Here is a 479,138-nt window from a genome sequence, read left to right as displayed (position 1 = left end):
TTGTCAGCTATTCCTTCTTTTGTTTTGCACAAATGCACATTTAGATTAACAGTGGTAATTATGTAAATCTAATTGCTTAGTTAAGAATGGTATTCACACTTCTGATTCAAACTTAAAATAAAGTGCTTATTGCAGTCCCACTCACCTCACCTCATGGTCACCATCATCACCACCTACAGTCCCAAAATATGTCTTCATGGCAGTATTGACAGCTTAGCTAGCTAACTGGGTTTCTGCATAGCTAATGCTGGGAGTTGGTCTGTGTAGCTAATGTTAGCAGATGGTTTTGAGTTCTTGGATGATGAGAGTATTTTCACAGCTGAAGGCAGAGCTGTCACTGTACTATGACATTCTTCCTTTTTCCTGATTTAAAGACAAAATAATGTTGAAATTTCCACCCAGTGAAGCATTTTTTCCACTTGAGGCTATGATAAAGAATTAAGTGTAATGACTAGCTGGTTATATTGAGTCCAAAGTGGTGTTGGGAGACAAGTGAAGAGTTGTAACGTGTGCGCACTGTGCATGGTAGTATATTATGAAGTGCATTTTAAAATTGTAACCCTGATAATAATCCATATTTTCACTAAATGTATCAGTAATCTGATTATGTCTTTTTCCTGGAATACACTTAGCCTACATGATCCCTTTACATGTAACCTGTCCTCCCCCAAGCCTGGTTACACTTTACTTTCACTGCTGTAACTCTCCAGAAGTTCCTGCATGAGAAAAAGACTGAATACTTGATTCACAGGTCAACTGCCCCCACTGTTATCTCCCCACTCACTGTGACACATGTTACTCTATTGATTCTGTATAAGGAGATGTCTAACCACGTAGTCCTTCTCAGATGTGATTTCTTTTGATATGTTTTTTTTTTCTTTTTATACATAAAATATAGTCAGTGTTCTACCATTATCTGATTTAACCTTGTTATGTAAGAGCTCACACTCATTCGGTTTGATGTGATAGAGACAGAGCTGAAGCCTCATCGTCTTTCAGGTAATATTTTAAGTGAACAATTAAGATTTATTTTAAAAAATTAAAACAAATTTCATGGTGTATGCTTAGTGAATTCATAAACAAAGCCATAATTACATTGTGTGGGAGTCATATACATGCAATTGTACAACTTCAACAACTCATCTGTATTATGAGACTTGTGGATTCTTCACTGAAGTGCACCATCTTGAATTTAAATGTATCTCAATGGGCTTTTTATATTTTTTCATTAGTTTAACAGCACTAAAGACAACATGTCTGACTAATGTCAAAGCACTGATTCTCAGAAGGGACAAAATCATTATAAGACAGCAGTTTGCTGCCCCTGTGCACAGGCACAAATGGATTTTTCTAAAGATTATTTTTCTGGTACTTCCACTGACAGACAAGTTGCTGAAGGAGGGCTGCACTGGGCTGAAGGAGAGTCATAAATTGGCATGTCAGGGGCTCTTCAGGACGTTCACAGGTGAGAGGAAAAAAAAGAAAATAATCTGAGGAATACAAAGCTAAGAACAAGTTCAAAGCCTTTACTGGAAAATGATTTAGCCACTGTACAGCACATACGAGCCAGGGGATGTCACACAGCAACAGTTTGGAGCTGAGTTGGAACTCCTACTGTTGGAAATATGTGTTATATTATTACCTCTCAGCCCGTTGAACTACCAACATGCACCATGCTACGTAGTCAGGTTTCTCTCCTGGAGGTATTAATAGAAAACTGGCCAGAAGCCACTTTCGTTTTATTCTATGTTAAAACACAGTGCAGTGCAGGCCGGTGCTAGTATACTGTGCAAACAAACTGACAAATCAACTATTCACCTACTTATAGAACTGTTGGTGATTGACTCTTTCTAATTCCCACTCTTTTTTGCTCTGTGCTCCAGTAACAGTTGAGCAAGCTTGGTACCTGGCAGAATCTCAGTCAACTTTCTCCTTTCTTGATTCCACTTAGATGTTCTGCCCTCATTTATGTTAGAAAAAAAATCTGTTGTTGGAGGTAAAATTGGCATATAATCAGATCTTAAGTTAGCTGATGATAGCAATACACTACCCTACTAGCTAGCTGACGACTAATGTTGGTTATTCCGCTAGTTAGGAAGCATTATGCTAACCTTAGCTATCAGATGTAACTAGCTAGGTAATGGTTAATGCTAGCTAGCATTTTGCTACAGATCAAAACACCTAACCAGCACAAATGCTTGCTAGCTGACAGTTCATGTAGCTTGGCTAGCTAGTAAGCTAATGTTTTGCTAAAATTAGTTAACTTAAGATGCGATACGTTGCTTTTACATTTACTTTTTTTTTATTTTAACATATATTAGCCTAGCATATAGCATATACATACAGGAACCAGGAAAGGAGAAAGTTGACCAAGGTTCCAAAAGGTGTAGGACTTAGGAACGGTCAATTCGCTATCTTGTTTTATTAATCTAGTCAGTTATCAGACATATAAAAAAGGTTTACATGAGTAGAATGGTAGGTCTACAAGCCATATTATTTAATCAGAATCATCGCACACTGTCCTGTTCATACTGCCTGAATTTTCCACTCCATCATTTATGTTATATACTTTATCACATTATATCAAATGTAAGTAATGAACAGTATGATGCTTATCATATACAGTACCATAGTACATCAACATCACAGCGCAGGGGAACGTGCCGCACCAGGAGGAATCATTACACAGTAACGATAAAATGTTAAAGTACAACATACATTTAGATGAGCAGGTTCAGTACGTTGATTGCATACACACATACAGAAATATTCAAACATATTCACATCCATGAACACATGGAGAAAATGTTTTAAAACAGAAGCATTTTAGCCAAAACATATTTCATTTTAATGCAAAAAATACGTAAGAGATAACAAATTAATGCTCATACAAAATGGAACATTGAATTCATTAGCGGAAAAAACAAGGCCTTTCTCAGTTCAATACACTCAGCGGTTTTGCTGCTACAGCTAAGGCGGTGATGATAATCACATACTGTTGTCATGTGATGCCTTCTGCAGGGTTGAGCTAATTACTATAATCAGCGCAAATTTTATTTTGAAGGGTCAGTCTCAAGTTGAGATCAGTGCATGTCGCTGTTAAGACATCAATGAATCAGTGCAGTCACACACAAATCAGGAATCGAGCCTCTGATTGGATGACAAGTTAGGAACACAACCTCTAAATGGTCTGCAGACTCAACCTAGGGCATCTTGTAACAGCTAACAACAACAATAACTGTTGTTCAGATTTATCATGATGGGTTTATTTTACCACTTGCAGCACCTTTAAAGTTTCTAAAGTTTTATGCAGCCCTATATCATGGCCGTCTTTAAATAGACACTAAATTAAATCAATAGGATAAATTCATGGACACTCACCACATCTTTTAAACATGGGAACCGAACTCTGGTCTCCTGTGTGAGACAAGAAGTTAGTTTTACCCAAACCACAATGTTTTCCTAAACCTAACCAAGTACCGTAGTTTTGGTACCTACATAACCAAATGGCAACTGTCACTTGAAATTATTGAAGAATGTAACTGGACAATGTTTATTCATTATTACTTAATTGACAGTACAAAGACAAGACACTAAATGATCAAACTGATCAAACTTATTGTTTTTGTAAATATACACTCACACTGAATTTGATTCCTACAACGCTCAGTAGGATTTTGGGAACAGAGGGCACTTATTGCTTAAGTGTGTATTTCCTATTCTTGCCTGAGATACGACGTCAGGTGTTCAACAGTCCAGGGTCCCCATTGTTGTATTTTGCACATAATAATGCACCACACATTTTCAAAGGGAGCTAGGTGTGAACTTCAGGCAGGCAGCACCTGAACTTTTTTTACTATGAAGCCACACTGTTGTAACACGTGCAGAATGTGTCTTGGCATTGCCTTGCTCAAATAAACAGGGATGTCCCTGAAGAAAAAAGTTGTCTGGATTGCAGTATATGTTGTTCCAAAACCTGTGTGGGTCTTTCAGTATTACTGGGGCCTTCACAGATGTGACACTGAGTCATGTCATGGGCACTAACAAGCACTAATATATCATAGAAACTGGCTTCTGAACTTTTCACTAGTAACAATCTGGACGGTCCTTTTCCTCTTTAGCCTGGAAGACACAACGTTAATGATTTCTGGAATCAGTCTGAAATGTGGGACTTGCCAGCCCCAGGCACACTTTTCCACCAATATTTTGTCTTTGTACTGTTGGATTGGGGTTGTGTATAAAATGAATATATGTTTGTTTAATTTTTTGGTTCATCCTCACCAAAAGTGCTGATAATTCTGGATTAATCGCAGGCAGTCTTTGGTCTCTTGGTGAACACAGGGTAGGCTATACTGCCAGATGAAATTATTCTACTTCCATATCACATGCAATAATTGCACCGGTGCACAGTGCATGTTGCAATTTTTTCTCTCTCCTCTGAAAATGCCTTTGTCACTTTCTATTATGATAGCTAATACTGGGCTCTATTGAATGGGGCTCTACACGCCTTTGCCACTTAGCCTTCTGTCACACAGTACCTACTCTGTTATACTGCTCTCAAATCCAGTCAATTGACCTTCATGGGCTGCCTGACTCATTGCGCCAATAAACAGCTAGCATAATGTAGTTTGTGCTCCATGGCAGACACACACTCGATCAGGCTTTTTTTTTTCCCAAGATGAGGTTTTATTCATGCAAAGTCACAGTGCTCTCTGTAATCAGGGGAGACTGTAGGCAAACCTCACCTCACCTACTGTACAGAATGCATCACTATGAACCAAATGTGGACAGATTTGCAGCATCAGTTGATGCTTTGTATAGTCTGAGCAGTTGTTCATCACACCCCGGTCTCTTAGCAACAACAATAGTGACTACACATGATTAAGTGCTGATTGGCCCACTAAACACAAGCAGTGGTCCCTTGTTACAAATACTGCAGCCCTCACTGCTTGATCACTTCACTCATGAATAATATCATCTTAGAAAGTCAAATGGTCTAAAAGTATGTAAAGCAGGTGTCTCACTCCATTGTCGTCCTCCTCCAGCCTGCGACATGATGTCCAGCCTTTCTAGTTGTTTCAATTACATACATGTACAGTTCAACTGAAATAAAATCACAACTGTATTTAAGAATGTCTAAAATGTATCATATATATGTATTTCTGGGGGGATTGCATGTTGCAATTTGCTGATATTTATGATCAGTTACATAACAAAGCTGGAGTTTTTACTGCATACTCTGTGGCATTTGAAGAAAACAGAAAAAAATGACAATGAACTGTCCACCCTATAAAAGGACAATACCATCGGTGGCCCCAAGCCAACTTGAGTTAGACACAAAGGCTTTTAAGATGCTCTATACTTGGTTAATCAAAACCAGGTAACACAGACAGCTGTAAAACTGAATTATATTCTGCATAATAAACATTTATGTTTAAGTCATTGCCTTAAACTGTATTTCTAGAGGATCTAGCTTCCGTATCAGGACGTGTTTCCAAGTTAAACAGGATATGGCAGGTGGGACATAATGTGGGGAGGAATTTGATTTGAACACTGAGAAGTGAACATGCCATGACAAACATGGAAAATGTACCATGCTGTTGCACACCAGGTAACTGATGAATCTTAGCTCTGTGCTGCTGAAAGCTGAAGCTACTTGATGGGTGGATATCACGATTATTATTGGTTGAGATTGGTTGGTTGAAGCCTATGTAAGCACAAGTCATATTTTGTTTTACAGGACGAAAACATGATGATTATAATGTAAGAATACAAAGAAATAGTTTGAATTAATCTCGATTCTAAAATGCAACAAGAATCAGATCTCTGCCAGGCAACTTGAAAAGAATATTTGGATGTAACCCCTTTGTAATCACCAACATTTTGACTGATTTTGTCATGATGTGTGTAGAACTTCTCAACTTATGGTCAAAGATGTGTTTTGTCAAGGTACAGTGCCCTTGACCTTTGACCAAAATGCAAGTAGTTCATCCTTGAGTCCAAGTGGATGTTTGTACCAAATATCAAGAAATTCCCTGAAGGTGTTCCTGAGATATTGCATTCATGAGAGTGGGATGGATGTCTAGGTCAGTGACCTTGAACTCTGATCTCTAACCAACAAAATTTAATAAATTCATTCAATCTTGAGTTCAAGAGGTCATCTGTATCAAGTTTGAATAAATTCACTCGAGGCGTTCTTGAGATATCACGTTTACAAGGATAGGATGACCTAAAAAAGCATTAAAAAAGGTTTTTCAAGGTTTTTCAAAAAATGTGAATAACAGAGGCCCTCCAGCATTAAGGCATGAATGTGCACAAAAGAAATTATGCCGATAGGTACGCAAGATTAGCTGTGGACAAGCTTCAGGTCGGCTGGTCACACAGGCATGCACGCACAAATGCACACACAGACACACACATACATACATGATCACATGATCCTCTGACGGCTTATGCTTGGCAGAGATAATAATGAATAGTTTATCTGAAAACCTCTACACCTGCAAACACAGCATACAGTTACCTCTTAACTAAGGCATAACTGCATATATATTAAGACATTTTCAAATGTATGGCTGTGTGTGTGCTTTTTTGCAAAGTTTAATGTCCTCATATATTGTATCATTATCATGTGCTTTGCATCATTATTAGCAGATGACTGTAAGTGTCATTTTGGGGGGAGGTCAAGACAGACAGCAGACAGCATTTAAAGTGAATGTTGAGGATGACATTAAGTTATTTTAGTTTTAAGTGTGGTTGTATTGTCTGAAGACACTCAGATAAAACAAGATGCATCTCATAAACACACAGGAAACTGTTTTTGAGATTGGATACTGATCAAAAGTCCAGCTGTATTCAAAATAGACTTCAATTTTTAGACACCACATCATAATTACTTTCCTGCTTTCTCCCAAATAAAATGATCCAGATAAGTGTTGATAAATGCAGTGGTTAAAATACACAGGGGAAGGGAAAAAATGAAAGGAAATCCAAGATAAGAGCCTGCCACTGTGTAGCTTTGTAGTGCTTCTGTACTAGTGTGTGGGGACGTTCTAGCACTGAATAAATTCATTCAGGCTCGACCATGACTGTGAAAATTTCAGTCATTGTTAATAATAATTCTTTTTGTTCACTTGTATTCCATGTTGCATTTATATTCTCAATACAGCGATGTCTTGCATGATAAGCCTGACTTTATCAACAAAGCATCAGTGGTCCTGTTTGCCTGAATATTTCTTGTTTTCTTCTCAAAAGGAGGAGAAAATGGAGTCATACAGCTGGCATATTTTAATTTGTTCTAGCTCATGTTTGATTAATGCCAATTTTTCCTAGTCAGAGCTCATGTTTATGCAGCACCATTATTTACATAACACCTTGCCCTATTTGCAAATAGCTCCTATTTTCACAGTTATACAGCTTCTCGTTTTGCATTGATTGACAAATTATCTCCTTTACCGCAAAAACACAAAATCACATTTTTCTTGTTACAAGATTTGTTATGAAAGTGTATTGCATTTTCCAATGTGCTGCATAATGTAATGAGTACAATGTTATCACATTTTTATTTTTTGGTTGAAATACTGTTAAAATGAGTTAGGGACTGATATCACTGATACTGATCAGCTATATATTAAAAGTTGTAATGTACTATTTCAACATCTGTAGATCCAACTTTATTTTACAGTACACTAATAAGTTTTAACAAGCCATACTTTGTATAAAATTAGACAAAAACTAGAAATATTATGTTGTTTATTAGAACCTTATTAGACTTTACTAGAGGGTCATTAGGCACACATTACAACAGAACTGTACTGCAAACGTAAGATAAATCACTTATCTGCTACCTGAAACATACCTTTTTTGGTTAGTCCCATACAATTGGCAGAGTAGTCAAGACCGATGCCTACTACTTTGATCACATCACAGTATTACAATAAGTCTGTGTAGTCACCCATAAACAAAATATTCCTCTACCTCTATATACAAATCTGGCCAAGTACCAGAAGTAAACAAGCCACTTTTGCTGTCATAAGTGCACAATTTTCAACTTTTATATTTACTTTTTATGTAACATTACTTTTGACAACAATGTCGAGGAAGTCAGGAAGAACCTGCACAGTTCAGTAGTGTCCAACTGCAAAATACATAAACTTTTACTTCCTGAAGACTGCCCACTTACAAGACATTTGTATCACCTACGACGTGCCACCGCAGTAATGGCAGGTCCACTAGGTGGCAGAACACACAAAGCAGTTGCTGGATTCGTTTATAATTTTGGCTGGTTCTGGTTCGATTGTAATTACCCTCTAATGAAGTCTAATAAGGGACTAACACTGGGAAATAACACACTCCAGTTTACAGTACAGTTCTGTAGTAATGTGTCCCTAATTAGCAGCTAATGTAGTCTAATAAGGGTCTAATAAAGGGTATTATACTATTTAATAAACAACATATTAATTCTAGTTTAGTACAGCTTGCAACATGTTATTAATGTAGTGCAAAATAAAGTGTCACCCATCTGTTTTATACGAATCACTACTACAGTATAGTCTGCACATTGTGTGATACTGGTGTCTCATTAATCAGCAAAATACCTGCATTTGTTTTCATTACATTTCTGTGTTATACATGAGTAAAATCAATATCCTATTTATGTAGAAAATAAAAACATACTTCCACGGCACCTCCATCACTGGAGGAAGTCTTTGTAGTCTTTCATGCATGGCTTGTATAGTACAGTGAAGTAGAGTAGAAGGCCTGTGGGCGTAGATACAAATACCGTGCAGGAAAGGAATCTGTGTGGCATTTCCAGTAGTGAAAGGGGAAGAAACCAATGAAAAGGGTTTAAAAGTCCAACAAAGCCAAACAGACATCAGTATTTGGAGCCAGAAAAGCGTTGGTGTTACACCTCAGCTTTTATATAGCAACCCTGTGACCGCCGGAGCGCTCTTCCCATCATGCTCTTTCCATTGGATGGTTGTTCACAGCAAACGCAGCATTTCAACATTTTCAGAGACCACATCCATAAAGACACCTCCTCCTCCACCACCACCCCTCTCAATCTTGCTCTCTTTTTCTCTTTTTCCCCTCGCTGTGTCTCTGTGTCTCTCTTTCCCTTTTGCAATATGACATAGTCCATTATCTGCTCTTAGTACTAATTGGTGTATTAACGCCATGCTGTGGGTGACACAGTGAGAGAGAGAGCTAGAGAGAGAGCCAGAGAGAGAGAGAGACGCAGGATGAATATGGATGAGGCAGAAGCAGGGCGGGAGTGAGGCTCTGGGGGAGGCAAGTACAGAGTGATTCTGCGGGAATGAGAGAGAATGGGAGGCCAAGGTAAATCTTTTCAGCTACACAAGTGGTTAAGAGCAGCATGGCAAAATGACGAGTGAAGGGAAAAAAAAGAAACCCATCCTGTAATGGCTTGTTTTTTTTTTTCAGTTGGCCTTCTCTGTATCCCTTTCTATCCTGCTCTCACCGTCACCACTTTCAACCCAATTATCCACTCTCCCTGGCGCCACTGGCAGCATATGGAAATGTAAATTGCAGGCGAGATGTTTTTTTTTTTTTTTTTTTCAAAGCTGTGGAAGGTAAGCAGCTCTTGAGGATGGGGAGAGTAGGAGGAAGAAAAGGAAAAGATGACAAACAACTGAAACTGAGGGACCGCCTTTAGTCCCAATAGCTTGTCAGTATTGCTACTCTATCAGATACACAAATCCACCCACACAAAAGAAAATTTAGTAGACTGAGGCTGATTCATGCTGCTGCACACATACACACTGTGACGCCCCAAAAAAAGTTTATATAGAAAGCCTAACATTACGTTTTCAAATGTGCCTTCATATTGGACACACATTCAGATTCATCAAAGGGAAACTTCAGGGTCTCATTTTATTTCACAGTACAGTAATAAAACCTAACAAGCCGTACTTAGTGTCAAATTAGAAAAATATTAGAAATAATATCTTCATCATTAGATAGCATTACAACCTTTATTAGTCCCTTATTAGGACTTATTAAACTGTAATTAGGGACACATTACAACAGAATTATACTTAAAATTAAAATGTATTGTTTCCCAGTGTTAATCCCTTATTAGACTTACATCTGTTCTGTTATGTTTTCCTAATAGTCTAATGAGGGCTTCACTGTGGAAAATGACACACTTTAGTTTACAGTTCTGTTGTAATATGCCTCTAATTACCCTCTAATAAAGTTTAATAAGGGTCGGTCTCACAGTGGCAAATAATACACTTTAGTTTACAGTACAGTTCTGTTGTAATGTGTCCCTAATTACTCTCATCTAAAGGGTCTAAAGAACACACACTATATAATTTGAGACAAAGTACAGCTTGTTACATCTTATTAGTGTACCATGTGTGCTGTCTATTTGGGGTATGACTACTGTCTAATAAAGAATGTACTGCTTCATGTTTTAATGTTTTTCTTCTTCTGTTATATTCTGGTAGATTAGATGCTAGTTGTGGCTGACAGTAGTTCTGGGTTTCAAAATAACGTTCTAGATTTCAAAATAAAGGATCTGAAAGAAAAAAAAATCTTTCACCATCTAGGCAAAGGCCGGCCCCCTGAACACTCTTGAGGCGAGGAATGCGGATTGGAGGAATGGTGACATACAGACCGCTCTCCAATTGTATCAGCAGCATTCACCATCGACGCTGACCAGATGTCCACTTGAAAAGTGGTGAATTTTTCCTTTAAATAAAACTGACATGCGAAAGTGGTCCATATATGAACGCTCCCGCTCTCGTTCTCAGACTGACGTATGCCCTGTGCCGAATTCACACACTTAATGATATGCAGAGACTCCAACACAGTTGCACCACAGAGGTACACTTCCTGTGTGCTTGAGAGGCTTTTCAGACCGGAGCCAGGATGTAAGCCCTCAGGCTGGTGAATAGCTGCTGAAGCTGAGGATGCAGAGATCAAAGGTGCTCATCTTCTCCCATGCTTGTGACATTGAGACATGTACAGGCTGATTATTCAGATAAGCAGATCTATCCTCGGGGGTGGAGGCAAAATGGAGGCGAGTGTTTTGTTCATTATCATTAAGATCTGGTTTTTCCTCTGTTCACCTCTCCTCTCTCCACATGCTCATATTCCGCCCCCGCAGTGCTGATGAAGCCAACTTCTCAAATCCGCAATTTGCTCAATTATTTTCAATTATCCCGCCATCGCTGCTTCTATCATTCCCCTTAGTTCAATTGTGAGCAGAAATCACTTGTTGATTGACAGCAAAGGCCAATTAGAGGCGGGATGAAAACTCAAACCCCTATGGTAATTACTGCTGATTGGTGTCACACAGACATTTTACAGGCCCTACCCACAGAACTGAAACCCTTGTACTGATGAATGTCCTTTTCACCATGCAGCCACTCTCGCCTTATCACCAAAATACTGTACATTTAAACCACATTGCTGCTTGGCTAGTTTAAAGTTTGCAAAATTACATAATGATATGCTTTAAGATGTATTTATATGCCCAAGGAAAAGTGTGTTCTGTGAGAGCTTTCAAAGGGAGTGTTGAGATAGTGTGAATTTCTGTCTACCAAGAGCACCGTGTCTGTGTGCCTTTAGCACATTAACTTCAAGGTAGTGCTGTCTCAAGGCTTTAGAAAAACTCTTCAGCAGTGGGCACAGGAATCAATGATGAACTGCTTTTGAGCACGACACAGAGACCCACAAATTCAATATACCTTCAGCAGTTTTGCTGTCTGGGTTCGTTCAACATTTTTTTTTTTTAGTAGCTTAATGTAAGGTAGTTCAGGCAGAATAGAAAATCAGTTACTTCATATATTTTCATTTTGTTGTGCATCTGTGGTTATTTTATGTTTTATTAGGTTTTGTTTGCAGTAATCCATTTATTTGTTATTTCTGCAGTCAGTAATGAAAATTTAAAATTTGACCTTGGTACTGCTTTTGTTTATAGTGGTGTTACACAAGTGCCATGGTCTACCGTGTTATTGATTGTTTGCTCTTTGAGCGAATTTATACAGAAGACAAAGAAACATAACACAGTTACCATGCAGATATGTGGAGTCATTAAAGGGAAACCTCAGAGTCACTATTATTATTTTACAGTATGGAAATAAGATATAAAAAGCCACACTTTGTATCAAATTGGACACTAGTTAAAAATAATTGCTCTTTATGAGAAAGCATTAGACCCTTTATTACACTTAATTAAAGGATAATTAGGGACAACTGACAACAGAACTGTACTGTAAACTAAAGTGAATTATTTCTGTCAATTAGACATTTATTAAAGTGTAATTAAGGACACACCACAACAGGACTGACCTCTAAACTACAAGTAATATTTTCCACTTTTAGACCCATATTAGACTTCATTAAAAGTTAATTATGGACACATTACAACAGAACAGTACTGTAAAATAAAGTATATTATTTCCCACTGTGCCTCATTACACTGTGTAAGTTTGTGTAATCCATTAATTTCTTATTTCTGCAGTCAGTAATGAAAATTTAAAATCTGACCTCGCTACTGCTTTTTTTTTTTTTTTTACTGTGGCGTTAGTAGTTAGTTTGCTTTCTGACTAAATTTATACAGTAGACAAATAAACATAACACAGTCACGATGCATATATGTGGGTCAGGCCTCCAAACAACGCAGGTGACGGTCACTGCTGAACCACTGTTGTGCTCGATTTTGTTTTATTAACTACCAAGTTGTGACAGGTCCCAGAAATTGTCATAATGAGGGGGTTTGCATCATTGTACTCTAATTAAAAACAATGCAGTAAATGACTCTTGTGTCCCTTGTGTTATTTAAAACGAGTATTCCTTTAATATAGCTTCATTTAGTTTCACCTTTGGTTAATTAATTTTTGGCATATGCACCCCTGCCTGGCTGTATCTCCATATCACATGTCTGTACTGTATTATTAAAAACAGTGTATTTATAGACTTCAAGACTGAAGTGATGCTGAACAGAAACTCTAAAATGACTAACACCATATATTTACTGAACATTGAATCATCACTGTGGAAACACTGTGATAATCACTGGCATTTTGTTTCAGGTCACAATACAGAACATTTCAAATTACACCAGTTTATAAAAGTAGCTTGAAGACTTAAAGGATGTTTGTGACATTTTAGAAAGCTCCAGCTGACCCTTCATTAAGCCCCTCCTGCAAACAGGAACTGTCCAATCACAGATTACCAACTGTAACCAGGTGCCACAGGCCTGTCAAGCTTTGTATTTCTCTACCTGTTGAAGCAGTGTGCATGGGACTCTAAAAAGAGTGATACTCTATGTCTCATGAGTTTGGTGTCTTTTTTGTTGTTTTTCAAAAACCCAAGAGCAAACATGTGAGGACTGGATTGAACCTCGTCTTTATCAGCTCTCACGTACGCTGTGAACATTAGCATGTCAGGCTAACCGCTGCACTAATCACTGTACTTCCTTTTCCCAGGTTAATAATTCTATTTGATATTTAATATGAGTCATATTTAAGACACTTTCACTGGGTTTTTGTTTTAAAACGTGTCGGACACAAACCTTAAAAGGTAAGCTGGAAACGGACTCCTCAGCACCGTTTAAACATCAGCATTAGCGTACATAAGCTAGCTACACTTATTAAATCTGCTAGTGAGAGTCATCATTTTAGCTGAGAAAAAAATCCACAATCGTCAGCTAAAAATGAGAAGCTGTTTTTGTTTACTCCTCTGTGGAATCAAAGACCTCGTGTTTCAACAATTACCTCCAATTTGGATGTTAAATCTGCCACCATTATTACTGTAAACTGCAAATGTGCAGTGTGAGGGGGGGCTTAACGAAAAGTCCGTTCCAAAGATCTTTTTGCTCATACTTTATCTGTTCTGCAGAATTAGTCTTCAGCAAATAACAAGTATATTTGAAGGGTGTGTACAAAAGTGACGCCCTGGACTATGCTGTGATGTGATTTCCTGGTACGGATATATATATTTATATAAAGTCGTCCTGGGTGCTACTGCAGCCAACGTGCCCATCTTCAATTATTCACACAGATACAAGGTTGAACTCTGACTGGGCAGGATAAAAAATATTTCCAAAGCGTACAAAGACTGGCACTCACTGATACACAGTTTACTTGTAAATTGTGGGCCAAACATAAAAAAAACAGACCCAAGCTCTAAGTCACCATCAGTGTGACCCAGAAGAAATGAGGAGTAATGATCAATTCATCTATGCGTAAAAATATACAAAACAATAGACGACTCAAACTATGTAATAAATACACAAATCACAAATTGATTAGTCTATAATGGGGACATATAGCATATAAAATGAAATAAATTCAGAGTTATATGACCCTATAAGTCCAATTAATTTTTTAAAAAAAGCATCTTTACAAATTCAAAGGATAAATTGCATGTAAGAAGTTAAATCAATTAAGAGGTGTCTGACCCTGCTAAATAGTTGGAGCCCTTACAGGAGTATGAAAATATAGAAATAAACAGAAAAATCTGTGAAAAATAAGCCAAAATACATCTTAAGTAAAATGTAAAAGCCAACTCATTCAGGGCTATATGACCCTGTCCATTGGCTTAAATCAATATACGAGAGCCCAGTGAAATATCGTAGACCCAGTGTCAAGGACCTCCTCACTCTAACCGTGCACCAGATACATTAATCAGTTTTGGAGTTACGTGCAGTGCCACTTTTTATCTTTAAAATATTTAAAATCTGAACCTCCTCTCCTCTGTGCTACCCTGTAACAAACAGTTCATGTGGGCCACAGCTACTGACTCGCAATGTTGTTTGTGACAAGTGGGCTGCCCATGCAAGCAGTGGTTACTCAAGACTCCCCTAATGACATTATGGGCCTAATGAGTTTTAATTGGGAGGAGATCTTAACTTGCAGGCCTAATTGCATCTGATTAAAGACAATATTAGTTTTACTGCTGGCAAATTGGTTGGGGAGGGTGGGTGGGGTGTGGGGAGGTTTGGCGGGATCGATGGTGTCCTTGTGGAAATATCCTAAATGTCCTCCAAATGGTGATGAAGAGATGGAACAAAAGCATAAGAGGAGGCAGGGCCAGGTGGAGAAACACTCAACATGCAGTGACGGTGTGTTAAGGAGAAGCGAGGAGGGGAAGATGAGCAGGACTGAAGGTTAAGAACTCATCTAGAACAACTCTTGGCGTCACCTCCACAGATTTTAAAGACACACTCTGTGATTGTGTGAATAGTACACCTCTAGATTAACAACAATGAAAATGTATAGGTGATACCACTGCACATATCTCGCCTCATATGTGCTCCATCTGTTTCCCAGTTCTAACTTTCACTTCCCGATCAGTGAACTGTTGGTGCCTCATACTTCTGTATGTATTTTTGGATATTACTTGGCTCACAGTTTTCTCAGGAGTGATACACTCCGGAGCAGTGAAAAATCTACCCTTAAACAGAATTTGTGTAATTTGTGTGATCTTCGACAGGTAAATCAATATTTGAGAAAACGAACAGCTAGCTCTCAAAGCTGGGAAACCAGTTAAACCAGTGTTCTCATCTCTGTAGCCATCTTTCTTAATGGAATCAGACTGTCTAGTTGAGATTTAATGTCTAAATTTGCTTTATTTCCTAGGAATCTAATTGGCCTGAATTTAAAAATATGGTCCTATCTCAAGTGAATTGCATTAGGCAGTGTGTCTCTCTCTGCAAAGTTGGCCTCTTCCGTTCTTAAATCCTGCAGGACTCACTGGTCTTTGATGCCATTGTCTTACCTCCTGAGGCAAAATGCTTCTTCACAGAATCAAGCCTAAACTGTTCAAAATCAGAAGGCTAATGTGTAAAAATACTGTTGAGGGAAGATTTATTATGGCTTCACTGGGAGAGCAGATTTACTGTTTATGAACCTTTCAGTGACATCATTAAAGAATTCAATAATTTGCATTTAAGTAATTGATCAAAACTTGCAATGCAACCACATCAACCTGAATTATTATGCATAATTATCCCCACCAGGCGTTAGCAAGCAATCACTTCCATGAGTGTGTATGTGCGTGCGTGAGTGAGTTTGTGTGTGCATGAGTGAGTGTGTGTGTGATCACTGGACCTACAGCTTATCAGCAGATAATCTTGAATACTACTGGATCGATCAGCCTATTTTTTGTGCACATTCATGACTGTATGCAGAAGGACCTCTATGATTCAGAATTCTTGAAAAAAAATTTTTTTTTGAGACTTTTATGCATTTTTATTTTTATGGCTGGAGGCATTTTTTCAGCTCATCCCATTCTTGTGAATGTGATATTTCAAGAGTCCACTTGGACTCAGGGATGAACCGCTTAGATTTGGTGATCACCCTAACTCAAGAATTCATATGCTAATTATGACAAAGCTTCACACAGTTATCTACCAAGATAAAATGATGAGTTGATGGCATTTTATATCCAAAAGGTCAACTTCACTGTCGTATTATAATGTTCAGCTTCTCTGTACTCATCTGTAAAAATAGTATCTAAGTGAAGACAGCATGTTTCTCCCCGAAAATTATTCACTGAAGTCACATGTGTAAGTGAGAACTCACAGTTTGCCAAAAAATACACTATTAAATTCCTTCAAAGTTACAGGGCAATATAGTGGTAAGTTCCATATTTATTAAATTCCTTCAAAGTCTTCACTACATACATTGTATGAGTATGGACAGACATGGATGTATACTGCAACTTTACTGGTTAGTACAGGTGGTAATTCTATTTTTTGAGTGCTCTGTATTATATGACAATTGACAGCTGACTTCTCACTCTTCCTAACAAGCCACAAGGGATTGCAAGTAATCAACAACTGCTTCATTTGAAGTGTTGTTTCATCTCAGGACAATGTATGTGGGGGGCCATATTCATGTTGGCAGAACTTTGCAACTCTCTGCTGGTTGCATCTTGCAGTAGGTGCTTCACCATCTGTTTCCTGACAGGGATCTGCACTCTACTTAGTGCACTCCTCTGATTTTACATATTTGCATGCATGCACCATAGGGAAACACTCTCATGCACACACGTTTGCATGCACAGACACGCACACACATCAGTGGTGCAAATAAAAACACATACAATGCTCCTTCCCTCTGCATGCCATCATAAATACGTGCCCTGGATCGGTGGTGATTTAAAGCCAGACACAAGAGAGTATAGTAAATTATGCGTGTATGAGGCTTCATTTCCTCCTCTTCTTAAGCACTTGCTTAATTGCCATTCTCACCTGAGCAATTGTATAATTTCCTTTATTTTTCTCCTCCTCTGCCCAGAATATGAGTCTATAATGAGCTGTGGGTGTCCCCCAAAGCTAAGCCTGGCGCCTTGAAATAGGTTTCACTAATTTACCAATTAGTCATAAGATACAATTAGTGTGCAAGTTCCCTAAGTCCATGAGTACCCCCACCACCGGCCTCCCCACTTTGATTGTTCAATCTCTGCAGTGATCATCACTCCATTACTTGGCTCATGCTCTCGCCCCGCTTTGTTCAGCTTCGCAACGAAAGCGAGGTCCCACCTGCACTTTGGATATTACTCTAACCCTATGTGCCTCAGAGGGAATCGGTGAGGGAGTGGGAGTGTGTGAATGTGTCTACGTCCGCAGCTCTGGGTTTCTGTTTAAGTGCAGCTGGGACCGGTTTCACTGACCAGGAGGATGAGAGTCGGGGAGGGGAGGGGGGTGGCGTCTGGAGACTAGAAAACTTATGAGAACGGAGACAAGTTACCAAGTAGCAAAGTGAAAGTTTGCTGGAGGTGCAAATCTAATTTATGGTTGGAGAATACCGTGTTGTGTTTCTCTCCTTGGTTTGCTCAGCCATTAAAACTAAACCTGAGGACAAATAGGGAATATAAAAAAAACACAACAAATATCAACGCTACCGTGCTCGCTGTTGGTTGTTATTATGCTGTGCGTGAGGCCCTGGTTGAACAGCAATCAATATGTGAGAGGTCATTTGTCAATGCCTTTTTCTGTGCAAGGATATTTCATTTTTTTATGGCAACACAGTTCTCCTATATGGGATTTCTCATAATTGAAGTAAAGTCCCTCCTGTTTTCATCATATTAGTGCAGAGTCTTTGCATGCATGTCTGAGGGAAGGTGGTTGCAAAATAAAATAAAATTACTAACTGATTACTGAAGAGAAAGTAATTTAGCATCAACACTAGTGTAATAAATAAGAAATATTCATAATTAACAATTTCATTACCATCTTATTATTAAGTTCTTAAGGTTAAAAGTAAATCTCACTGTGGTGAACAGATGGAGAAAATCGAGGGCAATGCAAGACCACCTATGCAGGAAGATGCCGACTAATTTATCAGATTTAAGAAACATCTTCAGGCATCTTTAGCCATATTTATCTATTAAAATCTAAACTGATTTACACAAGGAAGTAAGAAACAACAAAATAAATGTGCCCAAGGGTTTAAATGTGATACATTTACAAATCACAGGTTTTCAAAGGGACAGATGTGTGCCATGAAATGTGTTTTGCTGAAGAACCTGATTATTTCTATGGAACAGCGTGACCAGATTTTAGTTTCCGCCTCCTCAGTTTGCAGAGACTGAGGCAGGAGTTTCTGTGTCTACTGCAGTCGCCATGAGGGGAAACTTGGAGTGCGATCACACCAAACACGTTTGGAGGAGTTTATTGAAACTGCGGAACAGTTTATGTTTCATTTAGGCGAGCTCGAACAATCCCATTCGATCCCCAAATAACAGCAAATAACTGCACTGAGACTGAGGGAGGGCTAACAATGAGGTAGAAGGAGACACTTTCTTTATGATCTTCCACAATTGTAGACTCTCACAGTTTACAAAAGGCGACTGGCTGGTCACTTGGACATGTGTTGAACTGGAGTACACACTCTTCAGTCTATTAATGATGATACCCGCAGCACCACACAGTGCAGCTCTCTTTTACAACCTTTTACAATTGGTTATAGGTCCTACATGATATCAGAAAATGTAAAACTACCACAAACACTCCGTAAGCAGGGGAGCAATTATTGTTTCCAGTACAGTACAACAAATTTATATTACACATTATACTAAAGAATTTAGTCAAATATAATTGACCCTTCCTTAGTCCCGCCCCTTTGTGCTCTGTGCTCCAATAACAACTGTATAAGCTTGGCACCACGGTACTGTGAGAGCGATATACTCTATTCACACCTTAAGTTAGCTAATATTAGCAAAATAATAGCTAGCTAATGACAGACATAGATTAGCTTGCTAGTATTAGCTAATGTTAGCAAAATGCTATTTAGCTAGTGTTTTGCTGACATTAGCTTGCTAACTTGAGCCTTGCACATAGCTCACCTAAGTCTAGGAAACACAAAAAGGAGAAGGTTCACTGAGGTTTGCTGTTTGCTCAACTGCTACTGGAGGATAAAAAGGGGTGGGACTTAGAAAGGGTCAACTGCAATGATGTAGTTTTTCCACAAGACATTAAGGCAAACTCAGGTGTTAGCTACCTTGCTGAGGAGTTGGAGGTGCAGCCTGTCAAAAGTTGTGATCAACTTTTAATTGTTCTTTTTGCTCAGATAAGTATAAATAAACCACAGTGGAGACAACCCATAAAAACAATAGAAGAGACAAAAAAATAAATAAAAAATAGTGGCAACCCCCCTACCCCACCCAACACCCACGGGTCTCCATATAATATTTGCAGACACAAGCATCCAAAATTAAACAATAAAAAGAAATGGTAATTACAGCAGTTCCACGATTTTATCTACCATCGCTTGCCAAGCTGACATAGTACCAGATCCAGCACCACGTACTCTTGCTGCTGATGGCTCCATATTAATTATATCAGTTTATGTGTTAATCCATTGAGTTTTTGAGTGTGTGGAGGTTTCCAATGTAAAGCCAGCATCTTTTTGGCAGCAGTGATGCCTGTTTGGAGAATACATCTATTCAGCTGAATGCCTATTGTCGCTCAGAGGAGTCTTAGTCAACCAAGATTTAATTTATTTGTTAGTAGCAGAAAATAATGACCTCGAACTCCATTTAGGAGCTGCACCTTGACAGTACGGCCAGTATCAGGTGGACGGTTGCAATATGAACCTTTTCTCTTAGAACACAGAAGTCACTAGTAATATGGAGCACTTTCACTTAGCTGCACTGACACACTGGGGTTTGTTTACACCACAAGCTCAGGAGCACTGGACTACTGGGAGGAGGAGGTTCCAGAGAATGCTGGCGGCGGGCGGACCAAGCACCAGAAACAGTGCCGGACCAGCGTGCAAACGAACCCCGCTAAGCAGCCTTCTAGTGAACACACCTCTGAGACTAACAGGCACCAGATGACAGGGAAACACAGTTCCGAGGTGATTTACAGCAGTTCTGACCAGGACTCTGACTCTGGTATGACAAAATCACAGCATCCTCAGGGACAACAAGTGATAATTCTGCTGCTCATTATCACGATTTTGTATTTCTCTGTAATGTAGCACAGTGTTAACAATGTTAAAGGAAGTCAAGACCAAGAACTTTAACTGTAACTATTCATTTATGGTTTTAAAAATCATTTGAGCTGAAGTGGACAGTGGAGTCTACACTACAACTATGCCATCCACTTGAGTCAGAATGATTTTTAAAACAATAAATATATAGTTATAGTTCTTGGTTCTTCATATGAACAGCCCTTTACTTAAAAAAATCTCTCTCAGCCTTAAAACTCAAACCATTCCGATGATCCCAAAAATATATAAAATATTTAAATAAGTAATTAATATCAGAGTCTTGCTAATCAACTAATAGCTTCAGCGAGCAACTCCTTGTCATCTAGGAAAATCTTCAGTCCTAGTTTGACCAAAGACTAACATGTGCTAAGTCATGCACTGGCAAACCCCACACTTATAGCCCATTTTTCATTTTTATGAGGAAGAATGTGTTATTTTATTTAAAGATCTGCTTGCTTAAGTTTGTCTCTGCATGGTACATTTAAACTGCTATAGGTTCTTTCTCTGTGGGTCTGTGAATTATTCTACTGCATTTTTTTTTTTTTTTTAGAAAAGGTGCTGCCTTCCTATCCGATATAATTGCTAAGACAATCCCGTTTTCCCCACGGATCCTCCTGTTATATGATGACTCCAATCCAACTCTTACAGCTGGAGAAATGATATGATGGTTAGCTGGCCTTACTGTACGGACTCACTACCTGTCAATTACACTCTGGATCAACACGTTTAATGAAATTCTATATATAAAGCTTTCAGGCACCAGGAGTCATGGAGCCTTCTTCATGAACTTAAATATCCAACTTTTTCTGACTGTCGTAGGTGGAGGAGAACAGGCGGGAGTTGCCATAGGCAGGTTAGAAAAGGTATGCAACATGTGATATTACTCATGATGTAAAATATTACTTTTAAAATCATTTGCTATTTTTACATTTATTATCTAATATAAAATAACTTACTATTTTTCAAAAATGTTATTGTCAATACTACCTTTTCTATTTTAGCTTACTTTTGTCCTTACCTTGTCTTACCTCTATTGTCATTCTTATCCTTTTTAATTTATTCAGATTTAACTAAACATGATAGAAATCAACAGACAACAAACAAGCACAACACCACAGTCACATTAATGGACACTGACAGACCAAAAGTATAAAATCAATCATCTGATAGGCAGATGCATAATAATGAGGGATATAAAAATATTTATTTTAAAAAAGAAAGTCTATACAAAATTATACCATAATAATGAAGCTGAAAGCCTCTCAGGGTAAAAAAAAACATTATTTTATTATTATTATAATTTTACAGTTATTGTTTTTTTGACAACTTTCCGCTACCATAAAACTTCCAAAACTTTCAGTTTTTCCACTCATATATTATCATATAGACAGTCAGTCTGGTAATTCCCAAGAGCCAGCAAATAAACTAGGAAGCAAACAGCACCACTAACAAAAACACAAAACAATAACAACTTAAGAGACAAAATACAGAAAAATATAAAATAAAATAAAACAATAAGCATGTGGTCTATCTCTGAATGCAATGATTTTCATTAACAAATACTTAATATAGTATATATGATGTAATGTGTGGAATGATGAACTTATTAGTTTACTACTTTAGTCAGAATGTACTTGTGATTGTTCCCCATCATCTATGGTACAATAGAAAATTTATAAAGTATTTTATTACATAAACTAATGTTACAGTAAATTAAATGAAAGTATTACTAATACTAAGTAAACATAATTTTCATTTCATTGACTGTTAACAGTGAAATAAGTATCAAATAAAGTTTAATTAATTATCAATTTTCCATTTATTATTGATGGCGATTATAGAGTGTTACTATCCTGGAGTAATGTCTTGTCTCTGCTCCAGCTGAGTCTATTTGCAGGTTTGAAAATGTTCCTTATCATTGAAAACCTTAAACCCACGGGTAATAAGGTATAATTAAAGCAAATAATTTAGTCAATTAAGCTGCAAAGCAGTTTGAATAAAAGGAAAATGTTCTATCCCATTGGTGCATATCAAATATGCATATGCACTTATTTACTTGTCATTCGCTTCACGGTGTCTTTGACGATTCTTTACCTCCGTTTCTCTGTACCTTCCTCTCTCTCTCTCTCTCTCTCTCTCACTTCCTCTCAGAGCTTCATTCCCTTCATGCTAATGGACAACCCCCCCTCCTCATGTCTATCTAATCAAAAATCAATTAAAAACACCTCGCCGCCGAGTCTCCAGAGCCGAGCCTAGGTTGAGGGTGGAACAGAAACGCTTCCCGCACTCACTCCCTCTTTCACTCCCTCTCACGATCTCTCCCTCCCTCCCCCTCTCTCTGTTACTCTCTGCCTCTCCCTCCCCTCTTCCTCCAATGGTCTCCCTCGCTCGCTCCCCTAAGCTCCGCCCTCCTGTCTACTGGAAGTTGGCAACATGATTTACGAGAACGGAGAACTTAATTTATATATTTTTTTCCTCTTGCATCCTCTCATTTATTTATTAGATTTTTCTCCCAGCCGCCTCTTCCTGTCTCTGGCGTGGAGGGGAGGCGGAGGATGGAGGGAGAGAGAGGATAGGATTAGATGGAGAGTGGTCTCGGGGCAGACCAGTAGACTGGCAGGCCTGCAGACATGGAACAGATCTGTCCCACACTTAATGGCATTAGTGCCGTCCCTGAAAGGGGGAGGGGAGGCCAGCAGGGAGACAGGCTAACATATTAAAACTGCTTCTATACCAGACGCTTGTCTACTCCACTCAAACTCCAACTTCAACTCCAACTCTCTTTCTTTCTGGGTGCATTTGTGTGTTGTTCAACTGGGTGTGTGTCAGTTGTCCTCTCGAAACTATGAATATTTTCATCACTGATTAATGCGTCAATCGTTTTCTGATTAATCGATTAATTGCTTGGTCCACAAAATGTCAGAAAAGTGTTTTAAAAACTACTGTTTCACAAAGCCCTTGATGATGTCCTCAAATGTCTTGGTTTTTTTTTTTCTTTACCACAACCCAAAGAGAACCCTGCCACCGAGGAATAAGAAATTCACATGTGAGATGCTGAAACCAGAGAATTTGAGAACTTAAAATGATTAATCCATTATTAAAATAGTTGGTGATTAATTTAATAGTAGATTAATAATAGATTAATTGACCCTTCATAAGTCCCGTCCTTTTTTGCTTTGTGCTCCAGCAACAGTTAAGCAAACTTGGTACTTTGGTCAGGTTTCCCCTTTTCTTGTAAAAGCAACATATAAGGTCACATCTTAAGTTAGCTAATGTTAGCAAAAGACCTAAATAACGAGATAGGTAATGTTAGCAAAACACAAGTTAACTAGATTATGGATGTACTCGGAAGAAGTGAACACAGAGTTGGAGGCGGGCCTCTGTTCATTCCTATGTGAGCTGCACAGTGCCGCATGAAGCTAACTTTCATATCGGAGCTTCTGCGTATGCATCCGCATTGTGTGGCCCATACAGCAAGCGCAGCAGAGACTTCCTTCAGCTGAGTGATTAACTTCTAATTTAGCCTCGGCTAACCTGAATGGGATAAAATGATTTAATCATGCAGCCCTTCTGAAGCTTCCAAATGTTACTGGACCAAAGGAATTTAATTTTGTCGGGGGGTGTGACAAAATTAATTCCACTGTTTTGCAGCCGCTTCATTCACAATGTATGTTTTGAGGAAATCATATTTTTTGCGGCAGTGCATCTTGTGACATTGCCATTACACGGTTTGATCACTATGTCAACTTGGCTTCAAAACCTGGCGCTTATCCTGGGGGCTTGAATTAGACAGATAAGCAAAACTAGATTGGTAATCTCAGCAAAATGCCAGCTAACTAGCTACCCAATAAATGATGTAGTACATTAGCTAGTCAGCTAGTGTATTTAGCTAGTTATTTTGCAATAGCTATTTTGAGGTGTGAACATATATATGACTTGTGCAGGTCCCTCAGAAACATCTTCAGAATTTAGCTTTCTTTCCAGCATAGTCAAGCTTACCACATAGCATATCTAAGTACTGGAAACAGGAAAGGAGAAAGTTGACTGAGGTACCAAGGATGGTCAGCTGTTAAAGCCACTAAACAAAGATTATCCTTGAGAGCATTGGTTATTTGTGTTAGCTATAGTTATTCTTAATCCTACCACCAGGTTGGATTCTCTGCATGAAACAAGCCCGGATTTACATTTTTGAAGCCACACTTACAGTGAGTAGTACATTATTCAGTTAAAAAAAAAAAGGCAAGAAGACATTTTTATTTTTTTTTTAAGTTATATTTTGTGGAAACAATGCAACTTTTGTCCACAGGGGCCTCTAAAATCAACAAAATATGAAAGTTCCTTGTAGTAGCTTTAACTGGAGCACAGAGGAAAAGGGGGCAGGGCTGAGGAAGGGTCAATTGTTGCACCTTTAGTCGAAACTCAGCTACTGCTTTAGACATGCAATTCTCTCTTTAAACATATTTACATATCAGAATTAATTTTTCTAAATAAGCTCACGCTGTATCCACCCACACACGCAGCTAAAAGAATACGACCTTTCTCCTGCACACATGTGGACTCAAGCAGATAACTTGCTCTTCCATCGTGTCAGGTGCAAATGGACTTCAGCTGAAAAGCTAACATGGCCCCCGGTGGAAAGTGACATCTCTGTCGACTCTGTCTGTGTGGATAAAACTACAATCACTTCTTTTTCCTCACTCCCTCCTTAACTCATTTACACTTACCCTCTTCCCACCAGGATTTTACACATCTTACCGATCTGTGTGACTTTGGTGTGATCAGTGCTGGATTGCTGACTATCAGCACACCTTCCAAAACTAGATCCAAGCCCCACGGCGCCCTCACAGGCTCAAATTACCCTCTCTAACCTGCTTGGACAGCACACTCATACTACACACTACTACAGGTCCAGAAGACTGGGGAAATTGCATACAGGAGTTGGACAAGAGTGGGGGAGATAAAAGGAGAGGAAAAGACAGTGGAAGGTGGAAGATTGGAGTCAGCAACAAAAGAGCAGGGACAGAAAAGAGACAAAGAGGAGAGCGCTAACCTTAAACATGCACATATCAAGTGTAGGAGAGCACGGCACGGCGGGGGGAGAGAAAGTGGTCAGGGAATGTGAGAGGACACTGACAGACAGGTGGAGCCAACATGCTGTGTCTTTTGATTAATGGAGCACAGAGTTAGTAAATATACATGGACCCCGCCCTCCAGCTCTTTCAGCTGTCTCAGCACTGCCCGGCATGGATGGATGGATGAGGGGACTTTTTCCTCGCCTTTAAGAAAAGGTTAAGTCACGACAATATTGTTGCGGATCATGAAAATATTAGCAATACTTTCCCTCTGTCATGTGAGTTTGATTTATCCATCTCCCTCCATGCAGGCAGCAGAGGAGGAGGAGGAGGAGGGAAAGCAGGGACACGAGGAGATCGGCAGACACTAACAGCCTGGGGAGTGTTTTCTCTTTATCTCTGTGTCACAAAGGCCACCCCGGGTACAGCAGGTGTGTCTGGGAACAGCTTTAGAGAGAGCTATTGATCCCACTGAGCACTCCTACTGTATATAGCCGAGCGCTGCCCACATCCCCGCACCCTGAGGAAAACTATACAGGAACAGGCCGTGCTAAAGGTCACCCTCTGATGGAGATAGGGAGCTGGAACTGGCTCTGCATACCTATTTAGTGTCTTAACTGCCTCAAAACCTTATTTGGAAGTCGATCCACATTCTCACACACTTTCATTTCAAAGCAGCCGTGTGTAGTGATTGTTAACACCGGCGTGGAAAATGAAGGAGGAAGAACAACAACAACAAAAAAAAGCATGACTAGACTATATTAAAATATTAATAGTTGTTTAGAGAATACTAAAAAGTGCAATTAGGAGCATGTTGATTAAGTAGTTACCTGCAGAGCCCACTAATTATCAAAATCAATTAGTGGCAGTTGCAGCTATGCATTTAAAGGAGAGATACGTAGCAATTACGCAACCAAAAATGAGTTCTGCAGTCCAAATAGCGAGTTGGAGCCATCAACCGTATAGTAAATGGGGTGAAATTCTATTTAATATATGATCTATGATTTCCCATCGCCCCCCTCCTCTTCAGACTAAAGGAAACTCTGTGGGAGGGAAAATAATACACCAATATCAGGATATAGACTCCACATCATAGTAGACTTTTGTTGTTGGACATAATTTAGTCCATTTTAGTTCATTTTAGTTCAGGTGCGCAGTGGGGAATAAATCCAAGTAAATACAGTTTAGTCATCTCTTTGAAATTAGGAGTTTACTCGCCTATTTTCAAAGCAACTGTATCAATCAATGAAGGGAAACAAAGTGGGTAGAAACTACAGTTTACCCACCTCTGTATTTACCGACCTGATTTATTTTCCTGTATAACATTATGAAGGTCAATTTGAGAATTCATCTACAGTCAAGTAAAAGTCATTTGAAAGTCTGCAGGGAAGAAAGCAAAAACCCACTGCTCTGAAAATACACACTCTGGCTGCCTACCTTCTACCTGCCAGACCCCATTAACATTTTCTGTGAACATTTGGCATTAATTTGAACTCGAATTAACATGAAACAGGCTAACAGGCAAAAAATAGTTATTGCAGCCTGGAATGGAAATTTCAAATGAGGACACATTGTTGTCAAGAGTAGCAAGTATTATTAGTCATTTCATGATAAATTACAGTAAATATATTACAGATTTCTCCTTTAATTTGGTGCATTATCAAAGTCTTTTCAGTAACATAACCAGCGTTCCACATTCTCATACTTTTTCCATTTTGCAAGATGCTCCTATAACATGTCCTTTTATAGAAAGTGATATTTTGGTGTGATAATGGCTAAAGGTAAGGCACCAGTTACTCTAAATCATAAGAAGAAACACTTTCTGCCACAAAATGGACAGTTTCATTATGAATTCTATGTATAAATTAGAATTTTCAGTGCCTAATGTCTCAACATTACAGTAAAATGTCCTCTTTAAAGGGCAAGTTAATATTAAAGCACATTTTTTCCACCTCAGTTCAAAACAAGGTCACAACATGGCAATAGCATCGTAATTTGTTTTGGAGATACAATTTTCCATGAAAAAAAACATTTTGTGACCAATTCACTGAGGTCCCACATACTCTCGTCTGCATTTTCTGCGCTCACACTTTATTTTACAGCACACTAATAAGATGTAACAAGCCATACTTTGTGTCAAATTAGAAAAAAAATAAAAATATGTTTTTATCAGACAACAAAGAAACAAAACCATACCCACAACCATATACTAGACACCATACAAGACAAAAACTACACATTATAGGTGTCTGTAAACTAAAGTGTATTGTTTCCCACTGTTTGACCCTTCTTAGACTCTATTATTTAATTAATAATAATTATTATTACTTTACTTCACTATTCACTATTAGTGTACCTTTAGGTATGTGCACTGTAAAAAGTGAATTTCATTAGAAGTTGATTTAATGAGTCTCACTGAGCTTTCTGCTTTAGTGATGGCGGTCTACTTTTCTGGATTTTAACAACTTGTAATTACATCCGGTGCCCTTAATCTGCTGTTCTTATTTCAGCAAATGAGCATCACTTAGGTTTCTCTTGTATTGTGTGTCTCACATCATAACATCCACATCTTTCACAGATTTTTCCCTCTCCACTTGAGACGCAATTTCCTCTCGCTGACTTGGAAAGAATTGAAGTCTAATGCAAGACAAAATTGTATTTTGCCATCAAACGATGCATCATGTTAGACATGAGATATTGTTTAAGTTTTTGTAAATACACTTGACCAAACTCTCTAAGTCTGGCTAACACTAAGTCATGCTAACATTGCAATCATGTTCATTATATTTAACAAACTGAAATAACATGATAAGGTTACTAAGGAGCAGAATTTTACTTTTGGTTCAGGAAAATAATTGAGTTGGAAAATTGGACACTCTTAAGTTGACCTGCCATAAATTAAAGTTGCATTAATGCAAACTGTTGATTTGAAAGCAATCAGATAATTAAGTACATCTGACTTAAAATAATTGTTACATCTAACTTGATTTGAAAAGTACTTAATTCATTTGGGTTTGGGTCCATTTCCACAAAGTTTCTTTTTTTCAGTGAGTTGTCTAATTCAAGAACATATTATTTCTAGTTTTTGTCTAATTTGGTAGAGCCTGTTACATCTTATCAGTCTACTGTAAAATAAAGTGTAACCTTTTCTGCACATCTTTGAAATATGAACTATTAAACTATTGAAAAATGCCAAATTGATAGATAAATACCATTTATTCCATTCAGCTGACAGCCCAGCAGATGTTTCTCATCACTCCATAAAAACAATATTCACTAAAGACTTGATTGTAAAACATTGTAGGTAATTTTATTTAGCGGTGTGTTTCTCAGCCATTTCTTTAAACACTGCACAGTGAATTGGTTTGTTGGACGCCATGTTGTGCACAGCTGTATGTGTTTAGCCTGCAGTTAATTCTGGATGGGAGTGAATGTCCATTAAATGTAATCTTGTTTTTCAGTCCAGCGCTCAAACCACAACTTCAGAGAATTGGCCACCGATGAAGACATCATCCATCATCCCACTGACGCTCTGCCAGAACACTTAGAGATAAATATGGAGGCTTTTCAAGTCGTACCTGTCTTTGAAAAACCACACAATCATAAACACACATAGAGGAAGAATACACAGACGCGTGCTTCCTATCTATTTCTGCAAAGCAAATGTGTGAAAAAACCTCTTTCTGGTGCCTATTCATCAGCTACCGCTCACTCTGTCAGCAGCAGCAGCTTCACCGCCTTTTATCCACCTTCATTATTTCACATCTTGATGGCTGCTGCATGTCTGTGTATTTGCATGTATGCAAGCTTTTCTAACCGATCTCACCTCCTCAAAATGTACGAAGAAACCCAAAATGATCCACTCAGAAATTTGAGTTCTTGGTTTAATGAAATAGTGCTTTTAGAGTTGATCTGAGGAGCCCACTAGAACACTTATCTCAGCATCAACAGAGCTGCAGGAAAAAAAGAGCTGCCTTAATCGGATTGCTGGAGCTCTAAAAGGTTTTCTGCACATGGGTTCCTCTGCAGGCCGCCGGGCTCCGGGGCCAGGCTGGGCACTGAGGCCTGACTGCCAGCCCGACTCCGTGGCTGGACTGGCTGATAAAGTCCAGAGACTCATTGGTGTCTTTGTTAGCCGCTACGAGCATACGAGTAAGATGATACTAATTAGAGGCTTTGAATATGTGATTCAATCAGTGGACACTACACACAGATGGATGCGGAAGCTCACAGATACATAACACCCACACCTTTTCCACACAAAGAGAAAACAGTATGCAGATATTAGGGTACATGTACACACACACACACACACACATGCAGACACACACTTTTAGACTCTGTGATTTGCTTTTGTTCTCTTTTTCTCACTGTACACCTACACATCAGTCCATGGACTCACACAGAGGAATTCATTTATCAGTGGTTCACTGTGCCCTGAAGCAAGTGAGAGCTGCAGCAGACATTGATCAAACTGACTTCTAACATGAAGAAGTTCAAAATCGCACTTTTCAAATCCCTTTACTGCCAGCAACCTTCCACTGGTGAAATAAAAGAAAGCACACACACACAGACGCGCGCACACACACACACACACACACACACACACACACATTATTACACCCTGCTGTGTGTATTCTAGCAAACATGAGCACATAGACGCGCAGATCCCCCGTTCACACACTCTTACAAAACGCAGCATAACCCTGACATTTTTAGCTCACGATCGTACAAAAATGGCATCAGTGCCGTTCACATTTCTCAACTGAATGACTGAGAAAATATTTCTGTGACAACAAAGGGATTGCAGAAGTGACAGTGAAAACAACTCAGTGACTGTTTTCTAATAATCTAGGTAGATTCTGTGTGTTTTATTTGCATGAATTGTTCCCTGAAATTAGCAAAATATGCGGTTAAAGGAGAACTCTGTAATATATTTACTGTAATAAATCTGGAAATGGCCATGGTATGTCATCAGAGATCAAAGAGACATGCTAACATGAAATACTAATTTCTATGACAACAACGCTTCAGTCGCGGGGTCCGTCTTTGACATTTCTATTCCAGGCTAAAAAGACTGTTTTTTGTTTGCCTGTTTCATGTTAATTAGAGTTCAAATTAATAGAAAATGTTCGCCAAACGAGTTAGTGTTTGTTAATGAATCATACAAAATCACTAACAATTTTGTAGAAGGCGCAGATGTTTTTAACAGTTAAATTGAGCGATATGTTAATGGAGTCTAGCTGGCAGTGAAACAGGCAGCCACTTAACTCAAAATCCAATGTGTATTTTCAGAGCGGTGGGCATTTGCTTTCAGGATAACTGACTTAGCTTTACATTAACGGACAATTGAGAGTTATAAATAGCTGATCAACTTACAGTGTAGGTGTTGTCAAATTACGATATTGTGCATGTCTTGCACTCCTGCAGTGCTCCTGCAGCCTGGGGAAAAAGACTCACTTCAACCATAGATTTTTCTGATTATTACTAGTTAATTTGACAATTTGATCTGAGTTTCAGGAGTCTCAGTTGGAAACAGTCATGTCTAGAAGGTAACCCTAGATTTGTTCAACTGTGGCGAGATTTGTGCACATTGTTTGTTTATTGTGAGCATTGTACAAACTTTGTTTCTAATCTGACAATGCTTTGTTTAACATTTGTAGGTCTGGGGTTTCCTTCTAGCCAAAATGGCCTGATTACAATCCTTGTTGTTTTTTGAAGGAATACTCCCTAAAATCTGTTTCTGAAAATATTTTAAGAGAGAAATAGGTGATGTAGTAACATAATCTTCATCCACATTTGATCCTACTTTGACAGTTTGATCTGAATTTTGTGAGCAGCATGTTCTGGCGACCTCTACCCCCAACTTTATCGATAGACTGACTTTAATGGAAGTGTGCATTTGATTTGGTCTGAGATGCTGGTGCTCTAGAGTGACCTCTGGGGTAAGAGCACCTCTAATATACAGGCAACAGCTCCAGCTTGCTATTTATTCTGCTGTACTCATTTTCTATGCAGTATTGCTACATATTGCTCCTTTAAAGTACAAATCATTTGCTCACATTACTACATTGTGCACTCAATATCCTTTTTCATTCCCTCAATTTAGTAATTTTGCCCTCGAATTACTTAATTTGCTCTCTTGAATTAATAATTCGCAGCCTCAAATTTCTAAATCACACACTCAAATTCCTCCCAACTATTAGTGTTATCACCTTCATTCCATTGTGCTTGTTTCTCGACATTCCTGCTATAGACACATGGATTTACAGCTGCTTTATCGGGTTTTTGGCTGTTAAATACACTGTTGTATTATCTCTGGCAGCACTTACACTTATTTTACAGGATAGCGGATGAATCCTGCTGAAAGACAGGGAAGGCAAAAAAAAATGTGAAGGCTAAGTAGTTTTCGAATTCACCCGTGTCAGTTTGCCATTGAGACTGAAAATCTCTCCCAATGGTTGAGATAAGCTCTCTAAACTACTCGGAGAATAAAGAAACCTGTGTTCCTCCTCCAAATGATACAAAAACCTGTTTGGCTTCCACAAAAGTCAAGGAAATGTACCATCTTTTTGCACAGCAGCTCCAGAGTTATTAGCCTTTGTTCCAACTGTTTTGCATATTCAGCCTCCCTTCCAGCCCACATAGATGTTAATGCACTCCCACACAAACAGATCGGTGTGAACAGGGCAAACATATTTTCCATCTCTCTCCCTCTCTCTCTCTCTCTCTCTCTCACACACACACACACACACACACAAACACACACACAAACACACACACACACACAGTCTCAACTGTCTTTCACTGCTGTCTTTTTCTAAAACCCACTCACATCACATCCAGCTCAACACACACGTGTCCACACACACATACACATGCAGAGGTGCACAAAGTAAGTTTTTTTTGTGAGTCTCTGGCAACCACCTCTCAGTGTTGCTGGATCAGCTGAAATCGGATCCATCCCTCAGATCCCGCTGTACCTCTCACACATACTGATGTAGCCTGATCTCCTGTCAGTGAGACGGCCTGCAGGGAGTGAGTCTGGGGCTTACAGCACTGCCTCCAGAGACTATCTCAGCCAGATGCTCAAAGAGCTGGAAAGCCAGGAAACAATAGCCACTACACACGGCCAGGGATATTATGGGGCCAGAGATGCTGCGCTGTGGGCCGCGCCGCTTTAGGCTGCGTTATATGACATCACCACACAGCTCACGTCTGGCAGGTCACCAGTGTTTTGACGCGAGACGAGTGCAGTATAGTGATACGCCTCAGGACACACGCAACTGCACGCTAATACGGTTGTGCACACTCGTACAAAAGGCACACACGCGCACTTGGTTCTCTGTGGCAACGGTGTCACAACAGTGGGCATGAAAACAGACTATGTCAAAGCGAATCTACAGTACAAAGGCTGTGTGTCACCGCATGATAGCGTTCAAATAAAACCAGACCCACAGCTCTGACTCTGCAGCGGCTGCTCGGAAGGTGTTTAAAGAAAAAAACGTGTGTTTTTACAACCTGAGACTTATTTTGGTTTACACTGACTGACAATTATACTAGTTAGAACAAATTATTCAGCAACTAATTTGTTGAGCTACAAATCTCAATTAAGCAATTAAGTTTGTCTTTTTCTGTTTGTGGATGCAGATTTTCAAAATCATACAAAACTATAATGTAAGGTTATAAACAAAGAAGAAATCTGTTCATGTTTAGGTGAAACACACTTCTCTGACAACAACACTACAGCCACGGTGTAGTGCAGCTAGAATTACTGTTACACGTTAATTAGAGTTCAAATTTATGCTGAATGTTCGACAAATGAGTAAATGTCTATTCACGAGTTGTAAGAAATCATTAATAATCTTGGAGAAGTAGTGGATGTTTATAGCAGTTAAATTGAGCGATATGTTTATTGAGTCTGACGGGCAGCCACTGAACTCCAAGTTCAGTGTATATACTTATTTTCAGATCAGTGGGCTTTTGTTTTCAGGGCAACAAGCTTAGCTTTACATCAACAAACAACTGACACTTATAAGTTATTATAGTTGTACAGTTATTATATCTTGTGCTCCTGCAGTGTTCCTGCACCTGCCCGAGTCTGGGGAGGAAGGGGTGGGTGGAAACAATTCACTTCAACCATAAACTGTTTATATAAAATGACTTAAACCTATTTCATATACAGTCTATTGTTCCATCTCTCTATTTGCACTGCAGTATTCATTTTTGGACACATGCTGCTTCATATTGCTCCTTTAACACTATTAACTCAGACTGAACAATTGATCAAAATTGTATTGAAATTGCAATATGGCCAAGTGCAATATCCACATTGCAGGAGCTGCATTTTGCTGATAAAGGTAACTATCATTCCCCATCATGGACTATATATTTATTTGTACAAACATATATTAGTGTATTAACTTTCATTGTAGACTCAGATCTTTTGCAGCTAGTAGCCAAATTATTTTTCAGTTTTTTAAATCAGTGATTCAGAGTGTCATGCTGTACTGCAGGTCAGCCTGGTTCAGCTGTCAAACTTAAACTTCACTAAAAAACATCAAATCCAAATTTGTGCAAAGATTATTGGTCAACACTCTTTTCAAGCAGCTCGTGCTTAGACTTGCTAACAGAATCTCTTCTGGTTCTTCACGTTTTAAATGTTGAATACCACTTTCTGCCCTCCAAAAGGCAATTCAGAGTCCCTCCATTTAAATGCAAAGGCTGAAGGATTCTTTTATACATCAGTCTGTCCTGTTGCTAAACAAAAATCAGTGTGCTGCTGTAACTGAGATCTCAATTCAAAGGATATCATGTGCAATGTCAGTCTTGACTGTTTGTTGTGTTTTTGTACATTTGTGTCATATGTACAGGGTTCAATGTTGTTGCCAATTTTTACTTGTCCTTGCACAATTTGTTTTATTTATCAGTGGTTATCAAATTATCATGAAGGCTTAAGTTAATTCTTTTGTTTAATTGAGGGCTACAATGACTATAAAGTGTCAAAAAATAGCCAAAATGCCCACACCAAGTCCAAGATGACATCTTCAGATGTCTTGTTCTGTCAGTTTAAATGAAACAAAGAAAAGCAGGAAATATTTAAGAGGCTGAAAATGGCATTTTCTGCCATTTTTGCATGAAAAACGACTAATGATTAATCAATAATCAAAATAGTTTAATTCTTTTTTTACCCCTTGCCCAGTAAGGCAAGTGAGTTGGCAGATTTACTAGCCCAACTTAGCATTTTACTGTGGAAGCTGCTAATATGGAAGGAGGCAATCCTTACTGTTGAGCCCTAATGTGTACTGTGTGTTTAATCTGTGTGTAATCTTGTTAACAGAGCTGCCCAGGGACACAAAATGAACTTCAGTGTATACTGACTGTAAAACTGTATTGGCTTGTATCATATGTGTTGCAGGATACCTTTACAATCAAGGCTTTATGACAGAGATGCCTCAGCCTAAAAATAATATTCTCCAGAAATAAGAGAACATGCTTGTTTGTTGGGTACAGACTCCAAATCAAATATACATATATATATGTATATATATATTTTTATTCCATGAAAATGAAATGCAAAATTGCCGTTCACACTAACACTCATAATGTCAATGTCAAAATAATCTCAATATGATTTTCATTTTGCATATTGTTCCTCCCTACTATGAATTATTCTGAAGTTATTACTGTGTTACCATGGATGATCAAGGAATATGAATTCATCAACTCTGCCCATGTTTCTTTACACAGACGAGCATGTCATTAAAATAGCACAGACTCGCCCTGTGACAATGTTGTTTTCCTTTTCTTCCTGCAATACTGATGTTTTTTTCTCCAAGGAGAGGGCGGTGCTCCACTCTCTGCAATACAAACTGGTCTATTCTCCTCCTTTTTCTTCCGTCTTTATTATTCTCTTTACATGAGAATGTGTAAATATGGAATTATTGAGAAATTGATTGTTGCTCTCTTATGTCCAGTGTGGCCTTCCTCCCATTAATCTCTTATGCCTGCAGAAGAAGCTGAAAATCCATCTGGGGCCCTCTCTGCAGACGATTGTCTGAAAGACCCGTTCCATCCAAATTGAATTAGAATCAATGTGAAACATACACAAGCAAGAGCATCATTAGATCAAGAGACGTAAGTAAAGAGAGGGACAGTGAAGGAGAGGCAGAAGAAAAACAGATGATCACTCCCCTCCTTTTCAGGCCACATTATCAAGCCTTTAAATGAGATCAGTATGAATGAAATTTGGTTTTCTGTTTTTCACTTCGTCAAGTCTTCATCTCCGCATCTGCCTGTCGGTTTGCACTTTTACACACACACACGGTATGAACGTACACACAAAAAACTCACAAGTCTTCCAAGTGACTGTTCAGCCCAGCCTTGAGCCTTCAAGTTTTGATGTAAGCACCACTTTCTCTCTGCAGACAAGAAGAACAAGGGTGGTGCAGAGTTAGAAGAGGAGGGGGGAAGGACGAGGTAGTGGAGGAGGAGGAGGAGGAGGAGGAGGAGGAGGAGGAGGAGGAGGAGGAGGAGGAGGAGGAGGAGGAGGAGGAGGAGAGGAGAGCACAGCAAAGAAGAGAGGAAGCGACGGTGAGTCATGTGCAAAGACACAGCTGGTGTAACTGGGCTGCCTCAGTGAGAGCAAGATGGGTGACAGAGCCCGAGAGGAAGATGAAAGGCTGTGGGAGGGTACGGTGGAAGAAGAAGAGGCGTATTATAGTGAAGCTGAAAGCAGGTCAGCGACAAATGGAAATACAAGGTGATTGATATGCCTGTCACAGTGGCAAAAGCTGCAGATATGAGTTAGGGAAATATGGAACCGAACCTAGAGAGGAGTCAGCAGGAGATTAGTGAGTGTTAGATAGCAAGATTTGGTCGACAGGAGATGAAGAGATACTTTGGAGAGAGCGAAGCTAAAAAGCAAAGGAGGATAGGGTAGGCGGACGATTTAAGTAATTTTGAAACTGATACAGTTTGTAGGCAGGAGAGAGTTGTGTGAGGGGGTTGAGACAGGCAGTGAGGAGATATGGTGTGAAAAAGAGAGATCCACGGAAAGTAAGATATGAGAAGGGGGAGATAGAGATAGATAGGCCAGCCTGGAGTGAGACAGAGTTATCGGCCATGATCGATCTGGCCGGCTGATGCCAAATGGGGGGTGTAATGATGGGTAATGATATGAGCCTGGAGAGGGAGCACAGTGTGTGTCTGTGTGTGTGCGTGCGTGCATGTGCGTCCTGGATCTGTGACCACACAGTGGTTCACACTTTCATTAATAGAGCCAATTCATCGCACCTCACAGAGAGGCTTTAATACACGCCCCCATAACGATCTATATATACTGTACATACATGTCCATATCTCAAGCCTCTCTCTCTGTCAATTTATTTGCTTTTGTCCCAGTCGTTCCTCTCACCCAGGCACTATAAAGGTTGTCAAAAGTATCTATATTTCAATACCTCCTTAATACCACATTAGGGCTGTGACAATAACTGCATTACTACCGTCATGTGAGCTCATTATCATCAGCAACGCAAACTTTATTTTCAAGGGTCAATCTCATGTTGAGATCGGCACAGTGATCTATTAATACACCTAAGCATCTGCGCTCTCATCTTGGGATTGCCAGTGGGCAGCTAACAACATGCTAACGACTGTCTTCACTTGGAAAAATGTATAAATAACTACAGAAGATATTCGGTGTTGGATTTATCATGATGGATTTATTTGACCACATCTCCAAGACGATGATGCCATTATGAAGCTGATACAATCCCACTGGGGCCAGAGCTGTAAAAGAACAATGCTAGCATTAGCCTAACTTTAGCCTTTCTGCTCGGCTTACTTCTGGACTAACCCTTTTTACTTGTTCAACAGTTGAGCAATAACAGATGAGACTTTTACTGTAACTTGAACTGTACATTTACTGTCACACTGACAACAACTAAGTTTAAGCTTCTGTTCCACTATGAGCAGCACGTCATCTGCCTGCCACTCGCTCTCCTTTACCTGCATGCTGCGCACACATTATGCACCACCCTGTTTCTTAAAGATGCTACACTAAGCTACAATAAGCTGACAAGATGCCTCAGTAAAGTCCAATAAAACTTGCTTTGATTAAGTTGCTTTGCCACCACGGTAAGAAAAAATCCATATTGTTACAGGTGTATCCCACACCATTTAGTATGTAGGTCTTTTTTCTTCTTACCATGGCATCGAAAGAGATCAATTTTTATGTACTAGTATTGTATCGAAGCTTAAAATTCTGGTATCATGAAAGATGCAACAATTTTTTTATAATTCTACATCAATTAAACTCTATCCAAATTTTCTGATTACGGCTTCTTAAAGGAGCAATATGTGACAACTGTCATAAAAATGCATGTCCAATAGCACCGTTCAATGAATGGACAAGTCCCTGGCCGTTACTATGGGAACTAAATCCAATCCAAAACAGATATGTAGGCCAAGATCACATCTTTCAGAACTGAATGTTGTCCAGCAACATTTGACCATACTGATAGTAGCTCACAAGACAGCAAATAGCTTCTCAGTCACTAACAAACCAGCAGCTTCACATCACTGTAATTGCTCCTCATAAAAGGAGCTGCAACAACTGCACAACCAAAAATACTACTACAGTCCAAACAGCAAGTTGGACCCATAGAATGGATATTAAATATATTGAAATTCCATTAAATATAGTTGAAGAGAGTTGAAGAGAGTTGTTTCCCCTCACCCCCTCCTCAGGATGGCTGCAGGAACGCTGCAAGAGCGCCAGACAAGCGCAACACTGTAATTTGACAATAACAAGCAACGTTGAGTCCCAGAATGTAAGATGATCAGCCGTTTATAACTGTCAATTTACTGTTATTGTAAAGCTAAGTCCATTATCCTAAAAACAAAAGCCCACTGCTCTGAAAATACACACTCCTATATTATTATATTACTCCATACTGGTCAATTTAACCATTATAAACATCTACTCCCTCTAATACATTATTAATGATTTCTTACAACTCAGGAACAGACAGTCATTCAGCAAACATTCAGCATTAATTTGAACTCTAATTATCATGAAACAAGCAAACACTAACAAAAGTATTTCAGCTTAGCAGGTTTCCTTAATCTCTGATAACATATCAAGGTCATTTTATAGTTTATTACAGTAAATATAGAATAGCTTTCTCCTGAATATTTTCTGTTTTCAGTAAACTGAATATCTCTGGGTTAAGGACAAGACAAGACAAGACATCATCCTAGGCTTTGGGAAACACTGATCTGCATTTTTCACCATTTTCTGACTTTTTATTAACTGACAATCAATTAATAGAAAATAATCGACAACTTAATCAGCTATGAAAAATAGTCATTAGTTGCAGCCCTAATCGTGACAACCCTGGACTCTACCCTCACTCGCTCCATCTCTCGTCACTCTTAATCCATCTTTCACTTCCATCACGTGTCTGTTTCTTTTTCCCTCCACCATCACTTTTTCATTTCTTTCTCACCCACCATGAATCTCTTTAAATCTGTTCATCACATTTTCAAATTATCCCATCAAACATGCACTGCTGCCAGGTAGCACAACGTTTCAATTGATAAAACACATAATATGCCATGCTACACACACACACACACACACACACACACACACACACACACACACAATGACATGTTTATCTGCACACCCTTGGCAGACCTACTGACTCTTAAACAGTTTCCACAGCAACATGAAGTGGCTAAGAATAATGTATTCTGTTATGGCTGGGAATGATTAGCATTATCCTGTTGTTTTCAACATCACTCTTGGACTCCATGTCACTCTGGTGATTTAAAGGCACATCACAAGTGATTGTAAGCTGCCACTGGGTTACATATATGATTAAACAGAGTAACGGTTCTGCTTGAATTGTGATGTTATGTGGCAGGAATGCAAAACTATACAGACTGGCTGAATAGTCATAAAAATGCATGTCCACTGGCACCATTCATTGGATGGACAAGTCCGTGGCCATTACTATGGAAACCAAATCCAATCCAAAACAGAAATTTAGGCCAAGATCACATCTTTCAGAACTGAATATTTTCCAGCAGCAACATTTGACCATACTGATAGTAGCTCACAAGCAGGCTGAATCGGTGAGGAGCAGAATAATAAATAGATTCTCAATCACCGGCAAACTAGCAGCTTCACATTATCTTAAAAACTGAATATATGCATAAATTCTTGATTCAACATAATATAACTGAATTATTTTTCTTATCTGTAACATTAATCCACTAAAGATGAATTCTTATACAATATTTATTATAAGATTTTAATTTACTTGATGGTGTAACTTCTTTTTTTTCTGACAATGGCACATAAATAGCAGCAGCTCTCCTGATTAAATTATAAAAACATGTTTCACATGAGGAGTTCAAGCCAAAACCAATTAAACCGAAACAATGCAACTTCGGCCGAGTGGAGAGCAGAAGGTGCTGTTAAACTCTGGCCACAGAAAACCAAAGGTCAGTGCAGAGGAAATCTGATGTTCAAGTTCTTAACAATCTACAACCACATCAGGAATTTAAGATGATTAAACAGAGGTGGTGACATGAAACTATCATAACGAACTGAATAATAAGACTGATAGCTTGTGGATATGGATTACTTCTTAGTCAGTCAAATGCAGGTCTCTCCACACCTCACTGTTTGACAGAAATATTTAATATTTGTTATTTTATTACAGCTATAGCAAAGCTGTTTTATTTCGCTCAGGTACAGTCTGCTTTGCCCTCAAATTGGCAGGATGGACCTCTTATATTCAGTAATTCAAGCTCTTATTTATGTTTTAAAGGTTACTGTGCAATGAGAGACATATGTACAGAAGCAGATTAATTCTTCTTATTGTTAATGGAATATTAATTATTAAGATTAAATACATATTATTTTTAAAAAATCAAATATAATACCAGGATCATTTCACTTTCTTTCTTTTGCCATTTAGGAATATGTTGCAGCCACATGATGCTACCATCACAAGACTGTGAATACAGGTCTATATTTGTAAGACATGGAATATGATTAAAATATGTTGACTGAAATTCAAAGGCTGCAGCTCCACTGAAACAGATGCACCAATTTACCACTGCATGTGGGACCTGCCACATCCGTGATGCTTTATTTAGCAAACTAATGTGAAATCGGGGTTTTCAGCATAAAGCCAGGCAAGAGACATGTTTCAGACGGAGACGGTGCTAAATAATGTTCTCTTGTGTAATGTGTCACTGACTGCTACAATTAGCTAACCATAGCTGAAATTAACATCAGTGTATAGCTCTGTCAAATATGAAATATACAAATTTATTGTTAATGACTTTTGTGATGCTTTGTCATCATTAAAAGTGTATTAAATTATGTATCTAAAGCCTGTAAAGTGTAGAGTGGTGGCTTAAGTAAAGGAAATGTTAATTTAATGATATTTTAAAGCATTTTACACATGAATGTTTCACTATTATACCACATGTAACTTTTAGATTATGGCTTATTGTTTGGATGAACTTGATTAATAAGTGGTAAAAGACTTGACAGTTAATTAAGGACAAAACATGAAAGATCCTGCAGCTGCGCTCCTCATTTTGCAATAACGAGTTAAGGTGCTTTCAATGTAACAACTTAACTGAAAAAGAAAAAAAATACCCATATTTGTATCTCAAATTGGATTATAGTCCAGTTTTTATATATGTGGTGAAACTTATTTCTCCTCAGTATTTCTAAAATCCTGCCTCAGCCCTTACTTTTATTATTATGTAGTATTGTTATGTTATTTTGTTGTTTGTATTTCAATCAAAAAATATAAGAACTCTCTTTAAAAGTTTAATAGTCAATAGTGTGAATGAACTTGGTGAAAAGTTCTTGCTTTTGTCAGAAAAATCCAACCTTGTTCATCAAACCACTTGAAACAACATTATTCAAAGAAAGCCAGGAACTGTCAGTTGTAACAACTAAACTGTCTGTTTCATTCACATTATGCAAGTAGATTTGACACAAGCAGCTTTTTACAGTTGATAATTCAAACAATGAGGAGTTTCTGATGAAAGCCTGCCGAGGAGCGAGTATACGAAGCAGTAAACGGACACCAAGCATCGGCCCATTATCTTTTCTCAGCAACTCCTCCTCACAACTTCACAAGCTGTGCCTAAAAAAACACTCATGTGGACAAACTGGCAAGTGAGCATGAGGAAAATAAATGAGAGGGAAAGGCTGGTTAATGAGAAATGCTATTTTTACTGCTTTGATGTCCCCCATCCACATAAGCACACAGCTTAGACAAAAACAAATTAGAGATGTCGACTGCATCCCAAAGACATTAAAAACATATTAGCACAACAACCATTTGAGACTCTGTCCACACACATGCACATGTGGTGTGTGTGTGTGTGTGTGTCTGCATTTCAAATTCAGAAAAAGTATTCTCACAGTGTATTTCTTCGCGCTTGTCCACACTGGCTGGAATTATGCATATCACTGTGAGCAGTTGTTCCTTATGGCTAATAGTAGACAAAATATCAACATAATGACACCCTGGTTTCTGCACGGCTAGATGACTCAGAGGCATAGTACCATGATTCATTTCCCCACTGTGGATAGTATAGAATACAGATGACAACAACATCAACGTGATGATCAACACACTCAGAAAGATCTAAAGGCACTTCATCTAACTTTTCAAATTGCTACTGATTGCCATTTTTCTATCTGTTCCTCAAGAAGTGTCCCTCTTCATATCAAGCAAGGAATCTATGGGATAGAGGAGGTCAGCCTGCAACAATGCACAACTAGAGACCCGAGGAGGGACTGAAACGCTGGCCAGACAAAACGAGCAACAAATGCTGGAAGCCAAAAGCTTTAAGAGTCGCCCAATTACAATATTCTTACATGATTTGCATTACCGTGAACACCCAATCGAGCGTCACCACCTTTGCCACCTCTCGCTTGTCACTGTGGGCGTGTCAACACTCTGAAGCTTTAGCAAACTTTGCTTGTTAGCAAGCATTGAGTAAATAAGCAGCCCACTACTCTCTTGAGGAATTTGCATGACTTTGTGCCAAGCAGCACTTCATTTCTGTTTTTGGTGGCAAAGGTCATACAAAACAGGAATCCCAGAAACTTAATGATCTTCTCATGCACAGATATTCTTCCGCATCTGGTACTGTAGTTAGTTTAAAAAAAATAAAAAAACTTTTAACCCTCATTTGTTCTCACATTGAGGACCAGTCCTGCTCTGCCTGCTACTCCACAGAGCATTTAGAGCCAATTAATTCAGATCCCATACAAAACAGTTAGAAGGAGACATCTTGCTGTGTCTTAACCCTGAAGACTGCTCTGATTCCATCGTTTGTCTCCTAAAGGCTCATTTATGCTTAACATTAGATACGCAGAAGGACACAGACGGAGCCTTCTGTCTGTACTGTGCACTAATTTTGTCCATGTTTCTACACATTTTCTGAAAGCTTACAGATACTGATGAAACAGAGCAGTATCATCAGTAGCTGTGAGGGCAGTGTAGCTGTGTAGCCAATAGTTTAAGTGAGACACGACCACAAGACACAACGAAGAACTTCACGTCGTTGTTGCACTATATTTAATGGGTGCATTATTGCAGCCACCTCCAGCATTGCCATGTTTGTTGTTATTAGAAATATTGTACTCTGAGTAGCGCCCACTAGTGGATGAATTCCTTTAACATCCAAACACGTTTTCATCCCAATTCGTCACATACTGACAAAGTGTCACTGTCCCTCGATGCCTGTTACTGAGGCAGAAGTCACTCTTTGGCTGTTGCATCTGACACAGACAAAAAGCCATTTCTGGTTAGGTTTAGGCACAAAAAATGCATGGTTAGCTTTAGGATAAGACCATGTTTGGGGTTACCATGACTACAAAAGTGATATGATGTACTTCACTTGCGACACGGACATCAAAAGTTACGTAATGGAGCGAAACATATTTGACGACTTTCAGTAACATTTTGGTTTCACCTGAGAGACAAACCGCGGTCCCCTCTACCCCACCGCCTCCATGTGTGGACTCTACAGCCCGGGGCGTCTTATACAGTCACGGATGAGTTTACACTGAAGTCACTTGAAGAGTGTGGTGTCTGTTACAGCTGTAAACAGGTACCATCCAACTGCAGAGGGGCAATGATAAATATCTTTCTGATGAGTAGGTGGTGAGACCTGCAAATGCAAAGGACCCATGCAAGTATATGGGCAGCGACAATTACATCATTTGAAAAGGTCACCTCTATTTTCATAAACAGGGAATAAATGAAACTTGGGAACCACACAGCAATACCTTGTCCTGACCTCACTGTGTAACCTTTCTTTCACAGTATGTGTCAGACAACATGAACATGAAAAAAATGTGTTAAATCAGACTTCAATTTTATTGTTCTGGAAGGATTTTTTAAAAAAAATTGCTTTGTAACAATTATAGAAGGAACGGTTCAGACACATCCAGTCAATACTCAATCTGTTCAACAAATCCCCCAAACTGAGGCAGAAATGATGCAGTTTGTAACTTCCCTCCAGAATGATCCATATGAGCCCTTTCTGATCCGGCGCCTGTATCAGCAGGACACTGTTTAGCATTTCTTTCCAAAACACATATGGCCATTTAAATGATTCATATGATAATCTAATCTGGTGTCTGTCAAAGGTTTGGTTAGGTTTTAGGGTTGGACCAATGAACGATGCCATCATCCACAGTCAATGGCCGACGGTCATCAGCCACTTAGCCCTTTACCATCGTAAACATCAGGACTGAAAAATCTTCTGTATTTGAAGTGGTGTGTCCCCTCAGAAAAACTTAGAGACACGATTAAAAGAAAACAACATTCACGGTAGTCAACCCAAGCATGCACCCCCAACGAGAGAGGTTTTGAGACAGTATGTCACAACAAGGGTCCATTTAGGCATTTGAACAAACAACCAATGCTGTTATTTTTCTGGAGAAGACAATTTGATTTGTTAAAAATATAAATATAAATCTAGATATCTGATACTGATCCAGTGTATTTTATTGGTGCATCACAACACTAATCTGCATTAAAATCTGTAGGATCCTCACATAACACACGTTGCACAAAACACAGCAAGAGAAGCACTCAGATGAGTGAAGAGGAGAGACACAGGAGACAACAGAGGTAGAAGGGTTGGGGGTATTCATGACATTAAGGGAAGGATAATGAGTGACACTGAGAATTGGCACTGTCTCTAAAGGAAAACGGAGGAGACAGGAGAGATGAGGGAAGATTGGTTAAAATGAGCAAAATAGAAATGGCTGCAATAACTGACCACTGACTCTAGACCACAGTCAATATATCTAAGTGGATTTTAGCTGTGCTGCGATAGAAGAAATGCTCCAGCACACCCACAATGCGCACACACACACACACAAACACACACACACACCCCAAAACAAACAAACTCAGAATTGGTTTAATTCCACCAGCTGGGTTTGAATGTGAGAATAGAAAGTGACATTATACACACACACTGCTACGGTTTCGCGCCTGCCTGCAGCTTCATTGGGTAGGTGGGGGCAGCAAGGTTGCAGGCTGCAATATTAAACCATCAATCACCCCCCAAATTAGGCATTTTACATCACACAAGCACTTACAGCTCTCTCTCCGTCTCCCACAGGTGGGGTCCAAGCCACGGGAAAAGAGATTACATCACAAAAGCAATGATGGTGCAGCAAGAGCCATGAATACATTACACCACCATATATAAACAGAGCATGAGCGCAACAAAGCAACAAAATAATAAATCATAATAAATACTATCAAATCAACTGGTTAGTTCTTTACTCTGAGGTACACAAAGTATACATATGTGAAGAGGTGGAAAAAGAAAAAAAAAGACTGATAAAAGAAGAAGGATTCAACTTCTTTACTCAAGTAAAAGCGGAAAAGTACAGCCTCTGAAATTTACTCCCTGGAAAAGTAAAAAGACAGAGTTTCTGTGAAAAGCTAACTGAACGTCATTTCTCCGTGGTTGACTCTTTTTCGCCTTTTTCATCTTTTATGTCGTTTTAATCTTTTTAATGTTGTCCAGTTTACGTTTTTAATGTCTTGTTACATCTTGTTACCTCATTTTTGTCTTGTCACATAATTTTTTTAGCATTTTCTAACTTTTTTGTCTTGTTATGTCTTTGCCTTTTATGACATTTGTTGTCTTTTATGTCAATTTTCATCTTGTTACATCATACGTTGCTTTTTATCTTCTTACATCTTGTTATGCTGTTTTCACCTTGTTATGTCTTTTTCGTCTTTCACGCCACTTTCCGCCTTCTTATGTCGTTTATGTAATTTTTCTTCTTGCTTCGTTGTTGTTCTTGTTAAGTCTTTTAGGTTGTTTTTGTCTTATTACATCTTGTTACTTCTTGTTATGTCGTTTTCGTCTAGTTACATCAGTTGTGCGAGCTATACACTGATGGATACACCAAGAAATCATCTTTTTCACACAATGATGCAACATAAAAATAATTAAGAATTCCACCCAAATGCATTAAAAACTAAAGTAAGTGTTTTGAAAATGTAAGGAGTAGAAAGTACAGATATTTGTGTTAAAATGTAGGAAGTAAAAGTAAAAAGTCAGAAAAATAAACACTCAACTAAAGTACAAATACTTCAAAAATATACTATAGTACAGTAACAAAGAACTATTAACTATTTTGTGTCTTCTCATCTTTGCGTATATGCAGGAACTTTCAGTATGGTGTGTCTTCGTTGCGAGGCAGCCTACACTAACCACAGAAAATTCGTGCAAGTGATTTGTATTAACAGTTGTTCTCACAGCATCTCATACCTGATTCATTACCCAATACAGTTTTTGTCTCGTGCCCGTGTTAAACACAGCAAACAGCTCATTTCAATCACCCGTGGTGGACGAGACAGCACCGTGTCCACTCTGCCGTTTCTCATGTTTTGATTATAAAAAACATCTGGGGTATCAATGAGCCGGCAAGCCATTAACAAGCACGAGCAAAGAGAGCAACAGAAGACAGAGAGGAGGGGAAACATGAGGTTAAAGTAGAAGCGGAGAAGGAGGAAGAAAACGTGAGGGGGAAAAGACAGAAAGGAATAGTTAGGGTGAGGGTAAATGAAGCATGGAGTTGCATTTATCCCAATTAGCTACTGCAGGGGTCTTGGGTGAGAAGGGAGAGAGTGTCCACCCCCATTAACAGTGTTTACTGACATGCCTGCTGATTATAAACCAGGGAGAGAAACTGATTGCACAGCTCTCCTCTTTTTGCAAACATGAAAAAGAAAACGGCGTAAACACTACCACAACCACAGCAAACCCAGAATTTTTATTTTTTTTTAACTTTCCATCTTCCTTTTCATCCTCTTTCCTCTCACCATCCTTCCTCCCTCTACGACTCCCTCATTCTCTCTCAATCTGCCAGTGTGCACGAGTTGAAGGCAGATTTCATATGTCCCATTTTGAGTCCCCTCAATTCTCGCCTTCCTCGTCTCTGTCGCCCTGTGTTGTGTGGCGGTGATAATGGAAGTAATTACACTGGCTCCATGTCTGTTCCACAGCACAGCAGCAGCAGCAGCACAGGCAGGCTGTGGCAACCATGAAGCCCACTGCCCACCCGGCCACATCCTCACACACTCACAGCGGAGAATCTCAGTTGAAGGGCCCTGCACGGAAACACAAACATCAGGGAATAAAATGGTGTTTGTCTAGGAGGTGATAGAAAGCGTATGGGTATTTTTGTGCTGTAGTTTTCACTCCCTATTCATTCTGCAAGCATTTCACCGAGCTTGAATATGTTATGCGGTTTCAGTGGGATTTGCTGGAATCTAGTCTTATGGCGTTGCTGAGATAAGCTGCCTGTGGGCGAACATACTGCTGCACTCCTGACCCTTCAATACAAAACGATATAACCTCTGTAGCACAGGATTGCAGTTGATACAAGGGAATAGAAGAGCAGACAATAAAGAGCATGGAAGAAATGTGTGAGTTCCTCTTGAAGAGGGGGAAGGACAAAGGAATGGAAATGCAGAGCAGCATATCTCAACAAAACCAGAAAGGAAGAGAAAGAGGAGTGCATTTGGCAGAACGAAAGGCCTGGGGAGGTGAAAAAGGAAGATAAATAATGAATACAAAGTACTTGTTGGGTAAATGAATACATGAAAAAGAGACATTTCATTCACCGGTTTCAGGATTTTAGGAACATTTTATCTGTGCAGAATTTATAGGCAATAGTTCTGCATTTTACATCGCAAATGAGTTGGTGCAAATAGGTGAGCAGAATGCACCTGAGGAATTATACAGAAAAACAACGAGCACAGCTCAACAGCCAGGCACTATAAGCTGTTATGGCTCTCCAGGAAGCAGAGAAAACAGTCACGTCTGTGTACAAACAAGGGCACAAAGAGAAGCAGAGGACCTCTTTCTTCTCCTCACCTCTCCACCCTCTCCTCTGGGTCTGACCTCTCTCAGCCCCTCAGTCCCTCCGTCAGCTCCAAACCAGGACTTTAGCCTATCAGAAGAGAGACACCTAGTGGTGCAGACCAAACCCCATCAACCCCTGGACACTGACAGCACTCGGCCTCCCAACTGACCTGCAACACTTTCCTTAAAAAAAAATCTGCAGACTCATACAAACATAATCCCTCTAAAATATAAACCATCCAGAAGAAGTGCATGGTGGTGTCTGTATCTGCAGACACTCTGCCCTCTGCCTGCATTTCATTGTTTTTTCATTATTTTGCTGTGCTCTGGATGCTTTACTGACCAAAAACGTTGGTATTTGACGTCCTGGGAATGAGACTCAACAATCAACTACCTTTCTGGTGGTTTTATGAACAGCTCGAACAAATCCTTCTGATTCTACTTTTAAAACTCTTGCAATACCACGGCAAAAGGAACAAAAGGTAAAAAACAGTTGCAGCTCCAGTCGTGATAGTAGAATTTTGAGCAATGATGCAATTAAAAGCATTACACAACATTTTCCTAAAAAAAAAAAAAACAAGAATGCAGATTTATACAAACATAATCCCTGTCAGTCATCTCTTATGACCCTCTAGAAGTGTGTGGTGGTGTCTGCATTGGCAGACCCTGCTCTCTGCTTGTCTCATTATTTTTGCTGTGCTCAGGACGCTTTACCAACCCAAAATGTCAGCATTTGACATCCCAGGAGTGACACTCAGTAATCAACTATCTTTTTTTAAAATTCCCACTGATTCTGCTGTTAACTGCACATCATCCTTATACATTCTCCTCTCTTAAAGGACCCTTAACGAAGTGACATTAATCAAGTTGAACCCCTAACTACTGCAATTATTGGTGTGATTTGCACATCGCTCACTATCAGCCTCAGATGCCTTTCCCAAAGAAGGAGAGTTGGGGGGGTCTGCGAGGTAGGACAAAATGGAGAACAGTTGGTTATGGATGGGGTGTCAGCTTTTGTGGCTGATCAGCTTGGTGTGTGTGTGTGTGTGTGTGTGTGTGTGTGTGTGTGTGTGTGTGTGTGTGTGTGTGTGTGTGTGTGTGTGTGTGTGTGTGTGTACGAGGAATGAGACTCATATTACTGACCAAGGATGATTAAAAGCCAGCCTTCAGGTAGGCGGTGTAATTAGAAATCAATTAAATTCTGAAAAAAAAAAAGATTGCTTTTGGAGAAGCCTGATAATGGCAGAGCTCAAAAGTTAGCTTTTATTCTATCATTTAATGTTGCCTTGTTTGTTTGAAAACAAAGAACAAATGATTTCTGGCATTGTCAGGAATCAGCTTTTTAAAAAAAACAGCCTCTATCATATTTGCCAACCCTCCCAGTTTTCCGTTTTTCATTGTCCTCTTCCGGTTTCTTCCCGAGGTCACAATTCTGCCATATTTCTCTCGATTTACGACGAATCTTCACACCTTCTTTGCCTTTTCATTATCACAACCTGTTTCTGACACTGTGTAGTGTGTATCAGACTTATGAAATTTACTGTTTCCACCAGGACAACAACACTGTTGTTTCCTGGCATGAATGTGATGCAGAAAAGAGCCGCTTGTGCCTGCTGTATCCAGATCTCCTTAATAAATCCATGATCGCGCCTCGTCCTCCTCAGTGAGTGACAGACAGAGAAATGCAGAGTACTAAGAGAAAGAAATACTTATATACAAATTTCAGACACCCTGGAAAGAGGACATTTCACGTTTCTTAAAGACAGTTTTAGGGAAAAGGGGAATGCATTTTGTAAACGTTTGTAAATTTTCTGTAATGGACAGGGGTAAAAAACATTAATAAATTAATGAAAATTGATGAATATTAGTTCATACAGCAAGGGTGTATATTTCATGCCTTCTGTTGCCTGTTGTTGCAAATTTTCAGAGTTAAAGTTAAGTGTCAGCGTCCTACATGCTGACACGCAGTGCGAGGGGAGACAAGGAGACGCTGGGCTGCTGCCAGAGGGGTGCTGACTAAGATTACAGCATGCATGAGAATAAGTGACAAAATAATAGATTTGTGTATATTTCTCTCTTCTTTCCCCATGGTCTCAATTCCTTATTATATTTGGTAGCGACATGTCTCTACTGTCCCTACCAAATTCTACACCCTTGTAGCAGAGATTAACTTAAATTTGTGCCAGGGGGATAAATTATTCTGTATTCTTTTCTGAGAATTAAAAGTATTTAACGAAAAATGACGTTGCATTGTACTTATTATTTTGTTATTTCTTTTACTCACAAGAATGCAGGAAACAAAGAAATAATCCTCCCTATTTTTGAAGTCTCAGGGTGGTGAAATAAAGCTTTGATGTGGGAAGTCTACACACACACCATGGATGTCCTAGTGGAATCAAAAATACCTCATATCACATGAGGTGCAGCGAACTGTGAGAATTAATCAATCACACCTCTGAAACTGGTAGAGGATCTCTTGAAGGGTAAATAACACTGTAAAAATTAATGTGACAGGTTGCATACAGGATGTCATTATTCTCCCCAAGAGAGGGTAGACATGACGATTATGATTGGACGGTACCTTTAAAATACCTGTCTCACCCTATAGGTCTGACACTAAATCAGCGTGACACTCCCTTCCAGTCAAAAATCAGTTGAATCATGAAGCTCTTGAAAAGCTGATCTGCCATGACTGCTCAATGGGCTCCTCTGATAAAGCCAGACAAGGTGGTATTACACTGGCGAGCCCCAATCAGAGAGGCTGCAGTCGATCTATCATGGTGTTATCTGCGGAAGAGGTATATTACCTGGGGCCCAGACAGCCCTGGGCATGCGTGGATGTATGGTGCCGATAGCAGAGCTGGCTGTCATCCCTCTGGGCTGATTAATGAGGAGCTTGGCCCAGTGTTTAATGTGTTTAATATGGGCCGCTGACGAGGCCGTCACACTGACGGAACCCACCCGTCTCTCTGACTGATGAAGTCACCTGCGGCTCTCCCTCTCTTTTTCACAGCTACAGTAAAATAGAAACACACACGCACGCACACACACACACAAACCACGCCTTCTCTACCATACGCTTCATTATCTGCCATGTTTACCAACCTGCAAGTAACATTTTAAGAGTTTGTCTATCAGAGGTGTGTCCTTTTATAATCTAATTCCACTTTCTTACCATTCAAATACTTTATTAATGGACTTAAGTACATATTTCACTCATCTTTACTTTACTACTTGAGTAGTTTTTACTTTTACTCTACATTTTAACACAATTATCTGTATTTTCTACTCCCAACATTATCAAAACAGGTTTGTTACTTTACTTTAATGCATTTAAGAGGGATTATTGATTTTTTTTTTTTTATGTTGCACCACCGTGTACCACCTTCCCAACATCAAGACCGACTTCAACCATCAGTGCATTTCACACACGACAGACAAAACAAGACAAAAACAACAATACACAGTAAGATGAAAATGACATAAAAGGAACAAAACGGAAATGACGTAAAAGATGTAACAAGACAAAAACGATGTAAATATATATATATATATATATATAACCTGCCAAAAACAAAAAGCATAACAAGACAAAAATGAAATAAAAAGCCAAAAAATTATATAAAAGATGTTACAAGTGACGTAAAAGCCGTAAAAAACATCATAGGATGTAACAAAAACAACATAACAACACTAAAGAAGACTACGCAAAAAGATGTATAAGACATAACATGACAAAAAATAATATAAAAGATGTAACCAGGAAAAAAGATGTAACAAGCCGAAAATGTCATAAAAGACGTAACAAGACAATAGAGACGTAAAAAGATTAACAAGATTAACTCAACTGTGGAGAAAAAATGAGATTCCGTTAGCTTTGCACAGAAACAGCTGGTAAAAATGTCCTCACTGGCTTTTATACTTGGGAGTATATTTCAGAGCCTATATTTTCTCACCTTTATTTGTGTGAAGAAGTCAAATCAATACTTCTACTTTTATTGGTCTTTTTCTAAAAAGATTATTGTATCTGTAATTCCACTTATGTAAAAAATGTGTGTACTTTTGTCTCCTTTGTCTAATTCACAAATCCTAGAACATTGCTTTCACACAAAAAAATCTTATCCCTTTCAAAAATTTACTGGTGTAAACATGACAGCTGAACACACACACTCTCACAGAGAGACAGAGAGGACTGCTCATCACTGTGACCCTTCATTTCATGGTGAATGGGAGGGAAAATTAGGGCCAAGCGGAGAGCTCTGTTCTGGGGGAATTTTGGGAGCCAGAGCTCTCTAATGGAAGATACTTACTGCACACCTTTCTGTGTAGAAAGATTCAGGCTCTCTTGCTCTGTGTAATGAAACAGCTAATATTCTTGTACGTTCTGTGCCCAGCTATCAGACTCTTCTCCTCCGTTCCTCCCTCCCTCCTGCTCCATGATATGTCTATTACTTTGAGCCTGCCTCACTCTCTTTTTCTTTATTTCAGCTCTTCTACTCCCACTTGCTAATTTTCACTTCTTCCTGCCTTTTTCTCTCCCTCACTACCACTATCTGCTACCTTCCCACTCCTTCCCAGCACATTTTTCTATCTCTCTCTTTTCATCTATCACCTCCTCTGCAATGTTCTCATTTAATCATCCCCTCAAGAAATATATTCACCTCCGAACAACTGGGCTCCTATTAGATCATATACTGTGTTGTTACAGCTGTTATCGTGGCCAATTCCTGTGCTCTCAGGGTGGCCGGGGGGGGGCTACCATGTAAACAGGCCACTTCAGGAAACGCACACACAAAGAGGAGGAGAGATGCGTATGGTAGGAAGTAATCTATTTAAAATGTGTGAGCATGATGCTAGCTTAGCTCACAGCAGCACATGTGAGAGACAGATGTGTTGACATCTCAATGTTAGCAACACGCTGTACGTCCCCTGTTGCTTTACTTACACACTATGTCAGTTCTCACACCTTTTTCACAGCTCACATCTCTGTCGTTCTCGTGATAATTCAGGGCTAAAGGTAATCAAATGTACCTGGTAGCAATTTGGTGTGCCGATATTTATAGCAGCTGGCCTGAATAACATTATTTTTTATCGATTCTTTTTTCTGGCAAGCAGTAACATTTAATATTACATGTTCAGAGGGGTAGCATCTACAGGACTCAAGGGCTAAGTGCTTGTTGAGTCACCCTTACATGTGTGGGTTGGATTGAAAATGTCATTTTCCAGTCCAGAGTCCGATGAGGAGCTCCGTATGGGCTGTGCTCCCACAGGGAGTCTCCAGCTCTCCACGAGGCAGGTACAGATCAAGCCAGGGAGCCGGGGAGGTGGGGCGCACTCACTCCCTCCAGACTGGAGTAATGAAATATCAGCTCTCTGAAAGGCTTGTTCTGCCTTCAGGGCGGTTAGCTACAGCCCAGTTTAAGTTTACATTATGGACAGAATCCTAATGATCCCTGGCCCGGTCCTCCTACCGTGGGCTTTGCTTTGCTGTTTTTAATATATAAGGATCTGCTTTTTTAATTATCTTCATGTCATGTTACACTTCCTTTGCACCGCCTGTGAGAGGAACGACAGGCAAAGCACGGCTGCTACTCCTACTGCAGACTTCCCTGCTCTAGCCACCCGAATCCCATCTGCGCATTTATTCACACATGCACAATTTTGCACGAAGCGTACACATAAACAGAGGACATCGAAACAAATGCACGCTCTCATGTGAGCATACAACCACGCACAATTGCATATGCAGGAGCAGAGGAACATATGTAAATCAAATAAATATCTTTTGTAGTTTATGCATGGTAGAAAACCTGATGAACATGAGACAGGCACACCCGGCATGTGCAGTGAATATGAACAAGGACATAATCTACCCAGAAGAAAAATAAAAAATCACAAATATAACTATACTTACAGCAAGCAAATTGTGGCAAATGCAGCTTTTGAAAGGTTTTCTAACACATCTATTATATATAATGCCAGTAAACAAGCACGCAGCATGTAGATGGTGGTATGGTGTAATGTAAAGAATGTTTTCTGCTCTCTTTTCCCAAGTGATGTATCATAACAATAATCACTGTCAGGCCCAGAATGAAGGTGTTTCTTTCAGAGAGGGGGATGAAGGCAGAACTGTGGTAATTATGCAGCCGTAATGGAGTCGGTGCCTAGTGAGAGCCTAATGAGCTTACTGAAGTCTACCATTGAGAATTGATTCCTGGGAAGAAAAAAAAAAAGAAAAAAGCAGTTGTGCTTGCAGGAGAAGGCCAATGGAGGTGAGCTTGTCTCCATTGTTGTGCACTTAATTGACAGGGAACCAACATGCACTGAAATTCCCCAAGAGCAATTAATAATAATGAAAGGCAGAGAAATCTTTATACATGGAATATCCTGATCTGAAGCCTTTCATTGTACCGTCACCTGTCGGGAGGAAGGTGTATGATCACGTTCTTAATAGTGTGTGTGGCTCTGTGTGTGTGTGTGTGTGTGTGTGTGTGTGTCAGTGCATCTCACTCTTTTTCCCTTTCTGCCTTAATGTATAAAATAAGATAAAACTGTCCATATCAGCAGGGGAAATGGAGAAGTCTTTCCTGGGCTGGCAGAGCTGTCATAGACCTTCTGCAGGAGAGAGATGAAAAGAGAGGCACTTAACCCTGAAAGCAATCAAAATGAATCTGACCTCTTTTTCTGCCCAAAGAACTGGCAGGTAGACACATGTATTCTTTGGCCGTGCATGGGTATGCGTGTGTGTGTTTGTGTTTGTGTGTGTGTGTGTGCTGCTATGAACATGTACAGTAGAGCCAGACAAATATATCAGTCAGACAATATTACTGAAATGATATTAGTCTAGCCCAGCTATATCAGTCTGTATTGGTATTGGCGTATATGTTGCCTGATATTTTTTTACACAACTTTATGCAAATTGTCTTTATTTTTTTCTTGTGTGTTCTGTTTTATCATAAGCATTTTATGTATATTTGATTGGCTGTTTATACTTAAAGGGATACATCACCAAAAAATGAAAATTCAGTCATTATCTACTCACCCTCATTCCAGCTGAAACACTGCCGGAGTTTCACTGGAAAACACTTTTAAAATGTTAAAAAATGACAGAATAAAAAAATTAAAAGCCTCCATACTGCTTGTCTGGTGTAATCCAAGTCCCAACATGCACTGTGTTTTTAGCCTAAATCTTCACTGTAGATCCTTAGCTAGGGGCCACATTCACGTGCACGTGCACACTGTCTGAGCTGGGTGTGTGTGGTGTGCAAATGGTATGTCAGGACCTTAGGAGACCTGGACAAACAGTATTGAGGCATTGTTTTCCTAGTTGTTTTTTATGTTTGAAAACTGGTCACCATTCACTTCGGTTTTGGGGGGATTCTGTAACACTGTTTTCCTGTGAAACCCCAGCAGTGTTTTGCAGACTAACAAAATAAACCCAACCTTCAATCAATCAGCATGAGGTGAGAAAATAATGACTGATTTTTCTTATTTTTGGGTGAACTATCCCTTTAGTGTCTACCTCCTTGAAATCAGATGAAATGAGCCTGTGTTTATATTATCACAGGCAAAGTTACAGTCAAATATGTTAGCCAGTTAAAAGGAAGATCATTTTAGATTTTACTTTACATTTTGTGGTTATTACAGTGAAAACAGTACCGCTTTTATCCACAAGGGCCTCCAAAATCAATAAAATATGAAAGTTTCTTGTAGCAGCTTGAACATCAGTATCTGTATCAGCATTAGCCACAAAAATCCAGTATGGGTCAGGCTCTAATATATGGGTTTATGTGGTTGTGTTTGCAGGGAGACTGTGTTCACAGAGGATCATATCATCCAGTGGTCACAGTGCAGTAGTACATACTGTGAGACCACGATGACCCTGCGACGAAAGCATAATGTCCTCATTTTTTACATGTTCAGGCTGTGACACGGTCCTGTTGTCTTTTTCACCTTTCCAAAAAACACACCAGTCTATTAGTATTGCGAACAAGCTCCCTTTCAACACATCTGCCAGCCACAGACAAAGCTTTCAGACTCAATTTTCACACATACTTCACTCAATAAGTGCTCTCTCAGCTTTTTGCACTTTTCCTTCATTACCAGCCTTTTCTTTTTGCCTTTCGCTTGTCCTGTCTCATCATCTTTTTCACCACTAATGTTTATCCAATTTACTGACAATTACTGTAAGAGAAACAGAAATATTTCTTTTAATTAAGAAAACTAAGTTATGAAGGGACTGACTCTGGGTGGCAGTGACCATATGGACACTGGCGATACAATTCTGGCAAGTAGGCTGCTAGCAGATGCCGCAGACCAGTTTATTTTCCCTGGAAGCAGGGATTCAAAGTAAACTTAGTCTATTCTTGTGAGGGATTTGGTTAATTTTGAGAGACAATGTTTTAGCTGAAGAATTATTTCACTATGGGAAGAAAAACAGGTGTTGAGTGCCCAAATGGGACACAGACCTTATGAGTCCCTTCACAGTTGTTTACTGAATCAACTAACTTTGTTTGTTTTCTTGAACCAATATGAGCATTTAGAACTGGGAGTTAAATTGAGCCTCGTAATAGTTATTCAGCTACCAAGGCTTATAAGATAATCCCAGATGACATGTTTTGGGGTAAAAGTGAAGCTTAGGAAGTATTTTAGTGGCTTTATCAGAAGCTTTGCTGCACAAAGTCACATCCACTCAACAAGCCCCCCCCCCCCACCACCACCACCACCACCACACTGCTCTGCGCTTGAAGCTCCGAAATTTCAAATATGCACAGCAGCAAAAATAACTCAATGATTGTGTGAGTGTGTGCATGCGTGCGAGCGAGTGTGTGTGTCTGGAGAGAGAGGAGACAGAGTTTGTGTGTACAATCTGTCCATCTGCCACGAACAGACAATGTGCTTCTTAAAATTTTGTCATATTCCACATTCGAGGCGTAGTAGTGACCATGTGGTGGTGGGACCCAACACGCAGCAGCTAAACATGCAAGCTGTCTAATGGGTGCATCTCAGGAAACGAAGTGACAGCTCCACTGAAAAAACATCCTCCACTCAGAGATTTTTAATGCACAGAGCAAGCTGATGTTTGGAAAGTCACAGTGCAGCGCTGCAGGAAAGGACTCTTAACTCCTTCCATGAGAGAAACTGAACGTGACACACAGAAGTTCAGTTTCCACAATATATAAACTATAAACATAAGATAACCCTTTTTGTTTCCCGGTAGAGCCTTTTCTAAAGGTTCCACATGGAACCCTCAGAATTCCACCTAATGCCCAGAACCTCGTTCCATGGTGTAATGGTTCCACGTAGAGCCCTCCCCAAAGGTTCTATCAACTTGCCACCTTCAAAGGGTGCCAACAAAAACCCACTCAGGGGATTCTACCGAGAACCTTTTTATATTCCCAGCATTCGAACCCACGTGGAGGGTTCTGTTGAGAACCCTTTTAAGTTTTGGTACAAAGAATCCTTGACAAACCCTTGATGAAAGAGTTCTTCAAGGATTTCAACAATCAAATTCAACTCTCTCTTTCAAATATAGTTTTTAATTGAACTCTTAAGTCTCACAAAGAAGCCTTGACAAAACTCGTAGAATCTTTTTAAAGGTTCCACTTAGAACCCTGTTTAGGTAAAGAGGTATACCTAGAACCATCTGTGAAAGGTTCCACCCCCCCCCCCCCCAACAGAGAACCTTTCCACTTTCTAAGGGTGCTGACAAAAAACAACCCAGGGGCGTTCTATCGAGACCCATTTTATATTATATATATAGGGTTTAATCTAGAACCCATCCACAGGGTTCTACCAGGAACCTTTTATTATTCCAAGAGTTTTACCTAGATCCCAGCCAGGGTGTTCTAGTGAGAACCTGTAAATATTCCAAGGGTTTTGTCTAGGACCCATCTTTTCATGTTTTCTTACAAAGAGACCTTGACAATATGCGTCTCTTTCAAAAAGGTTTCAGTGGATGAAAAGGGTTCTTAATGGAACTCCTGGTCTCCCTTAACAAACTCTGTCCTCTAAAAGGGTCCCTTATAATTAAATGGTTCTGGATAGAACCTCAGGCCATCAAAAAGAACCTGTTTTTGTAAGAGTGTGTTTTTTGATCAGTACAAATGACTCAGTGATCATTTCCCTGGGTGTTATGAACTCTGGCTTTAAAACCTCACCTTCTAGCCGGTACCCAGCTCATTTCCTGTCCTCTTTAACTCTCATCTGTACTCACATTTACAGTCGCTAAATGATGGAGGATGGTGCTCCAAACAAGTGAACAGTGTTTTAACATTTGTTTTAACATTTTAGCTACAAAGGCTTGAAAGCCTCGTGCTGAAGCCAAAAAAGCAAATGACACAGCAATATTATTATTGCAGTGTTTTGTATTTTGCATGGTGATGTATTACCTTTTTATAGGCCATTTCTGTTGGATCTCTGGTTTAATTAGTCGCCTTATTCATCTCACTTGTGAATATATGACTTTATTGTTTGTTTCAGTTACAGACCACCTTGGATCAACAGAGCGGGAGCGGTTGGGTTGGGGGCGTTGGCTGTGTGGGAGGAGATGAGCTCCATTGATGTTGTTGCAATTCCTGCTGGTTGCCAATAGAGGTCGATAGAGGTCATAGATTACTTAACAGACCTTTAAATCAGCCTACTGCTGCCTGAGGGGAAGCATTCATCATAATACTGCAGACTTTTTTTCTGGGGTTTTTTGGAAGGCTTTTTTTTTCCCCCGATTGGTTGCAACTGTAACTGCACAGGTGCACGTGAATTTGAGCCAAAAATTCATCTTACAAACGAGCTCTTGCCTGAGCACTTTCGATGTCAGAATGAAATGACAACAATGCGGCAACAGTAGCTCAAGCACATTTGAGCAGAGTGTTATTATTTCTGCTAAGTGAAGGAGTGTGGGAACACTTGAGGACGGTGGCCATCGGAAAGCATGCAGAGCGGAGTTTACACGTTACTGCATCGAGCCAGAGAGGCGTGTTGCTATAGAAGCAAGGGCAGGTTTTACAAAGGGACATTACACACCTACACACTAAAGAACTGTTCACTTAATGTGCTCCTGAGGGACTGGCTCACTGCAGCACCACACTCTATTCATCCTTTCCTCCTCTGCCTTTCAATCATCATCTCTCTCTCTTCTTTTTCACTCTCTTTTCAGGGTGCAGGTGTCTAATTCTGTGTATTAAAAACTGCCTGCGGTCCTTAACTGTTGAATATTTCATGCCTTTTAATTTTTCCCAGCACTTAAAGTAACTTTTACACTGTCTGCCCCTTCCTTTCTCCTTATCTCTACCTCTTTATTCCTCACCTCTCACTCAATAGATATCTGCTGTTACTGTGGTAACATTTTCACTGTCGATGTACTCTACATTATCATTATGAAATGAGCTGACCCTAACATTTTACATTGAATAATGTAGGCTAACAACAACACATTTCCTCCCACATGCTCTTTCCATCCTCCCAAACGAATCGCAAAAACCAGGGACTTGAAGCGCTGACAGAAACGACAGTGACATACTTTATCATGGTATTTCAAATCTCTATCACGGTTATTAAATAGTCCAATGGAAATCCCACAATGGCTTGACTGGACCGTTGAGGTTTGCTACGTGTGGGTGCGCCAAGGCCAAACATTCATAACGACTAGAATGATTAAAAGCAGAGGAGAAGCAGCGCTGAATATTAATCATACATAAGAAATGACACAGGACAGAACAGCATTTACAGTCTAGCCCCACGCTGCTTCAAGAAGACCAAAATATACCAATCAAATGAAAAGGCTTTTGAAAATGCAATTAAACGGTGGCCCTGACTTAATTAGCTTGCCTGTAGATACCAGTGGTTTTCATTAAGGATTTCATAGAATCTCTCCACCATTCTCTGTTTGACCCCGACCAATTGAAAGTGGACATTTTAACCTGCAGTCTTTGTCCGCGGGTTAAAATGCTATTCATGAGTCATTTCACTTCTCCATTTATAGAACCACTTTGCCCCCTCAGGTATACTACAGTCCAGCTTCTTGGCTTCAATTCCATCCTTCCACTTCCATCAGGCGCTGGAGGAGGGAGGAGGAGGGGAGGGACAGCGAGGAGGGGGAAAGAAGGATGAGGTCTGGGGAGTGCATACCCCTGTAGAGTCCAAAAAAAAAAAGGCCCAAACATTTCCAGGCATGCATCATGGGATCCTGCGGGACCAGTGTGATTAAGACCTGAATGAGACGAAGGGGTCACAGGCTGCAGTCAATCTTTTACAGGTCTCTGGGTCCCTCATTACTCATTGATTGGTCACCTGGAGCAGCAGCACCATTCTGCAAAGTGCACTATGTAATTACACTACAACAAAAAAAAAATTTCAACAAACACAAAATCATACTCATACACCCACGGGCGACACCTGGACCCTGGAGATTTCCTGAAGAAAGTATTGTAAAATGTTTGAATAAATTCTTTCTGAATAGAAACAATGTACTCATCTGTCATAGTGAGTACTATCTCTAAACAACTGTTTTGATGTTTCCCGTCAGGATTTCAACCACACCACGGCACTGAGACGGCACTTGTTAAGGTCTTCAGTGACATCCACTTAAACACAGACAATGGCGGAATTTCAGTCTTGCTATTATTGGATCTCAGTGCTGCATTTGACACAGTCAACCATAACATATTATTAGAACGACTAGAAAACTGTGTGGAACTTCCTGACACAGTCATAAACTGGTCTGAACCCAACTAAAAAGATGGAGACTATTTAGTCTCTACAGATAATTACCAGCCCATCCTCAACAGAAAAACTTGCATGTTGGTCGAAAGTGCAGGCAGCATATTTCGAACTGATATGCCCGTCTATTGTTAGGCAGCGCCTGTAACAAGTACAACAGCAAAAGTATAAGTGAGAAAGTCACCATTTGGAAGAGGTGGAGTGGATGGATGGCTCACACAAACCCAGGGCTTTCACTAAGGAGAGTGGGGTTTGAGTCCTGTGTGGAACAAAAAGTGAACACCAAGTTATATAAAGTTTTGAGTGACTTAAGATGTTGTTATAGACATGACATCCATAGCGTCACTTGCATCACATGAATGACATCACTTCCGTCATGTGACATACGTAATGTGGTTATTTTAACCCAAATAATAATCTTTTCCTAACCCTAACAAAGTCGTTTTATTTCTTAAACCTAACCAAGTAGTTTTTGTGCCTAAATCTACCAAATTGCATCCGTTTTATGATGTAAACCACGTGTGTAATGTTACATGAGTTCTGTCATGTGACCTACATAACGTAGTTAAGGTCCTATGAGCTTGTCACTGCCTTTACTCTCCACTGGTAATATATGCTGTTTGAGGCATAATTGACAATCGACCTGTTCTGGCATTAAGGTATGAGGATGTGTTGGTAATAACACATCTGACTGGACAAAAATGACCAGGCTGCATTCTGGGGCTTCCTCTGTTTTGTGTCTACATGCTCAGATTATGGAAAACAACAAAATATGTTACAGTAGATATGCAGATCACATACAAATTTATGTCACCATATCACCAGGGGACTATAATCCCATATAAGTGCTCAGAAGTGGCATCGAACAAATCAACATTTTCTGAAATGAAATAAAGATGAAACTGAAGTTTTGGACCTAAGGAAGAACAATTAAAATTCAGTGCTCAGCTTGAGCTACTAATGTTAAAATCCACAAACCAAGCCAGAAATCTTGGTGTGACCATGGACTAAATAAGTTTCACCATTAAGATAATGAAAAAGTCAGCCTACAATCACCTGAAGAGTATATCAGGAATTAAAGGACTATCTTCAGTCAATTTGTCTATTGTAACAGTGCCTTTATGCCTTTAAAAACTGATCAGACAGCTGCAACTGATTTAAAACTTCCTCTCCGCCGAAGAATTGATTGCCAAAATATACTTCTGCTACGTTATGAACCTTCCAGACTTCTCAGGTCGTCTGGGTCAGGTTCACTTTCTGTGCCTAAAGTCAGACATAACATGGGGAGGCAGCATCCAGTTTTTATGCACCACATGTCTGGAACAAACTCCCCAGAAAATGACAGGTTTGCTGCAGCTCTCAGTTCTTTTAAATCAAGGCTGAAGACTTTTCTGTTTGCCTCTGCCTTTCATTACACCAGATCTGTGGCTTTTAATTAATATCTCTAACTTCCTGTTTTATCTTATCTTTTTATTTTCTATTTAACTCTTTTAATTATATTGAAATATCTTTTTTATCTTGCATTATGTTCCTTTTACATTTTGTCTTGATGCTTATTTTCTATGTAAGGCACTTTGAATTGCCTTGTTGTTGAAATGGATTAGGGTTAGGGTTACAAATAAACTTGCTTTGCCCATCATAATTCTTCTTCCTTGGAGCCTTCTTTTTTTTTTTAAGTTATTTTGTATACTGTTGTGCACACAGTGTTGTTGTTTCTTTTTGGGTTGAATGGTGTAGATGCGTCATGCTTCATGAGGATGTTTCTTGAGGTTGTCACAACTAACTGGGAGATTATAATTGAGGGACCCTGTGCTCTCATGTTGTGTTTTTAAAAAACACTAATTATTTTCTCATTAGAAGATAATCAAGGATAAACCAGGTATTTAGTTTAAATCGAGCACTGATGGGGATACATCTAACACTTAAAACATATTATTACCATAATTAATACTGTTAACACCAGCCCTTTGAGTCAGGCAGCCCTTTTATTTAAAATGGAGCAAAGTCGCACCAGATTTTAATCATTACATAAGGGGGATTACAACAAGAAAGAATGATACTGACATCTATTTTTGTGAGATGAGTTGGATAATTTACATGTAATTTCATTTTAATGTGTCTAAATCTCTGGTGGATTTCCTCACTTTGCAGTTCATGAGATTTTTAGAAGAGGTGACGCATATCCATTATTAATGATTGGCCTGTACAGCTACAATACATCACCTGTGCCCTTAACATGGCTAATTACGCATTCATAGGCCATAAGTAAGCAGGACAAATGAACTGTCTGCACTTGCATTGCTTCATACTAATTACCTCAGTGAGCCAGATGCTAATTAGTTTTATTACCATCCATATGGTTCATTTTAATTCATCACAAAACCGGCAAATCTGTGTTTTGCCAACATGATCAGATCTGATATGGTTACAATGTATATGATTACAAGATACGTTTCAAGTTGCTTCCAGCAGCCTCAGTGGAAACAGACGCGCACATATTAGAGGCCAGAAAGAAGAATTCTGATTCATTACAATTCAATTAAGCTGGGGTCATGACAGAGTCTCTCCTGAGCAGCTCCTGGTGGCGCAATAAACGTCAGCCAGCGACAGACTCCCAGACAGAGATCTCAGAGAGCACACAACCTGCAGCGATAGAGGTCAGCCATGTTAACTGGATCCTTGGAGAGCAGAACAGATCTACTGCCCGCAGGCAAGCTGCAAGACCACCAGCTACAATAAGACCGGCGTATTACAGCCGATGCCACGGAAAAATACAACAGACAACACACTGTGTGCTACTACTGTATACGGGGAGCTGTGAAGCGTGTTACATATGTAGGTGGTGGATGTGGAGAAGATGGAGGCTTAAGCACGCTTAGTTTTAGACAAACTCTGGCCACCTTCATAAGATTGCAGGAACGTGTTCTGCAATGTTCTGCAAGGAGGGTAATTGAAATTATATTAAATGATATTACTAAAATATGACATCACTTTATAATATCAAGCCTAAAATCCTCATGTGCCTGGCCATAATTAAACATGCAGATATCCATAAGTAGAAAACACAGTATAAAGTTCAAATCAGCCATTGTGGTTTTTGGCTCATTTGGCTGGCCAGTGAAAAAACTGTAAAGCCATTTTTCTCATGTTTACCCTTTAGTGCTTTGTAGTTACTGCAGTTAGGCTTTGCAGGGCAGCACAGCATGGAGCCATAAGAGACATCAGACTGTGGATACACACAAAACTTTATATAATGTTACAGGTTTTCTGTAAATGACACAAGCCTTCAATAAGCCTGGTTTGTGGAAAAAAGGCTTTTCAGTCAGCCCTGTTCTGGAAACAGTACATCTGGGGATTCCCTACATTTCAGTTCAACTAATAAAGTGTTCCTCATAGAACAGAATCTTGACAATATGGGCATAGGGATCTGAGATGTCACCGTCTCATAATGTAACATAGCATTGCTTCCAATTTGCCATAGTGGATATCATTACGATTGCTTGTAACAAAATGATTCATTCTGTATTTATATTTGTATTTACAGTAGCTCCTCACTGAGCAAGAGCAGCTACTGTTTGTTAAACAAACATTTGAGGTCATTCAGGTTAGTGAGCTGGCATTCGTTCTGAGAGCAGAACACTAACATTTAGTACACTGAGACAGACTCTACCTGAGAAGAAAACATTTGTCAGGTTATTTATTCTACACTTCAGCATGTGCAGCAACATAAAGAGCAACTGTTGGACACAGCAGCAGAGACCTAGACGAAAACAAAGCAATACACTTTAATAATCATACGGAGATCCTTAATCTGGCATCATCATTTTCATCATATATAAGAGACTGTTCTTCTAAACAAATTCAACACATCTGTAGCATCCAGGCTGCACCATGTAAACCAGGCTTAATGACAGGCAAGGAAGAATGGAGCAGGATAAGTGTTAGGCCACCCTGGACTTAAGGGCAAAACCATAGCTCCAGGTGAATCAGGCCAAATTAGGCAGTAGATGATGGAATCAGGACAGCTCCGAGGGCCCCCGGTCCTCTGCTCTGCTCCATCTCCCTGGCGGAGCCTCCGCTTCCAACACCAGCACTCTAATTAAAGGTTATGCAGATTCCTCTACATCTCATCCAGTGAGCAGGGCAGGACAACAGGGATAGGTAAAAGAGCCCGGTAATTACTGGTTTTCAGTATGCAGTCATGAGGACAAGATAGTATGAAAAGCATTGGGCATGTGCACCAGCCTGTGTTAGAGGGAAAAAAAGGATGTGAGGGGATTTTTATCTTCCTTCCATTAACTTGTGTTCAGCGTTTTTGAATCTGTTTGCTCCAACTGCCATGTATGACAGTCACCCATCCCCAAACTACCTTGAAAATTAGTTAACCTGCGAATTTCAGTTCCCATGAATGATACCTAATGTATAGCATTCAGAGTCCTGCTGTGTCACTGTGGCTGTGTATTAATTTTTTTTCTTCTGGGGCCATAGAAGTGTAAAAGTAGCTGCTTTTCCAGGGTTTAGGGTGCCTGTTAATCCCCTGCCTGTGTGGTTATGGAGGTAAAACACATTTCCGTGCTCATGCTCTGTAGCACGCTGCACTGGTGTGTGGCTTAAGCTCCGAGCAACAGGGAAGGGAAGATTCAGCCATTTTTTTCCTTGGGAGAGAATTTTTTTCCAGTGTCGTGCTGTTGGACGCGTGTATTTTGGGGATTAGTGGCTTAATCGACCTTGTAATGGGGAGATCAGAGTGGCATGCAGGCATGGAGAGAAGTGCGCACACACATGCTGATACACACATATACTGTATTCTCTGAAACAGTCACATTTAGGCAAACACACTTAAGCACACAAATCTGTGCACCTTACTTTATTAAAAACACACACTCGTCGTCAGACGCCCGCCTTTATTTCATAGGCCACTGCGCTGACTGAAACCAAGTACAACCTCTTCTGGTTGCACTTTACTTTGCAGTGCACTAAGAAGATAAAACATGCTGTACTTTGTATCAAATTAGACAAAATCTAGACATAATTTATTCTTATATTATACCCTTTATTAGACTGTTAATAGGCTTTATTAAAGCACAGTTCTGTTGTAATATGTCCCTAATTACCCAATAATAGAGTCTAATAAGGGTCGAATAAAGGATCTAATACAACAATAAAAAGCATACTATTTATAGTTTTTGTCTAATTTGGTACAAAATACAGCTTGCTGCATTTTATTGGTGTACAGTAAAATAAAGTGGGAGTCCTTTTCGTTTAACAGAGAAATATGTACACACCACACACACACACATACACACACACACACAACACTAATAACCTCATACTTCTCCCCAACAGCCAGAAAATGTACACTTACACCACATAGTGTATGAGAGTACATTGGACACCTTATCGCTGCTTCCACCCACTGCTCCCTCTGTAATATGCTGCGGCTCTGCGGGTACATTGCACTACAGACCGAGGGCTCTCCGGGGGGTCAGTGTATTGTCTCAGTGAACAATGAGCACTCTGGCTAATGCTTCTGTGGACTCGAGAGGTCAGCCCTGTGAGTCACCCTCTCCGTCTATGAATTTCCTACAGTGCATGTCCATCTCCCTCCGTTTCACACTTTCCCTGAGGGTTTGTTTGCCCACTCTGCCCAGGTCACTCCTCTTTCTGACTGGTGTGGTGCAGCAGTGGTTGGAGTTGGGGGGGTGGGGAGGGGGTGTATACAGGAGTAATGCGTGTGTTATCTCATATCAGCGGCAGTCGTGGAATCCAGTGCAGCGCGGCTGATAAGATGAACAAACAGTTGAGATCATTAGAGCGAAGACATTGTGTAATCACCGCTCTAATCTCCCCCTAATCCCAACATCTCCAACCAGCCAGGGGCTCCAAACCACGCGGGCCCATACACCAGTCCAATAGCCCAGCCTCTGTACACACACACACTCAATTCACAAACCCACACACCTCACACACGTGATGCCACTCAGGCAACATAAACTCTCACGCAGAACAATAGCACACACTCTTAGATATAAAAGTGCCAGCTCAAACCATAAAGGGTCTGACAGAAATTTCTCTAAAGGTGCCACTTTAGAACCCTTTCATAGAGTTTTACCTGGAACGAGGCGGTGCAACGGATCACAAAATTAATGTATCGTATCACAGTTTTGAGTCACAGATCGGATCATCTTTTGGATCAGCAGAAAAGGAAAAAAAGGCAGGATTAGGGTTAAATTACGTTAAAAATGCACTTGGCTTTGATAATAATAGTATACAGTAGTATACTTCAAATACTATATTGCATTACACTATATTATAGTACATATAATAGATAATTATATACTGTGTAGTATAAGACACTACTACACTCTGTAGTCTGGCTCAATGTCCCGCCCACAGCACTATATGATTGGTTAGACATCACAAGCAACAGCCAATCAACACAGACACACAGTGTTGAAGACAGGCAGACACAGAGCTGCACTGGTGAGCAGAGGGGAGCAACAGAAGTTAAGACAACAGATATCGCCAGAGTTTCAATAAATGAATGTGATCTGTTTCTATGACAACGGCATAGTTACATCAGCGAAAATGCCTGAAGTCATGCTTGGGATTTCTGGGCTTTTTGGGCTCTTCACAGAGGTGCAGAGTAACACACAGCTATTGCCATTACTGATATAAAAGTAACAGTGACAGTAAAAGCGTGTTTCACATTACAATGGTTACATGTGGTCCACGTATCACAATGCGTGCCGAACCATGGGGGGCGATCCACGGAACACGGGACAATTACGATCTGTTGCATCCCTACCTAGAACCCAACATAAGGGTTCAAGGATTTCAACAATCCTTGAAGAACTCTTTTTCAAAATGGATTCTTCAGACGAAAACTTTTCATGGTGATTCTTTAGGGTTCTTCAAGAAGAACCCTTTTTGAAACCTTGTTTCTAAGAGTGCATGCAAACAGTGCAGCCAGGCAGCATACACACACACACACACACACACACACACACACACACACACACACACACACACACACACTCGCCAACTCTCTCCACATTCCACTTTTTTTGTTTCTAAACTAATAACAGGCTGTGCGCACATGGCCAACCCAGAGGAAAAAATCAATACTCTCTCAGACAAAATCAAGATTTCTTTTATCCTTCTATTTATTCTCTTTGGCTTTCCCCCATCGCTCCGTTTCCTCTCTCCCTCTGCCTCTCCCTTTCCTCAATCGACATCGGCAGCTTCTTGATCTCTCTGGAAGTCCTTGGAGCACCCGGCACTAGTCACTCCACTGGCAGATCTTTGGTAGTACTCACCCTCTGAGGTTGATCGATTCAAATAATAAGATATTTTCCCAGGATGCTCATCTTGTCTCTGTGACCCACACCTCTGCCCCAGCCCGGCCCGTTCCTAGTTCATCTGTGTGTAACAAAGCTGACCTCCTGCAACAGTGGTTCAGGCCTCCCTATTCCAGGCTATACATGTGTTTGAGAGGAACTCCTGGAACAGCTTCAGCTCTCTCATCGCCCCAGGACAAAGAATCTATCCACAAATGATGAGCTGGGACTGCAGATGGTAAAACACCCAGACCTGCTATTGTGTACACACACTAGACAAATCGAGAGAGAAACCGAGGGAGGCCAGCGGGGGGAACAAGGTGTGAAAGAGGGTGGAAAAGAAGATGTAGGCACCTCCAATCCATCCATACTGGCATCTTTTCATCTCTAATAGGAAAGACAAATAGAATATCTCATTTTACAGGTGGTGAATAGAGGAAAAATACCCAAACAGAGGAGGGGCTGAGGAAGACGGGTGAGGAGGAAGGAGATAGTTTGGGTTTTCTGCTGGCTGCAGTGATTGCATGCTGGCAGGGAGAGAGTGGGGATGCACTGAGGCTGCGAAGCGAGGAAGACATGGAGAGGCAGATATAATACAGCATGTTTTTTTTCCTCTTTTTTGTAAAGCTTTGGCACCATCAAAATGCCTCAGTCATGCCAATAAAGCCTGTTTGAAATTAATTGAATTGACAGAAGCAGCCAGCGAGACAAAGACGGGAAAGAGAGGGAAGAGAGGGGAGAAAGGTGTCAGAACAGGGAAAAGGAAAACTCATTACACCCAGTTTTTTTTATAATATATAGATCCCTCATTTTGTCTCTGCAGTATGTTTTATTTATTTGAAGTTAGTGGCTTAATGAGATCCCAGTGGTACGACAATAGCTAAGAATGAGGAAAAGAGAGGGAGAGACAAGAGAGATGGGAGACAAATAATCTCGTGAAAAAAGGAAGCGAGGGATGCAGGCAAGCAAAGAAACAGGAGAAGAGAGGAAGAGGGGCTGTGGATCAGAACAACAGAGGAAGTGTAATGTTGGCAAAAGAGCACAGGAGAAATGATACCATAATGCACCAGTATGCTCACTGTAAAGTGCATTACAGCTCTCCTGTAAAGCAGTTGCAAACAGTTGCTTTTGCTCTTTGTTCTGCAGCCGTTCTGATAGATATAGATCCAAACTCCTGGGAAAAGACAAAGGCATGTTCAGCCAGCCTGTTGTGAGCTCGAATGAGATGAAGCCCAATGCAGATTGCATACCTCAACCCTGGCTGAGAGAGATTGGCCACGGTGCCGCGGCAGCCGGCCAGCTCTTTGTGCAGAGCAAAGGAATGGAAAACAGATGCCACATAAAATGCCCTGGCATGGGGGCTGTATATTGATTCATTTGCTGTATTTTCTCTCTTTAAACAATGCTGCTTTATTACTTAGCTAAATATGCTGTATGGTTGCATGAGCATGCCCACACTGTGGAGTGTGTGGACTGGGTGTGTGTGTGTTTATGCTCTGATGTGTATCTAAGCTTCTTTGCGTACGTGACCGTTCCGAAATGTTCTCTCTAGTGCAGCAATTGAACAAGTTGAAAGACCAGCATGCTCTTTTGGAAACAAAAGTGCTAATTAGAACCATATCCCCACAGGAGAACCCTTTTTTGTTCCTCCTAGAATAAAAAAGAATAAAAGGTTCAACTACCAACATTAAGGGTTATACCTAGAATTATCTATGAAGAGTTCCACTCAGATCCCCCTATGAGAGGTTCTACAAAGAACCCTTCTACAGTGTAATGGTTCCACACAGAACCCTCTCTGGGGACTACATCCATTATCTTTCCACCTTCTAAGGGTGCTAATGAGAATCCACCCAAGGGTTCCTACGAGAACCCTTTAATATTCTATGGGTTTCACATAAAACCCAGACAATGGTTCCAAGGAGAACTCTTTAATATTTCAAGGGTTTCATGTAGACCCCATTCAATGATTCTACAGAGAACCCTTTTACATCCAAGGACTTCATGCAAAACCCACCCATATACCAAGAACACATTTATATTCCAAGGGTTTCATGTAAAACCCAACAAAGGGTTTCCTGTAGACTGAACCCAAGGGTTCCATGGAGAACCCTTATATATTCGAAGGATTTAGTGTAAAATCCGTCCAAGGATTACATGGAGAACCCATTTAGATTCGAAGAATTTCATATAGAACCCATCCACTGTTTCTACAGAGAATGCTTTCATATTCTAAGGGTTTTAATGCCAAACCCACTCAGGGGAAACTAAAAATATATTTAAGGGTTTCATGTTTAACCCTCTTGTCTTCCAAGGGTTATACAAAGAACCCTATTGTATTCTAAAGATTAGACAGGTTTTAACAATCTACGTTACAATTACCAAAGTTTAATTTTTATTGACAAAAATATCCCAGGCTTCCAACAATCTTTGCTCCAAAAAGAGTTCTTTGGATGATCTTAATGGAACCCCTAGTCTTACAGAGAACCCTTAACGAGCCATTTATTGAAAAAAGGAGTTCTTCAGAAGCAAATTATTCTGGGTAGAACCTCAGCCTTTCAGGGAGAACCCCTGTGGAACCATTGTTTCTAAGAAGGCAGTAGTAGGTTTTCAGAGTTAAAGTGCACACAGCTCCTTTTAAGATCGGCAGATAGATATATGTCCTGGTGTAATCTTCAATGTGATAATGCTTCTGTGCTACTTGCAACCTCTTGTTATCTGAAGTACAGGAAACAGGTGAGGTGCCCTCCAGAGAAATAAGATCAACATTCTTCAAAGCTCCAGGTCAGCCCTGGAGTGACTCATAAACACAATATGTCTGGATTTGTTACTTTCCTCACATAATACAGAACCTTTTTCTCCTCAAGTCACAGTTGATCATGAAGACCAGGACCTTTGTGACTTTTTCCCCTTTGTCAGGAGAATCTGAATCCCCTCTTAGCATGTTTTTTTCTCATTCTGAGTAATTGCCTTCCACTTGGCTCTTCGATGATGTCCCTCACTCTCTTATCACCTGCTTCCACTCTCACACTCTCCTCCATCCACACTTGTTCCCTCCACCATCACCAGGGTTCATAGCTGTCTCATAAATGTCAAGGTCTCACTTTTCCAGAGCAGGATATTGCTTGATGCCCGCTACCTTGTGTTGTTTGCAACTCTGTGTGAACGGAGGAGGTGGCAGAGGGCCTTTTTTCTGTTTTTTGGCAGGATTGGAAGGGGCGGCAGGGGTAATGAAAAGGTATGTGTGACGAATTGAGGCAAAGGGCGAGGAGGCAAGCTGTGTGGCAATGAAGAGAGGAGAGGAGATGAGGGCACAGCAGAGGGGGGAAAGTGTGTGAAAAAATGCAGAGTTGAAGGGTTTCGAAGAGCAGAATCAGCACTTATGCAAACACTCTGAGGAGCTAGCCACACACACACACACACACACACACACACACACACACACACACACACCTGTACACAGCCATCCAGTGAGTTTTGCTGTACTGTAGCACCGTTACGAATATCTTCCATATCAGGATGTCATACTGGGCAGAGTCGGCGCTTGGAACAGCGACTCCCTGTTGCGCTGTGAGGCTATTACATGGTCTAACAGAGCTCGACTAATAACATGGACCGGATCAGCCACTTCCCACTTCCTCCTCAGATCATCACGTATCACAGGAGTTTGGGCATTTTTACCACCCACTCATGCCAGAGACCTCTCTCAACTCTCTCTCTGTCTCTCAACCCTAATCCTACACATACTGTAGAAAAACACACACACACACACACACACACACACACACACACACACACACACGGTTCTTCTGTCTGTTTTTCTCTTGCAAATCACCTAACCTCCCATACATTGCATATACCCTGTAAAGCATAAATCAATTGTTGCCATCGGTCAGTTGGCGACCGTCCACCGTCAGTGTTTTATTGTGCTTTGTTTGGATGTTTGTTGCCGTTAATCTGTTTGAATAGCTGTGGGGGGCTTTCCAAAAGCACTTCCCGTTGAATTTACTGTCTTGGTGGCTGAGCACACATCTGTCTTTTCCTCAAACACCCAAATTCACAGTCCAAATCCTACGCACATAAACACCTCCAAACCCCCAATCCCCAAATCCCTGTTTAGTAATTGTGTGAGCATGCATGTGTGGGGTTGAGATGTTTGCTACTGTCACTGTGAATTGTGTTTGCCACTGAATGGGTGATTTCTTTTTTTTTTCAGTTTGTGCTTTGTGCTGTGCTGCTGATTGAATCAATTCTATTGACTGACCTGAGCGATAAAGAGAGATGACACGTGAAAATCATTGTATTAAACAGTACGGTCTTATCGACTCTCATAATGTTGCAATTGCACCAAGCTGAAATGTCTCCCTGATTAGGTTTTAGATCACATGTGCTGCTAGCATCGCTTTTAAAAGGGATGTTTAAGGTTCGCTTCAGTGCTTTCTGTGGCGCAAAATGAAGCTACAACAACAAAGCAGAGAATAAAGGCGTCATTGCTCTCTTTCTTTCTACAAAGAGCGCTGTGCTCTTCTTCCACAGCCAGATAGAGGCGGTGATTTGGCAGGAGTCTGCAAGGTAAACATGAGTAGCAGCATTACAAATGGTTTAATCAGTATGCTACGTTTTTTCCATGTGTAAATGTTAGTGCCAGACAACACACTTGGCTTCAGGTGGCACAAGATTGCATAAGACTGACTATAGTGTGTGTGTATGTATGTACAGAGAGACATCCTGTAGGAGACTGTAATCAGTGGTTGAAAGTAAGTAAGTAGAAATATTTTTGATACGTACTTAAGTTGATTTTTTGAGGTATCTTTACTTCACTTGAGTATTACTTTTCTGGCAACTTTTATCATCACTCCCTAGATTTTAACACAACTCTCTGTACTTTCTACTGCTTACATTTAAAAAACAGGCCTATTACTTCAGTTTTAATGCATTTGAGGAGAATTATTAATTATATTTATTTTGCATCATTGTGTACCGCCTTCCAAACATCAAGACTGATTTCAAACTAAATGGATGAGACAATAAGACATAGGAAAGACAATTCCTTGATGTATCCATTAGTGTATATCACACACAACAGATATTACAAGACAAAAATGTAAAAGACACAAAAAGACATAAAATATAACAAGATGAAAACAATGAACAAGACGTAACAAAACCAAAACGACAAAAAAGATGTAACAAGAAGAAAACAACTTAAAATGTTAACAAAGTAAGAATATATAACAGGATGAAACAATGAAACAGACATAACAAGACAAAAACAACTTAACAAGATGCAAACAACGTAACAATACAGGACGAAAACAATGTAAAGGGTGTAATAAGATGAAAACTAAGTAAAAACTAACTACTGGCATAATAGTCGCAACAAGACAAAAATGACATAAAAGATGTAACATGACAAAAACAATGTAACAAGCCAAGAAATGATGCAAGTGACATAAGACAAAAACAACGTAACAACGCAGAACAAGACAAAAACGATGAGAAAAATGTAATAAGACCGAAAAAGACATAAAACAAACAATGTTAGACGTAACGTGACAAAAACAAATGATGAAAAGACATAAGACAAAGACAGAAGAGACAAAGAGAGGGACTCAACCACAGAGAAAAGGTGATGTTCAGTTAGTTTTGCACAGAAGCAGCAGGTAGAAATGTCCTTCAGACAGTGACTTCTTACTTTTATACTTTGAGTACATTTCAAAGCCTGTGCTTTTTCCCGTTTACTTGAGTAAAGACGCTGAATCAATATTTCTACTTTTACCAGAGTCTTTTTGTAAACAAGTATCTGTACTTCTACTTGAGTAAAGAACGTGTGTACTTTTGCCACCTCTTCCTTTGGGAGACTGTAATGGACCACCATTAGAGGAGTCACAAGCACCAGGCTGGATGGCTTTATTGCAAGCAGTGACGCACTAACTGCCAAGTGTGTTTTCACCAGGATGAAGCATTTTACAAAAGACACACCCGCAAGGCATAATGTCTGTCGCTCTGCCTGTCTGTGTGTCTCTCATACTGACACGTTCACGTGCACACACACTCCTGTCAAGCCCCTCCCTTGCCTCAGTCCTCCATTTTTTCCCTCCATCAACTCAGTGACACCCAGCAGTGGGCCGTGACATTACAGAAAAACAGAGCAAGGGAAGGAGGGAGAAGGCGGGGGGAAGGAGGGTGGGGAAATAGAGGGAGGAACATTGCAGGAAAAAGAGGTATAGAAATTGTGAAGGCAAGAGGGAGATATTTAAAGAAGAGGTTAGGCGGGTGTGAGCTCAAGCAAGTGGTGGAGTGAGTGAGAAGTAAGTGAGGGACATGTGAGTGATTTCCTCAATGTCATGAGGCAACATGGGGGCGGCTGCAGCCACGGGTGAAGGAGCGGTGAAGCAAGCTTGATGGCCTACACGTCTGATGAGAAGAACTGGTTCCCCTGAAAGAAAGAGCTCAATAATTCAAAGGGAGGTGGGAAAAGAGAAGGCGGAGGAGAAGGAGGCAACAGAATGGGAGCTGCTGGCTGAGAGGTGTTTAGAATATACTGTATTTAGAGGGCTGGAGGGCGACAGGGTGAGTGTTGATCGCTCACAGGTCAGAAATTATCAATCACCACCAGCACCACTTCTGCTGCATGTGGACGTCAGGCGTGCCAGAAAATACCTTGCAGGTGTGCCAGTGTTTGTGGTCCAGAGGAAAAATTCCTGGCGTCGTTGCAGTGCATCAAAATCTGTCGCGCTTTGTTCCCAGGTAAGCTCTTTGTGCAGGACATCACTTTGGAACAATTCATTCACCCTGGCAGCCGCACAGTATGGCCACAATCAGAGCTGCCACCAGCCTGCAGTGCAGACACAAGCAGAGGAATTATACTCTTATGAAAACCACGGGGATCCATTCAGGGCCCCCAATGCTCAATGCACAACTCCATTCTGTGTAGCAAACGCTGTGTCATTTGTCTCAGCCAGCACAGTGTTGAGAATGAAAGCGAAGACAATTTGCTGCAGATATAGAATAGTGAACTTCCATTTGCCTTGTGAGAGGTAAGACACCCGGCACTTACATAGCATGTAATGAGGGTGACACGGTAAGAAAAAGGAATGAAGGGACATTAATTCAGAGATTTTGCTCTTAGCTAAATTAATGTTGAGCAGGATGAGAATTAAAAAGAGGTCACAGTGGGTGACGCTGTGACAAGAGGACACAGATTAGAATTCTTCATAATGCAGTAGCTTTAAATTTATTTCTAGGGGCCAAATTCTATTCTCACCGTGCTGAAAAGTTTTAGAAATCTGGAATTGTTGCTAAGTTGGATGATAATAGCCAAGCTAATTAGAAGCTGGCTTCAATTAAGCATTAAGCAACAAGATAATCTCCGCCATTTCTCCAACCTCTAATTTGAGCGCAGATATTCATTTATGTGAAAAATGGTATTCATTTTCCCACATACATAAATATTCATCTCAAAGTCGCTGAAATGGTGCTTTTCAGCTTGATAGTTTTCCTGACATTAAAGCTGGTGCGTGATGGGGCTGCAGTGCATCCTGCTGGTTGAGCACAAGCACAACAAGCCTCACACCCTGCCCTGCCGACTGCATGTGGCCACTTGACCAACTTGTGCTTTATCTACAGTTTGTCATTTACAGCAGCAGCCCTCTGCAAACTAAGCCCTGATTGAAGCTAAACCGGAACGCGCAGCCTGATTTGGAGCAAGGCTGATAAAACTCTTAAGCTTTATTACCTTTTCCCAGCTCAGACACTGAATTAGATCTTAGACTTTTAGAGTTTACAGCCTTTTTTTTATTTCAAACATGTTAGTTGTTATCATATGACTAACCTACCACTGCACCGAGCTCAGATGAAACACACTGACGAGACTTAGAACTGTGCTATTGTTTTTCTTGAGGCATCCCCTTCAGCATTTCCTCTGACAAGTGTTTATGTCCAAATGAATTATTCTCTATTAATCCTACACAGACGAATGCTTATGCATGCAGTGCTGGAACAATACAGACAAATGTATAAAACAAAAGAACATCAACAACTCTTCACGTCTCAGATGTGAGTTCAAAGGAATTTTAAAATACCCACGCAAACAGATTGCATACAGATACCAAACTGAGGTCTGGAATTTGGGAGAGCAACTAGTACATACAGTACTGTCTGCTCACACTGACTGTCAATCCTATACAGTACATTTTATAACAACAAGTCATGTTCAAAAAGACTGACTAAATAAAAAGACACACCCTCACACCTCCCTTTGTTGTTTTCCAATAATCAAAGGTAAAACTGGCAGGATTTATCTGATCTGTTCCTAAACGCACCAAAGAGAGTTGAGTGCAGAGTCTCATTCCCAGAGCGTCAAGCATTTACGTCTTGGGTTGGTAAAGTGTCCCATGCCAAGAAAATAATGAGATAATAAGGAAATACAGGACGTCTCTGTAGAAACACTAACTGTCACAGTACTCCGTCTCCCTATTGGCTGTCAGACTTGGGGGTGGGATTATCTGGTAACACAGCGAGTGTTAGTTAGAAAGAGGCCAAAGCAATTAAGTGAGTCAGTGGGGATCCCCGAAGTGAAGAAACGTGTTTGTTAAGTGCTGCAAGGAGAAAACTGTCAAGTTTCAAGTTTGCGTCCACGTGTTTTTAATGTCTACAAAACAAATTAGCAATGGAGCACCAAGGAAAAGCAGTGATGGACCGAGAAGAGTGAGCTGGCTGAGTGACGAGCTTTAGAAAAGTGCCAGAGCAGAGAGGAGACATATACGCACACACACTCAGTTTTCAAATTGTTGAATAAATGCATGGGTGACCAAGGCCTATAGGCCTTAGACCAGTGGTTTTCAAAGTCTTTGTGCTCAAGGCACGGCAAATGGCAAGCCAAAATTTCAAGGCACACCTGTATTCATATTTAGCATAGCCCCCACAACACATTATCACTCTGTAAATATTTATTTTTATATTTACTAAAAATATGATGATGAACACCCATATTATGTATGACAATATAATTCGAGAATTCATTTGAAACTTTACATCCAATCAGTAACACACTTATTTAAACCAACAAAATAAAAAATGAGGTAATGAAGTTCATTCAGTAACATTTTATATAGGTTTAGTTGTATATTGCAATGTCACACAATCAGAAGGCACGCCTGGACTTGCCTCACTGCACACCAGCGTGCCTCGGCTCTGCCCTCAACAAACATGTGCCAAGTTTCTCAGTGTTGTGTTGCCGTGACAAATAAATGGGGGGCTTGTCCTTGACTATGAACTAAACCACTGACTGTTTTTTTTTTTTTTGTTTGTTTTGCTTGTAGCTATTAACAATTAGCCTGTTAGTCTGGCTGCCAGCTCCCTAGTAGTTATCACAACCCACTAGTTTATTTGTCTTATCAAGTGTAGCTTCTAAGCCCTGTTTGTGTGAGGGAAAGGCACCAGAGTCAATAAACAGATAAATACAAGATAGACAGATAGATAGATAAATAAATAAGTAATATAGCTTCATGTTAGCAGGTGGTTTGGTTGCTTGCTTAGCTGTAATGAAGAATCTGAATCCCATATTTCATCTCATTCAGCTTCTCTAAATTCAAGAAGGCTGGGACACAGAGGGGACTTATCAACAAGAAAATAAACCATCTTTAGCTACCATACCACACATTTCTACAGGGTCATAAGTGATGACTGAAAGGTATTGTTTTTATGGGTCTATACATTTTGTTTTAGGAAAATGTGGCATATAATGCCTTTAAAATAAACAAACTGTTTCATAAAATGGGTCACCAGTCTTTGCCTTTGACTTCTGGATGATTTCGCCTTCTAGCAGTATTTTGACTCTGACTCTCCTACTCAACTGCATTTTCAAAGTACTTCAATTTTTATAGTGTAAGCAGAAATTTTAGCCCAAGCACTCCGGTGGATCTAAACACTTTCACACTCGTGACTCCTAAAAGACCTATGGGTGCAACTCTGTGATATTCCCTCTAACAAATGCATGCATGGACACAACTAATGGTATGAAGTTATGAACACTACTGAGGATAGTGCAATGCAATTATCCTAATGTTATTATGTATAAGGGTTTGATCATTTATCCCTTGAGCAGCCCCGCAGCTTTTTGTTTATTCATGCTCTTCAAAAGGCGAAAACACATTTACATTCACACTGTAAACGCTCGCAATCAAATGATGGCATAATCAAGTTCAAATGTGTTTCATACAATATGAAGTACATCAGTCTATGGTTATTAACTTAGTGATGTTGAATGGGTCTGGAGGGGCTCACTTTAAGACAAATGGGCTATCTCGGGCTTGTTGCTGACAGCAGTGAATGCTTAAATCCACATTAGCCACAGACATCAGCGCTCTGTAGTAGGCAACCGCTGAGCTGTTAGTGGTTCAGTCTGGCTTCAGATACAGCACTTATTCACAAGGATCCCCAGCAATATAACCATCATAATATAAGAATCATATTAATGTAATTAATTTGTGGTAATTTACGTCTAATTTTGCACAGATTCTTGCAACTCCTTACAGTAATTTCTTTAAAGGCTCTGTCCTCTACTGAGAAACAATAACGCATAGTGGTTACAGAATTGAGCTGGCTTAGCAGGAACATAAATATCCACATTATTAACAATTAAAAAGCCTTAAACCACCATCCCTCAACCACTGTGCATCAAATGGACTTTATAAAACATAGATTTCTCCAAGTTAATCTGGCTAATAGACTTCAGTAAACAGTATTTTCTGAAATATTTTCACAAATATAGTATAATACAATAAACTACATTGGTCATAACTTTGGCTGCAGCAGTATGATGTGACAGCTTTAATGGGGGTGTTATAATGTCTGAGAATGTGCCCATTAACATGATTACTGATCTATCCAAACATAATGCATTAGTCCAAACTGGTGTTCTCTAGAATAAAATCTGAAAAGTACACTGAGGCTTACTGATATTCATAGACTTTTTTTTTTTTTTTTTTTTTTTTATGAACAGCATTTATCAACACAGTCTGTGAGGAAAGGTAGAGAAAGTGTTTAGAAAAGTTATGGTGAAGAATGCTAATTTTAAATTGTTAGATTTCAGAAAAGATTTAATTTCTGCAGCAGCAAGGGGAATGATGGTAATGAGATGGAAATATCCACATGATTTATATTTCCACCATCATCTTTTTACAATGCTCTGTTTGCTCTTTTGCTCAATTTTTGGCTATTTGTCACATTAACACCGGAACATATCTTACGTCTCGTCATTGGTATGATCAGTCTTGTGTGTTGATATGAGTTGTGATCAAAGATCTGGGTGGGCCACAGAAGATTTTCAGATTTCATATGGGGCTGTGGCATTCTTAAGTTTGGAAATGGCTTTATGGTCACAAAAAAGACAAAAAATTATAATAATTTGACACATTTTCTTAAAGGTGCTTCTACTATAACATTAGGATGCATTGTTCAGTGTAAGGTATCATGCTAAATTTCTAAAATACAAAGTATAGCAAACACTCTCCCAGAGAATCATACTGTAGTAATGTTGGCTACATGTCTTCATTCCTGTCCAAGTCTAGGAGGTGTTTGGCCAGAGCCTGAGGCAAGGAGAAATACTCCATGTGGATAAAAGCTTCACCAGCGGCGATGAACTTTCCACAGTTTTCTCCTGGAGCAGTGTAACCTCAGAGGCCCATGTGGCCTGATGGGGAAGAGTCCATGGATGAAGTTCACAAAGCCAGGTAGATTTTGTAGCCCGGCGCTGTCACTCTGTATTCACATTTACAGACCTCAGGGGGTCTGTGGGTGTGAATACGGATCCAGATTCTCTCAGTACGGTACTCTATTTGTATACACTCCCTCGGCAAACGATGGAGCAGACCTGAATGTTCCTGTGAGTGACAAGAGACGGCGTCACCCCGGCTGCCTTGATAATGACAGGCGCAGGACAGGTGGGATAATATCTCTAATTCCTGCTCTGACTGAGCTGATTATTCAGACCTGACTGCTTTGGAAGGTGGTTCGAAATTCATCCACATCCATTTCTGAGAGGTTGGCAGCGAGCCTTGGAGCAAATTAGACGAGTCCAGTTCAATCTCTCTGTGGGGAATTAAAAAGGCATCTGCCACTCTGCACAGCTCTCTATTAACTGCAAAATGACAGTCTTTAATGTTGAATCTTGGTATGAAGGAGTTCATGTCAAAAAGGCCGCAGACCCACTTTTCAAATGGAGGTAGTTTGTTGAGGTCCAGTTAAAGGTCCAGTGTGCAGGATTCAGGGGCTAATTCCCTATTGACACAGTATGACAGAAATTAAATATAATATTCAGAGGTATTCATAAGAAGAGGGCTTTTTGCTTTTGTCATGAGGTTTTTGGCCACTGCAGTTTCTCTTACGTGGTTCGCAAACTCCAAATCCATACTGGCCCTTAACCAAGTAGTTAAAGGAGAAATCTGTAATGAATTTATTGTAATATATCATACATTGACAGACAGTTTACAGTTATAGGCAGCTGATCAACTTACAATGCAGGACTCATCGCCACTTTTTATTGTCAAATTATAAGGTTGCGTTCATGTTGTGCTCCTGTACTACCTCTGCAGCCTGCCTGAGCTTCCTTGAGTCTGGCGAGAAGAGGGGAAGGGAGGGGGGAACTTGTTTCAACTATAAGCTGTATAGAGGATTTCAACCTACCATTTATGGCTCCAACTCACTATTTAGACCGCAGTACTCATTTTTGGATATGCAATAGTTACATATTGCTCCTTTAAGTAAAAATAAACAAAATTACACATAAATAAAGATTTTAAAAAGTGTGTAAATTAAAATATACTCATGAGTTTTTCAAAGAGGTAAGGGGGTAAATAAAATGATGATAGTAGTCACGAATTAAAGCATTTTAACACCTTTAAGTGTAAAAAATAAAGTGCATTCACACGTCACACACCTGTGGAACAACAGCACGAAGTTCTGAGCACTTTGCAGCCTGTGCAAACAACTGATTGTCAATAATAATCAACAGGACAACACTCAGACAATTAAACAAAAGTGACCAACAACAAATACGAAGGGCTATGGACACCACGGCGGGTGCAACAATCATTACCAAGCCACAGCAATTCAATAAACGTCTTGCAGAATTAACAGCAGAATAAAGAAAGACAGCGGAGTTAAACAACGCAGCGACTCCACAGCAGCTCCAGCATACAAACACACATGACAACACAGGGAAGGCCTGCACAGCCGTGAGGCCTGCACATCATTTAGCAGCAGTGGATGTTTATACTCACCTGCGAGTCTTGTGCAGCTCCACAATCTGTTCCACATCCAGCTCGTTTGCTTGTTCATTTTCAGCGCACAATATGAACAGTGAAGTGTGGCCTGTCTGTGAGCGGCCGCGGTCCTACAATTAAAAGTTTGGAGCTGAAGTCACGTGGACTGTCCTGTCAGGAAGATCGCACAAAGTTCCTGCTTTGTGGGCCCAGAAACTCCAGCAGTGGCAGTGGTAGTGTAAGGCAGTAAATGGAAAGTTACACAGTGGGACATGTTGTTTGCAACACGATGATAATGAAGTAATCCGCTAACTACGTGTTGCACGCAGCGCATAGTGTTTCTTGCAAAATGTGGGTGTGTCACCTCTGCACATGGATCCCTCCTCCGGCCGCTGCAGACACAGCAGCAGCTCGAGTCTCACGCAGTTTGTCAAGGCTTGACATCGTCCTGTATTGAAATATAACATGCATATTTGGAATAACGTGAGAAATTATAAGACCAAGCCAGTTTCATCAGACATAGTGCAGGAGTATTAAATGAGAAGGACAGGCCAGTTATCTGTCACTCACCATCATTGTTGCCCTGGCTACAGAGACTCAGACACACATTTTTTTGTGCTGTTTCCTTGTTTTTTGTTTGTTTTTGTAACAACAAATACCTTCAGCTCAAGTCCACCTGTAAAAAGAGATAAGACAGACCAAACATTTTTCCCAGTGTCCTTGATCTGACGTTTGAATCTTTAATATAACTGATGCAGCTGTGCTTTACTCTTTTTGACTTTTTGTTTCCTTTACGCTAAAGTTAGGCGTGTCAGAGGACTTTGAAATTGATGCGTAATGAGCCCAGATTGGTGCATAAAAATTCACCAGAAAGCAGGAAATAAAATCTCTGACACTCCAAATCTCATGGGGGAGGACCCCAAGACCCCTTGCTTGATTTGTGTCCCCACGCTTGAGGTCGCTGGCAAGGTGTCTTTTATTTTTCCTCACTGAAGGTGGCAACCCTGAGTTTATCAAGGGACTTAACTTGTGATTTATGCAACATGCTTGTTAAGGAAAAATGGGCCACTTAAATTATCAGTGTGTAAAATTTAGGGGGGATCTGTTAGCAGAATATGGCATTTAAATGGAATACAATATTCGTAAGTATATTTCCATTAGTGTATAATCAAGAATCATGTTTTTGTTACCTTAGAACTGTCACTTTAGAACCTCAATCTGGAACCTCATTGCTAGATGCCACTAAATCCTACACACTGGTCCTTTCAACATTACAGATTTTTCATAAAGGCTGGGTCAGCTAGAATGCTCATATGAATTAGGGCTGCGCGTTATAGCTTATAAATAATATCTCAATATTTTAAGGCTATTCCCAATATAATAAATTCTCAAATGCATACATATAATGATTGAGTTTATAGAATATGATGCAATGGAGTAAATGAATCCACCCAACAGTATATAAAGTAGTTCAGGCTGGACGATACGGACGTTGGAGCTTTCATAAAACATTAACATCATGAACAGCTAGAACACTAGAACAGTCTCATAAATTCAGATTATTACATCACTTTACTGTAATGCAGCCTTTAAAACCGGGAAAAGACAACACTTATGCCAAATCATAATATAATTGTATCCGATATCTAGCCTTATATCAAAATATTGACATAATAAAGATATAATGCCCAGCCCTAATAAAAGTACCTGAAAAAAAACAATACAATAACAAAACTAAATGTAATTCATTAGTTCCATCCATGTTCATTTGCATGTTTAGTAACATTAGGCTAAGTCAAGGTCAGCAGCAATGCAAAATCCTCAGATTGCACTTGGATGTATCACATCTAACATCTGTCAAAAATTGGACCTGTGATGCAGACTTCACAATGATTAACGTGACTGATTAAATAAATGTGTTAGTAAGATGACAGAGGATCCTGCATGTTTTCAAGTGTCAGGAGAGACACTCAAACAGTGAAATCTCAACATGCAGGCCTGCTACAATACTACTTAACGGTGGCCTGATAAAAAAAAAAAAAAGTAAAATTATGATAGAAAATGTAGGCTACCATGTGTTGTGTGAGAATTTCAGTGCACACCATCTAATAATCCAGATTCAGTTTTGGACCTCGGAGTATTGCAATGCAAGTGTTTCTCAGTTAACATAAAACATGGTTTGATCATTTGCCCTGGAGCGGCCCTCTGGCTTTGGGACTGTACATGTAAACCAGCATCGTGCACTTCAAAATGCTTAAATCAGCATCTTCAAGAGTTTTTCCTTAAACTTGCTGAATTTGCTGAGTTAGTGGATCCGCCTTAATTTCCAACCCAATAACAGGAGGTAAATTGTTGTTCCACGTTGCACCTGATAAGGATAATTCTCAACACTGAAAATTATCTTACACCTATTACGGCCTCTACTGAGAAATTTCCTGCCCTAATCTTCACCGCCAAGAAGAATTTTACATTTTTAGGATAAATAAACATGAAAAATTGTGCAAGAGATGCACTCCTGCATCTACAGCTGTAGATTATAGGGATTTAAAGACAAGCTGGTGTTGAAGGGATATGTGCAGTAGAGATTAAGATGCACCAATGTTTTCAACATGTGCATGTTTCCCATGTTTCCAGCATGTGCAGTTCAATTTACATGAGGATCTCCATGCGTGCCAGTGTAATTCACACTTTTTCTCCACTAGATGATGCTATTTCACTGTGACAAAACCTTTACACTGAGCAGCCACACACCAATTTGTTTTGGCACAAACTTGAGCTGAATCTATGCAGCTTTGAAACACGTTTGCACCAAAACATGTTAAAGCAGAACATTGTTTTGTTATTTTTTGGGGGGAGGTGATCACAAACAACAGCCATAATATAGGGAAAAAGCACAGGAGTGGAGCTTGATATCACTCCCACACGGTAAAACTGAATAAGTTAGCAGTACTCAAAAAATGAGACAATCAGTTGCCACATTTTTTAAGTCCCTAAACCCAAAAGTTGGAGGTCACCAGAGTTTAAATATCTGGAGTATGTAGTACATGTACTCTTTGATTATAGTTAAATTAAAACTATTGATTAAGGCAACTCGGATATTTTCAATAAATAAAACTTTTCATTCATGCCTCTCATTCCAATAAGTCAACAAAAAATTGTAGGTATATTTTAAGACTATTTCATAATCAGGAAGGTTCATATTAATTGAAAAATATGAGTTTAATTAAAACAAAAGAAAGAAAATTCTACTTGGACTCAACAATTTTAAGTCAGTAGATCTTCTAAATAAACTTAAAAATTGCACTGCTTATTGCAATTAATGCATTTCAGCATTTGGTTTTACAGTGCAAATAGACTGAAAATATTATAATGCTATGCATCAGCTAACCCTGAGGGTTTAATGTTTTCTGTTAAATTTTAAGGCTTGTATTCTAACCAGCCAGTGGTTCATCTTTAAGTCAAAGTCTTCAATTATACAGATATCTGTAATTCATATGGTCATTAGATGTCTGATAGGGCCTGTATAATTTTGGACATTATTCAGTATTAGTGCACTTGTGGGTGTGTTTTTCCTGTGTTATGCTTAGACCAGAGGTTTGCGCAGTTTTGATGACTGAGTGTCAATTTCAGAAGCCTGCATACAATTGAGGCTGCACTTGAAAATCCATGAACTTGTCCCAGGATTAGTGATTGCTCTCATAACGGCTTTACGCATTAAAATCCTTGAGCACTGAATTCACCTGTTTGCAGATAAGGCAGATCACTTTATCTGTCCCCCGAGGTCGAACAAAGTCAGAGTTGATCCATTTTTCCTAAAACTTCCTTTTCTCCTCAGCCATAGCAATTTTTTTCAGTGGTGACATTTCCATCTCACTTCTAGATTAAACTGCCAAGTTGTCCATCGAAATTCCTAACATTTTAGCATTTTGCTAATGATGACAGAATTCCTGAGACAATTGAGGTGCCACTAGTTGCCATGCAACCAGCAGCTTTCTACAAGCTGTTAGATTCAGATTTTATTACTCCAGATTATACATTAGTAAAAACAAAGCAACAATACATTAGTAAACAACCAAAATAGATACAAACTAGGTCTTTTAAATAGAGGAAGGACATTGCAGAAAAAGGTACCTGTGATTTATCTGTTGCAGTAATAATATAAATCTAAACATGGATGACTAAATAAGTATTTTGGCAGGTACTTTCTTATATACTCAACAATGATTGCATTTTCATCGTTACATAAAGTACAAGACCTTTTATATCTTTATAAATCTTTATATCTTCCTTTTATCTTGGGTATTCCGCTATTGGTGACTTGAAAGTTACAAATAGCCTCGGAAAAACCCCTGTTTTTCACTTTGAATTCATAGCAAAGATCACATTATGACATACTCTGGAGTTCACAGTGCCACTTCTGCAGGAACTGGCCTTTTAACCTCTGCTCATCTGTGGTCTTCAGCCAAGGTATGATTAGCCACATTCATCTAATATTGGCTGGACAAATGTGATCCATATTCCAGTCACATACAAATTAAATAAACAATTACACACTGTCCAGCTGAGTTTTATTTCCTGTCCTTTCAGCAAACTCCACCAATAACCAATAACATTATTTTTAATGCTAATGTGTAGTGGATGTCTCTCTAGCTCTCCCTATATCATACTGGTACAAGTGGACATTTTAACTTTTAAAATGTACTTGAGGAAATTCAGATGTAACTTCTCTTGAAGAAAATCAGAAAAGACTCCCGCACACTGTCAGTATACCTGATGAAGGTCATCCAGACGGAAACGTTGGGTATTTAATAAATCAACAGAAAGCGAGACAGTGTGCTGGAGTTTTTTCTGATTTTCTTCAAGTTGAATCTTCCTCCGACGCACCTGTCATACATTCAGGCATGCAGAGATCCTTTCTAATATTTAAGATGTAACTTATGAAAAATGGTTAACTTATGGTAAAATGGCTGTTCTCTCAACCCCCCATACTTCGCACGTATAGAACATAATTGGTGTTACAGTTCTGTCAAACCTGAAAACCACTTGTTATGTGTTTGTGAAAGCTGTCATTGGCCCACAGGTCGCAGTTTGAGAAGCCTGACTTTGCCAAAAAAAAAACAAAAAAAAAAACAAGGGACTTTTTTCACAGCAGTTGTCAAATAGAAAGAGGAATGAGTGTACAATGGAAGTTACTAAATTTAGAAAATTAAGAAGTTGCCACCATCCTCCACCCTTTATAAAAATGGCATAATGGAAAGTCATGAAATTGTTTCAAGTTTTCAACGGAGCTCAAGCATCATCGCATGTTCTCAATATGTGTGAAAGGTTTGTCACCACTTCCTCCTGAATTTAAACTTGAAGGTGTGAGAGAGTGAGAATTGCACGGGCACAGTTCCTCTCTGCATGAGAACTATTTTTTCACTGCTATATAAAGGAAATATCGCTTAGCACATATTGTTGCAGTCAGTACAGTTGCAGGGTGCTGTACACTGCGTTCCAGACATGTGTTGGGTTATCGGTGTCATTCTCTCAATATGTATTCCATTACAATTACACATAAAAAATCAAATTACAGATAAATGTAGTACAATGGGGGTTATTAGCAGGATTACAATTTTATGAAAAAAATTCCCTGGTTGAAATTTTAAACCTTATTTTGTCTTTAGATTAGAAAAGAGAAACCACATCACAGTGGCACTGAAGTTCTGCCCTCAGCTATGAACATATTGTCATCATCCCAGGACTCAACGTCTAATTTAAAGAAATATTTACAGGTAAGACCAACTGTTAGCTACACAGAACAACCACTAATGTTAGCTTCCCAGAAATTACACTTCTGCTTACTCAAAAAATATTAGAAGATTAAAAGAAAGTAATATATTGGTGTTACATGGTCTGTCCTGCCTCTGTTCTTCTGTGAAAAGTTTGGCTGTAGCTTTCTAAACTAAATTGTAATTTGGGCAGGCCAGCACCTTCTTTCTGCTCTTGGCCCCATTTTAAAAGAAAGGAAGCAGAAGGGTGAAAAAAAAAGAGGAAATGGTAATTTGACAGTAAAACTTTATCAGAGGTTTCATTGACTTTTTAGATGTCAGTGGAGCAAAGGTCACACAAAGACAAGTAAGAGGGAAGAAAGAAGGTGAAAGAAGGACTTTTCTCTCTCTGCTTTAATGTCCAAACAAGAACCGCATGGTAAGCAGACAGCTCTGCCAGCTACACCCGTATGTAGTTCATTAACTAAAAGACCAGGATTTTGGTTAACCACCAGCCACCTACGGTACAGCAAATGTTTCAGACATGGTGTGCTGGGGGTTTTCCAGAAAATTATCACAAGTTTTTCAAAATATATTTCTCTAGGTGGTGCTATGACGACTGCTGGTGCAGAGAATATAAGTATAAAATATAATTGCCATTATTAAAGGAGAAATCTGTCATATATTTAGTGTCATTTATCATAAAATGATCATGATATGCCATCAGAGATTAAGAAAGCATGCCGTATTGAAATGCTTGCTCCTGTTTAAAGTGCTACAGGTTGGTTGTCTTCTTTTGAAATTTCTATTCCAGGCTGTGGTAGTTTCAGTTTGCTTGTTTCACAATAATTAGACTTTAGATTAACGCTGGATGTTCATCAGATGAGTAAGTGTCTGTTGGCAGGCTCCAGAGTGCGTATTTTCAGAGCAGCTGTCTTTTATTTTCAGGATAACGGACTTAGCTTTACATGGACAAACAATTAAAAAGTTACAGCATAGGTGTTGTGCTCGTCTTACACTCCTGCAGTGTTCCTGCAGCCTGCCTGAGTTTCCCCCTGTCTGGGGAGGAGGGGGCGAGGGGAAGGAGAAATTTGCTTCAACCATAAATTATATATTAAATAGGATTTCAACCTATTAAACATGTCATCTATGGCTCCAACTTGCTATTTGGACTGCAGTAATCCTTAAACAGACAATTGGTGCATATTACTCCTTTGAAGTCACTTGTATTAATAAAAGGACACACCTCACACCCATCAGGATTACATCATCAGTGTCGTAGCTTTGGAAATATTTATTGCTGCGTTTCAGGCAGCAACTTTCTTTTGAAATAGAACGGCTCTAAATGACTCAGTCACCAGTGTAAGACAGAGCGGTTGGAGCAGACTACCCCGTCTCCACTCTGACCTTTTTGTTCAGGGTTTGTCAGGAAGTTGTTGAGACAGCTGGGCCACATCGAGGTCCCTCCTCATTGTTTGAGAATTCAGAAAGAAACAAAAAGAAAACAAACGCAGCCAACACAAAACACCCAAAACTCTATATGTACACTATCTTGGTATGGGCAGGAAGAAGGTCGTGAGATAACAGGATAAGCCCTGGATGCTCGCCATCATCATATTGGCTGGAAATCACTCTTTGGAAAAGAGGCCAGAATTAAAATGTAGCAAGACTCTGTAGTTCAGTTAGCCAACTCAAGAGGAACAGACTGATTATTTGAATACAGAGTATGTACAGAGCTGATATTTGGCATCTGGGCTCTGACCTCAGTACTCCTCACAAAGATTGCTCAAGCTCAACACAGCTTTGACAGGAGAGCAATGATAATATCCTCGACCCATAATCCATCACACACACAGCCTGACTTTGACTGTAATGTGGACAGCTTTATTGTTTTTGTACCTTCATACTGACTCTGATTCCTGCAACATGTTTCAAAAAAGTTGTGACAGGGGCATGTTTATCACTGTGTTGCATCACCTTTTCTGTCAGCAACACTCAGTAAGTATTTGGGAACTGAGGACGCTAATTGTTTCTTGGCATTGTCCTGCTGAAATAAGCAGCAACATCCCTGAAAAGGATGTCGTCAGGATGGCAGCATATGTTGCTCCAACACATTTAACAGGGCCTTCACAGATGTCACAGTTACCCATGATGCCATGGGCTCTAACACATCCCCATACCATCACAGATGCTGGCTTTTGAAGTTAGTGCCGGTAACAATCTGGATGGTCCTTTTCCTCTTTGGCTTGGAGGTCACAATGTCCATGATTTCAAAAATCTTTTAAAAAATGGACTTTTCCACTTTGTGTCAGTCCATCTCAGATGAGTTCAGGCCCAGAGAAGTCGAAAGCTTTTCTGGATGTTGTTGATACACAGCTTTGGCTCTGCAATGGTAGAGGTGTAACTTGCACTTGTAGATGCAGCAATTATACAACCACACAGACCAAGCTGTAGGACTGAAAGAATTACTTCATTGAAAATGCCATATCCTGTATACACACATGGTAACCACATGTTGATTTGTGTTTATATGATGGTATCATTTTTGAAAGAACTTACAGAGATTATATATTTCAAAAAGATAGCTTCTTCTTATCAAATCTGAGTTGGATCATGACTGTTTAATGTCTTATTTATCTGGATGCGGTGCAGCTGAAACCTTTTAGTAACTATGTCACCGGTGGAACAAATTAGTAATTTCCTGTAAATATGTAACCACTTGAAACACATATAAGGTTATTTACAGATGGGGTTTTTTTAGAGGCCATGCTAATGTCAGTACATTTCAAGGTCGCTCTGTGAGCATGCTCTATAACACTGCCAGTCCCTGAAGACCTGCTGTCTGTCACCTCCATGTTCCCAGTCCCACAAAGCCCAGAGCTCACCTCATTGTTTAAAAGTGTGACGCCGTGTTCAGACCTGAAAATGACCTTGTCAGTGTGAGCTGGAAACAAAGAAAAGTTGCTGAAAATTTAACAGTTTGTTTTGTTCCATAGGTTGGTCTTATAAAATGCTGACAGCATGTGAGCATTTTATCAGATTATGAAACTCAACACAAGTCTGTGTGGGTAAGTCATGTACTGGGGTGGTATAGACACAGGCTTAGTGAACATAAAGACGTGTGATGAAAAAAAAACACCATGTCTCTTCATATAGCAGGGTTTCTCAGAATTGTATTTCCTCTTACTGACACTGCTTTCGAAATCTTGTGACGAACAAGTTGACTTTGTAGATCTACTCTCCATTGCGCCACAAAGTTGCATGTTGCATTTGTCATCTGCCCTTTTATCAAAAAGTATTACAGGATCTCCAGGGGTGGAAGTAACAAATTACAACTTCTCATGTTACTGTTATGAAGTCATTCCTTGGGCTATTATGATTCTTTTTCTTTTACTCTAAGTAATCTATACATTACACTATGTCCAGGCTTGATGATGGATTATATGTAATGGGATTGATAATTAGGATACAAATAAAGGAGTATAGTACTATATTTCATTGCAGTTACAGAGGCAAATATGTAATCAGGTTACAGACACATTTCACAAAAATGGGGGCCATCAGCAATATTATATTTTTAAAATGCTCATTAAAATTCACAAATTGCGCACATTAAAACACATGACAAGTGTCACAACACCACTCTGTTATCAGTGAAATCAGTTTGACTTACAGTCAATTCATTATCATGACCTCTAGTGAAAAAAAAAAAACTTTCACTAGGTGGAAATTTCACCCTTATTTTATCTTTAAGAAAAGTACAACATCACAGCTCAGTGACAGTTCTGCTTTTAACCATGAAAATACTATCATCAAGGATTTTACATTTAGTTAAAATCGAGAAGATATTTACAGTAAGCCCAACTGCAACTGGTGTTTGGAAGAAAACACAAGCCAGAGACCAGAATAACTTCATGTGTCAAGTCTCAATAGCTGGTTAACAAAACACACTTAAGTGCTCATAATTACAGCTACTAATTTAAATGTGCATTCAGACTTAATAATATGAGGTTGAGCATTTCTGGTTTAGGCTGCCTTATGCAACTTCGTACATTTTGGAGAGAAATATTGTACTTTCTTCTCTACTATATTTGACAGCTTTTGTTATAGTTACTTTTAAGAGTGTCAGAAATTTATGAGTTAACATAATAATTGGTGTGTGATGATGTTTGGCTACAAAGCGAGGGACATCTGGTAAAATCCTACCTATAGGGCACCAAGCTGGTCAAGGCCGGCTCTGACTGAGTGTTACATATATATATATTCTTCTGTTCTTTGTTCGTTTCTTTCCAAATGAAGCTCAGCATTGTGACCATTGTTACATTGTCTCAGACAGACGCACTCAGAGGCAAAAACTATATATATGTCATCGCCATAGTTTGCCAGCTCAGAAGGGTATAACCAGCAGCTGGACTTTGTAAAACAATGACCAGTCTCATAGTCCAAACTCCTCTTGACCCCCTGTCTGACCCCCAGCAACCAACAAGGTCCAACAGAGGGGACAGATAAAGAGAGACGAGCAAAGACGCAGAGAGAGGGGAGCGGATATCACCTGTACAAAAACACTGTTTAGCAACACATCGTTGTCATGGAAACAGAGTGGAGTGAGCTGGCAGAGCAGTTTCCTCTCCCCCCAAAAAAAGAGCAGAAGTTCCTGAAAAAATGTACTGACTCCCCTACAAACCTCAGAGTCAGAGGCATGACTCAGAGGGGGAGGGAGAGAGAAACCCCTCCCCTGAACATCGAGTCAGCATGTCACCTCAGCAGCGAGAGCAGATGAAGACTTAAAGTGGAGAAAGAGACAGGGACAGGGAGAGGCAGAGATACGAGAGGTCATTATATAAGATGGGCGACTTGTAGATTTTATTTGCTGGGATCAGCACATACTGTAGTTACTTTTTCCATACACTTAAACTTGACTGGTGGATACAGATTTTTCCCTTTACTTTTAACTTTAAAGTTACAGAGACAACTGTGAAAACTTTGAAAGAAGAACAGAGAAGAGAAGTGCATCATCTAAATTTAGACGGTCTGAAGGTTGTTGTTTTGGCTTTTTTTTTTTAAACTCTCCTTACACAGATCTGGACAGTGTTTCCCTTTTCACCATGGCGGGCAGGTGGAACCTCCTGATACTGGGTGAGTCACATCTGTCATCCATTTGCACAGTAGCCAGGATGGAAAATCATCTGTTGAGAAAGTTTGAAACTGATCTGTGCTTCCAGGAGGGAAACTAACTGGCTGCAGTAGCTTGCCAACTTTTAAGAATAGATACTTATATACCCAAACCAGCAGATGTTGTATAACACACATTTAGTATACATTTTAAAGTGAATAACTGTCTAATAATGTTGAACAAAATGTTGTGCCAGGAACTTTGAAATACAATACATAATTAAAACAAAAAGAAATTACTATCTAACCAAAAGAAAACAACAGGAAGCAAACAAACAACAATTAAAAACAAAAAATAAAAACTGGAGATAAAACAATCAGTGTAGAAAAAGGAAAGGTACGGGATTGGAAAGCTATAAACCTATAAAACAATAACAGATAAAATGAAAAAAATTTTATATAATAGCATTTATTTCTACATTCCATGTTTTATTACTTTGATTAACAACTTTCCACTGAGACAAAGTCTGACAGGAATCTTATCTTAAGTCTCGCCAGCAAAATTATGATCGTGAGAGACTCAAAGTGTCACATTTCTAAATGTGAGCCACTCTCTAACATTCAGAGCCTGAAGTCTGAAGTGTGGGACCGAGCCCAAATAAATGAGAAGGAAATGAAGGAGAGTGATGTTGAACACAGCGGCTTTTCTTCAAACAACCCACTATCTGGGCACCACTGTACAGAGGACCTCTGTTCTTCTGCTTTTAAAGTGATATTTATACACCATGAGCTCATCTCACAGCACCCACATTACTTGTCGCCTGATAGTGACCACAGCCGTACACACGTGTCCTCAGAGGAGGAAGCGTGTGTGTGTTGCCATGAGTAACAACACTGAAACACTTAATCATTGTTATGATTGCAAGCTTACACTTTCTCTGAAGTTATCCTGTGAGTGTAAGTTAGTTATAACCTGTTCCTTCCTGAAGTTAGTAATACAGTTCTGCCAAAAAGAACATGCTGAAACTACTTAATATTGATATTTACTATATCTAGCTGACAGTTTTCACTGGGAAGCGTTTTCCTCCAAAGGGACACCAACAGTGAAACTGTTGACAGAGAGTTTTTTTCAGGTAAAAAAGTTCATTCACCTCTAATTCATTAGCGTCGCGCCCAATTCAAGAGCAGCAAATGTCAACAGATGATATGAAAACTATCTGCATGACTAGATTCCAATTGTGATTTGGATGATCTGGCCCTTATATTAACTATTAATTATCTGCTTCTATCAAGGAACAGAATTAATTCATTGTATAAACTTACAATGGAAAAAATAATGCAACTAGACACTTTCTCCGTTTCAATCTAATGTACATTACACCCATCTGGTGTCGTTTAGGCGACCACAGAGGACTGACGCTGCACTCGCACAGCCTGAGGATGTAATGCTATTTTGTGCTTGTGCCATGCCAGCTGACATTTCCTCACACATAGGAAGCAGAGTTCTCCAGACGCCCATGTGTTCATTCAGAATTATGGTGCAGATGCTGTTGGAACAATCTAAGGAAATGGGAGTCGAGAATGAGGGCATTTACCTTTTGTCAGAACATTTCTGGTTTTATGTGTGCGGTCAAAGTGATCATTTAATGTTGCTGTAGCTACACTAAATATCTTGTAATGATTAAAAGAAGCAGCTTACATTACAGTAATGTTCAGAGGAAAACTGCAGACTGACAGTCGCTTGCTTGCTTTTCAGCTCTGCACCTCTCCGTCATTGTGGTCCTGTCAAAAACCGACTGCCCTCCAGGATTTAATACAAAAAAGAGACAATGCATTGGTATGAAAAGCAAACTTATCACATAACTCACCATGAAAAACAGGTGTATTGTGGCATGTGTGTCATAGATTGCTTATCTTTGCATTTGGAATTTAGAAGCTGAAGAAGTATAATATGGTTTGCTAAATGATTTATGTGAAATCAAATACAACATATATAGATAAACTGGATTAAAAATGTATTATCACCTAGCTTTGTTATTTTGCATGCAAAGAGTCTACTGTAAGATTAAGATTTAAAAGGATTTGGGTTCCAGACTTAAGGGTCATATTTAGTTTTAGATCCATCTTAAATTTTAAATTGTTTATTGAAGCACTTATTTATGTGATATCTGTCTTTTCTACATTCATGTGTTCTTAATTAAGATAACGATGAGTGCGCTGTTAGTACTGGCCTCTGTGGGAAAGATGCTCGCTGTTTCAACACAAATGGCAGCTACTACTGCCAATGTCTTGATGGTTTCAGATCATCATCGCAGACTGTGAATTTTACTGCTGCCACATCTGCAACATGTCAAGGTCAGTCATCTCGTGTATTGAATCGATGATGGCAAAGACTCTGATTGCTGTTTTATTGAAGTTTTACTCCTGCAGTCATCATCTAAATATAAAAGTATTGTTTTTATCTTTTGCTTCAAGAAATCAATGAGTGTCAGGAGAACCCAGGCCTCTGTGGACCTAATGCAAAATGCACGAACACAATTTCAAATTATTCCTGCACTTGTGAAGATGGATTCCTTTCCACTAGTGGAGAGGTCAAATTTCACCACGGTGACAATGTCACATGTAAAGGTAAGATGCTTATCAGTCACATCTCTGTAAGAAAATAAGTTGTAGGTAGTGCTAGTTTGCTAGGTGGTTGTCTTGTGTTTAAGGTGGTAAAACCTTGATGGCTGAATGATGTTTACATGCTTCTTCTACCCACTCATATAGATATCGATGAATGTGAGGAGGACAAGCTTTGTGGTCAAAATGCAGAATGCGTCAACACACCAGGCAGTTATCACTGTGTCTGTAATCCTGGCTTTGGACTGAAATCAGGCAAATCCAACTTCACTGGAAAGAAGGAGCAATGTAAAGGTGAGGCCTATGACATGACACCGCAAAAGTTTAAATTATTGTTATTTGTTCTGACTTCTAATTTAACTGGCTGATTGGGAACACTTTGACTCCATCAGAATATGGAGTTAAGATATTTTCCTGATATGACTGATGCCATATTTTGAATGCTACACAGATGCTTCAATGACAAAGAGTGATGATATATCACAGATTTTGGTCATATTCCAGCCAATTATGAGTCCACATATTTCAATGTATGGCATGAGGGTATATTCGGATGTTTTATTAATGCATCTGCAAATATTAGATGTATTTGGACACAGTGTACTATATGAGGCGAATGCTGTTGATCTGGTATAAAGCATATATAAAAAAATCTCCCAATATGCTCCAGATATGATTCAAATTCTATGGATTCTGGGGTATTTTGCACAGTCAAGCACCATTTTGGATATGAATGTTCTAGCAGACCAGCATATTTATTTATTCCATTAGCACTGATGGAAACACACTGCAACCATTTTCCTCCCCTAATTTCCATTTTAGACATATGTACGATTGATAAGACAATCTGTGGAAATGGAACCTGCCACCCCGGAGCCGGCGGCCATCACTGTGCATGCCATGCAGGGTTCACCAACTATGGCAACGACAGGTCTCGCTGCAGTGGTAAGAACACAGCAACAATCTTTTCCTTTTTACAACATCCACTACTGAATCAGTGTTTGCTCAGTAAATACATAAACAGAACTTTGTCATGACTTTACATATCCAGATAATATGAGTGATATGGTCATCAGTTTTAATGAAACAAAACTTCCTGTTTCCTCAGCATTAAACTGTGATGTTTTCAAGAGTCTGAACCAAGATATGAAAGAGGTACACCACAAAGTTTTATCACATTTCAACATATAATCTAAAATATCTGTTGACTCATGCATCTGTTTCAATGTCTTCAAATCTCTCTCTTAGAACTTTTCTGTTGCACATGATCTTGTGATGCAGTTGAAGGATAGATGTCTTGCTCTCACAGGAAGTGAGAATCCAACAGAGCTGGACGGCGAGGATTTCCTTGAGGTATTCATGCATATACATTAATTTAAATGCAATTTGATTATGTTGAAAAAAAACTTTCAGTTCCTTACAACCAGCACAGAAAAAGGAGAAAAGGGAAGTTCCACCCCCTTCAAACTCTGTCACATGGTGTTCAGATGTCTCTGCAGAACTCTGTTCAGTGTTTATGTTGAGCTGAGGCGGTATGCAGCCTGAAAGTCTGCCTCAGTCTGACTCTGTCTCCTGTTTCTCCCTCTCCCCCTCCTCTCCCGTGGCTGTAGAGACTGTTGACTGCAATTGACTACCTCTTGTCCGGTGGAGTCTTCTTGGACAACAGGAAAGTCTCCACCTTTCTGGACTTGGTGGAGTACACTCTGAAGCTCATAGCACCTTTCACCAAGGCCGCCAACACAACTCAGTCCACCACTTACACAGGTTCAATGTACAAACCACAATTTTAAAAAGTTATGTAAATAAAAACATAATTCAACTGTTTTGCAAAAACTTTTCAGCCTGTATTCAGTTAAATAGAAAGATAGAAAGATATTTAATGTTTTAATGATTACTCACAAAGATGAGTACAGTTAAGTCACAGTTGTTCAAGTTTTTTGTTTGCTGAAGTCATCTACAGAATCCATAGACAAGCAATGCATGTTCATAAAAAGCTGATGTTTGTGTCTCCTTTCAGAGCTGGAGCTGCGGCTACATAAGGGATCTTTACCCAAGGGAGCCGTGACTTTATTATCGAAGCATGCCCAGCTGGACATCCAGTTGGAGACAGCTGCAGGAGATCCCTCCAGTTACCCTGGTAATAATCATTCCTGTATTTAACACAATTGCAACCACTCTCGTTATAAGATACAGCACATGTCCCACTAATTTAATAAATGTCCACTTAATCCGGTGTTATCCTGCTATGATTGTTAAAGGCTTCACCACAGTGTCCTTGCTGAGCTATGAAAACCTGGAAGACTCTGCAAAATTCTTCAGCGGGATGAAACCACAAATGAATCAAAGCTTTGAGCTCAACTCTAAAGTCGTGACTGTCATCGTCAGTAACAGAAACACAAGCCACCTCGAAGAGCCAGTCAAATTAACCTTCAAGCACCTGAAACAGGTAGCAAAGAGTTTACTTTTGAAAATAGTAATCTATCTCTGCAGGAAAGTATGACCTTTATGAAGATCATTATCTCTGTTTCATTTCACAGTCAAACGAATCTCACCACTGTGTGTTCTGGAATTCCTCTGAGGACGGAGGGACGTGGTCTGCTCATGGCTGCACTGTGCTGAAGTCCAACTCTGAATACACCGTGTGTTCCTGCAACCATCTGAGCAGCTTCGCTGTGCTCATGTCGCGTTTTGATATGAAGGTTAAAACTCTACATGCAGATACATAGCAAATGCACTTTGTTGCACTTTATTTTACAGTGTATTAATATGATCTAACAAGCCATACTTTGCATCTAATTTAGAACATATTATTATAATTTTTCTCTAATTTAATACAAGGTACAGCATGTTATGTCTTATTAGTGTACTGCAAAATAAAATGCAAGCTTTATAGTTGAAACTTGAATCCATTTCAGTGTATTTTAATGTAACCCTTCTCTCTGTCTGCCAACAGGAGTTCCTGGAGGAGTCCCAGCAGTTTCAGTTGCAGCTGATCACCTGGTTGGGTCTGTCCTTTTCACTAATTTGCCTGTTCATCTGCATCCTGACGTTCTCGTTGATCCGCTCCATCCAAGGCCCAAGAACCACTATCCACCTGCACCTCTGCATCAGCCTCTTCGTCGCCAACCTTATCTTCCTCGCAGGCATCTCTCACACAGAGAACAAGGTAAATACTTCTATAACAGCTTGCACAGTCAAAATGCCTCCTGCAGTGTCCAGATGAGCACAGAAATATTTCTGACACATTTGAATACAGCAGAGGAAAAGACACTGAGTTACAGCACAGCTACTGAATGATTTATGTGGGTGCTGAGGTTTTATAAACAACAATTCAGCAAGTAGTTTCTCCCCATTTCTTTCTCTCCATTTCTCAGCATCCTTTGTCCTTTTTTCACTGCTGTCAGCCTGATCCTCATCTCTCTCCCTGCTGCTTTAGGTTGGCTGTGCAGTGGTAGCAGGGCTGCTGCATTTCTTCTACCTGGCAGCGTTTTCTTGGATGTGTCTTGAGGGCATACAACTCTTCAGGATGGTAGTTCTGGTCTTTCACACCAACTTCAAAACCCTTTACATGATGGCAGGAGGCTATGGAGTCCCAGCTGTAATTGTTGGTATCTCTGCCTTAGTTAATGCAAAGGGATACGGCACTCAGAGATAGTAAGTTCCCTCTACTGATGCTGATCTTGCTTTATTTTTTATTTATACCCCAATTCCAGGTTATGTTGACATACTCTTCTGCTCAATAAAAACTTTCAATATGCATTGCAGTTGTTGGTTAAACTTGGATTTCATCTGGAGTTTCTTTGGCCCTGTCTGTGTCATCATCATTGTGAGTAAGCTAATAATTACTAAGACAAAAAAAAACTGTTTTCAGTGCTTTTTTTTTAAACTTCATCTCTGCTGCTTTTCAGGTAAACATCTTCTTCTTTCTCATCACTGTGTGGAAGTTGGCACAGAAGTTCTCAAGTTTAAACCCTGACCTGAACAATCTGCAGAAAATCAAGTGAGTCAGCAACAATCAGGCACACAGCTGCCTCTTGACCAGGTCATCATTAGATATGTTTACATAGATGATATGTCTTCAGTCAGGCTTCACTGTCGCATGAAACGTGCGTTTACGTGCCCCAAAGCATTAATCAGAATAGCACTTTTTTGATGTGCGCAAAGTGAAGAAGAAGTGGTTCTGGTTTGCCAGTAATTTTCAAGATGGACCCTCATTGTATCCTGCGAACAAAATAGTGTCTTTAAAACTTTGACGGTTGCTAATACAAAAGTTGTACCTGCTCCTTACCAGTTGTGCTCTGCTACCCCGATGTCCCTCCTGGAAACTTTGACACATCACTTACCCCCGAGTGGGGCAGGCATGTCCAGCAAGAACATATTTATTCCAACCAGAGAGAAATGATCAGTTTAAGCATTAAAATGATAATTATTTCCCTTCTGATCAGACTATCAAGGGTTTATACCACCCCTCTCAATCAGATTGAAAATTCATTCTGATCAGGCCAAACTGGATCAGTCTCTTCTGATTCAGATGAGAACTGGTTATCAATTGACTTATCTGGTTAAATAAAAGTAAAATAATACAAATAAAACAAAAAGTATGTTGCATGTATGAGTGATGTGTGCATGTACATGTAAATATGTGAGCATATATTACTGTTTCTCCTACTAAAGGTAAAACAATAGAAATATCACTCCCTTTAAAAGTCAGCTCTTTCCTGTTCCAAGTGTCTCAGATTTGACCTACATGTGTCTTTGTCGCCTCCTGCAGGGCATTTACCATCACTGCAGTGGCTCAGCTCTGTGTGTTGGGCATCATGTGGATCTTTGGTTGTTTCCAGTTTGAGGAAGGCACAGTAGCCATGTCTTACCTGTTCACCATCTTTGGCAGCCTTCAGGGGGCGATGCTCTTCGTGATGCACTGCCTGTTTTCTAAACAGGTTGGTCATGACCCCCGTCAAAAATAAAGAGCAAACTTTGCTGCTTTCTCCGGTGTCCAAACTCAGCCTGTGCTGTGATTTTAGGTGAGGGATGAGTACGGAAACATCCTGTCCAAATGCTGGGCACCCAGGAAGAGGAGCTACTCAGAATTCTCGCACTCCAGCAAAGCTCATGTAAGTAGATATTTACAACTCTGGGATTGTATATGTCACCATATTGCCTCTGAATCCAGTCAAATTTCAGGTGGAATGTCAGTGAAGTTAAACTGCATTATCCAATAAGTTTACAGTCCACATTCACTAATTTGGTCAGAATGAAACACAACAATGTGCTGATTAAAAGTGATACAGAATAATATATATTTCTAGTTTATTTGGCTACCAGATTCACTTTCCTAAAACACCTGTTAATTGAAGGAGCATAGAAAATAATTTGATTAACTCCTTGTTAAATAAGATGCTTTAATTGTCCACAGTAAAATTAAATCAAACACTGATGCATGTGGACAGCATAATTTATCATTTGATCTATAATGAGGTTCCTTCAGAGACTTAACGGGGTTGGGTCATCAGTAGTTTATTTCTGAAAACCTTCCCAAAGCAAAAACTTTTTGTCCAGGGTTTGAGGATGGCGAGGCATTATAGGAGGTGTGAAGTGAAGCGTGTTGTGTCTTAGTGACAGAGCAGAGTCTGTCCTAATAATGGAAGAACACTAGAGGTGTGTGTCGTGACTGTCCTCTGAACTCCTCAGGCATCCAAGAGCAGTCAGGACACAGGAGAGTCTCACATCTGAGGAGCTCAACAGTGACATGGGAGCAAAGTCTGAGTTATTTCCTGCCATCTCAGACATACAGCCAACTACTGCCCTGCCATTTGTAGCCACGGCAACCATTTGTTTTACTGCAATATGCTGTAAATAGTATCCTTTTATTTTGTTTTCTTTTTTTGTTTCTGTAATTGAGTTGGAGTTTGTATTTTAAGCTATTGAAATGGAACTGTTGGTAAAACAAGAAGCGACATTTGACAGTGAGTATTATCACAACAGACTTCTCCGTCTTTAAAATCTTAATGTTTTGATACTTAAGCAAAGCTGTTGACACATGATTAAAGCCCAGAATGTGCTTTACTTTCATATCAGCACTTTTCATTGTATTGGAGTATTTATCATATGATAAATGACGTAATTTCTTTTGGGAAAATAAGCCTACAAATGTTTTTATTTTGTCTTAGAAAAAATGCTGACCTGTTTTATTAAATAGGTTCAATCCATTGCTTGTTGTGTCCAGGTACTTAATTCAGCTTCAACAAACTGAACAACATTTCTGGAGCAAACACTTAAATTGCTGTAATCTAAACATGACCAACAAAAAGGAAGGCGATCATGAGAATATAATATATTTCAGATGTATGTTTGTGTATATATTGATGGGAAATTCAGTATATGTAACAGTAGGTGACTGTATACCTGCTACATTCAGTGTGCTGTAACGTGTTAAATGTTTTAGATCTAAATATATGAAAAGAGTGTTTTTATTTACTAAGTTCAGATAATAAATGTTTCAAAACTTGAATGTTCAAAGAATGTCTCTCCTGTAAGCTTTAAATGAAATAAATATTCTGATGTACCTCATGATGACATCACTGGCCTTGAATTATTTTATTCAAAAGAGAATAAATTATTTTTGAACAGCTGAAGAACACGCATCTTTTTCTTTGAAGTTCTTTGTGTCAGAGCCCAGATTTAGCAAAAATAACAACAACAAGACTTATTACAAATTATTGGTGGCATTAAGAGCTTTGTGCAAAAAGTGCAAAAATAAAGTCACTGCTATTTTCTTTTGTCCTTTGCACGTTCATGTCTGACACTCTGTTACACAACTCTTAGCTTACTGCTGGAAGACTTATCTGGCTGTTTGACTTAAAAGATAGAAACATGCAGAGGAAATAGAACATAATCTCCTCTTCCGTCCTGTTTGTGTGAGATACAGACGAAATGATATAGCCTCACAAACAACTCTGAAGTCTCAGAGTCTCTTAACCAGCAAACAAACCTTGAAAACATGTTTTACTGTATAAAATATCTGTGCAGACAGATTTACCTCTTTAAACATTTACAAACCTTGGTTGAGTCACTGCTGATACATCTTGTGGTTTTATACTCACCTCCTGAGAATTATTTTTCAAACGCGTGTTTATTTTTTTTTATCTGAAATATCTGTCAGGGTGAGGTTCAGTGTGGGATCAGAGTATCTTATTCTTCCAAACAGAATCCACCAAGAATCAGAAACCCTTCAGGGACCTAATAATTATCACGCTCTTTAAAACACCTTTAATGTCTGTTCCAGTGTTTATGCTAAGCCTGTGTGACTGACAGTGGCTGATAATCATCATATCCAGTAAATAACAAACCCAAATCCCTTTCGTTTTGGACGGATTGACCCTTCTCCTTTTGTAACCTCAGCCAGCCTTCTCTATTCCTGTTGCCTGTTGGCTGCTTGCTATGAACTAGGCTCATCTATGTTGAAAAGAAAATCAAAATTTTGTAGATGGTTAATAGATGTGGCTGGGGGAACTGTAAAAGCATCATATACAGCAGCTATTCTCAACCGATAGGCCGTGGCCCACTGGGGGGGGGGCCTCAGAGCGCCATCTAGTGGGGCCCTGATGCATTGGAACAGCCACATGGATAGATTATTGTTTTATTTTTTTTAATTCTGAGGTCATTTACAAAATTTATATATATATATATATATATATATATATACATATATATATATATATATATCTAGAGACAAGCATGCCAGGTAGCTAACGTTCTCTCACATGTAAAAATGGATTGGTTTTTGGAGACTTGTCCTCAGCTAGCTAATTTAGATTTAACCAGCTTCAAAATTTGGTTTTCTTTTCAACATATACAAGCCTACCACTTAGCATTTCTAAGCACAGGAAATGAGAAGGTTGACCGAGGTTTCACCACGTAGCAGATTTGCTCAACTGCTACTGGAGCACAGAGCTGGACCAGGGGCAGGTCAGTTAGAATTGTCATTAGGAATCTGAAAAGGTAAATTAGATAATGTACATGACAAATTACTTCTTGCACAGTTCATCTATTCAGCTAGCACCAGATCAATACTACAAAGTGAAAGTGATGGCTGAGATCCCCTCTGGTCCAAAGGCTCAACAGAGGAGATGAACTGATGTAAGGAACACATCCAGCGGGGGGGGGGGGAGGAGGAGGATGGAAAATGCAGGTCCAGCACGTGCAGATAAAATAGCTGCCGAGCCTCTGGAGAGAGAGACAGCCGGACCAGGGAGAAAGAGAGACTGCCAGAGAGGCAGAGGGGAAGAACAGGAGCAGAACAAGAGCCAAGGATTGTGAATCATGTAGTGATAACAGAAGGTTTCAAATCAGGCAGATCTGCAGACGAGAGACACATTTGTCCTCTCACTTATTCTGAACAATCCTAAAAAATCCAGAGTTCATCTGGAGTCATCTGAAGGTAAGTCTCATTTATTATTCAAAACCATTAAATGAGCATCTTCTCTGGTAGCAAATTAATCAAAGTAAAGCTGAAATATATGCAAAATATAATAAATAAGACCAGTGCTTGAGTAAAGAGTTGGCTCTCTAAAAAGATAAAGTTTCTCATTGATTTTAATCTATAATCCTCATTCATTATGAATGAGACATATGAGAAGATCCATGCGTTCTGATTAAGACATGGAGAATGCAGGGGAGGCACTGCCTGCGAAATCAGCTGGGCATTGTTTAAAGAGTGCAGCATTCACGAAATGAAGAATTAAACAAGATTAAAACAAACGTAAGTATAATATTTTAGAAAAGATGCCGTATCCAGTGTATGTCTGAAGAGTTTTTAATGGTAAAGTTGATGAGAAAACTTTCTTTTTATGATAACATCTTGAATAGTTTTCCTTTTAATCATACAGTTCCTCTGTAATTTCCTCAGACTTTCAGGAAATTGCTTTTCTCTGTGTCCCTACATGGACTATTGATGAAGTACGACAGAGAGGGTACAAATAATTAATAATAAATAAAAAAATAATTTGTGAGAAAAAAAAAAAAAAACATCAGATCAAAGAAATGGACTGCTTGATCAGCCGTAAGTTACGGGTGTTGACACAAGGAGAAGCAGCAGAGTTTATTCATTTACTTTGAAGCTCCAAGTGCTCCTTTTTAATCTTTGGAGGGCTGTAACCTTAACAGTCTATGCGGAGGTTGCTAACAAAGCAGTCAGCTATTCAGATTCAAAGGATTCCATTGATCATGCTATCATACCAGAAGACTGAAAAGAACCAGATCAAATTTAGCTGCAGTTTTGACTTTCTTCTTGTCTTCTTTTATAATGGTATGTCAGCTCATGGAACCTTTTTTTTTTCATTGGAGTGCTCTTCAAAAATTTCCATCCATGCCTCAGTCTGAGCACATTATTGCTGAGATTAAAATCATTCTGAAGAATGGGAGTCCATTAACCTGTTACAAATGTCAAGCCTAGTGTTTGATGCATGATGTATCACAATGGGAAGAAAATTACTTATGCAAATTGACTCTTCCTGCAGGTTATTAAAGTTTAATGACATCAAATATCAAGTGGCAAAACAAACACGGGACTGTTGTTTCCAAAATTATCCTTAAATTTACTTTCTCTTTTGGTGTGGTCCATGTGATATGCTCAAAAAAGAGGAGACAGTATCCCACATTTTGAAAACCATCCGCTCTGTCTTTGCAGCATGGACACACACACAGTGAGGCACACTTACGGCATCATGACAGTTCAGCCAAAAGCAAAATACTAGCAGCTGAAATGGAGTAATGAGTTGGGGGAAACAGCCCATCGAAGAGTTGTGGAGCAGAAAAGGCGAGCTTCCACAGAGTGTAAAACATAAATGAGCAAGGGTAGGTTTATGGCAGGTAGGAGATTCAAAGAGTGGAGAGAAAATGTGTTGCAAAGAAGAACATTTTGTGAAACAGGCATACACAATGTCTGGCCTGAGAGCCTGTTATGCAAACCAACCACATAAAAGCAGCAGAAGTGACAAAAGTTCCCTACATTTCCACACCACATTGCCAGTGAAGTTGGTTGAAAGTTTGTTAACCCTCCTCTCAGGGCATCCACTTAGCTGGGGCAAACAAAAAAACAATATTTTCCTCCCCTGTTAGTGTTTATTGTAAGGAAAACAAAAACACCCCGCACAATCATTAAAATATCCTCCGAATAAGGCCCACTGCAACAAACACAATGCTGGACACTGATCTTTCATATGCATTTTCCATGAACACTTCAAAGTACAAATCAATTTTACAATTTGTAATAGAAATACCCTTTTGATGGAGAAAAAAAAGTTTGCGTTTGTTGGAATGCATCTATTCGTGTATTCCAAGCAAGCACTTGTGGCATGTGAAAAGGGCTCTGGCAGGATTTCATCCACTCCTCTTCATTATTGCCTGGGCAGGAGCTCTTCTAATTAAGGTCTAAATCCCAAGTGTCACTGGCAGGCCAATTGACCCAGTGAAGCACATATCATAGCATTCATTAGAACCATTCTGCATTTTAAGGTCCATTGTGTCAGATTTACAGGGATCCATTGGCAGAATATGGCAGGAATGGAATATAATAATCATAAGTATGTTTTCATTAGTATATAATCACCTGACAATAAGAATCATTGTGTTTTTCTTACCAGGGAATTAGCTATTTATATCTTCAGTCTCTTTCAGAGAGATGAACCTCCATGTTTCAACAGCAGATCCATGCTGTCCATGAATTACTTGAGATGCCTTTTAGACAGCAGAACAGGATGGCAATAAAACATAGGCTAATAAAAAATATCACCTTGAAGTGATGGAACTATTCTAACTTTGCCTGTAATTCTCTGTAGATGACAGTGAAGATGAGGACCCCCTCTGCACTCATGACTTCATTTTCTGCCTCTTCTGCACCGTCCATCCTGCCCCAGAACCTGACCATCAACTCCTCTGAGCAACCTAGTACCTGTCTGAACAGTAGCAGCGGAGCATCTGTCCAATCTCCAGATTTAAGCATGACCTGCTTCATTATGATTTTTGGTGCCATCTCCAACTTCACAGCTCTGGGCATCTTGGCCCGTGTCCGATATCGCCGCAAATCCAGAGCACCATTTCTGTTGCTAACAGTGGCTTTGCTTTCAGCTGACCTGGGGAGTCATCTGATCCCTGGTGCCTTTGCTCTGTATCGGCACATAGATCTGAGGTATAAAACACAGTGTGGAAAGTCCATTAAGGAATTTTGTCAGATCTTTGGGGCAAGTATGGTGTTTTTTGGCTTATGCCCTTTACTGTTGGGCTGTGCCATGGCAGTGGAGCGCTATGTGGCCATCGCCCAGCCCTTTTTCCACGCTGCTACGATCACGGTGGCTCATGCGCGGCGAATTGTGTTGTTTCTGTCCTCTTTTGCACTTGCTCTGGCAGTTCTACCTTTTTTTTCTGTGGGGACTTACACCATCCAGTATCCCGGGACATGGTGTTTCTTGCCTATCCACGGTTCAAATTCTACAGCTGACAGCAATTTGGTTTTGTCTTTCGCCTGCCTGGGCCTCACTGCGCTCGCACTTTCTGTTGTCTGCAACATCCTGAGTGGTCTGGCGTTGCTGCAGGCCAGAAGAAAGTCCGCCAATGTCAATACAAAATCAACAGCCTGCCGTACTCGTTCTGCTTCATCCGCATCGTTTACCTCCTTGTTTTGTTCATTGGATGTGGAGATGATGGTGCAACTGGCAGTGATCACTGCAGCTTCCTGTGTATGCTGGGGCCCTTTTCTTGTAAGTACTCTTTTACATTGCAGAATTTGTTTCCATTTTCAACTTTAATGGTCAGAAATTTTTGAGAATATTGTTGATAAAGTCATAGCTACACCTAATGAATGATTCTGTGTGTCTCATTATAGATTCACATTCTTGTGATACGCTTCAACCAAAGCGATGAACCTTCAGCCCATGAGAAAGAGTTCATTCTTCTGAGCTTACGAATGGCGTCCTGGAATCAGATCTTGGACCCATGGGTTTACATCTTACTGAGGAGGGCAGTGCTTTTCAAAGTTTGCCCTGCTTTCTACACGAGACCCACATCGACAAGAAATAGCTCCTGTGCAGACACACGTAACAGGCGGGCTCTCAGTCTGCAATGACCATGTTGCTCTTGGACTTTTTCTTTTATGGACTCAAATAAATTATTTATGTGTGTTGTGAACAGTGATGGAAAGAGCTCTTAAAATCTGTACTCAAGTAGAAGTACTGTTACATTGTTGAAATTTTAAACTACTGGTGTTAAAAAATATTTAAGTAAAAGTACAAAGTATTCTCCTCAAAAACAACTCAGAGTATTAGTTACGTTTTAACTGCTGATGTTTAATATATAATAAGTAGCAGCCATTCTTTCTCCAAATCTTCAGTCTAAGTTACTCCCAGTTCATGCACGGTCACTGTCACCTCTGCCTGCTACTACAATTCCTCATGTGTATGTCATGTTTTTTATTGGCCTGTTTGTGATTGGATAGCCTTATTGGCTGCAAATATTCAGATGAAAGGTTTGGATATTATTTCAAACTGGAGGCCCACTCAGCACTCAACTGTGATTTTGAAATGAACTACATAAATCATGCAGTGCAATGCATACTTAAAGGAGACACCTGTGATATATTTACTGTAACAAATCATAAAATGACCACAACAAGATCAGGGAAATAAATTAAGTTGACCACTGTACTCATTTTTCGCATGTGCAACTACTACATATTGCTCCTCTAAGTACAAGTAAAATTACATAAAAGTACCTAAATGTGGTTTAATTATAATTACCTGAGTAGTTATTAAGCTACTTCCCACCTGTGGTTGTGAAATATGTAGGAATGTAAACTTTACAGTGTTATTTTCAACAGGCGTTCGCAGTGGAGGCCACATTCGGCGAGCCAAAAGTCTTCAGGGCAGCGGTGTGAATGTGGGATGGAAACAGACTTTCACATCATTTCACAGTATTTAGTTAGTAGTCTGTGCCGGTGCTACTATCAATAGCAACCACCTGCAAATCTGGTGGTTGGGCTTTGGGGCCGGGGGAGTGTAGTCCAATCAAAATTGAGAAAACCTTGACAAGCGTCGAGTTTGACCAATGGCTGAGCCGCTGAAGAGGGATCACACCCGGAGTGGGCGGTGCTTCTTTGGCAACGACTCTATTCAATATGGAGTCCAGAAAATAGCCTGATTCACTCATAGATGGTGGATTCACTGCTCTCATTCTGATTTCGGTCACTTTTGAGCGTCGGGCACAAATTATGAGCTGTCCACCGTAGATACGAGGCTGCAGGACTCGCTCGCGTACGTTTGACAAATTTCCAAATATCGTTTAGATGTAGGCTAAACTATTTAGGCTAACAACAGCCGCGCTGACGAGTAGTGAACTGTAAAACTGTGATAACACTTACAAACTACTGGTTTCTCAATAAACGCTCCGTTGGTCATCTTCTCGACGCTCCCATCACCCGGAGGAAGATTTGATTCCTCAGGAGTTCCCGCGACAGTACAAGTAGTCTAACAAGTTTTGCCGACCGGCGGCGGGGTTATCGGGTGAAAGGTGACATCGCTTCAGTCGGTTGACTCACAGGTTGGTTAAGTGAAGTGCATGCAGGGTTATGTATGTAAACAGATTCTGTGCTGATTGTGATTCTTCATGTTATGTCTGTTCATGTGTGATGTTTCATTGTGAGCTGACAGATGTGTGATAACTTTATCCCTGCTCAGGGCTTTTATATACTTTATGCACCTAAAGAAAAGTTTATTGTAGGCCTGTGTATGCAGTATTTGTGTGTACCAGCCTGGATTGCAGTTACTCCACTTCCTGTGTGAAACAAATGTGGGCTATCATGTAAGCTGATCTTTGTCCATTTCCTTCATGGCAAGAATGCACAATGCGGCGAGTGTGTCAGCCTCTCTGGGGTCCATGGGACTGCTGCGTCTCTTTGGGGTGTCCTGGTCCTGGAGTCTGGCAGCAGGCCTTGGGGTGTATATGGGCACAAGAACCTGGAAATACTTCTACATTGCAGCGCGCACCGCCAAGAGAGACCTCAAGTAAGTTAAATACAGGACTGCACAGTTAATCAAAATAATACTGGAATCACAAAATGGCCAAGCGCGTGTTTGTTTGTTTTTTTGTTTGTTTGTTTTTTTAAGAAAATTCAAATATATGAATTGGTAATTTCCACTTACTTGCATGAAAACACTTTTGAATTATCACATAATTGCCATGAAATGTAAAAGTAATTTGTGGGTAAATTAAGAGAAATTTCAAATATATTGCTTGGTAATTACCATCTATTTACCATGAAATTTTAGGACCTGGAAATTGAAGTGATACCGTCATGTTGTTTTTTTGTTTTTTGTTGTTGTTGTTTTTGTTTTTGTTTATCATATGCTACAGCCATAATTAAATAATAATATATGTATGTATATGTAATTTACTTGTCACATATCAAGCTGATGTTATCAATCCATGAACTGATCCAGATTCCTTTTTTTTTTCATTAATTATAAATATGAAATATGAAATTCAGGACAGGGGAGTAGGGGGTGAATGTGTCATCAGATGGATTAAAATGCAGAGAGTAATTAACCACAGTCTAATGGTCTGATCATTTGTTACTAATATTATGAAGATCCGTTACAGATTCTGAGGATGATATGAAGCACAGTGTTTGTTTACAAGATGCCTGAACAATTACGCACAGGTGACTGGTATGTTCCAGTCATTTTATTAAGCAGATAAGATTGTCATTGAGCTGCAGGAGCTCACAAACACATTTTGTTAGGTATTATTTATCACAGTGTCTTCTTGCAGAGGAGGCTGCACTCGCTGTCATCTGGTTTAAAACGGGTCAATTGACCCCAACGATTCATTATTTATGATTGCTTTATCAGTGCAACAGACAAGTGAAAACATGTCACTAATACTCAGGGTAAAACTGATTCAGAGTAAAAATTGCTTTACTAATTAATGTGGACTAATTGATAATTGAATAAGATGGTTCTTTACAGCAGCCGCTTGTTGCGTGTCTTTCCATGATGTTATTAATTACTCACGACAGTTCAGCAGCGCTTCAAAATACACAGCAAGTTCAGTGCAGCATTTTTCAGTATTACTGTGTTGCCTTCAAGTCTCACAGCATGCAGACGGCTCTCGTTTTAGCTTGTTCATATTATCTGTCATTATAATGGTTCATTTTTGGGACAAACAGGACAGGATTTAGAATTCAAGACAGTTGCTTGAAATTTGGGACAGGCCTAAAAAAATTTTCTGGATGTCTGGTCACCCTCATATAATTAAAACACACAGCCAAAGTGTTTCAGAGCAAGCTAATTAACTAGTAGTCTAGTATTTTTAAATGTATATTTATTTATCATTAGGGTATCAATAATGGCAGATATTCAAATTCAAGTATCAGAAATGGATCTGAACTGAAAAAAGTGGATTGGTGCATCTTTAGGTCTGATAATGCTTCTGGGTCTACATATCAACTTACCCAATTTCTTCTTGTCTTCTTCCTCTGAACCTCACCAGTGGCCTTTATGTGCTGTTGAGAGTGAAGCTGGCTTTGTGGCGCTACATGCGGAACGGAAGTAACGTTCCTTCCATATTCGCCCAGACAGTAAAACTCCACCCAAATAAACCAGCACTGATCTATGAGGCCACGGGGGAAACATGGACCTTCACACAGCTGGACGAGCTGTCAAACGCAGTGGCCCACTGGGCGAGAGGTCAGGGATGGGTCTCTGGGGATGTGGTGGCCCTCTTCATTGAAAGCAGGCCGTTACAGGTGGCAATTTGGCTCGGCTTCGCCAAGGTCGGGGTGGAAGCCGCACTCATCAACTTCAACCTCCGCCATGATTCCCTTCTGCACTGTATTGGGGTGTCAGGGTCTCGGGCTATTGTTTTCGGAGCTGAGCTTGCAGATGGTAAGAATGTGTTTAGCTGTTAATTCTATATCAATGATAGGGTACAATCTAAATTCTCTATTAGTAATATCTTATTCTAACACCAACGCTGTGCAAAACGTAAATAAAAACAGAATGCAATGATTTGCAAAAAGTTTTTGCCGTATATTCAATTGAATACAATACAAAAAGCAAGATATTTAATGTTCAAACTGATTAACTTTATTATTTTTTGCCAATACATAGTCATTCTGAATTAGTTACCTGCAACACATTCTTAAAAAGGGGCATGTTTACTTCTGTGCTGCTTCACCTCTTTATTTAACAACACTCAGTAAGAGTTTGGGAACTGAGGATACTAATTGTTGAAGCTTTGAAAGTTTCTTTCTCTGTAAAACTCTTTCTCTCTTGTTGCTTGATATATGACTTGAAGTGCTCAACAGTCCAAGCTCTCCGTTGTTGGATTTTCTGCTTCATAATGCATTTGTTCGTTTTCAGTGGGAGACGGGTCTGGCTGCAGGCAGGTCAGTCTAGTACCTGAACACTTTTACTACAAAGCCACCCTGTTGTAACGCATGCAGAATGTGTCTTGGCATTGTCTTGCTGAAATGAGCAGGGACATCTCTGAAAAAGACGTTGTCTGGATGTCAACATATGTTGCTCCTAAACCTGTGTCTGCTCCTAAGTCTGTGCCTTCCAGCATTAGCGATGCCATGGGCACTAACACACCCCATACCATCACAGATGCTGGCTTTCAAAGTAAGTGCTGATAACAACCTGGATGGTGCTTTTCCTCACTAGCCTGAAGGACATGACCTCCGTGATTTCTAAAAGCATTTTGAAATGTGAACACAGCACATTTTTCCACTCTCTCTCCAGAGAAGTCAGTAGTGTTTCTGGATTTGGCTTTTGCTTTGAATGGTAAAGTCATTAGTTGCATTTGTAGATGCAGCAACAAACTGTGTTTACTGACAACAGTTTTCTGAAGTGTTCCTGAGTCCATGTTGTATCCTTTATATAATTATGTGGGTTTTTAATGTGGGGGGTCAACAGCAAAGGCATTTGATGGATTCTCTGAGTCTTTCAATAATAATATGAATCGTAGATGGCGCAATTCCCAAATTCCATGCAGTTTTGTGTTGAGACGTAAACTGTTGGACTATTTGCCCACACACAGAGTGATGAACCTCATCCCATTCATGCTTGTGATGCACTGAAGCTTTTAAGGATCCCCCTTAAATACCAAGTCATGATACTGTCACCTGTTACCAGTTAACCTCTTAACCTGCCAGTCAGACATTCCTAACAGGTCTTTTTTGAGCATCCACCACTTTTCTAGTCTTCTGTCAGTTTGAACATTGAATATCTTGTCTTTGCACTGTATTCAACTGAGTAGAAGTTGAAAAGTTTTTTGCAAATCAGTGCATTCTGGTTTTATTTATGTTTTTAACTGGGGTTTGTATTATTAATGTCTCTTATTTAAAAGGACAAATCATTGTGTTGTCATTTGAAGCAAAAATCCTAAAATACTGATCACCCTCTAACAATTCTTTGTATGTTTGATTAACATTTTGTGTGTAACATCATGTGAGCATTTTGTGCTGTGGTGTGACACTTTCATATTCATTTTGTGTGTGGATCATAAACTGTTCCATTGACTGTCTTCACGTGTCATGTGGTCAGGACATGCAGCCGGTGATCACATGGCCTGTAAAAGTCCTTCTATGCCATCACTTTTTGAAGTTAGTTGATTTTCTTCGTTACCTGTTTGAATACAAACATGTCACGTCTTTGTCTCTGTGGTTTCTGTGGTGTCCTGCTTGTGTGTGTTTGTGTGTGATTTAATTAGACTTGTCCACTTTTTTTCTCTACTTTTCCCTTAATGTCATCCCATAGGTCTGTGATGATCTTTTGTCAGTTTAATAGGCATTGTGACTTCAGAAATGTTATTATATGTAGTTTAGCATTATACAAAAAAGGTAATTGAATGAGCAACATATATTTAATTTTACTCACAATATTCTTTTTTTTTTTAATTTGTTTTTATTCAAACTAAAAAGCTTTACCTTACCTGACCTCTCTTCCCGTCTCCCTCTTGTTATTCTTACTGAATGTCAGCCATGTTGGAGATCAGTTCCTCCCTGAGCCAGTCCATGGTACGGTTCTGTACAGGAGACCTCAGTGCAGAACATCTGGCTAGTTTGGGTGCTCAACCCCTGGACCCAATTTTAGCTTCTGCATCCAGACATCTTCCTTCACCTTGTGTTCCCCCCAAAGGCATGAACGGTGAGTGCCTTGTCTTTTACTGAACTCAACTCTCCCTCTAGTTGAAACTTAATCTGTATGTTAATGAGTTTTCTATTCAGACTTAACCTTTGTTTTGTTTTGTTTTTACACTATTCTAAATTCACCAAGTGTTTGTTCCACATTAATTCATTTTTCTCAGTCTACTGTCTAGTTTCTGAACTGAAATTGCTTCCCAGTAATTATGTGACTCAAGCTTGATGAGGTGAATTCCTGGCTGTGCAGAATATTGAGAGTTATGAGTCATTTTGAATTCAAGACAGATATTATCATTTTTCTCTGGGCAGCTGTCTGGAGTAGGTATAATTTGTTGAGGTGTGTGATGCCTGAATCACTAAACAAACCATATCACTGAACAATGTTAAATCTGTCTTAGATGAATGAACAGAAGTCATTTTTTCTGTTAATTCCACTGCTGATGCTGTTAAAATTACAGACTACAGAAGCATAGTCTAACATGGCATTATTGGTGTGTTAATTATGCTAATTTGCAAGTCATGTGCACACAAGTATGCACAGAGGGATCATTTACACTGTTCTTTGTCAATTTTCTTCTGCAGATCGTTTATTTTATATTTACACCTCCGGCACCACAGGACTGCCAAAGGCTGCCATTGTTGTGCACAGTCGGTACGTTACTCACAGAAAACACCACTTTCCAGAGTTATTACAAGTGCTGCACAGCTAATGACACACTGTCTGACGATCCCTTCTGTGTTCTCACAACAGTTACTACAGAATTGCTGCTTTTGGATATTTTGCCTTTCGCATGCGCCCTGATGACATCATCTATGACTGCCTGCCTCTCTATCACTCTGCAGGTAAGTGATGGTAGCCTCCAGCTCTTGATGAATACAGATCTCCACTCTAGGTTCGCATAACCAAAGTGTTAGCCGTCTCTTCTCACCAGGTAATATCATGGGAGTTGGTCAGTGTCTGATCCACGGACTCACTGTGGTGGTGAAGAAGAAATTCTCTGCCAGCCGCTTCTGGGAAGACTGCATTAAGCACAACTGCACTGTAAGAGCTTCTGCTTGGAAAATACTGAGAAGTGCCAGATTTTATAAAATCAATAACCATAAAGCATTAATTTTGAACAAATACTGCCACAATAACAAGACTGCTTTCCCGTCGTAGGTGGTGCAGTATATCGGGGAAATCTGCCGGTACCTCTTGTCTCAACCTGTACGGCCATCAGAAAAAGGTCACAAAGTTCGGCTGGCTGTGGGAAACGGGCTGCGGCCCAGTGTGTGGGAAGCCTTCACAGAACGTTTTGGGGTGGCACAGATTGGCGAGTTCTATGGAGCAACTGAGTGTAACTGTAGCATCGCCAACATGGATGGAAAGGTCAGTAATCACAGTGTTACATGTGACATCAGTGAAAAAATCTGAATTGGATCGGAGTTCAGCTGATTGTGTCCTGCCAGGTGGGAGCCTGCGGATTCAACAGTCGCATTCTTCCCAATGTGTACCCAATCCGCCTGGTGAGGGTGGACGAGGACACCATGGAGCTGGTTCGCAACAGCCAGGGGCTCTGTGTGCCCTGCCGCCCTGGTAACTAATGCTAATACTACGATCATGATTCTTCTAGAAGCTGCATGTGATTGTTGAGTGTGTTCATCTTTCAAAAGCACTGAATTAGACTCTGCCATGTCTTGCAGGGGAGCCGGGGCTTCTGGTGGGACGTATCAACCAACAGGACCCATTACGGCGTTTCGATGGCTATGCTAATCAGGATGCTACAAGGAAGAAGATAGCTCACAATGTCTTTAAGCAAAATGATTCTGCATATATATCAGGTTACCAATCTTTTGTATTTCTAAAAATACATATTGCATCATAACACTGAACACAGATTGCAGTGCTTATTTTAAAAATGTGTAATGCGTCTTTACAACATCAAGATAAATATTTATAGCTGGTAAAATTGAAATAACTAGGGTCATCCATATGCATGTTCATGTTGGCGATGTAATTAGTTTAACACAGGCATGTCCAAACTGTTCCATAAAGGGCCGAGTGGCTGCAGGTTTTTGATCCAACCAGTCTACAGCACACCTGATTCGACTAATCAGCTGTTTGAAGACTGAAATCAGGTGATTAAATGAGTCGAGCCTGGTGTCCTCCGGCTTGGTAGGAATGAAAACCTGCAGCCACATGGCCCTTTATGGAACAGTTTGGACATGCCTGGTTTAACATAATGCCACAGTGGACAGACTACCTAAATGCCAAAATAGTGTCTTAAAGTCAGAAATAATGTATGTAACAATGACAATTGTTGATTGGAAGAGTAAACATGGCGTTTTTGACCCAGGATTTTAATTATTTTGCTTTCCAAATGTCTCCTGTAGGTGACGTGCTAGTGATGGATGAACTGGGCTACATGTACTTCCGTGACCGTGGCGGGGACACATTCCGTTGGAGAGGAGAAAATGTCTCTACCACTGAGGTGGAGGGCATACTCAGCAGTCTTTTGGGTCAGACTGATGTAGCTGTGTATGGCGTGGCAGTGCCAGGTGATGGTTGACTTTGTATACTTATTCCTTTCAGTGTCACATTGGGACAATAATTGTTACTAATCTGAAGAGGAACAGTTTTGGTGTCAGTTACAAAGTTCTGGAGATATCAGTCATAAAGATGTCTGTCTTCTCTTGATATATAATGGAAAACACAATAGAAATCACATCATGAGCGATCAAAATATTCAGCAGACCTTGTTGTGAGTAGTTTCAAGTAGGGACAATTTTCTTTCTACTAGAAGAAACGGCTGATGTCTCCACAACTTGCCAACTCACACCAAAACAATCTAGATGTATAAATAGCACTACAAGCCAAAATATGTATTTTTGATTTGGGGTGAACTGGCCATTTAATTCCTTTTCTTTTTTTTAAACTGTTTTTGCTACATGACAAGCATTTATCTCTGTGTCTCACAACAGGTGTGGAAGGTAAGGCAGGCATGGCAGCCATCGCAGACGCTGCAGGGAGTTTTGACTGCAACAGTTTCTTGCAGAAAGTCCAGCGAGGTCTGCCTCCATATGCTCGTCCCGTGTTTCTGCGTATCTCCCCACAAGTAGACACCACAGGTAAACTGTCCTAATATCCCTCCTGAGTTCATAAAAAAAATAACCATTAGTGATGATTTCATATCAATAAATCATAATTGCCTTTTGATAAATAATCTATTTTGTACATTTCCGCATTCCTGCATAGGTACATTTAAAATCCAGAAAACCAGGCTGCAGAGGGAGGGATACGACCCACGTCTCACCACAGACCAGATCTACTTTTTGAACACTAGAGCTGCACGTTACGACGCTGTAGACGAGGAACTCTACAACGCTATAGCGGAGGGAAGAATGTCTCTATGACATGGAGGCCGCGGCAGGGCAGTTTTGGTGCCTCAGTTAAACAGATGCTGTTGAGAGAGAATAACTTATGCACAGGCTGGTGTCAGGATCAGGACCTGCCTAGATTTTAACCTTTCAGGGAACAGAGTTGAGAGGACTACTTACATAGGCAGAGCATTGTTACAGATGATGACGTTTTAACACTGTATGAGTAACACACCAGGGCATAATAGGGCATTTATTCTCTTTTTAATAACTTCTTTTTAATTAGCAAATGAACACCTCAAAAAGCCTTTGAGCATTACCGCACATAGAGTGGGTATCTTCCACAACCCACCTGAAATAAAATACGTTACAATAATGTGGTTAGGAGAGCAAGGAGTAGTATTACATCAAAATCTGTTACAGGGTGTATGCCCATTTATATAATATGCTGCGAGAATAATTCAGTGTAGGTTTAAGCAATACTTGAGTGTGAAGCTAAGGCGTTACTGCTGAGTTTTTGACTTCAGCATGCAACACATGTGGCAACTAGATCCAACACTAACCATAGAGTCTTTTTAATGCAATGGAAAACTAATCTCACTCGTCATATTTGAACCTCTGAACAACAGTGGCACGGGTTTGCAAACACACAAAAGTTGTTACTGTAGTATGTGCCTTACATGAAACTTCAGATCTGTTTCAGTTTTTTATGCTTTTCTTGGAAAGGAGCTCAGATTGTGGAACTCACAGGAGTGATTCTGTGTCATGCAAAACTGAGTCACACATTGTGACTGTCATATGATGTAACAAATCTTATCCGTGTAGTAATATATAGGTGTCAAAGATTGTGAAGCTATTTACAATTTCAGATCTCCAGACTACATTGTTTTTGTTGTAACTCAGATTAAATATTTTAAAACACATCTGTTTGTTTCATGTCATTCATGTAAAAAAAAAAAAAACTTCAGATACATTTTGCATTTGCTTTCTTGGAAATGTAGTGCAGAAATTCCTCTGTCATCTCTTGCAAAAGACAAAGTTAACAAACCTTCACAAGCCTGAGCAGGGCTTCATTTCTTTCATTGGACTTTGAACCAAACAGTGTTTGGCAATATGCCTCCAATGTAAACTATTGGTCCGTTGACAAGGATATCCTTGTTTGAAGGATTTTCAGTGGATGCTCCTTGCAGGCGGTGCAGAAGTAGGGGAAAGCTCTGGGTGTGATGACATCTACAAAGGTGTAGAGAGGTGTTCTCTCTCGAGGGTCATAAAAGGTCACCTTGCCTCGGTCCATGTCTAAAACTATTCTGATCACCTCTGGATGCTTGGTCATGTTCAGCGGTTCCCATGGTGCTGTGCAGGCCTTATGCTCTCCGTTGCGGAACCTTATAGACCAGAATCCCTCTGCTGGTGTCAGCACGTGCTTGCCTTTCCTGTTGATGGACTCGCTGGCTACTCCCACCACCCAGTAGGTGTTGTCTTTCACCTCCACCTCCCAGCTGTGGCGTCCAGAGGTGTAGCCCTCAGCAGCCAGCATCTCAGCACTGATGTCGAAGCGTTCTGGGTTGTCCGGCAGCTTGAAAATCTGGGTACAGTTCTGCACAACTGTGAGGTCCTCTGAGATGATGAAGCAACTGGCTGCTGTGTTGGGATCCAGAATCACAGGATCTTCAGAGAAAAAATGAGATAGTTAAGAATGTGGCAGGAAAAGAGCAGATCAGTAAGACATGACTAGTTGTTTGAGAAACTCACTGTATTTAATAATACTCTTCATCTTCTCCCACACTTTATATTTCAAGGAGCCCAAGTGCTTGGCCACATCAATCAGAGCGCCAGAAATCATTTGTGGATCAACAGAAGTTCTCCAGGTTCTGAAAAGATATTTCAGCAGTAAGTTGTTGAGAATTGTGTCCGTAGAGCTTCATAATCCTAAAATTAAGCTTCAGTGGATCCTATTGTACCAATGAGACTTACTTCTTTATTGTTTCCTTGTAATTCTGAAAACAAAATTGAAGAGAAGCATATGAATATATGGCCATTTTTGATTAAAGGGACAGTTCACTCCAAAATCAAAAATACATATTTTTCTTTTTAATCTGTAGCGCTATTTATCTATCTACATTTTTTGGTGTGAGTTGCAGCCTTTTGGAGATATATGCCGTACAGATGTCTGCCTTCTCTCCAATATAATGGAACTAATAGCCCTTTTCCATACATGTGCTGGCTTGGCTTGGTTTGACTCGGCCTGTTAGCCCAGCATGGCAGGGATTTGCATTTCCATTACAGCAGGGCTACTCACTTGAAGGTGTGTCTCATGACTGAAAACAAGCAGCTTAGCTCGAGTCGAGCAGCTGTAAAACAGCAAATTAACACTGAACCTTCTGTAAGTTCTGTACAATAAAAGCTTTTATGTGAAGCAGTAAAACCAGGAAATTTTCGGTTTTCATCGGTAGTAACGAGTACAGCAGTTACTCCAACATATAAACCACAACACAGAAGAGAAACTAAACATTAAACCACAGAGATTAGCTTCTGAAGAAGTGAGAGCTGAACACACAGTCGCAGACAGTTTTAGAGACATTTTTCTCTGCTCTCCTGCACACACATGAGTTGAGTATCGCAACACTTGCTTGTGGAGGCGAGTCGGTACAGCTTGGCACAATAAAAGTGATAATGGAAATGCAACTTAGCACAGCACAGTTTGACACAGTGCGGACAAAAGTGCCAGTGGAAAAGCCCCATAAATGACATTCACTTCGTTGTGCTCCAAGCACAAAAAAATACAAAGATTTTGAAAACTATGACCCAGTTAATCAAGGTAATCTACAGATCCTGCTGTGAGTAGTTGCATGTAGGAACTACTTTCTGTCTTCAGTAGAATTCCTATCAGTACTTTCTTTCTACTAGAAAGAAAATAGTTTCTACATGAAACTGCTTACCACAGGGTGTGGGGTTTATCTTGAGTCACTGGGTCATGATTTTTTGAAAGAGACACTGATTTTGAATTTTTCAAATCTATTTTATTGGTGCTTTGAGCACCACATCTTACTACAGGCCAAGGGAAAAATGTGCATTTTTTTTTTATTTTGGGGTGAAATGTCCCTTTATGTTTTGTTGTGTAAACTGTCTGAAGTGACAGTGTCTTATCTACCTTAAGAAATGGGATATCATGAGATCTCATCTCCTGTTCCGCTATTCTGATGGTGTTGGAGATGGATATCATTTCACTGCTCATATCCTCAATCTGCTGGTTAATCATCAGATTTTTCTGATCCTGCTCAGCCTTTAAAGCAGACAGTCTGGCCGCCTCCTGCTCTTTCAGGAAATGGTGAAGGGCTTGAAATTCCTCTTTGATCTGTGCTTCGGTATGTTCAGCTTGGTTCTGGAAAGAGACGTGATTGATGGATAATCATTGCTTCCACACCTCAGCTTTCTAGTGTGTTAAAAGTAACATGGTGAACTGATGGAACTGACAGTACCTTGACATGTTCTGCCATTTCCTCGCAGGCCGTTTTCGCGTTCTTGTACAGCTGCAGCTTCTCTTTCAAAGGCAGCAGCGCATTCTTCAGTTCCTCCTACGAAGTCATTGACAGAGCATCAACACTTTAAAACAGGGTCGGTCTGGCAGGTGGTCAAGCTGTCAGCACAACGTGGGGCTTTCAGCTGTCACATACTTGTCAATAGCACTATTTAATGTAAAGGCAAAGACGCACAATACAGCAGCATCAAATTAGGACAAATCTATAGAAAAGGAACTAATGCCCCCTAATGAGTTCATGCAACTTTGAACCAAGAGCCAAGGATAGGGGTAAGACCCAGCAAACCAGTAGATTCATTTCACATTAATAGACCGAGAAGGGCACGAGTAGAATGAATGTGGCGTCACAGAAATCTTGTGGGAGTCGAGTTTCAGTCCTCTCGGGACCCCAATGGCAACAGCAAACCAAAAATATAAATCTATTATTAGAAAGTTAATGAACTCTGCAAACACCTTCACACATATCAGAATATCAGGCTTAGAAAAGCACAAAGGTAGTAAGGAAATAAAAGTCAAAACAGGTGAACAACAGGACAAACAATGTGTTTTCAAAATGTTGACAAGCTGTAAATTAAAATATTACAGGTACAGGGCAGCACTTCTGTTCATTAAATGATGGACAGCCTTTGAGATTTTGTTTGTAACCAGTCAGGCCAATCAATTATAATGAACAAATGAAGTGAATTATCTTCCCATTGTAATCAATTTTAATCAACTTTAGTTACTGGTCTATGAAGATATATATCAAATTCAGCATACAAACAATATGACGGATATTTGAATAAATGTTTCATCACTGTTTGTTTCACCTACAGTTAGAGGTAAAAAATTGCCCAAGCAGCTGATGCTGAAGATATGCAGCTCAAACAAAGAAAATGTGCTACCAGTGCGACCAGCCCTGTAACCTTAACTTGCCTACCTTACAATCATGAGCACCTTCCCCAATGGGATAAAGCCTGTGTCCAATGTGCACAGCTGCTTTTCCACACAAACCACAGATTGGTTCTAAGTCCTCCAAACAGAACAGTGTGAGCCTTTCTCCATGTTCCTTACAAGCCCAAGGGTCATTCTTGCTTCTGTCCTCCCTGAAGGACTCACAGGACCTCTCCAGCATACTGCTGACCACTATCTGATCCATGGAGGAGCGGCGCCAGCACAGAGGACAGTGGTGTGAATCCTCACCGCCTTGTGTCTCCCAGCTGTCTTTCAAACAGGCTTTACAGAATCTGTGTCTGCAAGTGAGCACCACTGGCTGACTGAGAATGTGTCCACAAATTGGACAGGAAAGGTCATCCTCAAGATGAGCACGTCTGGACGCCATTCTTCCTCACGGGGCTTTGATGACAAGGCAGGATCTGAGGCTCCTCCCTCGCCTCTGGAAGGCACCCTCATCTTAACCCCACCTGACCTCAGAAATAAGTGTTAATACCTCAGCTCCCCAAGGCATATCCCGTGTTACACTGTCTTGCATTCAGCACGCACATTGCGCGTTCTCAAATAAACACTAGATCTCAGAATAAAACGAATTGGCTTTGCATTTAAGACTGTATCTGTGCAGATCAGAGCGAATAATAGCCTCAGTAACTCGAGGATTACAGAAGAGGGGATGGTGATGAGGGGTTATTTGCACTCAAGATGATCCGTTGATTTGAGTTATGTCATAGTCATGCTATGATCACCTTAGTTATTTGTCATTTGAGAGGTCTATTGAATCAGCCTGTCACAGTGCAATGAAAGAGTTCACAGAGAAACAATGTCCAAAATAAGACTTAGAGCAAGGATATAAATAGACAGAAGTAACCTATTTGGACTGAAGTTATGTGGGTAAAGAAATATCCTCCTGTAGGCCACTGGAACAGCTTCCACTGCCAAGTTTAGCTTTGGATTTTTTTTAAGAACTGACACATGGTTGTTTTTTTAAAAATACTGTAGAGTCAGTTTCCTTTCTGGCATTAATCATGAACCAGTTTATTTAGTTTTACGGGAACATAGAGGGTATTTTATAGCAAGGTGTGCACACAGTGGCATGGTCGTCTTGAGGGTTAATTTGTTAATTCCAAAAGTATTTCACAGTAAGATGACCTTGTTGGTACTGTAATTCAGTATTTTGTTGTGGGAGTTAGTTTACTAGAATCAATGCAGCACCTAAAATAGAGCATGAGTGTGTAGATATAGATAGAAGCCAAACAGAAAACATTAGAGGCCTGCATATAGGCTTCAATTATTGCATACAACCCCAGTCCCAAAAAAGTTGGGATGCTGTGTAAAATGTAATCAGAAACAGAATGCAAGGATTTGCAAACCCCTGGCAACCTATATTCAGTTGAATACAGTACAAAGACAAGATATGTAATGCTCAAACTGATAAACTGTACAGTTTTTTGTAAATATAACACTCATTCTGAATATGAGGCCTGCAACACATTCCAAAAATACCTTGGACAGCAGCAACAAAAGACTGGGAAAGTTGTGAATGATCAAAAAACACCTGTTTGGAACATTCAGGACAGACAGCATAAAGCTACTCACTTTATCCTGCATTTTGGAAATCTTTACGATGGTGTTAGGCTATATTTTAGCCCAGTAAAGTCAGGTATTATTGTATTTCTATGTTTACAGTCTCCTAAAAGCCTTCATTTCACAGCAAGGCATAACCAAGGGAGGAAGTAACTAATTACAACTACTCGGATTATTGCAATTAAGTCTTTTTTGGAGTCCTTGTACTTGTTAATATTTTTTTCAAGGCTGTAATTCACTCATACTTACAAACCTTTCATGTATAGCTAATAAGTCTAGACAGGCCAGAGAGAACCATGACATACGGACAAAAACAAACCCCTGCTGCATCAGGTACAGGTTAGGAGAGGTGATCACTGACTAGAACAGTACCACAGTTTGGAGTAATATAGATTTAAGATTTGGAGAAACAGAAACCCCTTTTTGATTGAATGGCTGCCATTGATATTGCATTAAACATAGTAGTTTTTCAGAACATTACTTTGTCCTTTTGAGTATTTTTAACCAGCAGTAGTTGTAATCGGACTGATAAAGATTTTCAGTACCTTTTCCACCACTGGGCATGACAAAGTCAGCATTACATGTGCATAGTCCAACAAGAGTAACTAGGTCTTGAGTGTAGTATTTTATTTCCACTCACTCACCCAGAGTGATCCCTGACCAAATAAGTGACCATCTTGTTGAGATGCCAGAGTGAGAATTTGATTTGTGTCTGTGCCAGTGTCGGGGCAGCAGTTCAGAGCCATTGATAGTAACAGTAAACAGCCCTCCCACACACACATATACACACTAAAGCCTTGCCAGATTACCAGTTGCTCTGCATGTGGTTACTGGACATATAACAGATATTACTTTTGGTATGCATTTGTTTTATTTAGCGTCAGTTTTATGTGTTTCAGATATCTCGTATCAATTTTCCATAATATAATTTGAAGTTATGGTCGAAAAGCTGTTCTGTTTTTCAGTTTATTAAACTGAAAATAGTCTCTGAACGGTTGAGATGAAATTAATTGGGAAAAGACAGATGGATTGCTTTGCTGTGTGGGTTTACATGTTTACTACATCTGTGTGTGTGTGTGTGTGTGTGTGTGTGTGTGTGTGTGTGTGTGTGTGTGTGTGCGCGCATGCATGCAGGTGTCTCATTCAGAGGCACACAAATAATGAGGAGGGTGACAGTTGTTTTAACTACAGTGCATAACCTGCAAAGTCCATGGGGAGCAGCAGGGAGGCTTTCTACAGAAGTTTTCTACAACATATTTTTAATTGCAGGATTGCACAGGTTTTATATGTCTATTATTTAATGTCCAACATTTTTGGACCTCTTACATGACAGAAAATATACTGAGGACCCCTCATGTATGCCTCTTAGAATAATTTGAAATATGTTTTTACACTTCTTTTTACTTGTAGTTATGTGAAAGAACAACATAAGAAAGATATTAGACATGTATAAAAATACTTGCACCATGTCAACACAGAATACTACAGATACACACATCACAAAGTGTTTCTCACTGTTGGTACATACAGAAAATAAATGTGTATCCTGATTGTTTTAGATAATGTACAATATATAACATATACAAATATAAAATGGGTTTACACCAGATGAGCAGTATGGAGGCATTTTATTCATTTATTTACTCTTTGGTTGTTTTTTAACATCTGAAAACTGGCCGCCATTCACTTAAATTAGATTCTGCAATGCTGTTTTCCTGTGAAACTCCAGCAGTGTTTAGTGGACTGAAAAACTAAACCCAACCTCCAGTCAGTGTGAGGGTGAGTAGATAATGACTGAATGTTCATTTATGGGCGAGATATCACTTTAATTTCTCCTTTATCCATATCTGGGCTCACATTTTTTCTGATAGGCTCATTATCCTGTAAATATCAACATTTATGCTCAACACTTTTAAATAGAGGAAAAGACTGAGTTTTTATTCAGCTTACCTTATGGTCTGTGAAAGCCTCCTTTATGGGATACACTCTGTGATTCACATGTAGGCCTGATGTGTGGCACATACAGCAGACTGGCTCCAGATCAGCCACACAGAGGAGAAACAGTCTCTCTCCGTGTGCTGCACATGATTTATGTGGAAGTCCCAGGCTCTCTTTGAAGCAGAGAGGACACTCTTTAGTACCATGTTGTATCCAGAACTGCTCCAAACAGGAGTTGCAAAAACTGAGATCACAACCAATGCAGCAGAGGACCACTGGCGACAGGAAGATTTCCCCACACAAGGCGCAGAACTCGTCCACACCCAGAAATGAGATGTCATCCTCCATCTGTGAAATTCAACGCAGCACTGAAAGGTTCTCCACCAGGCAGTAAGACCTATGTTCCCTCTGTATGTACAGTATGTACCACGTGTGTTTAACTGCATATGGTCCAGCTCCTCTAGTTTCACCATAAATAACGTGTACATTAAAGGCTAGTTAACCTTGGCCAAGTCTGTTAGGAGATATATAGGCTCTATAATGAGCAAGTGATCTTGTATTATAGCAGCACTGATCATCATTTCATTCCTTCATATCTTTTCAGAAATGTCAAGACAGATAATATTGTAATATTAAAATGCCTCTGTGTCCTTAAATAGAGAAAATGCAGTTTTCAGCTACTGTAACTGTGAGAATCTGTATTAAGTAAAATTACCTAGTCTAAAATAAAGTTGCTCTTAATTTACATATACTTATGTAATTCACAGTATAGTTACATTTTTTAAAGCATTATATAAAAAGCATTTAAATAGATAAACATCTCCATTTTACTAGTCAACAAAAAGTCACAAACCTCTTTACAGAGGACAACTTAGGGGTCAGCGTTAATGTGTTTTTTTCACCTGTCTGGTTGGGCGAGTGGGTCAGAAATCTACTTGCACGTAGTCGGTTTTTACTTGTCCTTATACAATTGTTTTATTCATTAGTAGTTATCAAATAACAACAAAGAATAAAGTGAAAATTCAAAGATGTTACAGTTAAGACAACTTTTTCTGAAATTTTTGCATAAAACATTACTTTAATGAGTAATTCATTTTTCTGTAGTTTAATAGTTTTTTGTTGTTGTTGTTTTTAAGCTGCTAGATTTACTAGCCCACCATGGTATTTTACTTGCCCCACACAAGTGGGCAGTCTTTATTGTTGACCCCTGCATCCTCTTAAATGCAATTTATTATTACTATTCATTCACTTCAGTAGAGTTCCAACTGTATTACAAGCTCACAATCACAATAGAAAACAGTATTTCTAATGAGACAGGTCAATATATGGACTTTGGAGACAGTACGTTTTAATCACATGGTCCACTTTATTGATTTTCACACTGGACAAACAAAAGTGTGAACAGACAGACACTGTACAAAGAGAAAAACAAACGTTATTTGAAGAATATATAAGACAGAAATAGAATTAAAAGCTGGAGGTGTGTAAGATAAAGTGTCAGTGATCAGCTGCACTGTAACAAAGGAATGGAATTTATGTCAGAGGTCAGTCATCCATGGCTTCCAAAGTTTCAAATCTCAGCTGAGTCGGGTCAATACTCTACACATGAGATTTCTTTTCTGGCTGACAGGAGATTAAGGCAACCCTGAACGCATGCTCTATTCGTACTGCACAACAGGATACACCATGAAAATACTGTGGTTCACATTGACATTAAATGACAGAAGAGTGCTATTTAACATTGAAATGCAGATCAGATTCACTTCAGACACTGTGAACATTTCATTTGGCTGGAACAAATCTCAGCTGCTAACACGGCATGATGGGACTTCCAGATATGACCATGTTATTACCACCACAGTCTATAATGAGATGACACTTTATGTACATTCTTCATATCTTCACATAACATAGTGAGTAGTTTGATTTCTGTGTATAGTGTGATGTATATTAAATCTGTGTTCTTTTTAAAACATTTTGTTTTTTTATGTTACATTAACATTCTCCTCATTATTAGCAAAGCAATTTACAAACATATCAGTTGATTTTTGACAATGTATACCCAGTGCTTGTTTGATAAGACAGTTTTTAATCATACTTAATACTTTTTGGATTCAATAGCATCTTAATAGTCTTTTCCAGTACAACTATATATATTGTTCTTGCCCTTAAAAGGGACAGTTCACCAAAATCAAAAGCATTTTTCTCTTACCTGTTGAGCTGTTTTTCTATCTAGATTGTTTTGGTGTGAGCTATCAGCTGTAGAGATGTCTGCCCTTTCTCCAATATAATGGGACTAAATGGCCCTTTAGGAGCACAAAGCACCAAAAAAAAAAAAAAAAACATCTGAAAAACTCAACAGCAGTGTCTCTTTTCCCAAATCATGACTCAGTTACTTGACATAATCCACAGACCTTGTTGTAAACAGTTTCATGTAGGAAAGAAAGTAGTTCCTACGTGAAACTGCTCACAACAAGGTTGTGAATTATCTCAAGTAACCGGGTCATGATTTCTGGAAAGAGACATTGCTGTTGAGTTTTTCAAAAGTATTTTTTGGCACTGTGACCACCACAAGCCGAGTGCCATTTAGTCTCATATTCAAGAGAAGGCAGACATCTCTACGGCTGATATCTCCAAAATTTTGCAACTCACACCAAAACAATCTAGATGGATAAATAGCACTACAAGTTAGAGGAAAAATGTGTTTTTGACTTTGAGGTGAACTGTCACTTTTTCTTTCGCCCTCCTCTCACTGTCCTCAGTGTGGCACAATGACCTCACACCAGCTTCCTGTCGGGGTGATCAGAGGCACGTCCAGAGCGTTGGTGTCGCACCTCAAGGTGTTTGCTCTGAACGCGGTCAAAATGCTGCAGCAGCTCATTGTAATCCATCTGAGTGTGAGAGGCACGTTTGGAGGCCACTTGCTGTTTTGAATCCATATACTTGGATTCATCCACAGTCCTCATCAGCTCTGGGTTGGGGACGCAGCGCAGGCGGTGGGAGAGGAGCTGGAACGCTTGGCTCTGTGGCAGCAGCATCAGCAGGCCGTACAGAGCTTTAATCAGATACGGGTTGTTCTCCACATCTAGGAGCTGCAGGCGCAGGTAGGTGAAAATGGGGCTTTCGATGAGTTGCACCAGCTTGTCAACCTCCATCAGGAAGTCTACTGTCACCTCCAGATCTCCAAACTTCTGGATGAGATCATAGGCATGTTTGTAGTTCTGCGTGAGGAAACAGAGCGACACGGTGGCCACAGGGTTGTGGCACCAGGAACGATACAGGCAGCAAAACAAAGCACAGCTCTCCTGAGTGCGCAGGTCCTTCAGCTGGTTGCGTAACTGGAAGAGCTCAGCCGAGGTGAGCAGGATGGTGTTGAGTGTCTGAACCATTGTGGAGGCGAATTTGAGGTCCTCCTCCTTCAGAAGGATGTCAGCCATAGAGTGGAAGATGTTCTCTGCATGAAGCAACAGACAGAGCTGCCTGATGATGAAAGCGCCTCTGTTTTCCAGAAGCTTCCTCTCCAGACTGAAGCGTTTCAGCAGGTTGATCATGAACTTGTAAAAATAGGAATTCATACTGGGAGTGGAGGGGGATGAGTCTGCTGCTTTGGAGCCTGTGCTGGGCTGCTGTCCTGGCTTGGCGCTCTCTGGGACCTTGAGCGCCAGTTTGTTGTCAGTGCTGTCGCAGGAGCCGACTTGGTCTGTTTGACCGGCGGGCGATGATGCTATCTCGGCTAACACCTCCAGATCTTTCAGTATCACCTCATCAGACTCATCGGACAGTGTTTTCAGCAGCATGGGGAACAGGCTGTCTGTGTGGCGGAACATTTTGCGTGGCGTCTTGATGTAGAGGTGGTAGAGCCATTTGAGCACAGCTATGCGGGTCATCATGCCAGTGGAGGAGTCGTGGAGGTGCCGGTCCAACACCTGAACAATACCATCCAGGTCGAGGGTTACCTGAGGCCTGTCAGCGCTCGCCGGGGTGAAGAAGCTGATGTTACTGAAACCAACAGATTCTTGTGATGCATTCAGCATATCATTGCTCTCTGCGTCTGTCTTAGGCTGGCCGTCTTCCTTGGACGGCGACCCTGTACTTCCACTTCTCTCCTCATCCTCCTCATCATCATCCTCAGGAGTCACCAGCTTCATCAGACTGTGATTACAGGCGCTGGCTGCTTCTTTGGTATTCTTCTTTCTGTCGTCGTAGGAAAGGCAAGGCAGCACCGCAGTTAGGATGCCAGAGGAGTAGGGGAGCATCACTCTGCCTGCAAGCTGAATAAACTCTCTCATCCAGGTCATCGCCGTCAGCTGGATCAGGTCATTTGTCAGCTTTGTTTCATCTGCTACCTGGCAGTGGATGACGAGGATGTTGGCCATCTCAGCAAATTTCACGCTGGAGGGTGTTTTCTTAATCTCCTTCAGAAACTCTCCAAGCACCACCTCACACGTCCTGCGGATCTCCTTGCTGTTGTCTCCGAGGATCTGGAAGAGCCCGTCCAGGATCTCAGGGAGGTAGTCTAACAGGTTGATGTCTGGCACAGACTCCAGAACATGGATCCAGGAAATTATGAACTGCCGGGCATATTGATTATTAGAGTAGATTCTCTCTCTGAGGAGAGGGACAAATGCCACTAGGTCAAACTTATTACTTTCAGTCACAATGTCTTTCAGCAGTCTGTCCAGGAGCTCGGATCCGCTTTTCACATTTGGGTCTGGATCTGCTGCAAGCTTGCTGAGACCATCAAAGAGCAGGTTGAAGTGGGGCAGCACTGCTCCCCTGGCCACCTTGACTATATTATAGAGGGCTTCACAGGCATAGTAGCGCAAACGGCTGTCTGAGTCATTAAAACACGTGAGCACAGGCTCAATAAGCTCCTTCAGATACAGACCTGAGTCTTTCCCGAGGGCGATGGAGCAAGCCGCCAGTCCGATGAGACCCCCCTTCCGGCTGTGAGGGTGCTGGGAAAGCGCAAACTCCGAGGCCAGGATTTGGATAACATGTCTGATCTGAGTGGAGTTATTCTGAGCCACAAACTCCCGCACCAGTTTCTCAATTTCTAGAGCCGCGACTTTCCTCTTCTCGTACAGTTTGTCATTCAGAGCCCTGACGATGTTGGGCGTCAGAGGCGAAAAATCCTTCTCCGTGTTCATGTTTGCAGCTGCAGCTCTATCGGATATTTTCTATTGAAATCTACGTTGATACGCGAGACAGCTGACTGCATTTATGATCATTTATTACAGAAAGTACTTCGGTTATACTCGCAAATCAGGAAGTCCTGTAATACAACGCAGCTGACCGGTTACATCCGCCGGAAACACGTCACGATTGCTACATTTATTTGGGTCCCGCTTTTACGATGGTCGTGTCTGGAAGGGAACCCGTGATTTTCAAACTATCGCGAGACCTGCGTACTTTATTTATTATTTGAGCGCCTTGTCCAAACTTACTATGTTTTATAATGTCACAATGTTGTAACTAAAATCTCTGTAGCTTTACCGACAGAAACCACTTCGTCAGAGTTAGGGTAAATTCATGGTTTGGGCTTACATTGTGATTCTCGCGAGATCTCTCGCAGGACTGGGGTTCCCCTCTAGAGACGACCCTTTGGGAGGACCATAGCCCAAATTAGCTTCATTAGCTACGTATACAGCTACTACAGCTACACAGGATCGGTCTTTGAAGTTTATTCATACTATTTTTCTTCAGCTGGTGAAAGCAGTTGTTGAAGCCACACCAGTGATGGCGAGCCGCCTCCCTTTTCACTCGCAGCTCTCCTCCATCATGGAGACGATGGCCAGGTCTGTCCTGACTCAGGTCTGCAAGCTGGTGGATGAGGACTCCACTGAGCTGCGGTCGGAGCTGTCTCGGCTCCTGGTTGCTAATTCAACCCTGACAGAGAAAGTAAACAGTCTGGAGTGCGAGCTGACGATGGTGAGAAGCGACGCCCCCAAGTTGTGCAAAAGTTATCGCACCGTTGGTGTACAAACTGTCGGCTGCAAAGACGGGGATGCTCAGGGTAAGTTACTTTTGTTTTGCAGTAATATTAGCTCAGACCATTTGAACAGAAATCGCATTGCTCCTGTGTTCACTGGGCTGTTTCCTCTTTTTACTTTTATTGTTAGAGCATTCCTCAGTCTCTGGACCTCCGACCATAGAGGGGATCTTTGGAAAAGACTGGTGCATGAATCTGTGGAAAGACAGAGACCCATACAGCCTGGAGGGAGTCACTGACTCAACACAGTCTTCTGACAAAGTAAGAGGAAGATTTGCAGAGGAATTTAATGTTTATGGCAATAAAAAAGGGTAAAACAACAGGCAATATGCATGGATAAAATATCCATGATTTTTATATCCTAATGGAAATGTCTGCTTATGCACATTTAAAAAGCAACAGCAATTGTGGAGTGTAGATGCCCTGATACATGTCTTAACCATGTCTTTAGGTTATAGTTAGTTTACTTTTACTTCTGTGTCATGCCAAATGTCTGGCCCATCTCATATGGATTAAAAGACACCACCATTTTTCAAACAATTCATCTTCTGGGAAAACATATAGCAGCAAAATATAATTAAAACAAATTTCCACATTATATATAATGTTATAAAATAACAATATATTATAAAGTATTTGTGTGGTCTCTCTCAAAAAGAAGAAACCGTATTCGAAATAAATTTTATATGTCATATGTCATTCATTTTCAACAGTAAGATAGATATAAATGTACATATACATGGTTTTAAAAGAACATAATGGTAAAAAACAATACACCTGGAACGAAGGTTGTCGTAAGTATTGATACTTAAGCATTTTTTCCAAAATCGTGTTTAAAACCATACTATATCTCTTAATTATAGTATTGAAAATTTTGAAAAATTATGAAAGTGCTTATTCAAGTCCTCAGGACAGTTCACTCTTTATTGTCCTGCCTGAAACCCTGAAATCTGGCTTGCAGCAAAACCAGACAGTATTAAGTGTTTTTTTTTTTTTTTTTTTTTTTTTTGTGGTCTCGAAATAAGTCTCAGTTATCCCAGTTAACACATGAGAAGGTGTCTGATAGTTCTGAGTGCATATGTTAAAAATGGCCAACATGAGACCAACATGATGCTTTTTAGTCGTGGATTTTGTCCAACCACCAGGCGAAAACCCAAATATATTTAATTTACGGTATATAATGAAGATGGAAGCAGCACAGCACCACACTGTCAAAGTCAAAGCTTCACAGTTTATCCTTTATTGACTCAAACAATTGTCAAAAGTGCTGCAGCAGATTAATTACCAGAGTAATCACTTTAGCAGTGGTCTGGTAAAGTGCTGTCACAGAAAATGTAGCTGTAGTAAATTTACAGTTTAACATTTGGACTTCTTTCTATTTTGCAGTCTGTAGCGACGCTGATTGACCAAATTACTGTGACTGAGATCAAAGAGGATTTTGTGGAGGATGCTGCCAGCAGTTGCCAGTGGGAAACACTTCCAGAAGGTAAGAAAGTGAAGGAGTGTTGGCACACTGAAGATTTAGCAGCTTTTTGAGTGTTTGACTTTGTATTTTTCTGCAACAGAACATGAAAAAAGCATGGGTGAGGAGCCGGAGTTGTCACTTGGTTACTCGACCGATGGCAGCACTTGCAGCCTGTCATTTGATCAGGATGGAGAACAGATTGTGTCTGCAGGTGGTGTTGAAGAGTCGTCCCTGCATCTGGTATCCATGAGTGACACAGAGGAGGCCTTCAGCACGCATATCATTCCAATTGAAGAGGATGACGACGACGATGATGATGTACAGTTTGTTCAAGAAAGCCAGCCGGAGCCAACGATGAACACTGCAGGAGGCCCCAGTCACAACACGCAGGAAACATCTAACACCTCTGAAAACAGCAGTGCTCTGGATAAAGATGCAGGTGATGACTGTGACATGCTTAATGTAGAAACCCGCAGAGATCTAAACAAGGACAAATTCACTTGTCGAATATGTAGCAGGACTTTCTTTCACAAGGGCACTCTAACGCACCACATGAAGTCACACAAGTCAAACTTTTGCAATATTTGTAAGCAGCATTTCCCGAACAGGAACAACTCGCACACCTGCGTGCCTCCAGTTCCCTCTCAGAGGATCACTAAGTCTTGTGAGCTGTGCGGCAAGACCTTTGCAAATCTGTCGGCTCTGAGGATTCACTATGTTGTCCACACAGGAGAGAAACCCTACAGGTGCAGCTTATGCGGGAAAGGGTTCACTCAGAAAGGCAATCTGAAATGTCACCTGCGTATCCACACTGGAGAGAGACCGTTCTGCTGTGTTAGATGTGGGAAGACCTTCACGCAAAAGGTCAACCTCAACCATCATTTAATGGCCCACAGAAATCGAGAGGTTGTGGGAGAAAAGCTATGAAACACTAAAAAACTTTCACAGAAATCTGTCAGTGACTGATTGTGGTACAAGGTCAGTAGCAATATTATCTGAATGCATCACGTACTACTTCTCACAATAGTGTAAGGGCAGTTGTTGTCATGTTTGTAATGATGTGTAGTCTGTAAGTCTAGTATCGTGCAACAAAATGTCCTGTTTTTGTCAGTTGTTCTTATTTATTTAAGCAGTTAGCACTTCAGTGTTTTAATTGTTGTTTCTGTCTTTATAATAAAACACAGTCCTGAATCTTCACTTGTTGATTAATCTTTTATTTGGTAGAACTCTCCTTCTTATGGATGAATTACTTTGTCTAATCTAAACTCAAGTCTCGAACTTGAAGTATCAGTGGAGTCTTAACATATTCATCGTTGACAATCTGAACAACACACATCTGAAGAGACTTTGGAAGGGGCATGCAGGTGTGAGTGAGAAGGGAAAAAATCAACACCACAAGATTTCTTTCTTGAGCAGGGATAATTCACTTAGCTGGGTCAGTGTGGTCTGTTCAGGGTAATCATATTATTACAAGCAAAATAGGTATTTAGTAGATCACTCATTCTTGAGAACTGGGACATAACTGTATTATGTGGTTTGTGTTTTTTTTATTAAATGTGGACATCAGCTCTTATCAAATGGAAAATCTGGTGTAGTTGATGTCTTATGGAGTTGACAAAATGTTAAAAAAAAGGTTTAGTAGTGCTTAGCAGTAGTCACACCTTTTTTTTATAGCTACACATTTTTATGCCTGATAAAATCATGTTTTTGCAAAAAATCTGATGGAAGTCTGAGACAAAGGGCAAATATTTTCATTAAAACAATAAATAATTGCACATTTTCATACCCATGTTATCAGTAGGTACTGTTATTGCTTGAAATTGTGGGTTCTCGTCTGGGACAAGGGTGTTTTCTGGCAGAGTGCAAGTTTAGAAATTAAAATAATTAAAGCAAACCAAAACTTTCCTAAATTACATACATGCAAATCCTTAAAGAATACATTTGTACAAACGTTGGAGTTAGAGTGTTGGTATTAATCTTTTTTTTTTTTTTTTCGACAGGACATGATTTGTCCCAATTCTCGAGAATGAGCGACAGATAATTGCTCTGTTTATGTGCAATGACAGTTCAGAACAGAATAAGAAAATATAATTTCTTGAACAAAAATGGTTAACATTTAGAAAAAAAAAACAAGAGTTTGGCTTGACTGCACACTGACAATATCTGTCTTATATATCCAGCCATACGAAGACACTTTAAAACAGTAACAACATTTAGACCTGAACAATTTCTCATTCATTTAAATATCATGTGACCCAAACACATCGACATCTCTGAACAGTTTTTTAAAAAAAATAGACCCTCCCACATTATGTCCAGTTCAATACCAAGACACAAGGCATGACGTGGGAAATAGAAAGCAGCGGGCAATGAAGTAAACAGAGCAACTTGTTTTACTTCTACATTGTTGTGAAGAGGTAGTTTGGAAGGTTTATGCTACATGTGTGCAAACAATGGAGCATTTGTCAAAGTAAATATTTTGGCACAGGCCTTTTGAGGTTTGAAATATGAAACCGAGGTATGTATAACATGAAACAGTCATATGACAACATGCAATGAAAAATGGAAGTACTTTTTGTCAGTTTGGATGAATAACTTGCAGTAAATGTAGGCAGCATATGTCACCTGATCTGACACTTATCAACCATGATGTGAAACTGTCTTCAGAGGCTTGTTGAGGTCATGGATGAGAACAACTGATCCAGGTACTTTGCTCCTGCGTCATGCTCCCACCGCTTTTAGGGTGAAAACGACCACTCTAATTTGACTGGTAGTCAATTCACTTTGCCAGTTTAAGTGCATAAAATGAGAAAATTGTTAATTAGCTACTAGGAGCAATTATGCTACGATTTTGCTGATGGTGGTAAATAGTTGTTACATAAAAAAATTTAATACGGACTATGGATCCTTTCAGTTTGGCTCCATGAAAGTGGAAAAACCTGACATACAACTACCTTACTGAATCTTCAGGAAATATATTCCAGACATCTGTCACTTTTTATAGTGTTACAACCCTTTCTTTTACTATTTTGGTGCTGTTGAACTTAACTCCATCCTAAAAGCAGGTGTTTTATGGTAGGGCCATATTTTTCATAATAAAAACTTCAGTTCCACCATCACCAAGACTCTCTTCTAATTCACTTTGCTCTACAGACACAATAAGTACGTCAGTAACATCATTAACTAACCCTGTGGTGGCACAGAAGACCAAGGGAGAAATAAAGAGTGAAACAAAGTTGAATGAATATGATCTGATCTGCTGACCCTCATTTCACTAAAATTAAACTTTTGAATTCAGCTCCATCCCCAATTACTGTTAAAGGTTGATTGAAATTTTGGGGCGGGGAGGCTCCAACATTTGTCAGCTTCCGAAAAGGGAGGCATGACAGAAAAAAGTTGAGAACCTCTGTATTAACCTGTGATGAAGTGTTTGCCACTGACACACATGCTGACTGGCCACTTTTACAGCGCTGGTTTTCACCCAAAGGGGGTGGGACATGACATATGGCTGCGCTCATCAATCGTGTATTTGCCAATGAACCCCCTAACCAATCAAATTAAATCATTCCCACCCATTCATATGGTACACTAGACAGGACAGATTTTCTCTGTACCCTTGTTTGTGCTGCTGCAGCATTACGCTCAGCATTAAAGCTAAAAACACACCAAACAGATTTTACAGCAGCACCATTAACCATATGGGCTATAAAATTTGCTTTCCTTTGTTCAAATTTACATTTTTCATCCATGTCCGAGTCTCGTATAGACATTTTGGCACATGCTGTGCCACTTTGAGTAGTACAGAGAACACTTTAGTAGAAGTAGCAGCTTCTCTGATCACAGTCATTTTTCTTACCAATAACCGTCTGGTTTGATCAGTCAGTGGAAACACTGGTGGTGATTTAAACCGTACTTGTATGCATAACATTTCCCACAATCCACACAGCTATAAGGCTTTTCACCAGTGTGCGTTCTAAGATGTATGTTCAGAGAGCTTTTCTGGGAAAAACTTTTGCCACAGTCTGGACAGCTGTAAGGTTTTTCCCCAGAGTGCACACGCTGGTGCAGTTTCAGGTACGTTTTCTGTGCAAACCGCTTCCCGCAAACAGAGCAGTTGAAAGGTTTCTCGCCGGAGTGTCGCCTGATGTGCACTTTTAAACTGCTCAAATAGTTGAATATTTTCCCACAGAATAAGCACTCAAACCGTTTGGGAGGCTTCATGGGTTTTGGCTGAATGGTCACTTCTTTGGTTGCATCCATGGGGATATTGTTTGTATAGTCAGAGTATTCAGCGTGGGCTGGAGGAGGATTTGTGTTGTCAACCAGAGAGCCCATTGTTGCATCATCTATTAACTTGTCCATAATCGTTGGCTGTGTGCGTAGCTGTGTTTGACTGTCAGCCATCATTGGGAAGTTGTTTAATTCACTTGAGTGAAGCTGCAGCTCATCAACAGATCTGTGAAGCATGCTGTCCTCCTCAAACAGTCCAACACCTGTCAAATGAGAATAAATTTGGTTAAATCACAGAAATCTTCTGGGTAATAATGATATGGTTTTGTTTTGTTTTTTAATCAAAACTTACTTTTTCTGTTATCTGTGAGCCTCATCTGTTGACCAATCGGATGATCATCATACATCTCCTCCTTGACAAAGACGAGATCAGGTTCTCTCTCCAACAAGTCAATTCCCTACCAACAAGATGTGACAAACAGCTTTGAACACAACAATCAGTGAGTCATCTCAGCTCACCGAGGAAATGACTGCATTGGAAAAAATAAAACCAGCTGGTAAATGATTCACTGACCTGCGGCCCCATACTTATCATAGCAGCAGGCTCCACTGTCTCTTTTCTCTGAGGTGGGAGTTTCTCCTCTCTCCACAGATCCATGCACCAGTCCTTTCCAAAGACTCCATCGATGGCTGGAGCAGGCTGCTGCTGTTCTGGAAGAAGAAGCACATATGAAATTGTGATATCCTATAGATGATAATCATAATAAACACACACCATGCTGAAATAAAACAACAGCATTATTTATTTATTTATTTTTTTGTTAATTTTTAGAGCCATTTCTTCCTCAAACACAGGTTATAAACAGGTATGTCAACAGTCTGCAGGACTGGGAGCGTGCACAACAGAAAATCTCAAATTTGTGGTTGGAGGGAGAAACACACCTACTTTCAAACATTTGATCTCAACATGATTTTAGATCCACACAAATATCATATGATTAAATTAATGAAAGAGGGAGGCAGAGTGTCAAACAAGTCTGCCACCGGTGGAAAACTGAAAAAGTACTATTGTGACACAGAGAATCGTCCATAATCAAAGCATGCAGCTGCATGTAAACAGTAATATTAGCAGAACATGCCTTTACATCAGGAAAAGCAGCTTAGCAGGAATGTAGTCTTTGGCAGAATAAGGGCAAAAAACAGAATAGTGTGTGCATGTAAATGCAGCCAGTGTTGGTACAGAACAGTGACTGGGTTTATGAGAGCTGCAGAGACAACTGCACACAGAAACCTGGATAATATTAGAACCATGCATACAGTGATATAAATAACCAGCTTCTCATGTACTGAATAAGATCAAAACTAGTATAGTCGTGCTTAAGTGAACGCAGTCACTGACAAATGTTCACAGTCAAGTTAACATTACTGTGGGTGAACCAACCCCCCCCACCCCCTACCCCTCCTCCGGTGTGGCAGCCTTGTCACGACTGTTAACCCACATCCTGACCCTCCTGACCTGCGGGGTGTCGGCGGGTGACACTGTTGACCTGCGGCGGATAGCTCTGTGCCTCCCTGGCTGCTCTCAGCTGCACCTCCAGCGAGTAGCACCGCTTCTTCAGCGCCTCGTTCTCCGTCTTGTGCAGGGATATCTCGGTGTGAAGGACGGAGGAGCACTCGTCAGCCAGGTTGCCAATTTCAACCAGAGCCGCCTTCGTTAGCTTTTCCAGGATAGCCGCTAACTGCGTCCGAAAACTTCGGTTCGTGGTGTCGCACATCATCTCGACAGGCAGGCTGGATATTTCAAAATTTTGGCAAGATTCCCAGCGTGGCGACGTTGCTCTTTAATCAAATATGCTGTATCGCTGTGCTGCAAGGGATTGTGGGAAACGGTACGCTCGTTTTCTTCTTCTTCTTCTCGATTTCCGGCAGACTGGATGATTTGCGGCACGTTGCTGCCTCTCAGATTTATTTTGCAACTAAAAAAACAGTGTAAAATTAATACATTTAAACATGCCAGGGTGGCAAAGTGGGAAAAATAAATAAAATAAAGCATAAAGAGAAAAAGAACTTTATTTTATTTTATTTTATTTTATTTTATTTGGGCAAAACAATACAATATAGCCGAGCAGACTGTAACCGTTTGGATGCATGTAAGAAAGAAAGCATTGATTAGATGCACATCACACAGTCATGCAGAGGTTGTCACATTATTGTCAAGTGAGACAGAGAAGGTGTCTTACAGACTGCGCCACTAGGGAGACATGGTCCCCACACACCTTCACGGTCCCCATACACCTTCTTACAAGTTGAATCAATATCATCAGATGTGCAAAACTGAGACATTTCTGTCCATTCAAGCTTAAAATGCTTTCAAAAGTCAACATCTTGGTGATAAAATTCAGGAAAAAAACATAATCATCATTGTTCTGCTGGTTTCAGGTGTTTTGTCAGATATTTTGGTAGTCAAACATTGACCACAAAAGAAAATGTGCATACAGCTCAAACTACAGTTAAATATTAAATATCTCTGCAGACTCACTGTTTGACCGATTTGAACAGAGTTTGAAACACCTGATATCGACCATCTAGAGAATTTCTGTGGTGATTTTGGTCGCATTTAAAATGAAACTTGTGTAGATATAGAAGTTAATTGTTTTTTTTTTCAGATTTTGAAGAATATTGAGTGATGCACTTCTGAACTGACCACAGGTGGCATTGAAACAAACTTAAATCACAGTTCAGCAGATGTGCTGAAGAAATTTCAGCTCAGTAGGATGTACAGGTGATTTTTTAAAGTTTTGATGTTGCAGTAGGCCTGTATGACCCTGCCAGTGATGCATATTTTCCAGTGTTTGCGATGCCATCATTTCCAGGAACAGTTCAGTTCCCCCTTCTTTATAGCTCTGCATAATGGAAAATACAGACCAACAGCATCGGCGTTATCTTATATATTCAACTCAGTTTTAGACGTGTTGCTTTTTCATCTCATTCATTTTCCTTTCACCTTCCTCACTAATAATGTTTGTTCCACTGTGAACTGCCTTAAACTAAAACTCTGACGTGATGAACTGATGCCCATACTTCTCCAGTTGATATCACCATGCCTAGATTTCTATAATATCGTCTCCCACACTGTTTCTTCATCACTCCTAACCTGAGTTTTCCACCTTTTATATTCAATTGCTTTGTTCTCTTTTGGTTACTTTCTCAGTGTTGTGTGGGCACAATTCCTGTCTCTGCTGCATCACATGCCTTATTCCACCATGGTGATGCAATTTATTATTCTTTTAGGGAATTTAGTTGTCATTCCCTTCATTTGTTGTTCCTTCCCTATTAACAGTCTCACAAACATAAGTGGTAACACTAAAATATTTGCAACAGTGCAGCAGTGATTACTTGGGTGGTTCACAACCTTCATCCAGAGACTGATCACATCACCAATTACGGCACTTTCACACTGACATATTCTGAGACAGTTTATTTAATTTCCACTGGACGTCCACGCCCTGTTTAACAAAAGAACCTCCATGGACACAGCAGGACTCTCCCATTAATATAACAAACTGTAAATACTAAAATGACCAGAACAGCTGAGAAATATAACCATTAGCATGTGAACAGACATCTGTGCAAGTAGGGCCTGTGATTGCAAACATTTTGTAGACTACTTGTTAAGTATGGCTTGCAACAGCGATGTTCTTGAGTAGTATTCATAATTATACCATGTCTTACTAGAGACTAAAATCTAGAAATTTCACTGTCCATCCTTTGCCCATTATCACTAAAAGTGTACTTTAAAAATAGTATTTTAGTTTTTGAATGAACCAATCACATTCTTTAAAAAGGCTGTGTCATACCAAACAACAGGGTCAACCACACCTCTTCACTAAGTACTCAGAGTTGCTCTGAGAGTTTTCCTAAATCACTCCTGAGACTCCTTGCTAGAATTGCTAAGCTTAAGTAAGAGCTCTCTGAGAGTGTTCTTAGAACAACTGTGAACACGGGCCCTGATCATAAATGTTGCACAAACTCCTTTCTCATTTTTACTATAAATACTTTCAAACCCTTTCTGTTAATAATCGTCTTTATTTCCTTTCTCTCATTGCTTCATGTACTTGTGCAGCTCCATTGAGCCGAGCTGTACCTCCTTGAGAAATCTTTCAGCAGCGTCTACCACGACTTTATTGATGTCTGACCTTTTGCTTTGGCTTCTAGCTGCCTATAGACCGTCTGCCATAAATGCAGGAAATCTTTCTCCAGGGAGCGTCAGCTGTCACTGGTCTGGTAGTTTCCACAAATTCCCTCACTTTTCTCAAGGGATCCACATTGTCACTTTCCCTCTCACTTTTTCAATTTTTTACGACCTGATGTTCACAGGATGAAAGAAGCCTTATGGTTTCTTCCACAGTTACAGCACTTGATTTCTTCAGCATGACATTGGGTAAAGTCATGGTTACCTCCACATTTTCCATCTTCTCTCTCCTCTACAAGCTGCTGCCACATGCCCAGACACTGACACTTGTAACAAAGCAGTGGAGGATGTCTGTATTGTCTCACTTGAAAGCTTGTGTCCTAGATTCACTCTTGTTGGCATCCTTGTTTGAATGTCAGGGATACATCTGCGCCGCTCTTTAAACGTAAGAGGAGACTCTCAGCTCCCTTTATATTCTTTACCATGCCACTTTCAGTTATCTCAGGGCAAATAAATCGCTCCTTGAACATTTTGAGCTTGGCCAGGTAAGTCTATAAGGCATTCAACAAACCTGTCAAGCAGAAGACAAACTTTTGTAGTCTTCATTCTCTGGTCTTCAGATTTATTTATCTCCTGTATTTTTTATATTTTTATATAGTTTATATCTTTGTTATATCTCGATCTATATATGGTTTTATTATAATTATTATTTTTTATGTATCAACATGGATATTTATAGTCATGTCTGTACTATTCAGACAAGAATCTTTAATAATATACAGTATTAGCACAGCCCTGAAATGACATTTACTCATGTGAATGGGCAAACAGTGGGCAGAATATTAGAAACACAAATTTCTAAGTTTGACTCCTTTATTTTTTAACTGTCATCACAAATAGCTGCATCACTATATGATATGACAATATGTTAGAATCATGTGGCTTCACTGCCCTCCAGTGGTCATAGTGAGGAACTGCAGCACAACTTATTTCAGGTTAAAGTTCAAATCAAATCAAGTTTTATTATTACATATGTCATACATGCTATGACTTACAGCTTCTACAGAAGCCTGATAACAACCTGATCATTTGAGTCCGGCATGTTGGAGCAGGGAAATATCTCAAACATGCAGGGCGGTGAGCCCTGAGAACCAGGATTGGGAAACACTGATCTTTATCACGCAACTTGTTTGGCTGAGATTTACTTTCTTTATGATATTCCCCAACAACCAAAGATTAATTTGAGATTAAGATTTCTCTTCAGTGTCACGGTGCTCCCTAAATGCTCAATGGCATTTTTGTTGTATTGGTTATTGATTATCACCCAATTTTCTATATTCCTAGATTGGGCTGCTTTTTATTTATGTGGTAATGACAACTATCAATAAAAAATAGTGATTAATAGATTAATTCAACTGTCAGTCAGTTTGCAAAAAGTGATGTTTTGTCACCTTTGTGAGCATTTTTTAAGTTTGGTTGACACAGCGGCAAACATATATTGATGCACATTTTCATTACATTTACACACTTAGAAAAAAGCAGGTGATACACAAACTGGAGTAAAGGTAACTTTATTGTGCACAAAAGATTTCAAACAGCAGGAGAAATGGCATTTGTATGGCTGTTTTAAGTGGTTCCATTTATGAATGTAGCACTAAATGTCGGTGCATTTGATTCACTACCATACATGTTCAAACTGGGATCTAGATGTACTGCGAGGTGTTTCTTCAGATTACAGTTCTTTGTAAAACCCTTGCCACATTTGATACAAACGAAAGGTTTTTCTCCGGTGTGCGTGCGCTGATGCATATCGAGAGTGCATTTCTGAATAAAGCCCTTTGCACAAATAGGACAGCGGTATGGCTTCTCCCCAGTGTGTGTGCGCTGGTGTGTATACAGATGGCCTTTTTGTGCGTATCTCTTTCCACAAAGTGTGCACCTGAACGGTTTCTCTCCTGTGTGACTTCTCTGGTGAATTTCAAGCTGGCTAAAGCATCTGAAGCTCTTGCCACACTGCAAGCAGCCGAACCTCTTAGCAGCCGAGTTCCTCAAGTTGTGAAGCTTCATATTCCTGAGCACATTCAAGCCTTGGGAGGCAACGTTTTGAGCCATGCTTTTCCCAGCCTCCAGGTTTGTGTGTGCAGGTGTGAGCTGTGGATTCCACTGCGTTTCCCTCCTCCCTGGTGTAGCGAGAGACGACTGGGTGCTCAGGATCACAAAGCTGTCAGGAAACAGAGGCTGCTGCTGATGCTCTGCAACAGGTTTAGGACGCTGCATCACCTCTGGACTCTTCTGGCTATCTGTGACCACTTCCCTTCCTGTTGACAGCATATGAGCATGTGTGAAACATTTTTACATTGATGACCAAGAAGCCACAAGCTGACTGGTGTTACAAAACAGATCTTCTTTATTAAATAACTATTGCTGGAGTTTTGAGCCATAAGAACGAGTAGCAAGAAAAATGTGGCTTTGACCCACTGTGGTAATTAACAGATAGAAGCAATCCATGATGGCAGACTTAATTAAAAGTAATTCAAAAATGACTCAGTGAATCAGAAAACATTAACTTTGTCTTTGTTCTTCATGAGTCATACATTAACCCATGATGATCTGTGTATTAATTAAGCATTAATAAATTATTAACTATTAGTGGATCAGTATTGTAAAGTGTTACCAAGTTCTTAAGTTGTTTGCAGCCACAATTTAATGCATGAAGCCCATTGTTTCTATACGACATATTATAATGTGCACCAGTTAACTTAAGGTAACTCCCGGTCCATTTTATGATATTAAAAGGCTTTCTCCAGAGATACATTTTAAACATTGCTGTGCAACCAAACCCTCGTTTAATACTAACTGTTTTCACTTGTCCTGTCTTGTTCGGTGTCTCCATTGTCCAACTCTGACGGCTCCTCCTTCACAAGTATCAACTCAGGTTGCTCTTTCGGTGGATTCGGGAGCTGTTGAGAAAACAGTATGAATGACACTTGTTTAAAATGAAAAACCCAGTAAATACAGTGACGAGATGTGGCCAGTGCAGGACTCACCTCAGCTGCAGCTTGCTCTTCACCTTGATGCAAACTGCCCCTCTCAGTGGATGAAGTTATGCTTTCCCACGGGCTCTCACTAGGACGCAATAAACTAGATTAAATACACCAGACAGAGTTGCGTTTGTTAATGCACTAACTACCCACGGGCGACACACATGAATCAACAAGCCTACCTTTTAATGGCAGGTCTTGTCCTGTCAGGATCCAGCACTCCGTCCTCTGGAGCGTCCCTCGCCACCGAGCACGCTGCTGCTGCGGCTGCTGCCGCCGCTGCGTCCTGCTGTCTGCTCCCCTGCGCAAGATAAAGCAGTTTTTCCATCAGCTGCAGCTTCTCCGTGAGGGAGGCTATTTCGTTCCGCCCTCGAGTTATCTCTATTTTCAGCATCTTCGACTCGATCTCCACCAGTTTGCTTATTTCCATTACAGCTGTTTTGGATAACGCGTCCATGATGGAGACGAGCTGTGTCTGGAAGGAGAAGACTGTCGACATGGTGTTAAGGTTTCTGTCTGTGCGCCAGATGGACCCAGAGGAGTTGTTGCAGGTCGACGGGTCTAAATATTCACTGAAAATGAAGTTACAACATACACGAAAAGAGCTGTGTGTGCATGCCCACAAGATACGCGAGTGTCTCTTCCAAACTCAACTGGTTGAGTTGGATGCAGCGCTGCCACCTGGCGGCTGGGAGGAAGTATTACAGCCACACTTAAAACTACAAAACTGAGCTGTAAATCTGACACAGCTTCCCCTGTTTATTCTTTCAATATGAATGGCTATGAAAATTTGGTCTGATTTAAATTCTCGTTTTTTAAAATCCATTAATGCAACTCACTGTTTTATAAAGATTTGCTATAATGACAACATGACGAACATCCCCCTAAACATGTTGTTAATTTGTTTTTAATTTATTTGAATTTTTATATATAGGTTTTCCCCTCTCCCTTTTCCAGATGCTCCAAGGTTTTTTATTAATTTCCTATACGCCGACTTTTTATGTCGGCGTAACTACTTAGTCAGGGACTCCACTGACCACAATGCAGTGCGGTAGAAATGCAGCATGTGATTGGCTGGCGAGAACTCGTTTCAGGAAGTAGTGTGCCGAATTACATTTGCCGACTGAAAATCCTCCTCATGACAATCTGCTGCTCCTGAGATTCTCAGTGGGTAAAGAAACTTCTTTTTCTGGAAACTGTGCGGTTAGAGCTCAGATTTCAGTTTTTGTTAAAGATGCCAACAAATAAGCATCGGTTTGCTCATGAAATACTGTGCAGAAATAGCTAGGGTTTGTAGCTTTTGTCTACACGCATCTCTTTGCAAAGTCCTAGCCTAATTTCAGAGCATTATTAAGCTAACTGCAGTATATATTTAGTAATACAGTATAGTCATATTTTAAATGCAGGGCTTTGATATAACAATGCAAAAGATTAGTGTGGAGAATATTGACAGACATCATGATGACTTGCAAAACTCTGTTGTAATTAACTTCCTTATGCATTGCTCAAAATCTGTTTTCTTTGCTGTGTTTCCTGTCTCCTCTACCCAGTAACTCCTGTATTCACACAGCTCTGTCATGGCTAGTAGAAGAATCGTCGTGTTCCCCTCCTCAGCAGAGCTTGGACCGGTGCTGGCCCAGCTGGTGACATCTCGAGCTGAGAAGGCCATTGCCTCTCGTGGCAGGTTCACCCTGGGGCTCTCTGGAGGAAGCCTTGTGTCCATGCTCAGCAAAGAGCTGCTCGCCCTGCCAGACCTGGACTGCAGCAAGTGGGTGGCTGGTTTCTGTGATGAGCGACTGGTGTCCTTTGATGATCCTGAGAGCACCTATGGGCTGTACAAGGTACCCGTCCAGGAGTGTGTTTGTTTGCGTGTGTCATACTTACAGTTTTCTATTACATTGGGGCCAAATGTAACCCTCTGTTTCTTTTCCAGAATCAGTTGTTTTCTAAGGTCAACATCCCTGAGAGTGGGATCTTAACCATTGACTGCTCTCTGCCAGTGAACGAGTGCGCTGAGGACTATGCCCGCAAACTGAAGGAGGTGCAACGTCTGTTACTTTCCTGTGATCTGTTCTAGTTGTTAAGTCACATAGGCGTCTTCTTTTGGCTTGCAGTATTTTGCAGAATATTTACAGGATTGTTTTGCTAATGTCAAACACACAGGCCTTCCCAGATGATGATTTGCCTGTGTTTGACCTGTTACTGCTGGGTATGGGGCCTGATGGACACACGTGTTCCCTCTTCCCAGACCACCCTCTTCTGGAGGTAAGGGCCATCTGTTAGTGAATTTGCAGTGAGCAGAGTGAATTAATTGCATGAGTGTTGGCTACATTTGCACACTGATGGTAGAGGTAGCCATGCAGGGTGCCAGCAGCTCATCAGAAAAAAACTAATGGCCCGAGGATAGTAAACATGCGGACCTGAGGGAGTGAAGGGATCGACAGCCGCGCAGACCCCAAATGAGTGTGCAGAAAGATGCCTCCTCACCATGAGCAGGAGGTGGTTTGAGAGGGGATAAGGGGGGACGCCACCCCCCTTGTTAATAGGATGATCAAAATGCATCCCCTGTGCCCTGGTAGCAGAGAGAGTGCAGGGGCAGAGGGGTTGTTGAGTTGATTATGTTAGTCTGCTCGACTGCCTGACTTATTGATCCTTAATCTGAGTGAGGTTTGTGCAATTTACAATCTATTAGGGCTGCAATTGTTGATTCATCTATTGATTATTTCCACAATTAATTGATTAGATTAGTTAAAAATCAGAAAATGACACAAAAATTTGATCAGTGTTTCCCAAAGCCCAAGATGACATCCTCAAATGTCTCATTTTGCCCACAAGCTAAAGATGTTCAGTTTACTTTCATAATGGAGTAAAGAAACCACATAATATTCACATTTAAGATGCTGGAATCAGAGAATTTAGTTCTTTTTTTTCTCAAAATAAATTACTCAAAGTAATTAATAATTAATTTATTATGAAAATAGTTGGGGAACACTAATTTGTAATTTTCTATAACACAAACTGGGTTCAACTCCCCTGTTAAAAATAAATAACACACTGACCATAAGACTAAGATTGATTCAGCCTGTTAAGGATAATAGCTTTATTTGAAATGCATGTTTCATATTTCATTAGAAAGCACATGTTTCTTATTTTGCACCATTATGATCCTAAAAATATCATTTTATGTTTTGAACCATGTCGGACAATGTTACTCTATGTTAGGAATATCTATAAATTCGCAACTGGTGATTAAATTACAAGGCTCTTAGCATTCTGCACGCTTCTATAAATATTACCTCTCAGTTATAGAAATGTGTATTTTCCCTGCAGTAGTCATATGAAACACACTATTTGATTTAATTTTGGCAGGCCGTCTAGTTGAGGTCTGGTGGCTTGCTGGGATTGACCCTTTGATGTAGTTCCTGATTTACTCGTCTAAAAGAACAGTGTGTGTTTTGTCAGTATTTTTCAAGACACTCCCCTCACTATGTATGGATCATTGATAGGTTTACATTTAAGCACAGCTTGATCTTTGTGGTCTTCTCTGTTACGCTGTGCTACATGTCTGTGAGGCAGTCTGGCTCAGGTTACAAACTATATTTGACAGTTACTGTACAGACTTGGGTTGTGGTTGTCACATTGCCACTTTTGGGTGACTATGTGCATTACACATGGCAAATGACCATGTTTGGGTGTACTCCATATTCAGGAAACTAAGAAGATTGTGGCCCCCATCAGCGACTCTCCCAAACCACCACCACAGCGTGTAACTATGACTTTTCCAGTGGTGAACTCCGCACGCTGTGTGGCTTTTGTGTCAACAGGAGGGAGCAAGGCGCCCGTTTTGAAGGTAACATTTAGAGACTTTTCTTAAACATACACATTTCATATTCTTAATCCTAAAAGCCTGATATTTCCATGATGTAATAAATCAGCTTCGACCAGGTGAACAATGCCAAAAATAGTAATTAATGTAATACAATTAAGCAGACTCTGAAGGTTCATTACATGACTCTATGGTTAAAGTTGACAGATGGACCAGTAGAAACCATGATGGATATGAGGACAAATGTTTTCTCATATTCAATCACAGTTGGCTAAAAACAATACAGTAATTTATGGATTAACACCCACAAGCCCAATATTAATGTGGTTCATAGGAAGTTATGTAATATTGCTGTTGGATTGTAACACAGTGACCTTTTTCTTGCAGGAAGTGCTGGAGGGTAGAGAGGGCCCCGCTTTCCCAGCAGCCCGTGTTGTCCCGACTAACGGCGAGTTGTTTTGGCTTGTTGATGACCCCGCAGCCGCCTCTTTAACTATCCAGGTAGAGAGGCTGGGCTCAGGAGCCAAACTGTAGAGCTGTACACCTATCGAACAAAGACAGGAAGTCAACACTGGTGTAAAAGCATGAATGAAGACACTGGAAAACAGGGCAGTACATTCCCACTTTCACTTGAAAGTGCTGTTGGTTTATGTAGGTGAGATAATGAGATAAAGATTAAAAACACTGAAGACATAATTGTGATTTCCAGCATTACATTTAGCACTTCTTGGTTTGAGTGTGTGTAGGGCTGGGTATCATTCAGAACCTTTCAATACCAATACCTTGGATTCGATACCGTTTCCTGAACAATATGTTTTTCATTACCAATTTTATTAAATCCATTTTAAGAAAAAGAAAATTACATTACAGTACACTTACTCACTTAAAAGGAAGAAGCTGTTCAAAGTCCTGGAGCAGCTGGAGAACAACTGGACTAAAATAAAGCAACTAGTGGAATATCTGTACAGAATTGTACTTTAACTGTCAATATGGTTACGGTACCATAATCAGCAAAGTATCAAAGTTTGATAACCAGCCATGTGTGTTTGTGTGTGTAGAGCATTGAATTTAAAAAAAATCTTGCTGTTAAGTTAAGAAAATTTGATTCATATAACATAAAAGTAAAAGTATTTGTATTGGGTCCATTAACTTGACAAAGCTTACCTCATCAATATACTGTAAAATGTATGTTCTTTCTGCTGCTCAGCTCTGAGTTGCCTTCACACCATTTGTAAAATATCAAATCCAGTCACATTTTGACACTGAAAATCAGCATTCCTTTGGTACTTACACTTATTTCCCATTAGAAATTAAAACATAAAATGTTTATTAAACATTTGACTTTTGTGTTTACTGTGCATTCATGGTTACTAGTCCATCCCCTTTAAGATCACAGCACATCCCACCCCTGTTCTGCAGGTTTACATAGTTGAGATAATGAGAGGATATAAAGATAAACAGAAAAAACATTAAGGACAACTCTGTAATTTCCAGCATTACATTCAGCACATTTTGGGAGGTTGTTTAGTGTGTGTGTATCAGAGGCGTAGAGAAAAAAAAGAAGAAAAGAAAAGAGAAAACTGAAGAAAAGGTAGTGTGTAAAGTTTAGGAAATTAGATGAGATCACAATATCATCAGTGGCCCCAAGCCAATGGGTTTGAGACCCCCTGTTATAAATTGTTCTTTGTCTCCACACCTTTTGTAAACTATCAGATCCATTTACACTTTGACACTGAAAATCATCATTCCTTTTGGCGCTTATTTTGATAAGATATTGTAAAGTAATAATAATAATAATAATAATAATGATAATAAAAAAAATGTTAGTTAAACAGTTGACTTTTGTGTCCACTGTGCATTCATTCTCAATAGTCCATCCCCTTTAAGACCACAGCACATCCCACCCCTTTAAAGCGCAACTTGGCAGTGTTGTCACATCAGGAGCCGCCTGCTGCTGCTGCACAGATTTTGCTTCTATGTGATGACCGCGCAAAGCAAAGAGAAAACTGTCATTTAGCAGGCACTTCGCTTTGTTTTTTTCTTTGAACATATATATTCCTTAATTTAATTTATTGTGGCAATGCCTGGTCTGGCCTGGCTCCCCGCCGCCCTGCTCCTGTCCTGCTGCAGTCCTGCCTGGGGTTACTTCGCGGAGGAGCGCTGGAGCCCCGAGTCTCCGCTGCTGGCTCCCCGGGTCCTCCTCACCCTCGTCTGCAGGAACTCCGAGCACTCTTTGCCGTATGTCCTCGGTACCATTGAACGCCTCAACTACCCCAAGGACCGCATGGCTGTGTGGTAAGTTCTTACTTTGACATGGTAGTTCTCTCGCAAGCTACTAAGAGGCTAAGAAGTGAAATTAACATCACAGTTCTTGCGAAGGTCAAAAAGTTTACATTTTTTTAGTGTTTTATTTAAAGTAACTATTTACATAAAAAAAGGCTGCCTTGCGCATCTTTCTTAGTTTTACGGAAAATTAAAAATAGGGTGGACCCACAGAGAAATGTTGTAGCCTAATAATGCTAATGATGGCAACAATGTAGCAAAGTCGCGTTGCAGATAAAAAAAAAAATTGCAACAAATCTCATCAACCGGGAAAACAACGAACTAAAGCCGACTTTGACATCACGGATGAGCATTTATTAAACCGATCATGGGGAGCCACTCTTTGCTGAACTGAAGTGAACACATCTGGACACAGAGCTCATCTGATCGCGGTGGCCATGCATTGATCTGTATACGTGGAGGGGAGGGGACGGGACTGATTTGTCCACGAGGGGAGCTGTATGATTTAACATACAAATCCTAACAAAGGGACATATTGTTTCTGTATACCCATACCTCCTGTCTTCATGTCCCTCCAGCTCGTATGACATCCTGACCACCAGTCAGGCCTCTGTGTCATTAACTAACTTATACTTGATCATGTCAGGGACCAGACGCATTTTAGAGCCCGGATGTCTCCAAGCTTTGGCCCCAGGGAACCCCTTGACTTTACTATAGCAGGAAGTTGAAATTGGGAAGCATGTAGTCAGAAAAAATATAGCAATAACAAGCAAATAACTAAGCACCAACTCAGCTACATTCTGTTTTAGCCCTCTTAAAGACATTTTGTGCAACGTCCATTCTTAATAAAAGGTTCAGGATAATTTGGCTGTTAAGATTTTTCCAGGGATAGATTCTGTTATATTCTGTTCATTATCATATTAAACTGAATATCTTTGGGTTTTGGACTGACAAAACAAGACATCACCCTGAACTTTTAATAACTGGTGTGGAATTTTTTCACTATTTTCTGACATTTATAGATGTTGCAGCCCTAAATTAAACATGACCGTTAACTTTAATCTGTGTTGTTAACTGCTAATAAATGAAACAACTTGTATAGAGGCAAGTAGATTTCTGACTCTGTTGCCCAACAGGGCAAATGAAAGAAAAACAGTAATGTTAAACCCTGAATTCCCAGACCTGACACAATCGTATCCTATCTGTCATTTGTGACAAACTTAACTTTCCCAGGCAATTGCTGAGTGGGAAGTGCAAATAGATGTTATAGAGCATTTAAACATCTGTCTGCCACACTCAGGCACAAGTTGAGGGAAGTGAAAGGGAGGTGTTTTTCTTTACATAATAACTAAGCAACATGCTCCAACAGCCCCTTGTGCTTATACCCTCAGAGCGATTTGCCTGACTTCCTTGAGGGAGGTTTGCTCTTCACTCACCGACTTAATGAACAAGTTCCACTTTATTGAGGAGCATTATATAGGTGAAGTTGTTTGATTTCTCCCTTTTTTTTTGTTTGGTGCTCATAAAACTCTTGTGTAAATATGTTTTAGGTAAGGACAGCTTTGTTTTGACATGTTCTGCTAGCACATTAAGTTACATCTGGAAAATGCAAACAACTGCGAGATGTTGTAAACACTACAGGCCGTATGCTTTCCGCTGAAGCTTTTTGCTGCAGCTTGTGATCATGCCAAAGCCTCAGAATCAAAATCTGCCAAACTGTCAATTAAGTCTTTGGTGTCTGCAGTTAGCCCCACGGTTCTGCTCCACTGCAGCAACGACAGAGCAGATGTATGTGAAACACCGTTTGTAGATGTAGCAGGAGTTGCACATGGTTCAGAAAACTATTTATTTGAGCTGAACATGAGACGGAAGAGTCAGTGTTATTCAAAGTTTGAGAATTTGGAAGGATGGACAGCAGGAGCAAAGGGAGGAATGGTTTAGCAAGGAGCTGCGATGTTCTCACAGATTCCTGTGAAATCCGTCAAGAGAACCCAGCTTGGCTGTCCTCCATCTGAGCTGAATTCAAACTCAGCTGACTTTAGTGCAGCTGTTCTTTTTATGCAACAAAGACCGTTGACCTACAATGCAGTGCATGGCTAAATAAAGGAAGGTTGTGGATGTTCTGTTGAGATTCACGCAGATGTAGTGACTCTTAAAGTTAACATGTGGCTCGACTTCCTCCATCTGCAGATTTGGATCAAACATGCAAGCTGTCTGCCTTGTGCTCATTTGTTTCACACATGGCTTCAGCCAGTTTGAATCATTTCATTCTGTTCTAAACTAATGTTGACAGAAGTTTCACTTACTGACTATATGATTTTTTATTTTTTTTATCTGATTGGATCTCCTTAATATAACACTCCTTAAAGTGTGAAGTGATACCCTTGGTTATATCAACTAGATGCAGAGTGTTTTTTGTTGTGTGATGTTGGTATCAATAACACTTGTATCAGTTCTCACTGCTGCAGACAATGAGAGTACGAAAAGTGAACAGTGAGCTTTTGTTATTTGAGTCGTGGTATTGTCTTTCCACTCTTGTCTCAGCTTGAAACCAGTCTGGCACTCATGTCAGTTTCCCATTCATTGGCCTCAGTTGTAGATCATGTTCAGCGCCTCTGGTGTTGAATACAGTTCATTCTAATCATTTACATTTGTTGTTTATTGACAGGGTGGCCACGGATCATAACATGGACAACACCACCTCCATCCTGCGTGACTGGCTTGTCAAGATGCAGAACCTTTATCATTATGTGGAGTGGAGGCCAAAAGAAGAACCCAGGTTGGTTATTTACTAAAGCAGTGGATCTCAGTGTTTTTTGTGCTAGCACCCCTCTATCCATTGTTCAGTTCTCTTACAGCCCCAGATCAAATTAAATGTAGGCTTATTGACCTTGAATGTTAATTGTTTTCTGTGTTATATCATTAAAATAACCAAATAACTTCCAAATGATAGATTTTATGTAACTGGGCAGTTGAAATGTCATCAGTAGTTTCACAGGAGCAAATAAAGCCATGTGAATAGAAATTACATTTATGAGTGTTAAACAAATGCAACATTTAGAGATTTGACATTCAAGCTTTAATTAGGTCTCAATAATGATTACAAAGAGCAGCTAATCAGAAATGCCAAACAGGATTCATTTTTTGTCATTGTTAATGGAAAACAAGAACAGCCTGCCAAACGAAAAGTTTTAGAGCAGCCAAAAACTGTACTCAAGTAAATGCACTGTAAAATTTTGTCATCAAAACAACTATTTGAGTTAGAGCACAAAAGTATTTACTAAAAAAAGACTAGAGTGATGAGTACCTTAGGAAATAAAAAAAAATACTAAAAAACACAGACACAACTTTTTTTGCTGTGTTTTATTTCATGTGAAGTGGAATTATTTCAATCACAGTTTGTACATTCTTTGCTTTTTGTCTCCAATATTGTGATTTGGTGAATAAATCAGAAACTGGCAGGTTTTAATACGTTGCCGACACCATTATTTTGCAAGTGGGTACAGGTTAAAGTTTCAGCTCGTCTCGTTGTGAATCTTTTGAGTAAACTCCCTACAAATGGCTGCTAATATCACTCTGATTAATATTCATATGTCTCTTATAGTGGTTATGATGATGAAGATGGTCCGAAGCACTGGACAGACAAACGCTATGAGCATGTTATGAAACTTCGCCAAGTAGCACTGGAGTCAGCTCGTGAGATGTGGGCGGACTATTTTATGGTATGTCATCAAAACTACTCTTTATAGGCACAATAACACTGAATTTTTTTTCCGTTTTAAGCACTGAGCCAATGCTTCTATGCAGACTGTCTTTATTGTTCAATAATAGCAGCAGAAGAGTAAGTACAGAGTGAAGCTTAAAGCACCACCACAATTGTAATTTAAGCACCAGGAAGGGTGTTGAAAGTTGACCCAGTTATATTTTTCTGTCTCGTATGGTTAAAGTTTATCTGGTCTGGTTCATCTGGATCATTACACTGACACAAAGCTTGACTCAACATGAACCAAAATGCAGTTCACATTTATATTTGTATTCCTCGGCCCAGCCCACACCGACTCGCTTCAGTGGGGTATAATTTTCAGGCAAAGTACATCCAGCATTGCAATAATTTTGTGCTACAAATTTTTGGAAACTGTCTTAGCCTTCTCCTTGAAAACAGATTTGAAATGAATAGTTTGTGGAAGTTTTTTTTACTATCTTAGTTTTGGTGCCACATTTAACTTTCATGACCTGTGTTTTTTTCTGCAGATGCCAGAGTCAGTTTATGGTGTGCCACACATACACTTTCTTTGACTGTTCACAAACATATTTTACAGCTTATCTTCTCTTCCTTCTGTAGTTGATGGACTGTGATAACCTCCTCACCAATCCCGATGTTCTCTGGAAGCTCATGAAAGAGAATAAGACTGTCATTGCTCCAATGCTTGACTCCCGTGCAGCCTATTCAAACTTCTGGTGTGGAATGACCTCCCAGGTACTTTGTTGATGATTGGGTGTATGTCGAGAGTTTCCTAAGGGTTTGGCCGATTTAATGAATGCTCTTAAATCCTCTCTGAACTCAACTGTGAATCATCTCATCTTCTTTAGGGTTACTATAAGCGCACCCCTGCCTACATACCCATCAGGAAGCAGGTGCGGAAGGGCTGTTTTGCTGTTCCCATGGTCCACTCAACCTTCCTCATAGACCTCAGGAAAGAGGCATCCAGGCAGCTGGCCTTTCATCCACCACACCCAGAGTACAGCTGGGCATTTGATGACATCATTGTGTTTGCCTTCTCTGCTCGGATGGCAGGTGAGATATTGCACATTTGTCTGTAACCCTTTTAACCTATATGTTGTAACTTCACATTAAAAAAAAAAACATTGCACTCTCTCATCTCTACAGATGTCCAGATGTTTGTATGTAATAAAGAGACCTATGGTTACTTCCCTGTGCCACTACGATCCCACAACACTCTGCAGGACGAAGCTGACAGCTTTTTGCACTCTCTACTAGAGGTCAATGGTGAGTAGCTTGCATTCAGAGTAAGGGCTTTACTTGTGCATCCAACTCCTCGTTTTTCCTCTGCCTTCAAGTCTGTATTCTACAACTACAGTTTCAAAAGTTGGGATGTTACGTAAAATGTAAATTAAAACAGAATGCAATGATTTGCAAACACTTTTCAACTTCAGTTGAAAACAGTACGAAGACAAGTATCAAGATTGGGGAAGTGGCATCCTTGAAAGGTTTGGTCCTTTACAAGCATGAATGGGACAAGATTCACCACTTTGTAAAAAACTGTATGGGTAAATAGTCCAACAATTTGAGAACAACGTTTCTCAACACAAGACTACATTCCATAATAACCATCTATAATCCAGAATATGATAGAAATATGATAAGAAATATATATGATGATCAGCTTGAATGTTAAATATCTAAATATCTAAATCTAAATATCTTTGTGCTCTATTCAGTTGAATATAGGTTGTAGAGATTTTGCTAATCATTGCATTCTTGTTTTATTTACCTTTTACACATCGTAACTTTTTTGGAATTGGGGTTATCCCTTCTGCTTTATCTAATGAGAACTATCAGCATGGATTTCTATATATCATTTATTCCATTTCTGCATCCATCTTCCCTCTCGCTGTGTAGTGCGAAATCCTCCAGTGATGCCTTCCAAATACATACGTGTTCCTAGAAAACGTCCTGACAAACTGGGCTTCGATGAGGTGAGTAAAGAGTGATGTGAAGATGGAGTCTGCAAAAATGGCCCTCTGTCCACTTCTGTGCTGAATGCTTCCCCCTGCTGTTAGAAATCTGTAATTACAACAACTCCACTGTTACCATGTGTAGGTGTTTATGATAAACCTGCAGAGGAGGACGGACCGCCGAGAACGTATGCTGAGGGCATTGTACGAGCAGGAGATTACATGTAAGGTCATTGCGGCTGTAGATGGAAAGTAAGTTCATTCTCTGTAATGTGTTCTTTACACATTTTAATACTTGGTGTTCAAATTTGTCTTCCGTTTCTCATCACCAATGTCTTCTCTCTCTTTTAGAGCCATGAATATCAGTGAAGTTCATACTATGGGAATCCACATGCTCCCTGGCTACAGTGACCCTTATCATGGTCGGCCACTGACAAAGGGAGAGCTGGGATGCTTCCTGTCCCACTACAACATCTGGAAAGAGGTGAAGCGATGAGGCCAAGCATTTGAACATTTGTGCACCAGACAGAACGGATTGGCCGCTGGCATAAACACTCTGTGCGGCTGTTTAGGGCCATGCGATCAGTGTGACCTGCTGTGTTGTCTTTTGTTCCAATTCTGATTCAACAACATGAAGTGAAACTCCACACACATAACCAGTGATAGGTTAGGTTTTGAGCCTTGCACGAACCATGGAAAAACCTGTGGGCTATTTAAGTGTTACAAAGAGAGCGAGAGACAGAGAACATACTCATGCTGATGAAGAAGAGAAAGGGAGTGTGATATAAACTTTCTTTGATCATGAAGCTAATATGCTACATATCTGTGGTTTCCACTGCAGATACAAACAGCTAGATCCATGTTATATATGCATGTTTCCTCTGTATATTTGCATTGCGCTGCAGATCACGCGCTGTCTCCCTATGGAAGCCTGTAGTTCTGTAAGTGATTATAATGAGATACCTTCTCAAATTAATGACTTGGTATCTCAAAATAATGACTTAACTCATTATTTTGTCATTATTTTGAGAAAGTTTCTCATCATTTTATGATACTATCTCGTTATCTTGAGATACAAACTCTGTGTCGCCGTGGTAACTCTAGTTAGCTAGCAAGCAAATAGCAACAAATCATGCTTGTTGTAATGAAATATGTTTGAGCTAAAATAAATAAATTATACATTCATTACTTTCTAGCCAGCTGGCCAGGTTAAAGTTATTGTGGCTGTGTTCAGTTGAATTCATTCAAAATCAAAACACAACTTTAATGTTGCAAGAAAATATTAGAAGGTAACATGGCCAACAAGCAAAGTGTGTTCATTTATTCAGTTATGAACAGTGTGTGTGTGATTTGTTCAGTTGCACTGGGAGTGTTTTGGGGCCACACATAAAATCTTGTATAGGGCAACCAAAATCCTAAGGTCGTCCCTGCAGACAGAATCGGTTGTACTGATAAATCTGTGTCTGGTCTTAGATTGTGGAGCGAGGCCTGCACACCTCCCTGGTGATTGAAGACGATCTGCGCTTTGAAGTCTTCTTCAAACGTCGCTTGATGAACTTGATGAGTGAGGTGGAGGATGTAGGACTGGACTGGGATCTCATGTGAGTTTGTGCTTCCTTTAGAGTCTTTAATTTCTGCTTTTATTCTCCCAAGTTTTCTTCTCACTTCTCCTTTCTGTGCCTTTCTTCCAGTTATATTGGTCGGAAGCGAATGCAAGTGGATCACCCAGAGAAAGCAGTGCCTAATATACACAACTTAGTGGAAGCAGACTATTCATATTGGACATTAGGTTATATGATATCATTACAAGGTGCAGAGAAACTTTTGAAAGCAGAACCACTAAGCAAGATTCTACCAGTGGATGAGTTTCTTCCCATCATGTACAATAAACACCCTGTGTAAGTGTTAGTCTTTGCTGCCTTGTACAAGTACACACACGCAACATCTACATGTGCTCAGGAGTTTTGTTTTTTTTTGGTTTTTCTTGACATTTCATTCTCCTTCACAGGTCTGACTATATGGAACAGTTTGAGACCAGGGACCTGAAGGCATTTTCAGCCGAGCCACTTCTAGTTTATCCAACACACTACACGGGTGACGATGGGTACATCAGCGACACTGAGACGTCCACAGTGTGGGACAATGATAAGGTCCGCACAGACTGGGACAGAGCGCGCTCAGGAAAAACTCGTGAGCAGGCCGAGATCAGCAGTGAGGCCCAGAACTCAGATGTGCTCCAGTCGCCTTTGGACAGTACAGCGCGGGACGAGCTATGAAAGGAACTGAATGAGACCCTTGGATTTACAGCTGCATAAGACAAACTCCCTTAAATCTTTAATCACGTTTTATCTTTGATACTTTTGATTTTGCATCGCAGCAGGGATGTGACCTCAAGAGTTTGTAGAAAATTTTAATTTATCCAGATGTGACAAGTTAAAAAGGGATCAGGTGTGTCTTATGCTTCCTGTCATATTGTCAGTTTGTAGTTTTTACTTTATAAATGCACTAGACTTGCCATTTGGAATGGCATTTGCAGTACCCAAGTCCTGTCTGTCATACAGAAATGAACCTAGCAAAGAATGCATCTGGACTGTTACGTTTCAGTCATTGGGCAGTTAACGTTAGCCTAATTTGACATTACACTGTGAAAATGCTTCTTTTATAAATTTCTCAAAACTACAAATGAATTAGGCAATAACCACACCACATGTTACTGAGCAAAATCAAAAATTCATAGACAATCATGTCAAAAATCAGCAATCCTTCTAAATTCATTGGTCTCTGTTGTGAAAACTTCGAGAGGAAAAAATCTGCATGTTTTGTTTGTTTTTTTTTCTTTGTTCTTCAATATTTTCTCTTTTTAAATTTCATATTGTAGTGTTTTGAATAATCATTAAGCAACACTTTAGATGCTTGCAGCAGAGCTTTACCAAAGCCACAAATCACACAAGCAACAGCTGCAGTCAGCCCAGAATCATACATTTATGCCGCAGTCACACAAATTCACGTCTTTGCTTCTCGTGGAGTTAAACCCTGACCAGCGAAATCGCGGCCTCAACCAGGCGTATTTGTGGTCACCTTGGCAGTCGATGGCAACTCCCCTGCATTCACATATGTGTTACCGTGCCATTACAGTGCTACTGTGGAGTAGATACCAGTGTAATTTGTTGTTCCCGTGTCCCTTGTCACCACTTTTTCCCAGACTAATGTCTCCAACCAGCTGTTGACATGGTTATAGATGGGAGAAACCACTGTACACACCTCAAACTTAGTGGTTTTGGGAGGAACGTGGTTACAGATGCCCTTTAAGTTCCCTCAAAAATAACCCACCCAACCACATCCACACATTAGTCTTTCCACCTCTTAATCATTCTTAGTTAAATCTGAAGGGGAGCATTTTGGGTGTGCATGACTTGTTAACACGCCCCTGCAAAAGATGTTGAGTTTTTGTCATCTTACTTTTTTAGATTATTTATTCTGTCATGTTTTTGCCTCACATGGCATCACTAAGTCTCCCAGGAGGTTGATTTTTATAGGGTATTAATGGGAGCTGTTCATCCATGGATCTTGTAGAGTAATGGGGGTCGTTTGCATGGATCTTGCACAAAAATGTGAGGGCCACATTTTGCCAATAAGAAATAAAATGTTTATTTTTAAAAAAAAGTTTAATTTGTGATTACTGTGATGTGATGCATATTATCTTACCGGGGTAACCAATTTCCCTCTTATTATTGCTGGTTGTGCAAATTTAGCTTATGACGATGCAATTATGTAGCCAATAGCAAGATAACATGAATAGACAAAATATAAGAAGGACCACTGAACTTAACATAACTTGTTTTCTTAGGACTTTTTGACAAAAATTATTGATTTTCCAGACCCAATTCCAAAAAGTTGAGATTTTGTGTAAATGTAAATAAAAACAGAGTGCAATGATTTGCAAAAAACCTTTCAACCTATAATCAGTTGAATACAGCAGAAAGACAAGATTTTTCGTGTTCAAATTGATAAACTTAATTGATTTTTTTTGTAAATGTATGCTCATCTAATAATTTGATGCCTGCAAAAATGTTATGAAAAAGTTGGGACGGGCAGGTTTACCACTGTGATACATCACCTTTTCTTTCAACACTCAGTAAGTGTTTGGGAACCGAGGACACTAATTGAGGACACTAAAGGTTTTTTTTAAGTTGAGTTCTTTCTGATTCTTCCTTGACAGACTGGAGTCTCTGTTATCATATTTTGTGCTTTGCTGCACCACATTTTCAAGGTCAGTTTTGGGCTGCAGTCAAACCAGTCTAGCACTCGAACTCTTTTACTATGAAGCCACACTGTTGTAACGTCGCAGAATTTGCACTGTCTAGCTGAAATAAGCAGGAAAGTATCTGAACAAAATGTTGTCTGGATGGCAGCACATGTTGCTCCAAAACTTGTATGCACCTTTCAGCCTTAACAGGGCCTTCGCAGATGTGACAGTTACCCATGATGCCATGGGCACTAATGCACACCCATACCATCAGAGATGCTGGCTTTTGAAGTTGGTGCTGGTAACAATCTGGATGGTCCATTTCCTCTTTAGGATGAAAGGTCCATGATTTCCAAAGACATTTTGAAATGTAGACCGCAAACTTTTCCACTTTGCCTCATCTCAGATGAGCTCGGGCCCCAGAGAAGTTTGAGGAACATGGTTCTTAAACTGCTGGACTATTGCCCATGCTGTTTTATACAGTGAATGAACATGCCTGTGAATGACTGAGCCTCTCAAGGATGCCCCTTTAATGCCCAATACTGTCACATGTTACTAATTAACCTTTTGAATATTCCAAACAGGAGTTTTTTGAGCATTTCCTAACTCTCCCAAGTCTTTTGTTGCCCTTTTTCCAACTTTTTGGAAAAGTGAAAAGTTTTTGAATACAAGTCAAGAAGTATTTGCATATCATTTAATTCTGGTTTTTTTTTACATTTTACACAGTGTCTCAACTTTTTTTGGGACAAAATTGGGGTTTGTTTTATTTTATTATAAAATATTATTATTATTTCTTTTGTATTACTTTATTGAGTATAGTATTTTCGTCACTGTCACTGTAAATTGAGACCTCGTGCACTGTGAACAGGATGTCAGCCCTTTATTGCATTACTGTCACTAAGAAACACTTGGTGAGTAGGACAAGCATGCAGCTCTGTCCTTGCTTTCACTTGTTTTATCTTGGTGGCCCTCAAGGTGTCATCATTTTACTGACACTCTGCTTCAACTGTCAAGCAAGAGTCAAGCTGTGAAGTACAGCCAGATGGAGGACATTTTGCAGTATGTTAGGACAACCCTGCTGTAACAATTAAAACACAGCTGTAGCGTAGGTGGACCACATTGACTATTTAGACATTACTGAAAGGGTCTTTAAATGAGGCCTATTGGGGTATCTTAAAATTCACACCTTGGTAACCTCTTGTGAAGTCGCCCGTAACGAGTGATGATGTGTGTGGGACTTAGAGAACAACCACATTCTCTGGGGATGAACGTACTGAGTAAAGAACTTGACTTTACCAATATCAATGTCAAACATCTGTCATGAATGTCACATGTCTGTATTCTGTAAAAATAATGCTACCCAAACTGTTTGCGCTTCAGCATTGCCCAAAACAAGCCACTGAGGTTTTGACCGAGACAACGCAACCTAAACACGGTGGCACCTTCTCACTGTGTGGTGTGATAATGTAGGTGGGGCCTATGTGACAGCAAGATACACTTCCTCTTCCCATAGTGTCGAAAACATTGGCCAACCTCCACTCAAACAGAGAAAGATCCTTTTTAGAGAACAGCAAGCTCAGAGCTGCATGCTAACAATTTAGCACAAGTGTGTGAGTGTGTGTACACACACTGCAGTGCAGATTTCCTGCCCGGTCAACCACTTGACACCCATCTCTGTAGAGTGTTTTGTAGTGTGACCTTAGGGGCAGATGATGTGTGAGCGGTGTTAGTAGCTGGTGGTCCTGCTTCTGTGGTGATAGAAATGGAAGAAGAGCAAGTATCAAACCAGGATCCACCTCAAGCCACAGGTGAGCACAAAGAATGTGATGTGAGGTTATTTTGAGGAAGTGTTGCCTTTCACTTTACCTATACATGTTAAGTATTTATGTGTGTAAATCTTTTTTGGTTCTCTTGTTTTTAAGACCTTTGAAAACTAACAAGATATGCATTTCTTTACTTTCTCTTTTTAAATGGGTGAATAACTGTACTTGTCTGGAAATTTGCTGACATCGCTGTGGTGTCATTGTGACAGGGGTATTGCATGTGTGTGCCTGCAATGTATGCGCTGTGTGCCTGGGTCTGTGGTGCCGTGGCATCCTCGCATCCCCATGTCAAAGAAGGACTGGTGGACTTCCTGAACTCTTTCTCTGTCTTTTTATATAACAAGATAATCCCATCTTTAATCTTCGCAAAAGCAGAGATTAGAATATTACATTAAAATATATATTAAAATAAAAAATATATATTATCTCATTGAGATCGATGTGATGGTTGATACTGTTTGCAAAATGCTTGTAAGTTCCTATTGAAGAACCTCCTTAATGTAACTCGAATTCATGACTGTAAAATACTTTAACAGTCAAGAATATGTGTTAAAGCATCAAGCTTTCTTGTCAACCCTCATTCTTTTACTGAAACACTGGTGTGAAAAACAAGGACTCTATGTTCACTATGGGACGTGACACAAATTGCAAGCAGGATGTGGTTGACCAAAATGGAGACGTCTCTCAGAGAGAGAGAGATTGCTTTTTCTCATTTGCTACTTCTGTTGTAAATCATCAGTTTTCTAACCCTTTTCGTTTGCCCCATGACGAAACCAGAGTAAAACAGCAACAGGACATAAGGTTCAGGTTTTGTTATCAGAAAGGATCATGTTCTTCGTCATCGTATTTTAGTTCACATTCAGTCAAATATTTTTTCTCAGAAATGCTGCTGGATATGACACCAGGTGAAGAACAAAGTCAGCTATATTTACTTTATTAATTGTCTTTGTTGTTTTTTTTGCCCAATCAGATCTTTCTTTTTTTCTCCTGAAGTCTAATGTTGGGCATTTTGTTGATCAACTAAAAAGTAGCACAGAACTAAAATACTCTAAGCTTCAATAACCACATTACCAACACGTGTCAAGTGACCACTAGAAAATAGGTCAAAGCTGCATGGCTTATTCATCATTACAGCCTTTTTTTTTTCTGTTAGTCATTTGGTGTTGTATAAGAAAAAAAAAATCACGAGGATCTTATAAAATGATCTGTCTGAACTTAAAGCTCCTGTTGTTTCATCACAACAGCTTTTAAAGATTCTGGTTTGGCCGTAAACTTTACACACTTCAGTTTATAGAATGAGAAAATGTTGTGGTGAGATAGTGTCAGTATGTCTGTGTGGTTTAAATATTAAGACCATTTTATTATTTTATGTATCTTAGCTTTTCCACTTCTCTTTTCAGATGTGAAGAAGGCACATCGTAAATCTGAAACAAAGCGATACAGTGAGATCTTCAGAGACTTTGACAATCTTGAGTTATCTTTAACCTCTGAGTGAGTATTATACTTTTACAAACGGTGCTACCATGCGTTTCTCTTGGCTCCTGCAACACTCTGCTTCTACTGTTTGACCTGAATACTGTGACAGAAAAACACAGCGGTTAGAAGGTGTCGTGTAAACGATGCTGTAAGCTTGGCTGATTGTAGGAAACCATACAGGATGAAACTGTTCAGATATATTTGTCATGTCAAAGCCATAACTCATCAACCAGAACTCGGCCTGCTATGCATGATCTCTCAGTATGACAGTGAGTGGCACTGACATAAAGCAAACATGATGTATGAATTTTGTGCAGTAAAGGAGACTGATACCAGCTGGGCTTAAGAATTTAGTTTTTGTCAGTGTGGTGAGCAATGAACTTCCACAGCTGAGAAGATTACTTTAAAAATGTATGCAAATAAATGTAGTATAAATAAATGTAGTCAGTAACTTAATCCAAGTGTCACATTATTAAAGTAAGGTTAATATTGTATTACTTAATATTGGAAAAGTGTTCAGCCTGATATATCCCTTCCTTTCTTATGTGTGAATGCATGTTTAGATTAATTCCAGGAAATATAAGTATTTAAATATAGACTTTTCAGTAGCTATTTCCATTTCACACTCAAATTTAAGGAAAACTGTTATAAACCTATTTTGGTTTGGAGCTTCTGTTTTTACCCACACACCATACTGCTCACCAGCATCTCCACCTATAGTCCTAACATATTTTTCAGTATGAGCTGTTAAACTGGATTTCTATGTAACTAACGTTAGCGGTTGGTCTGTGTAGTTAAAGTTAGATTTTAAGACAAAATAATGTCAAAATCCCAACCCAGTGAAAGCATTTTTTCACTACAGGCCTTGATAATGAATTAACTGTAAGATTAGCGACAGTTATCGTACTGCCTGTGGTAGTATATTGTTCTTCATTATATTTCCAGTTACCTTTTTCTTGTATCCTAATTATGTAATTCCATTACATGTAATCAGTTACTCCCCAAGCCTGTGAACTGCTTGTAGTTTAACTACATTCTGCTGTAGCTTGCTGGTAGCTCAACCACATTAATTCAGTTAAATTACTTTTTTTATATTTTTATGCAGTTAACTACTGAAACTAAAAACAGTTTGGCGCCATTAAGGTAATGGAATGATTGCAATTGCTTGTAACTGAATGTAATTGAAGACAGGCGTGTGAAAAATGTTTTGAATCTGAATTTGTAAAACTAAAATTGAATATATTTGATGTCACTTACTCATAAGTAGGCTATTTATTATTGCAATTTATTAGCAAATGTTCAGAGAAATTATTGCTATTGCCCAGCTAATTGAGCAAACTTGCTTGGTACTGATGACCTTTGTATACAAAAAGCTGACATTTCCTTGACTTAGTGCGTTCGTTTTGTTTGTTTGTTTGTTTGTTTATGTATGACCTGTGAACAAGTGGGCACCTTTGTGATAAACTCAATTAAGTCTCTCTTTTTTGTTGACTTGTGTATTTTTTATATTATCTGTTAGACTGTTGTATCACATGTACATGACTGTAGCTTGAACTACCTTATCTGAGTAGCTTTAGTTAACCAAACCAGATTTCTCCTAAGGTAGCTTTGCTGTAGCTCAACTTCTTCCAGTGTGAACTGATTAAAAAAACACTCTGCTTTCAAAGTAGCTTCCCTGACTCTGTTTTTTTTGTGATACTGTTAAATCCAACAATACATGTGTGCATTTAGTAAGCTGCCTACATTTTAACTTGTCAGATGCATGTACGGAAACAAGGCTGAAGGTCACTGGCGTGTTTGTGTAGAGCATGTATCTCCACAAACCCTGAGACGTCTTAGATACTGCTGTTTGACTGTGTCTGTTTCGCTCTCAACACATTCTTTCTGTGTTCAGTGCAGGGGAGGATCTGCTGGCAGACATTGACTCAGAGTCCATCTCAGAATCCATCACTGCAGAAAGCACAGAGCAACATGATGTACCTGTAAGAAATCAATCTAGTTATTTAAATGAATTAAAGCAATACTTATGTTGTTATTGTTGAAGCTTGGATTACGTTGCTAAAATTACAGAATCTCACAGAAATTAAAAGCAGTTTTGTTTGTTTTTACTTAAGGAAACCATGTATAAGTGGAATAAGGTCTGCTTTTTTTTCTCCAATAGTGTGAAGACACGTTTAGTCCACAGAAACAAGCTGAGGTCGCTGAAGTGGATGGAAACCAACAAGGTATGATTTATGTGAGAGGGAGACGGGGTAGTATGTCCAGCTGATATAAAGGTGAAGCCCTGCTCACAGGGAATTAATACAAGGCTCCTCTATAGTGTACGTCACCAACAGTCTGTGAATTAAAGACTTGTTGGCTGGTTCAGGTCCCATAAACCACCCTGTGACTGACATCCAGCATCCCAACAGATCATTAGCTGTCAATCTTTGACACTTAATAGAGTATCTTCTTCAATCTTTATTTGTTTTCTTATAATCAGCCGTGAGTTGTAATTACCCTGTCGTAACAAGATTAGGATAAAGGGAGAGGATTAAAGCAGGAGACAGCTGCTCTCAGTTTTTTACCTTAGACATTAGCAGAAGACAGACGGGGCTACAAAAAAAGAGATATCTGTGTTATCCAGGGTATTGCAGTAAATACAAGGGAGGCAGACAAGAAGACAAGGCAGGGAGTTACTGTCAAGTAATTCAACCTCAGTTTGACCTGAACTACAGGTCAAAGCAAACAGTGAGAGATTAGGAATTGCAGAGATGGTGTCTAAAGAATATAGTGAAAATGGAGATGTACGAAAGGCAGTACAATAGTATTCAAACAGACCAGTTACTTTGTGTGTCGGTACATTTCATTTCATTACATGCTTAGGATTGAATACTCAAGAGGCCCTTAACCCCCACCCCTCCCGCTCGGTCACACACCAGGAGGTAAACCTCACCCAATGCTCCTTTAAAGCCTGTCACTCCGCAATCTGGACCTGACTAGGATAATCCCCAATTCAAGCAAGGAAGTCACAGGGCAGCACTGAATATGCTTGGAAGCTGATTTCTGAAAGTGCTCTGTGCTCTCGCTAAAAAAAGAAAAAAAGAGGAAAGGCTAAAACAGGTCATCCTACGCACACAATCTGGCCCCAGATCCATCATTCTTCTGGAATTGCCTGCTCTTTCTTGTGAATTTCGCTTGAAGATGGAGACGAAAACAGCACCCTCTGTGGCTTTTTATACCACTCTGACTGGATTTGGCGCAGAATAAAATCTGCACGTCTGTATGAGGAACTTGAGAGAGAAGCTGTTGCACTCTTTTTGGCTGTGCTTGCTTGCTCAGTTAAAATAGCTGAATACTTGGAAATGCACTGTGGACTGTTAGAAGAAGTGAAAGTTCCTGAGGTGCATCTAACCTTTTGCTACAAAGGAAATTAAGATGTGTTTTAATAGACTTTGACATTTAATTGCAAATGTTCTCCTGGAAGTACAGCCCATAGAGAAAGAGAACAGAGAAAGTTGTGTGGGGAGTGTTTGGTTTGAGAGACCACGTGATTGTCATGCATGCATACATCATACACCCTGTGTTGGTGTGAGTCACAGAGGAAGCACCAGGGTGGTTGTCATATCAACACCCTGCCTGACCACAGCAGAGCGGTGACATACACACTGGCACTGTGTGGTTTTGGTGACTCTGCTTGTCTCTTGGTCGCTGACTGGAAGTGAACAGGTGTAAAAGGGAGGGGCCAGGCAGAGAGAGGAAGAGGGGAGAGGGGGGGAAGTTATTTAGCTAAAGCTTTTTGTCTCTGGCCCATAGAAACCCTACTGTCTTAGGTCACGCCCAGACAACAGTATAGATTCATTGTGCTTACATGCTAGAGATCCGAACAGCGTGCTGGAACCCACAGGAGCTTTATTCCGAGGAGCAGCTATGACTTGTCATATGCAGTCATTGTTTCCTGTTTTGGGTTTGTGTATACTTTTTTTTTTAAAGTGACATTGGATTTTTGATCATCTCTATCTTGTCTGATAAAGTCTACGAGCCAGAGGGGTTGTTACTCTAGAGTAGAAAGATGTTTCTTTGAGGCTCCAGAGCTTGGGGGAGTTTAGCCTAATGGACACTGTGTGATTCCTGGGTACGGCTCCAAGTGTGTGGAGCCTGCAGTGATGCTGATGTACTCCCTCTCAGCCCAGGAAGCGGACTTGGCCCTCTGTCGTTGTGAGGATGGAGTGGAGACGGCGCTGCAGTATGCCAAGATGTGGTGTCGCTATGCCAAAGACCTCCTGGCCTGGATGGAGAAGAGAATCAGCTTGGGTAAGTGCACATGCAGCAGAGAAAAGCAAACAGTAGCATGGTGGCATGCAAATTATTGTCATAACATATCCGTGGTGCCTCTATGAAGTTATCTGTCTTCCATGTTAATGCACCTGAATGTAAACTGCACACAAAAGCAGATATAGATAGGGTGTTTACAATAATATGCAAATAGTATGACTCAAACAGAGAATTCACTGCATGAAAACCCTCTTCATTCCTCAATCCTCGATTCTGTATGCAGTTATACTTAGGAAACTGCCACCATTTATTTGTTTAAAGTGTTATAATTTTGTATAAGTGGGTGAAACATTTATCAAATTATTTCTGATAAAACTAGAGTTGTTGATTTTCTAATTTGGGATTTTACACAAGAAGCTATTTATCCATCTAAATTGTTGTGATGTGAGTTGCAGAGTTTGGAATCTCTCAAATATATTGGGACTAAATGGCACTTAGCTTGCAGTGCTCAAAGCACCAAAAACATACATTTGAAAAACTCAACAGCAATGTCTCTTTTCATAAATCATGACCTGGTTACTGAAAATAATCCACAGACCTTGTTGTGGCCAGTTTCATGTACCCTCATGCAGTTCTGTAGAAAGAAAGTAGTGGTAGATTCTACCTTACAAAAGAAGTATTTCTACCATGAAACTGATCAGGTCTACAGATTATCTTTAGTAACCGGGTCATAATTTCTGGATATCTCCAAAACTCATACCAAATCAATCTAGATGGATAAATAACACTACAGATAAAAGGACAAATATGTCTTTTTGATTTGGGGGTGAACTGTCCCTTTAAGTAGTCCGCAGGCCTCTGGAGTGCAGAGCCTCGCTTCATATCATCCATCAATAAGGAAGCATTACTTTAGGCATGTCAGAGGGTTGACTAACCTGCCATAACATGGCCTGTCTGTCTGTATTATTTTTCTCTGAGGGTGTCTACGAGTGGTGCGGTCACCCCAGTGAGCTGCACACTGTGAGCACACAGAGAGAAAGGATTAGAGGGTAGATTAGCGGGGCAGAGCAGGGTAATAAAGGAGACGGGGTGCCTTTGGAGTTCATAGACAGTGATTACCCTCGTATCAGCCTGCACAAGGGCTCAGTGTCCAGACTGGGATGTCAAGCATGCAAGCCTGTTGGAAGTAATCAAAATATAGAGCAACAAGAATCCCCTTGCTCAGCTGTGTGTGGAGCGTCTTAGGCAATAGTAGCTCATGAGTAATGCTGGGTGGAGCTCAGTACCAATCTACTGAAGATTACACACAGTAGAGCAACATTGTGAGATCCCTATTAGCAACAGTAAAGAATCCATTTTTTAAAAGAGCGGTCAGATCAACAACTGCTGCCAGAGCAGTGCTAAAAGTAGTATCAGTTTTTGACCAGTGATGCTGAAGTTCAGTTCTGCCACAGCTTCAAGGGGTTTGATGAGCATTTCAGTGAATCTCAGTGTTATCTGAAGGGACATAGAGGCTGGGTGGTATCACTGAGTTGGTCCTATATGGAGCTCCAAGCATCATATCAAGTCTACACACCAAGTAGTCCACAGTGCAGTTCTTTGTGTCTTGTCTTGTACTGATTGTGTCTTGTTGTAACATAAGTTGACAAAAAACTTGATGAGAATTTTTGTTGACAGAACAAGAATTTGCAAAAAATGTGATAAAGACAGCTGAAGGAGCAAAAGCCAACGTGGCACAGCAGGTACGGCATTGTTTATTGGTTGTGTACCATTATAGAGCTGCAATGATTAATTGATTAATAGTTTATAAATCAATTATTAACTTGGTCATCAACTATTTTGATAACTGATAGTTCGGTTTGACTCTTTACTTAAGAGGAAAACAGGAAAAAATCCCCTATTAAATGTGAATATTTAATACTTTCTTTAGTTCTCTCAGTTAACTGAATATATTTGGGTTGTGGGTGAAACAAGACATAAAAGGACATGATCTTGAGTTTTTGGGAACACTGACCAACATTTTTCACCATTTTCTGACATTCGAGACCAAACAACCAATCTATTAATCGGCAGTGGAAACAATCATTAGTCGCAGCCCTCCACAGAGTGAATATCACAATGTGTTGTACTATTATTAACATTGATTGATACAGAAGAGTTATCTAAAGTTGTTCTTGCCTTTGTAGGAAAGCATGCCCCTGCAGTACATCTACACAATGGCACTAGAACAAGACATCAAGAACAGTGTGACATCCAGAAAGACTTCAGAACTGCTACAAAACCGCTGTTACCAAGTATAGACGTCCACACACACACACACACACACACACACACACACACACACACACACACACACACACACACATATATATAAAAAGTTTGAGTTTTAGGAAATCTTTTTACTATGTAACTATGACTTTGTGTTTAATCCACTATTTGTATCCCAAAGGCGTTGGCTGCCAAGAAGAATGAGATCGACAAGTGGCGCAGAGAGTTTAAGGAGCAGTGGGCAAGAGAACAAAAGAGGATGGTGAGGAATTAGGAATCTTGTTTGTGACATAATGTGAGCTCAGTTTATTGCACTGTCAAACCTAATTTTCTCAAATTTAAGACACTCCAACTGACTGGATGCCTGAACAATCAATCATCCAAAGCAAAATATTTCCCTCTGTGAAGAAATGATCTGTCTGTTATGACCAAGTTCATATCTGCTTAAAACATATTAGACTGTAAATGGCTCATGCAGTAAATGCAAACTCATCTGTGTTTTTTTCCCCTCTGTGTCTACCTTGCCTGTTTTCAGAATGATGCAGTGACTGCTTTTAAAAAGGCTCGTCAGCAATACTACCAGCGCTGTGATGAGTTAGAAAAGGCTAAAGCTGTCTCTGCTAAAGCTGTGGACGACACAGCTGGAACCAAAACACTGGATAAGAGGCGGAAGTCCAAGGATGAAGCTCAGGCTAAGGTGAATGTGTCTTTAATGCATGACCTAATACAATCTGTAGAAATACAGTTCTAGTTCAGTTTATTACAGAATTTACAGAATTTAACTTAACTTCTCTCTGTCTCCTCCAGGTGATAGAGGCAGAGGCTCTGTACAGACAGTGTGTGTATGAGGCCAAGATCCACCAGGATGAGTTAGTGAGGGTCAAAGAGAGAATTATTTCCCACATTCGCAAGCTCATCTGTCAGGGAGACACTGTGCTCAAGGAGGTTGGTATGAAAATGAGGAAACTAAACATCTGTCTTCCTGTCAGTATGCTTCTAAATAGGCTGCCCAGTGCAACCGTCTTTAAACATACATGGTTAAACTTGAATACAGGACATGTTACGCATACATGTATAGCAGAATTAGCTAAAGATACATTTTGATGCAGTCAACAAGTATCTATTCAGGAAGAGAAATTACAATACTTAAAGCACCTCCCCTTGTGTGACTTGACACATACAGATATGTATTAGTAGATTATGCTTTATCTCCCCCATCATGTTTTTTCTCTGCAACAGGCCACAGTCAACATGTTCTACTTCCAGCGGCAGCAGACTGAGGCTGTTCCTCTCGGCTATCACAACCTGGAGGTGACATGCAGGTCCCTGGAGCCTGGTGTGTCCTACCTGCTCTACATCCTCGGCAAGCGTCGCCCCGAACACCCTCTCCAAGACTTTAGCTTCCAGGAGTATGTTCCTCAGGGCAAAGGGTACGGGAAACTGACTAATGTCTGCCTCTGCTGTTACTTTGGCTGTAGTGTTTGCTGTGGATATCAAACTGTATGTATCTTTTTTAAATTAAAAGCATGTTGTGTAAGCCCAGATATGAAAATTAATATTAAGTGAAAGCAAAAAAGCAATTATTTATAAAGATGTCTTGGGTGTATCGGTGTGCTCAACTCTTAATGAAATAGTTGGAAGCAGTAAACCTACTGTTCTTATTTGCTGAGATGATTTAATTTGATCAATTCAAAAGGGATAAGAGCAGAAAAAAATGTTTGATTTGCACTGGGTATACAATGATATACTTCCATTAATTCTTTATTTATTAAAACGATTGTCGCAATCTTTTTTATTTGAAAGGAACAAACGGAAAACCAGCAACACTCTTGGCTCTGTGCAAGACTCTTTAGCTGTGACGGACGAAAGCGCTTACAGGCGACCCAGCGATGGCAGTAAGGACTTCTCCATGATCACACCATGGTTATATTAACAGACATATTATGCACTCTCTTTTAATGTGTGTTTTCTCTCATGTTCTGGTGCACTGTAGGGAAAGCAGGGCACAGTGACAATGATAGTATCGGAGGCAGTTTGGAATCTCTGTCCAGCCCTGGTAAGCACAATCTTCATTTGTTTCTGTAACTTTTCATTTTCATTCATTTGCACTTACTGAATTTGTTGAGTAAATAACAACTGCATTAGAAAATAAAGCATATGCAATAGGGGTCCCCATGAATGACTAAATGAAAAAAAAAAAACATAAAAGTATAGAATTAGGGGGGTGGCACTTTGGAAAATGGGTACCGGTACGCCCAAATAAATGAATTCAAATCACAAATACTGACTTTTGAGGTTCCCTAGGGCTCAGTGCTGGGAATGTTGCTGTTCATATTATACATTAATAACATGTGTGAGGTTTCCAAAATACTAAAGATAATATTATTTGCAGATGACACCAATTTATTTTTAGTGGACAGAATTTGAAACAACTGTTGGATAGAGTGGAAAAGGAACTGAAAATGCTAAAGAGCAGGTTTTATTTTGATAAATTAACACTAAATTTAAGTTTATTCTTATTTGTGCTGTTTTTTTCATTTTGCTAATTTGCTGTTGCTATGATTGAGTAGTGTTTGGTAAAAATTGGGCAAAAAGCAAGAATATTCAAGTATTTCATAGCTGAATGATGAAGTATAAAAAAGGGGCCAGGACTTGAGAAGTATTCACTTTTTCCTACTCCTTTTCTCACATGAATTATTTATTTCAGCTGAACCTTTGCTGTTAAGTTAATTTGTTACTTTGTTCTGTTTGTTTTTTGTGCTTGTATGCTCTACTTCATTATTGTTAACATGTTCAAAATCTAATCTAATCTAATAAACATATTTGATATCCCCTCCGGTGTGCCTCTGCTCTACGGGAATGCATAACTGAAGCTCACACTAACAGGAGGCTTCCTAAAACTGCATCCACACTGACAGTGTCATCTGATGACCTGGACGAGCGGGACTTGGCATCAGAATCAGGTTTGTTTCTCCTCTTTTACGCCTTTGTAAACTTAAAAATATTTCTGTGCATTCATTCAGAATTAAAGACGATGATGATGATTCTTTCCTCTCCCTCTGCCAGAGTGCATCGACAGCCAGCCAGTCAAAGCACGCATGGTTTCACGAGCCGCACTGACTCACCGACTCAAGAAGATGAAGAGCAAGATGGTCAAATGCAAACAGTGTGAGAACTACATTGTTGTCAGCGGGGTCGAATGTGAGGAGGTATGATGCCAAAGAGGAGAGATATACAGTGCAGACCGTGAATGGAGCTGAGTAAGGTGTTAACATCCTCTGTCTTGTTCTGCCTTCAGTGCGGGCTCGCTTTGCACAGGAAGTGTATGGAGGTGTGTCAGCTAGAGTGTGAACACAGGAAGGGGACTGTGTTCGGAGTGGACCTCTCTGTGCTGTCACGTGACAGGCCAGATGGGGTGCCCTTTGTGGTGCTGCACTGTACGTCTGAGATTGAGAGTCGTGCTCTCTCTGTCCAGGTACTATTTACCAATGCCAATATTCTGTGCAGTATTACTTTACTGCAGTATTAATACTGTCTTACCTTTTTCAACATCATGTGCAATATTATTTTTATGTAGTGTTGCATTTAAATGATGTTGATTATCATGTGCAATATTACTTATCAATATGATTATCATGTACTTTGTTTAATATTACATCTAATATCATGGAATAGTACTTTTTATTATTATTATAAAGTAGCATGTACAATATTACATTTAATAGTGTTAATTATCAGGTGCAATATAACTTTTTGTTACTTTCAATCTATTGTTATACAGTTTTTTGCTGTTTTTTTTTCTCTTAGGGGGTGTATCGGGTGAGTGGGTCTAAGCCTCGCATCCAAAAGCTCTGTCAGGCCTTTGAGACACAAAAGGAGCAGGTGGACCTCTCTGACCTCTCGCCACATGACATCACTTCAGTCCTTAAACACTTCTTCAAGGAGGTACAGGCCAAAAGAGAAGAGAGACAAAGGTTTTCATAGTCATAACTGTTCTGACGTCAGTGAATAACCTCTCTGTTCCTCATTCTCTCCCAGCTTCCAGAGCCTCTACTAACCTTTGACATGTACAGCTGTTTCATCGCGGTGGGAAAGACCATTCAGCACCTGAATGAAAGGGAGCCGACACCAGACACTAATGAGATAATGGACATCATTCACAACCTACAAAAGCTACTAGAGAAGCTCCCTTCATATTGCTACAGCACCTTGCAGCACCTGATGACTCATCTGCAAAAGTGAGCATGCAGCTGGATAACAGGCCTCTATCGTCATAGTTTACCCAACTGCTCCAGCAGATTTTTCTTGAATTTCCTCGAAACATTCCTTGAATGTGTCCTCTCTCTCTCTCTTCACAGAGTTTCAGAGAACTACCAGAACAAGATGTCCCCCTCCAATTTGGGTATTGTGTTTGGACCGACACTATTGCGCCCTCTTGTGTCTACGGACACATCAATGATCGCCCTGCTGGAAACCAGTTACCAGGCTGTACTCGTTGAGTTCCTCATCGCACACCATGACGAGGTTTTTGGCCTTCAGCGAAGCTCCAGTACGCCCCCTCCCCCAGCCCCCACTGCACCTCTTCCAGACACCCCTCCCAGAGCTTCCTGTTCCCTAGATGGAGAAGTTTACACTGGCTCGGAACCTGAAACCTCCTCCAGAGAGCGTCCACATTCACTGGAAGTAAGTACTGCAGTGAGGAAACACTCAGAAGAGGAACTTTGTCCTCTGTATATATAAACCATTCATTTGAAGGTAACAAAAACACACCGATTCTTATTGAATGAATGAAAATATTCTTAGGAATATTATCTTCAATTTCTGCCATATTCTGCCAATAAATTCCCATAAATCTTAAACACTGAACCTGTAAAAGCAGCATTTGATCAGAAGCTGTAGGAGCTGTAGCAGCAGGATCAGTAGCTGTTGCTTGGCATACACACAGGGCCCAGTGAGTTGAACCTGAGCTACTTTTCCTGATGAATTTACCTGCTCTTTTAAGAGCCTTAGCACTTGGCACCTTAACCTCACGTTTACTCCATCAAGATTAACACGCTGGACAGCTGCTGCATTTCTCCTGCTCTGGATTCTCACCTGCCTGGCCTTCCATCAAGCTTTACTGTGTGGACATTTCACTGCTATTGCTTGTGAACAAAAAAAGAGTTTACCTCACTGAAGACATTTACAGTGGCTGTAAAAGATGGCTTAGAGGCATAAATGTAAACCTGACCTATCCTTCAGGGGTTTATACTGGCAGCAAGTTAGTGCCTTAGCAACACAACACATCATGCCAATAATTGAACTGAAATGTCATTCCAACAGAGTCGAACAATCAAGAGAGAGTCAAGCGAGGGTTATATATCTGACAAGTCTTCATCCAATGAGGCAGTGGACCAGCTCAGCTCTGAAGCCATTGAGAGAGCAGGTAGGCGGGACGTAGTGATAGAAAGTAGAGTAGGTGAACAGAAGAATTAAAGAATTAGTTCATGGTGTTGATGTTTTATGTAGTTGTAGGAGTAGTTGGTGGTAGATTGTTGTGTTGCTTGTACCTTTCTTGCTTGAGGACATGTTTTAATTAATCCTGCTGGAGGTCTTGTTGGTATTACACATACAGCTCCTAAGTTGTTTACTGTATTCCTCACAGGCAGGTGGTTTGTTCTAACTGACGGGTTACTCAGTTTCTTCCTAAGCACCAGATACAGAGTGCCTCAAGGGTCTGCTGTAGTTTTTTTTTTTTTTCTCACTTGACACGTTTCCTCCAGTTATTTTTAGAAAAAAGACTTCCTTCCATTTTTTCTGCTGACGCCATCTAGTTGTGTTCATTAGTAGTCTTAGCTGTTGTGAGTGATTGTGCTGATGCACATATGCGATTGATGTGTGATTTTAGCCAGCATGATGATAATTTTGTCAGACATCTTGGTGTTTCTTTTGACTTTTCGTTATGTTTTTCTTTTGAAAAAAACTTGCAAAAGAAAAGGAACTTTTTTACTGCCCTGTAGATCTGAGGTTTCATCGCTTCTGTACTTGCTTTACTCTGTGGCTACATCAGCACGCAGCTTATAGGCTTCTTTTCACAGCTAAATGCATGAATATATCAAACTCAAATGCAGAATAATAGAATAAGTTTGAAACTTATGTTAATCACTTTCATACCAGTGCAGGATATCAACCTCAAAGCTAAAATAGGTGGGATGTTGGGTAAAATGTAAACAGTTTGTTGGAAAACAGAATGCAATGCTTTGCAAAAACTTTTCAACCTATATGCAATTGAATACAGTACAAAGACAAGATATTTAATGTTCAGACTAAATTGTTGGAGACAGGTCTGAACTGCAGAGACACTGGTATCTGAACTGGTACCTGAACTCTTTAACTATGCAGTCACGCTGTTGTAACACATGCAGATTGAGTTTTGGCATTGTCTTGCTGATATAAGCAGGGACGGCTCTGAAAAGGGCTTTGTCTGGAAGGCAGCATATGTTGCTCCAAAACCTCTTGTCTTTATATCAAAATCAGAATCAGAAAAACTTTATTGATCTCCAGGAGGAAATTGGCTGGGTTATAGTTCAAGAATATAAGTATATATAAGCAAATAGAAATGATAAGAAAATAGAAATAAGTAATAAGTGTGTAAAAATAAGAATAAGTAAAAAAAAATATGTGCGTTATACAACAATATATAGAAAAATAGAAAATAAGATGTGTAAAAATATAAAAATATGTATACAATATATACAGCAATATATACAACAGTGTACACATGGACTTTGTAAACAAACAATATTACTGAAGAGTGTTAAATGCAAGAATATTATATATAAGAGTATAGTTTGGCTGAAATGCAGAGTATAAAGTAAATACGTGCTAATGATGCCAGTGCAACCAGTATATTGTACTATTGAATAATTATTGCACTGAGTAATGCAAAATTAAATTCATTCATTCATTCATTTTCTGTAACCGCTTATTCCCGAACGGTCGTGGGGGGCTAGAGCCTATCCCAGCTGTCATTGGGCGAGAGGTGGGGTAAACCCTGGACAAGTCGCCAGTTCATCACAGGGCTGCACAATTAAATTACTGCACAAAAATGCTGAAATGTTTTAGATCAATACTGCACAGCTGGAAATATAAATGATAATGAATAATGAGTGGCTTCTGACAATGGTGAAATAAGTGGAGGTAAAAATAAGTCCAGGGTCAGTCTATTGACTCAGTGTCAAACACTCAGAGGGACGTATCTTGTCTTTGTACTGTATTCAAGGTATTTGCAAATCATTGTATTATGTTTTTATTTATGTTTTACACAGCGTCCCAACTGTTTTGGAATTGAGGTTGTAGTTCCCGCCTGCACTGTAGACTCTGAACTAATGTTAAATCCTTACGTTTTCACTCAGGTTACTGCTGGCTATTGCCACGTTTAGGCTGTGAGAAATAAAACAATATACATGGAAAGTTTATTAAAGTTTATTGTCATCAGTGTTGTATGTTTGTACAAGTTTCCTGAATTGCCTGCTTGCTTTCCCTCGTTTCCCTCAGTCCTGGCTGTGAGAGGGGCATCGAGTGATCCTCAGGGTAAGCCGGTGGGGGGACCAGACTCCAATTTTGGGACCCAGCCACACCATCGCTTCACCAGACAGCCTGTGAAGTATTACCGGCATCATAACCCAGGAACCCGACTCCCCAACCCTGGTCGAGCAGCCAGACAGCCTGCAGCCCCAGTGAGGAGCAGTCCAGAGAGTGCAGACAGCAGCCGCAGCTCCTCTCCAGAGCCAGGGACACAGAGACTTTCCCAACACTTAGATGTCCACTGTGACAACACCTGCCAGCCCCACCAGAACACCAGTGCAGCAGAGAGTAAAGTGGACGTCCCACTGAGCCCCCGTGAGGTTGTGCAGTACATGCTGGGACTGGACTCAACATTTACATCAGCAGCATCATCCAGTGGGCCTGCAACACAGGAGTCTTCTCTTGAGGTGGCAGCTGGGTGGCAAAGTGATCGGGACATAAATTTGCCCAATGACAGACAGGTTACTGAACAGAGTCGGGCTCTTTGTCAATCACCAAAGACACTTCCTATTGAGCACAACTTGTCCTCACCAGCACAGAAGATCCTGTCTGGCCTGAAGCTGAGACGCAGTCACTCAGGGAAGGACGAGCAGCTCTTTGTCTGAGAAAAGATAGATATCACACAGAATACATTCTCACATGCACACTGAAAGATGTAAAATAATTAATATAACCTTTATTGTATCTAACAACAGCTACTACTATCAACATTCAAGCCGTTTTCATGAATAAAATATCACCTGTAACAGAAATGTAACTTGAATGACTCAGTCAAAGATTAAACTAACAAAAAGTTAAATGTTAATTTCAAACTCATATTTGAGACATTCCTCAAGGACGCACAGTTGAAAAGTTCAGGCCTGACGCTTACTTGGATGCTACAGCTTTATTAGCACTAATCCTCTTTAAGATTTTGATCTGTTGACCATCCAGCTGTCTAACACTCAGACCAGACCAGAGTGGTTCAGGCACTTTTTCTGTGTGTGTATTTGAAAGTAACAAGCAGGTGCTTTGAGATTGCAGGATAAGAGATGCATACTAGCACATAAGTATCTTCCAGGTTTTGTTCTGAACAAACTATGATAACTGAAAAATACAAATGCCATCAAGTGTGGCTTTTTTTTTTTTTTTTTTTTTTTTTTTAGGTAATTCTGTTATCAATGTGTTGTATTTTTTAAGGTTCTGTCAGCTCTGGGTGGGTTTTTTGTAGTGCATAAACAAAGGTATGCCTTCTTTGTTGCCATAGTAAATGATATATATACGTTTTTGTTTCATGCACCTTTGCTCTTTTGGCACAAGGGGGCGGTCTTCTCCCAGTGTGTGGGGGAAACATGCCAGACACAATAGTAGAAGGGCAATAAACCACTTATTTTATATAATGGCATGTTTTGCGATGTCACTTTTCCTACTTCCTCATCAGCCTCTTCATCCTAGGACCTGTTTTGGTTTAGAGTGCAATGGCATATAAGGTGAGGCAACATTTTCTGATGTCTTGATAGACTTGTGTTTGACTAACTGCTCTCATCTTCAGTTGCCTTTGTCTTTTTGATAATATTTCATCAGAATCTGGCAGTTTTCGCATATAATTAAGTATTAGGACCATAATAGATCTTTTCTCAAGTGGAGGGGGTTGAATGTTTCACCCAAGTCTTTTCACGTATCAGCTGCGCCCTTTAAAGTCTCCGTCTCTCACTGAACACAAATGCAAAACATCATCCTCATCCGAGTTATCAATAGGCTGCATCATCGCTCATCTTCCCCCATCATCTTCCGCACCTTCTCCCTCCCTCCCTGTCTGTCCATCTCCTCCCTCTGCGCCTTTTTACGCACAAAACAAGTCAGAGCGCACACACGGCTGGCGGAGAAAACAGGAGAGACAATAGACAATAGTTTGTGTCATCATGGTATTTGGATTTTTACCGTAGACAACATGCGCGCCGGACTGTGAGACACAGGTGAACCATCTGTAAACGCGTCTGTTCTTTTACTGGCCGAAAGTTTCCTCCAGGTTTTAATGTTGCCAACCGAGATTTCAGGAGGAGTGTGTTTCACCTCAAGGTAGGACTCCGCAACTCAAGAACAGGTTGTCAGTCAATGCAGTCTTGTGATTTCTAAATAATTGTGATGCTTGAATTTTCTCTGATTCCTGCAGCTTGCTCATATCTAATCTTAATTATCGTGGGTTTTTTTAAATGCTCAGGTTAAAAGAAAAAAAAAAAAAAAATCAAGTCACGGTGACCTTGCTATGTGATAAAGTATGATCACTGATTTGGTCTGTTAATCCAGACCAAGATAATAGAACACGTTGGGTTTCAGTTGCTGGTTCAGATACGTTGCTTTGGAGATTGCCTGATGTTTATCGTGGATAATATTTCATTATCACATAAGTTCACAGCTGGTTTGTGAGTGGAGGAATCACCAAAACAGACGCGCAGCAACTCAACTTTTATTTATTTTTTAAAAAGTTTTGATAGCATGAGTAAAATAGCTTTTTAAACTAAAATAACAATGAGATTTTCTGTGCTTGTTATAATTTTAATTCATAATAAGGGTGGAATTAAAGCGTCTAAATTTTGTTTTGAATGACAAAATTTAGAGCGCGCTCAGGCGTCAACTTAAAAGAAGTTGATCCTCATGATATCACAGTTATATATTTCTTTTAATTGTTGTTCCAGGTGTCCTGCAGCAAAGTCATGCAATCTTTTTGGACATATTTATTCCGGTAACCGTTATCTGAGTGTCAGACTGTTAATCTCATCATGTAATTATCAGTGCATTAGACAAATATGTCAGTAATATATTCACCCTGCAATTAGGCAAAATATCGAATCAGATTAGCTGTATTTACATAATTCATTTGTGTTATTTCATTACTTAATTTATGTGGCAATGCGGCAGTTACCGGATATTTAATATTTAGAGGATTTTACAGACTCATTGTCCAAGCATCCCAAGGGTAACCATATTATAAAAATTATTATTCTTTAGCCTTACCACAACATAAAAATAACCAGTAAAAATCGAAATATATTTTAATATCCGATTGGAATAAATATTGTGATGAGCCTAGCAAAGCATAACAAAAAACAACCTAAATACATTGACTCTGAGGCCACAGCAAACAATATATATTAAAGTGCTTTTAGAAAACTCAAATAATTTTTTGTCTATGATTCTTCAACCACCTCATTTTTCTCTGAATTTGTCGATTCAGAGAAATACCGTAAGCGTCTTTTTTTCTGTAGGTTAACACCTCATTTAGTCAGTTGTATAAATTAGAATAACAATCTAAAACTAAACTGCTGACCTTAATTTTTACAGAGAAAACACTGAAACATAGCTTATCGTTTTCAAAATAATTTAAACAAAATGTCTAAAATGATACTGAGAATCTGAACGGAAAGACATTATAATATAACGTATTTTGATGTTTTGACAAATGTTATCTCATTTAAAAAAAAAAATTATGTTTAATATTTATTTATAATGTTGAGAGATATTTAAAGGCTGATATGCCTTTTAAAATATCAGCTGAATAGATTTAGCGCCCTAAACTGTATCCTTATATTTAGCAGATATTAAGGAGGCATAATGGTCTTATTTTGATGCTAATATGTAATTCTTTTTATTTTAGATTTTTATCAATATTTTCAGAAATATATGTGGTCTTTGATGTTGATATTATTATCATTATTATTGCTATCTTTCATAACTTAAATGAAATCGAAGCTGTATCTGTGTGTTCGTGTGTATGATAATTATTTTAATTTTGGATTTTTATTGTGGCATCTTAAAATGTCTCTTGTAATTTTTCTAACTAATTTTCATAAACTGCGTGCGTCGGCCAACATTTTGTCTTATTATTTCTCTTATTTTCAAATGGATTTACTGCAATGGTTCAGCTCAGATCGAAATTGTGCATTTTTTTTTTTTTTTGTCTTTCTGTAGCGATCACACTGAGGGAAGGAGAGAAGGGATGAAAACAGAGGAAAGCCAGCAGTCCTGTCTGCAGCAGCCACCATCCTCAACGCCTTTCGGTGAGTGTCAGCTGACAATTTGTTGCATGAGGCCCAAACGAAATAAACTAGTAACGAAACATTAAATGACATTAGAAAATTATCGTCACCATGAAATATTTTACCACAAGGAAGAAATATCATAACACAAACGATCATTATTATCAAGTTCACTGTAACCTGACGCAATATAAATCCCGACAGGAACAGACTCATATGTGTAGGCCTATACTGGGAGAAAATATGCATGAAGTGTGACTAAATCACTACTGACTTAATTCACTATTAATACAAAAATATTCTGGGATATTAGAGAGACTCTACAGGATTTAAAAAAGCCAAAAACAAAAGTGCAAGTTACAATCAACATAAGACTGTAACTTATTTTCTTTTTAAGGCCTATGTATTTGCATTAAAAGAGGTTCAAAAACAACAGACTGTTGTAGACTGGTAGACTTGGAAACGTTTTTTGTTTTTAAGTCTAATTGGAATGAAAATGTTTTTGAGGGCATTAAAAACAATCAGTACCCATAAAGTCAATTTAGTCAACAAATTTAATTAATATTCTAGAGAAAATTTGTATCAAATGGTCAAATGGTGTCCATAAACGCACCCGGCACAGAGTGGATAACTGCTGGAAGGGTCGCCACTTGTTCTGTAGAATATTATTTACAATATAGCTCGAATTTTTGTTAGATTTAAAATATATATTTCCGCGAAGCAGGCATGCTTTTCCAGTGTTTTCCAGACGACAGTGAGGGAAAGCTGGAAGAGGTCCACATTTCTTTATGTGGTGAATTTTAGATGGTTGTATGTATGAATGTCTCATTCCCAGGACGTCAAATATTTGAGGTTGGTAAGGCGTCCTGAGAACAGCAAAATAATTAGAAAATGCAGAAATGCAGGCGGAGGCCAGAGTCTCCACAGGTACAGACATCATAACACACTTCTAGTGGGCCATAAGTACTGATTTAGATTAATCTATACCTTGTTTTATAGGAAAATGTTGTATCTTATGCCTTTAAACAACCCTGCGTCTGTCTCTCTGTCCACGCATTGATATGTCCCCTCCAGGTCCGGAGTACAGGGGAGGGGGAGAGTTGTGTGCGGGCTGCGAGTCTCCTATCGCCGACCGCTTCCTGCTGCGCGTCAACGAGCGCTCCTGGCACGAGACCTGCGTCAAGTGCGCCGTGTGTTTGAGCGCGCTCACCGGGACGTGTTACTGCAGGGACCGCCTGCTCTACTGCAAGCACGACTATGAAAAGTAAGAGCACGCACACACACACACACACACACACAGAGAGAGAGAGAGAGAGAGGGAGAGAGAGAGAAGTGGGGTCCATGTTGCTCCACTAACTACATGGCAAACTCGGCAGCGGTGGAAGAAGAACCTCAACTTAAAGCAGAATGACTCGTTCTCTCGGACAACTTGAAGAACCTGTAAGCTGAGAACATTTTCCTTATTTAAAAAAAAATAATAATAGATGTCTTCCTCGTATATACGTTTTTTCATTTTGGAGATGCATAATATTTTTTTCGCAACTGCACAGGGTTTATCTCATGTTGCAAAGAAAGGCGTAGCCTGAAATACAGTGACACAACAATGAATACACACAAATATTCATATAAACCATCTAAAAAGTTTAGCATGGTATATTTGCTCCCCAAATCTGACTAGCTAAAAGTGTTTATTTACAGTAGGGAGGAAAATGGTTTCCAGTCAAAGGCAAGTTGAAGTGATGTCACTCAGCCTCCTCATGGCCATGCTTGCAAAGAGGAAGCTAAATTCAGACATTATCTTGACTCTAAGGGCAAGATTCTGTTTTTGGACCTGGCAAAGTAATTTGATGATTTGAGGCTACATAATGTGGTTACACACAGAGAAACTGAATCCTAAAACTGAATTTTCTTTGTTAGTCAAGTAAAATGTAATAAATAAATAAACAAACAGTTGAAAATAGTGAACAGAAGGTGATGAGGAATAAGGCAGTTAGAAGAGTGTGAAAAGAGTTAATATGAGATTAACTGAAGAATATCCTTGTCAAATTTCTTTAGCCTACTTACCAAAAAAAAGCTTAAAACTACTTCTGCCTACACCTGATTCCTCCAAAACAAGTAACCATCATTTGTTGGGCAAACTAATGTAGGTGTCAAGAAAAGTTAAGTATTTGCAGTGTTTTTCCTAAAACATTAAGTGCACTAAAAACACCTTTTGTTAAATTACAACTACCTCACCAACCACACCAAGTTCTATTTCACAAAAAAGACTTTATAATGTAACTTCATGTGCAATCTCACAAGTCTGTCATTACAAACAAGAGGGACACGTGAAAAAGCTTTGCTCAAACCCACAGAGCTTCATTTTAGATTGTTGCCAAGATATTGAATATCTGTGGTTAAAGTATGAAAAGTGTGTCAATTAATGGGAATTTTATGATTTCCCATTTGAATTGTATCAACACAAAACATAAAAATGAAATGTGACACTTTGAATGTGAGTGTGATACAAAAACAGCTGAAATGAGTTCTGTAACATAGATAAAGACTATAAATTTGTAAAAATGTTTCATGCAACTTAAGGGGATTTAAGGGACTATGAAGGTTTCAAATGATTAAGTGGAAGTTCTTGGCACAGTTTACTTTGAGAGTTCTTATATGGAGAAACTGAGGAGTCCCTTTCTCCATGCTAAGAATTGTCATAATTCTTTAGAAAGTATTATATATATTTGACTGTTACAGATTTGTTTGTCAGCTCATAGAGTTATAATTATGGATTTATATTTACAGGACCATTTTCAGTATTTATGCTCACAATCTGCTTTGAATTAACAGCACTTAATGCTGCTGTTCCAAGCTCCATGATGCAGTGTACAAAGTCTGTATGCACCAGCGCAGTATACTGCAACGTAAAACAATAACACACAGTCACAATGTTCTGTTTTCTGTTTGATGATTCAGCTGTGGTACTTTCTGAGGCCAACGTGTTAGTGTTTTTTGCTTCGGCTGTTTGGTGTGTGCCGCGGTCAGTGGGTGTGCCTGCAGTGGGAGCTCCGGGGCTAGACAGCTGAAGGACGAGCCTGAAGCTTGTTATCATTGTTTTGAAAAGTGTCAGACGGCATCCAGCAGCACAGACTCTCCCACTGTACCTGACATCTGGAGGAGACAGTAAGACAGTGAGAGAGAGGCGGGGGCACACTGGCTGATGAAAGTCCCATTGTGTGACGTTTATCTGGAAAAATGAGTGGGAAACGTGGAGGCAATAGCTTATCATAAACGAAGCACTGGGTTCATTTTCAGTGATGGAATGAAAAAGCGTATTTGCTCTCCTCGTGTAATGACTGTAATTGTAGATGCAAATTAATAGTCAGCAGCTCATTCACTATGCTGTTGATTTAGTCCCCTATACATTGCATATGGATAGTTGCCTTGTTGTGTGAGTCAGTGCCAGACTTGGCACACAGTGCTGCCTGTGACCTTCAGCAGATCAGCAACAATGTCTCCTTGTTTTCCCTGCAGTCTGTCCATCAGCGCCTTACACTACATAGCCCCCCCATGCAGAGCAGGTGTGTGCATTGTAACAGATAACCATGTCCAAGAATTTGGACCATGCCTAAAAAATTTAGGGGAATTCATACAATTACTAGGGGATGCTTATTTTTCTTTTAACCCTTTGCTTGAAGCTTGGTTGCATTTTATTTCCAGATGGTCGAAAGAAAAGATGTCTATACACGCTGATTGCTAAAATAATTTACTGACTTTTGAAGAATGTTTATATAACCAATGTTTATTCAGAGAAAATTAACTGAGCATGAAGCTCTTCTACAGCAATGCCTTGATTTCACATTCATACGCACTATAAGAATTTACAATTATGAAAAAGTGAGATAAAGCAAATACCAAGCCAAAATGTCTGGCAAGAAAAATATACAGTAATAAAAGCAGTCAAAATGACAAAAAAGAGATATAACACATAAATAATAAGTCTGACAACAATAAAAACAAAAAAATGTAGGAAAAGTCCATTATAAACAATAAATTGCAACCATAAACAAAGCAGGAGCACTGTATAACAACCATATCAGCTAGTAGACATTTCAAATGATTTACTGGCATATACTCCACCAATTTCAATACCTCTTTTTTCTTTTTATTTGGTGCAAAAAAAGACTAAAAGCTACTTTACCAAGTTCAGTATTGATCTGAGGAGTTTCAAGGTGTATGAATTCCTGTAAAAGTGTTTGCTGACAGATGGATTTTGGTTTTAAAAGAGATGTGAGGAAGAGGTATAAACTTGACTAGCAATATAGACAAAAAGAGGCTGTGACTTTCCCCTCTGTCACTGAGACAAAACCAGTCCACATTCAGATATAATTTACAGTGAAACACTGTGGTAAACTGGTCCAAGTGATTTCAGATGAACTGTATACCTGAAAGACGGAAAGACGGCATCTTGCAGGCTTTTCTTGCTCATACTGGGCTATTTTCCATCTCGCCCTCATGCAGTATCTCCGGCTTGTCCAAATATTTATTTTTTAATTCATCCTTTGCTTTGATTATATCACACATCATACACAGACAGGCAGAGCTGTCCTCCCCGACTCTCCATCAGCACAAGATAAAGGCCACACTGTACAGTATTGTTTGTTACCTAGGGTTGTGTATTGGCAAGAATCTGGTGATACAATACGTATCACAATACAGGATTTTCAATTCAATATATGGGAATATTTCACAATACTGTAAGCAAGATATATTGCTATTGTCTAATTTTAGAAAAACTGTTATGGTATAAAGAAAACACTACCCTAACCATAAAATCTGAGTTAAAAAGTTTACTTTTTATGCAATAAGAACAGAGAAGAAACTGCTATCTAGCAGTGTTTTGAGCACAACATAAAATGAACCACTGCCATGAATCTTTGCATGAATCATAATAACACAATATGATATTTCTGAAAATTGATGCAATATCACCAAACATTAATATTGCGATACAAGTGCATCAATTTTTTCTTACACTCAATATGTCAATATGTGCTTGTTTTCTATATATTCCGAAATGAAAATGGTGAAACAGAAATAAACACAAAATGGGTTTTGGGGGTGATATCTCTGAATTTTTTAAATTATTAATCTATTCTGTTGAGGCAGGAAAAAAAGAGGCATGTTCAAATGAGAAAACAAATTTAATTTTGAAATGTGACCCATCCCCCCACCCTGATTCGTCTGGGCTAAACTGCCTTGGAGGCGAAACTTTATTCAACATTTGCATGTTTAATGTTTTTGAAGGATATTTAGCTTCAGAACAATTCTGAATTGATCCCTCCAATGCTCAAAAAGCCAACGTCAGGTTGGTTTCAACAGAACAGTAGACTTCTTAAAGTGAAGCACATCATCTGAATCCAAATATTCAAGCACTATATAGAATATAGGTTCAGTTTTGAGTCATAATTGAGTTCAGTACCTTAAACTTTGTGTAGAAAACTAAGCGATCACCCCACTGCCAATCATTATCTATGTAATAAAACAGGAGGTATGCAATCAGTTTCGAGATTCCCTGGTCTCAATCTGTTATGGAAATGAGGGGATTTAGACACAATAAACTCAAGTGCATATTGTGGATTTTTCATGTGGATTTATTTTTGTTTTGAAACCTCGAGAAATTCTTTGGAACTCCATCCTGTTATGGACCAGATGTTCAGCATGAGGCGTTAGAATAATTTTGTGGTAAGACCTCCCTCCATGCACACTCTATATTCCCGTCAGGATGTCTTTATGCACGGGAGCAATGCATCACTTGTACCAACAGGATGAGTGGAATACTTAAAATTTTGATGGAAAACAATTTATTATATCAGAAGCAGGAAGCCTCAGTAGTGATGACAATAAAAGTTACACATTTTTATTTCTGGTTGAAAATAAGTCAATGAAACCACCTGATTAGCATGAATGACTAAGGTCTCCCATCCTCAGTATCCTACATAAGTGCAAAGTAACTGAGTACAAATACTTTGATACTGCACATAAGAAGTTTTTTCAAGTACTTCTTCTGTACTTTACTTGAGTATTATTTTTCTTATAACCTTTTACTTTTACTCCCTACATTTTAACACAAATATCTGTACTTTCTACTCCTGACATTTTCAAAAGAGGCTCGCTTTAGTTTTAATGCATTTGAGGGGAATTATTTATTATTGTTATTTTGCATTTGTCGCCACATCTCCAACATTAAGACTGAGTTCAACTTAAAAAAATGAGACAATAACATGCAGAAAAGACCTTGGTGTATCCGTCAGGGTATATTACACACAACAGACATAAGATGAAAACAACATAAAAGACGTAACAAGACATAACATGATGTAACAAGATGAAAACACTGAAAAAGACGTGACAAGAAGAAAACAAGAAAAAAGATGTAACATGGTGAAAACAGCAAGACAACATGTGACATAACAACATGAAAATGATGTAACAATACACTGTAACGATGTAAAAGACGTAATAAGACGAAAATGACATAAGAGTTGTAACAAGATCAAAACAATATAAATGACGTAAAAGGATGAAAATTGCATAAAATGCATATCAAAACAAAAAAATAATGTAAAAGATGTAACAAGAAGAAAACAACAAAACAATATAAAAACAAAGTAACAAGACGAAAATGACACAAAAGATGTAGCAAGACAAAAAAATTACGTATAAGACGTAGCAACAACGAAAGAGGCATAAAAGACATGATAAGAAAAAAAGATGTACCAAGGTGAAACAGACAGAGAAGGAGAAAAGGTGAGGTCCGGTTTACTTTGCACAGAAACAGTAGATGGAAATGTTCTTCAGAGGGCGACTTATAACTTTTATATTTTGAGTACATTTCAGAGCCTGTAGGTTTTCATTTTTACTTGAGTAAAGAAGCTGAATCATACTTCTTCTTGAGTAAAGACTGTGTGTATTTTTGCCACCTCTGACTTTTTCCGCAGTCATTGTCTTTTTCACACCGCCTCGACATTATGGTTCCTTGCCAGACTGAGGAGTATAAGGCCAGTGTTCCCTGGTCAATAGTGCTGAGCCCAGACAGAATGGAGGGTAGTCTGGCTGTGCGGAGCCTGCATGCAAGCTCCCTTGTAAGCCCCATAAAGGCAGCTTCAGCCCTTTGAAAAACAGGTCACCAGGGTGGATATTCACTAAACCTTGGGTTTAATACCTCACTCTGTGGGGTGGAGGGCACTGAGACTACATCTAGGTTTACAAACCCTCTCTTTGCAGACAGAGAGAGGGAGACCCTGCCGCCACAGTTATGGAATCTCCCTCTGCTGACCAGGTAGCTGCTATATGTGAGTCTAACAGCCTGACAGAGTATCCTCTCCAGTTACGCTGCATTTATGTGAGTGAACTTGCTGCTCTAAAACACTGAGGATAGAAGCTGCATCTTCTACCCCAGTTCTCCCCTCCATACCCTCACCCCACCCACATTTCCTCTCCCTGTCTCTCTATCCGTTACCTCGTTCATCACTGTCTGCTTTGTAATAATATTTCTCTATTCCAAACCTCATTTCGCTCTCGTTGAGATTGATGGCAGCGATGACACCAAACAGTTTATCTCCCCGTTTATCCCTTGTTTTCTCTTAATCGCCTCCCCTCCCTCAGCGCCTCTTTGTGTCTCGGGATGGGAATGGGAGGAGGAGGTGGTGGGGAGGCTGATTGGGTACAGTGCTAATTACCCAGCATTCTGTGGCTGTCCTGTGATGACAGACCTGACACCGGGCTGCAGGGAAATGCTGTTAGAGGGAATTATGCAATGACACATCAGAAGGACAACAAGCTCTTATCCCCATCAGGCAGCACCTCAACTCTGGTTAATGAGACAAGGCCATATTTTTACTTATTTCTTTATTTTTTAGTTTTATTTTATTACCATACAACAAACGCTTTTTCATAAAAATGAGTTTTAAATATTGTATGCATATACATCATCCATTTATGTTTGTCTGAATTGCTATATTTTGAGATTTTGAACAAACACAAGCCAAAATAAAAACAGTGAAACTATGTGCAGTTAGGGAGTGATCTTTTCCTCACCTACAGTAAGTAAAACACACACAAAAATAATTCAAATTCATGGTTAACACATGCTATGCTATGTTATCAGCTCCATTTTGTAAATGTCCATCCCTGTATTTAAACAACATTTTACCGGCTTGATAGATATTTATCCCTGGTTAGCCATTCTTGAGGCATGAGTCCAAAAACATGCTCTTACTCTCCATGTGTATGTGACATCTGAAAATATGTTTTAAGACACCATGTATCTCTCCAAAAATCTTTAATAGCAGGGCAATCCCAGAAAACATGATTATGATTTACATTTAGATTTCCACAGTTTCTACAGTAAACTGGGCATTTACCACTATAATGGGATTTCTGGGGGGGTGTACCCTTACCTTTTCACATTATTAGCCTTTTCCAGGTGAGTTCCCTTCAATTAGGTGAACTGATACACTTCAATTGAAATATCCACATATTCATTCTTATGGTTATCCCTTCCTCTTTCTCCCACTTTGCATTGCTGCCAAATTAATTATTTTTTTTTTATTATATCAGGTCTGAAAACTGAAACTGACATAATTTAAAAATCTGCTCTGTTTTTTAGACTTTCACCTCTAAAATTTGAGAGGAGGTAAATGGAATGTAATCGCAGCAATAAAAAGTTACATAAAAAAAAAAATCAGCAAAATATTTTAAAAAATCAACTGCATGGTTGGGTAGTAATTGATTACATGTAATTAGCATTTTGTAATCAGATTACAAAAAGTGACTATAATCAGCCCAGATTACATTTGAAAAATGTGTAATTAGATAATAGTTACATTGTCAAAGATTACCTGATTAATTTTTTTGATTACATCCTTCAAATATAGCAACTTTAAAATTATGAAACATGTTTTTGTAAGTGTAATTTGATTTGATCAATTCTAAATGCTGAATATGTTCTGCAGTATATTAAAGTAACTTACTTCTCTCCTTGTCAGGTTGCCAGTTTTTTAATGGTGACTAACTTAATATTTGTTTTTTTTTTAATGATGATTTGGATAATGATGTTTTTATTCCTTTTTATTTACAGTGAAAATGGAAGATAAACATTTTCAGTAAGTGCTCCTCCTGCATTGCAACAAACTCCTCAACAGCAGCAACAGAAGCTTCATCAAAAGACATAGCATCCCACAAATTGGAGGATACAGACAGTAGCCTACAGCTGTAGTTTGTGTTCATTTTATTTGTGGCTGTGTTGATTTTTTAGTAAAAATCCAAAAGCATTCACATTAGAAATCATTTTTTGTGATCTTAAGGATTACAAAAATTGCCATGTCATTTGAATTCAGTGATTGATTACATTTAAAAATAATCCAACCCAATGTGTATTTTCAGAAAAATGTTGTATCAGAATCTCTCAGAAACTCTCAAAACCTGAGCAAATGAAACCTAAACAATCTTCATCAGAAATCATTCAAGGCAAGTGAGAAAATATGTTTTTAAATAATTGAAAATGGGTCTGCAAGTGGAAAGTTTTTGGTTCAGTGTGCGGCACTAACAGCTCAAGTCTGTACTGTACATCTAAATCCCAGTGAGAGGCTCCACATAATACATGCATGTGGTTCTGAAACGTTCAAACACTCCTCTCTTACCCAGGAGCCTTCCAGAGCTAAACCTGCAGCTCAACAGATGATGGTTGGAGGTGTGCCAGAGGAAAGCAATGGGGATGGGGGAGTTTTTGTGTTTTGATGGAGTGCTGTTGGAGAACAGTCAGATCACAGATTTTATGGCATAAATGAAATAACATTGGAGAGAAATCTCACTGATGGAGAAAGCATTCGAAATGGGATGAAAAAGGTAAAGACGAGGTGTCTGAGAGTTTTAGGAAGGGATGCAGCCGCAGGGAGGGGCAGATTTTTGTCTGGGTGCATGTGTATGTGTGAGAGGAGGGGGTGATATTGCCACTGTTTTTGCATAATGTGAGATGAGACCCCATCATCTTTCCTCCCCCACAACAATTTTATAACAGACAGCTAATAAATGTTTCATGGCAGAACAAGCTGCTCGCCTTGGCTTTATTAAATCTGAGATAATAAAAGCAGAGAGGGAGAGGAGAAAAGAGAGACAGAATAGGGGGTCGCACCAGAGAGGGAGAGATAGGGAGATCGGCGTAGACTTTTCTCAAATCGACCGGCTGTATCTCCTGTTTCTGGGGCAACGGGTCCCGCTGTCCCCCGCCACCCCCTCCCCGCTGCTTCCCACTCCGCCAGAGACAGACAGGAAATGAGAAACGGGCAGACAGGATATTGCGTTCTGGTGGCCTGGGGATTAACTGTTTTATCTAAACTAACACACACACACACACACACGCACACACACACACACACACACTCTCACACATGCACACAAACACACATCTATATCCTCACACATAGCATTCATTCTTGGTAGCATCAGGTGTAAATCGCACACTCCCAGAGACACAGCCCATGCAGGTTTTTTGTTGTTACTTTACACAGGTACATTACATTAGGTCTAGAATATCACAGGCATCTCTTGTAGAGCTGCTCTTATTACTAGTGTGAACGACTTACAGTGAGAGTCATGACATGTAACTGTATAACTGTGAGACTGGCTGAAGGTCTGTGCAGAAATGCCTCTATAATGATATATTCCACACACTGCAGGCCCTCATAGTCATTAGATAACAACTATTACAGGGCTTTTACAAATTTTGGAGAGCGTTCATTGCAAGAGAACTGTTTATGATGTTACTTTATTGATGCTTGGATGGATACGGTGCACAAATGACAGCATCTGTCAGTGTTTTATTGATGTTTGTACCCAGGCACCTTATCAGTGTTTACACAAACTGTGCATATTTGTGTTTATGTGTGCATGTGACTGTATATATGCCCACATGTGTGTGCGTCTGTGTGTGTGTGTGTGTGTGTGTGTGTGTGTGTGTGTGTGTGTGTGACCGTACTGTATATATATATTTATATACATGTGTGTATTTGTGTGAGTGTGAGTGAGTGGTGGCAGGGGTAGTGAGTATCGTGGGGAATGCTGGGAGATTTTAATAACACAGAAGCAGTGCAGGGAGATTTAATAAAAGGAGATGATGTGATTACTGAACCCTGGCTCTGAGCCATTTTGCTTCACAGAGCAATATCCGCCGAAAGTGCGCACACACACATCCACACACACACACACACCCTTACACACACACACACACACACACACATCTAAGAAATGGATACTAAACAGAACTTAAAAGTAAGATTGTTGCATATCATTTGTTCTTTTTGCATCTAAATCCCTGGCTGTACCTTCATTTTCAGGGAATATGTAAACACCTATTTGTGTAACACATGCGGTCATTCTGAACACATATTACATACAAGTACATGAATATCTCCCTGTATTATATGTTTGTGAGGCAGAAATGCGTCTTATACTATAGGCCAATCAAAATGAGTGACACTGGTATAGATCATTGATGAGCCACAGTTTCAGAGTGACGCTGTAATCTGTCCAAGTGATTTTCTCAACAAACCTTGTGCAATAGGAGTTAGTATAAGCAAAACCGTACCTGTATAAATATTCATCAATTATGAAAGCAAGCACAACAACTGTAATCGCTCTGAGACACATACATATTTATGGAATGATTGTGTGGCGGTCCACACAATGTCGTGCTTGTCAGAGCTCACAGGCAAAACAATGCCACATGACACAGCTTAGGGAGATGACGAAGATTCTGTTATTCTGTTTGTATGCCTAGGATCTACAATAAACAAGTAGGAGAGGGCTGATTATAACCACCCAATACTTACAGCACATCACCTTTTTCTGCCTCTCTACATTTGATCTCATAATCAGTCAGCTTGTAATTAGCTGTGCCCCCTAACCCCTCAGAAATCCACGGCACCAAACATAAAGGTGCCTGCAGCCAAAGTTCCTGAGGTTTTGTAGACAGTCTTCTGTCTGCTCTTAGACTTACCCTCTTTGTAATTCTGTACATATGAATATTACACACATCACTTCATTAAAGGAAAGCCCTTGGAATCCAGAGCAAACTCCTCTTCAAAATATCCTTTCTGATAGATTTGTTCACAGCTGGTCTTAACTCTACACCTCAGCTGTTGCTGAATTCTAATTTCATTTACATTTTTGTATAGCTGAAATTCAAATGCAAGAAAAGACCTTTCTCTATATCGTAGGTCTGTACCATGCAAAGATCCTTTTTTTTTCACTGATTCCTGATGCCAGGAAAAATATGTCTGCTATATTGGTGGAATTCAAACTTTGAAAATCATGTTTTGTTGTGATTTCATAACATAATCAATAGGGGATCATTTTAAACTCATTAAGACAGTAAGTCCACACAACTTTACATACAAAAACAAATAGAAACATATATATAATAATATAACCTGAGACATTGTATATGCTTTCAAATTCAAATTCAAATTAACCGACTGAATTTTTACAGTAACTACAGTATGACAGGAGACCATCTTTCAAAATGAATGTCCACCCCGAGTTGCAATCTTGAGGTTATATTTACAGTCTTAAGTCTTTGGGTCCATTGTTCCAAGCATCCAGCATATAATTAGTTTTTTCCCCTTTATAGACACATTGTCCAGAATCAATTGATGTGATCGAAATGATCTATTTAGGTTCTGCATTTCTCCTATTCCCTTTTTGTAACCTTCTGCCAATGCTAGTTAGAAATTACCATTGGTGTTTGTCTTAAAAAATAATAATAATAATAATAATAATAATAAATGAATAAATTCTCAAATTCCAACCAAATGCTTTCCACTCTTGAAGATTTTTTAGACAAAAATAATCAAACTCTATTTTGATTTAAGACTGTAAAAAATACACAGGGGCAATAATAATAACACCAACAATAATAATATTACTATGTATAATATTACATTTGATGTGGAATCTAAAATTACCTACTTCATGTGGCTGCACTATAACCATGATGTCCATGTGATTTATTGGAAGCTACACCCTGGACAGGGCCAGTGTGAATGATACTTCTATTAGAGGGATTAGACTGATCTACTTACAGACCCCCCTCTGTGGCAGTTGCCCCAAGTTGCCTTCATTTGCCATGTTGAGTAAATTCCTACCGTGCTGTGTACACCCCGATTAGGGAGTGTGGGACTTAACCACCAACATCATTGGTCTTATGTCAAGCAATCCTGTCACAATTATGTTCTGTTGTGTTTTGTTGTCAGTGAAAAGAAGCTTTTAAGGTGTTGAAGCGTGTGTTTGGATGGGGAGTTCAGCTGCACAGTGCTGGGTGGTGGTGATCACTCTTCTTTGTGGAATATGTGTTGGATGCCAGATATTATGACTGACATAAAGATTCTTGAAGATACTTCACAGTAGAAGCATATCTCTAAGATGCAGTACAATGTTTCTAGAATAAATTAGATTGAGCAACTTTTAGTTAAACACGGGGTCCTGTCACAAAAGATCTGCGCTGGGCTGTTTATGGGGATACTTGTGTTTGCGTTGTGATGTTAAGTTAGCGACACTGTCATTTGGGGAATTTGGGGAGCGTTTGGCAGATGGATTGAGAAAGATTAGCCGTAGCAGCTGCGTTTGGGACAGAATCGCAGATTAGGAGCTCTAATGTGCAGACCTGGCTCCTTCTTTACACTCCAGATTTGGGCAGCAACACCTTCCTATCACTCAGTCAGGGAGCGTCAACACTTCTGCCTTCATCCCTTCCTCCCCCCCTTCATCTCCTCTCATCCTCCCTTCCCTCTTGTCCAGGTTTGTTCTATTTCTGCATCTACTGACCTTTATCTTTCTTACACATATGCTCTGACCTCTTCTTCCTTTTAAAGAGAAATTCTGGTGATGAATCATGTCTGTACTATTTCCTGGTAGCAGGTTGCATTACCAGCATCATGATGGGTGATGTTATGATGAATGTGAATAACTAGCCAATATCAGACTAGGTATACTGATATCTGATGGGTGGGTGTGTGCAAATGTCTGTGTGCATGCCTGTGTATGCGCATGCATGTGTGTGTGAGTGTCTCTGTTTGTGTGTGTATGTGTGTTTTAGTGTGCATAAGTGAGAGGAGAGAGATTAACCCCATGCTATCCCCAATCCCTGGTTATGAGTTTACAGCGTCTGTCTGGCCATCGCACTGTTTAAACAACAATCTAATTAATCCTGTCTTTATTAGTTTCAGTGAACTGGGGAGGCAGGCTGGGAGGGCGTGAGGGAGAACTGGGAATGCTGGCAGAAAATACTGGGGAGGGAGGGGGAGGAAACCAAGTGCGAGAGCAGGGATTTGAGAGGAATTTAATGGCAGAGACTTAGGCCCTGTGAATGGAAATAGGGATGTGAAGAGATGGTGAGGCAGGAGAGAAACTGCAGGGTTATAACATCTCACAGGGGGAGACGTGGGTGGACAAAGGGAGGAAAGTGGTCATGGGGAAAGTAATGGACCTAAGAAGGAGTCTGTATTAAGCTTTATTCATAGCGTTAAATAAGTACTTTTAGATTGTGGGTGGGATGCGGACAGACTGGAGTTTACCCCATCAAACAGATTTCAACATATCAGGATTTAAAAGGGAAAGACTCACAGCAGGCAGCTCTTATCACAAGCTAACTACTGCCACCTACTGTATTGAAGGAGAAAAGAAAATACAATATAAAAATGCAGACTACTGTAATTCCTCTCAGCAGATGTTCACCTTGTTGCTCTGTGAATTGGGTAATGTTTATACGACCTTTAATTAAGAGACTATGCTAATCTCCACAATCATTTGAGCTGAGGGTAAATGTATCAGAGCTTCTTGTCTGTGCCTACATCTTTAATTACCTCACCCTTCTTGTTCTCCTCTCCCATACTGCCATTGTAATACAGGTTACATAGGTATCCTTCATATACAAGCCCATGTGTGTGTCTTTCTGTGCCCCTCCAGACTGTTTGTAAGGAAGTGCAGTGCCTGCCTGCAGGTGATTGGGCGTTCGGAGCTGATAATGCGTGTGCAAGGCCAGGTGTACCACCTGGGCTGCTTCACTTGCTGTGAGTGTGAACGCCGGCTGCAAAGAGGTGATGAATTTGTGCTGAAAGAAGGCCAGCTGCTCTGCCGCATGGACTATGAGAAGGAGAGGGAAATGCTGGCCGCTATTAGTCCCACACCAACTGAATCAGGTGAAGTAGGTTTGTTACAAGGCTGCTTTGTTTTAGCCACACAGTGATCAGTTCAAAGTTGCTTTTCTTCACATATCTTAGCAAAACTCTTACTTTCATACATTCAATGTGTTTTTCAGCATATTCAGTTTCAGTCACATTCCTCTACTGCAGACTGGTGACCAGGTCTCGAAGGGCAAAAGAGGGTTTAAAGGATAGTTCAGATTATTTGATGTAGGGTTGTATGAGGTGTTTATCCATTGTTGGTGTTACCTACAGTATACGGTGGCAGGTGTACTCACAGTTTGAAGAAGCAGAGAGGAGGACCATCTTGGAAGCTAGGGCAATGTACTGCCACTCATAAAGGATCACCTGAAAAACATCTATGTCAGTTCAGCTGTGCGCTATGTTTAGGATACATTCAACACTTTAATTTGCTATGCCATTAGATGGATTTTGCAGACTGGAAAACAACATTCTATAAGTAATTTTGTAATTACTGTAATTTTAACTCACAGACCATGGAAGCTGCCACGATCTGTTAGTGTCTTTGCGTTATTGTGTGACTTTGGTGTTTTAAAAGGATAATTTGGATTCACTAAATACACACTGACACTGATGGACAACCAGCAACTCCTGTGTTCTGTGAGGCAAAATTACTGATTTCACTTATGGAGTTTGGTTAGTTGTGGTAAGTGATATTTGGCTTACATGATGGCAGTTTCCCATTTAAAAAGGACTGTTTGACAGCAAAGTAAAGTAGTGAAAATATTCCAAATATAGCATATATTTAAAATGATACTTATTTTCTTAGGTGGATCTTTTTTTATGTAGCTAAAATACCATTTGTTGTTGCCCCCATCCACAACAGTTCATTACATGGCTTCCATGCTGGAGGCGTGTCGACTGTCATCTACTGTAGGTAATATGCTGACAATGGATAAGAACCTCAGACAACCCAACATCAAATAATCTGAACTATCTCTTTAAGTAAATCAGTCTCACAGGCATATTATACATAGATACAGCATTGACCGCTTTGACTTGTTGCTGCATTTTGCTAACCTCTAACTACTCCATGAATCAACAACGAGTAAGTTAGAAAAAAAACATTGAATACTCTAAAAACTGTTTTACTCTCCAAAAGTCGACCCCCTAACAAACTAGGGACCAGTTTAAGAAGTTTTAAACATTTCTTCAAACGTATGTGCAGGCTGCTCTGACTGTTTTGTTGTCTGCTTACCTTGCTCAGTCAAAAGTGAGGATGAGGATGGTGGAGGAGGATCTGGCGGGGGAAAGGGTGGTGATGAAGGCAAGGAGCACAAGCGTTCAAAACGACCTCGCACCATTTTGACCACACAGCAGCGTCGTGCTTTCAAGGCCTCCTTCGAAGTGTCCGCTAAGCCTTGCCGCAAGGTGGGTGGACCAGTTTGTCTTATCAGTGGTAATGTCTGCTGGATAACACTCCTGTACACTGCAAATTTTATTTTAAAAAACAATGAAAAACTCTAACCTGTAGGTGAGAGAGACACTGGCTGCTGAGACTGGACTGACGGTGCGCGTCGTGCAGGTGTGGTTTCAAAACCAGAGAGCCAAGGTTAGGCCTTGCACATTTCCAGAGCGCACGTTCTGTCTCACACATCAGCACACAGAGAAAATTCTTACAGATAGTGTGTTTTTGTGCCTCAGATGAAAAAGATAGCTCGCCGACAGCAGCAACAGCAGCAGCAGCAGCAGCAGGAACAAGAGCAGCTGGGAGGGAGCAGGAGAGGACCAAGTCGAGGTGGCCGCCAGAGCAATGACGACAGTGAGGGTAAAGTGCCAACGCAGAATCAAGAAGAATAAACAAGGATTGGAAGAATAGATGATGGAATGGTATGACTAAAGGGATTCTCATCTCTACACAGATGGCTCAAGCACTCATGGCATGGATGGGATACTGGGGTATCCCTCTCTACCACGTCAGCAGCTACTCGCTCTGGACCCCAACATCTACGGTGGAGAGCCATTTCGACATGGGCTTACACCGCCTCAGCTCAGCAGTGAGCAGCTCCACTCATATGGTAAGACAGGGGGTTGATGCTGCAAATTCAAAAGAAACTGTCCCCTCAGACTGAGCATTTTGTCATTATCGCTTCCACCCTTTTGACAATCAAAGCTACAATTCAAAGTCAAACACTATGACTACAGTGAAACAATTCAAGGGTAGATATTTCATGTCAGAGCTGGTGGGGACAATAAACATCACTACAAAGATGGCTGCAACTATCATTCTCGACACCCGACCTTGTTCTCCTTCTGTGTTGTCTGCCTGCTCTTCAGTTGCTTGTTCTTGTAACCGAGTCAAAGCTGTCAGTTGCCAGCCTGAGGGGTGCTGACCCCGATGATCTGAATAGTGCTAAAATATTTTAGCATTAAAAAGAGACGTGTGGACCAAACCACTGTGAAGCATTTGAGGGCACGGGGACGCTATCTTTCAAAGCTTAAAACTGCATTGTTATGCATCTATAATTAACACAGGTGCTTGGCCACAATACTAAATCTCACTAACAATGACAGTGGTTGTATTTTATTTTTATCAAAAATATCACTAGGAATAATTCAGTAGCCCATACTTATTGTTCCCTGGTACCTTTGAAACAGTTGCTTTGCTCAATATTTTCTTCATTATTTCCTTAGAAAATGTGCGGTGGGAGATAGCAAGGCAAAAATGTAATATTTGGATCCAAAAGAGTTGCATTATGTTGCATTAGCTGATACGAGTATGTAAGGAAAAGGCCAAGATTAGTACTTCTACTGACTCACTGTTTGGTAGTTTGGTTCCATTAGCTTTTGAAGTCTGAGTAGAATTGTGCTTTCTTTCATATTCTTTTTTTATTCTTTTGTGCTCTTAAATTAAATATCATTCCACTACAGCTGTGCACACTCACACTGTTTTTCACCGCAGACTCAGAGACAGTGTTCCATGACCTGGACAGCGATGGAAGCCTTGGTCACCTTGGAGATTGCCTCTTAACAACCGGGGACGGCAGTCTCCTGCCAGGGCGAGTGGGAAACCCCATTGACCGTCTCTACTCCATGCAGAACTCCTACTTCACCTCCTGACCCTTATAAACTGTCACCCTTTCCCCTCCTGTCCCACCTTTCACCTCAGAGATGCAGCTAATGGAGTCTGTCCATCAACAAGCCTGTGGGACCACTCTCCATGAAAATGCCTACACCCAAACACACTACAACACGAGCTTTTATCACAGGCCAATATCATTACAAGTCAGACATAGTCATAATATCAGTTTGCAGCAGATTCACATAATGTTCCCATTATCTTTCCTCGATAAGAATCACATGCTGGAAATACAGACACTGTAAATGTCCAAGATATGTAAAAAGACCTCAGTTTCTCCTGTTGTATTTATGTAATGTTAAATGAAACACCTTTCATGGCACTTTCCAACATAAAACAAAGACACTTATTCAAACATTAATATGTACTGTTTATCATGAATTACAGACGATAATTGGTTGTTGAAAGTGAATTCATCAATCAAGCTACATGTATTTAGGAGTCTTGGCAGGTCTTATGAGCAGCTGAGGGTCTAACTTAAATGAGTATATTGTTTTTTTTGACAGGACTAGTGAGTAGTTATTGTGTGTGAAAGACTGCAGCATATACAAGACTGTATATGGCTTGGAGTACAATTTTGCTCTCAGGTTAGTGTGTATGTTTATGTAACCTGAGCTGTACCTCAGGGTATTGTGCTGGACAGGATTCCAATTTAACTAGCCCAATGACTTCAAGAATATAGCTAGCAAAGAGCAAAAAACTCTTGGCGTAAAATAATAATTTCAAAGTACATTGTTAGCTTTCATCATGCATGGCAGGTATAATACGGACCAAAAAAAAAAAACACATTTCTTTAGCATTTAGACAACTCTACAGGGTAATTTAAAGAGCCTTATGCGGAAACAGGGTTGTAAAAGTGATTATTACTTTAGCTTTCCCTTCTCTTTTATAATATAATCACTATGAAGCAGTGCAGTAAATGACAACCAATAGATCTATAATGCCCAAAAGTTAGGACACTGGGTGTACGATGCTGTGCTCCAAATGTAAATGTGAGTATGACTGTGGTACAATTAATTGTTGTAGTCACTTTCTGTAATAATTTCTTTCTCAAACATCTCAAATTAGATGTTGTTAGGTAGATATTTTGTACCTTCTTCTGTGATAATCAGCAAATATTTAAACTGTAGCATGATATTTATGTGTCACAAAGTAGGTCTAAAGAAATAGCCTCCAAACTCAAGTTGGATAGCAAATGTTGCAGACAGCATCAGGATCAGACTCGCAATGTGGTGCAGAATCAAATAGGATTAAGGTGATACTTGTTTCATTTAGGTGCCAGTGAGCGGCTACAGCTTGTGACATTATTTCATGACATTATGTTTGATCACTGATTCATGGTATTTTTACAGTGATATTTTTGTGAATGTAACTTATTTGTGCGGTATTAGGCAAGTTCTTATCTTCCTTTTTTTGTTCAGTGACTGCCAGGTGATGTGCTTTGAATGTAATGTTGCCGTATCTTCAATACAATCTGCGGTTTCATCTTTGGAGTGCGCTTGTCTTATTGTCCTAAATATGACAAATGACGATTCACTGATCACTTTCTCAGGAGGTTTTAACGGAAGATATTACACTTGTAAAGAAATGAATCCCTTTCCTCTCCATTACCCCCTCCAAAGCTTTAATAATTGAACCAGAAAAGGTCCGTTCTGCTTAGTGGTCACAGGGCTCATAACTCAACATCCTCCCTCTGTCTCTCTCAGTAGTCCCACTGATTAGAAGTGGACAGCCTCCTTCTCTTGCCTTTCTTCCCAGACTCCCTACTTCTCAGTCATTGAGTGTTCAGGAGGGTTTGTGTGGGAGAGATGCATTCCAGTTTAATATTTGACTGTGACTCAGACCTGGAGAGGGCGAGGGTGGGAGTCACTGACATACGAATCAGAAAACAACAGGATGAGTAATACAAGTCTGATGTCAATTTTAATGAGGTGGTTCAATAAAAATCAGTATAAACCAGACTTCCTTGCATACAGGTAATTATAACTGTCATTTTCACATAAGCACAACATTTACATGATGAGTGAAAGAACAATGCAGTAATTAAATATTCCACAGAACCATTAGTGCTGTTGTTTTCATCTCTCATATCTTTGTTGAAAAAAGACAAATATACATATTAAGTCACACAGAGGAAAACAGATAATCAAAACAGTCACTGTACATACAGTAACTTGTATAACCAGCTCGTCTATGCTGCTGTGGAGACCAGAGTAGTCTGAAGATGATGGATGATGTCTGAATGCTACGATGGCTGAGGTATCGGGTTTGCACCTGGGAAGAGAAAAGTAATTTATTGGTATTAAAGTGATACATCTCAAACATGGTGCAGTGTAAGTCCCAATTTATAGACATGAAAAACCCTGGACCTTTTTAAGGGACTAGTGTGTAGTGGCATCTAGTGGTGAGTTTGTAGATCGCAAACACCCTGCCTCACTCTCCCCTTCCAAGCATGAAAGAAAACCTATGGTGGCTGCAGAACTCAAGAAAGAGGTAGAAGTCTCTATTAGTGATTGGTTTGTCCGTTCTGGGCCACTATAGAAACATGGTGGTGCAACATGGCAGCCTCCATGGAAAAGGACCTTGATCCTCTGTAGATATAAATGGCTCAGTCTAAGGCATGGGTCTGCAACCTTTAAAAACAAAAAAACATGTCTCTGTTTCTCTAAAAATTCTCCTTTTTCCATTGAGACTTTTATTTGTTTTTAATTTAGCATCCATCACTAGCCTAGGAAGACTCAAGACTAGCCACAAGTAGGGAAAAGCACCCAAGCCGTAGACAAAGGCAACAGCCCTTTTTACAAAGGAAGGGCGCAATATTGCTGCAAATAAAGGCTTGCCTCTACACCTCCTTTGTTTTTTTTACACTGAACCAAACAATATTGCTATAAAGCCATCACAGTGTGTGATTTTAAACATTATGCCGACATTGTGGAATCAAAAGAGGCATGATGTAACACAACAGTGCACCAGTCAACAAGTGACCCTGCGCCTTTGCTCTTCTGTAGAGAGCTCCTGTCTGTGTCTGCTGCTTTGAGCATACAGCATTCTGTACAGTTGTCTCTCTCTGCCTACACACAGCTGACAAATATATGGAATAAATATGTAATTTAAAACACAATCACAAACAGCAGTGAATGTGCTTTCAGTCCTGCCAGATCACCCTTTTACATAGACATCGATTCAGCTCTGTTACTACCTCTGCTGGTGGATCAGAGGCAGAACAAAAATGGCCACCCATTCCACCTCTAACTTTTTATACAGACAGAAAGACGGAATAATGGTGCAACAGTCCCGCTTTGAACAGGCTGTGTAAAAGGGGCTTAATACACACATTTTAGTTGATGAAATATCAAAACTTTTTTTGTATGTGGTGTATAAACACTAATGAAAACATGACAACATCCATTTCTGCCATAATCTGCCCATAAATACCTGTCAATCTTGCACACTGGACCTTTAATGCATTTTTCTATCAGACATTCTTAAGTCTTAGCTGGTGCAAGTCTGAATAACCAGCAAGAACAAACCATTCAGTGTGATTTAAAAAAAAAAACGCACCTCTGCTTCTTCACATTCCTGTCTCTTATGTTTTAATCGCTTCTAATCATAACTGTATTTTTGTGACCTTAACTTGTGTATGGGCAATATCAGCAAGGACTTACCCACTTCACTGATATCTACTGTCTCTGCACAGGCCAGAAAGCGAGCCACATGTGGTGAGCAGGAGGTAGGTTTGTCCTGGTTTTCTCTCAGACAGCGCTCGAACTCCGCAAACTCCTTGGAACAGCCCTGTCTGATCTTCTGGATCACTGGGCTGTAAACAAGAAATTTACAGGTTAGATACTAATGTGCTTTAAAATTTCTGTGTAGTGATGTTTAGGGCTGCAAGTAATGATTATTTTTATTATTGTTTATTTTCTCAATTCACTGATTAGTTGTTTGCTTTACAAAGTGTCAGAAAATGATGAAAATATTGATCACTGTTTCCCAAAGCCCAAGGTGACATCCTCAAATGCTTAGCTTTGTCCACAACCAAAAGATATACACTTAAATGTCACAGAGGAGTTATGAAACCAGACAATATTCACATTTGAGAAGCTAAAATCAGAAAATGTTTAATTTTTTTTCTAAAAACATTAACCAATCCATTAATTGATAAACAAAACAGTTGGCAATTAACTGAATTGTTGATTAATAATCGAGGAATTGATGTAGTTCTGAATGAGTATGCCTTACTGTGATGATGTGCACTGTGCAACCTTTAACTTCAGCTCATGACAGTTTTGCTGCCATGATGATGGGTGGGAGGCCACACATGACCCATATGCCTCCATTTCTTTATGGCAGTACTTTGCCGTGATGTCCATAGCAGCCTGCCTGAAAGGTAACAAATGTATGTAAGTCAATCAGTGATTCAAGACAAGTCCAGTGTGCCAGAGAACATCAACCTGATAAACTTCATATAAACAGCAGAGGCACTCGCCTACAGTATAAGGAATAAAGTGGCTGGCTGTAGCCTGATTCGTAAAATAAATTAGCAAATGCCTTCATTTACAGTATGTAGCCCGTCTACTTCTCTAACTAGATAGGAGAAAACAATGTAATGCTGACATGAGAGATGTTTAAATTTCTTACATGTTGCTCTTTTAGGGTTTCCTAACACGAACAGGCAGAACAATCAAGGTTACACCACTACTCCTGCATGTGGAGCCATGTCTGTGCAGCAACTACCCCGTACACTCCCATTAGAATCTGATAGGATGGAATGACAACATCGTGAACGAGTTCTTTCATGTCATTGGGTCAGATTTCCGTCAATCTTAAATTTTGGCCACGCCCCCACAATGATGCTCAAGTTATTAAAGGGGTAGCGAGTCAATCACACAATTGAAACGTTAAACGACTAATTAAGTCGTTATGTTATCAAAATATCATCTTTTTTCACGTGTTGTTTAAAGTTGAACCTAAACAACACAACTTGACTGTACGGAAGATAATAATACATGTTAGTTTTGTTCAGCTCAACGTGCTCTACCAAGAAAACGTTACGTGTCTTTGCGTGTTTACGTATGCGGAAGCCACAGTCAAGAGTACGAGCGATTCAGTAAACGGGCTCCGAAGGCTGGACTGAGCACCGCTCCGTGTGTTTAATCGTATTTTTACCGGCTACAGCACAACGGGGTGGTGGTGGATGATAGAGGGGGGCGGAGGAGTGAGCACAGTACAATGAACGACGCCAAGAAAGAGGGGAGTATGGCTGCGGACGGGATCCGGGAACCGGGTGAGCTGCAAATGGCCCCCTCTGTGAACCACAACCAGCATGACAGCGGCACCGGCGACGAGCTGGTGAGCTCGGTGACGCTGTACAGGCGAAGGCCCCGGCTGCTACACGGCACCGTCCTCCCGTTCCTGGCTGTTCTGTACCCGGGTTGGCTGTACGTGTGGTTAGGAGTGTACGGTGCCTCCGAGTATCCGGAGGCAGGCCTCCTGGCGTTAGCCGCTATCGGGATCGCGCACGTCCTCACAGCGCTCTCTGGTTATTGGTCCGTGCATGCGCACTGTTGGCTCACTTGTTCCAAGGTAAACATTTGTAACAACAAAAATAATAGTGCGATAATCTAGTGATATATGCAGGTGATACACCATCTTCACCTTGTACATAGAGTTCAAAGGTGAGGGTTGCTTAAAGGCACAATAGCAGGGCAGGTGCTCGGCTTGAACCCCTCTCAGTGATTTTACGGATGACCTCTGTAGTCACATGAATAATCAGACTTCCTCAACAAGTGTGAATCATGACATTTCTCTGATAAAAGGGCACTTAAAACCCAGAACGTAGATGGTACAGAGGTAGAAACTCTATGTAAATGATCATTTCAAACCTTGTTCTTAGTTTTTCACAGTGCATGACAGGTAATAGTGAGTGCAGGTATGAAATCAGTGTTTTGCCTAAAGGCACCATAGCAGGGTAGATGTTTGGCTTGAACCCTGATTATTATTTTTAGGGATGGCATCTGCAGCCACAGAAGCACATGAATGATCAAAGTCTGAATTAGCAAAGACATTTCTCTGATAAAAGGGTGCTTACGATCATCAGTGCAACATTTTTTATCTTCCTTTTAAGGTTTGAAAATTTCTACTGGACATGATGCCCGTGGTTATTTTATTTTGAACATAAATATTGGAAGATTACTATATTTTCCTTCTGACAAGCAAAGTGTAAACAACTGTGTGGCTTCCTTTTGCTGTACACATCCATCAAGCAAGTTTTACTAGAGGAAAAAAATGCAAACCTAAAGACTGGTTGCTGATTGGTATATAATACTGATTAGGTGTGGAAAATCACCTGTTTGTGTTTCATTGCACAATATTAAAAATATACTGCTGGTCTTCATCCTATAAAAACACAATAAAACATTTTTATCAACAATGTAGTTAGGTACAATATTTGCAGTCAAATGTAAAAGTTAAAGATATTTCAATAATGTGCATGAACTTAATATAAATCAAGCAACTCTATGTCTGAGCGTGTCTCATATGTGAGGGACACGCGTGTGTGAATTTGTCACCTGTTCATCTGTATACACAGGAACCAGACCCAAACAAGGCTACGCTGGCAAAAGTCATACCCACCCCCAACAACGGTTTTGCTGAGCTTGTGGCACTACAGAGGGACCAGGTCAGTTCAAATATGAACACTCAGGATGCTCCAGGTTGTCTTAATTAGAAACATGTCCCAGATCTCACATTCTCTGTCTGCAAAGCTGAGATTTCTCGACACACATCATTTGTTCTTGCCAGTTGTTTAAAATCCATGTCTGCGTAGTCATTCCTTTCTAGTGATAGGTTTGACATGGTTTCAGTGTTCAATCTGTTGCTTGCTCCTCAGCCTCTGTGTGGATATGTTAAGAAACTACAGAGCAGATACACCAGAACAGCTTCAAGTGTCACTTGTAAACCACTGTTTACAATTGCTCAAACAGCTTTTTCTGTGAAAGTCTTTGAACTTGCTGCTTGATCTCTTGAAATCTGCTGCAGACTTCACCACCTTTAAGAAATCCACCAGATCCTGGTTAATTTAGCAGGAATCATATATTCATGTCCAGTTTTTAAATATAATGTCTTTGTGTGTGTCTGGTGTTTTTTTGCTTGACTTTGTTTTTCCTTAATTTTATATTTTGTCATATTCAGTTTACCATCTTTTTTATCTCAGTCTTCCAGCCTCTTATTTTCATAAAAGCCCTCCTAGGGACGGATTTCGCAAATTAACATTCGCTACAAACTCTGTGATACTTGGATCAGATGTCTGTTTTCAACTTGTCTATGTAGACTGTATCCCTAGCAAATAAACCCATAAATAAATATATAAGGAAAACTGTTAGACTGTTATTATTTTGTAATCTCAGTTGTGATTTGACTTGTCTAAAAGACACAATCCCTGACAATCTCTTGTGTTTTGGGAAGAGTAAGAAAATACCAATTTGCCTTTCTTGAGTGGATGTTGTAATTAAAACCTTTTCTCTTTCTTTTGTTATGGTCATCAGGATGAAAACGGGGAGGGGATTCTATCTTTTGAGTTTCAAAAGATCCGCTACATATTTGACCACAAAGAGAAGAAATGCTTCCTTCCAATAGCATTTCCCATAAGCCACCCAATGGGCTACTTTCAGTCCTGGCGTGGCTACCAGGAGGAGGCTGAACTCAGGGCTGCAGAAAAGCGCTACGGCACCAATCGTGCTGAGATGGTGGTGCCAGATTTCCTGGAACTCTTCAAAGAGAGGGCCACAGCTCCCTTTTTTGTTTTCCAGGTGTGTGTGTCTGTGTGTTTGTCTAGAATTTAGCTGCCTTTATTGTAAAAATTGATTTTATAATTCTTAATTTTTGCTGAAGTGCTTTAGATATGATGTCTTAGACCTTGCAATAGCATCTGTAACCATGTAAATCTGTTGTCTGCCATCTATCAGGTGTTTTGTGTGGGGCTGTGGTGTCTGGATGAGTACTGGTACTACAGTGTTTTCACACTGTTCATGCTGGTGGCATTCGAGGCCTCCCTGGTCCAGCAGCAAATGAGGAATATGTCTGAGATCCGCCGTATGGGAAACAAGCCCTACATGATCCAGGTAGGCTTCATCACATTTAAAATCTAGTACATTCAATTTTAAAGTTATGGATGACCATTTTCTGATGAATGTCAAAATCCATTATCTGTGGCAAAAGACCCATTTAATAAAAGTATCCTTAATTTATTTTATATGCATTTTGTGCCAGGTGTATCGCAACAGGAAGTGGAGACCTATTTCCAGTGATGAGCTCGTCCCTGGTGACATTGTCTCAATAGGTAAATGTCCTTTTACATTTTTATTAGTTCTCATCACAAACATCATATTGAATATGTTAGTGTGTGTTGAAAAAAAATGTATTCTCTGCTTCACAGGACGTTCTCCCCAAGACAACTTGGTACCGTGTGATGTGCTGCTACTCAGGGGCCGTTGCATTGTGGATGAGGCCATGTTGACAGGAGAGTCTGTGCCGCAGATGAAGGTTAGAGTCAAACAAATCTACAACAGTATACAGAGCTGAGGGCTTAGACTTTGGAGTGTAAGCCTCAATTATTCTAAATGGCATGGGATTATTCTGGAGTATTGTGATTACTGTTGACAATATGGGGTGTGCACTGTGCAGGAGCCGGTGGAGGACTTGGATCCAGAGCGAATCCTGGACCTTCAGACAGACTCTCGGCTCCACATCATCTCTGGAGGGACAAAAGTGGTCCAACATAGTCCCCCTTTAAAGGCCAGTGCTGGACTCAAGCGTAAGTGCTAATTCCTGACTTCATTTATCAACATATGCTTCTTGTTAAATCAGTGAATTCATTAGTGCACCTATCATCAAAACAACATGCAAGCAAACTCATGAATTCTCTTCTTTATGTGCAGCTGTAGATAATGGATGTGTGGCCTATGTACTAAGAACAGGATTTTACACCTCTCAGGTAAAGATGTTGTTTTTTCTTGTCATGCATTTTAATTATTGGTTTGATAACATGTCAGGACATATTGACTTTGCTGTGAAAGCGTACTGATTGTGTGTACAAACTTTTCATCCAGGGTAAACTGTTACGGACCATCCTCTTTGGTGTGAAGAGAGTGACGGCAAACAACCTGGAAACTTTCATCTTCATCCTTTTCCTCCTTGTGTTCGCCATTGCTGCAGCTGTTTATGTGTGGGTAGAAGGTGAGGTGCACATAATCAGTTCATTAAGATTTAATTCTTATTAAAGACATGCAGACATCATCATACTCCGAGTGGATGCTAATAACAGGAGGAGAGGGCATAAGTAATATCTAAATACTTTGTTTGTCCTTTGTATTATTCCCTCAGGGACCAAGGATGCCAGCAGGAACCGCTACAAGCTGTTTCTGGAGTGCACTCTAATCCTCACCTCAGTGGTTCCACCAGAACTCCCTATAGAGCTTTCTCTGGCAGTTAACACATCTCTTATCGCCCTGGCTAAACTATGTACGTCTGTGTGTGATCCTGTCCTGTGTGTTGAACATACTTTAAGTGACCTGGACAAAGGAACTTCATAAAAGCTTGTACAGCAGTGGTTCATTTCTTCTTTTTCTACCTCTGTCTAGATGTATTCTGTACAGAGCCCTTCAGGATACCATTTGCAGGGAAAGTGGAGGTTTGCTGTTTTGACAAAACAGGAACACTAACCAGTGACAGTCTGGTAGTACGTGGAGTAGCAGGCCTCAGGTAAACCCTGCCAACAATTCCTAGTTATTCCTGTTAATTTTAAACTATAATTTGTGAAGCACTGACACAAAGTGTGCTGTGCTCTGGTTTGGGTTAGTGAACATTTGCATACATTTGCACTGAGTGGAGGGCATCGACTGATGTTGTGAATGTTTTATGACAGAGAAGGCAAGGAGGTGATGCCCGTATGTGAGATCCCAGTTGAGACACATCGAGTGGTGGCTACCTGTCACTCACTGGTCACTCTGGATGATGGACAGCTGGTCGGAGATCCACTGGAGAAGGCCATGCTGACCGCTGCTGACTGGACCCTCACTAAAGGTACAGAGAATTGGCCTCCACTGAATGCACAGGGCAGTTGCGGATGAGTGAGAACATGTGTATGCTTATTTTGTGCTGGGCTACATATAGCCATGTGTCCCTTTCAAATTTGCATTTGGTTTTTACTGTGCAACGCCAGTCTAAGGCGTTACACAGTAAGACTGTCATGCAACTTTAGTTGATTGAAACTCAGGTGAAACTAAATTGTATTTGCATGGTGCAAAGCCCTCTGCAACATGCTCGAAACAAGTTTGAAACTTGGCAGCAACAATTGCAAAACTCTCAACTTTGTGAAACTGGTTTTGTGCAACAGTCAGTCAAAGCTGATAAAATGCCAGATGATGACATCAAACATTTCAACCGATTTTAACTGATTAATTTTAACTGTACAACAAATTATCACCAAAATTAACAAAATAGTTTAGCAATAGTTTTAGCTATGCTTTAATATAAAGTTTGGATGAGAATAGGCGCTGATATATAAAATACAATCATATATAATTCATCATCATATACAATTTCATACTAATGTCATAAAGTGGCAGCAAAGAGCTAATCATTCATTTTTTCCCTTGAATCAAATTCCTTGAAAAGAGTGTGAAATAATCGATTGGTCTCCCTTTTGAGTTGCCAGTAAGTCGTGTTTTTCCCTCCAGCAGATCAATAAGCATTAATGCACCAATAGCTCTCTTCCTTTTCTTTGAGACAGCCATTATGAAACAAAGTAGGCAGCCAGTGCCAGAAGAAAAAGCAATACAACACATCCATATTGATATTATCTAGTGAGAAAGTGATGCGAAATAAGTTACAATGACGCAAATGTAGTTACAATGACACATCCCATTTAATTTAATCTAGGGAGAAAACAGTTATTAAAGATTACCAATCTAGCCAGCTAGTTTTAGTTAAATTAAATGTTAGTGTGTTGCATGAGACTTTGATTGTTTTTTAATTGCTTCTTGTAAATGTGAACTTGATGTTATGTTTCATGCAGTTTGTAACCTGCAACTAGTTGCATCAAAGTTTCACTGTGTAAAACCAGTCTTACAGTCTTTTAGATTGCACCAAACCTGTTGTGTTCACTAATTTGACCTGTGAATCCTAAAGATTCAGTATGATTTAGGGGGATCATGGCACAGTACTTATGTATGTGCTTCATTGATTCTTGCCTCTTTGACCAGATGAAAAGGTGTTCCCACGAGGCATCAAAACCCAGGGACTGAAGATCCACCAGCGTTTCCACTTTGCCAGTGCTCTGAAGAGGATGTCAGTCCTGGCTTCCTATGAGAAACTGGGCTCCACTGAACTCTGCTACATCTCAACTGTCAAGGGAGCTCCAGAGACACTCAGAGGAATGGTAATATGGACACCATCTGTAATACATTCATGCTCTAGCCTAATCATGCATACATACTGGTGTTCTAATGTGGCTGTGATTGCAGTTTGCAGAATGTCCAGCAAGTTATGATGAAGTCCACAAGGAAATGTCTCGAGAAGGGGCAAGAGTGCTGGCCCTGGGATACAAAGAGATGGGACACCTCAGTCACCAGCAGGTTGTTATTTCGTTTTCCTCTAAACTATCACAGATTGTCTGAGCTATCCAAGTCTCTGGCCAGAGACTTTTGTTAGAGACTGAGCTAGATCTTTGTGGGTCACAGGTCCGGGAGATGAGTCGCGATGCTCTGGAGTGTGACTTGCATTTTGCCGGGTTCATGGTTGTGTCCTGCCCCCTCAAGAGTGACAGCAAGGCGGTGATCAGAGAGATCCAGGAAGCATCCCATCATGTAAGTAAGCTAACAACAAACAACTGTGCACACATACTCAAAGATTATACTGTAGGACGGATAATTCCTCTCCCCCTGCTTTCAGGTGGTGATGATTACAGGTGACAACCCTCTAACAGCGTGCCATGTAGCAAGAGAGCTCCACTTCATCCAGAAAGAACACACACTTGTATTGCAGCCAAGTCCTGGTCAGGGTAAGACAAGTCATCATTTTACAGAATCACATGTATGACTCAAGTAAGCCAGTGGAGAACAATGTCAGTAAAAAGGTTGTAGCGAAAGAGCATGTGGATTGTTGTAGTAATCCATTTGCAGTAGGTGTGTTGACCAAGGACACAAAGTGCATAATCACTTATCTGATATTATTTTGTTTTACAGTTGAGTGGCAGTGGGAGTCCATTGATGGCAGCGTGCGTATACCACTGCCCCCTCCCTCCGTTTCCTCATTTGTGTGTCAGTACGACTTGTGTGTAACAGGGGAGGGGCTGGCCAGACTGAGCTGTGATCCACGGCTACTTCACACCCTCTTGCCTCATATACGAGTGTTTGCACGTGTCAGTCCAAAACAGAAGGTAAGTCCCAAATCAGCAGCTATATGTCTCCTGAGAGGAATGTGTTTTGTACTCTTCATAAAATATTTTATTACAAATCAGCAATTACAAACAGATATTAAATTTCTGGATTGGATTCAGTTTAACATATTATATCTTTTTCCCTGCAGCCATGGGTAACTGGCCAAATATTATGGTTTACAAACCACAGCTACCATAGAGTTAGATAACACAAAATGTTTTACCATATGTAACATCAGTTGTCATTGTCATATGTCATGAGGGAAAAGCTTCACCAATAATACAGTGAGATTTAGGACTGCCCCTGACTTAAGATTTTCCTAGTTGACCAGCAGTCAGGTCAAGCCATTAGTTGAGTAGTTGTTGCACTTTTATGATATTAATGTAATTATATAAATGTATATTTTTGGGACACGAAGATAACAGCAAAAGAGGTAATGACTCTGAATGTGTCTGAATAACCAGCAAGGAAACTGAAATGTTTAAAAAAAAAAAAAAAATTTTCACAGACAAAAATACCTGCCTAATAGGACCATTAACTGAGCTATCTGGCTGGTGGCAGCTACAGCACAGTTAGCAGCAGTGCAACGGTGACTTCAGTGTAATAACTTTGCAGCAATCCCCCCACGGCAAGGTGCAGCTCCTGAATGAAATTTGAAGGAGTTTTTTTCAGCGACTAATGAATAAATGAAAATGTGAGGCACCTATCATTTTGTCTGGCAGCTAATTGAAAACAATCAAAATTTGTCTGGGGTTTGTTGAAAGGCACTGTGGGAGATACACGGAATGGTATTTTGGGTAAGACACGTAGATGGTAAAGCAGAATGTTAAGTGTCTAAGGGGGAACTTCAAAAGTGTTTTGGAAGTTTTTAACTATAAATATGTTTGTTCTATTTCAGGAATTTGTCATCACAAGTCTAAAGGGGCTGGGTTATGTGACACTGATGTGTGGTGATGGCACAAATGATGTTGGTGCTCTCAAACATGCCCACATAGGTAAGATTTATCAGCCATCAAGACTGAAAGCGTGTGCTCTTTCTATGACTCCCAACAGTGTGTAGTGATGATAGTTTTTCCTCAGGTGTTGCTCTGTTAGCCAACGCCCCTGAGCGCATGCCTGAAAAAAAGAAACGGGGGAGGGAAAAGGAGCCAGCCACAGCAGAATCCAGACCTTTACCGCCTGTCAGTTCAGGAGGCAAACTAAGTTCCAGAGCAGCCAGGCAGAGGGTGATGGCCCAGAGAGAAGAGCAGCTTGCAGCACAAAAGGTATGTGTCTTCAGTAAGGGCCTCATGTAGGAGGCAACTGAAACTCACTGATGTTTACAAAACCACTGAAAGCAGCATTTTAACTTCCTCCCCTGCTACCAACATTAATAAAACCATCTATATATAGTTAAAAAAAAGTTCTGTACACTGGTCTAAACATCTGGGTTTAATCTGTAACAGGAGAGGATCAGTCAAGTCTTACGGGAACTTGAAGAAGATCAGGTACAAGTAGTGAAACTGGGTGATGCCTCCATCGCGGCCCCTTTCACCTCCAAACTCTCTTCCATACAGTGCAGTGAGTAACACTTGTTTATCATTGAACTCTTGACACAGTTGTCAAAGATTTGAACATAAAGCTGTTCTCACCTCTGAAACTTGTCGATTTATCTTTTATTTTCTCCAGTCTGCCATGTAATAAAGCAAGGCCGGTGCACTCTGGTGACAACACTCCAAATGTTCAAGATCCTCGCTCTTAACGCCCTGGTGCTGGCCTACAGCCAGTCTGTACTCTACCTCGAGGGGGTCAAATTCAGCGATTTCCAGGCGACCCTGCAGGGCCTACTCTTGGCTGGATGCTTCCTCTTCATCTCTAGATCAAAGGTAAAAAATACAGGCTCTATATATTTCTGATTGTTCTCTTAGCAAGGTAATATTTTCTCAATATTTTTCTTCAACACGCCTGTCACATGATTTTGTTTTCTCCTATTTACACAGCCACTGAAAACCTTGTCTCAAGAGCGGCCCCTACCAAACATCTTCAATCTTTATACGGTGTTGACTGTGCTGCTGCAGTTTGCTGTTCACTTCTGTAGTCTGGTGTTCCTTTACAGAGAGGCACAAAGCAGAAGTCCGCCCAGGTAAATCACAGGAAGACAAAAACAGACAGAACAAGAGCAGTTCTGCTACAAGTTAAATATTTACATAACATCACATGAATACATTATAATAACTATTCACTTGTCCTTTCTCTCCTGCAGAGAGGAGCAGTTTGTAGATCTATACAAAGAGTTTGAACCCAGTCTGATTAACAGCACTGTGTATATAATGTCCATGGCCATGCAGATGGCCACCTTCGCCATTAACTACAAGGTACATATATTTTAATGTCATTAATATGTGTTGTCTCTATACTCTTTGTGGTATAAAAGACTCACATCATTGCTTTTGTGTGCAATAGGGCCACCCCTTCATGGAGTCTCTCAGCGAAAATCGACCACTACTATGGAGCATCGCTCTGTCAGGATTAGCGATTGTAGGACTTCTTACTGGTTCATCACCAGAATTCAACGAACAGTTTGCTCTTGTAGATATTCCAACTGAGGTGAGCTTAAATCATTTTAACATTTATGTTGTAATACCCTTTTAATAATGATATATGTCGTCAAGTAACCTGCTTCCTGTTTACTTCCTTGCAGTTCAAATTAATCATTGCCCAGGTTCTGGTGGTGGACTTTGTTGTTGCTCTGCTGGTGGACCGTATCCTGCAGTTCCTGCTGGGCAAAGGAACTCTCAGGCTGCCTTCTTGAACTCAGTGCCAACAGTGACCGCTGCCCTTACCAACCAAACTGTAAAGGGAGAGTAGACTTTGGAGGAGGAAGAGAACTAAAGCTGTTGTGACATACACAAGACAGCTGAGACAGTCATGGCGTGCAGTACTGTACACTCTGTGTATCCCTTCCTTCGTCCTGCTCTGCCCCTCCTTAACCATCTGTGTTTCTGTATTTTCATCAGCTCTGTTACTATTCTGTTTTCTCTCTTTTCTTTATAACTCTTGATTTTTTTTTCTACGTCTCTCTTTTTCTTCATCTGTCCCTCCCCGCTGCTACACAAGGCCATGAAGACAGCAGTATTGAGTGGAGTGCGAGACTGTGTGCCAGCCAGAGTGAAACATACAGGCACACAAAGGGGGCATTCTCCAAGAGAATTGCAAAAGTGTTTTTGATTTTTTGATTCCTCTCCTTGATTTTGTAAAAAGTGAAAAACATCTCTAACAGACTTATAAAGACTTACAGATACAAATTATGTCTGTCAAGTGTTTTGTCAAGTTCAAGTACTGAAGTGTCTGCACATTGGAAAGGATGAGCATGTTCAGCTCATGAACTATCATGAACTATCCTATTCCAAGAAATAGGTAAGTGATGAATGATCAGGATATGATAATATAGTAAAAGACTTAAATCTAATGAAGCCTTTTATCTTGGGACACGGTACACAACAAACATACCACCTCCTTAAGCATCATTTTGAAGAAAAGACTGGACATTACCACATTTAAATTACCACACTTAAATACTACCAAACTGTTACTGGTTTGTGTTGTTCATGTGAACTTTCATAAATCTTTGTTTGATGAACAAACTAGTGCAGCTTAAACAAATTGCCTTTACCCAAAACATCTAGATGGAAATTCAGTTTATTGCATTGTGAATCAAGTACTATAGAGCCATTAAGGGGCCTTGAAATCCAAAATATAAACTAGAGGAGTGCAGCTCCCCACCAGGCAACCTGAAAAGAATATTTGGATGTAACCCCTTTTATAATCACCACCAACATTTTTATTAGTTTATGTAATTTAATTACATATTTTTCCTAGTAACTGTAACAGATTATAATTCCTCTTATTTTGTAATTTAATGACATGTAACTTGGATGGCTGCACCATGGATGACTTGTGGCCCCTACTGGCCAGTTAAGAGGAATGAGGAGTCAGCAGTCAGTACAAGTTATATATAGGTCTGATATAGGTTTTTCAAGGCCTGGCGTAGATAATGATTCAAAATTCCTTCCAGTGATATGACACCACAAACTGTATTTTTCTGGGAAATTGGCCCCAGCCTCTCATCAGTAACTGTTGGGATTGCTATTTTCTCCTTAACTAAACCATACATAATACTAATACATTTTAGATGAAAACGTGGTGCACGGTAATCATCTCATTGTCCAGTATAGTGATTAATATAGTAGGAACCCAATTACCTGTATTCTACCAAGAAATTGCTTACTGACCAGGGATATTTTGGCCACTTTTCTTGTTATGAATCATCCAATTACCAGTGCCTCCCATTCATAGTTAAAAATAGAAAAGTAGTTTGGAGGTTTGCCTTTAATCTTGGGTAAATGTATATTTTATAAGCAATGAGTCTATTTTTCAAAAGTTAATTTTTAAGAGAACAACATGAAGAACTTTCCTTACATTGGTTTGTTTGTGGGTATTGTACACAATTATCTTTTTCTACATAGGTGCACTTAGTTACCATAGGAATTTGCTTAATGGTGACTATGAACACATTTCAACCAGAATATAATAAACTCGAGTAAATGGTCAAGCAACAGTTAAAAAAGAGGATTTGTATGCTAAAACTAGAATATACATTTATATTTACTTTTTTGTCTTCGGAAAACTCTCCTATTCATGGGGTCATGTCAGGAAATACATAATTGATACACAGATTAGGATACCTTTCAGGGCAATGCAAGATCTATGATGTTGGAGATTTGGGGGTGTGCAAAGAGAAGGCACAGCAACTGAAATGAAAACTTGCACTCTTGGCAGATAACACTGCCATATTGCAAAAAAAACCCAAACCTAAAACTACATCAAATAGCCAGTGGTTGTGAAATGCCACAAATTAGGTCAAAGCTGTTTTAATACAAGGCCTTGAACTCTGCAGGCAAAAGCACCAGAAAACTCTTCCTCTAGACATCAGAAATCCAGTATGTACAAGGAGGATCAGGGTCAAGGTTGCCCTCTGAACTAGCAGGTCAATGGTTGCCCTGAACTTTGGTTTCAGAATCAGAGGATTAGATTATTCCACCACCACCAAAGGACACCTCTCCATAGAAACAGTGCATCTGATTTCCTGGAGTATTCAGTTAATAAGTTGTCTTTAAAATACATTCAAATATACTCCCATTCATGTTATTTTCCATTTAATTCTATCTATCTATCTATCTATCTATCTATCTATCTATCTATCTATCTATCTATCTATCTATCTATCTATCTATCTATCTATCTATCTATCTATCTATCCGCTTCTACAACCACACTACATTTCCCATGGTGCTTAGCTCAGAAAAGAGGTTTGGCTTGTTGGGCGCGCGCTGTGAAGAAACCCTTTTGAAATAAAAAATGGCGGAAAAACATTCCGAAGCTGGACAAGATGGGTATGTATCCCTTTTCTTAAACTTTGCGACAACATATTTTAAAGTTATCGTTACAGTAAAGCATTTTTCAGACATCGCTTAATTCCTATCTCCGCCTGAGTTTTGACAGACGCAAATTATTGTTGCTGTCTGCTGTGCTTAACAGTTAACTTGGCGTTAACTTAAACGTGTCAGCTCTGCATATTTTGGACATTTGGGATTTTTTTTTTTTTTAGAAATTTACTGATATTTTATACATGTAACGGTAACTCGTCAATTCACTTTTTTTCTTGCAGTTTCGGAAGTGTCACCGTTGCTGATATTCAGAATGAGGTAATGCATTTTAACTGACATTTAAGCCTGCTAACTAACACCCCGGCTAATGATGCTACAGTGTCACTGCTATTTTGCACTTTGTTCAAACTCTGTAGGATACCACGGTCAAATCGGAGACACAGACATTGAAAAGATGCTCCTCCACAAGTCCCAGCACGGCTCCCATACACAAATCTACCCGTACCGACATCTCATTAACTACCACACGGACGGCTAATGGAGAGGAAGAACAAACAGACACAGACAAACAAGAAATGCAGACAGAAAACATGGAGGGACCTTCAAGTCCTACTGTCAGCCCCATTGCTCGGAGGAAATCCTGGAGGAGAGCCACCATAACCCGGCGCTCTCTCCCTGCACTTCCCAACCCGTATCAGGGTGAGATGTCTGCCTTTGGTGCACTTTGTAATCCGTAAAGAATAGTTAAAGGTTGCTTTGTTTAATATAGATTAAATGCCTGTAGCCAGAAGCAGAAGAACAATTACTTGGCCACCACTGCCAGAACTGCAGAGTGTCATGGTAACATGGACACTTCAACCAACATCAAAAAGTATATATTGTCCTCTTTCTTGTAGTGTTACTTATCTATTAAGATCTGTGGTGTGAGCTGCTGAGTTTTGGAGACATCGGCCATCTGTCTTCTCTAGGTGTAATGGAAATAGATGACTTTCACCTTGAGGTTCTCAAAATGCCAGAAAATACTCAACAGCAATGTCTCTTTAGAAAAATTATGACCCAGTTACTCAAAATAATCCAGACCTTGTTGTAAGCTGTTTCATAGAAAGTATTTTCTTCCTACCAAACTACACCTGCCAGGTGAGTCACCCAGGAGAAGAAAGTGTGCCTCTACTCATGGACGAGAAATTACAGCTCAGCCGAGGATGACACAATTACTGTTTGTCATGAGCACAAGTCTGTTGCTTTGAGCACCACAAGCCAAGTCCCATCTTGTTCCATTTCTTTCAAGAGAGGGCATACATCTCTATAGCCAGTTCCTCCAAAACTTGGTAGCTCACACCAAAACAGTGTAGATAGATAAACAGCAAAACGGGGAATTAATTATGTGTTTTCCTTTAGTTCTGTGCAGGAGCATAAGCACATCCTTGACACAGCAAGAGAGGCTTGAAAAACTGATGGAGGCTTCAATGCGGGTGAGTGTGTAATAGTGTAGTAGTAAATAAATTGTGACAAACTCAACTGAAAATGTGGAAAAATAAATAAGCAGGCACAGCAGGTTACTTTTTTATCTCACTAGTGTTGGATATTTGAGATAAAGATCTTTTTTAAATTTAACTGAAAATATTTAGAAAGACGATATGTTAAAAAAAAAGCATTGCCAGCGCCGAAACACTCACTAAACTAACAAAGAACAAAGGATGAGATTGACTGAATTTTAAATCCAGAACTTCAGAGACATATCAGATGTTATGGTTTTATTCAGGAGTATCAACCTACTGTACACAAGATTTCCTAATGAAGTATGCATGAGGATAATATTTTAGACATTATGAGTAAACTGTAAGGGTCTTGGTTGCATTTGTTTAGAGGGGGGCATACAGTTAATTTTAATTAGTGATAACTAAAATTCCTAATGGATCTCTGCCTAATCACCTCTGCTTCGTCTCTAGCTGGCAATAGAAAGAACTCAAAATTTGCTCCAGTCGGTGCCAAAAACCTCACTGGAGTCTTTTCAAAAACAAGGTAAGTGCTTGCACTGATTCATTTGATACATATTTCATGGAGGTCTTTATTTTAACTGGCTTGCTATCATAGATATATTCAGTTTATTTCTTTGTGTTTTGTGTCTTCCTTGTTGCAGTTGAGCACATGCAGAAAGAGTGGGTTTGTCTGGCCAAAACCATAGGCAGTGAACCACAGGGTCATCAACTCCCTGCTAGTTCAGCAAAGTATTGTAGCTGTTTTTATTCATTCAGTCCTCCGCTTGCATTATCTTGATTTTGTTTGGCTAACAAATTGACATTTTATGCTTCATTTATTTCAGTTTTAGTGATCCTGCGGTGCAAAGAGCCATGGAAAAAGTCCAGAAAGCCATCAACAGGCATGTTAATATCACTATAACATACCCAAAATATTCATACAAACCACACATTCAACCTTACAAAAGACAGATGTATGAACTCTATTACATGACGTTCTTTTGACTGGCCTATGTTGTGATTTAGGCTCCAGGCTGAAAGTGAATCTTGGGAGGCACTGTTGAACAAACACCGCAGTAAAGCAGAGGAAATGGAAAGGTGAACATGTTTACTTTCACTGAGGAATACCATAGCAATACTGTGTTAGAGTAAGTCAATATTCTCAATTGTGTGCCAATAATGTGTTCTTTTATTCATTGCAGGAAAGTGGAGCAGAGCCAGGAGAGAGGCGTATCATTGGACACTACATCTGTGGCCCAGTCCTCACAGTACCATTTCATACAGAGTAAACCCGACTACCATGGCCTCCTCTGTAGACAACAGCCCATGCTTCACACTATGACAATGATTGTATGTTGAACATAAGATTTCTTTGTCATAACTTCATAACTAAAAAAATAATTCATTTATTTATACACACACACACACACACACACACACACACACACACACACACACACACACACACACACACACACACACTTATTAACTGTTTAAACTAATGCAGATCTGTAAGGGTTTTAATTACTATATCATTCTTATATACCATCTGTATGGTGGCATATGCTAAAATACTGAAGTTGGCGTGATAAAATAAATTGGAAGCACTACTTGGCTGTGAGAGTGATGTGAAGCAGATGCTACTGATTTATGGGTAGTTTAAATGCTATTCACAAGAAAGAGAAAGAAGTGTGTTACTTTTTTGGGAGGAAAATTGATTCCCCAGTTTTTTGGCTTTCACTGGTCCCTAAAGCAACATGTTTAATGCTTTCAATGTGCTGAAACACTTTTTTTCCATCGGTTTCTTACTATTAGGGATGGAGTCAATTCAACAGTGTACCATTTTCTGCCAAAGTTAGAACATTTCTTTATGTAATTTTGTTTTTGTCCTTGATGTGGCTCAGCTGAAAAAAGTTGATGTAACATAGTGAGGCAAAGTCCTTCCGGTGTGCCCCATGGGATCATACTTGGGGAAAAAATGAATGGTAGTCTGTGATGAGAGACAAATAATTTTGTCGATTTAAAACAGAATTTTACAAGTTAAGAAAGTCACTGGTAGGTTTGTCATAGTTCAGTTAAGGCTTGTGTCAAACCTCTCTACATGTCTAGTCTTGCCTTGCGCAACATACAATATCAACACGAACATTGCTGGTATCAGTCATAATTGGAAAAGCTTTTTTCTCAAACTTTAACTTTCATTGTTGCTTATTTTTGGTCCCATATATTCATTGCTTTAGAAAATGGTACCTTTTTAATGTCTTTTAGAATTCGGACTACATCTGAAATGTAGAAAAACGGTTAACATTTGTACTGAAATGATCTTATGTGCTGCTATATCATGTTATGTAATCAGTTATTCCTTTGTATGTCTAGATGGACACTCAGTGTAAGATGGTTAGAGAGCTTCTGTCCATCAAGGAGCAGGCACAGTTATTGGTGAAAGAGACCAGTCAGCGATTGGGTAATGGTTTTGTGTTTCACCTTTTATATGGAACAATTCTATGAAATGAATATTTATTTATGTAGCACATTGTAACATTTAATCTGACTATCTGACTGCTTTTCCTACCAGTGGCTGAGGCAGGATTCCAGGATCTTTCACCTGACCCCATCAGGAACCTTATGGCAGCACCTTTATCCTCTGCAACTACTTAGTCGCTTTGGCAGGAGGCAAGCAATGAATCATTTGATGGACCATGGCTCTTTATGACTTGTATATATGTATACTGTATATTTGTACTTTATGGTGATTTCACTGTCATTTGTGAACATATAGTTTCTTTGCTTCATCTTTCTTTATCTTGTTTTATAACATAAAGTAAGCTCTAATTTTATGCTTTCTCTGTCAAAACCTTTTCTGTCAGCTGTAGGAATGGTAATTGTGCTAGTTTAGGTAATCCATGTGTTTGACCAGCAGGTGGCAGTGGCTGGCTATACAAAATTGTGACAAGCGTGGTGAATGGCCAGAGTGGATTTTTTATTAAGCCTTAATTAATTGCATTCTCACCTGTAAATCCTGAAACTGTTAAGACTAGACTGCCAGCTGTTAGAAATTAAGGAACAGAAAAAAATGCCAGTGTTCTGCAAAACAATGTTATTGGTCATTCTTCGTTTAATAAATGCTGAGAAAGAAATTCCCCACTTCTTGGAGCTAATGACCTGTCTGAAGTGATCTGTTCTCTTGAAATATTCAAATATAATGACTATCAGCAACTAAAACTGGTGTATCTTTATAAAACAGACTGTAAATTTAAGTCATTTGATGAAGTGACATTTTTAAGTGGTTGATTACTAATATTTTAGAAAATCCACAAAAATGACTGCAAAGAGGTGCAGAATCCTGTTCATATACATGGTGTCATTTTAAAAACATATCATTAAACCAGTGAAGAAATTTGCCAGATATTTAATTGCAATTAACTTGTACAACAGTTAAGTATTAATTTTAAAGATTATGAAGCTCTGAGTGAAACCCTGGGTTCTGCTCTGTAGTTTTTCCTGCAGTCTAGTTTATGCACAGTCCTTTTTAAATGCTCATCCTCAGTCACATTTACTCGCTTTTTGGTGCCGCATCTATTTCACTTCATCAGTGTCCCCTGACCGTTCAAGAGGAGGCCCCTCCCCCACAGTGACTCACCCCCATCTCTTGCATTTGGCTGGGTCACTGATGCAGAACGAAGCTTTGACATTGTACCAGTCAGTCAAAGCTTTGTTAGCTATCACTCTTATCTCTTGGAGTCATTCACTCATTAATGTTATATTTAATTTATTTCACTGATGAGGACAGCAGGAAGAAAACCCTCTTACCCTGGTACCACTAATAAATAAGAATGAATGACTTTCTGTTCTCTGCTGCTATGATCTCCAACATGGACTATGGTGAATTTTCCTTGTGATTGTATTCAAGGGAGTGACTAGAGAGCAAAGGGACAAGCGAAGAAGACAAGCGGGGTTGTGACCGTGAGAGTTGTGAGTAAGGGAGGATGGTGCACAGCAGGAGAGATCGATTCTTATTTAGATGAAAATGAGGCTTGATGCTTGTGGGGTGAGAGGAGGGCAGCTTTAGCATCCAAATGAATAGAAGTTTCACAGAAATGATCCTCAACTGAATCACTAACAATAAAAACATAAAGAAGTTTACAAAGCCATTGACATGGTCTTTTCACTTTCGAGGAAGGTCTCTTTTGACAGTGATGACTTTGAGGCTGGATGGTAACCCCTGCAGTCACTCACTTAAAATTGTAAACTGTCACTTTAAGCAACCTCTGTGATCCCAGTAATGGCATGTTTGAGAAATTATTCTTTAAGTGTTTAATTTGGATGTAGTGCATATTTGGATAAAGGTGCTTTGGGTGTGACCGGCTCTCAGGGTTCTTTGTATACCATTATTAGACAGAAAGAAAAGGGTCTTTTTAAGGAGTTAGAATCTACTGCTTGGGATAACCACCAAGAAACCTGAATTGTGACTTGTACTATGTGCACATGCAAAGAGCAATTACTGTTAAGCTTTACTGTAATTCTTTATTCTTGTTGTCTCTAACTTTAGATTGATTAGCTACAGATTGTCGTAGATGGATGTGTGGAGAGTCAGCATAAACCATTGCCAGTTTGGTCCTACTCTCTCATGCACACCCATCATCTCTTTTCAGTACAGCAAGGCTGGCTGCAGCTCTCCTCCACATCCATTCAGCCAGCCATTCGTCTTGGAAAGCTGTCTCTCTGATCTGAGTGATAAACTACAGCAGAATTGCCCAGTTTGCAAAAAACAAGGACACTTGTTTTCAATCTGTGCTGTCAACATTTTCATACTGAAAACTGATGGGATGTTTCATTCATCGGGGGTTCAGGACAGAATCATATTCTAAGGCTGGACTGTTTTGCTTTGATATTGAATATTGTTTTTGAAATTGCCACAATTTGCCCACACAGATGTATATCTGTGAGTTGATGTTTATGCACAACCTGAAATAACAGTGACTCAACAAAGTAATTGTAAAAACTCCTTTTTATCTATTGATCGCATTTACTCATAAACAGGGGCAGATAATTGTGGCTTTTTAGATTCATACACATGCCCTTACTCAAACTAATTTTTAAAGGGACAGTTCACTCCAAAATGAAAAATGCACATTTTGTTATCTGACTTGTAGGGGTATTCATCCATCTAGATTGTTTTGGTGTGAACTGCACTTTTGGAGATATTGGCTGTAGAGATGTCTGCCTTCTCTCGAATATAATGGGACTAAATGGTGCTGAGCTTGTGGAGCTCAAAGTGGCGAAAAATACTTTGGAAAATCTCAATAGCAATCTCTCTTTCTAGAAATGATGCCCTAATTACTTAAGATAATCCACAGACCTTGTTATGGAACTACTTTTTCTGCAGTGTAATCTACCAGAAATAAAATAGTTCATATTTAGAAGTGCTCACAGCAAGGTCTGTGGATTATCTTGAGTGACCAGGTCATGATTTCTAGAAAGAGACATCACTGCTGAGGTTTTCATGTGCAATTTTTTGCCGCTTTGCCCTCCATAAACTGAGTGCCAACTAGTTCCATATATTAAAGAGAAGGCAGACATCTCTGAAACTCGGCAACTCATGCCAAAACTATCTAGATGGACAAATGGTGCTACAGACCAAAGGAAAAATATGTATTTTTGATTTAGGGATGAACTGTTCCTTTAAAATATATGTGCAATTACATCTCAGTGTTTTTCTAGTGTTTATAACTGTGTTGTTACAAGCTTAGTCCTTTCAATTCAAAACAAAAACATTCACTTCAAAGTTTAGTTTAGAAGTGCATTCAGTTTGGTAGGTGATCTCACCTGAAATTAGGGAGAAAAAAAATGCTTTAATCCATTATAATAGGACAAGCAATGCTGATTACGTAAGGGGCTATCCGTTTGTGAAGGCCGTGTCACCTGGAAGAATAATGCAGCTACAGGAGCTGGAACACTGTGTTATAAAATTTGAATTTAATGCATTTTTGCCGTCCTTGCACCAGCTAATATAGAAATGTATGCACATCAGAGGCTCTCTCTTCTGTAGTCTACTGTCTACAGTGTTACGTTACTGGTTAACCCACCCGTCAGCCCTCAGTCTGTGCTGCTGTGAGTTCAATGGTCAACGCGACGCACACCGCTCGCGCAGCCCAGAACATCCCACATACTCGCGCGACATCAATAACAATGGCAAACCGTGCTCTGTTTTGGTAGGAGATCTCTGATTGGAGCTAGACGGTCCGAAAGCCTAGTCGCTGTGTTCACTCTTATTTCTTTTTAGAATCGGCGACTTTTATTTTAAGGCAAGAGTGTTCGCCTATTATTATATTTTTCGTTTTTACATTTTTTTTTCGAAAATGTGCGAGGCGCTGTTGGCAAGCTCACACAGTCTGTGCATGTGTGTCCCTGCTGCTTTTCTGCTGGGCTACAGCTACTAACCTAGCTGCTTTTCACTCGGTGGTTAGCTAACGTTAGCCTGGCCGCGTTTATTGACTTGAGGGGAAAAAACACAAGCGAATGTAAAGCGTGCTTGTGCGATTTGTTTTATGACAACAGTCCTTAACTATTTTCTAATCGTTGTTGCATGGTACGATAAGAAGTGTTGTATGATTTGTCGTAGAAAATACTTTGCTGGCTAGCTAACAGGCTAGCTATTTGTGTGTATTCTTCGACTGAGGAAAACGGCGAGTTTTCTTTGAAAGTATGGATGACCAGACCAGGATGATGACGGGTCTCACCGGACTCGGTGGACTACAACAAGCCGATGTCGGTGATCCAGACTCGGTTAGGAAACAGCAGTCCCTCGGTCAGCCCCAGCAAGACATAGGGGATATCCTACAGCAAATAATGGCCATCACCGACGAAAGCCTGGACGAAGCACAGGCCAGGTAAGACAGGCGAAGAGCCATTTTCCACACGAGATAGCTAAGCTAAAGTACGTTGTATGTGTCTTATTTTTCCTTTAGGACTGAAGCGTTTCTGTGAAACGTGCACGTAAGGTAATGCGTAATTGCAACATAATGCAACTTCAAGTTACATTATAATTCGTTCCTGAACCAATACATTTAGTTAGAGAATAACTTGTACACCCATAGTACAGTGCTGTTGTAGTTTGGAAGGAGGTTCTTTGTTACTTCAAATCGTCATTTATTGTACACTATATTTTGTAAACATGTTCACTCGGTTCAAATACAACGATGAACTTAATTTTAATTGGTTCATCGAGGAAGTGTTCAATTAAAAAGTTTCAACTTCCCATAGAGTCTGTGATAATGGCAGCCGTGTAAAATGCTCATAACCGCTTGCCTAACACTATAGCTGTATTTGCGCTGAATGGATCTTTTTGTATTTAAATAGTTGCTTCATAAGAGCACATATGTCGTTAGAATTTAAGGATTCCATTAATCCTTTCATTAAATAAATCTTACATATTTGAAGAGTTTTTTTTTGTTATATTTCAATTGCGCATAAGATATAAGTTATAGTTTACATAAAGTTAGTGACAAAATTTCCTCCAATTTTCTGAACTATCAAGAAGTACGTCAACAACTTAATATGATAACAAAATGCTCTCTATGGTAGTGCACGTTTTAAGTTGTTTGAATCAGAGCTATTTCAGCTAAATTACATCTTCTGGTCATGTTGCCAAACCTTTCAAATATTACTAATCAGACTATGCCTAATTAGATTTTCATAATTACAACAACATACATCTGAAATGCTGCTCCACATCAAATGAGTGTCAATAATATTAGTAATTCAAATGCAAATGAGCAGATAAATTAAGGTAAGGATTACTCAATTGTCCCATGTATCAGCCCAGTGCTGTCTGTGATGACAGCAATCATTCATTCATATGACTTGTCACTTAATGTTTGTGTTCGAGGTCTTTTTGGGTATCATTATTGTAGAGAGTATGCACTGCAGCGAGCAACTGACCTGCACTCATTTGCCATGTGGCTCAAGGAGCATAAGGTCAGTTTCAGATGAAGCGTCAGTATTTCAACAATAGACAACCGTCCACTGCAAGACTGTGGCCACAGTGTGATGTGTCATTAGCTAGTGATTTTCCACCCAACATTTGACCACCTGGTTCTCTTAATTAATTCACTCCTCTTTCACTCCCTCCCTCCCTGGTGTTCATCCTTTTCATTGTGTGCTGGGTGCAATCAATTCTCCTATAATGTGTACGCGAGTGCAGCTGTCCGCAAATCGAGTTTCTATTAATGAGATGGTGGTGAGGGGGAGGGATGATGCTATACCAGCAGCCTATGAACACTGGGATATTACCTTTTCTTCAGTAGAAGTTTGAGGACTTAATCAGGCCTTATTTCATGAACAAATGTAAAATTTGTTGCTTTTGAATATCTCCTGTGGTCCATTATTTTCTTCTTTTTTTCTTCTCCCAGTGTTTTTTTTTTCCTTTATGATTTGCCTGTACCATTCAGAAAAGGTTGTACGATAGTAAATCAAATAATGAAAATTACAATTATTTTGATTTAAAGGTCCAATTACAGTGTAGGAAGTCATGTAGCAGCCCCAATATTAGATGTTAACAGGCTATTCTGAAGAACCAATTAAAGGTGTGGCTGCTTCGGAAGTGCCAGAGGTGTCCTTGCTGTATGCCTGTATTGATCTAAACTCCCACTCAGAGTATGTCCTCGTCATGCCATATATGTGCAGGATTAATAGTGAAAAGAATGCAGCCTATTTTCTCTTCAGTGGACTTGATACAAATTATGTGGTATGTACAGCTCAAATGCTTGATGCTGTGTGTATGTATAAAATCAATAAAGGCTATTCTGATGATGAAATATTCATCTTCTGAGCTGGATATGTTTAGTGTCAGGTGACAGACTAACATGCACAAAGTGTGGAATAGTTATGCTGTTTGCTAATTTGCATCTCAGGTTTACATCAGGTAACACTCCAAAACATATTCAGACTTTAGGACTATACACAGTCTGTTGTTACGAACAGGTTCACTAACATCTCGCAGTTGGTATGACCTAAATTGTACAGTCTTTGTCAGCATCATACTTAACTCTGATCAAGTTTGTCACCCACACATTAATCTTTCCCTCGGTCGTGATCTACAACATTAATGTGTGAGATAGCTCACATGTGAGCATGAGGGCCTTGTCATGCAGGGTGGCAGTGTGTTGGGATGGGGAGTGGTCAGGGCAGCGCAAGAACTCGGTGTTGCAGAGTACACTTCCTGCACACCATCCGCCCTCATCCTCTCACCCTGTCGCCATATGTTCAGATGCTGGCCAGAGGAATCGCCGGCGCATTGGGGTGGATCAGACGACCCCACAGAGGGAGGGAGAGCAGGGGGGGGCATGGCAGGGGGTGGCCTGCCACTCAACTTCCAGCACAGGTCAGTACAGGACCGCATGAGCACCTCCTTCTCCCCCTCCTGCTCATACCCTCCATGCTGAAGGCAGCCCTCCCCCCAACTCAAATCCAGCAGTGACAGAATTGGTGGACAAAATGACATATTTAATGTTCGACACATAACTCTTTACATCAAACTGCCTGAATATTCTCACAGAAAGGCAGTCTTTCGAAGCATACACAGTAGGCGCACTATTTTCTAGTCCCCATAGTCCCCTCATTAATACTGCAGTGGACATTCACAACTGGAATTGGTGTTGAGGTCAGGTGTAGCCAAATCATATTCATCCGTGGTTGTTTTTAATGTCTTGTTGGTAATGTTATTTGGAAAAGAAATGCTTTATTTCAGGGTGATCTTAAGGTTTTTCTTGTTTCATATTTTCCAATTCATGCTCATCAAAAACGGAGGCCTCATGCTGGTTTTGTTTTTGTTTATCATGTAAACTTTAACTGTATGTTGCACTTCTCCAAATGCATATTTATTTGTTGCCACTGAAGCCTGTTTTTGCAATAAATTATGTGTTAAATCTATATATAGGAGTAGCCATCAAAAATACAGAGGGTGCACAAATTTCTAAAATAACATTTTTCCAAAGGTCCCCACAACTGCCATAGAGTTAATAACACCTGTTTTACAATCTCAACAATAGTGGAACATTATGAGCTACATGGGTTTGGTATAATTTATTGCATGCTTAGTTACACGTTTTTGTTACACGTCCCTTTTTGAATGTGAACAAAAGACTTTTGAAATGCACCTCTCTATGTGCTCAGCTAATGCTGTCACTCTGATGTAATTGGTGTGCACCGTCAGTACTGTAGTTAACATGAGAGACTAGTGTGTCAAGTCATTTAGGGTCATATTAGCATTGGGGCTTTGCTACAGCATTCCAATCTCATAAGTTTTGATATATCTGTAGACTGTATTGGTATGTGGGAACATGGATGTGTATTAGAAGGAAATTTTGTTGCCAAGGTGTTCTGATTTCATTATGGTGAACTGTAGAAGTTTTGCCTTTTCTCCTTTAATTGCTATTAGCCTGTTTGGCAATATAGAGAACATCTCTGATTAAATTAAAATTGCAACTTAATCCTAATCCTCTCTATCAACTCACCATCTACTTCCATGGAATGAGTCTTTCTGTAAGAGGAAGAAATTAGATTACTGTGTATTAACTCTGGAATCTGGTGCTCAGTAATGATGACCTTGAGGTTTGGCATCATTACCTGTCCCACAGTGCAAAGCATCCAAATGACAACATTACTCTTGCTAGTTCAGATTGACGCATCAGGGATGTTTCTGCACTGACAAAGGCATTTGGCTATTGGAAATGCCCTTAAACAACATAGCTCTGTCCTGCTGTGTTGCACTACACTCTTGAAATGCTGTATGCATAATACATACAGTTCCTCTACCTGTTTTATGGGGGAGGACATGGAATGACTTGAGATGGAGGTCTGTTTATCGTAATCCTCCTCGCTCTCTCCCTCTCTTATTCCCTCTTCTCTCTTACAGGAAGCATGCCCTGAACTGTCACAGAATGAAGCCAGCCCTCTTCAGCGTTCTCTGTGAGATCAAAGAGAAGACGGGTGAGTTTCTACTTCACTCGTTCTCTTTGTGTTCTCCAGTCTGTACAGGTTGTAACCTAGTGCTGAGATGCAGTTTGCCTTTGCTCCAGTTTCCCTGGGACCAAGTTACTTTTTTATTGGCCTTGCAGAGAACTCTATTGATTGAATATTGATTGTATTAGTCATAGAATTGATTTAGTATTGCATATGCTTTGCTTTGGTTGAAGATCATTCTAAATAAGAGTTACTGTTTGTTGTTGTGGCCCAGTAATTATAGAAACTTAACCTATTTTTGGCCACTGTCCAGACTTCACACTGACCTGCTGAAACTTATCTTAGTGGATCGGTGGCTTTGAAACTTGAGTCAGACAGCAGAACATGCACTCCAAGTTCACAAACTCATTTATCAAATTGCAGTTTTGTTTTCGATTTAATTTCTGGGCAATCTGTATGCAGAAATAAACCATCCATCTTAAATTATGAACAGTAATAAGACAATGTCTGATTGGTAGAACCAACAGGCTCTTACAGTTGGTTGAATATCATAGTTACTGTTTTATGACAGGGGAATAAAGACCTGCTCTGACAACCACCACTACTACAAACTATCATATCCAAATTATTAGATTAAAAATCAAACCTGAACCCGACAGAAAGTTCACGCACAGCTAGTTGACAGCAGGAAGATATGGAAAACTCCACAGGGGTTATTGCTTTACAGTCAAACTGTTATGCTATTTCAGTACAAAGACATGTTCTTTTCTCCCGCATTGTTAAAAAAGCTACACCACACAGTGTAGGGTAAATGTGTATTGGGAATAAATTGCTCTGCACATCAATGCGGTACCTTCATGCAAATCAACAAGAAACTATTCTAATACTGTCTTAACAAATAATGCTGAATGTTAAATACACACAATCTGATGGGAATTATTGCTTATGTAAATATCTCAGATTTGCTCTTACTCATAAAATTATTCAAAGTAAACATGCTGCTTATTCTCATCTTGTTAGCTATTCGAGTCAGCTATCTGACAGATTCTAGTGTGGTTCAAAGGAGCAGGCCTGGGATGGATGGCAGATTGATGGTTATGGTAGTGTAAATGGGGTGTGTTTTTGAATCCTCTCCCTCTGCCAGTCTCTCTTCATTCTTGTCTTTCTATGTGCTTTTCTCTCTTTCACTTGCCTTGTGTATCTTCCAACAGCAAACCTCTCTTGTTCAAATACAATTTGAAAATGCTGCACTGCTGCCTGTTGTGGCCCTCTGTCAATAATGTATTATTGCTCTCCAGTGATTGGACAAAAGTAAAGGCTAGGCTTGAGTGAGTGGGGCAGGGTACACTGTTTCCCAGGCAACCAGTGGTCTTATTTACCCTAATGCCATTCACTTTGATTTTCACATTTAGTTTCCCAGCAAACTAGAGAGAGGGTCTGTGAGTGCTCATACAGTAAGCTGAGCAGAAAAACAGACAAGGCACGGACTGGGAGGTAGGTTAACAATAGAGTCATGCTTGAGGTGACTGTGCCAACCATGAGATATAGAGATCTTTGGCTTTGCCTGTACTGTGCTGGCCATCTGCCACGTAGTGCCCTCCTAACTGCACTGTGTACCTGCTTTGGCATTTCTCTGCTACTTCATCAGACCCCCTGCAGGCCCCATTATGTGCCTCTGGAATGTGAATTGACTTCTCTTCAGTGCGGCTTGTGGAAGACCCAATCAGTAGTCCTCTAGTATCTCCACAGATTTTCTGCAGTCTTTTTTCACTAACAAACATGCACTTGTGTTGGCACACCCGCATACACACTCTGTCTCTCCTGCACACATATACGCACACACCGAACAGGGATAAAAGCAAACTCGGTCTTGGGTCTACTCCTACTGCCTCGGTCTTGTCCTCTCCCCCTCCCTCTCTATGCCTCGCTCCCATTCTTGAAAGAGAAGACTTGCTCTGAACTCGGGGCTTTGATATGGTAATGTAATGGTGGTGGTAGAGGAGGGGAGGTGGGGTGTGGGGGATGGGAGGTGAATTCCTCTGAGTGCTGCAGTTGGTTAGATTGTTTTCATTGTAAAGGAAATGTTCTGCGCTAATGCCAGTACCCCCCCTCCCACTGCCACCACCCCAAAACACCCCCGATTTTACAACAGTGCCTGCGTTGTCCTGAGCTCTCATAAGAAACATGACCTCCATCTGCATGAAATTTGATTCTTGTTAATACTTTATTAAAGATACACTCCAAAAAAGAAATTAAAGCACTTGGAGAGAGACGGGAAATGATCAAAGTTGAGAGCCAGTGGCTTTGCTTCAACTCAGTTCTGTTCTCCCTCGCTCTCATGGGTATTTGCTGTAAAAATAGCTCTTGGTGCAATGGGACAGCTTATGCCAAAATCTCTCACAAGCCACTGCAGTTACTCTCAGAAGTTTTTCATTTAGTTTGGGCATGTTTGAGGCGTTTCTCCGTACTTTTATGCATTCCTTGTGCTTTACACATGACAACAGTGAATCTGTCACTCACTCTGTTCTGTCACCCTGCTCGAGTCCTTCTTTTGCAAGCCTGAACATTCCCAGTTGTTTATTTTTGGACAGGTTTAGATGAAAATAAAAATAGTTTTTTAAGTGGAATTAAAGCCATTCTGTATTTTTTTAGCTTGGAAATGGCAAAGTTTATTGCTCCCCCTCAATTGGACAAGTTCACACTCCAACACTTGCCACTCATCTTGATAAGCTGTCTGATAAACAACTCTGGGATAATTCCGCTAGTTGGCTGTGTAGAAATAGTGGCACACTGGCTAGCATCCTCCCTGTCTACCTATCGTGTATCCCTCAGCAACAACACTGAGGGTTTAACAACAAGGACGTCCTGATGGCTTGCAGCCAGTGTGATGTTAACTTGAGCCAGTTGATTGCTCTGTTAGGTGCCCAGTTATGCCAGTGTCCTAACAATGTGTCTGGGGCACTGGCTATTTGCTGTCTGCCTCTGCCAAAGTCCAACTTCCTTCTCTCTCTGCATTTTCTGACCAGCTTCTGAGTTAGTCAGAGAGTATTTTTTAGAGCAGAGACATTGCCTGATTCTGTTTGCTATTTGCTTGAAAATTAAGATCAGTCCTGTAATGTTTGTTTAATTTGATATTTATTGATGTTGGATGGAGGAGTCTTATTTTTCTAACCACCTACAAGCACCAAAATCTGATAGCTGATGCCTGCCAGCAGAGCCAGCAGCACTTTGCTAGTATGTTGGCAAAGCGGCTAGCTGACAGCCCATCATCACATCCTATTAATGTTTTGACAAGATGGATGAATGGTGAGATTTAGCAAACTCAATGAACTCACTCTCTGGTTTATGCTTTTTTTCATTGCTATTTCTGGTTACATTTAATAAAAAAGCTTCTCCTGTTTAGTTATGATAGCTTATCAATGAAAAGGACCAATTTAAACAGATTTTTACAGTGTTATTACAGTTCACTAAATTCTAACATATTCAGACTGAAGTTTTTCTTTACTTTTCAGAAGATTTGTTGCTGTATATTTTACACTTTCTAAGAATTAATTATCATGAATTAGACTATGTGCTGAAGAATAAATATCTGAATTGTTAAACAGTGTCAAATCAGCTTATTGGGGCCATGATGTTTTTTCAAACTGTGTAAGTTCCTTAATCTAATTATTACCTTACCTGGGTATTCACACCACTCAAGTTGTGTATATGCATTACAACACCATTTCAACAACCAAACAGCCCCAATTACATGTTAATTGAATAACAGCATGATTGCAGTTGTTAGAACAAAACACCATTAAGAGTCACACATTGGTGTCATGTGTTTATTCACAGCCAGAATAAACACATCACAAACTTTCTTTTTAGAGCCTTTAGGAAACTCATTTTACTTTGTGTATGTTTTTGTTTCAGATTCCATGCATTAAAGTCGACAACAGAACATCACACACCAGTGTTACCCAGTTGGTCACATGATTGATTTAAATGTTTGTATTCCACAGACTTTGACAGAGTACAGTACATGAAGTCTAGAGAATCACATGCCTCATTAAAGCAACTTAATTATTATTAGTTTTCAAAGAGCCCAATTTGGAACAGAGCCCTAAAATTTTATGAGTTGTTAGAAACCTCTGGGATGTCTTTTATTATACGTTTATGAGGGAAAGCATACAGTGCCTTTTAAGCCAAAAGCACTAACAAGATAAAAATAGTTTGTGGCTGAAATGCAACCTATGTGTAGCTATCAAACCCTGCATTTTCAGTTTTATTATCATTGGGGTCTAAAATGAGTATATGCCACCCACCTTTGTACAGTTGCACCAACTTTTTACTTGGTCTGTGCAGGTGCTGGATTATCTCATTGGCTTTTCGAGAGTCTCTGTTGTGTTTTGTGGCGTCCTGCCACTCAATCTGTTTTTTTTTTTTCTTTCCCCCGCTCCTTTGCAGAAGAGAATGAAAAAAGATAGAGTGTGTGGTGGTGGCGGTGGGGGGGTGCAGGAGTGATACAGGGAGATTGATGAGGCAGTAAGAGCAGGAGTAATTACTCGGTGTCCATTCCCCAAGCCAGATTGGCAGACGGCTAATATCACACAGACCCCTGGCCCTGACAGACACACCACCGCCTCCCACCCCCCAACTCAAACTGGGGAGGCAGAGCACCCCAACCTTCAGCCTAGGCCTAACAGTGTGTGGGCCAACTGATTTTCCCATGTGGTATCATTCCTGTAGGAACTGGGCTTCTGTATATTGACAAGGGAAACTGCTGTCTGGGGTCTGTTGCGGGGTGGGAAAGCTCAGTGGAATTGTTCACCTTTAAGACTGCTGCAACATGAGTTTGGCCATGATGCGCCAAGAGCAGTGATTTGGCTGAGCTGTCACTCAGCATTTCAGGGGTGATCAAGGAAGCTGGATGTGGATGACTGAGTATAAAAGTTCTCTTGACAAGCACTAACAGAGTGAATAGCCTTAATGTACTGCATGGTTATTATAGGGTAAATACACACAATATTTTTTTTCTGTCAATCTACATGTAACCACCGGCACAGGAGGTTTATTGGGAGTTAAGTGCATGTGTTGTTAATATATATCAAGAATTTGCCTATTTGTTTAATAGTTGACACGTGTGATGGGATTTTAAAAAAAATTAAGAACAAGATAAAATGAAAATAAAATCTATTGGCACCATATTTCAGGGGGCATACTTACTAAATTAAAAAGGTCAGCAAATAATAGCAACACTCAGGAAGTGGGCATGCAAATACTGGTGACAGACACGGCTGAAATTTAATTGGCCAGAGTGACACTACAGGCAAGGCACCATGTTCTGCACACTCTTGGCTTGTTTTGGATCCACAATTCCTATCAATTTATGCCCAACAACAAGAACCCAGGAAATATTGAGTGACCCATCAGTATTGGTCGAGGATCACCCACAGGGCGGACTCCTACCTCTTCATCTCATCTGCCCTCCCTCTCAGCATGTCTATGCCTCTCACACTGCTTTTAGGCTTTGCTCTTAAAGGAAGCCAGCGTCTCTTTAATTAAAGATATGTAAATGTGGTCTCAGCTGGATTGCATTAGTTTGGTGGCAGTGGGGTGGGAGAGTGTCGAAGCCTAGCTCCTAATCCTGACTAATTAAGGATTAATTACAATTGATGGGAGCCTTCCACCCCTCTGCAGTAGAGCACATTGCTGTCCCAGACTGTGTGTTTGTATATTTCACACCATGTCATAAATGCAGAGGAGAGATGGAAACATCAGAGCTGGGGAGGAGGGGGAGGGGGGGGGGGGGGGTTACTACTCACCCCAAGATTAGCAGTACACATTAGGTTATTACAGATGCTGGAAAGCTCATGGTCCTTTTAAGCTTGTGGTGCTCTTCTTCCATATAGATTGATGGTTTGAGGTAGTACAACTATGTACTAATCCAGAATAAATCCATATTCTGGGAGGATAATTGTTGTTGTTGCCATCAGTTTGTAATATGTGTTCTCATTTATGTGTAAACAGTTTGGCCTGTGATTATTTGGCCAAAGCCAATTTAGGATACCTTCCTGTAAAAACACTGGTAAACTGTTATCCTGACCGGCCAGACATGTTAATGGCACAGCGATTTTATTCCTCACTAAACTGGTACATCGGACCTGTGCAGACTAACCATGTAGCCTCAGCTCTCTCTGGCACCATCTGACTGTGTCATAATGCTTGTTCACTTGTTATAAATGGGCACTGCTCTTCTGATCTATCACTTAATTGCCACCTAATTTGCATAACAGTGCAAATTAACGACCTCTCAAATGAGCGTTCATTTTTCACAAAGTCTTTAGGAGCTCCTTAAGAGTCTGTGCTAATGAGCACAGGAGGCAGCTGGCCTGATGAGAGTTGACTGGGGGAAGATCCTAGCAGTGCCTTAACAAGCCTCCTGCTTAGGTGCTCTTCGTCATCCTCCTCTTCCTCCTGTGACATTTCAAATTCTTTCTTCCATGTCTCTCCGTCTTTCTGTGTGTGCTGAACTGTACTAGGCTGGGGATATCATGTTAAAGATTTAGTCACAGTTGCTCAAATTAGCTTAATATATCCTTTTAAAAGCAGTTTGTTACAGCACTATACTGACAAGGTATTTTCTTGAGAAATATTTTCTATATTATCTGTAAATACCAATGTACTCACTATAACTCAAGGTCTGTTTGTGTAGTGATATCCATGCTATCTGGATGACCTTGCTAAGAAAATGCTTTATAAATTACTTTGTTTCACATAGTCGATCATAAATTTTAGGGGATTAAATTTGGTTTTGACTTTGTTCATGCATGTTTTCTACTTTCACATATTATGGGCCATTAAATGTCTATATTTTTTAACGATTTTGAAAAGTTTGTGAACAGGGCCGGAACTAAGAATTGTTTTCATTGCCAATTAATCTACAGATTATTGTCTTGATTAATTGAGCAGTTGTTCAGTTTATGAAATGTCAAAAAAATGTGAAAAAAGCCCAAGATGACACCCTCAAATTTCTTGTTTTGTCCACAAACCAAAGATATTCAGTTCACTGTTACAGAGGACTTAGGATTCACACTCAAGAAGCTGAAATCAGAGAATTTGGCCTTTTTTAAATTGGTCAGACCAATTAATCAGTTATGAGAACAGTTGCTGATTAAGTTAATAATCGTTTTATGATCAGTTTATCATTGCAGCTCTGAATATAACAGTGAGGTTTGTTTTCATTTGTCCCTAATCAACTGAAAATTAGAATCATGTTTTTGGTCATTTAGCTGTGTGCTTTGTATCTAAAGAGGGTGCTGGTCCTCTTTCATGGAGGCTGCCATGTTGCTTTACCATGTTTCCACAGTAGCCCAGAACAGACAAACCAAACACTGGCTCTTGATACAGCCTTTCGTGTTTTACATGACTTTCTTGGCCAACATATGTTCTCATACACACTTGGAAGGGGAGAGTGAGACCAGGTGTTTACAATCTGCAAGCTCAAAGCAAGGTGGCATTACATTCTATACTCATGTCCTTAAAATATCAGTTATCATAATTGCATGTGCACCAGTTTTCTGCTTATGGAGTTTGTGGCCATTCATTGTTATCCTGTCTTCTGGGCTCATTTTAATTATTTTTCTTTTATGATTGCTATTTTTATTTAAGCATTGTTTTGACCTGTAGCAAAACAAATACAAACATTATCTGGGAAATAATAATTCATTTGGCAAAATTATACATATAAATGATAGGCATAGGAAAAATACATTGTGGGGCATTGTTGTTTATTGCTTCATATTCATGCAGATTAAGTGACAACACAAATTGATCATTAGCGTTTGCGTGTGTGTGTGTCTGAGACAGACAGTGTGTTTGCGTGTGACCATTCAACGGGGGTACACGTAGTCATCGCTCGGGTGTCCAAGCCTCTCTCTTTAGTTAATTAAGGGCTGATTAATGATGTGTTGGACTGAAGTGTTGTGTTTGCCCAAGGTGTGAGTTCTCCAATTCACACCTTAATCAGACCACACTGTGTTTACTCAGAATGCTTACCTCTGTGTGTGTGTCTGTGAGTGGGGGGCTGCGTGCAACAGGACTCTGGTGAACTACCCAAACAGATGCTGATTAGTGTGAGCTGCTTAAAGTAGAAATGGACATATGGATTAGGCTCATTAAGTTGACTGCACTCAACAAAAACACTCTTTTAGAAGAATGGGGTACACACTTTTTATCTTGAATTTGCAGTAGAAATGTATTGTTTTACAGTATCCATTTGGCAAAAAGCCATCAGGGAAATTATTCATTTTTAATGCCATATTCTACAACCTGCCTAAGGCAACATTTTATTCACCCAACCCTTTTTTTGAGCAACCCATATTCTACCAAAATGGCACGGTAAATCATAATGCTGTATGCACAGAGGGACTTGTTTGTGAAAGTTGACATTAATCAATGGTTACAACATATAATTTTGTAAAGACAGTGCTATTGGCATCACGGCTCCTACTCAGATTATTAAAGACTACTAGTCATGATATAAGCACATGTGATTTTGCAGATTTACTGTGTGACTAACTGGCTATAATGAAGGTGAAGTTTGTATTTCACTGCTTGGATTTAAAGGTCACAGGATTTGACGAAACCGCTTTCTCTCTGTTCTCTAACGCCACTCATCAATGTTTTTCTGCATAGTAGAACTCAACCTGATCCAACATAAGAATTGTGAAAAATAAAAGTCAGGTCTGGTCAGGTTTGTGTTTTGTCAAACTGCCACTTCATTTTTTCCCCCCAAATTTGCCGTAGGACCTGCAAACCAAATCCAACTTGGTCGATTTTTAAACAACCATCGTCATTGTCATGCACGGCTCAAGAAGTTTATTTTTCCCTTAGTTTTACTTGTTTTTAAGGGTGTTTAGAAAAGTGTAAGAGTAGTTTAATATAGGCAGATTGTCCCCAGTTCATATTTTTCCTAGTCACATTTGTATTGCCCAGGCACTTTTTTATATCCTTCAAACAGTTTTAATCCTAATACAGGGGGTTTACCTATCATATCTCCGGAGCTGCAGTTGAGATTTCTTTTGCAGGGTTTGTGAGGTAAATTTGCATATTCATGTAGCATATTTTCATTGTGAAAACCATCTTTCTATGGCCCATTCTCTTTATCTGAATTCTGTGTCTGTAATGAAAGGAAAAACTGATGTTTTCACAGTCCTATCTTTTCACCCTCTCTGGCTCGTTCGCTCTCTGGCACGTCTGTACTCTGGATTCTGTATATTTCTGTAGCCTCTCTCTCTCTCTGTCTCTTCCTCTCTCACACACATATCTTCTCCTGTGACTCCTTTTTTCAATTCTCCTTGGTTCTCCTTCTACCCTCTCTCTCTCCTTACCTTTTTTTCCCCTTTTTTTCCTTCTCTATCCTTCTCTCTCTCCCGCTCCCTTGCTCTCTCCCAGTGAAAGGCTGAGAATACCCAAGGGAGCTGATGCAATTAAAATGCTAATCCTGTCTGTCTACAGAGAGAGGGAGAGGGGGGGCTGACAGCATGAGGGATTGCGGCTCACATGGAGAACTCGACTGAAATGGAGAACAGAGGGAGATGCTGAAAGGGAGAGGGGGGAGGGGATGTGTGTTGGGGGGAGACAGAGTGAAAAAGGGGATGCTAGCGAGGGAAAAGACAGACAAGGATAAAGCTTGTGTTGTGAGCTGAGCAATGATATACTGACTGCGTTTAAGTCTTATCTGTCCCTATGTGTGGAAGGCATTACAGTTAATGTACAGCACTACACTATTGGTTAGGTTGTTCACCCTTACCTGCACCACTTCATATATTGTGTGTTGTGTCTGCACAGCACACCGTTTCCACATTGGCTGTGCAGAAATGAGAATGATTATGTATGCAGTGAAAGCCCAGCTGGATACCCTGAATATTTCATAGTATGTGTTGCTCGCTCCGTCTCTCAATGCCACACAGCCCAGCTAGGGTGGTAACGTGTGCATAATAGTGTGATTTCTAAGAGCTGTGGATGCAGGCTGTGGGCCTTAAGCTGTCTCCCTATTTTAAAAAAGGAGAATTTAAGTATCATTACTTAAAAGTACTCTGAGTCTTAGACTCTCAGTAATAGAACCAGCCCAGCGGCAATGTCAGGAGCCAGTTGATCAAAAGGAAACCCTGCTTAGACTTGGGAGCAGAACAGCCTGCCAGCTCTCAGACGTGGGTTTTTTATTATCATTATTTATATTTTTCAGGGGTCTCCTGGTTGGTTTGTCAGCAGAAGACCTTTAGACTCCATGTTATCTGTGTCCATGTCATATGGTCCTTTTCCGTGCAATATCTTAACTCATCTCAACAGCTGCTATAATACTACTAGGCCACTAGACTGTGCATGAGTGCAATTGTGGGTAATCACAGCTTAATTGGAGTAATTAGGGGAATGTAGGGGCATTAGGCTACAGCTGGGGGCCATAATGAGGAGTTGGGGTAAAAGGGAGGAGGGAGAGAGGTGAGAAGCTTCAAGAGCTACAGTTGCCCTCTTCACTGTAGGTCAGTTGTACGTGAATGGACAGTCAAGAAAAACCCCACACATGACTACATACAAACAGAGCTGATTGCGGCAGGATGGCCTAAATTTTGTCAGTACACACAAAACTTTGACTGCCATCAGAGCGCAGGCAAAGTATCTGAATAATCATGTAGGTTCAACAGGTACAAAACAAATACTTCTGGTCCTTGATCAATCAAGTAACTATAGGTTATTATTTGGCCAGAAAGTACAGAGATCGTTAGTGAATGACTGAAAAGAAAGAAAAAGAGGAGGGAAAGAGATGGGCGAATCAGGGTCATTAGTTCAGGCGGCTGGGTCTGCTGCATTCCTGAGCCCTGAGATGGGGGAGCAGCAGAGCAGGAATGTGCCTTGGAGAGAGAAGAGACCTAAGCAGAGGGAAAGAAAAAGGCAAGAAGGAACAAGAAAAAAAGAGTGGGGGGGGGTGAGGGAAAGTTGGACGCTTTGCTACGAGAGGCCTTAAATGGTGGAACAGACTCATTTATCAAATGAAGTTTGAAAAAGCAGAAACTCATCTGCTCCATAGCACTTGGAAACTTGAAGCAAAACTGTTTTGTCCTCATTTCTTTCACATCTGTTAGCCCTAAAGTACAGCTCCACTCATTTGTTAGCCCTGACTGCTCCGAGGCTGCAAACTTGTTGTACAGCATGACGCTCTACGTGGAAACTTTGACAACAACATAAAGACTCGTAAGATTGTTAAAGTTGTGCTAACAAGAGAAGCTCTGAATGAGTGAGTTCACGCACCCCCTAACCTTTGATGATGAGCTTTGACTAACTAGCATAATCCTTAAAGAGGACAAGCGCCTAACCCAGTTTCCGCTGGGATTAATCTTGTCATCCATATTGTTAGTGTCTGTCTCCTTCAGAATCTTGTCTGGTTTCAACACTGTTTAAATTGGCTCTTCTCCTCAGTTAAATCTCCTGTTACAAAGATCAACATAAATGAGGATATAGGAGTGTTTATTTGTGACTGAACCCAAAAATTTTACCATTTAGCACATTTTAACATTTTTGGACTGGTCTCCATATTAGCTAACAATTGACTGAGTGTTGTTCCTTTCATCAAGTAGATATACACTAAAATATATTTATCTTACTACACAAACTTAAACTTGGCAACACAATATAGTATTGGTGATATTATTTTTCTTCCTTGCAGTGAACCTGTGTTGTAGTAGTGGAATTGACCATTGTTTAATTATCAGTTATTGTCAATTAATTTGTAGATTATTTTTAGATTAATTGTTGAGTCTGTACAATTTCAGAAAAAAAGCCAATTCCTCAGAGCCCCAATGTGAGGTACAGACCAACAGTCTGTAACTCCACGATATTCAGTTTACAGTGACTTATAGCAGAGGAATCCTCATATTTGGAAAAATTAGAGCAAGTGAATGTTTAGTATTTTTGTTTGGAAAAATGTTAGGGAACAATTGATCAATTATCAAAATAGTTGCTGTTTGATTTTCTGTCAGCTGGATAATTGATTAATCAACCTAACTTTTGAGCTGTAATATTTTGTAGTTTGTCTATTTAGCATCAAAATCAGTTGGTAAATAAATGCAATAAAGGTAAAATGGGTACTGTAATAACCATGTGTTTCATATGTCATTATTTCCACTAACAAATAATAAACAAATTAGTAAATATTGTGCCCAAGACATGGAACTGTGCTACCAAGTTTCTTCTCTTACTTTCTGAAGTTGAAAGATTGAGAAACAAAAGGGGCAAGAAAAAATTTAGTTAAGTGTTAAAAGCTGTAGGCTCTGAAGAGAAGAGGGTTGTCTGTACTTAAAACTTTTCAGTAACAGAGTGGTATCTGTAAGGGAGTGTGTGTATGTGTGAAAGAGAGAGAGAGAGATGAGAGCATGGCTGCAGGCTGACAGAGGTCCTGGTATAATGCAGTGGTGGGGAGCAGCAACTGATAACTATACTTATGGCCACTGGGGCTCATAGTGACAGCACATGCACTCCCATTACTGGTCCCATGCCTCATGCCCTTATCTCTGGCAGCCTGCCACAGAGGGACCACACTGCCCTCTGCTGTTGATTTAGAGGAAGTTCAGGCTCATTGAGAATTCAGCCAGGCGCTCAGAGCAATGACTCAGGGGAGAAACTTGACTGGGTTTTGACAGGGCTGCACTTCTTTGAATTTTAGCAGTGATAAAGCTCCTTCCTATGCACCCCTAGAACCCACAGTATTACCCTTCTCCTTGAAAAACTGACAGACCACACATATGTGTCAGTTTTCAAAAACTTTTAACCAACAGGTTTTCTCAGCCATAGAAAGGTATTCTGTCTTGGGTAGACTCTAATAAAAACAGTTTTTTTCCAAACAAGTAAATTCTAACCTTGCTTGCCTCACTCCAGTACTCTCTCTCTCTCTTCTGTCCAGTGCTGAGTATACGAGGTGTGCAGGAGGAGGACCCCCCAGATCCCCAGATCATGCGGTTGGACAACATGCTGCTAGCAGAGGGTGTGTCGGGACCAGAGAAGGGTGGAGGATCGGCTGCAGCAGCTGCAGCTGCAGCAGCAGCAGGGGGCTCACCCACCGACAGCAGCATCGAACACTCCGACTACAGAGCCAAGCTTGCCCAGATCCGCCAGATCTATCACTCTGAGCTGGAGAAATATGAGCAGGTGTGTGCTGACCAGACCTAAATACTGTTATCCACAAATATAAACATGCTATAATACAGTACATTTAGGTCAACCAGTCTGTGAGAAACTTTATCAGTCTGGTAACAAACATCTTGTGCTAAAGAAAAGGAAATGAATAGGCAACTGTTGTGAAACTGACCCTAAGGGCTTTTTGTAACTATGCAACACCACAGGTCTGATTACTTCCGTTTTCTTGTTTTGTGGAATTTTAATAACTGCTGTTAGTCACTGTAGTGTTGTTTGTTAGCTTCCAGTCTGCAGGTATCATTCAAACAAAGGCCATACTAGTTGACTTCAGTTTTAGCTATCAGTCCATAATCTGTGAAATCATCTGCTGTAGTCCAGTTGGAATGAATATAGGGTCTCCCTCACTCTGCATTCTTGAGAAATCTAAAGAACTATATAATGTACTTTACTTGAAATTTGAATGACAGAGGTGGATCCAAATTGTAGTTTCATGAAGTATGAGAATTATTTCTGACTTTCATGAAAACTTTGTTACACATAATATGTTCATAATCAGTGTGAACAGACATAGAGGTGATGTTTTCTTCAAGACCACATGCCAAAACATTGTCACAAAACAAGTCTGCATTGTTTGCCTTTGGTATTCAGCTCTGCTCACTGGTGACTCTTTATGGCACTGGGCCACCCCTTTTGTGGTGTGTGACTGATTTATGTTTGAGAACTCCTGCTGCAGACTGTGTTTTATGGTTCAAATGATACTAGTGACTCACAAACCTGATATGACTGTATTTTGATGAAGGCATCCAATCAACAGAGGAGTCAGACAGCTAAGGCCTACCTGTCATCATCAAAACTATGTCATGGCACTGGACACAATCTGTGATTTTATTGGTGCTCTTTTTACAGTAGCATTCAACTCCTTTCTCTCTCTCCCCCTGGTCCAGGCCTGCAGTGAGTTCACCAACCATGTAATGAACCTGCTGAGAGAGCAGTCTCGTACACGGCCCATCTCTCCCAAGGAGATTGAGCGCATGGTGGCCATCATCCACCGCAAGTTCAGCTCCATTCAGATGCAGCTCAAACAGAGCACCTGCGAGGCCGTCATGATTCTGCGCTCACGCTTCCTTGACGCCAGGTCTGTCTGTGTGTGTCTAGCTGGTATTGTCACCACCTCTGTGTGTGTATGTTTATGTTAGATGGCTGGTTATTTTCTTGAGGGCTGAAGTCATTTGAGTATGTTGAGCAATGTACATTCCAAGCATATTGGTTATCTCTTCTCTCTGTGTGTCAGACGTAAGAGGCGCAACTTCAACAAGCAAGCTACAGAGGTGCTGAATGAGTATTTCTACTCTCACCTGTCAAACCCTTACCCAAGTGAGGAAGCCAAGGAGGAACTGGCCAAAAAGTGTGGGATCACTGTGTCTCAGGTGAATTGCTAACACAATAGTCTCCTTGACTCTTTTAGTACACTGTAGGTGCTTTTGTGGAAGCTGAGGTTGTTTTGGTTGTTAAACCCATGTTTCGAGATCAGTTTCACACACATACATACGGCATAGCATCACTTTAAAGGGGTTTTAAGGTAAATTAATCATATATCTATATTGCTCTGCTTTTCAGTTTAATTATTTGTACATTTTTTAGCTGAGGGCTACAACAGCTAAATCAATGTGAAGGAAACGGTGCATTTGAATATCTGACATCCATCTGCCCCTCAGGTCTCTAATTGGTTTGGCAACAAGAGAATACGCTACAAGAAGAACATTGGTAAGTTCCAGGAGGAAGCGAACCTCTACGCAGTTAAAACAGCGGTGGATGCGGCCAATGTGTCTGCGCAGGCTAGCCAGGCAAACTCTCCGGCAACGCCCAACTCAGGTACCACGTGCTCCATCTCATTCATCCACACGCCTTGCCACTTCTCATTAACAGGCTTCAATTCCTCTACATGCACATTCAATCTTATTCACACCTGAAACAAATAGAACCACGCAATGACTGTATGTGGGACTGACTTGATTGTTGAAAGGAAAACCTACACTGTTTACTGTCTATGTGTTCTCAGCCAGCCTCCACCTTGTGTGTTCAAAGTGATGTGAAATTACTCAATTTATTTTGGATGAATCCACTGGTAACAAGTTGTCTTTTCAGCCATCCAGTATACTGTATTATATACTGGTGTATAATCAGAGTCCTCAACACAATCTTGACTAATCTGGAGCTGCCGCAGCTGTCAAACATAATGGAATAAGGAAAAGAAAGATTCAGAAAATTTGGACAACAATATGCAGTATTGTCAACTTTGTTCTCTAAGGTGGGCTAGTTGATCTCACTTAGTTTAAGCATTTGATTATGTTGCATTTCTTCGCCATATTTTTTGTAAACTTTGTCTTGTAACTAAAAAGTGGCTAATGATTTTTGAATGTTTAACATCTAGGGTTGTTTCTCCTCAGGTTTATTTTCATGTCAAAGTGGGCACAGGACAGTTAGTTAGGACCAGAGAGCTGTGCATCCTTAGTTGTGGTCAGCCAAGATTTGCAATCATCTTGTGCTGTGTTTAGTATGTCAAATGATATTCTAACATGTTTTCAAACTCTTAATATAATTTATGATGGTAACTGATACCCATGAGTATCACATCTTGTGGGTATCAGTTAGAGGGACTCACCTGATGTCTGCTTCAAGTGCTTTCTGCCTGTCTCATTCTACAAATCATCCCCATTATTTATTCATTTGCTCGTTTAATAGCATCGGTTGTGCAAGTTAATTCATTCTTTGCATCTGTGTGTGCAGCACATTGCCTTATTTTTAAACAATTATTCAACATACAGCACATAGTTTTAGTATAACCCCAATTTGCTAAGGAAGCTGAATGGACCAGGTAGGTGATCATTCAGATTATTTTTTTAATTGATTTAGACAGTTCCCTTCTCATGCCTGCAGTGTACTTAAAATTAGTGGTGACAACTTTGGACAGCCATGTTGTTAGAACCTTTTAAGAGTGAGTAAACTCAAAGATAGGATATAGGTAGTGACCTAACAGTGGCATTTCTGCAACAAATTACATTGACCAGTTCTTATGTCTTTTTGGATTAGGGAAAATGTTGAGGTAGTAAGAGGGAGAGTAGTGCAAGTCACTGAATGAGCAGGTGTGTGCAGTGATCCATAGTTCATTCTTGTTTCATCTATATCATGACCTGTACTGACAACTTATTTTGTGCAACTTTCATCAAACTATCAGGCCAAATTTCACTATTCAAAGACATTATGGTAAGATACATACTAACAATATAATATGACTTCAACCTCCATAGGCTGACACCAAATTAATCAGGATATCTTACTAAAGTCAGGGTAAAATAATTGTACCATAAGACATACAATTATACACAAAACTGTAGTAAACGTAGTAAAGGTTTACTACAGCTTCCAACAAGAATTTCCTGATGTAGAGATGAATTCAGATGTGGTTAAAGCAGACCACAACACGAGTGATGAAGCCCTGCCTGTTGAAAAGTACCTTTCTGTCACATCGTCAGGTGTCCTGAGCAGCAGTTCAGTTTGATGTATACTGTGGCCTTTATACATCCACAAAGTGAAATGGCTCACATCCTGTACTAAAGTCAGACTGCCCCGCCCCACCTGCCCTCACTTGATTATAGCCCATGATGACTGTAATCCACACAGGAGGGTGGCTCAGCCAAAGAAACCAAATTTACTTTTAACGGTTTTTCGCAGCTTTGATAGCCCTCTGTTTTTTTTATGATTTTATTATCTCACCAACACACATTTCAGCCGTTGGTGTGTGCAGCTGATGCATGCGTGCCAAGAAGAAGCCAGACTTTTGTGCCTGTAAAATGATCCACTCAGAACAAGATGGCTGACAACACTGACTGTCATATTATTAGAATTGACTTCTTCCTGTCAGTGTCCATGACCAGTAGTGACCTTTTGACCCCATGGCACTGTGGTGGGGCTGATTAGATATCGGCTATATATATATATTGCCTGCAGGGTCACCGGGGTCATACAGTTTGTCTCACACAGGCGACGCCTACCTCGGCCTGCATTCTCTCAACGGGGAGGGTCTCAACATCGCCCCCTCTCTACAGTCGCAGGTATGCACTGAGGACAGCTGCAGAGTTGACCTCAATGCCTCTCGTAACCCAGCCACCCAGAATCCCTGGAAACTTACCCTTAGCCTAGCTCCTTTCAACCTCGACCCCTCCTCAGATCCTGTCCTGACTTTACCTTTGACCCCATCAACCCCCTGCCCATAACAAATACACACAGACTGACCATTCTTTGCCTTGTACAGTGAGCCCTGAGGACCTTATGGCTTCACTTGAGAGGAATAGTGTCAGTTTGTTTGAGTCTATTTAGATGTGTAATATTGCATATCCCTCAATACTTGCCTGTACCAGCAAACCACCTGATAAATGAACAGTTTATTTACCTCTAGGCTGTCCTACACTTCCAGCCCTTCAACAGCCCCCTGCCTTTTTAGTCCTGGTTTTTCCCTTCCCTTCCACATATTCCTCCATCCTATCTCTCCATATGTTCACCCCTTGTTTAGACCAACAAGCAGTCTCCTTTATCTGATCTGTCCTTGTGATTGTTGTCTGTTAGTAGACATGTAGACAGTTTTGTTGTTGGGATCCACAGATTTCTGCTGTTAAGCACTATGTAGTCCAGGAATTTACCCAAGAAAAATGCAAGATTGAATGTACAAGATAAGCTTTTGGTTTCATTTGCTGTCTTCCATTTCACGTAAATTAGAGCAGAAGTGATTAAATGGAAAGTTAGGAAGTTGATGTGTGAGCCACAATGTTTAGTGGTTGCATTGACTGAAAAACAACTGTTAGTTAAGCAGGACAGTTCACTCACGAGTAAAACACACTGACTCTGATGCATACAGTAGAGGTTTGTGGACACTATCACTCCTTTGTTCAGCCTGTGGTTGTTTAACAAACAGTAGCTGGTAGCATAAACATTTGTTTAGTTGTCCAAATGTGCTGAAGTTTGTGTTGAAATTTGTTGCTGTGTTTCGTCTCTGACAGGTGGATACCCTGCACCGTGCTACACACCTGACGGGCGGCTATGAGGAGCTGTCGGGTAGTGGCCTCTACACCCCTCATCGCCTGGATGTGAGTACCAACTAAAAGCTTCTTCTTGTGGTGTACTCGATGAATTTGCAGCTAAAAAGTTGCAGTCCAGACTCTGCCAGCTGTTTAAGATATTTTTGCAGCTATTGATCTTGGTGTGGATGGCGCTTTACTCAGGAAACCTACCTAGAACATGTCCTCTGATCTGCTGTTTACTTGAAATTAATTAAGTTGGCTGGATAGTGGCCAGTTTTACCTCAACATCTAGATGTGTTTAACTTGAAAATAACCAAATCATTGTTTTCTGGAATGTGACAATAACGCAATAGGTGCTTCTTACTGGGAAAGTACTTAAGAGTTGAATTTAATTGTTAGGAATTTCTTACTTGGGGCTGAAAAATCAGTGTGATTACAGGCGCAGTAACCATATTGTGGTCAGTTTTCCCCAGTAAGCAAATTTCTTAAACCTCAAGGAAACAAGGAACCTGGTTACTTCCCAGCTAGATTTCCCCTTGAGAAAGCTAATGTCTCTGCTACATATATGTGTAATCTCTTAAACGGATATCTGCATATGAATGACCAATCTGTAAGCAAGGGACAAGATTTGTGTCTTCTGGTTTCTGTTTGTAGTCTGAGTTCTGTTGACCAAACATGTTTCAGCATCATCGCACGCAGGTAAACAGTTTTTGTGGAGAGGAAAAGAAGTGGAACACATTGGCAAAACGCAACCTCAGAACCCATCAGCTATTATCTGACAACAAGCTTTTTCTTAATATATCTGGTTTTATATGCAGACACGATCCAGTCATAGACTCCAACTCCATTCTTGTGTCTCAACTTTCTAACTACTGTAAACATTAACTGGCACACAGAAAAGGGAGTCTTCGCCCATGCATCTGTCACCCAAATATCCGCTGGCTACATGGGAAGCCCCGAAACAACATGACCATCAGCCTCAGACCTTAATTGATAACCAATGGGTTTGGTGATTTTGTATACGTGTAACATAAAGTAAAGTATTCATGTGGAAGACCAAATGCCAAAAACACAGAAAGTGATAATCAACCTGTATCAAATGATGCTGCAACACCTCAGAACCAGCAGTATATTGACAAAAGGTCACTGTATATATGTATCTATTCACTTGTTTAGCAAAATTTCTAATTTATTTCTTTAGTTTAATATTGCTCTCTGGGGGAAAAATCCTTAAGCAACCTTTTTTCAGGTGATTAAATGGTGCGCAGTGTTCTTTTTCTGTATTAATTTGAACAGGAAAACTATTAGCAACTGTTAACAACAGTTTGTGGTGCTGCAGCCCTGTCAGCACCTACTTTTTGTGTCTGTGCCTTTTTTAACTTCCTGTTAGTGCTCTTCAAACAGGTATTGTGGTTGCAGGAAAAAAGGCTTTGATCCTCATTTCATGCTGCACAATCAAAACGAGGTTAGAACAGGAGGCATCGAGGCAGTACACTTTTGGTGTTCGTTCGGCCATTTAAAACAATAGGTGTATATGCACGTGTCAGACACTTTCAGTTCAGTATTTGGGCTTTAAGACTGAGAAAGTCATAGCAGAGAAGGTGGATGAGAGTAGAGATAATTTTACAAAGCAATGCATCATTGTATTTATGGAATTCTTTCCAAAGTTTGACTACAACTAAAAGTAGTAACTGTGCTTCCTAAGTAAATTTAGGGATAAAACAGATAACTGACAGGCTGCATGTAATCCTGGGTTTAAAGCATGTGAAACTCCTCTGTAATTACCTATGTAACCTGCTTTCTGTGAGTAGCATGGCTACTTGAGTGTATGAAAACACGCACAATGTAATCAGCTGCCATCATGTCTTAACAGATGGGTAGTTCTTAAAATGAAAAGCATTTTATCTGCAGTCAGGAAGCTATCTTGAGGCTGCATCATTTGGCTTGTAAGCACAAATATAGCTGATTTAGACTACTAATTATAAAACTCCTTCTTCATGCAGAATACTTTCTTCCCTGACTGTTTGCAGGCTAACAGCTGGCAGGACACCACCAACCCCCCCTCGGTCACCTCCCCTCCCGGTCCTCCTGGCAGCGTCCACTCCGACACCTCCAACTGATTCGGTGGCTCTCCCTGCCATCACTTTATTCCCACTGCAGTCTGCTTCGACTACCATCCTCTGTCCTCATTTTTCACTATCCCCTCGTCTCTCAACCAGGCAGCCACACAAGGCTGCGCTTGCATTTCATAAACACACACTGTGCTGGAACACAGGACAGCCGAACAGTAGTTAGGAGGGATTCTCCCTCCACCCCACAGCTCCACTTCAATGCTAGAAGCTCCTCAACTCAGAATAAAAGAGGGATGGCGCTTCCTGATGCTGAGACAGATAGAAAACATCTTTACTATCATGGACTTTTTGAAAACCACTGACCCAGCTGTGTAGATGATCATGATGTCTGTACATTATGTGTATATGCACGTTAACTTCACACAGTACTCACACAGCTTGTCCATGTGCTGTTGACCTCTGCACTCGACCCTTTGCTTTGGAAAACTGTGTGTGATTGCCTGTATCTCTTGAAGCCTTGGCATTTGACGGCCAAACTGTTGATACGGATCACCAGGGAGCTCTGCTCACCTTGCTCGTACCAAAGTGCTGCCCCAGTAAGTTGTCAACACATCTGTTCCTCCGAGATCACCCTCTGCCAACTCAACACAAGACACTGTTGCATCTTCCAGTCCTTTATAGCTCGATGTTTCATTCTGTTGGAGATTTCAAAGTGAGTACTTGAGATATGCACAAATGTGCATGCACCCCCCCTTCCATAACACACACCTCACAACTTTTCAGTCGTTTTCATAGTGAGCTGGCATAAAAACGTGTCAAGCACAAAAGTTAGCATCCTCGTTATGAGTGTCTCTACCTGTAAAAGGGTAGTTAAGGGGATCATTGTTCTAAACCAGACAGGACAGGTGATAACAGGGCTGGTGAGAAGAGGAGGAAAGGGCAGAGAGAGGAGAATATCTTTGGTTGAGTGGATGTAACTAATAGCCCTTTTTGTTGCTAACCAATAGAGGGTGTTGGTAGATGGCTTGTAGACTTTACTTCTTGCTTTCTGTCCACTAGTTTATTTGATTGTAGGCTATTCTAATGCTGTTTCACCAAGAATGCACCAGCCACCACCAAAAATGAGCTCAATAAAGCATCTAAATGACGTTGGGGGAGGGGTGGAAAGATTGTGGGGCATTGATGTGTTATTGGGACAAACGTGACATGAATTTAGAAACGTGACTGTCTTCCATGCATGTAGGACTTCTAGGCGTGATATTATTGTTTTCATTTAACCTTCTGAGTTTTTAGCTTCGTTTTTATTAACAAAAAAATAAAGGGTATAATTATTACAGTCAGACCAAAAAGGAAAAAGTGCATCATGTATTGCTATGATGTGTGTGTCTCTGTGTGGGCGTGTGTACAGTGTTCTTGGGATGTCTTAGTCAAACTGGCTGGTGCCCTCTGACCTTTGTAAGCATTATAGAGACTGGGTGCTTTCACCAGCCAATGACACACCAGGTGGGGTTCAACTGAGATCTCCCCCCCCATGTTCAAACATTTTAAGCTTGTGAGCCCGAGGCAACACACTACAACCTTCTGTTGTACCAAAACCAAAAATACCACGTTCAGCAATGTAATAATGCTACTCTGTGTCTCTCTAAACTTGGTGCACAGCCACCTTTTCAGTTCGAGGAGAGGAGGGAATTATATTTGTATCTGTGTCTCTCTGTGTGGTGTTGTCATGCCTCAAGTTGATTTGATTTTTTGGGGGGTTTTTGTTGTGGGGCGTCATGGGAGGGGGGGTGGAGTGAGGACTGTCATATCACACCTGTATTTTGATTGTGAGCATATGAAGTATGCTCTCCCCCTTACCCATCTTTTAATACCTTCTGCTAAAAACCATGGCCAATTGGGCAAGGGCTTCTCTCTCTCCTCTGTTACCAAAAAAAGAGGCAGCGCTGGGTGTAGTTAAACTCGTGTTTAAGACAAACCTGCAACGTTTTTTGGGGATTTTCATTTTTTGGAACTATTTTATACATTAACTGTTATGTGAATAACAAAGCATTTTGATAGTAAGGTAAAGCCTTATGAAGATTTAAGTGTCAGTCGAGACTTTGTTGAACCATATGTTACAGAACAAAACTTGAGCTTATAAGCTGGTCACATGTGATATCCCACATCTAATTATTTGTTTTGTTACTCATCGCAGTTCATACGACTGTATCTTATGAATAACGTTATCACCACACCAAATTATCATCCTCCCCCTTTTTCTACCTGTTGTAATGGATGTCACTGTACAGTTTGTGTAATGTTTCAGTATTTTTTTTTTTCTTTTATAAACTTTGATGTTTGGTTGAGATGCCAGTTTTATTTGGCCTTTGTGTCACAGGATTCACGATAACTCTGTATCAACTTTGAATATTATTTAGGTCTTTTTGTTACATAACCGGGAGGCAAAGTAGGGTTTACAGGTGTAACATTTGGTGTTGTGGAAAGAAAACTGCATCGACTGAGGGTCTCCAATGAATATTATATGGTGTATTTTGCCATATAGATTTATAGTTCCTCATTCCAATGTGATGTCCCTTAAGTTTCTACCTTTTATACACTAATGCTCTTTTTTTTTTTTTTTAAACTTGCTCCAATTTCATGAAGTCAGAAATGTGTGTTTTATGGAGTGACAAAAAGGGTTTTGAAATGTTTCAAATTGGCCCATGAAACTAAATGTAGAAGGTGCAGATGTTACCCGTTTTGTGGGAACCCTAAAATGTATTCAAGTGTTTTTAATGCAGAAATATAGTGAGAATACGCAAGTACTACACTTGCATACCACTGTGAGGAGGCTAATATTGCATTTTGTGTAAGTTATTTTTGGTTTGTTTTTACTGACACACTAAACAAAATTGCTATTTTCGTGTCACCCTGAAAGAGGAACACTTAGAAGAAGTGAGACAGACCTTCGCATTAAAGCAGATAGTCTACACTTTGTTTTTTTCCAGTCATGCACCACTCGTACTATCTCACCTCAAAAATGTGTCAAGTAAAATCATGCTTAAACATTTAGATGTCAGTCCTGCAGCTCTAAAACACAGAACTTAATTTTACGTTTCACCGGTGATCATGTTTAAATCTTGTTTGGATTCTGCAAGTGACTGACTGACTTCCACAGCACCAAATGGCCTCTCAAACCTGTTTGATTTCTTTGTTTTTATTAGTATATTTGTATCTCCCCTCTTTTCCCTTGTATTTACCCCTCTCTCTACCTCTGTCTTTCCATTTCTCTTGTATATAACCCCCACTGTTTTCAGACTTGTGAGTCTGTATGAACTCCTTTTATACCTCAACTTTAGAATTGTTCTAGAAAGAGTAAAACAAAAAGGAAGAATATGACAAATTGTAGTGTTCTTATTAGAAAATTAATAAAATGATTTAGTGTGATTTTTCAGTATTTGATTTCAGACTTTAGGAGTGTTTCATTTTATAATTTGTCACAAATGCTCTTGTGATAGTCAAATGTAATAAAAGGAGAGATTGCACCATCTGATGATTAATATGTGAATCTGTCTGCCTCACGGAGACTGAGGAAAAAATATCTATTGTTCAACATGGAGAAGACCCTTTTTAGCTTTCTTATTATCTTTTTTTAATTCAATTTACAAATGCAAACATGGAAGCGAGGTAGTTTGGCTGAAGTTGGTTGATGTCCAGCAGAAAAACCAAAGAATCAATGACTTTTAAACAGTTTGTTCTGGTTAGATGTCTGTCTAAGTCACATTTTTTTTTAAATTCCAGGCCTGCAGCCATCATACCCCCAGCATTGTCCAACTGTCTTCTTTATTGTTTGTTTCCGGACAGACTGCCTGATCTTCTGACTTCAGGACACAGCCAAGAGTTTCCTGGAGACAAAACAGAATTAATTGAGCGTGACAGGACATTAAGTATGTTTTAATTTCAAATTTTAACATTTAGTAATGTAATGCACTGGTTTCCCTCCAGCAGTTTTTACCGGACAAGCAGTCTTTGCTCCTAGGATTAACAAAAACAAAGAAATCAAGAGGAGGAATATCCTGATTCCTTCCTGTGCCAGATTAGTTAGTTATCCTGGAAATCAGTGTTTGCACTGGTGCAGTAAGTGAAAACCTGCATGACTCAGTGAGAGGGAATGTGAGAAACCAAAAACGCTGGAGTTATGGAAGAGTAATAATCTGAATGCTGGCCTTTTCTCGCTAATCTACAGTACCAGTCAGAAGTTGACACTTCTCATTTGTTTTTTTTTATCATTATTTTTTATAAGTAGTGGTTCAGAATATACAAACAGTGTGCAAAGCTGCAAAGCAAAAGGTGGCTACCATAATGATTTTAAAATATCAAAAGAACAAAAAAGTTTTGCATACTTGTGGGTCAACAGGTTCTTAGGAAAAGACCACGGGTCGACAACGTTATTCGTTTTTTATTGCAAGTCTAGAAGCCAGTGCATGAGTCTTTTTGCTTTTCAAGAATCTAAAATAAAAAAATAATTAATTATAGTTCCATATAATTTCATATTTCAGTTTTGTCTCCGATATTCATCTATAATGTAGAAAAATAATCAAAATAAAGAAAAAGGAGAGGATGTGTCCAAACTTTTGACTGTTACTGTGGTTCCTGGACACTAATATTAAAGGAATAATGCCTGTTTTACAGTGTTGTGAGGGTGTAAAGTTTACATTTCACATGCACCTGCTCCACCACCTTCTAATATCAACCTTAAGTATCTCTGTGTACCTCTGGTTGCGGTGAGGCAGTCTCCACAGGTGTCAGCTCCCTCTGCCGGCCAGCACGTCTTCGACACAGGCAGCACAGGATCGACTTGAACGTCATCCTCATCTCGACGTCTCTCAGGGAATAGATGATCGGATTGACCAGGGAGTTGCACTCTGCTATCACCAAACAGAACTTCTCATAGGTGTTGGCGTTGCTGGCTTTACCCAACAGCCCGTCCAGGAGGAGAATCACGAGGCCGGGCGTCCAGCAGATTACGAAGGCCCCTGCAGACGGGGGGTGGGGGTGGGGGGGGGGTGGTGACAAGAATCAACAACAAAAAACAGAAACTTTCCACAAAGCACCCTCATAATACGTCTGCGGGTGTGCTGCAGCGTTGAGTAACATTTACACCTTGATTGCTTAATATCAAAGTTAACCGCCAGAAAGAACAGACTATCAGGTGATGAGTCACCTGAACAAAGAGAGAAGTGGATTATAACGAGGAAATATGATTTCAATTTCACTGTTACACAAGAAATTCCAAAGAACCATGTCAGTTAAAGGCACAATATGCAACATTTCAAAAAACAACAAAACAGATTCATATGAACATAATCCTTTTAAATCCATTTTTTGTGGTAGTGGCACATCTGCAGAGACCCTGCCCTCTGCCCTCTTTTTCTGTCATCTGGAGGCTTTACCAACCCAAAATGTGTTTATCTGACGTCCTGGGAATGAGACTCAACAATAAACAATCTTCCTGTTGTGTTCATGAACAGCTTAGAGAAATGCTACTGATTCTACATCTAAAATACCATGATAATCATCAGCCAAGGTCTGACAAACAACACCAGAGCCGCAAAACTGGTTTCTGGGGGAAGTGGGAGGCCTCAGGTAGCAAGCAACGTCCCAAATATTTATTTTGTACATGATGTGTGTTTGAGACAGTGCTAGACTCTGTTAATTTTGTGGTTAATCAGAAACCAAACCATACAAACTTGACCTGTGACCCACAACTAACAGTGAAGGCTCGCACACAAACAACTTCTCACCTAGAACCATAGAGATGGTTTTCATCAGGTTGACGACAGTCTGGCTTGGTTGCATCTCTGAGGTGTGCTGAGATGTGTACCTGCTGTGGTATCTCACATAGATGAAGATCCGGGCGTACACGGCCACCATGATGAAAAAAGTGAGCAGGTTGAGAACTGCCCAGAAGATAAGGAAGCGGCGGCTGTAGAGTGGTGCCACTGTGGAGCAGTCGTCCAGATCACACTCACAGTTCCAAATAGTCGAGGGCACCAAGCCCATGATGATGCTCATGGCCCAGATGCAGACGATCAGCAGCACTACACGCCGCTTGGTCATCTTGCTGTGCAGCTGCATGGTGATGATGGTCTGGTGGCGCTCCACGGCGACAGCCAGCAGGTTTGCAACTGAGGCTGTCAGGCTGATGTCGATCAAAGCCCCGCGGATGTACCACTGCTCCTTAGTGAGCGTGCTGGTCCAGGGGCCCGTGTTCAACATCAGGTTGACGTAGGCGATGCCTGCAAACAGGTCCGCTGCAGCCATGTTGCCCAGGAGATAATAGATGGGGAAGTGAAAGCGTTGGTTAATGAAGATGGCCACCATCACCATCAGGTTGGCTAGGACTACAATGAGACATACTGTCATGCCCAGTCCAATCACCACAAAGTCCCGTGTCGTCCACACCACACTGATCTTCTTCCCCACCAAGTTGTAGAAAAAGGTGACATTGTGGCTGTAGTCACAGTTATTCCACACACTGCTCTCCATGGCCTTTACTGCAGACACAAAACACACACTTAGCTACATGTTGTCACAGGAAGTGCAGAAACCAATGCTAACCACATCCGTATTTTTTTTTAGGTGGTCTTTCAGTACACATTCAATATTCAGTCAGTGTAGGCGCCTCATGATCACTGCTTCATTCCCTTATCTCAAATATTCAGAGGTGGCAAAAGAACACACAATGTTTACTCTAGCAGAAGTACAGATAATTGTGTTTTTAAAAAAAAGGTAAACGTACTGTTCTGATTCAACTTCTTTCCTCAAGTGAAAGTGAAAAACTACAGGTTCTGAAATGTACTGAAAGTATAAAAGTCAACCCTCTGAAGGACATTTTGTCGCCTGATATGCACTGATGGATACACCAGTGAATCATCTTTTCTGTGTGTTTTTGTCTCATCCATTTAGGCTGAAATCAGTGTTGATGTTGGGAAGGCGGCATGCAATGATGCAAAATAAAAATGATCAATAATGCTCCTCAAATGCATTAAAACTAAATTTTTAAAGGAGTAGAAAGTACATATATTTGTGTTAAAATGTAGGGGAGAAAAGTAAAAAGTTTTAAATAAATACTCAAGTAAAGTACTGATACCTGGAAACTCTACTTAAGTACAATAACAAAGTATTTGTACTTTCTCACTTCCCATTCCTGCAAATATTATACTTCTCACAAACTGAATGTTAACAGCCACTTAAAAATAGTAACGTAAGGCCAAGTCTCAGGCTGTAATTTTTGCTGTATTGAAAATACATTCAACTGAGGATTTTGTAAATCAGGAAATTTGCTGTCTACATGCAACTAGACAAATTCAACACAGTGGTCGTCAGTGTTGTCAGGACACAGATTATCATCAGCAGTAAAACGTGCATATAAGCTTATTTCAAAGTTTAGCTGACAGATGTGTTATTATAAATAGTACCACCAAGCCAGGGATTGATTTCATAAAGGAAGTAGATACATTAACTATTTGTGAATTGTTTTTTAAAACTAAAATAAATAAATAAATAAATAAATAAATAAATAAATAATTCTCAGATTTGAAAAACTGAAAGCATTGGAAAAATGGTAATTAAACATTTCAACACAAGTTTTCTATTCATTGTTGGGTAACAACGTTTGAAGATGAGAGATATACCCGCCAAAATATAAAACAGATTAATTAATGTAAGGCGTTTCAATTTGACTGAAACCATGTGCTGCTGATACTGGATATATCGCATCTGTTAAACAGGAACGCCTGAGCTGTGGTACTTTCGTCTGCACTTTCTACAGGAGAAACATTATTAGTAATGTAAATAATCATTTGAAACCTACCGCTGTGTTCAGGATGTCCTCCATCCAGACAGGTCCGATATGAAACCAGCACTATTTAGCTGCCATTTGATGTTAAAAGAAAGTCTCAAACTTGCTCTCACTTCTGTTCGTGCGGTGTCAGTTTCAAGTCGACGCCTCTCTGAATCACTCTTACTCAGATCAGCTGGACCCGGCAGACAGGTAGTGGTGCTGCTTTCGAGCACAGCCTGAAATATCGGGAAAAAAAACACGCGCGAACGGTTCGATTCTTTTTTTGCTTCTAAAGACGAGATTTTGCTTTGAGGACTTCAAGTCTTGACCAGACCTGATATATTTCTCAAATATAATCAGCTCAAGCTGGAAGTGTTTTTAAAGTTAGCACTGAGTGTGCATTGGAGACATGAGTCTCAAAGACTCGCAGCTACAAGTGAAGTAAGCAATGAAATGTTAAACAGCCGCGATACCAAAACTGTAAAAAAATAGATATACAGAAACAAAATAAAACTTAAAATAAACGAATAAATAAAATAAAAAGAATTTTACTCGGATCTTGAACAGAGCAAAGCCTCTTTAACAGAGGAGCACTGAAGGCAATAGATCATAAAAAACAAAACGCGACTTCTGACTGAGAGAAACTTTATAACAGATTTAAATTAAATTTAGAGGTGTCATTATGTATATTCACAAACACGACAGTAATAATGTTATATTATTTGATAATACCGTCCATATTATGCACTGGATATTAGTGCCGGTTGCAGCTTTTATTTTGAAAGTGCATGACGGAACTGTAGTATATTTTTTGCCGCTAGCTTGATGTATTCAGAATCACGAGTGTTCATTGCCCTCTAGTGGTCACAGAGAAGAACTGCAATACTTAATTCATTGTTAATGCTAACACGGTATTTTAATTCTAATCTACACTCAAAACTCACAGTTAATGTGCTCATTATCAGCGATATATATACATATAAAAGTATTAATATGGTAAAGTTTTAATATGGCGTAGTCTCTGCCTCGACGCTAGATGGAGTGTGTTAGCTGAGTTCATTTAGAATCACGAGTGCATACTGCCCTCCTGTGGTCAACATTAGGAACTACATCACACTTTATTAAATAGATCAGTTGACTGGTGTATTTAGCAGAATGTCACGGCCCAATGTAATCTATATGAATACGTATAAATGATTAATCACTAGCATACATGTAAACAACATGTTACTCAAGTGCAGTAATGACATGATAACCCTTACTGATACCTCTAAAGCTGTGGTTCTCAAATAAGGGGACTCCCAGGGGTCCGTGAAACATTAAAAAAAAAAAAAAAAAAAAAAAAAAAAAAAAAAATATTTATTTATTTGCAAAATGATTCCTCGCTTGCATTTATTTTGTGATTAGACTTTTAGCAGTCATCGTTCATTTATTTTACACAAACCATTTTCTTTCCACAATTTTATAGGCCTCGTGATAATAGCCCTATTATTGTTCTTTTCATGTTTTTTTTATTGTCCTATTTTATATTTTCTACAATATTATTTATATGTCATCGTATAGAATTGTTTATTTTATGTGTGCACTAAAAGTGCATATGCACTCAAATTTGACTAACTTAATATAACGTAGTTTCTCACGGTGACCGCTAGAGGGCAGTAAACACCCACGAATCTAACACACAGATAAACTACACATTAGACGGATGGTGAATTGTTGGCTTGTCACTAAAACAACAAACGGCTATTAAAACAGCTTTGTCAAACAGAATATCTGTTAAAGATTTTTTTTTAAATTTGTACACATTTTATATATTAGATATTCAGCATCAACTGATACTTGCGCGAGTGCTGGTGTAATTATTACAAAATAAACGGACTAAAATAATTAGAAACAAATTAAAGAAATGCTATTTTATTACATTTAGAGGTGTCAATAAGTATATTCACAAACACGACAAGTAATAATGTTATATTATCTGAAAATACCGAACATATTCCACGCTGGTTATAATATGTGCTTGACGGAAGTGTAGTATATTTTTGCCGCTAGCTTGATGTATTTAGACCGATTATTCATTGCCCTCTAGTGGTCGCAGCGAGGAACTGCAACACTTAATTCATTGCAAATGCTAACACGGTATTTTAATTGTAATCTACACTCAAAACTCACAGTTAATGTGCTCATTATCAGCGATATATTCATATATAAAAGTGTTATTATGGTAAAGTATTAATATGTCATAGTTTCTGCCTCGACGCTAGATGGAGTGAGTTATCTAAATTCATTTAGAATCACGAGTGCATACTGCCCTCTTCTGGTCAACATCAAGAACTACGTAGACCAGTTGACACTGATGTATCACTTATTTATTTTACACAAACTATTTTCTTTCCTCAATTTTATAGGCTTCCTGATAGATTGTTCTTTTTATTTATTTATTTTTTAACTAGGCCTGTTTTATATTTTCTACAATATTATTTATATTTTATTTCATAGAATTTAATCAATAAATAACCTGAATCTCAGATTTTATTTTATATGTGCACTTGAAGTGCATATGCACTCAAATTTGATTAACTTAATGTAACGTAGTTCCTCGTTGTGACCATTAGAGGGCAGTAAATACCCACGAATCAAACACGCAGGAAAAGTCATATCACGGGTAGTAAATGGTAGGCTTGTCACCAAAACAAAACAAACGAAAAGACACACACACACACACACACACACACACACACACACACACACACACAAACGGCCATTAAAACAAAAGTATTTATTTTGTTTGTTTCTAATTGCTGCATTTTAGTCTGTTTATCTTCATTCACACAGGTATCAGTAACGTCTCTGATAGTGAATATCTGATATAAAAATGGCTTACCAATTTAAAGAAAAAAAAAAACTGCTTTCAGCCAAAAGCTGAGTTGTACCTACTTTCTACAGAGTCAGAGTGGCATAACATTATTCTATTATTATCAGTAGTGCTAGTGTAAAAAAAAAATAAATAAAAAATCTGGATATGTCTGCCAACTTACAACAAAAGCTACAGAAAAGGGTGCAGGAGAGGTTATTACCTGCAGATGGGACACGAATCAAAACTGCAGAAGTTATGTTCTTCTTGCCTGTGGGTGGCAAAATCGTTTCTAAACTGCAGTTGCTACCGTTTTCCTTCCTGGCACAAGCTGGCATGTGTAAAAACTGGTCTGACAATAAACAAAAAAGAAAAAGCTCCCTCAAGTGAGATACATACCAGTTCCAAGAAGCAGTTCTCTCTCTCTCTCCCTCTCCCTCTCTCTCTCTCTCTCACACACACACACACACACACACACACACAAAAAGACTGACAGAATTTCGTTTATTTTTTTATTTTCTATAAAAGAGATGAGTTTATTCAATGATCATAACAGACTGAATCAGAGACCTCGATAGACCACTCACATACCAAACGATAATCGAGGAAAATGTTTTCAACAAAACCCCCAAAACAGAACAAATGTAACACAAAATAAAATACCTGAATAAAGCAAACTCTGGGCTGAGCTGCGGGTCAGCACATTCTCTGTAGAACTCATGGCACATTATGTCCAACAGTTATTGTGAAAAGGAAAAAAAAAAAAGGCTAAAAAGGAATGAACTTTTTTTTTTTTTTTTTTACCCTTTCAAAACCAGTCTAATAAAAATTCTATACTCATATGTGGTGGACTTCATAGAAAATAAAAAGGTGACTTAAGCACAGAAACAAGTTCTCCTGAAGTACTGTTTATCTGTTTATTCTCCTCATCAATAGAATGCTTATCTACATCGGGGAACATGCCTCCCTGCACCACACACTTTAAAAAAAAAAACAAAAACAAAACATACACAGTCTCACAGCCGTCCAGATTTACACAGTCACACTCACAGACCAGACTCAAACGCTAGTGTGGCGACGCTGAAACATAGCTACCTAAAATATGCTGATTGAACAAAATGAGAAAGTAGTTGTCAGGTGTGTACACTCATAGAAGTCCAGCTAAAACTAAATTTAAAACCCGAATATTGACAACGGGTAAAATATAAAACGCTGTCTTTTCCTTTTTTTATTTTTTTTATTTTTTACACAAACTCTTTCAAAAATCTCCCTCCCCGTTCAAATATTACACCACCCAGTCCTGACTCGCCCCCCTTTCTAAACCCCCTCAAAGTGTAATATAAGCCAACGAGAATTGCAATACAATACAGGCACTGGAGAAAAACACCATAAGAGACAAGTGAAGAGGACGAGATGCATTCAGGTTTCGACCCATCCCCGGTCCAAACAATGTCTCCAAGAACAGAATTATAACTCACATCCACTATTATCGAACAAGAACAAAGATAGAAATCAAAACTGTTTTTTTCAGCCTTTCAGCGCTTCTTAACTTTTGTAATTGTTTGTCTTTTTATTTTGTACTGTCGACAGTGTGCCCTCAGTGAATTAGAAGACAATTTGATGCAAAAACTAACTTGGAGGTCCACCAGTCCCTTCAGCTATTTTCACTAACCTGATTCAAGTAACCGCTACAGAAAGGTGTTAAAAGTGTTTGTCTTGCGCCCCTGACCGTCCCGTTCCCACCTCGATCTCATAACCTCTAGGTCGGGGAACAGCAAGGGGCTCCGCATCTCCTCATATCTTAACTGATCCAGTAGTGTAACTGTTGTGAACAGGCCAATGATATGGACATTTCCAACATTTTGTCTCTTAAAGTGTAATACAAATAATGGTGCGACACTTGTAGTGAAATCATATTCCAAGTAAAGCTCAGAAACAGCTGGACCTTTCCCTTCTGCTTAACAAGTTCCTGTTGTAGCTCTGAATGAAAAATACAAGGCAGGATGAAAACTTCAACTGATTCTGTCTTTGATATATATATACTTGCTGGAACTATGATAATGCATATATTCAGGGTTTTCTTTTTGTCACTAGCTACCTACCATGTTTTAGGACAAATAATTTAGCATAAAAGAGAATGGGTTGTTTGGCATAGACATAGGTGGTGGAGTGTGTTGGTGTGAAGATTAAAAGACCTAAAGAGAAAACAAGAAAGATCCAAAATAAACAGTTATTGTAGTATAAGAAAATACTTCTTTACAGTAGATACCAGATGATGAAAAAAGGTCTGCACAGCTCCTACTCCTGGTTGTAAATGTTATTGGTTCATCCATGTGTGCAGGCCACAGAACATAATGGTCTATTTAGGAAAGAGGTGTAAGGCAAACTGTACCTTCTCTGCTGAGAAATATACAAGATTTACAGTATGGAAGTTGCCCCCCCCTAATCATTTCATGTGTTCACTTACAACAATCAAAACAAAACAGAACATAAAAGACCAGTCTTCTTCACCACCTCAGACATCTGGCAGTTTCACAACGCCTCTGCGCAGTCTGTCAGTACATTATCAGAGCATTTTCATAGATATCGGGGTGTCTTTTTTCTTGCAGTACATTGTTGCGCCACGCACACTGTGAGAAGCAAGTGTGACAAAGGCAACTGTGCCAACAGGGGTCCTCTTTCTCCTGTTCTGAGACATCAGGCAGGCACAGCCAAATTCCCAAGAAATGACATCCAAAACAATGAGACCATCCCCGGGTGTTGCGCGTGTTCAGTCCACAGGGGCAAAGCGAGCCGTGACTGCCCGTCCAGCGTTTGTACTCAGTCTCCGCGGGCCCGTCACATTTACATACAGTCTGTGTCCCTCTGTGGTGCGTAGTAGAGGAAGTTTACATCATCCAAGTTTTTTTTTCTGTTTTTTTTTTTTGTTTTGTTTTGTTTTTTTTTTTTGCAGTTATGTTTCAGTTGCTCCTTTCCTCAAAACAGGTTCTCCTCAAAGATAGCCATTAAGTCACTTTGGAAATTCATGTCAATAGTCGCTGCCATCTGGAGAGAGAAAAGAACAACTTAGCATTTCCTTCAAATTCATGACCCCCAAGAACATCGTCAGCCTCTGAAAATCACCCCTGCAGCTACACATGTACAAACAACTATAATTTGTTGTTGTTTCTGATTGCGTTCAAATTGAGATTTCTGAATTTATTCTGATTTGTACTACTCCTACTGTTTTTATATTGTTTACCACCTCGTCTACCGCAGTCATTATGTTCTTGTTTCTTCTTTTTTTAATTCTTGCCCTTTTTTAATTATAAAACTGTAGTTTCTTGTATAATTGTAAATACAATATTTTAAAGTACCAAGCAGAGAGACATAGTGACCTAAGAATTTCATTGCACTGATAACATGTTTATTTTTACATATGACAGTAAGCCTTTGAATTCTTGAAATAGTGAGTTGGAGCCATTGATAATATATTCAATAGGTTGAAATCCAATTTAATAAACTATCTATGGTTGAAGGGAGTTCTTTCTACCTGCCCTTCCCTTCCCAAACTTTGGGAAGTTCATGCAGGCTGCAGGAACACTACAGAAGTGCAAGATGAGCTCAACATTGTAAACTGACAATGAGTCCTACACTGTAAACTGATCAGCTGTTTATGACTGTCAGTTGCCTTTAAACTAAACAGTAATAAAGACAATTAACTCACCGCTTCTCGCCTCCTCCTCTCCTGCTCTCGGCGGCGTGCTAGCTCCCTCTGTTGGTCTAGTGGGTTCTGTGTGGTGGGCTGTGGCGGTGTGGGGGGTTGAGGAGGCTGCTGAATGGCAGCTGGCGGCGGCTCCTGCTGCTGCTGCTGCTGTTGCTGCTGCTGTTGTGAAGGAGCTTGGATGTGCTGCTGCTCCAGACGCCTGCGTGGCTCATCGTGCACCCTTCTACTTGGCTCCATGATGTCCTCTTCATCTCGACCTCTGGAAAACATTCAGGCCAATAATTCACACCAGGTGAAATCAAATACGTTTCACATTGCTGTAGGGGGTTTCACGGCTGCGTAAAAGATATTCTCACAGCTACATCTGGTGCCATTCTGAATGTCTGGCATGAAAATTGGCAGAGCTAAATATAAAACCCCAAGGCCAGAAAAACAAGATCACACAGGAAGATGTACAAAACATGGATAAGGATCTGTACAGAGATGTTTTAGCTAAAGGAAACAACTAGCTAATTTCTAAAATTGGGGAATGTTAGAGGCAAAATATCCAACATTTGTGGCTTTTGAATTTTGAACTTGAAACAATATAGATATCTTTTTAAAGGATTTGCAAAATGTAAAATACAAAAAAAAAAAAAAAAAAAAATTACAAAAATGTAAATGACATTTATCAAGACATAAAACCAAAGATCTGTTGATGTTCATAAACCAAGACTCGATAGTTTAACATCATACAACAAACAGATGGCTTTCATTTCAGCTTGTTTCAGCTTGCAAAACAGCGGCGGGACAGAGGAGATAAAAATATTGCTGTCTTCATATTGACATGTTCGTGCTCATTGATATTGTATTGATAAAGTACTTGTTTTTACTTGCTTTTATTGCACTTACTTACAGTTACAAGCACAGTTGTATGGTACCCATCCCTAAATTCGATGACACAGTGCACTGTATAGTTGTCTGGAGTTAAAGCCTTGAGGCAAATAATTTGCCCTGAGGCTTTATAGTAATCAAGTTGCTCTGGGAATCATTTCAGCCCCATTTATTAACATGAAAATTTTCATTTCTAAAATGAGGGGTTAAAGTTAAGTCTGAGCTTTTAAACCAGCCTGTACATGGGTTTTATCATTGAGGTAATCAATGATTACAATATCTCTACTCTAAATATCTCTAGCTGACGTTCATTAAAAGAGCTGTAACTAGCTTCATCTTGTCAGTTTCAGTTGAAGCAGGGCATTCAGGACATTAAAACTGCACTGTAAATATTTAATGGCTTGTATGGGTGAGTAGGCATCGTACATTACCTCTAATGCTAGCAGCTGAGGACTGACATCACACCCAAAAATCAATGCATATAAACTGAATATGTTTTCCTGCTTAAATGTTGACCTCTGAAACAACTCCTGCAGTCCTTAGCTAGATGAGACGGGTGTTGTGATCCTACAGTATAACCACTAGAGGGCACAATACATCACCTTATAAGATTTTCTGTCTCATTTATCATCAGGCAGCCCACCCAAACACATTTTTGTTTTTAGTTTATGACTTTATGATATATTAAACCCTGCAAATTGTTGATGTTTACATATACAATATCTGCTTTCTTTAGGCAATTGAGGCTCTTTGAAACTTTGTTGCCTCTACGTTGGATTAATGTAACTATAGATGGAATAACCTGTGTCCCTGCTAGTAGAAGTGACTGTTGTGTGAATGGTTCCTGTTCTAAAATTGACCAGATTGCTGTAAACCTATATAATCATATAGCCTCTTCAACATCCTTTAATTTGTTGTATATTTGCTCCATGAAACTAGATATAAGAAAATAATAAAGACGGGCGTACCTCCTCCAAACACTAGTCCCTCATGAGGTTAACATTACAGCCCTCTATATATTTCATCTCCAGTCTTCTTATAAACAACCTTACCGTAGTTTGTCCTGTTCTCTGCGTAGTCTGTCTTTTTCCGCCTGCTCGGCTTGGGCCTTCAGGGCTTTCTCCCGCTCCTCTTTCTCCCGGGCAGCACGGCGGAACTGCTCAAAACTGTCACTCGATGACTTCACTGCAGACAGGGGCGTAGATGTGGACTTCTGTGCCAGGCTGGCCCATGAGCCCATATTCTTCAGTTTCACATCCTAACCAAACACATACAAAGATGGGAAGAAAAGCCACACTAATTATCAGTTATGACTAAATCAAAAATCAAAATGCAAAAGCATTAAGTTCATACCCAAAGAACCGAAAGAGGTGTATGAGACAACTTTCAAAAATTATTCTTATACCCACCTGTACCTTTTTGGGGGCAATAGGCGCCTTGGACTCCTGCTTGAACTTATCCTTTTCTTGCAGAGAGGAAGGCGGCCCACTGGGCTCAGAGGAGCGGATGACAGGTCGCGAGCTGTCCATGGACTTCACATCTGCTCAAAACAAGTACAAAACACACAAACACAAGCGTTATCTCAGTATTTTGTGCCACTTCTTCTTCTTACAGATTTTAACAACAAAAAGGAAAAACAAGACATTGTGGTGCTCACTCTGTTGGCCGTGGCCTGGTTGAGAAGGCTTGATATCAGGATGTTTGTGATGGTCTGGTCTCATTGCAGGGTTAAATGGCTCTCCTCTCATAACTGGTGACGGAGGAAGTTTCTCCTCCTTTATCCCAACTTGACTCCCAGGGGCCCTCTGCTGCATCACAAGCAAACAGAGTCAAAGTTAGACACATGCATATGGAGACAGAATCTCTGCATTGCAACCTGTGCAGGCTTCTCACCTTTTTGGGCTGCATGTTGTGAGGTGGAGACTGGTGAGACACAGGTGGATACTGGGGAAGTTGTGGGGAATGCATCATGAGAGGGGAAGGGTTGTCCCTCATGTGACCTGTTGACAGAAGGGAGGTTGCAAACCGTCAGCCAGCATTATTTGTTTATACGGTTTTTGCTTCTACAACCAGTTATACAGTTTATTTATGCATTTTTGTTTCATCTTCTGACACGCACCTGTGTTGTAAGGGTCTGCCTTGGTTGGGCGTGGAGAGGGCTGTTCCTGCTGCTGCTGAATGATCTGCTGTGCTTTGTTGGTGGGCATGGATATCTTGTGTTGTGATCCCTGGGACTGACCAGCTAGTCCAGGAGCCTGCTGGTAGTTCAGTTGCTGTTGTTGTGGTTGCTGTTGCTGCTGCTGAGTGTGCTGCATGTGGCGAGCCTGATGTAGAGGCATCTGTTGGGGTGGGGCTTGATGTGATGGGGCTGGCTGAGGCTGGGACTGAACAGGGAGCTGGGGAGGAGGCAGCGTGGTCTGAGAGGAGAGTTGCGACTGTCCCTGGACAGACTGCAGGAGAGAAGCCTGCCCTGGTTGTGGTTGTTGCTGTTGTTGTTGTTGCTGCTGCTGACGAGCCTGCGCCTGGAGCGACTGCAAGGACTGCTGGGGCTGACGGGTTTGCTGGAACTGCTGCAGGTATAACTGTACTTGGTTCAAAGGTGTTGTAGATCCTGGCTCTTCATCATCCTCCAGTAGCATCTGGGGAGGCTGGGAAGACAGCAAGCCCTGGGGTGTGAGTGTTGGAGGGGACATGGGCCGCTGGTGCAGGGGTTGAGGAGGGTGAAGGATCTGAGAGGGAAGCTGGTGCTGTGGTGGTGCCACTGACTGGGGCTGGAGCTGCTGCTGCTGCTGCTGCTGCTGCTGTTGTTGTTGTTGTTGTTGTTGTTGTTGCTGCTGCTGCTGCTGCTGCTGCTGCTGCTGTTGGTGCTGCTGCTGTTGTTGCTGCTGCTGCTGCTGTTGCTGCTGCTGCAGGGTTGGCTGCTGCTGAGGAGGTGCTGGTTGCTGCTGAGGGGGTTTGGGATGAAGAGGCGCTGCCTTGTGGCTGGGTCGAGAAGGCTGCTGGGGCATGGAACTGTGCAAAGCTATGGATGCACAGATCCAGGAAAAGAAGAAGAAATTAAATTAATTAATATGAATTTGTCACAAAATCTTCTTCCCACATTAGATTAATACTGTGACTGATCCCTGATATGTTTACTTAAAAATAAATAAATAAATGAATGAATAAAATTACAGAACTTTACAGCTATTTTGTGGGAAATGGTAAAAACAGAATTTTATGAAAATGCTCCCAACTGTTAACATATAATTTGTCAATATATAAAGTGGTGGCATATTACCGATACTACTGCAGGAGACAAAACAGCATACCTATATATTTTCTGAACAGCAAAATAAAATAAAAACAAAATAAAATAAAGTGCAAAATATGAGGTCAGATTTATTGAAGGTTGTGTTGGAGTAATATCAACCTAGATAGATACACTTTGATTTAAATGGAAATAAGAAATTTGTGAAATGATCAATCAATATATATTGTAACATTTATTCTGCTATATATGTAGACGTGGAAATTTTGCCAGTAACCATGACCTGTCACAACTGCCACACCCTGCATACAGTCTGTACCTGGAGATGGGAGGATGGGATGCTGGTTGAGGAAGGGGTGGGTCTCGGGGGACACTGGCCCAGCAGAATGAGCGTTGAGGTGTGGAGGTGCAGGTGAGGAGGAGTTGCCGGTGTGGTGGGATAGATGCATGAGGGGCTGGCCGAAAGGCGGCAGGGACTCAAAGCTAGTCTCCAGTAACTGGGAAGACTCCAGAGCAGCTACAGGGGGAACAATGAAGCCTGCAGGAGATGGTTGATGATGCTGTTTCAACTGACTGTTGGACTGAAGGCCTGCAGATTGGGAATGAAGCCCAGCCTGAGGAGGGCCACCCTGAATGTGAGGATTTGTCTTCTTCCCCTCCTTCACAGACTGGCCTTTCTTCTTCTGCTGCTTTATAATTCCTGGAAAAAGAGCGAAATGAAGATTAGGCTCTTCATTTTAAGTTTTTGATGATGGGCATTTGAGTGGTCAGATTTGCAATATGTCACCTGGGCCATCAGCTTCACTGTCTGTGCTGGAGCCACTGCTATCTGAAGAGGATCCAGTCTTTTTGGAGGTAGCCATGGATTCCACGGGCTTCTCAACTGCAAAAAAAACAACAACTATGTGTTCATGCATTTCCAGAATAAAGCCTCAAATGTTACAATGAGCATTTTCAGAATTTCACATTCAGAAATAAACTACAGAATCACACACTCAAGTGTTTACACAGAGAGTAACCAGATCCCCCCGCTGCCTTTCTAGACTGGCTTACCTGGAACTTTTTTCTTCTTACGGAGGCAAGAAGACACATATCTCTCCAGCTCGCGCAGAGTGGAAGGTTTTAGCGTCTCAAAATCAATCTCGATCTCATCGGGGTTTGAGTTTTTGAGCGAGGGCTCTCTGGACTGGATGATATGCACAACACGGCCAAGCTTGTCCCCAGGAAGCTTGTTGATGTCCAAGCTTAGCTGCCGCTTCTCCTCGTACGTCATAGGCTTGCACTTTTCCCCTGTTGCTGATGACCCAGCTGCCCCCAGGTCGTCTTCCAGGCTAGGAACCGGCTGCAGGTTGGAGGGATGATTGCTTTTCATCACTTCCTTTTTACTGCAAAGGAAAAACACATTAAGGAGGTGGTTACAAAACTGAATAAATGACACTGAATTGTGCAATAGCAAAGTGATGGCTAAAGAAACCTCTAATATCAAGGAATCGTTCTAGCCTAACCGACTGCCTGATGTGGAGAAAGATTATATAAATTTAATATTCACCTGGGTTTTTTCTTGGGAACAACCTCTTTGTTGTTATTGTTACTGGTCTTGGTCTTCTTCGAGAGCTGTGAAACCGGTGTTGTATCCTGGATCTCATCTACGAGGCCAGGCATGCCTCCTTTCTTCTTATGCTTATCTTTTTTCTTCTCCTTCTTCTCTTTCTCTTTTCTCTTTGGTTTGCTGGCTTGTGGTTGGGAAAGGGCAGCCAGCTGTTCATGGACAGCCTTCAACTGTATCAAGAGAAAAGACCAGTTCTCAACAAAGGGTAACGAAGGCTCAACAACAGATTTGCAGCCACCTTGAACCTTCTCTGGTCACTGACCTGTTCCTGGAGCTCTGCCAGTCTCTGGGCTCTCTCCTCTTCAGAATCATCTGTGGAAGACTCAGACTCAGAGGAAGAGTCACTGGAGCTGTCTGAAGACGAGGCGACGTGGGCCAAAGGAGGCTGGGGCTTCACGGGGGCAGGATGGTGAAGTGTAGGAGCTGGGGCAGATACTAGAGGCTTTGTCTCAGGTTCATCTGGCATCTTGGCAAAGCGCATCTCAAAGACATCCTACAAATGAGAAGAAACAAAAAAATCTAAGCAAAACATATTTGTAGGGTTGGAGGGACAGACTGAAAACACCACAACAACAAACGTTAAGATTAAAAATTTTTAAGATAATGCAAATGTAAACTGAAACAACAGTGATGCCCTTTAATTGCTTCTCACTTTTTTCTCCAAGTGGGTGTTTGCAAGTTGGCTGACACATAAGGATAAATGGCATTCCAATCCCAATAATGTAGTGTAAATACAAAATATGGATCATAACAGTATGGCATTGACAATTGCACTTTACACATTTTCAAACTGTATCAATATAATCCTTAATACCAGGGAAATTAATGAAATATCACAATGGCTGATATGGTTGACTTTTAAAAACAAATTAAATCCATACTGATGAAATTCCTCTCTATTTTTTACCTCAGCAACATCGTTTGCGTGTTATGACTATATTTACCTGCAGCTTACGTGCCATAGCTACCACCTCGTGGTCTGGTGGATTATATTTGTAGCAGTTGGAAAACATTAATCGTACATCAGCAGCAAACTCCTGGGGGTCCCGGTATTGCCTGTTCTCCAGATTGGCCTATGAAACACAAGTGTGTTAATTACGTGTCATACCACAAATCCTTTCTTTTCAGTATCTTACGGTGCCATTGATAAACTATGCCGTATTCAACACACCTTGATGGTGCTGAGGTCCATTGGATGTTTGATGATATCATGATAATCGTGTAGTCCCAGTGCATCCACATCAACAGGTTTGTAGAATGGCCAGGCATAAGCAGCGTGCTTCTTGGACAGCATATCCCTAACCAGACCAGCGCAGTACGCCATCTGATCCTGTGGTTTGGGGCTATGACCTCCACTTGGCCCGCTCAGTCCCATCCCCATGCCTATGTGATGCTGAGAGTCCGGAGCATCCTTCTTCATCAGCTTCGTAGGCCGGGTACTCTCTCGCCGCGGTAGTGTCTTCCCAGATTTGGACTCTGCCGGTGAAGACTCACTCAGTTGGTCATTTGCTGTGGGCGTTGTAGTGTCTGCTTTCCTTTTCTGGCTCTTTCTTTGCTAAATAGAAGTGAATATAAAGAAAGCAGAAAAAGAGGGCAAAATGACACGGAAATAAGTAATTAGAATGAGATCACAAAACTTAACCACACCTGTCTAATGCTCCCAAGCATGGTAAAAAATGTGCCCAGCTGCCCAAGCATATTTCCCTGTGTCAATCACACTCACTTTGGTCATGGTTGGGGGGAGGGGGGCAGTGCTCTGGATGGATGCTGGGGGAAGGGAAGTTTGAGCAGGAGGAGGCACAGAAGTCATAATGGGAACTTGAGGAGCACAGTCTGATTGGCCCAGGGAGTAGGGAGCTCCGAGCTGTGGCGCATGGCTAGGTAACGTTGGGGGCACATGGGACGGCAGGCCCTGCATCAAAGGCTGAGGAGGTAGTGAAGGTGGGCCCTGCACTGGTCCTCTGGTCTGCTGTGCTGCTGAGAGGTTTGACAGACCACGTGTTTGAGGAGTCGTGGACGAAGAATCAATGATGGCCCCTGGTTTCAAGTTCAGACCTTGATGAGAGAGCAAGACACTTAAAATCAAAATAAATCTTGTCCCACAGAGACCAGCTCCAAGAACATATGTTGACAGCAAAGGATAGTGTTAAGAGACAAATCACATACCTCCGTCTCTCCGGCCCCGACCGCGTCCCTTCCCTGTCATGACAACAATCTCAGTTTCTTCCTGAGGCATTTCTGAGACCTTTTGGAGGAAAGCCTTCTCTAGAGCTTCAGCCATTAAGACTATGTCATCTCCAGGCTGCAGGGGGAGACAAACACTCTTAGCAAAAGTGGAGGCATATCAGAAATATTTGGTGTCTGGTGCTCCAGTGTAGAATTATGTTACCTTGTTGTATATGTAGCAGTTGGTAAACATCGTATTGAAGTCGTGGATACATTCTTGGGCATTCCAGTAGTAACTGTTCTCAAGCCTTTTCTTGATTGTTCCCATGTCCATAGGAGTTTTGATTATTGTGTAGTAGTCCTGAAAAGGTTGCATAAGAGTAAATGTAAAGGAAAAAAAAAAATCTCTCTCAATTAAGAAATATGTTTTTATATCATCAATTTTATAATTAACTGAAGTAAATAATAAATTTGAAATTTCATCCATCATCCTGAATGTATATCATGACATGGTTTGTAAGGTGTTTTTATTTTCCTCTTGTGTTTATGTTACAACCAAGACCAAACAGAGCACAAAACAATTGTATGTCAATGGTTTTCAAAACTCAATAGGTTATTAATTTTGCTCAGTTCAAATAAAATATTCTCTGGTTCAAAGGGAGACCTATCCATGTGCATGCTGATATAAAAACACTCAACTCAGCAACAATGAAATGAAAGATAGAGTCACTGTGTATAATGTGAGTGAATGTTGTTTTTACACTGAAAAAAAAAAATTACTATAAATTTCTTCTGAAAGGAGGAAAATGAGCCCTGATATCTAAAACTACACTGTATGTAGACAAATGGTAAAGGAGAGGACATATTGGAAATATGGATGCCATTAATTCAAAATTAAAGGCAGAATTGCAATTCTCCCAGTATCTTTTTTTCCCTCCACCCCTTCCAATTTGCAGCATCCAGTGCACGTCCAGAAAATAAAGCAACACTTAAAAGGCAACACAGTATATGTTTCCATCTGTTATATCACACTTGATTCCATATAGATCTTTTTTAAAGAATTTGAAAATGTAACATCAGTCGTCAAGGCACAAAACCAATGACCTGTTGATCTATACAAATGAAGACTTGAAAGAAAAAACATTTCTAATTGAAGTGTGACCATAAAATCACAAGTCAAATTGAATCGTAGTAATAAGAAACATATAGAGCTTAAACTGGAATATGTACCTGCAGATAACTGGTAGGAATTTGTATGTAATGCTTGATGTGCCCATGAAAGTTCTGAGGCATGTGAAATCATCAACACAGAGACAAAGCTAGTACTCACAGGCAGGTTAAGTTTGACTGCATCCACTGGTGCATGAAAGGGCCAGGCAAACTGGTGCTTCCACAGGCCCTTCAAAACCATCTTGAGCAGGTACTGCAGCTGATTGGTCTGGCGCTTTGGCCTGCTGGGATTGATGCACTCTGGGGGAGCGGGGTTGGTCAATGGGTGGGCCTGCCCCTGGCTGCTGCTGCTGCTGCCCGACATCTGCGCTGCATCCAAGCCGTCCCCCATTCTAACAGGGTTGGGCTTGGGCTCGGGCCCCGGAGCGGGAGCTGGAGCTGGAGCAGGGGCAGGGGTAGTGGTGTTGGCAGGACACCAGTTCAGTCTTGGCCCCGACACAGACTCCACTGACAGAGCACCGCTGATCCCATTGCACTCCTCACTGGACTCTCTGGAGACAGAAAATAACATATGGTCATTAGCATGTCTATAGACAGACTTAAATAAAATTTCATGTGATGAACTAAATTTTACTGGATTCATTAACCAATGCAAAGTTATGTAAACCTATGACACCTTACTTGACACCCTGATTCATTGATAGCTAGGGGATAAATACACAAATTCAAGCACAAAATGTGCTGAAACACTTGTGGTCCCTTCAGCCAACTTTGTTATGAAGCAGCTAAAAAAACCCAATCTCTATTCTGTAGCACTTGAGTTAAGAATGAAAATCTACATACAGAAAAAAATCATGGTAACCTGGTGATAACAAAATAATTAAACATGTCCTTAAACCTGCAATCATGGCCCCAGCTGTGTTTAATAATATAATTTCATTTTTTCCATTTTTATGCCACGATGGTCATGGAAAATGCAAAAAAATAATAAAATAAAATAAAATAAAATAAAATCTTCAAATATAGTTCTGTTGAACAGTTTAACCACTATTGTAAATCAGTGAACACGGTATATTAAATTGCAGATAATGATGGTGACAGTGATCCTGCTTCATGCTACGTTACTAGCTCTCACTGGTGTCGCAGAGTTAACCATGCATTAAACCAGTGGCTCCCAAACTGGGGGGCGGGGCCCCTCAGGGGGTGCAGAGCTACTGCAGGGGGGACGTGGATGACCAGGCGAAAAGTAGAGTGAAACAACGTTAAATGAAATGATTTATGTAGGGAAAATACAGTTTGCTGTTACTATCATACCACCCTTGTCTGGAATTCTATTTGAATTGTGTTTTATTTTTTAGTTAGGAAACTACTGTGTTTGAACATGACTTCTCCTCCGCCTGTGGTAAGTGGGCACGGTCATGCCCCTACCGAAGTGCTTCCCATGGACGACAACATCTGACACCTCCTCACCCCACACCTTTTCAATGTTGGAAATTGGGGGAGCAGCCTCTAACAATTGCCGGAACTTTCAGAAATGGACGATCTGGCATTCACACCCAGACTTCACAGAGCAAATGGCTAGGTGTGCAGAGGAGAGAAATTACATTTGAACTTCTGTCTCCTCTTTCATTCTTTACACAAGTACCTCTGGCTCATCTCATGTACCATGAAGTGCAATACTATGAAAGCTTTAAGGGAGGGATAGCCTGCACTGTTATACCCATATTTAAATGATTCACCGTGTCTCACCCCCTTCAACAACAGTTGGGGTTTTACCCATCCTTTAAGTGTGGCCGTTTGAAGTAACTATAAACATGTTTACCATTTGATGTGGTCAGGCAACACATCGCACAAACTTTGTTGTTCTGTGTTCCCTGTGCCATAAATTTGAAATCCTGATACAGAAAATGATGAATGTGCCACAATAAAAAAAATGTGAAAAATGTTCATCATACCTATCCAAAGTCAATCTGTAATCAGTAATCTGTTTACAATAATATAAAAGAGATACTACTGATATGAATGAATTCAAAAGTGCAGCCTATATGTGTAGCCTTTTCAAAGAGTTGTGTCATTCAAAGATGTATTCTGAATTCAGAGGAGCTCAGAGGTTGTTTAGGTTTGGCTCTAGTACATGTGAGTGTATGTGTGTGCTTCTAGTAGATCTTTGTCTTCCCACTCTGTCTCAGGACCTGGGAATGTTTAGGGATGTGGGTGGACAGGGGTGGGGGGGTGGCGTCATCTGGTAGCTGAGGGACTGTGTGTTCCACTACACAGCACTTAGTCCTACATAATGTTCTCACCCAGGCAGTCAGTGCCATTGCATTTGAGATACACACAAAGGTTTGTTAAGACAACATCAAGTCATAATTTAAAAATGCTCGAGTAAAAATAGACTGAGGAACAACAACGTTTGGGAAAAAAGGCATTTACCACAAGGCTGTGTTCAAGACTATAACAGAAACATGTTAGTCTCACAGTCTCACACACTGAAATCCACCCCCGCAACAGCGCCTTAAAGATAAAAACACACACCACTGTATAGATCTGTGACTAATCTCATTCTTGATGAGTCATTTTCTGAGAAGAGGGAAGCAGTTTGCACACCACATGATCACTGCCATGTCCCCCTCCTGAGGCACTCAAATGCAGTGGAGAATCTGACTAACTGACCAATACGTTGAATGACAACACATGAAAAGAAACAGAAAACTACTCCAACACAGATGTTACTTTTGTGGCCAGAAGCAAAAATATCTCACAAATGAGACCAAAATAAACAAGCACATTACTTTTAAAGGCCCGAGGCACGAATGGTGTATGTCGCGTCCATGGCTCACTTCCAGTTCAACACAACAAAACTGAAAAAAATACTTAAATATTTCAAAGCTTTGCTGAATCTGCCTTACAAAGAGATTGAACAAATGACAATGATTTAGAGAAACCCCCAGTACTCTAGCAATTCCTGTCATATGGAAAACCACTCACGCCTTCCCAACATCACAGGCTCTGTCAGCCACAAGGCAGGCAGGTACTCCATCTACATTTAACACATGAGAGGTGGCCTACATGAAAACACTAACGCTCACTGTCACTCGGTTTCAATATCGATCAAATCACCTGGTGTGTGAGGTTGTGGTAAAAGACGAAAAAAAAAAAAGAGGACATGAATGGCAGGTAACCACATGACCACTGAGGTGTGCCACCCTCGTAGTAAGAAAAAAAAAAAAAAATAAAATTGTGACAGGCCTAGTCACAGCAGGTGCTCTCAATCAGCTGTAAAGGAAACACATGCATCTCAGGATTGGGATGTGACCACTGGCACAACCGGCAGAAAAGCTTAAACTCATGAAGAGCAGTACAAACAGTTTAAGCAAGATTTACCTAACTGTTGGTAGCTCAAGCTAGGCTACTTACCTATGCCACTGTGATACATAATTGATTTCTGTATGCAGTATATTAGAATGTTACATTTATGCTACATTTATTTCAGCTTTATATATTTCCACTTCTATGACAACTAATCACAAGTTATCAAAGATATGAAAATTGTTATATAGAAGTCAATCTAAAACATCCTGCCAATTTGCCATGCATGTCATTTGCAGGAATTAACCTGTAAATGAACCACTGGATTTTTCTTAAACCCACATCAGCACTAGTTTTTTTCCCCCCAGTAAATCCAAAGGTTCTTTAAATAATTGGAAAGCTTCTAGGATCACTAAGAATCGTTTATATTATCTTGAGAGCCTCATTCTCCAGTAGCTGTTTTTGAAAGCGATCATTTCAGTGTGACACAAAGGGCATACAGAAACATTAGATAGGTAGAGGAAAATTTTGTTTAGTGTAAGGCAACATGAAAATGATCTGACCTAGCCAAACCAGAATGTCAACATTTGTTTTTGTTTTCAGGAAGTCTGACTGGCAAAAGATCACAGAAGGTGAACTTAAATAACTTGCTCTCATTCCCAACATGACAAGCCTGCCACCTGTAGCGTAAAAAAAAAGAGTTTTGTTTATTATTCCATCAATTTGCTTAAGCTATATTAATTTTTGAGAAACACTCGAAACACTTGAATTGTTATAACAAGATAAAAAACGTTAGTGAGGGAGTTTTGGTAGCGTCAGTGGTTAAAATCTGAAAATTCAATGAGAGAGCTAATGGTTTTAGTAAAGGTAACCCAGCATGAGGAAGTTCTCTCTAGGAAAAACTGTGGGTGTAAGGATGGCATTGCATAATTTGCTGATGATGATAATACATATGTCTTGATCCCTTCTCTACACACACATGAAAATCACTCTCATATTGCCTCACTTATAATTTCTACAATAGAATATGTTTGCTGCAAGTTATACTTTACTCCTCTCTTCATGAAGCAATTTAACTTCCTGCCGTTAGAAAAAAAACATTATTCTCTAAAATTTATATTAGCACAAATCTGTCAAATTTGTGATCGCCATTTTTATGCGCCATCTCCTTATGAGGATCATAATTTTTGTTCTATTGTGGGGTTACTACAGTGCTCAAATCATCTGTTGCACTATCCTAATTGCATATACCAATAAACTGAAAAAAAAAAATAAAAAAATACTTTTACTCATTTTGGAGCTAAACCTTAGTCAAAACAGCAAACACAAAATTAGGTAAACAGGTTAATTTGTAAGAAGTGATAGCATCACAACTGGGAACGAAAGGGGCATCCTTGAAACGTTCAGTCATGCAAAAGGAAGGATGGGGTAAGGCTCAAACCTTTGTGAAAAACTGCATGGGCAAATAACAGTTAAAGTTTCTCAGCACAATTACATGGATTTTAGGGATTTTGCTATCCACAATCCATAATATCAATAAAAGATTCAGAGAATCTCTGCACATAAGGGACAAGGCTGAAAATCAACACCGAATGCCCATGACCTCTGATTCCTCAGGTGGCATTGTAATAAAAACTGACATGACTGTATAAAGTAGTGATTCTCAACAAGGTTGGCAACACCCCAAGACACCCACAAGATGAGTCGAAATTACTTGCAGTGAGCTGTTCTGCAATGTTCGAAAACTGTCCTCTTTATAACAACATGACTAGATGAGACGGTATATAATCTCCATAGAAACTACTCTCTGTACTTCTGTACCACCTGCCAGCTGTTTCAACTTTATTTATAGCTGGATTTAATTTGTAGTGACTTTTCCCTTCAATGTTCTAAAACGGCTTAGTCTTCTGAATCTTAAATTTCTTCTCTAAGAGAAGACCAGACTGCTTCTTCTTGCTTTCCAAACAACATGTCTCGTTGAGAAATTCAGCCAGGTTCTGCACATGCAGTCCAAGTACAGCAATCACTCATGCTAGGTTGCCAACTTCACACCTAGCAAGGGACTACAGAAGAAAACTATCCTTTTAGCTAATTCTGGCCTATTTAAAGTAATGTTCATTAATATGCCCATTCCTCAGAAATAAATAGATAGCCAAAATAATCTCAACTAAAAACTTGATGGCCTCAGATGCACCATGACTTAAACTATTTTTTCCTCTCTTGAATTTTATATGCATTTTAAATGTTAAATCAGATCTGTTAGTTGCCATTCCGTAACTATTATTTAAATAATAAAACACAATAATAATCAACATTAATATTCAGGGAAGAGAATTAGTCTACATTTTATATATTGGGGTTGTTAAGGGACAACACCCAGAAACACTGTTGACTCCTCCAAGCCCAAGCTCATCTGAGATGAGATGGATGGACAGAAAGTGGAAAAATGTGTTGTGGTCTGACGAGTCCACATTTCATATTGTTTGGAAATCACAGGTGTCGTGTCCTAAAGAGGACAATGACCATCCAGATTGTCACCAGTGCAAAGTTAAAAAGGTGCCATCTCTGATGGAGTTGTGTTAGTGCCCATGGCATCTCTAAAGGCCTCATTTATGCTGAGAGGTACAGAGAGGTTTTGGAGCAACATATGTTGCTATCCAAGTCTTTTTCAGGGACTTTCCTGCTTATTTCAGCAAGACAATGCCAAGCCACATTCTGTACATGATACAGTGTGGCTTCATAGTAAAAGAGTGCAAACAAAAGCTGGTCCAATCAATCAAAATAAAAAAAAGAAACAAACTTAATTAACTTTTAAAATAAATTATTTGTACACAAAACAGTGTAGAAAATACGGTTCTAACAGCTCAAAAGTTCAAAGTTTATATCAATAACTACATAATGAAACAACAGTTTAATTGATCCTACTGTCCCTGTCTAAAGCTCCCTGATGGTTCGGACAAAAATGCTTTTTTCTCCCAAAACTAGCATGCCTTTCATCAGTAACTGCTGTGAGGAGCTTATGCTAAGTACAGGCACATTATGCACTGCACTCACAGTAATAAGCCCAGAACCCTTACTGTACAGAGCAGGCAACGGAAAACATCTTGCCAACTTTTCACACGTCATTTGTAGGAGCAAAGAACCTGTAAGTGAACCATGGGACTTAGTGGGAAACAAACTAGTGGCCTCTATAAATACCCAGGCTGATCTGGGCTCAAGAAATCCAAATGTCCTTTAAAGAACTGGAATGCTTCTTGATTCATTGAGCATCTTTAATATTTTCTTGAGAGGAGTTTGCACTCATTCTTGAGTACCTTTTTTTCATAGTAAAATGACACAAAGGACGTACAAAAAACCACTGCTCTGGATCAATGTCAGATAGATGGGCAATTTTGTTTAGTGTGAGGCAACACAACAATGACCTGACCTAACCAAACAGGAATGACAACATTTGGGCAAGTTATTAGGAAGTCCAACAGACAGAAGTTGAACTTAAATAACCAACCAACATTTATACTAGTTTATACTACTTCTAAAGTTCCCTGACAGTTCTGACCAAAACACTATTTTTCAAAACTAATATGCCTTTTGTCAAAAGAATAAGATCTCAGATGATTTCACATTTTTGCATTTATAGAACACCCTCAATCATATTTTTATTTCATATATGCTGTTTTGTCTTTTTCTCTCCCATGAAGTTGGTACGCACAAAGTGAAAAGCTAAAGGTGTGCGCCCAAACTGTGTGCACCCACCTCTTCCCTTTATCCATCCACCCAACAGACAGTACAGATGGCTAGGGGCACAAGACAGACTTCTACAGCATTAAAAACCCCAGAGCCAGCACTTCGCTATGGGAAGTCCTCCACAAGGACAAAGTCAAAAAAAGGTACCTCCAGTATGAGCCTGGTCCAGCTGGCCTACGGTTCTGCATAGAGCAAAGTCTCATCATACAGACACGCCAACACACACACACAAATACGGCCAGATGGTCCTCAACAGCTCATTAACATCAGCGACAAGCACACTCACAGCAAGAGTCATTGACATTACAGCACTGCAACAACGACAAATGTAAACAAACTTCTGGGAACGCAGAGACACATGCAATAAATGAGGGAACATGAATGACACGTCCCATAGGACTCAGGCATCTTTGGTCCAGGCATAGATATAAAGAGACAATACTTCTAAATAACTCTGGGTTTCCAGCTGTCAGACTTGCCAACATTGAACCCTTTATGCTCCTCAATATTGTCTCTGACATGCATGCACCGACACATGAAAGCTCTGATCCAACTCATTCATCCATCCATCCATCCATCTACATCTATCTTTTTTGAGCGGAAAAGCCATCTGTGAAAAAAACTGAGACACAAGACAACCCCATACAGCCTGTCAAGAAAGGGGAGATGGGTTTTAGCTATCAGGTTACACACTTCAATCACTTTGCAACATGCTAACTTCACCAAGAGCACGTTCTACTACAATGATAAATTAATAATGGTACTTGGCCTGCTATGTTCTCTAAACAAATACCAGGCTTGTGAGATACTCTTTAGAAATGCCATTCATATTATCTTTTATGCTTCAGAAATCATTAAAATAAAATATGGATGCATTGTGTTATATCTCACTGAAACATAAAATAAGTTACTTAGGAATTAGAGACAACAGGAAAACAACCTCTTACTACTGCTGTATTTCTCTATGACTACATGACTGTACATTGCATTATTATCACATTTATAAATGAGAATACAGTCAGTAAAGTCTGCTTTGTTTTCTGTTTGTCAAGTTGTAGCCTCGCAGACTGTAATTGCATGATGTAGTTTGCGATTTTAGTTCACACTGCATCTTAAAAACCATTAAGGATTATGCTTACAATGCATGGTTGAAATAATGATTTCTGCAAAAACTTAAAATAGCACAACTGATTTTGAAACAAAATATTTGGAAATGGAAACTGCTGAACACAGTAATTCCACTGGTAATACTTTGCTGTAGTGGCCTGCAATCAATAACCTGATCTGACCTGATAGTGCAAGTATTACAAGGAATAATGGACTAATTAGGGATAGACCAATTAATTGGTCGCTTGATAGGGCCGATCATCTGGCATTCTGAAAAAAATCAGCATTGACTGATGTCTGCACTTACAAGGCTTATAAACAAACAAAAAAAAATCTGCCAGCAGTCTTGTCCGTATGAAACGATGATAGAGCTCTTAATTACTGAAAACTGCATCCATCTAAAACAACATGTTACTGGCTAAGATTATCGTGTTCTGTGTAGTAGATTAATATTCATGGAATTACACAGTACTTTTTAAAATATATTAGGATTTCTCAAACACCACCTGTCCTGCACTAAATGATAAATTGAATTACACAATCCTTAGTTCTAATATTTACACAAATCATTAATTATTTTATGACTTAACTGATTAATTGCCTAACTGTTTGAGCAATAGACACAATGTGCATTATGGCACTACTTCCAGGCACTTTTGGGTGCAGTAACTTTGAAAGTGGAGCTAAGAACATTCTTCAAAGTCAACATTTCAGAATTACTTGTCACAATCAAGGTAAATAATAGTATAAAAACAATGCTCAATACCATGGCAAAGAGAGAGAAGTCCTAAAAATATATTTTTAAAACAACCTGGAGTTACTGAACACTGCCTCATTCAACTCAATGACTGCCAAACTGAGGTCTTGAATTGAGCACTTTTTAATACCTTCACTGCTTTCCATACTATAATGGATATTGTATTGTTTACAACATGGTACTGAAAAAGTACACAAGTATAAATACTTCTGACAAAGTTAGTCCAAAGTTAGAACCTCGATTACATTAAAAATCACTCCACACCGAAAATCGTATTGCAGGTTTATCGACTTCATTAATTTTTTAACCTGAAGTAATACTTTACTGACAACCAGTCAATATGATAAATTAGTGTAATCCACTCTCAAGAGAGAACAATGTTGGCATATGAGACTAATCAAATCTACAGAAGCCCCACAGGTCAATCAAGAGGTCCACTTCCTGTTGCTGCATGTCCTACATCACTGTTAGCTCTGGAATAACAGTTGACCTTTGACATGTACATATATCAGTGCAGACTGCTGAGGAATGTTTTCTGGTTAGGACGTGGCTCTGGTTACTGGGGTGGGGGATGCATATCTCACACCAGAAAACTGGTGTGCAGCATCACAGCGACTGTCCTACATGGAAGGAGGAGAAAAAACAGAATAGCAAGATGTCTGTAACCCCCTCTGAAAGTAAACTATTAATCATTCATGGGGTGGTGGATGATTTAAGGCAAAAGTGTAAGCCTGCAGATTACACTTGAGGCCCTCAATAAGTGTAAGAATGATGGCCTGTGTTTTCCTGAAAGCAAAGGAATAAATAATTAATGGAACCACAGTGACAAGGCCAAGAACACCACTCCTTGCTTATTCACTAGTCCTTTCACTCTTTGATAAAAAAGACTTTCAATCCTTCTCCTGGGAGCATCTTCATTCTTGTGTGTACCACTACAAAGCAGTGTATCAAATCCACTGATGCTCTTATTCACTGGTCTCTTTGCACTCATGTCTTTGACGTTACTATTTTAGTTCTTTGATTAGTAGATGAGAAATGTGAGGTTATGTCATTATTAACTTAAAAATGGGTCTTGGGTTTATTCAGTTCCAATAAGCAGAGTGATTTAAGAATTGGTATGAATATAGACATAACGAAGGTCACTTTCTCCTCCAGTACATCAATGAGGTGAATAAGGGTAAAGGACATTATTCCTTGCTGAAATATTACCTTATTTAATATAGACCAAAAATAGAAGGATTTTGAGGGATCTAGTAAATACAAACGTCTAAAGCTAAACGTCTGTGATCAGAACCTTTGATTAGGGAACACCAGAACACATTTTCCACATCACAGGAACAGAGAGAGAAAATGCAGCATTTTGCTTTGCATGGCATTGTCAGTCCATGATCTTCTAACTTATCTTATCTATCTAGGAAATTCAGAGACATTTAGTGGTGAAAAATAACAACGATTAGATCAGTGATTCCCTCAGGGACCACAGGCCCTAAACTATGACCCAATGGCATCAGAATGCTGGCCTTTGACTCAGTGTGTTAATGCATGTTATGCTCTCCAATAAAGACAGTGAGTGGCCATGAATGGTATTCTGTTTTGTAAATAATGACAGGCGGAACAGAAGCAGCAGTTTACTTAACTGTTAAACTAAACAACTAGGTTAATAAAGCTTTAATCAAGGCACTACTTCTGTGTATTATATAAACTTTGATGACTGACTGATTTATTATTCGTCACTAACGTGTGTGATGATCTGTTAAGAAAAGGTTCCATTTAAAATTTGCCGGCCTACTTAGGGATGCCCCCGTGCAGGTTTCTCCATTTAAAATCAATTAGCCAATGCGTCTACTAAAACCAAGTCCCAATCTAAACAATCTAAACATCCACAGTTGCACAACAAAGTGTCATTTTGGAAAACACCCTGCATGACTACAGAAAACCCTGAATTTTTCAGAAATGTAGTGTGGGGCTCAAAAGTGCCAATGGCACTGTTTTATGCCATAAATATTCCAAAACACATTAAGTATGTTGTGAATTAACTATTCTAATCTTATTCTATTCTTTGTCCACCTTGTGTCATATGCGATTTGTCTGTTGTTACCTTGTTTGAAAACCTCTGAAACTTGGCTTCAAGAAAAACAAATGTTCCCAAGGTTTCTATGGTAACACTCCACTTCTTGCCATTGCATTGTATTTTTATTGTTGATATATCCAAAGCCTAGTTTTGAATTCCTAATTATATTCAAAAGTAACCACTCATGACTTGTGCTACTTGACTGTGTTATGGACAAACAAGAGAAGTGGAACTGGCGTCTATCAGTGATAACAAAACAAAAAAAAACTGGACAGCTTTGCTGACATCAGTCTTCTGGACATGTTAACCAGAAATGATCAAACAAGATTCATTGTTTATCATTCATCACAGGGTCGCAAAGAAGTTCCCCTAGTATTGATTACAAGCACTTACTGTGTGAACTGCATGACTCACTGCATGAGCACAGAAACTGACTCAAATAGACTTACCATGAGTCAAGCACATTATAACAGGAAAAGGCAAGAGTCATACCAGCTCTTTCAGGGTAAACGTCCAGCTGGTTAGGTTAAGCAAGCCAAACCCTACCAGGAATCAGAAGACATTTCTACTACTGCCCCACACACACACACACACACACACACACACACACACACACACACACACACACACACACACACACACACACACACACAACCCCCTTCTTCCTCTGTACTGCCCCTTCCCCCACACTCCCCCCTCTCTCATCAGGAGGTAGGTTCATGGCTTCTAGCTGAAATCTGGATAACAATACTATTGTCGATACAACACAGAAGAAATCTAAACTGGATTGTTTCGCTGGGCCATGTTAAAGTAGAGACAGTGCTAACCACATGATAGTCCCAAGTACTATTACTCCAGTCTGTATTTAATCTAACCTACTAATCAGCTACCAACCATGTATTTCAACTGACAGGCTAATATTTTCATTGTAAAGACTTCAGTGACTGTTAATATCTGAAAACTTATAAAAAGTCCACCTAACTGGATGACATTACCTTTTCACAGACACTGAATGGGCAATTTTTTCCAGAAGGGCGTCCAGTTTTTGAAAATCCAGCAAATCGTTTGACTTGGCATGCATCTTGTAATCCATTTATGAACTCCACTAAACAGAAACAGAAACCAAAACCCAAAAAAGGGCACGAAAGAATTACACAGAAGTTTGTTTTTCCTCTTCTTTCATCCAAAACACAGGAGAGATTTATTCTTCAGGTTCCAGTATGTATCCTAAAATCCCACAGAACATGGTGAGTAATCCTTAGTGTAGTCCAAGCGGAGTTTGAGAGTGGCTGTTCTATGAAAAAAGGTCCCAGCCTGGAAATAGTGGGCCCAGGCAGGGAGGAAAGGCTGTGGAAGCCTACAGCCGGTAGGCTGTTAGCTGTGTGAACCGGTCCTCTCTCTACCCCATCCCCCTCTTAGCAGTACAACGGCCCAGTTGCCACAGGCTCTTCGCTCCATTGTGTGTCCTCTCCAGGGCCTCCCCAACTTAAATGGACAAGCCGCAAGCAAGAGGTGTACGAGAAGGAGAGGGGGATGGCGAGAGAGGGGAGAGAGGGCTCCGGTAAGATCCAAGAGGAGCACTTTATTCCTCTAGCTCACTCTCTCACCCTCTCTCTAGCACAGGCAGAGCAGCATGCAGTTACTCAACAGTAAAAATGGCTCGGCTGCTTCCTCATTCAGGGGAGCCTCAGCCCACACACCCCTCCCTCCTCTCTCCTACGCGCTTGCTCATTCCACCCCTCCCCTTTCCCCATCAATAGCTTGAGGTCCTTGCTCTCTTCTCTTTCTCTCTCTCTTTCTCTCTGTTACACCTTTAACACCCCACCCCCTTCCTGTCTTTTTCCTCCGTCCATTTCATCATGCCCCACCCCCACTCACTCTCTTCCTTCAGAGTGATCTTGTTTGCCTTCCCCCACCAATTTAAGGGCTCCCTTATCTGCACTCCATCCTCTTCATATACTGCTCACATCCATATTGTGACTGGACTTCTCCGATACACAAGAAGATTTTTTTCCCTGGCAAACTGTTGAGATGAAAACATCTGATATTGGGCCAAATCAATAGTCTAAATCCTGCCGTCCAAGAAAAAACGGTGACTCTAAATCATATTTAGATTCAAGCAGAGAACCTGATCAGGGTCATCAAAATGATCAAGGTGGTCCAATTTGAAAAAAAAAAAAGCTTTTTGTGAAACCCACACCAGATAAAATAAAAATGACAAGTGTGTTTCCTGTGGCCACTAAAGCAAGCAATTTTGTACCTCATGACCACAAAGTCATATAGAAAGATCCTAGTCTGTAAACTGAGCTAATTAGTATGTGCCCTGTGCACTTACAATTTGCATGTAGGCATAAGCTGCAGGACTGCAGGTTAACTCATGAATAATCTGGATGCAAGACAACATTAGGGTTAAGCTGGGGGCACAAAGAAAAACTGATGTGATCTCAGAGAGTAAAGGAGTGTGTGACAGAAAAAGTGCAAATGAGTGAGACCACCCACTGTGCCATTCTGTAGCAGAGCAGCCTCCAGTAACGACATTCATGACAGTAATGACCACAGTGGCCTGGCAGCAGTAAGTACAGAACTCTTAAATCAGATGAACTGCATTATTATTTACAGTATTAATCTGTAATGCTTCAGTATCTAGACATTTGTTTTTAGATATGCCTGTGGCCATATGTTTGTAGCTCAGTCAGATTTTATCAAGAGAAAGGACTGAACTGAATATGATATGAATAATTCACAGCACTAAAAAGCAAGTTCTTGGTAGGCCAGGTAAATACACAAGGGCTAGGACATGCTGCCTCATAATACACACAAAACACATAAAAGGAGGCAATAGGCAACTACAAGATACAATTTCAAGAGACAGATGTGACACACAGAGAGCCTGTTTATTCTCCGCCAAACATCCATCCTGTCTAAAAACACTGACTTAAACTCGGCTAAAATAGCACTCCACTTTTAACTTGTTTACTACTCAAAAAGAGAGAACATGAGTAAATATAAGTTAGATGCAACTGTTCTGTTGTGAGTGGAAGCATATATGTATGAGTACCCGTCCCAGTACACCAAATCAACTACATGTAATGCCTATGTACCTAATATACTGTACACTACCAGAGACAAACTGACTGCTGACCTCTTAATCAATCTAAATTCTCACATGCATGCTAACAAGTACACACCCACACAGTTTCAAAATTAGTCAGATGTCAAAACCCCAAGAAATCAGGTGAGTGAAAAGCTACCCCATGCAATGTAAAGTTGTCAGGTGACTGGTGAGTGCAATGCACAATGTCGGTTTTCCCAAATGAAACAAGCCACAGCTCATCTGTGCTACAGCCAGACACAGTGTCCTCACAGACCCACTTCCCTGTCCACGTGCCATATGCACCATTCCCAAAGACAATACAGCAGCTGCCAGAGTGACAAAGCTCCAACCTACAGCAATTCAGAGGAGGCCAAACCGATGGCCCTGTCACTGGAAGGGTGGGTGGAGATCGTATTCAGACACATGGAAGAAAGAAGAGTGAGGTGATAGCGAGAGGAAGGGGGAACGCGAAGGAGAGGGCTGCATTTAGACTGGGGGTTGGGTCAGACGAAAAGGAGCAGTGTACACAGAGATGAGACTCTGCAAGAAACTCTGAGGGTGCGTCCATTAATCATCAGAGCACAGGAGTAGCCGAAATCTTCAGGGACCCTGAGTGGAGAAAACATGGAACAGGCAATTTGCCAACTTGACATGGTGTACCATGCACTTGAGTCTATTCAGTCATGCACTAGTTAAAACAATAGAAGAAGGGTTGGTGCAAGAAGTACTTTATGGTAATAGTAACCAAAGCCTTTTTTGTAATTTGTGATTCATATTGACTGAATCTAACAAAGATTATGTAGTTATAAAGTCTTGTATTGTACACAGAAAATTTCTTATCATTTAACAACCTGGAAACCACACTCCAATAATTTCTCACATCTCTTCACTATTAAAGCACTTTGTACAGACTTATATACTGTCTAGCCTTTAGCAACTGTAAAACACTACTGTCAGTCTCCTTACTACATCCCGGGCGAGGGAATATGTCATGCCAATTTAAAGGCACACTCCACTGATTTTACAGATGAATTGCAGTTTCCTCATTTCAAAGAGTACTACTCAGCCAGTGAAATCAGTTGTATCAAATCTTCTGTCACCCTGAAGAGAGCTTTCTAAAGTTAAAATAATAACCCTGATGTTATCATCATACTCGACAGTACAAGTCAGATTTTGGCCTCCACTGCATTGATTTTGACCATTTACTTTTCAGTGGTCTCTTCTGAGTCCTCAAACTTTATGGAAGTGGAATATAGTATCATAATCTTACTACTTATGAATGTTGGACATGATGAAGCATTTTATTTGCAAAGCATATCTGAAAATTGTGTCTGCCTCATGACATCAAAATATTTTTTTTTCTGTCAACTATGACCTCTAGCAATCAACAGATATATTTCAAGTATTAAAAAAAAGTCCAATTTTGTGATGACACAATCATACAGAGTACAATTACACATTTAAATGTATCCTCTGCATTTAACCCATCCTAGCATTCAGGGACCAACTCCAGTTCTAAGTCACTACCTGGGTCAGGGGTCCTGAACAGTGAATTGACCTAGCATACATGTTTTTAATGGTAGGGTAAATCAGAGTACCCGGAGGAAACCCACACTAGTATGGTGAGAACATGCAAACTCCACACAGCATCCAAAGATATTCAGTTTAAAAGCGATTACTATTTTAGAGACTAAAAACACAATTTCCTGCCATTTTTTGCAAGAAAGATTACTTCGGCTTCGATATTCATCAACTATCAAAATATTAAAGTTTTGTTTTTTGTTTTTTTCTACAAGAGAGTTGCTAGATTTACTTGTCCAACAAGTAAACCTGGTCAGGTCAGATGAAAAAAGCCTGTGTTAACATTTTTCCAGCCAAAGTTACACTGAGAGGAATGTTAACAGTGACAAGTAAGTTAGCAGTAGTTAAAGTAAAGCGGGAGGAGAATTTCATTTCCATAATTTAAATTTTTAACATTATATTTTCTGGTTATGTCTAAACTAGAAATGACAATATATTATTACGTTTATGAATATTATTGTGGTATTGTTAAAATAAGCTGAAAATGTAAAAGTAGAAGTAAAGTACTGATACACACACTGAGATCACTTAACAAAGTTTATACTTAAAAATGAAAACTCAAAAATTTAGAATGGCATTAAGTCTTTTGCAATAGCAATGTTTTCACTGATGCAAAACAAACATACTTGCTGGTGCTGTGGGAATATGCTGTCATTGGTCAGCCATATAATGACAGATAATTGACCTTGCATGGCTTAAATTTCCATTTACCTTAAAATTACATAGATGACAGACAAGCAAACTGTTGCTTTAAAGTTACTCCACAGGAAGAGCTTTCTATAAAAGTAATGAAGAACAGAAGCCAGTGATTGGCAATAGATGAAGCGATTCTATAATGGCATTAAAGCCTTAATCAATATGGGCTTTGACGTGAGTTGGTAATTAGTAGTATAACATATGAAATAAAAAAAAAAGCTGGGGATATGATTGGTCATCAGAAAATTAAAAAAAAAGGTAAATATTGTCTATTGCCCACATGCCAGAATATGACAAAGATGCAAGATTCAAAAGTGATAAATGAAGCACATACACTCACACTATAATAGATTTTGTTTGCTCGCTCATTTGTTCCCTGACCACACACTCCTTTTCATTCAGAGGTCATTCACAACTAGGCCAAGGATGGTGTTACCATGGCAACTAAACCAGAGAGAACAGAACCAAAAAAAGGAATTTCAAAAATAAGGGAAAAAAGAAAACAGGGGGGAGAGAAGTGTGTAGCATAGGACACTGTAATGAACAAAATCACAGTCAGACCTAAGTCAGATCTAAGTCTCTAGATTATGCAGCACACATGAGCATTTTCCTGGCTAGCAATTTTCATACACCTTGAAATGTTCTATGTGATTTATCAGTTTCAAATGGAAAACCAAAATTCATTACATACTGGTATTATGAGGTGTGCAATTAATAGTTAAACTCTGTGAACCTTAATCTTTGACACAATGTGTACTTACAAATTCGTTGTGCAGCTGACCAGTTTCAACGAGGAAATTTTATCTGCAGGAACATGATTAATAGCTGTGCCATCTGAACTTACTTGATTTACTGCTTAGTTGGTAACAGTATGCCTTTTGACACAATTCCTCTATTTTATTTACACTTACAGTCTGTAGACAGTGATAACACTTTTTTACCTAACCAGTGACCAACAAGCTTTTTATCCAAAAACTGACCTAGGACATCCAGTCATTCCAAATACATAGCCAACAGGTCTAGGTTGCATACTGACAAAATATTTGTTTACTGAAGAAAAGTTATAGGTAGCCAGTAACTTTGGGCATAGAGCTTTAAACCGTTTCAGTTTCGTTGCACCTTTAAGCAAATGAGTCTATCCAAACAAGCATGTGACTTTAGGTAGGCTAGTGTCTGTCAATAGATGAACCAGTATTATTACAGACAGGGCTTTTAACTACTGAAGCGATTATCTGCCATTGAAATAAGACAACACGTTTCACGCCTATAGAATTGAGGACTCCTTTTTACAAGGAAAACAGCAGGGACAGTGTGCTAAGTAACGGGCCTCTGCATGAGTAATCTGTTTGAACACACCAGTCGGCTGAATGCCACTGCTGTGTCTGTAACACCCAAATATATAGACACTTAAGACCCAAACACATCTTCCTGGGATATGGACCATTACCAGATGTGGTGAATAAACGGATAAATTGCAAAGTAACGACTGCTGGCGAGCGACCATCGTCGAGGAGCCAAGATCCTGACGTTAGGCCACAGGGCATAGATTATTGCCTGGGTTTCGTAATGGACGTCAGTTCCATGCATAGCAGAGCTTAAAGCGTACGACGACAAAGATATCTATTCCAAAGATCATGGCAGCAAGCTTCGGAAAATGAACATTACAGATCTACGTTGTGTTATCTGCTCCAGTGACTGCATTCTCATCAAATAGCCTCAGTCTGAGTGTGCGCCATCATCACCGTGACGGCGTCACCGTCTCCCACAACACAAGACAGTCGACGAGCAAACTAGCAATAGATGCCCAACACGGTGGTCATAGCGATATTTGTTGGGCTATTTATAGCGTAATTGTGGCCAACAGTGGGTGAGACAGGCAAGGGATGTCAGATAGACACACAATGTAGGTGCGGTTATTGTGTCTTTTGATAGACAACTGCCAACTAGCCTTAGCTAGCAAGCTAGTTAGCCAGAACAGGCCGCCGTGCAAGTGAACGGTCTCAGTGGGCGCCGGGCATCAGCGCTACCTCTTAAGCCCTTACAATGCTGTTACCACGTCTCTTGCTGTCTACTCTTTCGGTTCACAGAGACAACATGACTGGCAGAATAATGTTTGAAACAACGGCGTTTACCTGGGTTTATCAGGTTGCCAGGGCGCGCGGGATCTTTCTCTCCGAGGATCCTGAACACCTCTCGTTGTCGGTGACGTCACGCGTAGGTCTTTCGTCGAGAACGTAAAGAGCGTGTCACGGGCTGCAACTTTAGCGGCAAGTGAGAAGAAATGTCTGTGCACCAGGAAAGCTGGCAAAAGGTACAACTTTGGGTAAATAAGGCTGGACACTTAGGAACAAGGTGCAGTGGAAAATCAAAAGTGAAAGTACTGCATACCAATGTGTGGTATCATACCAATACCACACAAAAACGTATTGAATAGAAAACTGCAGCAAAGCAACTCCCGCTACTCATAATAAAAGTTTCCATCCTTACTGTTTTCTTCTTTTATCTTCTACCCTTAAGTTCAACAAATATTATTTTAATATCTATTTTAGATTCAAGTAGATATGATTTAACATTTTAAGGTAGATGAGAGTGGAGAAAAACTAGTGGAAAATGTGTCCAAAAAGTTCGAGAGCGTCAAAGACGCAATGAAAATGTGGTTGGTAAAATCCCTGTATTTAAATACTTAATATTTGAAAATAATGTTACTACCAAGCCCAACATGGCTGTAAATTTGTCGATGTCTTAATTACAATAATGGTCAGTAGAACTGGATCAGATTACATCCACTCCAGGGTTCGTTACAGGTGACAAGTTGCAATGCATATCTTACTGTGAGTGCACAGAGAGGTGACATCAATCAATGGATTGCAGCGCCCCTCAGTGGACAACTACTGCGCATGCTGAAAATGTTATCAAGCAGCAAACTTTTGAACAAAATGCTACATATTGAAATGTGTATGAAATGTGTATGTTCAACTGTGTTAAAAAGGGAAAAGGGAATGGGAACATTACACCACTGGAGAATATTATATGCTCTGTTTGGTGCCAAACTTTGATACCAGCTCTACTGAAGTCTACAGGAGAAACGGAAACCCAACATATCTCTGTTGTATAAGTTTTGAGTTCCTATTAAGAAATTGTACACATGCTTTAGCTCAGAATGTAGGCCTATGTAATCTACAGCTAAGCCCCACTGTTCCACTATCAGCCATACCTCCTTGGTAATTCAAAATGCTGTCTATAGACACACAAGTCTGCTAAAAGAGAAACCTAAAATTGTGTCAAAATGTACCTTAGTGCAAAACTTGACCAACACCAAGATAAGATACTTATGTGTACATATGGGTCCAAAGAACAAGAGGCTGGTCATACAGGCGTTACATTCTTCATCCCTCATTGTGAGTTAGCAGTGAAAAAAGGAATCATTAGACCATGTTTCTGTGTACACAAATTAACTGAATTACTGGGAATATTATTGGCATTACAGTGGGTGGAAGAAAATAATTGTCAGTGCTTTCAGGCATTAAGTCAGGAAAATGATCATACAGGCAGAATATTGTACATAAAATCTTTTATGTGCTAGGGGATTGGACACCTCCTCTCTTTGGGTTACTGCTCATGCGGGGGTGGAAGGAAATGAGAAGGTAGACATATTACATACAAAATCATCATAATCAAAATAAGATGTTAAAACTATCATAAAGGATCAAATGTGCAAAATTTGGCATTGGAAGACACAGGAAGACGTCGTAACAGTATTGAAAAAACATGTAGGCTAGTTTTGGTGGAAAACAGAGCAGAAACTCACAAGAGGAGATGGTCAGCACCTGTTTGAGAAAAGGTCATACAGGATTAAATCAGCCACTCCATAGACTAGGAAAGCACTACAGGAGGATGGACACATTGTAAGAAGCAAGCTGTCAAAACTTAAACTGATAGATTGCGATATGCAAGTAGAAAAAAATTATTTTCTATCAGCACTAAATGATGAAAATCACAATATTACACTGGGGAATCTAGTAGTAAAGACGTCAAGCAAAGTACACACTTCTGTAATTACTTAAGAATAAAAGAAATAATGGATAATATTTAGTTATTTTTTCCCTGCCAATCCTCTGCTCCATAATCCAGTCCAGTAGGCGGCGGTAATGCACTTTTAAACTGGTTTGCCAACTGCCAATAAACCGTAACGAAGAAGACGACGAACCCGGAAGTACTGTGAAGGTCTCCTATGGTTGGAGTTTAGATAACAGTTGACTGTATTAGACCCGGAGTCCATGTGAAAATGGGTGTTAAAATAGAGGTGTTTAGGGTAAGTAGCAAATATTTAAAAACAATGTCTGTTGCTCTGTAAATTGTATTAGATCCGAGGTTTAACCCCGTTAAAATTGCCTTAGGTTTCGTGGTTCGATGTAGCTAGTCGCTATCATGCTAACTGTGGTCATGATGTAACATCACCATTATCACTCATTGCCTGCTCTATTTGTTTTTTTATTTTGAGCAGATGATGCTGTATCTGTCCTTTCCCGTGACCATGTTTTGGGTCTCAAATCAAGCAGAGTACTTTGAAGAGTATATTGTAAAGAGAAAGGTCAGTAGTGTTTTAAATATTTTTTATCAAACACATCAGTCCCTTAATAGGACTTGCTGTTCTTGTAATAACAAATGTCTCTTTCTCTGTACCATGATGTGTCTTGTATGATATCTAGAGGGAGATCTTCCCCCCTGACGAGGGAATGCATGTAAGTGTGATGCACAGAACACGTGTTTATAATGTCCATATTGTTCATGAAAAGTAAAACCTCAAAAAATAAAATTAAAAACAATGTTAACCCACAAGTTTAACTTGTAAAACCAATCTGATTGTTCTTTTTTAAGAATGGGACTAATAATCTAAATAAACTTACTTCAGAAGCTGACATTTTTAATCTGTTGAAGAGGGATGAAGTCTTAGTAGAATTACTATTGTACAGCTCAATGTTTGATGATAATGATGTTAATATTTATTGTGTTAATTTATTTTCAGAGGAAAGAATTGGAGGACTTTAAAGAGAGGATGCGTGTTCGTAAGGAGCAACGGATATTAAAACAGATTTCAGTGGAATCTGAGAATTGAGGATTTTGTGTTGAAGAAATGCACGAGTTCTCAGCATCGTCAATGGAGGACTATCTGGCAGTGTTTTTTGGGCAAAAGAAAACAGAGAGGACTTGAGAAGGAGAATGACACTTTGGAAATCTCTTGGAAATGAACACATCCCAAAGATGTGCAGGGCACTTTCCAAGGATGAATTGATGCTTAATATGTCTAATATTATGATTACTTTACATGTGTGATTTTTTCTCACAAGATCTATTATAATTATTATGACTTATGTTGTGAGGTGCAGTGCCTACAAAATGTAGTCACCCTATGGGGTGATTTCCATTTTAGTGTGTTACAGCAGTGTATTTAATTTAGCAATTTTGACATTGAAATATAAAACAAATCTCCATAAATTGATTATATTAAACACAATATATAAAACAGAGTATTTGATCCCTTCAAGTCAATATTTATTTTAAGTACTTGTTGCAGCATTTTTTTGCCTTCAGCCTATAATAGTCTATAAAGTCTGGGCAGCTTGAGCTTTATGTTATGGATTATCTTATTGGAAAATACATTTTCCCTCAAGTAATAGTTCAATTACAGACTGCAGAAGGTTCTCTTCTGTGATTTATCCGTGTTTTGCTGAATTCAGTGTAACCTCAACCTTCACAAGCCCTCTGGGTCCTGCCACAGTTGAGCATGCCTCCAGCATAATGCTTTCTTATAACAGCTTTCATTGAATGTTCCTTTGTCTTCATGATTTTTGCATGCTGCAGAAAAGTATATTTAATGTAAAATCACTTGACATACCACATTGATTACACACTGGGTATCAATCTGTGACACTCCACAACAGTTTGCTGCACCAGAGATGATTTAGCTGTGTGATACTATAGACAGTGCAATATAGACATTAAAAACAGTTTTTGTGTGGTTTACACTGTCATAAAAGCCCAATAACATCCACTTTGTTTATATTGAAACAAAAGTGGAGGGGGTTGGGGAAATTTACCCTTTAGGCACCGATTATGTCTATACGTCTTGTTGACATGTCATTTTCATGCTGTTTTTCATTAAAGTTGTTTGTTGATTTTGTTTTGCCTATTGTAACAGGTGCTCACTTGATGTGGTTGTGTTTCATGTGCTGCACAATCAATGGCTACATCTTTATTTATGAATCTGGCTGTCAATGTTACTACAATTACAATTGCAAGTTAATGCTTTTTTTAAGAGGTACCACTTGCTCTCTCATACTTAATAACCCCTCATGAATTGTTTATAGCAGCTTAGAAATTGTTGTGAATAAGACATCAAACAGAAAATTAGATCGTTACAATATTACATTACATGACTGTCTGTGATTTCCCAAGTATGAATATATCAGAGGGCACTGTGTGTGGCTTGTCCAAACACTTCTTAAGTCTTGGATGTGCCCTGCCACCAATCAAATAAACCAAACAAACTGCTTAACCCCATATCCATCATGATGAAGTGATGACATGTTTTTCCACAAGGCTCCTCAGATGATACCCTCAAATATATTTGGCAATGAACAGCGGCCAGTTGGAAGTTGCACAGTCTCCTGAGACACTAGCAAGATGGAGTGTATTTCTTTCTTGCACCTGTTGCTTATTTAGTGCTGCCATTCAAGTTGAAAGGCAGGTTTAAAATGTAGTATTATAGTAGCAGGCTGATAAAGAAATACACCCCCCACACAAACACACATACACAAAAAGGGGGGAAAAAAAGAAATAAAGAAGAAATAATAATAAATGTAATGTACCTAAGTGTACCTGATTACTAATTACAGTGAGTCTATAGAAAAGGTCAGGAATCTTACAGGCTTTGTTTAAGACTAAAATAAATCAGAATAAATTAGTTAGATATTAGTTTATAGTTATAGTTTGTAATAACGTATAGTTTTGACAAGCACGTGCAATACTAGCATTGGACTATAGGGGGCGATATTTCGCTGTTAAAAGGTGTGTACTTGAACCATACAGAGTTTAACAACAAGGAAGTGGCCGATCTGCCAGAAGACTGCTGTCAAGATGGCACCGAGTGGGCTGAAGGCGGTAGTCGGAGAAAGTAAGTGATACATTTGTTGTAACGTTGTTTGCTTTCGGAAGTTTGTCACATCCTTAAGACATGGGTGATTTATTTGACTTTACCGCCTAGGAGTTGATAAATTGACGCCCAACTCACGGCACAAAACACCGCTGAGGACGTTGGTCCACCAAAGGTTTCTTCCTGCTCCAGTCCCAATTAAAATGCTGACATTACCGACAGAAATAATGTCATCGCTAAACGTGTCGTGGTATTGCTGTGTTGCATGAGTTGTTTACAAAATCTGCCGATGTTGTTGTGATAATTACCGGACATATAAAGTCACGGCATTGGTGCCTGGAAATGTTGTGACAGTCCGAGTTATAGGCTAACGTTAGCTAGCTAACCTAAAAGGAAGTTTGCTAACTTCTCTTGTGATGGACTAACTAAAAATCAGTCGGGATATTTATGTTTTAAACGATTAAACGATTCAACAGAATCACCTCTCTTATCACTAAATACTTTTAATTTAACTGATATTTCAATATTAACTCAGATGTTATGTTTAAAGTTAGCAAATAACTGTTGTTTCAGACAGAATCAATGATGGTTAGCGTTTATTTAGTCTAAATAGAATTTGGTAGATGTCACTGACAGCAAACTGACATGTAACAAATTTCTACAAAGAGAAATGCGAAATGCAATGTTAATGATTATTTAACAACACGTGTCATGTTATATGACATTTTTAGCAGTAGAAATAAGTTCAGTTGTTATAAGTAACGTATAACGTCGCAGTAACTTTTCACTGTGTGAAGTCGATGTCTGTGACGGTAAATTTTGTTCTTGTACAGAGTATGAATGTAGTGTGAACACACCCGTCACTGTGAAATCTTCACGTCTGTAGGCTACTGGTAATACAAGTAACCCTGACCTTGCCCAGTATTCAGAGATCAGGCAAATAATAACTTGCTGTTTGCCTGTGCCAGGCCCAAATACCTATTTATTTCAGTGAGTTTTCCAATATGAACCTTCACTTCTTTGAAACTGCCATAAATGACATATTATTATTATTATATTGTATATAAAATACACATGTTTGAAGGGCTGGGCTTGAACTGACGTGAACAGGTCTTGAGCTGATGCTTTAAAATACTGTCCATTGTCACTGTTGATAGCGCTAATGAATTACCAAAAAACTATTAAACCCACATCAGTTACTGAATAAAGTCATACAAGGCCTAATGGTTTTACATACAGGTATTTTAGTACTTTTTAAAAATGCACAAGCACATAAGATAAGATTAAGATCACTAAAATTGCTTGATGGCTCTCAACATGGTGCGAATCCCAAACAGTCATCTTTTCCAGTTCCATGTATGGAAATAGTTTGGGCAGTACATGACAAGGCATTTTCTTAGTTACACATTTTCCATTTCCTCCGACATCTTTCTAGAAAAGGTCATTACAAGATACAACATTTTGTCAGCAATTAATTTTTCATTTGCTTTAAAACATTTTATGAAAATACATGAAAATGATTCCTTAACTTTTCAGGTTTTGTTTAGTTTTAAGTAGGTAATTCTGGCAAACAGTTTAATGATGTAGATTTTATGTTGGTACAGTCTTGATTGGTTAATAAATGTGCCCTCTTATCTCAATAGTCCTGACAAATAAATATGTATCCACAATTCACTGAAATATTCAGTCACCCCACTCACAATAAATCCCATTTTTGAAGCACTTCATAACATAGTGATAACAATGATTATTAAGAAAAGGGACAAAGACAACTCATGTCAGTTCCAGAACCAGGAAATTGTCACATCATTTTGCAAATGTTTTTGATGTATTAAGACTAATAAGACAAGGAATCACATGTCTTGGGGAGTTACTGCTATCTTTCTAATGTGGTTAAATGAGGAAGTTGAATGTGTGATATCACATCAAAGTTCTTCATTTTTATGTCCCAACGCTACCCTTCCGACTGTACACTATTGAAGGGAGAAAGCTGTTTAGCAGAGGTGGTAAAGCCACACTAAATATATTGACTTGAGAAATACTTTTGTGAAATAGTGCCTCTGAAGGCTAATGTTTGATTTCAGGGCATTTTGAGGAAAGTGGTCCACCTCTTCTGTAAAGGATTACAGGAAACCCTCAGTTGTGCAGTTTTTTTGATCAGTAGTAACACATATCGCCTGTTGTGCATATGAAGTCACTGGAACAGCTATGCTTTTGTCTAGTTTTCAGACACTGTTACCTCAACAGCTTAACACAAGGAAGTTGCACCCAGTCGACTGAGTTGGTAGCTACAGGCACTAAATATGGTTTTGTTCCAAGAAAGTTCCTGGTTCCTTTACAGAGTTTAAATACACAATCTTTTGCATTGTGTTTATGCACGAAATGTCACAACATTTCGTTTTGATATTTTACTTGCCCTTGTATCTCTCTAGAGTGATTAAACTGTGCCATTAAAAAAATAATTTCAATAAAAAAAAAAATCACAAATATTCTTTACTTGTTAGCCACTGGTGCACAATAGATTCGATGCTTTTTGTCATATTTGATGTAGAATAATTTCTCCATAAATTATGATTGGATGCTGTAACCAAAAGTGTGACTTTAGTAAAGCATAGCCATCAGATAAAATATTACATTAATATTATATGGTATTATGTTAATTCTGTTTTACCTGTTACTGTCATATTGGTGTCATTGCTAAAAAAAAATCTCATTATATATTTTCTTAGAAGTTATTAATAGTTATGTAATAAAATTAATCTTTGTCTCTTCTACAGAAATCCTCAACGGGGTCATAAAGAGTGTGAAGAAAGATGGAGAATGGAAGGTAACAGTATGATTTTTAAATTTTAATTAGGAATTCCCCTGTCATACTAAATTTATAACCTCAGTTTATCTTGTGCTTCCTCAGGTTCTTATCGTGGATCACATGAGCATGCGCATTCTGTCCTCTTGCTGCAAGATGTCTGACATTCTGGCAGAGGGGGTAACCAGTAAGTTGCAAATAATTAATTGTTATAAATGCTATGGCTCGTGTATACAAAAGGGCTCAAACTCAGACTAAACAAATATCAGCATGCTTTTTCAAGTGTTGTTAAACTTTCACCAGCTTCTTCAAACCATCATAATACAGCAATCTGGGGATGTTTACAGCACATCATAAGAGCAAGGGTTTGGTAGCTCAAATGAAATGTAGAGTGTTGTCCTAGTTGCATGCATACAGCAAGTACATCCTACATACAAAATACTCATCCTCATAATCTTAATTTAACAATGCAGCCTGTCCCCAGGGGCATAAATGGTCACTGACTGATATGCTGTCTATATAAAGCTACTTTACTCATGCAATTCAAATTTAAAAAAATGTCGAATTTGCAGTTTGGAAAGCATTTTTCACCTGCTTTATCCAAAGCAAGAACCAAATGGTGAGTTTCTTATGCACGATTGATGTGCCCACCTAGGAGACAGACATTTGTAATTCATGGTAGCCTTACTACATTACTACATTTATACATGATGATGATGATGATGATGATGTTTGCAGTTGCATGTGATATCGATCAAGTCAGATTGTTAATACTGACCTAAAAGTCCTCTGTTTTCTCCTTCTCAGTTGTGGAGGACATCAATAAACGAAGGGAGCCCATCTCTAGTTTGGAGGCCATTTATTTGATTTCACCTGTGGAGAAGGTTAGTTGTTTTTTTCCCTCCGAGTGCCTTTTATAATGTTGAGATCTTCTGTGTTCATTGTGATTTTTTAATCTTATATTCTTAAACTTTTAAATAAAAATCTGTGCTCAATTACAGTCGGTTCATGCTCTCATCAATGACTTCAAAGACTCTGCTTTTACTTACAAAGCAGCACACATCTTCTTCACTGATAGTAAGTATGTCTGTGTGTGTGCTGTATACTGCGCACATTTACATAATTAATTTCATGTTAATATTCTATGAAAAACATGCAGTGCTTAAGCCTATAGTTAACATTAATCAGTCAGCTTTTTTAAAATATACTGAGCAAAATGGTACAGTTTAAGCTTCATAATATATATGATAATTGCATTAAGCTATTGCCATTTCTAATTTATTATTTAATTTTTTGCTTCCATAGCTTGTCCAGATGGTCTCTTTGCAGAGATTGGGAGATCCAGAGTTGCCAAGGTTGCCAAGACTTTAAAAGAGATCAATGTTGCTTTCCTGCCTTATGAGTCTCAGGTAGGGAATTGTCCCCTCCTTACTTAAACTAACTTTATTTATTTTAGTCATGGAGATCTTATTCACTTTTCTTTCATTTGCGTTTTGGTTACCAACAACCACTCAGAAAATGATCTTTCTCTGACTGCTAAATGCTTCTTTAAACTCAAAAGCGAGTCGCTAATTTTGTCTGTGTGGTGTGGCACATAGTGTGTAGTGGGTCTATCAGAGGTTGATGAGAGTGTTAAGAGTGAAACAAAACCATAAAGTTATGGGCTGTAAAACCAAACAATATGCTAGATGTTGAAATGCTCCCTAGACCTGAGGGGAACTGCAGAGTGGGGTCATACTTTCCTGTGGGTTTATTATTGAGAATGACTCATTTGACATTACACACAGTGATTTTTTTTCCATTGTTAGTAGTGCGGCTTGTTGTTTTGACAAATATAATGTGGTCAAACTGAGGCAAACCTTAATCCTTCTCGCCCCTGCAGGTATTCTCCCTGGATGACCCGACCTCCTTGTACTCCTTCTATAGTTCTAAGCCAAATGAAGGAAAAGACAAGATGATGGAAATTCTGGCAGAGCAGATTGCAACTCTGTGTGATACACTTAAGGAGTACCCTGCAATCCGTTACCGCAAGTATGGAAGCCTTGCATGAAACTACTCAGACATTAGTTTGCCACTGAAGTAACTGATTCAGTTGTATATCTGTGTGTCTCCAAGGGGACCAGAGGAGAATGCTAGACTGGCTGAAGAGGTCTACCAGCGCCTTACTGCTCACAAAGCTGACAACCCAAGCATGGGAGAGGTTAGAAACTACTTAGGCCTTGATCAGACTGACAACCCAAATCCATTTTTTTGGCATATTGATGAGATTGTATTCAGATTGATTTTAGAAAGTCCAAACAGCAAAAAACACATAAAATGCAAATTTTGCAAATTTGATCCAAGCCTCATTTGGCGTCATTTGGTGATTTGAAATGCAGTTCCAGTGGGATTTCTACGGATGCGTCTCTGTTTGGCTGCTCAAATCTGATTTCAAAGTGTTCTTTGTGTTACTCACAACATGACACACAATGTCAATATTGAATCCAGACTAACAAGAAGCTGAGAATCCATAATGCTACTAGTAGAGCTGTATGGAGGACAATACAAAACAGCTGTTCATACACAGATACTGAGATAATTTGTCTGCAGGCACTTTGGGAAGTGGTTTACGTACAGGTCTCCATTTCTTATGCTTCCGCATTGGAAAGTCACTTCACTGGCGTATTTACTGACGCCTACGTTGTTTCCACAGCAACCTATGCAAATAACAGTGCAGACAGTCTGTCTTAAAGATGTTGTTTGAGAAACAAATCTGATTTGCCTGCAGTCTGAACAAAGCATAAGACCACCACCCACAACACTTCTTATGTGATCTGCTGTGTCAAGTACAGTTCTTTTACACAAATGGTGAACTGAATTCTTGTACTGCTTTTTTCTGCTAAGCTGTTTCCATATAAGAGAATACACTTCCTTTTGGATTCTGCAGCTCTTCACCTTCACAGGTTGTAGACATTTCTGTGGTTTCTGGGTTTTATTTCCTGTTGATTCTTTTTCTCATGTTTTGCTGGACCTTTCCCTTTTGCCCTTCTTCTTCTCTGTCTTTCTTAGCTGACATTTCCTTGCTCCTGAGATGGGTCTTAACAGGCATGTATTACTGTTCTCTTTTTGCCCCGACACAAATGAAGTGCATTATAATGTTGTGCCGTTTAAGTATTCTCTGCATTTTTTACTTTGACACATCAAGTTTGCTGAGGTGCTGCCTTATGCTACATCAGGCGTTTCTGTTGAACTAATTTAGATGAAAGCTGTTAAGACTTTCACTGCATGACAGATTCACAAAAGTATAATGAGGGGCCTTATCTATCATGCATACAGCATTATACAGACTGGAGCATTGGTTCCCAACCTGGGGTCCGGGTCCTCCTTAGGTGCATGCCATCTTCCCTTAGATACAAGTAGGGAGGCTCCAAGGAACAAAGGTTGGGAACCACTGCACTAGAGCCTAATTTATTATGCATGTGGTTAAATAAATCAATCTTTTATTAGTAGAACATCATTACCTTTATGTTCATCATTTTTAGGGTGCAGATAAGGCGCGATCCCAGCTACTGATTGTTGATCGTGGGTTTGATCCCATCTCTCCTATTCTACATGAGTTGACCTTGCAGGCAATGGCCTACGACTTGCTAGATATCAAACAGGACATCTATACGTGAGTAAACTGTATATCAGCTGATGTTCATTTGCTTTGCCAAGTCAGTGTGTCGTCTTAGGCATACCATGTTTTTCCATACTTATTTGTGTTGTGTGTGTGTACTTGTTTTGTTTCTTTTCAGTTATCAGACAACCGGCATTGGAAATTCCAAAGACAGAGAAGTGCTATTGGACGAAGATGATGAGCTCTGGATTCAGCTCAGACATATGCACATTGCAGATGTCACTAAGTAAGTCTGTGAAAACTAGACAAGTATACCTCTCGCATCTCCATGTGATCAGGTCTCACTGTCATCCTTTCAGCAAGTTCTATTTATTGGTTTCACCTGCTTTTATATTACAACTTCAGATTACATACTTTGCATTTTGTGTGTTCTCAATGTTAGAAATTATATTTTGCCTTGCCGATGAAGTAAAAAGTCACTTATATTTGTTGAAGAGTAATAAAAAGAAAAAATCTGATCTGACAGTCATTATAGCCAGCCTGTCCCAAATATGGTGTCAAATATATGTGTGTAAAAAAACTGGATTTGTTTAAACACAAAAGTTAGTGAACTGACTAAGTGTGGTTGCATAACAATTAAATTTTGGTAACACTGATCCTTTTAAGGTACTTAAAAAATAAACTAGATTACAATTTGTTTGCTCAGTTATATTAGTAAAACTAAATTAACGTCCTCCAGCGCAAGGCAACTAATCATTTCCAAATCCCATTGTTGCAGGAAGGTGACAGAGCTTCTTCGCTCATTTTGTGAGAGCAAGAGAATGTGCACTGACAATGTGAGTGTTCATGTGAAGTACTCATTTTGGCTCAGTTATTATTACAAAAGTCCATGATGTAACGTGAAGACTGTGTTATAATGCAAAATTGGTCTTTCAGGCGAACATAAAAGATCTCTCTCAGATGTTAAAGAAAATGCCGCAGTATCAGAAGGAGTTGAGCATGGTGAGTTTTTGACATCTCCATTTATTTACAGTGAAGTAGCTTCCAGAACGTTTCTCTCTCAAATCAGAGTTGTCGGGCTTGCTTGGAGCTTTGAACAAAGTTTTATAGGTTTTATATATCACATGATTGTTAATCTTCACACATTTTCATTCACAGTACTCTACTCACTTGCACCTGGCTGAAGCTTGTATGAAGAAATTCAAGGCCTCCCTTGATAAACTTTGTGAAGTGGAACAGGTCAGTACTCTTCATGTAATGAATATTTTAGAAGAAGAAGAATGTGCTTTATTAGTCCTCCTTGGGGGGAAATTCTAATACACACATGCTCATGAACTTTTTGGGAAAGGTGTAAGAGTGATGGATGTTGCCCAGAGTCAGACATCCTGAGCGGTTGGGGGTTCAGTGCCTTGCTCAAGGGCACTTCACCAGTGCCCAGTAGGTGAACTGGCACCTCTCCATACTACCAGTCCACACTGCACTTTTAGTTAATGTCATCATCATTTTGACTCAGCAATTGGGACCCAAACAGCATTGTCATCATTGCACCTGACAGCTTACATTACACACATACATAAGATACATTGCTGTAATACTTTTTGATTATACTGTGGAGGCCTGGTACATTTAATCTATAGTTCTAATGCATTAGAGTAAAGCTATAGTGTTTAGCTATTGTAGTATAGTATCTATAGTTGGAGATATAAATAGAAACATGATAATGTTCTCTTGATCCCTGAAGAGAAAGTTGCCCATAGATGACCACAGGGCCATTTAACTTAATATTCTTGGAATTTGTCTGCTCATACGTTGTTGGCTAAACAATCCGTTAGCCTGGAGTTTTTATATCACAAGGGATCAACTAAAATGTCATACTGTCACTGACAGTAAGTATCTTAGAGAGGATGTCAGACATGGATTTACTCTGTCCCACTCACTCCACACACTAAGTGACCTCAACACGATGGTGTCTTTATTTATAGCTCCTCTGGGGTATGTTCAAATGAAACTGGCACGAACTGGTTATATGTAATGGAGAATTGTAATCGTAATATTGCATAAGAAGCTTGGGGCTGGACATCAACATCCATATATCTACAGAACTGCAGAAGGAGCTGTTATGTCATTACTGAGTGTAGAGGCATTTAATAGCGCATACATGTACTTCTTGGTAATGTAGAAATCCTTCCATCAGCTCGAGCCGGGGATAAAGCCACAGTCCATACCAGTGCCAAACCCCAGCATGTTGTTTATATGTGCCAGACATGCTTTGTCTCCCCGAGGGGAAGTGTTAGTTTTGTATCAGATGAATCACAAGCACACAGGAAATGATAAGCCATGCATGGTTGTGGCATTATGTGATGCAAGTGTTAATGGGGCCTTTTTGTATGAGTGAATCACTCGGCTGCACTAATGGATTGTCAGCATGTCTGAAAGCTGCCTCTAATCCAATGGACATGTTTTGGCTCTTAAGATGGGCAGTATGATCCAAACAGCAACAGCTCTTGGTCAGCTGTCATTTGTTTAAGTGTTCTACATTGTTTGGACAGGCCAATACAAATATATCTGTGTAATGTTCTAAATAAAATGTTGGGTATTTTAATGTGCTCTTCTAGCTGCTCCAGTTTCAGTTGCTCACAAAAGGTTTGGTTGCTGATTGGCCCTAACAAGGCTTAGTCCAAATTCATCATAAAGCTTAGCAGGAGTTTTAAGGGAGGTCACACAGTTCCCAGGATTGCATTAAAGGGAAATCCCAAAGCTAAATGTAAGTATAAAAGCCCAGGTTAAGTGGCCAATATATGTCATTATTTTTGGCATAGTTCATGGATTACAGAGGCAACCCTGGATGCTCACTGTGCAATCCAGGGCTGCTTCTTTCATTGTAGAGTTTTTCTCCTGGTCAGTGAAAAAAAAATATTTTGAGATTATTTTAAAGAGCATGTCACAGCGTATACGACACTGGCATTAACTTTTGGATTTAATGAGAGCAATAGCACTAATGCAGTAGTCGTAGAACTTGTTAAAAGGTCTGTTCATGAAAGACAAGAAATGGTAGGAAAAGGAATGTTTGAAAGGCAAGTCATCCTCCTGTCAGCTGCCCATAGTGTCAGCTGTCTGCTGACTTAAGTTGTAACTGGTAATTCAGAATGCAGTGACAGTTAATAGTTAACTATGGGTGTCATCCGTAGGACCTGGCCATGGGAGAAAATGCAGAAGGGGAAGCTCTGAAGGATGCCATGAAGAGCATTGTTCCTGTGCTCCTCAACAATGAAATTCAGGCCTATGACAAGATCCGCATCATACTGCTGTTCATTTTCCACAAGAAAAAAGGTGTGTCCTTGTCATGACTCTTTCTGTAATATAACATTTTAAAACCAACATTTCTGTGCACAAAAGTATACTATTATGTGTGATTATTAATTAGATGGGTTAATGTGAACAAAAGCTTTGACATGAAGTGAATGGCAGATCAAAAGCCTTTTTAAATAAAGAGTCTGTTTATCTCTGTAGGCATTGCAGAGGAGAACCTTGCCAAGCTCATCCAACATGCCAACATTCAGGCCGACAGCAACATCATCACCAACCTGCAGAACCTTGGCTGTAACATTATAGCTGGGGTAAATTTCTGAATTGCAGTTTGGTTGCAGTCTCAGTATTGTTGTGCTATAAATTAACTTTTTCAGTATTTATGTCATATATTGTTTGTTAGGGCCCCAATGCTGGGAAAACACTGCCAGAGCGGAAGGAGCGCACAGAGAGCACGTATCAGCTCTCTAGATGGACACCCATCATCAAAGACGTCATGGAGGTATTGAAGCCAAATTGAGGTTTCTGGTGTTGCTGCCATACCTGTTCAGTTCTGCTTTTAGCTTTTTAACACCATCTGTGTTTCTATATCGCAGAGTGCTATAGAGGACAAACTGGACAGAAAACAGTGGCCGTTCATCTCTGATCCTGCTCCCATCAGCACAACTCAGACTGCAGTCAGGTAGGTGCTGGAAACATAATCAGGCAAATTTTTTATCATGCATGAACAGTAGATTGTTACTGTTTTATGGGTTAATAAGTGATAACAAACATTTTTGAAAAGGAAAAACATGCCAGCAAAAGAAAAAAGCCCTCATGCCTTTTTGGCCGCTATTTGTTTGGGATTTTTAAATTAACAGAAATGTCAGCTGAGGTAGCAGACAGATTAATATAGCCAAATTAAGGCTTTCATCCCTGTAACACAGTGGGAGCCAAGCTTTTGACAAAGAGTTGAAAAGGTTCAGTTTTGCTTTGAATACTCTTTAATCCCCCAGGGAATTCCTGCCATGATGATAGTGCTTATACAAACTGCTCTCATGGATCTGGGTTGACTGATAATCTGTATAATGCACAATGCCTGTCTCCTTCCCTTTTAGCAAAGTGCAGAATTAAAACTGAGTAGTCATTAATGTTGACACTAGATTATAGGCTAGCTATATAAAACTGGACATGGCAGCCGGAAAAGAGGTTAATTTGACCCCTTTTGTAACATTATGAAACTGATTAGCAGAGGTAGTAAGCAAAGCATTATAATAAAAAATATACATGCAATTCAGACTTGAACTTGTTTGACCAACAGGGCTGCTTGCACTTTTCCATACATGCATGCACTCATGTTTTTCCTTAAAAATCTCCAGTTGATTATGACCAAGCAACAATTTGCCTCCAGACAGGAAAAAGGTGGATGTTATGCCATAGTGCCAATCGAACTTACTAAGTTCTAGGATTTTCACCTTTATCTGTTGGGGTTGGTTTCATGTGAATGCTGTACCAAAGAGAAGCATTGCATTCTAATTTAGGTAGTTGCTATTTAAGTAAATGCATATGATCACTGATGGATCATTTCAGTGTAATGACACTGGGTCACAAACCAGCCATAGTTTTAGTAGCCAACTTCTACCTGTTGCTCAAGTATTGTTTTATATTTTTTTTTACAGCAGTGCACGGTTTGGACACTGGCACAAAAATAAAAATCCAACAGAATATCGCACGGGCCCTCGGCTTATCATATTTGTGATTGGTGGGGTGTCACACTCAGAGATGCGCTCTGCCTATGAAGTCAGTCGAGCCACTGATGGGAAATGGGAAGTGCTGATTGGTAAGTAATCACTGTTAGTGAGGCCATGATTTTTGTCCCAAAAAATGCAGCATTCAAGAAGTTTTGGCTTTTACTATAAATGTTATTTCCTCCTTGACAGGGTCATCTCATATCCTGACTCCAACCAGCTTCCTCAATGACCTGAAGAGTCTGGACCAAGTTCCTAATCCTGACTGTTAGATAGTTTGACTCCGGACAGGGTAGAGCACACTGGAATAAGGGTTAAGTCTTTCATTTAAGATGTTTGGTTGCTCACAGCACTGTGATGTCTAAAGTGAAACATGAAGATAAATTTTAGATGTAGCCATGGAAGGAAACATTTATGTCTCTTTATTTTATTTTAGAATGTTTGTTTTATTGTTTGCTGCGAATTGGGTTCTGTATACTGCTGTGATTGAAACTGTATTAAAATATTTAATTAGACATTATTAATAATATGATTATATTACAATTATCATACAAATTCTTATTTTTGTTACCACAATATATATAAATATGATTTCCCTAATTTTGTACAAAAAACTGTAATTCCCACAACTGAATCAAAAATATTATTCCAGTCTAATGTAGATGTATATAAGTCAATAGACGCATATATTGTGTGGGATATCTTTTTTTTTCTCTCCAGGTACCGTTTTTCCCTTATCTGGAAAATTTCATCTCAGACAAAATGTCTACACTGCTGTTGTATGAAATCTTGCACATTTACCTTGGACTTTAATATATTGTTGGGAGTAAGCGTGGTGGGTGTTTGTTTCTCTGCTGTTAAAATGAGTAATAAAAGAAACATAATATTCACTTCAAATTGTGTCTTGTGCTTGGTATTCCAGAGGACTTCAAATCAGCATAAAAATTTGTATTAAATATGTGACAAAATAAGTCACGATCTACTTGCAAGCTCTGTCACACATGAACCTTTTTTCAGCCACATCTAATATGCACATAACCTGTTAGAGCATATACTCAAATTTGTTGTACGTATGTTTGAATTTTCACAACTATGCTCTGTAGCCTGGAACTACTGTTTCATTTTTTAAAATTTGATCAATGCTGGTAATGTTCTATCATCTACAATCATTATTTAGATTTTTCATGGTTCAGTTAATTAATCTCTACGCTGTGAGCACAAGGTCATGTATCATATGACCTTTTTCACCAGTGGCTCTAATCTGGCTTTATTTTATAGCACCCACATATATAAAAACGTAAAAATGTTTTGTATCCTGATAACCAGGTTTATCACAGTAGGGGCAGTCTTAATCTCAAAACATCAACCTCGGCATACTTGAAACATTGACAAAGGGAGAGCTTCAAAATGCAAACATGAACTTTAAGTACAGTGTTGGGTCAGAAGGGAGAACATGTACACCTACCAGTGAAAAAGATCATCCCTTTCCATGTGGAGGATTATGTTTTCATCTGGGATTACAGATGGTAATATTAAGATCGGGACACTGGCTGGGGTTTTAATGGTAATGGTTAATACTCAGGACTTACTCTATTTAAAAGCCTTCCACCAAGCCATATCCAGTACACATTTGGAGTAGCATCAGTCAGGAGCATCATTCCCGTTGCACAAACAATAGTTCGAGCAAAGTATTGAATGAATCCTTCGTCAATGTTTGGAAGTTTTTTGTGTAACTTTCTGTACTGTTTTATCTAGTTTTCACTTGGAGACATTTTTTTTTTTTTTTGTACTATTTTTCATGATGGCAACTCCTGAGGGACACTCTAAATCAGAAGCTACCGAGACATCTCTGGTAAGACCTTTGTAGCATGACATTCATTATTATTTAAAGTTTGTGTGCATTTTTCTCTCAATGCATTTTTGTGACAGTGAGGTATTTATTGTAAAGTATGAAGCATTTAATATTTTTTATAGATATTTTTATTCATAAATGTATTTAATTTCTCAAAAGATTTAAATATTTTATGTTATTTACTCTTCCCCTGATTCAAAGTATTTTACCATGATTTGCACTGTAATGCTGACATCAAGTTTTACTTTGTTGCCAACAAGGGTTCCAGGGCTTTTACTATGATATGGAGAGTGTGAAAAGATTAGCTTTTAAGAATAATTATTTTCATGTTTAGATTTACCCTGGGCAATGAGTCAGAACCTGATTTAGTGTGAAGGAGAACACTGTAAATTGTTGTAGTTTACACTATTTCCATATTCTTTTTGTTGATGTGCAACAGGAAACTCCAGAACAGGAAGAGATCTTCAACATCTTGAGTTCGTCACAGCGTGGACGAATGGATGAACAACGCTGCTCCTTAAGTCCTATTAAAACTGGGCAAACCAAAAATATACCCGAAGGTTGGGGCAGCAGACACAAAGATAGGATTTGCTTTGCATGTGTCTTTTTGTAGATTGTTGTTGATTGTTTCACCGCTGCTCCCCACAGGTTCACGCTACCAGGAGTTCTCACATACCTTAGACAACAAACACAGCCAACATCTTGATGTCCTGCGGGTGTCATTGCCCGGGTTTAACTACCAGGTAATAGACTTCACGTTGCAGAGGGTTTAGTGCATGCACCTGTGCAGGTAGTGTGATGAATAAATGAGTGGATTCTGCTTCAAATGTGGCTTGTTTTCTCAGGAACCTGGGAGAAATAACCATCACGGCTCTGCACCTCAGATCGCTGTGACAGAGAGTACTCCAGATAGGAACAGGAAGCTTCTGTCAGTACCAGCCACCCAATTACAGGTTCCCACTCAGCGTGACCCCTCCAATCCTATAAAGGTCTGTCCTGTTCTACTGTGTCATTGTGGTTGGTTTACTGATTCCAAGTTTCTTTGTTACTATTGTTCATCATCATTTGGTCAACTCTTTGTCGCACTGTTTTTATCTAATAGACAGATTCGCCTGAAGAACAACAAACGTTCATGAATATGATCAGCCACGCCCAGCGTGGGCGCATGGATGACCAGCGCTGTTCCTTGGATCCTAGCAAGAGCGCTCCCTGCACGCCCAATGCAGACAGAAAGCCTGCTGGAAGCTCATTAAACTCAGGTGATAATTACAACTCACTGTATTCATAAATTTCTGTCTATGTTAGCATTTCTACAAGTGTGTTGCAGTTCTCACCTTTCACCAGGTTCAGACAAATTTAATTTTCATTTTTAAAGTTCCCAGGCTGTATAGTTGCTTGCCTATTTCACTTGTTTTCACGTTTCATCTTTCCAGGTCCGGATTCTGAAAAGTTCTTCAGCCTCTTGGCTAACACACAAAGCCAACGGCTCGATGACCAGCGAGTGTCTCTCCCAACATTACCAGGATTACAGAGTGAAAAAGCTGCACCTACAGCAGGAGGAGATTCAAGCTACTTGTGTTACATGGTCTCTAAAGTCCAGGTTAGTGTTTTTTCTTGTCCAAAGAACAGAATATTTTATATTTTCAACAGCAATTAATACAAGTACCAAAATACTGTTGTGATGTAGGTTCTGTCTCAGAATCTTACACAAAGTACTGCAATTAACTCAGTGTTCTGTGAATGTTTGTGTTAAAGAAGGCCTAATGCATTTTCAGGGTTCCAGAATGGATGACCAAAGGTGCTCGTTACCTCAATTAGGGAGTTCACCAAAACAGGATAAGTCTGTGTCTGATTCAGGCCCTCCACGCTCAGCCTCTTTCAGCCCCAGCTCTGACATAGAACGACCACAGAGTAAAGATAAAGGATCTCAAAAACAGGTATATAATCAAATCACTGCTGTAATTTTGATCCCCCAAAGGTAAATTCCATTAAATGACAACCTTTTAAAACTAAGATCTCAGTCTGATTTGTTCCCATTTGTTTGAATGTAATTCATATTTCATATTATTTCTTTACAAAGCTAAATGTATTCTGTCCACTTTTTCCCCATCTAGGGCTTAAATCCAGCTGAACAGGAAGATTTTTTTAACTTAATGTGTAAAACTCAGCGTGGACGAATGGATGAACAGCGATGTGTCTTAAATGTTACTCCCCAGTCCACACCCAAACACAAGCCCAGTCAGAGCACCGAGCCCAAAGGTTAGAATTCATACATTTGCCTTCCTGTTTATTTTTTCATTTAATGTTTTTCTAATCATAATTTTTGTAGAATGTAGTAATTGTATTTACATATTTGACCATATAAGCTAATATTTTGCTTTTTGTACCTTCATAGGTCCAGATTCTGACAAGTTCTTCAGCTTGTTGGCCAACTCTCAGGGCAGACGGCTCGATGACCAGCGGGTGTCTCTTCCTTCATTGCCAGGGATACAGAATGGAGGTACCACATCAACATCTACTGCTTCAGAGAGGGATGCAAGCTACTTGTGTTACATGGTCTCCAAAGTCCAGGTTGGCCTCATACCTAGCATGTTGTAAAGACCATTGTGAAAAGTTATTGACTGTCTTGGCCATTTTGTTCCACAAAGTCTTCACTCATTTTTTGCAGATGTGAAATATGTTCTAAAATGAATCTTATTTTCCACCCACAGGGCTCAAGGATGGATGAACAGAGATGTTCTGTACCCCTGGGTACTCCATCTGCTCAGCGCAAAGATCATCCCATTTCAGACTCTTCAAATAAATCTCCTCAAATGTCTGCCTCTGTAAACCGTGCCAAAACTGACCAGCAGCAGCAGGTGAGATGTCATACTGCATAATTCAAAGCTAACAGTCTCACCAGTACTTTTAATTTATCTTTATTATTTTGAGTTGACTTTAAAATTACATCAGTGATGGATAGGGAGGCTCATCTTCCACAGTCTTTTAAAGAAAAATGTGATTTCAATTTGTTCTCCTGAGTATTTTGAGTGGCAGCCTCTGTTGGCTGCTAAGTTATCCAACTTATAATTGCTATTCATTCTCTAAATCTTTTTTAGGAGGCATCTGCAGCTGAGCAAGAGCAGTTCCTTAAAATGATAAGTCATGCACAAAAAGGACGTATGGACGAGCAACGCTGCTCTTTACAACCCAGCAGAAGTACACCTGCCACGCCAACACACAATGGAAGTGCTGTAAATAATGTACCCACAGGTCAGACAAACACAGTGCGGTCAAGTATGTGTTTTCTGTCTCTGAGACATCACAGAAATAACTCTTGACTCTCTGTAACAGGTGCAGATGCTGACGCATTCTTCAAAATAATTTCCTCCAGTCAGGGACGACGGCTAGACGATCAGCGTGTCGCACTTCCTACCCTGCCAGGGATAAACGCTACGAATGAAAGAAAAGAGAGTAGTGGAAATGCAAAGGCTGGAAATCGCGTAAGTTACACAACATTTAAATTATTGGTGGTGTGAACATAAAAGTATTACCAAAGGTTGCTAAATTTAGTTCCTTGTTATTTTCATGTTACACACGCACAAAGTAAATGGTATGCAGGGCATGACGTGTCTGCCAGTGTGCAGGCACATTCTTGTGTCCACAGTACTGTAACTCAAGAACTGTTAATGGCAGAAATGTCATACTCGGGCCACATGTTCCCCTTAATGAGTAGCTCAGCTGAATGGATTTTGGAGCACCTTTATGGTTCCAAATTCAGACATAGCTGCCAATTCTAGATATGGTGCATATTCATGATATCTGTATTTTATGTAAAGAAGAAAAGTATGTTGACATGAAAGTATTTGCTTAATAAACAGCCTTATACCCATAATTGATTATGATTTAATAAATCACAGCTTTTGTGGTGGAATACTTGACAACTCAACATTTTTTCTTTTTTTTTTCTGCAAGGCTTCTACACCACACATCACTGTGGCTGAGAGTACACCAACAACATCAAGGAAAGACTCTTCTGGACCCACCTCTCAGACCCATGGAGAATCTAGCTCCCCCAGAGCCATACCCAAATCTGCCTCATTTACCCCTGAGACAGAATATCAAAAGAACCTAAATGCCACAGCACAAGTAAATTGTTCACCTTAAATATAACAATCTGTTGATTTCATTGTAAGGCTGACTGCTGGGAGAAAATACTCATATAAATCATGATCATATAAAGGAACGTCAGTGTTTCATGCATTTACCAATCTGCTTGTTTTGTAATGATTTACACTAAATCAATGACAGTGTCAATATCTAACTTGTGTGAATCCAGATTTTAATCTTTGAACTTTGTATGGAACTATGTGACATGCTATGTCTTTACAGATGACGGTGAGAGTGTCCATGAGCTTCACACCACAGCAGGTAAGCTGTGCCACAGCTTGTGTAGATTGTGAGCTTACTGGCTAAGGTTATTGTCTCAAAAGAGGTGTTCCTCCATGGATGCTTATTTGACTCTTATCTGTCAAAGGGACAGAGGAATATGGACCAACCATGCACATTCCCAGAAGTCTTCCTCACTCTAGGAGCCCCTGGAGATAACCTTGTGATCCCTCTGAGCCCAGTACGAGGCAGACCCGTGTCCTTCAACTTAAACCTTGTCCCAAAAGAAGATGTCAAATCCAGGCACTGCTCTCCAAGTCGCGCGGCAAGTCCAACGAGAGCCCACTCAAGGCCATCATCTCCCAACCCAGGAGCAACCAGTGAAGTGTCTATCAGTCCAGATGACGACTGTTTCTCTCTGATTGAGAAGGTTCACACAGCCCACCTGCAGAAGGGAATGGCTAAAGGAGGACAGAAATGTAAAGGAGAGCAAGGAAAGGGAAAGGGGGTTGGAAAGAAAGAAAAGAAGGATGGTGGCAATAAGCAATAGCCAGATATGCCACATTGTAAATGATCTATTTAGGAATAATAGAGATAAAATGTGAGGTGTGAGTATTTGGCTTGGAAAAATAATTAATTGAATGACGTTCATGAAATTGCATCTGTAGTTGTTTTCATGTAGCCGCACTGATTAGAAGCTCTTGCTTGAGTAGAACTCAAGTTTTCTGTTTTTATCTTCAGGACTGGGTAGGTTGCTTGTTGAGGGTTTGTTTCTTCTTTGCCATTTAAAGGTTCCATATATACTGTATATACATTGTCTATGTTGTTTTGATAGTGAGAACGCATCGTAAATGCAATGTATACAGTTTATGATAATACTGCTTTAGCTGCTTATCCAAAGAGAGAGATTGTTGGTAGCTGGGATTTAAAATTAGTGTGAACTGTGTGAAACTGGGACAGAAATGTATAAAAAATACAAACACAAATATCTAAATTAAACCAGATTGCCAATTAATTGTTGCTCTTGATTAATTTAGCCACATATTTGACAAATGAGCCGAAAGTGTATTTGTGACATTTTGCATAATTATTAATTCACTATCCTAACTAAAACATTGTTTTCTTAACTGTTTTCAATAAAAAACGCTTGCAATAAAGCATTGCTGCATTCCAACTACAGTACATGATAAAAAGTTCAATCAGTTTTGTCTTCATATTGACACCAAGTAGGACAGAAGTAAGAAAACAGAATGCTTGAGAAATGTTTATTGAAGATTTACAGAACAAAGTTTTCAAAGGCTCATATTGTATGAACTCTGTAAGATGCCATAGCTGGAACTTGTATTTCACTCAGCAGAGTCACTTCCCTAAAAGAAAGAGAGATAATAAGTAGTAGTAGTATTAGTGTAACTATAATCATATATTTGATACGTGATACCGTCAAAGAGAATGGAAAACTTACCTTTCCAGCATCACGGCTCTTGGCTCTCAGCTTGTTGACCTGGGACTCAGCGATGTCAGCGCGCTCCTGAGCCTCCTCCAGCTCATGCTGAACCTTCCTAAGCCTGGACATGTGGGTGTTAGCCTGCTCCTCCTGTGAAGGTTTGAGAGTTATATTGATTTTGTTGTTTAAAAGCTGGTATTATTAATTAAACTACATGAGTAGTCACATTCACGTAGCTGACTTACAGCCTCCTCAGCCTGTCTCTTGTAAGCCTTGACTTTGAGCTGCAGCTTGTCCACCAGATCCTGAAGTCTGGTCACGTTCTTCTTGTCTTCCTCCGTCTGCACAGATAAAGAATGGTCACTTATGGCTAAAGCAGAATCAAATGGTTTGCAGAAGAAGTATTTAGATGCTTTACTTAAGAAGAATAGCAAAGTAATCAACACAAGTTATAGTCCTGCATTCAAAATACAACTTAACTAACAGTACAAATGTATTATCAGAATAAGTAAAAGTACTCATTAAGCAGAGGGAACTTTTTCAGTATTACACTATCATATATTGGATTATTATACACAGATTTTTAATGACATGCGTTTAACTATAGGCAGTAGTGTATCGTAGCTTGTCAATATGGAGCAAAAGCTAATTACTTATTATACTGTTTAGTAGGTTTCTCAGTAATAAAGCATCATATTTTCTAAAATATCATAGATTTTGTATGTAATATCTTAAAAACCCTGAACATGAACATTCAACCTACAGATGTGTGTTCACTTATGTTGCCTACTTAGTCCTGGGGTGGGCAATTTACCCAGTAAACACTGATGTGTTACCAGTGATTCTAATTAAGATTCCATTAAGTTCAGGTCAAACAGAGTCAGGGTGCTGCTGTTGTGCATGTTGGCTCAGACTCTGTTATACTAAATGGAATGGGACCTTAATAGTATCATTGGTAAGACCTGTTCAAATAATGAAATAAACAAATAAACGGCTCACACACCCCAGGTCTTTTTACTGCACCAGACCAATTCCTGTGATTAACTATGACAGGCAAAAGTGTAGTGAGTAAGAAGTTTTTTTTGCCTGTGAAATGTAATGGGATAGAAGTATAAAGTGCATAAAATGGAAATATCGAAGTAAAAAAGTACCTCAAAATTGTATTTATGTACGGTGCTTGAGTAAATGTACTCAGTTACTTTCTACCACTGGAATCAGAGATTCAGATCTTAGAGTCAGATAACGATGATGGTGGTGATTATGGTTTTAGTGAAATTCAATTTACCTGATATGTCAGCTCCTTCACTCTCCTCTCATATTTGCGAACACCTTTAATAGCATCAGCTCCACGCCTCTGCTCACTTTCAACTTCAGCCTCCAGCTCACGCACCTGTGATGTGATGATAATCAAAGTTTTGTACAAGAATTTAAGTGCAGAGAAACAAAGGGCAATGCTAGTTTTATGTAATTTAAGTGTGATTTTTATTCTTCAATCTGTGAACATTTATATACGGTTCATACCCTGGACTCCAGTTTCTGGAGCTGCTTCTTGCCACCCTTCATGGCGAGGTTCTCAGCCTCATCCAGACGGTGCTGCAGGTCCTTGACTGTGACCTCCAGGTTCTTCTTCATCCTCTCCAGGTGAGCACTGGTGTCCTGCTCCTTCTTCAGCTCCTCAGCCATCATGGCAGCCTGAAATGATAAATGGTCCCTAGTTCATTCATAATCTGTAAAAAACTTCACAATATCAATGCATGGAGGTAGACTAAAAACATAATGCGAGTGAATTAAAGATGCAAACTCACATCAGTGATAGCCTTTTTGGCCTTTTCCTCAGCATTTCTTGCTTCTTGAACAGCATCATCCACTTCACCCTGAACCTGGACAAGATCACTCTCCAGCTTCTTCTTGGTGTTCAGAAGACTGGTGTTCTGAAGGTTTAAGAAAAGACATGTTTGATATGATATTTATGACGTATTTTCAATAGTATTAGTTTAGTGAATTCATTAAAACAAACCTGAGAGTGAAGCAGTCCAACACGCTCACTAGCATCAACCAGCTCCTGCTCAGCCACTTTGCGTGCTCTCTCTGTCTGCTCCAGAGCGGCTCTCAGCTCCTCAATCTCAGCCAACATCAGGCCATTTCTGCGCTCCACCATGGCAACCTGCTCCTTCATGTCCTCCTGTCCTCTGAGAGCATCATCAAGGTGCAGCTGGGCATCCTGACAACATTAAAGTAAAGGGTTTAGCTTAAGTTTGTTGCTTTGTTTACTCTCAAAATGTTTTTTTTTTCATAATTCAGCAATTGCACAAAGCTCACCTTGAGCTGTCCCTGGACATTCCTCAGCTGTTTCTGGGCCTCAGCAGCCTGCCTGTTGGCATGGCTCAGCTGAATCTCCAGCTCATTCAGGTCTCCCTCCATCTTCTTCTTGACTCTCAGGGCATCATTCCTGCTCCTGACCTCAGAATCAAGAGTGCTCTGCATGGAGTCAATCACCCTCTGGCTGTTCCTCTTGATCTGCTCCATCTCCTCATCCTTCTCTGCAAGCTTCCTGTCAACCTCACCTTTGATCTGGTTGAGCTCAAGCTGGACACGGAGAATCTTGGACTCTTCATGCTCAAGTGTACCCTGCAATAAAAGTCCGCTAAGTTTAGCTAAGAACAAAAATGATTGTCCTGTCATTAAAACAAAAGATATTTTTAAATTGTTAAAGAGCTATTATATTAATTGTTGCAATAACAAAAACAATGATGTATGAAAGACAATACCTCTGCCTCTTCCAGAGCAGTCTGAATTTCAGCCTTCTCACTTTCTACAGCCTTCTTGGCTTTTTCCAGCTCATGGATGCTCTTTCCAGTCTCACCAATCTGTTCAGTCAGATCTGAGATCTCCTCTGTAGAGTAAATGAAAGAAATATAAATATTCTTTCTTCACAATTGGTAATAAATTATTATTTTTTGACTTTAATGTATATAATAGCTGACATACGCTGCAGGTTCTTGTTCTCTCTCTTCATGGTCTCCAGCTGATCCAGAGCCTCCTCATAAGAGTTCTTCATCTTGAATAGTTCAGTGCTGAGAGAGCGAGCCTCCTTCTGAGCTCCTTCCAGCTCCGCCTGGCTTTCCTCATACTTCTGTTTCCATTCTGCCAGGACCTAGAAGACATGAATGAAAAATATTACTAAAATATAATTATGTTTGCAAGTTTTCTGAGTCTTGTTTTGTTTTCCTCTATAACCATTTACCTTATCAAAGTTCCTCTGCTTCTTGTCAAGGTTGGCAGCCAGAGCATTAGCTCTCTCCACATCAATCATGAGGTCCTCCACCTCACCCTGCAGCCTCTGCTTGGTCTTCTCCAAAGAGGCACACTTGGAGTTCACAGCCTCAATGGATTCTTCAGCCTCCTGCAGCCGTTGGGCAAGCTTTTTCCTGTAGTAAAGTGTTTTTTATTTTAATTACGTAAAAATTATGTGAAGTGGCATTGAATTAAAAAACAGTTCATTTAGGAAAAAGTGGAAGAATTTTATGTACTTTGCCTCCTCCAGCTCCTCAGTGCGCTGGATAGCATCAGTCTCATATTTGGTCCTCCACTGAGCCACCTCACTGTTGGCCTTAGACATCCCTCTCTGCAGCTCAGCCTTGGCCTCCTGCTCCTCCTCAAACTGCTCTCTGAGCAGATCACAGTCGTGACGGGCTGACTGAACAGCATGGGCAAGTGCATTCTTGGCCTATAAATTCATTATAAGAAGCATGAAAGTTAATTTCTTCTCTTATCATATTGTTATACAAACACAACTGTTGTCTCAAACCAACTACCCAATTTCCCAGTGGGGACTGTGAAAAAGTCATTTATTAATCATTTGTTATCCTACCCAAGAAACAGAAATTTATATCTTTAATTAAACTCATGTATATTCAAACCATCTGACTGCAATCGTGGATTACAATATCTGAGTGAGTTCATTTGTCTAATCAGTGAACTCTGTAACATTGGTTTACATTGTAGTAATCTATCTTTCATCCACGTTTTGTTAAACTCAATCCAGTCCTGAATGAGATATAGCTGAAAATATCATACTTGATAAATAGAAAGACAGCCAAAGCACACATTGCATTATAAACTTGACAATGCTAATATAAAATCTCATACCTTTACTTCCTCCTCAATGTGTCTCTTAAGCTCCTCAATCTGCTGAGTGTACGCCTGTTTGCCTCTGGTGAGCTGGGAAATGAGAGCTTCCTTCTCCTCAAGCTGGCGAGAGAACTCACCTGAATGAATAAGATTCAGAATAAGATTTGGATGACTTCTTTCAAAGCTGAAAAGTGCTTTGCATTAAAAAGAAAATAAATGATTTGAAATGATAACACAACACACAAGTAAGAGACAAATTGTACATATGGAATAGTTGGATTCTTTTAAATGAGAGGCCACTAATTAATGCTGTATTAGACATTTTACATCCTTGAATACTTACCATTCTCTGTTTGCAGCCTTGACCTCTGTGCACTCATATCATTTAGCTGGCGAACATTCTCATCATTTTTGGACTTAATTTCACTTAATTGGTCTTCAAGTGTTCTGCACATTTTCTCCAGATTCCCCTGTAATTAGCAAACAATGAACATGACTCAGATGCAGTGAACTTACTGATCAGATATTCTGTATTTATTCTCCACTTTAATTATTTGTATATTTGCTGAAGTCTAATCTAATTTAATTGTGTTTCCCTGAAAAACGGTGCATACCTTAGCTTTGGCAACAGCCTCCATGTTGCTGGAGAGGTCATCAATCTCCATCTTGTACTCGCTCTTCTCCTTCTCCAGCTTCTGCTTGACACGCTGGAGGTTGTCGATCTGCTCTCCCAGCTCTGCAACACTGTCAGCCTGCTTCTTGCGGAGAGCTGCAGCAGTGGCTTCATGCTGCAGGGTCGACTCCTCAAGATCGCGACGCAGCTTCTGGAACTCAGCTTCACGCTTCTTGTTCATCTCAATCTGAGCAGCTGTTGCTCCACCAGCCTCCTCAAGCCTCTCACTGATCTCCTCAAGCTCCCTGGACAGGTCAGCTCTCTGCTTCTCAACCTTGGCCCGAGCAGCTCTCTCAGCCTCAATCTCTTCCTCCAGCTCCTCAATACGAGCCTAGATTTGATGGTAGTAATATCAAGAAGGCTTATTAATTTAAGCATATTGCTTTTGATTGACTGATTTTCATGCTCATTTGAAATACATTACCTGGAGCTCCTTGATCTTCTTCTGAAGCTGAGCACCAAGAGACTGTTCATCCTCAATCTTGCTGAGGAGCTGGCTGGTCTCAAAGTCTTTCCTTAAGGTATAAAACAAAAACAGATGTTATATTTCTGTTTTTTATGACTTTGTATGCGAAAGCAGGAATTTAATCAATAATTTATTCTTTTACTTACTTCTTGAGTTTTTCCTCAGATTGCTGTTTGTCATTCTCCAGATCCATTATGGATTCCTGGGCCAGTTTCAGATCTCCTTCAAGCTTCCTCTTTGCTCTCTCAAGGTCCATGCGGAGCTTCTTCTCTTGTTCTAGGGATCCCTCAAGCTATAAGATGACAATTAATGATAGTTGATTTAATGAATTCAAAAGAAAGAGTGTCAATACCAGGAATTAAGGTTTTAAGATTATGATGAAATGTTGAAGGTATGTATTTTCTTACATCGTCCACTTGCTGCTCCAGCTTTGTCTTGGCCTTGGTCAGAGTGTTGACTTTGTCTTCCTCTGCCTGCAGATCATCAAGTGTTTGCTGGTGGGCCTCTTGGAGGGCTTTCTTCTCCTTGGTTAACTTGGCAATAGACTCATCTTGAGATGCCATCTCCTCAGTCAGATTTTTCACCTGAAAAAGGAATACAAAAATACAGTAAGTGTTTTGTTTTTAACATCAATATCTATACATATTTTAAACATTGATAGAATCATGTTGTTGTCATGTTTTGTATTAGTTTATATTTCAGGTTATGTGAACCTTGTTTTCTGTAGCATGTTTCTCCTTCTCCACTTTAGCCAAGGTGAGCTCCAGGTCATCAATGTCTTTCTTCAGCTCAGAGCATTCATCCTCCAGCTTCCTCTTCTTGGCAGTCAGCTCAGCATTGATTTCCTCTTCATCCTCCAGTCTCTCAGTTGTCTCTTTGAGTTTGGCCTCAAGCTGGATCTTGCTCTTAATGAGTCCCTCACACCTCTCCTCAGCATCAGAAAGGTTCTCAGCTTCCTAAAGTTTGAATGTACACATGGTATAGTTTGGATGAAACATATGTCAAGAAAAAACAAATCTGACTAACATAGTTTTTTTTCTTTTTCAGAAAATTGAACTTGACATCTGCTTTTGCATTCTACTCACAGATGCTACTTGAAGTTGCAGGTCATTCTTTTCCTGCAGCAGGGAAACCATCTTCTCCTCCAGTTCCTTCTTCTTGGCCAGGGCAGTAGACAGGTCTGTTTGCATCTTGCCATAGTTCTCTTTCATCTGTGCCAGCTCCTTCTCAGTCTCAGCACTCTTCAGAAGTGGCTTGATCTTAAAGTATAGATGCATCCATGGCCAATTCTTCACATTCATAAATGAGCGGATGTTGTACTGGATGGTGAAGATTGCATCTCTAATAAAAAAAAATCACATAATGTATAAATATTGTGTTTGTTTCACGTCACACAGAAATTTAAGAGACACTTGAGGATACTGTATGATAATCCTACCTCCTCTCCATCATCTTAACAAACTCTTTCCTCATGAGGTATCCTCTGCAAAGAGCCTGAGTCATGGTCACCAGCTCAGCCAGTTTCTCATCTCTCATCTCCTCCAGGGTACCCAGCAGACCAGCCTTGAAGAACACCTGTGTTGTCAAGTAAAAAAAAAAAAGTTATCAGTGCACATGGATATAACAGGAAAACATTGCAAGTAAAAATATACTAATATTGTCTTTGAAGAACCTTTGTATGTCCAAACTTGTACTGAGTGTGGTCCACATCAATGGAGCCCAGCAGCTTCTCTGAAGCTTTCTTGTTGTCAATGAACTGTCCCTCAGGGATGACACTGGCATTCAATACTTTGTATCTACAAGGAAAAGTATGTTCATTTATATTTAGCTCATATTTTCCTAGTGTTTTACACTATAAAGTCTTGCTGAAATCAACTTGAATTTCTGCTATGACTTCTAAGTCACCTCTGCTTGAAGTCACCATAGAGGATTCTGCTGGGGAAGCCCTTTCTGCAGATTCTGATGCCCTCCAGCACACCATTACACCTCAGCTGGTGGATGACCAAGTGATTCTCCATAAGACCTGTACATTGCACAAAATAAGTCAGTGTAATAATCAAAGTGTCTACTTTTGAGAAAAAAAGACAAAACAACAACAACACAGAAACACCAGACCTGGGGTCTTTGTTTCATTAGGGATCAGGCAGCGCACAAAATGAGGGTGAGTGCTCCTCAAGTTGGTCATCAGCTTGCCCAAGTTCTCCTGGGGGCCAAAATATAATCATTATCATTTAAAACAAAACTTGATTTACATTATGGCATTATGAACACAGTCTTGACTTTTTTGATGTTAAACATACCCTGAAAAGAGCAGACACAGTCTGGAAGGAACCACCCTTCTTCTTTCCACCACCCTTCTTACCGCCAGAGGCCTCTGTTTTTGAAAACAGCAAATAATTGTGCCATCAAATAATTTACTCTTTCTTCATTGTTCAGGATGACTTCCTAAAGAAAACCACATGCTTTAATTAAATGAAAAACTGAACTGTCACACAGGAATTACAGTGTTAGCTTTTTACCATCAGCTGAAGCGTGGGATGCATACAGCATGGCCAGCAGTTTGTTTGAAGATTTCTGGTAGAGCTGAACAACTGAGTCATTCAGGGGGTCCTTGTTCTTGTCCAGCCAGCCACTGATGTTGTAGTCCACTGTACCAGCATAGTGAACCAGGGAGAAGTGAGCCTCAGCCTTGCCCTTTGCAGGCTTTGGCTTCTCAAAGGCCTTGCTCTTGCCAAGATGCTGATCATGAAGCTTGTTCTTGAAAGAAGTGTCTGTAGCCTTGGGGAACATGCACTCCTCTTCAAGGATGGAGAAGATGCCCATTGGCTGAAGGGAAATTATATCACATTAAACAGAACTGATAATTTAGCATGTGCTCAGAAAACAGGAATTCAGTTCTACCAGACAGATTGTGTCTTACCTTCTCAATCAGCTCAATGCAGGCAGCCAAGTCCATACCAAAGTCAATGAACTCCCATTCAATGCCTTCTTTCTTGTACTCCTCTTGCTCCAGAACAAACATGTGGTGGTTGAAGAACTGTTGCAGTTTCTCATTGGTGAAGTTGATGCAGAGCTGCTCCAAGCTGTTAAACTGTTATTTTGGGTTATAAACAGTAATATACAGTGATCAGTTCCATTGAAAAACATTGTTGACATGTAATGCAACTGAAATGTTCTTCAAATGACTCACATCAAAGATTTCAAATCCAGCGATGTCCAACACTCCAATGAAGAAAGATCTTGGCTGCTTTGTGTCCAACATCTCATTGATACGGATGACCATCCACAAGAACATTTTCTCATAGACAGACTTGCACAGAGCACTGACAGCGTTGTTGACCTAGACATAATGGGGAATGTGGGAATTTCTCAGTATAATGTTTTCATATCAACATGCAAAAAAACCCAACAAATTTTCCTTTCATATACCTGTGGCACGGTTTGACCTTTGGTCACCATCTCGTTTCCGACCTTGACCCTTGGGTAGCACAGAGCTTTCAGCATATCAGCTGAGTTCAGGCCCATGAGGTAGGCGATTTTATCAGCCTCTGACAGAAGGAAAATGTTTTCATTAACGCAAAGCAATGCATAGGATCTAACAAAGCCATGTTAACACTAAGAATCAAGAATATAAGAAAAGTTTGCAGAATAAGTTAATGCAAAAAACTTGTGAAGTGAGGTGTCTGTAGTTTTAGTTTAACTGCTAAATGTATTAAGATGTAATATGATGGTGTAACCTCACAGTATTAATACAATTACCCTCAGTGCCATCAGGCTCAGCCTGCTCCTCGCGCTGCTTCTGCTTGAATTTCATGTTGCCATGATGCATCACAGCGCCAGTCAGCTTGTAGATGGCAACTTTCTCCTCAGCGGTGAAGCCCAAGATGTCAATAGCGGTCTACAATTCATGCACAGAAAATAAGTTTAGAAAATCAATTATTCTGACATTCATCTGCTGTTATTCTACAAATTACTGTCAGCTTACATCTGTTGCAATGAACTCCTCCACATCATTGATGCTCTTGACAGTGATCTCACCCTGACTGATCATTGGATAGTCATACGGGTTGGTGGTGATTAGAAGGGCCTCTGAAAGAAAGAGGATAAGATGCATAAGTGGGCATACTTTTTTTTTTCTCGTATCATTTGTCTATTTGTCATTATTTTATAATGTACCCAGGAGCTCAGGCTTGTGGCCAGTCATCAGCTGATAGAAGATATGGTAGCTCCTCTCAGCAGACAGCTGGAAGGTGACACGGGACTTCTCCAGCAGATCTGTGAGAGGTGATGATGAACGTGTATCAAGACTACATTTGTGCACTGCTAATGTTGCCAGTGCTGCCAAATACAAATGGAAAATAACTTGAACTTACATGTTTCAATATCAGCTGAGGCCAGCTTGCCAGAAGAGCCAAAGTGGATTCTGATGAATTTACCCTAAACATTGACCAAAAAATGTCAGTTTGACTGTAAGCAACACTATGCATGAGACAGTTATGTGAACGTTCATAACATGAATACTTACAAAACGAGAGGAGTTGTCGTTCCTCACAGTCTTGGCATTACCATAAGCCTCCAGCAGAGGGTTGGCTGCAATGATTTGATCTTCCAGCGAACCCTACATAGAGATATTATGAGGCTGTATGAAAGTATTCAGCAGCAATCAGCTGTCAACGTTGTTAGCAGACAACCAGTTTTACCTGTATTTTGCCACTGCCCTGCTCTGATTTCTTGCCAGCTCCAGCCACTGCAATTGTTGCAAAGTACTGGATGACACGCTTGGTGTTGACAGTCTTTCCCGCACCAGATTCTCCACTTGGGGGATAAAGGATACCTTCACTTACTTAGCAAGATCATCATTAAGATTCTAAAGAATTGTCTCGACAAGTTGTGTTATACTCACGTGATAAGGATAGACTGGTTCTCACGATCTGAAACACAAGCACACACTCAAGTTAAACCTATACTTGACATTCTTCTTTGTTTCATTCCAGTTTTTTGGGAACCTTAATCTTACCAGTGAGCATGAACTGATAGGCATTATCAGAGATGGAGAAGATGTGGGGTGGAGCCTCAATCCTCTTCTTGCCTCTGTATGCCCCAACAACCTGAGCATCGTACACAGGAAGCCACTTGTAGGGGTTCACGACGACGCAGAAGAGGCCAGAGTAGGTCTGGAACACCAAAGAGGGAAACGTGATCACATCTGATGGACAGGTTTTACAGATTCAGGCATATTATATTATACGATTGAAGCTTACGTAGATCATCCATGATGCAAAACGCTCTTTGAGGTTATACAGCACAGCAGGCTCATTGAGGTGGGTCATCATGGCCATGTCCTCAATTTTATCGAACTTGGGAGGGTTCATGGGAAAGATGTCATCCTCTTTTACAGTGACACTCTGAAAAGTAAGAAACAAAGAAAAAATGTATTAAGATAATCATGGTCTCATTGTAGTTTAATTAAATTATGTCATTCTCTTTTGCTGAGATACTTTGTGCGGTAAAAAAGCAAATATAATCATGTTTTCAAGAACTGTGATCAGTTTGTCTGTCCTTCCTAGGGTCAGTTTCATTTTAGACACTATTACACTTACCTTTCCACCTATAAGGGTCTCAACTGTGGCTTTGCCACCTTCTCTCTTGGTGAGTTTAGCCTTGACATACATTTCATCATGATCAGTCACAAAAAAGGCTGTTTTGGCATCAAATGGAGCAGTCTGAGCCTCAATCCTCTCCTTCTCAGGTTTTCGGAGGTATATGGCTGCAGGGCCATAGGCCTCCATCTCTGCGTCCGAACTCATGATGGCACCTCAAGAGACTGAAAATAAGGAAAGGTCATACACAGTAAACTTTCCTAGTATTGTTTTGATAAATGTTAGCATGCTATTTGTGTGCCTATCAGGTAAGGTGTGTTTTGAAAATGTAGATATCACCTGAAATAAACTATAATTTACCTCCTCTGGTCCCAACAGAAGATGCAATACAGTCAGTTCTGTTCTGTTGATCCTAGTGATAAATAGTTGTGCATGAATACATAAATCTATAGATAAATAAGGTCACTTGCATCACATTTGTGTATAGCACACTGGAAATAAATGAATGACAAAAATTAAATTATTAAGTGATGTACTCTTGCAAATACATAATTCATTAATTACTTACTGACACAATACTAATCAATTAAAATTGATATGCTTACCTGAGTTGGAGGCCTACCAGCTACCAACAGAGTCCTGAGTAGCCTCTTTTATAGTGGGAGGACTGTCTCCTCAGTAGGTGTGCCCTGCTCAGTTTGGTCATGCATTCTTGTCATGTTGTCCTTATTCCTGTGACATTGACATTCACATGATTGATATACACACATTTGTTGCAGTAGGTATTTTTTCCCCTGTGGCCAAACTGAATGGTCAAAAAGCATAGTGTTTGTAAAATGATTTAAACATGTTCTCTTTAATTTATGAGAAACAGTGGCTTTTAGCATCATCATTTTAGCGTTTAGCTTATATATTTGTTTACAAAATACATTTTCTAACATACGACTTGCATGCTATTGCATTATACATCTGTTAATATATACAGATACAGATGTTTCAAACTCAAAAGTAACAATGATTTTGAAATTATGATACTTACATTATTTAAATATATGTAAATATTACAGTTTGATAATGACATTTTCTAAATCTTTCATAATTATAATTATAATTATGATTATAGTTTGTTAATCTATGTAGAAATGGAAGTAAGCATTTATTATAATTGTTTTGTTTGTTTGTTTGTTTTTGTTCTTTTTTGTTTTCACTTTTGGAAAAGTGCCTAAATGTCACTGGTGTGCAGTTGAAGGACATTTACAAATGTCACACATTTGGTAGTCCAATGCAACAGGGTCAGCTATTTCATAAAATATGGTCAGACCCACTTGATGTCAGCAAAATATCATGAATATCATCACACTTTTGATATATTTTATCATTTCACAATACGAATGTATGTCATCAAACATCAGTAATTTGTGGGGCATTTGTTGAGGATCTTTTGAGCAACAGTTTGAGCATAAGTGTCTGCAGACAAGAAAATTGTGCTTCTTAATAACAGACTGATCTGTCAACTACCTGTTACAATGATTAAGTGTAATTTCCTTAATGATCTTCCGTGTTAGTAATGACACTCTTACTGGTGTATGTATGGCAGGCACAGGCCGTGGTTTTGGAGAAGCATGTGAATGTCACTGGTATACAGTTGCAGCTCAACCACACATCTCAGATGTCTGAAATAAAATTGAGGCTGAGCGCCATTCCATAAAAGCTGAGGAGGGATTACATATCGCCTTGGAATGGAGTGGACGAGCAGTTGCCATCTAGGCTGGGATAAGACCCAGAATAAATCCTGTGCCAATAAACAAGATGTTAGAGATTCCAGAACTGCAATAGCACCATGAATGAAAAGTGTATCCAGGATTAGTATAACTTAAAAGTTTAATGTCTAATAAGCAATGGAAAATAAACGTGTACTTTAATGTTTTTGCCTTGACCATGACTTTTATGTATTTTTAACCTGGCTTGTTGAGCAAACTATTTCGTTAACCAAGGAGATGACCTTGAGGAATGTCACCCATGTGACCTCAATAGGTAGGTGGCCTATTGTACAAACATGTGTTGCACAAGCTATTCAAAGAAGGTCAAGGGTCTTCATTTTTTTTCAGCCAACCTGAATAGCATGTGTCAAACATGCTATTCAAGTAAGGTCAGAGGTCTTCAGTCGTTTTTTCAGACAGCTTGTTTGATGGAAGCCTTGGTGTGCTTAAATACATTAGGTGCTATTTTTTTGCACAACAAAGGGACAGGATTCTGATATTTAGTTATGGCTCTGTATTACTTTTGAGTCTGCATGTGTCATACAAATATGTGTCTCTCTTTACATTCATATAGTAGCAAATTTCTAAGTCTGAAAGTTTGTGTGGCTATGTGCTGTGTCACCTTGAATACAGAACATTAGTGCACTGTCTCATCTCTGGTGACAAAATTCATCAGCTGATTTGAGTTGTATTTAAACCCTTTTGTAGTGGTCAACTTAAACAGAGACATCCCAAGTTTGCCATTTAATTAGTGCTGTTGTAACCCCAAAAATCAATGATAAAGGAATGTTGTAGTTATAAAGTTATTAAAGTATAAAATATAAAATTACATGTAATAATTTCACAACGTAGATGTTTCAGTCACAGCAGTGTGACTGCCACCAGTGGTGCATAAATGCAGCAAGAACTTGTTATATTACATTTTGCAATAGTTTAATAGTGTGTTTCACTTTTTGACTTACTAGATATGTATTTGCTGGCGTTACTTCAAGGTCAGAGTATTTACCTTTTTATGAATGTGTATTTTTCTGTTGCAATACAGCAGCATATTATTTTTGTAGTACCTCAGTGTGTTTTAACTTTAAAAAGCTAATATCTGGATGACTGAATTTGAAAAGGCTAGTTGAGGTAAATCAAGACAAACTTCTTTTGTCAAATGCATTAGATATTAATTTAGTTGTACTTGAGAAAACATGTTCCATAAGCTTGAGAAGTTGAGTTGACCAACAACTCTTCAGTCACACACAAATTTGGTTTCCTTTTACATTTTCTCTTTTCTTCTGAGTTTTAAGCTTCAGCTGCTTCCAGTGAATTTATTAAAAAGTGAAAGTGTGTAGAGATAATTCAAAATCCTTTGTCATGGTTTGCAGTGTTTTCATTATTGTGAGAAGATGCAACCATGAGTTACTTAAAGTGTATTAGAGAAATTTTAAAGTGCAAGATTAAAATCCAGCAGAGTTAAAATGCATTGTTCTTGTTTTACTGTAATGTGTAAAAGCTATGACTCATTTTGCATTATGGTATGGCTGCAAGTTATCAGCTCATCACTATAACTGAAAGGACCAAGCATTTTTTTAGAAGCTGTAGAGAAGACAGACAGATTGTTCCAGCTGACCTTCTCCTTTGTCCTTGAGTCTCGTAGATGTGTATAGATGAGCCTCTGCACTAAGCCCTTGAACTGAAATATAACATGCCAAATATGTCTGACGAGGAGGAGCCTGAGAAGCTTTAAAAGAGTGTTAAGACTTCTTCATGGCAGTAACGCTGAGGGAACCAAAAGTGGCGTGGGTTAAGCTCTTTCTATTTTTCTTTGTTTGATTTAGTTTTCCATATTTTGACCTCTCAGAATAAAGAGCCCAGACAGGACAGGATATCTTGTGTGCTTATTTAGGTTGTGTTTTCAGGATGTGTGCAATTAACAACCTAGCTCAACAGCCTAACATGAAATACAATAACTTGTGAAGAGATAACGGGGAAAAGAAAGCTGGTAGTAAAGTTTACCTTATATGCAGAAAAATATATTGTACAAGACTATTAATAATGGTAATGCTGTAACCAAAGCTTACTTTACATTCAAATAATCTTGACTGTTGTGTTTTGATTTGATTTGTTATCTTACATATGTAAGCATGGTGGGGGATGTTCTTGTGAGTCACAAACAATTGTGTTCACATCAGGACAATGTCTGGCACAAATTGAAGCAGCTCTACCAAAATCTCCTTAACATCTGTGTTGAGTAAGACAATATTAAGACCATATTAAGCAGCAGCCTAGTTATTCTCTCCACAGTGCACGCATGTATTCATAACAGGCATACAGACAGCTGTGCTGAATGGTGATATGATATTGTCCTTGTCATTCTAAACAAAGGAAATTGTCTTTACATCAAATACCTTGGTGGCCACTAAAAATATCTTGGAACTCACCAGTTAGTGTGCAGTGTCATCATAAATAGCATCTGCCCCAAGGTCCAACGACACCTGTGCTTCTTATGCAGACTGCAAGTGTCTGGTGCCACAAAGGCAAGAGCTTAACGGCAGTTAATTAATCCTTCCTGTTCAATAATCCTTCCTGGTTGTAACATCATGTAACCTATTGTTTGCAGTATGTAGTTACATCAATGTCCTTCAAATTGTAATCTTGTTTTATGAAATAAATGTATATATAAATAAATAAAAAGGTAAATAATCAGCCACTCTTCAAGGACTGGCACTTGTTCACATCTTGTTGTAAAAGCAAATTCAAGTATCAATAACTTGTTTTCTGTCTGAATGAGCAATCCTATAGTTTCCCCTCTCCTGTTTATCACAGAAATCTTTTTTGACTGTAAGGAAAAACCCCAGTGATACCCTCTGAACACTCTTTCTCATATTAAAAATGGTCCTATAGTTTATAGTTACACTGTGCTGCTTTGTTGCTTCCAGTTTGTCTTTGTAAGAAAAAAAAGAAAAAACAGTCACAATACAGTGAAGAAAATTAAAAACTTGAATTAATTAGGTTGTGGCATGTACAAATGAACTTTTCACTCTGTTAAAAGCTGTTCACCAGATGTTGTCTCTTACTCGTTCTCAGATTTAAAAGAAGACAATAAAAACATAATATCTGCAGTGTCAGTCAATGACAATTTTTTAATCATTTTGCAACACTTGAATTACTGCTGCTGGGTAATGTAACCTTTAACATAAGCATGGTTTCATTACAAATGAGCAAGTCAGCATTGTGTGTATGAATGCACCCTGTTGGCAACAACTGGAACTGGTCATAAATTTAGTGCGCTATTAGGATTCCTATTAATTTATACTGACTGTGACCTCTCTTAAGTGTCCAGAGAGCACTGGGCTCTCCAGCCAGCAAGTAGCTGCAGGAGAGTACTTAAATGCCTGCAATGGTTTTGAGCTTATAAGCCAATTGTCATTCCATAACAGTGAATGCCTCACTGTTACAAGTGTCACTGAATAACTGTTAAGTCCTACAATAATCTTAGACAGCAACTTGTCAGTGGTTTCAGTTTTACATTCTTTTAAGTGATTTGTGTTTGTGAATTTAATGACTGCTTCATGTCCATATAGGCCTGTTCTCACTTTGAACAACAGGCTAATGAATTATAATTAAATAATAATAATAATAATCCTTGTATACTGTGCATACTCTTAGAGATATATGTGTGGCAAAATCATATTTTTTGAGTGTTTTTTTTTTCATTTTTATGTTGTTGTTTTTTTAACTAACTAATGTCTCCTACGAAGAGACGCTCAATACCACTTTTTCATGTCCGATATTGGCGGTGGAAAGGGTACTGAAAATATGTAGAAGTACTGCTATTTACTGAAATATTACTCAGTTACCAGTAAAACTGCTGGTGTTAAAAAAGTATTCTTCTAAAAAGTACTCAGAGTATTAGTTACTTATTAACTGTTGATGTTTAATGCATTATCAATAGCGGCCATTCAATCTTAGGGTGTTTCTGTTTCTCCAAATCTTCAGGAAAAGAAAGCCAGCAGTTTGGTAAAGTTTTCTGGTAAAGCTGAACAACTGATCTGTTCAGGGGTTCCCTGTTCTGGTCCTGCTAGCCATTTATATTACAGTCCACTGTACCAGCACAGTGAACCAGGGAGAAGTTGGGGGGGGGGGGGGGGGCTTGGCTGTGCCATTTGGCTTCTTAAAAGGTCTTGGTCTTGCCAAGATGCCTGTCATGCAGCATGTTCTTGAAAGTTGTGTCAGAGGCCTTGGGGAACAGATCTAAGAATAACAAATAAAACTGGACTACAAGATTATGTATTACAAGGAAGCCTGGCACCAGTTTTACAACCACTCTGCTCATCCTGGTTAAGGTTATAGGGAGCAGGAATATATCCTAACACATACTGTATATATGATCTGTGATTAAATCAATTGGTAAACATGTTAGATAGGGGCTGGCACTGTGGCTCAGTTGGTAGAACGTCTGTCCCATGTGTGGAGGCTATTGGTCGTCTGCAGCGACCGCCAGCTCGGCTCCCCCCTGCAGCCCTTTGCTGCATGTCATCTCCTCTTTCTCTACCCCATTTTCCTATTTGCTCTTCAGCTGTCCTGTCCAATAAAGGCAAAAAGCCCAAAACATAATTAAAAAAAAAAAGTTACATAGAAATAAAAATACAGTCTAAAAGTTAATACATGATTTCATATGCAGTCTATAGGTACAAATATATTTTACAGATGCTTGAAAATTAATCTTATTTTATGTACAATATATTACATACCTTGGTCATTTAAAAATTTAGTAATTGCATATTTCATATTTCATAATATATTTTGACTGTGCAGTGTGCACCTATTGTTTTTATTTTGTAAGGCATCTGCACTGGTAACCTGGTCACTTGTGTACTTGTGTATTTCATATTGTATTTTGTACTGTGCATAGTGTACATTCCGCTTTTATTATGTTAGACACCTGCATGTACTGTAGTGTGTACTGCACTTTAAATTTGGTTTATTGTGTCTACTTGTTATGTGTAGGACTACAGATTGAAATTAGCAGCACACTAAATCTGGTGCAACCATGTTTTCATTTCTCTTTTATAAATCAAATATACTAAACAAAACTAAACATAGATAATGCATTTCCCAATATTATTTTTTTATCTTTAGATGACTCATACCTATAAATATTTACAATGTGAGTAATGTTAACAGTTTACTTACACAAAATAGCTCGAGTGCAGAGCATGGTTTGTGAAGTATGTGTTCCAGTAAAAACAAAGATTTATTTAAAGACCAGATTTCAGTTGCAACACTTTGTGATAGGCATTTGTGGTTGTTAAATTTTAATGTCACAGCCAGTGCAAAGTCTTAATGTTGGAGAAGCTTCAGAATGTCACTGGTATACAGTTACAGTACACCAGTATTTTACAGGGTTTAAACAGATAGTGCCACACACCAAATAGCTCCCATAAAAAAGGATTTTATTGTCAGTGACGTTTCATGTACAGTGAATCCTTTTCCTCAGATTTCTCGGTTTCACAGTTGCAGGGTATACACACAAGTATACACAAGTATTTACTACAGTACTGGCTCAGGAAGTAGACTCCAGACATCAATATACAGTGTAGTGTCAACTTGACAACAACTATTCCACCAGTCTAGATATATCCGTGCAACAAGGTCATAAAACAGGAGAGTGCAAAGGGCCGTCTACACCAAGAGCAGTAAATATAACTATAGCTATAAAAATATGGTTTTAAAAATCATTCTAACTGATGGCAAAGTCTGAACCGCAACTTTAAAATTGTGGTGTAGACTCCCCCATCCACTTGAGTTTTTTAGATTATAGCTGTGGACAGCCAAGAAGGCTCTTTTTAGCCATCTTTTCTTCTCTAAACACAAAAACCTCATCAGAACCACGCACACACAACTGTATCTGAAGAAACTGACACACCCCAAGGTCTGACTCCTTACCTCCTCTCATGTCAATTGTTGCAATGCCTCTTTTGAGTTTTTCAATAAATAATGTAACAGTAATTCAGCAAATTTACATATACACTTGAGGTCATTTCTACCACGACTTGTCTTTAATATTTAATGTGAAATATACACTGCTATTTTATAGAATTAGAATCGTTATAATTGTGTAAACGTTGCCAACTCAGATGAAACCGGAAACGTCAACCAAACAAATTGATATGGTTCAAGTGCTTTTTTTTGCATTGAACAATGTTAAAAATACCGACTTTGGGAGAGAGCAGAAGATATGCAGCAAATGGGCCACAGGGAGGAATTGAACCAGCAATCGCTGCAGAGGACTGATAGTAAATTAAATTAACCTGTGTACTGAACAAAGAAGTGAGGAGAGTGTGTGCACAGTTTTACCCTTTAACGGTCCCTTTGTGTGGCCTTGGCCAACACAGACTGCCTTTCCAATGGATTATATGATGGAGAAAATAGCTTTGGGTCTTTACTTCATCGGACATGGCCTTAATGGTTGCTTTTATACTGATTACAGGCTTACTATTATAAACTTGCAAATAGATTTAATGTGTGTGAACACCTTCTGTGAATTAGTTAGAGCTTTAGGGTTTTGGTTTTGGTTTTAGTCGTAGCTCAAGTTCAAAGGCCAGGTCAAACATTTACAAAGGAAAGTCAGTCTACATGGCAAACTTACCAGTCAGAGTAGACATGTACTCCTTCCATTTCTCTACTTGTGTATGTTTATAGATGTGTGGGTATAATATAGTAAATGTTCACAAGAAATATTTGTGGAGTTGACCCTTATCAATTAATTTTGAAAGCAAAGTAACTGTTCAGCTTCTCATCAGAGAAGATGTGTTAAGGGACCACAAAACTTAATGAATAATACGAACTCTGAGGAAATTAAAGCTAGAAACCTGTTCTGCATCATCTCTATTGATCTAGGTTTCTTTAAATCAAAGAATCAATTGTTCGCTTCAGTTGAGTGAAAGAAACGAATTTCCCTCAAGGAGGATTAACAGCAACAAGTGATAGTAATAGTATTTCTTCTTCTCTTCTTTAAAAGCAAATATTTTTTTCAGAAATACAATATCATCAAACACACTTTGCAGTGCAAGCATTAGTTTAACAGAAAAAACACAGATACAAGGTATTGAGAAATGTGCATGTTTATTGAAATGTTACAGTGTTAAATGAAGTTTTGTTCATATTTTATGAACTCTGTTGAAAAGCTTCATTTTGGTGTGGCCTCTTATTCAGCAGAATCACCCTGGAAAAAACAAGCAAAAACAAATTATTTCAATGGATAAGTTATTGGACATTTTACACAAACTATTAAGGGACATTTAGAAACTGTATCATCCTGTATGGTGGTATATGATTCTACAAGTGCTGAATTTTATATCACTGAAATATGTATTTGTGAGCACCATACATAAGAACCATGACATCACTCTTTTAATATTTAGCTAAGTATTACCACAGAAAAAATATTACCTTTCCAGCATCACGGCTCTTGGCTCTCAGCTTGTTGACCTGGGACTCAGCGATGTCAGCGCGCTCCTGAGCCTCCTCCAGCTCATGCTGAACCTTCCTCAGTCTGGACATGTGAGTGTTGGCCTGCTCCTCCTGTGAAAGGTTTGGAGTAAAAGTATGTTGTATTTTTTAATACTACAGTATATTAATATAGTTTCATTATGCCATTATTTATTTGTGCTACTTTCCCTAGTTTAAGATCACAAAATATTTGACTTACAGCCTCCTCAGACTGTCTCTTGTAAGCCTTGACTTTGAGCTGCAGCTTGTCCACCAGATCCTGAAGTCTGTTGACATTCTTCTTGTCCTCCTCAGTCTAGACAAATAAAGAATTGTTACCAATGAAGCATGGAGACAGAATGTTAAGAATAAACTGTAGTTTTGAGTTAAATCTTAAATCACCTGGTAGGTCAGCTCCTTCACTCTCCTCTCATATTTGCGGACTCCCTTAACAGCATCAGCTCCACGTCTCTGCTCAGCTTCAACTTCAGACTCCAGCTCGCGCACCTGTAAAATTATGATGATTAATCCACTGAAGAATTTTAGTGCTGTGAAAGGCTGAATTTATTCATTGAAAGTGTAAATTACATCTCAAAAATATTAGGAGAATTTAAAGTCTAAGCACTTCATACCCTGGACTCCAGTTTCTGGAGCTGCTTCTTGCCGCCCTTCATGGCGAGGTTCTCAGCCTCATCCAGACGGTGCTGCAGGTCCTTGACAGTGACCTCCAGGTTCTTCTTCATCCTCTCCAGGTGAGCACTGGTGTCCTGCTCCTTCTTCAGCTCCTCAGCCATCATGGCAGCCTGAAATAATACAAATTCAATATATAATATCAGTGCATTATAAGTGCAATTACAGCATATAGCAGTGAAATTATTTCTAAAGTAGCAGAGGCACAGATGCAAACTCACATCAGTGATAGCCTTTTTGGCTTTCTCCTCAGCATTTCTTGCTTCCTGAACAGAATCATCCACTTCACCCTGAACCTGGACAAGGTCAGACTCCAGCTTCTTCTTGGTGTTCATGAGACTGGTGTTCTGAATAACAGAAAGAGCCACATTTAGTTTGATACATTTTTTTGTATGTATAATGAGGTCCATATGCATATTTATTATGGGCAAAGACAGGTTTTCTGAAATATTGAAAACAAACCTGAGAGTGAAGCAGTCCAACACGCTCACTAGCATCAACCAGCTCCTGCTCAGCCACTTTGCGTCCTCTCTCTGTCTGCTCCAGAGCGGCTCTCAGCTCCTCAATCTCAGCCACCATCAGGCCATTTCTGCGCTCCACCATGGCAACCTGCTCCTTCATGTCCTCCTGTCCTCTGACAGCATCATCAAGGTGCAGTTGGGCATCCTGACAACATTAAAGTAAATAGTTTACCTTAGGTTTGTTGCTTTGTTCACTCTCAAAACATTTTTTTATAATTCAGCAATTGCACAAAGCTCACCTTGAGCTGTCCCTGGACATTCCTCAGCTGTTTCTGGGCCTCAGCAGCCTGCCTGTTGGCATGGCTCAGCTGAATCTCCATCTCATTCAGGTCTCCCTCCATCTTCTTCTTGACTCTCAGGGCATCATTCCTGCTCCTGACCTCAGAATCAAGAGTGCTCTGCATGGAGTCAATCACCCTCTGGCTGTTCCTCTTGATCTGCTCCATCTCCTCATCCTTCTCTGACAGCTTCCTGTCAACCTCACCTTTGATCTGGTTGAGCTCAAGCTGGACACGGAGAATCTTGGCCTCCTCGTGCTCCAGTGTACCCTTTAATTTATTTAATAAATAATGTTAATAAAGGTCTCTTGAATGGATTCTGGCATGGACTAATTTATTTTTAATTCAAAAAAACAAATTTCTGTAATTGTAAAATATATTACCTCAGCTTCCTCCAGTGCTGACTGAACTTCAGCCTTCTCAGTCTCCACGGTCTTCTTGGCCTTCTCCAGCTCGTGGATGCTCTTTCCAGTCTCACCAATCTGCTCAGTCAGATCGGAGATCTCCTCTATAGAGCAACCAAAGACAAACATAATTAGAGTAAGTAATATCCAGGAAATTGTATGTGTCAAGGCTTTGACCACCACAAACACTCATAAGCAACAGTACTAGACATCAAACAAGAATTGCTATAATAGTAACAATAAATATAGTAAGACTGGCGTACGCTGCAGGTTCTTGTTCTCTCTCTTCATGGTCTCCAGATGATCCAGAGCCTCCTCATAAGAGTTCTTCATCTTGAACAGTTCAGTGCTGAGAGAGCGAGCCTCCTTCTGAGCTCCTTCCAGCTCTGCCTGGCCCTCCTCGTACTTCTGTTTCCATTCTGCCAGGACCTGGAATTGAATAGGTTTGTTAAATGCTTATTTAAAATATATGGATGTCTGTTTCTTATGACAAAATTGGTTTTGATTACCAGTTTAACCATTTACCTTATCAAAGTTCCTCTGCTTCTTGTCAAGGTTGGCAGCCAGAGCATTAGCTCTCTCCACATCAATCATGAGGTCTTCCACCTCACCCTGCAGCCTCTGCTTGGTCTTCTCCAAAGAGGCACACTTGGAGTTCACAGCCTCAATGGATTCCTCAGCGTCCTGCAGGCGCTGGGCAAGCTTTTTCCTTTAATCAAGGAGAATTTATTTGTGCTTAACTGAACAAAAGATAGCAAAAAATAATTTCTCTATGAAAAAGTAAAAAGGGTAATGTACTTTGCCTCCTCCAGCTCCTCAGTGCGCTGGATAGCATCGGTCTCATATTTGGATCTCCACTGAGCCACCTCACTGTTGGCCTTGGACATGCCTCTCTGCAGCTCAGCCTTGGCCTCCTGCTCCTCCTCAAACTGCTCTCTGAGCAGATCGCAGTCATGGCGGGCTGACTGAACACTGTGGGCCAGGGCGTTCTTGGCCTGTTAAGCACACAGTCCAGGTCAGATGGATATTGTAATCAACCTATTACATCTAAATACTGTATGGATTCATGACCTGCACCATTCTGAAGATAAGAGATCAACTATTCATACCTTCACTTCCTCCTCAACGTGCCTCTTCAGCTCCTCAATCTGCTGAGTGAAGGCTTGCTTGCCCCTGGTCAGCTGGGAAACAAGAGCTTCCTTCTCCTCAAGCTGGCGAGAGAACTCACCTGAATGACAAAACATTCATGTGTTATTGGCGAAGATTATTCTAATGATTTTCATTAGTTTATTTCTACAATACAGGACACTATTAAACTTATCTGACGCCACTGAATATGTAGATGTGTCATTTATGACAAACTCACCGTTCTCTGTCTGAAGTCTTGCCTTCTGTCCATTAACGTCATTCAGCTGGCGAACATTCTCATCATTTTTGGCTTTGAGTTCACTCAACTGGTCCTCAAGAGTTCTGCACATTTTCTCCAAGTTGCCCTATCAGCAACAAAACATTATATATTTAAAAACATGAAATTAAACTGTTGAATACTTTTTGTTTCGAGCAGTACATTAAAGCGATTGTTATACTGAATAATCAGTGATGACTTCAACACAAGGGTGACAAGTGCTACACTTATGGTTATATTCTTTATTCTAAGTACTCTTGTATATCTGCTTTTTTATTCCTGACATGTTGAAAGAGGGAAATCCCTCACTTTTAAGCAAACCCCACACCTTTGACTTAGCAACAGCCTCCATGTTGCTGGAGAGGTCATCAATCTCCATCTTGTACTCGCTCTTCTCCTTCTCCAGCTTCTGCTTGACACGCTGGAGGTTGTCGATCTGCTCTCCCAGCTCTGCAACACTGTCGGCCTGCTTCTTGCGGAGAGCTGCAGCGGTGGCTTCATGCTGCAGGGTCGACTCCTCAAGATCGCGACGCAGCTTCTGGAACTCAGCTTCACGCTTCTTGTTCATCTCAATCTGAGCAGCTGTTGCTCCACCAGCCTCCTCAAGCCTCTCACTGATCTCCTCAAGCTCCCTGGACAGGTCAGCTCTCTGCTTCTCAACCTTGGCCCGAGCAGCTCTCTCAGCCTCAATCTCTTCCTCCAGCTCCTCAATACGAGCCTAGATTTGATGGAAGTAATATCAAGAAGGCTTATTACCTTGAGCATGTTGTTATTGATTCACTGATTTTCATACTAATTTGAAATACATTACCTGGAGCTCCTTGATCTTCTTCTGAAGCTGAGCACCAAGAGACTGTTCATCCTCAATCTTGCTGAGGAGCTGGCTGATCTCAAAGTCTTTCCTTAATGAAGTTTCCAAGAAAAGTTTTGCTGTCACAGTTTGAACTGTTGTTGGAGTGTAATGTGTGAGATACTGAAAGGATTAATAACCTAAAACAAACAAAAAACTTACTTCTTGATTTTCTCGTCAGATTGCTGCTTGTCATTCTCCAGATCCATTATGGATTCCTGGGCCAGTTTCAGATCTCCTTCAAGCTTCCTCTTGGCTCTCTCAAGGTCCATGCGGAGCTTCTTCTCTTGCTCCAGGGATCCCTCAAGCTATAAGATGACAGTTAATAATAGACAATTTGAGACAAGACAAAGCATTAATACCAAGAATGGCAAGTAATTAGACACACGGTAAAAACAAGTTTTCTTACATCGTCCACTTGCTGCTCCAGCTTTGTCTTGGCCTTGGTCAGAGTGTTGACTTTGTCTTCCTCTGCCTGCAGATCATCAAGTGTTTGCTGGTGGGCCTCTTGGAGGGCTTTCTTCTCCTTGGTTAACTTGGCAATAGACTCATCTTGAGATGCCATCTCCTCAGTCAGGTTTTTCACCTGAAAAAGGAATACAAAAATACAGTAAGTGTTTTGTTGTTAACATCAATATCTATGCATATTTTAAACTGATAGAATCATGTCAACATTTTGTATTAGTGTATATTTCAAGTTATGTGAACCTTGTTTTCTGTGGCATGTTTCTCCTTCTCCACTTTAGCCAAGGTGAGCTCCAGGTCATCAATGTCTTTCTTCAGCTCAGAGCATTCATCCTCCAGCTTCCTCTTCTTGGCAGTCAGCTCAGCATTGATTTCCTCTTCATCCTCCAGTCTCTCAGTTGTCTCTTTGAGTTTGGCCTCGAGCTGGATCTTACTCTTAATGAGTCCCTCACACCTCTCCTCAGCATCACCGAGATTCTCAACTTCCTATAGTACAGTTTGAACATACAATATGTTCATTATTTTGCTCAATGAAGATTTTCACATTGTTTGGTTTTAGAAGACACTTCTTCTATTAGTATGAAGTATGTGATAGAATCAAACTTTCTTTTGTTTCCTACTTACTGCAGCCACTTGGAGTTGCAGATCATTCTTTTCCTGCAGCAGGGAAACCATCTTCTCCTCCAGTTCCTTCTTCTTGGCCAGGGCAGCAGCCAGGTCTGTTTGCATCTTATCATAGTTCTCCTTCATCTGCAACAGCTCTTTCTCAGTCTCAGCACTCTTCAGCAGAGGCTTGATCTTGAAGTACAGTTTCAGCCATGGCCAGTTCTTCACATTCATGAATGAGCGGATGTTGTACTGGATTGAATAGATAGACTCTCTGGAAAAATCAAAAGAAAGCATAATTTTACATCAGCAGCATTTTCTAAAACATTTGACTGTTTTAATACAACCAAAATCTTTGATATGGATGTTATTAGTTTCTCTGTGTATCTGTTTAGTTTAGTATATGATAATCCTACCTCCTCTCCATCATCTTAACAAACTCCTTCCTCATGACATATCCTCTGCAAAGAGCCTGAGTCATGGTCACCAGCTCAGCCAGTTTCTCATCTCTCATCTCCTCCAGGGTACCCAGCAGACCAGCCTTGAAGAACACCTGTATTGTTTCATAGTAAAAAAAAAAACTTTAGCAAACGTGCATACAACAGTACAACTATAAACCTAATGTAGACTATGAGAACGAACCTTTGTGTGTCCAAACTTGTACTGAGTGTGGTCCACATCAATGGAGCCCAGCAGCTTCTCTGAAGCTTTCTTGTTGTCAATGAACTGTCCCTCAGGGATGACACTGGCATTCAATACTTTGTATCTACAAGGAAAAGTATGTTCATTTATATTTAGCTCCTATTTTTTCTAGTGTTTTACACTATAAAGTCTGCTGAAATCAACTTGAATTGTTTCTACGACTTCTAAGTCACCTCTGCTTGAAGTCACCATAGAGGATTCTGCTGGGGAAGCCCTTTCTGCAGATTCTGATGCCCTCCAGCACACCATTACACCTCAGCTGGTGGATGACCAAGAAGTTCTCCATAAGACCTGTACATTGTAAAGATATTGTATTAAAACATTTCTGTAATGTATATGGCAATGTACACAGCACTGGCTCATGCGTTTCTTACCTGGGGTCTTTGTTTCATTGGGGATCAGGCAGCGCACAAAGTGAGGGTGAGTGCTCCTCAAGTTGGTCATCAGCTTGCCCAAGTTCTCCTGTGGATGAGCACATAGTGGGTCAGTTTTTTTCCAGATGAGTTTTTCCAATTGTAATTCAAAAATATGAAAGAATACATACTCTGAAAAGAGCAGACACAGTCTGGAAGGAACCACCCTTCTTCTTGCCACCCTTCTTGCCACCACCAGCAGCCTCTGTTTTGCAAAACAATTCAAAAAGCACTTGTATTAATGATACTGACTAAGTAGAACAGGAGGTCTTTACTGTGCGGAATGCAGATTTTTTTTTTAAAATTAAGTCACATCAATGAATATATTACAATAGCGCAGTCATCATCTTTGCTCCAAACCAAATGTAACAGACACACACATTATTGCATGTCAAGTAAGGTTAAAACTGCACTTTCTGCATAGCTAATCAAGATACAGCAATGTCAGCCATCGTACCATTAATAAAAGAAAATTGTAGTGAAATTTAATGGATATATAATGAGAATGCATGATGTTTCTGAAATCATGGGTATTGATTGGGACAGCTGGTTTAAGATGGCGCATACCATCTGTATTGGGTGCACAGAGTGCTTATTTCTTACCCTCAGCTCCGGCATGTGCTGCATACAGCATAGCCAGCAGTTTGTTTGAAGCTTTCTGGTAGAGCTGAACAACTGAGTCATTCAGGGGGTCCTTGTTCTTGTCCAGCCAGCCACTGATGTTGTAGTCCACTGTACCAGCATAGTGAACCAGGGCAAAGTGAGCCTCAGCCTTGCCCTTTCCAGGCTTTGGCTTCTCAAAGGCCTTGGTCTTGCCAAGATGCTGATCATGCAGCTTGTTCTTGAAAGTGGTGTCAGAAGCCTTGGGGAACATGCACTCCTCTTCAAGGATGGAGAAGATGCCCATTGGCTGAAGGGAAATTGTGTCAAATTTAAAAGAAGGTAGTCAAAAAACAGGAATCCAGTTCTACCAGACAGATTGTGTCTTACCTTCTCAATCAGCTCAATGCAGGCAGCCAAGTCCATACCGAAGTCAATGAACTCCCAATCAATGCCTTCTTTCTTGTACTCCTCTTGCTCCAGAACAAACATGTGGTGGTTGAAGAACTGTTGCAGTTTCTCATTGGTGAAGTTGATGCAGAGCTGCTCCAAGCTGTTGAACTGTTTTTACAAAAAAGTATTTAGAATCTTGCGGCAAAATAAGTTTGAACTTGCTCAGATATTTTCTGTCAACTCACATCGAAGATCTCAAATCCAGCGATGTCCAACACTCCAATGAAGAAAGATCTTGCCTGTTTTGTGTCCAACATCTCATTGATACGGACGACCATCCACAAGAACATTTTCTCATAGACAGACTTGCACAGAGCACTGACAGCGTTGTTGACCTAGAAATAAGGATTTTAGTGTGAGGATTTCTCAGAATAATAGTTCCTTATCAAAATGCAAATATTTCCCTTTTTTCAAACATCAAATGTCCTTTTAATTACCTGTGGCACGGTTTGACCTTTGGTCACCATCTCGTTGCCAACCTTGACTCTTGGGTAGCACAGAGCTTTCAGCATATCAGCTGAGTTCAAGCCCATGAGGTAGGCGATTTTGTCAGCCACTGATATCGAGAAACACAACAAATACTAAATACACATGTACTTGGTAGTATTTTGCACAGCAGAAAACTTGATGATGAGACTGTATTCTTTTAGCAATTACCCTCAGTGCCATCAGGCTCAGCCTGCTCCTCGCGCTGCTTCTGCTTGAATTTCATGTTGCCATGATGCATCACAGCGCCAGTCAGCTTGTAGATGCCCATTTTCTCCTCAGCAGTGAAGCCCAAGATGTCAATAGCAGTCTGTGTTATACAGGAAATAAATTTTATATATCTTAAATCTACAACAATTAACCTTGATGCGTTATCTTAAACTGTGAGGTGTAATCTTACATCAGTTGCAATGAACTCCTCCACATCATTGATGCTCTTGACAGTGATCTCACCCTGGCTGATCATTGGGTAGTCATAGGGGTTGGTGGTGATCAGAAGAGCCTCTAGAAGAGGACAGCAGAAATACATAGTATTGTTTGGTGTTTTATTTCTGATATTGTTCAAAGTTCTATTTTAAGTTAAAGTAGTATCATACCCAGGAGCTCAGGCTTGTGGCCAGTCATCAGCTGATAGAAGATATGGTAGCTCCTCTCAGCAGACAGCTGGAAGGTGACACGGGACTTCTCCAGCAGATCTAAGATTGAGAAATGAAGGTCAGATTACAGCACATAATACAATAAAATTCAAAAAGGTGACTGAGCAAGATGTATAAATTTACTTACAAGTTTCAATATCAGCTGAGGACAGCTTGCCACTGGTTCCGAAGTGAATTCTGATGAATTTACCCTAAGCATATCAGATTTAAGTTAGCAGGATTCTTGATATGCAGCTAAAGTCTCCTATGTTTATTTTTTGCTCTTTCAACACTTACAAAACGAGAGGAGTTGTCATTCCTCACAGTCTTGGCATTACCATAAGCCTCCAGCAGAGGGTTGGCTGCAATGATTTGGTCCTCAAGGGAGCCCTGTATGAGAAGATTGCACTTACATAAACTTCTTTCCTAAACAACAATTTTCCTCTCACAAACTGAATTTATCCTGAATAACCAACTTTACCTGCATTTTGCCAGCTGTAGGCTCAGCCTTCTTAGCTCCAATAGCTGCAATTGTTGCAAAGTACTGGATGACACGCTTGGTGTTGACAGTCTTTCCGGCACCGGATTCTCCACTGGGTTATTAGAAACACATCATCAAGATTCTGCTTCACTATCACAAAGTTTATCAAGATTTACATGGCAGTTTGTTTTGTACTTACGTGATCAGGACAGACTGGTTCTCACGATCTGAAATACAAACATACATGCATCACACTAGTTCCATTTTTTTTGCGGCCTTCAAGACGCTTCTACTGTGCTGTATGTACAAATATTAACATTAGTTACATTGGTCTTACCAGTGAGCATGAACTGATAGGCATTGTCAGAGATGGAGAAGATGTGGGGTGGTGCCTCAATCCTCTTCTTGCCTCTGTATGCTGCCACACATGTAGCGTCATACACAGGAAGCCACTTGTAGGGATTCACGACAACGCAGAACAACCCAGAGTAGGTCTGTAATAGTTGAGAGAATACACAATATTTGAACATTTGTATACATAAAGATGTAAGTTATATTTACATTATAAAAGTAAGAACTTACGTAGATCATCCATGATGCATAACGCTCTTTGAGGTTATACAACACAGATGGCTCGTTGAGGTGGGTCATCATGGCCATGTCCTCCATCTTGTCGAACTTTGGAGGATTTCTGGGATGGATGTCATCCTCTTTTACAGTGAGAGACTGAATAGAAAATTGAGTTAAAAGGTGACGTGATACTGAAAGACATTTCATGTCAGGTTATATCAATTGAATGTAATAGACTATTACAGTCATGGTCTTTGAATGAAATAGACAAAAATATATATTTTTACTGTGGTATTTCAAGTTGTATAATTATTCACCAAATTCCCTCCCTCAGTCTCACCCATAATACAATGACAAATGAATACTTAACTAAATGTTTTACTCAGACATCATTTTAAATAAAAGTCAGTTATCATTCAATACAAAAAGGTCTTAGATGGAAACAGATTCAGAGAGTTTTGTTGAAAAAAGTAAAATGAATTATGTACCTTTCCGCCGTCTGTTTCCACGGTAGCTTTGCCACCCTCTTTCTTCACAAGTTTACCCTTGAGGTACATCTCATCTGTATCAGCCACAAAGTAGGCTGTCTTTGCATCAAATGGAGCAGTTTGGGCCTCAATCCTCTCCTTCTCGGGCTTCCGGAGGTATATGGCAGCAGCGCCATACTGCTCCATCTCCGCGTCGGTGCTCATGGTGGCACTTTAATGGAGACTGAAAACACCAGAGATTAAATATAGATTCATAAATCACAAGTGTGTTACAAAACTTACAGTTGACTTATTTCTGTTTTGTTTTGTTTAAATTTTTATTTTGTTTACCCCAACTGATGCAGAAACAGAAATTATGTCCAGAGGTATGTCCCGATGCTAGAAAACAAGTTTTAAAAAAACCAATGTAAGTTTGTATATTTGCATTTAAAATTATACCAAATTTAACACATAGAGATAAGCTAAGTAATTAAAGTGAAACATTGAAGCAACATCTTATTAATAAATGGTGATACAGTATAGTAGTGTCATAGAGACATGCCATAGGGACAGTTATGTGCACTTACCTCTGAATGATGCCAATCAGTTAGAGCAGATGTCCAGAGCTGCTGTTTTTATATACGCAATGAGTCTGCCTCCTCAGCATAAGTGCCCTCCTCAATTTGGTCAGGAATGCTTGACACCTTGTTGCTTGATAGTGATATGTTCTGTGCATTAAAAAGCGTAAGCATGAATAAATGAATAAGCACATTTCAGTTTCCACATATATAATTAACATTTTACAAACACCACCTAAATATTTAGAGATATTGGATTTAATTGAATATTCTGATGCTTAACAAAATACACATGTACAAGTATAATATTTAATTCATTAATTAATTTTAAATAATTAATTCAATTTTTATTTCTAATTTGCATTTTCCATATTGTTGATATATAACTCAAATTCCTGTATTTTGGCATATCTCCAACACAATATGAATATTAATATCATTGTTGAAAAAGCACAGTCAGTAACATGACAGTATTATTAGGTTGATATATTTTGGATTTGATTGTGCTTGTAAATGCTGAGTACGCTAGTAATGTCAACAGCATACCCAATTTTAAAATGCACTGCATCGTTTGTTGGGTATTTGACACAGTTTATGGTAGGCACTCATGTCCTGTTAATTTTGATATCACAGCCAGTAATGGGTTTTAAATTTGGAGAAGCATTGAAATGTCACTGGTGTATAGTTACAGGCCATATGAAATTCACGCTGATGGAGTCTCCATTAATGCTGGGTAAGTGTTATATGTCTCCTGGGAACAGACTTCAAGGCAGATAGCCAGGTCAGATAATTTAACACCAAAAATATTTTCCCTACAAATATCATTAATATTTTGCTGTGAGGAAAATGGTGCAGCTTTTTTTTTTTTTTTTTGATAGGTTTGATATACTGACTAACTGTATGACAAGTTATTTATTGAAAGGGGAGTCTGGGATCTTCTCCAGGTGCAACTTTCATTTCCAAGTTTTGCACAAACTTGGCTCATTATTTTCCATCTTAACAGCAGATCACGAGGTATTACCATGGTCAAAAATAAATCCAGCCAAAGGAGGGATCAGTGATTCGTGTCTGGCATAGAGAGAGGGATATATTTATAGGACATATTCAGATATGTTGTTAACACCATAGCCCAAGTTTAAAGAGATTTATTTCCCTAAACAATCTATTTATTTCTCAAATGTGTTTGCAATAAAAAATAATAAGGTCTTGTATGTAAGGTATGGCCATTGCCAGGTATTTACTAAGTACAATCAATTCTGCATGTTTATTGTAGTTGGCTTAGGGTCGGGTAGAATTGCCAGAAAACTGCTGAGTCGACACACAGGATTAAGCAGGAGTCATAACCAAAACAGGAAAATGACTGACGAGCTCTACTTTTTTTAGCCCTCATATTATAGTATAGTATGCTTCAGATAATAAAAAAGTCTTGTGTGCAGCATCAAGTGTTGCTGTAGTTTAAGTTACTAATGTCATAAAAAATAATAAGAATGTACACAGAATTAACAACAAGAAAAGAAAAACAAAACAAAAAACACTGAGTTGGGGAGGGAAGGAAATGAGAAAGAAAAAAGAAAGAAAAGAAAAGGCATAAAGAAATAAACAAATCTAAAATAAAGAGTTTCTTGATGTATCTTAAGTCCTTTGTTACATCAAAAATGCATTTTGAAAACTAAGAGTAATATTATATACATATATATATAAAGTTGACATTTTGAGAGCAGTGTTTTTCACTCAACAGCAAAGATGCGAATGTGGACGTGCATTTTAAATGTACAAGTATAGATCCACCTACCTTCACCCTGACTGAAAGTGTCCCATCCACATTCAAAAATTTAATTCTGTTCCCTATTTCTATTTACATCCTGTTCAAGAAGCCACTGATCCTTCAGAAATATTTTGAAATACTCAGTGTTCAGTTCCTGATGTATGTTTCTGCATGATGACATTGTTACACATAAACCCCCTTGACTGAAGGTGCAGTAAGTGATTCTGGAGAAAGATTGTTGATTGCTGAGTTACAATCCAGGGAGACGACCTGGGAATGAGACCCAACAATAGAAAATCAGCTGGTGGAGTTAAGGTGTTCTTTGTAACCATTAATCACATAAGCCCTTCTTTAGAATGCAGCTGACAAATTAAATAGACTGTGAAGTGAAGTCAGCGCTTGAAGTCACACCGTTGAGAATTTCCCTGAATTCCCAAATTAAATCTTTCACTGATATACATTCATCCCCAACCAGTAAATATATTACATACTTTCAATATACTTTGCTGAGTATAGTAACATCTTCAGAAATACAAACATTTCTTTTGAATATGACTGTAACAGTGACAGTCATAAATCCAAGGAATGTATGTAAAAGTACATACAATACGTCATTCCTCATTTGGTACATTTTGCTTCTTTGCACACCTCTATTTGATAAGTGAGGCCTAAACCAAGACTGCACTAATATCTTCTACTGACACTGTCAAGGCATCCATACTGCTCGTGTAGTGCATCCTGAGGGAACATGGAGGATCTAAGACATCCATCCCAAAAGTATCCCATCACATACCCAATGAGTAACATTATGCTATGTTCAGTAACTTGTTTACCTATGGTGCTTATTGGACTTTATGCCACACTTTGTCTATTGCACTTTAGCAACCTCACTTGAACATTTGTACAACAAGAACATAACCATGACTGACAAGAGTCATACAGTTTCTGAACATAATTTAGATGATTATCCACGATCCATGTGAAGGTGACTGGCCCAAGTTGACCTCTGACCTGAATTGGTACTGAACAAACTCAGAGCAGTTTGTGATCCTGCCCGGACTCGGCAAACCTGTACCTATCCAAGCACTCTGAAGCCATTTAGTTTAGTCTAATTCTCCATCTCTCTCATTAAACCAGTCTAGCTTGTCCATTATAATCATTTGCTGATTGAATGTTTTTTAAATATCTATATAAGATGAATATATTTGGTTTTTTTTTAATTTGTGATATTACATGTCAAGTGAAGGTATTAAAACAAAGGAAGGAGCCAGAAATGCAGACAAAGTCAGCAGATCAAGTTTTAATATTTAATAAAGAATGAAAATATAAATCAAGCTTACAGGAATACAGGAATAGAAGTAGGCAAAAATCCAAAAGCCAAATCAAGGTAAAAACTTTACAAAAATCATCATCATGGCTGGACAGCCTGGCAGAAATGCAGACAAGTGGCCCAAAGACAGGGCAAACTGAAAGGGGCTGCTTCGGACAACAGCCCAGAGCAGAAACAAGCAGGCAAGGCTGCTCAAGCAGATGACCCAGGGGCTACCCAGGGGCTGAGCTGGAGACCTCAGGCGGATGGCCTGGGGACAGGCCAGTCGAGCAGAGTTGGAGGGCAGGACCAGGAGGCAGGGCTGGAGGGTGGAACACCTCTGGATGCTGGCCTGGACACTGGAGGGGCAGTGACAAAAACAAAACCCCTCTGGTGGCTGGCAGTGAAGATGAAGGCAGGACGGGAGACGGGGATGAGTGCAGCTCAGGCACTGAAGACTGATACAACTTGGACTCTGAGGACTGCTGTAGCTCGAGAGCAGGAGATGGCAGCAGCCCAGCCAAAACAAGAGTTGGCAATGGCTGCAGCCCAGCCAGGGCTGGTGATAGCTGCCTGCAGCCCATCTTGGGCTGGTGATGGCTGTGGCCTAGCCAGGGCTAGAGATTGCTGCAGTCCAGCTGAGACAGTAGAGAGGAAGGCTGACTCAAGAGCAGACTTAACATTGGCCAGTCCGGCTCAGGAACTTTCTTGGTGTCAGCCAACCCAGGGACTGAAAAGACACTGGTAGGCGTACTGGGGAGTGGAACCTCTATGGTGCCCAGCAGCACTATCTCCATGGTGCTGGGTAGCTGTGGCTCTGGTATGCTGGACACTGGGCAGCTGAGAAACACAACATCAGTGAGGGCCATGCATTCTTTTGGAGGGCCTCCCAGAAGCTGACTCTGGGGCAGGATTGGGTAGAGTAATGGCTGGCTCTGTACTGGTCTACTGGTCATTTGGCTAGAGGCTAGCAGTCTAGATACTGTCCAGTTCTAAGGCATGGTCCAGTTTAGAAGAGACCACGGTACTCAATGAAATGGAGCAGGATGACATAGAACACTGATGTCGCCTGGAACCCCACTTTGGGTTCCCCAGAAAGGAGATTCTTGGGACTTGGAGGACAAACCAGCCAGGGAGCTAGCCAGCTCTGGGACAGGGATCGGCTGAAGCCTGGCTGGTTGATGACTAGCTGACTCTGGAGCTGGAGCCAGCAGGAGGCTAGCAGGTTGATGGCTACCCAACTCAGTAGCTGGAGCTGGCAAGAGACTAGCCAGCCGTGGCTAGCTGACTCTGGCTGACTCGGGGCTAGAAGGCCAGTGGCTAGCTGACTCAGGAAGTGGAGCTGGCTGAGGGCTAGCAGGCAGTGGGCTACCCAGCTCAGGACAGGAAGGCTGCAGGCTCACAAACCCATGCCTAACTGAGCAGAGTTAAGGCTGAGTCAGACAACAAGGGCCCATACTAAATCCAAAGTCAGTGTCAGTGTCAGAGTCACAAGAAGCCAGAAAAGGCTGCAAACCTTTTTTGAGGTTGGCAGTAACTACTATATTGTCAGCCAAAAATGGAAAGTCTAAAAGCATGGCCTTTGACAAAATAGTCCTTCCATCAAAGAATGTACAGAGAATCTATGTTTGATATCCTGACAGCCTTCGATGGTTAAGCTCAATCTCACAAGGGTTGAGTGCACTCCTCCAAGCAAGAAAAGTCTGCTGGGCCCATTGTGGCCAGTTTGTAAAGCAATATTGCATCAAGTGAAGTAGTAAAACAAAAGAGGGACCCAAAATTGCACAAAAATCCAGCAGAGCATGTTTAAGTATTTAATAACAAACTAAAATATAAGTCAGGCTTATGAGAATACATAAAGTATTCTGAAGTGCATAAAGTAGCAGAGTGTCAGTGCAGGGGTAGCTCAACAGCCCTTGGAGCTCAGATTTCGGTCATGAAATACATTTGTGGGTTAGAGACATTTGTTTAATTTAATAACTATAATTTATGAGACTTTTTGAGACCTATTAAATATTTTATGTCCAGTTAGTGGTGGTGGTAGAAATTTCTGGCTTAAGCTATATAGACAAGAACTTATAACTACCATGAGAGCTATGCAGACTGTTTATGACACCTTGAAAGTTGCATGTCTGAGGGCTTATTTTTATTTTCTCTGACTGTCGGCTGTAATTATAGACTGTAAACAAGTTATTCATTGACTGAACCTAGACTTTAGAATATTTTGGCTCAACTTAGGAACACATTTTCTAAGACTCAGTCTTTTGCATGGTTGCCTTTTTGTTGATATCATTCTAAACTATGTGTAGCAATTGTTTCATGACACCCAGAAATCATTAAATGCATCATTAATGTCAGAAATATTCTTTGGACAAATCACTGAACTTATCAGCTGCACTGTATATGATGAAATATATATATAATTGACTTAGGAGCAGCTGTCAAAGCATTTTAAATGAGATTCCAAGTTTTCTGAATCACTGTATTTTGAATGGGTTTCACATATGAATCTGAAAGGGTATATGTGTCAGAAAAATAAAAAAGCATGACAAATGTGACAAAGGAAGGTTTTGGGTTGTCTTTTACTTCTATTAGCTAGTTGTGCATGACTGAAAATTGTTTGACTTACCGGCATTACCGTATAAAAGTGAACATACCATTAGTTTACATTTATGAGACACATTTTTTGTGCCTGTTATCCAACATCTAGACTTTTACATGTAAATCCAGCTAAACTTTTATTAGAATATACAAACTGCCTAAATATAATAGTCTGTTCAATATTCTGTGCATTTCAATTAGTGGCTTTAATTTAACTCTTGGTTTTATTAAAATAGAACTTTGGCAGCTTTTTAAATTCTTCGTGTAACATACTTAATATGGGTATGATATGTGCTGTGAGGGAGATATCAGATATTGTAATGGCCCTGTATCATTTATTTGATGACGGTCTACATTTTCAATTAGGGTAAGGAGCTTGATCAAAAATAGAAAGGCATTTTAAAGCCTGGCCTCAAATGACTGCAAGCATAAACTGATGGCAGAGACTCCACATAAGATGTTATATAGCTGACTGATTTCAGTAATATGTGACTTCTGTTTTAACCACAAAGGTCTATGTCCTGCTTTACTACATGACAGATACAGTGATGTGTATAACCAATGGATTCAGTAACTATTACTTGTACAGTATGTGTTTGAAGAAGCCCTTTGCTGGATGTATAGATGGATGCTCTGGGTTTGTTTTCTTACTGCTGAAAACTCTGAAACTGCTTGGGTTCAAAGGAAATGTTGTATGGCATGCTAATTTTACTCTAAGAGACTGACTACTGTGAGTTTCAAAAAAGTATTTTGTTTCTAAATTAGCTGTGATAGACTGTGGGGCTGAAACTAATGATTATTTTCATATTATATTCTCAATTAATAGATCATTAGTTGTTTGTTTTAAAATGTAAGAAAACTGTGAACAATGTCAGTGTTTTCCAAAGTCTGAGTGTATGTCCTTAAATGTCTTGTTTTACTCACAACCTAAGAATATTCAGTTTACTGTCATAGAGGATTAAAGAAACCAAAAAAATATTAATATTTAAGATGCTGCAATCTGGACATGTTGACTTCTTTTTCTTTCTTTCTCATTAAATAATCTATTAGGGTTTTTGACAGTAATAACATATGCTGACTTGTTGCTTTGTCATACTCCTAGCACCTGCATTTATTACAATTCATCAAGCTACACTGTAAGAAGGATTTAGATTTGCCATAGTGCACAAGGACTGATTGTGTAAAAAGTTAGAAATTTAAAAAGGTGTAATAGTCTTACATCAGTAACAGTTTTTAGTTAGTTCCCCACTGGTACTACCTTGAATACTTTCAGTTGGATTATGTCAGTTTTTCTATTTCAGCACTAATTGAACACCAGCTCTGATTCCAAGTAAGACCACTGTTATGGGGAAGATTGTCCAGATAAAACCTGTGGAGTTATTGTGGCATTCATTGTTGGATTTACTCATTAAAGCCTTTCAATAAAATTCAGGCTGTCATATTGGGATGTTTTGCATTCAACATGTGTACTGCTTCATCTTATTATTTTTGTGTTACACTCATGGAAAGTAAATGGTCAAAGTCAGCCAACTGGACCATCTTCATGTTAATATGGAGTATAAAGTAGCATATACAATATATTGAGTTTTTTCTCATATAATGTAGAGATACTACAACTTAATTTCAAACAAAGATATTCTTGAAAATGTGCATATTCTGTTGAATATGATGCTATCCCAGCTCAGAGATTAATTAAAGGCATTCTCTATCCATAAATAGAATATTAATTTCATGTAATATAGAATGCTAACCATATTTTTGTTAATAGTTTAGTGAAGTGTACTGACAATTTGTATTATCCTTCTCTTTGTATTGTAACTCCAATATGAAAATGGAAATTACTTGTGTGTTTTGCAGGTTAGATCTTGCCTATGCTGTATTCTTGTGTAAAATGTGAATGTGATTTGAAGGCTGAATCTGCGGCTGTCACTCAAGCAAAAAGCACCTATGGGGAACACACAGCAGAAATTCTCTAAATACTTGACTAGACCTCGCCCTGTGCACATGAATCATTATTGTTCAAAGAGAAAGAAGATGTTAAGAGCTGCCTAAGCCTACCAGGCAAGCTTTCTACTGACAAACAACCACACACAATCCTGCCGGGGTAATATAGAGAAAATAGAGAGTAAACAATACAGAGTAAATACTGTTAAATCATGAGGATACAGTTTATTGACATTACAAGAAGACAATTTAACAGTTGGGTCATATTTTATGCACTGTTAAAAGGCTTTAGGGGGATGGTGTCTCTTATTCAGCACTCTCAGACTGCAAAAAAGCAAAAAGAGAAAAAGCAAATGATTCATCATGTATTACTAACATTTAAGCCATCTATCTCATACGGTTAGTTAGATGTTAGTTTTTTTTAAAGTGAATTCATCACATTAATACCATCTATGCGAAATTAGTAAATAATGGTATAAAGAATACATTTAGTTTATGAATTTCATGAATAATCTTAAAATGCCCTTATAATATTTTTCCAAAACATTCGATCACATAAAGGGTTACCTTTCCAGCCTCACGGCTCTTGGCTCTCAGCTTGTTGACCTGGGACTCAGCGATGTCAGCGCGCTCCTGAGCCTCCTCCAGCTCATGCTGAACCTTCCTCAGTCTGGACATGTGGGAGTTGGCCTGCTCCTCCTGTGAAAGGTTTGGAGTAAAAGTATGTTGTATTTTATATACTCTATTATATTAATATAGTTTATTTATGTCATTATTTATTTGTGCTACTTTCCCTTGTGTGACATCACAAAATATTTGACTTACAGCCTCCTCAGACTGTCTCTTGTATGACTTGACTTTGAGCTGCAGCTTGTCCACCAGATCCTGAAGTCTGTTGACATTCTTCTTGTCCTCCTCAGTCTAGACAAACAAAGAATTGTTACCAATGAAGCATGGAGACAGAATGTTAAGAATTCAATATAGTTTAATCTTAAATCACCTGGTAGGTCAGCTCCTTCACTCTCCTCTCATATTTGCGGACTCCCTTAACAGCATCAGCTCCACGTCTCTGTTCGGCTTCAACTTCAGACTCCAGCTCGCGCACCTGTAAAATTATGATGATTAATCCACTGAAGAATTTTAGTACTGTGAAAGGCTGAATTTATTCATTGAAAGTGTAAATTACATCTTAAAAATATTAGGAGAATTTAAAGTCTAAGCATTTCATACCCTGGACTCCAGTTTCTGGAGCTGCTTCTTGCCGCCCTTCATGGCGAGGTTCTCAGCCTCATCCAGACGGTGCTGCAGGTCCTTGACAGTGACCTCCAGGTTCTTCTTCATCCTCTCCAGGTGAGCACTGGTGTCCTGCTCCTTCTTCAGCTCCTCAGCCATCATGGCAGCCTGAAATAATACAAATTCAATATATAATATCAGTGCATTATAAGTGCAATTACAGCATATAGCAGTGAAATTATTTCTAAAGTAGCAGAGGCACAGATGCAAACTCACATCAGTGATAGCCTTTTTGGCTTTCTCCTCAGCATTTCTTGCTTCCTGAACAGAATCATCCACTTCACCCTGAACCTGGACAAGGTCAGACTCGAGCTTCTTCTTGGTGTTCATGAGACTGGTGTTCTGAAGGTTTAAGAAAAGACATGTTTAATATGATATTTATTATATATTGTCAAAATGATAGTGTTTTGTGAATTATTGAAAACAAACCTGAGAGTGAAGCAGTCCAACACGCTCACTAGCATCAACCAGCTCCTGCTCAGCCACTTTGCGTCCTCTCTCTGTCTGGTCCAGAGCGACTCTCAGCTCATCAATCTCAGCCACCATCAGGCCATTTCTGCGCTCCACCATGGCAACCTGCTCCTTCATGTCCTCCTGTCCTCTGACAGCATCATCAAGGTGCAGTTGGGCATCCTGACAACAAAAGAAAAAAAAACAATCAACTGTCTGTACTCTTTGTATCACTTTTTAAGTAAATTATAATATAAACCTCACCTTGAGCTGTCCCTGGACATTCCTCAGCTGTTTCTGGGCCTCAGCAGCCTGCCTGTTGGCATGGCTCAGCTGAATCTCCATCTCATTCAGGTCTCCCTCCATCTTCTTCTTGACTCTCAGGGCATCATTCCTGCTCCTGACCTCAGAATCAAGAGTGCTCTGCATGGAGTCAATCACCCTCTGGCTGTTCCTCTTGATCTGCTCCATCTCCTCATCCTTCTCTGCAAGCTTCCTGTCAATCTCTCCTTTGATCTGGTTGAGCTCAAGCTGGACACGGAGAATCTTGGCCTCCTCATGCTCCAGTGTACCCTTTAATTTATTTAATAAATAATGTTAACAAAAGTATGGATACTGGCATGTACTAGTTTATTTTTGTTTCAACAAAAAAAAAAATCTGTAATTGTAAAATATATTACCTCAGCTTCCTCCAGTGCTGACTGAATTTCAGATTTCTCAGTCTCCACAGTCTTCTTGCCTTTCTCCAGCTCATGGATAGTTTTTCCAGTCTCACCAATCTGCTCAATCAGATCGGAGATCTCCTCTATAAAGCAACCAAAGACAAACATAGTTAGAGTAAGTAATATCCAGGAAATTGTATGTGTCAAGGCTTTGACCACCACAAAAACTCCTAAGCAACAGTACTAGACATCAAACAAGAATTGCTATAATAGTAACAATAAATATAGTAAGACTGGCGTACGCTGCAGGTTCTTGTTCTCTCTCTTCATGGTCTCCAGATGATCCAGAGCCTCCTCATAAGAGTTCTTCATCTTGAACAGTTCAGTGCTGAGAGAGCGAGCCTCCTTCTGAGCTCCTTCCAGCTCTGCCTGGCCCTCCTCATACTTCTGTTTCCATTCTGCCAGGACCTAGAATTGGTTTGTTAAATGCTTAGTTAATTATATGGATGTCTGTTTCTTGTGACAAAATTGGTTTTGATTACCAGTTTAACCATTTACCTTATCAAAGTTCCTCTGCTTCTTGTCAAGGTTGGCAGCCAGAGCATTAGCTCTCTCCACATCAATCATGAGGTCCTCCACCTCACCCTGCAGCCTCTGCTTGGTCTTCTCCAAAGAGGCACACTTGGAGTTCACAGCCTCAATGGATTCCTCAGCATCCTGCAGGCGCTGGGCAAGCTTTTTCCTGTAATCAAGAAGAATTTACTTGTGCTTAACTGAACAAAAGATAGCAAAAAATAATTTCTCTATGAAAAAGTAAAAAGGGTAATGTACTTTGCCTCCTCCAGCTCCTCAGTGCGCTGGATAGCATCGGTCTCATATTTGGATCTCCACTGAGCCACCTCACTGTTGGCCTTGGACATGCCTCTCTGCAGCTCAGCCTTGGCCTCCTGCTCCTCCTCAAACTGCTCTCTGAGCAGATCGCAGTCATGGCGGGATGACTGAACACTGTGGGCCAGGGCGTTCTTGGCCTGTTAAGCACACAGTCCAGGTCAGACGGATATTTTAATAAACCTATTACATCTAAATACTGTATGGATAAGTCAGTTGATTTGATGATGATACCTTCACTTCCTCCTCAACGTGCCTCTTCAGCTCCTCAATCTGCTGAGTGAAGGCTTGCTTGCCCCTGGTCAGCTGGGAAACAAGAGCTTCCTTCTCCTCAAGCTGGCGAGAGAACTCACCTGAATGACAAAACATTCATGTATTATTGGCGAAGATTATTCTCGTGATTTTCAACAGTTTATTTCTACAGTACAGGACACCATTAAACTTATGTGATACCACTAAATATGTACGTGTGTCATTTATGACAAACTCACCGTTCTCTGTCTGAAGTCTTGCCTTCTGTCCATTAACGTCATTCAGCTGGCGAACATTCTCATCATTTTTGGCTTTGAGTTCACTCAACTGGTCCTCAAGAGTTCTGCACATTTTCTCCAAGTTGCCCTATCAACAACAAAACATTATACATTTAAAAACATGAAATTAAACTGTTGAATACTTTATCTTCCGAGCAGTACATTAAAGCGATTGTTATACTGAATAATCAGTGATGACTTAAACACAAGGGTGACAAGTGCTACACTTATGGTTATATTCTTTATTCTAAGTACTCTTGTATATCTGCTTTTTTATTCCTGACATGTTGAAAGAGGGAAATCCCCCACTTCTAAACAAACCCCACACCTTTGACTTAGCAACAGCCTCCATGTTGCTGGAGAGGTCATCAATCTCCATCTTGTACTCGCTCTTCTCCTTCTCCAGCTTCTGCTTGACACGCTGGAGGTTGTCGATCTGCTCTCCCAGCTCTGCAACACTGTCAGCCTGCTTCTTGCGGAGAGTTGCAGCGGTGGCTTCATGCTGCAGGGTCGACTCCTCAAGATCGCGACGCAGCTTCTGGAACTCAGCTTCACGCTTCTTGTTCATCTCAATCTGAGCAGCTGTTGCTCCACCAGCCTCCTCAAGCCTCTCACTGATCTCCTCAAGCTCCCTGGACAGGTCAGCTCTCTGCTTCTCAACCTTGGCCCGAGCAGCTCTCTCAGCCTCAATCTCTTCCTCCAGCTCCTCAATACGAGCCTAGATTTGATGGTAGTAATATCAAGAAGGCTTATTACCTTGAGCATGTTGTTATTGATTCACTGATTTTCATACTAATTTGAAATACATTACCTGGAGCTCCTTGATCTTCTTCTGAAGCTGAGCACCAAGAGACTGTTCATCCTCAATCTTGCTGAGGAACTGGCTGATCTCGAAGTCTTTCCTTAATGAAGTTTCCAAGAAAAGTTTTGCTGTCACAGTTTGAACTGTTGTTGGAGTGTAATGTGTGAGATACTGAAAGGATTAATAACCTAAAACAAACAAAAAACTTACTTCTTGATTTTCTCGTCAGATTGCTGCTTGTCATTCTCCAGATCCATTATGGATTCCTGGGCCAGTTTCAGATCTCCTTCAAGCTTCCTCTTGGCTCTCTCAAGGTCCATGCGGAGCTTCTTCTCTTGCTCCAGGGATCCCTCAAGCTATAAGGTAACAGTTAATGTTAGCTGATTTAATGAATTCTAAAGAAAGAGTGTCAATACCAAGTATGTATTTTCTTACATCGTCCACTTGCTGCTCCAGCTTTGTCTTGGCCTTGGTCAGAGTGTTGACTTTGTCTTCCTCTGCCTGCAGATCATCAAGTGTTTGCTGGTGGGCCTCTTGGAGGGCTTTCTTCTCCTTGGTTAACTTGGCAATAGACTCATCTTGAGATGCCATCTCCTCAGTCAGGTTTTTCACCTGAAAAAGGAATACAAAAATAGAATAAGTGTTTTTTTGTTAACATCAATATCTATGCATATTTTAAACTGATAGAATCATGTCAACATTTTGTATTAGTGTATATTTCAGGTTATGTGAACCTTGTTTTCTGTGGCATGTTTCTCCTTCTCCACTTTAGCCAAGGTGAGCTCCAGGTCATCAATGTCTTTCTTCAGCTCAGAGCATTCATCCTCCAGCTTCCTCTTCTTGGCAGTCAGCTCAGCATTGATTTCCTCTTCATCCTCCAGTCTCTCATTTGACTCTTTGAGTTTGGCCTCGAGCTGGATCTTACTCTTAATGAGTCCCTCACACCTCTCCTCAGCATCACCGAGATTCTCAACTTCCTATAGTACAGTTTGAACATACAATATGTTCATTATTTTGCTCAATGAAGATTTTCACATTGTTTGGTTTTAGAAGACACTTCTTCTATTAGTATGAAGTATGTGATAGAATCAAACTTTCTTTTGTTTCCTACTTACTGCAGCCACTTGGAGTTGCAGGTCATTCTTTTCCTGCAGCAGGGAAACCATCTTCTCCTCCAGTTCCTTCTTCTTGGCCAGGGCAGCAGCCAGGTCTGTTTGCATCTTATCATAGTTCTCCTTCATCTGCAACAGCTCCTTCTCAGTCTCAGCACTCTTCAGCATAGGCTTGATCTTGAAGTACAGTTTCAGCCATGGCCAGTTCTTCACATTCATGAATGAACGGACGTTGTACTGGATTGAAAAGATAGATTCTCTGCAAAAATCAAAAGAAAACATAATTTTACAACAGTGGCATTTTGTAATACATTTGATGGTTTTAATCCAACTAAAATCTTAGATAAATATTGTTATTAATATCGCTTTGTATCCGTTTAGTATAGTATGTGATAATCCTACCTCCTCTCCATCATCTTAACAAACTCTTTCCTCATGACATATCCTCTGCAAAGAGCCTGAGTCATGGTCACCAGCTCAGCCAGTTTCTCATCTCTCATCTCCTCCAGGGTACCCAGCAGACCAGCCTTGAAGAACACCTGTGTTGCCAAATGAAAGAGATGAGTACTCAACTGCACACATGGATAGAACAGGATGACTAAATCTATTAATATTGACGAACCTTTGTGTGTCCAAACTTGTACTGAGTGTGGTCCACATCAATGGAGCCCAGCAGCTTCTCTGAAGCTTTCTTGTTGTCAATGAACTGTCCCTCAGGGATGACACTGGCATTCAATACTTTGTATCTACAAGGAAAGTTACACTGTTGCTTAGATGCATTTAGATCTTGGCCACTTCTATCACAAAATCTTTTGAATTTGTCATGCATCAACTGAAAATTATTAATATTGTTATTATTACACCATGATAACTTGAAAAGTCACTTTAAAGTCACCTCTGCTTGAAGTCACCATAGAGGATTCTGCTGGGGAAGCCCTTTCTGCAGATTCTGATGCCCTCCAGCACACCATTACACCTCAGCTGGTGGATGACCAAGAAGTTCTCCATAAGACCTGTACATTGTAAAGATATTGTATTAAAACATTTCTGTAATGCAATGCAATGTACACAGAACTGGCTCATGCGTTTCTTACCTGGGGTCTTTGTTTCATTGGGGATCAGGCAGCGCACAAAGTGAGGGTGAGTGCTCCTCAAGTTGGTCATCAGCTTGCCCAAGTTCTCCTGTGGATGAGCACATAATGGGTCAGTTTTTTTCCAGATGAGTTTTTCAATTGTAATTCAAGAATTTGAAAGAATACATACTCTGAAAAGAGCAGACACAGTCTGGAAGGAGCCACCCTTCTTCTTGCCACCCTTCTTGCCACCAGCAGCCTCTGTTTTGCAAAACAATTCAATTGCATTAAAAGGACAGAGCATCCTCAGTGGAAAATTGATTTATAACTCATGGACATTCTGGAAGAAACCACTCTTCTCATTTCCTCCACCCCTTTAACTTACACCACCAGTGGCTTCTGTTTTCCCAAAGAAGTTGTAACAATATTGTTGAGCTATTTAATATGTTTCTGCTCAGGTTTATCTTCTCATTCAAACTGCATGTTTGAGCATAGTAACATAAACTAACAGGCTACTCGTTACTCAGCTCACTTTTATTTCTTACCATCAGCTCCAGCATGTGCTGCATACAGCATAGCCAGCAGTTTGTTTGAAGATTTCTGGTAGAGCTGAACAACTGAGTCATTCAGGGGGTCCTTGTTCTTGTCCAGCCAGCCACTGATGTTGTAGTCCACTGTACCAGCATAGTGAACCAGGGAGAAGTGAGCCTCAGCCTTGCCCTTTGCAGGCTTTGGCTTCTCAAAGGCCTTGGTCTTGCCAAGATGCTGATCATGCAGCTTGTTCTTGAAAGTGGTGTCAGAAGCCTTGGGGAACATGCACTCCTCTTCAAGGATGGAGAAGATGCCCATTGGCTGAAGGGAAATTATGTCAAATTTAAAAGAAGGTAGTCAAAAAACAGGAATCCAGTTCTACCAGACAGATTGTCTTACCTTCTCAATCAGCTCAATGCAGGCAGCCAAGTCCATACCGAAGTCAATGAACTCCCAATCAATGCCTTCTTTCTTGTACTCCTCTTGCTCCAGAACAAACATGTGGTGGTTGAAGAACTGTTGCAGTTTCTCATTGGTGAAGTTGATGCAGAGCTGCTCCAAGCTGTTGAACTGTTTTTACAGAAAGGTATTTACAATCTTGCGGCAAAATAAGGTTGAACTTTAAAACTGCTCAGATATTTTTTGACAACTCACGTCGAAGATCTCAAATCCAGCGATGTCCAACACTCCAATGAAGTAAGATCTTGCCTGTTTTGTGTCCAACATCTCATTGATACGGACGACCATCCACAAGAACATTTTCTCATAGATAGACTTGCACAGAGCACTGACAGCGTTGTTGACCTAGAAATAAGGATTTTAGTGTGAGGATTTCTCAGAATAATAGTTCCTTATCAAAATGCAAATATTTCCCTTTTTTTCAAACATCAAATGTCCTTTTCATTACCTGTGGCACGGTTTGACCTTTGGTCACCATCTCGTTGCCAACCTTGACTCTTGGGTAGCACAGAGCTTTCAGCATATCAGCTGAGTTCAGGCCCAAGAGGTAGGCGATTTTGTCAGCCACTGATATCGAGAAACACAACAAATACTAAATACACATGTACTTGTGTAATATTTTGCACAGCAGAAAACTTGATAATGAGATGATGAGACTGTATTCTTTTAGCAATTACCCTCAGTGCCATCAGGCTCAGCCTGCTCCTCGCGCTGCTTCTGCTTGAATTTCATGTTGCCATGATGCATCACAGCGCCAGTCAGCTTGTAGATGCCAATTTTCTCCTCAGCAGTGAAGCCCAAGATGTCAATTGCAGTCTGTGGAAGTAAATTTTGTATATAATAAATGTTGAAATATAAAACTTTGATGCGTTATCTTAAACTGCGAGGTGTAATCTTACATCAGTTGCAATGAACTCCTCCACATCATTGATGCTCTTGACAGTGATCTCACCCTGGCTGATCATTGGGTAGTCATAGGGGTTGGTGGTGATCAGAAGAGCCTCTAGAAGAGGACAGCAGAAATACATAATATTGTTTGGTGTTTTATTTCTGATATTGTTCAAAGTTCTATTTTAAGTTAAAGTAGTATCATACCCAGGAGCTCAGGCTTGTGGCCAGTCATCAGCTGATAGAAGATATGGTAGCTCCTCTCAGCAGACAGCTGGAAGGTGACACGGGACTTCTCCAGCAGATCTAAAAATAACAATTTAACCAAAAACTTTGAGATTACTGTATGACATTATAAGGCATTACTTTAAGAGAGATCATATTTTAGTCCAAATGAATCTCTTCCAACCATGGTTGAAACTCACATGTTTCAATATCAGCGGAAGCCAGCTTGCCAGTAGTGCCAAAGTGGATCCTGATAAATTTACCCTAGACAGCCAGATAATGTAAAACATCAGTGTTTGTAATTCAGCTACAAAAAAGCCGGAAGGTTTTTCCTCTATTACTTACAAAACGAGAGGAGTTGTCATTCCTCACAGTCTTCGCATTACCATAGGCCTCCAGCAGAGGGTTGGCTGCAACGATCTGATCCTCAAGAGAGCCCTGCATGAAAGGATTTAGGTTATATTAGCTATGCATTCAAATTAGCTTTACTTTGTGAAACATATTTTATCTTAAAGAACCAATTTTACCTGCATTTTGCCAGGTGTAGGCTCAGACTTCTTAGCTCCAAGAGCTGCAATTGTTGCAAAGTACTGGATGACACGCTTGGTGTTGACAGTCTTTCCAGCACCGGATTCTCCACTGGGGGTATTAAAGACAAATTATCAAGATTCTGCTTCACTATCATAAAGTTTATCAAGATTAAGCATGTTAGTTTGTTTTGTACTTACGTAATCAGGACAGACTGGTTCTCACGATCTGAAATACAAACATACATGTTTCATCTAAGTTTCATTTTTAGCTTTCCGTCAGTAAGTTTATGTTTAAGTTAACTTCTACTCCTCTATATGTACACACTTTAATATCAGTAGATTTGGTCTTACCAGTGAGCATGAACTGATAGGCATTGTCAGAGATGGAGAAAATGTGGGGTGGTGCCTCAATCCTCTTCTTGCCTCTGTATGCCCCAACAACCTGAGCATCGTACACAGGAAGCCACTTGTAGGGATTCACGACAACGCAGAACAACCCAGAGTAGGTCTGTAATCATTGAGGGCACAAACATATGAAGTGTTAATGTTTAGATACACATATATACAATAGTACACATACATTGAATTAGTATAGTATAGTGGAAACTCACGTAGATCATCCATGATGCATAACGCTCTTTGAGGTTATACAACACGCAAGGCTCATTGAGGTGGGTCATCATGGCCATGTCCTCAATTTTGTCATACTTTGGAGGATTCCTGGGGTGGATGTCATCCTCTTTTACAGTGAGAGACTGAATAGGAAATACAGTAAGATGTTTTTACTAAGACATCATTTCAAATAAAAAAGTTCATCAGATTGATTCCAATATTGTTCACAGTGACAATTTGAATTTGTATTACAATGACAAATGAAAAATTAACTGAATGTTTTGCTCAGACATCATTTTAAATAAAAGTCAGTTATCATTCAATACAAAAAGGTCTTAGATGGAAACAGATTCAGAGAGTTTTGTTGAAAAAAGTAAAATGAATTATGTACCTTTCCGCTGTCTGTTTCCACGGTAGCTTTGCCACCCTCTTTCTTCACAAGTTTACCCTTGAGGTACATCTCATCTGCATCAGCCACAAAGTAGGCTGTCTTTGCATCAAATGGAGCAGTTTGGGCCGCAATCCTCTCCTTGTCGGGCTTCCGGAGGTAGATGGCCGCCGGGCCATACTGCTCCATCTCCGCGTCGGTGCTCATGGTGGCACTTTAATGGAGACTGAAAAGATGAAGAGTCCGCAATACTGTTAACATATATACATGATATAGCTATGGTCTTCTATCCAGCTGATGGTGGAGATTTCGTGTTTTTACCTCAACTTGCTCCGAAAAAGAACGAGTGGTGGTCTCTGGTGGAGTTGGTGGGCACTATAAAAAGATGAGCAAACATGAGTACAATAGCTTGTTTCAGTTTGTTTTTCGACTTTCAAATGTTAGTTGTGGAAATACAGTTAAAGTGTAAAGGTGGCAAAATGTCTTTGCTTTTTTGTCTTGAGTTGAATCATTTAAGTTAACTATTATATCCCCTTAACTGCCCTCACAACCAGAACAGTATTGCTCTTGATAAAGATTTAGTATATATGTCATGAGACAGGGTGTGTATTAGATGTTTATACAAGCTAATGAATTTTGTGTTGTCTGGGAGAGACTTCTTCTTAAATTAAAAAAAAAATGTCTTGGAATAATGTCCACTCAAGACTACTACAAAGGTCTGCCAAAGAACTGTGGACAATATGCATAAGTAATTAGACAAACATTAACTTTACCGACTAAGAGCAGAAGCTGTGGTCACACTGAATACACTCACCTGTGTTGGAGCCTATCAGTTCATGCAGGAGTCCAGGGCTGCCTCTTTTATAGAGGGTGGCAGTGCCTGGTCAGCAGTAGCCTCTCACTTGGTTTGGTCATGACTTTTTTTTTATCCTGTTGCTTATTTTATTTTGTGGCAGTGATGTTTAAGGAGGTGGTATGCATAATTCTTTGTTATAAAAAAAAAGAAAAGAAAAGAAATAAAAAGAAATGCAGGACACATTATAATATTATACCAATTTGATTTTATTTCTACCTTGGATGTGACCAAAAAAACTTGGGTGTCTAAATTTTAAATATGAATTTATGCTTTCACAAAATTTTAAATATTCATTAATGCTTTCACAAAACATCTTACTTATTTTTTTTTTAAGTAAGAAGTATTTTTTATTACTTAATAATAAAAAACTGTCTCTCTAGTGTAGCAAAGGAGGAATTGCAGTACAGAGCAAAGTTGCAAGTTGCCATGTTCAAACATAAAAAACATTTCAGTAAAACCAAATGAGGCTTCAGGAAACATGAACATCAACTTATCCTCAAAATGTATTAAGCTCAACATTTTGGTCCGCTACTGCCTCCAAGTGCCGACATGGAAGTGATGGCTAAATTGTGTCATTCATTTAATAGTGCAGAATATGGTTTGTGTACAATTCCAATTATTAAGGTTCTTGATTTAGAGGACATTGAATGTGAAACATCTTGTGAATATTAACAACCCTTTTTTAAAATTAATTGGCAGCTTTGGGAATTTGTTTTGGAAAGTCTTCCAAATTCCACTGGTATTCAATTGCAGGACACTTGCACATTTGAGATCTCTGAAATAAAAGAAAGTTCACCCCTAAATGTCACTAATATAGGACAGTTGTCGACACATTTTAATTAAATAGTGATATTCATCTTTAATATGTTGAAATTGTTCAAATATCTATACCATGAAGTGTATATTTATGTGTGTGTTTTTGATCTTATAAATCAAAGCACCTTATTAACAGAGTTTATACCGACTTACTATTTTTGTGCCATGTCAGATGCAGGCATAGACCTTAGTTTTGGAATTGCCCCCAAATGTTTGTAGTCTACAATTACAGGACTCTGGCACATCTCATATTCCTATAATAAAATTAAAGATGTGGTACCATCCATATAAGTTCTATCCTCTGTTATATAACTCCCTAAATGGGCATGAAAACAGTTGGCAGCTCCTTTGAGATCAGGCCCAAAATAAGTTCCACCCAAGGCAAAATGAATTTCACCCAGCTGCTACATTTGATACTAAGGATGTGATATCTGTTTAATAAACATGATAAGTGCCCTGGCAAGCCTTGGGGGCTGAGGTTCATTATGGCTTTTTTGAGTCAAACTGGCCAACCACAGAAAACAAATAAACATGAAAACAGTCAGAAAGCAGATGAACAGTTAACTCAGTCTTTATTTTATCTTCTTTTGAGTTTTGAGTTTTGAGAACATGTGCTGATTTGAGCAGACGGTGTGAGGACTTAAGGTGTCCATGGAAGCAGCACAAGTATTTTAAGGTTAGGGTTAGGGCATGTCTCTTGGAAATGAATGTGAGTCTGTGTAATGTCCCCAGAAATTGTGTGTGTGTGTGTGTGTGTGTGTGTGTGTGTGTGTGTGTGTGTGACACATGACAGATATGGAAGAGTCAAGAGATTTACCTAATTACCTAATGGTGCCAACTGTAGAGAACTGTGAGTTCATCCTTGTTATGTTTGTAATAAGACTGATCCAAACCAGATACTCATCAAATTTTAATATTATTTGACTAAAAATGTGATCATTTCTCGGACCCATAAGTAATATATGTTCTTTTCACGATTCGGATTCTGCTAGGAGTCTATTGGGGACCTCATTCTGCTCCACAATGCCAAGTCAAGGTTTTATTTCTTCCAGGAGACACAAGTCATGCCAAGTCTTGCAAAGACTTGGCATGACTTGGCAACCTATGTCTATTTGTCGCCTGTGACATCCCAAATACAGCATTGCATGGATGATGGACAGGCCTTAGTCCTTTTCTTAGCCTTGTTCTTTATTTTTCAGATTAGAAATATATTTTTCTCACAATCTTTCATTGTGGTTTTAATAAATTTAGATTTTTAGAGTTAAAGGAGGCATACCTCAAAATAATAATTTAATAATGATAACAACATGTTTGGAACTCAAGATATTTTGAATAATCTAGCAGCTGTACTTAGAACAATGGAGGACATATTTAATACAAAATCATGATGTAATAATCTACCAACAATTGAATGAAACTTTTGACCATGTTATCTCTACTCTGGTATAATCTATCAATCTTCTCACAGATAAGCAATTTTAGCCTATACTGGTAGATGAGTGAGAAGGCTCAGGCAAGGTATTTTAAGCTTTTTTGGTAGCATTTATTGTACTGACTAATTCATGAGTAGAAGAGAAATGCACAATTTGGACAAAAAGATCAAAATTGTGTTTACACCAAGAAACAGAATTAAACTGGCTGACAATTGAACCGAACCATAGGTTTCCACTTCTATGTTCAGAACATGTCAAACAAATGTATTTCCATTTTGTGCAGCTTTATACTTTTGCTCCACAAATATTTCAGAGGGACATATTGTAGTAACAAACTCACAGTACTAAGACATTATAGCATGGATAATTACTTTACATAGTTTTGGACTAATTTCTGCGGGCAACCAAATAAATTAGTTGTCAGAAAGGAAATGACAAGATTCAGGATAATGATGACAATTATCATCTTTATTGAAAAGAGCCCCCCACCACTGGTTCATATTCTATGAACTCTGCTGAAAGGTCCCCACTGGATGATGACACTTACTCTGCAGTCTCAGACTAAAAAAAGAGAGGGGAAAATGAATTAGCATAGCAAAATCAATTAGTTTAGTTACCAAGTAAATTAGTTTCTCTTTTCATGTGGAAATTCAAATATGAAATGATTTGGATACTATATAAGATATGATGTTAATTTATATTGTCAACAGTGAAAATACACAGCATCAAATCATTTTGCTGAATTCTGAGACAGCACAATTGATCTCATGATCATGCACACAACAAAGATACCTTTCCAACGTCACGGCTCTTGGCTCTCAGCTTGTTGACCTGGGACTCAGCGATGTCAGCGCGCTCCTGAGCCTCCTCCAGCTCATGCTGAACCTTCCTCAGTCTGGACATGTGGGTGTTGGCCTGCTCCTCCTGTTAAGTGTTTGGCGTTACATTGGCATGGTTACAAGACAGTTAATAGTGATGTTATTATTTAACCAACTGTAAATGATATGTCACAATAGCATTTGACTTACAGCTTCCTCAGACTGTCTCTTGTATGACTTGACCTTGAGCTGCAGCTTGTCCACCAGATCCTGAAGTCTGTGTACATTCTTCTTGTCCTCCTCAGTCTACACAAATACAGGATTGTACAGTAAGTGATGAAGAATACAGAATGAGAGAAAAGGTAGGGTAGTTTTTTCAGTAGGAGTTACCTGATATGTCAGCTCCTTCACTCTTCTTTCATATTTGCGGACTCCTTTAATGGCATCAGCTCCACGTTTTTGCTCAGCATCAACCTCAGCTTCCAGCTCACGCACCTGAAATATGATGACAAATAATACATCTGTATTATATACAAAATTTTAGCAGAAAGAAACTAAAGTTGAATTTATTCCAGACAGTGTAAGAGTGATGTGCTTCCAAAATGACTTATTGTGAGTTATATTGTGAATTTTATATATAGTGGATACCCTGGCCTCCAGTTTCTGGAGCTGCTTCTTGCCACCCTTCATGGCGAGGTTCTCAGCCTCATCCAGACGGTGCTGAAGGTCCTTGACAGTGATCTCCAGGTTCTTCTTCATCCTCTCCAGGTGAGCACTGGTGTCCTGCTCCTTCTTCAGCTCCTCAGCCATCATGGCAGCCTGAAATGATAAATGGTAATTCCTATTTATTCTGACAAAAAAAAAAAAAAAAGAACTTGTTGAACATGTACATGTAGCCTTCATTAAGCAGTTCTTGAGCCATAAACTCACATCAGTGATAGCCTTTTTGGCTTTCTCCTCAGCATTTCTTGCTTCTTGAACAGCATCATCCACTTCACCCTGAACCTGTACAAAATCAGCCTCCAGCTTCTTCTTGGTGTTCATAAGACTGGTGTTCTGAAGGTTTAAGAAAAGACATGTTTAATATAATATTTATTATGTATATTCATAATGATAGTGTATTGTGAATTCATTAAAACAAACCTGAGAGTGAAGCAGTCCAACACGCTCACTAGCATCAACCAGCTCCTGCTCAGCCACTTTGCGTCCTCTCTCTGTCTGCTCCAGAGCCGCTCTCAGCTCCTCAATCTCAGCCACCATCAGGCCATTTCTGCGCTCCACCATGGCAACCTGCTCCTTCATGTCCTCCTGTCCTCTGAGAGCATCATCAAGGTGCAGTTGGGCATCCTGACAACAAAAGAAAAAAAAACAATCAACTGCCTGTACTCTTTGTATTGCTTTTTTAAATAAATAATAATATAAACCTCACCTTGAGCTGTCCCTGGACATTCCTCAGCTGTTTCTGGGCCTCAGCAGCCTGCCTGTTGGCATGGCTCAGCTGAATCTCCATCTCATTCAGGTCTCCCTCCATCTTCTTCTTGACTCTCAGGGCATCGTTCCTGCTCCTGACCTCAGCATCAAGAGTGTTCTGCATGGAGTCAATCACCCTCTGGCTGTTCCTCTTGATCTGCTCCATCTCCTCATCCTTCTCTGCAAGCTTCCTGTCAATCTCTCCTTTGATCTGGTTGAGCTCAAGCTGGACACGAAGAATCTTGGCCTCCTCGTGCTCCAGTGTACCCTTGGTTTAATTTCAATAATTACATCATAAATGTTAATGACGCCCCCCTTATCATTGGCTTATTTCATTAAATATTTTCTTAGATTCAAACATATTAGGAATGGTTTAGTGGCATACTAATGTGTCACACCAAACTAATTGTAAAGTGGGAGTGCATCAGTATGATGCAAAACTCTTACATCCACCACCTTTTATCAGTCATCATAATACAAGTTTCATTAGCCCAACTCAAGAACTGACTGACAGCTGAATTTTTTTTTTATGACTCCCTGTCAACTTGTGATGTTGCTGTACCTCAGCTTCCTCCAGTGCTGACTGAATTTCAGCTTTCTCAGTCTCCACAGTCTTCTTGCCTTTCTCCAGCTCATGGATAGTTTTTCCAGTCTCACCAATCTGCTCAGTCAGATCGGAGATCTCCTCTACAGGAAGCACAATGCAAAACAAAAAGAAATTACACTTTAAATTGAACATAATTAGTACTGTCATGTCTATATAAGTATAAAAGTTCACATACGCTGCAGGTTCTTGTTCTCTCTCTTTATGGTCTCCAGATGATCCAGAGCCTCCTCATAAGAGTTCTTCATCTTGAACAGTTCAGTGCTGAGAGAGCGAGCCTCCTTCTGAGCTCCTTCCAGCTCTGCCTGGCCCTCCTCGTACTTCTGTTTCCATTCTGCCAGGACCTAGAATTGGTTTGTTAAATGCTTAGTTAATTATATGGATGTCTGTTTCTTGTGACAAAATTGGTTTTGATTACCAGTTTAACCATTTACCTTATCAAAGTTCCTCTGCTTCTTGTCAAGGTTGGCAGCCAGAGCATTAGCTCTCTCCACATCAATCATGAGGTCCTCCACCTCACCCTGCAGCCTCTGCTTGGTCTTCTCCAAAGAGGCACACTTGGAGTTCACAGCCTCAATGGATTCCTCAGCGTCCTGCAGGCGCTGGGCAAGCTTTTTCCTGTAGTCAAGAAGAATTTACTTGTGCTTAACTGAACAAAAGATAGCAAAAAATAATTTCTCTATGAAAAAGTAAAAAGGGTAATGTACTTTGCCTCCTCCAGCTCCTCAGTGCGCTGGATAGCATCGGTCTCATATTTGGATCTCCACTGAGCCACCTCACTGTTGGCCTTGGACATGCCTCTCTGCAGCTCAGCCTTGGCCTCCTGCTCCTCCTCATACTGCTCTCTGAGCAGATCGCAGTCATGGCGGGATGACTGAACACTGTGGGCCAGGGCGTTCTTGGCCTGTTAAGCACACAGTCCAGGTCAGACGGATATTTTAATAAACCTATTACATCTAAATACTGTATGGATAAGTCATTTGATTTGATGATGATACCTTCACTTCCTCCTCAATGTGCCTCTTCAGCTCCTCAATCTGCTGAGTGAAGGCTTGCTTGCCCCTGGTCAGCTGGGAAACAAGAGCTTCCTTCTCCTCAAGCTGGCGAGAGAACTCACCTGAATGACAAAACATTCATGTATTATTGGCGAAGATAATTCTAATGATTTTCATTAGTTTATTTCTACAATACAGGACACTATTAAATTTCACACTGTGATGCCACTGAATATGTAGATGTGTCATTTATGACAAACTCACCGTTCTCTGTCTGAAGTCTTGCCTTCTGTCCATTAACGTCATTCAGCTGGCGAACATTCTCATCATTTTTGGCTTTGAGTTCACTCAACTGGTCCTCAAGAGTTCTGCACATTTTCTCCAAGTTGCCCTATCAACAACAAAACATTATACATTTAAAAACATGAAATTAAACAATGTAAATGTTGAATATTTTTTTGTCTAGTAGTACATTAAAGCCATTGTTATACTGAATAATCATTGTGAAGTGATGACTTCAATACAAGGGTGACAAGTGCTATACTTTTATTGTTATATTAGTTATTCTAACAACTCCTGTATGCTTGATTTTGTGTTCCTGAGATGTTGAAAGAGGGAAATCCCTCACTTCTAAACAAACCCCACACCTTTGACTTAGCAACAGCCTCCATGTTGCTGGAGAGGTCATCAATCTCCATCTTGTACTCGCTCTTCTCCTTCTCCAGCTTCTGCTTGACACGCTGGAGGTTGTCGATCTGCTCTCCCAGCTCTGCAACACTGTCGGCCTGCTTCTTGCGGAGAGTTGCAGCGGTGGCTTCATGCTGCAGGGTCGACTCCTCAAGATCGCGACGCAGCTTCTGGAACTCAGCTTCACGCTTCTTGTTCATCTCAATCTGAGCAGCTGTTGCTCCACCAGCCTCCTCAAGCCTCTCACTGATCTCCTCAAGCTCCCTGGACAGGTCAGCTCTCTGCTTCTCAACCTTGGCCCGAGCAGCTCTCTCAGCCTCAATCTCTTCCTCCAGCTCCTCAATACGAGCCTAGATTTGATGGTAGTAAGCTTTAGCATGTTGTTTTTATGATTTACTGAAATTAATATACAATTTAATTTAAAATTAAAAATTAAAATATAACATTTAAAATGTAAGAATTTAAAATACATTACCTGGAGCTCCTTGATCTTCTTCTGAAGCTGAGCACTAAGAGACTGTTCATCCTCAATCTTGCTGAGGAACTGGCTGATCTCGAAGTCTTTCCTGAAAGAGGAGAAAAAAAAATAATTTTGATGTTAGAGTTGTAGGTGAATCTGGATTGTTGTGGTGCATTATGAAAATAATAAAATATTAGCATTAAAATTAACAGAAAACTTACTTCTTGATTTTCTCGTCAGATTGCTGTTTGTCATTCTCCAGATCCATTATGGATTCCTGGGCCAGTTTCAGATCTCCTTCAAGCTTCCTCTTGGCTCTCTCAAGGTCCATGCGGAGCTTCTTCTCTTGCTCCAGGGATCCCTCAAGCTATAAGATGACAGTTAATAATAGACAATTTGAGACAAGACAAAGCATTAATACCAAGAATGGCAAGTAATTAGACACACGGTAAAAACAACAGTTTTCTTACATCGTCCACTTGCTGCTCCAGCTTTGTCTTGGCCTTGGTCAGAGTGTTGACTTTGTCTTCCTCTGCCTGCAGATCATCAAGTGTTTGCTGGTGGGCCTCTTGGAGGGCTTTCTTCTCCTTGGTTAACTTGGCAATGGTCTCATCTTGAGATGCCATCTCCTCAGTCAGGTTTTTCACCTAACAGTGGCATGAACATTAAAACATCACTGAGCAACTGTATATGTATCTCAAAAGGGAATGTACATACTATTGTTTGTGTGAGTTTAGATTGAAATAATTTTAACCTTGTTTTCTGTGGCATGTTTCTCCTTCTCCACTTTAGCCAAGGTGAGCTCCAGGTCATCAATGTCTTTCTTCAGCTCAGAGCATTCATCCTCCAGCTTCCTCTTCTTGGCAGTCAGCTCAGCATTGATTTCCTCTTCATCCTCCAGTCTCTCATTTGACTCTTTGAGTTTGGCCTCAAGCTGGATCTTACTCTTAATGAGTCCCTCACACCTCTCCTCAGCATCAGAAAGGTTCTCAGTTTCCTATATTAACACAGGTAATATACTGCATTTTAGATTAACCTTAACAATACTTCGTGTTGATTTATAGTTTAGTTTAGTGTTTATTTGCACTATATAGAATTACAGTTCACTTACTGCAGCCACTTGGAGTTGCAGGTCATTCTTTTCCTGCAGCAGGGAAACCATCTTCTCCTCCAGTTCCTTCTTCTTGGCCAGGGCAGCAGCCAGGTCTGCTTGCATCTTATCATAGTTCTCCTTCATCTGCAACAGCTCCTTCTCAGTCTCAGCACTCTTCAGCATAGGCTTGATCTTGAAGTACAGTTTCAGCCATGGCCAGTTCTTCACATTCATGAATGAGCGGATGTTATACTGGATTGAAAAGATAGATTCTCTGGAAAATAAATATGAACAAAATATTATTTTTAGTGCAAAGGGTTATTTAGAACTGGGGAGGGTTACAATATAATATCTGGACACTACTCAATTGGACAGAGCAGCTCAAAATAGTCAATGATAATCCTACCTCCTCTCCATCATCTTAACAAACTCCTTCCTCATGACATATCCTCTGGCAAGAGCCTGAGTCATGGTCACCAGCTCAGCCAGTTTCTCATCTCTCATCTCCTCCAGGGTACCCAGCAGACCAGCCTTGAAGAACACCTGTGTTGCCAAATGAAAGAGATGAGTACTCAACTGCACATGTGGATAGAACAGGATGACTAAATCTATTAATATTGATGAACCTTTGTGTGTCCAAACTTGTACTGAGTGTGGTCCACATCAATGGAGCCCAGCAGCTTCTCTGAAGCTTTCTTGTTGTCAATGAACTGTCCCTCAGGGATGACACTGGCATTCAATACTTTGTATCTACAAGGAAAGTTACACTGTTGCTTAGATGCATTTAGATCTTGGCCACTTCTATCACAAAATCTTTTGAATTTGTCATGCATCAACTGAAAATTATTAATATTGTTATTATTACACCATGATAACTCAAAAAGTCACTCTAAAGTCACCTCTGCTTGAAGTCACCATAGAGGATTCTGCTGGGGAAGCCCTTTCTGCAGATTCTGATGCCCTCCAGCACACCATTACACCTCAGCTGGTGGATGACCAAGAAGTTCTCCATAAGACCTGTACATTGTAAAGATATTGTATTAAAACATTTCTGTAATGCAATGCAATGTACACAGAACTGGCTCATGCGTTTCTTACCTGGGGTCTTTGTTTCATTAGGGATCAGGCAGCGCACAAAGTGAGGGTGAGTGCTCCTCAAGTTGGTCATCAGCTTGCCCAAGTTCTCCTGTGGATGAGCACATAGTGGGTCAGTTTTTTTCCAGATGAGTTTTTCAATTGTAATTCAAGAATATGAAAGAATACATACTCTGAAAAGAGCAGACACAGTCTGGAAGGAGCCACCCTTCTTCTTGCCACCCTTCTTGCCACCAGCAGCCTCTGTTTTGCAAAACAATTCAATTGCATTAAAAGGACAGAGCATCCTCAGTGGAAAATTGATTTATAACTCATTGACGTTCTGGAAGAAACCACTCTTCTCATTTCCTCCACCCTTTTAACCTACGCCACCAGTGACCTCTGTTTTCCCAAAGAAGTTGTAACAATATTGTTGAGCTATTTAATATGTTTCTGCTCAGATCAAACTGCATGTTTTAGCTTAGTAACAAACTAACAGGCTACTTGTTACTCTGCTCACTTTTATTTCTTACCCTCAGCTCCGGCATGTGCTACATACAGCATAGACAGCAGTTTGTTTGAAGCTTTCTGGTAGAGCTGAACAACTGAGTCATTCAGGGGGTCCTTGTTCTTGTCCAGCCAGCCAGCAATGTTGTAGTCCACTGTACCAGCATAGTGAACCAGGGCAAAGTGAGCCTCAGCCTTGCCCTTTGCAGGCTTTGGCTTCTCAAAGCCCTTGGTCTTGCCAAGATGCTGATCATGCAGCTTGTTCTTGAAAGTGGTGTCAGAAGCCTTGGGGAACATGCACTCCTCTTCAAGGATGGAGAAGATGCCCATTGGCTGAAGGGAAATTATGTCAAATTTAAAAGAAGGTAGTCAAAAAACAGGAATCCAGTTCTACCAGACAGATTGTGTCTTACCTTCTCAATCAGCTCAATGCAGGCAGCCAAGTCCATACCGAAGTCAATGAACTCCCATTCAATGCCTTCTTTCTTGTACTCCTCTTGCTCCAGAACAAACATGTGGTGGTTGAAGAACTGTTGCAGTTTCTCATTGGTGAAGTTGATGCAGAGCTGCTCCAAGCTGTTGAACTACAGTATAAAGGTACATAATCAGTTACTTGTGTGCAGTGTTATTATAGAATGTCAGCACTACTGATATGTTTCTATCTGACTTACATCAAAGATTTCAAATCCAGCGATGTCCAACACTCCAATGAAGAAAGATCTTGGCTGCTTTGTGTCCAACATCTCATTGATTCGGATGACCATCCACAAGAACATTTTCTCATAGATAGACTTGCTCAGAGCCATGACAGAGTTGTTGACCTAGAAGTAAGGATTTTAGTGTGAGGATTTCTCAGAATAATTTTTTCATATCAAAATGCAAATACACCCCAAATATTGCTTTTTTTCCCTTTTTTTTTTTTTTTTTTTTACAAATATCCCTTTTTTAATTACCTGTGGCACGGTTTGACCTTTGGTCACCATCTCGTTGCCAACCTTGACTCTTGGGTAGCACAGAGCTTTCAGCATATCAGCTGAGTTCAGGCCCAAGAGGTAGGCGATTTTGTCAGCCACTGATATCGAGAAACACAACAAATACTAAATACACATGTACTTGGTAGTATTTTGCACAGCAGAAAATTTGATGATGAGATGATGAGACTTTATTCTTTTAGCAATTACCCTCAGTGCCATCAGGCTCAGCCTGCTCCTCGCGCTGCTTCTGCTTGAATTTCATGTTGCCATGATGCATCACAGCGCCAGTCAGCTTGTAGATGCCCATTTTCTCCTCAGCAGTGAAGCCCAAGATGTCAATAGCGGTCTGCGTTATACAGGAAATAAATTTTATATATCTTAAATCTACGACTATTGACCTTTGATGCGTTATCTTAAACTGTGAGGTGTAATCTTACATCAGTTGCGATGAACTCCTCCACATCATTGATGCTCTTGACAGTGATCTCACCCTGGCTGACCATCGGGTAGTCATAGGGGTTGGTGGTGATCAGAAGACCCTCTAGAAGAGGACAGCAGAAATACATAATATTGTTTGGTGTTTTATTTCTGATATTGTTCAAAGTTCTATTTTAAGTTAAAGTAGTATCATACCCAGGAGCTCAGGCTTGTGGCCAGTCATCAGCTGATAGAAGATATGGTAGCTCCTCTCAGCAGACAGCTGGAAGGTGACACGGGACTTCTCCAGCAGATCTAAGATTGAGAAATGAAGGTCAGATTACAGCACATAATACAATAAAATTCAAAAAGGTGACTGAGCAAGATGTATAAATTTACTTACAAGTTTCAATATCAGCTGAGGCCAGTTTGCCACTGGTTCCGAAGTGAATTCTGATGAATTTACCCTAAACATATCATATTCAAGTTAGCAGGATTCTTGATATGCATATAAAATCTCCTATGTTTATTTTTTGCTCTTTCAACACTTACAAAACGAGAGGAGTTGTCATTCCTCACAGTCTTGGCATTACCATAAGCCTCCAGCAGAGGGTTGGCTGCAATGATTTGATCTTCCAGCGATCCCTAAAATATGATGTCAAAATATATGTTCTTATGAATCCATTTACAGACTTTTTCTTTCATTAAGGTAATTAATTTTACCTGCATTTTGCCAGGTGTAGGCTCAGTCTTCTTAGCTCCAATAGCTGCAATTGTTGCAAAGTACTGGATGACACGCTTGGTGTTGACGGTCTTCCCGGCACCGGATTCTCCACTGGGGGAGAGAGTGATATATTGAGTCGTGCTGTATATGTCAATGACCTGCAATCTTATTCTGTTATTTGTATATTACTCACGTGATCAGGATAGACTGGTTCTCACGATCTAAAATGAATAAATATTTTCATGTCTTATACAATAAAATAGATGATCGAAAGACAGTCATATTCATGGTGATATCTGCTGTGTCTTGTTTTGTCTGTCATGTAAAGATAAATTCACATATCATTTTCTCAAAATAAAATATCTTACCAGTGAGCATGAACTGATAGCCATTATCAGAGATGGAGAAGATGTGAGGCGGTGCCTCAACTCTCTTCTTCCCTCTGTATCCCACAACAACCTGAGCATCGTAGACAGGGAGCCACTTGTAGGGGTTCACAACAACACAGAACAGGCCAGAGTAGGTCTGGAAAGAGAGGTTCACTGTCAGTATCATTGCTTCTACATTTGACATGTATCATTTCAATCTTAACTTAATTTAGATGTGTAGCTGTAGAGAAAAAAAACCCCATTGCATATATTAGTTCATTTTTTCTCTGTATGTTCATGTTTCTCCTGATTCAAGTGTTAAGTTAAACACTCACGTAGATCATCCATGATGCAAAACGCTCTTTGAGGTTATACAGCACAGCAGGCTCATTGAGGTGGGTCATCATGGCCATGTCCTCAATTTTATCGAACTTGGGAGGGTTCATGGGAAAGATGTCATCCTCTTTTACAGTGATACTCTGAATAGAAAGAACGGTAAAAAAAATAAAATAAAATAAAAATCCAGTTTTGTTTGTACAGTATTTCAAATACTATTTTGATACCATCATAATATTCTAATTTTGTGGAATGATGAATGTCATTAATAACACTGTTCACATGAGTTTCAGATAAGACATTCATTCACTTACCTTTCCACCAACAAGTGTCTCAACTGTGGCTTTGCCACCCTCTTTCTTGACAAGTTTACCCTTGACGTACATTTCAGTAGGTTCAGTCACAAAGTATGCCGATTTAGCATCAAATGGAGCAGTCTGGGCCTCAATCCTCTCCCTTTCGGGCTTGCGGAGGTATATGGCCGCAGGCCCAAACTGCTGCATTTCTGCGTCCGTGCTCATGGTGGCACTTTACCAGGGACTGAAAATGCAAGGAGAGTGAACTACTTTGAATATATGTCATTGTCATATAGTTTAAATAATCATTTTGGTTGTGTTTGTATCTAAATATTATGGAAGTTTTGTTATGATAAACATGTCTTACCTCACTTTATCCCAACTGAGTGGCACCGATCTGTTGTTGTCTCAGGTTGCTATGGAGAAAACACTGAGATGATCATCAGGCGACACAAAATTTAAATATTTTCTGATACTGTCTAGTGGTTAAAACATTAAACAGCAATCACAGTACATGGATTTTAACCTGTTTTTAGCAAACAATTTTTGAAAATTTGCACAGCTCCATGATTTTTATGGCACTGTAACTGTCATTTGTATTTTATTTTCTATATTCGATTTTATTTAATTTTAGTCTATCTGTCTCAATTGATTTCATTCTTTTTTATTATTGTTTTTAAATGTCATTTTAATGCATTGCACTGCTCATGAAAAGCACTTTGAATTGCTTCTGTTTGAAAAGTGCATTACAAATAAATCTATCTTGCCTCGCCTTGCCTTACCTATTATATGATTTTCCAAAACCACTGGGAACACCAATTTTCATAGCCTTTTCTGTGATGCTTATGTATTTTGATGAAATAACAGAAACTGTAAAGCTTTTCTCAGTTAGGTATTGAGAGGAAGCTATAGTTGGAAAATGTATTGCCTTGATTTATAATAGAGAGCAGCACCATTTATTAATGTTATCTCTTTACAGTTACTTAAACATAAAAGCACAATGACATGCATAAATGCAAAAAAAAAGCACTTACCTGGGATGTTCTGTCAGTTCTCAGAGGAGTCTGAAGCTGCTGCTTTTATAGAGGGTGGACCTGCCCAGTCAGCAGCAGTCCACCCCTCGATTTGGTCAAGCATCCCTGTCATCGTTAAGACCTAAGCTATCTTGTGACCTATGTTGTAATGTTGTTTAGTAAGCTTTTTTTGTGTTCAAGATATAACATTGCTTAATTGTCAAAATAGCAATAAAACAGGAAAACTGCCAATGTGAACATGCTGATTTAATCAAGAAAATTAGGATAATAATTTTAGTGAATTTCAGTAAAACTATAAATCAAAAGGAATAAAACATGCTAATAGAGTACTTTCAAATTGCATTATTGCATGAAACACTGTACATTTTGTACATCATACCCTCTGTATTATATACAATGAGATGAAAACAAAATTAATTTGAAAAATACATCTTTAGAAAATCTATTAATGGAGTGTGCCTTGCCTTCCCTTTTTTGCCTTGAGATGAACTCAGATGTCAGTGGTATTGAGTGTCAGAGCTTGTCCACATATCAAATCTTTGAAATGCAGTAAAATAAAATATAATATCATTACCAATATAAGTAAAATAACATGTAACATTTTAACTTTAAGTCCCTCACACACAATATACTGTGTATGTGGGTATGCAATGTAATATTAGTAACATTGTGCTGAATTGTCACCATGCAACATGTTTTAAAGTGAAGCACTGGACTTTCCTTTAATTCTGCTCATAAAACCCAAGGGTGATGGTAATGTTCAAAGTATGTCCCAAAATAGATGCTGTGCAATTCATACGCAGGTTTTTGAACCACTAATTTGCTCCAACAAATAATTTACTCAAATTTAGATTCTGACATACTTGAGAAGGATTTTGTCATTTTATAATGAGAGGCTGTCTCTACTTACACTTGCAATTAAACATGCCCACTGCCAAGACTGGAACTTAATTTTGGAGAAGCACCCAAGTGGTGCTGGTATAGCGTTGCAGGACATTGGCACATCTCACATCTCCTCTAATAAAACTGAATGTAAGGCCTTTTCCTTAAAGTTCAAGTGGTATTACACCTTGCCGTAAAAGGACCTCAGCCAACCAGGCTGAGATAAGACCTATAATAAGTCCCACTCAGATATCAAAGATCTTTATCCTCATGCTACATTTGATTCTTAGGATGTTGTTGCTGTTATGGAAACTCAGTGTCCTTGAAAAACTATGTGACTCTTGTTTTGAGACTTTGCAGGCACTGGCTCCGCAATAAATTGACCTACATGATCCTAAAAACAATTGCCAACTGTCCAAATATCTTTCAGAAGTATTAACATTGAATTAAACGATAACAGCCTTCACATTTTGACAACAAAACAAAAACATTTCTAACCCAATAACTTAAAAAATGACTTGACCTTCATTTCTGGAAATTCACTACAGTATTTCTTTCTTTTTTTCAAATTCAGAACCTGTGTTTACGTTGTCATGGCAGCTGTGAAATAAAGTATTTATTTTACATCTCTGCATCTCATTAACTCACATTAGCTGTGTCTAGAAATCATAAGACATGTCAGGATTTTCACTGTTCACAGTGAGGTATATTCACGTAGATCAAAACAGAATAAAATGATATTCATGATTCATATATTCTCATGATGATGACAGATATTTCACCCTTGCAATAAAACATGGACGAGTGTGGTGCTATATTATGTAAAGGTGGCTTCATTATAATTTATAGTGAAATCCATTTGGACTTCACAATGACCTGATTAGATTTTGGTGGGCAAAGGTCAAGCTCACTGACCTCAAAACATGTTTATGGCCATAACTCAAGAATTCATACACTCATTATGACAAAACTTCACACAAATGTGATAAGACTAAATAATGAAGTGATAACTTTTTATATCCACAAGGTTAAAGGTCACCATCACTGTGAGATCACAATGTTCATCTCTCAATCAGTCCTCTGTACTCCTCTGCAAAAATAGTCTCTAAGTGAAGCATGTTTCTCATTCACTGAAATCATTCATGTTAAAAAAAATACACACTAATTTTCATTAAATTCCTTCTGATTCAGATTCTCTTTTATTTGTGGCATGTCGATCATATTCACATACAAAAAAGAGCAAAAATCACTTCTTATGTCTTACCCACCTGTCCTGCAGCAGCTTAAAAGAGCAATAATAATAGAACAAAGTACACCATCAACCTTTATGAAGTGCATCAATAAAGTGTATCATAGTGCAATAAATTTAACATCATTATAATATAATGCATCAATAGTGCATCATGAGACTAGCATCAATAATCATTAAAATCAATAATCATCATAAAGTGCATCACAGAATTCCCTTAACTTTTGAGCTGTCCTCATGACCGTTTGTATTGCTCTGCGGCTGTGAGCAGTGCAGCTCCCATACTATGTTGTGATGCAGCCAGCTGGGATGCTCTCAACACCTCCCCTGCCACCACCACCATCAACCCCTTTTTTTCTTCAATACATATAAGTCTGGAGAGATATGGATGTAAACAGCAACTTGACTGTTTGGTGAAAGTATACAGCCACAAAGCAGTAATTTTCCTATTGATTATATAAACCACTGCCGCTGGAACACCAGTAACACAAATAGTAGCCAGCAATTTTACCAAGTAACAAATCCGGACCTAACTTTGCAGGCCTAAATGTACAATTTAAAGTTAGTCAAGTTTACTAGGATTATTAAGTGCCAGTTTATTTCACTATACTTCAGCAGCTTTACCAGTACAATAATATTTAGGAGACTCTAATAAAGCTAATCACATCCACCTATAATATCATCCAATCTTCAGGTGCTACATGTAACATGACTTGGAAGAGTGTTCACACATTTCCGCAACATATCAAGAGCAGCTTATTTAAAATACTCTTGTCAATAAACTACCATTTGCAACTGAAAATGAAGGTGATGGAAAAAATTACCTTATTACAATTAATGCTAAAAAAGGACTCAGTATAAATTCTAAAAACAGTGAATTCCAAAGTCTAAAATTCAGGTCAACATAAACAAAACTAAAGAAACTAAGAAAACTGAGCAGAGGCCACTTGTTGAGAGGCAGACCACACTGGGGAGTGTCCAGGGGTGCTACCACTACTCTCCACCAGTGGGCACAGCAAACAATACAGCAATCCTCACAACAGAAATGGTGCAAGTTATGGTGTCGCAGTGCATCTACTCATATGCAAAAGTGAAGGGACCTCACCACAGGTGCCTAGCCTCCTAACAATATGGCTTTCTGCTCCTGAAAGAAAGAACTTACACTATGCCTGCAGCCCCTGGGCTTGGGTCCAGTAGGCCTGTTTGGTAATCCACCTATAAATCAGTCATTACGCTATGGCATACACTATCAAGAATCTATCTATTATAACATGTACTTAAATCATAGTAATCATTACATGGTTATTATTTAATTAAAGAATGTTCAGTGGTGTATTACTTTACAATAGCCTAACCATATAAAGATTCATTTTGCCAGCGGTATAGTGACAAGAGATACACAAATTAAGGAAATTAAATGTCACGTGACGTGTGTTACGTAGCCGGAAATATCACTGAGGACTACACGCTTTGAGTAGTCTGCAAGCTAGTATTAGCAACAGTTAGCATTACTGTTTTTGTCCATTCTTTCAAGGAAGAAATGCCTTCGCTAAACGGAAAACCTGATGTTATGTTTGTAAGCTACACCATACAGTATTTTGTTATCCATTAGCGTTTTCTGAGAACTAATACTAGCCAGCTAACTTTTACTGGTATGCTAACGTTAGCTTGGCTGTGTGTGTGTAGCAGTGTCGAAATTAGCATATCGTAAGCTAGGAATGACAGAGATTTGTTGCCAAACATGCTTGGCTGCTGAATTTTGGATGAAATGTTTAAATTCTGAACTCACCACATTTAGTTATTGTTTGATTATCGTCAATTTATTAATGTCGTATTTACAATCTACGGGTGAAAAATTGTTAACGTTATAGTAACGTTGACGTTACGCTGCTGTGCTAATGTTAGCTTTAGCAAACGCAGCCCTTTCAAAAGTTATTACAAGTGTACTTCAAATGTTATGTGCTGTGATTTCTGGGTCTGTTAGGAAGATGATGATCTGCCATATGAAGAGGAGATTATCAGGAACCCATACTCAGTCAAGTGCTGGATGCGTTACATCGAATTCAAACAAAACGGACCCAAAACTATCCTCAACATGATATATGAGCGGGCTCTGAAAGAGCTGCCTGGCAGGTAACTAACATTATAAGTGAACGTTGTAAAGAAAGCACTCTACATTGTACTTAAAATCCACTGATTATTGCAACCATATCTGTATAGTATATTTTGGCCATGTGATTAATATTAAACATTAATCAAACGTCATCACTGGTTAAACTGTGATTAGCACTGTTATTGTTTGAAGAATTGAACGATGACCTTGACTTTTATGTAGCAAGATGGTGGTGTTCAGGGTTACCAGGTCTGTGTGACAAAACCAGCCAAAAAGGCACTCAAAACCAGCCTAATGGCAAATAAAACCAGCACAAAAAACAGGCCAATACCAGAACTCAAAATTTTCCTACACAAAAGTCCAGCGGCATCACTATCATTGCAAAATGTATTATAAAATATACAAAATAAAACCCTCCATGTTATATGTGGCAGCATTATAAGCAGTGTTCCTAATACAGTTTGCAGTTAACCTTGGTCCTAAAACGACTTTGTGTAATTACATACAGTATATTATCATAAATAAAATATAGCTGTGAACACATACTAACCTGTTGTTTTGGCCTTTCACTTACTCACCTCTTCTTATCCCTCTTCTTTTCCTCCCCGCCAGCCTGGACAATATCTGTACTTTTTTAACTTTATATGCATTTACTGTATTTAATGCAATACCTTATTTCAACTCAGACACCATGTCATGTTACTTAACAAAATTTTAATCATATACTTACAGTAAATATGTGTATGCAGTGGAGTCAGTTTGATAGGATTTGGGTATAAGCATCAGTTTCATCCAAAATATTGATCTTTTTTCATAGATATTGCTTATGTAGTTTGAATACAAAATAGGTCTGCCCACCCTGCAGACAGAAAAAATTCCCTGTGACAACAATTCAAAAGTAGCTCACGTCCGAGGGAGAACCACAGACCTGGCAACTCTGGTAGTGTCAAGATGGCCAAAGTAGGTTTAAGATTTTGTACAACAACTATTTGCTTATGGTCTAATCCTCCCCCCTTCTTTGTTTTATAGCTATAAGCTGTGGTACAATTACCTGAGAGAGAGACGGAAACAAGTCAAAGGGAAATGTATCACTGAACCAGCCTATGAAGAGGTCAATAATTGCCATGAAAGGGCACTGGTGTTCATGCATAAGGTAATACTTAGTAGAGAGCTTTATATTGAACCACTGGACAGACAGTACAATTAACATTACATTGTGGTCAATGGAGCTTGTGCTTGAAACTAACCACCTGTCTTTCCTTAATTTAGATGCCTAGAATATGGCTTGATTACTGCCAGTTCCTTGTGTCTCAATGCAAGATCACAAGAAGTCGTCAAACATTTGACCGTGCACTCAGAGCTCTTCCAGTTACTCAGCACCCGCGTATCTGGCCTCTGTATCTCCGCTTTGTCCGTAACCTGCCTCTGCCTGAGACAGCCATCAGAGTGTACCGCAGGTACCTTAAGGTGAGAACATAGTACACAAACTAGTTCCATATAGCAGCTGAGAATGTTGAACCAGTCATTCAAAAAGACTATATTATATTGAGTTCTAATGTTGATTAGGAAGCTAAACATATATCTTTATAGGTGATATTACTATTGTAAAGTAATTGTATTGTAAACTGTCAAAAGAGTATGATGTTGAAATTTAAATGATTTTTTTACATGAATGAAAATGTTCTCTGTGTGCTGTCTGCTCTTTTACCATACAGCTTTCTCCAGAGAATGCAGAGGAATACATAGACTACTTACGGTCTGTTGGCCGCTTGGATGAGGCAGCTGTGCGACTAGCCGCTGTTGTCAATGACGAAAGCTTTGTGTCCAAAGAGGGCAAATCTAACTATCAAGTAAGATTTTATTCTTTTCATAAACACTGCAGAATATTCTTGGTTTTTTTTTTGGTTTTTTTTAATCAGAAAAGAAAAATGAATAAATTGTGTTTCTGTGTTTATTATTGGACAGCTGTGGCATGAGCTGTGTGACCTGATCTCCCAGAACCCTGATAAGGTAACCTCTCTGAATGTTGGAGCCATCATCCGAGGAGGCCTCACCCGCTTCACAGACCAACTTGGAAAACTCTGGTGCTCTTTAGCTGACTATTATATCAGGAGTGGTCACTTTGAGAAGGTGTGTTTCTTCTGAATAACTTCCATTTTTTGTACGTATCATAAAGCACTTGACATGCAAGAGGGACCTCATTATACCAAAATCTCATTAAACCACGTTGTGGTAAATGAGAAATAATTGCCATATATTATTGGATAATTAAAGTTGTTTATTCAAAATACTCCTGGGCATTGTATCAAGCTGTTAAATTTGTCTCAATTGCATTAATATTAATTTGCGTGGTTTGACTGACTATGATTACAAATGTCTTGACTTTCTCAGGCTCGTGATGTATATGAGGAGGCCATCCTTACAGTGGTAACTGTAAGGGATTTCACACAAGTTTTTGATAGTTATGCCCAGTTTGAAGAGAGCATGATCGCAGCGAAGATGGAGACCACTGCTGAGATGGGACAGGATGAAGATGGTGTGTGTGGATTCATTAATATTAGCAACAGTCCTTGATTTTACTTGTCTTGTCATGCACGCTTTACTCTTTGTCCCTCTCTTCCCAGATGACATAGACCTGGAGCTTAGACTGGCCCGCTTTGAGCAGCTGATAGCCCGGCGACCCCTCCTGCTGAACAGTGTATTACTGCGGCAGAACCCTCATAATGTCCATGAGTGGCACAAGCGAGTGAAACTATATGAGGGCAATCCACGGCAGGTGAGTTTTAGGCCTTTTTATGTGCTTTTTGTCAGGGACAGTGCACACACATCATCGTAGGATGAAATTTAACCAACTTCTGCATTTCATTGTTCTGCAGATCATCAACACATACACTGAGGCAGTACAGACTGTTGATCCAATGAAGGCCACAGGGAAGCCTCACTCTCTCTGGGTTTCCTTTGCTAAATTCTATGAGGAAAATGACCAGCTGGATGATGTAAGTCACTGAGGTCTTTCTACAGGGATTCTGAGAACTCTGTTCAGTTCAGATCAGGTCATGTTTCTGTTCTTCGTATGTCTGAAGTTTACATACTGTCCCTCAGGCCAGGACAATTTTTGAGAAGGCTACCAAGGTGAACTACAAGCAGGTGGATGACCTTGCTGCAGTGTGGTGTGAATATGGAGAGATGGAACTACGCCACGAGAACTATGAACAAGCACTGCGCATACTGAGGGTGAGGCACTTGCATCACATCTGTAGTCATGATTATAAGTGCAGTCAGTAGAACAGTAACGCTTTTACACTAGATGTTTAGTAACATCTAGTGGCAGGACTGAAAACGTACAACAACATTGGCAAAATGTGGCTTCCCCTAAATGTTTTTTGAGAGCGTATTCTCTATTGAAACTTAGCTGGTGATTTTCCAACTTAACATCTGGTAAATGATACAGTAGTCCATAGATAAGGCTTGAGGCTGCATATCATAATAGTGTTTAGTTGAGAAGTTAAACTTAAAACAGTAGAGTAATTACTGCCTAACAAAAAATGTACATACTGTTATCATACATACGAGCTTTCTCTGAAACTCTCTCTACCTTTCAGACATTGCGCAGATGTTTGCTTGTATTATGGGGAAACGAAACCAAGTGCTTAACCCACACTGGGTAGTTTAGGGCGCTAGAAAATTATTGAATATTGATAACAAAACAGATTTGGAGCTTAGAGATTGTGAAATCTTTGCTACAGAGAAATTACTGGCATTCTTGATTGCACCTTGTGAAAGGTCACTTATATATTTGGGTATAAATGCTTTTTGCATATAGTTGTTATAAGTTATCTTTTCAATAATTTGAATATAGAAAGCTACAGCCATACCATCCAAGAAGGCTGAGTACTTTGATTCATCTGAGCCAGTCCAAAACAGAGTCTACAAGTCCTTGAAGGTCTGGTCTATGCTGGCGGACTTGGAGGAGAGTCTTGGCACTTTCCAGGTATGTTCTCTACATTTCTGTGTGCATATGTTACTGACATTCATCTTATGTAAGTTTGGCCTAATTGTTGCTCATTTTTCCTGTTTATATTTAGTCTACGAAAGCAGTGTATGACCGGATTATTGACCTCCGCATTGCCACGCCACAGATCATCATCAATTATGCCATGTTCCTTGAAGAGCACAACTACTTTGAGGAAAGCTTCAAAGTAATGACCTGCTAACATATGGTGTCTATGTATTCCTGCCGTGGTCAGTGCACACCAAATTTAAACAGTTCTTCAATGTCTTTAACTTTTTAGGCATATGAGCGTGGTATCGCTCTCTTCAGGTGGCCAAATGTTTATGACATCTGGAACACTTACCTCACCAAGTTCATTGATCGGTATGGGGGTAAGAAGCTGGAGAGAGCTCGCGATTTGTTTGAACAAGCTCTGGATGGTTGCCCTGCCAAGTTTGCTAAGAGTAAGCGTCTTTGTTAGAATTTCATTGACAACTTTTGTACAGAATATTCCACATTGTTTGTACTTTTTTTTCCATGACATGCCTTGAAGCCAAATGTACCACTGTGCCTTCTCTCCAGCCATTTACCTGTTGTATGCCAAATTGGAGGAGGGATATGGATTGGCACGACATGCCATGGCTGTCTATGAAAGAGCAACCCAAGCAGTAGAAACTGAGGAGAGACACCACATGTTCAACATCTACATCAAGAGAGCAGCTGAAATTTATGGAGTCACGTATACCAGAGCAATTTACCAGAAAGCCATTGAGGTATGTGGCCAAAGCATTGCTGAAATTGACATCTTGTACTCAAGCATATGTTTTCTGTTGAATTGATTTTATTTTGAGGTGGTTCGTGGAGATATAATACTGTAGATACTAATCTAATTAAACCATTGCTTTGATTGATCAGAGCTCTCGATACTGTCTGCACTATGTAATAAAAGTGCAGTGACATGGCATGCTGTACACCTAGGAATAGGGGACAGTGGGTATAATATGTATGGCATTTTATGCTGTCACACATGTACCTGGCTCCAAATCAGGCTATTCCAATTTGATCTGTTCTTATGACTTAAAGCATGCATTAGTTTTACCTATAAGACTGTAAATAACATAATCATTATGTTCCTTTGTTCTATTCACTATTGTAATAACTAAATTGTCAATTGTACCTTTGTGTTTATAAAGGTCCTTCCTGATGAGCATGCAAGGGACATGTGTCTGCGATTTGCTGACATGGAGAGTAAACTGGGTGAGATCGATCGAGCCAGAGCAATCTACTCCTACTGCTCCCAGATCTGTGACCCCAGGGTAAGATAAACCATCTCCTGCCATTACCTTTTTCTGAATAGCATGTAAATTTTCTATCAATAATGTGCACATTATAATACTCTTGATATATATATGAACTTGATCTTTCAGGTGACTGCAAATTTCTGGCAGACCTGGAAAGAATTTGAGATTCGCCATGGAAATGAGGACACTATTAGAGAAATGCTGAGGATCAAACGCAGTGTCCAGGCCACGTACAACACCCAGGTCAACTTTATGTCCTCGCAGATGCTGAAGGCCACAACAAGCTCCACAGGCACTGGTGAGAGAGCTTGCAGTAACACATTAGCTTAGCTAGTACCAGGAAGTGTAAGGGCTGTACATGACATTCAGGGGATGTTATATTTAATAACAATAAAATAATATTGACATGGCAGCCCCACTACAAATTCGCTCAAATTCTTTAAGTTACATCCCAGGACTGCACGACTATGAATGTACTGTACTAGTATTTAATATGTCATGATTCTCCAAATTGTTTTGAGAATAAAAAACCTACTGGAAGAATCACAGATTCTGCCTTTCAGTTCGGTTATTGACATTGAAAGCTCATTTCAATCGATTTTCAATTTGAAATTCAGACACCCCTAACAATTAATAACAATAATTTTTCTAATGTTTATGCATATCCAGTGTCAGATCTTGCGCCAGGCCAAATGGGAATTGATGACATGAAGATGTTGGAGCAGAAAGCTCAGCAGCTTGCTGCAGAGGCCGAGCAGGACAAACCCAAGCCCAAAGAGAAGATTCTCTTTGTCAGGTGCGTCTGTTGTCTCTTTTTTTTTTTGTACTCCAGTGAAAAGTCTGTCAAAGTTATGTCCTTTCTAAAATTTGACTACATGTTCTAAAGGAAATTATTCTCTGCTTCTTTGCAGAAGTGACACGTCTCGCAGTGAATTGGCTGAGCTTTCCAAACAAGCCAATCCTGATGAGATCGACATTGATGATGATGACGAGGATGAAGATGATGAAGACCAGGGACCAGATGGTGAGTGACAGACACAACAAGCCCAGCCTTAGCAGTAAAACAGAAACATTTGGTGTTTATTTAATCATTCATGCGGACATTTTTTATTCATGAATGCATACTGTATGTGCTAATTGTCTTCTCATTTTGGCCTTTACAGAGGTGCAGCTTGAACAGAAGAGTGTCCCCACAGCTGTCTTTGGAGGGCTTAAAGATGACTGAAAGAGACCTCCCTCACTCACTTTTGCAAAATTTCCTCTGATTTCTCTTGTAGATAGTGAATAGGCTCAATTTTTCAATTTGTGTACATGCTCAGTTCTTTCCACTTTAGTGTGACAGGAGAAAAAAAACAAAACAGCAGCATTTGTGCCTTCTAATTATTTTTTTTGTGCTACAGTATACTGTATACAGATATAAACCTGTATTATTATTGGCCATATGGTGTCAGTCTTTCTCAAGTATGAAGCTCAGCATAATTGAACAATTGAGCAGCCTTCTGTTACCAGATACTAATAGTTGGTTTTATGGTAACTGTAATGGAAGTCTAATGTAGGTTGAGTTTTTTTCTCCGAACATTTTGTAGAAGAGTTAACAGTGAAAGCGTTTGTACACCTACTAAATGCAGAGACCTTTCTCAGAAGCTCTGCCCTAGAAAACACGGGGGAGGAGCATAGTTTCTTCAACAGGGGGCATTCATTTGGAAGTGGAGCTGAGCATTCAAGCCTCACATTGTTGGCTTGAGGATCTTTAGTAGGTGGGTGTCTTGTAAATCCCAGTGTTTCTAAACAATTTCATAACTTGTGTACATGTGTCGCTATAGAATTTGTACAATCATAATGTCCAAGATGGATTATTGTACACGAGCATTCGAGGAACAGTTTGTATAACTGAATAATAGGATAATTTAACTCAGTAGCACCAAATGCTAATTTGAAAGAGGTCCTAATGCCCGTTCTTGAGTATACTGTAGTTCCAGGTGTTTACTTGGTTCACTGGTCATTTTTGAGACTGATGCTGTGGAAATGTGTTTCAGTTATCATTGTGGAGGGTCTTCTTGTGACTCAATGACAGTGTGACGTATGCAACAAGATGTTGAAAAGTTTTCCTATTGCCACACTGCATCTGTTTGCAGTGTTTGTCAATTATGTACCAATAATTCTGGCTGTGACAAGCTGAATCTTTTTCTTTACGTTGTCTTGAAAATGCAGTTGTAATAAAAATGGATTTATACATGTTAAATGCAGTGACTTTTATGTGACAAACGGAAACTTTCCCTAAAAATCACTGGTTGGGAGTTTGGTTTCTTTTCACAGGAACTTTTCATCAAAACAGGAGCGGCTCGTTGTTGATTCAACATTTGCTGTATAGAGGATGTCTTGCAAAACTATTTATTCAGACAACACTAAACATTAAAGATAGAATGTGATTTAGGTCCCTTTAAATATTTTATGGAAAAAGCCTCATGTCTTTGTGTATTGCCACCCCATCTCATGAGTTAAATTGACAGAGGACTGGAAAAAGTACTGACTAGAGAGAAATTGTTTCTTTCATAATTAGATTAAAATAGCTGAGAGGTAATCGTCTTACAAAGTTACTGCAGTGAGGCGCTTGGAGTGCTCTTGTAGCTTTGAGCAGCATCATGTGATGAGGCACTCTTGAGATTTCTGTTTTCCAGTGTGTGGATGGTGCTACTGGAAACAAGACTTCAAAAACAATTGGAAAGAAACTGTCTTGAGTCACAATAATTAGGTGCAAACAACCAAACTATTTTCCAAATGTAATTTCCCATTTTCCTTTCTGCACGGATTTATGTAGAATACTAGTACGTTTACTCATTGCAGTCTTTCTGTATTTACCACAGGCTGCTGAGGTGCATGGAGGTATATAAGCAACTAAATATATCTGCAGGTTTTTGACAGTGCATCTGGTCTTTACTAGGCAGTAATCCAGTTGTTTATCAAAGCTGATAGTAGATGTGATCTAATTACATCTTCCTTTGATAATGTGACCATCATATGCTTTTCTTTGTCTTTTTTTTGCACATTGACGAGTAAACGACTAGTTAACATGCATTTAATGTACTTTGCATGCTGACATATGACTTGATTGTCCTTACATATTTGAATGTATTTACCTAGTACAAGCTGCCAAAGGGTTATAGTTGTCTCTAAGTGTCAGCAATAACAAAATGGTCTTAAGTTGTTTGTTTGTGTATTATTTTCTTATTCTAATATTTCTAGTATTAGGTCGCGTTTAGCTGTTTGACGCTCCTAGATAAAAAGGTGTCCCCTCTGGCGTTCACCTGCCGCAGACAAACCTGTAGCAAAAGTCACACCACACCTCTACCTCCTGTCTGTGGTCACAGAGAGAGGTCCCGCCCTCATTGCACAAACTCAATTTCTATTGGACAGCGGGAAGAGTGCGTGATGCCAGTGTGGAGCACCTGGTAGTCAGTCATCGGAGGGGTTCTCAGTGGAGCTGCGTACAGGGAACCGACTGCACAGCAATGCGGACGAAGAAGGGCAAAAACGAGGGGAATAGTCCGGTTTTCTGTAACAACCCGGTGGGTCGGGGCTTTGCGTGGTCGTAAGGCGTAATTAAACGGGGATATCGTCTCCAAAACGGCACAGAAAAGGACATTCACTGGCTTGGACGCAGCTCCGGGGCGGATATTTTCCCGACAAAACCCTTTCCCACAGTCGTATTCCCAGCTTCGGGAAGACTCAGCTAAAAGAATGATTGCTTGAATATTTTTATACTGTATTGTAGCATTTTGTTGCCGGCACCGCTTCCCGTTTTTTTACAGACTCGCTATGGTGGACTCCCCTACCATGAAGAAGACTTTTGTGGTCCCAGACATTAAGCCATTGGATTTGTATGACTGTACTAAGGCAAAAATATGCGCAAGTGTCGGATGGCTATTGGCAAAGTCCTACGGCAGTGCAGGTAGGTTTTAGTTGAGGCTGCAGGCCTGGGTGAGTTATAATAATGTTTAGAGACGTCGCATGAAGACCACCATCCTTTTGTTTTCCAGCAATATGTTTATAATCTGTCCAGCAGTGTAGCGTAAAGCACATGCATGTAGGGGAACTACAGTGTGTGTATAGCTCAGCGATTTTCAGCACAAAGAGCAGCATATGAAAGGGGCACCATGCACGGTATGCATTTTTTGACACATGTCATTTGTTCTCACTCAATGTGTGGTCACATTTTCTGGGTATGTGTGTGTCAGAGAAGCGGGCCTCCTCCCAAGGCCTTATCACGCTAACCCATTTTGTCGTATTTCTGGCCGCCAGGCTTCAGTCACAAATTGCAGCCTACTGGATATGTTTTTAATCCGGTTACACAGACATGGCACATGGGGCGTAGATGATTTCCAGTGCCATTCTTCACTCTCTGTGATGATGACAGCCCCTAGTAGCCAATGTGAGCACCACTTTTCTTCTGCAGTTCATAATAAGGCTGCAATATAATAGCTCATTGTGAGTGAATAAACTAATACCATCGCAGTCTGTCAGGGGGATTCGTTCATTTCCCTTAAACCTCAAGGGGTGCTTGTGAGGAAACCATCCGGCCTCTGTGGTGCAAAACACACCCACTTAGGAAAATAATTTTGTTGCATACTTATCATAAGACATTGTTTTGCCCCAGGTTTTTTAAGAATAGTCAGCTAGAACAGAACAGCGTCAGCTCTGACCCCGAGGTGATAACAAGTCTCTTCTTTGTTTTTAAGTCCTATCTGGTAAAGATTAGATCTCACAAAGAAGACACCAAACAGTCCTGTTTGAGGAAGGTTTGATAGCATGACCTTTTATTTCATTTTCACTTTATTTTACCAGAACAGAAGACACAGTAGTGTAATGATAGGGCACTTGTTTCCAATAAATACTGGGTACATTTACTAAAATAACACAAGACAAAAAGCCAAACACATTCTCGTTCCTGTGATGTGTGTGTAAACAAATACTAAGGGGTTAATGCTCAAGGGTTTAATGCTAAACTTCATTCAGTTTCAGCTGGAAAGGGGTGTTGGGTGAACTCTATTTTGCTTTTAACAACATGACTTGCATGTTACACAATCCCAGGCAGGCCTCAGGTCCAGGACTATTGGCTGCTGCAGCCTCTGTGTACTCTGTTTAGCACCTCAACCACGCCCTCTGGTCAAAGTCACTCTCCACTCCAGGCTACAGGAATATGAGGACCAAGACTGTGTTGATGAGCAGCTTTTGTCTTAATCAACTCGGCTGCCGTACTGATAATTTTCTGCCAAGTCAAGATGACATCATCAAGGCCCTTCCTGAAAACTCAGCTGGGTAGAAGAACAGATAACACAGCAGGAGCCAGACCAGGTCATCTGGTCCTCAGCTCTTCCAGGTCAATTAACCTAATGATAACAATAGGCAACATTTTTAATCTCTGAGTCACTGCAGTACAAGATGGACTTTCAGATGAATCACACACTGAATATATCTAAAGTCTTTTATTTAGGTAGATGAATGTTAAAAGGTTTGCCAGTAGCTTTCAGTGGGAGCTGGCAAGGGCCTTATCATATAAAAAAGACCATAAAATGAATCTGTGTGTGATCATGATAATCTGAAAGCTGCTTATAGGCTTGGACGGAAATACCTATGTTAGCTTGAAAAAAAAACATTTAATGCTAGAAGCCAGGAGAAGTGCACAGAAAACAGATTTATCTTTTAGAGTCCCTACAATTTTGTTACCCTCATTCAAGGGCTGGACAATATAGCTTATGAATAATATCTTAGTTAGTGTTGGATTATATATATCTTGGATGCCAGCAAGTACATACTACATTGGCTTCTTCTGTTTTCTATTTTATTATTATGCTATATGTATTTTAAGACCGTCATGGCAGATACTTGGCAGCACAGTGCAGAGACAGAGTGGTCATGGTCTTTTGTAATACCCTGACAATTATGTTGAGGGAAAGTGGTTTGGCAAGGATGTCATTCATGATGTGCCCTTGTAGTTGCTGTGACAGATGACTTGACAGATCATATGAAGTTGATTCAAACTAGTTTGTGCCTTCACATTGGAATGAGACCAGAAACTCTCGATTAACTAGTTTGTCGGGTTAGGAGAACTTGCTCATATAAACTGCCATATTCATAGGGATAATATTGTGTAATTTCTGTTTTTCAGTTTTATTTTTGAGTCCTTGCTGCTAATGAAATGTGTGTGTGTTTGTAATCCATCCGTAAACAACTTGCTTACCACTTATGAAACAGCTTATGTCCCCAGCTTAAACATTCCCTGCTTCGGTGTCTTCTCTTGATATTTGTTTTTCTAGCAATGAAACCAAAACACTTTGTACATGCGTGTGACAAAACTTGTGTTTCTTTAGCATGTTAGCTCCACCTAGTTACAAAGCTCGTTCTGGATCATACTTAAATCCTATTCTAATGATTACTCATCCTCTCCCAGTCATTTGTAGCTGTGATGAGTCAACAAGGGACAAGGATGTGAAGAGGATGTTGCCTTGTTTAAGTCCTATTGGTATATGAAACTCTCGCAGACTGGGCTAAACCTCTTGATGCTGTTACTGTATTTCACAGTGCGTTAGAAGATAATGTGATACTTTATTGTAAGCAAAGTCATTTGCAACCCCACACAGGCCATTGTAAGCTGAGGAACAGTTTTACAAAGAGCTGGCTGGGAGTAGGGATGAAACTGTTGGTTTCACCATAAACCACAGTAAAATTCCAGATTGTCAGTCTTACCATTTCAAATTTTATTATCGCTAAACCCTGCGTTTCATTACTGCGTCTTCAAAATTTGTGGTTTCTGCGTATCAGTACTTTTTAACATTTTAATCATATTTTAATTAGATAATACTGATAACCCTGTTAAGTTTGCTCACAATAATAATGATATTATTTCTGGAAACTATTGCGAGGCAGATGCTCAACAAGACGAATACAACCTGCAAACTGTGTCACTCTGTTATCCACTGTTGTCCCGTTAGTCTCTCAAACACCCGCAATGTAATTACACTCTCTGTCTACAGGATGTTCTTCTGTGTACACTGGCCCTTTAATGCAATTTAAAGCTTCTGTGCTTATGTCATGCTAGAGCGCTGTCTGTGATGATGTGTTACAGGATACACAGGTTTGTTAGGGTGGCATATTTATGGTAGGTGAAGCCGTGAATGTATAGGGAGATCGGAGACACCACATGTGAAGTGGTTGTGCTTCTTCCCTCTGAGGACTGTCAGAAGTTGGTCAAATACATGAACATTTTTAATTTGCATGCATATATTTGTCAGTGTCAGCAGTTGATCAAGGGAATGGAACAGATGAATAGTGAAATCACTTAGTTTAATTGAAGATCAACTATGAAGACTAATCTTCAAAACAAATGTGCTCAAAGAAACTTAACAGAGAGACAAAATCCTCCCAAACTGGGGGTCCATTGTCTAATGTGCTATTGTGGGGGTTCTTGAGATGAAAAAAATTGACTCCCTGATTTAAGATATTTCTTCTACCATCTGATACATACGTAATTGTATATTTTACCGCAAATATGCTGACATTAGGCAACATTATTATTGTAAATGGAGTAGTATTGTTTTAACATGTAGACAGACCTACCGGCAATCTCTTGCAGTCTCGTCTGAGACATCTAAGCTGTTGTGTTTATGTTGGCATCAGTATTTCACTCAGAACCAGTGATCACATGTAGGGTAGGGTGCTAACATAGCCCCTCTCAGTACGGCTAGATTTTGGGGCAACAAAACAGTACCTGCTTTGTTCTAAAAATGAGAGCGGATAATCGTCTGTGTTTGATCCTTTGCACCACATGATGGGGACGTTTATAGCTCAATTTTTTTGAAATCAGAAGTCAGGGCCTTATCAAAACACGTGTAATGTTGAGTTATTCATGTTGAAAAAAAAGTTCTCCAGAAGCAGCATTGTAAGAAAAGATATATTACCCAAACAGGTTTGTGGATTGGGTAGGTAAACATTAATGCACTTGATGTGGGGAAGGAAATTTTTAAACCTGAACTTCCTGCTCATATGCTTACTTTGCACACCTTCTGTATTTTTAAGCTCTAGTTTCGGTAAACAGTCTAACAGTTCAGGTGGTTAAAACTGTGCTGTGTGATTAAAGTACTATTTAATGTTCACTGTTATTGTGACAGCTTTCTTGAAATCCAATACTGACTGTACCATTTAAATGTAAAGTGAGAAGGGGTGGGTGGAGGGGTCTTGCCTAACCTTTTTGTGGCTAATTTCAACCAACCTTTGTTTGGGTGTGTTTTATGTTGCTCTCTGTCTGTTGATTACCGTCTGACACGTGTGGCAATGTCTGTGACATGAGCAGCACGCTAACTCGATCAGTCAATGAAGTGGATGGACACATGGCTCCTGTTATCAGCAGGCTATCGAGCAATGTTGGTCAGTACTCATAGGTGGGAGCTAACACAGCTGAAGCTGCTTCAGTTCCACTATAGTTTTTAATAGCTTATCCAGTTTTACTTGACTAGATATTGTGTGTAAGAGCTCATCACTGAAATGGTGCTCAGAGGGCTGTACTATGAAAGAAGCTCATCATAGCCAGGCTTCCTTTGCATGAGCTGGCTTGACAAAACCTAAGACCCCAGTCAAAGATAACAAGTATCAGCAGTGGTTATCAGGTTTCTGTAATCCATTCTTTCTTCTTCAGGCTTTGTGCATGTTCACATAAAAAGAGGCATTTCCTGCGTCATTTAGCTCTTTTTTTCCCCTTATGCACCGATCATATGTCTGTTTCAGTCAAGATGAACAAGTCGCAAATCGGACTCAAACACAAAATCAGTATTTGAAGTGTCTATATTTGCTTAATCATTTTTTTAACATGTAGATGATCTGCCGTGTAACATGTAAAGTGTTAACATGACCTGAAGCAAAAAGGAAAAAAATATTTTCTGCACCTCCAACTGAGGTTCCCGGGGTAGTGTGATTCATACAGATTGTGCTGCTCTAACATACAGCTCAGCAACTTTGCATATATAATGCTTTCCCATTGGCGAGAATCTGTATTACTAATAAAAACTATCATCAGGAAAAGAATTAGTTAAAGCATGTCGCATTAGTTACCATGGTGATCTAGCTAGTATAAGAAAGCCACCTGTGTGACACTGAAAACTCTGGCTTTAGACTCAACTAACCCATTAATCTCACTTCATAGTACAGCCTTCTGGTCTTTCTCTGTTTGTTGTTTTTATATTATGATAACAACAATGTGGCACTGCTTTAGAGAACATCTCAGTTTGCCCTCTTCCTGCTCACACAGGAAGGTTATAAGTCAGGGTCTTTTGGTCAAAATGTCAACGGTAGATGGCAAACGCTTGCTTGGAACTTTCTACTCGAATAGCAGTTCACCACCGTAATAATATCTTACTCACACCAAGAGATAAGGACTGACCCCATAACCTGTGAAAGTGACTGAAAGAGAGGCTGTTGCCCCAGTGTATGCAAACACACAAGCTTGTGTTTTTAATCTAAATATTTTCCTGGAGGTCTCTTGGTGTCACCATTATGGAGGCATTCGTTCTCTTTTGCTTGGGCTTAGTTACATCCAAGGATGCCAGTTGGTCACTCTTTTAATTGCCTCCTATTCCTTTTAGTCTTTTTAACATTAGGAATGCACTTTCTCCTATGATTGTTGTTGTTGTTATTTTTGATGTGCAGGGTCATATTATGGAAAATTGTGGATGGATTCACAACCTCAAATTTGTGCTCCGTTTCCATGACACATGTGACACACAAAGTCTTCATGGCCAGACTGTCTCATAGGCAAATCGGTCTCATATCGATCTCTCTCATCTCACTGAGTTGTGGCATTTGCATCCTGCTTTGCCTTCTGGGGAAGTTTTTCTTTTTTCTTTTTTTTTCAACACATCCTCGTGGGACTTTTTTTTCCCTCTAGACTAAGGTGTATACTTGGTTGGTGTGTCAGTATTTACAGAGCTAAAGGGAGCACTGTAGCTTTGGCACACAGAAGTGTATTTACAACAAAATGGGCCATGTGGCGTGACTGACAATATTGTGTGACAGCTATAGTCATCATGGAGTTAGAGTGAGAGACAGAGAACAGGGCATTGTCTAACCTCTGACGCTGGGCGTTTTGTTTGTTTGTCTGATGTCAGTGGATCCATTACAGGACTTTATAATGATACAACAACATAGTGACACCTCCCTCGTAATAACCCCTTTGTTTCTCTGTTAGGCACAATCAATCTTAGACACCCATAAGTTTCCTTTCTCCTGTTGAATACACTACTGGTATGTTAGCTTGTCAACTTTTCCCCCAAGGCCCTTTAAAACATGAGAAGCTTACTCCAGTATGTTTACACTGAGCACAGGCTATTGAGTTTGCTGCTGGTTTGTTCTGGATGTAGAGAAACCAGTTTCACAGAGGGCATGTCTGGTGTATGTTTTTAGGATAATGTTTGCTGTCATCTTATTTGCAGGAAGACCAGTCTGAACAGATTCTTTAACAATCTTAAGCTAGCCAGTAACAGTAGTACATGTTGCATTACTACACTTGAGTTGTCTCATTTGCTTTTTTAAGTAAGGGGTTTAAAAAGAGGGAAGAAATGAATGGCAGAGCATCTTGTAATCTGCAGATGCCAACCTCTGAGCTCATCATGCCCCACTGACCTTGATGCTTGCTCTGCTCTACTCACTCATATGATTATAGCTCCAGCGTATACACCAGCTGACTTAATCTGCCACCGAACCTGGCAGAAAGCAGGTTACCAAGCCAGCAACAATAGAACGTGGTCAAGATGATGTTTGACTGGAGAAATAAAGGGACAGCTAATGAGAAAATGTTCCTATCCTATTTATACAGCACATCTCTGTCAACATATTGTTTGTTAAATTTTGCAACCAGTTCTGTTGTAGCACCACTGCTTCATGAACTTATCTAATTGTGTCTAAATTTTGTGTCTTTGTAGAAAATGTCCCTGCAGAGCTGCGTGACCCCTTCTACTGTGACCAGTATGAGCAAGAGCACCTTAAACCGCCAGTCACGCGCCTGCTGCAGTCCTCAGAGCTCTACTGCCGCACCTACAGCCTATTACTCGGGGGTACCGAAGTCGAGGCCCAGCCCAAAGACAACGCCGCCCTTTTGCAGCTCCTCACTCAGAGAGGCATAGTCTCCAAAGATCAGGACACACCAGTGACTGATGCAGACCTCCGGCACAAACCCATCAAAATGGTAACGTCATGGTTTGGCTACGGGCACAGTAAATGCATAAATACTGAGCCCACACCAGTCTAGCATGCAAGTTTGTGGGTAGTGACCTGCATGGATTGACTCAAGGAGATGTCCTAACTGTTGTTTGGTTAGAAGCTGCTTTATGTTTGTCTGCCACCCTAAGGAGTGAATGTCTCCTCCTGTGGAACCAGATGCTCTGCTATCCAGGAGTCTGTAGAAAAGCAGAAGGGGTTTTGGGGGGTTTGATTGTTAATATAGACACTTGTTTATGCTTTGATTCTAGGGATTAAAGGACATCAAAAAGACCCCCACTCATTCAGTCCCACCCCCACCCCCCTGTGCTGCCCCCAGCTGATCCTAGAGGATGAGTGGATCCAGCTGCTAGGACTAGGGCGGTCATGGTGATACAAGGGACGACTACTTTAATTCCAGGGCGTGAGAGGGAGGGAGAGTCTAGATTCAATAGATGGTCCAGATCAGTTGCAGAACAATGGCTAAACAGTTCTGGTGAAACTTTAGATACTGTGTCGAGAGAATTCTCTGGGGTGACTCAGTGAGTTAAATCAAGAGAAACTGGTTTGTCCTCTTAGCTCTTGACAAAGGCTCTCTCTCTCTGTCAGGCTCTTTCTCTTTAGTACACACAAAATATAGTCCTAACATCTGCAGCCTGAAAACTAGGGATGCACGATATTGAGTTTTTTTCAGCCGATGGGATAATTACCTGCTTATAATGGCCGATAAAACAACCGATAATTTCACATTTTTGAGGAAGTTAATGCAGCCTCTGGTTTATGGACACCTGGGCGTAATATAGGCTAAGATGTAGTGAGCAAAGATGGATGGATAATATTCTAACCAAATCTAACAGACATAACTATTACAACAAAAAACGAAGAACAGTTCTGACTCTATTCACAGCTCACTTCATTTAGTTTTTCTAGTTAAGTTCATCAAAAAAACATTGGCTTTTATGGAGTATTTTGTCATAGAATTCAAATTAAATGTGTTGACATAATCTGTCAAATCAGATATTATTATAGCTGATATTTAATGGTTAATATATGCCAACAGTCTCCCACTATAGTGCTAAAGTGATACCAGTAGCTGTGATAGACAATATCTGCTGATAATTCCAATATTAATCATGCATTCCTACTGAAAACGTACAGATAATGAAGTTTATTTCCAAATAAGAATTCATTGTAGTCTCAAAGAGGAGGGATGCTCTTTGGTTCGATGGAACCTTTATTGCTTAACTGCTTCAGTTCACACAACTCACTTTGAATTGTTCCTACGAAGCCTCCCCTTATGCAGACTATTATCTTCCTTAAAAATTGCATTTCCTCAGCCACCTCAGTGTGTATGCACATGCAGGCTGTTTTTTGAAAGCTAAGTAGGGAGCCTCAGGGGACCTGCATGGATTGTGTTGTTGTTAGGTGAAAGCTGTTTGCTCCACTGCTGCTGTCTACTGGCCACTGCAGCAGGTGTGGCACTGCTGGTGCTCTTGCAATTATTAGCTTAATTATATGCTTGAAATGTAGTGCATGCATCCGTGACATTTTCTAAACTAAACAGCATAGAAATTGCAGTAGAGCCCAGTGATGTGAGAATTTCAAGGTTGGTGTATGTCATGTTGTGGTGTAGTTTGATCTAATTTGACAAAATGAATGCAAATACTGGTAAAGTTATACGTTGGAACTTGTTTTGTGCAGATAAAGATGAAAGACACAGTACAGGGAGAAAGCTGGTAAGGACCGAAGGTTCCTTTAATGGGGATTTCCTTTCTATTTATTATTATCTAGTGTTTGCTTTGTCCTGTACTGCCCCCGTTTCCACAAGTCATAATCTAACTGGAAGTCTCAGTATCTATTTTAGTGGTTTGGTTTAGTGTTTTGCTAAAATCTGAAGCATGTCATATGTACCCTCCTCTTGCATCAAATGTGAGGCCATATAGTCTTACTAGAGGTCTGTGCAGGACCATTTATTTTAAACCCTGCACCTACTTGCTTTTGTATGATTTCTGACAATTACCACCTGTGCCAACAGATGTGCCGTTTTACATCAAGGCACCAGCAAGGCATTCAAAAATATTACAAATAACACAAGCATGAAGGATTTAAAAATTGTACTCCGTAATAATAACCACAGTATCACCATCATGATTATTAACACTACTTCACCAGCCATAATAGTGTTAAGACACAGTGGGTCTCTTTTATGCATAATGTTGCTGTATTTTGTGTGTGCATGAATTTTTCCGCTTGCATGCATCTCACTTGTGGGTGATGCTTCCAGTCCAGACCATGGACATCTCAGCTGTAAATCCTAATCATTAAAGTCTTATTTTGGCTGTTACTGTTAATGCTGCATTTGCTGTTTGCCGCTGTATGAGACTTCCAGTCGCTGGTTGGCCCTTGGCAGCTCTCTGAGCTTGTCTGCCACTGACTGGCACTGTAGCTACAGTGTGGCAAGCGAAGAAAGTGGGTCATGCTGCAGCAGCATTAGAAGGATGGAGCATCAATGTGGGTCTTGGCCAGTAAACGGCTTTGGAGCAGCAGCAATCTGCTGCAGCACTGCTGTATATTAAAGGTTCACATATCTGTGTCAAAAATCAGGATAACACAGTGCATGTACATAAAAGTATGTTGAGTCCAGATTCTTACTGTCAAATTAACAGTACTGCAAGCCCATCTGCTCCTTTGTTGTTGATGCACACACATCTTACAGCTTTGCTGTTAATTGCTGATAACTGTAGTGTAATAAATATAAATCCTGGGATACAGGTTTACACTAACCCATAAAGATGCTAATACTGGCTGTGGTTGCTGCACTAGCATCATTACAGAGTGCCAGTGACCTGCTCTCTGTCAAACTATGCTATGTGCTATTATGGAAGTAGGGCAAAAACAGACACATCATCGATCACCTAACATAAAATTCTACAATAAATGTTCTCTTCACTGAACTGGACGATGCTGGTACAGGATGAAGAAGAATTTGCTGTTTGTCCCTGCTTCAAGACCTTGAAATTTCTTAGTTAATAGTTTGAAAGTAGGTTATGTGATCTAGGACAGGTGGAATGCGAGACCCATTTTCCTGTGAATTGTACGTGATATGAGAGGGTCAGGTCTAAAATGAAATATTTTGACAAAATAAAAAACAAAAAAGAATTAAGATTTATTTATTTACTTAATTTTTGCTTTTTGTATATGTTTGTAATTATACAAATACTTTATGTGTGTATATATATATATATATAACCTATTTAACCTACTGATTCAGCTGAAAACACAAAGTTATTTTATTTAAATGTAGAATTTTGAGGAATTACATACAGTTCTATTAGTTCATATGAAGCTGTGATGTCTTGAAAACCCATGCACACTGTACATTTTTGTAAATATGTTACTGACAGTAATTAAGGAAAATATGCTTTTATGTTATGTGACAGTTTCTACTAAAAAGCTTCAAACCCTAAGAAAAAGTAGCTACACTGATTTGTTTAATTCATCATGTAGATAAGTATTAATGCATCTGCTTTTGCCCTACTTTGAGAGCATGTGCAGCTGGGCATGAAGTTCTTATGTATGGTATTGGCACTACTCCTGAAACCCAATCTAGCACCAGCACCTGACCAGGGTTATCATCTAGGGCCAAACACCTAATTGAAATTTTGTTGAAATTACAATATGGCCTACTGCAGTTTTCAAATTGCAGGAGGCACAGTACTTTTCAACACCAAAATGTGTGTAACAATACAAATTTAAGTCAAACATAGTCATGCTGCAGAGATGTCCTGGTCTGCACATCATATTCTACAGATTTAAGAGATATCTGTGTTTGGTGCAGATCCTTGCAAAAATAACACCATTATCATTTTAATGTTTTTCAATGAAAATGGGAATAATACTGAAAAAATTAACATTCCCTCTAATAACGCAAATTGTATTGCAATTGGAATTTCGGTCAAAATAATTGGAATTAAATAGTATTTTCAAAATCTCACATCCTCGGGGCTCAGCCCCGGAGCCCCCAGCAGTCTCCATCCCCTACATGCTGTGTGTGTGTGTGTGTGTGTGTGTGTGTGTGTGTGTGTGTGTGTGTGTGTGCATGCCCTACTGGTAGCTGTCCTTCTCGAGGTGGCCCAGCCCAGATTAGAGATAATCTGCCATGCAGACTGAACGTCATCATCCACGATTGGATGACACGCCAGAGATGACCACTGACTCATAATGCATCTAACATGTCTCACAACATCATACTTATGATTATATTCTTTGGTGTCAACCAACCATAAATATAACAATGATCCACTTCAAACATACTGTTTCTTTAATACATAACTGAATTCATTACTATTATTTTTATTACACTAGAAATGGTGGGCGCATTGGTTCCCACAGTGATAAAGGAAGTCATGTAGCCATAATGCAGCTAACCCTCTTCCTGGTCCCCTGTTGGTTTTAGATAGGCACTGACACTTTGTCTTAAATCATACTGCTGTGTTGGCAAGTTTCTGGTCAAGTGAGCATCAGTCAGGAGCTTAGTTGAAAATAGAAGTGGCAGACTATCAGAAACACTAACCATCATCTTACACCATTTGTTCAGCTTTGGGCCTTTGCTGATGAGAAACTATTGCGTAGAAGTCATTATATTGTCTACCATATGTTAAACAAGTTTGGTGTAAAGCTATTCTAGGCTGGTTTTCCTTGTTGAAGCATACAGTTCATATACATATCAGTGATCATATGAGGACTGGGTAAGAAAAAACAGTAGTGATGTATCAGCAATAGACACTTGAACAATAATAACAAGAACATTTTAAATAAAATGTTCAATAGTTTCACTTAAATGTAAACCATCATGAAAGCAACAGCAACAACAGATATGCTCTGTCTTATAAACAGCCTATTATATTCCTTGAGCAGGAAGCGTGCTACAAGTGACATGCAAACAGCCAATCATTTAAGAGGTGTGTTATTCAGTTGCTCCATAGACTTGAGACACAGCAACAGAAGCGGGGTGGAGTAAAAAAAATTGAAGTAGGCGGTCAGGAAATTGTTCATAAAAAAAGGATACGTCAGCTCGCCAGTATGGTAGTTTTTTTTTTTTGTTTATTATTAAAGTCTATTACCCGTGTACCTTGATGAATAAAGTGGTTAAACTCAAAGTAAGGTGGTAAAATTAAAAATAACGTGATTAAATTCATATTTTTTTTCTCCTGGTCTTCATTAAAAATAGGTTGTTCAATAGCAACTGAAATTAAACATTTTCCCGTGATAAATCTTTCAGCTATATCGTCCAGCCCTAGTTAATATTGCCATGTTTTTTCAGAGAACCTCCTGTCTAAAATCCCCTGCATGGCCCCAGACCTGCCTGAGTGATCCCCCTGTTTGTCTCCCCTCCGTGGGCACCAGGCAGGGTAGGGGGATGGGGTTAAGTCATATTTCAGACATAATCAGATTTTGCCCTCATTGTAATCTCACTTAATGATCCACAAGATGCCGTTGCAGTCTTTGTTTGACTCAGTTGTCGAGACAATTATGCAAGCAGATTTGTCGAATAGAGCCATAAAGATCGCATGTTGATGGGGTTAATTGATGGGGTATTAATTTTTCCTCTCTGTGTTACATCAGGTTTAGGGGTGCTAACTGTTTGCTGGCTGGATGTTTCCGAGCAGAGAGCCGGTGCTAAGCCAGGGGCACAGAGCAATGCTGTGGTCAGGCTTGTGTTGAGATGCATTGTGGGTCAGCTGGTTGGTTGTTATGGTGATCTGGCAGGCTCTGTGCTGGGTGTTCATGTGTTGCTCCTCTCTCCCCTCTCATTAGGGAGACTTGTGATTTAGCTTAGTGAGCTCTCCTGGGTCTGCGCTCTTTGTCATGAATTACCCTCCACTCTCTCCTCTGAATAACTGTACAGCATGACAGCAGGGATGGACACTTTCACGAGGTCTGTCATTTCTTTCTTGTTCATCTCCTTTCACTGCCTCTCCTTTTCTCTCCATCATCCTGTCTCCTTTCACACTGTGACAGTAGTTCCAACCTATAATTACACTTTGTGGATGAATGCAAAAATATGTCGCTACCTTAAATCACTTTATTTTCAGACTGACTGTTTGAAACATAGCTACTGACAGAATTTAGCAGGCCTCAGAGGCCCGAGAACAAAATAGTTGAAATTAATATCACAATATCACCAGTATTTTTTCATAAGTAATCTACAATCACTGGCCACACACTCAGCCATAGATTCTACCATTGAAAAAAATAATGTTCATGTTTATTGACAGTCATTGAGGTATTAATTTAACCATATGTTTTCACCGTAGTTTGCAGAAGTCTTGAACTGGACTACAGACAGATGTTTGTACACCATCAACAGCATATATACTTCTTGTCCACTTTATTTGGTACACCTATACAACCTAATGCAATTTGGTGTAACAGCTTTGCTGTTTATTATGTAGAGTATAATGATCAGTTTTTGTTAAAGGAGCAATTGCATGTGCAAAAACAGCTACAGCCATCCAAATAGCAAGCTGGGACAATGGACTGTATATGAAATAGGCTGAAATCCTATTTAATAAACAATCTATGGTTGAAGCAAGTTCTTTCCATTCATCATCCTCTCATCTGCAGATTTGGTAATGTTCAGGCTGGCTGCAGGAATACTGCAGGAGTTCATCGTAAATTGACAATAACAAGCAACAACAAACCCTACGCTGTAGTTGATCAGCTGTTTGTAACTGTCAGTTGTCTGTTAATGTAAAGTTAAGCCTGCTATCCTGAAAACAAAAGCCCACTGCTCTGAAAATACACACTCTGGAGCTGGAGTTCAATCACTGTCTGCCTCAGTGCCTGCCAGGCTCTATTAACATATTGCTCAATTTAACCAATCTACACTTTCTACAAATTTTTTAATGGTCTCTTAAAACTCGTAAACAGATATTTACGCATTCAGCGAACATTCTGCATTAATTTGAACTATAACTAATGTGAAACTGGCAAAAAAAGTTTCAATTTTCAATTTACCATCTTTTCTTGATCTCTGATGACATATTGTGTCCATTTTAAGGTGTACTTCAAATACCTGTATAATTTCATTGAATTTGTGCCAGGCCCTACTGTGTTTCAGTCTTCCCTGCCAAGTGTGCTCTGAACTGGTGTGGCATGCCCTGAAAAGCCTCAGTCCCTATTATCAGGCCATGTGTCCCCTCCTGTACTGCAGACATTTCCACTGAACAGACAAGTCATGTCACAGACATACAACCAGGAGCCCTAGTGTTGGCAACAGTGTCGGGAGGGCAGGCCTGCCAGGGCCACACAGCTCCCAGTAACTGAGTGCAGCACATCCAGAGAGCTTGGCCCGATCCTATCTGACAAGCCATTGCTGGCATAGCCCGCCCTGCCCGCCCCAGCACCGGGTCTGCCCAGGTCAGCACTTTACATCAGGGTTGAGTAGGCAGACATGCAGACAGGGCTCATGCTCGCAGCTGGACTGCCACCAGCCCCCATCTGGGGCAACATAAGAGGTTAAAGTTGGAATGTCGGGCCTCTAAAGTGGAATTTGTAAGTAGTAAAAGGGAACAGGCACTGATTTGCACAGATTAGGCTCAAAACTGAAGATTGAAGGAGTGGCCCCATGACAGGAATGTGTTGTTTGCAACCTGTCTGTCCCCTCTGTTGGCCAGAATTAATTATTTTAACAAGGACCTTATTACGCTTAGCCTATAATGAGGAGAGGTGGGGTCTAGTGCTGCTGTTGGATGACAACTAAAGATGATACAGATAGAAGGACCATATATTAAAGACATTGACTGGAAAAGGAGAAAGAGTTGTTTATTGAAAAATGTAACAAAGTTGATTACAGAATAACACAAACAGTCTTTCTAGCACTGCAGTACTGACTTTGTTAAAGAGCAGTAATACTGTTGAGGCTTTCTACAACTGGAAATAATCATCTTAATAACTGCAACACAAAAAACAGGACAAAAGACAGGAGTGGTTGATTTATATTTACCTGTAGGAATTATATGCACTTAAACGGTTCAGGACAGAGTGGAGTTTAGAGATATAAAGCACTGTTTTTGCAGCTCCATGTCACAAACAGCACAACTTCTAATGAGCTAACAGGTTTATAGAGTTAAGGCGCTCTCTCTAACTGAGCTGATAATGTTGGTGGTGTGTTTTAATGGGCTCTCAAGTATAAGGAAACACTTATGTCTGTTGGATACAATTGCTTGGGAATGTCAAATATGTGTAAGCAATAGTCTAATGTTTGATTGTTGTATTTGTGTTGAGAAAACAAAATAGTAGTAGATTTTATGTCAGATACATTGTCTGAATAAAAACACATTCAAATAGCCTGCAGAAAAAAACTGCAGAAAGCACATGGAACACCTGTTTCTTACAGAGAATGCTGGTTAATTTTATGCTTCCTGGTGATCTAGTTACAAAACCTCATTTTACCCTGTAGACTGTTAGACATGAGTCATACAGCAATATTTCACTGCAGTAGGGACAGAAAGCAGGCTGAAGAGAAGGCAAATAAAGGTAAAGCAGCTGAGGAATGACAGTCCTTGGACACACATGTTATCATATTACAGGTCTGTTGCCTATTTAATGATTGTACAAACATAGGTCCAAAGTTCAACCACATCTACTGCTGTGTGTGTGTGTGTGTTTGCTTAGTTAAAACTCTTGTCTATGTTTCTGCTGACTCACAGCTGGCCTCTGGTGACCTCTAGAGGATGCTGCTGGTAAATAATGGTAGTGCTGCCGCAGTTACTGTTCTGCATTGAGCAGTTCCCTGCAAGAGCAGTAGAAATGGCAGTCCCCAGCATTATTGTGTTAGCTGTAATTGATTGATGCCTGTCTGGGCTCCTCGGCCTTCGCTGTTAATGGTCCCACCTCTGACAGTTCCTCTCCCTTCTCCCATGTGATTGGTGCAGAGTGCTCACCTGGCAGTGATCGATGCCCTGATGGCCGTGGGAGCCATGGAGACGGTGGCTGCGGTGAAGACATGTGGTTCCGCTGATTTACTGGGTGGAGCCTCCAGATGGGAAGATGCTCTGCTACATTGGGTTAATATGGTAAGTAGAAAGCCAAAGATAAACAATGCTTGTTTAAAGGCTAGACAATCTAATGATATTACATTTGATATTGTGATATGAGACTAGATATTGTCTTAAATTTTCAACATATTTATATGATGATATAGTGGAGCATGAATTGTTTTTTCCTGGATTTAAAGGCTGTATTATAGTAAGTAATGCCAGAGACTGGACTGTTTTAGGTGTTCTATTATGTGCCTTTCCCCACTTAGTCATTATATAAACATTACTCATGGTTATTAATCAAAAATCTGATTGTGTTAATACAGGAATACTCAACCTACTTTGCCTGAGGATCACTTAATGGACAATAACAGGAGGCTAGCAGACCAGTTACTAATTTGTTGATTTTGGAGGCCCATGTGGACAAAAACAGCAGTATTTTCTATGTAATAACCTCAAAATAGGGTGGCAAAAATTTTACGGAGAATCAAACCTAGTGGCAGGCATTAAAAACAACTATAAATAAATAGCTGATCTTTTTGCGGATTGTCTCATTAACCTGTGTAGGTCATATAGAGGCATCAGTAAAAAGTTGAGACAGATTCATAACTGGAGAAAAACTCCTTGCAGTAGCTTTAACTTAAGTTGTTAACTAAATTAACTTAAGTTGTACAACATTAAACATAGCTGGAACCTCTTCCATCATGTTTTCACTAAAATGTTGGAATATGTATTCATAAACAATTCATAAACATAAACCATACATATAATCTGTTCCTACCAGGGACCGAATAGCACATTTTAAGCTTTTTAATGCGAAATACTCAGTTATGGATCCAAATTATCTTTATTTCTGCATAATTTTTGCTCCTCCGCAGCAAATAGTTGTCCTTCCCTGCAGAGCTCATCATATGATCCAACTGCATTTTGCACAGTCTGAAAGGCTGTCGCTCAAAGATCAGCCTTCTGTTACTAACAGCCTCATTTATCCCATTGTGCAAACTGACATGTCTGTCCATCCTATAATAATAAGGATTCTGTAATTTTTTAACCCACCATATTTTAAAAATGGGACAACACGCTGCATACTGTAGGTGTGTGATCTATATTTGTTAATTATTTTGTCTTCTTGGTATGCTCTCAGTTAAACCAGAAGTTGAGAGAACATACTGAAGGAGCCCAGAATGACACATCTCAGGCCATCACAGAGCCCCAACCTGTTCAACCCTCTGTGAGTACTGCATTATACGTCCAGTGTACTTCTGTCTCTTGTCACACATCATGATATCCAAATACAAATGATAATCTGTCCAGGATTATGCACTCAGTGCTATAAAAAAAGCACCCAAAGTGCTGTGTATTTAGGGCTGGGGCAATTCGTTGACGTATTTGACGTCATCGATTACGAAAATACGTCGATTTGCATATTGTGTGTCTACGTGTTGCTATGAACTGTGGCGCCCGCCATGGATTCACCTGGAGAACAAGTTGCAGAGAGGGTCGCTGTAATCACTGAAAGTGTGGGGCTGTTTTACAGTCTGGCTCTGTTTTAGCTCCATAAACTAGATATGACTTATCACAGCAGGACAGACTGCTCCACATGAGTGCTGAGAAGTGAAGCATGGAGCGACCTGTCCTCCTGCTGCAGCAGCAGTATTGTCCAATTTACTTTTTGTCAGCACGCAAGCACAATATATCAGGATTATCAACATGTAATATGTTTCTGTTGGTAGAAGCCACTTAATATGGATTTTCTAGAAATTTCTTCTTTACCCTCGTGTTAAAACTGATGTCTGCTAACTTTACCATGCGCCATCTAACAGTATTATTCTGCTGTTTTGTGCTTTCTTCTCACTTTATCAGCCGCATATGAGTCAGATATGGCTTTAACAGATGTTACAGACTGTCTATAATTCATTTCAGCCTGCAGAAAAATGACAAAAAGTATTTTCTTTGCTCCACACTGATGCAAAAATATACTAACAGTTATCATCTTACCTGCAAATGACTCCAGTGATTAATGAACTCCATGACATAACCAGTTTAAGTTTGAAGTCAAACTACTGACTGACCAGTTCAGTGAAGGGTTGACAGTGATTAATATGCATCATAGCTCCTTTTGAATTTAAGGTCCAGTATTTTTCTGATCAGACATCTGACATGGAGTCTAGTAAATAAGGTGGAAATTAAACTACCTTCAAAATATGCCACTGTTTTCATTATTTTAACATACTTTATGTGTCTGTTTTTCAGGATTATAATTGAATAAAATATTTGAATATTAATGAGACTAGTTTTTGATGTATTTTAAGTAAATTCATTGTTATATAATTTAATAATTAAAAAAAAACATTATATAAATCAACAAATTAATCAATAGATTAATCATTTGAAAAATAATTGTTAGGTCCAGCCTGACGTGTATTAAGTTTATTTTGTTAATTTTGCTGCACTTGTAGGTCTGATCCATTTATACTCTACTGGTACAGCCAGTATTGGTTGACACAATAAAAGGGTAGCGTCATTGCTTTGTCAACAAGGTTGTCCTGTCATTTCAAGAAAGTACCGTCATCACAGCCCTTTCTCTTGTTTGTCTAGTTCTTCCACTGTAGGCTTAATACCTCTCCTTGTGCCCCCGTTCTGCATTTCCCTGTCTTTCTCTATTTCCCGTCCCTCCTCCTCCTCTCTGACAGTGTCCTACTCGCTGGTACTGGAAACTTGTTCCTGTAAGTTCCCTCCTTTCCTCTGCTCCCTTCCCCTGTCCCTCCATCCCTCAAGTGTCTTCATCAAATGTATCAGCAATTATCTGATGGTCAGGTGTGTTTTTTTTTCCTCCATATGCTGATGTGGGAATGCGAGTGTGCATCACATCCTAATTTGAATTAAACTGCACGTCACAACATAAATGTTATAAGGCGGGGCAGGACAGGGGCGTGAAAGGCATTGTTTGTTAACACACGAGTGGTGCATGAATCACAATTGGTCCTCAAACAGGGCTTGAAACCATGTAAAACCAGTTCCTCTGGTCCAACAGAGGTGCAACAGAGGTGTGTGTTTGTACGTGAATGGCTATGGGGGTTAACAGAGACGGTCTTCTAGTCAGCTGGTCCCTGCAGACAGTGGGCTGTTTGTCTGTCTTACTATAGTTATACCTGAAACATTTTTCTCTCTCTCGCCTGCCTCCTGAGACCCTCAGTTGTCCCACTTTCTCCTGACGAAACCTTCCTCCTCTCTGCTCTGATTAATTCACTCATTTTGCATCTGCCATTTGTAAACCTAAGCTCTCTTGTTCACATTAGCATGACCCTCTCTCTTACATTCATACTCCATGTCTTTTTTATAAACACTTTCTGTTGAATATCACAGTGCAGATAGACTTTAGAGCATCCAACCATGTTTGGAAACCCTGGCTTTGATAATGGTTTTAACATGAACTAATTTGTCAGATATTTTACATATAAACCTTAAGCCTTAGCCATTAAGGTCATACTGCAGAAATTGATTGTCTTGTTTGCTTGTTTGTTGTTGTTTTTTAGCTCCGCTACAGGAAGGATAAAATTCACTCCAAACAAAAGCCCATCTTTCCCGTGGTGAATGGAGTCAAAGACCTGTCCAGTGGTTGTGCTGTTGCCGCAGTCTTACATTACTATTGCCCTGGCCTGCTAAGACTTGAAGGTATCAGCAAACATTGTGACCATGCACAGCTTTTTAGTACTTATTGTGTTTGTGTTAGCTTAACACTGTTTTCTCTCTCTGTAAGATGTTTGCATGAAGGATTCCATGTCTACAGCAGACAGCTTATATAACCTGCAGTTCATCCACGAATTCTGTGACAGCTGTTTGAAGAGCTGCTGTCACTTGGCTCTGGAGGACATGCTATACACACCTCAGGAGCTTCAGGTACCTACATTCACTTTCCTGATCATTAATCAGCTGATTGACAGGTTTAAAAAATACTGAGTTCTGTATTCTTAATGACTGATTTATTCTGGCATTTTTTTTTTAGCTCAACCTGCTGAGCTTCCTTGCAGAGCTGCTTTGCTGGTTTGAAGTACGAAGGCCAGAATTTGTTCAGCCAGTAGATACTTTAGGTAAGTGTTACCAATTTGTGATCCTCTGTGCCACCGTGTAATCATACTATTGAATATCTGTTACAGAGCCTTAATGGTGATTTTCTTTTTTGTTAGATGGATCCACACCAGTGACACCAAGTAGCTTGAGTGCTAACAGGTACAGAAACTCCTTGCTTTTGTAGTAGTTATGCATAGTTTTTGGATGAAGCACTCGTTTGAACTGAAAAGTTGTTTCTCTGCCTTACAGCACCTCCCCTTCTATCTTCAAGAAGCCTTTCCTCCCTATCTCCTCTCCTGCGTCAGGTAGGTTTAAGACTGTGTCCTCTCATCATGACATCAAGCTACAGTGTTTTGTGTGTCTGTCATTTTACAATCTGGTTCACCCCTTTCCCTCAATCCTTGTCTTGTAGTTGTGTTTTGTGCTGTATGATAGCCTGATTTTCTTATTTTTGTGTGAAACTTTGTACATATCTTTTCCTTTTATTGGTGTATTGCTTGGTTGATTTGTGCATCCCCATGTGGTGTGCATGCCTTTACGTGTCTTTGTGTGTGTCCCATTGTACTCAGGATCTTTGACTCAGTCTACCTCAATGTCTCATATAGAAGGAGTTGGAAAAACGTGGAGCAAGAAACCTCTCAGGTAGGACCCATATATTCAGAACCTTTTTAATTACTCTCTTTTAACTCATTTTTTGTACTTATACTCCTGTTTTGTTGTCTTTTGAAGCCGCCCCTTGTCAGCAGTATCCTTCAGCATTCCTTTCGGGCTGGACAGCGATGTGGACATTGTGATGGGCAACCCTGTGATAACCCGTTCTGTGAGCTCAGACCAACTCAACCCAGCTGGCCAAAATATGTCCCGGGTGCCCTACACCCCTCCTGAAGACCTCAGCCATTTACTGAGCAAACCCCCTGGCCCCAACGGCCCACAGAGAGCTTCTTGGGCCACCCAGGCTCCCACTATTCCAAGGCTGGCAGAAGAGAATGGTCTTGCTGCGAGTGAAGCAGGAGAGCTGCCTACCATTGAAGAGGCTCTCCAAATTATCCACAACGAGAGCAAGATGGAGCCCCGTTTACACCCTGATGGTGCTCCTGATGGCTTCTACCTCCATTCTCCTGATGACCCTGCTAGTTCTAGACATAACTTACCAAACATAGCACCCATCAGCTGCTCTGCCCCCACACGCTCAGGAATGATGTACCGGCCCACAGGAGAGGCCAAGGAGCCCACTCGCACCAGAAACGCCTCCGAATGTTCACGTGATGATGACTCTGTCTTGAGAGATGGCAGTGTGGACTCAGATGCATCAGAAGACCTGCCTAAGGCCCAGTCCACTCCAACCACACCCGCTGCTGGTGCACACCCTGCTAGAGGCCAGGGCAAAGAGTCATCTGACAGTGGTGTGAAGATGACCAGCTTTGCTGAACGCAAAAAGAAGCAGATTATGGATTCTCCCAAAGCCAGCGATCCCACGTCTCCTCAGATGACCACGTGGGCCCAAAAGTCTGAAGAAAGCCCCAGCAAGAGCCCACAACTCAATAATGAGATGTCTGAGCTGGGGGTTCGACTTGAAGAAAAGCGCAAGGCCATCGAAGCCCAAAAGAAACGCATTGAGGCCATTTTTGCAAAGCACCGGCAAAGACTGGGAAAGAGTGCCTTTCTGCAGTTAAAAAAGGAGCAGCGTGAGGGTGAAGGCGAGGGGGAAGGGGGGAATGGCCAGGTCAGCACCTCATCCACAGAAGAAGACCTCTCTCGCTTGACACTGGAAGAAAGGCTGGCTCGAATGGAAGAGGAAGAGCAGCAGGAACAAGATGAACAGTGCCTCTCAGTGGAGGCAGAGGGTAATGTCAAAGGAGGACTTGCACTCAACAAACAGGTCAGTCACTCCAAAGAAAAGGCAGGTACGCCGGGAGAGAAGGGCTCGGGGACACCTGGTGAAAAGATGGTAGCTCCACTTGGGGACTATAACAATGCTGTATCCAAGCTGACTGCAGCTCTTAGCTCCCTGCAAAGTGACATGCAGCGGCTGACAGAGCAGCAGAACCAGCTAATTAAGAAGAAAGCTTCAACTTCCAACAACAAGTCCTGGGTTATTCCAGCCAACCCTAAAACCTCCACCCCAGCCCCTACCTCTGCACGCCTATCCAGAGAATCCACCCGAGATTTAAATTCAGCCTCCTCCTCTCCCTCTCCATCCCGCAAAATTACAAACCACGCCACTCCTCCTAAATCTCCTCATGTTCATCGTAGAGCCCAGTCTGTGCCCCCTAAAAGTCCCAAACAGCACCAACACAGTCGTCCCATGGACGTTAAGGTGCCAACCCTGTCAAGGGTCATCGCTCCACCTCAAAACGTGGACCGCATCCCCCACCTTCGTCGTGTAAATCCCTGGCAATCCCAAGTCCAGACTTCGTCCTCATTCTCCATTGGTGACTCTGACAGCCTAATTGATCTGCGCTCATCTGGACCAACTCCTGTCCCCACGCCTACACTGACCCCCATACCAACTCCTACCCCAACACCCCGTCCCCCCGCAGATGACGCCCTGTCAGAGGTAGGCTCCAATGATGATAATAGTATATTTAGCATGGACCTGGACGCTGGGCCCTCACATGGTCTTTTGGCTAAGAAGGAAGGACTTACAGGTGGAGCCTGCAGCTCTGGGGCACCATCAGAGTGCTCCTTCGAGAGTGATGCCCCTGCAGGGATGTTAAATGGCAAACGCAGTAGCCTAATAGAGATCTCGCTGTCTTCTCTGCGGGGAGATGGTGAGGAGGATGACCAAGTACCTGACACTTTCTCTGACTCAATGAGTGACCGGACAGAGCCTGAGAGGGGAGGAGGGGTTGGTTTCTTTTTCAAGGTAGGTGACTGATTATTATTCCTGTGTGTGCTATTCTAAAAATGCTGTTTCTGTGCAGTCAGTGCATTCATGGCATTTTGCTTCTGTCTTTATTATTAGGATGACAAAGAGCGAACAGAAGATGAGATGGCCCAGCGAAGAGCAGCTTTGCTGGAGAAACAGCAGAAGAGAACGGAAGAGATGAAAAGACGCAAACTTGAGCAGGAAAAAGAAAAAGAATCAAAGTGAGACCCTTTTTTATTCAAATACCTGCATTCATAGCCAAATGAAGACAGTAACATTTAATTTCTTACAATTAAGGTTTGTACAGTGCGAAGATTAGAAGTCAGGTGTTTGCAGCATACAGAAATGATGATTAGGATTAATTGATTTGTTGTCCACTGTTTAGTGAATTAAACAAATTGTCACCTTTACTCATTACATTAGTTACTCCTCATGTTTTTATTGTCTGTTAAGTTTTACACATCATCCTATACTTTTAGCAGACCTCAGTGGATGATCATTGAGGGCTGGGGGAATAAGAGTGAGGACAGACCTCAGACCCCCGGCACCCCTCCAGCATCACGGACCCCGCCAGTAGAGGGGACTCCCCAGCGCAGAGGGGACTTCACTAGGCAAGAGTATGAGAGGAGACAGCAGCTGAAGATCATGGAAGACTTGGACAAGGTGCTGAGGCAGAAACCCACCACGGTCCGCGGTGTCAAGAAGCAGAGACCCAAGACTGTGTTCAGAGATGACTCCGTCCTCTCTAATAGCCCTGTCAAGGGTTTCATGGGTAAATAGATCTGATGTTTCTCCATCTTAGTCTTTGTATGTTGTCTTCCTACCCTCACATGCATTTGGTTTCTCACTCTAATTTCTTTTTCCATCCTTCTTTTACTCCTTCTAGGCACCAGGCTGAACAAGGTGTACTCCCACTCAACTATGAACTTGTCCTCTATGGCTAATGACTCTGGAGGTTTGACTGTCAGAAAGTCTCCCAGGTAACCTGCACAGTGACTATGGCATATATTTTCTTAATGAATGCTAAGAAAGTGGGAGGCCTGAAACTCTATTACTCGATTATTTTAAGTCCCAGGAACATAAAAATGTATTTTACAATAAAGTGTGCAATAAATCATTATAATATTGTTCTCTTCACATCATCATACTATGATTCAGTGGAGTGAAATGAACAAGAATCACTTGTGTATGATTATGTCCACATTATTATTGATCCTCTTTTAAAATCTATTATAATATAATATGTGTGTTCATGTAGAATTGTATACCATCTACAGGTCTTGTGGTGCTGATAGGGGCAAAGGTGCATGACACAATAGTATGTGCACACAGCCCCAAGGTCTATAACTGACTTTCTCACTTAATTCTTTTTGGATCCTCTCTAGCCGTTCACACTCTCCCTCCCGGCTAATGTCACCAAGACGAACGAGTGCTCAGAATGGAGAGAAGGACTGGGAGAATGGTTCCACTATTTCTTCCCCAGCTTCAATCCCAGAATACACAGGTCAGTGAAATGTTCCAACTGATGGGGTTATAAAAATTAATCCAGTGTGCATTGTTTTGTTGAGTTAATGGTATTAAAAATGCCGTGTCTTGCAGGACCAAAGCTGTACAAGGAGCCTAGCTTTAAGTCCAACAAGTTCATCATCCATAATGCTATCACTCGCTGCTGCCTGGCCGGCAAGGTCAACGAACCACAGAAAAACAAGATTGTAGAGGTAAGCCAATGCTGCTGTATCAGAGTCCAACACAGAGAGCCACATTAACTAGGCTATAAGTGACTGTGGTTTCAGTTGTCAGCTGCTCTTACCCTGTGTGTCTTCTGTCTCCGTCCTCAGGAAATGGAGAAGAGCACGGCCAATCACTTCCTCATCCTCTTCAGAGATACCAGCTGCCAGTTCAGAGCCGTTTACACCATGAACCCTGAAACTGAGGAGATGGTACGGCTCACTGGCATCGGCCCCCGCATCATCTCGCCTGAGATGGTTGAGTCCATTTACAAGTACAGCTCTGACCGCAAGCAGTTCACTGTCATCCCGTCCAAAACCATGTCCATGAGTGTTGACGCCTTCACCATCCCCGGGCACTTTTGGCAAAAGCGCCCAGGAACTCCCAAGAAGCTTGGCACCCCCAAATAAAGACATACCCAGGATGGGTGTTACAATTCAGGGAACCAACTCCCAACTTGACTCCTATTGTCCTCTATTTTGGCCAGTGAGGCTCTTGAGATTGTTTATTACCCAGTTAGACTAGCAGTGGACAGCATGACTGATTAGGCGTTTGGCCAGCTATCAGCCTGGGCCCAGAGAACAATCCAGTCAACTCTACATGCCAACAGAACGGGCCAATCACTCACTCACCCAGCCAGTGTAGTTACACTAGTTTCTCTCTTGAGAGCTTCTGACTGGCCCTGCCTGGTCTACCTAGATTGTAAAATGTAATGCAACTAATTCTGTCGGGATGAAGAACTCTCTTTACCTTGCACCCTGCCTCCTCATGCCTTGCCTTACCCTGCCCCTGGAGCCATTTTTGCGACTCTTAGGTAAGAAAAAGAGGGGACAACCACACTGCCTTTGCCCACACAACAGTATTTTGGGCCAGAGTAGTTCCCACCCCTCTCAATTCTGCTTGCTTTTCCTTTTGCTGCCTTTTCTTCTTCTTCCAGGGCTCACTCTCTCTCCAGTCTACTGAGATAAGTGGCTCAGCTCTCAGTTCTGATAGGAGATCTCAGCTGAAAATTAATAGCAGGTAACACTGCTCTCATATGAATGTAGGACACACACTAACCACTCATTCCATTCAGGGGTGTTTTCACTGGTTGGTCACGACCAGAATATAGCGGGTTGTTCTTCTGTGGGCTGCACTGGTGGTGGCTACTGTGGCTGTCAATGTACTTGCCCACTTAGAAACTACCTGTGCCCCCATAGTGCGTGCATTCCACTCCATTCCAACTCTCCTTCAGCTGTAGACATCTGGATGTTTTTTTTATACTATTTGACATGTTTTTGCTGGACAAATCGCTTCGGCCTTTGAGAGCTGAAAGAAGAATGAAATTCATGTGACTTCCTCTTAACTTGCTTTCTCATTTTCAACATGTGATGAATTGAAATGTTATCTGAGCTTATCTTGAAAATCAAGACTGGAAACATGAAGGAGGGCTTTATCATGTTTATCATTACTTGGATACAGCTCTGTGTGAAAATGATAATCAATGCTGATTTAATATATACTGAATGCTGATTACTTTGATTTTTTTTTGACAATGATTTGTAAAAAAGTAAGTTGACCTTTGTAAGCTATGAATAAGCTAGCCTGCTGCTTAAGCATTAGTGAGATGTATGTTTGAGATGAGAATGAGTGAATGAGAATGAATAGAAATTGTCAAACAGCTGAAAATTGCTGAAACCTTTTGTCTAGGGATTAATAAATCCTTTAGGTCACTAGGAGTCTGTTTCTTATTACATGATTCCCTGTTTGTGTGCCCTGGCATGTAAACAGTAGGTTTCTTAATGAAGGATCATTCCGGACTGTAACAGCCCTCATCCTCCCCACACAGTCTCTAGAGACTCCTTCATGCGTAACTGGGGGAATGTAAAACGCCAAGCTGTTTGTTTGTTTTTTTTGTCCATGCTATTAGAAAAAAAACACTTGACCCTGCAATTGCTTGTGATCAGGTCAATATCACCACAAAATGTGTGGGAAATTGGCCTTCCTCCCTTCCTTTGCAGTCTTTAGCACTACAGCAGCTGTCGTGGCACAGCTGTCTTCTTTCAAATCACTGACTGCCTCCAACAGATGTGTTGTTTGAATGAGATTCCAATACAGATGTGAAAAAAAATGTTGAGCAGCATTTAGGAAAAATGGTAAGATGATGATTAAAAGTGTGAGTGGAGGAGTGTATATGGAATCAGTGGATGTTTGTATTTATGTGTTTGTAAAGAGTAGTATGTGGTAGTTAAACACTATATTTTGATTCTGTGCAATTCTCCCCTAGAAACCCCCACATCACCCAGAGGTGTATTTATTTGGTTTGCATTAGATGGTGCATTTGATGTTTCTAGTTGCAGGTTCTACTATGTCTCTTTTGGTTAAGGTGGTAAATCACTCATTCATTTCATAGAAGTTGTCATAACATTTATGTTGTTTTCTTTCTCTTCTGTTATCAAATCTGTGCCAGCACATTATGTATGTTCATTTCATTATTTGACTATCCTTGGCAACTGGACCAGACGAATAAAAATCCTTTTTAAATCATCGTCATCTATGTTTTTTTTTTTCATTCTCATTTTTATTTTCCCATTTGCATTTGCATTGTTTATGTTTTAGAACTCTGAATGGGTGCAGTTGACATAAGGTAATGCCACTAGCCTTTGATTGCGTTAACATGCACACGAGTCTGTACAAAGATGGGTTGGAAACCAGGATAAGGTGTTTACATGCCACATTTGTATCACAGGTGTCTCAAAATGGATAAAGCCTTATCCAAGTTTCTGAAGCCAGGATAAAATGTCTACATGCACAACACATAACCAGGATACTGCAAAAAAAAAAGAAAAAAAAAGAAATAGTAACGCTTTTGAAAAGTGCTTTTATGGCTGATACCAAAAAGGGGTCATTAATATGTTATAATCTTAATACACTTAATTCCATCATGGATTTTAAGCACACACAGGCATATCCAAAAAAACATTTTCTTTATTCAGTGATGCATTTTTCTTTTTTCTTTTCAGTTACATTCTTTCTCTTTCATAAAAACGTCATGATAGTGTTTGGATCTCAAATCTGACCAACAATACTGACAGAAAAATACATTAATGGGCTGTTCGGCTGTGGTAATACTGTAAATAATAGGGACTTGGGAGAAGTATGACTCGGGTTTAGTAAATATTCACCTTAATTTTCTTATCCTGGTTAAACATATTTTCCACTCTCTTCTGTGACTGAAGCTGTAAGGACTGTTAGAGAGAGCATGCTTGTTGTGTATTTGCAACAATCATCAAAAGTACAAAGCACACTGAAAGGCCAAAATGGAGGTACAAACATTCACAGCAGTAAACTCAGGCCGTGCCACTCTTGTGTCACCAAGGCCTGACAACACAGCAGCATCTTCTCAGCTGTGCTTGGTGTGCAGCATCTCAGTGAGCAGAGAGTTGCAGGGCAAATCTCCCAAAAGATGTCGTTGGTACAAATACTCCTCAACCTGCAAGCTGATGCTGCGTACTTCAGGCAGCCGCAGCAGCAGCTGACCAAACTTGTCTGAGTGTCCTGGATGACTCCGTTGGGTGTGCTCCATCAGAGCCCTGTTCACCCTCTCTTGTGTCTGCTCCACCTGCCTGCGGTTCTGCACTGACTTCACATCTAGAGCAGAAAGAAGACACATGGATTATTCATCATCAACACACAATCCGCACACGCACACATGCTCAACACCAACAGAAGCTGTATTCATGGGAGTAACATGAAAAGAAATATGCAAAACTGAAAGGTCACAAAGCTACATAACCAAGACTTTTAAAAGGAAAAGCTCACCAGGGTTGAATAGCACCAAGTATTTGAGACAGACAAACTCATGTCTGTCAAACTGGAGTGCCTTCAGTTTGGACACCAGGTCCTGGGTCCTTGATACCAGGCCACTCAGTGTCACTCCTGCCTGAGAGATGATGGTCGACACCTCGATCTGCATCAGAATGAGAGAGAGGTGGTGATTGGAATCTAAGTTTCTGTGCAACCCAAAGTGACACATAATGTCCTTTTCATATACATCACACATGGACCAAATCTGGTCCGGCACCTCGTTTTATGTAGCCTGTGAGAGACTGCAATTCTATGCTGCATTACAGAAGTACAGTTTCTGTAAACTACTACTACTGCTGCTAGATGTCAGTATAGGCTAGATAGTGTCACAATATCATACAGCTGTTTTCAGCAGAGACGCTGTAGCACTTATGTAACCATAAAGCTAATTGAGTCTGAGATCCCTGAATACATTTTTGACAATCATAGGCTGCTTATTTTATGTAGTTAATGTTAAACTTTACCTGTTGTCCTGTGACCAGATATATGCAGCCCTCTTTCCCATAGGTCACCTGTCTGCAGAGGTGATCCAGGACCAGCAGCTCACTCCAACAGCTCTGCAGCAGCACCATCTGGTCCTCCACCTGTGGGAAGCAAAAATACAAAATGTTTTTGATGTTTTTGTAAATTGAAGACGTTGACCCCTAGTAAGCACCCAACACAAAGCAGGGTAAAAGTAAATGTCACAGGTCTGCTTGCACTGCTAATTAGAGATTTCTACATTTGTGAAGAGGTTTGTGTAACTTTATGATGTCATAATTCGTCACCTTGAGCTCCTTGAAGAGTGCACTGTTCCTGGCCCATTCCACAAGCCCGAACAGAGTCTGGTCGGCCATTTTACACATGATGCTGAATGTATTTAGACGGTCATGTTTGCCACGGTTGGCCTGTTCTCTCTGCAGACTGGCGACGACCTTGGCACACAGCTGGCTCTCATCCTGCTCCCCCTCCAGGAGCTGGCTCAGGAAGGAGCAGTTGGGGGTAAGAGTGGCCGATGAAGGGGTGTCTGGGGTTTGGGTCGGAGCCTGGGAGAGAGGGGTGGTGGAGCTTGGTGTTGAGCAGGGGGATGATGCTGGTGTGCTTCTTGGTGAAAATGAATTGTTTGGAGCTGGATGTTCTGGATAGTTAGTGGGAGCTGAGGTGTAGCTAAAAGACATTTCTCCTTTCTCCTGGAGGTATGCAGGGAAGGTGCGGTGGTACAGTCCAGGGTAGGGTAGGGATGGAGGAGTGAGCACCCTGTCTGCATTCATGGTGCAGTCCAGAGGCATGGGTGCGCCTGACTGGCCGATGCCAGAGGGATACATGTGGGACTGATGAAAACCATCTGAGGACAATGGAGCATTTGTGTGACTGTTCATTAGGTGAAGGTCATTTGAAGCTGTGGGCCGGTGTATTTGTGTAGTTTCCATCTTAATCCTGTAGGGAGCAGTGTTTGCCTGGTGACACACTTTCTGCTGTTTCATCTGCCTGTCCCGCCGGTACAGAGGGCCAAATTTATTCCTGCCACCTCTCATACGATCGGCTCTCACTGCTGTTGACAGAACATGAAACAAATTATACAACATTTTTACAACAAAATTTCAGAAACTTTCAGATTATTCAGTTTATGAAACCGATAATATGCCCTCACCATTTTTAGGGCTCAGATTTGCTTCACAATGCAAAATCATCAAATATAATCTGGGTCATTACACCACTGGTTTATGACTTTTAGGTAAGTCATATGGGAGAAAAGGATAAGTCAGTGGAACACTGTCGTCTGAGAGCAGAATACAAAGGCATGAGTGTATATCTGTATGTTTCAGTTAGGGGGCTGGGACTATTTAATGTACCTTCTGTCTTCATGCCGACTGCCAAACACTTTTGGAAGCGGCAGGAAGGACAACGTTTCCTCTGTGAAAGGTTCATTGGGCAGCTTTGTTGTTCTGCACAGGTGTACTTCTTGTTATTCTGCACTGAGCGTTTAAAGAAGCCCTGCAGAGAGAAAGAGATTGTAAACCTGTTGCTTCCTTCTCTGCAGATACAATGTGCGTTATTGTTATCACAGAAATCTTACATTTAGCTCTATAGCAGTTGACTATGGCTATTTGACCTGTACTACAATATGGAATTATATACTTTTTCGCAGATTGTTCAGACCCTGTCACTTACCTTGCAGCTTTCACAGGTGAGCAGCCCATAGTGGTATCCTGACACTTTGTCTCCACAGACAGGGCAGCTCTCCTCTGAGTCTGGTCTGCCATCTGGCTCTGTCTTTAACTCTTGAGCTAGAGAATGAGACCACAATCAACATTTAATATTCAGTGTACAGTATGACACAATCTTCTGATGCTAAAGGTGAGATTAACAGGTGCTGATAGGCTGATGGAGATTGTTATGATGATATGTCAAGCTACTGAAAACACATTATCCAGAAAACAAATCCTGCTTCAACTTTCTTTTTCGTCCCCATTTTCTCAACTTTTTCCCTCTTTACTTTGGAGTAAAATACAAAGATGCCAAAGCTGACTGGTAACCATGTTATGTTTGAATGATTAATGTATAGTATTTGGCAGTAATACAACAATAATGCAACACAATATTTCTGTTTTGCATCAGTGCAGCAAATATATCAAGTCACAACAAAGATTCTTAATTATATATATTTCTGGAGTGAAAACAGAAATAGGTACTAGATGGAATATAATAGAAATAATGTGACATGCATGCATAATAATAAAAAATAGAAATTCTAGATGGATGAACAGCACTACAGGCCAGGGGGAACATATTTATATTTGATTTATGGGTGTAATGCCCCTTCAAAGTGCTGAACAATAAATTGAGTGCTAACATGCATGTAAGTGTGTCATCTAATGAGGTTTATTGCTCAGCTGTTGAGAGAAGAGTGAGCAGCACAGCACCATCTCCCTGTTGCAGACAGTGCCTTATCACATTTGCTTGACTATGATCACTGATATGACCCTTACATAATTCCACAAAATCACTGGTTACATTGAAACCAGTCCTCCAATACCAGCACAACGGTGAACCACTTTAATGTTTTTACTTCTGTAAATGTGGGTTTTATTTATTTATGTATTAATTTATTTGTCAAGGACAATGCAAGATACATTGTAGTACACAACAACAAGATACAGGTGTGTTACGTTTAGGGTTTCTAGCCAAGGCCAATTTGCAAGCCCTGTCCCTTGTTAGGCTTTTCTACTTAAAAATTTGTGACATAAAGACTTCAGTGGTGAAATGAAGCACCCAATAGGTTGTAAAAATGCACAGACAGAAATCAGTGCTCAGCGGTCACAGGTTTGGTTTTCTTTCAATCATTTCCACATGGACATGATCAATAGAAGTTCTTCACTACTTCATGATATACATTTGCAGACACTGTTATTCTTAAATTTTCAAAGAACGACACCTTAAACAGTATATGAAACTTGCCTAGAAGTGCATTATTTACCGGTTTTGTACTCACATGTTGATGATCCTTCCAAAGTTAACAGGTCATCTGAGTAGCTGCTAGGATGGTGGACAACAGGCTGCGGCTGCTGTGGGTGATAACCAGGTACGTCCATTCTGGCTGATGGGACATGAGCTTCGGAGTCAGTCCAACCTGACTTTCATTGTTGCAGAGACCAGAAGACCAGACAGACACGGCAGGAGAGCCACAGAAAGGCCGGCAGGAAGGCCCAGCAGCCCTGGTGGACTGATGGTAGCTCGAGGCCCACAAAGTGGACTTCGGTCTGTAGTCAGTGTCATAAAACCTCTCCTGACTGGCACTCCTACCCAGACAGTCAGTCAGCAAGCCAACCAGACAGTCCACGGCAGATATCCACCTGCTGGAGCATTACTGTAGTGAAATCACTCCTGTATCACTGAGCCATCTTGGAGCTCAGCTGATAAGATAAGAGTCTACTGAAGAGTGCAGTAAATCACTTAAAAACTACAGCTAGTCATATATCATGTTATTTCCTATAGTTTAATCTGAGTATTTTTATGTATGGTAGTGTTAGAATTTATGCAGTTGTGGAAGAAGTGCACACGTCCTTTACTTACAGTAAGTAAAAGTATCACTACAATAATGAAAGACACTTGGTAAGTAAAATCTTAATCTTATTGTGAATCTTATTAACTTCAATGTTGCATTCAAGGAAAGGACAGTAAAGTCCCCAAACTTTCAGTACAATACAATATTAGCCAATTATTGAAAACAGAGATTGTGATTACATGGTTCCACATTCACAGATGGTGCTTGACATGATACGTTGCCCCTTAATGGGCCCAACTGGAACAGGCTGTTTAGAGGAAGCTCAGGGTGACGTCAATGCAATAGGGCAGTCCAAGGGTGGATGGTTATGACACCTGCACATTAGCTTGTAAATGGATTATGACATTCATCAATTAAAAAAAGTCCGCCTGCTATTGTCTGTCTAGCTTCTGATTGAGTCTCTCTTCTTTCAGACTTTCTGAGGGTAAAACTTCAAGAAATGACAAATATTCACCAGTCCTTGAAGGCATGCATCATTTTTCCAATATAAAGACTCATATGATCATAATCCCTTTGATTCATAACATATGTGGTGGTGGCTGTATCTGTAGATACCCTGTGTTCTGCCTGTTTTCTCACTATTTCGCTGTGCTCTGAATGCTTTCCCACTGGAAACATCAGTATTTTTGCTGATGTGTTTATGAACAGCTCAGACAAAGCCTGCTGATTCTACCTTTAATGTATGTAACTGAAAAGCTTGTAGTGCTGCGCAGTGTGTAACCCTGTAAGTAATGGTGTTCTTGAATTTAGTAGTGCCATCTGGTGGCATTGTTGAAAAGCACTGTTCTAAACTGGAGTGAGCCTGGGTTGTCTTCTGCAGGCTTCATTCACAAGCTGCTTGCAGCTTTAGGCACATTTTAAGCTATGTCTACAGAGGAGGACTTTGATTGGTTAAGAACAACTGAAAGAAATGAATGCAAAAGGGTAACTTTATTGAATGCAAGAGAAAACCATCAGACATGGTAGTGTAAAACCATTCACAACAGAGCATGATGTGTTCAGTTTATTGAAATTCATTATATTTTCAAAATCTGTGCTCTCACAGGCAGGTTATTTATATGGCACATTATGTTTTGAAGCAATGCCCGGCTGCAACATCTCTCTGTATACACTGTCTGCTGTAAACTGACTTTGCACAGAGCTTTCGATATTCAAGACAAAGGAGTCAACCCGACCTCCTCACTGCTGGAACACTCCGGATCACCCTGAACGATGTACCACACCTCATTGTGCCTGTTAAACAGCGTCATTGGACTGCAAAAAACAAATGCACACACACACAAAATATAATTAATTGCAGAGTATCAATTTTTTCCTTTTATTTGGACTTTTTCTTTCTGATTTTTACATAGAGAGGTGATTTGTTTACCTGTTATATCCAACAGCGTAGTGGTAGTCTTTTTGGAACTTTGCACCAGCAAAGTCCAGGGCGTCGGACAGACTCTTAGCGTTGTTTTTGTCATTCAAGCTTGTCATCCATCCTCCGTAGCTCTTTACATACACTTTCATAGATTTAATTTCTTCTATGTACACCTGCAAGTTAGCACAGTTTCATTATCTGCCAGAGCCAACAGTCGACATCATAGAATAATTTCAGACATGATGTCAATTTTGTATAAATGAAGGCTGATGTGTTGTACTCTTCTGCCATGCATTTTATCAGAGAAGCTTACCTTCTTATCAGTTGGTTTGGGGGGTTTCTTCTGATATTCAGATGGCAGCAGGAAACTCATTTTGTACTCATTTGTTTCCCAAAAGTACTTGGGAGTTTCGGACATTTTCACAATAACAGGAGCTGTCATTTCAATTGTCTTTTCTAAAGATAAAAATTCAGAAAAAAACAACGGTTATTTTAGCAACACCCCAAATCGGAAATATAAAACAATCAAAATGTTCTGACTTGAATATCCAATAAAACTGCCAAAATAAATACAGTAATTATAGCTGAAAGGGCATTTTAATTTTAGCTGAACCACATAGGGAAACAGAGACTGGAAAAACTGTTTTTAAACACTATGTTCCTCAGAAACTGGAGGAGTTATAAAAAGTTTGCAAGTGAAATCTTGTATTTCTTTTGAAGACTTAAAACAATTATAGTCGAGCAGTCTGAATGCTACTTGTGATTGTTTTCTATATTCTTGTGCATACTGATCTCAATGAAACAATCCACTACATTAAATAAAACATAAATAAATAGGTGGATGCACAAACATACGCACTCTTTGTGTTGGAACCAGTGATGTATTTATACAGTCGTCTAAAGGCTCTCATTGCTGCAATCTCCATGAAGTAGAATGACTCCTTAGTTGAAACCCATTTCACACTGTCATAGCGACGGACCTGAGGGACACCAACAAACATGAGGGAACGAGCTTTCTGGGAGTTTCTTGCATGTGAAATGTGAATAGCTCTCTCTCACCTCATATTGGTCCGTGTCACAAACCAGATTGAAGAGCAGGCATTCTTTTGTCTCAGAACAGAAGTTTAACTGACTTGAGTTTCTGTGTAATTAGAGGGAAAACTGTTTAAAAAGGCACAGATGCAGAGGTATACACAGAGGCAGCAGTAATCATCTTTGTCACGATCTGCATAAACATGTGATTAGTATCTTCAGTTCCTCATATATCCATTAATGTGCTTCATGAGCTGATTATTGTTTTTAAAATTGATTTGTGGAAGTGACAGTGCTTCCAGTTTTTTTAATGAGCAACACTTCAATGTAAAAAGATTAGATTTTTTCTTACCCAACTCCGGCCTCAGCTGTGAGCACCAGCAGAAAGCCAACAAGCCCTGAAAGATAAATCCTGAGAAACACATATTTAATGTTTTCATTCAGCTGTAAAACTTAATAACACATTTTTTTGTTGATCCAGTGCAAACAGATTTCATTTTTTCTGAGACTATCTGGACAGTAAAATTATACTCACATCGTGGCAGACTGTTGGCTCCCGTGCATCCGAAAATTGTATCTTTGCAGTCTGGTCCAAAGCAACTATTTATTCCAGCTCTGGTTATGAAAGGAAGACTGGCCACTCCCTGAACCCATAACACAATCCAGACAATGCAGGGCGATGACCAATGGGAACCCTGGGCAGAAACAAGAAACAGGGGAGAATTATGAGACAAACAGAGACACGTGTGATTTTATGTGTCATTGACATGTTTTATAACCTCTTTAACCAATAATCTATCTGTAATGGAGATGATCTGAAAGAGATCAAAGAAGATCAAGTTTAAAAGCACTGCCAACATGAGCCTACTACCTTTGTAAAGCAACACAATGCTCAGTTTTGGTTGAGAGAGGTACCTATATCTTTTTAAATAACTTTAATAACATAAAAATGTCAACTAAAACTACCATTGTTATTCTGTGTCAATGTTTGTGTGCTTGTGGCTGGATGACTCTGAGAGGTCACAGCCTGTCAGGCTGCAGGATGTTCTGAGTTCTCTATATTCATGCTTAAAAAACTGATTACTGAAGTCATGTTGAGAAATAGAAGTCTTTTTATTGTCAAATGTCCATCATCATGGTTCTTTCCTAAACACTGGGAGCACATTAAGATGCCATTTGTCCACTTTTATGCATATTTTTATCCAGTGTCACTGCAGAAACGTATTCAAAATGCATCAATAAACTTTCTGATGTGTTTGTTGATTGTAATTTTTTATATTAGATTTTTGGTGTTTGTTAGAGTCTGTCAGCCGTGTCACCGGTCATACCACTACACACACACAGTCCAGTACAATTCAATACTTCAATACAAAGATTTTGCAATAATGTTTCTTTTATGATTGCCGTAGTGTTCTTTTTGTGACACTTTTATTTATTAGCATTGAAGTCATGCTGTGGTACTGGACTGCATTATATTGAGAATTGTTCTTAATATTTTTCTCCCCAATATATGTGTATAGGAGAAACAAGAAAATAGAAACATCTCTCAATATAATACAACAACAATAGTAAACATTTAATCAAATTCACATATTTTCAACAGTGTCAGCGTAAACTGACCATTATGGATTTTGTAAAGGTAGACTTTATTGCAGATCTCTTGTATTAACTTGGGTTAGATTTCACAGGTAAAAACTGAGAGTATAATATCAGACAGAAAAGAAAATTGCCAGTCAAAAAGAAAAATACCCTAAATGTCATGCTTGTTTTGCTTTTGTCACTTGCAAGAATAATTTATTTTTAATGTGATATGATTTCTTTAGTCCATCTACTAATGATTAGAATAAGTGAACAAAAAAGTAGTATTCACAAATAATTTTTAAACAGAATCGTCTGAGGAAAAAGCCACATTAACTTATGACAATACATTGTGTGAGGTGGTGGTTCACGTTTTCACTCTCAGGGCATGCAGAACATAAGTGAGCCGCCTACTTCCCATGTAATGTATATCACTTAGCACTACAGTGAATAGACATATGATATGTCCTAAATGACCACCTCGGCTCTGCTATAGACAGAAACAAAAAAAAAGGGTCTCAAACAGAAATTATGGTCTAAACATGTACAAATGCATGTCACAAGAGAATTACTTGCATTGTCCCTTTTGTTGGCACACACCACATAATACCTGTTTTGAACCTGCAGAACACCAAATCCCTGGAGTTTGTTCCCATTTCAGAAACTTGAGACAAAAGGTCCAATCACACCCTGAAGCACAAGACAGTTCTGGTGTGCGATCAGGGTCGTGGGGGACACTTTTAACTATTACAGTTGTTTACTCAAATAAGTCACAGTTGTTGAGGGAGGTGTTAGCATTTAAATTATAATCCTGAGTGTACATTTGATTTTAAATGATCACCATAAATAAAAAATTCTATCATACCTCACTTTAATTAAGTTGGAGTGAAAGTTTTAATATGTGGTAAAAGGCAGGAAACATCTATAAAATTGAACTCATAAGAACATACCGCCACAAGATAATTATAACATTACCAGTAACCACTACAGGATGTCATAATGAAAGACCGGGTGATAAAAAAAAAAGCATATGTATATATTTAAGCCCTATGGAGGACATCATTATCACTTTTTGTAAATGAACATTGAATAGGGCTTATGTAACCTGAGTATAGCAGCTCAGTACAGCAGCTTAGAGTTAAAAGATTTTCTTCTACATGGCAAAACATACATAAGATACATGAAACCCTCCCTCAGGCTTCAAACCAACTCTCACACGTTCCCACTCTGAAGTGTCGCAAAACAAACAAAAGTCTTTCCATAGAAAAGTTGTCTGGTAAATAAACTCTTTGTCACATGATTGTATAAATATATGTCTATACAAGTGTGTGTGTGTGTGTGTGTGTGTGTGTGTGTGTGTGTGTGTGCGTGTGCTTCGAAGTGTAATACAAGTAAAATGCAATAACACAAAACCGGTAAAACTGATTTACAAAAGAGAACAATTTTAGTTTATGTTTAGAAGTTGCATTACAATGAGATCCAAACAGTGCTACAGAAGGTACTACTGTATATCATCATGTTGTTGTTACAAGTCTTGTCAAGTTAATGTGCATAGCATAAAACTTGGTACCAATTAAATTAATAAATCCACGTTTTAACAACTGGTGAGTTCAAAGTTTTACTTTATGACTTTTATCTCTTGTCATTCGTTGCAGTTTTGACGCTGATGGAACTGATAGTTCGCTTGAGAATCTTTTCAATCTTGAGTGTTTCCTGCCCTCCAGTGGCCACAGCCAGGAACTGCAACACAACATGGAGACACCGCACAGGGCGAGCTCCTTGTCACTTTCCATCGACTAGCAAACAAAAGAAAGATGTCTAAAAGTTGCCGTGTGGTGGAATTAACTACCAACAGGGAGAGGGACCCAGAGCAATGTTTTATAAGCTATTGAACCGAAGACAAAAGTGGATACAGACATCAGGCATCGGCAGGAAAAATGGGAAAACTGTGGGATCCTGACACACAGGTGGATTTGCTATCTTACACCACCGCAGTTGCCATTTTTGGCACGTCTGCAAAATAGCAAATGCACTTGCGCCTGGTCTGTGTGGCCCTGGGAGGGAGGTCTAAAAATGAAACCAAACGAAACTGTGGCCAAGCGCATTGCAGAGCTCAACAGACCTGCAAAGTGAATTCAGAACGAGGTCACACCTGTTAGATCGTCTTAAATGATTAGTAACATGACAGCTAGAGCAGCTGGATCCAGAAAAACAATGATTGAACAATTATGATTTTATCTGACCACGAGACCGGTCCGACCCGGTGAGAAAACGGCATGTGTGCTTTTGTTAGAGCCTGATGCTGGGTGGATAGCCTGTGCGTAATTTTGCGCACTGAAGCTGCACCTCAATCCGGTTTAGGTGGCTCTTCAGTTGGATTGAGGCGCATCTTCTCCTGCTTCAGGAGCTTCAGCCAGCGGAGCTACATCATAATGATGACAATAATAATGACTTATATATGTAATATAATAGTGTATAATTTCAAGGTGCACGTGAAGCTGCTTTGGATACGTCCTGCCATCTCCATTTATTGCGCGCTCTCGCGCTTTCACTTCTCGAATCAGGAGATCTGTCTCCTCACTTAAAAGTCTTTTCTCTTTGTTTCCTCCTGGACACACTGAATAAATTAAATCCATTGTGCACTTCAGCGTAAAATAGGGCCCTCCGTATACCTAACGTTACAGATGCTAATTTTAGATAAACTGTAGAGATCTCTCAAAAAACAATGTAAAAACAGAAATGAAACTCACTAAAATAACTCCTGACTGACTTGCACAGTGCGGTAAAAGGCCCATATAGCATTATTATTAGTAGTAGTCGTATTAATAACAATAATAATATAGTAATGTTGGCATGATGTGGTATGTAACGCGATGCAGTTTCAAGGGAGACGTTGTCACTCAAAGAACTACAACTCCCACATACTGAGTTGGCCTATGTGACCCATTTAGGTAATCGCTAGGCTTATGTAGCCGCATGTCCCGATCTCTAGTGTCCCTCCTTTCTGAATGCTACAGTATCGTTAGTTTATCGATCCGTTGGTTCAATAGTTTCGTTTCCTGTATCTGCCGCTGCGGAGGACGCGCTGCTCGCTGCACAGGTTGGTAAAAAAAACAAACACGCCATCTAAAAACAAACCCCACAGAGCTCTGTGTGGACTTCAAACTCGCCCTGCAGGGATTTACACTGTCTGCAGTACTCACTGTGACCTTATTGTTGTTGTTTCATTTTAACCCCATTGGTGTCACTGTAATCTGTGATTAATTTGGACGAAATGCAGTAGTGGAAAGTGACTTAGTGCATTATTTAAGTACTGTGATAAAACAATTCTGAGGTACTAATTTTATGCTATAATATCACATTACTGTACCGTGTCTCATTTTATGTCATTACTTCTCGCTGCAATTTCTGGTTAGGCTTAAAATCTGATGCATTTTTCTAGATTAAATTGCCCAGTGGCGTTACTGGTTAAATTTAGCTTCATCTCTGGAAAAAAAAAAAAAAAACTTAAATCTTATAAGCAACTGAATATCTCATTTTGAAGTTTAGTTTACTGAAATTCACTGAATTCAATTTAGGTGGTCTTAATTCCCCCTTTGAAGGATATATAAAAGATATAAAAATTAAAGTTCCCAACATAACATGTACCATAATATGTAACATATCTAACATGTAACATTTGTAAAATCATCTTCTGAGTATCAACACTCACTGCTTCACACACTAATTGGGGTTGGACTGAATTTATTATTATTTTATTACCATGCTGTTATACCTGTTAGGCTTCACGTGTGACTGAAGGGCCTCTATGGACGAAGCACTAAATTTACTGTTGTAGGCAGCTAAACATTCCAGGATCCATAAATCAGATTAGTCCCACTTTAATCTTTGAACAAATACCAAATTGGCCTCAGTGGTGCCTCAGAGGGGCAAGTTTGGCTTCTCACATCCAGTTGCTTTAGTGGTTTACTTTTAATTTAAATAAATTGCTCAGCTGTTCCCAAACTTTTTATGTTATGCACCCACTTCTACACCCCAGCATGGCTGATATACCTCCATACTTTCAAATAACACGAAACATAGCCTATTAGTTGCAGTTGCTATATAATGTGAGATACCTGCAGTGGAAGTGGAAATAAAAGAAAAAGAGAGATACTAATTGAATCCACTTGCAGTAATGTCATCAGACCATAATCCAATCCAGCTGCAAGATTTGATGTAATCTTAGCAAGCAATGGAAAATCTTGGACTTATGCTGTAACAATGCTTTTTAAAATCATCCTCTGACATCAGTTTTCACAAAAATAAATAATGTCTTTATTGTTTTATATTGATGATAATAATATCATCTTGTGAGTGGAATATCCCTTTAATTAAATTCCCATGTTCACAGCATTTTTTGGCTGAGGAGTGTTGAAGAAAAGAGTCAGGATACTCCTGAGCCTTGAGGTCAGAGGTCAAAGAGCCATGGGACCCAGGAGGGTGCTGGTAACCGGGTGCTCCTCTGGCATCGGCTTGGCTGTGGCTGCACGGCTGGCAAAGGATGAGCTCAGACGGTTTAAAGGTCAGCCCTTCACTCTCTTCACCCAAAACAGAGTAGATGATAGAAGTAAGCACAGCCACTGACAGCTGGTGTGTTCACTGTTTATCTGAGGCAGTGGTTGCCACAATGAGGGATCTCAGGAAACGGGAGGCCTTGGAGAAAGCGGCAGGTGACTCCTTAAACAAAACCCTGGAAATCAAAGAGTTAGATGCCTGTTGTGAAGCCTCCATCAGAGAGTGTGTCAACAGCCTGCCGGACAGACGAGTGGACGTTCTTGGTCTGTCACATCTCAGTTACATTCTCAAAGGCACCTTTTAGGTTAATTTATCTTTCTACAAGCATATAATGACATAGGATACTCTGTTATAGTGAACAATGCTGGTGTTGGAATGATTGGACCACTGGAGTGCCAGAGCATCGCTGCCATGAAGGAGCTCTTTGACACAAACTTCTTTGGCCTGGCACGGCTGGTCAAAGAGCTGCTGCCTGACATGAAGCGGAGGCAGAGCGGCCATATTGTGGTGATGAGCAGCGTCATGGGAATACAGGGTGTGTTTGTTTGTGTCAGTGAAATTACAGGAGAAATAATTAAAGGAGAGTGAAGAGGTCACTGACCAGTTTCCTTCTGTTCCTACACAGGGCTTCTGTTCAATGACGTCTACTCTGCCTCCAAATTCGCTGTGGAAGGATTTTGTGAAAGTCTGGCAGTGCAAGCAATGAAGTTTAACATCAAGTGATTACATGTCCCGTAAAAAGTACTCTAGCTTTAACAACTTAAAGCTGCTACAAGGAAGTTTAATGTTGTGTTGATTTTTGAGCTCTTTGTGGAGAAAAGCTGTAAGTGTTTCCACTTTAACAACAAAGTATAACTAAAATTAAAATTACCTAAGTAAAAATCTCATCTAACTTCAAGGAGAATCCCGGTGGCAGCCATGAAGAATATATAGAAATAGCCAATGATTTTGCTCAGGCTTCTGTATTAAATTGAGTTTCATAATCAGTGAAATATTCTTTGTAGTTGCTTTAATGCAGAGTTATTATTAAGTCCACAATAGTAAGCTTTTTGCAACTTGACTGTAATGGAAAAGTGGTCCTCTCTGTATCTTCTCTGTCACAAGGACGACCCTAGTGGAACCTGGCCCCGTGGTAACAGAGTTTGAAAGGAAAGTGTATGAGGACGCTGCGAAGATGGATCTGTCAGGCACAGATGAGGAGACTGCCAAAATCTTCCGTGAAATTTACCTGCCATACTCTAAAAAGGTCTTCGCTTCATTAGGGCAGACACCAGAGGAAGTTGCTGAGGCAAGTGATGATGATTATGTTACTATTTCATTTCAAAAGTCACTAAAATAATGTGTTTTGCCAGTGAAAATGCATAATGAGGAAGTCTCCTCCAGTGTTGAAATATTTTTGTTTCTATTATTCAGCAAACCGTTAAAGTGATCACAGCCAAGGAGCCTCCACTGCGTCACCAGACCAACCGCCTGTACATGCCCATGACTGCACTGAAGCATGCAGATCCGACTGGTCGACTGCCGCTGGACACCTTCTATAAGATGATCTTTAAACATGATAAAGTGTTCAATGCTACTCTCGGTGTGCTGCGAATGCTGCAGAGGCGAGCAGGGAATACATAAAGATTTCACTGCACAGACTATAAATGTTATTGTAAAGGAGATAGTGATTGACTGTGGTAGGTACAACTTTTTTAAAGCACAATGTCAAACTGTGAGGTGAGACAAGTTAACTTCTGAGCAGCAACGAACATGACGTGAGCCATATTATGTTGTCTGTGCAATACAGTAACTCTAGAAATAATATTTTATCCTCATGTACTGTAAATATTCACATAGTATTTATGGACTTTGCCTTTTCACTTTCTATTTGTTTGTCCAAATAAATACTATACTAAAGTGTAAAATGTTTTAATCATAGTCTACTCTCTTTACTCTAAGAGTAAAGCGACAATTTCTTATCACAAAACTAGTAAAGTACAGAATAATACCTGGCAAACAAACAAACAAATAAATTATCCATATTTAAAGAGAAAAGATTTCTTGTTTGTTAATATACCATTTGGATTGTGTTATTGCAATGCTTTAAAGAACATTTATACCCTCTCCAAGACACCCAGTTGTTTCCAATCCCACTGACACTGTGGCTTTCTCCATACCACCATCCTGGTTTTTGTTCAAAGAGAACTGCTGGCCATCATGTCCACTTAGTCAATTTCCTCCAAAAAAAATTTAAAAAAGAAGGACAGAAAAAGAAAATGGATTGTTCCGTGGTTTCAGGCTGTGTTGTAATAGCTATAGTTATATATCTTACCCTTACCATTTCACAATATATTAGACTTAGTAGCTCTTCCATCTTTGAAGCAACTAAAACTAAGCTTGGAGCCATCCTAGTCTGGAGCCACAAAGAGGGAGGAGAAATGGACGTACGGCATCACCCCTCAAAAAATCTTCCATTTCTACCCTCACTTTGTAGCCCTTAGAAGCATGTTTTTCAGACCTTGCAGAGACAACACTTATACAAAGATGGAACAGAGACACTTTCAAGAAAAGTAGTGTGCACAAAAAAGGCGATTCCGTCAATTGCTTTTCTGTGAGAGCAATGTTGTGGAGTAAAAACTAATGCAAATACTATTCATAAAAAAAAAAAATCTAAATCACCAACCACAGCTCTTAACTAAACAGTATTGTCCAAATCCCATTCTGCAGCTTACATGACCTGTCTTTTATAAAAGATCATGCTGAAAATGCTGCAAATTGAGGTTGAGTGTTTACCTCATTGCTGCTGATGTTTCCCTCACTTCGAATCCTGCTTAGTTACTCAGTTGTCTGCATATTTTGGCTAAGGAACATTCCAAGCATTTTTGGAACTGCAAAAAAGCAAACGCAATGACCTATCCTGCCATGGGATGTAGTCTAAATAAAAGATAGTTGTACATAAAACAATGTTTAAATCATAATATTTATTATAGACCGGTCCTGCTGGGTAGATGCTGTACATCTCACTATGATAAGGACCTCTGTTGTACAAATCATTGCAACAGTTAACTGGGAGTAAGAAATGCCGGGCAGCAGACTGTCACTGGAATGAGGAGAAAAACAATATGACCCTGAAATCAAAACACAAAATCTGCTCTGAGCACTTTAAATATTTTGCATGAAGCAGCACAACTTTATGATTAATCCTTCTAAGGGCAAATCTGTTAGAAGTTTGGCTCCTTAATGGCAAATTTCCAGAAAAAGCTAAACTTCAAGAAAGTTGGCAGGAGTTCAAGTCTGTGCACACATTAACATGCACACGTTGATTTTCTTTGGATTGTGTAGTGAGTAATACCGGCGGTTGACTGCAGCTTAAAATAAGATGAGAAATTCTAATCTGTCCTTATTCAGAAAAAAGTGTGCACCAGAATGAGAAGTTGGCTGTAACCCTGTCTGTCTATCTCCTTTTTAAGCTAATGTTTAATAGTGTAAAACTATATTGGATGTACGTGGACACAGTATCATGGACACTTAACATTCAGTCTAATACAATAATCCTCCAACTAGTGTGATTTTTGTTGATGCTAACAGGTGTTCATACATTATTATAATATTTTTTTAGTCTGTTGCAAAATAATATGCAAATTGTAACATAATTTGGTCCAATACAGTATGACCATAAACTGATTTCTGGTTGCAAAGATAGCATTTATTTTGAGGTTGGTCCACTGGATGGAAAGAATAAGGATATAAAAGTTGAATTATCAATCTTATTTTAATGGTTATGATTATGAGGACTGGAATTAATGAACATCCTCCTTTAAAATATGAAACAAACACTGAACACGAGGACACACACATGTAGTTCCCTACAGTTTTTATTATAAGTAACTTATTTTACAACTTTTGACTGTAGAAAGAAAAACCGTGGAAAGGTTTTATGTACAATGATTTTGAACTACTTTTAAACAAGTATAGAAATTAATAATGATAGAAAATATCTATGACTGTTCTAATAACACAAGACCAATAAAATATCAGTCACAGCCTCAGTTTCAAATAATGCTAAATGAAGTACATTTTATTTTTGTCCTTTTTAGTACATAACAATCATTTTTAGAAACATAAGACTTCTCAAGCAAAGATCTACCCAGAACAAACATATTTACAAACAGAAGTTGGGAGGTTGAAATGTACAAAACACTTAGTGCGACCTGGTTGGGAAATTGAAAGACCAGTTATATATAAAAATAAAAAACAAACACAAAAAAAACAGTGGCTGAGTCTATAGTGAACAGGATAAAACAATGAATGACAGATAAACTCAGTCTATGACACAACTAGGGGCAGTGTTAGGTCACCACAAAAGTAACAGCTACGGGTGGTGGCCTACTCATTTCTGATGATGAAAATGAAATGGTTACTTTCTCAAAATTCTAGTTTATTATCAATTGACTTTATGCTGAAAAGTCATCAGTACATTAGGAGAGGATGGTCTCTATCCTACACACTCAGGTCATGTGGGGATAGAGAGTTGGTCAAACATTACACAAGGTTAGGTGGATGACTGGAGTGTCATCTCAGAATTTTGTAAAAAGTTAAAGGGTGCAGCACTACATAGTAGTGTTCTTTCCTTCACTCCCTTCTAACAGTCATCTCAGATATAACTCCAAGGCCCCTGGACTGCAAGCTACTGTCGATGCAAGGGGAACTGTCCCACTGCATGCCATAAAACACCTCCCTGAGGAGTGACAGGGCATCAGCAGTCACAGCCCAGCAGCCACACGCTCACACTGACCACCACTCCACCACAGACACTACCAGAGACGAGGTGAGAGTGTCAACGAGATCTCAACTGCCACAGATTCGGTCCAGTGAAGGACATGCTGAACTTCTGCCTGTCTGCCCTCTGGTTTTCTGTGTTGGATGCTGCTGAAAGGCACAGCATGCAGGCTCAGCAAGACAGCTAAAATGGAGGAATGTTTGCAGGGAAGAGTGATATAAAATAGCAGCTGATAAGCATAGCTTAGTACATCTGAAGTGATGTTAAAAAAAAAAAGGTTTCCATGGTTTTCACAAATATACAGAGTATAAAACAAATGTCACAAACAAAAAATTAAAACGTAAACTAAAAAGGGCAGTGAGAGGCTGATTTTAGAGGCAAAACAATTCTCTGTTTGAAACAGTTTCTTAAAGTGAACGAAAACAATCTTCAAAACTCACTGGCTGACAATAGACAGCTGACAGAAGAGTCCTGTAGAATCAGTGAGAAACCACAGTTGAATTTGGAACATTACACTTAAAACTACAGATTTATTTTGAAAGGTCATGAGGAAGATGCCACCAATATACCATAAATATCCATTGTAGTCAAATGTTGTATTTGACCCACACTTGCCCTCTGAGGCTGGTCACTTGAAGTGCTTCAGAAACACTCATCTACATTCTTATTCATAATACTCATATAGAAAGTAATCAATTACCACAATCCAATCAAATTAGAACATATCACTACTGCTGAGCAACTCTTAATATAGATTTGCTAGAACCAGTTTGTCATCCTTACCAGCTTTTGTTGGCCTCCCTAAATAAATATCATCAAGAGGGGTGAAAATGCCTCTTTCTGTCTGTTGACTGGTCTGAATGATGAATTATATTCCTTTGCCATCACTTGCCATACTGGCTAAATAAAATGAAGGCCATATAAAATAGGAGGGGCTGGCACATTAGGACAGAAAGAGCAGTAAAAAAGCAGTTCAGAGAGATAAAAACAATAAATAAAAATAAATGAATTCCCTTCAACATTTTACTTTTTACTCTTGTCTACTTTTTAAATGTTTGTTAGTTTCCAGGAGAGCATCCCTAAGTCTTTGAAATGAAAGACTTGGTTTTCTTCATATACTTTTTTTTATAATAAAAAACAAGTCCATCTGTGACAGAATTACTTCATTAAATTGTCTGCTGTTTTTTCAGACAACACACATTTCCCTTTACTTTTTTTTCTCTGCAAACATCACTAGCAGACGGTCCTCGTGATAAAAATAGTCAATCCAAATCCAATGAAAATCTTGGAAACAGGCTGACAGATATAAAGACAGACAGGCCCAAGAGCCAGTCCACAAATTCTTTTACCCCAGGTCCCTTTTCAAGCAGGGGCCATGAGATCTTCACGCAAACACCTGCATCTTGCCATTAGCCTCTGGGATTTGCGTAATTTGGGTCTGCGCAGGGCCAGCAACTGCTGGGCTGGGTGTGGAATCTGACCAATCAGAGACGCAGTGAGGAGAGGGGCTGGACCAGGGCTCGGGAGACTCTGGGGAAGGGGTCAGGTAGGGGTGCTCACTGGGCAAATGGAGGTAATGCTTGGGTGTGGCATCTAGTGCGGATGAGTAGCTGTGCTGGGAGGGAGGAGTTGGGTAATCCTCCGTTCCTGCAGTGCTGCCACTCGGCTGGGAGGGCAGAGCCTGAGTGGGCTGGGCTGCTGGTGTGGCTGCCTGTGGGGGCTGAGCAGGAGGCTGTGGCTGAGAGGGTTGCTGAGGCATCTGCTGCTGCTGCTGGAAGAAGGATGGTGGCGGCTGGGAAGTCTGGGGTGTTGGTGGGGTGGCGGTGCCCATGCGGGCCATGCTTGGGGTGATGGTGTGGTTGATGAGCTGCTGCTGTTGCTGTTGTTGTTGCTGTTGCTCAGCAATGGAGGGCAGCTTGACTGGGCTGATAGTGGGTGTGGAGGTAACAGGTGTGGGCTGCAGCATGGGATTTCGGTAGATCTGTTGTTGGTGCATCAGCATGTTCTGCTGCTGCATGGCTGGGCTCTGGGGGTGCATGCCTGCCTGGCTACTCTGCACAAGATTCACCACCTGCTGACCACACTGGGAGGAGGGGGGCATCCGATTGTGCCAGTCAAAGGGCACACTGACAGGACTCACCATACCCATGTTTAGCCCCATCTGGCCTGAACTCAGCACGTAGCCATGGTTGGCATCTGAAGCCATGGAGACACGTCCCTGCAAGGACATTCCTCCAGCTCCCAGGTCGTTCAGTTGGGCTAGAGACACAGCAAAAGGGCCACCTCCCTCCAACATGCTACTATGTACCATTGGGGTGTTTGGGACAGACATGGAGGAGTGGAAGAGCCCTGGTGACTGCATGGCCACGGGGGAAGTGGGGTTGGTGATGTAGCCAGCATTGCTAGCTCCCCCATGGGGTGAGTCCAGTGAGTCGACTGGGGACAAGGTAACTGAGCTCTCCAGTAAGGCACTCTGCATGTCCAAGGTCAGCTTCTTATTGCGGGCCTTGACTGACTCCTTCAGGCTGGTAGCATGTTGGCCTCCCAGGCTAGAACCCTTGGCTCCAGGCCGACGGTTCTTTTTGCCCTGTGGGGTGTTCTTCAGACTAGGTAGAAAGGCGCTGGGCGGGCACATAAGAGGAGACAGAGTATGTCCCCCAGTGAGGTGGTGTCCAGTCCCTCCATGGCCCTGGGGACTCCTTACTGTGTTGTACTCATCGAGAAGCTGCACAATGTCGTGATGCATACGCTCCTGAGCAATATCCCTTGGCAACCTGTCCATATGGTCTGTGATCTCTCTGTTTGCAAAGTGAGCCAGCAGCACCCTCACAGCCTCACAGCTGCCCTCGCGGGCGGCAAGGAACAGGGGGGTTTCCTCCTACAAAACAAACAGAGACATTGTTAGATATCTCAGTTCAAGCTACGCTGATGCAAAAGTGTGGTTAAACAGTAAAAATGGATGTCATACCTTGAGATCTTGCATATCTTTGTTTGCACCATTCTTCAGGAGGGCAATAGTGGCATCCACGTTGTTAACTGCAGCAGCCCAGTGCAAGGCAGATTTACCTAAAAGAGATGACAAATTATGAGAGATTACACATTTATGGTTTCAGTGAATATTATCAAAAAAAGGAACATCTGGATTAGGACATTCACTTGAGTGACAACACAAACTTACCCAATTCATCAACTGCATTGACATCAGCATGACAAGTGATGAGTTCCTCTACCATGCCCTCTACTGCCAGCCGTGCTGCCAGGATCAGTGCGGTGGAGCCATCATACATACGGGAATCAAGATCTGTAGCCCGGTTTCGTATCAAAATCTAGGAAGAAATTATAGAGTTCAGCATTATTATTTATACAATACATGTGCTGTAGTAAGTTACAGGCATTTAAACCACTGATGTGGCCATTTAACAGTATATACTGATGTTTGTTTACCTGGAAGACACCCTGTGCATCTGCAGCCACTGCAGCATGTAGTGGCGTACGTCCTGTGTTGTCCTGAGCGTTGGCATCTGCCCCAGCATCCAGCAGCCTCTTAGCAGCATCAGCACGAGCGTAACGAGCAGCTAGATGGAGCGCTGTCTCACCAGTGCGGTCTGTTTGGGCAGCAAGTGATGCACCCTGGTAGATTAGGTCAGAGATGATGTTGGCTGAACACTCCTCATTCTCCTCCTCCTCTGCTACCTCAGGCTCTAAGCCACCTCCACAGAATGACGCCAGCATCAGAGGTGTAAAACCATCTGTTAGGAGATGAAAACAGGCACGGGTGAGTTTGTGTCTGTTAAAATTCTCAACATAACAGATCATACCAAGAAAGTAATCTTAAAACCTAGATTCTCTCACTACCAACCTGGGCCTCGGACATTAACATCCATGCAGTCACTTTCAAACTCTCCTTGAGGTGGGGTGAGGGCCATGGTGGGAGGTACACGAATGTCTGCAGCTGCTAGGTGATGTTGTGTCCACTGTCTGCTGTCCACGGCATCTTCACTGTCTGAGAGCATACTTGGCTCCTCAACCTGAACGAACAACTCAATTTCATTACTTTCATTACATCACTAAACACAGCTATTGTAAAATGCTCATATGCACTCTTGTGCTAGTGTGTACATAAAGTGATGAGGACCATTTGTAATTGTAAAGACGTTGTGTAACTGACCTTGAGCCTTTTTGCCTCTGGGCAGTCAGAATCCATCCACTGGTCACTGTGATCTCCAAGGAGAGATTCCTCCACAGTTTTTGGCATATGTCTGTTTATAGATGAATATGTTAAACAATGTAAGCATGAGGAAAGAAAATTCAAAACCAATCCATACAGTAATTTAATTCCAACAACATTAGTGTTAACATTTGCACACAAAAAACATACTTCATTCCCAGAGCATCCTGGCCCACAGGTTCCCTCCGATTCTTGTTGCTGCTGGGTTCCTTCTTGAGAAAGAAGCCCTCAGGGAACCAGAGGGTACTGTGTTCTCTCTTTCGGCGGGCAATCAACATGCCAATCACCAGGATGACCAACAGGAAAAGCGAAGCCATCCCCACCAGCATCAGCTTGGCCCAGGCAGGTACGACCTCAATAGATGGCACCATGGGTTCACCTGTGGAGAGAAGATAAAGTAGTAATCACACATTTGTTCCTTGTTTCGTGTTACAAGTTCATGTTGTGTTGATGAACTTCCTTGGTGAACTGGTGTCCCATCTGTGTGGAGCAGACAAAAGAGATGTGCTATTGCCATGGCAACAGATGCCAGGGTGGAATCCACACATGACCACAGATGTAAGGACTTGACAACGTTAACACCAAGTGGACAGAAAAAGGGACCTCACTCCCTGTAAGCACAAGTCTTGTGCTGTGACTATAATTATACATAGTTTGATTTTTTCCTCAATGCTACTTTTGTATGTTTACATTTTCAACATTCAAATGGTTGACTGAGTTTGGGTAAAATATGTTGATACAGTATGTCAAAGCTAAAAAAGGTCATGCTGAAAAAGCCAATACAAACATGGACATAAATATTTTTTAGTGTGGTATATAAAGGAAAAATCAAAAGCATTCAAAAATGATTCTAAAAGATAACTTGGGGTTTTTAAGTATTCCTACTCACCACGAGCTTCTATAATTGGATAAGGGAAGCGGAGCATTTCTACAGCTGACAGGGCTCCCAGGTACTCTGCAGCACTGTCAGCAGTAGGGAAACAGTCCTCCGAACCCTGAGAGCACAGACGGTTGTCTATTTCCAGGTACACTACGGACCTACAGGAATAGCAGACAGGCAGACATTTAGTGTTATATACAATCTACATGGAAGACTACAGCTTTTATACTGTATACTTCACTGACCCGATGACCTCCTGTTGAGGCTGCAGCTCCCGCTTGAGGCGCGACTCTCGGCGAGTGTATGGGCGGATCATAGCGTCTCCGTTCTCGTCAACCCGAAAGCGCAGAGAAGTGTGTAGGATAGCACTTAATTTCTGCAGAAAAGCTGTGCTGGTGCGGAGAAGTTCCTCTGGAGGCAGTAGGACAATCAAAACCAAGACACCATCAGCAAGTTCTTCTGGGACCTTTGCACAGTCCAAGCCATCCCAGCCACATTCCTCTGAGTTGCAGCCCTGGTCACACCGTCCGTCAGCATAGTGGTCGATACAGTAGGTTTCATATATTGGACTGCAGATGACAAAAACAGAAGAATCAGCTTAAGTTTTCTCAGATCAGTACAGAAAAAAACTGAGGAATCCTGTTAAGAGTAAAAGTAAACTCACTTGCAAACTTTCTCCTTGTTTTTGCAGTCAAAATTATCATATAGACATTCAGCGTTGTTGCAGGACTCATCACATTGGCTGTTGTTGAAGACACGCCAGCAGCGAGGGTCGGCACAGCTAGCCCAAGGGTTCGCCGCAAGAGAACAATCACCGCCGTCCCAGCGACAAGCAAATGTGTTGCATTCCTTGTCACAAACACCATCACTTGCTTTGCTGTGACAATCTGCTAGAGGGCATGAGGGTGTCACATGGTTGGGATATGTACTGAGGCTGCTCTGCTCACACCGTTTACCAGTCCAGCCACTGGGACACTGGCAGTGGAAGAACGGGAAGCTGGTCTCCTCAGTGCACAAACCTCCATTCCGGCAAGGCTGGGAGGAACAGCCCTCATTACTGCGATGTTGACACTGGGGTCCACCGTAACCTGGCAGGCAGGTACAGCGCGCTCCCCTTGTGGTGAGTGCACAGCTACCTCCATTATAGCAGGACAGCTCCCGACAGGACATGCTTCTTTCACAGTTGGGCCCAGTATAACCCTAAAGATGGACATCATTTATGCACTTAGACTATGAACTTTTAAAACACAAACAAAAAATGTATGATGTACAAAGTCCAAAATCGAATTAATGCATTTGAAGCTTTAATGTGAATGTACACTTACAAGCTGACATGTGCAGGTGTATCCTAAAACAGAGCTGCTGGATACCGAACAGGCTCCTCCATTCTGACAAGGCTGAGACTCACACACACTGAATCTGCTCTGACATCTTCGACCTGAAAACGACACATTGGTGGTAAAGCTCTGCAATCAGAGGAGAATATTTTACACAAAAGGAATTCACATTGAGAGGCTGAAAGGAGCCTCCTGTTGTCTCACCTGTGAAGCCAGGCTTGCAGACACATTGGTAGTCATTGGGCAACTGGATGCAGTCCAGACTGTTGGAGGGATTGCAGGGGTTAGAGAGACACTCATTTATGTCTCCCTCACATCTATCTCCTGTGAATCCAGGGGGGCAGTTGCAGCGATATCCACCCACTCTGTCCACACAGGTGCCATTGTTCAGGCACTTAGGAGGAGCATTGCGCAGCCTCAGGGGTGGAGCACAGTCATCTTCATTGATCTCACAGAGAACACCTGTAAAAGAGATGATTATTAAATACTACATATTGCCTTTTATTCACACAAATAAACACAGGTTTCTGTTGAATATGTGCGCACATACCCAGTGTGCCAGGAGGGCAGGAGCAGATGTAATGTCCCACCAGATCAATGCAAGTGCCTCCATTCTGGCAAGGATGAGACTGGCACTCATTGATCTCTATCTCGCAGTTCTGTCCAGTAAAACCTGGCATACACTGTAATGACATGCAGATGACAATTACATAATATTCTCAATTGGGATCAAGCACCATGTAAATACTGAGAAACATAATGTTGACAAAGCAATGAACTCACATCACACTGGTACCCTCCCATATATCCCCTGCAGGTGGCACCATTGCGGCAGGGTTTGTCTTCGCAGTGGTCCACTTGGCTTTCACAATAGCTTCCAGTGTAGTCAGTAGGACATTTACAATAGTGAGTATTCCCAGTGTTGACACAGTGACCACCATGGTGGCATAACTCATCTGTCCCTGAAAGATTTGGGATAAAATTTTACTTTAATTACTCAGTTACAACATAGACGCAGGCTCCACGTTCAAATATCATTATGTATAGAACACAGAAATACCTCTCTGGCGGGCAGCTGTTTCACAGGACACTCTTGGGATGTCACAGTAACGTCCAGACCAGTTGTTAGTACAATCGCAGATGAAGGAAGCATCCTTTTGGCGACAGCGTCCTCCATTTTGGCAGGGAGATGAGCGTCTGCACCAATCAACTGGAGTCTGGTTAGGAAGGAGACAGAAAATTGCCAGCATTTATTAATAAAAAAAAATAAATTTATGATGACTCGTGGACTTAACAAGACCTTTCAAGAGTGTCTATGAGTGTGTGTGTTTCTCTGTGTGTGTACCTGGCAGCGGTTGCCAGTGTAGCCCTTGGGGCAGGAGCAACGGAATGACTCCAGGGCATCTTGACAGATGCCTCCGTTGAGGCACGGCTGGGAGTCACACTCATTGACCTCATACTGGCAGTGGGAGCCAGTGAAGCCTGAGCGGCAGGTACAGGAATAGCCATTGATTTTATCCGTGCACGTCCCTCCATTGAAGCAAGAGCTGTCGACATAAGTAAAAATGTGAATTTAAACTTAGAAGTTTTATTCAGTAGTTATGTACAAGTGAGTGGTTTGATAAAGTACAACATGTGATGTCTCCATGACTCAACACAAGCACACTCACTTACCTTTCGGTGCAATCAGGGATGTTCGTTTCACAGTGGATGCCAGTAAAGCCAGGCCTACAGGTGCAGGTGTAGGAGTTAACATAGTCTGTGCATGAGCCTCCATTTTTGCAGGGTGAACTCTGGCATTCATTGATCTCCAAAGCACAGCGGGGCCCAGTGAAACCTGGCAGGCAGCTACAGTGGTAGGAGTTTACACCGTCTGTGCAGGAACCTCCACTTAGGCATGGATCTGATGGCACAAAAGGAAAGGAAAATTTTGGTCAAGTACAATAAATGTATATGGACCTGGTATTCCATTTGACAGCAACAGATAGTTATAGTAACTAAGCATGCAAATTAACATGACCACTCACTAGGAGCACAATCATTGATGTCAGTTTCACAGGTCAGCCCACTATATCCAGCTCTACAGGAGCACAGGAAGCCTCCAAGTGTGTTTGTGCAGGTCCCACGGTTCTTGCAGGGGTTTGAGATGCATTCATTCACATCTATGTTACACAACTGACCTGAGGGAAGAAAAAGAAATGTACACTAAAGTTTAACTCGGGATCATAAGTGTTTCTTCATTATGACATTCTGAAGAGCTTCCAGACAGATTATATTGCAACATTTGAGTAGGCACACAGGGCATAAAAGTACAAGTTTTGCTTACCTTGCCACCCTGGCTGGCAGTTACATTGATAGCCCAAGTAGTCTGGTGTGTGTGTGCAGACAGCATGATTGGCACAAGGGTTAGGGGCGCAAGGGGTGAGGACCTCAGCACAAGTGGGTCCACTGTAAGGAAGTTCACACAGACAGGTGAAACTTGCCACACCGTCCACACAAGTCCCCTTGTTCAGACAGGGACTGGAGGCACATTCGTTGATGTTCACCTGGCAGAGGTTGCCTGTTGGAGAGGCAGACAGAAGACATTAAAACATATTGCAGAACTGAATTTTAATGAGCCTGAGACTTGGCCCAACACTGGTGAATGTGTCTGCACATTATTAATACACCACTAGGGGGAGATAGACGATTGTCACTGTGGAGAAGGAAAATGATGGAGGGCATTAGTCAGACAGTTTAGACTAAAAGTCTGGAAGATACTCAGTTAAGTGACTTAAGTTACTGCATATGCTGCATGTGTGTGTCTCTCTCTTTGTACTGTAATTTTTGATGTTGCCACCCTCTCACCTTTAAAGCCTTGGCGACATTTGCAGGTGAAGCCATTGAGCTGGTCTATGCATGTGCCAGCATTCTGGCATGGACTTGGCAAACAGTCATTCCTGTCCAGATCACAGTTCTTCCCCACCCATCCGGGCTCACAGTCACAGCGGTAACTGGAAATACAGGAGTACAGTCAATACTAATGAACTGATTTACAAGTTCGAACAACAAGCCTGAGTCACTTTAAATTGGGACAAAGGGTGTAACAGTTCATACCCGTTGATGTCATCCCTGCATGCGCCATGGACACATGGGCTGCTGCCACACTCGTCCACCTGGGAGTAACAGTAGGGGGGCTTAAAGCCCTCCGGACACTGGCAGTGAAATCCATTCTCTTCATCCACACATGTTCCCCCATTCCTACAGGGGCTAGATGCACACTCATCTATCTCCACATTACACTTGGGACCTGGCAGGAGACATTATCAAAATTTGTTTCTCAGCATTTCCAGTGAGGCTTGATTTTTCGTTACAAATTTGTGTGTTTCATTTTCAGAGCCTTACCAGTGAAGCCAGGTTTGCAAACACAGTCATAGCGATTGATGCCATCTTTGCAGATGCCATAGTCACATGGGTTACTGGCACAATCATCAAAGTTTATCTCACAGTTCATGCCTGTGTTCACAAAGAAGAGATAGGTGTTGGTGAAAATTGTAGGATTTTTTCATATATGTATTCATCACTACTATCATCCTCAGCAGCAACATAATCTGAGCATACCACATGGTTTAGCCTGCAGTTGCAGTAACTTTGCTGCAAATGTTGGCTATCTTGTAATTTTTAAAGTTATCAATTTAAAGGTTTGAATTTACAAGGTCTGGTTGTGTGTTTATGGACTGTGTGTTTCCTCATACCTGAGGTTCCATGTTGGCATTGGCAGATGTACTTGTTGACCAGGTCCACACACTTGCCCCCATTTTGACATGGGTTGCTGTGGCACTCATTGAGCTGGTTCTCACAACGATAGCCTGTGTAGCCTGCGTCACAGTTACAGGTGTAGCTCGCAATGCCATCTATGCAAGTACCATGGTGGCATGGGTCAGGCTGACAGTTGTTGATGTTACTCTCACAGAGTGTCCCCTCATAACCTAAAGTGGAAAAAAGCATAAATGGAGATTGATGTTGAGGATGTGGTCATTTGATGCAGCAAAGCGTCTAATTTTCCTCTTTTCTCCCCAATTCTTTTGTTATTTCATTGAACTTCCTGTCTGTTTCCCACTTTTTCTTTATACAAGCCTCTACAGTTTTGGGCTCTGATCACTGTGGTTTCCATGTCAACGGTGTCTGTGTGTTGGGCAAGTAAGTGTTGGTTTGTGTGGTATGTGTGTGTGCAGTGCTGAGTTGGGCAAAGCAGTAAAGACGGGCCCTACACAGGCCTCCCAGTCCTGCTTTTGTTCTCAGTGGCGGAGGGAACAATAGACTGCACCACGTCAAACAGGGCCACTTCACTCAACAGAAGGGGCCCACAAACACAGGGAATACCAAGCAGCTGGCCACTGAAACAATGAAGCAGGCTCCTCCATAGGCATACATCCAAATAAACATGTTAAATATCAAAGTATAGACACTGTCAGCTCATACATGTATCCTTTGTGACATACGTTACTATAGCTCACTCTATCTGGGTTTGTTTTCAAACATGGTCATGACTGAATGTGAAGGAATGAAAGTTAGGATGCAGCATAAGGTGGTGTGTGGGGGTTTAACAGATGAACAGATGTCGGGGTGATGACCAAGGGTCCTTTCTTGGCAACTGCTGGTCCTCAGTGACCCCATGATCCTTAGAGCCCATGAGGGAAAAGAGTGGGATTAGGGGCCTCAAGTCAGTCTGCTTGGCCAGCAGACTTCCCGAGAAAACAGCTGACCCCCCAAAACACTGAACACTTAACAAAGACCAAACACGGCCCAACAAGTGGTTAAGGCTCATCTGCTCCTCTGCCTAGGAAGACCATAGTGCTGTGTACTGTCTAACAACTATCTACTGACAACTATTAGGTACAGAAGCCCTTACCTTCAGCACAGCGACACTCAAACCCGTTGGGCCGGTCGTAGCATTTTGCTCCATTCTGGCAGGGTGTGCTGGCGCACTCATCTATGTCGATCTGACACATGGTGCCAGTAAACCCTGGGACATGCAAACACAGAGGTGAAGGGTCAGAAAGAAGGTCCAGTAGAAGGGTCCATGCTCAGGGCAGAGGGCAGTTTTGTCTCTTCTCAGAAGGGCAGAGGTCTTTGGGTAGGGTAGTGACGTCTGGCTAAGGTTTGGTTTGAGAGCATCTCGACTGGTTAAGGACATGTCATCTGTGCACTTGGACCAATGCTGAGATGACCACTACAAAATGTGCAGGGAAGACTGTGACCTTGAAAATGTTTTTGATAAGGGATTTAGAATCTAGTGCATGCAAGGTGGATCTGAATATAAATTCATACTGTCATCAAGTGGTTTGTAATATCTGGGCAGCAAAATGCAATTTATGCATCATCATCTGCTCTATGCTACATTTGTGCACAATGCAAACTACCCTATACTGGAACCTCGGGACTCTGTGATATAAAATTTGATGGAAGCTGTAGAGAAGCTCCTTTTTCAATGACAACAATAATAATAAAATCTAAAATCTACTCGCTTGAAAAGCTTGAGAAACTGAGCAGGCTTGAAATCAGTGGGCACAGTGCCCAGACAGGGGTGAATTGGTGCATTGGAAGCACACTGCTCAGTTGATTAACAGTGTCAAGCTGGTCTGTGTGTGTTGGTGCTTGGGGGGGTAGAGGAGACGGTGGGGATTGTTTTCTCTTTTTAGGGACTCCCCCCCACCCACCCTCCCCTTCCTGCATCAGCTCCACCGGCTCAATAGCTAGATGGGGGGTGGAGGGGGGACGTCTGTCCCAGATGTAAATTGCGGACCTGGAAAAGAATCTCATTAGCAGGACTGCTGTTCCCCACCACTACCAGGGCAGGATGAGGGAGACTGCTGTCCCTTCCACATTCCACAGAGGAGGGGGGGTGGGGGGGGGTCACAATAGTGTCTTTGTTCAGGCAAGAGGACAGGATAGGCAGCCTTGTGGGCCTGCCTTTTTATATGAGTGGTGGCTCTAAACACCAGCAGGCAGAAGTAGCAAGGCTGACCCTCCCTCCTCTGGTTCTGGGGACATTTAAACTTTGGCTTTCTGCTCTTACTGCCGCTGTCACAGAGTTGGACTTGTTAACAGGAGATATAAATTCAGGTAATAGAAATAATGGTCAGTCAAAAAAAATCTTACCTGGCTGGCAGGTGCATGTGAAGCCATTGACCATGTCCCGACAGATGCCATCATTCACACATGGGTTACTCTCGCAGTCATCTACGTCAATCTCACAGTAAGTTCCCATGTAGCCTGGAAGATATGAGTTCAAACTGAATTGACATTTCTGCAGTTGAAACAGACTCACTATGTTCATTTTATATGTATAGGTATGTCCTTTCAAGCCAACATGGCATCCACATGATTGTGTGTACTATTTGCGATGAGGAAAGGGTCTGTGGGAAACTTTTTTCACATGGGAGGCCATAAGAGTTTTTGACACTGGGCTCTGGTGAGCCACAGGATGGAATAAAAGATCCCCAGTGCCTCTGCAGTGTTCCCACTCTACTGACCTGAAATCACCACACCCTACTGTCCATGGAGCATTACCCCTCCCTGGGTCAGTGTCCCATTCACCAGATGCATGTTATACATTCTGCGTTAGCAAACTACGAAGGGCTCCTTCATTGAGGTGAAACAGAGTGTGGATCAGAGTGCTGCCCCTGGGGAGAGGCTAGCGTGGAATCAGAAATAATCAGCAGCTCCACATGAGCTTTGCCAGGCTGGCTGATGATGAGGAGGATGAAGAGGAAGGGCCTGTCTCTGGAAATGAAGGGGGAGGGGGGAGGGTCTGGGAAAAGGCCTCTTTCCCTCTCTGTGTGTATGAGGGGTGCAAAGTGGAGCACAGAGGGGCCCTATTGTTCCACTCCATTCCCACCACTCTACCACTCATTAGTATTCACAGCACACTCCTCCCCCTAACTGCTGGCCCTCTCTCACATCCAGTCCTATAGACACGACTCCCAGCTCTAATTTGTATAGTTCCCAAAACCCCAGGATGCATGTAGGACTGTGCGTGAGAGTTTCACTGTGTTTTTGTCACTGAATGTTCAAACCATCACTTAGTCCAAACTAATACCCTGTCTGGCCTGTACAGTGCACTGAGAGTAGAGCAGTGCCTCCATACCCCCAACATCAATGGGAATGTATTACATAACAGTCTACACTGGCAGTCAGTATAGTAGCACTGTAGATAATGCTACTTTAGAAGGTCAAGTTTAAATAATCAGTTGTTACACTGTGCTATTGGCTTTGAACTGTCCTATCTGAATGCAATTAGACTGAATGGAGGTGTTCTGTATTGTTTTATCCCAGAAGTACAACTTAACCAGTCTGAATACCTGGCATGCAGATGCAGGTGAATTCTCCAATGCGGTCCAGGCAAGTGGCATCATTCTGACAGGGCATGGACAGACATTCGTTGATGTCAATCTCACAACGCGGGCCGGCATATCCCCGACCGCACTGACACTGGAAGGAGCCCTCTGTGTTCACACATTTCCCAAAATGCTCACATGGGTTTGCACCTGCAGGCACAAAGCAGAGGATCAGTATATGAAACATGTGACCACAGCACTGAACACCGTAAATAAAAGCAGCAGACTTACCAATTGAACACTCATCCATGTCCTGGTTGCAGGCACCTCCCACAAAGCCAGCAGGACAGGTGCAGATGGCACGGCCATTAAGGGGGTTGGTGTCACACACTGCACCTTCATTGCAGGGGTTGCTCACACACGCATCATCAAGGTGACACAGCAAACCTGTGGAGAAAGAAAAACACATGCCACTTACTAACAATTTAGCAGCAAGGACTAAGAGTGGCTCAGAGGCCATGTGGCAATCCCACTTACCCGTCTTTCCAACTGGGCACTCGCAGAAGAAAGATGCTACACGGTCATGGCAGGTGGCACCATTGAAGCAAACAGCTATGGCACAGTCATCAATGTTCTCACTGCAGTCATCTCCAGTCCAACCATTAACACAAACACAGGTATGACCGCCGATGGTGTTGAAGCAAGTACCCCCATTATGGCATGCGTTTGGTTGCATGAGACACTCGTTGACATCCTCCGCACAGTATTGCCCTAAGTGGGGTTAGATGATACGTTGGCTCACAAAGACCCACCATGATATATATCCAGTATTTGTTTCAAATTTGATGTAAAAAGAGCTGTACCTGTCCACTCTGGTGGGCACTGGCAATTGTAGGTGTTGACTCCATCCACACATATTCCTCCATTCATACACTTGTGACCTGGACAGTCATCCACATTATTCTCACAGTTGTGTCCTTCAAACCCTGAGGCAGATGGAGAGAGAAAGAGTTATGATACACAGACACAGTAACACACACACGCACAGTTTATTAAACATTCAAGGGTCCCTGTGTCAGACACTAAGCATTACTAGTCATAACCTTGAGTCATATTTCCCACACTATAGGAGGTGTGGGGCAGTGTGGGCAGTAAAAAGGTTCAGAGGGTGTCTGGTTGTTTACATCTTCTCATGATGGTTCCCATACGATGCCCGCAACAGCCATGACTCCTGCCTGCCTGAGGTCCGCACTCCCTGCAGTGTTTGCTTGTTTTATAATCTCTCACAGTTTCAATGACTTCCTCTCTGGCAAGAGACATTTCCTGTCAGCTCCCCAGTGGGAAACCAGAAGGTCCATAAAGTAAATTCCTTCTGTTGTGAACAGAGCAGAGTGGCGTAGAGGGCCGGTGGGCTGCCTCTTCAACTCTCCCACCAACCCATCTCCCATCAGAAGCTATTAATAGCACACAGGAAGCTGACCTGGGACAGAGGAATAAATCCTACCAACAGCACTAACAGCTACGTCATTACGCTGGGAAAGTCTGTATGCCTGTAGCACTGTGCTGAGGGCCTGGGAAAAAAAGGTAAGGCTCCCATAGTGAGTCTTACTGTGTTTGTGTATGTGTGTGTGTGTGTTCTGTTACGCTGATCGAGAGCAATTCTACCTGGTAAGCAAGCACACTCGTAAGAATGGTCACTGGTCTGTCGACAAGTGCCGCCATTAAGGCACTGAGATGGGGCACAGGGAAGCGTGGACACCTCACATGTGCGCCCGCTGTATCCAGGTTGGCATTGGCAGCGGAAAGACCCATGGGTGTTAATGCAGAGGCCACCATTAAGGCACACGCCTGGCTTGCGGCACTCGTCAATGTCATTGCGGCAGTTCTTTCCCTGGAAGCCAGGTGGGCAGGAACAGTTGTAGTGGTTATTCCAATTGGCACAACGAGCCCCGTTGGCACAGGGACTTGTGGCACAGGCATCAATGAGGGAGCAGTCTTGGCCTGGAGATTAAATAGTGGATTGCATTCAGTTAAAATAGAACATTCAATCTCCCTTCTCAGATCTGATCTTTTCCAATGAAGACAAATGGTGAAAGATTTACCTCTGAACCCTCTCTGGCACACACAGGTGTATTGTGGGATACCATTGACCACCTCGCTCTTGCACGCTGCCCCATTCAGACACGGCGATCGATGACAAGGATCCAGGTGCTGACAGAGAGGACCAATGAACCCGGGGCGACATCTGGAATAAGAAATTCACACACACATACACATTAGCATGTCTTTGGCCTGCAGGTCAAAACAGTTCACAAGCTGACAAGCTAAGGTATTAAAGGCAGAGCTGTGACACTTAAACTCTATGGTAGCTCAATTCCCATCGTGTTCTGGGTTTGGCAATCAGGGCTCAATGACATCTTGGCGAGGCCTTCTGCCTGACTCATACCTTGGCATGAGTAATGCTTCTGGGCCCTGGAATAAATTTGTATTAACAAAACTGACCCCACAAGTACAAATCATGCAATACCTTGTTCATGGAATGAGACACAGATACACTAAATATAAAGATGGAGGGAGGCCATTTTTCTGTGTCTTATTGGCTTCATAAGACACAGCTGGAAAGCCTCAGTTTCTCCATGTCAGCTAACATTCCTCCACTGTTACAGTTTTTCCACACCTCAGCTCTTGTTTCTGTTCTCATATATGAAAAAGAACACACCCAGAAACAGCAGTTTGGAACATTAGAATTGCCAAAAAATACTGACATGAGAAAAATGAGGACTAAACACAGCATAGATGAAGTGAATAGGAGACGAAGCTGTGGTATTTGAATGAAACAAAATATCCCCTTTCCATCGACTGTATACATTAATGGAGTATCTACACGTTAGGCATTTTTTTCGCATTTGTCTCATGCGTATCTGACGTAATAGACATACTTTTATTTTAATAAACATCTACTCAGGCCACGTAACGGTTTGCATTTCACCTGCGCCATTTGTGTGTAACATAATGCAAGTCATATTTTTATGCTTCAAGTTTATTTTCTCACGTTTTACGCGCATAACTACAGTGACACAACTACAGTTATGTATGGGGCTCTCACCACAGCCAAAACACAGATTACCTCCTCTCAATACTGTGCCTGAATGTATCCTGTGCAGACAGAGGTGGAGGACTGAAGTTACCGCTCCAGCTCTGCATAGCAGGCTGTGTAGACATTGTGTAAGCCTGACCTTTACCTGCACCTCTAAGAAGTAGAGATAAACATATAAACAGGGCTTCCTGTAGCTTTCTGTAGAGGTCCTATGGGAGTGTAGACAAAGTTTGGACTTACTAAGGAGTCCAGTATGAGCTAGTAATTCTACACCCACAGTGGAGCCCCTGGCTGGGTAGAAGCCCCCTCTTCAAACAGGCTGTTTGATGCTGTTGACAGGGCAGTGACGGCTGGGTTTTGGCCCGCCCTGGGGCTCTGTCTTCTCTTTCATTGGAGAAGAACCCCTGGGCAGGATCAACAATGGGTTTTCTTCTCTTCCCTTTTACAGGAGCACCTCCACTAGACTAGTGTTAGTTCATCTTTTACTTTTCTGATGCGCTTTTCTGACCCCCCTCTAATAAACTATGACTAACAAAGACCAATAAATGTTGTGACTCTTGGCCCTGGCTTGACACCGAAGCCGCTCCAGGTAAGACTAAAGAGAAGGAACTGATTGGGGTCTGAATTTTCACTCAATTCTGTCTAACTTTTCTGCTCTGGTTTTTTTTGGCCTTTTTCCAGTTTGACAGTGAAATGGAAGAATCACAGAGAAGAGCATGCAGGAGCTTGGCACACAGACAAAGACACATGAATGTGTAACTACACAGAAACAGTGCAATAAAAAGTCTGTTGTTTTATAAAAATGAATAAACTATCTAAGCGTAACAACTATTAATGTTATTGGAAATGAAGATTGATGAAGACTACAATACAAGGTAAGCACTAAGGCACTGAGACTTGATCTGGAAGATAAAGCTGTACTGGTTGTGATGTTGAAAGGGAGCTGCACAGTTATTGCAGCTACTTTTCCATCTCCCAAAGCCCCCCTGAACGCCAGCTTGGCTTTCCTCCTAACAACCCCCTCCTCTCACGCGCTGAGAGGTCAGATGTCAGAGGTCTCCTGTCTAATTGTGATGATAATGTCAGTCAGGCTGCAGAGAGTGGGGTGGGGCTGCTCTGCGGGACAGAATGTCTTAGAAGGTGGAATTGGTGGAGAGAGCGACGAAGAGGAGGAGAGAGTAGTCTGGTCCAGAAAGAATGTCATGTCATATTTCCTGTAATCCCTCGTCCCTTGCTCTGAAAACACTGCACTCACTCCGAATGCACAATCCCTGTTGCCCTAGCAACCTCACAGACGAACAAGCAAGCCTGACACCCGACCAATCTCCCCTCCCCACCCCCCACCCTTGGTCCCCATGGCTATTTGTCATGGCTTGGCTAGGTTTATTTAGAGGCAAATTAACTATGTCTGGAATCTAGGGTGTCACTAAAAAATGAAACACAAACGTGGCACAAAGACGGCTTTAAAAGCACCGAGGAAGAAAGTTCATCATAGAGATGAAAAATACAACACAGACAGACAGTCATATTCCTCTGGAGCCAGTCTGCAATATGGACGTTTGACCGCTGATGAAAGCCAAAGAACTACAGTCTGAACAGGATGTTGTGACTCTCTGTGAACGGAGAATAACTTCCAAAGTGTCAAAGTGCATGTTGATGTTGCTCTACTAAAATATGCTAAAATATGTACTAATGAAGTAATGTGTCTCACGCTTTGAAAATAAAGTGCAGTGGTGTTTATCTGTGTGTTAGTTAATGTACATGCCTGCATGTGAGTGTGTGTGGGTGGGTGTGTGAGAATGACAATAGCAGTTATGTCTGATAAATTCATTGTCCTCTCTTACAAATGCACACTGAACTGAGCAGCCAAAACACACATTCTTTTGTCTAGACCTGACTCATTGCCAACATGCTACTCCCATAACACACAAATCAAGAGTGCTATCAGCGCAGAGACTGTGAGAGACATGCAACTTTGTCCTGGTGCACTTGAGAGTCTCCTTATCAGGCTCTTTTTACAACCTTTTGGATTCCACTGCCTCTGGGAAAAGTGCGACAGGAACTGTGCCTTTGCCTGATCCCGCCCCTATTTGTGGAGGATGTGGAGGGCAGGTGCAGGCTGCTGTTGTGCAATGGGCCTCTGAGTCATATTTAGTGAGTGCCGACTTCTGACCTTTGAGGAAGAGAGTGCAGCAGATGAGGAGGAGGTCTTTGAGTGCGGCAGAGGGATGGCCAGAGTGGGTAATCTCTCCGTGTCAACACATATGAGGACTTCTGCCAGCTGCAGCCCCGGCACCATGCATCTGTCCACATCTGTCAGTTCACCTCTGGGTGTCTGGCATGTACCTCTCCTGCCAGACTTTAAGCCAAAACAACTGGACCATTTTGCTCATGGGACCAACACACACACACACACACGCACGCTGGCCATTTAACACCACTCAAGAGATGTAGTCATCTTTCACAAACACATGCATTAATAGTTCCGCTTAACACATTTTCGAGACTGTTACACAAAGGCACCACTGCAACAAAGCAAACACATGCAACAATCAGTACACACCCAAACACAAAGAAAAGAAACTTACAACCAGCCTCAGCCTCTGAGGAAGAGTAGTATCGTGAAGCCATAAAAGAGAAGAAAAAATTAGAGGAAAGGAAGAAAGTGATTTCAATTGTGAAACATTTACTGAATAAGAGTTTGAAGTGTAAATGATCTCATGAGACATTTCTCTAATTAAAAATATGACATTCCAGCAGTGCATTTCTTAGTTGCATCAAGTATGACCAAAATGGTTTGATTTATGCAAGTAAGTGAATTCTGTCACCTATCCCTGTGTAACACAATGCCAGTTTTCCTGCTTTCTGGGTCACTGCAGGGTAACCTGAGCTCATCCTCTCCTATACAATAATAGCTACTCTGCCAGAGGTCAAAGGGTGGCTCACCTGTGAACAAAGAGGCTGTAATCTCTGACACGGTTCATACACACAGTCATGCTCCACAAAGCAACAAGTATAAAGGAGTCTTCCTGTCTCAGAGGGCATTTCCTAAGACATATGGAGAAGAAGAGGAGCAACAACAGAACTACATTCTTTTGACTTGGGGCAGGTTTTCAGCTTCTGTGTTGCATGACAGGAGCGAATCAACATGTTACAAATTCTTTGGAACATGAGGTTGCGTGAAAGAAATATTAATCGTTGGGGAAACTCTTACAACACTGTCTCTTTCTCTCAACACAGGCTTCTTTCCCTCACCCCCTCCTTCCACAAGCAGGCAGGAACCAGCTCCACTTCTTTATGTGAGTCCACACTGACACCACACTGCCAACAGGAGCCCATCCACATCCCCCCCTCCTTCAAACAGTCTCTTCTGCTCTGCTCTCCTCAGCTAGCTTGGCTCTCCCTTTCTCAGCAAAGAGCCAGATTGGGGGTTGGGGAGTGTTTTGTGGCCCAAATAAAAGAGCTAAAGTAGTCAGAACTCCTTTGTATGAAAGTGTTGGGGGGGAGCAGTGACCCAAACAGCTAGTCTTTCAGGCCTGGGCTTACACGGACCAACAGGCCTGGGCTGTAGCCTGGCAACAGTAACCCATGGTGAGAGAGAGCCGGACTGAGGAAAAGGGGGTGTTGGGAGACAAGGTTTCATAAGGACAGTTGGGGCACTTCAGAGGACTGATCCCCTGCATATGCAGGTAGCACTAAGCACTATATGAGACCAATTCAGTCTGGTAATTAAGTATGATCATGTCTAAAGGGATGCGTGTTTCACAGTTTAAAGTGCAAAGTTTGTTTCAACAATTGTGCTTAGACACACAATGGAGGTATTGAAATCTCCAGAGGGAGGTTTCCAGAGCACCCCTTGAGCCTGAATATTAAACATGAGAATATAAGAACATTTAACTTTCTCTTGAGGAAAAGCAGCAATGCATCTGACCAAAAAGCTAGAAAGGCTGTCAGTGCATTCGTTTCACCTCTGATAGCCCCTAAGCACTCAGATTTACATGTATAAGAATATAAATCCTGAAACCAATGAAGACTGCACATGTCTTCTGCTCTTTCTGTTAAGTTCTCATAAGTACCGCTATGTAAAGAGCCAGACAAGAGCTAAAAGTTCTAACACTTTTAGTTCATACACTATCTGAACAAATTTGCTTCAAGTGTCAACAGATTTTTGGACAAGTACTCCCTGACATTTTTCAAATAGCAACGCGTTTGCCCATAACCACATTGCATGAATCCGAGGGTCGAGGTCTTTCAAAGCATTCTCCACTGAACTCAACCACAAAAACCCCACCCAACCACCTAAACAGAACCAGATTTTGTTAAACTTTGAAACTGAAATTTAAAAGACCCTGTCCCCAACTTAACACAAAGGATGCCTTGAACTACAAAGCCTTGTACAATGTTTTGTCACTACACAGCCTTAACATTAGAAAACAAAAGTGACAAAAGATATCTTCTAATGGCCTACATTCCAATTCATTTCACAGCAAACATTTGCTGTACAAATAATGTAGTTAAATGGAACAACAACACCTAATAAAACAGTCCATTTTAATAATGCTGACAGAAACTGATTGATTGAGACCAGCACAAACTTTCACATGCTTATACTGCTGAAAGAATGAGATTTGTTTATGGTGCACTGGCAAAGGTTTTTGTGATAAGCTAAGGAAAATGCTAGGAAAACAACCAGAGAATGTTTGTTATCTGCTGCTATTATCCACTGCTGTCACCCGAAGACCTACTTCAGATGTTAAAGACGGATGTGGGTCAGTCATACCTACTGAAACAACTGAAACAAATGACAGTAATGCAGAAGTTATGTTTAATTTCCATGTGGCAGTGTGTTTCAGTTCCAAAACATTTGATAAATCTTAAATTAGGAAAAGATAAACATTGGCAAAGTGCTGTCTGGTTGTCTGTGGAAAGTGTGCTTAGTGGAAAAGTGAATGCTTTTTCCTGAATCATTTAATGATGGACCCATCCCTTCCTCTTCTAAAGGGGAGGGACAGACTAGGGAAATTTTGCTGGCGGACCTCAGTTATTTCAGTCAGGCCTGCCTGAATGTCTCCTCTGAAGTCATCATCTCCTGGATAAGAACAAACAGCCGTGGGATGAGATTTCAGAGGCAGGCTTATCCCTGCATAAGCATGTGGTTCAGACATACATAGATTCCAAAAAGAATACTAATACACAAGCACACTGGACTAGCCCTCTGTATATGTGTGACGTATGAGTTGGCACACAGATTTACTCAGATAAAGTTCAGAGTAAGAAAGGATGAGACAATTGTAGCTAAATGCGGCCATGTGGTGAGAGGGAGGGATGAAACAAAATGAGGTAAAAGATGAGAAAGTAGAGGAGCACAGAGATCCGGGGTGCACTGGGTAAGCTACTTAAGCTTCTGTGATAAGACAGGATGTGCGTAGAAGAGAGGTCAGAAGGCACCACTTCCTGTGACTGGGCCTGGGAACCACAGCTCCTAGTCTCCAGTCATGACCCAGAAAGGAGAAGGGACAACAAACCCAAATGTTGCTCCCCATGATGGTGTAACCTCTTGGTCAGATAGCACTCATCTCCTCATAAGACCACTGTCCTCCTAAGAAGTCATTTGAAACTACTGGGTCTGCAATGCATGTTTTCCTGCATAATGACACAACAATGGCTCCATCTGCCAGCGAGGATAGCTTGAGTGGTATGGGCTATATGCTGCCTCACAAAATTGCAAAGTAACTAATGACAAATCAAACAAGTCACTCCAAACATCCCATTTTGAATGAGACTGGCTGACAGTATTGTTAAAGACATTCCTGAAGGGGCTACCGGGGTGAATGGATGGGAGGTATGGACAATAACCTGAAAGCACCAGAGGGACAGGAGGAATCTTACTAAGCATTCCTTTCTAATCCACCGTAAAGATGCCAAAGAAAACACTAGCCCTGAGGTGCTCTGAACTAAGCTAACAATATAATCTGTCTCTTTGCTATGGTCTGTCAGTAAATATGTGCCTTGGCATATTTCCACTTCTTTGTGAATTGTGTTCCTTAAAAATGCATTTTCATCTTGTCTTGTTGAAGTAAATCAACTTGTATCTCCCATTTTGAAAAAGCTGTACCCCTGAGAAAAGTTTTTCTTCCTTCTCGGAAATAAGGAAAAAATGTTTGAGCCTTTTTTCTCAAACACATGTACAGTTCTTACTTTTGCTAGAGTCCTTCACAAAAGTGAAATAAAGTAGGTAGATGCAAACTTTCACCAGAGAAGCAGCACTTCACACTCATCTGGCAGTCTGTTCCCTATCAAAGTCAAAGATTTCCTCTTTTGTCATGTTGTAAGAGGCTGGGAGTTGCTACGGGGTCATAACAAAACACTCACAATTTATATGCTAACTCTGCTACTGAGGCCAAGGGCAAAGCATTAATAACATAAAGAGGACCACTGTATCCATCCATGGGCCTCACACAGTGAAGAAGCCCATTTATTTCCATTCAGTTTGGAGGATCTGAGAGGAAAGAGCGGGTCGTAATCTGCGATCTGCCACTGTGTTGAGAGATGGAGGCAGAGGATGAGCCGCCGGAGCTGGGACAACACGCAGAGAAAGAAAGAGCGGACCTACTTGCCGCTGCACTGTGAGAGAGGCAACATGTGCTAGAGGGACTGCGAGCTACCGGCTTCATTCCTCCACGAGCTTGTCTCTCACAGTATGGGGGCGGCTGACTGCTCAATGGCAGCACCTGGCCCTATGCTTCCCCTTTGTCAAGATCTGACTTCACTGGATTACCATCACAACATCCACCAGCTGTCCTCTACGCAGCCCCCCCACCCATGCCCCCCAACTCCCTCCCTCCTTCCCAGCCTCCCTCTACCCATTCCCTACCCCCAGTCCGCTTCCCTCCAGCTGGATCCTCTCTGAATGACACCCTCTCAATCTGCCTAATTATCTCTCCTTCGGCCACGCCACTGTGGCCCTCTCTAGGCAGGACATACTGCTCACAGGGAGGAGCTGGTGGGCCAAAGGCTCTTCAACTGGACTTCCTGACTGTTCACCTAAAAGGCTGCACTCTCTGTGACACCATCAACCTTTCACTGTCAAGTTCAAAACTCTGGGCCTCGGTCAGATCATAGAAAGATAACTCAATATGTATCAAGGAGAATGTTGTGTCAGGAAATGTAACTAAAACCTAATATTACAAGATGGGTTTGAAACTACGCCATGTTGAGCTGTGCTATTTAGAACTTGTTTATTATCAGGAAAGGGTGGTTTGCAGAGCTGGTGTTTCTGAGCAACTTGAGCTCTGGAGTACACAAGAATTACAAAATTTCACCTTCGTGGTGTGCTTATCTGCAGCCCTCAAACAAATCAATGCCGATGCCACACATGTATGAAGTGCTGCCATGTCAATAAGATTCACCTTCATCAAACTCATTTTACCTTTCTTAATTAAACCACTCTCACACAAACCAATGCAATGCTATGGATCCTGAGATCAACACTAGCTAACTTGCTTCAGACTGGATTTTCCTGTCCAATCACCTATAACAGTGATCTCAGACTTTGATGACAGGTCACCATAATGTTTGTATGCTGGAATTTTAATTTGGCAGATGCATGTGCAGACGGTTCTGTGTGACTTTTTTTTTATCACTAGGAATAAGGAATGCAATAACTAATTTTACATCATGCTCAACCATATGACTAGCAGTTGCAGCTAATATCTATTGCAAGTTAGTTTAGGTAAGGTTGGGAATGTGGAGCCAAGTTTGAATATTCAGCCTATTCAGACTAAAGGCATTAACCAATTTCTTCTGGGTCACTGAAACAAGTGCAATGGGCATCAGAGAGTTTGTTAATTTAAACAGTTTACTTAAGTTTACTACTGTAATCCCCTATCAACAACTCTGGCCTGTAATCTTTACCAAGTCACCTGAGGAGGAAGTCAGCACACTCAGAGACACATTAAATAACTAACAAGGTGAGAACAAAGAGAGAACCTTGAGATTTCTTCCATATTAAAGCTATAGTGTGGTATCATAGATATGTTTGCCAACAAGACAGGGGAGACATTGGTATCTGGGACAGTAACAATGGTGGCTGCCAATGCACACAGTATTTCAGTCACTTGAGAAGCTACTCGCTCTTGTAAGAAAAATTAAATAACACGGTGGTTGGACAGCTAAGAACAGACAAACATTCTGTACACAGAACAATGTGTAGAGTTCTGATCAACAGTGGTGATTTCAAGCAAGGTTGTTTTCTTCTGGTTCTCCAAATTCCTTTCAAATGCCAAAACACGACTCTCTATCTGCATTTTGTTTCTGACGTTCTACTCTGTAGTGGCCTCACTTCGCTGTGGCCTTTCTTCTTTCCCTCTCTATGCCCTGTTCTGATGGTGCAATGTTACAGGCAGGTATCTGGTAGAAGAAAGGATCTTTTCTGCTGTTTTGGATCTCCTGTTTCTGTGGGCTCCCAGGGGAAGGGGTGGGGTGGCTCCACCACTCACCTCTGTCTAGGACTGGTCTGACCACTCTCATGTGGCCATGCTCCACTGCTCTGCCCTGCTATAGGACTCTTTCTACACTGTGTGCTATGACATTTGATGTCCCCTTCCATTAGAAATCCTTTCCCTTTGCTCTTTAAGTGCTTAATTTTCTTGGCGCTGAACCAGCATAGTGATCACACGTGACCAGCTCCTACACTCCTAACATATGTACACATACATGTCCACGGCACAAAGGACTAAAGGAGCACAATGGATGAATGAATGGTGTCTTTCAAAAGAAAACAGAGGCCCTGTGATGAGATGGCTTTAAATATGAAGATTTTTGTATCCACCAGGATAAGCATTGAGAGTGCTGTGTTCATTTTCACTAGGAGAAGGACAAACTATCTTTGTGTGGTGTTGAAAATAAATGATTTGCTCAGAAAATTATGTTAGATATGCTGAAAAAAGGATCTGGCTGCATAAAATTACACATTTACTCGCTTAATGACTCTCACCCCTCTTGGTTCCAGCTAATGATTAAAAAAATGTGGGTGGTAGTTCTTGTTGCACATCAAGTCTTGTTACACATTGGCTAGTGTGTAATGGCTACTATTGGCAGAATAATCACTTAACTATACATATATATATATATATATATATATATATATATATATATATATATAACTATATAATCGCCTAAGTTTGAAATATATGTATGGGAAAATATTTGGTTGACTATTATCTTGTAAAAGGTGCATTCATGGCTCAACTTTGACCCCTGCAGTGTTGTAAACTGCAAATAACTCCAATAAAATAATAAATTGACTGTTTTGGAGGGAAGCAGCTGGCAGCCAAGGAGTTTTTGTTCTATCAATGACTGTATCTCCCCCATCTGAAACACTCAGGCATGTTTCCTAAGCCAAAGGTTTTTTAAGAGGACAAATGACCCTGGGGCAACACACTGTAGGCTATTTAACCTGACCATTGTGATAGATTCCCACACAACCCCCCTCACCAATTTGAAAAACAAAAGCCTTATCACTGTCAAGAGATGTGAGATCTCAGAAATGCCCAAAGCACGCAGGAAACAAAGGCAATTCTTCAAAAAAAAAAAAGTTCTTTAAAGCCTTGAAATGAACCCTGAGTAAAAATAAACTTTACATGATGGAAAAATATCACATATTGAAAATCACAGAGGGAAAAAATTACTCCTGCTATGTGCAGTACAATGCTGTGATTTATGTCTGACAAAGCTCTTGAACAGGTGCAGGAGATGAGTGTGGTAACCAAACATGTTGAGGCTGGTTGATGCTTGCCTGTGCAGGCCTAATCAATTTATCCAATCTTTCACCACTTCAGTGTTAATAATGTAAAATAACAGGATACAAACAGGACATATTCACTTCGTTTTTTCAGACTTTTTCAGAGTAGCAACAGTTTAGAAAGTAATCACTGCCCTGAATCTCTGAAGATCCAACTGACAAATAATAGCCTGTAAAAGCCAATTTACACACAAGGCCTTCACTTTTGGTTTGCATGCCTTTGAAAAACTGAGAGTATGAAGGACTGAGGCAGGATAAAACTCAGACTGGATGCTTTGCTGAAAGGAAACTCAGGCCCACATGTCTTATCCTGGTACATCTTCACAAATGTTCCACTTACATGCATCGAGAGGGTGAATCTAAGCATGTCCCTCCATTTTCACAAGGTCTGTATTTATCCACACAACGGAACCCTGTGGAAAATTGAGAAATTAGTTAGAGAACCACACATTACTTGATGTCATCCACTTAAACCTTAAGATGAGCATGTAATCATTCAAGCAATAAATGCCAGCAAAACTATAAATAATGTCCCAGTGAAATAGTATGATCATTAGAAACTCCCATAGACGCTCAAATTGATGCAACCCCTTTAAATTCACTGCAGCAGGTTTCAAGCTCGTCTTTAGGCAGCAGGCCTTTGCCACTTGTAGCATCTTGTAGACACACCCGCATGTCTGTAGATAACTGTGTCAAAAGCAGATAAACGTTTGTGTTTTCTTGATGGAGATAAATGCTGACATAATGAGATTGTTTCTGCTTGGAAACGAGTCTGTCTGGGAAACATTAATTTATCAGATCTGTCATTGCTCAACCGCTCCGAGGGAAACGATATTCAGTTCAGTTTAAAAGGTCTTTGTTCAGAGGAGGTGGGGGTAACTTCGGCTCATCACTCCCTGCTTCAGCTTAAACAAATCGTCGCCCTACCCCCATATACAATAAATAAACATTTTTTTTAAAGTTATTCTGCTAGACATCATTGCACAAGCCCATGCTCCTCAGTCAAACTTTTAAAGAGCAGCTGATTTTTTTTATTCAGCGCTCACACAGTCTGGTCCCATCAGACTTCAACATCAGAAAACCAATCACTGCAGAAAGAGATGCAATCTTTAAAAATATCAGCAGTCTGAGCTTTGTGCACAAAAATGAGCGTGCGTATCTGTGAGTGTGTTATTTTGACACGTGATGCGTGTAACCGTATCTGTTACCATTATCTGTTAGGGCTCAATTATTCTGAAGGGCTTTGGAAAACTGTGTAGATAATCCGTTAATGTTTGTAACTCAAACTACGAATAAGATGCTAAATAAAAGAAGCAATAAGTAAAAAATAGCTTTGCATGTATTAGTGCTAATTGGTAGTCTAGATAGTCAGGGATAGTCCCAAATTAATTTGGAACCGTACGGAGGACGGGATGTCCAGACATGTCCAGTCTACTTATAGATGTATGCCACAAATATTGATCGTTAAAGTTAATTAATCAGACTTACCTTCACAAATATTCATAAACAATAAAAATGACAAAATAATCCATGGAATATTCCCTTCCATTTCGGTGGAAAAGTTTCCAGCGTTTCAGGTTGGTCTTTTAGTAGAAATACATCCTTTATTAAGTTCACATAAAAATAAAGGTTCCAAACTCGATGGGGGTGTTTTCATAAAGTCAGCCGGAAAGCGCAGCGTTACTTCCCAATTCCGTATTATCCTCCGTCCGCAGCTCGGCCACGGCTGCTGTGATTCTCCGTTAGCCTCCAGAAACTTTTGAAAAAGTTTTCCTTCCCGATCCCGAGCGTCTGCTAGCCTGCTACTCCGCCTCCTCTCCCTCTCCCTCTCTCGCCCTCTCTCTCTCCCTCTCTCTCCCGCTCACCCCCCACACGAGACTCTCTGTGCGCAGAGCTTCCCAGCGCTGGACTGGGCTCTTCAGGGACTTTTACGCACCGACACCACCACTACCACACACGCGCGTGTACACACACACACGCACACGCACAACAAAAACGGAATAGATTAATTTCTTTCACTCCCTAATTGAGAGAATAGAGGCAGGGAAATGCTCCAATACAGTTTAGGAAGTCATGTCATGCGGTTCTAGACCAAATCTGCCCAGAGAAATGGGTACTGTTCTGGAACACGAATTGAAAAGCTGCTTTAATCATAACAAAATTGTACATTTAACAAAAAACCGCATCTCTCAGTTCAGTTTAGTTCAGTTCAATTCAAAAGTCACTGCCAAAGCAAGTGAATAAAAAAAGTACGATGCCACAGCAAGTGCGAAATCAAAAACACAAAAACATAAATAGAAAAATGTGTTTTTGTTCATAGAAATATATGTATGTATGTGTATGTATATAAGATGCTGCATTGTGCACATAGAGTGCACAGTGTGTTTCTTAGATTAGGGTCACACTTTGGGCCAGAAGATGTGCAGACAGAGTAAGATTGTGCAAAAAAAAAAAAGAAAGACAAAATACTAGATACTAAAAACTGGTTAAGACAGTGCAAAGGCTTAAGACAGCTGAAAATAGTTAAGCTGCTGTATTAACTTTGTTGTAACATTCATGTACGAGTGTCGCAAAAACTGCAAACTATGAGGAGCTAGAGCAATGTTATAGAGAGCAAGTTATAAGCTATATGACAAGTGTCTATGTGCAGAGGTCAGGACAGTGCAGATGGTCAGTGCAGGAAAATACACAGGTGACTGACAGTGTTCATGGTGCCATTGGAGGTCCTTTCTCTCTGTCTTTTGCTCTAGAATCGCAATACAAATTGAACATTTTGGGAACTCAGTAACTGGAGTGTGAAGAACATACAGAACAGATTTTTGAATTTACAGAAATGAAGTGGAATGACCACAACTGCAAGTAACAACACTCTCTGGATGGCCAAAAATTTCAAGAATTGCCTCAAACACCTGAAAAAAACCTGAAAACCGCTGTCAGTTTATGATGGTGATTTATGGAGGCTATATTCTGTGTAACCGTAAAGGACCAGTGTGTGGGATGTAGTGGTCTTTGAGCCTGGAAATTACAAACATCTTATCTCTCCCACCCCTTCCAAGTGTGTAAGTGGCTGCAAAACTTGCAAAAAACGCAAAAGGTCATATATAGAGTCAGTGTTTGGTTTGTCTGCTCTGGGCTACTGTAAAAACATGGTGGGGCTACATGGTGACCGACACCCGCTGTAGATATAAATGACCCATTCTATGTTAATGAAAACACAGGATGCTGCTCTGTGAGATGCTGTTAATGCATCAACACAAAGATAATTCAAATCAGTTATTTACTTTAGTTCTCATTCTATGAGTAAAAAACTATCTCAGACTTAGATTATGTCTTAAAGAAGCAGCTTCTGTATTATGGCAGTGGACTGGTGTGCGCTCAATCCTGTGCAAGCTTACATGTTTGTTTGTATGTTTACAGTTGATGAATTGCAGATAAGCCAGTGAATTGTGTTTACATGACAGCAGAGAGTGCAGGCATTCCTGTTATCCCCATGGCCCATGTCTTGAGTTGGAGTCTCAGCCTGCACCTCCTCAGCCTGTGGCAGTGGGCTCATTTTCTGCAGCCGGCGTATAGTGCCTTGGTTGTTCTGCTGCACAGAGCGGAGCCGGTCGCTTACAGAGACAATAGCCTTGATTTGAATCATAAAAGGAGTCCGGCATTATGACACAGTTTCTCTCTGCAGGGGAGGGCAGCACACTAATATTCAAGCACACTGCCCCTGCACCACCGTCTCCCCCTCTCCATCACACTATTCCTGGTCCTGGCCTTGCATAAATTACAGGCATGGGTAGGGCCATGAATGTTTGGAGTGAAGTTCGTTAGTGCATGTGACGTCATCTATAGGGGTCAGTGAAAAGAGCTTGTTAGGCCTCACAGACACCTGCTTAATTTGGCACCCACCGTGTGATGAAAGTTGGGCAGTGCAAAGTTTTCAATAGCTGGATTCAGCTTTTTGTGCACAATGACATGATTACTTAGTCCTCTATTCTTTATTAGTTCTTGGATATTACTGCAACTGCGTGAAAATCCTCTTTAAAATCTCACTCCAGCATGCCACCTTAACACAGATTTATATCTAAAATCCTATGTGTGCATGTGTCTCTGATTGGGTCTCAAGCTGCAGGTGAAAACTGGATTGAGACGAGGAGGAAGGTGTAATAGAGTTTATGTTACAAGTGGGTGTAATGAGCAGTTTTTTTATGTTTTCATCTGGCTGTGAAATATGTCTTTCACCCCCTGGAGAAGTAGTAGGTACACTCCCAGCTCACTCTGGCAGGTGCTGGCAGTGTTTTGACTGGCTTCCAGTTGGATAAGGTCCCAAGGAGAGATTTCTCAGTGTGCTGAGGGACAGACAGACAGTTGTATTCGCAGTATGTTGCTATCTAGGCACTCAAAGTCTGCAAATGCCTCATATGCCTCATTTCTCCAAAAAACTCAAGGCTTTCGTCATTCCATCACAAACAGCTACTGGCTTCTTCATGCCTAACATGATCAGGATTGTAGATGTGTTTCTGTTTCTTTAAAGAGCACAAAAAATTATCATTAGAATTGTCATTTACAGAAGCAATTACAGTGGCTATATACCAGCATCCAATTAAGTGGAATATTTTTATTTAACTGAATTCTGAGTATGTTATTCTTTGGTTTTTGTTATTTTAATGATGTCAGGTGTGTCTCAAACTGTCATGTTTTGCCGACTTGCTGCTGCAAACTATTTAATGAGTGCTGCTGAAAGGTCCACAAGACTTCCAGTTTTCTTCCCTCACAAGGTAAAATGCTTTGTTTGAGAGGATTACAATCTGCGCCACTTGACTCCAGAAAATAAAGTGCCAATGAGAAAATTCCAGTTTGTCTTCTTTCTCTCTGATCTCATTAGTGGAAGTGGCTGCTCCAGCCCTTCCCTCTAGAAATATGACCTTTCCTTGATTGTTTCAGAAGTGAAAGAGAACAGTGAGCTTAATCTTGTGTGAAAAACAGCAGCAACACAACCTCTGGGCTCTTTGGGGGACATTTTTCTTAGTGTAGTCAGTAAATCGTAATTTTGATGAAAATCATATTACTTTTTTCTTGTCTTTGTCTCGTTTTCTCTCTCTCGGCCTCTTTCAGTTTAATTTCAAATCAATTCAAAGGAGTTTTATTGACATGTCAAATAGACATTTATATTGCCAAAGTGTGAAATAAAAACAACGCAAAAATGTACATAAACAGAACAATTGTGGTTTCTTTCTCTCTCTCTCTGTACATACACACACAACAGAAAAGATAAATCAGTGTTTTGTTTGTACTGGAGAGAAAGTGTGAGAGTGGAAGCCCTGGTGATAAAGTTCTCGCGCAGGACTCAGAGGGAATCTCCAATCACACAAACAAAGATGTGACAGGTCAGGATTTATAACTCTGTTCTCTGCTGGAAAGAGAGCGGCACTCCTCTTTGAACAGTTGTTAGCATTACTCATGGCTAATACATGTAAATGTGAAGAATAGCAGGACTGCATTTAATCAGAACATGTTAGTGTACACATATAATGTAGAAACTGCTGTTAGAGAACCACCTCTCTGCTTTTGTATACCCAGCTGTACAAAGTGCTCTGTAATTCCTCCCATTAAGCATTTGATACCTTGGGATAACATGCACTACTGTGACGCACATTGCTAACAGAAAGGCTTTTATACAGAGCTGCATGTGAATGATACTGTACGTTTACAGTGTCAAGAGTAAAAGCTGACCAAAGCCTGTTAGGTGAAGACCACCCGTGGGTGAAAGGCAAAATGGGATAGTCATGCTATCACCGTCCTCCTTAAACACACAATATTTAAATTCTCCAGCTATGGGACTGACATCTCACACATTAAAACATTAACAAAAGACCTATGATGACATCACATGATGATGTCATGAAGTAGCAAGGGATCATGCGAGTTGTTTTCTTCATTGTTAGCTAATGAAACTCCATATGACACAACACAGGCAGAAATCATTTTCATGGATCAGGTAATATTTAAGTTTTATTCATGTATTGTTTAGTCACGTGCATTGACTTCCTTCCTCACCGATGTATCTGGACATAACCAGTGCTCTCCCAGAAGTTGTAGCACCTAGGTGAAAACGGCTAGCCAAAAACACAGTGTTATCTTGAATTAATTACAGATTTATCTGAGTTTGAAAATTGTTTGTGAAATGTACATAATATAATGTACAATACATAACCCATAAAAATATGTCTAGCATTTTTAGACATGTTTTTTGATATTTTAAAAAGGAAATGTTACATCTTATAGCTTTAATAAAGCCTTGCTTTGTACTGGGTGGGTCCACACACTGCAGGGGTCGCTTCGGCCAACATTACATAATGCTACTCTAAAAAACGCATAAAGCTCATGGTATATGTGGAGGTGGAAATTTTAATATTTCTCATTATGTTATATACAGTGAGATCTCTTTCATAACAACAGTGCAGTGTGAAACGGAGTTACCAGTAACAGTATATGGCGTGGTCAGCTAGCGCCCTCCTTTCATGGTCGGTGGCCTTTCAGCACACTAGCACGCTCCATGTGATAGGGGTGCTAACAGGCAGTGTTTGTGGACACAGTGGACGTGATGACTTTACCACCCAGGCCAGACTGATTTATGTGGGAAAAGCCCTAAGAGCACCCACAGAGAGTGTGGAGAGGATTAGAAGCCGCTCTACAAAACCGGTCATGGCCAATCAGCAGCTGAGACCCCCTACAGACAGATGTCGGGGCCAATTGCAGCGCAGCATTCAGGCCGATGGCGTGGATTGTCCTCTTTATTGCTGCTTCATAATTGTATGATCTCTTTATCATTCAAGATTTGTGTGTGAGCAATTCAGCTTTAAGTGTGGTGGGCTTCTGAGGTTTGAAGAGATGGTAGGCACACGTCTGATGGTGTGTCTGTGTGTGACGAAGACACAAGAAGCCCTGAGGAACACATGCACACAAAACACACACACACACACACACACACACACACACACACACACACACACACACACACACACACACACACACACACACAAAACTGTATCCTCTAGCGAAAAGATAGCGTATCTTTGTGTCTGGAAAGTTGGGCTCTTTAGTTAGAAAAGGAACACCTCTGCTTTTCCCAAGACCCTACACTTTTGTTTGTACAGCCCAATTTACACACTTGTGTCAGTTTTTTAAGAACATACAAAGCAAAGACGTTCCTGTGGTGTCTGTGCTCATGTAGGTTCAGTTATCTACAGTATTTTAAGACTAATTGAATGAGGAAGTATTTGGATTTCTGCCTGTTGTTGCTATTATAAAAATATTTATGTAATTACAATCATGTGATATCATGTGACACTTTTACATCAATGGGATTTTCTTGCTGTTTGCTTCATATACAGCACATCTTGCTTGCTTACACTGTGCCTCCCTGGTTAATTAATTTGTCATCACGCACACTAAAACAAAAACAGGTTTCTGCTGGAGCTGTGTGTCTACTTTCTGTATCCTCTTTCACTGTGATTCTTTTCTTCTTTTCCTTCCACCCACTCTCTGTCATACACACACACACACCCACACACACGCTAACTTGGAGACTGGGGCTTTTTGCCTAAAGTAAACACATGTGAATGATGGATCTTTCTTTGGATTGTGGGAAAAAGTGTTTGACTTTCACACAAGCTCTCTAAACGGCTATTAAATCCTGTATGTGTACACAAGTCTTGTTTCTGTAGTAAGGGGCCAGAGAGAAGTAAGGAAACACAATTTATACCTATGGAAATCTTTTGTTTTCTCTCCCAGAAGACAGTAGGACAAGAAACGGAGATCTTCTCTCCAAGATTTGGATGGTGTGTTAGTCATAATGGTAGAATTTTTGTGCCCTGTGAGATATAAAACTACAGATGGGTGGACTGAGACTCAGTGGAAAGTCTGGGGGCATTTGCATTGACACAGCAGCGAGAATGGAGGGCAGTGAGTGCAATAGACATCTCAGTGCAGGAATGTATTGCAGACAGAGCTGGAGACTGGCCAGCTGGAGGAATTCAGAAAACTATGACTCCGTTTCCGTGTGAAATAGCTACTTAAGACCACTGTGAACAGCTGCCGGACAGTGCCCCCCCCCACCCCCCGACTTCCAACTCCTCTCTCCCTCCGTGGGGCTGTAAATCTTGAAGGAGAACGGAGGTGCTGGCGACTTGCTGAAAAGGATCCAGGGAGGATCCTGGGGTTTAGTGCAAAAGGTCAGGTCTGTGTTTGCAGGCTCCGGTGCTGAGACTCTGGGTTGATACCTACTAATGACCCGGCACACACGCTTGAGGCTGGCCGCTGTCCACCCTGGAGCCACTATGGATCTCTGCTCTGTTGTCAGGATTAATTGAATTTGTGTAAGGAAGAGGGCACTGAAGGCCCGCTGCAACAAGAGGGCTTATCTTAACTAAAGTCAGAGGGTCATTTAAGCCATTTTACAAAACCATGTTCAAATCCATGTAATCTGTTAAATAAAGCAGAGAATAACTCCAGTTTGTCTGCAGAATTATTGCAATGACAGCCTTGAAAAGTGTTTCAAGTGGCATATGCTCCACTAAAAATGTCAAATAAAAGACATATTGAAAAAAATGACTGAATTATAACTGCGACTGATCCCACATTTGCCTCTGAAAACCAGAGGAGAAAGACGTGGAGGGGTCCCGAGCTCTCTGTTCATCCTCTGTCCCTCCTGAGTCAATTGTTGGGGAAGCATGGTGTCAACCCTGCGCCATCAATCACACCCTTTCAGAGGAGGGCAGACAAGGCGGGGACCCGCCCCCCAGGACAGGGGGGTGGAAGTTCTCATGCCCTCCCCGCCTCCTGAAGCCCTGCACTGCTACAGACAGAACTCCGACAGCTGGTCTGGCCATTAGGGGTAGGCCGAGACCTGAGGGCCCCCGCACAGCAGCAACAGCTGCCAGCCCACTGCCCCCAACCGCCCCACCAACACAGCCCTATAAAATCTGTATTAGAACAGCAATTTATTGTCATTCCTTTACATTCCTTCACAGAGATGGCCACATTAAAGATCATAATCAATTCTTTTCACTTGAGCACAGTATAGTGAATGTCTATAAAACTTCATGTATGCAGTTTTCTGCATCACATGGTTTTGCAAATCTTATTCATTTAGAGCAAGATCATTCATTTTTCCTGGGCACTTGACTAGCAATTATGTAATTTTACTCTCAGTGGGTGGCTGAGTTTTAGCCGTTCTGATGCCATATTTCAGCACTCTTCCCAGAGCTGAAGATGATAGTGTAACCTGCCAGGATAAAACCTCAGCTTAATGACCTGCTGATTTATATAAATTATAATATTTTTTGGTGATACACTTTCTCCCACCCAGAAACAGAAGTCCTTGCTATACTCAGATGGGCAAATTGAGGCAATCATGCAAAGAAATATTAGAATAATTGTTTGTGTGTTAATTATATACATATTTGTTGCTTAATTATTATTTATAAGTGTTTTAATCTATCCATTCATTATCTGAACCCACTTATTCTTTGTAGGGTCACACAGGGCTGGGATGTATCCTAGCTAACACCGGGCAAGAGGCGGTGATAGTACCAAAACCTTGTGTGTTTCTATTGTTTGTCTTGTCAGCTGTTACTGATGATGAAAAATGTTAAAGTTTTTGTTAAGCATTTTAACTCTGTATGGAATTAAAAGCTTCAATCTCAAGTTGCTTTATATCCATTGAAGATAATAATGCACCCTCTAAATCCAAACCAGGCTACAACTGTATGCCGCATACTCGTCGAAATGGTTAATTTTTATGATGTGATTTGTTATGCAAGCCCTTTCAGATAAGTTCTGTGATTTTGGCCCAACAAAGGAACCAACGCAAGGTATTATTTACCTGGCTCTGACTGTATTTACAATACAAATATGTCTGTGTCTGTGATTTCAGAGTGAGCTTTCATTTGAAGATTGCTGTTTGCAAATGCACGCTGATTGAGATAAATGTACCGTATGAGTGAATGTGTGTGTTCCACCGATTTAAGAGAAAGACAAGAGACTGGGGCGTTAAAGGAGATTACGCCACACTCCCTCAGGGTCCTTGTTACTCATGCACTACTGGCGGCTGAGTGGTTCCCACACTTACACACTAAGGTGAGAGAGGCTGCACCCGCCGTTCCACCTGTGGCTCTACGTGTCTCAGCACAGCCCTCCTGAGCCAGGATCTTCCTTAAGAAAAGAACAGGGAGAAAACACTAAACCTAGTGCGCAATCAAAACAGCTAGTGAGTAACAATACCAGTACGCCACTAAGGTATAATTACTACCAAAGCAACCAAGAATGGGATAATTAGCGTGTACTATCACCACCCAAACCTACCTCCTTCTCCTTCTCCGTCTACACATACACATCCACTTAGTGTGAAACAAGCCTTGTTGTCACAGTCATATAAATTTCCGTGTACCCTACATCAGAGATGCCATAAACAGCAGTTCAAAGGAGAAATCTCTAATTATTTTCTGTAATAAATCATAAAATGACCATCATATGTCATCTGAAATTAAGGAAGCAAGCTAAGGTGAAACACTCTGGTGGTGTCCTCCTTTGAAATTTTCATTCTCGGCCGAAATGACTGTTATGTTATCCTGTTTCACATTAATTAGAGCTCAAAGTAATACCAAATGTTCGCTGAATGAGCAAGAGTCTGTTTATGATTTCTGAGTAATAAATCATTAAAAATCTTTTAGAAGGAGTAGGTGTTCATAACAGTTAAATTGAGCAATATTGGCAACCAGAAGGCAGGGAGTGGCTGAACTCCAAATCCAGAGTGTGTATTTTCAGAGCAGTGGGCTTTTGTTTTTAGGATAAGGGGCTATTAGCTGCACATTGACAGACAATGGACAGTAATAAACAGCTGATCAACTTACAGTAGAGGACTAGTTGTCGCTGGTTATGGTCAGGTTACAATGCTGCATTCATCTTGCACTCCTGCAGCGCTTCTGCAACCTGCCTGACCTTCCTCAGGTAACAACTTGCTTTAACTATTTAGACTGTAGTACTCATTTTTTACATACTGCTCCTTTAATTCTTCTGAGGTCTTAGAAGCCATTATATGTTGTTTGTTTGTTGATGTATCCTTCTATGATATTATGGCTTTGAAGATAGACAGCTAGGACTATGTGTGAGTATCTGGCATGAATCTTGCCAGTGCTGTCCAATGTGAGACTGACTCCTTGCCAAAATCAACAGGCTTGCTTGCTTTGTCGGCCAAGCAGTGTCTGATTGCTAAATCCGTCATGGAAGCCCCCAGCCCTTTTGTCCGAGCCCACTGAAGTGGTATGAGATTACATGTGTGGTTATTACCCCCGCCATCCTCCTCTTCATCGCACTGGATGGGTTGTGGAAGGCAGTAGCAAAACTAGATCCGGTTGAAGATGCTATCGTACGCTGACACGCCACAGCAGCTGCTGTACTTCATTAAAAAGTGTTTGATGATGTCCTGTGGTCAGCCTAGGGACTGAAGGCAAGGATGAAGTCAAGAAAAGCGGGTGAATTTAGGAAATGGCTTGTTTATTGGGCACAGATTTAAAGGTGTATAGCACCTTCCTGGGCTATGTCTAGCCTAGAGGCACACTTCAGTGATAAGGAAGGCAGTAATGGAATAAGACAGGGTGGGACTGGACTGAAGTGTTTGGGGTCGATATGGCTTAAGTGCTCTGTGCCTGAGGGCTCCTGCATTTAAAAGGAAACTCTTAAAGGACTGTTGACCACTCTGTTTGCAGTTTATTCTAAAATACATGCATCCATGCACACTCAGTCAGAAACTATCCTGACAGATTATCTGTTGTAACAGGGCCTTCAGAGCCTCCCTCATTAAGAAATACTACTGAATTAACTGAATTATATGCACATAACTATCATTTTATTTATTTATTTTCATATATTGAGATGAATCAGGGGCATAGTATTTTTAAGTCCTGCTTACTGCCCTGATACTGTTATTCATTTTCTCAAGATATGGGTCACATGGGTCAAGTAAGCCGTAACCCTTTTCAGAAAGGCTTGATTGTGGTGCAGAGTGGATGGAAGGGGTGGCTGACAGCAGCAGACATTCCACACCACACCACCCAGGGGCAGAGGAGAGAGGAGGGCTTGTGGTAATTCCACTTTTATTAAAACATATTGAAGAAAAACAACATGTTGGTCTGTGGCAGGAGGAGGAGAAAATCAGCGTGACAGACGGATCAAATCTCCCTCTCTGACTATCTGGAGGCTTGTGCCTCTAAGCTTTCCTGAATGTTTCTTTTTTCTTCCTTTCTTTCCTCCTTCCCATCTTCCCTTTCCTTCTCCATCTACTGTTGCTGAAACAGCTGTCCAGCCACCACTACACAGCCCACTCCTTTAATCTCTCTTCCTTCGTTTGTTCTATCCCACCCATCCTCTCACCCCCACTCTATCAATCTCTTGTTCCTCCGCTTCCTCTCTCATGGCCTTCCTATCTATGTTCATCCACTTCATGCGAGCCCCTCACAACTGCAAGACTTGCACATTTTGCTGTCTGGAAACTCTGTGATGCTCCTCCTTTGCTGCCTATCTTGTCCTGTGTTTAGCCTGGTGTCCCGCGGCTTTAGGTAAAGTTTGTGTTCTTGGGTGGATCTCAGTCTGTGTAGTGCTAATCTCTCCTCAATGGCCACTACACTATTATTGAGCCTGACTTTTTTGTTTGGGCATTTTTACAACCATGCCTCTGGCTACACTGACCCCAGTGACCTGGTCACTGTCTCCCCAGCAACTAATGAAGGAGGTGTGATAATGCAGGGGAGAGGAGGTTTCACCTCAGCATGGCCTAGCTATTGGGCCTAGGGCAGACACCGACAGCCTGTCACAAATAATTGGCATGTTGATTCCTCTGTGCCTGCTGTTCACCTATATTACTCTTACAATATTAATCGCCTGCATATGTGCCTCCCTAGTGCTTCTAAGCCAGCTGGTATTTCCAAAGGAATGTTAAGAATATATGGTCAGGAATGCATAATGCATATATGCAATGCACAGGATTATCGAGCATCCTGACAAAATTTTGACTTAGCTGCAGCCATCTTCCCAGGACTCTGCGGAAGAGAAAGGCAATCCAGACAATCCAGACATTCCTGGGTCCTGTTGTGTTCTCCCCTACTCTCTAATTTAAGAGCAGCTGTCAGGCCCTGCAAACCCTCAACCATCAAAGCTGGGGGAGGAGGTGGGGGCAGGGTGTGTGAGGAGCACTGATGCCCCCTATCACACTTTCCAAGGTTGTGGAACTGACTCTCAACAGAACACCTGTGGCAGGTAGGATG

General features: G+C 40.2%; 32 protein-coding genes across 48 annotated transcripts; 17 read left to right on the top strand and 15 right to left on the bottom strand.

The window, feature by feature from the left end:
• The first annotated feature begins 91,829 nt into the window (after positions 1–91,829).
• adgre5a (adhesion G protein-coupled receptor E5a) lies at positions 91,830–101,377 on the top strand. Its single transcript, XM_084744548.1, has 19 exons — positions 91,830–92,209; positions 93,942–94,022; positions 94,388–94,540; positions 94,661–94,813; positions 94,955–95,101; positions 95,630–95,752; positions 95,916–95,962; positions 96,056–96,160; positions 96,418–96,571; positions 96,825–96,944; positions 97,066–97,253; positions 97,345–97,506; positions 97,761–97,973; positions 98,244–98,461; positions 98,573–98,633; positions 98,716–98,807; positions 99,579–99,747; positions 99,832–99,921; positions 100,499–101,377. The coding sequence occupies exons 1-19, from the start codon at positions 92,179–92,181 to the stop codon at positions 100,538–100,540; spliced, it is 2,349 nt and encodes a 782-aa protein (XP_084600674.1). The 5' UTR covers positions 91,830–92,178; the 3' UTR covers positions 100,541–101,377.
• Positions 101,378–103,060: 1,683 nt separating this feature from the next.
• Positions 103,061–107,168, top strand: ptger1c (prostaglandin E receptor 1c (subtype EP1)). Its single transcript, XM_084744462.1, has 3 exons — positions 103,061–103,247; positions 105,646–106,563; positions 106,689–107,168. Exons 2-3 carry the CDS (start codon positions 105,646–105,648, stop codon positions 106,926–106,928), a joined length of 1,158 nt encoding a protein of 385 aa, XP_084600588.1. The 5' UTR covers positions 103,061–103,247; the 3' UTR covers positions 106,929–107,168.
• A 763-nt stretch (positions 107,169–107,931) lies between these two features.
• On the top strand, positions 107,932–117,283 carry slc27a1a (solute carrier family 27 member 1a). The gene is made up of 13 exons (XM_084743457.1): positions 107,932–108,397; positions 108,694–108,861; positions 110,348–110,742; positions 112,840–113,007; positions 113,586–113,655; positions 113,755–113,846; positions 113,936–114,045; positions 114,163–114,372; positions 114,453–114,579; positions 114,687–114,824; positions 115,377–115,541; positions 115,965–116,111; positions 116,239–117,283. The coding sequence occupies exons 2-13, from the start codon at positions 108,695–108,697 to the stop codon at positions 116,394–116,396; spliced, it is 1,947 nt and encodes a 648-aa protein (XP_084599583.1). The 5' UTR covers positions 107,932–108,397; position 108,694; the 3' UTR covers positions 116,397–117,283.
• Positions 116,608–124,719, bottom strand: trim35-13 (tripartite motif containing 35-13). Of its 2 annotated transcripts, none has more exons than XM_084743459.1 (6): positions 124,366–124,719; positions 119,840–119,935; positions 119,512–119,742; positions 118,335–118,357; positions 118,113–118,231; positions 116,608–118,028 (listed from the first exon to the last, which is right to left on the bottom strand). In XM_084743459.1, exons 1-6 carry the CDS (start codon positions 124,699–124,701, stop codon positions 117,490–117,492), a joined length of 1,344 nt encoding a protein of 447 aa, XP_084599585.1. In that variant the 5' UTR covers positions 124,702–124,719; the 3' UTR covers positions 116,608–117,489. The 2 variants fall into 2 exon arrangements, with proteins under 2 accessions (XP_084599585.1, XP_084599584.1); XM_084743458.1 differs by lacking the exon at positions 124,366–124,719 and adding an exon at positions 120,818–122,294.
• A 2,078-nt stretch (positions 124,720–126,797) lies between these two features.
• Positions 126,798–129,504, bottom strand: vac14 (vac14 homolog (S. cerevisiae)). The gene has a single exon (XM_084744434.1). The coding sequence runs from the start codon at positions 129,501–129,503 to the stop codon at positions 127,131–127,133; it is 2,373 nt and encodes a 790-aa protein (XP_084600560.1). The 5' UTR covers position 129,504; the 3' UTR covers positions 126,798–127,130.
• Positions 129,505–129,913: 409 nt separating this feature from the next.
• On the top strand, positions 129,914–133,361 carry LOC146309384 (uncharacterized). Of its 2 annotated transcripts, XM_084744436.1 has the most exons (5): positions 130,093–130,369; positions 130,476–130,606; positions 131,732–131,831; positions 131,911–132,249; positions 132,419–132,651. In XM_084744436.1, exons 1-5 carry the CDS (start codon positions 130,093–130,095, stop codon positions 132,514–132,516), a joined length of 945 nt encoding a protein of 314 aa, XP_084600562.1. In that variant the 3' UTR covers positions 132,517–132,651. The 2 variants fall into 2 exon arrangements, with proteins under 2 accessions (XP_084600561.1, XP_084600562.1); XM_084744435.1 differs by having other exon boundaries at positions 129,914–130,369; positions 131,911–133,361.
• Positions 133,362–135,384: 2,023 nt separating this feature from the next.
• On the bottom strand, positions 135,385–137,937 carry LOC146309383 (uncharacterized). Its single transcript, XM_084744875.1, has 4 exons — positions 137,557–137,937; positions 136,615–136,751; positions 136,393–136,498; positions 135,385–136,303 (listed from the first exon to the last, which is right to left on the bottom strand). The coding sequence occupies exons 1-4, from the start codon at positions 137,816–137,818 to the stop codon at positions 135,690–135,692; spliced, it is 1,119 nt and encodes a 372-aa protein (XP_084601001.1). The 5' UTR covers positions 137,819–137,937; the 3' UTR covers positions 135,385–135,689.
• Positions 137,938–141,787: 3,850 nt separating this feature from the next.
• On the bottom strand, positions 141,788–143,938 carry LOC146309382 (uncharacterized). Of its 2 annotated transcripts, none has more exons than XM_084744873.1 (4): positions 143,456–143,938; positions 143,280–143,373; positions 143,090–143,192; positions 141,788–142,550 (listed from the first exon to the last, which is right to left on the bottom strand). In XM_084744873.1, the coding sequence occupies exons 1-4, from the start codon at positions 143,770–143,772 to the stop codon at positions 141,859–141,861; spliced, it is 1,206 nt and encodes a 401-aa protein (XP_084600999.1). In that variant the 5' UTR covers positions 143,773–143,938; the 3' UTR covers positions 141,788–141,858. The 2 variants fall into 2 exon arrangements, with proteins under 2 accessions (XP_084600999.1, XP_084601000.1); XM_084744874.1 differs by having other exon boundaries at positions 143,280–143,358.
• Positions 143,939–144,293: 355 nt separating this feature from the next.
• Positions 144,294–148,081, top strand: pgls (6-phosphogluconolactonase). 2 transcript variants are annotated; one of them, XM_084744009.1, is made up of 6 exons: positions 144,294–144,440; positions 144,824–145,114; positions 145,207–145,314; positions 145,437–145,538; positions 146,983–147,123; positions 147,487–148,081. In XM_084744009.1, exons 2-6 carry the CDS (start codon positions 144,851–144,853, stop codon positions 147,631–147,633), a joined length of 762 nt encoding a protein of 253 aa, XP_084600135.1. In that variant the 5' UTR covers positions 144,294–144,440; positions 144,824–144,850; the 3' UTR covers positions 147,634–148,081. The 2 variants fall into 2 exon arrangements, with proteins under 2 accessions (XP_084600135.1, XP_084600134.1); XM_084744008.1 differs by having other exon boundaries at positions 144,307–144,444.
• An 881-nt stretch (positions 148,082–148,962) lies between these two features.
• Positions 148,963–157,892, top strand: colgalt1a (collagen beta(1-O)galactosyltransferase 1a). Its single transcript, XM_084744625.1, has 12 exons — positions 148,963–149,394; positions 152,051–152,161; positions 152,987–153,104; positions 153,725–153,859; positions 153,973–154,177; positions 154,271–154,390; positions 155,024–155,100; positions 155,225–155,331; positions 155,431–155,563; positions 156,553–156,680; positions 156,771–156,977; positions 157,088–157,892. Exons 1-12 carry the CDS (start codon positions 149,180–149,182, stop codon positions 157,353–157,355), a joined length of 1,824 nt encoding a protein of 607 aa, XP_084600751.1. The 5' UTR covers positions 148,963–149,179; the 3' UTR covers positions 157,356–157,892.
• A 3,195-nt stretch (positions 157,893–161,087) lies between these two features.
• On the top strand, positions 161,088–177,464 carry gmip (GEM interacting protein). The gene is made up of 21 exons (XM_084744163.1): positions 161,088–161,133; positions 162,501–162,639; positions 164,519–164,606; positions 164,786–164,849; positions 166,792–166,917; positions 168,556–168,620; positions 169,065–169,172; positions 169,328–169,408; positions 169,682–169,843; positions 169,954–170,091; positions 170,386–170,576; positions 170,950–171,041; positions 171,140–171,202; positions 172,020–172,109; positions 172,213–172,355; positions 172,445–172,621; positions 172,954–173,091; positions 173,185–173,384; positions 173,505–173,829; positions 174,469–174,571; positions 176,683–177,464. Exons 1-21 carry the CDS (start codon positions 161,088–161,090, stop codon positions 177,315–177,317), a joined length of 3,174 nt encoding a protein of 1,057 aa, XP_084600289.1. The 3' UTR covers positions 177,318–177,464.
• Positions 177,465–177,618: 154 nt separating this feature from the next.
• Positions 177,619–200,563, top strand: lmx1al (LIM homeobox transcription factor 1, alpha-like). Its single transcript, XM_084744703.1, has 9 exons — positions 177,619–178,770; positions 180,661–180,749; positions 181,803–181,992; positions 195,735–195,967; positions 197,199–197,362; positions 197,466–197,543; positions 197,636–197,759; positions 197,854–198,009; positions 198,894–200,563. The coding sequence occupies exons 1-9, from the start codon at positions 178,727–178,729 to the stop codon at positions 199,049–199,051; spliced, it is 1,236 nt and encodes a 411-aa protein (XP_084600829.1). The 5' UTR covers positions 177,619–178,726; the 3' UTR covers positions 199,052–200,563.
• Positions 200,564–200,974: 411 nt separating this feature from the next.
• On the bottom strand, positions 200,975–203,854 carry chchd5 (coiled-coil-helix-coiled-coil-helix domain containing 5). The gene is made up of 4 exons (XM_084744704.1): positions 203,709–203,854; positions 203,310–203,450; positions 202,736–202,887; positions 200,975–201,344 (listed from the first exon to the last, which is right to left on the bottom strand). Coding segments are annotated over exons 1-4 (324 nt in total). The 5' UTR covers positions 203,711–203,854; the 3' UTR covers positions 200,975–201,315.
• Positions 203,855–204,093: 239 nt separating this feature from the next.
• Positions 204,094–214,791, top strand: atp13a1 (ATPase 13A1). The gene is made up of 25 exons (XM_084744702.1): positions 204,094–204,653; positions 205,660–205,749; positions 206,615–206,878; positions 207,035–207,190; positions 207,339–207,408; positions 207,505–207,611; positions 207,753–207,882; positions 208,007–208,062; positions 208,178–208,304; positions 208,452–208,589; positions 208,709–208,829; positions 208,993–209,150; positions 210,332–210,507; positions 210,593–210,703; positions 210,809–210,934; positions 211,020–211,128; positions 211,313–211,506; positions 212,406–212,502; positions 212,588–212,772; positions 212,953–213,067; positions 213,176–213,372; positions 213,487–213,629; positions 213,750–213,861; positions 213,950–214,093; positions 214,188–214,791. The coding sequence occupies exons 1-25, from the start codon at positions 204,300–204,302 to the stop codon at positions 214,296–214,298; spliced, it is 3,591 nt and encodes a 1,196-aa protein (XP_084600828.1). The 5' UTR covers positions 204,094–204,299; the 3' UTR covers positions 214,299–214,791.
• A 2,098-nt stretch (positions 214,792–216,889) lies between these two features.
• On the top strand, positions 216,890–221,566 carry dsn1 (DSN1 component of MIS12 kinetochore complex). The gene is made up of 11 exons (XM_084745242.1): positions 216,890–216,939; positions 217,215–217,251; positions 217,350–217,632; positions 218,332–218,405; positions 218,883–218,955; positions 219,074–219,161; positions 219,257–219,313; positions 219,438–219,509; positions 219,614–219,761; positions 220,785–220,872; positions 220,984–221,566. The coding sequence occupies exons 1-11, from the start codon at positions 216,905–216,907 to the stop codon at positions 221,064–221,066; spliced, it is 1,038 nt and encodes a 345-aa protein (XP_084601368.1). The 5' UTR covers positions 216,890–216,904; the 3' UTR covers positions 221,067–221,566.
• Positions 221,567–224,541: 2,975 nt separating this feature from the next.
• Positions 224,542–253,219, top strand: pbx4 (pre-B-cell leukemia transcription factor 4). Of its 3 annotated transcripts, XM_084745058.1 has the most exons (10): positions 224,542–225,298; positions 227,677–227,790; positions 229,324–229,397; positions 242,311–242,555; positions 243,488–243,678; positions 243,835–243,970; positions 244,259–244,415; positions 246,552–246,655; positions 247,598–247,684; positions 249,649–253,219. In XM_084745058.1, exons 1-10 carry the CDS (start codon positions 225,114–225,116, stop codon positions 249,736–249,738), a joined length of 1,383 nt encoding a protein of 460 aa, XP_084601184.1. In that variant the 5' UTR covers positions 224,542–225,113; the 3' UTR covers positions 249,739–253,219. The 3 variants fall into 3 exon arrangements, with proteins under 3 accessions (XP_084601184.1, XP_084601182.1, XP_084601183.1); XM_084745056.1 differs by lacking the exon at positions 246,552–246,655 and having other exon boundaries at positions 224,549–225,298; XM_084745057.1 differs by lacking the exons at positions 227,677–227,790; positions 246,552–246,655 and having other exon boundaries at positions 224,553–225,298.
• Positions 253,220–253,296: 77 nt separating this feature from the next.
• lpar2a (lysophosphatidic acid receptor 2a) lies at positions 253,297–257,711 on the bottom strand. The gene is made up of 4 exons (XM_084745060.1): positions 257,546–257,711; positions 255,474–256,226; positions 254,443–254,705; positions 253,297–253,574 (listed from the first exon to the last, which is right to left on the bottom strand). Exons 2-4 carry the CDS (start codon positions 256,216–256,218, stop codon positions 253,482–253,484), a joined length of 1,101 nt encoding a protein of 366 aa, XP_084601186.1. The 5' UTR covers positions 256,219–256,226; positions 257,546–257,711; the 3' UTR covers positions 253,297–253,481.
• A 3,156-nt stretch (positions 257,712–260,867) lies between these two features.
• Positions 260,868–291,742, bottom strand: brd4 (bromodomain containing 4). Of its 4 annotated transcripts, none has more exons than XM_084745204.1 (19): positions 291,635–291,742; positions 273,304–273,694; positions 272,197–272,334; positions 271,974–272,109; positions 271,531–271,862; positions 270,979–271,362; positions 270,752–270,880; positions 270,070–270,300; positions 269,748–269,977; positions 269,252–269,583; positions 268,986–269,081; positions 268,518–268,898; positions 267,068–267,970; positions 266,842–266,948; positions 266,606–266,756; positions 266,358–266,488; positions 266,001–266,206; positions 264,076–264,334; positions 260,868–263,414 (listed from the first exon to the last, which is right to left on the bottom strand). In XM_084745204.1, exons 2-19 carry the CDS (start codon positions 273,532–273,534, stop codon positions 263,346–263,348), a joined length of 4,446 nt encoding a protein of 1,481 aa, XP_084601330.1. In that variant the 5' UTR covers positions 273,535–273,694; positions 291,635–291,742; the 3' UTR covers positions 260,868–263,345. The 4 variants fall into 4 exon arrangements, with proteins under 4 accessions (XP_084601330.1, XP_084601328.1, XP_084601327.1 ...); XM_084745202.1 differs by lacking the exon at positions 291,635–291,742 and adding an exon at positions 285,127–285,783 and having other exon boundaries at positions 266,364–266,488; XM_084745201.1 differs by lacking the exon at positions 291,635–291,742 and adding an exon at positions 285,127–285,783 and having other exon boundaries at positions 266,606–266,753.
• A 1,926-nt stretch (positions 291,743–293,668) lies between these two features.
• pet100 (PET100 cytochrome c oxidase chaperone) lies at positions 293,669–294,849 on the top strand. The gene is made up of 4 exons (XM_084743417.1): positions 293,669–293,814; positions 294,007–294,093; positions 294,212–294,244; positions 294,529–294,849. The coding sequence occupies exons 1-4, from the start codon at positions 293,788–293,790 to the stop codon at positions 294,616–294,618; spliced, it is 237 nt and encodes a 78-aa protein (XP_084599543.1). The 5' UTR covers positions 293,669–293,787; the 3' UTR covers positions 294,619–294,849.
• Positions 294,850–296,568: 1,719 nt separating this feature from the next.
• On the top strand, positions 296,569–308,989 carry stxbp2 (syntaxin binding protein 2). 3 transcript variants are annotated; one of them, XM_084743413.1, is made up of 19 exons: positions 296,570–296,676; positions 299,433–299,482; positions 299,567–299,648; positions 300,269–300,345; positions 300,463–300,538; positions 300,767–300,870; positions 301,344–301,492; positions 301,577–301,661; positions 302,983–303,113; positions 303,238–303,345; positions 303,838–303,895; positions 303,996–304,061; positions 304,218–304,298; positions 306,248–306,389; positions 306,570–306,676; positions 306,769–306,867; positions 306,962–307,047; positions 308,027–308,184; positions 308,285–308,989. In XM_084743413.1, the coding sequence occupies exons 1-19, from the start codon at positions 296,640–296,642 to the stop codon at positions 308,362–308,364; spliced, it is 1,776 nt and encodes a 591-aa protein (XP_084599539.1). In that variant the 5' UTR covers positions 296,570–296,639; the 3' UTR covers positions 308,365–308,989. The 3 variants fall into 3 exon arrangements, with proteins under 3 accessions (XP_084599540.1, XP_084599539.1, XP_084599538.1); XM_084743412.1 differs by having other exon boundaries at positions 308,024–308,184; XM_084743414.1 differs by lacking the exon at positions 308,285–308,989 and having other exon boundaries at positions 296,569–296,676; positions 308,027–308,192.
• Positions 308,990–309,243: 254 nt separating this feature from the next.
• On the top strand, positions 309,244–315,416 carry LOC146309369 (uncharacterized). The gene is made up of 15 exons (XM_084743411.1): positions 309,244–309,944; positions 310,384–310,504; positions 310,593–310,687; positions 310,790–310,933; positions 311,047–311,203; positions 311,378–311,544; positions 311,720–311,881; positions 312,059–312,203; positions 312,340–312,515; positions 312,656–312,802; positions 313,046–313,196; positions 313,278–313,426; positions 313,899–314,072; positions 314,316–314,354; positions 314,461–315,416. The coding sequence occupies exons 1-15, from the start codon at positions 309,891–309,893 to the stop codon at positions 314,860–314,862; spliced, it is 2,283 nt and encodes a 760-aa protein (XP_084599537.1). The 5' UTR covers positions 309,244–309,890; the 3' UTR covers positions 314,863–315,416.
• A 147-nt stretch (positions 315,417–315,563) lies between these two features.
• Positions 315,564–327,038, bottom strand: LOC146309368 (myosin heavy chain, fast skeletal muscle-like). The gene is made up of 40 exons (XM_084743418.1): positions 326,987–327,038; positions 326,627–326,850; positions 326,288–326,431; positions 326,044–326,200; positions 325,930–325,957; positions 325,727–325,841; positions 325,552–325,644; positions 325,400–325,463; positions 325,203–325,301; positions 325,012–325,115; positions 324,786–324,924; positions 324,456–324,574; positions 324,217–324,366; positions 323,947–324,117; positions 323,546–323,852; positions 323,327–323,400; positions 323,142–323,229; positions 322,932–323,049; positions 322,699–322,822; positions 322,465–322,601; positions 322,112–322,367; positions 321,740–321,982; positions 321,434–321,610; positions 321,173–321,318; positions 320,985–321,075; positions 320,502–320,891; positions 320,231–320,357; positions 319,906–320,024; positions 319,287–319,483; positions 319,001–319,184; positions 318,745–318,910; positions 318,525–318,649; positions 318,076–318,384; positions 317,774–317,977; positions 317,562–317,687; positions 317,278–317,448; positions 317,042–317,146; positions 316,002–316,097; positions 315,775–315,906; positions 315,564–315,679 (listed from the first exon to the last, which is right to left on the bottom strand). Exons 2-40 carry the CDS (start codon positions 326,831–326,833, stop codon positions 315,659–315,661), a joined length of 5,823 nt encoding a protein of 1,940 aa, XP_084599544.1. The 5' UTR covers positions 326,834–326,850; positions 326,987–327,038; the 3' UTR covers positions 315,564–315,658.
• An 8,444-nt stretch (positions 327,039–335,482) lies between these two features.
• LOC146309367 (myosin heavy chain, fast skeletal muscle-like) lies at positions 335,483–346,582 on the bottom strand. Its single transcript, XM_084743407.1, has 41 exons — positions 346,479–346,582; positions 346,243–346,290; positions 345,913–346,135; positions 345,437–345,580; positions 345,192–345,348; positions 345,054–345,081; positions 344,855–344,966; positions 344,671–344,763; positions 344,522–344,585; positions 344,335–344,433; positions 344,139–344,242; positions 343,910–344,048; positions 343,690–343,808; positions 343,438–343,587; positions 343,190–343,360; positions 342,803–343,109; positions 342,331–342,404; positions 342,161–342,248; positions 341,960–342,077; positions 341,727–341,850; positions 341,501–341,637; positions 341,103–341,358; positions 340,722–340,964; positions 340,423–340,599; positions 340,176–340,321; positions 339,975–340,065; positions 339,492–339,881; positions 339,125–339,251; positions 338,868–338,986; positions 338,557–338,753; positions 338,284–338,467; positions 338,022–338,187; positions 337,738–337,862; positions 337,316–337,624; positions 337,018–337,221; positions 336,777–336,902; positions 336,498–336,668; positions 336,268–336,372; positions 336,086–336,181; positions 335,827–335,958; positions 335,483–335,599 (listed from the first exon to the last, which is right to left on the bottom strand). The coding sequence occupies exons 3-41, from the start codon at positions 346,114–346,116 to the stop codon at positions 335,582–335,584; spliced, it is 5,814 nt and encodes a 1,937-aa protein (XP_084599533.1). The 5' UTR covers positions 346,117–346,135; positions 346,243–346,290; positions 346,479–346,582; the 3' UTR covers positions 335,483–335,581.
• A 7,706-nt stretch (positions 346,583–354,288) lies between these two features.
• On the bottom strand, positions 354,289–365,403 carry LOC146309366 (myosin heavy chain, fast skeletal muscle-like). Its single transcript, XM_084743419.1, has 41 exons — positions 365,346–365,403; positions 364,853–364,906; positions 364,535–364,757; positions 364,143–364,286; positions 363,883–364,039; positions 363,730–363,757; positions 363,529–363,640; positions 363,347–363,439; positions 363,202–363,265; positions 362,984–363,082; positions 362,788–362,891; positions 362,566–362,704; positions 362,337–362,455; positions 362,084–362,233; positions 361,829–361,999; positions 361,444–361,750; positions 361,089–361,159; positions 360,920–361,007; positions 360,721–360,838; positions 360,448–360,571; positions 360,228–360,364; positions 359,829–360,084; positions 359,448–359,690; positions 359,149–359,325; positions 358,924–359,069; positions 358,723–358,813; positions 358,240–358,629; positions 357,873–357,999; positions 357,616–357,734; positions 357,325–357,521; positions 357,052–357,235; positions 356,796–356,961; positions 356,512–356,636; positions 356,096–356,404; positions 355,811–356,014; positions 355,598–355,723; positions 355,319–355,489; positions 355,089–355,193; positions 354,914–355,009; positions 354,656–354,787; positions 354,289–354,412 (listed from the first exon to the last, which is right to left on the bottom strand). Exons 3-41 carry the CDS (start codon positions 364,736–364,738, stop codon positions 354,395–354,397), a joined length of 5,811 nt encoding a protein of 1,936 aa, XP_084599545.1. The 5' UTR covers positions 364,739–364,757; positions 364,853–364,906; positions 365,346–365,403; the 3' UTR covers positions 354,289–354,394.
• On the top strand, positions 354,684–391,271 carry xab2 (XPA binding protein 2). 3 transcript variants are annotated; one of them, XM_084743408.1, is made up of 19 exons: positions 354,684–354,809; positions 383,609–383,757; positions 384,767–384,890; positions 385,007–385,204; positions 385,453–385,587; positions 385,703–385,867; positions 386,129–386,273; positions 386,362–386,513; positions 386,614–386,733; positions 386,840–386,971; positions 387,597–387,728; positions 387,823–387,936; positions 388,030–388,192; positions 388,311–388,501; positions 388,922–389,044; positions 389,156–389,327; positions 389,699–389,825; positions 389,941–390,053; positions 390,193–391,271. In XM_084743408.1, the coding sequence occupies exons 1-19, from the start codon at positions 354,765–354,767 to the stop codon at positions 390,252–390,254; spliced, it is 2,562 nt and encodes an 853-aa protein (XP_084599534.1). In that variant the 5' UTR covers positions 354,684–354,764; the 3' UTR covers positions 390,255–391,271. The 3 variants fall into 3 exon arrangements, with proteins under 3 accessions (XP_084599534.1, XP_084599535.1, XP_084599536.1); XM_084743409.1 differs by lacking the exon at positions 354,684–354,809 and adding an exon at positions 383,055–383,200; XM_084743410.1 differs by lacking the exon at positions 354,684–354,809 and adding an exon at positions 383,101–383,217.
• Positions 368,084–377,632, bottom strand: LOC146309365 (myosin heavy chain, fast skeletal muscle-like; the record flags this gene model as incomplete). The annotated part of the gene is made up of 35 exons (XM_084743431.1): positions 368,084–368,197; positions 368,429–368,560; positions 368,665–368,760; positions 368,845–368,949; positions 369,103–369,273; positions 369,385–369,510; positions 369,598–369,801; positions 369,884–370,192; positions 370,487–370,611; positions 370,707–370,872; positions 370,963–371,146; positions 371,236–371,432; positions 371,527–371,645; positions 371,788–371,914; positions 372,171–372,560; positions 372,686–372,776; positions 372,892–373,037; positions 373,141–373,317; positions 373,425–373,667; positions 373,782–374,037; positions 374,170–374,306; positions 374,390–374,513; positions 374,663–374,780; positions 374,862–374,949; positions 375,031–375,101; positions 375,371–375,677; positions 375,758–375,928; positions 376,016–376,165; positions 376,298–376,416; positions 376,526–376,664; positions 376,756–376,859; positions 376,952–377,050; positions 377,139–377,202; positions 377,288–377,380; positions 377,459–377,632. Coding segments are annotated over 35 exons (5,340 nt in total), but the record flags the coding sequence as incomplete, so codon positions are not given.
• Positions 377,616–378,710, bottom strand: LOC146309364 (myosin heavy chain, fast skeletal muscle-like). Its single transcript, XM_084743415.1, has 4 exons — positions 378,478–378,710; positions 378,163–378,306; positions 377,828–377,984; positions 377,616–377,680 (listed from the first exon to the last, which is right to left on the bottom strand). Exons 1-4 carry the CDS (start codon positions 378,682–378,684, stop codon positions 377,649–377,651), a joined length of 540 nt encoding a protein of 179 aa, XP_084599541.1. The 5' UTR covers positions 378,685–378,710; the 3' UTR covers positions 377,616–377,648.
• A 1,206-nt stretch (positions 391,272–392,477) lies between the features above and the next one.
• On the top strand, positions 392,478–420,509 carry camsap3 (calmodulin regulated spectrin-associated protein family, member 3). 4 transcript variants are annotated; one of them, XM_084743348.1, is made up of 18 exons: positions 392,478–392,978; positions 399,997–400,259; positions 409,210–409,350; positions 410,459–410,545; positions 412,008–412,040; positions 412,851–412,989; positions 413,075–413,214; positions 413,321–413,405; positions 413,502–413,544; positions 413,635–413,690; positions 413,991–414,027; positions 414,115–416,251; positions 416,351–416,475; positions 416,734–417,026; positions 417,141–417,234; positions 417,640–417,758; positions 417,854–417,972; positions 418,093–420,509. In XM_084743348.1, exons 1-18 carry the CDS (start codon positions 392,846–392,848, stop codon positions 418,390–418,392), a joined length of 4,344 nt encoding a protein of 1,447 aa, XP_084599474.1. In that variant the 5' UTR covers positions 392,478–392,845; the 3' UTR covers positions 418,393–420,509. The 4 variants fall into 4 exon arrangements, with proteins under 4 accessions (XP_084599474.1, XP_084599472.1, XP_084599473.1 ...); XM_084743346.1 differs by having other exon boundaries at positions 413,955–414,027; XM_084743347.1 differs by lacking the exon at positions 412,008–412,040 and having other exon boundaries at positions 413,955–414,027.
• A 734-nt stretch (positions 420,510–421,243) lies between these two features.
• Positions 421,244–425,562, bottom strand: nr5a5 (nuclear receptor subfamily 5, group A, member 5). The gene is made up of 7 exons (XM_084744152.1): positions 425,301–425,562; positions 423,980–424,095; positions 423,661–423,802; positions 422,596–423,359; positions 422,293–422,412; positions 421,784–421,931; positions 421,244–421,612 (listed from the first exon to the last, which is right to left on the bottom strand). The coding sequence occupies exons 1-7, from the start codon at positions 425,398–425,400 to the stop codon at positions 421,365–421,367; spliced, it is 1,638 nt and encodes a 545-aa protein (XP_084600278.1). The 5' UTR covers positions 425,401–425,562; the 3' UTR covers positions 421,244–421,364.
• A 1,222-nt stretch (positions 425,563–426,784) lies between these two features.
• On the bottom strand, positions 426,785–428,844 carry soul5 (heme-binding protein soul5). Its single transcript, XM_084743934.1, has 7 exons — positions 428,801–428,844; positions 428,618–428,677; positions 428,293–428,374; positions 428,093–428,213; positions 427,547–427,689; positions 427,243–427,406; positions 426,785–427,127 (listed from the first exon to the last, which is right to left on the bottom strand). Exons 1-7 carry the CDS (start codon positions 428,827–428,829, stop codon positions 427,025–427,027), a joined length of 702 nt encoding a protein of 233 aa, XP_084600060.1. The 5' UTR covers positions 428,830–428,844; the 3' UTR covers positions 426,785–427,024.
• Positions 428,845–432,693: 3,849 nt separating this feature from the next.
• Positions 432,694–436,328, top strand: LOC146309359 (retinol dehydrogenase 8). Its single transcript, XM_084743897.1, has 7 exons — positions 432,694–432,943; positions 434,237–434,407; positions 434,502–434,663; positions 434,756–434,935; positions 435,026–435,119; positions 435,505–435,688; positions 435,814–436,328. The coding sequence occupies exons 2-7, from the start codon at positions 434,311–434,313 to the stop codon at positions 436,021–436,023; spliced, it is 927 nt and encodes a 308-aa protein (XP_084600023.1). The 5' UTR covers positions 432,694–432,943; positions 434,237–434,310; the 3' UTR covers positions 436,024–436,328.
• Positions 436,329–438,239: 1,911 nt separating this feature from the next.
• On the bottom strand, positions 438,240–467,603 carry notch3 (notch receptor 3). Its single transcript, XM_084744737.1, has 33 exons — positions 467,314–467,603; positions 466,166–466,238; positions 455,029–455,171; positions 454,592–454,927; positions 453,790–453,912; positions 453,464–453,697; positions 453,218–453,373; positions 452,951–453,136; positions 451,749–451,862; positions 450,499–450,612; positions 449,342–449,575; positions 448,992–449,102; positions 448,704–448,896; positions 448,455–448,600; positions 447,934–448,167; positions 447,635–447,787; positions 447,282–447,510; positions 446,953–447,154; positions 446,668–446,824; positions 446,391–446,569; positions 446,158–446,290; positions 445,812–446,069; positions 445,596–445,708; positions 444,935–445,470; positions 444,516–444,839; positions 444,280–444,428; positions 443,541–443,769; positions 443,331–443,421; positions 443,022–443,190; positions 442,607–442,911; positions 442,341–442,488; positions 442,131–442,228; positions 438,240–442,040 (listed from the first exon to the last, which is right to left on the bottom strand). Exons 1-33 carry the CDS (start codon positions 467,372–467,374, stop codon positions 440,547–440,549), a joined length of 7,425 nt encoding a protein of 2,474 aa, XP_084600863.1. The 5' UTR covers positions 467,375–467,603; the 3' UTR covers positions 438,240–440,546.
• Positions 467,604–479,138: the final 11,535 nt, after the last annotated feature.

Source organism: Lutjanus erythropterus, chromosome 19 (assembly GCF_056507025.1).
Source record: "Lutjanus erythropterus isolate fLutEry1 chromosome 19, fLutEry1.hap2, whole genome shotgun sequence".
NCBI lineage: Eukaryota > Metazoa > Chordata > Actinopteri > Lutjaniformes > Lutjanidae > Lutjanus > Lutjanus erythropterus.
Note: the sequence above shows the minus strand (reverse complement) of the source record. Positions and strands in the feature narration are given on the sequence as shown.

Excerpts from the sequence above, each read along its gene's own strand:
- LOC146309359 (XM_084743897.1), top strand. The coding sequence starts at position 434,311 with ATGGGACCCAGGAGGGTGCTGGTAACCGGGTGCTCCTCTGGCATCGGC. Across the intron at positions 434,408-434,501 it reads TGAGCTCAGACGGTTTAAAG|TGGTTGCCACAATGAGGGAT; the intron begins GTCAGCCCTTCA and ends TATCTGAGGCAG. Across the intron at positions 434,664-434,755 it reads CAGACGAGTGGACGTTCTTG|TGAACAATGCTGGTGTTGGA; the intron begins GTCTGTCACATC and ends ACTCTGTTATAG.
- atp13a1 (XM_084744702.1), top strand. The coding sequence starts at position 204,300 with ATGAACGACGCCAAGAAAGAGGGGAGTATGGCTGCGGACGGGATCCGG. Across the intron at positions 206,879-207,034 it reads CTCCCTTTTTTGTTTTCCAG|GTGTTTTGTGTGGGGCTGTG; the intron begins GTGTGTGTGTCT and ends GCCATCTATCAG. Across the intron at positions 209,151-210,331 it reads TGACTGGACCCTCACTAAAG|ATGAAAAGGTGTTCCCACGA; the intron begins GTACAGAGAATT and ends CTCTTTGACCAG.
- stxbp2 (XM_084743412.1), top strand. The coding sequence starts at position 296,640 with ATGGCACCGAGTGGGCTGAAGGCGGTAGTCGGAGAAA. Across the intron at positions 303,896-303,995 it reads AGAGAATGTGCACTGACAAT|GCGAACATAAAAGATCTCTC; the intron begins GTGAGTGTTCAT and ends TTGGTCTTTCAG. Across the intron at positions 307,048-308,023 it reads ACAACTCAGACTGCAGTCAG|CAGTGCACGGTTTGGACACT; the intron begins GTAGGTGCTGGA and ends TTTTTTTTACAG.
- colgalt1a (XM_084744625.1), top strand. The coding sequence starts at position 149,180 with ATGCCTGGTCTGGCCTGGCTCCCCGCCGCCCTGCTCCTGTCCTGCTGC. Across the intron at positions 155,101-155,224 it reads ACAAACTGGGCTTCGATGAG|GTGTTTATGATAAACCTGCA; the intron begins GTGAGTAAAGAG and ends TACCATGTGTAG. Across the intron at positions 155,564-156,552 it reads ACTACAACATCTGGAAAGAG|ATTGTGGAGCGAGGCCTGCA; the intron begins GTGAAGCGATGA and ends GTCTGGTCTTAG.
- trim35-13 (XM_084743458.1), bottom strand. The coding sequence starts at position 121,219 with ATGGCGTCCAGACGTGCTCATCTTGAGGATGACCTTTCCTGTCCAATT. Across the intron at positions 119,743-119,839 it reads AAATGGCAGAACATGTCAAG|AACCAAGCTGAACATACCGA; the intron begins GTACTGTCAGTT and ends GTCTCTTTCCAG. Across the intron at positions 118,358-119,511 it reads ATGATATCCCATTTCTTAAG|AATTACAAGGAAACAATAAA; the intron begins GTAGATAAGACA and ends TTTTGTTTTCAG.
- notch3 (XM_084744737.1), bottom strand. The coding sequence starts at position 467,374 with ATGGAAGGGAATATTCCATGGATTATTTTGTCATTTTTATTGTTTATG. Across the intron at positions 453,698-453,789 it reads GTGCCCACCAGAGTGGACAG|GGCAATACTGTGCGGAGGAT; the intron begins GTACAGCTCTTT and ends AACCCCACTTAG. Across the intron at positions 447,788-447,933 it reads CTGCCAGCCAGGGTGGCAAG|GTCAGTTGTGTAACATAGAT; the intron begins GTAAGCAAAACT and ends TTCTTCCCTCAG.
- LOC146309364 (XM_084743415.1), bottom strand. The coding sequence starts at position 378,684 with ATGAGCACGGACGCAGAAATGCAGCAGTTTGGGCCTGCGGCCATATAC. Across the intron at positions 378,307-378,477 it reads AGACACTTGTTGGTGGAAAG|AGTATCACTGTAAAAGAGGA; the intron begins GTAAGTGAATGA and ends CTTTCTATTCAG. Across the intron at positions 377,985-378,162 it reads TTGCATCATGGATGATCTAC|ACCTACTCTGGCCTGTTCTG; the intron begins GTGAGTGTTTAA and ends CTCTCTTTCCAG.
- brd4 (XM_084745200.1), bottom strand. The coding sequence starts at position 285,224 with ATGGATTACAAGATGCATGCCAAGTCAAACGATTTGCTGGATTTTCAA. Across the intron at positions 267,971-268,517 it reads TCCCATCCTCCCATCTCCAG|CTTTGCACAGTTCCATGCCC; the intron begins GTACAGACTGTA and ends GTGCATCCATAG. Across the intron at positions 263,415-264,075 it reads AGAGGAGGAGGCGAGAAGCG|ATGGCAGCGACTATTGACAT; the intron begins GTGAGTTAATTG and ends TTCTCTCTCCAG.
- camsap3 (XM_084743346.1), top strand. The coding sequence starts at position 392,846 with ATGGTGGACTCCCCTACCATGAAGAAGACTTTTGTGGTCCCAGACATT. Across the intron at positions 409,351-410,458 it reads TGCTACATTGGGTTAATATG|TTAAACCAGAAGTTGAGAGA; the intron begins GTAAGTAGAAAG and ends GTATGCTCTCAG. Across the intron at positions 413,215-413,320 it reads ACACACCTCAGGAGCTTCAG|CTCAACCTGCTGAGCTTCCT; the intron begins GTACCTACATTC and ends TTTTTTTTTTAG.
- soul5 (XM_084743934.1), bottom strand. The coding sequence starts at position 428,829 with ATGCACGGGAGCCAACAGTCTGCCACGAT. Across the intron at positions 428,375-428,617 it reads ACAGCTGAGGCCGGAGTTGG|AAACTCAAGTCAGTTAAACT; the intron begins GTAAGAAAAAAT and ends CTAATTACACAG. Across the intron at positions 428,214-428,292 it reads GTGACACGGACCAATATGAG|GTCCGTCGCTATGACAGTGT; the intron begins GTGAGAGAGAGC and ends GGTGTCCCTCAG.
- dsn1 (XM_084745242.1), top strand. The coding sequence starts at position 216,905 with ATGGCGGAAAAACATTCCGAAGCTGGACAAGATGG. Across the intron at positions 218,406-218,882 it reads TGATGGAGGCTTCAATGCGG|CTGGCAATAGAAAGAACTCA; the intron begins GTGAGTGTGTAA and ends CTTCGTCTCTAG. Across the intron at positions 219,762-220,784 it reads TTCACACTATGACAATGATT|ATGGACACTCAGTGTAAGAT; the intron begins GTATGTTGAACA and ends TTGTATGTCTAG.
- LOC146309383 (XM_084744875.1), bottom strand. The coding sequence starts at position 137,818 with ATGATGTGCGACACCACGAACCGAAGTTTTCGGACGCAGTTAGCGGCT. Across the intron at positions 136,752-137,556 it reads CACCCGCCGACACCCCGCAG|AACAGCAGCAGCCTGCTCCA; the intron begins GTCAGGAGGGTC and ends TTCTTCTTCCAG. Across the intron at positions 136,304-136,392 it reads GCTCACAGATAACAGAAAAA|GTGTTGGACTGTTTGAGGAG; the intron begins GTAAGTTTTGAT and ends CTCATTTGACAG.
- LOC146309367 (XM_084743407.1), bottom strand. The coding sequence starts at position 346,116 with ATGAGCACCGACGCGGAGATGGAGCAGTATGGCGCTGCTGCCATATAC. Across the intron at positions 342,405-342,802 it reads AGCACATGCCGGAGCTGAGG|AGGCTGCTGGTGGTGGCAAG; the intron begins GTAAGAAATAAG and ends TTTGCAAAACAG. Across the intron at positions 336,182-336,267 it reads TGAAGGAGCTGACCTACCAG|ACTGAGGAGGACAAGAAGAA; the intron begins GTGATTTAAGAT and ends TTATTTGTCTAG.
- nr5a5 (XM_084744152.1), bottom strand. The coding sequence starts at position 425,400 with ATGGACGTACCTGGTTATCACCCACAGCAGCCGCAGCCTGTTGTCCAC. Across the intron at positions 422,413-422,595 it reads CACTCTTCAAGGAGCTCAAG|GTGGAGGACCAGATGGTGCT; the intron begins GTGACGAATTAT and ends TGCTTCCCACAG. Across the intron at positions 421,932-422,292 it reads ATCTGGTCACAGGACAACAG|ATCGAGGTGTCGACCATCAT; the intron begins GTAAAGTTTAAC and ends ATTCTGATGCAG.
- pet100 (XM_084743417.1), top strand. The coding sequence starts at position 293,788 with ATGGGTGTTAAAATAGAGGTGTTTAGG. Across the intron at positions 293,815-294,006 it reads TTAAAATAGAGGTGTTTAGG|ATGATGCTGTATCTGTCCTT; the intron begins GTAAGTAGCAAA and ends TATTTTGAGCAG. Across the intron at positions 294,094-294,211 it reads AGTATATTGTAAAGAGAAAG|AGGGAGATCTTCCCCCCTGA; the intron begins GTCAGTAGTGTT and ends TATGATATCTAG.
- lmx1al (XM_084744703.1), top strand. The coding sequence starts at position 178,727 with ATGTTGCCAACCGAGATTTCAGGAGGAGTGTGTTTCACCTCAAG. Across the intron at positions 197,544-197,635 it reads TTCAAAACCAGAGAGCCAAG|ATGAAAAAGATAGCTCGCCG; the intron begins GTTAGGCCTTGC and ends TTTGTGCCTCAG. Across the intron at positions 197,760-197,853 it reads GAGCAATGACGACAGTGAGG|ATGGCTCAAGCACTCATGGC; the intron begins GTAAAGTGCCAA and ends ATCTCTACACAG.
- lpar2a (XM_084745060.1), bottom strand. The coding sequence starts at position 256,218 with ATGGAGAGCAGTGTGTGGAATAACTGTGACTACAGCCACAATGTCACC. Across the intron at positions 254,706-255,473 it reads AACCATCTCTATGGTTCTAG|GGGCCTTCGTAATCTGCTGG; the intron begins GTGAGAAGTTGT and ends CCCCGTCTGCAG. Across the intron at positions 253,575-254,442 it reads CTGCCTCACCGCAACCAGAG|GAAACTCTTGGCTGTGTCCT; the intron begins GTACACAGAGAT and ends TTTTGTCTCCAG.
- vac14 (XM_084744434.1), bottom strand. The coding sequence starts at position 129,503 with ATGAACACGGAGAAGGATTTTTCGCCTCTGACGCCCAACATCGTCAGG.
- pbx4 (XM_084745058.1), top strand. The coding sequence starts at position 225,114 with ATGGATGACCAGACCAGGATGATGACGGGTCTCACCGGACTCGGTGGA. Across the intron at positions 229,398-242,310 it reads TGAGATCAAAGAGAAGACGG|TGCTGAGTATACGAGGTGTG; the intron begins GTGAGTTTCTAC and ends TCTTCTGTCCAG. Across the intron at positions 243,679-243,834 it reads TCACGCTTCCTTGACGCCAG|ACGTAAGAGGCGCAACTTCA; the intron begins GTCTGTCTGTGT and ends TCTGTGTGTCAG.
- pgls (XM_084744009.1), top strand. The coding sequence starts at position 144,851 with ATGGCTAGTAGAAGAATCGTCGTGTTCCCCTCCTCAGCAGAGCTTGGA. Across the intron at positions 145,115-145,206 it reads GCACCTATGGGCTGTACAAG|AATCAGTTGTTTTCTAAGGT; the intron begins GTACCCGTCCAG and ends TTTCTTTTCCAG. Across the intron at positions 145,315-145,436 it reads ATGCCCGCAAACTGAAGGAG|GCCTTCCCAGATGATGATTT; the intron begins GTGCAACGTCTG and ends TCAAACACACAG.
- adgre5a (XM_084744548.1), top strand. The coding sequence starts at position 92,179 with ATGGCGGGCAGGTGGAACCTCCTGATACTGG. Across the intron at positions 95,753-95,915 it reads CGACAGGTCTCGCTGCAGTG|CATTAAACTGTGATGTTTTC; the intron begins GTAAGAACACAG and ends CTGTTTCCTCAG. Across the intron at positions 96,572-96,824 it reads TCAGTCCACCACTTACACAG|AGCTGGAGCTGCGGCTACAT; the intron begins GTTCAATGTACA and ends GTCTCCTTTCAG.
- LOC146309366 (XM_084743419.1), bottom strand. The coding sequence starts at position 364,738 with ATGAGCACCGACGCGGAGATGGAGCAGTATGGCCCGGCGGCCATCTAC. Across the intron at positions 358,000-358,239 it reads AGGCTGTTGCTAAGTCAAAG|GGCAACTTGGAGAAAATGTG; the intron begins GTGTGGGGTTTG and ends TGTTGTTGATAG. Across the intron at positions 355,724-355,810 it reads TTGGACTGCTTCACTCTCAG|AACACCAGTCTCATGAACAC; the intron begins GTTTGTTTTCAA and ends TTAAACCTTCAG.
- LOC146309368 (XM_084743418.1), bottom strand. The coding sequence starts at position 326,833 with ATGAGTTCGGACGCAGAGATGGAGGCCTATGGCCCTGCAGCCATATAC. Across the intron at positions 324,575-324,785 it reads TGAGCCTGATGGCACTGAGG|AGGCTGATAAAATCGCCTAC; the intron begins GTAATTGTATTA and ends TCCTTCTGTCAG. Across the intron at positions 323,853-323,946 it reads GCATTGAGCTGATTGAGAAG|CCAATGGGCATCTTCTCCAT; the intron begins GTAAGACACAAT and ends ATTTCCCTTCAG.
- xab2 (XM_084743408.1), top strand. The coding sequence starts at position 354,765 with ATGTGGGAGTTGGCCTGCTCCTCCTGTGAAAGGTTTGGAGTAAAA. Across the intron at positions 383,758-384,766 it reads CTGAAAGAGCTGCCTGGCAG|CTATAAGCTGTGGTACAATT; the intron begins GTAACTAACATT and ends TTTGTTTTATAG. Across the intron at positions 385,588-385,702 it reads AGGGCAAATCTAACTATCAA|CTGTGGCATGAGCTGTGTGA; the intron begins GTAAGATTTTAT and ends ATTATTGGACAG.
- LOC146309384 (XM_084744435.1), top strand. The coding sequence starts at position 130,093 with ATGGCGAGCCGCCTCCCTTTTCACTCGCAGCTCTCCTCCATCATGGAG. Across the intron at positions 130,370-130,475 it reads CAAAGACGGGGATGCTCAGG|AGCATTCCTCAGTCTCTGGA; the intron begins GTAAGTTACTTT and ends TTTTATTGTTAG. Across the intron at positions 130,607-131,731 it reads CAACACAGTCTTCTGACAAA|TCTGTAGCGACGCTGATTGA; the intron begins GTAAGAGGAAGA and ends TCTATTTTGCAG.
- ptger1c (XM_084744462.1), top strand. The coding sequence starts at position 105,646 with ATGACAGTGAAGATGAGGACCCCCTCTGCACTCATGACTTCATTTTCT. Across the intron at positions 106,564-106,688 it reads TATGCTGGGGCCCTTTTCTT|ATTCACATTCTTGTGATACG; the intron begins GTAAGTACTCTT and ends GTCTCATTATAG.
- chchd5 (XM_084744704.1), bottom strand. Across the intron at positions 202,888-203,309 it reads GCACAGTGCACATCATCACA|CCCAGTGATCCAGAAGATCA; the intron begins GTAAGGCATACT and ends TCTTGTTTACAG. Across the intron at positions 201,345-202,735 it reads AGTAGATATCAGTGAAGTGG|GTGCAAACCCGATACCTCAG; the intron begins GTAAGTCCTTGC and ends TTCTCTTCCCAG.
- LOC146309369 (XM_084743411.1), top strand. The coding sequence starts at position 309,891 with ATGATGGCAACTCCTGAGGGACACTCTAAATCAGAAGCTACCGAGACA. Across the intron at positions 312,803-313,045 it reads AAACTGACCAGCAGCAGCAG|GCATCTGCAGCTGAGCAAGA; the intron begins GTGAGATGTCAT and ends CTTTTTTAGGAG. Across the intron at positions 314,073-314,315 it reads ACCTAAATGCCACAGCACAA|ATGACGGTGAGAGTGTCCAT; the intron begins GTAAATTGTTCA and ends ATGTCTTTACAG.
- slc27a1a (XM_084743457.1), top strand. The coding sequence starts at position 108,695 with ATGCACAATGCGGCGAGTGTGTCAGCCTCTCTGGGGTCCATGGGACTG. Across the intron at positions 113,847-113,935 it reads GCCTCTCTATCACTCTGCAG|GTAATATCATGGGAGTTGGT; the intron begins GTAAGTGATGGT and ends TCTTCTCACCAG. Across the intron at positions 114,825-115,376 it reads TGATTCTGCATATATATCAG|GTGACGTGCTAGTGATGGAT; the intron begins GTTACCAATCTT and ends TGTCTCCTGTAG.
- LOC146309382 (XM_084744873.1), bottom strand. The coding sequence starts at position 143,772 with ATGTCGACAGTCTTCTCCTTCCAGACACAGCTCGTCTCCATCATGGAC. Across the intron at positions 143,193-143,279 it reads AAGAGCAAGCTGCAGCTGAG|CTCCCGAATCCACCGAAAGA; the intron begins GTGAGTCCTGCA and ends TTTTCTCAACAG. Across the intron at positions 142,551-143,089 it reads AGACAGGACAAGTGAAAACA|GAAGGGAAGTGGTCACAGAT; the intron begins GTTAGTATTAAA and ends TGCTGTCAACAG.
- gmip (XM_084744163.1), top strand. The coding sequence starts at position 161,088 with ATGGAAGAAGAGCAAGTATCAAACCAGGATCCACCTCAAGCCACAG. Across the intron at positions 169,409-169,681 it reads CAAGAGAACAAAAGAGGATG|AATGATGCAGTGACTGCTTT; the intron begins GTGAGGAATTAG and ends GCCTGTTTTCAG. Across the intron at positions 170,577-170,949 it reads TATGTTCCTCAGGGCAAAGG|GAACAAACGGAAAACCAGCA; the intron begins GTACGGGAAACT and ends TTTATTTGAAAG.